General features: G+C 39.2%; 7 protein-coding genes and 1 long non-coding RNA gene across 19 annotated transcripts; 4 read left to right on the top strand and 4 right to left on the bottom strand.

Annotated features, from left to right (window-relative positions):
• Positions 1 to 93,519: 93,519 nt before the first annotated feature.
• PDS5B (PDS5 cohesin associated factor B) lies at positions 93,520 to 229,845 on the bottom strand. Of its 4 annotated transcripts, XR_009818494.1 has the most exons (36): positions 229,746 to 229,845; positions 203,969 to 204,094; positions 202,362 to 202,565; positions 194,197 to 194,283; positions 194,006 to 194,103; positions 192,922 to 193,048; positions 185,801 to 185,881; positions 183,500 to 183,640; positions 173,450 to 173,565; positions 171,743 to 171,837; positions 169,479 to 169,624; positions 168,399 to 168,550; positions 166,703 to 166,816; positions 165,139 to 165,220; positions 160,656 to 160,704; positions 159,193 to 159,332; positions 159,000 to 159,115; positions 157,334 to 157,439; positions 155,369 to 155,529; positions 154,429 to 154,552; positions 153,483 to 153,641; positions 152,669 to 152,737; positions 147,990 to 148,126; positions 141,018 to 141,141; positions 135,150 to 135,354; positions 130,111 to 130,225; positions 129,592 to 129,724; positions 128,650 to 128,769; positions 128,214 to 128,276; positions 125,460 to 125,605; positions 123,412 to 123,517; positions 119,734 to 120,179; positions 119,543 to 119,644; positions 116,497 to 116,638; positions 111,596 to 115,520; positions 93,520 to 93,552 (listed from the first exon to the last, which is right to left on the bottom strand). XR_009818494.1 is itself a non-coding variant. In XM_061993678.1 (35 exons), exons 2-35 carry the CDS (start codon positions 204,074 to 204,076, stop codon positions 115,485 to 115,487), a joined length of 4,350 nt encoding a protein of 1,449 aa, XP_061849662.1. In that variant the 5' UTR covers positions 204,077 to 204,094; positions 229,746 to 229,845; the 3' UTR covers positions 111,428 to 115,484. The 4 variants fall into 4 exon arrangements, 3 of the variants coding, with proteins under 3 accessions (XP_061849662.1, XP_061849674.1, XP_061849680.1); XM_061993678.1 differs by lacking the exon at positions 93,520 to 93,552 and having other exon boundaries at positions 111,428 to 115,520; XM_061993690.1 differs by lacking the exon at positions 93,520 to 93,552 and having other exon boundaries at positions 111,428 to 115,520; positions 123,418 to 123,517.
• A 16,429-nt stretch (positions 229,846 to 246,274) lies between these two features.
• LOC104551926 (NEDD4-binding protein 2-like 2) lies at positions 246,275 to 273,194 on the top strand. Of its 2 annotated transcripts, XM_061993557.1 has the most exons (7): positions 246,275 to 246,351; positions 247,099 to 248,513; positions 253,511 to 253,635; positions 255,865 to 255,953; positions 256,323 to 256,399; positions 260,269 to 260,412; positions 273,163 to 273,194. In XM_061993557.1, the coding sequence occupies exons 1-7, from the start codon at positions 246,349 to 246,351 to the stop codon at positions 273,164 to 273,166; spliced, it is 1,857 nt and encodes a 618-aa protein (XP_061849541.1). In that variant the 5' UTR covers positions 246,275 to 246,348; the 3' UTR covers positions 273,167 to 273,194. The 2 variants fall into 2 exon arrangements, with proteins under 2 accessions (XP_061849541.1, XP_061849533.1); XM_061993549.1 differs by lacking the exon at positions 273,163 to 273,194 and having other exon boundaries at positions 246,276 to 246,351; positions 260,269 to 263,020.
• Positions 262,396 to 287,894, top strand: LOC133625184 (uncharacterized). The gene is made up of 6 exons (XM_061993539.1): positions 262,396 to 262,418; positions 275,258 to 277,032; positions 279,408 to 279,493; positions 280,174 to 280,219; positions 281,157 to 281,348; positions 285,597 to 287,894. The coding sequence occupies exons 2-5, from the start codon at positions 275,337 to 275,339 to the stop codon at positions 281,315 to 281,317; spliced, it is 1,989 nt and encodes a 662-aa protein (XP_061849523.1). The 5' UTR covers positions 262,396 to 262,418; positions 275,258 to 275,336; the 3' UTR covers positions 281,318 to 281,348; positions 285,597 to 287,894.
• On the bottom strand, positions 284,400 to 289,373 carry LOC133625188 (uncharacterized). Its single transcript, XR_009818493.1, has 3 exons — positions 288,539 to 289,373; positions 286,483 to 286,574; positions 284,400 to 285,669 (listed from the first exon to the last, which is right to left on the bottom strand). It is a non-coding gene; the product is annotated as an uncharacterized LOC133625188 (long non-coding RNA).
• On the top strand, positions 288,935 to 310,223 carry N4BP2L1 (NEDD4 binding protein 2 like 1). Of its 3 annotated transcripts, none has more exons than XM_061993568.1 (6): positions 290,163 to 290,541; positions 300,051 to 300,175; positions 301,033 to 301,121; positions 302,356 to 302,432; positions 303,827 to 305,837; positions 306,383 to 310,223. In XM_061993568.1, the coding sequence occupies exons 1-5, from the start codon at positions 290,420 to 290,422 to the stop codon at positions 304,053 to 304,055; spliced, it is 642 nt and encodes a 213-aa protein (XP_061849552.1). In that variant the 5' UTR covers positions 290,163 to 290,419; the 3' UTR covers positions 304,056 to 305,837; positions 306,383 to 310,223. The 3 variants fall into 3 exon arrangements, with proteins under 3 accessions (XP_061849570.1, XP_061849552.1, XP_061849561.1); XM_061993577.1 differs by lacking the exons at positions 290,163 to 290,541; positions 306,383 to 310,223 and adding exons at positions 290,548 to 290,743; positions 293,112 to 293,200 and having other exon boundaries at positions 303,827 to 305,314; XM_061993586.1 differs by lacking the exons at positions 290,163 to 290,541; positions 306,383 to 310,223 and adding an exon at positions 288,935 to 289,216 and having other exon boundaries at positions 303,827 to 305,314.
• Positions 305,367 to 339,882, bottom strand: BRCA2 (BRCA2 DNA repair associated). The gene is given in 27 exon segments (XM_010198382.2): positions 305,367 to 305,480; positions 305,482 to 306,006; positions 307,389 to 307,541; positions 308,062 to 308,318; positions 309,317 to 309,452; positions 309,548 to 309,714; positions 309,949 to 310,150; positions 311,121 to 311,242; positions 314,811 to 314,955; positions 316,986 to 317,141; positions 317,800 to 318,151; positions 318,471 to 318,641; positions 319,297 to 319,484; positions 319,985 to 320,175; positions 321,151 to 321,569; positions 322,255 to 322,324; positions 323,134 to 323,226; positions 325,002 to 329,774; positions 330,111 to 331,292; positions 332,809 to 332,923; positions 333,838 to 333,893; positions 335,605 to 335,716; positions 335,810 to 335,850; positions 335,938 to 335,990; positions 336,728 to 336,833; positions 338,908 to 339,159; positions 339,781 to 339,882. Coding segments are annotated over 27 exon segments (10,230 nt in total). The 5' UTR covers positions 339,860 to 339,882.
• Positions 339,883 to 343,286: 3,404 nt separating this feature from the next.
• ZAR1L (zygote arrest 1 like) lies at positions 343,287 to 345,063 on the top strand. The gene is made up of 4 exons (XM_062020453.1): positions 343,287 to 343,868; positions 344,154 to 344,246; positions 344,373 to 344,447; positions 344,920 to 345,063. Exons 1-4 carry the CDS (start codon positions 343,287 to 343,289, stop codon positions 345,061 to 345,063), a joined length of 894 nt encoding a protein of 297 aa, XP_061876437.1.
• A 2,489-nt stretch (positions 345,064 to 347,552) lies between these two features.
• FRY (FRY microtubule binding protein) lies at positions 347,553 to 554,003 on the bottom strand. Of its 6 annotated transcripts, none has more exons than XM_061993519.1 (62): positions 553,921 to 554,003; positions 485,463 to 485,662; positions 467,423 to 467,476; positions 459,272 to 459,411; positions 457,271 to 457,361; positions 456,801 to 456,880; positions 456,604 to 456,684; positions 455,253 to 455,421; positions 452,792 to 452,884; positions 452,599 to 452,697; positions 449,736 to 449,837; positions 445,174 to 445,277; positions 444,594 to 444,702; positions 443,566 to 443,652; positions 442,407 to 442,578; positions 440,610 to 440,742; positions 436,231 to 436,338; positions 431,346 to 431,601; positions 430,065 to 430,247; positions 429,095 to 429,181; positions 428,069 to 428,328; positions 427,577 to 427,766; positions 427,076 to 427,200; positions 426,839 to 426,896; positions 423,511 to 423,602; positions 423,140 to 423,312; positions 420,020 to 420,180; positions 419,085 to 419,195; positions 417,770 to 417,924; positions 415,796 to 415,895; positions 415,287 to 415,458; positions 413,292 to 413,548; positions 411,457 to 411,603; positions 407,551 to 407,719; positions 406,751 to 406,841; positions 404,363 to 404,445; positions 401,144 to 401,294; positions 400,494 to 400,597; positions 396,945 to 397,130; positions 394,709 to 394,907; positions 393,971 to 394,095; positions 392,928 to 393,115; positions 391,907 to 392,001; positions 389,131 to 389,732; positions 387,500 to 387,597; positions 387,237 to 387,407; positions 383,240 to 383,380; positions 382,369 to 382,548; positions 381,244 to 381,405; positions 380,365 to 380,439; positions 379,076 to 379,246; positions 372,607 to 372,807; positions 371,910 to 372,071; positions 368,263 to 368,426; positions 365,806 to 365,995; positions 360,497 to 360,646; positions 359,642 to 359,740; positions 359,080 to 359,163; positions 358,280 to 358,363; positions 350,280 to 350,390; positions 349,562 to 349,755; positions 347,553 to 348,969 (listed from the first exon to the last, which is right to left on the bottom strand). In XM_061993519.1, the coding sequence occupies exons 2-62, from the start codon at positions 485,580 to 485,582 to the stop codon at positions 348,711 to 348,713; spliced, it is 8,958 nt and encodes a 2,985-aa protein (XP_061849503.1). In that variant the 5' UTR covers positions 485,583 to 485,662; positions 553,921 to 554,003; the 3' UTR covers positions 347,553 to 348,710. The 6 variants fall into 6 exon arrangements, with proteins under 6 accessions (XP_061849503.1, XP_061849471.1, XP_061849479.1 ...); XM_061993487.1 differs by lacking the exon at positions 553,921 to 554,003 and adding an exon at positions 514,336 to 515,064; XM_061993495.1 differs by lacking the exon at positions 553,921 to 554,003 and adding an exon at positions 514,336 to 515,064 and having other exon boundaries at positions 393,974 to 394,095.
• Positions 554,004 to 556,591: the final 2,588 nt, after the last annotated feature.

Below are 556,591 nucleotides of genomic sequence, written 5' to 3'. Positions count from 1 at the left end.
AGGCGGCAGCGATCCACGGGAAAGAGGACAGAGGAAATAAAAGTGGCTTTTCCTTCACCCCGTGTTTCTTTCATGCTACATCGCACTCGCGGTCTCTCCTTTAGCAGTAATTAAAGAGAAACTCGTCCACAAGGACATCACATAACCACCCCCCTCGCCTGCCCCCAGTATCTCGCAGACTGTCACCTCACAATAATAACACTTTTCTTTTCTGGACGAGGAGGTTTGTGTATTTGGCTGTTTACTGCATGCAAAACAAGTTCCAATTAGAAATGCCTCACAGATCTTTACAGGGAGGAAACAAATGGAGCCAAGTTTGATTACTGGATTTTTAAGCAACTGAGTGCGGGCGATGCTTGGACCACTCTTAGAGAGGTCTAGGGCTACTATTCTCATTGCCTTGACACAAAACAATCTGGCCAAGGCTGCAAAGTGAGAAAGAGTTCAGCACACTGAAAAAAAAAAAACGATATTCAATTGTATGGTCTCTTAACGTTAATCAGGGCGTCTCAGAGTAAAATACCCCTACTAGACAGGCTGTTAAGGACAGGGAGATGTTCCCAGGAGATAAAAGTTTAACTACAGAATGAAGGTGCTGAGATAATTTCTTTTTTTTTTTTTTAAAGAAAGGTCCTAAGAGGTAAGCACTAACAATGAGTTGATGGATTTAAATGTCAGTTGTCATCTGCTGAAATTTTCCTCCAGTGTGCAGGATGGGCTCTCACAGCTCCCAGGCTCCTGGACCTGCCTCTTGAACTTCCAGCTGCACAGATTCAGTTCGCTTTGGGCATGTGCATTGTGCTACTTTTAAAGAGAGACCACAGATGTAGTATATAGGAGAAGAGATAGTATTCTAATGGTGGCAATTAATTAATTCTTGTGTTAGAGGGATGAAGCTCTGAAGAGCTTCCATCCACACCACTTGCCTAGGGGAGGAAGCCTATGGAGTAGGGGCTGAGAGGTGGCAGGCTTGGAACCAGAACTGATCATCAGCTGCCATGAGTGAGTTTGCTATGACGTATGACAAGCTGCTGAAATTTGATTACAGTTTAAGTAAATGACAACTTGAGCTGCAGCAATCGAAAAAGGTGTTGGCATCATCTGGTATTTGCTTGCAGAGGCTATAGGTTAGTTGTTTAGTGCACAGCAGTGCTGCTGCAGGTGTCTTGCTGCGAGGAGGGAAGAGCCAGGCTCCTACTCAGATAACAACCTGATTTCAGTGGAAGTGTAGTGCCTTCACTAGAGGTCCCTGGCAAAGTATTTTGAAAATCAGGATGTAGAGAAATATCTCAGTCTAAGCACAGGTGTTAGTGATGCTAAATCTGTTGCTGACATTTAAGGGAAAAAAAACTTCTGGAGAGACAAGAGATTTTGAAATGTATCTTGATACACTTTCTTTTCATTTGTTAATTATTAACTGAAACCTAGATCAATCCTATTTATACTTAGGCAGCACCAATAAGTAGGCACTTAACTGAAGCTCCTTCATTAGGACCTCATTTCTTCCAGACATTCTCAACAGTCAAAGGATTGAAATGGCCTCACTGTGTTAGTGTTAAGTCAGACAGGCTAAGGTCTTTGTCAACTTCTGGAGGTGACTTCTTCAAAATCTTCTCCAAAAACTGTCCAGGAAGTCTACAGCGACTGTGCTCCTGAAGCAAGCAGCCCATTTTTGAGAGATGAAGTCTGTCACAAAGTTGTCACTTCATCTATATGTCTGTCAGATGAAAACTTATTTTTTCCCTGTAAATGGCAGAAAATGTGCACTGTGGCCTCCAGTTTCTTGAGGTTTTTTTCTTGCAGAGAAAGCTTATTTTCATGTTTTAGGACATTATAATCACTCACTGCTCTGACCTTTTTTTTTTCCTCCCTAACAGACAGTCTAACAAACTGTGCAATATTAACCATGCTGAAAAGTCAGCCAAACACTTGCAGACATCCAGATCTCCCACACTCTCCTTAAATTCAAAGCATGGCTCCATTGTATCTGTGTTGCTGAGCAAGCACTCTTCCATCTCTGACCCAGGTCCAGATTAGGATTTACCTTTCAACCTCTTTGTCTTGGTGATTACTGGACATTCATCTTTTGATACAATGTATAATGGATACTGTAAGTGTCAGTATAATTTTCATTCAGGCTGTGCTGAGATATTTGTTGTTAGCTACACAGTCAGTGCATGCAATTAAATTCAAGTGTTCTGATTGAGGGTGAATGGTTCTACCCTAAAAAGGATGAATCTTCTTCACCATTCCTAGAGGTATTTAAAGACCACATAGATGAGATGCTGAGGGATATGGTTTAGTTTAGTGATAGGCTTGGCAGTGTGAGGTTAGTGGTTGGACGCGATGATCCTTAAGGTCTTTTCCAACTGTAATGATTATATGATTCTATGATTCTATGGAATTCTCTTACTGCTTCAGGAATTTAACAACTTTCCCTGAGGCCACATCATGCACTGACTTCAACACAGCAAATCCCTTCCTCCTTTCAAAATCTCTGCAGAAGGGCTATCAGCCTTACCCTGGTAGCATCTGTCCTTCTCACTGTAGTAAAACAAGCGGTCTCAGTGCCTAAACCCATCATCTTCTGTTTTAATACTCCTTCTCCGTTCACAAACATGTTTCCAAACATATATAAGTATATAATCAGTTGAAAATACCCTTCTGTAATAGATTTGCACTCTCAGAATTTCATCTCAAGACACGAGAGTACTTGCCACCAGTTGGGGACAGAAGGTGATGGAGATGAGAAAAAAAAGTGAAACACCATCCTGGAATGTCATTTCATTGGAAATTACATCTTGGAAATGCTGTCTCTTACTTCACAAACACCTGCCCATTATCCAGATGATGAGACAAGAATTTGTAAATTATTTCCCTGTCTTCAAAAGTTCCTTCTGAGTTGGTGGAACAAGGGATGGGCAGAGACAGAGGGAAAATAAGTTGCTTGTCTCCTGAGAAGGGAGACAGAAAAGAGGTGGATACAGCCTCACTCTTCCTGTCCTGTGCACAAGACATAGGCTTGAGTGGCAAGAAGGGTCCAGAGATACAAGAGAAGTCAGAGCTGTTGAAGAGAGGACAGAAGACTGCTCCTTGCCAACTCCAGCCATGCAGCATGAGCCACCAGCTTCAAATCTGCAGACACCAAACCCTGGTTGCAGTGGCTGAAAGAAGTAGACTTGTCACTGCAGAGTCTGCTGAGCCTGTGAGAACAAGTGAAGGTAGGTGTCCAGGGAAGTTCTAGACCAAACAGGAAGTTGTCTACTGAGTTTTGGAACTTTTAGAGTAGAAAATCTGGAAAACAGAGGGTCTGGATCCCTCACAGGAGTGAAATAGATTTAACAGTTTAGATGAGATCTGGATAGACTGGATCTCAACCCTAAGAGGTACATACCTGTGAAGAAACAGGTTTGCGGTCCCTGATGCAGTATAAAAAGGAGCAGAAACATAATTTTACTGTTCTCATGTCTGATTTAATTTCTATTTGTGATACACTGTTATAATTTTGAAACCAATTTCATTCAGTCTCCACTGGATGGCTTGAAAGCTTGAATCTTGGGGCTTAGTCTAAAGCTGACAGCACTCTGGAGACACGCATGGTGACTTTTCATGTACAGTCATCCTATCTCTTCAGTTCAGGCACAGCTGAAGCATTTCCCTTCACTTGTCAAATTCCTACTATTTTAAAACCTCTGGCAAAATGCCACATCTTCTCTGAAAAGAAAGATCCACAGAGGCTTAAATGAAGAAGTAAAAAGCACAACGATTAAAAAATGAAAATACAATGCTGAGTTTTATGTATATGAAAGTTGAATTTTTTATGCGTTACATTCAGTCAGGGAAGAATATCCTACAAAATTACTTCTATTATCATCTTTAGATCATTTTCTGTAGGTGAATTGATAAGAATTAATCCTGCTAAAATCAGTGCCATTGGCACTATCAGCAGTTGAATGACACCTCAGTTCAGAGACTTCTTTGGTTTCAGCTCATGCCAGTATTCTTCTCCTTTACTGCAAGGCAAAGATTGGCTCACTAAGAAATAGGAAGGGCATTAAGAACTGTTGTAATGTGTTAATTCCTTTTAAGATGTTCTGCCTAAATGACTCTTCTGCAGTTAAGAGTTATATAATTTTAAACTGAACTGAGCTGAAACTTTGTAAAGTAGTCATTTAAACTCTACTGCTGCTGCATTACTAAATTCACAGGCAACACTCTCTGCAAAGGCATAAACATTTTTCAGGCTACAGGCATATGATGCCCTTTAATAAACACAACTGTTATATTATACAAAATCAATTGTGAAGGAATAGCAAAATATCTGTCTCTGTATTATGTAAAGTGTGTAGTACTGAAATGCAATTTATAGTCAACTGAGAAGTCGTTTAGTCTTTTAGTGCTGCTTTACACTCACATAAATATACTTGGGAGCTGTTCCCAGATACTCTAGTAAGGCTTTACTTCTGCATTTCCAAGATGGCTCAAAAGCATTGGTAAGTCAACACATTTATTACCAAAACAGTAAGTGTGCACAGTTTAGGATCTGCTTTTTCAAATGTGGTTGAGGAGTTGAACCAGATTAGGCCAAGATGAAGTGTCTGCAGTAGTCTAGTCTTGAAAAGCAGACTTTTCTAAGAAAAGAAGAAAACCCCTTGAGAATTATTGCAGTGAATTTCACCTCAGAAACAGGAAAACATAGGTGCACAGCCAGTAGCCAAAGCATTTGGCACTAAGTATTTCTTCATAGCTGCTATCCAGAAGAATCAGCGCACTGAAAAAAAATATCCTGAAAGTCAGATAATTTCTGTTGTAAGTTTGGGGTTTTTTTCTGGTGGTTTGTGGGGATTTTTTTCCTATACTTTTCCTGCACATTTTGGACCACTGTTTGAAGAAATAACATTTACCGATCACAGTGCAGCATGGCAGTCACCAACCTGTAGATTTTTAAAAGCAGTAGCTCACCAAGTAATCTGGCTTCATGGAGAGAATAGAGGAATTTCCGAAGGTTCTTGCTAGGTCCTGTGCATGGGCTAGGAGCAGAGAGTAAATCACTTCTGTGTAGGCTTGTGGTTATGAAATGTAAAGCTTGTAGCTGGGCAGCTAAGTAATGAGAAGTGATTGAGATTGTCTTATAGATGGTCAGATTAACATATGGGATGTCTGTAGTCAAAGAACTAAGCAGCCTGCACAGGGTATTTGTCATGTGGGGAGGATGATGTGCAGACCGGAAAACACCAAAATATGGCACATAAAGGGATCTAGCCAAAAGCAAACACATGCTGCTGGTGCTGAGTCGAGCTTGTCTGGGTGTATACCTTATAGAAAAAAATGATTAGCCAATTAGATAATGCATAACAGAAGCAGAGTAGAATATGGTAATAAAGGGATGCTTGATATAACCTGTGAAATACTCATTAAGTGTGTGTGAAGAGGACTTGGATTCTATGGATTCAGGTTGCTGAAAGCACTGCTATGTTTGCACAGCTCGGTGTTGTGCTGTGTCTACCATACACATCTACCATTTCTGAGGAAAGAAATCCCAGTGATAATTCCCACTCTCGATCTGTGGGGCTGGATAAGGCTAAGGAAGCTGGGCCGTTGAAATAAACTCTGGAGTTGGGCTGGAGGATGTCAGGAACACATTTGGGGTGCAGTACTTGGTTCCTACAGTGCTTGGAATCATTAATCCCTCAAATATCAAGAGTTATTAAAGCAAAAGGCATCCCCTTGCAAAGATTATCTGGCTTGTAGCCTTCCACAGTTAACAAAGCTGATGAACTAGGTGTGGTATTTAGCTTTGGACTAAGGCACCTGAATCTAATTGTCTGCTTACTGGTTTCTGTATGTAAGCTGAGAAACTAATTTAGAATCTTAAACATAGGCATCTCTGGCATTGTAGACACTGCAGTATATCTTGTCAGACCTCTGTCTGCCACTTCAGAAGTTACTAGTTTTGTGTCCTATCTGGCAGTTTGAATTCATGTGAATGTCTTAGGGGCCCCTGTAGATGCCTATGTTTAGGTAACTGAATTGACCCTGTGACAGTACAAGGAGGTCTAGCCAATGGAATACATGCAGCCTAGAGAGTGATTCAGCTCACCCTAAGCCAAGCACAAAGGAGAAGTTCACCTACCCAAACATGTGTCTGGTTCCATCTCCAGCAACCCATTCTATCTGGCACCTCTGCATGGGAGTTGCTAATATTGCATAGACAGCTCATTTCAGCTGTCCACATATAGCTGACACAGCTTTTGGCTAGGTACCCCACCAGTCTTCCACTTCATATTCTGAAACAACACAAGTCTACAGTAGATCCTGTGTTAGATCTAACAGCTTTGGGTAGATGACGTAACCCTATGACATGACACATTGGTGGTCAGATGTCCTGTGAGCAGCTGAATGTGGGAGACCAATGTCCTCCTGTAATGGCAGTGGAAGTCAAACATGACAGCCTCATACATTCGGAATGATACCCAATGCCATGTGTAAGGATGGAAGTCCTGACCACAGTGGTTGTTCACCTTGCCAGTTGCACAGACTGCTATGTGGGTTCTGCATCATCCATTTCTTGTTGAAGACATTTAAGTGCCCGAATCTCAAAATGAATCTCTCTACTAGTAGACAATTTTATCTTAACATCATTAAAAGCATTCTTATACATCATACATCTACTACCATAATTAATATAAAGCCTTGCTTTACCCATACCTGAAGTCACAGGTTTAATCTTTTGAGCAGTAAGATGCCCAACTCTTCGTTAGAGTTAAAGACAGGGTAGTATTTGTTAACAGTGTCAGGATTTTAATACTTCTTCCTGAGCAGAAGCCAGGCTGTTACATGTTTTAGATTGATTGCCCTCTTTGACTGATGGACTTATAACCTCTTCTTTAGACCAAAACAGCGCAGTCAAATCAGAAAACCACACCTACTACCACTGACTTTAGTTAAGTGTTTATGAGACTATTTTGAATTTTCTCAAGGTCAGTGATTAGATTTCCACCAGCTACTCTAATTCACTACTACAGTGTCATATCTGCTGCAAATCAAAGAAGGATGAGCAATATAATAAGGAAGGAGGAGCAATGCAGCAATTAGAATACAGGTGGCTCAATGTAGGAGTATCAAAAATACCACAGTGGTTAAACAACACGTGCTGGCAATGTTTTAGTTCTCTTCATCCAGCAGGTAACTTCAGAAAATATAAATATTGGTGGGAATATAAGAGAAAAGTCTTTGGCATGTCTGTTCAATGACTGTGAAATAAAAGTTCCAAATCATGGCAGAAGGAGGTGTCGATTAAGCTTTGATATATGTATATTTGAGCTATATGTAAGAAAGTTAAAGCAGACTGGTGTCTGAAATTGTCAGGCCTGGTAGGAAGGTTGTCTACTGTTTTGCACAAGCATCTAAAGTAAGCATTTTCCAAGTGTAAATCTTTGATTTACAGTGCTCTTTTTATATGTGCCCAGAACATAACCTGTGAAAAAAATTCAGCTTGAAAAAATGCTTTGGAGTCCACAGAACTATGTTCAAATGCATTAATTGCTGAAAGAATGTTGCCCCTTATCAGTGTGGTGTGTATATTCTTCATCTAAATCTTTTATTTTTTTAAACTGGAAAAAATTTGTAGCAAAAAATCTTTCATCTATACATACTGACACAGTCCCACCCACAGAGAGAAAAGCAGACCCCTGGCATTTTGAAACATGCCTCATAGGAGACAACAGTAAGTGAGCTTTAAATCTATTAGATATTTTTTAAATGTACTACACTTCAGCATCATCAAGAAGTTTCTTCTTTTGGCTGAAGCAGGGAAAGGACTCTTTGCAGAGGAAGTGGGGAGAGAAATAAGATTTAGCAGACTGAATTCTTTGTTAAGTACCACGGGGTAGCTACTGAATTAGTTACACATTTTGGGTCAAGCTGTCAGTGAAAGTGTTCATTTGGGCAACTTACAGTCACAGAGGTTAATATGGTGTTTTTCTGCCTGATTTCTGTAGCTTAGTGTCGTGGTTTAACCCCATCCAACAACTAAGCCCCACACAGTCTCTTGTTCTTCCCTCACCCTCAGTGGGATGGGGGAGAGAATCAGAAGAGTATATGTGAGAAAATTCATTGACTGAGATAAAGACAGCTTAATAGCTAATGCAAGAAAAGCAAATCAAGGGATTTATTCCCCACTTCCCATGGACAGGCAGGTGTTCAGCCATCCCCAGGACAGCAGGGCTCCATCACACCTAACAGTTACTGGGAAAAGACAAATGCTGTCACTTGAAACATCCCCCATTCCTTCTTCTTCCAACAGCCTTATCTGCTGAACATGACGTGCTATGGTCTGAGATATCCCTTGGTCATTTGGGGTCAGCTATCCCAGCTGTGTCCCCTCCCAGATCCTCCCCACAGCTTGCATGAGAGGCAGAAAAGGCCTTGACACCATGCAAGCACTACTCAGTGATAACAAAAACATCGCTGTGTTATCAACAGTTTCCAGCACAAATCCAAAACATAGCCCCATATTAGCTGTGAAGAAAATTAACTCTACCCCAGACAAAACCAGCACACTTAGTCATAGATACCAAGGAAAGTTAATTCTGTCACTTTTAAAAAAATTAACTTAACACTTGAATCCCTTTAAGCCTGACTTTTGGCCGCCAAACAGATGTTCATTGAAAGGAAGGCATCCATGTCCATTTCTCTTCATTATTTCTATTTTCAGCTCAAATTAGTTTCTAACTTTAAAAAAAGCTAAAATTTTGAGGAAGATTATCTATTAAAAACATCCACTTATTTATTATGTCTTTTTTTCATTGCCTCCTGAGATTCTCCTTTCTGTATGCAATAGCTTTTCTGAATGTTTCATGACAGTGGATGTGCTGCAAGGACAGTATTGACACCTGCAGTGTGCAAGACTTGTCTTAGCATGTTTGCTATTATTATTTCAGCAGGCCAGCAGCAGTTTCCAGAGGATGACAAATGACAGCAGAAAATAGTGATATTTCAAAGTGTGGCAGGTATCTCTGAAAAAAGGTCAGCAAAATTTTACACCACAGGGAAAGCTTTCCCAAGGCTAAGAGCATCCTCCAGACCCATCTCACAGCTGTCGGTGCAGTCAGCACTGTAAGACCTCAAGGCTGGAGGATCCAGTCTCCAGAGACTGCTACACTGTACTTGTCTCTTGAAAATGCTGTCAGGCTTGGCTTGGTGGCAAAGGCTCTGCCTGGTTTACTGTCTTCAAGCCATGCCCCTTAAACTCATGACCTACCTAGTGAGGCGTTTCATGTTTGCCTGTAACAAGGTATTGACACGACCCTCTGTAGCCTTCCTGGGGCTAACACAAAATGTTTTGATTTCTAACTCCTCTTTTACAGCAATCAAAAGAGATCAGGTATCCCATTTCACACATATCATTGCTCAGCTGCATCCTGCCTTGCTCCCCTTCCTCACTAAAGTCCTAGGCCACACCATATTTAATACAATCACTTCTACCACTCATCTCGTGAGAGGACATTACACTTCATGGTGGCATCTTTTTTCTTTACATTATTGTTTTCTTTTATGTCAAAGATTTCAATTTTTTTTGTTCTCAATTCACTACCCAGGCTCACTTTGGTCAGCATTTTATCCATAAATGTGTATGTATTTATATTACCTGTATTATAAATAATATATTACCTGTATATGAGCAATACTGAATGGTGTTGCAGAGTAGCCTCTATAAACAGCAACTGTCAGCTAAATACCTATGAGCAGGTGGTCATTCTTCAGAGAAACATATGCAACCTGGAAGGAGTGCCTTTTGTCAGCTTTGCCTATACTATGATATAATAAAACTGCGTAGAAAGAGTGAAGCCTTTTAGGATGGAATAGCAATATTGGTAAAAGTTCTACTAAGGATATAGGTATAAAAGTACGTTGAGGCTTAGCTTATGCCTCTTCCAAACTGGGGCTCCTCTTCACTAACAGTAATACTTTTTTGCTGCTTTAACTGGGGACTTGGATCCATGAGAAGGTCTCTGGATGGTAGCAAGTGCCAGCTGATCTGCAGGAACAGGCCTGTATATGGCAATTGTGAAGTTGTTACTCCTTCAATGAAACACCTTCCCTTCTCACCTACCACCTGTTTCCGGGACAGCTGCTCAGCCCTAATTGTCTCTCAGTACTGGAGCTTGTCCAAGGATCAGAGGAGCCACACAAAAGAGTCTGTGGTGCAAATTCCTAGCCTCAAACTCTGGGGCTAGTGCTGGACATGGAGAAGGCAAAGGAGAAGCTCTTCCAATGTACAATCACAGCAAAAGCTTCCCCCTTAACATCCATCTCTCCTGCTTCAGCAGCACAATCTGCTTCTTTCGATCATAAGCAATGAAAATAATGTGACTAATATCCTACCAATTATTTCCTTTTTTGTATACATCTTCTTATTCCACTAATCCCTTTCCAGATGTTGGAGGGGCAGGGGGGACCAAAAGCCAAAGAAAAACTTAGGAAGAAAAATAAGAAGTGGTGTACAAATTTGTTAAACGAGAACAAATTCTACTTTCTGAGACAAACATTTAAAAAGTACCATTTTCTGCAAAAGATTTTAGTTTCCGTTCCTGTATAGAACTAGGAAACACTTTGGTCACCCATAGGAGCACTGTTTGAGTAAAGTAATCTAGCAGCCTCATAAAGAAGGAAACAAAGATGGTCCTGCCAGAGCTACTCTGTCCTAAACTAACCTACAGGTCCGACTGTACTGATAAATAAGAGCTGTGGTGTTCTTGCACACTCATCCCCTAATCACTGCACTGTTTAATTGCTGTTCTCTGGCTCTGCTTTTGAACAACTCTTTGCAGGACAAATGTGCTGCAAAGGGGAGCAGTCATAACCTCGGTGGGCTTGAGCCAAATGGTTCTACTTTGCCCTAGGCACAGGAAACAGTCCCTTTTATTCTCTCCTTTTTTCTTCATAAGCATGAAGAAGTGCAATTAGCCCTTCTTTTTGGTACCAGGATTGGGTTTTTTTTAAATCTACGTATGAAGCAATAACCAGTAAAACATCTCCATAACTCATCAAGCCTTCTCGAATGATGTTTCATAAGCTCCACCAGCTCCTATTCAAATGATACATCTGCCTGAAGTGCTGGGTAGATTTCTGAAAATGGTTATAAACATCTGTTGCAACTTCTTCTTTCCAGATTTTAGCCTGCTGTGGTACTTCATTTTACCAGGTGAAACCCTCCACCGGAAGGGGTTTAGATTGGATATCAGAAAAAAAATATTGACCAAAAGTGTTATGAAACATTGGAACAGGCTGCCCAGGGAAATGGTTGAGTCACCATTCCTGGAAGTGTTTAGAAGATGTGTAGACATGGTGCTTAGGGACATGGTTTAGTGGTAGATGTGGTGGTGCTGGGTAAATGGTTGGACTCAATGATCTTAAGGGTCTTTTCCAACGTGAATGATTCTGTGCTTTTATGATCATGCTGCCTCCTAAAGGATAATACTACAGAGATGGGCTTACTGCTGTGAAGAAGAATGCATCAAGAAGAATGTGGGCAGCAGGTCAAGGGAGGTTCTGCTCCCCGTCTACTATGCCCTTGTGAGGTCTCATCTGGAGTAATGTGTCCAGTTCTGGGCTCCTCAGCTCAAGAGGGACAGGGAAGTGCTGGAGAGAGTCCAGTGCAGGGCCATCAAGACGATCAGGGGACTGGAACATCTTTCAAATGAGGAAAGGCTGCGGGAACTGGGGCTGTTTAGTCTAGAAAAGAGGAGACTGAGGGGGATCTTATTAATATTTACAAATATCTAAATGGTGGATATCAGGATGTTGGAATGTCCCTTTTTTCTATTGTAGTTAGCAACAGGACAAGGGGGAATGAAGTTGAAACACAAAAAGTTCCATTTAAACAGAAGAAAAAACTATTTTACTATGAGGGTGAGGGAGCCCTGGCACAGGCTGCCCAGAGGGGTTGTGGAGTCTCCTTCCTTGGCGGTCTTCAAGACCTGCCTGGACGTGTTCCTATGCAACCTGATCTAGGTGGACCTGCTTTTGCAGGGCAGTTGGACTAGATGATCTCTAAAGGTCCCTTCCAACCCTACCATTCTATGATTCTATGTCAACCCCTTTAACCTTCTCTGATCCCTTCCAAGACACTTTATGTGATGCTGACTTGTACACAGCAACTGGACTTCCCATATCCCTATTTCTCAGTATTAGAAACACCAAAGATGGGAATCTCTGGTGCTTGTTGACAGGAGGTGTAGGATTGGACCATATGAGACCCAGGAGATTCACAGTCCATAGAAATGGAAAGGAAGCAAAGTGGAAGAAACATGCTTGAAGGGCCATATGGGCATCTGCACATTGATGATGCAGTAAAAATATTTGCTAGTGGTCTAAGGAATGTAAGTAAAAGCTATGATTTACATATGTTAAGGGAAGGGGCAAAAAAACTATAGTAGCCAAAGTTTATTATATACATGATCTAAAGGAACAGTGTAGTTACTATGGCTCAGACAAGTCTACAAATACTTCTCACTTTTGAGGAAGTTACATGACCATCAGTAAGACAGGGAAGAAACTCAGTCTGTGCACACATACATGATATCTTTCTAAACAGTGATGATAAAACTAGTGCTAAGCGGTGATAACTTGAGATTGCCACTATATAGCAGAGCAGTGAGGCTTTTCCTCTGTCGTAGTTTTGCCCAGCCAACAATGAAGCACAACAACAGTCTCTTGCTCAGTGCCTCCCATCCACCTCCACCCTCGTTAGGATGGCAGAGACCCCAGCAAGATGGGAGGAGAAAGATAAGCAACGTTGTTGTGGATTAAGACAAGGGCAGGAAGGGCTCGCTGCCAATTATGGTTCTGGACAGAACAGACTCCAGTACTCGATTTAGAGAGGAAAGTTTATTCTGCTACCTACAAGAAACAGAACAGAACAAAAAGCAAAAAGGGAGCAGGATGATGAGAGAATTACAACCAACACTTTAAGATCTCCCTCCCTCATCCCTCCTTTCTCCCTGGGCCCAGCTCACTGCTCCAGATATCTCTACCTCCTCCCCCCTCAATGGCTCAGGGGGGCAGGGAGTGGGGGATGTGGTCAGTCTCTCACAGATGGGCTCTGCTGCTTCTGTCTTCTCAGAGGAGGACAACTCCTGGCATTCTTCCCCTGCTCTGATATGGGGTGCCTCCCCCAGGACACAGTCCTTAATGAACTTCTCTGGTGTGGGTCCTTACCAGCAGCTGCGGCTTCTGCTGATACAGGGTCCCTCTCTCAGGACATGGCCTCTTCTGGGCACAGTCACTGCCTCTGATGCGGGATCTTTAACAGAGTGCAAATGAATCCACAGGATGCAAGGGGGTCTCTGCTTCAGCACACCTCCTCTCTTCCCTCACTGAACTTGGGGTCCACGCGGTCACTTTTCTCTCTCTTCCAACTCCTTGTACCACCATCAGCTGGAAAAGAAAGAAAGAGAACAAGAAGGAACAGGAAGAACCCTCCTCTTCTGGCTTCTTCTTAAAAAGCGATCATGGAGGTGTCTAATTGGCTCAGCCCCAGAAGTGGGTCTGGCTCAGAAGTGGGGCGAGTTTTGAACAACTTGGAAAGCGATTAAAGGCACTACAATAATGCAAGTTTTAGTCGTTATCAGAAGCTTCCAACAGAGTTTTATCTCCAGAGCTTAATACCCTCATGATGCTACAGAAAGGATCTCATTAAAAATGCAAGTTCATAAGATTACTTCAAAACCAAGTTCAGATGGATGAGGCATGACTTTCTTTAAATGGCTACTGAATTTTTTTGTAATTAGCCTTTCTTTCTGATAAATATATATTAAACCCCGAGCTATTATTAAGTTGATTTTATCTTATCAAGTGTGTCATCCAAATGATGTTTTAAGGGACAAGTTGGGAATTTTCCAACAGAAAGTATTTTTGGTCAGAAAATGCAGCTTTATAAAAATCACAGCTTTTTTTTTATGGAAATGTACATACCAGCTTTGATACAGATGGAATTTTCATATCAAAAAATCAAAGAGCTAGGGAAGCCTAAGTCAAAACAGACTTCTGTCTTGGCTCACTTATCTGGTTGTGGGAAATGAAGGCTGAGATTTCTGGATGGGCATGACTCAGCCTGGAGACTTGAAGATCTGTTTTCTACCTACAAGGAAAGTATTCCTTTCACCCATCTGTGACGAGATGAGTTGTTTTCTATCCATAAACAAGAGAGGGAAAAGAAGGCTTACTCTGCAGCCCAATGGTTATAACTCACACATGCAATGCTGTTCATAAAGAGATGCAATGTGATGAGAGCACCAATATAGAAGAAAAGAAATCAAAGTTCGTGTCTCTGGTCAGAATACAGTGATGCAGATTAAAATGCTGATCTGCCTTGTCACATTTGGTAGCTGATTGCATCTTGTGACTGCAACTGGGCACAGGATAGATGGAAAAAACTCTTGACAGCAGATACCCTCAGAACATGTTATTCCAAAGAGATAAAGATCTACAAATGGAGAAGGAACTCAAGAAGGAAAAAGTATTTCCTTTTTCCAAGGGAATGACTGACTATGACAGCATGGCCACGTTCTAGAGAAACACCGTGTGAACTGTAAGAATATGAGGTTTTTGCCTCCACATATTTTAGCTTTTGACAACAGTGCAGCTGTTCCAGATTTTCTCCAGGTACTCAAAATTGCTACATAAGCATGTCATTGCAATAAAAGAACATGCTGTAGCAAGATAATAAATGTGACTTACTTAACAACTGTGTTATCTTCTATGACCAGGCACAAGAGCAGATAGCATAATCTAAGTATCAAAGTGTCTTATGCCAAGAGTATAACAAGGTGTAAGTCACACTCTTTGAATTATCATGTATCCATTTGCAATGTAACCACCCCCTTGAAAAATACATATAGTCATTCAGAAGTTAAACATGAAATTTGTTGCAGCGATTCTGCGATTCTGTGATACATGGTGGAGAATGCTGCAAAAACACTTGTTGTCATTGTACTGCCACAAATGAACATTTACTAAGTGTATGCTTTGTTTCCTATTACAAACGATCATGACAGATGTGATTTTTGTACCTTGTATCAAGGGAACACCTGACCTCCACATTACTCTCTTCATCCTGGTGCTAGCTGAAAGCCCTTCCCTACTGGAATGTTTAACATTCTTTTATCTGCTTGGTTCCTGTCTGTAGTAGAAGGTCCAGGGTCCATTCTGCAGAAAAGCAAGAACACCTTTCAAATATTTTCTATGCAGCTTTTATTTTCATACACATGAAAGTTGTTCGCAGACATTTGATGTTGTTTGTTCCAGATGTAGTTGTAGATAATACCGTCAATCTTTTTGTTGTTGTTTTTCTGGTCGTATTTTGTATTAAAAATCCAATTACAAATGGCTTTAAGTAGATTAAAATTATTACTTTAGAGTCAATCACTTACCATGGGGCCTGATTAGTTGCTTTGGAAACATTGCTTGCTGTCCTTCAAAATACAATATACTGATTTTTTGTAGTCATGTACCATGTTTAAAATATTCATTAATCGTTACCTAGTCTCTTCTTATAAATTTATTTTTATTCCTTACACTAAACCTCTTAGATTCAGTGTAAGGAAAAACTTTTTTTCTGTTCTTTACTATGCCCTTTTATCAACCAAAATTCAGTCTTTTGATTATGTTTTAAGCGGTGCATCTGAATTTTGAATTCTGACTGAATGAAATACACTCCTCCCCCTAGGTAAAAGACAGATTATGGATTCTTTAATTCTCACTTGAATACTAGTTAAAGGAAGGAGTTAAATAATGCACAAATCTTGTCCTGAGCCTTGGCCCAGGAATATGCTTCACCCCAGGGTCCTCATCTCTAATTACAACAAGAGAGGCAGGAGATGAAGCCAATTATTTTTTAGCTACTGGCACTGGAGCATGTGAAGCTGGTGGTGTTTTTCAAAACCACTTGTGCCTTGCCTTATCTTATGTTTGTAGAGTGCAAATAGCCTTTTAGGTGATAGCCAGTTCAAATCAGGATTTCATCTCCAGTGTCATTTGCTAGATGGGATAAACTGGAACCAAACCTTGAGCTCAGCTCACCCTCTGGTCCTGTACAGGTGGCCCACAATGTTCTGCTCAGCATAGTGGCATGGGAGCTGCTTCTTCTCCAGCCCAGAAAAGCAGTGAGGAATGGACAAATATACCAGAAGGATGTGTCCAGCAGTGTCTTCCCCTGAGACACTTCTGGTCCTCTACTGAACAATGACTGCAACAGTACTGTAAGCATATTATGAACCCTATTAATTAGTAGAATGTGGATAACGGTTTTGTACCTATCTGTGGATTAATCGCTGCTGAATAAAGGTCCCTGTTTTCAAAGGAAAGTAAGATTTCCTCTGCTTAGAAGGAATCTGAATGCTACATATGCTTCTCTGTACTTTATATTCTGAAAGAGCTCTGAAGCAATATTTTACCAAATAGGAAAAGTTTGGTTTATATATGATGCCATTGAGAATTAAATAATACATAATCTGTCTTTTACCTAGGAGGAGGGGTGTATTTCATTCAGTCAGAATTCAGAATTCAGATGCACCGCTTAAAATGTCATTAAAAGACTGATGTCTGGTTGATAAAAGGGCACAGTAAAGAATAGAAAAATGTGTTCTATTTGCATGCACAGTGTACACTGCCTTGTAAGAATATATTTAACTAGCTTCTTTCTTTTACTAATATGTTTTACTTGCATGATATTAGAAATGATGGCTAAAAAAAAAAAATGTTGTCTTTTTTGTACTGCAATCTTCAATATGGACATCCTGAGAAATATCTTCTTGAAATTTCTCTATTCATCCTTCAAAAATTGTTTGGATTTTCTTTTATGTCAGAATGTCTAGAAGAGTCATTTAACTACCACTGAATGGCACAGTTGGGGAAACTATATTCTCCAGATGCAATAAAAGTTACTGTATTTTATTTCCTATTTTCTGCAGAGGAAATGACTTTCAAAAGCCTCCTATGATTTTGCAAGAAATAAAAGAGATAGAAGATAAATTAGTTCCTGCAAATTGTGCATTTCTATGGCATTCATTTTAATGAAAATATGTTGGTTTCAAAAGAAGTGAGAGGTATTTTAACTGTAGTTTTCTCCTTTACTTAGATTTAATCAGATATTTTATAGCACACTGAATGTGTACACATGGGTGTTCAATAAAATTCCCATTACTGTCCTCTCTTTTAAAGGTACATATAAACACAGAAACACATACTGTATTTCACCAAATCTATTGTCATATTTTTAAAGTAGAGACAGATTTCAGTTCAGTTGTGACAAAGAGCTCCGTTTTGCTTCCACATAACTATGCGGGAAACTGACATAACTGTAAGAACTCTGAGAAATTCTTAAACTTTTAGCTTGGTTAACTCTACAACCTATACTATTAATAACAACAATGAACAATTCTTGTGTGCTGCAGCTAGACCTAAAGAGATAATGTAATGATTAAATAGCTACAAATGTGTTGAGAAATGTTTGTATTATTGGATTAAATATTCTGTTACTTTCTAGAAATTTGCCTTGTAATCCATGTCTATTGCTATTCCTTCAAAATCCTACTAAGATCTAGTCTAGAAGATATTTTATCTGCACCGTTTACTAGCCTCTTATCTCTGATTATTTTTACTGTATGAAAAGGAAGAGATTGTTTAGCATGGATCTATGATACCTTCTCAAAGTCTGGACTCTGTCTGTGTAGTACATATCATCTTTTGAGAATCTATAAAGCTTTTCTCTTACATTTCATGAACTGTAGAGATAAAGTCATCCTGTAATACAAAATAGGTATTATATGCCTTGAAAAGAGCTGCTTGAAAATCTTGTAAAAGAAAGCCCTTCCCCCTCCCCCCTGTGCATTCATTTATTGTACTTGTAAGGTGTGGATTTTCAAGGTATTGCTCTCCATCTGTATTTGAAAAATTAATCAATGGCTTTAGATGGATTCCATTTTCTTTGAATCATCAAGGAGAAAGTGTTTAAGGCCAGCTGTTAAATTCATCTTTCTTTCACTTAGGCTGGATAAAGAAAGCTTGTGATTTTCTTGCTGGCCTTGCACAGGAGTGAATCTGCATATGAAAACACTGAGGGTTTGGAAGAGTTAGACCGTTTTCTGCAGACTATGAAATGCAAGTGGCATTTGAAGAGCTGCTACATTTTTGCCTTGCCAATCTGCTGTTGCATGAGTTCTCCTAAATCTGTTTAATGTCAAGCCCCAGAAGAAAATGTCTCCGTATTAGCATGTGTCCATCTTTTACAGCACTCCTCAAGTAGTAAAATAGACAATCTATGTCATGCCATTTATTTTCAAGGTGATATATTATGATTTTTACTTAATTTATAAAAAAGTGGGGCCACGTGTTATGGATGTGCAATCATTTTGGTGTTCTCTACCTCTCCTTGTCACTTTCTGGCCAGTGCAGAGGTGCTGACATTGTTCCTGTTGTTCTTTCAGCAACTCAGTTCTCCGGCTATTGTTTCCCAGCTGCATATATCTCAGTTTTCAGTATCGTGTCATTCATGTGGTACCAAATCAGAAAAAGGCTGAGGTAGAGCTGGGAAGGTTCTTAAAGGCATATGTACTCCCTGAAGTCCATCCTCTTGCCAAAAGGTAGGATCATCTTTTCCACAAGCTAGATTCTCAACTTCTATTTTTTAAAACATCCAATAATAGAGGCTCCACAACCTCTCAGCCCACACTACCTACCAGTTCTCACTATCCTTAGTATTGGAACACGTGCCAAGAGCTAATACTTTGAACTCCTTTGATTCTGCTTCATTCCATTAATTTTGTGTTACCCTTTCAGTTTTATTTGCTTTATTAAAAAAAAAAAAAAATCTTGAATCTTTTTTAAAATTACAAAGTCAGGAACTGTTTTATGCCAGCAAAGTCCTCTAAAGTGCCAAGTGGAGTAGGGAACTATTATAACTGGCCTACATTTAAGACTCCTATTTATACATCTCAGTATGATGTTTGTTTTGCACAATGCTGATTCATATTCTTCTTCTTGTCCCCTGTGATTCTCAGATTGCTTTCTCCGGAGCTGCTGCTAATTCAGTCATCTCCCTTCCCACATTTGCTCCCAGTCAGATATGCCTGTCTCTGTTGAACTGTATTGGCGGAGATGGGAAAGGTCAGATGGTTTTCACACATTTGTCAGGATCACTCTGAAGCCTGAGCCAATTCACTGGTAGCTTTGCAGTCTCTTTAGGCTTGATATCATCTGCCAAATGAAAAATGTGGTCTCTGCTCAATTATTCCATTGATCAGTTGTTGGGCAGACCTTCTAGAGAACAACAGCCAATACTTCCTTCTGCCTTGGCGTGGAACAACTGATAGTGACTTTGTGAATAAATTTTTCCAAACACTTTTACACTCACTTCACAGACATTTTATCTAGACTACGTTCCCCTCTTTGCTCAAAGGAATGTAAGACTGAGTCAAATATTCATTCAGCACAAGATACCTAATAATCACTGCTTCTCCTCTAACTTATAAAGGTTGTTGCGCTACCCCCAACTGAGTTTTGATTTCTCTTTTTCTTCCAGTTTTGAACAGCCAGCAGACTGGGAAAGACTGGGAAAGGCAAATGAAGGTAGATAGGGAAAGTCTTTATTTTTGATCAGTATATGGTCCACAACATCTAATTAAAGGATTCATTCATTTAAGAATCCTGCACAAAGACTATGCTGACTATCTGCTGCCCTATTCAAAAGGAAGCAGACATTCCAGCTTGCTTACTGTAGAGAAATTTGGAGAAATACTGTGCTTGAACTGCTGGGTACCTGACACTTAACAGCAGGCTGAGCTGGTGGGGTGTACTTCACAAGAAAAAAAACCCAACCAGAGTAACTGTGCCCAGCTAACAGATGATAGCTGCTGCAGATGATAACAGATAAAACAGCATCATGAGACCTGAGAACACCTAAGGATGTAAAATGCCAGTGGGCTGAGCTCCAACACAACGTACTGAAAACTTTCCAGTAGGTGGAAGTTCTCTGCTGTGTTTGGCATTGCCACAGGTGCTTCTGGAATACCCATCTCTGGAATAGTGTACGGAGACCAAAAAGGAAGCTGACTAACTGAAAAAACTTTGAGAAAGTTAAAATGGATGAGAAGGTATGAAAATTGAGTGAAAAATACAAGTATTTCAAACTACATAGCTGAAAAAAAAAAAAGAGTGGTTATATGGTGGTTAGACAATAGTCTGCACACAGTACCTACACACACAACTGCAATGTAGCACAAGGGAATCTTCAAAAAAAAAGGGATTTTTTTCTGCTGCTGGAAGCTGAATCTAGACATGTTCACCTAATAAATAATGGAATTTTTATCCATCGAAAACTTGCTTGTACTGGGTTCTCCATCCATGGCATTTGTGAAACCTGGGCTAGTTTGTCTATCTACAAGTTAGTTGTAGTTCAGAAGTACCGTGGTTCCTGCTGCTTAGATAAAATTACCGTGACCATCTCTTTGGCCCCTTTATCTACATAGTTCATGTCCTGGCTTTAATTCTGTTCATACACAAACAGATCAAAAATCGTTCCCATGTCTCAATGTGCATGGTAATTTCTGTAGAATTTTCTCTAACATTTAAAAGAATAGGTTGAATAGGACAGCATCTTTATAGGGGCACTCTTGGCACACCTGCTGAGCCATTGGCCTTCGTGAATTCCGTCATTTCAGCGGTAGCCCAACTGATCCAGTCCCCTAATTTCTAGGGAGAAAGGAGGTATGAGACTGAACAGCCGTACACCTACCACCATGTCACAAGATCTGGAGGGTGTGCATCATGGCAGTTAGCGTCACTGGGGTCTGTGAGCCCCTTGGCAGCTCAGTGGAAGCCTTGGAAGCCTGTGGCTGGAGAACCTTCATCTGCACACTGGGCTGAGATACAGAAGGCTGACCACCCTGAGAAAGAGCCAAACCAGGGAGGAACCTCCTGCACCCGCTCAGGGAAACCTGTGTGTTTGAGTAAGCCCCTGCGCTGCCTCTACACCAATGCACGCAGCCTGGGGAATAAGCAGGAGGAAGAGAGAGACCTGGGAACTGGGGCTGTTTAGTCTGGAGATGAGGAGATCGAGGGGAGATCTTATTTACAAAAATCTAAAGGGTGGGTGTCAGGAGGCTGGGACATCCCTTTTTTCTATAGTATCTAGCAACAGGACAAGTGGTAATGGGATGAAGCTGGAACACAAAAAGTTCCACTTAAACATAAGAAAACACTATTTCACTGTGAGGATGATGGAGCCCTGGCACAAGCACCTGATCTAGGTAGATCTGCTTCTGCAGGGGGGTTGGACTAGATGATTTCTAAAGGTCCTTTCCAATCCTTACCTTTCTGTGATTCTATGAAAGTCACAGTGGAATTCCGAGGAACTGTTGCCTGGATAACAGAACACCATTCACAGGAAGCTCATCTTTGCCTGCTCCTACTGTTGTAACATTTTGAACTTCAAACTTTAACTATGCACCATCACTCAAAATGAAGTCAAAATACATAGAAAGTGTATAATTGAAAAGAGGGCCTCTGTCCAACATAAGGGGCTGTCATGGTTTAGCAAGGAGCAGCTTTCGCTTGATAACAGGGGGAGCGGGTTGCAGTGAAGACCCGGTAAAGAGTTTTTGGACTCTCCCCTGGCTCCTGGGTTCACACCCACCTCCGGCCCGGCTGGGCCAATCTGGCGCCTCTGCCATCACTATTTAGGGACGGGTAGGAAGTGTTGGTGGGAGGTGTAAGAGTGATACAAGATGGATGTGACTACACAGACCCCACAGTCAGAGAAGGAAGAAGGAACGAGGAGCACTAGATCAGAGACCCCTCTGCAAGCCGTGGCAAGAATGCAGCTGTACCCTTGCAACCCATGGAGGGCCATGGCAGGACTGAGAGCCACCAGCAGCTCCGTGTGAGTGAGCCCGGATGGGCAAGGGACTGTGTAAGGAGGCGGCCATGGCACAGGCCGTGCTGGAGAGCCTGCGCGCCGCAGAGCAGCCCCATGCGAGAGGCAGAGAGGAGCTGCAGCCTTTGGGATAAATGCACGTCGGAGCAGCCCGTGCAGGGCTGCCATGTGTGATATCCCACAGACTTTCATGGAGGACTGGTGCGGAGCCCACCTGCCCTGAGGAGAGACAAACAGCAGAAGCTATCGGGAACAGACTGATTGAAACCCCCACTCCCTGCCCCTCTGGGCCGTTCAGGGCGGGAGGAGGCAAAAACAACGGGATCAGGGCTCTGAGCCCAGGAAGAGGGAAGGGGTGAGGAGAAGGTGTTCTTAAAGGGCTGGTCGGACTCTTCATCATTGTACCACTCTGTGTTGTGTTATGTTTCTTATGTTTTGGGGTTTTATGGTTATATTTTAGTTGGTGTTGCATTAAATTATTTTCCGTTTTCTTCCCCAAACCAAATAGCCTGGTCTGTTTTGTCCTGGACCTTAAGCGGCAATTAAGCTCTCCCTGCCCTTTGGCAATCCTCAGGTCTTTGGTACTTGAGGCTAATCATAGTCTTTTGTCCCCTGATGGGCCTAAACCACAGAGGCCCATAAATAAAGCTGTTTGGATATCTTAAGAGGGCTTTATTCATAGCAACATTGGAAAGTGGTATGGTTAAAGGAAGATAAACCCAGAGGCTGGTATCTAAGAAGTAATTATTTAATCAAAAATACTGAGCAGTCTCTAAACAGTTTTTAACTGAATTTTCAGGAGAAAGAATGAGACTAACATTGAAATATCTTACTTTATTGAAACTCTTCCCCAGGTTTCCATTTGCCGAAGCAGTAACTACAACGTAGGTGCTCCATCTTCCACATACAACCTAGCAATCACCTCTCACTGTGACCCAGTAAATAAGATACATACCTAAAAGGAAGGATGTGTGAGTTCCAAATCTTGCTTTGGCAGCTGTGAGTGCCTGTTACATCCTACTAGACACTTCTTACAAGATGAGAGCAGCCTGTCTGGGATACACATTGTTTTGGAGCTGTTCTTCTCGGAGGGAAAGAGTGAGGGAGATGCTTTTAAATGCTCGAGGGCTTTGAAGGTTTTTTGGGTTTTTTCATTAGACAGCCACTGGAGCATTACAAAGGCACACATCCCCTTCACTGATATTGTGAACTGATGGCTTCGTTCCTTGGATTTTGTCACACATGACCCATTCTGTTCACATTCAGTGAGAAAAGAATAAAAGGTTGGGGGATGGGGGGTGGGGTCTGATTGATATAAACTAGTGATTCTTCTTCACCTTTTTGGCCCTGAATCAGCAAATTGATTTATGCAGTTCTGCCATTGTTCCTCACAGCTGAGAACTGCTGGAGAAGTTTATGCTGAAGCACCGCTTTTCACCCCTAGTTCCACAAAGCAGGCCCCGTATCAAGGCACTATAAGAGTCGGGACAATCTTTACATTCTTTGTATTACATGACTGGGACCCAAGTCCTCATTTGCTTCCACAGAATCGTGCAAAATGTTAATTGGATAAATAGTCTACAGAAAACTGTCTTTTACCACTTTCTCACAAGCTCACCTTTTTCCTCACTCCTGTTGTTGCTCCCTCCCCCCCCCCATTTTTGCAGCTTTATGCTGTACAACAGGATACATTTTAAACTGAGCAAGTGTGTGAATTGCACAGAGCAGAAGGCTTAGGAAGGAGTCTACTTCCCACCTTATCCCAAGAAGCAAATAGCTAACTGCTGTCCTCCAGCCCATGAAACATTCTCCCTCTGCACCTAACAAAGCCAAGTTTGTCACCCAAAAGGTGACAAACACAGCTTCCAACCCCTTCCTTCCTTACCTGTCTGTGTAAAAGGCAAGTGGTGAAAATTAAAGCTGTGTTGTGTTGGCCTGAAAAACAGAGATGTCTTTTGTTAGTGCTCACTCACTCTATGGCTGAGTTAGAAAGTCACAATGCAGGTCCTCAGCAACTTGGCAAACTGAAGCAAGGGATACAAAAGGGATCAGCCTGTGCTGCATAACCATCTCTCTGTAATATTAAAGATATCAATTTTATCTGGCAATAGTCATTACATTTTTCGTATCCTTTCAAAATATTGAGTGAATTCACAAATGACTTTTCAATAACCCATTTGTATTAATTTTCTTTTTCTAAAAGAAACTTGTCTAGGAAAAATAATGAATGCCACATTCATTACAACAGAAGCTTTGGAAGACATATGCTGCCTGATACATTTCTTTACACTCAAAGAGTATGATAAGATAAGTTCCATTTTCAAGCAGCTGAATGGTATTATAGACCCATTAATTTCAATAGGTAGGCCACAGCAAGAAGCATCTCCTGTAAACTCTTTTAGTTTTGTTTGTATGTACAATAGGGAAAGTTTCTGGAGATTAAAATGGCATCTGTGCATTTTTTAAGATTTTTGCATTATGTTTTGCAGTTTTGCTTTTTTCCCTAATGCATCAAAGCATTAAAAAACCCCCACAGCTGTGATAAATAATAGCAAAGAAGTAGCGTTTGCAGACAACTTTGCTTCCAGGCTAAGTAATGCATTTGCCAGCATTTTGGCAAACTTTTTCCACCTGATGTAGAGCTGTGGGATTCATAAATTCCCTTCCATGTGGAATAAATTTACTAAATACAGCCACTAACAGCATGAAGCAAGTTATTAAGAAGAATATTTTGAGAAACAGCAAAAAAGACAGCACTAAAAGAGTCTCACACATGCAACCTTAACTATATCCTAACCCAGAGAGAATATGGATTTTCTTCTGGTATAAAACAGGCATGAGGTGCACTACTATAAGACTGAACTAGGATCAGTGTGTAGCCCATGGTTTCCAGTGACCTTGAGAGGTATAAAATCACAATTTACATTTGTGTATCTACTGGAGGTAGGGAAACACATAAGGGAGCTCTGGAGTTTCCCATGAGTAATGGTGAATTGGTATCAGCTTCTACATTTTATGTCACAACTGTTTGACTCACTCAAGAAAAGGGCTGTTCCCAACTCTGATCCATTAGGGAGAATTACTAGAAAGACTAACAAAGTTGCAACACAGCCAATGAAAACTATAGTTGGCATGAAAAAATTGGTTTTCTATTCCTCAAAGCAATGGAGGAAAATAATGGCAAAACAGTGTTTTGCCAATCTAAACCAAAATACTTGGTTTGAGAAGTGGTGGAAGGGTTTTTATTACTTTTTTCACACACTACTCCTACTTTCTTGTTCTTCCTCAACAGTCTAGAAAAGCAGATTTCTGGCACTAACACAAAATTAGTCTGATGGTCCTAAAGATATTTAGAGTGCAATCTTCTCCATGCACTATACAGTATTTTTTGGCTACATTCAGCAGCAAATTCCTGCCAGCTACGTAAGCAGTACTACTAGTATTGGTATCTCATCTGTGGGATCCAACAGTCAGAAATCCAAGAGCATCCTTAATGATCTGATGTTTCTGTGGTCTTGCTTCCCCAACTTTGTGAAGGCAATGCATATAGAGAAGATCCTTCCAACTAGCATGAACGTACACAGAAAGCAACTTCAAGTTAGTACAGCGTGACTGGAACTGAGTTTGTGAGGAGTAGAGGAATATGGTAAGTATGACTGAGTAAATGGAAAAATGAGTTCTGATTCTTTTTTTCCTACACACCTCAAACACCTTCTTTGCAATGCAATACATTGTAAATATCTTTTCATATGCCCTTTAGATTATGAAGGAAAGCTATAATTATATATAACTTTGAGTACGGAATAGCATCATACAATATTTACATTGGAAGGGACCTCTGGACCCTCTGCTCGAGGTTTCAAAGTGAGAACAGCTTGCAAAGGACCTTGTCCAGCAGAGTTTTGAATACCTCCAGGGAGGCACATTCTACTTGCCCTCTGAGAAATCTGTTTTCCTATTCAAACAGGAAAAAAAGAAGTATATGTGAAAGGAATAAAAATTTTCTCACATGTTTGCACAGTATATAGAACAGTACACTTCTAGTGTATGGATGCCTCTCTACTACAGGTAATCAAGAAATAGTATAAAAGCTATTGTAAAAGGCATTCTGTTGTACCAATTATTTAAATGCTATTGCATTGTTTCATATTTACTATGGAGAAACTCAAGATTTCATTGGCAGCAATAGCAAATTCTGCCCTGTATGCCTAAGAACGATCTCTGTTGTGGTGTTATTACAGAATCACAGAATCTTAAGGGTTGGAAGGGACCTCAAAAGATCATCTAATCCAACCCCCCTGCCAGAGCAGGGCCACCATCTGTTCCCAGAGTCCATCCAGACAGCACTGAAAGATCTCTTCTTTGTACTGGATAATAAGTTTAACACCCTGTGAGACAGGCTATACTTTAAGACAGAAACTTTTAAGGTGAGCTCTTCTGGGAAGGTCATAAACCATTTTGCTCAACTGGCAATTGTTAAAACCCAAGGAGTGAACATGATGCCTCTGCAATCAGGATTATCTCACTATCAAAAATTGCTCGTTTCAGGAAACTCCTACAGATAGCTTGACTCATCTCCAAAAAGACTTATGTCCCAAACATATCTCTAAAGCACAAGGTCTCATTTTTGCAGCTGTTTAATGTTTCACTGAGGGATGCTGAGCACCTCGAGCTGATGGTGAGCCAATGGAGAATGAGGATACTCAGCATATGAACATTAATCTCCGAAATGGTATGTTGCTTGGAACAGTCCAAGATTCTTAGTTTCTAAAAGAAGTGTCCCTGTGTGATTGCTGCAAGCAAAATCTCTTAATGGTTTATCGCAGTCCCAATTTCCCATTTAAATTGATGGAATAGTAGCACCATTTACTTTAATGGCTCCCATAATATGCAGTATCATTTCTTGCATAGGTTGCTTCACACAGCTAATCTGCTACTACACAAAATGATACCAAAAACTATTTTAATGGTGTTGAATGAAAGATACTTGGTTGTGTTCTGTACTTGTTGGAAAATCTGCCACTCTACTATCCATCAAAGTGTCTGTCTTTGTTGATATACACCTTACATAGTAAAGAGGAGGAGGGTGGTTGTAAAGAAGCTATAGGATTTTTGCTGCCTATGTTTTGGTTTGAGTGGGTTTCTTTTTCTGTTAGTGCTCCTGCTGCCATGTGTGGTGCTCAGAAATCTGCTACTCATAAGGGAATACATTGTTCACATATCACTCATTTGTGCTAAGGAGCCAAGAATAGAGGAAATGCTGAAAATTTAGATGCCAAATAGGGCAAAAATCTCCCAACCTCAGGACGGACAGCTACAGCCACTATTCAATAGAGAGTGCTTTATTATATCAACTGGAACTTAACTGCTTCTCATCCTGAAAGATGTGGAGCAAGCTCAGTGATCTCAGGTAAAACATGAAACCACGAATAAAAAGTCATTTCTAGTTTTTTAAGTAAGGAAACACATTGCATCAGCCAACACATGGAGCTAGGAAACATTGTCAAGAACCAAATTTATTTGGCAAGTCCCACAAGACTTTGAATGTCACTTTGAAACAAATTATTGCACACTTAAATTATTGCTCTACCTGCAGGCTCCAGTCAAATGAAGGTCTATTTCTATTAGGTTTTACCATTCAAGAAATCAGTATTCTGCTTGTGAATACCATACGTAATCCAGAGCCATTTGGCTTTAGGCTGTTTGGCATGGAAGTGCTCTGTTTCATTTTAATGGTCTGCTCCCCCTTGAATTGGCGGCAGTAAACAGATGCCCAAGGACTTCATGAGAAAGCACACCAGAGCCAAGAAACATATTCAATGAGGCTTATCCAATCTCTGATTTATTGATCTGGCACATTGGAAGATGCAGGGATCCTACTGTGACCACTGCAAGTAATGTGCATTGTAACTGCACAATCTCCCTATAGACCAAGTGCATATTTACTATGCAGCTAAATTAGCTATGAACACATACTACCTTTCCTCTGAATGGTAACTTCTTAGGGTATTCTTTATTAAACTGTTGTTGTACATGTGGAAAGTGTGATGGACAACATACCCTAATGTAGCCAACTCAAAATGTAGTGTTTGCAGAGTTACAACGTGATTCAGTTGTTTCTATTTTTCTCCCACATTCAAACTTTGGTACCCAGACACTTCAGGTATAGAACATTCATTTAAAGATGAATAAATAAATACATTGTTTTAACTTTTTATCTTAGTAGAGTCAAATGAATTCTAAAACAGGTCTGAAAAAATCACAGTTTTATAAGTCATTACCTCAGAGACTTGAAAATATGCAAGTCAAGACCTTTGCTGCCTTGTGCAGCTCAGCTGCAGAAGAAGAGAGCAGGTAAGGTACTTCATTTCACAGCAGTCTGTCTTATTTGTACACTACAGATATGTTGTGGAGTTTTAAGACATACCTTTGGGGCATTCACGTGTTCTTAGCAATTAAAAAACCTGGATGCAGTACTAAATTCTCTGTTAATTTAACTCCATCCAAGTCCACAGAATCATAGAATCATAGAATGGTAGGGGTTGGAGGGGACCTTTAGAGATCACCTAGTACAACCCCCCTTCAGAAACAGGTCCACCTAGATCAGGTCGCATAGGAACATGTCCAGGCAGGTCCTGAAGACCTCCAAGGAAGGAGACTCCACACCCTCCCTGGGCAGCCTGTGCCAGGGCTCCCTCACTCTCACAATAAAATATTTTTTTCTTATGTTTAAATGGAACTTTTTTTTTGCTCTAGCTTCATCCCATTATCCCTTGTCCTGTTGCTAGATACAATAGAAAAAAGGGATGTCTCAACCTCCTGACACCCACCTTTATTTGTAATAGCAATAAGATTCCCCCCTCAGTCTTCTCCTCTCTAGACTAAACAGCCCCAGTTCCCACAGCCTTTCCTCATATGGAAGATATTAATTAAGCCAGTAGAAGTTGCTGCCTGTAGTTTTTGAGGTGAGGGGGATCCCAGTGTGCTGATCTCTTATATGACCCACACCAGAGAGTTTCTTGCCCACCTGCAGAAGAAATTTTTCTTTGTGCTACACAAGCTACGACTGTCAGCCTGAGCATCCCTGTGTATTTCAGAAGGACGTGTAGTCTTGATTACAATTCCCACGCAGTTTTGAATTTGGCATTTTCCTAAGTGAATTATTCTACTGATTAATAGGAGTGATTGTTAAAATGTTTCACTTCACTGCCAGTCTTCATTTTAACAAAGATTTAATAAATGGTGCTGGAAGGGACCTGAAGTACTGATTACGTGCTGGTCACACTGCTTAAACCCAGAGTTAAAATAACAAGCTGTTATAGTATAAGCTTACATACAAAGACTTAAGAGCTGGAGAATGTAACAACTCGTACTTACAGATGGGAAATCATAGCACTCACCAGTTCATTATATACAACTTATATGTGGACTCTGTGGAAAGTGAATTTACCTCATTTAGGAAAAAGGAAGCCATAAAAAATATGTGATGGAAAAAAGTGGCTTTGTTGCAAATGCATCATAAAATAGTGCTTGCTGTCATAAAGAGTGGTGATTACAGGTCTCGACAGACGATTATTGCTTATTACATTAAAATGATCTTATTTACCCGATAGAAAAAGTATGTGTTATTATCATAAAAGCAGGATGTTATTATATCTAACCATCAGTATTATTTCAACACTTAAAACTCAGCTTGGAAGTTTTTTTATAAAAGACATGTTTTCAATAACATTTCTGACATTTTCATATTTCTCAAATTCTTTGTAAGACGTATTCAATATCCTGGCAACAACTTGTACGATTTCCTCCTGTTTCTGTAGAAGTACCATTTTAAATGGGCCTTCTAATTAGGTCACACGTGTTAAAAAAAATGTGGAAAGGCTGAAATCCTGCCTAAATGAGGACAGCTCCTCTTTGATGTGGTAATTAAGTTTTGGTAGAACTATAGCAATACTTCAGAAGCCTGAAGAACAGAGACAGAAAATACTTAAATGGTCAAATGTTTTATTAACATACTGAGTAAAGAGGAAGAAGGAGAAAATGTAGTGGTAAAAAGAAGAAAGAGGGAAGATGAAAGGCAAAAAAGGAAGAGAAGGCAAAACACTCTGAAGGAAAAGAGAAAAAAACTGAAAAGAGAAGAAAAGACAAAGAGAAAAAACAGGTGTGAGAAAAAGAAAAAAGGTGAGATGAGGGTGAGATCTGGATGACAAACTGGAAAGGGAATCAAATGGTAGCACGTGAGTAGACAGAAAATGTGAAAAAAAAGAAGTTCAATTTTGAAAGTGTGTGTGTCATCCATGGCAGCATTTGACAGGTGAGGAAATTCAAAGCAACATTAGCTCAGGTGACTTATCTACAAGGCTCTCGGTATATTCTATAGGACAACTAATAAATTGTTCAGATAACCATCTGTGTATGTTCACAGCCTGATAGCACAAACTTTTACCATCCCTTGCAGAAGTACAGTCTTCTGCTTGAGGCAAGCATCGTTTCCTGTCATTTGTCCCCTGAGCAGCCAGTGATATGGGAACAGAGTGGATTTTCACCATTGACATAATGTCACACAATATGTTTTGCTGTTGCCAAAATCAGAAATCTGATCCAATAACTTCCAGGCTTCCAGATTACGTTCACGATTGAACAATCACTTGGAATCATTACAGGACAATAAGAAGATTGCTAGCAGGCAGTCTCATCAGTAAAACCATCTGATATACACAATGTTAAAGATTCCTTTCTATGGCACCAGCTACAGTAATTATCTAAGAATGGTGCTGTGTGAAAAATATGTAGCAAATTGGCAGTATCAAAAGCTTAAAAAGATTGCCAGGCAACCATCATTCTGCGTCATTCAGGGACTGGTTTGTGTGAAGGCACTTTATTCTGACTTGGATGATTACAGCCTTTCTCCATCACCCATGCACGTTAGGAACTGGAAGTGGGGTTACCACCTGCCTGCTCTATTAGTAGTGAGACAATTCCTACTTTTCCTTCCCTGTTTTTCATACTCTGTGCTGGTGCCCAAGAGTAGGAGAATAGAAAATCCAATAGTGAAGCCTAACTGCTGTTGCTTTATGCTTCGGGCTGGAAAAAATGTTGCACAGAAAGCAGAAAAATACTCATTATCCTGGAATGAGAATATTAGAGAGCTAAACATTTGAAACTAGGCTGTGAAACATCCTGCTTCCATCTCCTGATTAGCTATTCTGAAAGATGACTGAGATGAGAAAAATAGAGCATCTTTCTGTACCCAAAATTACAGCATTAGTTGAAATAGCTTCCTGATATCACTTTTGTTACCACTTCTGTGATGCTTTTGGGTTTCACTCAGTCTCATTGTGTCGAATGTTTTTGAAATTTGGCCTGCAAGTTCTGATAAACCTGGACTTCACACAGGTATAACCATGGCTTAGTACGGTGATATTTTTGGTTTGTCTCTCCTGAATCTTAGGACTACTGGGAAAACAACAGTGGTCAGCATGAATAAGAAGATAAACCACACCTGGGCAGTATAAAGATCTACTTTCTTGAGAGTATAAGATTCACAACCAACTCTTTCTAAAAGAGCTGGTGAGCAATCATCAAGACCAGTAAAAGAATTTCAAGCCTGTCAGGGAACTTTGACACCCAGAGCAGGTAGTGATTAAATTTAAGACTCCAGTTCTCATCTGTTTTGATGTCTGAGAAGAAATCAGGAAATTGTTTGACATGAAAGTGACTTCTAGAATGAAGTGTTGCTTCTCCAGGTAGTCCAGTGGGGCAGAATACAACCAAGAAATGTTCAGACAGGTCATTTACATGTCCTACAGATGATAAAGGTTCCAGAATGCAGTTAGGCTAATGCTAGTGTTCAGCAGTAATGAAATGTGTGATCCTCATGGGATTACAATGCAAAACCACAGAAACCTCATATATGACTGTCATGTGCTTTTTAGGCCTTCTCATGTGGACTGCAAATCTCCCGGGCAAAAGAATCATCTTTAGGGGTTTTGGAACACACAGTGAAATACTAATCTCTGTCTAGTTCTTTTAATATTCCTCCAAGATAGACTATGAACTTAAAGAAAATTTAAAAGAGAAATTGTGGGAAGTACCTGAAAATATTTCTTAGAAAAACTGGGTAAACATTAAAAATAAGAGCATAACTCTAAAAGTCCTTAAGACCATTCCACTCTATGGATGGCAACCAAATTTGATCCCACAAATATTTAAAGCCTTACCTAGTGCTTATTGAAGTCAACAAGCATTTCTCTCTTCACTCTAAAAAGATCAGGCCCAGTCAACCTCCTTGTCAATGCATTTGTTTCAGTTTCTCCTTAGAGTTAGGGGGTTTTTTTAATAAGAATACAAATTTATTCCATGCTTGCCATAAAAAAATGTTCACTCAAATTAAAGAGTAAACTCCCAAGGCTCTACATTTTTTTAATAACATCTTAATTTTGAATGTTTTCTGTTCTTCCACCCTGCCCAGCAGCAGGTGGAAACCAGACCACTGCACATCCAGCACTAACTAGACAGCTGGGAAATGTAACATTGAAAAAACCCTCCAACCTGAGGAGGCTTCTTGTTTTCTCATATAAATGCTACATAACTGAAAATAAAATGATGACATACTAAAAGAAAAAGAGGCATCCTTAATCACACTAGGGATAAGACATCATTAGGACAATCTCAAGCCTCAAAGCACAATCCATTGAGACACTTCCCCTGTGCAAGCTACTGCAAAGCTATCAGTCTCATGAATTTGCCTCTAACATTGAGCTCTGGCCTTTGTCAAGGATGAATATGAGACATCCTGAGTTGTTGAGGCTTTTTTGTTGTTGGTTTCATTTTTATAATTAAGATGTTCCATACCAAATTAGAAATCTGGCTACCTAAAGCAGACCAACTTGGGTGCCAACAGAAGTATTGCATATATATGCTCCTTCCTCTACTTGACCATGGAGCCCATTCTCACTAAAATAGACTGAGGATTACTGAGCCCTCTTGCAAAGATACAGTTAAAAGGTTTAGAAATTGTGCTTCTGCAGTACATTCACTTTGTTCTTCTGCTGTTTTGTTCCAAATACTTGTGGGTTTTATTTTTTTTCAGCACCATAGATCTTTTTTTCACTTACTGGTTTCAACTAGAACACTTTTTCAACTGTTGAATTAAAAAAGGAATACATTTCCTAACAACCAAGAACAAGAATCACCATGGTAGTAAATTCACAGGATCAAATTCAGTATAGTAAATCAATACTAATAACAGCAGAAATGAAAAAAAAATTGATTACAGTCTCATTGTATCTCCTAGTAGAACAATATTTGCTATACCAAAATTAAAAAAGCAAAGGAAAAACTTACATAACAAGTAACACACAATAATTATTAACTGCTCTATTACTGATTACAAGAAAGTTTCATGTAAAGAAGCTTGTGGATGGAGACTGAGCAATGCTGAGGAAGATACACAAGAGGGTTCATCCACATATGAGAAAGCTCCCTAGGTATTCTGGATGAACCAAGAAAAGTTGGCTGCTATACTGTTGTAATTGCTTTTTTGAGTGGCTAAACTCCATGGAGTTTAGTGGCTAAACACTGGAGTGTGAATATGCTGTGTCCTGACATCCTATGTATAGAAGTTGAAATGGGGTTTTTTTCCCATTATTATACCTTTAAGGATTTCTTTATTGTTTTATAAGATATAATATTTTTATAATGTTTCTTTATTGTTTTATAAGGCATCACAACATGAATCTATCATTTCCTTTGGAGTGTCCTTGCTGAAAAAATAACTGCATTATTTCTATACAGTTTAAGTATGGAGAGTTTTATGTTGAAATGGTTCAGAACAGGATGATGTTTTTGCACCATCACAAGCTGCCTCCTGCTTTCAAGACAATGTCTCTGGCCATATATTAGCATCTTCTTACATATGTTAGGCATTTGTCCCAGATGTTTAGGAACAGTGGTATGGGCTGTCAATCCAGCCCTAGCGAGAGCTTTCCACCTGACCCAGGAAAGAAAAGTAGGCTGGGTCTTAGATCTTGATCTTCACAGTTAGGTAATGCAAATAGCAATCAGATTTATTTGTATATTTTGTAGAAGTAAAAAAACACTCACAAAGCACCAGTTCAAAAACACATGTTCCTAAAAGTATTGTATGAGCTCATTAAGAACCCCTGCCTTATGTCTATCCAAATGAGTACAAAGCTTGCAGTGATGGCACTGGGAACAGGCTTGTCCATATGTAGCTTCGCACACTCCACAAAGCAAATGTTGCTCTCAGCCAAGGGACTTTCAAAGTGCACAGCCCCCAAAGCAAACCAGACATGATTTCAACTATCCTGAAGGACCCCACATACCTCCACACACCACCTATGAATTTGGATATTTAAGGCAGGTCCAAGAGGACACTGTAAGCATTTTAATTTTCTAATTTTTGAAGCAGCCTGAAATGTATTTACCCAAGTTAACAATTAATGGGTTGACAGTGGTTCAGAGTCTCAGTAATCACTGAAGCTAAACACACTTTGTACACACTTTATGTACAAGTCTTGGATTTGTTTTTCTCAGTCTTGTTGTGGTTCGCTGACTGCAATGCAAAAGGAATTTTGCAGATATTTAGCCTTCAAGACAATCTTTGGTAAGCTTGCTGCGTACTTTTAAAAAGATTTTACTTTGAAAAATCACAGAAAATTATAAGGTTTCTTCAAAATATTGAACTTCAGCTTATCCTCAGGAAATTAAGCTGTAACTATGGCACATTACTGCAAAGAGTCTGTAATGTACCTCTACCATTTCTATTTTGTGCTTTGTTGTTGTATTTGTTATTATACAGTATTTCCTTTTTCTTCTTAAGCACAGATGCTTTTTAAAGCTCACAGACTTTCATGACATTTTCATAATAGACAAAATCCGTGAATTTTGATAGGAGTTTTATAAAAACAGCAAAACAAAATGGTTCTAGCAAACAGCTTCAGTGTTTCCTAGTTCATCACATCTAAAATTGGGAAAATGAAGTCTCAAAACAGGCAGAAAGAGAAATATAGTTCTTTTATATTCTACCATTTAAAATGAACAGAAAATGTCAGGCATACTTCATGCACACAAATTATATCACCACATTTCTTTTGAACTAAGGGCAGCAAATATAAAACAGCAGCATGTTCCATTTTTCCTAAGGTCTTCTATAAATCTGAAATTTTTTTTCTTATTTGGTTCTAGATATTTAGGAGCTACATATTTATGAGAATTAAGGGCCTTGCATTACCCACTGCTTCTCTATGGATCATTGTGGAAAAATACAACGAAAAAACAAACACAATTACTGACCTCTGATACCTTACAATCAAAGGAGTTCAAAGAGCTGCTTAAAGCTTTGGAAATTTTATTCGCATTTCTTCAATGTGAAAATACAGTTATACAAAGGTGAAAAGTCTGGTTCACATTTAAACTGGAAGCTAAAAGCAGAACTGGAAGGACAGCCAAGAACAGTCTGAGTCCCAACCTTATGCTCTGTCCCTTAAGTATAATCCTTCTGACCTTCACTAGTCTCATTAACATCCCGTACTCCTACATAGCTAGAACTAAATTGGGATATTTCCCATAATTATGAGCTACCAGATGCTTTAGATGAGAGGTTTGACATCCGTGCTGGGAGCTGCCTTCCAACAGGATTTGTCCAGCTCACCCAAATGGAGCTTTTGGTTTCAGAGAAAACCATCCTTTCAATACAATAACGATGTTACACATTTTGCAGATGGATATTGTTTGGTATCCATTAATGATCTGAAATGGTCAATTGAGCTCCACTCATTTAAGAAAAAATAATGGAAATAATGAGTCAAAAACAACTGGGCTGAAAGATGCTGGAAACAGGAGGCAGAAAACTCATGTGGGCAGCTTGGGGTAGAGGTGTTGAGAGAGTGTGGACTCTAATGCCATGTCTAAATGAGAAAATTCATTTCTCTGCATTTCAGTTTCCATGAAAGAGAAGAGATGACAAAAAAATATTAATTTGTAAAGTGCTCCAAGGTCTGCTGATAAAAAGTGTCCTATGAGAGCTGTATAAGACAGGAAAGATTAAATTAGATTTGTCTCTGGGGCCACACAGCACTAACCCCTGGACTTAATTGAAGAGGTCTGTCATGCCTAAATCCTAGCATTTGATAGAATGTTGGCAGATATCCAATGCAAAAAAAAAATGAAAAGAGGAGAGGAGAGGAGAGGAGAGGAGAGGAGAGGAGAGGAGAGGAGAGGAGAGAAGAGAAGAGAAGAGAAGAGAAGAGAAGAGAAGAGAAGAGAAGAGAAGAGAAGAGAAGAGAAGAGAAGAGAAGAGAAGAGAAGAGAAGAGAAGAGAAGAGAAGAGAAGAGAAGAGAAGAGATCAAAATTAAGGGGTATTCTAATGTTATTGAAAGATATCACATCTGTACCGATGTAATAAATACTTTATCATAAATAAACTAGGGAATTTGTCAGTTGAGGTTGTTAAAGAGAAAAATAATTCATTAGATTTTTTAAATATAATTAGAGTTGCACTGAAGTAGTAAGAATATAGAATCGTAGAATCACAGAATCATAGAACGGTAGGGGTTGGAAGGGACCTGTAGAGATCATCCAGTCCGACCCCCCTGATCACCTAGATCAGGTCGCATAGGAAGTCTTGAAGACCTCCAAGGAAGGAGACTCCACACCATCCCTGGGCAGCCTGTGCCAGGGCTCCCTCACCCTCACAGTAAAATAGGTTGGTTTTTTTTTAACAGAAAGAGTTATCACTCTAGGGCATAAAGTACCTAAATTTACCGAGGCTCTGTAAAAAGACTCTGTAACAAGTTTAACTTACAGAATTAAAAGTTAAACTTACAGAATTTATGCCTTCCTGTATGGGGCAAATTACAAAATTAACAGCTTCCCATGAAGCTGGGCTTTGGTCACTGACAGAGTCAAAATACTGAAATAAAAATCATGTGGTCAAAGCCGTCTGGCCATTTGAAGTCAATGATTTTGCATCCAATGTGATTACTGTTTATAATAGCACCATTCCACAAGTGACAAGAATGGCCCCCATTCAAGTCTATAATCCATTACAGACAAGACTCTGTAAGTCATGTTTTAGGAGGGCATAGTAGGATATTCTGGTCACAAGTTTTAGTATCTTACTCTAGATGTTTATATCATTTTACCATATCAAATAACTGTGCTTTTTTTGGAACACCATATCCAAGAAATCTGTTCATTGGTGAAACAGACAAGTCATAAATGCATACAGCAATTTGTCTACTGGAATTACATTTCCCACCAGGCATAAATGTGTCACAGCCTCCTTTGCCAAAGAGCAGAAAAATTGCATCAAGGTGGAACAGGCAGAGACCATTTCATTTATTTCATCTTCTTCCACTGTAGGTCTTTAATTGATGTAGTTTAGCTAAGCATAAATTAGCTCCTATCAACAGAGCTGGAGTTGTTTGCAAAAATCTAGTTGTTTAAGACAACAGTAAGTAATGTTTTCATTCTCAGATATGCAGAAGTTCAGACTAAAGGGAACTGTGAGACTGTCGCCTCTGAGCTCATGTATCAGTGTTGATTCCTGTTATTAAACAAAAATGTTTTATTTATTTAATGTTTGTTGTTTTTCTTTCCTAAAACAGTCCATTTTTGAGCTGAGGATATGAAACATGGTGAATTGACTCCATCATCCTTCCTGTTAAAAATATGTTCCTTATTTCCAGTTTAGCCAGCTTCAGCTTTCAAGCAGCAGCTATTCTGAAGTCTCTACCAGACTGAGGAGCATTTTATGGTATAATTTTACCCCAGTAAACTTTAAACAATTGCAAATAGAAATCTACATCTGACATATTTCTAGACCTCCTCTGTTGTGACTGGTGACAGCAAGCTTATTGTAGATCTTGTTGTAGACACCTGAATTAGGATGCCTTAAGTTAAAATTTAATGTTACCAAATTTCATCCATGACATCAGGTATTTTCCCAGGGAAGACATGCTCACTTGACCATTAAGGCAAAAGACTTTATCTCAATGTAAAACATTTTTGCAGACCTCAAACCATAGTGTAACAGAGAGTTGTGAATGTGAAGGACCCAAAAGGTCACTCTCCCAGCTTTTGTTTGAGCTGGGGTGGCCTTCAAAGGGAGTCCCTCCTCAGGGCTGTGTCCAGGGGACGTTTGACTGTCTCCAAAGGCACCACCCCTCTAGGCAGCTTGTACTAGTGTTTGACCACCATGATTGTAAAAAATCATTCCATAGAATCACAGAATTATAGAATCATAGAATGGTAGGGTTGGAAGGGACCTTTAGAGATCATCTAGTCCAACCCCCCTGCAGAAGCAGGTTCACCTAGATCAGGTCGCATAGGAACATGTCCAAGCAGCTCTTGAAGACCTCCAAGGAAGGAGACTCCACACCCTCCCTGGGCAGCCTGTGCCAGGGCTCCCTCACCTGAACAGTGAAATAGTTTTTTCTTATGTTCTTTATGTTTCTTATATTTAAGTGGAACTTTTTGTATTCCAGCTTCATCCCATTACCCCTTGTCCTGTTGCTAGATACCATCGAAAAAAGGGATGTCCCAACCTCCTGACACCCACCATTTAGATATTTATAAATGTTAATGAGATCCCCCCTCAGTCTCCTCTTCTCCAGACTAAACAGCCCCAGTTCCCACAGCCTTTCCTCATAAGGAAGATGATCCAGTCCCCTGATCATCTTGGTGGCCCTGTGCTGGACTCTCTCCAGCACTTCCCTGTCCCTCTTGAGCTGAGGAGCCCAGAACCGGACACAGCACTCCAGATGAGGCGTCACCAGGGCAGAGTAGAGAGGGAGCAGAACCTCCTTTGACCTGCTGGCCACACTCTTCTTGATGCATCCCAGGATGCCATTGGCCTTCTTGGACTCTGCACTTGTCCTTGCTGAACCTCATGAAGTTCCTCTCTGCCCAACTCTCAAACCGGTCAGCCTTCTGGGGAATCAGCCAGTGCTCCCAGTTTGGTGTCACCAGTACAACTTGCCGAGGGTACACTCTGTCCCCTCTGACTTTCCTTAGGACTAGCTGAAATATCTCCTTATAGAAGCTGGCGAGTGGAGCCCCTTGTCATTTCCTCACACTTCTTTCTGGAACTTTCCAGTTTTGCAAATCCTCTAAGAATACTGCCCAGAGAATGGAGCTTTCCCATAACAGTCTCAATGTCATATGCAAACCAAAAATAATCTCTTGATTCTTCTATTACCTATCTTCATCAATTATTAATAGATTGAGAGTAGTCCTGAGGAGAAGGACTTAGGGATGAGAAGTTCACCACGATCCAACAACAAACATTGGCAGCCCAGAAAACCAACTGTGTCTTGGACTGCACCAAAAGAAGAGTGGCCAACAAGTTAGGGGAGGGGATTGATTCCTAAGGAATTATATTAGAAAAAATCTGCCTGTGATAACTGCTCTTTCTCATATCTTTTCACATATTACAAAAATATTTATGTAAAGCACACAAACTAGAGAGAAAAACAGCAGTAGGGCATCTAGGGCACAGCATGGTTTCAACCTTGATTACATCTGGAGGGAAAGACCTCTGTGTGAAATAAAATGTCACACCGTGAAAATATTTCCTGAACCAGATTTTATGACGGTGATAATTTCAGTTATGTCCAGTTGGGAACTAATGCTTTATGCTTGCTTGTTTCATAGAATCATAGAATCATTTCAACTGGAAGAGATCTTTAAGATTGAGTTCAGCCTTCATTCCAGCCCCATCAACCACTAGACCATTTTCCTAAGTGCAACATCCACTCGTCTCTTAAACACCTCCAGGTATGGTGACTCCACCACCTCCCTGGGTGTTAGCCTGTTCCAATGCCTAACAACCATTCCAGTAAAGAAATTCCTCCTCATACTCAGTCTGAACCTACCCTGGCACAACTTGAGGCCATTTCCTCTTGTTCTATTGCTTGTTACTAGGGTGAACAGATTGACCCCTGCCTCACTACATCTTCCTTTCAGGTAGCTGTAGAGAGCGATAAGGTCTCCCCAAGCTTTCTTTTCTCGAACCTAAACAACTCCAGATCCCTCAGCCATTCCTCATATGAGACATGCTCCAAATCCTTTACTAGCTTGCTAGCCTGCCTCTGTATCCTCTCCAGCACCTCAGTGTTCTCCTTGTAGACAGGGGCCCAAAACTGGACACAGTATTTGAGGTGCAGCCTCACCAAAGCTGAGTACAGGGGAATGATCACCTCCCTCCTCCTGCTGACAACACTGTTCCTGATCCAGGCCAGGATGCCATTGGCCTTCTTGGCCACCTGGGCACATGGCTGGCTCCTGTTCAGCTGCTGTCAACCAACACTGCCAGGTCCCTCTCTGCCTGGCAGCTTTCCAGCCACTCCTCTCCAAGCCTGTAGTGCTGCTTATTGAAACTCATGGCATTGGCATTGGCCCAGCCATCCAGTCTGTCAAGATCTCTCTGTAAAGCTTCCCTACCCTCAAGCATATGGACACTTCCATCCAGCTTGGTGTCATCTGCAAACTTACTAAGGGTACACTCTGTCCCCTCATCAAGATCATTAATAAACTTGTTAAACAGGAGTGGCCCCAGTACTGAGCCCAGGGAGACACCACTTGTGATGGGGCACCATCTGGATTTAACTCCATTGACCATGACTCTTTGGACTCAACCATCTAACCAGTTTTTCACCCAGGTAGACATGCCGAGGGAAAGCTGGTACAATTTCATAAGGTTCACTTCTTTAAAAAAATCAATCCAAGAGTGAAAAATAAACCAAAAATGGAAAAGATTATATAATGGAGACAAACTGTGAGGATTCTCTTAAAATTATCCTCATTGCTCTGCTCAAATTTGGCATCTCTTTCTCTCTCTCCACATATGTAATGCTAATAAAAAGAAGGTTCTTTAGGGCAAGAACATATCTGCTTTGGTACTTTACCAAGCTCAGTGGGGAAGGGACTCTGACAAACGTGTAATTTTTATAAAAAATTACTTGCATCATTCACTGCAGAAGATTGTATGTCCCAGTGCACTAGCCCTCGGCCATATGTATGAAAACCTTGGAGGTCTGAGCCCACAGCTGATGAACTTCAATTCTCAGAAGACAGATTTTCAATTAAAGTTTCTTATGTTAATATTTCAGATGTTTCAACAGTTTGCTAAGGCATGCAGTGTATCTCAGTTACAAAGAAAGAGAGAGAAATAATTAATGTGCCCAGTTTGATCTTCCAGTTTCAACAAACTTATTTTCTTTGTTGCTTTCAGAAAATTTAACTAGCAAGCAAATTAACAATAAGTCAGGAGATGCTCTGAAGCTTCCTTAGTTACAAGAACAATTGTATAAAGCAAAATAATTCCACTTTGCACTGTTATGCAGGCCAGTACAAACAATTCAGCCAACTGATAGCAAGCTTTTCTTTTCCAGAATAGCATTTGTCATGTTTCAGTGTGTCTCCATGAAGGAATATTAATTGTAAAAAACTGGTAAATATTTGTAGTAGAGCAATGTCTCTGCATCTCAGCTGAGACTCTAAGCCATTTATGAGAGTCCATGTACACATAAATAGCAAAGCTCTGAAAGCTTTCCATTTCAACTCGCAAAACAGACAAAAGCCAGGAGAAAAGCGGTCCTTTTTTTCTCTATTTTGGATGTGGTCTACTAAAGCCCACAAAATTTATAGAAATTAGTTACCAATGGTAAATTATATAAGCAATTAGCTGTGATATCGCTTGAAGTCCCTGTTAAAAGAGAAGAAAACTCGAAGCCACCTCATCAGAGCACACCACCGTTGCCAGGAGACCATTCTGTCTCAGCAATTTGGGAAGGTTATACAGGTTTCTCTCTCGACCTACAGAAGGCAGACCACACACTTTACCAATGGTGTAGCTTGAGATGTTTAGAGGGCTTTTCAAGAAAAACAGGAGTCTCCTAACCAACTCAACCCCACTTCAGACTGCAGAGGGGCTACTGGACTGTGCATGCTCAAACTCAAAGACTACATCTTCTCACCCATCAGAGAGAAAAATAGTTTAACTAATTGTATATATTCCCACAGTATTTCAGCTCTGGTTTTAAGCTAGGACTGAAATAAGTGATGGCAAGGATATGAATGCCAAGGGTGTATTTGGTGTATGCTGCCAAACTCAATCTGCAAGGAGAGGGGCAAGAAATCCTTCAGGGCTTATTTCACTAAAGCTTAAAGACACACTTGGGGCTAAATTCTGGGAAAGCACTTAGGTATTTGAAGTGATGTCTAACCTCAACCAAATCTTGAAGGGAAGTAATCAGTAAACAATCTGATTATGAAGGTAGGCAGAGGAAATCAGTGAATATCTACTCTACCTGCACTGTTCATAAAACCCAATGGAAAACAATGTCCCTTTCTTTAAAATAGAGGTGTGGATGCTTGCTGTGGTGGGCAAGGTTTGACTTTGCATTGCTTATAAAGCAAGAAGCATGTGTAAATCTTTGGGGTTTGCATTACTTTTTATCTGATTTTCAACAGAAAATATATAACGGCTTCTACTTGTGAAGAATTTAAAAAATAGTACATGCAGGTTTTTTCTCCTACTAAACAGCCTACACATGGCATCACCCTACACACCAACTAGCTCTGCACAACCTTAGAACAGAGTTGTTCATATGAAATTGCAGCCAAGAGAGGGAAGAACTGTGAATCCCCAATTCTTGCTTCCACAATGCAGCAATGGGAATTCACAGCTCCTGGTACAGCACAGCAAGTAATTTCTGACCATGAATGGGAGATGAAAGCTGCTGAAGAGATTTCTTTCCCCACCACCTTCCCCTCCTCTTTCTCATAATACATTTGTACCCTCTCAGAACTAAAAGAACTGAATATTCATAGAACAATGTGAAAAATGAGCATTCAAAGGTGACAGAGAACAAATCATTCCTATCAACAGAGTCACACAGCTGGGAGGTGAACCTACATTGCTCCTTGACTTTAGATCAACATTTTGTCAAACCTTTCAGTCCCAGCAGCTGAAGGCTCCTGTATCCAGTACTGGGGGAATAAATTACTGCCAGACCTTGACAGTTATCTTGAAACGTGAGTCATGTTTGCAGGGCTAAAGTGGCTTTTCTAGTTCTATGTTTGGGCTGATTCAGATTTTCCACTGCTTCATATAAGACACAAATTTAATTCCAGTCCTCATTCATTTTCCTTGGGTTAAGCAGGGAGGCACAGCAGTGGGCCATGTGCTGTACCAATACTAGCAAGCACCAGGTATGTAACAAGCAGAGTGTCCATGGACATTTGCCAGTGCTCAGGATTTTTAGCTTAGAAATCTTCTGTTACCTCAACTGTGGGTCTTTACTATGCAGTATTTGTCAGCTATTCTGTAGCACAGACAAATAGGGCCTGTGAAGAAGTTCAAGCAAGATTTAAATTCGGTCCTCCTAAGACACCTCGTTACCCCAGTAGCACTTCACCTCCACTCCCTGTTACTGATCCCTTTCAGATTTCTGCATTTTACCCTAATTCATATTTATTTCCTTTACGTATCTGTCTTCTATCAGCAGCCTATGGGACATGTCTGTGGACAATTTAAGTTTATTAGAGCTCTGAGTGCCAAGCAAGTGCAGATCAGCTTGGAAAGGCTGTCAAAATTATTGGCTCTGCTTACATGGATGTCTGAGTTTCTTCTGAAACAGATTCTCAGGATTCAAATTTATGATCTAAGACATTGAAAATCAATGATGATTTCTCTTAAAATATCAAACTGAGGAGCTCTGGACCTGAATTCTGAGCGGTCAGATATCCATGAACTGAGAGTGAATAGACACTTGGGGGCAATAAATGAACCAACCATCCCAAGCTAAGCTACCATCAATGGCTTTTTCCTGTCACTGGGATATTCTGGTTTTCAACACAATAGGTACCAGTTAACTCCACAAAGCAAGGACACAAATTAAAGAGATCATTGCTGTTTGTTACTGATGCCATTTCATTTCACTCCCACACTCACAAGACAGACAATGGAATAAGATTCAGTGGTATCTGGCTTCCTTCTCACCCCAGGGAGACACTGGCATGAGAATACAATGTCCTACATCAGGAGGTTTTCCTAACCTTGGCCTCATAATCAAGCTAAGCTGGGCAAATTAACTTGCCTTCACATACACTCCTGTTGGCAGGACTCATTTTGCCCCTCAGACCCCACAGGATTAATGGAGAGGTACAAGTACCACCGCAGCACCTACTGTGCTCGAGCCTCTCCTTTGGGGAAAGACAGTGGTGGAGGAAGAGACATTATGGGCTGTGCTGCTCCCTCCCAGACTGAAGCACTGGCTTTCCCTGTGAATAGGCTTAGGGAAGGACAAAGAGCATGTCTGTCTCACTGCTATTCCCTCCTCACATTCCTCATTAACAGCACTGGGTGGACATACAGCTTTCACAGCTTTCAAGACTTTTCCACTCTTGGCAGCTTGCTGGACACAGCCTGGCAAGTTTGAGGCTGCACTAAAAGCAGTTCTGGGTTGGACACAAATAACAAGTTCCACTAAGGATTAATTTGCATGTGGTTGTGGATAGTTGTCTACACACACACAAGAGGTGGGAAGTCATCCTTCCTGAGTGGTTATATCAAAAAGGTTTTTTACACTTGTGCATGGAGAAAAAAAATTGCCTGCTAATCCAAGAAGATCTTTCTGAATTTGTACAATTTTGTCCTGTCCTAATTGCAACTATACAAAACGTTATCAGCCACAAACAACATTCTTTCTCTAACAGACCTCTGAATTCTTGTGTGTTTAAATTAATTGCTTCTGTCTCATCCAATTAATCTCCATTAACTATTTGTTCTTCTTAGAAATTGCATGAAAATGTATTTCCTAGCAACTGAAACAGTAAGGTGACATATCTGAGAGGTAATTTAGCACTCATAAAGATTTGAGCACATGACAGAGAGCTTTGGGACTTCAGTCTGATTCTTTTGATTAGCTTGTTCCTCCAGGATGAAAAATAACCTCAAGCAAATGCTGTGACACTAAAGATGTAAACAGGTTCTGAGCTCACAAAAATAAGAACTTTACATTAAAATAGATACAGTTTCCTCAAAATCCCTGTGTCTTTCACAGTGATTCATTACACAGAAAACTTTCTGCAAATTAGCAATGGTAGAGGGAGCTGCTTTCACACCTGGGCATAGGCAGCAAGCAGCAGTTGGTGGCTGATCAACACATCTAGTTGATGAATAGGTGACACCTAAAGCAATTTAAACGCTGGAACCACTATTGTCTTATTCATCACATAGTGGTCCTTTGCTGGTCTACCTGATTTCATTCTCCTTCTTCCAGGTTTTAAATTGTCCAGACAGAAGGAAATTTTTGGGATAGGCTGAATTTGGACAGAGGCACCACCAGCCTGAAGTGCAGGGATTCAGGCCACTCTTTTTGCTGCTGAACAAAATAGCCCATCTCTTCTGCTGTTATGTCTTAAAAGTTTTTCAGTGCACTTAGGTGCAAACCTCAAGAGAAGTGATAAAATGCCACCGACTGAGTCTTTTTAATATATGCAAGAGACTTGCACTGATGGACAGAAAGCTGTTGCATGAGGAACATTTTATTAACACTTGCACGGCAGTCCAAAAAAGAAATTAAAAAGCCTTCTGTAAACCTATGCTAGAAACATTTTCTCCCATCAAGTCCAAGAAGGAGCTTGGCAGATTTCTTGTCTTTTCATGATGCCTGTTGTTTCACCAGCCCAGTCAGTTCATCAGAGCACTGCCTCCTCTTGGAAGATGGATGGTGACAGCCATTTTCAGTGGGTAAGACCCAGAAAATACAGCACAGTTTGCAACCAGTGTTAATTACACTGGTGATTACAACAAATCTGCAAATTATTGCAAGAAATCAGGTGTACTCCCAATACCAAAACTGCATCTGTTCCTGTAAATTACATGTGTGCGGGGCTTTCCTTGGCTCTGGGGCAGCCTGCACACACCCTACAACTACCTTGGCCTCCCTGATGAGATGGTGTCAGACAAGCAGTCTGTTGGAAATCATACCCAGCTCATGCTAAATAGAGACTTCTCTAAGAGCATGCAAATTGGCCCTGGCCAATAAAGTGATAAAGACTGTGCCCAGCAGGATGGGTGATTACAGAAGCTGGAGTCTATGGCCTGACAGTAATTCAACATTAGCAATATGGGATTCCACACAGAAGTTTCCTTTCACTTCTCAGACAATGTATTAGTGGGTTGTGATCTGGCAGCATCATCCATCAGTCATACATCCACTGGACTGAATTACAAGTAACATGGCTGTTTCTGCATCCTTGTTCCTTTTACAGAACAAACTGGTATTTTAAGATGGCTGTGCACTACCAATCCCATCCAATCCAATCCAATCCAATCCTTTCTGAGCTACTCTAGATACAAAAGGGCAAAGTCTGGATTCCTCACCCAGTTCCCTCAAGATGTATATTCTGAACACTGGAGGTAAATGTAGAAGTGAATCCATGACGGAACAAGTTAGAGCTTCCTGCCACATATAAAGTGCATCCGTTTCCAGAATATAAATTACATCAGTCAGTTTATGCTTCCTTGAAGACTTTCAATCAGTGGGCTAAATTGAGAATGGATAAGTATGCAATAGAGGGCTTTGGTAAATTGAACCAAACAGAGATTGTCTTAGGAGTTATTTTTTTAAAAATAGCTTTAAAATTAGTCAGTGTTGCTCTTTTCATCTTTTGCAAAGAAGAGAAGGTGGGGAAAGTGTGAAGGAGAGGTTATGAGCATTGTTGCACTAGATTTCCCCTCCAAACTGAGGGGGAAGAGGTACCTTCCAATTTGCAGCACTCTAGGTAGCGAGACTTACATACTCAATTCATTGATTTCCTAATTTTTTCAGAAAGGTATTGCACAGTGAACACAATCTTGTGAAAGACGTGAGACACAACAAGCAATTCTGTATTTACTGTTTTTTTTTTCAGGGAGGTTATGCATTAAAAGAGAGGCCTCTCTACAAGAAGTTGTTCACTTGTGTTGCACGAAGCAAGCCAAATTCTAATGACTTCTGAAACATTGTTGGGAAGGTAAGGGAGGACCAGGAGGCAGTGATTGCTCTGGGAGCCTGTGGATAGTGCTGCTATACCATTCTGTTTGATGCACTCTGTTCCTCTGCTAGGTATGACATCAACCATATTGTATTGATTAACCTTTTCAGACCAGGTCAGTGAGGCCATAGGATAGGTTTGGCACCCGTTGGGGCTGATGGGTGCTCCCTGCATAGTACCTGCTCCCCCACAACACCAGTTATGCTCAGGGTAGTTGCCACCATCCCTCATCTTCACAGCCTGCAGCAGAGACCACAGCAGAGGGAGGTGAGGGAGTTGTGAGGAAGGCACAGAAGGCTCACTTTGCCTGGATCAGCTTCATACAGTGGCTCACACCAGTATGCAAGATAACTATTATAGAGCACAGCACTGAAATCACATTGGCAGCTACTAATACATACGTACTTCCTATCACCCACGAAGACAGCACCACTTGAGGGCAATGCCAATGTTTGCACATTTGAAAGAAATGTGAAATTGCCCTGGTGTCAAGTGAGTTTTTTTTCTTCTTTTAAGACAGTTGATTCTACTTTTTAAGCAGGCAGAAGCTGCCTAATTTGTTTCTGATTTAGGCAACATTTGTACTCCAATAAAACTCAGAAAGCCTGATCAGAACCAAGACTGCACTATACTGGAACCGTGCAAGCAAAGTCTGGGAGGGTGCCAGCTGAGTTAATCATTACTCTTGCCCTTCAAAACTTTTTTTTTTCTTTTTCTTTTTCTTTTTTTTTTTTAGTGAGATACAGCAACTCTATTTTTAGCCATACCCTACTCTATGCAGAGTTCATCAGCATGCCACCCGGAGTTAATATTTACCTCATTCTTAGCCTCAGTTAAGATGAGCAAGTGTCTTCTGGCCAAGTGACCCAAGTGGACCCCAAACATAAAACAGAATCACAGAATCTTAAGGGCTGGAAGGGACCTCGAAAGATCATCCAGTCCAACCTTCCTGCCAGAGCAGAATCACCTAGAGTAGGTCACATAGGAACTTGTCCAGGTGGGTTTTGAATATCCCCAGAGAAGGAGACTCCACAACCCCTCTGGCCAGCCCGTTCCAGTGCTCCCTCACCCTCACTGTGAAGAAGTTTTTCCTTATGTTTCTTTGGAATCTCTTATGTTTCAGCTTGTACCCACTGCCCCTTGTCCTATCACTGCACATCACTGAGAAGAGCCTGGCTCCATCCTCCTGACACCTGCCCTTTACATATTTGTAAACATCAATGAGGTCACTCCTCAGTCTCCTCTTCTCCAAAGCTGAAGAGTCCCAGCTCTCTCAGCCTTTCATTATAAGGGAGATGTTCCACTCCATCATCTCTGTGGCCCTGCACTGAACTATCTCCAGCAGCTCCCTGTCCTTCTTGAATTGAGGGGCCCAGAACATTCAATTCTGTTTCTTGACTCTCCCCAAGACATAAAAGAGTTCCTGTAAAACCCACAAGCTATGAGAAGCAGGAAGGTGTCCACATGCACGTGTCTTGCCATTGCAGAGCAAAAGCATTTCTGTGGTTCTAATGCTCAGGACAGTACAGAGAATGCTAGAGGCAGTGAACTGGAAATTTCTGAGCAAGTTAGAGCTCCATTAGCTTTCCTACCAAATTGTCCATGTTACAGGATCTCAAGTCTCAAAAGATTTCAAGCCAACATATGGCTGTACATTGGAGTCACTCCTGTGAGTCACAAGATGTTTCTGCATATGGTGTGGAGGACACTTGGAAGGCTGAGTAGCATCTGAGTCCACCATTCACTCCAAAAAGTACATGGTCTGCCACTTGTAGGAAAAGAAGAATGCTCTTTTGAGAAGGGGTGGCTTGGCAGAAGGACCACATGGATTACAGGAGCAGGGTGTCTGGCAAGATACATCGTCTACTCATTGTGGTCAGTAGTTCCTTTGCAGTCTGGGTCAGATGAAAACACAGTTATTTTTACTTAATAAATCATGATCCAAGTTAAAAATATCTTTGTCATTTCATAAGAGAATCAACAGATTGAATAACTGTCACTGTTTAGCATTGGTGTGTAAGTGATGAGTGCTAGAAGTGCACAAAATCTAACAACAAAAACAACAGTATTTTTAATACCATTTAGCTGTATTTCTCACTTGGAGCAACTGAGAGTACTGCCTTCTGGGATATCTGAGATGAAGACAGTGAAAACAAACTGAAGACAGTCTAAGCAACAACCACAGAAACTGTGAAAATAAAAGCATTAAATATAATTTCACAGTTAATTACTAGTGGTTGGGGCAAAAAATACTTACACTTCTAAGAAACTAGTAAACACATGAAAAAAGATTCATAGTGTTGTCAGATCACATCTTGTTGCTTAGTGACAATGTGACGTGACCTGATGAATCACTAAGCAACATATTGCCATTCATCAAAATAAATGTCCCCTGTTGTCATGAATATATATCTTGCTCACACACAACTGTAAATGTACATGCATAAACATGACACAAACATTTTCGTATCGCAGGAAAAACAGGAGCTCTTTTTCTTTTTTTCCTGTTTTAAATGAGAAGGACAAATAATCTTGATGTCAAGGTTGGTAGCAAGGTCTACTGCGTAAAACCATGCCTGTGAATCAGTACAAAGGCATTAATGGCTACAGGGACAGCAAAAATATAGCAAGCTGACATTTAAGAGAGAACTGTCTTTGTAATTAAACTGCTGATGTGCAAACCTACAACAGAAAAAGTGATCACAGTAATCAGCCCTAAACAAAGACTGAGAATCAGAACAAACACGTCAATACCTACAGGCAGGGAGTACATTAGAAATGATTGCCACTGCCAGTAATCAGTACTTGGAAGTGCTGAAGTTGTCAAAAGGTCTCTGCTTTTGGTGACTGCACTTGCTCAACTATCTGTTCAGAGCACTCCTGTGTAACTCCTTTCCACAGTCCAGCTGTAGGCAGCAGTCCAGCGGAACAGACTTTAAAAAAGATAAATTAGTACAGATGTCAGCTAAAATAGCTGAATAACAAAGAAGGAGTCTTGACTGTGTTTATAAGAGGGTTTGAGCTCTGCCCAAAGCCTTTGTGTCTTTGGAGAGATTGGACAGAATATCCGCATTTCTGGAAAGCACCTGCTGTGCACAGCAGTCTGTGTTCAAAGGGCATGGAGTTATTTATCTTACTTGCTTGAATCATGGTATTGAGGATGAGATTAAATTCAAGGTCAAAATGCTTTGTCCCTTGCCACTGCTACTAGACTTCTGCTACTTTGCTAAAAATGTTCTTCTCTACAAGTGCAGAAGATGAGCTCTTTTAACATGACATGTCTTATGCTTTCATCAGTTTTAACTCTTACTATGTCTAAATCTCTTTATAACTTTTAACACCAGTCTTCTAAAGAGCACCTTAGGAAAACATACAAGAAAAAACATAGGCCTTAGACTCTGTTTTCAAAAGCAGAAGTATAGTTAGTACATCTCCCTCACCCATCCTGGAAATGTGAAGACATGATTTCACAGATGTGTGGGTAAAAACAGCTGTACTCATTCTGTGCAAGCCCTGCCAGAGCTGTCTCTTGGAGGAGATGTCTGCTGACCTTAGAGATTCAATGAATACCCTCAAAATCATCTTCTAAAACTCTACTCTAAGGGTCCTGACTTTCACTTTGTCAGAAGCATAAGGCAATGGGGATGGTTTGGGTTTAGAATTTTTCCTTCCCTTCCCAGACAGAATTTTGTGACTCTCCACCCCAAATAGAAGAGGAGAAAAGGACAAAAGTGAACATCCTTTTCAACCAGTTCAAACACTAAGTAATGTACGTCATGTCCTTACCAAAGGAAAGGTAAAGGAAAGTCTGCCAAAAACCCTAGAAACTAAAATGCCCAATAAATTTAACAAGTTTTTCCTTCAATTTGAGATACTTCAAGAGGACAGAAAAAATCCACGTGAGTATGGTTTCTGGTAACTTAGCATTTTCATTTAGTTCCAAGTACTTAGTCATAGTTTGGATTTTGTGACATTTTTTGTCTTGTTGCACCTGAGTGTTTAGTTCAAAAAGACAGACCTCACTTGTATCTATGGTGTGGAACAATGTGATCAGTGAGTCACAGAATCATAGAATCACAGAATCTTAAGAATTAGAAGGGACCTTGAAAGATCATCTCGTCCAACCCCCCTGCCAGAGCAGGACCACCTAGAGTAGGTCACACAGGAACTCATCAAGCTGGGTTTTGAATGGCTCCAGAGGAGACTGGAGTCAACTGGAACAGGATAGTGAGAATAAGAAAATTTTTTTAAAAAGTCTTTCAAAGCTCTCACTGTACTAATAAATGAATTGCACCACTAAGGAAAAGGGATAAAACCTTGAGCTGGTCTCAGAGGACAAAGCCACACACAGGTTTCACATTCTTTGAACATCAGAAGTAGTAGCTATTGCCCAAGGTCCACCGTGGATCCATTCCTGTCAGATTTTCACCTGCTCTATGGTTTCTTTGTGCTATCTCCTTTGTTGTTTGGCAAAGCACACCTTTAAGACAATTCGAAGGTCATTTGGAACCACATACACCAAAATCTCCAGTCCTTACCACTAAGGAGTTCTGTATAGGAAGCATCCACTTAACAGGTGCAGTGGTGCACATACGCACCATACTTTGTTCTGCATCTGTTTTGCAGTCCAAAAAACCATCGAGTCTCCTCTGAGACACCTCTTAGAGCTGAATTTGCCCTGTCATTCCTACAGGGTACAAAGAGCTTGACCAGGAAATGCCATATAGTTGACATGAAAATAAGAGCTTCAAACTGAAGTGTCCTGAAGATCAGGTTGGTGTGAATGACAGAGGAAACCTACTATTATCTTTTCTCCTGACAGTAGAAGGGTTCTAAAAATTACATGCTTCTAATCCCTCATTAGCTGATGTTCTAAATTCCCAGGCTGTGTAGTTTGTGCTCAAGGAGAAAGTGACAGGAGAGAAGAGTTATAATCCCTGTGGCAAGCGCTGTCACCGAATACCTGCTGGGTGATAAATCCACTAGGCTTTTTCATGCTTAAACTTCGGGGATGCTACTCAAAATAAGGAAAAATAAATGAAAATGGCATACAATCAAAAATGCATGGCACGTAGTATGACCTGTTTATACCAACTGATGTGTGATGTGTTCAGTCTTTGAAAGACCCTTCACATCATAGACTAGAAAAAGCACAGACTGACAGGCTATATATTTTCCTAAACTGTTTTTCTCTTTCTTTCAGAAAATGTAGCTTGTAGCACTGCAGCTTGCTTGGAAACTGATCTTCCCCTTCAATGGACATGAAGACAAAACTCTCTGTGAAGACGTCCAAGACATTAAAATGAAACTAATAGGTCAAATATCATATTTAATCATTCTCAAATTACATTAAGTTCAATATTCATCAGAACCAACCTGCACTAACAACAGCCAGGCCAATTGAAAATGATTGAATTTTACAAACAAACAAGTGCAAATAAAAAGCAAATATAACACCATCAAATACATTTTAGCTTGTTAAGCCGATAAGTGCTATGCAGGTCACAATATTGCATATTGCATTGCATTTGTGACACATTTAGTAGAAGGTGTGGTGCCATAATAACAACACATTTCCCGTCACACATTGTCATCACGCCAACACAAAGTGGAGTGTAAATGGCTACTGGAAAATTTGGTCAGGAGCTTGCATGGTTTTCAGGTAAAATCACAGCAGGGTTGACAGTGGAAGGACCTCTGGAGGTCATCCAGTCCAATCACCTTGCTCAAGCAGGGCCACCTAAAGCCAGTTTCCCAGGACCAAATGTGAACAGTGTACATGCACCAGTGGAGAACAACAATGCCTTCCCAAACATACATTTGCCTATCCGCCTCTGACCTTGCTTGTTAGCAGCCAGTCCTATGGGGAGCAGGGAAGTTTAATCATCTGTATGGGCTGATGTTCTCCCTCATTGCTTAACGGGACAACAAAGATGTTAGAAACCAGTGACTTCTTTTCCTTGATGAAGTTATCTTTTCATCAGTCTCTGAACAGGACAGGTTTTCATATAGACCATCATCCTACCCACATATCTCCCTGTCTTGTTATTGCCATCCTGCTCTGGAAACTCAAAACTCAGTTTCTCAAGGTCAAAGAGGATTTTGCAGGCATTGTGCAAGAACCAGAGAACAAATAAATTCAAGCCTTTACACTTCATACACAATAGCTTGAAATATCTTATAGTCAAGATAGATGAAGTTTTGCCAACTGATGCATCATCCCTGTAGAAATCAACGGCAATATCTTATATTTATGCAATACCTTGTGCTACAAAGTCTTTAAGCTCTCTACTGAGCAAAACATACAAACACAATAACATTAGTAGTGCTTGGGAGCAATTTCAGTCTACCCCGTGGAGAGTTTTTCTGTCTTCTCATTAGTCAGTTATCCCCTTGAAAAACCATTTCCTTTTTATATAGCTTTATGACTATTATAAGTAGATGCTTTCCCTTCTGTCGTTTCACAGGGTCTTACATCTCTCAGTAGCATGAGGACTGTAAACAATATAGACAGATCTGGAAATTTGCTGATAACTGGCTGCTGTCAATAGAGTAGGCACAACTCGCTTTGACAAAAAGGAAACCAAGTTTCAAAGCATCTCTCTTTGCAACTTCTAGACTCCCGAGGAACTGATCATGAAAGGAAAACAAGAGTCTCTGGTGAATCATGTTGAGTGGAAGGCTTACTGCTGCTATGGTCAGTGAATAATGAGTGTAGTAGCAAGAAAAAACATGTACTGTCAGAAAGGCAGTGTCTGAGTATTCCCCAGCAGGATTACTCCAACACAACAATACTACAGATGGCAAGAAAATCTGAATACAGGAGAGGCTATGAGGGAGATACATATATATACACACATACACATATGTACAGAGGATGTATTTTATCCTTATAATATTATTACATTATTAGATTATTCTATATACATTAACGTCATTCCCGAACCATTTCATTGAAATCAAAACTGTTCATGAAGTAGGGTGTTACTGACTCAGAGTCACTTCCATTCCTAAGAGCACAACACACACCAGGAAAATGCATGGAACAATAATATCAACAAAAGGAGTGAGCTACACTAATGCAACTTACCATTTAACCATCAAAGAACCAAATGTGATGGTACCCATGAAGCAATTTCCTCTCCTTGTCCAAACATGTGCCTTTCCTCTTCTGAAAAACACAGTGGCTGAGTTCCCTCTGAAGTCCACAGAAAGACTTTAGTGGTCTTTCCAGTGAACAGATCACCTCTTTTTGGACTAAAGAGAACTAATAGATGCATAGACTTCAAGTCTGTAGTCACAGACTTAGAAAGCAGCAGTGGTTTCCCCATAGCTGATAGTTTATTACACTCATTTCAGTAACACAATCAGAAACAGAGTCCTCTTCTTAGGTCAGTAGAAAATGAGGTTCTTTGTGAGACCTTTTCACTCTACTGAGTAAAATGACCAACAAAAATGTAGGCTGGGATTCATATGAGCCCCGACTATGTCTGAGACAGCCACCCCATGCTCCTTTCTAAGTCAGGTCATATAGACTGGCACTTCCAGAGTATGATTCAGCTATTCTGATTTATATGTTTGTCTTGGGATACATTTGCTGTCTCCTTCTGTCTGGAGGATACTTCTGTCTTTTGACTGTAAAGTGCTCTGGCTAAGGTCTATTGCAAGACATTTTGGATAGTAAATAGTATGATGACTAGTAATGACAGACAGCAGAGCTTGTAGTTTGTGGATAGTTACCATATGGAACACTGCAGATTCCCAAAGGATCTTAGAACTTACAAGAACAACCCCAGAGCTGGGCAGGACAGAGTCAACTTCTTCTCCTGGTGGGAAAGGGAAGCATCTCTCAAATACCTAAGGAAAGGTTAAGCAGGACACTCTCCTCTCAGTAACAGCAATGGAGGACAAAGCTCAGAGCTTTCCTGACAAATCAAAGCTACACTTAATTTTATTTTTTTTTTAGAAGAGGTTCCTTTCTAGAGGCAAATGGAAATTATTGCACCTAGGCAGGAATGCTCATTAACAAACACAAAAGGGTTACCACTAGTTAAAGGGTTAACCACTAGTTACACAGCCACTGTGCTGGGGTGATCTAAGGATTAGTGCAGAGCAAGAGCTGAACCTGAATCAACAATGCCCTCATTGTTCTGAAAAAGTCACCCCTGTGCTTGAATATAAAAATAGAACTGCAGCTTGAAGATGCAGAAGATCGTGGGCACTGTGATTCAGAAGGAGGTGAACAGGAATGATAAGAGGTCTATAAGGCACTTCTTATGAGGAAAGACTGAAAAAAGTGTGATTACTTACCCTAAAGAGAAGGCTGAGAGGAATATAATAAAGCTTTCAAGACTGTAAAAGGATGCTGCAAAGAGAAAGAGAACAATCTTTTACCCAAACCTGTGTTGGACTGGACAAAAAAAAATTGGACTTAACATGCAGAATAGAAGATCCAGAGAACAGCTGAGGAAAATCATTTAGCAGTAAGCACAGTACAAAAGTCAAATATAGGGAAGCCTCTACCACTCATGAGCATGTCAGATCCAGACATGGAGCAGGCGTACGAGAAGGCCGGGATAATCTGCCTCATGAGTCTTTTTCATGTTTCCACAGCGCTCAGAGGCTGCGATCCCTATCATAGATAATCAGAATTAAGTGACAGTCTGCTCCTGAGCAATCCTTAGAAGGCAACACAGAGACGAGTTCTCTGAGGGACAGAGATCACTGTGGGACACTTAGGGTATAATGAAAAACTTGCTATGAGGCCTCTGCATCAGCATTGCATAGTACTCCTCTTCCCCAGGCCCTCTATGGGGAATGTGCTACAGCCTGAGCTGCTCCAGCCACAGAGGTTAACCCAGGTCACTACTTATTTTGCTACTGCTGAGACTTTTTCATTGGCTTTAGACTAAAGTAGAAGGATTCAGACAAATAATCGCCACAGACGCAAAGTATGCAGCAACAAATCCCACAGTTCTGAAATAATCAGTTCAGAAATAGCTTGGATTATCAAGAAAAAAAGCCTCACAAAAAGCAACATAAACCCAAACACAGTACAAACAGAAAAACACCTCTCTACAGCATTATTTGACACTTCTCCCTTAGAACATGAAAGTGCCTTTGAAGTACAATGTTAACTGCATACGTTATCACATAGTAAAGGAATGAATAAATAAACGTTGAGTCTTTTTAAAGACATCTGTGCTGAGGATGCATTTCATGCTGAAAATGCCATTAATCAGCAACTCCAAATCCTCAGTTTCCCCACAGACGGAGCTGCAGCACAAGGCAGAGCAAGTCTTGTGAGCCATCTCCTTCACTAACCATGGCTTGAGAGATTGCCCCCACCATTGCAATCATCCCTGCAAACTGCAAGGAGTCCTCATAGGGAAAAATGTGCTGGAAAAGTAACTTCTTTGGCTGTTTTGTTAACTCATACCTGGAAACAAACCGAAACTAGTCAAGGACATTATGATGAACCATGTGTTTATGGGCCATAAACCACAATCTCTAGCCCATCCAATCACATTCATCCAAAGATGCTGGTGGCTCTCAGTCCTGTCATTGCCCTCCATGGGTTGCAGGGGCACAGCTGCGTTCTCATCATGGGCTGCAGAGAGGTCTCTGGTCCAATGCTCCTCCTCCTTCTCTGACTGTGGGGTCTGCATGGTCACCTCCATCTTATACCACTCCTCCTCTTTCAGCTGCAGATTTCCCTTCTTAAATAGTGATGGCTGAGGCATCAGATTGGCCCAGCTGGGCTGGAGGTTATTCTGGGTTGTTCAAAGTGCCATGTGAGAGAGCACAGATGCAGTCACCCCACTACAGCTGCCATGCTGGCTGGCTGGATAGGAAGGAAAGCCCCTCTCCAGTTCAGGCACCCTGCCTCCTCCCAACACAACCATCTCATAGAATCACAGAGTCATTTTGGTTGTAAAAGACCTTTAAGATCAAGTCCAACCCCTAACCTAACACTGCTAAGCCCACCACTAAGCTACGTCTCATCTAAACCATCTCAAGCCAGGCAGCAGACTTTCAGGCTCCAAATAGCAACATCAATCAGCATTTCATGATTATAAAGAATTTTCATCTTGATTTTAATTCATAATTTCTCTAAGAGAAATAGATTTTTTTTCTAGAAAGGTGTAGCAGTTAATCAAACTGCACAATTCAAAGGCTCTCATTGTAACAACTGAGGCTGTCTCAGGGAAATGGAAAGGGATAAAAGATCTGGAAGCCCCCATTATTCTATATCCCACACCTTGTCCACCCTGCAGCCTGACGATCACACTCCCTTGCTCCCCAAGCACTGGCAAGTCTCTTTTTTCTGCACATTACATTCGGTCAATCTCACTGTGCCAAAATTGTATTCTCCATGGTGTGTTGATACAGACAATGAAAGTCCTTTAACTTCCCAGACAATTAAGCTAAACTCTAAAGCAGTGATCTCCACACATGAATCAGAAAACCCCCCATCAAACCCCCAAAGGGCAGACACCGGGCTGAGTTAGGGCTTTTCTACCCATCAGCATGATGGTCATACCTCACCTGGCCCTGCAATGTGGAACTGCTCATCTCTGGTTCGCCTCGCTGCTTAATCACACAGCAGGGGATGAATTTGTACTATTTCAAAACCAGATAACCACTGACTTGTGAAACCAAGACATGAAAAAATGTAATAGCCTGCATCAGTTTTCTGGTGAATGCAAACACTTACCCCCATAGGTTAGTGGCATAGTGTGATGTCGAACAGGTGAGGTTACAACTATACCTTCCTGTTGGTCCAGGCCAAATTTCCTATGTGCTGCCTTGCACAGCTTCTATAGCTTAGACTGAGCCTAAACAGCTTTCCAGGTTCCCCCGAACTCCCCCTAGGAGCACTAAAGAGGCAAATGACTGAATCCCCATGTCTCCATGATTTCAAGTCTCATCTCATTGCCAGCTAGCTAAGTCAATATAGATGCAGCACTACTCATTGTCCAGTTCTGATATCCATAAAGTGTAGATCTCTATTGACCCACCAACAGAAAAGTTAGAATCACAGAATCATACAATGGTAGGGGTTGGAAGGGACCTTTAGAGATCATCAAGTCCAACCCACCTGCAGAAGCAGGTCAACCTAGATCAGGTCACATAGGAACATGTCCAGACATTTTTGAAAACCTCCAGAGGAGACTCCTCATCCTCCCTGGGCACTCTGTGCCAGGACTCCCTCACCCTCACAGTAAAATAGCTTTTTCTTATATTTAAGAATTTTTTGTGTTCCAGCTTCTTTCTGTTACCTCCCATCCTGTCACTGGATACAACAGAAAAAAAAAGGGTGCCCCAAATAAATATTAAATATCTAAATATTAAATATCTAAATGGTGGATGTCAGGAGGATGGGGCATCACTTTTTTCTGTTGTATCTAAGTTCACATTAATTTGTGCAGAGCTATAGGATCCCTTCTGCTTCGTGGTTTTGTAATGCGGGACCTTGGCAGATGATAACTATGGCTCATTCTTGCAAGGTGCTTGAGGTCTTAAATTCCCACAAAATTCATTTGATATCGAATGACTTCTGCTGCTAGCAGGATGCAGCCTTTAATGCGATGCTTTACAAGCACGTGTCCTAAGGCTAAGAAGAGGCTAAATGACCAGTCAAATAAGTCTTCAAGAAATACAGTCTTGTTTCAGATTCAAACTCCCCCTGGAAAAAAACATAGAAATAAAAAAGTGTTGAAAACCAGTGTTGAAATGAAGTCTGTAATACAGCCTGATAAGTGTACTGATGTCCAGTACATTCTTTCTTGATGGTATTACACTCATGATATACATAAGCATCATGACGTATGTATAAGTATGTATTATATATGTATTATATGTGGGTGTTTATGCATACAGATACATCTGAAAAGTAAAAAAAATAGGAAAAATATTGTCTGCTTCAAGGTACTATTAATCTCATAAGGATCACAGCAACGACAAACAGGTAAATATAGAATGTACCTAAAACCAGAACACAAACGTCAGTAGAACAAGTTCCAGCAATCCCAGCATCTCCATAAGAAAATAAGTGCTTTCAAAACTGAATTAAACCCATGAGAAAAATAAACTGCTTCCTCTAAACATTGTGACAGCTATCACTGACAGGATGCCTAGAGCTGTACAAGGCACAGGAGACAAAATCTAAATAAATATTCAAACCTTAATAAGAGATATTAAGAACACACATAGGCAAAAAAGACATCAAACAATATCCCAAACTAATGACAAGATGATTTGGAAGCCCTCCTCATTTCTGTGGCAAAGGGGATTTCTAATTACAGAGATGTGCAGTTTCCACCACAAGTGGAAGACATATTTCGGAGTGGAAAGTATCCCATACTTGTCATGTGCCGTTTTCTGGTGCCTTCATTTGAGGCATCTGGTACCATATCACAGCATGGCTCATCTTGGTTCCTGTCCAACCTGGCAGCTCTCGAATTCTGGCAGCTCTTTGTTCCCCTCCTAGTCCTGTGTGGCTGCTGTTTTCAGCTGTATTGTGTGGGAGGGAGTATTTCTTTCTGAAAAATTAGCCAGCTCTTCATGGTGAATTTGTTGCAATGTCTGAACCCCTTCCAGTAGGGTAAGGAAATTGTCTGAATGTAGCTAGTGATGCCACAAGATCAAGTGCTATAAAATATATTCCTACAAATATATTACTTTCAAGTGCAGAACATCCAGGCACACCTTAATCTTTCTCCCTTATGTGAAGTGCATGGTGCTGAGACTAGGATTCTTTTTTTTTCCCCAGTTGATGCTCTCTCACATGTCTTTCAAGGTCTACTGTGCTGCCAGCCACGAAAGCAGTCATTGGTAAAACTGCATAGGCTGTTTAGCTTCATTTCTTCTTGTTGCTGAGAGCAGTTTGATATGTATTTGTTCTGTTGGGTGTTTCAGGTTTGCTAGTGAAACTGGTCCAGTAGGGGTTCCCCATTTCAATTTGCTTCTTAAATTTTTACCTTTTGGTTTTTAATATCATGCTAACCTGATTTGCTGTAAAGAAATGAACACAGACACATCCGTGCTGATAAAGAACAGACATTTATCCTATGGTAACAGCTGTTTTTCAGATGTTTCCTCGTATGCATGCAATTTTACTGTGAGGGTGAGGGAGCCCTGGCACAGGTTGCCTTGGAAGGGTGTGGAGTCTCCTTCTCTGGAGGTCTTCAAAACCCTCCTGGATGTGTTCTTGTGTGACCTGATCTAGGTGGACTTGCTTCTGCAGAGGGGTTGGACTAGATGATCTCTAAAGGTCCCTTACAATCCCTACCATTCTGTGATTCTATGAAAAGCATCCCTGAGGCCCCCTCCCCAGTATATTAGTTGCATATCTAGAGGTCAGGTTGATGGAAGGTAGCTTAAAACGTGTCCTTTTTTTCTTGGCCTAAGCCACCTTTCAAATTAAGTCTCCTTATAAGGGCATCTTCTACTACACTGTGATTTCTCTAACTGTTAGGATGGATTCTTTACTCCTCACTAAACTGGAAAACTGGTAGATTAATATATATTAATAAAATTCTCCAGGATGAAGGATCATTGGAAATAACTATTCTCCAATGAACTAGGCTGAGCCTGCCTAAATATCTCAGGTAAGTGTTTTAAGTTCAGTCCTACGAAACTGAGGTTTTATCCTTCTAGATATGATGTTAAGATGTCCTGTCATCAGATCTAACTCTTCAATTCTTTTTAGCAAAGTGCCACCCACTAAAATGGTAATGCTTGTAGAGAATGGGTACAGAAATCACAATGGAAAGGATTCTGATGGGCTGAACATTGTTTAAAGTTGTGTGTAACATCAATTTTAACATATTTAGTTCAACGTATCTTCTTTTTTGAACTGGTTAATAAAAGCATTTATGCATACAAATTCAATTGCTTGATTGAAAGATCAGCCTTAAAACCAATACATAGCAAACTTCTGCAATTTATGTGCTACTGTTTACACAAGAAAATTCATTGTTCTGCTGTTACATTTGAGGTATGAAAGTCTATGGAAGTACCATCAGAACAGGCTGCCCAGAGGGGTTGTGGAGTCTCCTTCCTTGGAGGTCTTCAAGACCCACCTGGACATGTTCCTATGCGATCTGATCTAGGTGAATCTGCTTCTGCAGGAGGATTGGACTAGATGATCTCTAAAGGTCCCTTCCAACCCTTCCAACCCCTATCATTGTATGATTCTATGATCCTGCCACAATTTTGGGGAGCTTTTTTGATATTGAGATAGCTCTTCTTCAAAGATCAAACATTGCATGTTTTTCTAAGACAAGTCTCGTGATGCAGACTCATTCATTCCACTCAGCCTCAACACACCTTATTCTGCATACAAACCTCTTTCTGTGCCTGCTCTCACTTCCTAAAGAACCAACTTTTTTTGCCACTTCTCAATTTAAGGATTTATCCTAAACATGGGAATATAGTATGAAATAAATTTAAACAGTATCTAGGTACTTAATTACTTTCATCATTATCTTTGTTTACACAACTTTAAAAATGTCAACCAGGAAATCTTAGCTTAACATTCACATACTGTCTTCCACAGTGAAAATCAAACTGAGATCCTTTCAGTGATGGGGTGTAGAGACAATGTGCCTCAACATTTCTATGCGTTCATGTTAACAAAATAAAATAACTCCTGGTAGAGAAGGAAAAGCAATCAAAGAATTTTGATGCAAAGGTTTCAAGGTCAAATGACGAATTGCTCACAGGATGTTTTCATGATGGCAGACAAGCAATTGGGTAAAAGTAAATACTCATTCTCTTGCTCCAGTTTCATTGTTGTCTTAAAAATAATCATACAATGGATGATTTCCCTTTCAATTATTTAGCAAAAAGCTATGAAAAATATTTTGACATTTAATGGTTTGAGGAATCATTGACCACAAAAGGTAGTATGCATTTTTCAATGAACCCTTTAATTGCTTTCTCAGCTGAGAAATAAAAAAGTCTATCTATTTTGGTAATAACTCCACTTTCCACTGTATTATTTTACAGATGGATGAATCTTAGAAAATAGTACTATTTAATTTGCTGCCACGATCCACTGATAGTTATATGAAGACCTACAGATATTCAGAGACATCTGGTATTCTACAATGCACTTTTCTGGCCTCTTCACCAGTCATGATGTTGCATTTAACAGTAAAGAAAAAAAAACCCATGCAAAGTACTTTCAAGAGTTTCATTCTTAGAATATTTTTTTCATATATAATCTGCATTTACAAGTTGTCTTTCCTCTGATGGTCTTCCTGTCTTTATTGATTAATGAAAAATCATATTATCATTTGAATCGTAAATCGAAAAGCCTCGCTAGATGCAAGGGAGTACTTTTCCATATTAAAGGGGTGTATCCATTGAAGTCATTATCATGTTCACAATCCATGCAAGGGTGTAATTCAAAGAACTACATATATAGGAACACTATTTGGGCATAAAATTAGATTATGATCACTGTGACAGCTGTGTAACTGTGCATGTTGAGTGTGTCCCACACTTCTACTACTTCATCTTTGGTGATACACGTAACGGATCTTCTTTAGCTTACAAAAGTTAGAGTACACAGATAATAACAGCTGTAATTCTTTTGGATAGACTTCAGCTCTCCTGTACATTCACCCCAACTTATCATTTTGTGTTTCACAGATAGTAGAACATGTATCCATATACTATCAGAAAAAAATAGGATGCATTCTTTGTGCATACCTGTAAATCATGATGTTTGAGATCAGCACATACAACTTAATTTCAAACAGGATTGCTGGGCAGATGAAACAGCCTTCAGCAACATAACTCAGAACTCCCTCCAGAGGAATTACTTGCACTATTGCTCTCAATCATTCCCAATTCTTCCTCTTTTTCTGACCAGGCTCTTCAATCTTCGACTATAGACTTCCAGTAAACTCTTAGTGAATCCCTCACGTTAGGCACTTAGGAGTGTCTTCCCTTCAGGTCTCCACTGGGATTCAGTCTGGATGGTATGGTAAGGGGAAACTTCTGTCCATGTACTTCTACTGCAGAGCTCAGAGGCTTCTTTCTGATATAGCTTTAGTGCTGAAAGTGCTCCTCCTGCCAGTACTGAAGAGCTCGTAACAGTTCATTACCCTCCTTTGACAAAGTTGTTGAATTTGCATGAAAATTTCCACAGAGCACTGGTGATGGGTCTAACCTGGGAATGATCAAGGCCAGTCCAGAAAGAGTTAATGCTTTATTGGACTTAAGAAAAATTTTTTTGTGTACTCCTAAGCCATTTCACAATAAAAGACATAATGTTCACGTGTGGTAAGTATTTGTAGGCTAAAAGAAAACGCTTCCCTAAGTCTTTTTGCTCTGAGTACAATTTAATTAGTACTGTGCATAATATGTTTAATAGTCATCCCAGAATCACAAAGCTGTGTTTGTGCTTCTTCCCACTGATGTGCACTTCAATGAAGCCTAAGGACAGTTGAAGGAGGAAAAAACCTTTGAGATTTTTCTTTAGTTTTTATGATGACCCTGGGTTTCTCTACTCCGAAAACACAGCTTAATCGATATATTGTTTATCAAGGCTCTGCAAAAGTTGAGTTGAGTCACACCACATTTTACTCATGCAGCAGATGAAGTGATGACTCATAGAAAAAGGGAGAAGAAATCACCCTCAGGGACACTGCAAAAGATAAGGGACAGATTTAAACTAAGTGGTACCTAATAATCCACTAAGTCTGTTCACGTTCTAGCGATTTGTAGAGCAGTTCTTCTTTGGGGAGACTGGTCTCTCAGAGTCACAACCCCATGCCAGTGAGATGTTCTATCATGGGGTTGTCACAGAGCCAACATTAGGCTCCTGTTTCAGATAAATTTTGTCCTTGTCTACTTTGTGTTCATGGAGAACTTGTTCCAAGTTTTACTGTACCAAAGAACAGGCCTACAGCAATCAGAATAGATAGCATGGTGAAGGCAAGGTGATGTCACCAGGCTTTCTGGAAAAGGAGAGTCCTTAGGATGGTGTGCAAGGACTTTATTATTACTGTATCTACCTCTGTCGTGATATATCCACTTTCTGAACCTTTTCACAAGAGCGTACTGGACCTGTCTTGAGCTACTAAGCAGCAGAGGCTCAGTGACTTGAGTGTAGCCCCGCTCCAGCCAAATAGCTTAAAACACAGACTCACTGCTTCATTTGCTACAAAAATCTTTTCAATATATATGTTTTATGGTTTTATCTAAGCTTCTGAAAGGCAGAGCATTGCCATTAAGCTCTACAAGAGCACAGAAGTTAAGAAAACACCAATAGTAATTGCTTTTCATTGGGAATTGCAAATAGTGGTGAGCTTTCTGCATTCAAAGTGCTGTTTTCATGCTCAGATCTAAGGGAACAAACAGAGGAAATTTGAGTGCCTGCAGAAAATCCCAGCAGAGTTTGTCTCAGCCCTGCACAGCTGCTGTCTGGAGATGCCTCTGCTGCTGGCAGATGGGAGGGAGATACTGTTATGGGACCGACCCTGGGAAGGGGCACCAAAGCTGCAATAACACACAGCAGCTTTCAGGAGCTTGCAATGAGCCAAAGTCACCCCAACATTTATAAAGCCCTTCAATCCATTTGTAACCCCAGCTAAGAAAAAAAAAAAAAAAGAAAAATCTTCATTTCAGCAGAGTAGAAACATTAGTAATGTAGATGGCCTGTAAAAATCTCAGAAACATGGTAAATTGGTACTGATAATCATAATGAGCTAAGAAATGTACAAAAGCATCCAGATGTTGAGTGAACACTGTGCTCTGTCTCAATTTATTACACTTGTTTAAAAATTCAAAGCCAAAATTAAATTACATGAATCAAATAGGAAAAAGTCTCATCTTGTAAGCAGTGCACGTATCACAGTTAAAATGCTGGTTTAATTGGGGGAGGCTGGAAACTATCTGAAAAATGAAATGACATAAATTGTACCAGAATGTCCATAGAAACTACTGCACAGATTTTCTCTTATCTCACAATTGCTGAGACGAACTCAAAGAGGCAAAAATCTATCTACATTTTAGTGACCCGTTATTCTGCTTTGTGCTGTAAAACGAGGGCTGCCTTTTTCACCAGCAGAGATGTCACCAGCAGAGATTTCACAACTGATTTTTCACAAGCAAGTTGACTACACAATGCCTTGTCATGCACAAGGGCTCTTTCAGGAAAAGTGTGAGGCTACATCTACACCAACAGCCCTCTCCAATTGCAAGGATGGGTTGTTCCCAGTGGGGAACAAGCCATGCACCAGCACACTAAACTGCAAGCCAGATGCCTCAACACAACTGACACAATTAGGTGAAAGTGAGAGAGAAAAACTCTAAAGAGTTTTTAACAAAATCAGCCTGGGGGGGTTTTTTCACATGTTTAAGTGATCTTCTTAATGCACACACACACAAGCCTGCTGCTAAGAGATGTGCCCTGTGCAGAAGGAGCATGCTTCACATAGCCATAGAGCAGCTGTGGTTCTGCCAGATGCAAAGAGAGAAATGCACAACCGAGTTATTTTTACTAAAGTGCAATCCTATACATACCCGATTTTGAACAGACAGCAATCAAAATGTGGCCCTCAAGGTTTCATATGTACTGAAGCCCACACAAGGCAAAGGGGAAATAATGCTATCATTTTGATTGTTAGTTTTTACACCTCAAAACACGCCAACGTACTCTAATTAAAATCATTATTCCTGGGCCACAAAGAAAGAGCAATTTTTTCTGGCAAAACTGTAAAGATCCCAGATACAGAGGGCCTGAACTGCCCCATGTGCACTGGCAGACACTGAAAGCAGGTCCATTGGGGCCTTTTCATTGCATCATAGTATGGTAGGGGTTGGAAGGGACCTTTAGAGATCATCCAGTTCAACTCCCTGCTCAAGCAGGTTCACCTAGATCAGGTCACACAGGAACACATTCAGGCAGGTTTGAAAACCTTCAGAGAAGGAAACTCCACACCCGCCCTGGGCAGCCTGTGCCAGGGCTCCCTCATCCTCACAGTACTCTCTGTATAACTTCATGAAGTTTCTTAAACTGAGAAGAGGTCACTGTCTCCAGCAGTGGTCCTGCCCTTGGAGCACAGTGATAACATGTCTTGTCCAAAAATTGGTTTGGACACTGGAATTATCAGGTGTATTCAACTAGGACTCGATGAAGAAAGGAGTGTGACTGTCAGCGTAATATTCATAGTGTCATCACCTTGTCTCTTGCTCCAGGGGAGTCTGCCCAAGCTTTACCACTCTGTCTCAGGACACTTCTTACAGGACAAGTGTGGAGAACTGTTCAGCTACCATGGACATGCAGAACTGTTCAACTCTCAGGCAAACACAAGGACGGTAGAATTCCCTTTTAGGAGTAAATGGCCAGCACCACACAGAAGGCTTGAGGCCACGGAGCAATACCTGCTCTGCATTAAGATGGCATGTTGTCTCCTCATCAACTGCATACAGAGAGTGAGCAGGGCTCAGAGCTCACAGGCTGAGAGCTGCACAAGGGCTCACAGAGCGCTTTCAACAACCTAAACACCTTTCCTGTTTATCTACAGCTGCCTTGAAGAACCAGAAGATTTTGACATGATGCTTGAGACTACCTGGTAGGGAAGATGAGCAGGGAGGGGAGGTATGGGGCCTTCCTGGCTGTGCAGTGTGTGAATTTTGGTGAAAGAAGTGCCTGCCAATCGTCAGCCATGAGGCAGCTGTGCGTGATGGACCTGGAGAACCCCATGGCACTCACTCAGGCTATGGCTGGCTCCTTGGTCTATGCATGGCCCGTGTCATGTAAGTTAGAAGCAGCCTCTCAGCTGGCAAAACAAAACTGTCTGCAAATAGGAGTTTGATTGTATTGTCCTTTAAGCACCATCAAAGCACTTGGGACACGAGTACAAATTACCAAGTCTGAAAGATTCTGAATTGTGCAAGCAGAGCAAAGAGCAATGAAAGGCTCTGCTCGACCTGCACCTCACCTGAGGCCATGGAAGAAACCTTTTCTGTTTAAGGTGACTGGGATCTTGAGTGTTACTGTCACAGCCCAATAGCTGAGTGCAAGGAGACTGATTTTGACACGGAGACATTTCCCCTCTTGTATGGCTTTAATCCTGGTGCTGGTGATCCCTTTGGTGTTGTGATTGAATGGGGAAAGTTTGGAGGCCAAAAGCAGCTTTGGAATACATCACCCAGCAGCTCAGCTTGGCTGTCCGTCCTGTCCGTCACACATCCCTGTCCATTCATAGTATCTCCCTGTAGCAGCCAGATTCATTTTAGTCACTCCAAGATTGCACACAATTTTCTTAAGCTTTACCAAAACTAGTGGATCAGGAAGCATATTCCTTAAAGCTCTCAAGATTCAGTGTGCACCCTATTCAGTCTTGCCTCCAACCTTTGCCCTTCTCTTATCTCAGGAACTCATCTTTCTAAGCCACCCTCCCATGCTCCAAAGAGGCCTCCACAAGCTCCTTGAATGGTTCCTGTTTTCTTCTTTACACTAAAATTAGATAATCATTGGCAGTAGTTTATAAAGGTGGTGTACTTGCACAGCAGAGCAGAAGTTTCTTCGCTCAGTTTCCACAGTATCACACCTTACTAGAAATGTAACATCTCCAGAGTTTCTTCCTATTTTTATGAAACCTGGAAACTATAAGATCTTCTCCACCTTTCCTCATGTACTTTGCTATGCAGGAGTGTCTAATCTCCCTCGTTCACAGTATTATGAAGCTCACTGCATGCTGCCTGTCTTATGCAAGTCTGGAGAAGGGTGGCCAAATTGGTCAGGTGGCTGGAGCTCAGGACATACAAAGGGAGTAAGAGAGCTGGGTTTGTTCAGCCTTAAGAGGCTCAACAGAAAAAACAGAGCCTGACTTCTCAGAGGTAGACAGTGATTGGACAAGAAGCAGTAGGCCCAAGGAAAATCCCAACCATAGAATCATAGAATCACAGAATGGTAGGGGTTAGAAGGGACCTTTAGAGATCATCTAGTGTAAACCCCCTGCAGAAGCAGGGTCACCTAGATCAGGTCGCATAGGAACATGTCCAGGCGGGTCTTGAAGACCTCCAGAGAAGGAGACTCCACAACTCCTCTGGGCAGCCTGTGCCAGGGCTCCCTCACCTGAACAGTGAAATCGTTTTTTTCTTATATTTAAGTGGAGCTTTTTGTGTTCCAGCTTCATCCCATAAATCAGATATCAAGGACAAAAAAGTTCCTTCCATGGAGACATTGAAAACTTGACTGGATAAGGCCCTGGGGAACCTGATTTAGTTGGACCCACTTTGAGTGGAGGTTGAACTAGATTACTCTTTTCTGATTTAAACTATTCAGTGATTCTATTATTTCATTTACCACTTAAAAAAACTGTACATTGCCAGACTCCACTGGGAAAGTGTCTAATTAAGAGCAGCAGCAGAACAAGCAATGGGAGATGTAGATGTATTGTAATTGCATTTACACTGCTGTCAGCACTGGTGCATATTGTATAGTAAATATGACAAAACAGCAAGATAAAGTCCAATTTAAGAGGTGGTGAGGAATCATGAACTATATGAATAGATCTTACTCATCGCTGCACTTCTTGCTGTTTTACATAGTGCATGAGCCCTTACTTGAGGCCAACGAAAACTCATCCCTGTCCTGTAACAGTCGTGTCCCTGATCAGACTTTTTCTGTCTATATATTATTACGTTTTGCATTCCCTAGGGCTGTACTTAAGGTTCACTAAGCCATTACTGGTGGTTTTTAGAGTTTCAGGTTATTAAGACAGCGATGTTTTTTGTAATTCATACTTCACAATGCACTGCTTGCTTCTATTTCGGTTATTACATTTCTATGGCTCATAATAAATTTAGAAACAGCATTGATAAGTTTTTATGGTTAAAAAAGCCTTCAGGAGTTAATGCTGGTATTAAAAAGGTCTTTGTAAGATTAATATTGATATAAAAAGGCTTTCTAGGATTTGTTGATATAAAAAGCCTCTCAAAAATTTTATTGAAAAAATCCACCATGATGAGATTTTAATGAACATAACATTAAAAAGCTCTGAACACAACAAACTGGCATTGATTTTCTGCATTCATAACCTCAGTTACCTAAACACAGGATGTTCTTTTTCAAGAAAATCATGTGGGGCTCAGTGCACACGTGGAAGACATTTTTTAATCTGGCACATGGAAGACTTTGATAGGTGAGAAGCAGGTGGTGTTAGAGCAGGTGTTGTGAGCCTAAGGGGGAAGAAGGGCATGAAAAAGGCACCTGAATCATGTTGTGAAGCACAGAAGCTCCCCATGGAGGCACTCATATCTGCTTGGAGTGACATCTGACCCTGGGAACAGACAGATAACACTTGTGCATGTTTGGATGCAGTTCTTATCACTTACAACAGACATAAAAATATGCAGTCACTTTTTCCTACAGAGTGCTGCTGGCAGTAACGGGCTTGTGGAGACTGGTGCAGTCCTGGCTGCTCTGGTTCAGCTGCCTGGGCTCCAGCCCTGCCTCTGTGGGCAATGTACCACAGCTGCTGACAGACCCTTGGAAAGAGCTCGAAATCCTGATATTGTTGGTGACTCTTGCACAGCCACCTGCATCTAAGACAAAAAAAGGATGTAAGTTGGCCAGCAATGCCTGTTTAGGTCCTTCATTGCACGGGGCTGTGGTAGAAACAAAGCCAGAGATGCACCTCTTATATTTAACCCAACTGTAGGTCACCACATTTTTTTTCTGCATGGTGCCCTGCTTATATCCTTTCTGAATCACAGCCTGCCCTGGAAGCTGCTTATTTTACTGTTTGTTTTCTAAGAGAGAGAACAAATGGAAAATACCACTTGTCAGAGAACTAGAGAACTCTCTACTGGCCTTATAGAAAGAGAGGAAACTTGAGGAGACATCTTAATATTGTAGCAAACATTTTTAAAAGGGAGATAATGAACATTAGCAGCAGAAATAAATGCCACTTATTGCCTCATAATTTCATTAGGAACTGGTACTGAGGCGGGATAAATGCCTTGGGTAAATCCCGTAATGCTTCCTTTAATTTGTTTGTATTATGTGTTTTATTGCTCTGGATTTCTCATATCCAAACACACAGTGCTCAGAAAGCAGCACAACCCAAAATAATGATTTAGCAGCATACTAATTTGTATACATACAAATATAATCATTCCATCAGCTTTAAATCATCAAAAAGAGGTTAATTAAGACCTTAGTGACTTAGTTAATAGCTAATGCAACAGGAATAAGAAAAGCAGAAAAATTTCTTGCATCTGACTTCATCCCAAACATTCCATCAAACAAAGGCATTTTCTTAATGATTAAAAAGCAAAATTAATGATCCATGTTATTGAGGCAATATAAGCTTCTCAACAGAGACTATTAATAGCTTCCCTGAGTCACTCGGCCCCGGCCTTGCATGGCACTTGCCAAGCACTAACTGCCACAGGTCCCCCACTGCGAATTCATCACACACACTCGGAAAAAGAAACACTGCCGCCAAGTCTCAGTGACACACGGAGATGAGATGGAGGCTTGGGTATGCACGAAGCCTGAGGGCCTGTTTTGGGAGGCCTGAGCTGCCCTATGGAGCTGGCAGAGGCAAGCTGGGTGAGCGCAGGCCCAGGCGCCTGCAGCAGTGGCCCCAGCAGGCTGGGGGCTGCGCAGGGCATTCATCCTGCCTCCCTGCAAGCCCCGGGAAAGAAAGCACTTGCTGCCCCTGTGCCTCAGTGCAGCAAGCTCCCTCCTGCAGATCCTGGTGAGACAAGAAACAGTGCGTGGGATATTCGTGAGAGGCAGTGGGACCTGTTCTTGGCTCTGCTGTTGGGTAATTGCTTGCTTTTATCTCACCAGGCATTTATCACCCTCTGTGTGTGGTTAATTTTGTGAAACCCCTTGAGATTCCTCGATAAAAAGGGCTCTGTGAGAACTAGATACTCTGCAATTTCAGTCCCATTTAAATGAGAACAAACCAAGCCCCCTTCCAAGATTCCTCATGACATGATGTGTCTTGAATACTGATGCACAGCCTCTCATATTGATTTGCTCTACGGATTGAATAAGCAAATAGGGACAGAACAAGGAAGTGCTTTACTTGCAATAGCAAATAGGGTGACTGAGTACCATCCTCATGACAGCAGGAATGCAGTGGGCTTTAGATCTCACTGGCTTTCCCTGCGATGCTAATGCTTTCTTTTACCTGCAGGCGCTTGACACAGTGAGGAAAAGCACCACATGGGAGAAAAATACACGAAATTATATTGCATCCATTCTTCTCACTGAGTTTATGAGGCATATATACAGATTATGACCTTTTCCTAGCACTATTTGCAGACATAAAACAGATGGTGCAGAGTTTCATACAGATCCAGCAGTTTTCACCCATCTTTTGGACACGTCTGAAAAGGGAAGACTAAAGCCTGGCTCTGAATGCGCTAGAAGTTCGAGGTGTTGCCACCATCAGAAAATTTGCAGAAGGATAAATTTTGCACTTCCCTGTGAATACAATCAACAAGGGACGTTTTTTAAAGGACACTTTTTTGAAAATCCATTGTTTCCTCCTTGACACATTCCTATGCACAAGAAGGTAATTTGATTCTGATTCCTAATATAAACCAAAAAATAGAAAGTGAGAAGCAGCTGAGGAGATGAGCCTCTCATTGTATCCCACTGTACTTCTGCTGATATCCTACGGCTTCTTAGGCACTTTCACATTTATTACACATTATATTTCTGAGTTTCGTATTATACTTGGCATACCAAGATCTTTTTGTACAATACAGACAGATTAAATGGCAAAAGATTTCTAAGCAAAATAGGAAATACAGTTCAGTAATTGCTAAACAATTGCTGTAATTTCAAGCTATAAAGATGGATAAATATTCAGGGGTGTTAGGAGAGAGAGCAAAAATTTTAAGGAATGCATTTGCTTAAATTTTCAGGCATTAGCACTTCCATCCTCTCTGGAGTACACAAAAGACAGAGACAGTATTGAAGCAACAAATCACCGTTCTGCCATGCTCAAAATAAAAACATATAAAGCCATATTTGTTGCTTTGTCTAATTATTGGGATGGAAATGACTCAGTCGTGAGTCAATCCAGAGACTGGTGAAATGTCTTGCCTACAAAATGTAGTTTTGTAAAAAATACTAAGTTCTTCAGTTACAACTGCTGGGTGAACTGGCTCTATTTTGGGTGATACATAAAAACCGTCTTCTTTTCTGTTTCCCCGATTGAATAAAATGCAAGGACAGAGAAAACCAACCTCTGAAGCACACAAACCTTGAACACAAAAAAGTGGTGTCACCGCTACTTCAGAAATTAACTTCACATTTTCCAACAGAGATGTATCACTGCCTCTGTATGGAAGCATTAAATGAGAAATTCAGTTTAGAACAAGCTCCATAACTCCACTAACACTTTCAAGGCATGCTGCAAATGTAATTATCTACAATAGCAATACTATTTAAGTCATGTAACTGCATAATTAGCGTCTCTTTTGGTTCATCATTACAAGAGACTAAATAAGATTAAAACATGACTTGATGTTATCTACTTTTTCTACTTTGTCACCTGACATTTCTTGGTAACTATTAATAGGACAGATAATAAAAAGGAAGCAGTTTGTTTCCCCTCTTCAGTAATAGCCATTGCTAATTTCCATTCACAAGTGGTTTTCCTCAGGCTTTGGAAAACAAAATTGCATTGATAAGAAGTAATTTATTTCCATGAACAGTAAAACCTTGACTTTACAGCTGATAATAAACAAGTAAATATTCTCCTTTAGCAAGGAAAAAAATAAAACATATCAAAAACAACCTCAGAGTGGAACCTGGCCATTACCACTGATGGAAAGTGGAGGCTTTTCCCACAGTAGAGTAGTGGTGAAGTTTCCATACATGGGAAACATGTTGGAGTTGTTTACAAGCACTTGTGTATGCACTGAATTAATAAAAAGGCGTATTGGCATTGAATGTGAAACCAAACCCATCAAATTAAGGCAAGTATCTTGAGAACAGGTCAGCAGTGGCTAACTGACATCTGAGATCACTTTGCCATTTCAAAGGTAAGTAGGAAAAGTATATCTTCTCTTAAACCTCACTGCAATGTTAGTTTCATACAAGTACAAATATTTACATGTGCTTAACAGACACAGATGTTTAGGGCTATACTGCTCTAAAGGTCTGATAAAGTCTTAGTACAGGGAGGGATGAGGCACAGAAAGGTTAAGTAACTGGCCAAGAATCAGTTGCAACATGGGCAAAAGAGAACAGATATCCACGTTACTATGTTTACATAAGCACTCAGCCACATTGCAGCAGTTCTGCAGTTTGCTTCTCAAAGAGTAAAGTACATCAGAAGAAAGCCAAAGTAGGAAATTCATTTTTAACTGGGGAGAAGATTGTTTAAAATTCTGTTTTCAGTTTTTCATCTGGCAACTTCTGCAACTCTTCCCTGCGCATACATACTTTCCCTTAATTTTAACATCTGTAAGTGAAAGATCTCTGCCAGTGGCATCTACTACAGTAAGGTTACTTCCAAACTAAAATGTTTCTCAAATTAGGTTCACAATGCCTTTTGCCTCCAATAACAGATTGTTAACAGATTTTTGTAAAAAAAAACACAAAAACCCAAACAAGCCCAAACCAAATAATTGTCTGTTCTGACCTCTCTTGATCAGTACATCCTATGAGCTGCAGAGATACACTTTCTATTTTTGGACCCTCAGAACTGGTGATACATAATATCAACCATAACAAAGACTCCCTAAAAATTGTCCCCACATGTTTATTGCAGGTCTTGAGCCCCAGCAATGCAGGTACCTGGCAGAGAGAGCACTGGGAAACAGAAACTTAATCTATAAATCCTCCCATCTGAACAACTCTTGCTGCTATAGAAGTTGATGGGGTCACTAAATTATATTACCAAGAGTCATTTCAGGGTAGTGTATGAGGTTCAACAAGGCCAAGTGCTGCCTTCTGCACTTGGGCCACAACAACCCCAGGCAACGCTACAGGCTTGGGGCAGAGTGGCTGGAAAAGCTGCCCAGAGGAAAAGGACCTGGGGGTGTTAATTGACAGCTGACTGAATATGAGCCAGCAGTGTGCCCAGGTGGCCAAGAAGGCCAATGGCATCCTGGCCTGTATCAGAGAGAGTGTGACCAGCAGGATCAGGGAAGTGATTATCTCCCTGTACTTGGCACTGGCAAGGCCACACCTTCAATACTGTGTTCAGTTTTGGGCCCCTGATAACAAGAGGGACATTGAGGTGCGGGGAGCGTGTCCAGAGATGGGCAATGAGGCTGGTGAAGGGTCTGGAGCCTAAGTCTGATGAGGAGCAGCTGAGGGAACTGGGGCTGTTTAGTCTGGAGAAGAGAAGGCTGAGGGGAAATACGATCACTCTCTACAACTACCTGAAAGAAGGCTGTAATGAGGTGGGGATTGGTCTCTTCTCACAAGTAAGAATGACAGGACAAGAGGAAACGGGCTCAAGTTGCACCAGGGGAGGTTTAGATTGGAGATTAGGAAACACTTTTTCACTGAAAGAGTTGTTAGCACAGGCTGCCCAGGGAAGTGGTGGAGTCACCATCCCTGGAGATATTTAAAAGCTGTGTAGATGAGGTGCTGAGGGATGTGGTTTAGTGGTGGGCTTGGCAGTGTGAGGTGAGTGGACTTGATCTTAAAGGTCTTTTCCAACTGAACTTATGATTCTATGACTATTTCTTGACTTAGAGGGAATGTTAAGACAAGTAGCCTGAATTAGATTCATAACAGGTGGAAAGCAGAGCAATGTTTTTGCTGGGTAGATCCATAATCAGACAAATTTTTTTCCTCCACACATCTCAGGCACAGGCAACTCTCTCTGCCCTATGCCTCTCATCAGATGAGTACAATGACAGATACAGAGACATCCACTGTCCAACTCCCCATTCCCAGCCCTTCCTGGTCCTGCAAGCCAGAGCATAGATGGATAAACAAGCAATAGTAGGAGACAAGACGCAGCTAAAAGTGCAGGAGGGAGCAATTACATCCTACATGATTTAAAGTTAGTTTCCTTGCTCGGCTTTTATTAATGTTTGAAGGAGGAGGTGGTACTGTTCCTCATGTAACTTTGAGATGGGTATGAACTATTCTCTAGTGGGTGGTGTGTGGGAAAAACAAAGAAGGAAAGCCCAGGTGATGTGCAGCCAGCACAGGAACACTGAGCTACGATGCCACACAAGAGGATACACAATATTCAGAACAGTAATCAAGGCTGTGGATGAGCTGTGCCCAGTGCCCCTGGAGAACCATTGTCTGCTCTATACACCACAGAATGCATTATGCCAGGCAACAGAAGCAAGATAACCATCAGCTTTATTGCTAGAATTGTAATATAGAAAAATGTCATTAATAAGAGTATGAGTCTCACCTGCCCATCCCTCCCTACTGCCGTTCTGTGACTCCTATTAAAGTTCTGTGCACATATCCACATCAAGCCAATAAAGGAAAAAAAAGCTCATTTTGAACAAAGAGGAAAATAAAAATATTATATATCAGAATGTTGAAAAGCTACACATGAAAAAATGAAGATTCAGCTTAACTTTATTTTTACCAGTTTTTTCACCACTAACTCTCCTTCTCCGAGCCTATGTGCTGCCTATGTGTGATGTTCTGTAGTGATATCTGGTTTCAATAAAGGGCTTTGCACCCATAAAATTCCTGCTGGTGTTGCTAGCTCTGTTCTCAAATTACAAACTATTCTCTGCCCCATCTATCTGTTCCTTTCTTGGATATTCCCATCCTGCTGCATGGTTCAGCTGCTGCAGGATGGACAGCAAAGGTTCCTGTCCCACAGCTGCCTGGACATCAGTCCTTCCACCAAGGTTATTGGGTTGAAAGACAGAGAGTAAGAGCAAAACCTGTAAGATGTAGCCTCATGTAAAAAGCACCCATGCAAACACAGGCTACTGTGGTCAGCCCTGCTTTCAGTTTGAAAATTACAAATGGCAGTAAGTGCATAGTGGCTGTGCTTTAATGATGAGAAAAGCCCACTAAGCTATTCTGTGTCACAAAGTATATCCTCCTATACCATGAATAACTTTAACAGAACACGTACTAGATCTTCAGTGAAAACACATCAGAGCTTGGAGCTTGTGAAATACAGCTGCTAAGCAACCCTACAAAGATCCTCTGTATTCCTGCATTGTAGCTACAAATACTTCCTCCCCCATGTAACCTTTGCCTTTCTGTCACTGCTCTTCCACAGCTGTATAGTGTCATAACTATAAATGAGCCCAAATCAGAATCCCAGATCTAAAATGTGTTCTCATATTTAAGGGAACCTGGAAAGAAATCCTAACAGGTGTCTGCCCTTCCTCGCTGTGGCTGGGTGATGAGAGCCCTGAATACAAACAACCCACACTTTCAAGGCTGCGTTTTTGTTTCAGATTCTGTGGTTCAAGCCTGTCTGTGTTCATTTGCTTACTCTGATCTCTACTGACAGGCACAACTTTAAAAAACTAATCCATAAAGCAAACAACTTAACCAAAACTTTTAAAATATCATCAAAGCACTAATGGTAACTAAGCCATTTACTGCATTCATGGACTGGCTGCTGTTCCTGGAATAGATGTTGAGGTAGTGCTGCTTCATTGAAGAAGGAGATTTCATTACACAACTGAATGAGAGAAACTTAAACACAGTGCTTGAGGTAAAAGAATGAATCACTGCCCTCTTGGCACATCCTCCTGTTAACAAAAGAAACGAGCATTGCCCAACTTCACCTCATCTTCCCTGAGGCTGCCCAGAGATCTCACTCCTAAGGGTCCTGGTCCGTATAAACTCCCCAGATTAGGGACTGCATACATTTTAAAAAGTAAAATTTAATAGAAAAATTGCAGACCATGTCTCAGAAATACATAGAAAGCTGTTTATTTTGTATGGTAACTAAAATTTCAACACTGCAGTACTATGATGTAGTAAAGTCACATCCAGCATATTGCATTTCTAATCAATATGGGATTGCAATACTGAACTATGCAACAAAATATTGTTAATACAAAAAATATTCCCATTAAAATACAAAGATTGAAACAGTTAATATTGAAGGACTCAATATTTATATAAATAAGTGTCTACAATTTAATCTCCCGTGGCATTACAAGGTAGCTGAGAGATACATTTACTCGGTAGAGTTTTCTTCATAAGAACTATTATTCTAGCTTTTATAAATTACAATTTCAAGACAATGGTTTTCCCTCTTTTCTAAATATGTGGGACTCTGAAAATTATTCCAGGGAGACTGAGGGTTCCAGGACAGTGCAATTCAGCCTAGAGATAATAACTTTGCTTTTCCTCAAACACCTGCCACAGATCCATTAGAAAAGCATCAGCAAAACCCAGCAATTGTGCACAGATGGAAACCCCCTTTTTATAGACTGTAAACATCAAAGTAGGTGTACCTCATTGTCATGGTTTGACATGGAGCCATTTCTGGTGATGCAGAAGGGCCTGTAAGAAGTTGCTCAAAACTCGCCCCACTTCTGAGCCAGACCCACTTCTGGGGCTGAGCCAATTAGACACCTCCATGATCGCTTTTTAAGAAGAAGCCAGAAGAGGAGGGTTCTTCCTGTTCCTTCTTGTTCTCTTTCTTTCTTTTCCAGCTGGTGGTGGTACAAGGAGTTGGAAGAGAGAGAAAAACGACCACGTGGACCCCAAGTTCAGTGAGGGAAGAGAGGAGGTGTGCTGAAGCAGAGACCCCCTTGCATCCTGTGGATTCATTTGTGCTCTGTCAAAGACCCCACATCAGAGGCAGAAGAGGCCATGTCCTGAGAGAGGGACCCTGTATCAGGAGTAGCCGCAGCTGCTGGGAAGAACCCACACCAGAGAAGTTAAGGACTGTGTCTCAGGGGGGGACTCCATATCAGAGCAGGGAAGAATGCCAGGAGTCGTCCTCCTCTGAGAAAAGAGAAGCGGCAGAGCCCATCTGTGAGAGACTGACCACATCCCCCATTCCCTGCCCCCCTGAGCCGTTGTGGGGGGAGGAGGTAGAGATATCTGGAGCAGTGAGCTGGGCCCAGGAAGAAAGGAGGGATGGGGGAGAGAGATCTTAAAGTGTTGGTTGTAATTCTCTCATCATCCTGCTCCCTTTTTGCTTTTTGTTTTGTTCTGTTTCTTGTAGGTAGCAGAATAAACTTCCCTACTTTCCTCTCTAAGTCAAGTACTGGAGTCTGTTTTGCCCAGAACCGTAACTGGCAGTGACCCCTCCCTGCCCTTGTCTCAATCCACAACAACCTTGGTTATCTTTTTTCCTCCCATCTTGCTGGTGCCTCCACCATCATAACGAGGGTGGGGGTGAATGGGGAGCACCGAGAAAGAGACTGTCATGGTGCTTCTTTGCTCACTGGGCCAAACCGTGACGCTTGTCTAGGCAGGAAGGCAACTGCCTTTGGAAAAGGAAAACAATCTTGAGGCTGAAAAGCAGGAACTTTCTGGGAAAGAGAGAATCTGCTTTCTCACTGTGGGCAGGCCATTTAACTTCCCTGTTAACAAGTGTCTGTCCAAGGTCAGCAAGTGGCCTGACTGACAAACGCAGCAGCTAGCAATGCGGGAGGGAAGAAAAAGTGTTTTGTACTCAGGACTTCAGCAAGAAGTCCTTGTCTACATTTCTCTCTCTCTGTCCATCCTAGCAAAGTTGAAGAGCACGAAAAGCAGATTCCCATGGGCTCACACACTCAGGAAGGGAAGCACTGCACACACAAAAAGGAAATCACTGCATTTGCTCCCTCCCGACATCCACACCTGCCCACGTTCCATCAGGCAACTTGCATTCCTTATAGATCACTAGCACCAGCTAAACTAAATTTATTCAAAACTTTGAATGTTAATTTCAGGAGTTGCCTTGGTCTGTCTAAGCATTAAGAGCCAGCTGACATGCCACTGTCACTGTTTCATTTGCAAATTATACTAATCTAGGCACATTTTCTATTGTTTATTATATAGATACCAAAAGCAATAAACTCATTCTTTTTTTCCCATAAGAACCTAAGCGCTATGTAATTGCTATAACTCTGGTCTTATAGCAATTTTTTATGTTTTTTAACTCTCACAGCAAAAGGCACATAAATAATATATTTGTATTACATGTTTTATTAAAGGCTTTCAATGTGGTTTAGAAAAATCAATTCATACCCACAGTACTGCTGCAAGACAGGAAACTACCTGCTTCATCTAGTCACTGACACCCAAAATCAGTGTTAGCCAGGTGTTAACTACTCCATGCGCATCTGGGAGGGTTATGCTACTCTAATGAAACAAATGTTAATAAGAGTTTATTTAAGCCTCTGTAATTTCTCCATGTAGAAAAGGCACGTGCCTTCCTAGAGCTGACTGAAGGTATTTGGCCACTCAGTAACAAGGGAACAAAATGCATTTTCTTCCTGAATAACAGGAGCCCCAGTCCTGGGGGGAAAAATTGCAGAGAATTCCCAGAGTCATTTGCTAACTATTAAAGTTGAGGAATACAGAGGGCTTGAACTGATTGAAAACACAACTGTACATCAGACACTCCTGGGGATGCAGATGCTCCATCCTAACCACGTTCACTGGGAGCATGGCAGCTTGGGGATCTGTGGGGCCGAGTAACTCTTCTCTCATCACAAGCCGTGGGGAAGCTTCCAGACATTCCTGCTTGCCCATACATGCAATACTGAGGTCCATTTGGGCAGACTGAGAGTATTTTTCCAGCAGCATTGCTAGCTATTTTCATTGGCATCTGTGCAGTAAGGTTTTGGCAGCATTTAGCACACACAGTAAGCAGGACTGCTTTGCAATTTTGTATGGCATAAAACTTTTGTTATGACCTTCATTTTGCAGTAATCTTAGCATTCAGTAAAAAAAAATGCTAATGAAAACGTTTATGAGGGATTAACATGGCAACAAATACAAAACTGCTGTGTAGTTTAAAAAAAATACTAAATACTTTTCTCATGACTCCCCTAAATATTCTAAATTATTTATACTGACCTTCTGAGCAAATCTAGCTCTTCAATTTAAGCTGCAATACTAAATAGAATAGAAAGATTATTAACAGTGCTTGAAGTCGCATGCCTCATATAACACATTGGCAATATCCTTCATCTCTGCAGTTCTACTGCTGTGTTCATGTAGCACATGAAATTTGGGGGCTTTTGTACTAGAAGTATCAAGGGGTTTGGTTCTTTCCTCCTTCTCCAGACCTTCTGTAGGTAATTCCCTGGACAGAGAGCAGGCACAAAGATGATGTTAGGGCAAGAGTCACTGGCAGAGCAGCCCTGTCCATTTTTGTTCTAGGGACAAAGCTCATCCAGCAGATTGAGGCACTTTGTTGGGTGGTACAGAAATGTTCTGTAGCTTGATGTACCCTGGAAGGGGTAGGCTTCTAGGTACTGGTTTTGGGGTTATCATTAAATCTGAGCTCTATTACCCAACAATCCACAGCTGTGGAGAATAAAAGTTGTGAAGATTGATAGGCACGTTCCAGTTTTGTACTGTAAAGTTTATTCTTCACCCTTCACTAGCTATCATCCCATTAGCACAAAGTATCCATCTCAATCTCATTTGTACTGAGCCCTGTAAACACCTGTCTTCATGATCATCAGGCTTTGGTATGGTCCAGATTTGAACACTGAAACTGAGCATATCTAAGTGAACTCGTTCCTTCATAGCTTTACGGCAAGAGGTTAGACCATGTGGTGAGGTGGTGGGGAGAGCGACTGGAGGCACAGACACTTTCCTGTTTGAAAAGAGATTGACTAGTGTGGGATGTTTATCTTAGGAAAGGATAAACCAGACATGATAAAAAGATATGACCCAGTCAAGCATCTGCAGTGCTTCTGCAGTGAAGTTCAGCAGTCCCAGCTGGTGTGTCAGGGAGACTTTGCTAAGCCTTTTCTAGCCTTTCCGGTTGGATGGACAGAGAAATTAGTTATAACAGCACTTGTAAATACTGCTTAACTCAATGCAAGCAGAGAAGATTCCAGCCCTTTTATACCCTTCCAGTAATGCCAAACATAGAGAAGGAAATTAAAGTAGATGACAGAAAAAGTAAAGCAGCTCTTCTCAGGGCAGGCATACCTTAGAGATACATACTTAAAAACATGCTTAGCACAGTGCCAGAGAGTGAGAGGTCTAGCTGGGCCAAATAGCCTGGGGGATATTTGTTACCACTACCTATTCTGCAAGCACATTCAAAGTCAAGTCCCTTGAGACAGCAAAATTTCATCTACTCTCCTTCTAGCCCTGCACCACAGAGCAACAGATAGGTCATTAGTTCTGGCATCTCTTAATGGAAATTCAAAACACTGCAGTTTTCCTGTTTACATTACAATGTTAATCATAAAATTCATATAGCCTAAATGCTAACAGAATGGATTGCTGTGATAATTTTATATGTACCATGCATTTTAATTGAGTGATCACCTGCCTGTACATTTTCTGCTACTTCCAGTGCTTTGATTTATGTCCCTAGAAACTGTCTCCCTGCTCTAGATCACAACACTACTGAAAAACAAGGTTTTGGGGCCATTTTAAGATTGCTTGCAGTAGTTTTCCTTTCATTAGGTTTGCTAAAGTAAACAACTGAAGTAAACCAATTACTGCAAAAGGCTTTGTTGCCTGGTTGCACAGATTCTGAGAGCAGGAAAGACAAAAGATGGAAGTGATTGTTCAGAAAGCCTCAAACCAGGGAATAATGTTAAAATGCCCAAGGTTGTTCTGCTATAGAGTCTCCATCCAGTTGTGTATTGCAGCTTTGCACAGGGAGGTGCCCCTCCAGATGTCCCACTTGCTTCTAAACACCTTTCAACAGAACTGTGCCATCACTTTCATTCAGGACAGATATTCACACTCCCAGGCTATAGAATAGGTTCTGGACGTCTATTTGCGACAGCTCTTGTAGCATAACTTTGGCATTCTGTCATCAGGATAACATGCTGGCTCGGGACTTAGGATGTTCAGGAGGGCTGGTGTTAAGTCTTGCTGACAAAACCAAACCGGAGTGCAAACCTCACAGAGGAGGTGCCAGTGGAAGGCATGTGCTATCAGTGAAACTGTGCATGATACAGGACTGCATCCAAGATCACTGCTCCAAAATCCACACGCTGGTTTTATGGGCAGTAAGCTTGTGGGCAGTGTTTTGCTCTGTGGCATTCAGCAGAGATCAGTCAATAATCCAAATATACAGAAGGTTCTTCTTTCAGACCTCAGCTTGAATATGACAGTGACTGAAACTGTGTTTTACGGCTGACCTGAAATATAACATCAGACTAAACTCTGATCTGCTCTGCCAGGTATGTCAGAGTAACATATGGCTCTGCACTGTGCAGGCTCATCCAAGCGAAAACAGGAGGCAGACTGGAACACCAAAAAGCCAAGGCCCTGTAGCAAATACTCCATGAAGCCACTTACTGGGTTTGAGGCAGTGTGTAATTCTGTCCTGAAGTTAACTATTAAAAAGGCAACAGTTTTAAACGCTGCCCTGAAATACAAGATTACAGAACATAAAGCAGGTGAACTTGCCATCTGGAATGGTGAGAGCTGAATACACAGGCACCTGCTACATTTAAAATGACAGCCCAAGCCACGAGAGGAATTACCAGGAAAACAAAGCAGACAAATGCTCTTTTGATTGCTACCCTGATTTTCCCAATCACATGCAATGGCTGTTCGCCTGCCATCAGGTAAGCGCTCAGTGTGCAATGTGATGGTTAAAAGGCCAGTGCTATTTTTAGCTGTGTACACATTGCAAGGTAGCAGAAATGTAGGGCAATTCACAGAGGCAAGGCACAGGCAATCCTTGCCTGAAAGCATGCAGCTCTCTAACTGCTGCTTGGAGAGAGAGAGGACCGCTGTTCCCGTCAAGAGCTGGTTTATAGTATCTACGTGTCAAAATCTAGTTCAAATATATATGTCCTCAAATACAAGTGGCCAAGTGTATTAGATGTTTTTGTCTGGGGCTCTGTTTAATCTGCCACAGGGGTGAGACAAGGGCAGTGCATGACCCTCGCAAGCAGCCTCTCAAGCTTTCTGACCCGAAGCATTTAGTTCTGGCCAATCTGTTTTAAATCCCACGTTGGCAGTGACTCTGGGTTCATTCTCAGAGGGCACTGAACTGGGCAGATCACTGTCCACCTCAGTCTCTTCACACCAGGGTGAGGGTACAAGGACACAGGCAAGCCAAGGGCTGCTTAGCAGGGCTCCAGGCCAGCTTGGGAGCATTTTGGACAACATGCTAACAAAAGGCATTCAGTTTTTTGACGATCAGTAATGGTTTCTGCACAATTTTTTCCTTTGCAGTGCCCTTAATGGGCAGTGGTGTCATCTCCTGAGATCTGTGTTCTTCTGGCAGTTTTATCAGGTATTTAGATATGGAGGCTATTCTGAGCTGCAGTGAAGTTGCCATTCTACGTGGGGTGGCACATAGGAGAGACAGCAGCAATTTTTCTAGCTGTCTTGGCCAACAAAGCAGCTGTTGCTGCTGGGAGGAGAGAGGAAACACAGCTGTGCCTACAAGCTGGTCCTTGGAGGTGCCAGACAAGTCTGATGTCAGTGCAGAAGATGGCCTAGTTCAGAAGGAGGGTAGGCGTGACAGAACAAGGAGAGGGAGCTGAGTCCTGCAATGACAAGGTCACATCAGATAACTATCCATGTATATTTTGCACACCTTGAAAGGTGAAGCAGGAAGAAGTGTTCTTTGGGGTAGAGCTAAGAACAGTGAAATAGCTGGCAAAAGGAAAACATTTTTAGGGCTGAACGTTAGGAAACATCTGAAATGATGAGCAAGTGGCACACGATTTGAAATGAGAACATAAGAATGGCAAAAGAAAAGAAATTCTGTGCCTGACCTGCCATTTTCCCATACTACAAACACTGATTTAACTGCAGAAAAACATGTTTGAGCTAAGGTGAAGGGAGTTCCTGCAGTTATTGACAGGAAGGCTCGGGGTGAGAGAGGTGGTGGCTTAGCTACTTCTCACTAACCATCTGCAGATTATTTAATGTCTGTAATGTGCTTTAAAGATGAAAATCACTGAGTGCTTAGTAAATCAGAACAAAAAAAAAAATATCCAACAGTGTCATCTATTAAATTACAAAATAACCTCTCCGGGGAAGCCTCAGAAGTATTGTCACCAAATAAATTTAAAACTAAGCAGCTTGAAATGTATTTACTATAGGAAAGAAACCTGCATTTGCCCCAAGGAGAAGAGATGCAGTGTCCTATGGCTTCAATAGTCTTTCATCTGTGTTTATTTCATTGCTCTTTCCTGATGCAGAGGGCAGAGAGATGATTATTTAAACTATTTTTTTATCTGGAGCTGTCTAGTGAAATGTGCTGACAGGTACTATCCATCGACTGTGTATTTCAGGTAATTCACTAGGCAGGCAAGTAAAGGGGCCCACATTCCTTGACAAAAAGCACACACTTGCTGGAGGAGGATGCAGCTTCTCTTTGAGACCAAGACAAGCTGCCAGCTTTTGTCATTTTCAAGGCAAACTAGAAAAAAAAAATTACCTAGATGCATTTCCAGACTGATGCACACAGCAGGCAGCAAGCAACAGCTTGGTCTAACCCAGGCTGTCATGGGGTGCACAGAACAAAAGGAAGAGGCAAGCCTTTTCTTTTTCCTTAGGGTCCTACTGCATCTGGTCTGTGCAAAGAGTGGCTCTTTTCTCTTGCTATCACTTACAAGAGTCAGTACTGTGTTGTCTATATTGCCCATGGCAGAGGGAAAGGCAAGAGCAGGGGGAAGGTGAACAGAAGTCCAAAGAGCAAAGTCAGCTGGTAGAAGAAGCCACTCAGACTGCCAACTTTTACATAGCAACATGAAGCTCAGTTGTTATGACTCTGATTTCACATCAGAGCTACATCCCTGTTTGGGATGGCTATGTATTGCAGCCCCAACTCTGTGGGCACCTCACTGAACAGCCACATCTGTCCTAAAAATCTACAAAGCAGGCTAGAGGCTCCAGTGAGGTTTTTTATAGCCTCCAAGTAAGGACTGCTCAAATTTCCTGGGAGGCTCTGGCAAGTCTTGAGCCACAGGATAGCTGCTGGGAGAAGTTCCTGTGATTCTGTGATAATGAGGCTGGCTGCAGGCCTTTAAGAAGATTCAGCTACTGCCTCACCAACAGAACTGTTCCAAGGCTCAGCAAGAAAGAGAGAAGACAGGGCAGCAGACACTGCCACAGAGAGAGGCAGGTGTGTCCCAGCACTGAGGCTGCCATCAAGAACAGCAGGGAAGATAACAAAGTGCAAATTAACTGCTTTTTCTTAACTTGTAGGTAGATTCAATATCCTTTATTAAAACTACTTTTTATGTCATTACTTGATCATCTGTAGGGGTTTGCAGTAATTAGGAAGTACAGCAAAAAGCAGAAATAATTTGATGCTGTTACTGAGCTGAGTATACTGAAGTTGTTTTTTTTAAGAGCACACACATAGATTCTCAACATAATTGCTTTACTATGGAGTTGGCATTTCTGTGTAGCAGTAGAGGACTCATAGCTTCCTCTGCCTTCAGCAAAGTGATAGATGCAGTAAAGATATACTTCAGACATTAAGATACTTTGCAGGCCACAGAAACCTTCAGGGCTGGAGAAGGGGAGAGAGAATGGAAAACGAAAATTGGAACTTCTCAAATGATGCTTTCCTCTCCAGCTACATTCTGTGGTCCAGAACGGCAACACGTTGGAGTTGGGTAAGAGCTGAAAAACTCCATTTCCAGAGGTAATCAGACAAGTATGGCAGGTGCAGGCAGGAAGACAGGACACTAGTTCCTCTCATGCAAAATACTGTGATAGATACAACCTCCTACTACACAGTCCTTAATTAAATCTTCCTATGCAGTGCCAGCGATAAACTAATGAGGATGGCTGGCCACTGTCTCGCCCTGGGTTTTATCTTTATGGGCTCTTAAGCTAACTTGTCCAGTCCTGCAGTTTGCAAAGACATGGTATGTTGCTGGTAAATTCAAATCTCCTCCCATCACTGCTTGTCCTACTTTCTCTGGGCTACAGTCCCAGTGCTGCAGTACAAAGTGGCAAGCCAGGTACCATAATTCAGGCAAGAAATGTGAGCTACTGCTGCTCAAAACTCAAGATGCTCGCAAGAGGAATTTTGATGCGTGAAAAGGATCTCATATCACGTCTCTGCATGTGAGACATCAGAAATCAATCCAGAAATCTACTTCTCCGCGTATTCAGGGGCTCAAAATGAATATATCTCAGTGGTAGAATCTTCATGCTGCATCTTAATGGGAAATTACTTGATAACCAACAGTCAGAACCGAAGTCTCAGTTATAGAGATCTCTCTATATTGAATCAAATTTGTCATTAAAATTCATCAAATGAAAATTTCACTATCAGCAAATTTGACTGATGTACTAGAAGATTTTTCAAGAGCCATATTTAAAGTGAGCTAGAAAATGAGGACATATTCCAAAAAATGCACCAGATTGTTGTAAATAACATATAGAAATGTTTTTTAGTTAGAAGCTTGTTTTATGATAAGGTATGTTAATATTCATACTCGCTCACAGAAAATAAAGTCACAGTGCATGTGCCAAACTTCATCCTAAAGGCACCTGATTCAAATCATAGTATAAAACCTAAAAATAAATCTTGTTTTATTGCAAGTTTCCTGCAGCACATCCATGTTATGATGCAAAACAAAATACAATGCACTGTATTTTGAATACAGCCTTTTGACATATCTGAATGAAATATTTACTGTACGTAATAGATGAATCGAGAACAAATGACCTCTGAGCTTTCCTCTTAATAACCAGTGAGCCATTCACTTTCCCTTCCCCAAAAAACTTATGATGTAGAGTAAAAAATTTGTTGCAAAGCTTATGAAGTACTGATAACAAACATTCTGAGTAAAAGATATATATTTGACTGAAACAGCTAAATCAGAGGGATGGCGTTTCAGAGTTTCAGAATCACATTGGTTCACCTCCTACAGAACAAGTAAGTGATTCACTTTCTTGTAAATAAATAACTAAAGAAAACATCTAGTATTGACTTTAGGGAATTTCTAAGCTATTTCACCTCCATGGCTTCTCATTGAGTATTCTGAATGCACGATGACAATCTTTTTATGAAGACATTGGATGCACTTTGTTCACAGAGAAAATCTGGATATGGACAAAAGAAACACAACTTAAGGGCAAAGCCAAGAATGTGTTGTTACCATCACTGACTTGCAATCATTGCATTATTAATCCTAATCTAATTATTACAGGAAACAAAAAGAGAATGCTTCAAGTCCTGAGATACAGGGGAAACTGTTACACACATCTCTCAGTTTCTACCTCTTCTCCACTGTTTATACTCACCTTTCCGCTGCCCACCTGGATCCTAAGGTGGTTGGCCTCATATCATATATGAGGATTTATGTGTACTGGATACTTTCTCTTTGTTCTTTTCATTGTTCAACATTTTGTTTCTTTTCAATGTTCAACATTTTCATCAACGACCTGGATGAGAGGACAGAGTGTACCCTCAGCAAGTTGGCTGATGACACCCAACTGGGAGGACTGGCTGATTCCCCAGAAGGCTGTGCTGCCATTCAGCGGGATCTCGACCAGCTTGAATGTTGGGCAGAGAGGAACCTCATGAGGTTCAACAAGGACAAGTGCAGAGTACTGCATCTGGGAAGGAACAATCCCATGCACTAGTACAGGGTGGGGGTCAGATTGCTGGAGAGCAGCTCTGCAGAGAGAGACCTGGGAGTCCTGATTGATAATAAACTAAATATGAGCCAGCAATGTGCTCTCATGGCCAAGAAGGCCAATGGCATCCTGGGATGCATCAAGAAGAGTGTGGCCAAGGGAGGTTCTTTTCCCCCTCTACTCTGCCCTGGTGAGGCCTCATCTGGAGTCCTGTGTCCAGTTCTGGGCTCCTCAGCTCAAGAGGGACAGGGAAGTGCTGGAGAGAGTCCAGCGCAGGGCCACCAAGATGATCAAGGGAATGGAACATCTTTCATATGAGGAAAGACTGCGGGAACTGGGACTGTTTAGTCTGGAGAAGAGGAGATTGAGGGGGATCTTATTAACACTTAAAAATATCAAAAAGGTGGGTGTCAGGAGGTTGGGACATCCCTTTTTTCTATTGTAGCTAGCAACAGGACAAGGAGTAATGGGATGAAGCTGGAACACAAAAAGTTCCACTTAAATATAAATAGAAACTATTTCACTGTTCAGGTGAGGGAGCCCTGGCACAGGCTGCCCAGAGGGGTTGTGGAGTCTCCTTCCTTGGAGGTCTTCAAGACCTGCCGGGACATGTTCCTATGTGACCTGATCTAGGTGAACCTGCTTCTGCAGGGGGGTTGGACTAGATGATCTCTAAAGGTCCCTTCCAACCCTACCATTCTATGATTCTATGATTCCCCATAAAACCAGTTTTACCCAGTTGCCAGGTCTGCCTTGATTTCACTATGAGCAACTGACCACTGATGCCTCATTTATAGCTCCCGGGTGTGAAGCATTATCCCATGCCTTCTATTGCCATCTCGCATTTGTACTCCTCTGTAGTGCATCCAGTAGCTTTCCTTTTGAGGCCTCTGCTATGATACCATGTTTATAGTTCTCCATGATGCATCATTTTGCTAGAGTCCTACATTTTCATTCTACCTAAAATAGCTACTTGTTACTCTCAGCTAGATAAAAATAACAGTTATATCACAGAACTGTACAAAGCTAAGAAAAAGTCACATCAGTCACATGGTCATGAGGAAACTGTTGCAGCTAAATAAGCTAAAGCAAAGCCCCAGGCAGGATAAGACAAGCCCAGACAAGCTTTGAGTCCTGAGGTCTTACAGAGCTCCTGAAAAACTTCTGGCCTGTTACACACAGCAGCAACCTGTGTTACCTCGAATACAGTAAATACAAGGCTACAAAAAGTTTGGATGCATGTGTAGAACATGTGTAGAACTCTTGAATGTTGACCGGTTGTGAAATAAAAGCAGTGATTGTCTCAAACACCCATCCTTAAAGCACAAAGGTAGCAGACACACCCATGGACCCCCCACATCCACGGGGAGGATGAAAGGGTGATGGACTTTACAAGAAGCCAAGTGGTTTTGAGAAAACAAGCTCTGGCAGTCAGAAGAGTGGGTCAATGGCCATTGATCAACAGCTTAAATAGTGCACCTTGATAGGGACCACACGCTGAATTAGACTCTCTAGCAGCCACATTCTAGAAGAAGAATTAGAGACTGAGAATGGGACTAGTGACTTTGTCTCAAACATTGTGCTGATCTGGCAGAGGGTTGGAGGGGCCTCTCTATTCCTATTACTGACCTCTGTGTTTGGGATCCAGTTGAACTTTCTGGGTGAGTTACTACTGGCATTCTCTTATCTGGTTAAGGGGTTTACAACATAAGGTCTTTTGCTAAGATTTTCCATCTTCTCTAACTTCCAACGAAAATAGGGTGACACCCACTCCTGATGAGACAGGACAAAGAAATTACTTACATATGTAAGAGTGGCCCTTGCTCAGACACCTGGAAATTCTCACCTGAAAACTCACCACTGAGAAGCAATGTTCAAGATAACAAAGGACCAACTGGATCCTGCTGGATCCACAGGTGGTGAAACTTCTGCTTCCATCTCTCTCCTGTCTTTTCCTCTCTCTTCCTTTCTTTTCCTCTTCCCTTCAGACTATCCATTTTCATAAGCCTTAATTAAGAATAAAAAACCCCAAGCCATTCTGTGCCATCTGTGTTTGTGTCTTAATACAGCACAGGGTAAAAGGAACATGAACCCTTCCTGTGAACCGTAACACTACCTTAACCTCTTCCCGTGAATCAGGACCTTATACTAAATTGGCATCATGGACAGGATATTATCGTGCTGATTATGCCAACCTCCCTGTGAATTAGGATATTACAGTATGACAGTCTACAAGTGTAGTCCATCCTTGAAAAGCTCCTTGAAATTGCTGTAACAACAGGTTAACAGCTGTACCTATCCTGACCTGGTTGTGCTAATTGGTGACTCTACTGTTTCCTTCCCAGTCAGTCTAGTTTAAAGGGGGGGGGGACCTCAAAAAACTTACAAAGTGTTTTTGTTGGGTTTTCTTTCCTGGAAACTGTTTTTTCCATGTACTTCAACCCAGCTAAGTGCATGCAGGGAAGTGTTTCTTCAGGAGCAAGACCTTTAATAATCCACCATAAGCAGGCCCCTAGACTTAGGAGACAGTTGAGCTCGGTTCTCTTGCTGGTTCTTCAGCAGTTCCTTCTATGATCTTGAGGAAGTCACTGATAATCTATGACTTGGAGCTGATCTTCCTCCTGCCAAATCAGGGCAGTATTGTCACTTAAAACCTTACGACAAAGCAGTTCAACAGCTACAGATAAAATGTACCACTTAAATGGAAGCTACTGCTTTATTATCAAAAAAGTCACCTCCAAACCACTTTTGTAATTTCCGACTTGGACCCTTTTAACTGGCACTATAACGCCGCTTCAGCCAGACTATATCCCAGCAAACACACATCTGAAGCAAGTGCTGTGTGTATGACTGGATGAGCTGCAACAAAGAAGCTGCCCTACTGTGGCAGTTAAGCCCTGGCTGGGTGCCCCATTCTATCACTTCCCCTCCTCAACTGGACAGGAGAGAGAGAAATATAACAAACGGGTCATGAGTCGAGATAAAGACAGGGAGATCACTCGGCAATTAGCATCATGGGCTGTAAGTGGGTCTCTGCTTCCCGGTGGCCTCCATGGCTGCAGGGGCAGGGCCTCACCATGGGCTGCATCACAGGTCACAGGGGAATCTCTCTTCCAGTGCCTGGGAACCTCCTCCCCTCCTTCTCCACTGACCTTGGTGTCTGCAGAGATGTTCTCACATTCCCACTCCCTTCTGCTGCTGCTGCAGTTTAGCAACTGCACAGCAACTTCTTCCCCTCTCCAGCATGTTAATCACAGAGGTGTTACCTCCATTGCTAACCGGCTTGGCCTTGGTCAGTGGTGGGTCCATCTCAGAGCTGACTGGCACTGGCCCTGTCACGTACAGAGGAAGCTTCTGGCAGCTGTTTAAAGAATCCACCCCTGTAGCCCCCCACTACCAAAACCTGGCCACATAAACCCACTACACCTACATTCCTTACTCCCATTTTCTACTACAAAGCAATCATATTCCAGAAGTGAGCATTGGGATCCTCTGGGGGAAAAAAAAATAGGATGAAAAAGGAAGGAGGGGAAAAATCATAACTCTTAATGCCATGGTGCCTTTATTCTTCTTCCCTTAGTCGTAACCCTGCCTGCTTCAAACCAGCTCCTGCTGTGCCGCTCCCTACCACACTCTTACAGCAACTCCTCTGCCTCAGAAACACATCCTGCTTGTGTTCAGTTCACTTACACTTCTTTTTAGATCAGACTACATAGAACTTTGAAGCCAATAAAAATTCGTCTGTGTTTAACTGAAAGTTCAAGGTCACAAACATACCCAATTTAATGCACTTCCAGGGAAGATCTCCTCAAATTCTTGGTTCCCCCCTATCCTGACTGGGCCCAGCTCCTAATTATATTGTCATTTCTGTTCTGACTTGAAACAAAAATACAGAGATGTCTATATTCACAATTACTCCTCACTGCTCCCTACAGTACAAGCTTTTCTAAGCAGATGCTTCACAAAAGATGCTTAGGCTTTCTACCTAATGATGCTTTAAAAGCAACTCTATGAGGCCTCCAAGTCAAATGGAGTCTTGGAGTTTCCCATGAAAGAAAATCCTACAACGCAAAAAATCTCATGTATTTTTTTGTTTTTCAGGGTTAGATTCCCTGATTGGCTCAACACAAACTTTGTTATATGCACTGGCACACTACCCCATTCTGTTTTCTGCAACATACCCTGGCGCTTTATGCTGCTTCTGACGTATACTCTTCAGGTCTGCACGCACCGTTAGATGGTTCATGGACTTTCATAAATTGTGAAAACCACAGAAACTGCACATTAATTACTCTGTGTCTCAGATAGACACTGATCTTTGTAAACAGGCAAAATGCACTGCATTCTTTAACACTTAGGAGAAATAATGACTATAGGTGAATGCTTCTATTAGTGATTTTTCTAGAAGCAGAAATTACTGAGAAGTGTAGCTGTTCTATGAGTGGTTTGAGTTACAGCTGTAGGCTGAATCTAAGTCAGAGCTTTCTTAGGGAAATTATTACCTGAATCTTCTATATATCTGATGCTATTAATCTTCTCTCTCTCTCTTCAGAATATCTCCCAAACTTACCTTCTTTTTTTAGGGTATTTGTCATCTCCAATTGCTTAAGTTAACCAGATTAACCTATATGCTCCCAAATGGGTCTGTTATCTTGGCACAGAGGCACTGCACACCCAACAAGCCCAAACCACACTTTTCATTCATTTTGCTCAAAACCCAATGGTTCCTGAGTGCTGCTCTCAAACAGAGACATCACATGATTCAGACACTCCCACATTTTCTTTCCCACACTTGATATGGCATTTTTCTCCAGAGCACTTCCACTCCTTTGCTTATGACAACTAATGAAACCAGGCCTGCACAGAGAGAGGGTATTTAGTGTTACAGCTTAAAGGTTACTCAGCCCACGCAGGCCTGCTCAGCACTGCACATTTCTAGCACTCTCTCCAATTTATTTCTAAGTACTCCTACCCAAAGGTCTTCTATAATTAGGCCAAAGACAATAAATTCATAGAGCACCATTGTTTTCCCATGTTTCAAAGCAGTCACTCAGGACTGTTAAATGCTCTGAATTGATTGAGCATAGGGATTACTTTATCTCCAGGGGAGATGATGATCAGTATTTCCCACCCAGTTCCTGATCCGTCTTTACTAATTTATCTTAATAACATCTTTGTGTTTTGACTCAGAAGGAAAGTGATCAAAGCAGAGAACATAAGCATGCTCTCAAGACTGAAGTTGGCCAGAGGCAATCAGCAGAGCAAGTAAACAGCTCTTCAGCAGTCTGAAGAACAGTCTGGTCTAATGTGAGCATTTTTGTGTTCCTGCAAACTCTCTCCCAGCTAGCCCCACTGGCCTGGGAGGTCACATCTGCTCTTCACATTATCACTTGTTGTCATCCCATCCCTATTGCCCCTTGTCACCCTTGAACTTAGTTAACCACTAACAGGACAGCAAACCTTGTGGTTCTCTTTTTCTCCTTAGTAAGACAGCATGGAACTGTATTCCTTATGGGAACAGGAGCTGATCTTACAAGCACACCAGGCAGCTCCTGGCTTCACTTTAACCCTGGCACTGACATGTGAGGAGTACTTACCTGTCAGCATGAGTTGCAGTGCTCAATCTTCTCGGTGTAAGGTTCGGGGCTTAAAGGGTCAGTGAGTGTCAGCGTTTCAACACTATCCTGTTTCATGTGGTCAGGAATAGAGAACTGAGCACAGAGGAGCTGGAGGAGCCTACGTTTCAATACTCTGTATGTCTTACTCAGTATCTTGCCATTCCTGATGATCTCCTCTGTTCAGACCTTCTCATCTCAGAGAAATGAAATTGCTTTGCTGTAGGTTGGCTCCACATCACATCTTGAATAGAACAACCTAATCAGAAAGGAAAATGAGAGAGAGATTACACTCCTTGTCTTTCTGCATGGGAGCCTAAAACATAACTCCTGCTTATTTTCTTGGCTCTCTGTTATATTGAGAAGACAGACTCGATGCAAAGGAGCGCTTCAGAGTGTTCATTTTAGCTTCTACTGGAGCTTGGTTTTTAAAGCGGACTTTGCTCCCAGTGAGCTCAGGAGCCAGTGCAATCTAGTTTAAAAATGATTTTCTTTTTTTCTTTTAAAATCAATGAGCATTAGGCCTATCCTGTATTCTCATCTTGCTCAAGGCCAGAGGTGGACAGAAGCAGCTCAAATTTGATTGAGAATCAATGCATACAAATACAAGGTCATGTGCCTGGGAGTAAGAGCGACACACTTGCTGCGCAACAAGGAGTGGGCTCCTGCTAGGCAGCAGCTCTGGAAAGGCCACAGGAGGTGGCAGCAGGAGAGAGTCCCAGTGTCAGCAGCAGCAGCACGGTGCTGTAAGGCAGGAGAGCACACAAACACAGCCACAGTACGCCCTCCCTGTTTGGCAGTGATCAGACTGCTGCTGACACACTTGAACCCAGGCCTTGACTTTGAAGCACCGGAGATGTGGGTAAGGCACTTGCAATTTGTGAGTGCTGTTAGTTTTGCAGGTCCTCTCATCTTTCTTTCTTCCCAAAGCCTTGCGTACACTACAGATACCTTCTTTGCTAACAGTGAACTTGTGATGAAGCCCAACACCAGGCGACAGAAGACACCAGGTACCTTTTAAAAAATGACGTTGGGCAGATACAGATGTTCTTGTGCTAAATGTTTGTCTGAAAGGCACAGACCAATTCAGTCAGCCCCTTCATACCAGCTGCTAAGAAAAGAAAAAGGAGGAAAGCTAGTAGGATCCCAAAAGAGGAGCAATCCTGTCTCTACAGGCCTCCCTGGTGTACGTCGTGCTCAAGAGCACTGCTGTGACACATATCTAGGGAGAAACAAGCTAAGCTTAACCTAGGAGACTTTAAATGAGAAACTAATCTTGTTCCTGGGTCACAGCCTGACTGAAGACCACAACTTGAGAGGTTCTTCACTAAAAGCCTGTCAGTGGTGGCAGCCAGTGCCCGGAACATAGGTGATGGAGGAGTGAGTGATGCAGCCCTGATGAATGTCCAGGGCCTGGGTTCAGCTCCATTCCATCACCAGCAGCCACTAATTTTTTTCCTTTTGGAAAAAACCCTCAACATCATATTTTGGAAGTCTTGCTATTTCCACTTTCCTTGTACATAGTACTGCTTTGGAAAAACTAACTTCTGCCCCTACAAATTTTATTCCTCACTCACCAGCATCTTCCATAAATCCACTGCTGAAAACAGGCCAGAAATTTTTAAATGTTGCCTTCTAGAAACCACTTCTGAAAGCTAAGGGATAGGAAGTGACCACCATCTAGTCATTGCTTTTTGTTGTTTAATCCAGCTAAAAAGCCTGCCAGATTTATCATGATAATTCAGGGTTCTCCCATGCATGTCAAATCAAACAGCCACTGGGCTCTCTGGAGCTACCACTAAGCTCATTGGAGCCTCTACAGAACTAGATCATCAGCTCTAATTACAATTTTCCATGACAAAGTAGCTTTAATCTCCATGCAAGGCATGTGTCAGCCCTGTTTCATCAGGGAGGAAATCAGGCAGAGATGAAGTCTGGCTAACTAGCTCTTCTCTCTCTCCCCTTGATATCCCCTCCACTTGAGAGTGTTTACAGAATACAAAAAGCATCAGCAAGTTTCTCAGTCCCAGACAGTGACAGACCAGACAGGTCTGCCATGCCACCAACGGATGGCTTTGGTAGGGCTGATCTCACTCCTTTATGTGAAAACATGGACTATCTCACTTCCTACAAGGTTGTTCACATACAGGCTGGGGACTGCCAAAGGCACAGGGGTGAGCATCTTCACATAGGAGATCTGCTCTGGCCTTCTGCTGTGTCCTGGGCTCCTGCACAGACAGCAGAGCCCTTGTCTCCACCATGTCACTGTGATGCTTTGAGAATCCAGGAAGGACCATCCCAGAACAGGGACTTTAATCAGATATCTCTATTGGGAAGGGATGGACAGCCTTTTGAATCCTGTGCCGGCACTGTGGAAAACGGTGTGTCACTATGGCCAACAGCACCTCAGGGCAGGTCAGCATCAGCCTGCACTTGGGTACCCCCACACAGAACCATCACTGGTTGCTCTGGGCCCAGCACTGTGACCCACACAAACCTGCCCCTCTGCTTCCCTCTCCAGCTGCCTCACTGCAAAGAGAAACAGGACTTTAGACATGAACTCATATAAATGACTCCCAGACAGGACATTCAAAACTGGAAAAAACCCCATCCCACCTCATAATAAGGTAGCTTTTGTTTGTACGTTTCGTCAGTCCAAAAAGCTCTGTAAGTTTTGCTCTGCAAGACATGTACCATAAGGTTTCTTTCCTAAATGTCGGACCGTTTTCATGGCACTTCCTTGATATCTCAATAACTACGAACATCACTGCTGAGCAACATTGCTCCCACACAATGGGAAGGTTGCTGCCCTGCTCAAATCAAGATGCTTTATTTCAGTCTCAGCAAGTAAGACATTTTGAAGAACAAGAAGCTCTTTCCAAGATGCGGTGGGGCTGCTTGTTCTCTGAAACTCAGGTGCTCGTAACCCTTTCTTGGGAAATATTGTGCTTAATAGGTTTTCTTTCTAGTGTGAAAAGTAGTCCTCTGCAAATCATGGGAGATTTTGACTGGTTTTACCCTATGGTATTAGAGGAAATAGGAGAGAAGAACTAGAAAAGCCAGAAAACCGAAGGAAAAAGTACAAAAAAGGCTTCTACTCTGAAGAGCAACTAAAAATAATTTAGTGATACCCTTTGGGTTTTTGGGTGTTTTTTTATGGAAAGCACATGCTTGCATGTCGTCATGCCAAGCAGTGACGTGAAACGTTGGATAGCTGTACCTGATAACGTGCCTATCTTTGTAATAGCCAATAAACTAAATTACTTGTGAACTCTCCTTCATGGGTGTGTGTATACATAAATTCAGCTTATGTATTTTCACCAGTTTTCATGTTCTTGATGGCATTATTCACTTTTTCATGAAAAAAACTGCAAACAAGCATCACCTGCTTTACTCTTCCCTCCCTTAAGGAAAGCAGAACAGCTCTAGGAACCAGAGCTTTAATGCGGTAGGTGAAAGGTCTCAGGAAAAAAACAAAGCACGGTACCAAAAAAATATCCTTGTAATGCAAAAACACCCGAGTCTGAGCGCCGTGCACACCCTGCGCCCAGCCGCCTTCAGCGGGTCCGTACCGGGGAGCGCGCAGAGCCCAGCACACGCGAGGCCCAGCAGCCTCCCTCGCCACGCCGCACCGCGGCGGCTGGCAGCTTGCGGGCTGGGCCGCGTTCAGCCACACGTGTCACGGGCCCGAGGACGCGAGCAGCCGGCGGTCCGAGCCGCGGCGGGATGAGCCCTGCACCGCAGCCAGCGTCCTCCTGCTGATCCGCGAGAGGCTTTCGCTCTCAGGCCTCCATACCACACCACGAGCATACGAAGGCTCGCTGAAGTTCGGAGCGAAGTTCTGGCCGTCGAGGCGGCGCCCGAAGGGCTCCCAGCCAGGCTCGGCCAGGCCGCGGACAGCCGGGCCGTGCGGCTGCCCCGACTCCGCCGGCCCTGAGCCCACCCGGCGGCGCCCCCACCCCCAGACCCGCACTACTGCGGCCGCCGCGCCGCGGAGACGGCAGCGCCACCTGCCGGACGCCGCCCGCACCCGCAGGCCCACTGCCCCTCGCCCCTCCGCAGGGCTGCCCGTGCACAGCGGCCCGTCGGATCCCTCGCTCCGCCGCGGGGCCGCCCCGCACAGCGGCCCGTGCACAGCGGCCCGTCGGATCCCTCGCTCCGCCGCGGGGCCGCCCCGCACACCGGCCCGTGCACAGCGGCCCGTCGGGCCCCTCGCTCCGCCGCGGGGCCGCCCCGCACACCGGCCTCCTCTGGCGGCTGCCCCGGCCGCGGGCCATGCGCGGGAGCGCGGCGTGGCACAGGCGCCGGCAGTCGCGGCACAGCCCTTGCACCTTCCGCAGCCGCCGTCGCCTTCTGAGAAACAAGCTATGCTGGCAGCTAACACAACAACCAACTGTAACACTGTTAACTGCTGCAGAACAAACAAATTCACCTTCATCCCACAACTCAGTTTTACTTCAGTTGCACTTTTACCACGTTAAGTTGCTCCTCTATTCCTTCAAGTCCCAGCTCTGTTTTTTCTTTCTCCTCAAGCTCTGACAGTGGTGCCCTGTCCTTTGTCAGCTCCTCGCGATCCAATCTCTTCTCACTTTGCCAAAAACCCAAACTGGCTGTTCTCCATGAATCTTCAGTAGCACCAAACCAGCTCTCTACCAGCAATAAGATGTAGGTGGACCTGCTTGAGCAGAGGTGTTGGACTAGATCTTCTCTAGACATCCTTTTCAGCCCCTACCATTCTATGATTCTATGATTGCATTACAAGTTCAGAAACATTCACTTGGAAAGTGTGAAAGCAGCTATTTGAGAGGTCTATTAATGTTCAATTAAAATCTTTAATCTGCATTCCGATGTCAGTCCTTGAACATATAAAAGCAGACAGGCCCCAACAATCCCTTGATCATTTACACACAGGAGAATCCCTGCTCCAAGAAACATTTCCCCAAGTAGTGGTCTGTCTTTCCTCACCTCCCTTTGCTCTCCTGTTACTTTATATAGGAAACCCTTGCATCAGCATTTGTCTGTTACTGCACATTTGCTGGTGCACATTGTGGAGCACAGAAGTATAACTAATAAATCCCCAAGGAGGGTCTTGCCCAATAGAGTCATTGAGCCCAAACATCAAGTTAATTGTTCTAGAACAAAAACAGAGTAATTTTTGTCTTGTTTGATTTTTTTAATCAGGAAAGACAGCACACCCATTTGTTTGGACATCTGGCAAGTTATAACCCAGGAGACCGACAAGAAGGGTGCGATCTCTGCAGGGCTCACCTTTGTCAGACAGTTCTGGTAGTCCATACCCTTGAGGAGAGCAGGAGGGGCTTTGGCCAGACTGTGGTTTTGGATCTTTCCCTTCTCCTCCCCCATGAGTACTATGCTTAATGCTCACAGGAAAGGGCTGCCTGAAGCACCAAGATATTTATATTTGCATATATTTGTCTTCATTCCCTCTCTGGAGCAGATGAGAATTTCATTGGACACATATATGTGAGGATGACAACTGTATTTGTGAACTGGAAACATTTTTTGTCATTTGGAAATCCAGCCTAGCGTAACAGGGAATTCACCCACTAGCATATGTTTGATGTCGTCTATGCCACCTGCAATATTGGCTGCATTATTAGTTCATGGAGACAGAAAGATACACCAGAAGGTAAACCTAAAGATAGATACAGCTTGGTATTTCTTTCTCCTTCCAGCACTCCTAAACCCTATACAGACACGGAGGTCCTGCTGTCTCTGTGAACAGACAGCAACACGTCCAAACCTGCAGTGAACTGACACCTAGTTTCTTCTGCTTGCAGAGCCCAAATTCATAGATATACAAACATGGTTACACAAGTTTGTTAAAAATACACCACCCTGTTTAAAAAAGGTGCTTACAAACCACATTCCTTGATCTTCTTACTGCAAACGCCACCCTAAATATGAAAACAAAATTATCTTGTCTTCTAACTTTTCCAAATTGCTGTGGTATCAGCTATGCCCACTGCCATGGATTTTAGACAGAGATTACTTATACTTTGTATAGGTAAAGTCTGCACTAATCTTAACACCAGTTATGAGCTGTTACCCTGGTCTCATTGGAACTGACCACTCAAACTGTCTTGGCTCGGGAGGATCCAATTGCTGAGGCCTTTCCTAAAGCAGGAGAGACGCGAATATATGGTCCACCAGTTTGTCTGTTCTGCTGCTGCTAAAAGAAGCAAAGAAATTTCTGTTGTAGTAGTATTTAGTATTTCTATCGCAGTAGTATTTAATTCCACTTGTCATTAGTATCCCCAAAGACGTCAGGATATGTATTGGAAAAGAGCAAAGATTCTGATTCAGTCGAAGAAAGAAAATTAAGTGTGGTGAGAAAGAAATAAGATTTAAAAAAGTCAGATCTCTACACTAGCCTGTTTTCTTGGAGAGAACTAAAAAAAGACATGGAGAGGAAAGAAAAGGGAACTTTCAGAGTTTATGTTGCTACGCTCCTTTCTGACACTGCATTTCTATGCCAGACAAAGAACATAAAGAGCCACTAGATTAATATTCTTGGCTAGTCTTCATGTTGGTTTGAGGGACTATTTGGTTATACTAATAGTGTTTTAGAGACAACAAGTATGAAGAGAAGTTCAGAGGTATCCAGTTACAAACTAATTCTGCTCTGCCTAAATCAAATATGGAAAGGAATTAGCCAAGCACCCTGCCAGGCTGTGAAGGATGAGAATCTACCCCCGGATCTACCTCAGCACAGTGACAACAGACATGTATCACTAGAATGTCTCCAGCGATGCACGCAGCAAATTGAGGCTGAATCTGCAGCCCTGTCCCAAAAGGGGGGGAAAAAAGTAAACCAACAACCAAAAAACCTTTATTTTTTTCACTGTTTTGTCATGCACAAATAAGTTTTCTGGAGCTGCTTAGTTAATCAAGGCTTCCATGAACACATAAAAACCTCCTTAACTGCATTCACTGCTTAAGAGGCAGACTGGAGGCTATGGCAGCACCGCCTGCAACAGAGGGCTGAAACCAGCCCGTCTGAACAAACCCGAGCTGGTTCAGAAACCAGCGTCATCCTGTAACACATGGGACAAACAGTGGCACATTCGGTCCCTCAGCAGATGACCCATATGGCTATCGTTTGCAGGCTCCATCCCGTGCTTTGCCAGCATGGAAGGAGAGACTTTGAACAGTTGCAGGGATGCTAAAAGGAAATGTCTTCACTTCTGAATAGTTGCACCCTGGGAAGATCGCTTCTGTCACACTGGGAGTATCACCTCATTCATGCTGCCCCAGTTTTTCCCTGCTCTCTCTTGTAATGGAAGTCAGGATCCCTACTGTCAGGGTGACTAACAGGAAGACAGAAGGACATGGACAATGTCCATGGACAATGGACCATGAGGGATCTCTTTTAGAAGCTATTGGTAGGAGGCAGGCAGGTCATGGGTTCATTTTGGAGAGCGGAAAGAGAGGCAAAAGTTCTGGAAGGGCAGGGATCCATAGTTATTGCTCTTTACTGAAGATGAGGATTATCTCTTTGGAGAGTGAAGACAGGCATGTCCTCAAGCAGCTATCTTGTCTGGGAAATGACACAGTTCTAGACAGATCATTTTCAAGTTTATTTAACTTACAAAGAGACTGTGAAAAAACACAGAGCATCAGAACAAATTTAAACCATCTGTTTGATCATCTTGCAAACTGTAAACATTGTCTTTGAGAAAATAATCCTTCTTCAGAATAACAGCGTGCACAGATTTTACTAAAATCTGGGTTAAAAGGAACTTCCACTAAGTCAGATGGAAATTAGCCAGGGCTCAAGTCAATATTTAAATTATTTTAAGTAATTCTTCGTCTTTCATCAGTTTCTTCTGGGAGCCCCCAGGAATATATGTTCCTTAGACTCCCTTCCACACCTCCTGGGGCACTTGTCCTGCCCAGCACCATTCAAATTAATCATCACACTCTTCATCTATTTAAAGTCCTTATGCCCATGCCCTGTCTTGCCCTGTACTTCCTTTTTTCCATGTGGATTCCGGAGCATCCACATTTGTTCTTTCCTGAAAGTACCGAAGTTTTAAATGACTGCACCGTAATCAAAGTTATCATCAGAGGATTTAACATTTATGCCTTTGTCTGCATATCATGCTTTTAAACGATTTTTTATGATCCATAACATGTAGCTAAGAGAGGATGCCTGACTATAAAGCAGAGGCACCGAACTTGCTTTTAATTCTCCTAACTCAAAGCTGCTTATCAGCACTTTCATTGGTTTAAAATCATAGAACGGTAGGGGTTGGAAGGGACCTTTAAAGATCCTCCAGTCCAATCCCCCTGCAGAAGCAGGTTCACCTAGGTCAGGTAACAGAGAAGAAAGCTGTTCATGTTAAGGCCCACTCCCTACACCGGTAATTCAGCCTCATGGCTTCCTGAACAGTCTGTTTGTTGCTTACAACAATAACATTCATATCCTAGACGCAAAAAAGAGATAAAAGATTGAATACATATACAACACGGATGCTAATCTAAAGCAACTCTTCAGAAACAGCCAGATCTCATACACGGTAAGTCTTGGAGTTACAGATGCAGACGAGTCAAAACAGTGGTAGAAACTACTTCCAGAATGTGATTGGTTATATCCACACAGGTATGAGGGGGACACAGCTCCCCACGAGGCCACAAGTTGACTCTCAAGCTCTCTCTTGCCATCAGCCACGGGGTATCCCAACATGAAGATATTATTCAACCTTAGAAAAACTACTGAAATATTTTGAGCTATTATGACTCTCGATTCTTCTCTCTGTCACTGATTACAGGATAATCAGCAGACACACTGAGGCACTGTTCATAGCTGGGAGGCTGGCACCTTTTTCACTGCTGGACCTATTCAACCATCTATTAAGTCATTCACACAATTGGACCTGTTTCTGAAGAACCCTTAGAAATGGGTATTTACCTACCATCTTATTCACCTGGAACACCAACACAACATGGAACAGACACAGAGTAAATAGGCAACAGCACCACAGACTAAGTGGAACTCAAGCTAAAGAATCAGATGCTGCAGGGCTGACCATAAATTTTAAGGAAGTCAGCCAGGAGGAAACCTGCTTGTTTTTAACGGAAGTACTGGGAGCTACTGCTAGCAGAGGGGAACTACCAGTGAGGATTTCTTCTTCAGGTGTTAAAAGCCTACACTATTTTGCTCTTGATTAGAGCCCAAGCAAACTTTGACATGCAACATTTTGTAAAAATTTGCATGTAGGCAAGGTAAGAGAGCTACTGAGGAATTCTGGGACATGTTGGCTATTGGGTTCAACCCAGTTTGGAGGCTGAAGTTATTTAAGAAGAATACAGTGTGAAAGGGAAGCTGAAAAGTTTTGGATAAAGAAATTCTTTCATGGGTTTGGATAATGAAGTGGTGACTCACCTACGACTTCTGTTACACCGAGGCCAGTGCAGACACCAGTCTCAAGAGTGCTCATCATCCTAAGCAAGAGGGTTCAGCTATGCAAGGCAAAGAAGAGCAGCCAGCATGTAAAGGAAACACAGGTGCAAGGAAGTACTGTCTCTCCTCCTTGGATTTTCTGCCATTTTAAACATTCCTTGGGTAAGGCAGAGGACTGCAGTCCCTGATGGAAGAATTAAACCTCTCCCATAGCTTGGGAATTTTCTTGATACACTCTGAACTGTTACCACTCATGAGCACTACTTTGGTGTTTTGGTAGATGCTTTCATTAGAACAGCAGTTCGGTGCTCAAAGGAAAAAAAAAATCAAACAAAACAGTGGTAGGAATTATTGGAAGGAATAAAGTACCATCAGTATGTTAAAACTGGGGACAGTTCCAGTCTCCTCACACCAAAATTATATAGGAGAACTGGAAAAGTTTTATTATCCTTGCTGTCCTCTTTGAAAGACATGGTATGGTTTCTTTACAGCCTTCAAACAACGCCCCCCCCCCCCCCCCCCCCCGAAAACACAGATAACTGAAGCAATATTGTAAAGGTCTAAATGGCATGAGAAGGGTGGTCAAGGGCTGACCATTCACAGCAAGTCCTCCACCACCAGAATTAGGGATGATGAAATGAAGGTAGCAGGAACTGGATTCAGAAACACAGTTCACACTGCAGCTGCTTGCCAAGAAGCATCCCACATGTATCATTTTTGTAGGCTGAGAATGGTCTTGAGAAAAGATCCACTGCGAGTTACTGAACAGTTAAACCACAACAAGCTCAGGAAATCCTCTGGACTGAAAATAGCCAACAGCAACAGGGATGTCTGGAGGAGTTACTCTACACTCTTATCTTGTTCTTATTCTGCCCGTGGCATCCATTTCTGGCCACTACTGGAGGCAGTCCGTCTCTCTTGAACAGTACAGTTTCCCAGTACAACCACTTTTCAGCTCTTTGATCTCAGCCTCTCCCCCCAACAAATGCCAGTCCGGTCACAAAATCCTATGCATGACCTGGTTTCTGCTACTCACATCACACACACTGGCACCTCCCACATCCTAAAAGAAACCCTAAGCTATCCGTGTGGGAAGGAAAGTTAAAATCCTTGCCAATAACTATTACATACGCAACACAGGAAAAGGGGTTGTTTTGGTTTGGGTTTTTTCCTTCAGTAGATAAGACCTATGATGAAAAAGGGGCACACAGACATAGCCCCAGGGAATCCCATGTTAGTGGAAACAGTCCTGCTTGTCCTGCTTATGGTACTATGTCTGCTTAATCTAATGCCCCACTTACTCATGAACATTACTTTTATTACTTTTCCCAAGTGCTGTAGGAGAGAACCAAGTAAAAACCTGATCCTGAGTGAAAAAATACGCCTTCCTGCAATGAGGTACAAGCTTCTCCATTCACCTCTTAACTCCAGTTCTTGCCAGCGGAGCTGCTCTGCCTTCAGTCTCTTGATCTGGTCACTTTAGAGGGATGAAAAGACTGCTGGAGAGAAAGCAACATAGTGGTTCTGTCCAAGATGCAGGGGCTAAAACTTAACCTTCCTACCTGCTCTCTCTCTGCTATAAGTAGCTATGCACATTGCACTGGCCAAGATGCTACCATACCCATTACAGGAGAAAAAGAGGGCAGATAAGGCATGGCCTCATACTAATTGGTCCTCATACAATGAGATACAGCATCAAAGTGTCTTCAGCTGCAGCAAACACTTGACTCCTGGAATTCTCCAATGCTTCACTCTCATGACAAGTATTTTCATCACAGGTTTCTCAGCAGTGTACTGAATCACAGAATACTTGAGGCTTGAAGGAACCTGTCTCTCTGAAGTCCCCACAAGGACTATTATCTGCAAACATGAGGCTCCTTCCAGTTGTTTGAAGAAGGCTTCAGCTACTACTTCTTCCTGATCGGACAGTCCATAGCAGAGACCCACAATGTCACCCACGTTGGCCCATCCTCACCTATAATGTCTCAGCTGGCTCCTCATCCATCCTACAGAGCTCTGTGCACTCCTGCTCCGCTCAGATACAGGACAACTCCTCCTCCTTCCTGTTCTAATTTTCCTTAAGAGCTCGTGTCCCTCCATGGGGGCACTCCAGTCACATGAGCTGTCTCACCAGATCACTCTGATCTGAACTGGATCATAGCCTTGCAACCACACATACACCTCGAACTTCTGTTTGCTCATCGTATCATGTGTATTAGTGCACAGGCACCTTAGAGAGGCATGCAGTTGTTCCAGTTCCTCAGAAGGAGCATGAGACCTTCTCCCATAAAGCTCTGCTGGTACTTCCTTGTCTCAAAATTGGCCCCTTTCAGCCCCTTGTTTATTGATTCCCATTACTTGCCAACTTGAACCATCACTTGATGGTGGGTCTCCATTTCCCTCCCATCATTCCTAGTCTCCCCAGGCACACTGTTGATGCCTACTCAGAAAAGCAGGATTCAAGGCCCCTTGCAAGTCCTCCTAGATACCAAGTTGGGTCAGCAGATGAGTCTCCCACTATTGCTGTTTACTGCTTTCTCCCAGTGCTACCAGCTGATGTACTGAGTTGCACTGGAGGAAACTGCCAGACACCAAATCTCTTCCCTAGTAGCAGATCTGCAGGGGGAACAGGAGTCAGAAAGCACCAGCTCTCTGCCTTTGCCATAGTGAGAGTTCCACTTTCCCAGCCAGACTCTGCCTGCACCTCCTTGAGCTCAGCTTTTGGGAGTTTCAGGGTTTTGCACCTGCACGGTCCTGGAGAAGGTCTGATTGATCTTACTTGTCATCCTTGATGCTGTAACCCACTGCCTTCCCTCCTACAGCTCTGCTACTTGGCAACACAGACCCTTCCAGCCGTCCACCTCCTGTGGGCAAAAGCCCTGGCGAGAGGTCCCCAGCACACTGATACTCCTCACAAGGCTCTGGAAGCCCTCCATCAACCCCAGGAGAAACTGTCAGAACATCCAGAGAACTCTGAAGCAGAGTCTAGAAAGGGCTGCACAAACTGCTGTGCCCATTGTCTGCCTCTGACAGAAGTGGAGTTCCTCACATACGTGTCTCCAGCAACCCCTGCCTGCCTCCAGTGTTGGCAGTCACCCAGTGAGGAATCTTGCCATATCAAATAATACAAAAATTCGTTAAACAAACCTGACAATGCTGAAGTAGTTCTTCACTTATTCAGATCCGAAGTCCACCACAGTATCCTGAGATCTGAATTTAATACTTGGGGGTTTAGGAGAACCACGAGTTAAGCCCACAGCTATACAGGGTCCCAAACATACTACATGACTGGCAATATTAATACATATTGCATTAACACAGCAATGCATACATTCCTGGTGCTAATAATGAGAAACCAGCTAGAAGTAAAAAGCTGTTTTCAAGCTGCTTGTATGTGTGCAGACACGCAGATCTATACAGGCATGCACAAACACATGGTAAGCTATTTAGAACCCACATTTAAATTAATTACAAGTCAGAAAAATGAAGATTAAGCAATCTATTAGCTTTTATAGTGGGTTTATATGGCCAGGTTTTGGTAGTTGGGGGCTACAGGGGTGGCTTCTTTAAAAAAAACAGCTGCCAGAAGCTTCCCCTGTATGTGACAGGGCCAGTGCCAGTCAGCTCTGAGATGGACCCACCACTGACCAAGGCTGAGCCAATTACCAACAGAGGTAAAACCTCTGTGATTAACATGCTGGAAAAGGGGAAGAAGTTGCTGTGTAGTTGCTGAACTGCAACAGCAGCAGACAGGAATGACAATGTGAGAACAACATCTCCACAGACACCAAGGTCAGTGGAGAAGGAGGGGAAGAGCTGTCTGGGCACCGGAGCAGAGGTTCCCCTGCAGCGTGTGGTGCAGCCCATGGTGAGGCCACGGGGCAGCAGAGATGCACCTGCAGCCCGAGGAGGACCCCATGCCAGAGCGGGTGGGTGCCCAAGGGACACTGTGACCCTGTGGGAAGCCCACACTGGAGCAAGTTCCTGGCAGAACCTGGGAACCCATGGAGAGAGGAGCCCACACTGCAGCAGGTTTGCTGTCAGGACTTGGGACCCTGTGGGGACTCACACTGGAGCAGTTTGTTCCAGAAGGACTGTTTCCCCCATGGATGAGACTCACGTTGGGCAGTCTGTGGAGGACTCTCCTCCGCAGGAAAGACTCCACACTGTAGCACTGGGAAGTGTGAGAAGGTCTCCCCATAAGAAGCAGTGGCAAAGTCCATCTGTGATGAACTGGCCATAACCACCATTCCCCTTCTCCCTGCAAGAGAGGGGGTAGAAACTCATGAAGAAGGGAGGAGTTGGGAGAGGTGATTTAGCTTTTATCTCTCATTTCCCTACTCTGATTGTTTCTTAATAAATCAAAACAATTCTCACCAGGTTGAGTCTGTTTTGCCCATGATGCTAATTTCTCAGTGATCACCATGTCAAGATAACTCATGAGCCCTTTGTCACATCTCTCTCTCCTGTCCAGCTCAGGAGGAGGACTAATAGAATGATTCAGTCAAGGACACCTGGCATCCAGCCAGGGCTACACCACCACAGCTTTAAAAGTCCTCATCAGTCTTGAATTTAAATAGAGTGGCGGGTCCTAAACAGGGATGACTTCAGTAGTAAGGACTACTTTTCTTGCAGAGGAAAGGAACTGTAGTAATGATACTGTTTCCTCAGGTACAGAAGCAAAGTCACCAGTGACCTCCAGCAGGTCAGAGAAGACTCGTTTTTGTAAGCTGCTGTGCCTCTATAGGTCCTGCATAAGCTGAGAGATCTCAGGGCACATTGGCATTACAATGATATGGTTGAGGTTAAATTCAGAAGAATGTTCCCTATCTTTAGTGCTAACAAAGGAGAAGGTCCTTTCTTCTGAGAACTGGAAAGTGCCTAGGCCCACCTAGACACAAGAGGCCCTGATAAAGTAGTTATCAAGTGGGAATCAGTTGCTAATGGGACAAGTCAGTTGCTAATCAGTAGACAAATGGGACACAAAAAACTCTCTCATCAGGAAATGTGAAGAAACAAACATGGCATCAGGCACACTGCCCATACCAACTTACACAGCAGGTGAGGAAAAATGGAGTAGTTGTAGCTTCCTGGAGACTGCACAAACCTTGTCCAACCTTAAGCAATAAGTTCTTTGAGCAAATGTGCATCTACGTAGCCAGAAACAAAATGTTAGCAATTCTACGTATACTACCTGATCTAGGTGGACCTGCTTCTGCAGGGGGGTTGGACAAGATCATCTATAAAGTTCCCTTCCAATCCCTACCATTCTATGATTCTATATACACCGAATTTGAAGTTCCACTTTCATTTTGCTGCTTTATGCCAAGTATTTGTATCTCTAAACAACAGACAGGGTAAGTGTGTGTGCATGACTTTTGCAAGCTTTTTTACAACTCCACAGGCTTCAAGAGAAACAACTGGTTTACACTGAAAACAAGTATTTGAGGCTGAACAACATGCAAGATCTTTCTGCAGTGAAGGCTTTGGTATGTAGCAGGACCACACTATGCACTCTACACTATTAATACTTTCTATTTTTATTCAGTTTTCTTTTGTATTGTTTTCTGTTTATGCAAGTTGGGCTAAAAGAGCCAATTAAATTAAGATCTATGTTCCAAGCTCAACATGAAACAGCAGCATAAAAGCAAAGAAGTCGCAAGAGTCACAAGTTTTGAACAAATGAATGAATTAAGTATGGATTTAAAATGTTCTTCTGATATATCGAGTACTTTATCTAAACTAAATATGGTAGCACGAAGTGACTATGGCCATCTCTCACTTGCTTATTTTGGATAACTACAAAAAAGGGAAGCAGGCAATGGATACTGATCTGATATTCAATACCAGAGTTATTAAAAAAAAATAAATAAGAGTAGCAGAGCAACTTCAGAAGAAAACAAGATTAATTTTAAGTAACTTTTCCCATTCTTTCCATGAATACAAGAAAATGGTTTGTCAAAACTTCCTCTTCCCTTCTGTAATCATTTTCTTTCACGTTCCTACCAAAGGCTTGCTTCTTCCCTAATACAAACAGTAAGAAGGGAACTGAACTTCTGCCAGACTCCTTCAAAGTTATTCCTCCTTTTGCTTTATACTCTGTTTTGTGTTTGGGAGCATAGAGAAGCTTCTGGGGAGCCCATACTTGCTATTTCATTGGACAACAAAGGCTAAATATTGGAAGACAGGTTTTTAATGTTGGAGAAGTACTATAATGTTGGAAGGAGCTCAGTTCCCTAGATACTGGGAAACTGAGGCATCAAAATGTAGCAGCAGTATAACTACTACTTCTCTAGTTCAACCACAGAACTTGTATACGTTTTCCAGCACACACTACAGTTGAGTAGCAGTCTGATGACTGGTTCTGTCTCACTTGATGGCTGTGAAATCAGCAGCACAATGCCTGCACTAAGAATCATGGAATATCTCAGGTTGGAAGGCATCCTTAAGGATCAGAGTCCAACTCCCTGCTCCTTGCTGACTGCCTAAAACTAAACCATATAACTAAGAGCATTGTCCAGACACTCCTTGAACACTGACAGGCGGGCTGCTGCTGCGACCACTTCCCTGGGAGTCTGTTCCAGTCACCCACTGACTGAGCCAGTGCTGAAAACAAGGAAGATTTGGAAACCCATCAGGTTGAGGCCCACTGAAGGGAATGAAAAGCAGCAATAACTGGGCTTAAGACACACACTGTCCTATAGAAAAGAACATCTATATGCAAGGGAAGTGGACGACCATCCCAGGCTGCTAAGAAGGTATATTGAAATTAGTAGGAAAGACCAGCCCATCAGGGTTTCACAAAAAGCTACTAAAAAAAAAGAAGCTACGTTGAAAGACTTAATGAGAGGCACCATGGGAGATGTCATCACTGATGGTTATGTACTGCTATCTGCAGTGTGCACCTGGGAAGACTGTTACTGTTAGGCAGCTTTGAGAGCTCTTGTTTCCAGGTGGCTCACATCTTGGCATCTCTGTTGCCTCGTTTTCAATGTTACGTTTAAATGGATGCTGCCTTAACCTTATCTTCCTACCTATGGACGTTAGAATCCTCTTTTGCCTAACTATTCCACATTCCTTACTAATGACATTTGCCCTCAGCAGCACCTGTGACCCTCTTTCCATAAACACACTCTAGGCACTAGTCTCAAGTCTGTGCACGGTTTTACATGTATTTCAACACTTCAACCCCTCCTCCAAATCAAAGAAAGCAAAATACCCTCTGTTCTCCTCTCTTAAATATTAATAACGATAATACCACTAACAATTTCCCTCACCTAGGCTTTTAATCTTTAACAAAACACTCCCATCACTAATCATCCAATATCAAGTACCTGCTTTCCCATCTCACTTGTCTGTTATCCCTACCATTTACTTATTTCTCTAGCACCTTTCAAATTCACACATTTCTAGTATCTCACTTTTTACCCAATATACCTCCTTACACCTTTGTTTTTCCATCCCCTAAACCACATAGAAAAAGCAGAAGAAAAACAGAAAGGAAAACTGTCCTTTTTTTTCCCCTTTCCCTTCCTGCTCCAGCTCTTGTCTTTTGATATGTTTATGGAAGGACAACAGGGGAAAACAAAGGCGGTTTCTGCTGCCTTTCAGTATGTTGCAGGTCAAAGGCTCCAGAGAAATGTTGGTGTACATCAGGTTCATGTAATATGTTACTGCATCTAGAGTTACACCTATTAAAAAATAAACCCACTGTTCAAAATGAACACCTTATTGTTTTATTAAATATGGCTTAAAAACTCTTCTGTTCTTCAAAATACCTTTAGTTTACAAGAATTTAATTTTGCTGAATGGTAACATACTACAAGGAATACAGAAACCTGTAAAGCTTAAAATATATCTACCAAAACACCAGCTGTACCAAAGCAGACTATTTCAAAGTGACTTTAAAAGAGAGCTGTTAGACTTTATCAGCGCGTCTTCTCAACCTATTAAAGAAACAGCTTTTTAGGGCAAGAATGCTTCACTAACACATTCTTTTACATTACAATACCAACAGAAGTTACTATTACTTATACTGTCATTAAGTTCACATGTTCTCTTATACTGCATGTCATAATAGAGCAATTGTCTTCTATCTACAGAAAGTTAATAAAATGCAACAATACTGAAAGTCTTACAGAAACTAGTATCTGAAACCTTCAGCTCTCTAGACCTGTTCAGAATCATATAACAAATCTGAGAACTGAAATTTTTAATAATGATAATAATCATCATCATCATCTTACTTCCAAGTAAGCAGGCAGCTTATTCAATAATACTGCTTTGATTAGCAAAATACTGCATTCCTTGTGAGGTAGGACACAAGCATCACAAACATGGCTACCAAAATAAAACACCTCCTAAGGTGTTAACCACCCTCCAAAGAAATGAAATAGGGAAACAAATTCCACCTTATCACATGATTACTGAACTACTGATTTGCAGGGGTAGTAAACTGAACTTGAGAGACTGTCTTCCTTCTCACATGGACAGAAGCCGATGCTGTTGTCTCAAAAGAGTGTACCATATACATCTTCACTATAGGTATTAAAGTGCTGCTAAAAACCACATAATGACTGTAGTGAGGCACTGAAAAAAAATGCAAGCATGAAACGTCTTTGTTACTGCATATATGCACTGTGTGACACCGTTCATTCTACCTACACAAATGCAACAGCACAGGGTGAACTCTGTGCAGAGATCATATCTTGTGGCCAGTAGAACTTAAAGAACTTAAAAGCAAATTAGATGCGGGTTTTTTTCTGTATCTCTGGATCAGTTGCCAACATTCATCTTCTTACTTTTCCACAAGCAACAAAATACCAGCAGCTGTACTGTACGGAATGAATGTCCTAAGCATGTGGGACAAACTTACTGACACAGTAGGACGTCTGCTTACTCTGTGGAACAAAAGTCACTTCTGTCAGCATTAGGAAATCACACCCAAATTAGTAAACATCTTTTTTAAAGGCAACATCCAACAAAGATGTAAAGACTGGAATGGCAACTCTGTGAGTATAACTGGAAATGAGGATGTGTTCTGGTTCTTCTGCTCCACCTGATGGATGACTGGACAGAGTGTCTTGGTCAGGGGAATTGTAACGTTTTGGTCATCAGACCCATCAGACTAGTCGGATGGCCAGCTCCTCTTAACCACGTGTTTGTAGACAGGCTGCTGTGAGCAAACACTGTGCTATAGCTGAACACATTCCTTCAAAAAATCCTTTGTAAAACAGGTGCTGCACCTACCTTGGCGAGATGGAGATGTATCAATCTCTACAACACATACACATATTTAAACACAACCAAGTCTTAAAATTATTTCCATCCACAACCTCAGTATTTTGTATGTCTGGGGTATACAGTTTTAACATACAAGTATGCTCTTTTCATTATGTGCCCAGTGTGGACAACTGTTGGAATATTCAATATATCCATGTTCTTGTTTTGTGCTTGTATTTGCACTGGACAAATGCATTGAAGAAATAACCCCACAGAACCACAGGGACATAAACTCGGAGGATCCAAAATCTATTGTATGCACTCACAAAAGGAGATACTTTGATAATCTACCAAAACCTACACAAGGAAAAAAAGAAGAAGAAAGTGGAACACACACCTCTGTATGAAGTTTGGTGATTTGGGTTTTTTTTTAGACTAGCAGATGACAAATGCTATGCTAAAATGAAGTACTTCATCTTCAGGCCTAAGTTTTTTGCAAGTTACTCACAAATTGAGCATATTCATTTTCAGTGGAAATGTCTTTAATACGAACGCTTTTTTGTAAATTCTAATGTACCTGTTCACAGAGATCAAAATGTCAAAACAGCAAATGTCCAAATGTTTGAAAAAGGGTTCAATCTTGCTAGAAAATAAAGTAAGCTGGCAGAGTCAAGTACAGTTAATACAGGGTTATAGATTATCCTAGGTGGATACTCACGCTAGTGAGTATCTAGTGTGTACTCACACTAGAACTTTCAAGCAATTTCATGTTTCCTTCCCATCAGTGGATTAGCTAGCCCTAAATATTAATTAGCTTAGTTGGTGACAAGCAAAAAATTCCATGCTTCTGAAATCAGATTGTATTATTCTTAAACACTAGTATCAAGCTTACAATCACTGTTTGTATTTTGCATATGAACTACAGATCACTGAAAGTTTCCTGTTGCACTGCAGCAAGAAAAGGAAATGTAACACAAGCTCAATTTGCTGCAAAGTACAGCAAGATACTTCTGTAATCTCACAAAAACTCCATACTGGAACTTGTTACAGTGAGTTCAATTTGATCTTTTAATGTAATACAGTACATTTTTATAAACTTAACATTATCATTGCAGAAGAGCATGCTAACTGAATGTTAGCAATTTATCTTTTATACATAATTATACTCTACTGTAGCTACTGTACGCAGATCTCAAAATGTTAGTACATAAAATATTCATTTTCTTTATGAGATGAGAATGAACTTAGAGGAGGTTTGAATATAAGAATGAAATATTTGCTGTGCCTATTTCTCAAGAAATAATGAATTACACATTATAACCCAAGAAATCAACATTTAAATTGCAAAACTATAGTTTAAATGTACATTAAACATTATGATCAGTAATGTGCATCAATATTTGATGAAGTTTAACCTAACCATGTTTATGCACATAAAGCCTCAAGAGTCTGCAGCAGTTTCAGCATCAATTTTTCATATTTCTGTATAAAATGGAATTAAAGGTACATCTTCCATAAATGTTTTCAGTGCAATTCTGTCAAAGAGGAAAATATAAAGCTAGCTTTCAATCATTTTATACCATTAAAAAAACCCCAACAACTTGCATTTGCAGTGCTGAAGCGTAAGTAAGCCAGTTCCGTTGTGCCAACTATTTCAAAGTTAATTCAAATCAACCATAATTGCCTTTTTAGGCAGCATTTCCCTCATATGTATAGGTATAAATGTTGGAAAGCTGAATACTGGAGGGTCAGGGGAATAATCTAATTGTTTATAATACTTTTTTTGATTGGTAACAAAAAAAAGCAAAATAAGAAATTCCTAAATGCTTCATTACTAGTGATCTTGTAGTTCAGAAATCGGTGAATCTGTGACTTAGTATTATCCTTTCCTCTAATGTTTACAGGTCACCTTGCAACTTGAACTTATTTCTCGATGGATTATACCAAAATGCTCCATCATTATATAAGATAAAGTTTTCTTAACTGAGGAATTTATTTTTTCACATGTTGTCAACTGTGGGGAACCAGAGGGAGAACAGCACCTGAAAAAATGTGCTTGGCTAAGCATAGTGTAGTAACCTATACATTTTGGTTCAAAGACACAGTTTGTAAACTGTAAAACTGCATACAGGATACTGCTTTAAGTATTTTGATTCTATTTTTTTTTTTTGTAGATTATTAAAAAAAACAAAAAACAAAAAACCCAACCTCTCTATGGTAGCACAAAATAAAAACGGAGTTTCATTCAACTCTTGAATATCTTGACTGCCATAATCAACAGCTGGTTATCAAACAAAAACTTAGCTCTTCATACCAAAAAAAATTTGGCTCAAAACAAAAAGGTACAATAAACTCTCAATAAAAGGTTCTCTCATGAGGCAACCTACCATATACTACTGCTAGATACGAGTTTCCAAAAAAACATTACATCCCATTTTCAGCACATTTTTCATAAACATGCAACTTCACTATAAAATACAAAACACTTGGCTCTCAAGAACAGCTTTATAAAGACACACTGCATCAATAAAATTTTTCTTTGTGATTAACTTTACATTGTAATAAGAACTGTATTTTCACTACTGTTTATATATCAGATTTCGTATTATAATGTAGTAATAATTTGCTCTTTGTGAACATCATGTTCAGAAGGAAATATCTATACACATTAACATACTAGACTATTAAAAACTCAGTTACAGAATTTTATTGATACAGTAGATTAATAAAAACTGATGGGGAAGATGAAATGGGTAGGGTATTCAGTACATTATTTAATAGCACACTTTTAAAATTAAAATATTTTAAATCCTTTTTGAATTTTCAATGCCACTAGAAGTCCAGAAAACTCTGGCATCAATACTGAGGTGTAAACCAAGTAAAACAACTTCTTTCACAATTTCTCTTGTATTATTCTATCCAACATTGTTCAACTGCAAAAGAAAGTACTTTAGCACCTCTGATGATAGGTAGGTGCCTGAAAGTAAACACTAGGTTAGATTCGGGAAGGAAACAGACGTTTTGTTTTCTTCTTCTTCTCAACAAATAGCGGCAAAAGAAAGTAGCACTATTTGTTCAACTGAATTCCTTTTCACAGTTAAATGTCAACAAGAGTACAAATACGAACACTGACAGATATTGCTTGAGATCAATTTTCAACGAACTGTTCTTTTTTATATCAATAGATCCAATAAACAGTGGGGTACTGTCAGTTTAAAGCCGCAGATAAAAGCTATACAAGCACTTTAGAAGTCAGAAACATTAAAAAAAGACCTATTTACAGTTTTCTTCTTTAGTTCGTATGTCTACAAAGCCAGCGCACATTACACTTCACAAAAATCCACAGTTAATGATATCAACGTGTGTGTGGCTAAAGCTTGTGACTTAGGGACTGCAAATGCAGGGGCATTAACAGTAAAATAGGTTTTTGTCTGTCTTTCAGCAACCCCATTTGTGCACTAACAGCTTCATTCAGTCTCAAGCTTTATATTAAAAGCATTCTTCAAAGCTTTCACCTGGAAGGCTGATAACTACACGCTCACTCATCGCCTCTCCCTTTTGGAAGTTCTGCGACGGACCTGTTTGGAGAAAGAGCAGTGTAAGGGTCTTTTCTGTAAAAAAACCTTTTAAATAAAGAACAAATCTATTTTATAATGGAAAAAAAGCTTAGTCTCACAATGATTTTTCAGTAACTACATACAGTGTCATTCATTATTCATTCTGTCACAGCTACAAATCTCAGTCAATGACTAGGATGTAATTTGGATGTTACTGAGCCTTAATCCCTCAATCATTCAAAAATAATCCAGTTTCCTTTTTCAGGGTTTTCATATACTCAGACGCTCCAATCATCAGTTATGTCCAGGCTGCCCAGAGAGGTTGTGGAGTCTCCTTCCTTGGAGGTCTTCAAGACCTGCCTGGACATGTTCCTATGTGACCTGATCTAGGTGAACCTGCTTCTGCAGGGGGGTTAGACTAGATGATCTCTAAAGGTCCCTTCCAACCCCTACCATTCTAAGTGTGAAGGCATCCAGTTATATTTTCAGTATTGCTACTAACTTTGCTAATGGATTTGTGTGAAAAATATAAAAATAAACTTAAAGTATTTACATATGCTGGTAGGAGGAAGAAACTGGTTTAATGATTCTGTTCCAAGATTCCATATTTGTTTTCCAGTACCATTCATTTTGTGTTCCTGTTTTGTGTAAAGAAACATTACCCACTATTATCTAGCTGAGAAGAATGAGCATGAGTTACCTGAAAAATATTTCCTATGAGGGAACTACACGACTCAGGCAGACAGATAACAAAAAGCTATATAGAACAGAAAACTTAAGATGCTCGATAAAACCTGACATTTTCTAAGAAACGCAGCTTCTCTGGGAAGCTACAGTGCAGAGCCACTACACAGCAGTAGTAGCTGACAACCACCTCATTCATTTTAAAGGAGGACGGTTAATAAATTCTAAGAGGAAGAGCAGTAATTCTCTGAACATCAATACACAGAAAACAACCACAAAGACTCACAAAGAAAATTTTAGGCATTTCTCTTACATTGATTGTGGAAACTTCCTCTTCTTCTGTTACTTCTTCCTGGGGAATGTCATCACTGACAGGTGAACTACTCTGAAATACGTCCATCTCTTCACTGGACTCATTCTCTTTACTGGATGCTTGTTTGGAACGTCCTGCACGGCTACAATCAGAAGGGAAACAAAGATCAATTTGACAGTACGTGAGTCTGCACATGTGTAAAAGATGAGAGAAAACCTTCTACTTTACAAGAACAGCAGCCTTCAGATTTTATTTTATATGATAGTTCTGTCTTATGTACCCATCTAGTTCATCCACACGTGCAACAGAAGTGGAACTAGGAGGCTGCACAACAGCATTTGAAAACCAAAATCTCCCAAGACAGAGGGTTAGGAGTACAAAATGGAGTAATTTTTGCCTCTACAGACACAACAGGTTTTTCTCTTCAGTACTAGAATACAGGGCAAAGAAGGCTGATACAACAGGAAGCAGACAACAAGAAAAGCCAGACACAGAATGAATCCCTGGGGTTCTTTCTCCTTCAATTCCATTAATAGATGTCCTCGACTTCTATATAGGAGTTTATACACAACAGAATTTCAGTAACTGCATCTATGTTTTTACAGACCTAGAAGAAGACATGTTGCTAGTTACAAAATTAACACTTAAGAACCTAAATGCTCATCTTGCAAGCTAGCTTATGCTAAGATAATCAGGATAACAACACCTTAAATCAGGACAATCAAGAAAAATCAGTCAACAATATCTTAAATTGTCCATGTTAGGGAGATGAACCACAAGGAAAAGGCACCCACTCAATATGGGAACTAGTCCTCCCTACACCTTAAAAAGTCAATGAGGTATGTAACCCAAGCTACACAGCTGCACCCACCTCACCATTTTTGCTTGGCTCATTAGCACAGTTCAGTATCAAATCACTGAATTGACCTGGGTCTTGGTACACCCAAACTAGGTGGCTTTTGGGAGTAAATTAAACTGGACACTGTTTCACAAACACACACACTCTTCAGTCTTCAGTGAGTAGCATACACATCTGAAATAGCATCAAACACATCCTCTGACAGCACAAAACCATGCTGTCAGCAGGAATTTTCAGTCTCAAGAATCACACTAAAACCTGTACAAAATAAAATCTCTGAAATGCATATAGTAATTATAGCAGGGGGTTTCAGCGCCAACCAACACGACATCCTTTGATAAACAATAAAAATCGAATCTTCCAAGACTGACAGAAGCAAGAGAATTGAAAAACAGGAGAATTCCCAAGCTAGGTGCATCTTTTCATATATTACAAAAATGATCTGTATCACATGTTCTAATTGGTAACCCAATTAGCTATCAGAAATAGGTTCTACACTATCACCTTACAGGTTACATCCCGAATTCTAATGTCAAATCCATCTCCAAGGAGCCTAGAAAGCTTTAAGCATTTGGATTAAATATAGTCCGTCTTGTGGTACACAGTGCTGCTCAGTCTATCAGCTCTCTTCAGTTCCCTAAAGTCCCTGCTGGAGACATGTAGAAGAAAGGTCTGACTACAATGCACTTTGAAAACTGAAGAATTACCTTTTCTGGCAGATTTAGAAAAAAAGACTATCAGAATTTGGATAATTTGATAAAAAAAATTAAAAATACACACAACATTGGTTTTCAATTAAGTCTAGAATAGACCAAACAGCTCTGAATCCTGAAACAAATTACTTGGGCTCCTCATGTTTGGAAAAATGTACGTACCTATGAACAAGAACTATGCCTGTTATTGATCATGTGCCCTGATACAGTTTACTTTCTGTTTAAAACAGGGTACAGAAACACGTTGAGTTCACTAGTTTCACTGAGAAGTGAACAAGAAACTACTTAAGTATTTGCTGAAGGACATCTTTGACAAATACCACCATAGCACATCAACCAACAATAACTTGTTGGTGTGTCTTCCCTGCATGGCAGTAGCAGTTTCTAACTCTTCTTCCACTGCACATGTAGCAGGGACTTCTGTAGTAAACAAGACAGTGTTGGGACCTGTGTTTCTGGTTACAGTGAAGGAGCAGGAGAGATCTGACCTGAGGCAGGGAAACACAACACTGGAAAGGTTGGGGTACTCTGTGTGCAAAACGCTAGAACGTGCCATCCAGTGTGAAATTAGAATTGGAATTGAGGGTTCAAGCTTGACAGAGCAAAGCTCTCCAGTGTGGGAAATCTGCAGGGCCAGGTGGATTGGTACAGTAAACTGCAAGAGGAAGACCCACATAATGCTAACTAAGCTCAGAAGCTAGAAAAACAGAAATGGAAAATGCCAAACTGAAGATCAGCGCAAGCAGCACACTAAGGAATTTACCACAAGGTTCTGGAAGAGCATCTTTCAAGTCTGTTCTGTGGCAGACTGCCTCTCTGTACATCTATATGCAGTGTGTAAAGCAGAGGTGCACAAGTGGACAGCACCACTGGTGTCAGATATACCTGCTATTTCCTACAGCAGGCACAAGAAAAAGTAGCTATCCACAGAGTTTATTTCAGAGCTTAAAACGCCTCAGAATTTTCAAGAGCTACTATCCTTCATAGATTATAGCACATTTTAGTCTTTTAGAAATGGTTCAAGTGGATAACAGGTAGCCACAACTTAGAAAGTAAAGCAAACATCCATTTAAAGAGAATCAGAATAAACTTAATTCTCCACAATACTGTTTCACCACAGTAACAATTTGATTCTTCCTCCCCCTCCAAAACAAAGGGGACCATTTTTCACTCCTTGAAATCTTAACAAAGTCTTGTCTTCAGGGCCCTCAAGTGTGTTACTGAGTCTTGTCCTACAAGAGCAAAGCTATGGATATGCCACCTGAGCATATTAACTTTACTCATAGCTTCTTGCTCTGGTTTGAGATGCTCTAGGAGAGGCAGCTAGGGAAAACATTTTAGAAATAACAATGGCCATTTATTTTCTTAACTGTCAATTATTCTGAAATATTTTCACTTAATGATTGTTTGGGGGCACAGAGGCATATTTTTAAATTTTCACTAAGCACAAATTTAGAAAATATTCACCACTTACACTTTTTTTTGCTGTGATGGTGGTGTGTTTGATGACCTTCCTCGTCTTTTCTGTGGCGTAGACTGTGATGATTCAACTGTACTAGTTTCAGATGGTTCTGCTCTGTTTTGAGGAAGACCCAAATTGCAAAGTATCAAATTATAACTAATGTCCAAGGATAAAATATGCAGCTTTAAAGATGACACGCTTACCTCTGCTGTGTTCTTTTCGCTGTCCTATTTTGCCTGCCTTTTGGTTTTTGTTCGATATTTTCAGTTTGCCTTTCTTCTTCCTCCTCCTCCTCTTCTGCTGCAGCTGCTGGCAGTTGTTTTTTTTTGCTCCTTTTTGATGATTTGGCCACTGGTTCTTCCTTTGGTGTTCCCCCATTATTTGCTTTGGGAGGGCGTCCTCTTCTCCCTCCTTTCTTTGGTGGACTGTTCTGCTCATCTTCACTTTCTATTACATCTTCTTTTAGCCTTTTTTCCTCTTGCCATTGCGTTTCATCAGATTCTGAAACGACTGCAGGTCTCTTCCTTACCCGTTGACTACCTCGGAGTTTCTGCTCTTGACCCAGTTTATTCATGTCATCTATGCTTAGCTTCTCCTCCGAATCTGTGATAGCTGCTTTCTTCCTTCCTCTAGGCTTCTCCATCTCCGACTGAAAAGGTAAGATTACATCTTAAATTAAAGAATTAAACTGCCATACTAAGCTGTCACATATGCAAAAGCTACAGAAGCTTCCCTCTGCTACAAAGCAGTCTTCAAGTTACACAAGCTGTCTACTAAGATTGTCTACCATACCCCTTTAAAAAACTTTGCAAAATTGTAAACACATCCCTTCATATAAAATAAAAGGCAGCAGAGACAGATTATTTCAAAGGTGAGCAGTTAAAATACTGAAGTATGTATTCCACATTTGTATGCTCAGCTATGTCAAACACAATGGCTAGAATATCCATTAACTGCATTTTTATCAATAGAAAAATATAAATACAGGATGGGAACTGCCAGCTTGTGGCTTCAGTGTGCTTATGCCTGGCTCCCACGCTGGCAGTGACAAAGCTCAAATACAGAGGACAGTGGGCAACCTGAATTTGTAATGGTAAAAGGAAGCACAGGAATTATTGTTATTGCTGAAGCACTACTCTCAGAGCTGCACTAAGACTCAACATTTACCCGCCTACCATATCATGAAGACCATGACTATTTCATTTTGGACAATTTCATGCTCCGAAAGTCCAAATATTTACAGTATCTCACAGTTTCATAACAATGGTTATTTGAAGCTAAAATCACTCAACACATAAAAACACTAATTTGTTAATATTTGCCACGTAGCAATTTAATCTACATAATATCTGTTATGCCACTTAAAACCAGATTGAATGGGGCTTTCTTCCTTCACATCTCCCTTGTGACACATATTTATCCATAAATCCTGGTCAAGAAATGCAGAAAAGCTATAAAGGATATGAGGGAAAAAAGTAAAATATATTGAAGGACAAAGAATTACACTTGAAAAATTTTGGTTTTTTGGAGTTTGAACAATGACGACATCTCTTGCCAGTTCCTGACTTCAATGACAAAACTGTTAATACAGACCATTGACATTAAATCCTGTTCTATTTGCTTTTGCAGTGACTGTATCTGCCATTACCTACTTTTATCAGGTAACTAGTTGTCGCCAAGTTCCTCCCTCAGGAGAAACACTGTCCCACAACCTTAGAATTCACATGGTGATCTATGTAAACTGGACAAACATCTAAATAGTGACATCTTTAACGTATGTATTTTTGGCTCCCCAATTAAAATTCTGCTTCTGGGTTCATGCTCATAATAGTCACAATAATCTGCTCCCCAGCTCCAAAAATGAGTTCTGAATCAATGACCTTAAGCTGCTTGCTTGAAATACAAATGCCCTCAAAAGGACTCAAAATACTGAACCCTACTTGCTTTATCACTTAGCTTTGTCAGTTACATATTCAACCTAAGGCTTCTAAGCATGAATTGTATGCCCACAGTTGTATAAACTCTCAGACTTGTCAAGGTTTACAGAACCTAGGAACCATCAGAAGTGGAGCTGAGTTTTTTTGGCAAGAGATTCCTGATTTTTCTGGTTTTGTTAGAAATGGGGTTGCTTATCCCACGAGATATCACAGCATAAGATGGTTATTTACACTTCAAGAAAAGCAACACTCCAGGACATTTTTACTAGTCAGTAGCTTATGTGCTGAGCAACCTAGAAAAATGCAACAGACTGACATAACGGGGGATAGAGAACCGTCAGAGATAGCAAAAAAAGAGAATAAAACAGCAGTGACATTAGGTACAGGAAAAACTTAATGCAATCTAGAAAATCCATCTGTAACAAATCTGATCTTGTATTATTACTTTTTCACGCACATCCCAAATATTACAACATTTGCAGACTGACAACTGTTATTAGGGCACAGAGAACTGAAATATACTAGTGGTATGTAAAATCATTATTTGAAGTGCTCTTCAAATTATGGTACAATTATTTTCTTTGGTGGCTTGTTTTTCTCTATCCTGACACAGGTGTAAATACTGCTTAAGACAGTATTTAGCCTGTTTATTAACATATTAAGTCACTGCATCTGAGTCCAAATACTTTTTTGCAACTTCACTGGGAACCAGAGAAATACAGAAATCCATCAGTAAGAACTATAAAGGACAAGGCTACCACTTTCTAAGACCTTGGTTGGTGGTCACTCACTAAAAGCTCTCTCTGGATAGTGACACACGTAATTCCTCCTGAGCAATCCTGACATGCTAAAAGAGCACAACAATGACACCATTATGCTCTCCCTTGGGGTCCACTGTTCTAACATTATAGGTAATGTGCTTGTTAATCACTAAGTCTGTTTCACACCATAGATGAATTGTACTTGTCCACAAGTACCATTAGGTAGATCACTCTGCCTTACAAGTCTGTTGTTACGTGCAATCAGACATCCTCTAAATCATGTTTAAATTTCTACTTGTGATACCTGGCATTCAAAACCAAGCCCTTTCCTGCCTCCACTGCAATACGAGTTGCATGCAAGAAAACAGAATCCATATGGCTATTCAGCTAACTTCCTTGAATGTCTAAATCCAATGTCTAAATCATGACACCCTCTTGCTATTCTAGATAACCAAACAGTTGCAATTTCTAACAGCTGTTGAAAGGCAAACATCTGGCTGGAAAAGAACATGCCTCAGCACCACTGAAGGGACAGTATAAGAAAAGATGTGAATTATAATGCATCAACACGGTAATGAGGTATTATCACTTTGCTAACGACAAGCAAGAAGCCATGTACGATAGACTTTTACAACCTCAGAAATTTCAGACAGGTTAAATTGATCTCCCAAAGCTCCAGTAGAGTTGCTCATTCCTAAACTAATCCAATTAATTCTTCAAAAGCTATCAGGAACATATTTTTAATATCTCTACTGTATATTGGGAAACAAAAGTCCGAGGAAGCTATCAACTTAAACCACGTGTCAAATGTTGTGCTTCATCAACAAATCCTGAGGAATGACACAAATGATGGACCAATTCTCATCAACCTAGCTCTAGCAGAACCTACCCATGTCAATACTATCAATAATATGCAAATTGTAACAGATCTTGAAAGTTTATGGAAGAGGTCAGTGTGATGCAAAGGTAACACAATGTACACATGAAAACCAGACAAACTGAACATTTTTTTTCATTGCATTTTCAAATTCATCTCTGATGACATTTTCCAGCAGTTTAAAACATCGACTTAGTTTCACGTTTCAGCATGTTTTCTTGAATGGTATCAAGTAATAGATTAAGTTTTATTTTAAAGTCTTGGTGACTGAAAATGAAACATCTGCAATGCAACCAAACAGCTCACCCTTACAAGATCAGAGTCGTCTCTTTTGTCAGTTTTCTTCCCTGGTAAGGGTGAAGATAGTGTGAATTCCTCATTTTCGCTGTGGTCCATTTCAGTACTATCAAGTCTAGGATGAATAAACATTTATTATAATACAGTCGGCAATCATTAAAACAAAAAATTAAGAACGACAATCTCCAGAAGATATCTGTTCCTAAACTATGAACAGTGTGTCTGAAAGAACCTTTTTCTGGCTACTATAGCCACCACGTATCGCATTCTAGAATATCTAAGCCTCAAGACAAGGGTGTCAATCATCATCCAAGTTGAATTTTCTTTTTTCTCTGAGAGAGATAAGCAGCTTTTTGAAAGAGAAGAGCCTTCAAGAGACCTGAGCATTTGTGTACATTTGCATACTCTTTCAACTACCAAAAGATCCCCACAGACAGACCAGCCAAAGCTCAACTCTTTCCTATGGTGAGGAAAAAACAGCAGATTTGAATTTCAGAGGCCAGTTCATCCCTCAGCTTTCTCTTGTTATTTAGGGAGCAATTTCATTTTTATTTCAGTTTCTACATATGTAAATGTGGACAATAATATCTCCTGCATATGTAAAACACAAGACCCATGGATAAAAGGTAATATCCAACAGCCAATATACAAGTCATTCCATTTAATCTGCCCTGGGGTAGGGAGAAGCAGCGTTTTTAAATCAAAGTAATTTTTTTTTTTTTTTTAAACGAAAAGAAATATGCTATGTGCTGAAATGAATGTAGTATTCAAATACACTAACTCTTAGCTTCCTGGCCTGGCCACCATGTAGACCAAGAAAGACATTCTCACTCCTAGAAGGATAAAATGTCTAATAACTGATGTAATCAAAAATCATCTTAACAGATGCAATCTTGCCTGTACATATTCAATCAAACCAAATTGGAAATACCATCCATACTGAATCATTACCATCACTTCTACAGGAATTTTTTTCTTCTCTGATATTTCCACTCAAAACATTAATCAGTTTAACTTAGATTAACTGGAGAGATCATGAAGATGACAGAGTACGTTAAGCTGTGAGTGCAGAATTTTTCAAATGAACTGGATGTAGAACAGTATTGGTCTCGGATTCAGTTTACTGGATATAAAGAAACATCTGGTTTCTAACCTGTCTTTATCCAAGAATGTATTTTGTTGTGTGATTCAGCATAACTTGTAAGAACTAACCCTTTCTGTAGGCTTTCCATGGATTTCAGAAGTATTTCTCGCAGAACAATGCAAGATTACATTTAAAATTAATATTATATATTAAATAGTCACAAAAGTACCAAATGAGAGGTTTTATTTCCAAACATAACATTTACTCACAGGCTTGAAGCAATGTGAGAAAATACTAAGCAGGACTCATGCAATCTCTAAATATCCGTGAAAAAAAATTAGTGATAATGTGACTTCCAGTTAAAAAATGAACACGGGATGATACAGTGACTAATGAACAACCTAAAAAAGGACACAAAATAAGCTGTAGAACTAGAAGATTACTTATGCCACATTACAGTACATTCCTCTCTCCATTACAGAAATAATCCAAAATCCAAAAATGTTTCTCTGCAAAGTATAGGACAAATTTCCAGAGGAGTTAAGTCATATAAGGTTGCCACAACTGCCTACCAGTCCTCAGTGTCTATGATGTGCTGTTAACATTACAGTGGGCTAACATTACACAAGGATCCTAGGAACTGCAGATGTATACACACACTCAAATACACATACATGTAGGTGTGTGTATACACATATCTATGTGGGTGGGAGTTACATATATTAAAAAAAAAAGCTTCCTTAATACAATCATCTCTGGACGTAATTTCATTCTTACTTTTACTTTAAAAGCTAATTTATTTGTGGAGTTAGAAAGCCAAATTCATGGTTTCAGTTATACCAATGTGGTACTACAACTTCATCTCAAAATAAGATAATAGAATTCTGTTTCTCACTTAGAACATATTATAGAAATATTCCAAGTTTCCATTACAAATAAGTGAAATATCAAAGCTCCTTTGTTGTCTACCAACCTCCCTTTGATCCTTCCTGGAGAGCTTGGATTTGAACTGCTGCTGGCATTGCTTACAGTTTCCATTCGTGAAGATTTGGATTGAGACTGCTTGCCTGCTGACGAAAGAGGCTTATTAACTGCTCCAAGAACATTGGCTGCTTTGGGCTGAAACCAAAAATATATTTCCTTTATTTTAAGCTACACATTTAGATATTGTTAACATGTACTATGCTTAAAATATTCAGATTTCACTTTCTGCAATTAATATTTTTAATTTAACACAAAGCAATCAGCATTTTTATATGCAAGTTACAACAGCCACCAGAGGGAAGTTGACAAAGCTGTAATCAAGTAGTTAGCTATCACCAAAATCAGTCGTCTTCTCTCTACCCTTACGTTCTTTCCTCTTCTCATTGGTAGTACTGGGTACTCATCTGACTTTCCAGTAAGCCACTTCAGCACCTTTTGTGCAGTTTGCTTTCTGCTTTTATAGCTGCCTGAACCGGCTCACCATTTGGATCAGAGAAGCAGCTGTACTGGCAAGACAGAATTAGCAGGAGAGCCCTTTCAGCAAAGAAACCAATAAACTGGCTTAGCTGTAATGGCAAACCACACTAGTTTCAACCAGGGATTAATGAGAACCTCAAAATTAAAATACTGTGAATAAGATTTTAATACTTCATATAAAGATTTTTAAAATGTTAGTCTTTTACCAAAGTTTTCAGACAATGGTGAGCTTCAGGTTATTAAGTGGATTATCTTTCAGACATGCCAAATACCTCCAATTTCATACTAACTTTTGAGAGAGCTAGAAGAGTTCTGTTACTCCTAAAGAGAATACACCTTTATGCCAAACCTCCCATGTACAAAAATGTTGAATTAAAGCCCATTCCTTACATTTCTCATTATCCAGGATGATTCATTTTCTATTTCAATATTAGATTCTAGCTATGTCTCAAGTTAGTGACAGCTAAAAAAAAATTCAACATGCACATCATAGCAGCTTTGAGTGTTCCTTTTTCAGAGCTGTGCACCATGGGTGTGCTGGTTATACTTTTGTAGCCTGAGGGAATTTTACACTTACACCAAAAAGATTCACTCTCACTGAGTACAAGAAAAACAGCATATCCTTTCCAAAAATAAAATTTGAAGAACAAAATCCAGTTTAAGAACGCACATCTATTAGTTTACAACTTAATGTTACTTAACAAGTGAATACAGAAAAAGCTTAAAATCAGAGAGCTATTCAAATTCACATTGGACTGGACTTCCTACTATGGAGGGACTAACAGTTCCTCCCTAACCACAGAACCTACACTCAAAAGTCTCGCTGCCCCTCTGATACTGTTCCCTGCTCTATATCCACCTCACTAAGGTTCACTCAAGGTAGTCTTCCATTCCTAAAAATAAGAGTCCCATGACCAGCTTTCATGGTGGTGTCATGATGGTGATGCAAATGACAACTTTTGGTGGTCAAACACGTCTGCTGTGTGTTCTAAAACAAACAAACAAAAAATCCCAAAGAACCACAAAAAAACCCCAAAGGAGCTAGAGTGCCTGCACTAGAAATCTCAAATAATGTAAAAGCTACCTTAGGAGTTAAAAGAATTTCAGTTAGGGTGTATGACAGATATGGAGCTACTGGAGTTCATCAAAGGGCCATGAAGACGAAAATGAGTCTGATTTTTCACAAAAAAAGTCTGAGAAAGCAGAGACTTTGGACTAGATTACCTCGAGAGGTCCCTTCCAGTCACAAACATTCTGTCATTCTATGATTTTATGTGATGCATAAATTATGTTTCTTAATATTGTCATAGTACACTTAAATTTGGGACAAACTAGCAAGTCTCTTTTATGTAAAAAACTGGATAACAGAACTTAATGTTGACTACTGATCAGATACTGGAAGACACACAACTTCCTTTTAAAACATTTGTGTCTTCATGGACTAGAGTGTCACTTCTTACTGGAGTTAAAATACTCAAATGTGCAATACAGTGACAATATATTCCAATCAGTAAATGCTTTCAACTTCTAATCCAAAAGATGCTCCTACATCTGCATTTTTTACTAACTTGCATTCTTCCTCTATTAATCAAGCTACTAACTCACCGATAATGCATCATTAGCAAAGTAAAAGGGTAATGATGCTGTGGTTTTATTTGTTTTGTGGGGCAGCAAATGAGTGTACTATTGTCATCTGGAACAGGACACATTAACCCAGGTAAAAACCAAAATTTATCTTTACTAAATTTTTATATTATTCTAAAGAGATCTGGGTTTAGATTTAGGGAAGAAAGAACACTGCCATTCAATACAATGCCCATTTAGAAAGAATAAATTAATATCAACATGGAATAGCCAGTTATCTTGTAAGACACTGCAAAACGGTATTCAGATTTGCCAAAGATAACTTTATGTGACAATCCTTAATATCAGAACTTTATATGTAATACTGTAGTCTTCTGCAAAAAAAAAGTTTAATAATTTTGCAAACCTGTCAAATATTATGGAGGTTTTTTTTACTCTCTTTTTTAAAGACAACAGTCTTTGCCTGCTATCGTCACAATCCAGCAGAAACAGCAGCAGTTTTCCCTTTTACTTATCTCTTTCTATCTGTTTACTAACCTTTAGTATATAAATCTTTTAGGCAAAACCAACCTATTTTCTTAAACTTGAAGTGTTTTATTGACTACATATTAGTTTTCTTTAAAAACACAAATCCCAAAACCACAAACAGCATCAAAACCCCAAACCCCTACACTACACATACCTTTCCAGGAGTGAAAAAAGACTTCATTTCTGGAGGAAGATAGTTTTTGGTGTTACTGAAGTTCTGAAAAGAAATGAGAGGGGAGAAAAAAATTTTTTTTTTTTTAAAAAAAGTTAAAAAAAGGCAATAATAAATAAGTAATAAAACCCAGTAATAATTAATGACCAAGATAAATACATTTTGGAGGTAGCACTGGAAGATTTTCTTTACATTATTTATGCTTGTGGAATTTTAAACCTGAACAACAATATTAGGGAAGGAGGTATGAGTGTGTGTACACACATATAAATTTTTTATGAAAACACAATACAGACATTTTCAACTACATTATAATGCAAAAATGCCTCAAGTTAAAAGAAATATTGAAAAAAAAGAATTACAATGAACAAAGGTTTAAATAGACTTATGTCAAGAAAAATTAAGTGCCATGGTATACCTTGTCAGGTTGAGTAAAATATCTGGCTGGAAGGACAGGGTCTTTAGGAGATTCCAAACTGTATGTTGTACTCTTTGACATAATGATATTCATTGCTACATCACAGACTGTGTATAGTTTCTGTAAATAATAAAATAAAATTTTAAAAAGTAAATAACACTTCAGAAATTTACTGTAAATTTTGACAAAAGACAGTATCGTTTGAGCACAGAACTACAAGAACTCAGTTTAAAAGCAGTCATCTTAAACACTTCAGATGTTTAAGATTACTTAAACACTTAACACTTAAACATTAGCCTGCACCTTAAACAGTGTACTGCAGAGTACTAAAATACAGGAGCAAAAGAGAAAAGCATTGCAGGCACAGCAGTTGACGAGAACTAGCTTTCATGTTCTACAATTCAGAAGAGCATATTCCATAGTTTCAAAGACAAAACTCATCCAAACAAATCTCCTCTCTATGGGAAAAGCAGAAAAGTGACAAATCTCTACATTATGTGATGTTTTTGAACCTCAAAAACAAGATCAGAGTTCGATATATTCACTACACAATAGACACTGAAGACATCTAACACATGTAGTTTTCTTCCTACACTAAGCTTACACTTGCACTTTTAAAAATAAATATTACAAAGCACTTGAGTGAATGATCTAAACAAAAAACCTAGTTTACATACATTTAAGTTTGCATTTAATAATCTGACACAAAAAGAAAAGGAATACAAACTATTACAACTGCCTCACAAATGTAGAACACTTACTGAAGCAAAGTAACTGTCATCTAAACTACAACAAATATCACCATTACAGTACAAAAAGTGTCATCTCCCACACACAATTCTATTGAAAGACATTTTAAAGTTGGTGTGTAAACAAAACCCAAGTCAATTCCAGAAAAAGGCCAGAATTAAATGCAATTTCCAATCAAGTATCATCACTTACTTCATTCATTTTTTGATCATCTGGTCCTTGAGCATCCTTAGTCTGTTTGATATTTTCTACCATTTTTCTGATAAATGCATGACTGTTGTTCTCATTTTTTGCCATCAGTATTTCCAGTATGAACCACAGGCACCTAAAGGGGAAATGCCATACTCCTCATAAATAGAAATGCACAAGACATTCTTTGAAAAAGCACATTTGAGACAGTAGTTTACTCTGGGTTTTACTAATATTATGAACTTGAACCAGTCCAACTGAGAAACCAGTTCTTTTTCCTAAAGAAATGAAAGTCTCACTGTAAGATAACAAGATCCCTTCTCAAGGCGAAGGTCCCTCTATAAGATAACACAAAATACTAAAAAAGCACATATGCTATTTCCCACAATATTTTATAGAAATAGCTGCCACTATTATGTGCACCGGGCAGTGTATCAGGCTACCAGTATGAACTAAAATTTCACTTAGAATAAAATTACATTGCTTTAATCCTGGGAATAACACTGTTACAAGTAGTCTTACTCTTTAATGTCCTTGAGTTGTTCAATGTCTTGAACTTTGACGTAATCTGGGTCATGAGCTAGAAGATGGATAGTATAAGGGACAACATACTCTGGTAGAAGTGACAACAGTTTCTCTGAAAAGCAGAAGAAATATACATCAAAAGAAAGCATACCAAGAAATATGCTTTTCTAGTACAGAGGAAAGAGCATACATTAAAATAAAATATAGGTACCTAGGAGTCTATTATTTCTTTATGATGCTGCATCTGAGGGTTGATGGGCAGATGTTTCATGTAGGCAAAAATGAACATTTTGAGCTTCTTGCACTCAGGGCTGCATATTTTCTAGCTAGCTTGAGAACACAGATATAGGCTCCCCCTACTCTTAAATTCTTTCCTTGGTTCAAAGTCTGTATTCTTAACGAACTTAAAAAACAGAGTAAGGATAGATCACAAAATCCATGTTAGCTGCAAGATGTGAGACCTGCACAATTGCAGCGTAAGCCACTATTCTTTCTCTGGAAACTGCAACATACAGCCTTGCTCTCAAAATAACAGAAAGAAACGCCCTTTGCAGGGGCTTGGCAGTCAAACTGCTGGGGTTCTACAAACCCACAGCCCACTTATCTGCTTAAAGAAAGGACAGGAGGAAACATGGAAGCTAAAACAAAGTAGCAGAGGACTGAGTTTGAAAGGCCTGAAAGGCCCAAACCCAATTGAACAGAGCAGCACGACTGAACTACAATATTCAAAACTTCCTAAGCAAGGACTACAGAAGTCTTTCTTACATCCTGACAGTAGGGTGGCCTATTTTCCTTAGGGATTCAAAAAGTAGGGATCGTTGCCAAAGGCTATCTTGGAGTTACAATTGCAAAATACACATTCCATAAGGTAACAAAAAAAATCCTGAGCGAAACAACACTATGCAGAGTGAACTTCATCTCAAAAGTTGATGACAAAAATCAGAATGAAGTCATATCCCACAGGGCAAGGACAACAAAAACCCCCAACTTGTACATCAAAATCCAAGAAAAGGTTTTACAGAAAATATCCACACTGGTTTCTTTAGCCTAATGACTGAGAGGAACTAGAGGATGCACAGCACATCTGTTATTAAATCTGCAGCCAGTGCAGCAGGCAAGGCAGTAGGCAGGGAAGGCATGCTACTGTTGAATGTATGGCACAAGCATCTGGAGTGCTTGTGGAAAATGCCAAGTCCCAGTATTAACTTGGCTATGGATAAACACTTGAATGGACATGTGAAGGTGGGGAGGGAAACTCCTAGATTCATAGAATCATAGGGGTTGGAAGGGACCTTTAGAGATCACCTAGTCTAACCCCCTGCAGAAGCAGGTTCACCTAGATCAGGTCGCATAGGAACATGTCCAGACAGGTCTTGAAGGCCTCCAAGGAGGCTCCACACCCTTCCTGGGCAGCCTGTGCCAGGGCTCCCTCACCTGAACAGTGAAATATTTTTTTTCTTATGTTCTTTTTGTGCTCCAACATCATCCCATTACCCCTTGTCCTGTTGCTAGCTACTATAGAAAAAATGGATGCCCCAAACTCCTGACATCCACTCTTAAGATATTTATAAATGTTAATGAGATCTCCCCACAGTATCTTCTCCTCCAGACTAAACAGCCCCAGTTTCCACAGCCTTTCCTCATATGAAAGATGTTTCAGTCCCCTGATCATCTTGATGGCCCTGCTCTGGGCTCTCTCCACAAGTTCTCTGTCCCTCTTGAGCTGAGGAGTCTGGAACTGGACACAGGACTCCAGATGAGGCCTCACCAGGGCAGAGTAGAGGGGGAGCAGAACCTCCCTTGACCTGCTGGCCACACTCTTTGCTGGCTCATGGTTAGCTGATTATCAATCAGAACTCCCTCTGCTCTCTAACTCTGCTTTTGAAAAATTTGAGTTAGTCAGTAGTCAAGAAAGACATGATCAGGACTAGGCAAATGTTCTTTTGGGAAGCTGATAACTATCCCATATTAGGTCATTCATAAGAAATCCAGACATTTGTAAATCATTATATATAATAATTTTTTGAAACTATTTTAAAACAGCTTAGAATACTGACATGTTTCTCTCAAATATTCATATGACGTGATTGCTAAGCATTGCACACATCAAATAAAACACATCATTGTAGGTGTAACCAAATAATTCCCATAAGTCTTCATCTATACCATACTTAAAGGTCTGCATAACAGGGCATCATGCACAGCCTATATAAAATATCTGGATTCATTCATAATACCAAGAGAAGTGTTCCAAATTAACAGAGATCCACAGAAGACAGTGCTGTCATGTTTCAAGGATATACTTTTAGACAGCTATTGCAGTTGCAGTCAAATATCAAAAGTAATATCTCTACAACATAGACTGTAAGCCACCATAAGGTTTGAAAGAAACAATAAAACCATTCAGTTTCTACTTCAAGCTATAATCATAAAACTGATGTAACTTTACAAAGTAGTTTTTAATGTGTTTCAGTTGATACTACACTCAATTTGAAAAATACCCTTCACTTCTTCAAGCACTGTCCTGTGTTTTATCCAGTAGCTGTCTGCATAACTAAATAAAAAAATTAAGATGTGGCAAGGAAGAAACATGATTATGATTTCAGAAAATTGGTTTGTCTTAGACATATCCCTGGCAGACCAACTCACTATTATTTGTATTAATTAGCAACTTCAACAAGCTGCTCATCAAGAGCTCATGAACTCAGTGTTTCATTAAATTCCTGCCTTGTACAATTTCTAATGTAACTGTAATTCCAACTGGGTCTTGAAAACAAAGTGAAACAGACCAGATGAAACAAGAAAAGAACAAATATTGACAGATACTATATTTAACTCTGTCATGACACAAACACAAAAAATAGAATTTACACATTCTTTCCTCATCTGTACCAAGGAAAGACAACCTGAAAGGCTGAGTGGCTCTATAGACATGAACTACCAGTCCTTGAAGCTAGAGTATGGCAAAACCCCTCATGGCAAGTATTTATGAGCATTTGGGAAGAAACTTGTTAAAAAAAAATCATCTTTACTGTTGCAATTTCTTCACTTACTGACTTGCAGGTAAAAACACAGTCTTAGGAAAGAGAGATTCCTATGCAAGACACAAGTTTCTACCCAGATGCAACTAGTAACACATACACAATCAAAATAAATATCTTCCTGAGTGGCTTCCACTTTGAATAGCATATAGAGAATTTAAAAGGTCTGAGAGTAATTCCTGCCAGACTATAAAAGGTCACTGTAGAGGAAAGAGGCACTTTACTATCAGGTACTAGCCCTTCACAAGTCTTCCTTAAGCAAGGTATACAGAACTTTACCAACTTCTCTACAAATATGGAAATCTCTTGAAATACCTGAAATAGATCCTCCTCATCTGTCCCAAGTTTTCAAGGAAAAATGAGTAATAATAATAAAAAAGTCAGAACAGATTCAGAAAAATAGCTGAGTTAATCAAAGATGTAATTTTCAGCTCTATTTTTCTGTGGAAACTTTTCAAAAGAGGCACTCTCATCATTACTGAGTTACCACATGGCCAGTAGGGAGAATGACAGAGGGGAAACACATACAGATTGAAATAGTATGATCTTACCAGAACTGAGCTTCAGCTGTACTACTGCAATGATGATTTTTTGACAGGCAAACAGTTCAAGATATTTTATCTGTTGATAGCTCAGACTGGTATACACATGCCACAAAGTTAACATTGTAATCCTCAAAAAAATATCGTATAATCTATATTTAATCCAGACTCTTAGCAGATTATAGTACATATCAAATCAATGGTATCATTGAAAGTAAGTCTTTCAGAAAGGAAAGAACTAGGCACGCTTTAGGGTCCTCCTAGATAACAGGGATCACACACCTAGGCTCCTCTTCATTTCTTCCACAGGTTTTTAAGAGTAACTTGGCAGCATATATCTCAATACATAAGAATTCTTATACTTTCCTCCTATATAACTAAAATTATTTAATCTTTCAAGAGAAATAGTCTTAGGATGACATTGGCTCAGTAGATTTTTCTGTTTTTCATATTGTTGAGAAGGAAGAAAAGCACTGCTCTTTTTTAAGTCTAATTAACATTACACAAAAGGATTTCTCTGCAGACTTGTTCTCTGATCGAAGTCTAAGAGGACTAAGGCACACACAGAGACTGACATAGCCAAAGTCTGTTATTCATAAATGCAGAAGGAAATCAGTTATCTGACAGCATCTGTGAGATCAGGTTCACAAAACAGGTCTGGCCTATCTACCCTAAAATGAGATGAAAAAAAATCCCCTTCATTTCACAAAGGCCAAACCATGAGCAATCATAGAATCTTAAGTCAAAGAAATAAAACTTTCAAAAACTCTTATTCAAAATGCCCACAGCTCTTCATAAAGGTCTGCTTTTTCCTATGACCATGTACTGGTGTTGTCATACTGTACATGTGTAGCTTTGAGAAATCAAAAGGTAAAAAGGGGTGATTTTAGAGAAGAAACATAGCTAACATTCATCAGTCCACAATAACTTATAAAGCATTCCCACAGGCTGCTGGCACTGAGAAGAAAGAACTAAATAAACTCATCCTGAAGTGCCTACAAATACAGCCCTTTGCCAGCAAAACACAAGATAAGAAGCTACCCAATATAGCACAGCAAAGAGTCAATTTAGTACAGCATTTATGTCATTAAGGTTGCATGTTATTAATTAATGAAGTAAAATAAATCACTGTCACTTCACTTACAACATAATTAACCATAAAGTTCAAACAGTACACATAACTGCCTTGAAAGACTACTTGGCTTCCAGTATACTTAGGCATAAGCATTTGCACAGCTTTTAATAGAATTGAAAGACCTCAGAAATACCTGTTAAAAAAGAATAAAATCAAAATAGAACCTGGACTCCATTTTCAGTTTTCATTAGCTACTTCTAGGTGCAATTTACAGCCATTCTATGTTTAAAAACAGACAGTCATCAATATTTTCACAGTCTACTCACATTTACATTTTAACTATAGCACTTGAACCAAAAGTGACTGCTATTCTCTTACCACTAACTGCTGCATGTTGCTTCAGATATTCCCTCCTGACATTTATGTTCTTCACAAGGCACTGTCTAGCATGAGCTCTTCTTTCTTTCACAGGATCTTTTGCACACAGTGCACAAATAGCCATATATTCTAGTGGCAGCCGTAGTCTAGAAAGGCCTTTGTGAAGTTTCTGAGCAAATATTTGTCTCACCTGGTAACATTCATCCTATTAAAAAAAACAAAAGCAAAACCAAAAAAGGTAACAACAGTAAACTTGAAATGAAACATGGAAGCCTAGGTAAACATGACAAAACCAATTTTAGACCTTGCAGCCACAGAAACATGGGAATTTTAAGAATGTTTTTAATGCCAATTCAGAGCAATTAAGTATCATTGATTGGCTGAAGCTTCCTGTAAGATCAGGAGAACACCTGAGGTTCAGAAACTGTACAGGAAGACATATTCAGATCTAAGGTCTAGTTTAGTATATCGAGGCAATGAGTCTATGAAATTGCTTATAATAGGATCATTTGTGGAGACGTCACAGATCTGCACCTAAATGGTATTTAGGCACCAGTTATTACAATATTGATTTTACTACTGTGATTTCACAAATTTTCATCAAGCCATTAATATTGGAAAGTGAATAAAATTCAATCAAATTACTAGATAAAATAAGGTCAAACACTGAAGAGAGTACCAAGCATTTCTGTTACACCATGGAAACCTCTGAACTATGGCTGATCCCAGAAGTGAATAACCTGGGTCCAACAGTTGTCAAATAACACAAAGTAAAACAATACAAAAGCAGTAAATGCACTTCTACAATGTATTAAGTAACATATTTCCAGGAAAGATATGAACTTTAAATCCTCTGCATGAAAATAACCTACATACTTTATGACACCATTAAATTTACAACAAATCATTTCGTGACACAGGCCAAGAAAGGTTAGCAGACATAGGTTAGAAGCAAAACAAAAGTTAGAAGAAAATGTACAGGAAAGCATAAGGTAAACAAGGCCACCAAAACAACTTGGCATATTTAACCTGCCTAGAAAAGCTTTTGTTGTTTGTAAGTATGAAGAAAAAAAAACATTAATGGGAATAAATAGCTAGCTTAGTCAAATAAGAATTGAAGAGGGTTTCTAGCTATCAGCCAGCAAGTGCAGAGTAATGTGCCACTGGTAACACTGACTGCTAAATTTGCAAATGCAAGCAAGAGAGATGATGCATCAGAAAAAACAGGCCCCTCTCTCCCCATACGCAAAAATTAAATCCCAAAGGAATTTATCAAGCATTATTTTCCCTTCTGTACTTCATGCCATAGTCTTCCCCATGGACTGAAACCCTGAAATTCTTCCTGTAGCCAGACTTGAAGCAAACCATGAGACCTACTAAAGATTGACTCAATAGGAAATCCATCCCAAAGTAGAAAGCTAAGACAGAGCCCTCTTATCCTCACTGATAACATCACCCAAGTCTAAAGGCTTTCAAAATCTCAGAAGAGCCCCATGCCTAGTTAGCATACTGACAAGAAAGCATCTCTCCTTGACTCAGAGAAATATATATAGTTCATTATTATCCATGATGTTGTGTGGTTGGAATTACTATTATTCCTTTATCTTATGAGAATAACCTTAAATTCAGCTCAATTACACTAGTTCACTGAGAAGGGGGACTAACCTCAACCAAGTTCTACAGTTTTGTAAGGCATACATTCTCCCTGTTGTATGTATGTACTTCTCTGAAGTCCATGTCAATTCACCAGAAGTTCACCAATTATCCATATTTAAAAAACAAAAAGGAATTTCAAAGCAGCAAATAACCCCCTGACAGAACTTTGATTCTTGAAAATGAAAAAGACTTGTTTAAACAATTAAAAGACTTTCAGGGTAGAGAAAATCGAAAAAGCTTTGGGATTTTTTTTTAACAAATGAAATTTATGCAATCTAAAAGATTTATTCGAAACACAATTAAAATTGCATTTTCAACTGCAAAGCTTATTAGATCCAAAATCTGGCCTTAAAGCCTGTTAAACACTGAAGTACTGAACACTATGTTCAATTATTTTCTATTTCAATATGAAGCTCTGCTGACATCAAAATATGTTCTACAGATCAAAGACTTAACTGCTGGTGAGCTTAGAAGTTTGGCCAAACACACACAGCTTCTTTTAAAATAACAAAACCCATGTGTCCTTAAGCATCACAAAGTCTCTGTTTACCAGAGCAACCTTAATGCAGCAATTAGCAACAACACTGAATTATGTATTCTGCACCCTAATCATGCCACATTGCAAAACGTCAGTCTCGGAGAAAGAAAAATAGCCAGCACAGAACCATAGGTTCTACCTTGGCAACCCTTACAGACCTTGAAAACTTAAGCTTTTACTTTTGTTTGATCTGCTTCCTGATCTGGTCAATTAAAGAAAATTTACTGTAATCAGCCTACCCAAAGTTAAACTTAACATGACTTAGATGTTTTAATTTGTGAATAGATTTGATAGTGTTAAGAATAAACCACCTTTTAGAATTATCAGTATCTAACATCAAGAAATGGATTCTGATACTAAACATTCTAAGCATATGCACACATACAAATATCTCAAACCTAAAAATATACATCTGATTTCCATGGGATATTTATACAGTGCAAAAGTCACTGAAACCTGCATCTGAGGATCTGAAACCAGTTACCCTGCATCCGAGGATCTGAACTCAGTAGCCTGGCAGAGAGAAAGGAAAGACCACAAGAAGATCTAGAAAAGTTATGAAGTACTCAAAACTCACCAGGAGCTGCAGAGGAAAGTAAAGGCAGAAGTCCTGTCCTAACAGCACTTACAATCTAAATTCTAATAAACAAGAAAGAAAGTCACAAAAAGCAGAGAAATAACAATAAATGAGGAGGAAAAAAAGTGACAAAATGATACTACAATGCAACAGATTCTCCTGCAAGATATGTCAAGTCACATGAATATCCATGAGGCAATCATACACAGTCAACATGGCTTCACAATGAACAAATCATGTCTGACTAGTAGCTCTTTGTGATGGAGTGACTGCATAGTGGTTAAGCAAAGAGTAACTGATGTCATCTACTTGGTGTCCTGCCGGGTCTTTGACACATCACATTCTTGTCTCTAAACTGGAGTGAAATGTGCTTCGTAGATGGACTATTGATGGATAAGAAAACGTCTGGATGGCCATGTCCAAAGAATTGCAGTCAAAAACTCAACGTTCTGATGGACCCTCAAGGGTCAATTCCACAACTGGTACTGTTCAACATCTTTATTAATGATACAGATGGCAGGACTGAATACACTCCTCAGCAAGTTGGTGGGTGACACCAAGTTGAGTGGTGCAGTTGATAGACTTAAGGGAAGGGATGCCATCCACAGGGATTTTGACTGGCTTGGGGAGTGGGGCCATGTGAACTTCATGAAGTTCAACAAGTTTAAATGCACAACCCTGCATCAGGGTCAGGGCAATCCTCAGCACCAATGCAGGCTGGGGGATGAATGGACTGAGAGCAGCATGAGGGGCTTGGGGACCCTGGTGGATGAAATACTAGACACGAGCCAGCAATGTGTGCTTAAAGCCCACAGAGACAATTGTATCCTGAGCTGCATATAAAGAAGTGTACCCTGCAAGTTGAAGGAAATGATTCTCCCCTTCCACTTTGCTCTCATGAGACCCCTACCTGGAGTACTACATTCAGCTCTGGGGTTCACATCACAAGACAGACATGGTGCTGTTAGTCTGAGTCCAGAGGAGGGCCATAAGAAACAGTCAGAGGGTTGGAACACCTCTCCTATCAAGACAGGTTGAAAGAGTTAAGAGTTGTTCAGCTTGTAAAAGAGAAGGCTCCAGAAAGACCTTATTGCAGCCTTTCAATATATGAAGGGGGCTTATAAATAAAACAAAGAAAAACTTTTTACCAGGGCCTGTAGTGATGGGACAAGGGGTAATAGTTGAAACTGAAAGATGGTAAATTTAGATAAAGAGGGTAAATTTAGATAAAGAAAGAAATTTTGTACAATGAGGGTGGTAGGATATTGGCAGAGATTGACTAGAGAAATTGTGGATGTCTCATCCCTGGAAGTCTTCAAGGACAGGTTAGACAGGGCTTTGAGCAACCTAATCTTGTGGAAGGTGCCCATGCCCACAGCAGAGTGTTTGGAATGAGATGATCTCTATAGGTCCCTTCTGACCCAAACTATTATAGGATTCTACAGCAAGATGTGATACTTGGTTGTTTTTAAATGATGATGATCCTGTTAGGCTCCTGTAATTTAAAACTCATCTCTCAACATTAACTTTCCAAAATTAAGGAGAGGTAAGCATTAGACCCAAAACCAGGTGGCAACACATCTGTTACCAATATCCACAAACAGTTAAGATACAGCTGGAAGATAAGCAGCAAAAGAGAAGGTGAGACAGAGTGATGAAATAGAGGGCAAGACACATGCACCTAATTTACTGAAAAAAGATTCAAAACAATGATGGTGAATTCTCATAAAGAATTGTCAGGTTTACATTTGCAATAATTAAAAAAATGATGTTGTCCAGCTAGAGTATCCTTTCTGGCACAGAAATAGATCCTATTTGTCATTACAGTAAGTCCCCCTTTTCCTCTCATTTTTTTCTGAATTATAAAAAACTTTAAAATTCATTTTGATACAAGACTCATGTTTCTATTAGGTTTTGGAATAGGAAGAATGAAAAGTATCATTCCTCCCTTTGGATGTAAAAACCTTCATTTATTACCACTGAATTTCTGTTGCATTTTTGTTAAGAGTTGATCTGCTTAAGTAATTTTAAGTTTTGTTCTATTTCTATTGTTTTTCACATTATTTGGGAACTGAGTAAAGCCTCTTTTCCATAGGAACATAAAACCCAAATAAACACTGTTAAAACAATACACAAATCTAATATTGACTTACTCCGGTATGTGATTCATTTTTCTGGCCTAATTGTACCCAACTCCAAACAATTTAAGATATTCTATATGAAAATAAAACAATATCCATGAAGCACCTATATTTTGTATTTTCCAATATTACAGGCCAATTGCAAATCTTCTGACAATGAAAATGGGTTGCAGCTTTTAAACTTTTAGCCAGTCATAGGAATTAAGGTCTGGAAAACAATGCCATTATAAACAAACATATCTTCTGGAAAGGATTCCTTCCAGAGGATTTTCTTGACTTCTGTAAAGTCAGGAGAATACCAGCAGTTACACAAGTAACACCATCAACACAAGTCCATCCCTCCAGGATTGCCTTACTCTTTGTGTGTGAATCAATTTATGTAGAATTTGCTAGGTCTGCAAGACAGGAACACAGTGGATCTCTATATTTCTACTTACAATTTGGAAGTTATTTTCCTTTCTGTTGCTTTGGACTCACAGGCCAAAATTAAGGATGAAAATTCCAACATTTACTAAAAAACCTCTCCCTGTCTATTCTAATATTTAAAATATACCAATTATCTTTACAGACCCCTGGGTTCTAAATATATTCTACCCAACTATCAAGAAACCAAGGCCATTGTTGTCATCACAGTTCAATGTACTTTTTATCTTCTCATTTCAATTTCTAATAACATCATAACGCATGTGGGGTGTTACTTTAAATAAATATCAAATTACTTGGTCTATCAATATTCTAACGTTCTACCACTTTAAGGTAGGATTCCCCATTGGTTAGGCCAGTACTACAAATCTAATTCTCATCCAAAATAAGTTTTTATGGGAAAATAAATTCATGTCAAGGCTGAACATTTTGCACAGAATCAGATAAGCAGAAGTATACACAACATACAGAACAAACAACACACACATTCATACATTTGCTGATAACCCACAAGTCTCACCACATTTCCTTACATTTATGGCTAGTGCACACAGCTGGTACTGTTCTAAGGTGATGATTTCATGGTAACAAGGTTCTTGTGCCAACTTCACAATAGCATTCCCTGCAGCCAACCTCAGTCGAGACATATCGGGTTTACTGAAAAACAAGCACATGGATTATAAAGGTTAGTTAGTTATAAAATTATGTAAATTACTTGTCTTAATAGAATCCCAGTAAGTCTGCGTTGATGAAAAACGAGATACTTTAAAAAGAATGAAAAATTTTCATGGACTTCACCACCCTCACCCCTCCAAATCAACACAGAAGTAATTTCAAACCATGAGTAGTTCCCATGTCACCAATTTCACAGGTTATCATCACATCTATCACCTTGCCTCAACCGATCAATGAAAATTTTCCTTGGAACTTCCTGAAAGTTCCACATGGGTGTGAAACAGTTTTAGCTGTTCACTGGACCAGCACAGTCCAAATTGCCCTTTAGACACCTCACTGTAGCCTGTAAGATACTTTTGTTTAGCATGCTAGTTTTCCTTCAGCAAGGGGCTCCTGACAAAGATGTAGCCCATTTCTAGTCCCCAAAGTTGCCAAATTTTTTCCAGCAATGATAGCTCAAAATCCATGCTGCAATATAATATAAATTAAGATTAATTAGATATTATAAAAAACACTCCATTTGCTATTTTTCCCATCAAAAGATGAATAGGCTTTTCTGTAACTTAAACCCATATTTACAAGTTATCATAAGATTAATCTTCACATGAGCTTTGCAAACTGATAGGCATTTAATGTGTGTATTAATAAACCTGAGCTTTCACTGTACTTAGAAAATTTATTTCAGTATATTACTTCTGCCTTTCTCCAGATCAAACATAAAATAATTATGAAGTTTTATGCATCTCTCACTGAAAACACTAATGAATTCTACTCAGACGTCGTAAATACAGCTTTTTCCTTTGATAAGGTGTATTCTTATTCTGAAATAGTTATTAATTTAAGCAGGACAAATACTGTTTAACTTCTTAATCGTTTGCCCTTTATCTTCAGGAAGGGCAAACAATGTAGTCTTCAAGCTATTACAATGAAAACAGTATAATGCATTTAAGAATGAGATAAAAAGCCCTTATTAAAACACAGAGTGCATGATAAAAATGTCTATTAAAGAGTTTAAACTTTAAAATTTCTCTAATTGGGCTTTATACACACCTTGGTATTTTATGAAAACTACATTTCGGAAAATCTAGACAGATCACAAGCAACCAAGTGACAGAACAAAAGCTCAACTAGCTTTCAAATAAACCAATGAAGATTAACATGGCAATGTCCTGTTCTTAGATGCTAAAATCCACTTAGAGTTGCATCTTCTGTGATAAGTGAACCCAGTAAAGATTCAATTTTAGTACTTCAGTGACAACTGAGCAATGACGACTTACGAGTACAGAGTGATTGAGCCAAAGGAAAAGATAAAATTAAGAACTTTCAATCTTCCTTGGCTTTGGTAGTAATAACACTTAATTCTGAAAATTGAATAAAATCTATTTCACATAGAAGATGGCCAAATCTTTACAGGCTATATGTATCACAGAAACACCCACAAGCATGTGTGCACTCTGTGGGAAGGGAGGACAGTGTTAGTTGTGAACATCATTCTTACAGCTGAAGATGAAAGTCAGATCTGTCTTATTCGCCAAAATTATCTTAGAAGAAACTCTAAATTGAGGATCTATATTTGAACAAATTATTACAGTCAAAAGCTTTCTGACCTGCATTATCTCAAAATACAGTCATTAAGGAAGAAATAAACACGTCTCTGTGTGTGTGTGTGTATGTGTGTATATATATATATATATATATGAAAATGCAGTTTAATGCAGTGCTATTACTATTGCTGAAGACTAGATGTTTGAAATAAGAAAAAAGTGCAGCTACACGGAAAACTTATCGAGTGCAAAACACAGTATTAAAATGGTGGTCTACATGAAGATAATACAAAAAAAATGCATTGTGAAAATGTATCTGATTTAATCATCTTCTCCCAGTTTAAAAACCAGCAGTTAACATTTTTTCTTCTACTCCAGAAGATAAATGCCACTGCCCATTTTTTCTAAGCATTTTCCATGTTCTGCAGAATAAAAAGTGTCTTTTGAATACAGCCTCTGAAAATGCTGCATATCAGATGGTGTAGCAAATTATCTATAGCACAGAACCATGAAGTTTTCAACTCCAATGTTTTAAAATAATCTTTCTCTTCGTAAGGTTCAGATTCAGGAAAATGCAGGTAGTGTTTCAGAAGAATCTCAATTTGTGTTCATATATAATATCAGCAATTCCAGCAACATGTAGTGTCCATCTGATACTGAGATTAAACTTCTACTACTAAGACATACAAGATTTAACTTGGCTCAGAAAATTAGTATAATCTTGACATTTAAATTTGTAGGATTGTTTATTGCCTGTAAAATTTAAAATAAAGACCTGGAAAGATGGTTGAGATATTGTTTCTGGACAAAATTCAATATTAAATAAATCTGGCACTGGTGACTTTAACCTACATATGCTAACATCTCAAAGCAATTAGTTGTCCTAAAAGCAATTTCATTAAGTCACAAATTCTACTATTTCAAAGTGAGAAGAATGAACATAAGCAGGGATTTGTTGATGTGTTTTTCAAGTGGGACCTTGTCTTCACATGACAACTCCAGGCTGAACTATGCTTTGAACCTTACACTGACACTGAAAAGGACAGTTCTGTAGATTTAGAGGCATGGGAGACAGACTAATTTTTATGTCTGCTGATGACAATAACATCCACATAATAGCTTACATGAGGTCAAATGTCTTCTGAACCCTGCCACTTCCTTTTATTTCAATTATCTTTAGGAAATTACACATTGTTTGAAAGACAAATGCAAGCCATGCACAAAAATTGACTCTACATAGAATGACATCAGATCAACTACAGTTTAAAGGATGATGTTCCAGACTGAACAATTTTATTCCTTCCAAAGCCTACTCTAATTTAGAAGAAGCAGTGTCAGATTTGCACGGTAGGGACACAAAGCATTGCCAGAAAAAAAAAAGATATCCTCATTGTATTCTCAAAAGGTGAGGAATAAATGTCAGGAACTGCCAGTGAGATACTGGCAAGCTCCATGCAGAACTTGTGTGCCTCAAACATCATTTCTTCTGCTTCAGGTTTTGAGAGCATTTATTAGTGTAGATGGTATAGCTCACACAGGGACAATGGAGACCTGTCCTTATAGCACACAGCTTTCAAAAAATGCAATTGCTAGGAATCACAGCATAGCTACAGTTGGTAGGGAGCGGGGAGGTCATCCAACCCAACTCCTCTGCTCAAGCAGGGTCACCTAGAGCAAGCTGCCCAACACAGTGTATAGATGAATTTTTAATGTCTCCAAGGATGGAAACTCCATCACCTCCCTGGACAACCTGTGCCAGTGCTCGGTCACTCTCAGCAAAAAAGTATTGTGTTCAGAACCTCCTCTGGTGCTTTCACTGGGCAGCACTAAGAAGTGCCTTGCTCCATCTTCTTTACACTCTCCATTCAGTTATTTGTAAACATTGATGAGATCTCCACTGAGCCATTTCTTCCCTAGGCTGAACAGTCCTGCTCTCAGCCTTTCCTCACACCAATCCCTTAAGCATCTTCATGGTCCTTACAGTGAGCTCATTCCAGTAGCTCCACATCTCATCCCAGCTCTCGTGCTGGGGAGCCCAAGGATTCCATCAACTTCTTGGGGATTGATGTGAAGACGACTGGACTACAGTTAGTCCTCTGACTCATCCTTCCTGTCCTTTCTTAACATAGGTGAGAAGTTTGCTGCCTTCCTCCAGTCTTCAAGCACCTCTGCCAATCACTATGATCATCCAAAGTGGATCAAGAGTGGCCTCACAATGACATCTGCCAGCTCCCTCAACACTCATGAGTGCATCACATCAAGGATCATACTCTTATCCCTAGTCTTCCTTTTTACTTAAAGAAGTTCTTCTAGTTGCCTTTTTCATCCCTCACTAGATTCAATTCCAGCTGGGCTTTGGCTTTCCTGTGTCTCAGATGGTGTTCTCTGTATTCCTGCAAGATTACCTGACCCTACTTCCACTTTCTGTATACCTAAAAAAAGCTTAGTATGGTTTGGATTAGAAAAGAGCTTTAAAGGTCATCTAAGTCTAACTTCCCTCCAATGAGAAGAGACATGTTGAGCTAGATCATGTTGCTCAGTTCCCCATCCATCCTGACCTTGAATGTTTCCAGAGATGGACCACCTCTCTGGACAGCTTGTCCCACTGGTTCACCAGCAGCATCATAAAAAACATATTCCTTGTTTCTAGTCTGAATTTACCTTTGTTTAGTTTAAAACCATTACTCCTTGTCCTGTCGAAAGTCTGTCCTCATCTTTCTTATAAGCCCTCTAAGTACTAAAAGGCTGCAATAAGGAGTCTCCTCTTCTTCAGGCTGAACAATCCCAACTCTTTGAGCCCTTCCTCTCAGGAGATATATTCCATTCCTCCAATCATTTCTGTGGCCCTTCTCTGGACCTGCTCCAACAGCTCCATGTTATTCCTGTGCTGAGGATCCCAGAGCTGGGTACAATACTGCAGGTGGGGGTCTTACCAGAGCAAAGGGGCAGAATCACTTGCCTTGACCTGCTGGCCACAATACTTTACATGCAGCTCAGGATACTGTTGGCTTTCCGGGATGCAAGTGCACGTTATCAGGTTATGTCCAGCTTTTCATCCACCAGAACCTCACAGTCCTCTGTCTGCAGGGCTGAGACACTCAAGGTCTTCCTTCATGTTTGAGTTCTGCCAGCAGCTCCTTGCTCATCCATGCAGGTCTGATAAAATACTTGCCCGACCTGCTTTGACCACTCTTGAGCTTAGAGAAGATGATGCTTGAATACTAACTAGCTAGCTTTCTTGGACCTCTCTTCACTCCCAGGCCTTATCTAATGGGACTCTTCTAAGCAAGTCTTCAAACAGGCCCAAGTTGGTTCTCTTGAAGAACTGTCATCTTGGGTTTTGCCCTCTTGCTGCCCTCAGGATTCTGAACTCCACCATCTTATGGCCATTACAGCCAAGGCTGCCGTCAATCTTCACATATTCAACAAGTCCCTCCTTGTTGGAGAGTCTGAGGTCCAGCAGAGAACCTCTGCTGATTGCCTCTTTTATCACTTGAGTCAGGAAATTGTCATTGATGCTCCCCAGGAAGCACCTGGATTGTTATGTACTATGCATTGAACCTCCAGTAGGTATTGGAGTGGTTGAAGGTGCCCCCCATGAAGGTGCCAAGGCCTGTGAACATGAAGTTGTTTCTAGCTGTTTAAAAGTGACCTTCGTCTGCTTCCTCTTCATTGTTGGGGTCCCACAGAGGACATCCACTACAACATTACCCATACCAGTTTGCTCTTTAAGACCAATCCATAAGCTCTCAATTATCTCTCATCATCCATCCTCAGGCAGAACTCCAAGCTCTGAGGTGGAAAGTTTGCCTTTAACAGAGCAACCCCACATGTCATTGCAGCTTTCTACCTCCTCTAAAAGTATCCCCAGCCCTCCATTAGCTTCAACAATGAGGAATTACCACATCTTTATATACAGTTTCTATTATTATTTATAGTTTTGAGTATGAAGAGAGTGGGAAAATAAAATTTCTAAAATACGGAAGAGTTAAGAATCATCACTCCAAGCACAAAAATACACAGGACCTAAAGAACTGATCTGTTCACAAACTACTGGATAAGCAAACAACATGCTTTGAACAAGTATGGTGAAAAACAACACTTATTGTGTAGTGTCCAGTGATAGGACTAGGGCTAATAGACAAAAGCTGGAGCACACAAAGTTCCACTTAAGTTTAAGGAAAAACATCTTTTCTGTAAAGGTGACCTGGCACAGGCTGCCCAAGGAGGGTGTGGAGCCTCATTCTCTGGAGTTTTTAAAAACCTGCCTGGACGTATTCTTGAGTGACCTGGTCTAGGTGGACATACGTGAGCAGGGGAGTTGGACTGGATAATCTTCAGAGGTCCCTTCCAACTCCTACCATTCTGTGATTCTGTGATACTGCCACTTAACTCCCTAGTAACTGCCATCAATGGTCATATTACTGAAATTTAAAATTACAAAACAATTATTTACAAGGAACTTTAAGATAGAATACACAGTTACCACAAAGATAACATGCTAGACAACTCTTGGATATGCAATTATGCACACACATCACCAGTTTATCTGCATAATAATCACCGTGCAAAAGTAAACTCCTCTTGAAAATTAAAATCTTTTTTTTTCATACTAGTACAACCCATCCATGCCTTTAATGGCTTTTGTAGACATAAATTTACAATGTTTGGCAAGCAACAGCCACTGACAACTTGTCACTTCTACCATAGAGGATTAAGAAGATACCCAGAAAGACAAATAAACTACCTAACAATCACAAAAAAGGCAAATTATTTCTTGAGACTTAATCCTCTTCATACATTTCCCTCTTCCTTACACTTCTAGAGGCCTCAAGGGATCAAAGTCTGCCTTCAAGCAGAAGTGTTTTATGTACTAGCTATTCACACTTGGTCCACTGCAACATGCTATTATTTTTATTGGACAGTCTGCCTGTCAGCCTTTGACATACACAACAATTGGTACAACAGAAAGAGCAAGCTGCATAAAAAATTAAAACCAATTTTCAATGTGAAAGAGGAAGTTACATAGTTTATTTTTGCAATGAGTGACAGCTCTTTAGAGAACAGTAACACAGATAAAAACCATTAAAATACAACTGTGTCTACAGTGTTAAAAAACTGAGACTCAGCAAACTTATGAGGGAATCCACCAAAGCTTAACACTACTTCTCAGGAAATAAGATAAACTGTTAAGCAGTCTAATAGAGTAGTTTACCTAACTACTTTCACTACGACTCTCCCCACCACATCATCACAGACATCAAAACATTACCATCTGTTACTTACCTAATTTTCCCCTGCTCTGTTAAATCTCCATCACTGTGTAATATTGTTGTTAGCAACCTCAGAGTAGAAGTTCCTGACTTGCTGTGGTTGTTCTTCATTCCTAGTAACCATCGAACCATCATCTTGATGGCCTGAATCTGAAAAGAAATATTTGATATGCAGGTCAAATCACACCATGAGTCTCAATTTTAAAATAATCTAATTGTGCAGTATTTTCCAAAATGCTTTTTGCTGCTACAAACATAAGCCTGTCAGTGTTGCAAAACACCACTTAAATATAGAAAGCTAACTAGACGTATTCTCACTAGACAGCAAGTTTTCACTGGAAGTCTCAAGCATTTCTCACAGCAAATAAAAATATACAACACTTAAAGTTTGAACTGTTTCTTCTCCTAAGCAATCGCCTATCCCGTTCTGTGAAAAATTATCTTAATTGAGCACATATCCATTAAAACTGTGGAATAGAAAAAAATATATACTTAAAAGCATAACAGCAGAACACATTTTCATCTTCTAATATTCCTGTAATTCCCGTGCTTAAATAATCCCTATAATCCCTTCATTTATGTACACAATATTTGAATTCAGATCTAAGACATGTAAATGAAAACACACTTCATAGACATTTTGACCGTTAGAGTAGCAACCTGTTTTAAGATAACTCATCCTGGAAAATAGTATTTCTTTCATGGCTATTTACAGGAAAGACTGAAAGTCTGTTACTCAGTATAACTTGTCTTTTGCCCATGACAATATCAAGTGTTTTGAGGTAAACTTCTAAAAGTGTTCAGAACCCAGCAGCTATTATGAAGCACTGGATAATTTCACAATTCTTCAGTGAAAATAAAGTATGAATTGAAGATTGTTTTAGTATTTGAATCTGTCTATCCTTTCACTTTCCCTCTACATGAGAGCAGAAAGAAGAGTGTCCTCTTACAACAGAAATGAAAATCTGAATTGTGTAGACAACCTTGGGGAAAAAAAAAGAACAACAAAAATAAACAAACCAAAACATCAAACCCTGAGGTTCAAAACACAAACACCAAAATCTTCCTAGAGAAACTAAAGCTACTTTTTGTACAGCGTAACTTCAAATTTGCTCCTTACATGAAGTTATTACAACTGCCCCATTAAACTTTTACAGTATCACCAAATAAATCTCATCATATAGTTGATTTATTCCACATAAACCAATCCCCAATGACCCCTTCATATCCAAGATCAAGAACTGTCATCTACAAGTGAATGTATATTTTAGCACTGTAGCCCATTTACTTGATCTACAGAATTCTAATTCTGTTGGGTAACACCAGCAAGAGGTAGGAAGTTCACTCAAGAACTCAAAATGGAGTTTGCAGAAACAAATGAAATTGTCTTGCCCTTGTTCCCTAAGGGTCTTCCATTGAAATAGCTCTAAGTATCCACTGAAAGATTTTAATCAACAACAAAATCAACAATAAAATAATAACAAAAACAATAACAGAAGCAATTCTTTTGACAGCTTACCAAGTGAGTTACTTCATGTCACAATCAGTACCTGTAACCTCCCATTTGTTGGGAGGAAAAACCTCTCTCTGATCAGCTCCTGAGCAATTTCAGTTTTAACCTTTGCTTCTCTCTTCCCGCTCCACAATTTTCTTTCCCAATTTTACTGTCTAAATCTACCCTAGACTTTCTTACATATGGCAAATCCTAATCTCAACTCCTTCAGGATTCTTCTGTGACCTCACTATGCTCCCTGTTCCTTTGATCGTGTTAATGATGTTGGGATGACATTCCACCAACCTTTCACAATTTAGGATTTCCACTAAATCAGTATAGAGCATAAGAATTCCCCCAGTCACTGCTTCTGACTACCTGAAGAGTTAAAACAAACATGACAAGAGTTTGCATTGGCCTTATGTTGTAATTTTTTTTCCTTTGCAGGCAAATAGGATAACTATCAAAGGATAATTAGATTTGGAAGGAGTTTTGGGAGGTCTCCAGTCCAATCTCCTGCTCAAAGGAAGGTCAGCTATGAAGTCAGACCACATTGGTCTCAATTTTATCCACTGTGCTGTGGAAAGCCTCCAAAAAGGGTAAGTGCACTGGCTCTCTTGGCAAGCTACAACCTTGTGCAACCTGTTCCACTGTCTGATTGTTCTCAGGTTTTTTTCCTTATATCACATCTGAACCTCGTTTCAATTTGTGACCTATTAGTCTAGAATTCTCTGAGATAAAAAATTATTATATACGATGTGCAAATATAAAGCAAGTCAAAACACAACGTGGGTCACAATCACATCCAAGGTCACAAATTACTGCTTTGTACTTGAATTAGAACATGGACTATATGTATTTGAACTGCACGCAAAAGTGATAGGACACGATCATTTCTTTTCGAAACAGTGAATATAACGTGACATATCCATTTTGTCATATGAGAAAGCTACAACTAACTAGTAGCTTTACATAAACTGTCAGTAGTGAATAATTACTAAATGTTTATTTTTAATTGGGAATTTTAATCTTATCAACAGATTGTTAAAATCCTTTTCTCTGATCTAGAAGTTACTATCATGGCTCCATTGTAAAAAAATAATGGGTTTTCCATGCAGTGTGGTGATCCCAGAAACACTGTCTTCCCACCAGTACCATTATTACAACAGCTAGCTCAGGTTTCTAGTACTTGAGTTGTCAGTGCCACAAATGCTGCAGGTCTGTGCAGCATTAGAAGATCAAACAATGCTTACTGAGAGCACAGTTAGAGAAATAGGATGAGAAAATTATATTGCAGTGGACATTGAAGGAAACAAGAAATGTCACTGCTACTATGCAAGTCTAAATCCACTGCACAGTGAACAGAAGTACTCAGTACTGATCACTGCAAAGACTGATTACTGCTTTAGAGCTGACACTCAAGGGTCAATTCAAGTCTATTAAAATCTAATAGAGTAATTAATTCAATTAATATTTAACACTGTACTGAAACATTTCTCTACAGATATAACTTCATTCATGTTTAGCTTTCAAAACTAAGGCTAGTCTGTATCAGTTTATATTTGTTAGGCTGGATGATACTAAAATTCTGTCATCAGTCTTTCCCCCTTTTATACTTAAAACTTGATAGTTTTAACGTCCCCATTAAAGAGTTATTATATGTTACAAAGGGAGAAAGCGGCTTTTAAAACCAGAGTGAAGAAACATACATGTCAGCAAGAAATCATTTCTAAACTAATGGTGTGGCCTGCAGCTTTCATTAAACATAGGTTTCTCAGTGGTAATAAATGCTAATTAAATTTGCAGATCAATTTTCATAATAAGTGCCAATAAAGACTTTTTACTGTTTTCAGGCCTGGCTTCAACTTCAAATTGCCTTAAGACTTTCTATAAGTTGGTTCCCTTCCAAATAGCCAATTGTGTGATAAGTTTTATCAATATAAAACTGTTTTAGGAGAGATATTACAGTTTCACAAATAACTTTAAAAATTGAGAAAACCAATAATTACTGCTTGATGTTACATGTACAATCACTGAAGTGAAATCATGTCTACTTTGAAATAGCAGTTCATTTAATAAAAGCAAATATGCATTTTTAAAACAGTTTTTGCATGTTTTGTGAAACTATGGAATTGCACAAATAGGAAAAATATCCTTGCTGTAGTCAAATGACTAAGAAGACGACAAATCAACTCCAAACACACATTAACATTTCCAGTAATGAGTTCTATACCAAGCTGGAAGCCAAAGTACTTATTAAACCAGCAGACAGAGGTATGCTACAAGAAGTTTTAACAGCTTAAGAGAGAAGGCAAAGAACTTTTTTTAAACTACCAGAGGACTTATATTTAACAGGCACTGGAAATTAAATGACTGCTACAATGAACTTAGAATCAGCATGTTGCAAAGTACATGCCTCTATGTAATTCTAAAAGAAAATGTTAAAGCAAGCTCTATACCTGTTCTGAAGTAACAGCATATAAAAACAAGTACAGACAAGGGATGCATTTTCCACAGTCTAAGTCTATTTCTGATGGAGTGAAAAATTGAGTGAGAATATCCATTATCAAGTCCAGAAAATGTAGTAATAAACAATAAACTTATGCAAAAAAAAGCAGTGAGATGACGTTAACTAAAAAAAAAACCCAAATATCCAACATTGTTTTCAATTTCTTAAATCTAGTTTTTTCTCTAATACACATTGTAGACAATGAAAATCAATTTATTATTCACACTAAAGAAACCAACAAATCCAGAACTTTTTCTTTATTCCAAAACAGCACTGAAAGTTTCTTGATTAAGTCCTAAAAATTCAAAAGCAAGAGGGAAGACTTTGTTTAAAGTACCTATATTATTTGATTCCTACATTAAACAGGAGGGGAAAAAAGAATTTTACTTTAACTGTGATAATACTGGAATACTTTAGTGTTGCACAGCAATCTATACCTACAAAAAGCTACAGGAAGAAGTCAATCTAGTATATACGTAAATTTACTCACGTAAGTATAAAAGAGTAGATGCTCCTTAAAGGATCTATAAACATGTGCATTTTGATGAGATCTTCAATTTACTACTTCTTTACTTTTATAAAAGTGACAACAAAAAAAGCAGTTACCTGTTTCAGGAATCGAATCCAGATATTTAGCTTTCTTTATTAAACATTATACATACAACCACAGGAAAATATAAGTGCTACTTACTTTAACAAGCGTTTCAGGAGACACTTCTTCATCTGGGACCCAAAGTTTTGTTGTCTTTTTTCCTGGAAGCTAAACCAAATATTCTTTTGTTACACTACTGCTATTCTTCAGTGAAATCTGCTATTATCTCTTTCCTGTTTGCTTGTGAAAACAATATGGCAGTGCTTGCTGGTTAGCTTTATGCCTTCTGTATTTTACAGACAATGCTGTTCTTACCTTGCTATTCAAGTATCAGAATACTTAACAGCAGTAAAGGTCTTCTTTGTTGTTACCTGAAAACTAGTGCTTTAGAGTGTAATAGCCATTGCCTTGAAAGTAATTTCCAGTTTCCATATTCACTGAAGTGGAACTTCAAGCACATAGACAGTAAATCTTTCCCAAAACAATGGCTAACAATGCACAAGTTCTTTTTTTTTTTTCACTTTATAATCACTACCAATACAGAAATAATTGAAAAATTTGAATTTTAGTTTCAAATGCATTATGCTTACTAAAAAAACAAACAAAAAAAACCCCAACAAAACTTGCTTGCTCAAGACAAGAGACTGAGCGAAGTCAATACCAATTTTCCCGCTGTCATGGGTGATGAAATCCTGTGATACATAGCTTGTTGTTTTAGAAAGGACTACCAAATTAGTACCATCTCCTATCCTGTATTGTGGGTTTTCAGCTGAGTCAAAGAGTACATGTGGAAATCAAATGACAACCGTATACAAAAAGCAGAACAAGCAAGCCAACAGTTCTCACAAGTACTTGCTGAGTACTGTACTACAGGAGAAGCAGAATCTTAATACGAAGTTTTAAAATTACTTACCCTGTCATTCATGAGTAAATCTTTAACAATAAAAGTGGCAACCAAAGATTTCAAAGGGGCAGCAAACTGATCAGGTGCTAGCATGGCTATATGGCCAATAGTAACCAATGGTGTAATGAGATGCTCAAAATTGCTTGGATCCAGACTTTTATGCAGTGGCTAGAAAAAAGGCAACAAATTCAGGTATTACTGGTATAACCTGTGTCTTACAGGGGGGTGTGGTGGTGGTGGTGAGAGTTCTATACCAAGTTGTCCATGTCTAGTTCTATTTCAGAGAAACAGTTTGAAAAGAACAACTAACTAGTTAGATCTAACAATACATTCACCAACCCTACAAATCTCCTACAAATCCAGAGAAAAATCAAGATGACAGACAAAATGTTTATCACATCTGGGTAGGTCAAAAAGCATCATCTCAAGGAAGACTATTTAGGAAATAATGGATTAAAAAGTGTATCTTCTTGTGGAAGAAGTGGGCATACTACACCTCAAAATGGCAGTTTCAGTAATAGGCTATGATTCAGTCTTCAAGATAAAAGGCTGATGGGCACCAATTAAAAATTACATTTCCAGTTATGACTATAAAATCTGTTGTAATAGTCTCTACCATAATTCAGTTCTCCATAATTTCAGTAACCATTTAAATCCTCTTGGCCAGTCCAACAGCAGTGAAGAGTTCTATATGGTTTCTCTTTCCATAAAGAGCTCATGGTTCTAGCAGATAGTCCAGCACTTTATCGTATGTTAAAACACATAACCCTAAACATGATCAATCATAGGATATGAAACACTCTCCACTATCATTTTTGAGGCCAAATTATATGAGAACAAAGGGAAAGGGGAAAAACCATATTTTCTCAACTTGAAACAACTTGCCATGTAAAACTGTGACTAGATCCCTTAGTTTACATATGCAATATGAAAGACTAATAAAAATTAATTTTACCTCAAATATCTGTGCAAACTGTGTTTCTTTGCTGGAAAATATTGCGTGGATACAGTGAATAGCATACTTGGCTTGACGAGGGGGTCCCTTTTTAGCTTTATGATGCAAAACTGGAAGCAAAGCACTTAAACACAAGAGAGAGAAGTATATTTTCACATATTGAAATTCTTCCAAAATATCAAACTAGCAAAAGAGTACAGATTCACATATAAAGAACACAACATCTCTGCAAAACTGCTACTTGTTTTTGCAGCTTTTTCAAAGAAAGAAAAAAAGGGTTATTTACATGACTTAGAAATGAAAAGCTCCCGTTTCCTGATTATAAGATGCTTGCTATACCATGATATCCACACAAGTTACTAAATGCTTCTTCCTGGAAATATTTTTGTCCCCATTAAATTGCAAAGAATACTTTTACATTGCCATATATTTAAGAAAATCTAATACAAACAGTGTCAGTGACATATCAGCTGTCACTACTTTGGATATTGTGCTTTTTTAAGTAATTAAAGATTTGCTTCCTGTTTTACTTGATGTCTCTTTTTTCTACAGTAGCTAACAATAGGACAAGGGGCAATGGGATGAAACTGGAACACAAAAAGTTCCACTTAAATATAAGAAAAAACTATTTCACTGTTCAGGTGAGGGAACCCTGGCACAGGCTGCCCAGAGGGGTTGTGGAGTCTCCTTCCTTGGAAGTCTTCAAGACCCACCTGGATGTGTTCCCATGCGACCTGATCTAGGTGACCCTGCTTCTGCAGGGGAGTTGGACTAGATGATCTCTAAAGGTCCCTTCCAACCCCTACCATTCTATGATTGTATGAAAACTTTCTTCCAAAAGAATGCAGGATAATGCTATAGCATGCAAAAGAAAGAACAAGAACTTCAAAAAAGTCCCATATAGTAGAGAACACTACTCGAAGTAAGACATAAAACTTACGATCGTATATGAGGAAAGTCTTCTTCAATTTTACTTCCTGTGTTTTTAAAAATTTGTAATGCAGCTTCTGCTACTTTTTCATCATCCATTTTCAAGCAAGCCAGGAGAGATTCAAAAGTTTCAGCTGAGTGAAATGAGATAGGGTGTGTAAATGAAAGTACCTGCCAAAATAAGATCAAAGCCATGTTAATACTTTTTAAAGGTCCACTTACATACAACATTCCATCAACAGTCACTTTCCACTGTTGTAGTGGAATATTTATAATCTTCTGCCTGGTTTTGTTAAGTGATCCACCTGACTATTTTTTCAGTGCTCCCTAAACTTCTATCTTTATACACGACTTCATCAGTTTTAACTTCTTTCTCCTGTCCCAATTTCTTTTCCTATTACTGTGACCATGTACTTCTCAGTGGCTACAGTTACATTAGCAAGTACTGGGGTTACAGCAAAAGCAGGTCTTAAGAGAAACACAATTGATACTATGGAAGCAATATTCACATTTCAGCATTTCTAAGCCAACTGCAACACAAGATGTGCTTCTGAAGTCCACCTCCTCCTAATTTTGTTTCTCTAAAAAGGAATCCAACTTGTGTCCTCCCACACCTCATGCCTGTTTGCCAAGGAGAACAACTGGTTATGCTCTGAAGTTCCCATCTCTAAAACAGAAATTTAGACATACCCAATATAGTCTCTAGTCCCTTAAGCTTTCCACAGCAGCTTACCAGATTCACACACTTGGTGTTTTCAAGTATAACAGTCCTCCTATGGGGAAGGGATAGGGAATCCTCATTTGACCCTCCCCAAAAGTCTGCCATCTCTTCATTTTTAAGTGGTTGTTGACTATTATCGTCTTTCCATAGAATATTCTGACTCATGACAGCCAAAATCTAGGAACTTCTTCACATACAGTTTTCCATCTTTACAAAGTTACCTTCGTTCCCACTTCACTGTATGGCATTCCCCCTTCTGGACTCCTACATTTGTCCTTTCAGGATTCTTTTCATGACATACAGGCCACTGTCTTCAGGGCAATCTTCCTTCCCTTCCCTAAGTGTCATGCCAGTTCATATGAATATGTAAATAATGATCTGTAAAAGTCTTTCACGATACGATCCATTCTTACTCAGATTAATTTTTGTGCTACTGGCATTCTGCACTTCTCCCTAAACATGTGCATCTGGTTAAAAGGATCAGGCAACTCTACTAGGCCTTTATTTGATCTAAGATACTTGCAAAACTTCTGTATGGGAGTCTTAAATTTTGAGGCCTCTGAAGTCAACCCACAGTTAGATTACTCCCAACACTATCATATAACTGAGGTGGTACTATGGCAAAAGTACCTCTCTGGGCAAGTACAGGCAAAGCTGATTGCACAATGTCTCTCAACAACTTTAGGCTAAAAGCACTAAGTGAAAAAAAAGTCCCATGCAGTTGCATTTTAAAAGTCTCATAATTTCAGCAGTATTTGTAAACAGTGAACTTTTCCTCCCAGAAGAAAGGGACAGCAGAGTAACAAATTTTGTACCACCAGCAATGCATCTTCATGGTGTTTGCTGTGTTAGCTGAGTCTCAAACTTTGCACAGTTGAAATAATAAAAAAACCCTGCAATTCACGAGGAACTCGGGGGAACCACAGTATTGTACTGATATACAAATACAGTTTCAAAAGTAGCATAACTGTACTCACAAACCACTGAATTCTCACTGTAATAATCAAAACTCATCTGCTGATGTCACACACAAAACTACTTTTGACTTCCATAAAATCTTCCAAATTTTTTATAAAACCACCCTACTTATGTGCCACATAAGATAAGCACAGGGAAAAAAAAAACAAACCAGTATTCTTCCAGATAGCCACCACATGCTTATGACCAAAGATATTGAGTGATAAGTAAAATTTTATTTTAACAAAGTTGCTTCAGAAAGTTTCACATGGCCACTGACCACAAGAGTATACTTGCCTTAAGCAATTCAAGACCTGCTCTGATTGCCTGGTCAGTAGGTACACCCTCATCCTCATCATCAGCTGTTCCATCTATAGACTTGTTTACTTGCTTGATAAGGGCACTGAAGAGAAACATTTAAAATATAAGCTTGTTATAAAACAAACATCAACTACATACATAATCTGGTTACTCCCATCTATCTAAATTAAAGCTTATGAAGCGATAGGTTTTAAAATGTCTATCCATTATGAATTAAGAATACACAAATCACTTGGGAAAGATGACAATTTGAGTATTACAAGCAGTGAATTCAGGTAAGAATTATAGTGAGGTTACTAGCTGTTTTGGATCCTTAAGCATTGATAGAAAATAACTGCTAACAATATTCAGTCTACAACCAAAAGAAAAAAGATAACCATTAAACAGTTGTGCTAAAATTTAGAAGAGGTATCTACTGCATATTTTACCTTGACAGTAATGCTTGGAGGTTTTTTAACAGGATATCGTAAACATATGGTAATTATCCAAATGATCCTATTAGAGAGCAGTATAGGCAGCTTCCCTATCAAGAACTGAACCATACTCAAAACATTCCTTCAGTACATCCTGTAAATGATATTTATAGCCACAAATAAAACCCACAAGTGGTAGCAAACCAAGGAACAGACTAGTCAGACTTCCCAGACTTCCTTTTTTTCTGCCCCTGATTAATACATGATCGTTTTTATCCAAAAAACAAAGAACGAGAGTCTCAAAAATGGAGCAGAAGTTTAGTGAAACTTTAAAGATGACAGAAGACCAACTTTGTGGAAAAACTGAAAACATGTGCCTTTTACTACTTTTTATTTTGCTTACATATGGTATAGCAGTCAGTCAGTAAGTAGATTGTGAAATAAATATCACAACTTACTGTCACATATGAATATTACTTTCTATATACATTTTATATTGTTATTGTGAACGAGAAAAAAAAATTCAAATTTAAAGCAAAAATCCAGCTGCACGTTGTACTTAATCCAAGGTCAGAAACAGATTTTTAAGAGGAATCTCAACAGCTATTCCATTGCATATATGACAGGCAGAAACTAAAAAGCTCAAGTATTTTAAAGTCAATTACTATAGTTGGAATTAAGAGATAAGAATTTATCAGTATTTAGAACAAGCTGTCCCTAACACAGTACCATGTATCTCAAATGCAGCTGTGAAATGATAATTTCAGCAATTTCCTTTTTCCCCTCCTACAACTTTGCTGTCTTTTTTCCTTAAAGTCTGGATACCTCATTACCATAATCTTTACTTTCTCATTTACATTACTGTTTATGTCACTATGAGGTAATATTCTGTGTGGAAAGCTTTTTGAATAGCCATGGACAGAAATTTCTTTTAAAATAATCCAGGCAGTCACAAACCAAACCTCACAACCTCACCCATGAGCAACATATCCATTTTTACTGACAGGTTGTCCCAGCAGTGCTGAATGACAATTGAATTGTTTCTGCGGCTACATTCTGAATGAGGACATAAAAACCCCTAAGCAAGGGGAAACAGATGAAAATACTGCAGGTTATCATGTATTAAATTGCACCCACCCAATTGATTACTGCCTGTGCTTACAGGTGAAATAAGACACCCTAGTTTCAAACCCTGTGATCTGCAGTCAACAACATACACAGAAAAATACCTGATGGATTCAGTATCAATGTGCACAGGAGCAATTCTCTCAAGAAGAAACTTTATCATTTCCAGGAAAGGATTTGTTGGCTGTTTTGGATTGCCCAACTTCTTTGTTATTTCCCTCTGCAATATAAGTTTCAATTAAATTTATCATCAATTTGGTTTCAAAAACATTCATGTATTTTATAATGAATTCTTACCACACATCCTTCAGCCTGTTTGCAAGAACATGTTGGGCTAACAAGCATTTCTAACTGACTTCTTATTTTTTCATCATCTTCTAGAACTTGTGTGAACTTTTTCATGAAATCTTGAGCTTTCCCTGGATCAGGAAGGTTTCCTTCAAATAAGCAAAAGAAATCACTATTTATTTTAAGAAGTATCTGAGTTGTCAATTACACAAGATAGAACTGTTATACACAGAAAGTTTCTAGGTGTGTTTAAGTTAACCAAGAAGGGTGAAAGTCATATAAAAACAAACAACAAAACACCTTAACACATGTAGACAGTTCTACAAGGACATCAAATTTTAAAAATTTGTGTATTCACAGACTTCCTCCGGCCATTTGCTTTCCTCACCTTTCACACTCATTTTTCAACAAGTCTAGTTGTTTCTCTTAATAATATTAACAGATGAAACTCAGAACACAAAGCCTATATTCCACAGAAGAATATGCTCTGCTGAAATAAACTGGTACATTAAGTGTGAAAAAGATCAAGAGTTATTTCTGCTAAATTACTCCTTCATTAAATGCCAGCTTAACAGTAGCTTGCAATATTTTTTTAAAAAAGCTTTTAAAACACATTTCTTACACTACATATTTGATATTTACATTTTCTATTATAGTAAGACAATTTATTGCCAAAGTATTAACATACTAAGATGTTTCATGCATTTAAATGCAATCCAGAACTAAAAGAATAGTAAAAACTACAAGCTCACCAACTTTTATATTATAAACAAAAGGAAAAAAAGGATTTGGAACTTGGCCAAGCATGGCTTCCACACTAACAAAAATTTACATAGCCTAGGGTAGTATTTTTCTTCTGACAGAAAAATTGCCTTTTTTTTTTTTAAAGGTTGATTTAAAAACAAAATTTCAGGACTGTAAAGCCAGTTTTTTTCTTTATACTGGTTTTAACGCTATTGGCACGGTGGGCTGAGAGGAACAAGAACCATTGCTTTGGGGTTAGTGGGTTTTTTTTCTTTTTCTAATAGTTCGGGTTAGATAGAAGTTAGCTTTCCAAAGTGCCTTCTCTGCTACTGAAACCCTAATTCTTTTTTGCATTCTCCCAATGGCACTTAAAATATCTAAAAAGACAGTAAGTTAGTAGAGTGTGTAGTATGTCAGTTAATTTAATAAATATTCTCTGATAAATGTTAAAGTAGATACTAACACCCTAAATCACACAGATTTTTAATTAGTCCACAACAGATGCTGCCAAAATGAACGATAGGATTCACAAGAGACTTTTTACAGTAAGTAATTCTGCTCACAGTTGTCTTAATTCTTTAAAGCATACTGTTCCATTATGTTTATCAGGATTTGTTCTAAGTTTTGTTTGTTACAAAACTTTTTATAAGCTTATCTCAAATGACTTGAAGAAAGTAACACACATTAACTGTAATTTTTATACTGTGCAAATAGTTCAACTGACTTACTTGTTATAACCATCACTTTTGAGAATATAGCTTTACTGCTGGCATCTGTCTGCAAGTCACAAAAGAAAAATGGAGTAAGTAAAAATTTCTTACATATTGCCACTTGAATAGTGAGTGAACAAAACTCCATAATGCATTATGAATATGTCTGCACTCATTTTGCTAACACATCAGTGGATTAGAAATCAAAACCACCACTGCAAAACTGATGCTAGATAGTTACAGGAAGCAAAAGGTAGATCATGCCTACATTATGACTCTGTCTCACATACACTTATGTAAGATATTTGAACAGTAGACTGGAAAGTAGTAAAACTTATGAACAGCACAAATGGATCATCTCTGTAACTGCTTTTCATCTAATATCTCTTGATTCTTAAATAAAGAAAGAATAGCAGTATTAAATTTATCTTCTTGTTCAGATATTGACTCTATGTAGTCTCGGCAGTAGTTTCCACCTTACTGTAAAGAACAGAGCAAGTCAATAAGCCAATTGCCATCCCTGCTCAGCTGAACATGGATGGCAGACGATACTGTAATTGTTAAAGTAACAATCCGTGACCGTGACAACAACAAAAACAGCAACAACATAAATGCATTCCAGAATATCTGTGAAGCTTAGATGTCAGTGAAACTGTTGTGGATATAGTTGTCCAACTGCACCTTACAAGCAAAAGAAGTTACACAACACAGACTTTTCATCTCATTTATTTTCCTTTTGCCAGTAATTCTTCCTGTACAAGATTTCATATTCTACATGCAAGGTCCTCCTTAAGAGTTGAACAAAGTACTGATCATATAGGAAACACACTAATCCATGTCAGAAATACTCCTTTAACTTCAAGTCGCGTAACTTCACTGAATAATGACAGATTGAAGACCAATAAGCATTGCTTTCTAGAAGATCTAATGTGGCCCTTGATCTACATTACCTTGCACTCATTGGAAGCATCTGCAGTCAACAAAGCTTATACTCAAATATAGACAAATCAGCATACACCCACTTTTCTGCATGCAAACAGGCAAGTTTATGTATTTGATTTAATTGTATTCCATTGCTGTAGGAGAAAACAAGAGAAGCTGTGGTTTATGCTTTTGATATCCAAAGAAGTAACGCATCTTAAAGGCAAGTTTGATGTCCGTTCGTTCTCAAAGAAGGAGAAACTATGATCAACAGAAATAGAAAGTTTCTTAACACATTTTCAGACTCCTCAATAGTGCTTACAATGGAGAGAGTCTGAAGTAGAAAAAAGGAGAACACTGTCAGAGTTTCACTAAATGACAAAAAGGTTTTCGAAGATGAGAAAAATAGTGGACTGGAAAGTTCAAAGATTTTTAATCGCAGAATAATGTAGATTGGATGCAACAACTGTAGGTCACATGGTTGAACCACTACCCAAAGCAAGGGCCAACTTAAATCAGGTTTTGTTTCAGGCCTCATCTATTTGTATTTTAAATATTTACACGGATGAAGATTTTAAAACTTCTCTGGGCTACCTGTACCCAGATTTGATTGTCCTGCATTTCTTTTAACTTAATACCAAATCAAAGTGCCTTTGTGACACCTTCTATACACTGCATCTTGTCCTATCCCTCTTCATCTCTAAAAGGTCTCACAGTGCCTACAGTTTCCACAGGGACAACATCTACAGGAGAACAAATCAACACTTAAGCTCTAACAGTTCAGTGGAGAAAATAGATTGACGTGAAATAGCACATATGGTAATACAAAGTCGTGTTCTAAGGTCTAGAGAGGTTCCCCTCCCCCTCTATTCTGCCCTTGTGAGATCACATCTGGAACATTGTGTCCTGTTCTGGGCCCCTCAGTTCAAGGACAGGGAGCTGCTGAATAGAGTTACGTGCAGGACCACAAAGATGATGGAATGGAGCATCTCCCTTATGATGAAAGGCTGAGGGAGCTGGGGCTCTTCAGCTTGAAGGAGACTGAGGGGTGACCTCATTAATGCTTACAAATATGAAAGGGGCAGGGGTCAGGAGAATGGAGGCAAGCTCTTCTCAGTGATGTCCAATGATAGAAATAAGTGGCAATGGGTACAAGCTGCAATATAAGAGGTTCCAAAGAAACTCAGGGAAAAACTACACTGTGAGGGTGAGGAAGCACTGGAACAGGTTGCCCAGATAGGTTGTGGAGTCTCCTTCTCTGGAGACATTCAAGACCCACCTGGACTAGTTCCTGTGTGACCTACTCTAGGTGGTCCTGTTCTGGTAGGACTAGATGATCTTTCATGGTGCCCTCCAATCCTTAAGATTCTGTGATTCTATGTAAATCACTAGCTCACTTTACTTTTGTTCCCTAAAAGACAACAAAGTTTAAGCTCTGAATGGCTGATGGATATTTGTCTCTAGATTATTACTGCCTTGGACTGTAAGCCACTTCAATTTATGATTGTGAAAATATGGGGGGAAAAAACTCCAAAGAAACCATACAAGAAGCATTAAATAAATGAAAGTTTGAGTAAAAACAGCTAAGCATCTGCATTGGGCATAATGGGCAGGTTTTGGGTTTACAGAGGGCTGCTGGGGTGAACTGTGAAGGCAGAAGTTGGGAACTGCCCTGTGCCAGACAAAGCCACCTACAGTCAGCTCTGCAGTCAGCAAACCAATCCACCACCTCCTAAAACTTCAACCACAGAAGCCTAAGCAGCCCCAAAAAAACTTATTTAAGAGACACCTGAGAAAGTATGACTAAAGGGACTTCAGCCAGTAGAGGAACTCACGCTAGAAGAATAGGTAACAAATGAGGAGCAACAAAAGAAAAGGTTCATCATGCCCTGAACCCCATCTCCTGTGCTGCCATCCTCACACTGAAAGGACTACACATAGCACGTGGTGAGGGACCTGGAGACCATAAAGCAGAGAAGAGAGGTGTCCAAAGGGGAAGTGATGGCTATATCTCTGTTGAATTGTTTAGTTTTGCTTCATAATACCAAGAAAAATAATTAGAAGTTTATGTTGATTGAGAAAAAAACTAAATTAAGTAGAATACTAGTAGTCAAAACCATTTTGTTGCCTGTGACACCACCTCAGAATATCCCATGACCCTAATTTCTCCCACAGTCTTGTTAATCAAAAGAATGTTCAAGTGTAGCTAATTAGCCCTTAAAAGCTTAAGACCCCACAGACAAATGCAAACATGTCAACAGCATATATTGTTCTGAATGTCATGCTTAAGCTGGCATTTATCAAAACCTATGTGTTTCATTCCATATCATATTTGATATTTCATGACTAAGAAAGAACTTTCACTATATCTCCCTGAAAACAAATGGAAAAATTGGTACTTCATTTTCAGTTGAAATGAAGAAAATGTCAAGGAACTAACTCAGGTTTTAAATGCATAAGTGTATTTAAAGCACACCAACAAACATAAGACAGTACACGAAAAAGTATTTCACAATGAAATACTCTTGTACTAGCAATTACTGCACTTAGTATATTTAACGTGATGTAATCTTGTAATAAATTCTAAATAAAAATCACAAGTTTCATCACAATGAGGACTTGAAATAGTAAGAGATGCATTTCAATCTGATAAGTTCTTATCTGTAATACAGTAGCACTTCTAAGCAGATACATTAGATAATCCAACCACCTACTTTTCCTGGTTCAGGTAAATCCAGCAAATGGGATAATTTAGCCATAAAATGTCATTAAATCTACAGTGGTATATGAGTATGTATACATAAAGAAAAGAAAAATGACAGTCACATAGAAATGTGAGCATGGCAACACATTCTGTTTTGTCAAGAAAAAGTGCACCAGATTAAACTTTTGGCATTAAGTTTAAATCTAATCACAGTTCAAATTATATCCAGAAATTCAACATATGATTTCCAACCCACCTCCTCAAAAAACATGAGTATGAACATACCTATCACAGAAAAAAAAATAACAATTCTATTTTAATTAATAAGAATATCCTAAATACTCAATAAATGGGGTTTTTTCCTCCCTTCTGAGTGAAATTGTAAAGTTAAAATTGTAGCCTGGTATATTCAAGACAACATTTCAGAACTTTCCAAGACGTAAGAGAAACAAGTAATCTGTTGAGATGAAAATATTCCAATTTCTTGAATGTTACTAATTATATATAAGAAGTTAGGTTGTATAGGTACTTCCTAATTACTCAATTTGGCAGTCAAAAAAAAATGTGCTGGGTTTTTCTTCCTTTCAAAAGGTAGAACAACGCTGGCAAGTTGTAACCTAAACACTAGGAGCAAATATTTTAGTATCAAATGATTGGCAAAATATTTCAAATACTTCCATAACACCTTTTTGTCTTCAATTCTAGTACAAAAATGCATACACGCTTCCTACTGCAAGTGTAGTCTAATGGAGTAGTAGTTAACTTCCATAATATTTTCTATCAGTAAAAATAAGCTTGGCATTGTCAAACAAATGGAATTTTAAAACATCATATTAAGTAAAACTGCATATGCACTGAGGGATAAGTAGCACTCACTTTTGGTTGTTTTATTAGGTCAACTAAATCCTTTACTTGATGACGTAGAAGATTTTGACATTTCCACATTTCATTCAACGCTCTAAAAAGATTTAAGGAAAAAAAGTTGTCAAAATCATCTATTCAGTAAATAACACAACCGTGGCGTAAGAGTCTTTAAATTATTTTCAACTTCAGACTCAGGAAACGTGCTTATCATCTGAACTATCATTGCTGTGGGAGCAAAGGCTAAATGACTCCTATATGCACGATAAAGAAAATTTGTCACATTAGTGAGATTTTTAAACAAGTTTCACTTCAGATGCTTAACTACACTGCCTTGAAAATAAGTACTAAGTAACTGATGCCTGGTCTATAAAAAACTCATTTGTACAAGCCTGAAATCACTCTTCTAAAAACATTCCAAGAAGGCTAAATAAAACATTTAAGATGTTTATCGCTAAACAATGGGGGTTTTTTTGCACAAAGAAAGCAGCTACTAGATGAATAAATTGTGCTTAGTGGATATGATTCAACTTGTAAGAGATGCACCAGAGATTTGACAAAACTTAAAATTAGCTTACTTCCCAGGAAAAATAAGCCACATGAATTAAAATAAACCCAATCCCAGCTTAATTTAAAAAACTTGCAGAGTCCACAAGTTCCATTAACTAACTCAACATACTATGTTTTTAAAATGAGTACTGTTGCATATGAAAACTGTAGAATTCAGAAGCTACTGTTGCCTGAAATAAGTACTGAAAACAATACATTCTGCATTTTTATTTAGCCTATACTAAACATTACTTTTACTAACTTTTTGTTTTAATGTATTCTTAATTTTACGTTGTTACAGGTGTAATATCTTTCAGCAGGTAATACAAGAAATGTAGATGATTCAAACATCAGTTTCTGTAATATCTGACAGCTTCAGGGGTTTTTTTAAGCCATTCTTTCACATATGAAGCTTCTTCTAGTCTCGCTCATGAGAAAAAAAACACTAGATTTGATTTTCAAGTGACTGAGTACTATTAAATGAAAAACAAAACTAAACTCAATCAAATGGTGAACATCACAGTAGCAAAACTGTTATTTATTCAATTCATGGTCACTTACCCCTTTTAAGCTGCAGAAGGCACATAACAGAACAGTAAGTAAAACGCATATTAAAGGAAAAAACACAAACAAGTAATTCCCTCCCATTCTTAAGGCATCCTGGATGCTACAACAAGGAGTATATTCAACGAAATGTTGGCAGATCTAGGGCTAATCAATCTATGCTCTTTTCAGACGTAAAAGGACTGAAAAGCACTCAAGCTTCTTCCCAGATTTTTGACACTACTTGTTTTAGCTGTTTATCATTAAAAAGTACTATATCTTGTTAGAAAACACCCTAATAGTTTTTTCTTGGTTATTTTTTCCAAAATCCCATATGAAAAACATATACTACTGCTATGTTCCAGATTGTCACTGTTCGTAAACTACTTTCCTCCACCGGCTTAGGCTACCCATAACAACTCAAAACCAATTTATAATCGCATTTGTATTAAAAGTTACTTTGCAAGAAATGAAAGTCTGAACATACTTCACAGCATTTGAATCCAGTGTTGCGTAAAGGTAGTACAAACATTTCATCCTTTCATTTGTTTCCAAGTTGTGAGGGACCATGTACTGAGCAAAGATGCGTTCAACAAGTAATCTGAAAGACAGGATTAAGAAACTTACCAATTATAAAGGAATAAAGTGGTTCTGAAGTGTGAAAACATTCATTCAAAAATTCTCAGATCCATCTAGGGATCAGTTGTTTCCTCTAAAGGTGAGATTATTGAAAAACTCAAGGTCAAGTTATAACTCAGCATCAACTATTAAACAAAAATATATCATTACCGAAGATGTAATGTTAATGTTAGCAATAGGACCTTTAAGAGATGACAATACCAAAAATAGATGCAGTAATCTAGACAAGAAACAAAAGATTTCAGAGAAGGATCTCTTGTAATTATCAGCCCAAAGAGATAGCATCGGTGGATTTCACTACAGGTCAGTACTGGGGCAAAGTCACATTACCACAAAGCCTAGAAGGATAATTCAGATACTAGCCAGAAGTAGCTGACTTCCCTCCACCTCTCCCTGGTCTCTTTCCCAAGGGCTGAGTTTATCCCATTTATTTTGCTCCCGCAATAAAAATGTGAGTACATTGACACAGGAATTGTTTAAAGTTTCTGCTCTAACACAGAAGTTCCTTACTTGGAAACAGGAAGAGAGAGAAAAGTTTGGGTATGCCACTTACCTAGGAAACACCAAAAATAAAAAACCAAAGGAAAACTAAGCCCATGCTGTAATCTTAATACCAAGAAGATCCAAGACTTTCACAAATTGAGGTCAATGTGTTAACAGAATTAAGTAAATACATAAAAAACCCCAATCAAATACGTTAAGGTTGAAAAAGAGAAGAAAATCCTTATGCACACTGAAGCAGGTGGTCTAAACTCAAACCCAGCTAGTTCTAAAAATTCTGAAGTTTAAAAACAAATATGTGAGTGGGTAAAACTAGATCTGAAGATCCAGACATTTTTAGCCACTTCCATAGTACCATGATATAACTGCTTATTTCAAAAATTAATTTCTGAGACTGTGAGTTTTTGGAAAGACTTCTAAAGGTTTGCAATGTTATTTGTATCTGATCATGCAGCAAAGGTTCATCTCCCAAGCCACTAGTGGACTAGTTCACTAGTCAAGGTGGACTAATTCCCAAATCAATTAGTTCCCCCGGTATAACCATTTATTTTTCAATAAGAACAGTGACACAGGAGGCTATGGCTGGTATGACAGAGGCACTGCTTTTACCACAAATTCAGGACAAGGCTCTAAGTCATGGTACAGAAAAACTGACCTCTGCAGCATTAATCCATGTCACTACATGTACTAGACTTATCCTTAAAGCATACAGGAACAAAATGGAAATTTAAAGCAAGATCACCGTAAATATTAGCAAGCTACAGAAATATAAACAAATATATCCTTTACTGAAGTACAATTAAAAACTGAAATATTCCAACCTATCTGACCCTTTTAGATCACTTTTGGCCTTACAAAAAAGTAGAAAGGAGATCAAAGCAGCACAGGACAACAATTGGCTGCAGCTGTATAAGATTGCACACAGGATTATTGAGTCTTCTCCTTCTCATCAGCACTTAAGTACAAAGGAAAAACAGATCTCCACTATAACATAAGTTATAACACCTACCCACAGAAATACCTAGCTTTCACGAGAGGCTTACCGGTCATCGATACTGTTTTGATAATATATATGTAGAAGTTTATCTTTGATCCATGATATCTGTTTTGCAGCTTCTTTTCCTGCTTCTGATTGTAATGAATATTTCTTATATATCTGTGCAAGTCCCATCATTGCTTCCTTCCTCACTCTCCACTTGAGAAAAAGAAACAGTGCCCAGTTTAGCAGTTAAAAACACAAAACAGAAAAGTCTGCAGAATTTCCTATTAGGTATTTCCTCTTCTACACAAAAATGAAAGAGTTTCATTTACAAAATGTTAAACTGATTTTTAAGTGCAATATTTTCTCGTTGGGACATATATTGCATTATCTCTCTTAGGCTAAACATTCAACATCAGTAACTACTATGTAAGCATGCCTCTTGAATGTAAAACTGTTATAAATTCCAGCCAGTGTGCTTTCTCACAGTCTAAACCAAATATCTGCAATTGCATTATGGGCGCAAAAGGGGAAAGCATGTCAGTGAACAAAAAAAAAAAATCAGATAATAATGTCAATTTTGAAAGTTGACTATCAACAGTCTTGTTTACCATACTTTAACGTAAGCAGCAAATCCCATTTTACCAAATAATAAAACATAACTATTAAGGCTATTTGAATTTGACAGCTACTACACCGATTTGTAGTCTCTCAATGACCTAATTAAAAGCAGGAAAACTACTTGCCTCTGATGGTGGAACATTTTTGACCAGTAATCTACACAACACTTTGAAACCGACTTGCAAAATTTCTTATGGAAAAACATTAAGAGTGTTTTACAAGGGTCTCATTTTACTTAAAAATTCTGCTAAAACTACAACTGAAAGAAACACTGCTGTGCTTCAGTCTTTTTTTTTTTTAATCAAGCTATTAAAAATACAGCACTATGAACAATGTGGCATTCCACTTGGGAACTAAAGATGTCTCATTAAACACAACTCCAATACTTTTCAGATATAATATTGGTTTTCATTTGTCATTTTTTAAATTAGTTCAGCATCTTTAGAAGCACTGCTTCTTAAAAAGCTGAACTGCAGTCTAGAAATATAATGTACAGCAATTATTTGCACTAATTATGTCTTACCCGCTTGTCCAGTGTTCGTTCTCTGACAAAATTAAGCAGGTGATCATTGACCAGCAAAAGATCTTTCTTAGCAGCAGTAACTATGGATACTATAACATCATGCCTTATGGCCTCCTCAGGATCATGTGACCTTACTTTAAGATATTCTGTAAAAACATAAAGTATTTCATTGTAAATATATAGCTACTTTTCTTTCTCTAGATGGTACTTAACAGAGAAGCCAACAGTTTTCACCAAAATTAACTAGACTATCAGTAAAACTTTTATTTCCTTAGAATATCAAATACTTGTATTGCTAGCATTATGGAAATGAGAGTTACAGGGTAACATTTCTAATTGCTTCTTATAATAGTTAGTTTACATCTACACTAGCAACTATTGTAGCCAAACAAAACTGGATCTATAGAACAGGAGACAGTGCTGGAAACTTGTTAACTACACTACATAGATATGAAAGTCTTACTTCAGGCTGGAGGCTACTCTCTTCCTGCAGATACCATCCCTTTTGGCTGCTGGAGCACATTAGTTGCACTCCTAGTCACAACTTCTGTATTGTCAAAAAGGAATCTAGTTCACATGCTCCAGGATGAGCACCATGTAAGCATTGTAAGCAGGGATAAATCAAGACACATACTTCACAAGTACACTCTTTGACTCTAGTCTGTTCAACTTAACATTTTTTTTCTAGATTATTTTGGCCCATTGCTACTTACTTGGTGTGATCAATAATCTTACACTATTTACATTTTATGAATTCTGCTTATAATGCCCAATACATTACACACCTATGGTCATTTTAAAAAGCTGACAAATTAACTTTGTCATTTTATTTACCTTTTCAGAAGTATGTATTTTAGGTTAATTTAGAAGCACAAACAGAAAAATGCACACACAAGTTAATAAGATCACTATACACAGCATACATCACTGAAACACCAAGAACATTAAGAAACATTGAAAATTCTAAGTTTACTCCGAATAAAACAACCAGAGGTTACTGTTCAATGACCAGTGAAAATTTTCAATTCTAATTGGAAATACTGACTGTTAACATTTCTGATAATCAGCACAAGTGTCCAAAGAGCATGTCAAGAAATCAAGCTTTACACTTATAGAGGTCAAGAAATTTGAAATCCAAGTAAGACTTTCCTTAAACATTTCTGTTCCATAGAAACACATAATAAACTCAAACAAACAAAAATAATGCCATTGCACAAAACAATTCTGGTCTCAAACATCAGTGAGACAGAGAAATTTTTCAATAATTTGACTTTGATAAGCACTGTGGGGAAAAGATGAGGGGCAAGCAAAGTTACATTTCCCAGAGGATACCATTAGAGGGGGCACAAAGTCTTTCTGCAATGTTAAAAAGGAAAAAAAAGAAATCCTTGAAAATACAATTTTGATAATGAAGAGGAAAACTCTCCACCATTCCATTAACAGAAGGTGCAGAAACATTTGTTGTTTTGGTTTTTTAACTGGATTAACAACACCAGTCACCACTGGATGAGTGTGGTCTGTATTTGTGTCCAAAATCTGTCCACTGGACAAATGCTCAGCAAGCAGAAGAGCAATCTCACACACTTAACAACCCCTTAAATGCACTGCTTAGAGCAAACAGACAAAGATGTTACCTACCAAAAAAAAAAAAAAGAAGCAATAAGTAGTTTATTGATCAGGTGGAGATACAGTCTCCACATAAACAAAAACCAGATCAACCTATTCTCTTTAATAACACTTCTTTTTTTCCATTAAGACATCAGAAGTAAAAACTATTAAGTGCTTATATCTATGCCAGTTGCCGTCTTCCTACAGAGGTCTTGAATTAATGGCTGGGTTTGATCTAAAGGAGCAGCAACCAACAATGGCAGTGATAGTTACGAAGACTACTTTCATGTTTTAAACAGTGGCTGCATAAGATTTACACAATTCAGCTTTGTGGAACTGAAGTTTCTACTCTGCACTTTAACTAATGAACGCCATGACCATTAATTTAGCCTGTCTGTCTTCACCTTATCCCATGGCGCTTAATTTCAACAGATATTGGGAATGCAACTACTGTAAGACAGAGTTATCTCCTTGATTGTGTACCTTCCACTCAGCCTCAAGCGGAACACTGAAGACAGGGACCCTGTGACTTAGAACTCCAACCTCAACTACATCCTCTACAACATTTGACCATATTACTTAGGTTTACAGCTAACATTCCTTAATTTTACGGGACACTTTAATATTATACTTCAATGTTATAATAAATCTGGTACCTGTTAAGTCTTTTGCTAGGTCAGGATGGTTCATAAGGCAGTGACTTGCAAATTTCACACATTCAAGACGAATAGGTACATGGATATCATTAAACCTAATTAGAAACAAGACAACGCATTACAACAACAACAAAAATATCACTTCTACTGAAGTAAACTAGTTTATTTCTACACAATATCAAGTAGCTCTGAAAAATATTTTTATGTTTCCCATGCAGAATTCTGTAAGTAACATACTGTGAAAACAAAGGTGTTAAGCAGAATGTCTTCAGCTTACAAAAAAATTCCTGTACTCATTGACTCATGTTCTAAACATGAAGAGAAATATCCTCTCCTAGTACATGTCAAAAAAATCCCAAACAGACAAGAGCTATTTATTAGAAAGTTGCCTGACACATTTTAACTGTCTTCTCTGTTATGTTCCACATAATTGACCATGAATCATGTATCAGCAACTAAAAGGTTTAAGACGATGATATTCAACCCCTCTGAACTGTATGACAGGCAGCTAACAAATGGACATCTAGCCTAGTACAAGTTTCTTCTGAGACAGATCACTTCAACTTCTATGTTCTTTCCTTTTGGAAAATTGAATTTGGCTTGAAAATGAGAATTTTCTTATGTTTAATTTTGATAGAAATAATTTTTAATAATATAACTATTGAGGTAATGAAAAATCAAATGCATTTGCAAGCTTTCTTCAAAATGCTTGGGTTTTAAATGAAAAATCAAGTTTTAGAAAATTATTGCTGTTGAAATGCTTAACAAGTAAAGAGGTTTTGAGGAAGAACTGTTTTAGCAAAAAATGGTTTGGGGTTTTTAAAAAAAAAATAGATTTGAAGAATGGTTCCTTTAGTAACACAGCTATTATAGCTTAGTTAAAAATCTTCAAAAAAAGTAGATACATGTATGTGATGCACAGCGAGTTGAAAATAGCAATCACGAACAACAGATAGCACATATTCACATTGCTTCACATTATAACACAGCGGAGCATTTTCTTTCAGGCTCAACTAGATCTGGTATTTTTTCATAACATGCAATGTTTAAAATAGTTATATACTTCTAAGCAAAAGGCCTTCTCTCAATTAAGTTTCCTGTACTGTTAAGAGCAGTATGCAGTTGTAACAATTTAAGGAATTTATCCTCATTTATTTAAATCCAAACAATTTCAACATAGTACCTATACTTAAATTTCTCCTGACTAACAGTTCTAGCTATATTTTTACCTGAAACTGGCAGAATATTTCAAAACCAAAAGATTAAGCATGCTCCTAGTCTTTTAACTACTACATTCCTCTCTTTCATGGAACTTCTATAAAAAAACTGAAACCAGTACACAAATACTAAAACTAGTTCTAATACCACTTGATACCACAAATGTTATCTGATGCTCTTTTAGAGTTAACTTATCATTGAATAGTTTCACTTGTGAAAAAATGAGAACTATTCTTTTTTCTTGACAATGGCAATAAAAAGTCGGAAAAAGTGAACTAAAAATGGGATGATTTGTAGCTGTTCATTCTGCAGAATCATAAGATGCAGAAGATGCATGTAGAACAATCTCTTTAGCATTATGTGTCAGATTTCAGATAAAACAGCAGGAGAAAAGGAAATCACACTTATCTGGATTGCTTAAAAAAAAAAAATAATAATAATACGACTTTGACTTCATCAAATGTTGAAGGGAACTAAACCAGCACATACCTCCCCAGGTAGCACTGCCAAAGTGGTTTGTTTTGAGATGCCAACTCCGAATCCTTTGCCCCAAACATTTTTGCTAGAAGCTTTACAACCTGCAGGCGTTCCTCATTGTCATTGCTCTGGAACATTAACACATAATTTTCTCATTTAAAAGAAAATAAAAACAAATCCCAAAATCAGAGTACTGTTTTGTACAGCTTTTGTAACAATATACTCATACACTTCTAGAAATACCATCAAAAAAACACCTATTTTACATAAGAAAAGTCTATCTTGTGACAAAAAAACCTTCACTATTAAAGGGAGATGACAAAATAATAAAAGCAGTGAAAATGAAAAACAATGTAGAGATAAAAAACAATGTGAACAAAGCATGGTGAAAAATACAAAGCTATACACATGTTTTTAATGCTCATTTACAGTTTACTGATCCTCTTAGGAAACCTGACATATGCCTGTACAAGCTTACACACATTCATGCACAAAACGCAACCCACAGCATACATTCTATATTTGCCTGCACATAAAGGATTACTGTTCTCTGGAGGAGTGTTTAATTACGAACATTAAGTTAAAAAGAAGTCAGATTAAATACCATCACCTTAGATGCTGTGTTTAGGCCTATATTTAAAAATGCTCAGTTAAATACTTTTCTTTCATATTTAAAATTAGCACTAAAATAGATAAAACAAGGACTTCTCCAGTATAGTTTGCATTATATTTATTTAATACAATATACAACATCTGAAGCTTAGCATATGCTTTGGAAATGTGTGCTAACATCTGTGCAATCAGCATGTACTTGCTGTTCACTATTTTTTTTTTCTGACTGCAATAATTCTTTTAAAAGGGAGTAGATAAGATCAGTTTGTAGATGATCAGAACTATTATTCACTCCCAAGTATTTCAATCTTTTTTTCTGGTAACAAAGAGTGTTTAAAACACTGTTCTTCTCTACTTTCTTTGACATTCTTATTAGTTCAATATCATCTTTTGAATGTGAACAAGAAACAAGAGCACATTGTAGCTGCCAGAGTTCTCCAATGTGACACCATGGTCCAACTATTCTTCAATCTGAATCAATACTATAAATGGGCTGAAAAGTTTGCCAATATATCCTTTTAATTCAGCTCCCTAAAAACAGTAAAATCCTTGAAGTTGCAAAGCAAGAGAAGTTATGAAGAAATTTCTAACACTCCTATATTACTACATTACAAAAGACTGAAATTCTTCCAAACACACTTTAGTATTATTAGTAGCATTAATGGTAAATCCATTGATATGTTTGTCTGCATTTGACTAATTTTTCCAATTAAAATTCAGTTTGTCACAACTGAAAGTCATTTATAACCTTCTCCTCTTAATCTTTCTTTTTCTTCAGTGAGTTTCAGCTTGTGAGTGTCCATTATGCTACAAATTCTTCTTCTGTGCCCTCATGGTTAAGATTTTTTTTTTGTAGTCTGTATTACATCTATCTCCATTACTCACATCCTTTCCACTCCTGCTTCAAACAACAAAATGCTATAAAATATTAAGTACCTCTGAATTTCTCTAGGTAATCAACACAGATCCTGAGTAAGACACCCAAGAAGATGGAGAAGGAGGAGGATGAAGGAGTAATAAGTACACTAAACGTTCAAGTCCTTAATTATACAGCCAGAAATACAAAAGAGAAAAGAATCATTAAAAAACTAAACCAGATTGAAGATATCCGTCATGAACTAGCCGCAAAAGAAACTTTCACTGTGTTAGCTACTAATCCAGTTACAAGACAAAGGCACTCTAGTCCTGTTTGACAAACAATGAATATTAGTGATTACGAACCATAAATATTTAGTATTTTCTAAAATTTATTCTAAGATGTTGGTTGTCGGCTCAAAACAGTCTTACATGTTCCTAAGGAATCAACCTGTAACTCCTACCAAATGAACATATCACAAAATCATAAAATGACAGGAGTTAGGATCTCTAGGGATAATTTAGTCCAACCCTCTACAACAGTAGGTTCACATTGATCAGGTCATAAAGGAATGCTTTCAGGTGGGTTTTAAAAACCCCCAGAGAGGGAGACTCCACAAGCCCCCTGGGCAGCCTGTGCCAGGGCTCCATCATCCTCACAGGAAATAAATTTACCCTCATGCTCTAGTGCAACTTCCTGTGTTCCAGCTTGTGCCCATTACCCCTTGTCCTATCACTGGGTGCTACAGAAAAAAAAGACTCACTTCATCCTCTTGACATTCACTCTTTACATATTTTTAAGTGTTGATAAAGTCCTCCCTCAAGTCTTTTCTTCTCCAGGATGAATAGCTCCAAGACTCGCAGCCTTTCCTCATAAGAAAGATGTTCCACAGCCCCCCATATCATCTTGGTAGCCTTCTGGGAACTTCTGGAGAGAATCCAGTCATCTCGAACCGTGAAGTGCAAAATTGGATGCAATACTCCATATGTGGCCTCACCAGGGCAGAGTAGAGGGAGAGAAGAACCTCCCTTGACCTGCTGGCCACACTCTTCTGGATGCATCCCAGAATGCCATTGGTCTTCTTGGCCACGAGGGCAAATTGCTGGCTCGTATTTAGCTTATTATGAATCAGGAATCTTAGGTCTCTCTCTGCAGAGCTGCTCTCCAGCAGGTCGATTCCCTGCCTGTACTGGTGCATGGGGTTGTTCCTTCCCAGATGCAGGACTCTGCACTTGTCCTTGTTGAACCTCATGAGGTTCCTCTCTGCCCAACTCTCAAGCCAGTCGAGATCCTGCTGAATGGCAGCACAGCCTTCTGGGGAATCAGCCAGTGCTCCCACAGTTTGGTGTCATCAGCCAACTTGCTGAGGGTACACTCTGTCCCCTCATCCAGGTCGTTGATGAAGATGTTGAACAAGAGTGGTCCCAAAATCGATCCCCGTGGAACTCCACTGGCCACAGGCCTCCAACTTGATTCTGTGCCATTCATCACCACCCTCTGGGCTCTGTCATTCAGCCAGCTCTTGATCCACCTCAATGTCCACTCATCCAAGCCACACTGCCTGAACTTTCTTATGAAGATGTTACAGGAGATGGTATCAAAAGCCTTGCTGAAGTCAGTGTAGATGTCAGTCACCGTTCTCCCCTTCTCTAGCCAGCCAATTATATCATCACAGAAGGCTATCAGATTGGTCAAGCATGATTTCATAGCCACTGCTACAGTATCTCTCCTTTATTCTACTTTTATATCTACATGTTTTTCTGAAGGGAAATAAGTCAGTATCAACCTTAAGAAATATCTTAATCTCTTCTACAGAAGAGTCACGCTCTTCACCTCTTTTCTTTAGGTATGATCCAGCACTCTTTATGCTTAATAGTGTTCTATAATGATTTGTCAATAAAAATTGACAGTGAATACTCATATTTTCAGTTCCTCATACATGCTCCCAACACACTGCCAACTGCTCTTCTGCCTAGGTATTAGGGTCTCTCACTAACAAAGCTGGTTGGCCAGATTGTTATCACTACCAAGTCCAAAAGAGCAGGCAGCACCGAATATCTGGAGGGATTTGGGAGTAGAAGTGGATACATGACCTGTAACTTGCTAAAAATTTTTACTACCACATCTAGGAAGAAAGGCAAGTTACTGATTTTATTGTTTACATCATACTGACTCAGTAAGATAGGAAAATAAAGACCTATAAACCTGCTATAGTTATTTCCTAAATAGTCTGTATTCATGATCTTTTCATTCTTTTGACCATCAGAATTGTATATACTTCCAGTAATACACATTTCTATAATTCAAATATCAAATTTGAATGAGTAGTATGTCTCCTTTACAAGCTGATCTACACAGCAATATGTTCTTATGTCTGTTCTTCCTGTACAAATAATGCTTCTGACTAGATCTCTCAACACATCACCTTAAAATACCAAGACCAGGCACAAATGACTGACCTTCACAGAAGAGGTTAAATGTGCACTTTCCACTGCTAATCACGCAGATGCCTGTCTAAAATTTAGTAAAAAAAACCCAAAAAACACAAACAAGAAAAAAAATCAGTAAAGAAGCAATTGTGATTAGACCCAACTCTGCCAAATGTTTAACACAATAGTCTTTCTGCCACATGAGAACGCAGGAGTTTCTCCTTTACAAAACCTACAACAGTATGGTGGGTTGACTCAGGTCAAAGGCTAAACACCTACCTAGCCTCTCACTCACTCTCTTAGGGGAAAGGGAGGAAAATAAAAGGAAGGTTAAAAAGGCTCATGAAGAATTCAGTTTAACAGGTAACAGAAAAGCTGCACAGACAAGTAAAGCAAAAAGAACGACTCATTTGCTACTTTCCCTTGGCTGGCAGATGTCCTGCCAGTTCCTGGAAAGCAGGGTCTCACCATGCCTAGTGCTTGCTTAAGATGGCAAACACTATGACCACAAACATTCCCTCCTTTCTCTGAGCTTTTACTGCTGACCATGTGTCCCCTCTAAACCTCCTGTCCTGCCTCTGCCTACTCATGGTGGTAGGAGAAAGCCTTTACCAGTGCAAGAACTTTTCAGCAACAGTCAAAACAGTTTGCCACCAACACTGGTTTAGGCACAAACGTAAAGTACAGTACCATACAGGCTGCTACAAAGAAAACTAACTCCATCCCAGCCAGCCCCATAGCATAACTAGTTCGTCCACTTCTGTTTGGTACATGATGTGGCACAGCACATATCTGACTGCTCTTCAATTCTCTTCAAACATATGTAAATGATTCTTGCAACAGTTAGGACAGAAAAGCAACTGAGGGAGTAAAGCACTCAAAAGCTGCACATTTCAGGGAATGCCAGTTACTGCCAGGAACTTTTCATTCTTTATCTAAGTCAACATGTTCAACTCTCACAGCAGCTAAAATTACCTGGCATTGTGACCAAACTGTATAGTCACTGGCTGTACTAAAATGGCAAGGTGCTTGAACACTAGGTGGCCACATTGTTTAGATTCAAAATAGTAAATATGCACAACAGTGTTACTGAGGCACCTAAGATCTCTCACAAATTCCACAATAACGGTTTCTTAACCCCTAGGTAAGTCCTTGGATTTTTCACACACTCAAGATAGCCTAGAACTTTCACAAAACTCTGAAGCCATAAACATAAACCATGGGGCTGCCTGCCATGAAGAGTGCAAAAGAGGTTCAGGGAGATGGACAGCAAGAGATTTTGATCCTGTCAGGTAACAAATCACAGACATGGCAGATGTTCATTCATGTCCTCAAACTCCTATCAGCCACAGAGACGGAGAACAAGGCAGCAGTGGAAATAGCTCAGTGAAGCTCATCTGGTTGTTGGGAGAAAACTACCACCAGTTAATTTTCACTATGTGCCACAAAGATGTTTTGAAGCAAAGAAATAAGACACTACACAGAAATTCTGATTCACATACAGAATATATAACTAGTGGAAAAGTTGCTGATACCAAGAAAAATAAGTTTTAGAGAAGCAGGATTACTATCAGAGAAATACCCAGCACTCACGCTGTAAAACTCTGTACCATAAGGTTAGGACGAAACATAATCAATCCCTGAAAGCAGGAGTCAAGAACATCAAGAGCTTTGAAAATCTTCCAAGAACAACAGGAGGTCCTTAAAACTGGAACAATCAAGATCGAGTGATCTTCTTTCACTCTAACTAGAATTTATGGAAGGGAGCATTGCAATCGTGAAAAAGGGGTACAACCAATCAAGTGGGACCAAGATCCAGTTCCTGCATTATTGTGTCACCTTTAATTGCCAAGGTGTCCATCACCATAACCATATAATCCTCAAAGAGTCAAGAGCCCTCCTTATGCAAGAAAGAGTATGTCCACCAGCAATGCATTCTAAAATCATAGAATGGTAGGGGTTGGAGGGGACCTTTAGAGATCATCTAGTCCAACCCCCTGCTCAAGCAGGTTCACCTAGATCAGGTCGCATAGGAACATGTCCAGGCAGGTCTTGAAGACCTCCAAGGAAGGAGACTCTACAACCCCTCTGGGCAGCCTGTGCCACTGCTCTGTCACTCTCACGGTGAAATAGTTTTTTCTTATGTTTAAGTGGAACTTTTTGTGTTCCAGCTTCATCCCATTACCCCTTGTCCTGTTGCTAGCTATTATAGAAAAAAGGGATGTCCCAACCTCCTGACACTCACCCTTTATATATTTATAAATATTAATAAGATCACCCCTCAACAGCCCCAGGTCCCACAGCCTTTCCTCATAAGGAAGGTGCTCCAGTCCCCTGATCATCTTGGTGGCCCTGCGCTGGACTCTCTCCAGCACTTCCCTGTCCCTCTGGAGCTGAGGAGCCCAGAATTGGACAGATGAGGCCTCACCAGGGCAGAGGAGAGGGGGAGAAGAACCTCCCTTGACCTGCTACCCACACTCTTCTTGATGCATCCCAGGATGCCATTGGCCTTCTTGGCCATGAGAGCACATTGCTGGCTCATATTTAGTTTATTATCAATCAGGACTCCCAGGTCTCTCTCTGCAGAGCTGCTCTTCAGCAGTTCAACCCCCAGCCTGTACTGGTGCATGGGGTTGTTCCTTCCCAGATGCAGGACTCTGCACTTGTCCTTGTTGAACCTCATGAGGTTCCTCTCTGCCCAACTCTCAAGCCGGTCGAGATCCCGCTGAATGGCAGCACAGCCTTCTGGGGAATCAGCCGGTCCTCCCAGTTTGGTGTCATCAGCCAACTTGCTGAGGGTACACTCTGTCCCCTCATCCAGGTCGTTGATGAAGATGTTGAACAAGAGTGGCCCCAGAACCGTTCCCTGTGGAACTCCACTGGCCACAGAAATGATAATAAAATGGAATGATAATTTTTCCATTATGGCCACTGTAACACTATGTATTATATTCTATATACAAATCTCATCACTAGAAAAAAGAATTTGTTCAGCCACTTGACCTAGTGAATTACCAGATCAAGTAGTAAGTGGAACTGAAACTTGTCATTTACTCCATCCCAGAGGCACACTTTCAATATTTATGTCACGCAGAAGGTTAGCTAGAGATTGTCTGTGAACAGAAAACTTCCAGATTTCTATTGTCTCCATCCAAAGATGCTACTAGTTCATAATGCTTGGTGGTAGTAGTATCAGCCCACTATGCTCCAGAAAGGAATTATGTTAATATAACAGCAAGGTGGCTGGTGTGACATTTGTATCTCTGGCACCTACTGTCCTTGGGATAAAGTATAGTGAAAACAGTACCAGCAGTGTCAAACACAAGAAAACGGAGGAATTGTGGGAGTATTGTGTAAGGAAAATCAGGCAGGCAGCATAGAAATATTTCTCCATCAGCAGAAGTATTTTTTTATATTCATTTCAGTATTACAAGCCACTTTGGAGGACATCATGGTGGTGGTGTATATCTCAGCCTTAGCAATGTCATTATACAAATGAATTAAAGTGAACAAGTCTTTTGTTGTGGGTAGACAAAGTGTACCTGGAAAGGCTACCCTCAGTGTAAACAGACTCATTCTGTTCGCCAAACAAAATTTGTCAGTAATGACAGGGCTCCAGCACAAGAACATCTGTCTCCCTGATACAACTCAACTCATAAAGCAAAAATGATGGACAGAATGATGAAGAAAATCTAAACTTCTTTTCAAGCATCCAGTAATAGAAGATAAAATATATATACCATTAGAACATACAGATGGAGTTTCTCAAGGATGATTCTTCAAAGTCTTTAACCATATTGCCATTCTTCCAGGAATTCCTATCTTGTTTGGCTAATAATTTCCCACTTCCTTGCCAAATGACATGCCAAAAAAGTCAAGTAGCTTTTTTCATATTGTCAGTAATCAAGTTCTGTGTTCGCCTTTGGAAATCTCACGTCACATCTTGCTTTTCTTATATCAAAATCTAATTGTTATTTCCCTATTTGAAGTCCCATGCTCTTTTGAGCTGACCTTCATTGCTCTTCAGTCTCTACTAACAGGGCCAGTAAAAAAAAAAAAAGGCAAGTAAGCTCAAAAGACAAGGCTCTTAAACTATTACATGGATAAAGAACCAATACTATGTACCAAATTCAGAGAAGCCCAAATCATCTAGTTAAACTCTGAATGATACACAGAGCTCACTTAAATTTGTTATTATTTTATGACTAACTCAAGTTGACATTTAGTCAAAAAGACACCACTCCTCTCATATATTTCAACATACAAGACCAGGCATATTTTTCTCCTTTACCACCCACTTGATCAAAGACCTCATGAAGCTAACAGCAATACTGCTGTCCAGCTTCTCTTCCAAGTCACAAACTATTTGGTGCCTTCTACCATTAGCACACTCTTGAGTTTCATTGAAATCACACTGTCTTCACAACACACCAACATGCTTTTTAACTGCACCTGAATTAAAAATGTTTGGAAGAGGCCTTTACAGATCAACTGGTCCAACTTGCTTGACATGGGCAGAGACATCTTTCACTATATGAGGCTGCTTAAAGTTCCATTCAACCTGACCCTGAACATTTCCAAAGCTTCCCTGGGCAACCTGTTGTAGTGTCTCAGGATTTAAATCAGCATTATCCTATTCCAAATAGAGTGTGGGTTTTTTCCTGTAAAAGATGGGTCAAACTTCATTTGACAGCTAACAGGAAAAAACGGGCATATATTATTTGCCTTAAAACTTAAGGCATCAAAAGAACACATCCGAAGCTAAAAGATCATTCAAGCGGAAGCCACACCACAGTCTCTAAACAGTTACAAACCCTACACTACACTAAGGACCACAGAGATGAAAAGCAACTTAATATATGTTCATCATCTAAAAAGACTATACTAAACAATAAACAAAAGTATAAACATGAATAAGATGTCTTGTGAATTACTAATTACAAAGAATCTGTAGTTTTCAATGGACCCCGAGATGAAAAGGTTATGAATATGAAAAAAGGACGTGGCAGCAGTTAAGATTAAATCTCCTGAATAACAGCTTCAGCTGCAGAAATACTGTTTTTATTGGAGCAAATTATAATTGTTTACCATTTGTAAGAACAGGAATTTAAGGGCTGTCTACTTTTAAGACACAGACAGCAAGCAGCAAATTGTACCTCACTTTTCAGAAACGTGAATGGAGACAGAACCATTCTGAAGACAGAACCATTAAGAAAACCTCGTCAACAAGTGGTGTGTGCCTGCCTAGCAACATAAGAGAAAAACAACAGGCACGAATAAGCCACTACAATAATAAACATTGCAAGGTTATACAAACCTATAAGGCCAAAGGTTATACTATAATCTGTCCTCATTAATAAAAAGACATGTAAATTTAAGTGGTCCACTGCACATCAGCCCTCAAGTCTAGTAACAGATCACTTCCAAATGTACTAATACAAAACTAATAAAAATCCCTACTTCCACAGAAATCCTGTGAAATGAGAAATAGAAACCAAACATAGTGCAGAATAAAGGGAGTATCAGCTGCTAAACTGAATTCATCAGTGATGGGGACACTCTGAAATAGTAGGAAGTCAAAAAGAAAAATACCTATTAGAACAGGTAAAATAGCTAGCAACAGCTATCTTTCAGATACAAAAAATAAGCTTAAAAATAATAAAAGTCACTGCAATAACATGGAGTCCAATGTTCTGTCTCCGCCCACCATGGACTTTTTATTTGGACAGAGTTGTAAGCACATCGGTTTCCATTAGTATGGAGCTCAACATTTTCCTTGCCAAAATTCCCTATTGTCTGCATAGCAAGCAGCACAAGGTGCTTTCAATATATTAGAGACCTTCATAATAAACTTTACAGCAAACCAGAGAATAAAACAAGTCAGATTCTTAAGTCATTAAAAAAAAAAAAAATCAAGTTATTGCTTGAAAGATACAAGTAAAAAAACCTCACCAATCAAAATCCAAACAAACACACAACACACACTGTAGGTTAATACATTTGACCTTAAATTCCTTTTTGAGGGCTTTTTATGAGCTTTCCATTAAACAATTCAGGGAAGTTACGTTATAAGCATTACATTTCTATAGCAAATTATTTGATGAACTTATCAGTAAAAAAAAACACACACATTTCAAATACACAGAAAGGATAAGAAATGCTTACCTTAAGTTTGAATTCAAGCTGTGGTAGAACAGAAAGCAAAAGGTGACTATCAATATTGTATAACTCCAGAATCAAGTCAAACACATGCTCCGACAGGTCACTAATTGATGTTTTACCAAGCATGAGAACCTGATTGAAGAACTGGAAAATAAAAGAGAGTATATATCAACAACAAGAGTACATATACCCTCTTCTAAACCCTATGCTTGTCTACCACTAAACCTCATAACATTTACACCACTGTAAAAAAAACAGGGAGGGAACAATACAACAAACAGACCAGAATCCTGTACCAAAAATCTTAAAAATATCATTGTTTTCTATCCACATTAATGTGTTTTCTTTTACTTGTAGAAGTGATGTTTAGTTCACCACAGCAGGCCTATAAATAATTTAAGAAACAGCTTTAGAAGAGTTCCAGGGCATCACATCTTTTTATAATGTCAGTACATTTAGTTAGCTTACTATTGTGAAAGATAATTTTTTATGTATCCAATGAATTCAAAACAAGGCTGAAACACGTGGCCAATTACTACACTACACAGTTGACAGGTTAAAGAGTTGTAAATAATAGCATAGGAATTAATAAGTGACTGTTCCAGAATTTATTTTCACAAGCAGTGTAACACAACTGTAAAGCAATTATTCTTGGTAAATTTGACAGGTATGAGGGATAATTCATACTTCCCATTAAAGAACAAATTTTCTAATATCAAATCTTAATTCCACACTACCTTCAACTATATCCTCTAATAATAGATAAGGAAGAAACAACTGAAGAGTAACATACTATAACTCACAAGGGGGAAAACATAATGTAGAAAACTTTTCTTCTCTTTGGGTTAAAATAACACACAAGTGTGGCAAAATAAATTATACTCTTTCTACCTGCTACCAAGGCAATAGAACACATTTACCTGGCACTTCAGTTTCCTATTTCCAAACCTGGGACAGATAAACATCATAATTCTCTCTACTTGCTAAGGTTAAACAGATCAGTAAAGAAACTAAAATCATGAAAGCTACCATTTTTAAAGTTACAAAAAGAACGCCAACAAGTGAAGCAATAGTCAAGTCCACAGCTTCTAGTAATAATGACCAGAAAATAACAGGTAAGTGCATTTCCATTACAAGTTAAAGACTCCATACTGTCTTGCAGAGAAGTTTTCCTTCTCTGGATATAGTTGCCTGAAACGCACATATTCCTGGTTAGGAAACTAACTCCTACTGCATCTTTAATATATTTTAAGAACTAAATTAACCTTCAAAATATAGAAATCAGACAGCACAATACTTCCCACTTGTGGGAAACCAAGAACAAAAGACTGCAAGTATATATTTTCCCTAAGTGGAAGATTCTTATTGTACAGACTTCCTTAATGCTCACAAAATCACCACCCAGTTCGTAATCTAACCTTACAAATGAACTCTAAAAACACATTCCCATGTAGCAATACCTTCCCAAACAGCAGGTTTTACTAACATGTTTCAAGCAAGAGTTTGCACTGAGGGGTTTAAAAGTCTTGGAAGGTATCCATTTTCCCCATACCAAAAATGTTTCAAGTCTGAAAGCAACAAAAAGCATTCTACTGTTTTCAAGCTCCTGAGGTTTTGGATAGCTGCCCTAAGACCTGCTTAACCATCATCTACTTACTAAAAGAAAATTAAGAAGAGTGGGTTAATTTTTCTTTTTTTCTCATACAACTTAAGTTAGAGGAAACTCCTGTCTGACCTTTACTTCCTCTCATGCCTCTTCTCTTGCCATGTCTATTTTGTCTACACCCAACTCAGCTACAATCCTCAATCCACTCATTATTTTTCTTCCTTACTATCTATTATTAGATTCTGTTTCTTCCTTTTTTTCCTGTAACAAAGGCATTAAAATTCTGATCTCCTTCTCTTAGCTTCTAAATAGTCTCATCTCCTCAGCAGAAAAAGACTTTTGCCACAGGAACAATGTGTTTAGATGCACTGTTCTGATAAAAATATATCAGTACATTTGGTCTTCCAGTCAAATTAAGGATTGAAATGCAAGCTTCTCCAAGACAGCAGAAAGTAAACTATCCATTGCATTTCAGAAATCAAAATTTTTATGGGCTTAGTAGTTTGTATATGGTAAAGAACTGGACTTAAAGGGACAGTTTACAAAGTGCTTCATTAATAAAACAATTAAAAAATAACTGAGATTTTGTAAAAAGTCATTTTACAGTCTTATTTAACCATATGCAAGTCATTGTTCTTATAATACAGCTCAGTTTAAAAGTTTAGTGATTTCCTTACTTGTTTGCATACTTTACTTACATTAGTAATGTATGGTTCAATTGCCTGCGCTGTCCTCTTTAGTAAAGCTTTTGCCAGATCATAGGCTTGCTTGTTTAAATTCTGGGGGAAAAAAAATGCAAACACAGAAAAGTTTTAAGCACATGCATTAATCCTAAAAAATACAATAATATAAAGCTACCATGTACTGTTAAATGCATTAAAGAAATAGCTTGTTATACATATTTGGTAGTGAAGATAACATAGTAAAACCAAACCTAGTTCAAACAGAGCTTTGTAGTCTCCACTGATATTACCGAGACAATGTTTTCCTGGCAAACTGAAGGTTAATTTTCAGTTGCATATTTAAGCCTGATACTCAGTGAAGGTTCCTGCACTTAATTGCTCCTCCTTATCAGTTTCCACAAAAAAACAGGAAAGTAATATAAAGCAACATTGAGGCATTTACAGTCATCACAGAAGCAGCGCTCTGAACAGGGTTGTGGTACAAAGTATGATTCTTTCCCTGCAACAATCAGACACCTGTGAACTACCATCAGAGCCTCTCCATAGTCTCTTGCAAAGCTACTCAGCCTATCGGACAGTGATAGCAAAACAAAACAAAACAAAACAAGCATCTAGAACTTCAGTTTGCAAGGAAAAAGTGTGAATAGTACAAACTAATTAAACCCTCATAAAAAAATACACCAAAGAAAACCACACTCCCTCTATTCCTAAGCCTCCATTTGTCTAATTGTGTTACTGCTCTACCATTGTGTCCTTCCTTTCCTAGCACAAACTCTCCACCCTCTAGTTGCTACATCATTTCTGCACTTTCTATATCAGAAGTTTTTAAAGATGTTCAGAAGTATATGCAACATGCAACTCAGCCCTTATAACACCCACTGCAGACTTGATTAACACATAGAAGAATGAAGGAAAAGTCTTAAATACAAAATAGATATATGGTATTTTATTAATTGTTTCTAGACAGACAGGTCCCTGACATGATTTAGGCCTATCAAGCGACAAAAGACCACGATTAGACTCAAGTACCACAGACTAGAGTATTCCTAAAGGGCAGCAGGGAGGGCTTAATTGCCGCTTATGGTCCAGGACAAAACAAACAAGGCTACACCCATGGGGGGGACAAAAAAAAAAACCAAAACAAAACAGAAAATAATTTAATCCACCACCAGTCAAAACATAACCATAAAACCCCAAAATATAGCAAACAGAAAACACCACAGAATGGTACAATGATGAAGAGTACAACCAGCCCTTTACAACCACTTTCTCCCCACTCCTCCCCTCTTCCCAGACTCTTGAGCCCTGATCCCGGTGTCTTTCTCTCCTCCTCCACTGAATGGCTCAGGGGGGCAGGGAATGGGGGTTTCAGTCAGTTTATTCATGATAGCTTCTGCCATTTGTCTCTCTCCAGGGCAGGCAGGCTCCGCACCAGTCCTCCCTGCTCCTCCACGGGGTACCTCACACACACGGCAGCCCTGCATGGGCCACTCTGATGCACACGATCCCAAAGGCTGTAGCTCCTCTCTGCCTTTCGTGTGGGTCTGCTCTTCAGCCTGCAGGCTCTCCAGCATGGCCTGCGCCATGGCCGCCTCCTTACACAGTCCCTCGCCCGTCCAGGTGCACTCACACAGAGCTGCTGGTGGCTCTCAGTCCTGCCATTGCCTTCCATGGGTTGCAGTGGTACAGCCTGCATTCTCACCAAGGCTTGCAGAGGGGTCTCTAGTCCAGCGCTCCTCCTTCCTTCCTCCTTCTCTGACTGTGGGGTCTGTATGGTCACTGCAATCTCGTACCACTCCTCCACCTTCTCCCAAGCATTTCAAATTCCTGTCCTTAAACAGTGATGGCTGAGGCACTAGACTGGCCCAGTTGGGCCGGAGGTGGGTCTGAACCCAAGAGCCAGGGGAGAGTCAAAGAACTCTTTACTGGGTCAGCACTGCAGCCCTCTCCCCGTTACCAAGCAGAAGTAGATCCTCGCTAAACCATGACAGTCCCCCTAGTTTTGATTAGTTTTTGCAATATATATAAACCCAGAATATTCCAAGACAATAGTATAAAGAGGCAGTTTGTGGTTGTTTTTTTTAATATAGCTTATTAATAAAAGGAAGAAAACTTCCTTCCTAGGGAGAAGCAAACATCAGATGCATTGCCACACCCAGTGCATTTTTTTGCCTGCATATGCTTGGTTCTTTGTAACTATCCCAATGAAGAGATGACCTGCTAAGAGATGAAGAGCATTGTCCACAATTTCAAAAGTTGTATATAAAACTACAGACTTCTAGACAGCAGTAGGAACAGATTAACAATATTTGGTGTTATAAAACCAGAGAATTCTGACTTGTCTACTGACAGCATTAAGTTAGGTGACTGAAGTCCAAAGATTAAGAAGATCTGTGCCTGAAATATCTGTTTTACTCAGAGCCACCACAGAAGGTGAATAAAAACCCCAATTCCATAAAGATACTCAAATGCTTACAGAAGATGCTAACATCCTTGTAATTTCCTCTCCCCTTATCTAATCAAGATAGGAGAGTCAACATTGGCAATCTTTTTACAAAATTGTACAGGTGTTATAAATCCTGGAAAAGAGAAGGTTCTATGTGACAGACAGGTTAAGACAAAAAAAACTCCACTAAAAAAACCCACAATAAACCACGAAATAATGTGCCCATTTCCACCTGTATTGTTTGTTTTCTGATATTTAGCTAGAGTTAACACTCTTCGGAATATAAAAGTCACAAATAACTGCAATAAAGAAAAGCATGCTACTTGCAATTCTTGCTCTGGCCCTTCTTGATTTACACAGTTCACCTCCACCAAAATAAAGAAAACAACTTTCACCTAGGTTAAGAACGAATTCTAGATCCTAAGCAAGATCTGACTTACTAACAAAACAAGTCCAAACAGCAGACCTAGCATACCAGAGTTCCAATGGGCAGGTCTGTTTTGATTCACATTAATTACAGTTTCAGCTTGTATCTTTCACACAGCAATTCATTTTGAAGTTGTAATGTTTGCTGAAATACATGCTAGAAGTAGCTATTTGCAACTTTGAGTAACATATTCACATTACACTTTGTTCTCTCTAAAAAAGCTGCAAAGAAAAAAAATAGTCCTGATCACAACTGGCTAAGCAAAGTTAGCTATTTTTTTCATGCTGTGTGTACTTGATTTGTGTCAATAGCCAGGGCTCTCAAATGTCCAGAGGCCAAACTTTCTTAAAATAACAATGCCAAGCAAGTCTCTTCTCTCTCCCTTTTCCAGCTTCGAGACAAAAAGCAGAAACAAGATAATGCAACATAGCCTTATTTTAAATGAAAATGGGAGCAACGCAGGCCATTACCAAATAGGTCCAAACATCAAACCTCTTTCCAGCTAACTTAACAGCCACCAACACAATTTCAACTTAGCTTGAAGGAGAAATTTTATAAGGGTAAGATCTAATTTCACTAAATTTCTTTTCTGTGTTTAGATAAACTCTTCTATCATTATCCTCGTCAATCTTTCTATACGTTAGGAAAAAAAAAAGCGACAAGTATTTCAAGATCTATTAAATGATTTAAGAAAGCCCTTATGAGGGGGACACTCTTAATCAGGATGCCTCTAACAGCTTGTAAGCACCCAGTGGGGATAAGCTTTGGAGAGTCTTGAGTTCAGTAGAACTTATGCCATCAGCTAGCAACACTGTTAAATATAATCATTAATAATTACTAAATTGATGGCAAAAGCAGAAATAAGTATTGAATGGTAAGGACAAATCAAAAAAACACCCCTGAAAAGGCAGAACACAGATGTTCTGGGAGACAATCTAGAAGTTATATTTACTATTGAAAAACAGACTTACAGGATGCTGCAGACATTTCCCCCCCCCCCAAGAGAATACTATTAATCAGAGGAGGACATTATTTTTTAATGCTTAGATGGTCTCCAAGCAGTAATATTAGAAAAACAACCACCTCTGTCATCCATACATTCTCTCCTTTGTCTCGACTCCTACCATGATTCTTGTGTATATATTGCTAGCATCTCAGACTTTTTACACATCTCTGGAAAATTATTTAGAGTTTTGCCAATTTATTTTCATACCTCATCTTCTCTAGAATGTTTGACAAACCTCTACTGCAGACACCAGTGGCAACCCCTCTGACAGCATGGCACAGATTTTTGTGTATATACATACAATACTCTTGCAGAGTTTGCCACAGTGACAATATTCAGTGGCAATGATACAATAGAGTTGACTGTGATTCAAATGCATACACACTGCTTTTTTTTCCAGTTACTTTTTCCAGTTGCCCCTCAATGTCCAGTTTAACACAGCTCAAAGAAATTAAGAGTGAAATAATTTGTACTCATCCTTTAGAAGGAATAAAAAAACAAGGAGGACAATAGAAAACAAATGCATGTCCCTTATTTTTTTCTTACAAGGATGGCTATCTAGCATCAATCCAGTCGTTAATTTTGTAAATTCAGGAGTAAAATCACATGTTAAGTCTATATCTAGAGCAAATAATAGTAAAACACATACACTGTGTATTATATTCTTGGAATTTGAAAAGGGTCATGAATTTTTTTCTTATCATCAATGGCATAGCAGCAGAATTTGTATCCAAGAGGACTTGACAAAACAGTTCTAACAGATTCCCTAGTTCTGCTAAGAAGAGAAACATGTTTTTAAGGTTAGCTGACAAAGAAAAAAGCTCAGCTGAAGTGTTGCCAAGATAGATAACACTAATTATTAAGCAAGTTTCTTGTAGAGATAGTTAGGAATTTAATTGTCAATATCACTTTTTCAAAAAGATAAGCATGTAAAGCATGTGGGGTGTGAAATGTGGGATTCCCTGTAGCACTTCTGAGGCTGAGAATGGAACACTGGCAAACACTCAAGTAAACAAAGTAACATACGCATTGTAACACACTGCACAAACACAAAAGTCTTTACAGGTGCTGCCATAAAGGCTTTTTAATCTAAAAAGACAATTAAAAGGCAAAAGTAAGTTTTTCTTGCCATCTCACATTGACTATCTTATGAAGAAAGGCTGTGGGATCTGGAGCTGTTCAGAACGTTGAAGGGGAGACTGAGTGGGGACCTCATTAACAGTTACAAGTATTTCAAAGGTCGATGTCAAGAGGATGAGGAAATACCACAGAAAAAAAGTGTCCAGTGATAGGACTAGGGGTAATGCACAAAAGCTAGAACACAAAAAGTTTCACTTAAGAAAAAACTTCTTTACTGTAAGGGTGACAGCACTGGGACAAGCTGCCCAGGAAGGGTGTGAAGTCTCCTTCTCTGGAGGTTTACAAAACCCACCTGGATGCTTTCCTATGTGACCTGATCTAGGTGGACCTACTTGAGGAGGGGGGTTGGACTAGATGATCTTTAGATGTCCCTCCCAACCCCTACCACTCTATGATTCTACAGGTAAAAGTACACAGAATACCATCTAAAGTTATAAAATCATTTCTGTTAGCATGCTAGTTTCTGGCTTGCTTTCTATTCAAAGAACCAGTTTGATTAAAACAGAAGAAAATGTAAAACCCCAAATACCTTAATCTATTAAAATGTTCAATCAATAACTTAAAATCTGCTATAAACAGATTTGTTTTGATGCTATAGTCAATATAAGATGATGAAAATTCTTCAACTCAAAATCAGTTCATTAAACCAGAGTCACAAAAGCAGTACAGTCAAATCAAGTTCAACACAGGTGACACAATGAAATGACAGATGCTTAACTGCAGAAAACACAAACTGAAGTATTTTGCATAGTCTTGCTTTTGTTTCTCATTTTCCAAGTCTTTACTTTAGAAATTTGAGTTTCAGTCACATGAATGGTAGTCTGTTCCTGGCACAAACACACTCCTTGAGGGACACAGATCTAAAACAAAACCCAAACAAGCCATCCCACAACACTGATCTGTGCTAAGCATTTAGTCTTTCACTGTCAAAAGAAGAATAATTTTTGTGTGTTTTTTTACTGAAACTGATGTCTTGCAATAAGGCACACTATTTTGCTGTGTTCTTCTGAGAGCACCTTATGAAAAGTCTACTCAAGCTTCTTCAGGTACAGCACTCTAAACAAATTTTTCAAACCCCAAACACACCAAAAAAGCCCCAAAACACCAATACCCCATAAAAAAGGTCTTTCTGAAGATGTAAAAACCTCAGTTGATACCTACTTAACCTCACCGTAGTTTCTAAGAAGTACAAATAAATTAGCCCTTTCCTGAACACACTTCAAAAAAAGAAGTTTAGTAGGAAACAGCCAGAACTGCCCAAAACCCAGTTAAGTATGCATTTATACATTTGCTCAATAATTTCCCAGAATTTTTGTTTTGGTCACACTCAGCATAAGTGGTCTTCTACATTGTAGCCCAAGAGATCTCTGAATGAAGAATTTCACAGAATAGTAGGGGATGAAAGGGACTTTTAGAGATCATTCTAGACCAAACCCTGCCAGCTAAAGCAGGTTCACCTAGATCAGGGTTTGACTTCCTCACTTTTTTAACAGTTCTGTGTCACAACATATGTAAACTTTGAAGTTTTTCCTCAATTCACCCCCACAACACTATTTTTTCTTTTCGACAAAACACTTCTCTAAGTAGACAGCCATCACTTGGGCTCTTCAGGCACCATTTCTGAACATAGTTCTATGGCTGCATCAAAAACATACCAATATGCTTCCAATAACACCAATCAACATTCTGAAATACACAAAAGCCAACTACAAATCAGCAGACACCTTTCTTCTCCCACTCACGGCAGCATACTACTTGTAATTGTTGATACAGCATTATTCTAAATAAAAATGCCACAAAGGACATTTGTTATATTGAGTTCTACTGACAGTGACCACACATAACAAAACCTGTGCCTAAGTTTATATAACATTAAAGCTATTAGCTTAGCATAAAAGACTATGACAATTACTTTGGTTTACAGTAAATTAATCAAAGCAATGAAACACTTCTGAATTTTCTGGCTACTAAAAATTAATTATTTGCTAAAAAAAATAAATAATCCAAATAATAGAAACATATTTGCTACAGCTCTTTTCTCAATGAAATTTAAATATCTGAATACATACATCCAATAAATCAAAATTACAAAAAACAAGGTCACTCTGAAGTCTTACCTTATGTGCTGGCACTAGATTAACTAACACTGTATCCAAAAGTTCCTGTGACACAGTATCTCCCTCACAAATGATAGAGCTCATTAGATCAACCATGTGCATGTGTACTTTTTGGTTATGGCCATTGCTGAAATTGAAAACAAGAATTCTTAGTGTACTACCCATTTAAAGTAAAAATTTCCATTCAGAGTACTCCCTACAGTGATGCCAAGCAACAGGGTATATAATAATTACATCCCAAGTTTTCTTAGAACTGAAAATACTCGAGTTTCTCGGCTGCATTTCCACTTTCTAAAGTGTTCTTAAATCTCATGCCCTCTTCATTTACTACTGTAATAAATAAGTAAAAGGACTGTATCTATCCCTACCATGAAACTGAAAAGTGTATTTGAACACTCTTCCCCCTCTACTCAACACTGGTGGGACTTGATCTGGGTGCCGTGTCTAGTTCTGGGCTTCTCGGCATGAGAGAGACATGGAAACCCTGGAATCAGTCCAGCAAAGGGTCACAAAGATAAATAAGGGACTGGAGCAGCTCTCATACAAGGAGAGGCCAAGAGAGGCGACTTTTTTTTTTTTCAGCTTCCAGAAGAGATGGCTTAGGTAGGAAGTTATCATTAAGTGCCTGATCTTGGGAGTAAATAAGACAGAGCCAGACTCTTCCCAGTGGTGTTCAGTGACATTGCAAGAAACGATGGACACACCATGAAATCCAGGCGATACTATTTAAACATAAACTTTTTTAATCTAAACTTTCTAAATATAAAGGTGATTGAGCACCTGATGGTTGCCCAAAGAGCCCATGGAGTCTCCATCCTTGGAGATGCTCACAAGCCAACTGGCCATCTGCTTTAGCTGACCCTGGTTTGAGCAAGGGGAACAGCAAGGTACTGGACAGTACCTTCCAGTATCTATTTTCTGACTCACATTTTTACAGCAGTAATCCTCCAAATTCCTTTAAACTGAATTACAATACTAAGCTGGTTAATGCTTAAAAGAGACATGGCACACCGAACACTTCAGTTAAAAATACTTGACCTCAACCATTCAATAGTATATTACAATTAGGGGTGGCAATACTTACTTTATTACTGAAAACAGTGTTCTGTACAACTGAGTAAAAATCTCATTGCTGTCTTCTAATTCAAAACATATGTTATAAGACTTGACCCAAGCAATGTTCTGTGTTGATAAGAAAAAATAGAAATTGTTAATACAAGACTAAGTTGAAAACTTACATTTAACAGTTTTTATGAGATAACTCACAAAGCTTACCTCAAGCAAATAAAAATATCGATTAAACTGGGGGCTTTTTGTATCTTCTAAACCCTTAAGTTGCCTGGTTATGAACATAAATATATCCTGAAAAAAAGTGACAGTTATTTAATCAAATGCAATGAAACTTTCAAAAATAAAATAATCACCTTTTAAAATTACTAACATTGTTTACCACCACAAAATATGCAGCAATGACAGATACATTACTTCACTGTTCAAGAGAAGATTATCTACAAAACACTATAGAGAACGTCAATGAGTAATTTTTAAATGCTTGATGTTTCTTTAAAAGGTTGAGAAAATAACTTCTTTTTTGAAGTGGTAAATGTTTTTCTTTTGCAAAGCAAAGCACTCAACTTGACAAACAGCTACAACTGGCTGACGCACTGTAGAAGTCAAAAAGATTGTTCAGAAAGACAATAAATTTAGTATATTTACTTTATACTAGAACAGATTTTGACAGGAGAAGGAGAAAAAAACACAGTAGGCAACTGCAGCTTTGCTAAGAGTATTATATATTTACATTGTATTGTTTGTACACTTCTCAATCATCGCACTACCGACACAAATCACATCTCTTGTCCTGCTTCCTTTATCAACTTTCAACACCAGAAGACTTCCTGAGAGAAGTCTCACACAGAACAAATTCCAGCAGGTTATAAAGAACAATGAACTATAAACTGACGAGAAACACATAGGGACATGTTTCTTAAATGCTTTTTATATCCAGAACACGAACAGCTGGAAATAGCTACTATATTAAAATGGTCAGAAGCATGTAACACCAGAAATAGTGTTCACAATCTCAACTGTCTGTACATAATATTTTATCTAGCAATCTCAGTATAAATCAAATTCCAGAAGGTATAAAGTTGCCATAATAAGTACAATAAAGCCTTATAATTAATCCTGAGAAAACTAACTTTAAAATAATCTAGAATGTCTTCTATGACTTTCTAAGGATGTTTTCCCCTCAACCTCCCAAGAATAATGACATGGACAAAAGATGAGATCTAGATTACTTTTTTCCAAGGCTACAACCATAAAATCCAGCCTTAGCATCAAGTCAAGCATTTACTGTGGTTGTAGGTGAAAACAACAATTAGATTACACTTGACATCATCATTTCTTGGTAAAAAAAGCACAAGTATATTTTTCAGAGATACAGCTACATAAGATTCTGTCTTTGAAGTGTTAAGCAAGATCAGAAGAATTGACACTGATTGACACTTCAGATCAGTTATAGAACACACGAACTAGACTCTTTAGTTGAAATCAAACCAGAAGACAGTTCAAAGGACACATCTAGTTGACTCCAACCACTAAAGAGCAATCAGTCTACAAACAAAAGCCAGTCTGAAGAATCTCCCCTTAAAAACTAGTGCCTGAACCACTCACTAGCAAGCTAGGAGACATCCACCATGAATTCTGTCACATCAAAAACTTGGATACTAGAGGTGCTGTGAAGTTTAGAAGACATAAAAATTGAGTCTCAGTGAAGGATAGGATTCAATTAAAGGAGGGAGCTTTGGAGAAAATGACCAATACCAAGTATTAAAACTACACCATAGACCTCATTCCCTGTGTATAATTTTTTTCTAGTTAACTTCATTTGTGCCAATAAATCTTAACCGGTTAATTTAACAACATATCTATTTTTTTATCCTGTAGCTCAGGATGACACATTTACAGCATGTGATTCAAAGACCTGCTTGGAGGGATCTCATAGGATAGGATCCTAGATGGTAGAAGAGACCACAGGAACTTGTTGATCTTCAAGAACCACTTCCTCCAAGACCAGGATCAGTGAGTTCCCACAGTAAAAAAGGAGGAAAAGGTGGTAGGAGACTTTCATGGATAAACAAAGAGTGGCTAGGACAACTCAGTGAGAAAGCAGACATTTATGAGAGGTGAAAAAAGGGCCTGCTTTCTTGGGAAGAGTATGAGAACATTATCAAAGCATGCAGGAGTGCAACCAGGAACGCTAAAGGAAAAGAAGAAGGGGTTTTTCAGGTACATCAGTAGCAAAAGGAAAATGAGGGGGAACGTGGGCCTGCTGCTGAACATAGAGGGTGACCTGGTGACTGAGGATGCAGAGAAGGCCAAACTACTGAATGCTTTCTTTGCTTCAGTCTTTACGGCTAAGGCTGGCCCTCAGGAAGCCCAGTCCAGCAAGGATAACCGGATGGCCAGGACAGCAGAGGACTTACCCTGGGTGGAAGAGGAAGAGGTTAAAGATATGTTGGCCAAGCTTAACACTTGTAAGTCAATGGGTCCTGATGGGATGCATCCTAGAGTGCTGAGAGAACTGGCTGATGTGATTGCTAAGCCTCTCTCCATATTTCAACAATTATGGAGGACAGGTGAGGTGCCTGAGGACTGGAGAAAGGCCAATGTCAAAACAGTCTTCAAAAAGGGAAAGAGGGACGTGGGAAACTACAGGCTGGTCAGCCTGACCTTCATCCCTAGAAAGGTGATGGAACAACTCATCCTGAATGTTGCTACTAAACATATGGAAGAAAAGATAGTTATCAACAGGGATTCACTAAAGGGAAATCCTGTTTGACCAATATGATAGCCTTCTATGAGTGCATAAGGGCATAACTGGCTGGCAATGGATGTTGTCTACCTCAACTTCAGCAAGGTTTTTGACACTATCTCCTATAATATCCTCATCAGAAAGCTCAGACAGTGTGGATTAAATGAGGGAACAGTAAGGTAGATCAAGAACTGGTCAAACAACAGAGCCCAGACACTGGTGATCAAAGGCACAGAATCGAGTTGGAGGCCTGTGGCCAGTGGAGTTCCACAGGGATCGGTTCTGGGGCCATAGTTGTTCAACATCTTCATTAACAACCTGGATGAGGGGACAGAGTGTACCCTCAGCAAGTTCCCTGATAACACCAAACTGGGAGGACTGGCTGATTCCCCAGAAGGCTGTGCTGCCATTCAGCGGGATCTCGACTGGCTTGAGAGTTGGGCAGAGAGGAACCTCATGAGGTTCAACAAGGACAAGTGCAGAGTCCTACATCTGGGAAGGAACAACCCCATGCATCAGTACACGCTGGAGGTCAAACTGCTGAAGAGCAGCTCTGCAGAGAGAGACCTGGGAGTCCTGATTGATAATAAGCTAAACATGAGCCAGCAAAGTGCCCTCGTGGCCAAGAAGGCCAATGGCATTCTGGAAGGCATCAAGAAGCATGTGACCAGAAGATCAAGGGACGTTCTCCTCCCTCCCCTACTCTACCCTACCCTGGTGAGGCTTCATCTGGAGTCCTGTGTCCCATTCTGGGCTCCCCAGAGCCTCTGTCCCAGAGGGATAGAGAACTTAAGAAGAGTCCAACACAGGGCCATCGAGATGATCAGGGGACTGAAGCATCTTCCTTATGAGGAAAGGCTGAGGGAACTGGGGCTGTTTAGTCTGGATACAAGGAGACTGAGCAGGGATCTTACTATTTACAAACACCTCAATGGTGGATGTCAGGAGGATGGGGCACCCCTTTTTTCTGTTGTATCCAGTGACAGGACAAGGGGTAACAGACAGAAGCCGGAACACAAAAAGTTCCAATTAAACATAAGAAAAAACTACTTTACTGTGAGGGGGAGGTAGCCCTGGCACAGGCAGCCCAGGGAGGGTGTGGAGTCTCCTTCTCTGGAGGTCTTCAAGACCTGTCTGGACAGGTTCCTGTGCGACCTGATCTAGGTGACCCTGCTTCTGCAGGGGGGTTGGACGAGATGATCCCTAAAGGTCCCTTCCAACCCCTATCATTCTATGATTCTATGATCTCATTGAACCAAAACTAATTGTCCCTGAAATACAGAACTGCATTGTACATGAACACATACTTTAATGAATAGCACTCACGTACAACCTCTAGCATCTGAATGTTTCAAAAATAACAATGGTACCATTTGAAAAAGTATTACTAACTTGGTTTTATTTTTTCCCTATTCCTGTTTTAATCACATCAAGACACACTAAACTCAAAAATACTCACTAGTTTTTAATACCTAGTGTATTGTATTATACAATCCAAAGTTTTTTCATTTTTTGAGCATACAGAATACCATTTGAACATGCATTTAGAAGTACAAAACAGAATAAAATGAATTTTGGCTGCAGCTAGAACAAAGCAACACTTTCACAAATTGGACAACACAGTTCCACATCAGACTCTACATTAGAATTCAGACTCTGAAATTCAACTTTAACTTTAGGAAGAACACTGATGGTCTTATTATGGGATTATTTTTTCGATATCGGTTAACCACATAATGGCTTTCAAAAGCATCAGAGACATGGCTTTCACCACAGAACGTATCTGAACTACCATCTACACCCTTATACATGTCCATTTCAGCCAAGAAGACAAACAATCAATTTGTTGAAATGGTTTCACAGAATGGTTGGATTGGAAGGGGCCTTTAGAGATCATCTAGTCCAATCCTCCTGCAGAAGCAGGTTCACCCAGATCAGGTCACATAGGAACATGTCCAGGCAGGTCTTGAAGATCTCCAACGAAGGAGACTCCACAACCCCTCTGGGCAGCCTGTGCCACTGCTCCCTCACCCCTCACAGTGAAATAGATTTTTCTTATGTTTAAGTGGAACTTTGTGTTCCAGCTTCATCCCATTATCCCTTGTCCTGTTGCTAGCTACTATAGAAAAAAGGGATGTCCCAACCTCCCGACACCCATCCTTTAGATATCTGTAAATGTTAATAAGATCTCCCCTCAGCCTCCTCTTTTCTAGACAGACAGCAGAGATTAGAACATCTTTGTCTGCTGAAAATTAGATTTGGGCTTTAGGCTTTCCCAAGACTGAGGACTAAGTTGGAAGGTTCCAGATCCTAGAAGAGCAATCCTGCTCCAGCTCTGCTTTTAGTCTATTATCACTTATTTATCAGCAGTCCTGGCTGACTGGGGAGGTTCCATCTGATTGGAAGTCACACAATTTAACACCCAGATATGAAAAGAGATGGAATTATGAAATTACAGGCCTGTCAGCTGGGCTTCAGTGCCTGGGAAGCTGATGGAGCAGTTCATCCTAAGCTATATTATGCAGCATATGCAGGACATCCAGGCGATCAGGCCCAGTCAGCATGGGTTTATGAAGGGTGGGTCCTGTCCAACAAACCTCATCTACTTCTATGACAAGGTGACCCACTTGTTAGATGAAGGAAAGGTTGTGGATGTTGTTTACCTTGACTTTAGTAAGACATTTAACACTGTTTCCCACAGCATTCTCCTAGGGAAACTGGCTGTTCTTGGCTTGGGAATATTCTTTCCTGGGTGAAAAACTGGTTAGATGGTTGAATCCAAAGAGTCTTTGTCAATGGAGTTAAATCCAGTTGGCAGCTGAACACAAGTGGTGTTCCCCAGGGCTCAGTACTGGGGCCACTCCTATTTAACATCTCTATTAATGATGAGGGGACAGAGTGTACCTTTAGTAAGTTTGCAGATGACACCAAGCTGGGTGGAAGTGCCCATCTGCTTGAGGGTAGGGAAGCTTTACAGAGAGATCTTGATAAGCTGGATGGCTGGGCCAAGGTCAATGCCGTGAATTTTAATAAGGTCAAGTGCTGGGTCCTGCACTTAGGCCACAACCACCCCCAGCAGCTCTACAGGCTTGGGGAGGGAGGAGTGGCTGGAAAGCTGCCAGGCAGAGAGGGACCTGACAGTGTTGACTGACAGCAGCTGAATATGAGCCAGCCATGTGGCCAGGTGGCCAAGAAGGCCAGTGACATCTTAGCCTGGATCAGGACCAGTGTTGTCAGTTGGAGGAGGGAGGTGATCATTCCCCTGTACGCGGCTTTGGTGAGGCCGGAGATCAAATCCCATGTCCAGTTTTGGGCTCCTCTCTACAAGATGGACATTGAGGTGCTGGAGAGGATACAGAGGTGGGCTACCAAACTAATAAAGGATTTGGAGTATGTCTCCTATAAGGAACGGCTGAGGGATCTGGGGCTGTTTAGCCTGCAGAAAATAAGGCTCAGGGAACACCTTAATGCTCTTTACAAGTACCTGAAAGGAAGTTGTAACAAGGCAGGGGTCAGTCTGTTCCTCCCAGTAACAAGCAATAGAACAAGAGGAAATGGCCTCAAGTTGCACCAGGGGAGGCTCAGGCTGGATATGAAGAGGAATTTCTTTCCTGAAGGGGTTGTCAGGCACTGGAATGGCCTGCTCAGGGAGGTGGTGGAGTTACCATACCTGGAGATGTTTAAGAGACAGGTGGATGTTACATGTGGGGAAATGGTCAAGTGGTTGATAGGGCTGGGACAAAGGCTGGACATGATGATCTTAAAGGTCTCTTTTCCAGTCAAAACAATTCTGTGATTCTACTCATGACATTTTCCACTCCAAAGTTTTTTCAACACTCAGCAAGGATCATTAAGATTTTTACTGAGGATACATATAAGAGAGGGAAACCTCAAATTCCAATCCCTTCTCTTAGTATCTCACTTGAATAACACTTAAGCTAGACATCCAAAGTGTCTGAAGCAAGGAAAAAAAAAAAAAAACCAACAGTTTTTCCCTCTCAAGAAATTATCTTCTTCAGTACTTCCATTTACTGCCTTCAACTTTGGTGCTAAATAACTAAAAGAGACTCAAACCTACAGGATGGCTATGACAGGAAATACTGGGTAAAAACAGTGCCAAGATATAACCCAAGAGGAAGCATTCTTCCTCTTACCTCTTTGTCATAAACTGGATGAAACTCTTCGACGTATCTATCAGAGCTTGTCCTGCAACCACAAAAGTTTTGTTCAGCAGAAACAGGTTTGTGAAAACCTATCTCAATAGCCCTAGGAAAAGGTCTCCGTTGTTCTTTATTTCTCAAAATGTGTTTAGAAATTTGCATCAAGAAGCGAATTCTGAAATCTGTACAGACTGCAGAACCGCATGACGATAGCACAAGTTCCTAGCCTCTTTAGGAACGTACATCTTCAACATTTTCTACTATAAAATCTGCAACTTATGAAACTCCATGAAAAGGAGTACTATAATTTGTTAGCCCACTCAGAAAAAAATAAGACAGCTCTAAGCCTAATTTTGCTCAAGCAAAAATCAAGGTGCCTCAAAACTGGACAAATATAGCACAGTAGAGAAAGCTCTACTTGAAGATGTAGTATAATGATGAAGTATAATCAGTACGTAAGATTACTAGATAGTATGTAATCAAAAGTGCAACAATTCAGAGCTAAGAAAATACAACTAACAGAAATCCCTAGTTATCTCTCTTTGTCTGGAAACAAAGGATGTACCATAGCTGAAATTGTACCATTTGCTCTACTTAGCAAGTAGGAAGCACTTCTGGCACAACCACTAGATCAGAAATTGAGTCACTTCTACTGTAACAGGTGATTCTTCTACCACAACCATTTTTTAATCCTACTGTGGAAAAAACAAAACAAGCAAAAAATAAAACACAATAAAAAGGCCACATACACTCTTAAACCATGGAGACACAAAAGCACACATTTTACTGTGTTATCTTGCCTTGCAAGGTTTTCTCTAAGACTCAGTTCACTCTAGATTCAGTCTATGTAAGTGATGTTGTTTGGCAGTTGGAAAGCAGGTTTGACTACAATTTAAGACAGCACACAAAATCTATTTTTTTTTCCCTGAAACAAATCCCCACATTTCTACTGCTTTTTTCAAATCTGGCATTTCTCTATCAACCATCTCCATCTAGTGGGATCAGTGATGTTTGTAGAGTTTTCCAATTCATATCAGAAATAATTATCCTCTGTACAAAAATACTACTATGTTGTCTCAATACAGATTTTATCTACAAAACACAGTAATCATCTCGTGGTAGTTTAACTGGAAATAGCAGGGGTATTTTCCCCATCAAAGGGATTAACTATCTTCCAAAGGATTATGAAAAAAGCTATAGACATATCAATATTTCTGAAGTAACAAATCACTGTCTGCAAATCCTAATAACAGTTCAGTAAATATTAATTTTCAATATAAATCCAAAAATCTACAAGTTATTTTAAGATGTAGTATGCATCACTTTGTCTGATGAACATATGACCTGACCAACGCTCCTATCCCAGAGCCACCTAAATGTCAGGCTGAAGCAGAACGAAAAACAAGTAAAAGGCATTCTAAATCATACCACCTGGTGTGGTAAAAGAGATTAATTCAATTTACCTTTAGTTTATCTGGTGAAGTGTATGGAGCTTCTGGGGCATAAATTCTGAAAATATCAGCAAGACAACATGCTACCAACAGGCGTACATCTTTATCAGGATGTTTGAGGAAAAAATCTGAAGCAAGATGTAAAGCAAGATTTAGGTAAAGCTCCTTTTCCTCTTCAGAGTCCTGGTCCATATCCATGAAAGTTTTCACAACCATCTAAAAAGACAAACAGACAACAGTATCTAAAATTAAGTACTTGGTGTTAGAGTCCTTACTGAAAAGTTCCTCTCCTGGTTCCTGTACAACTTCTATCAGAAGCAGTATTAGCAATGCAATAGTACTTATTTGAGTAACCAGTGTCTTTTTTTTTCCTGAGGCACAGGAAGGTCCTAGTCAAGTCCTCTCTATCAGTTGTCTCAACAAATCGTCTCAGTAGAGATACTGAGCCTACCTGTAGTACTTGACATACCTATTTAAGAAACCATACAGTCATTTTGGCCACTGGAAAAAAAAAACAAAAACAAAAAACAAAAAAAAAAAAAAAAAACCAAAACAAAACAAAAAAAAACCCCAGCATTCACTCTTCTAGCCTTTCACCGAAAAACTTAAAATGCAGCAAAACTTCATTAAAAATATTTATTTCTCCCTAAGGTATTTTGGGTTATGATTTATTTTCCATTTATTCTCTTTCAGATTCAGTGTCTTCTCTGATACTGCTCTGAGGATAGGTTTATCCCCTGTGCTGCCCAGAAGGGAAGCACACACTTTCAGTGGTAGCTTATAGAGAGCTTGAATAAGCTCAGTGTAGCCCAGCAACATGCATGTTGTACAACAGGACTAAAATGCCCATTAGCATTACTAGGGTCCAGTAGACTGAAGTTTCACAAGAAAAAAGTCTAGGACAAAATATGTTTAACACCCAAAGTATCACAAAAGCAAGAAAAGGCAAAATTAGTAACTGCTAGTTGGTGAGAATCCTTGTATTTTAAAAACTGTTTGGAGAAGAAAAAAAAAAAAAACTATTGACAAAACAACATAATTATGCTGTTCTCCAATTTCTTATTTAGATCAGAGAGGAAGGGGTGAGAGTTTAAGGAGTTTAAACTCTCACTAACAAAATAGTAATAAAGACTTAATTACATAATCCTAAAAAATAAAGTAATAATCCTCATGTATTTCACAAGTGCAGAGAGTAATATTTTTCAAGAATAATAACGTCAGTGGGATTCCTCCAAAAAAACCCAAGCCCCACAACCCTAAGTCCTAAAAATTACTTTGCTACAGGCTGGGGAGTTAGTTCCCCAAAATTCACTTTTTTCATGTTTTCCACTCCTTTCTTCTCTAAAAGTACTGATTTACTGTAGAAGCTGAAATAAAATTTAGGAAGTATTTGAAATTACTATAGGTTGTTTCTACTGATGATTTTTTTATAACCTCATTTAAATGTTTTTGGCCAAGTCGTTTCAAAACAGTGGTAGACCAGAAGGCACAACAGTCAACAATTTCCTCCTCCTGAGCACACAAAAAGTAAAGCAAAGGAAAAATTATCCTTTCAGACAGAAGATACAGTAATAGTATAGCAGAAACTTCAATCTGCAAATAGTTACTTGTTTACTAACCTTTAGCCTTCTCACCATCTCTTCTTTAGATATTTTATCAGAGATTTCTTTGACTCCTGGAGGATAAGTGATTTTCCCATCATTGGCTCTCGTCTTTGAATGAGCCATGATTTCGAAAATTTAAAACTGGAAAAGAAATTAAGAAGTTAATGTTGTTAAGCTAGTTTATGTTTGCATTATCTGTCCTACAAATAAATCCAACTAGAAATATACTGACAAAATCCATACAAGGAAAAAAAAAAAAGGACAAGAGATTTTAATTATTTTCAGTAACCTATATTGTAGCAGACAGCAATGCTTTTGATATTCAGGTAAATTGCGCTATACTACATTAAAATTCTCAAGAAGTACGCAGCAGCGAAAAGCTAACACATACAGAGAATCTTAAGGGTTACTCCTCATTCCCAAATGTATTTGATCTTCACACTCCAAAATGCAATAAGGAATCATCGTACTCTATGAAACACTTTCCACCAGTTGGTAACGAGTCCTAGCCAGCTTGTATTTTCAGACTCTTAGAAAAAAAAGACATCCGAAGTAGACTTTGTGTTTTCCAAACAATTTAATAGAGCATGATTTCCCCAAAAGTCTGAACAGTAGTGCTGTTCAAGTGTTACACACCACCAACTTCAATTTGCCAATACTGCCGGACAAGCAGCAGACCAAGGACGAAGAAGGGACAGGAACAGAGCAAAATAACTGGAAGTCTCTGCTCTATGCCACAAAGCCAAGTTTTTAAGCAAAAGGCTGCAGACAAGCAATTGTATTTTCTCCCTAAATTTCAACTATGAAAACAACTGAATTACTGGGTTCCTCAGTCCTTTTAAACTGATGCAAATGCAGACTGTCACCTAATCCATCCTAAGTTATGCAAAGTTCCACTTCTGTAGAGAAGGAAGCAAACCGAAAGCTTTACTTACAAAAAGCAAGTATTAGAAAACACAATGAAAAAAAAAAAACAACTATACAGCATGTATTATGATAATTACGATTTCTGGAAAAGATGATACCACGGCAGTTACAAGTCAAGAATGCAACATAGGAAATGAATAATATCAAGGCAATGGCAAAGAAATGTATTTGAAGTTTTAAACACTTCCTAACAGCCACCACTTTCTTAAACTCTGAATTCCAAGTCAAACGTTTTCTTCCTCTACCAGAACAATCTATGTACACTTCAAACTTCCAGGACTGTACCATCAGAAGTAAAAATCAAACACAATCCACAAGAAGAGATGAGCTAGAAGCACGTTCCACAACAGGACCGTGCAACTTGCATAATTGAGACTTATTGGCCCAAGAGAAGGAGAACTAGAACATAAAATGTACTCATCCATCCACCCCTGCAAAACATCCAACAAATTCTGTATTTTTCAATCCCCATTTCATGGTAACAATCTACATTACAGTTTTTGCTTTACATTTAGTATTTATTTACTTATTTACAAAGTTTTTTTTAATTATTATTTACAATTTACAATTATTTACAAAAACTTATTTACAAAAAGCTAATGTTGACATTTAAATAGTCTTTGTAAACAATAGAAACAACACATCTTTATTTTAGGAAATTAGGAAAGTATGAGCAGAAGGAACATAATCAGGCATCATCCAACAGCCATGATATGAAATACACTACAACAGCTACACAAAAGCCCACTCTGTTCTTTCATCTTCTCTGTACCTGTATATGTATACTGTACTGTATATGGCAGTTGAACCGAGTGCTACCCAGTTGTACTAAACAGAGAGGATGAGAAAGCAGAAAGGGAACAAAACTCATTGAGGTAAGTTTCTCCAATAATCACAAGAAAACAGATGTCACCTTTTTCCCTGTTATATTTCTTAATGCATTGTCATGTAGTCTCTTTTCCCAGCTGAGCCATCCCAACTCTATCAGCTTTTCCTCATAAGAGATGTGCTCCAGTCCTCTGACCATCTTTGTGGCCCCCCTTACTTCAACATGTCCTTCTCATGTCGAGGGTCCCAGAGCTGGGTGCAGTACTGCAAGCGGAGTCTCACCAGAGCAGAAAAGATAAGAGAGAATCATCTCCCTTGACCTGCTGGTCATGCTTCTTTTGATGCAGCCCAGGATACAGTTGGGTCTTCTGGGCTGCAAGTACATATTGCTAGTTCATATTCAATTTTTCATCCACAAGTACCCCCAAGGCCATCTCCACAGAGCTCCTCTCAATTCACTCATCACCAAGTCTGTGCTTCTGCTTGCTCTGACCCAGATGCAGGACTTTATACTTGATCTTGTTGGAACTTCATGATATTTGCACAGGCCCACCTCTCAAGACTGTTAAGTCCTTCTGGATGGCATTCCTTCCCTCCAGCATGTCAACTGCTCCACACGGCTTAGTGTCACCTGCACATTTGCTGAGAGAGTGCACTCAATACCACTGTCCATGTCACCAACAAAGATGTTAAACACCACTGGTCCCAGTACCAACCACCTCTGAGGAACACCACTTGGCAGTGCTCTACACATGGAGAACAAGCTGTTAACCACAAATAGAGTGCAACCATCCAGCCAATTCCTTATCCACTGAGTGGTCTCTCCATGAAAGTCTGTTCTGGTTTAGCAAGGAGCAGCTTTTGGCTTAGTAACAGGGGGAGCGGGTTGCAGTGAAGACCCGGTAAAGAGTTTGCGGACTCTCCCCCGGCTCCTGGGTTCACACCCACCTCCGGCCCGGCTGGGCCAATCTGGCGCCTCTGCCATCACTATTTAAGGGACGGGAATTGGAATGCGAGTCAGGAGGTGGAAGAGTGATACAAGATGGAGGCGACCAAGCGGACCCTTCGGCCAGAGAAGGAGGAAGGAAGGAGAAGCAGTAGACCAGAGACCCTTCTGCAAGCCGTGGCGAGAATGCAAGCTGTGCCCCTGCAATCTATGGAGACCCCTGGCAGGACTGAGAGTTACCAGCAGCTCCATGTGAGTGAGCCCGGACGGGCGAGGGACTGTGTGGGGAGACGGCCATGGCCCAGGCCGTGTTGGAGAGCCTGCACGCCGCAGAGCAGCCCCACACGAGAGGCAGAGAGGAGCAGCAGCCTTTGGAATAAGTGCGCGTCGGAGCAGCCCGTGCAGGGCTGCCATGCGTGTGAGTTACCCCACGGACTTGCAGGGAGGACTGGTGTGGAGTTCACCCGTCCTGAGGAGGGACAGACGGCAGAAGCTAAGGGGAGCAGACTGACTGAGACCTCCACTGCCTGCCCCCCCGAACCGTTCAGGGGGGGGCAAGGTAAAAACCCCGGGATCAGGGCTCTGAGCCCGGGAAGAGGGGAGGGGTGGCAAGAAGGTGTTCTTAAAAAGGCTGGTTGGACTCTTCATTGATGTATTACTCTGTGTTGTTTCGTTTTGGTTATGTTTTGGGTTTTTTGGGGGTATGTTTTAGTTGATGTTGCATTAAATTATTTTCTGTTTTCTTCCCCAAACCGAGTAGCCTGGTCTGTTTTGTCCTGAACCTTAAGCAGCAATTAAGTCCTCCCTGCCCTTGAGCAATTCTCAGCCTCTTCGGTACTCAAGGCTAATCATGGTCTTTGTTCCCTGATGGGCCTAAACCAACACAAAGCCACATCTCTCAAATTTAGAGACAAGGACGTCATGCCCAACAGTGTCAAATGCTTTGCAAAAGCCCAGGCTGATGACATAAGTCACTGTTATCTTATCCACCAACAGCATTATCCTATCATAGAAGGCCACCAAATTTGCAAGACAGAATTTTACCTTAGTGAAGCTGTCACCAATCACCTCCTTATTTCCCATGTGCCTTAGCATAGGTATAGTCCTATTTGGACATTTTGAAACAATGCAAGGACTGGAAGGGATCTCGAAAGATCATCTAGACCAACTCCCCTGCCAGAGCAGGACCTCCTAGAGTAGGTCATACAGGAATCCAGGCAGGTTTTGAATATCCCCAGAGAAGGAGACGCAACAACCCATCTGGGCAGCCTGTTCCAATGCTCCTTCACCCTCACAGTGGAGAATTTTTTCCTTGTATTTCTTTGGAACCTCTTGTGTTCCAGCTTATACTCATTGTCCCTGTCATTGGACATCACTGAGAAGAGCCTGGCTCGATCCTCCTGACATTCACCCTTTACATATTTGTAAACATTAATGAGGTCACCCCTCAGTCCTCTCTTCTCCAAGCTGAAGAGCCCCAGCTCCCTCAGCCTTTCATCAGAAGGAAGATGCTCCACTCCCTTCATCTTTGTGGCCCTGCACTGAATTCTCTCCAGCAGCTCCCCGTCCTTCTTGAACTGAGGCGCCCAGAACTGGACATAACATTCCAGATGCGGTCTCAGGAGGGCAGAGTAGAGAAGGAGCAGAACCTCTCTTGACCTACTCACCACAGCCCTTCTAATACACCCCAGGATGCCACTGGCCTTCTTGGCCACAAGGGCACATTGCTGGCTCATGGTCATCCAGGTGTCCACCATGACCCTCAGGTCCCTTTCCCCTATACTATTCTAACAGTTCATTCCCCAGTCTGCACTGGTACATGGGGTTGGTTATTCTTCTCAGATGCAAGACTCTACACTTGCCCTTGTTGAATTTCATTAGATTTCTCCCCATTCAACACTCCATTCTCCAAGAGATAACAGTTACCCTATTTTCTATTCTGGCCCGTAGACAAAACCACAGTGGCACAGGTTATCCTCTTGCAGCCCACGGAGTATCATGTCAGAGTAGATATCCACAGTGTAGCCTATGTAGAGTAGCCCACACTGGAGCAGGCCCCTGGCAGAACTCATGACACCACAGGAAACCCATGCTGGAGCAGTCTGTTCTGGAAAGACTACTGGAGTAGTTCTTGAACTGCAGCCAGTGGGAAAGACCCTCTTTGGAGACATCTGTGAAGGATTACATCTGTTTAGTTCAGACTCATGCTGCAGCAGTGGAAAAAGCATGAGGAAGGAGTTGAAGAAGTGAAGGGTTATGAACTGCCCAAAACAACTCTTCCTTATATCCCCTGTACTGTTTGATGGGTTTGGGGGCAAGGTAAAAAAGGCAAAAAATGAAGCTGAGTATGAAAAGAAGGGAGACTGGGGAGAAGGTATCTTCAGTTTTGTCTTCGTTTCTCATCATCCTGCTCTATTTGTAATTGGCAGTAATCTTTCCTAAGGCAAGTCTTTTCTGCCTGTGATGATTACTTGTGAGTGATCTCCCTGTATTTATCTTCTCACACAAACTTTTTCACCTTATTTTACTCCACGTTTCTGTTGAGCACTGGAAGAGAGCAGTCAGGTAAATGCCTAGCAGTTAGTCAAGATTATGTAATAGGGCATATAATTCCTATTTAGTGTTTTCGGCACTTCTGAGGATGTTATTAATTTTCTATAGACTACATCCAATCTTACAGGAACAAATATTAATTTTTAAAAGGTTCAAGGAAATAGTCTATTACTTAAACTGTAACAGACAAAGAATAACGAACCTTTTAAATTTCCCATGAAATATAAACTTGCAGGTCACTTCTGAAAGTGTTTAAGGATTAATGGTAAGTCTTACTGAAAAAAAAAATTAAGAATAGTGAAAAACAAAACCTACCATTGAACAAGAGAAACATCAATGATAAACTATTCCCTTGGACAACAGTTATCATAGAATCATAGAATGGTACGGGTTGGAAGGGACCTTTAGAGATCATCTAGTCCAACCTCCCTGCAGAAGCAGGGTCACCTAGATCAGGTTGCATAGGAACATGTCCAGGCAGGTCTTGAAGACCTCCAAGGAAGGAGACTTCACAACCCCTCTGGGCAGCCTGTGCCAGGGCTCCCTCACCTGAACAGTGAAATAGTTTTTTCTTTTGTTCTTTGTTTCTTATATTTAAATGGAACTTTTTGTGTTCCAGCTTCATCCCATTACCCCTTGTCCTGTTGCTAGATACCATCGAAAAAAGGGATGTCCCAACCTCCTGACACCCACCATTTAGATATTTATAAGTGTTAATAAGATCTCCCCTCAATCTCCTCTTCTCCAGACTAAACAGTCCCAGTTCCCGCAGCCTTTCCCCGTATGAAAGATGTTCCAGTCCCCTGATCATCTTGGTGGCCCTGCTCTGGACTCTCTCCACAAATTCTCTGTCCCTCTTGAGCTGAGGAGCCCAGAACTGGACGCAGTACTCCAGATTAGGCCTCACCAGGGCAGAGCAGAGCGGGAGAAGAACCTCCCTTGACCTGCTGGTCACACTCTTCTTGATGCATCCAAGTTATCACTTCAACTACTACCTAAAACTGAACTAGTTTGTTACATCCCCCTGCTAAGTTTCTGTTCTTCTAGACTGACGGTGTAGCTAGGCATACCTAGCTCTGTCAAAATAATCTGTGTTGAACACTTAGTTGGGCCTACGATTTTGGGGGGGGAGGGCGGAGGTTTATTTTTAACTTGATTCTAGCCAGGGTTTCACACAACAATTACGCCAGCCTAACTTTTGTCAAGGAAAAGCAAGACAGTGACAGCTAAGAACAGTAGCCTGAAACTAAGAAAGATGACAAAATACATACTCTATGCATAATAACAGAAAAACTAAAGCACAGAAGAAGTATCAAAAGTAGAAGCTGCATTTATTGGACATTAAAATAGAATAGACTACAGTCATCTATCTCCTGTGACAAAAATGTTAAATTGAAGATCATATTGAATGTAAAATTAGGATTATCAGACAGCCTATAGATGGGGAACAATTCATTACTGTAAACCAAGGTAATTAGTAAAAGGTATCATTGTCAAAATTTGACAAAACTCAAATAAAATACAAACTAGTAATTCTGTACATAATTAACAGGAATCTATAGCTACTCAGTTCCACCTAAGTCTACTGGCCACGATATCAAATGCTAAAAGATTCAATATTCAGATGGCTTCTATGTAGCACACAGTACCTTATGAATAATTTGAGTACACATACTCTACGTGCTCCACAGTATAAAATACAGAATACACACACAAATGAAACATATATTGATATCTAGCATATTAAGTACCTATGCAATATATATCAATAAATATCATTACAGCATATTGTGTCTATGATCTAGAAGGAGAATTTAAATCACACTCTACTTAATTGTATTTTGTTTGGATGACAGTTCACATTGTCTATGGTGATTTAATTAACTGTGCTAATCACTAAAGAAACTATGCCTTAACATACATGACATCATGTGTCAACAGTACTTTGAGATCCATACATGAGTTAAATCTTAACCGTTCAGATATTTTTGTAGGTATCTCTTCCAAGAGATATATAAAGCTTTAGTAAATCAGTTCCTGTATTCCTTGTAAGTTTGTTCTGCCTTACTATTACTTCCTCCAAAATCCAGAAAAGGTGATTAACTTTACAGATGTCATCATTCCTATTCTTTACAACTTTCACTGATCTATACATAATTGTTCATGCAATTAATTCTTGAGCTCAATATCTTTAAATTATGTATACAAAACTCAAGAAACAAACATAAATTTGACCCCTACAAATACTTACACTTTGAAATCCATATTGGCAAGACATTTTACAATAAGTCACTGATAACACTTCACATTCAAAGTTATTAGAAGCCTAAAGTGAATTTAATAAATTGTTGTCATGGAAGAATACTGCATGTGTAGAGATTTAAATATATTCTTTTTACACAGTTCATATCACTCCAACAATAGGAAAGTGTAACCAAGAAAAAAGATTTGCAGATACTTATCAACCTGTTCTCCAAAACCCAGCAGCGGCCTCTAAATTGTCATGAGCCATTCCATCAAGAACACAAAGATAGTTTAGAATATCAGAGAACATTTGCATTGAAATGTCTCAGAAAACATTGTAAGCAAGTTAAATCTTTTTCATGTCAAATCACAACACTCCAAAGCTCTGTTATATAATCACAGAAACTTAAGGGTTGGAAGGGACCTTGAAAGATTATCTAGTCCAATCCCCTTGCCAGTGCAGGACCACCTAGAGTAGTCAACATGCTATTTGTCTTTTTTTTTTTTTTTTTTAATTTCCATGCCTTTTTTATATTTGCTCCCTCCATAGGTAACATCCTTGCATGAACAAATATAAACTCTTACAAATACTTGGAGAGCAGTAACTTTGCTTCGACAATAGAGCACATATGAAGAAATTAGTCAAGCTATAATTTCACAAAAGCTGCAACAAGGTATTCTGAAGAGATTACTCAGCAACTTACTCAAGCAGAAGATGCAGGCATACTTCTACTTCAGTAAGGTTATTAATTGAATTATTAGTATTCTATTAAGCCATTTATACAAAATTTCTACATACTGGTAAACTCCTGTTGTGTGTTACTGACTGACAACATTTGATGAAGGTGAGAAGTGACTTAGGTACTTTAAAAGGTCATTATTACAGTGCCAGTAAATTAAATCTATTTCCATAATAAATCTACTTTCATAATACATCTACTCTTAAGGAGTTAACTCAGCTATAAAAAGCCACTCCAAGTTGAAACTTGGCAGTTAATTTTCTGCTATTGAATGAAACAGAAAACTTAAGTTTGGACCAAGTGTGCTCATGTAACTCCAAGTTATTATTAATACTGATTCAGATGTAATGTCTAGACGAATACTTGTTGGTTTTTTTTTACATGTTCTATTATGTTATACTGTTAACTATCATTAAATGAGGATACCAGTATTATTGCTAATATCAAAAAATATTAGCTTCCAATTTCTGTAATGCAGCACTACTCACAATAAGGACTGATACAGGAAGAATTTACAGAAACCACTAATTAAAGGTCTTCTGGAATTAAGAACCATACTATAAGGCAAAGTTTACACTCTCAGCCTGGCAAAAAGTACAAGGTCTCACTACAGAAGTCTCATTAATATCAGTAACATCTGTTTAAATTAGGAAATGCTACTTTTCAACTATTTGAAAATATGACAAATTATAATATGTTAATAAAGAAACTTAACAAGTAAACACATTGTGGTAAATTAAAACATGTGCAGGCAGTAGCTCTGCAAGAGGAAATGTCTTCATAACATACAGTGGACTCAGGAAAAGAGCTAACACATAGGAATACAGAACAGAACATTAAGACAAGTCATATCTCCAAAGCCAGCATATGTCCACTAAAAAATGTCAAGTGACTTACACAGAATACAGTACTCTCTCTTGCAATCACTTAGGGAATGAACCTAGCCAAGTTCTCATTTCTAAAGATTTTTTTTTTCCACCACTAAATTAGAGAAAGCCTCTCAAAGATTAAGCAAGTAGGTAGTACTAAGTATCAACTCAGCACACAGCTCTCTCCAGTGGGGCTGTAAACACTTGAAGTGACCCAACTTGTAAAATTACAGTGTTTTTTTCCAGATGTGATTAGATGCAAAGATGTCAAGAATAAAAGTACCTCTTTTTTTGCCATCTGTGAAACAGCATTTACACTCAAATTAAGTTAAAAAAAAAAATAAAGGAACTACATAACAGAACTCACCACTAAACAAATCAACAGCTTAAGGAAAAACTAAATTGCCCAGTTATCATAGGGATCTCAGCTTTAATGCATCTACCCAAGACTAAGTAAAATAGACTGTAACCATTACAATTACAACGTATTTCTCTATGTCTTCAGGAAAAAAAATGACAGGAGATAAAAACTGGAAGACTATAGCAAAAGACCCTAACAGAAAGAAAAGACAAAAAAGTAACTGACCAAAGAAATACTGATGAAGACTGTGTTAAAAAAAAAGTGTTACAGAATTATTTGTTTCATAAACCAGAAAAAAGTGTAGGCTGACATAATATGATGGTAGTAAAATAGACACGTGCAATACATTTGTCAGCCAAATACTAGGGAAAACATTCTACCTCATTGCTTGTTAGGCAGTCATCTTATGAAAGCATACTATATAAAAGCTTTAAAAAGTCAAGTAGTCTACAAGTAGTCCTCCCAGTGTTTAACATGGAATGTAAAGTATGTGAAATAACAAAAATGCTAATAATGCACAAAATGTACAATAAGTCATTCTAATTGGCCTGAACTTAAATTTAATTGGACATGAACATGACAGTTTTCATATCATATCCTTACTAACCATTTCCAGTTCTGTACTGTCATTTATTTTGCTCTACAGTAATACAGTTCCTCAAAGGAGTTGCAAATCGGTAGGATGTTATTGTACTCAAAAAAAATCAGAAATTTAGTGTTGGATGTGCAGCTTGGATGAGAGGATTTTGCAAAAAGATAATACTTTTCTGGTAAGGAAGAGAAGCAGATGCACAAAACAGAGGTAGGTCTCATTAAATCTGGGAAAAAGCCATTAAGTTTTTGACAATGACCTTTCCACCTAATCTTCAAAGAATAAAACATTCTCATATAAAGGACACTATCCAGCTCCATGAAGTTTAGCTATATAAGAGAGGATGCTAATACTTCTTGTTTTCTTGACAGTCTCCATTTAACAACAACAAAAGAACACTAGTAACAAAAAAAAAAAAATTGACCTTCAAAAAATTTGAAAAGTTTATGATATATCCTAAGAAAAGGATCTGCATTTGAGTGTTCATGGCTCAATCATATCCAAGAACAAAACCAAGATAAACTAAACTCCATGTATTATAAATCTGACAAGGCTAAGATACCAGTTTCCCTGTCCTCTACAAATACAAAATTAGCCAAACAGTACTCCCTAGCATAAGACTATCATAGCATATCCTTTGTCCCAAAGAAAACTTGCCCAAAGCTATTGAAAAGCCACGATACACATGTTCTCTAAAGATTCTGGATTTTAATAATAAAGCCTACAAAAACTGTTTTTACTGATATGTCCATGCTTTCACAGCCTATACTTCAGCATTATTTAAGCACAGTTCTGGAAGGACACAGTCAAAACAACCCCTGGAGTCTCCAATAAGGGCATGGTAAGACTATAATAAAACTGCATGCATTGACCTAACTCAAGAAATCAGACTTCTGCCATCCCTTTCACTAATGTTATAACTGCAATAACACAAGTTAACTCAGTTGCACATACAGAAAATTTAAGCTCATCAATTCTGTACCAAAAAGGAAACTGTTTTGTGTGAAGGCACGGGTCTTTACAATAATACTGGTGAGAATGGATGATAAAACAGGACAATTTAATGTTTACTAACAATGCTCTGCAGAAATTACGCAAGATGGTAAAGCTCACAAAAGCCCTTGAAGTCCACTCACTGGAAAAAACTCATTTCATACTTCGTCTTGACATATTCACCTGGTTTCTTGATGTCATGCCTTTGAGATAGTCTGTCCTTCCTTCTGCTACTGGTGAGAAATCTGGAATACTGGTGCTCAAAATACATTTGTCAAGGGATACACTTGCAATCCTGTTTAATCTTCTGTAGACTGGAACTCAGTGATCTACCAGTATCAGTTGAGACCATAAGCATAAGCATTCTGGATATTTTTAAGTATTTTACAGATAGTGAACCAATAGCACATGGATCAATCACTGAGTAATTCCACTTCCATTCCAGCATATAAAACAATCCCCCACACTCAATGTTACCTTTCCAAAAACCACTTGTATGGGTAAGAAATGTCCACAATGTTCTATCTGTACAATATTGAGAAGTGGTGAAATTTGTCCCTATGAGCCTCTTCATTTATTATTACTGCATCTGCAAAATCTGGAATAAAAAAAACCCAAACAAAAAACCCCGCATTCTTCTGCCAATAAAACCCCATGCATATACTTGGATGACAAAAAACTATCCTCTACATCACACTTAGGATAATCTCAAGTTACTCTCACACCTATATACACATAACAAAACCTAAGTTTTGCAAACAGCATCCCCTAAGTATGTAATTCCACAGGATATGCCTTTGCAAATATTCAGAGATAATGAATGTTTACATTAAGGTGATACAAGCAGTGCCTAAAATCTGTTTTGAACGGCACAAATCGAAAGCAGAAGTGATTTAGAGATGTATACAATGCCAACACAACTTTGGGTAATGTCCATGTCAAAGGAACAAAACTGAGTTTTAAACTATTTGTTCCCTTGTCGGGGGACTAGGAGTGGAAAGAGAAGTCTTCATACTACTAAATGAATTTAAATAATCACTTAGCAGTAGTCAGAGCACTGGAGACAGAAGAGTTGCACCACAGAGATTTGGAATCACAAAAGTAAAGACAGAACTTGAGTCAAACAAATGGCCACTGTAAACAAATTACAGGGGGGGGAAAAAAAAGGCAGCACTAAAAGAGCTAAAACCAAGAAAAAAAAAAATATTACTCAATACTCATTTTCAAAGAAACAGCAAGTAAAACTTAACTCCGGGAGCAATTGGTAACAGGTATAATTCAATCAGAAGTTACTGATTGAATATACACTTAAGAACTTCACATTTTCAAATCAAAGCAACTATGGAGACAACATCTGAGAATTCATGAACTTGTGTACTATGCAAAACTTTTTAAAGGTATTCAAAAATAAAGATGTAATACAAGAAAATAAAAGCAGCATTGTCACTAACAATGCAGAGCATAAAAAAGGAATATTGTCACTATAGCAGCATTTGTTCAATATCAATAATATTTTAAGAGTATAGGGAAAAAACCCCCTGCAGGCTAAACATTTAAATACAGGGAAAAATGTAACTTCTAGGGTTCACATACTACCCTGGGACAATTTTTGTTTTATCACCCTGTGATAAAACTATTTGCACCCTCCTTGCACTGAAAAACTTTATGTTAAGCATTGAACTGGAAATCATGGATGAATGGATGCAGCAACGAATTAGATTAATATTTTCTTTGTGTTTTACTAAATGATAGAGGAACACAAATGGTTGTACATGTGAAGATTGCATTTGAACAATCAAACAAGAACATGTGCTACAAACTTGAAACACAATCAACTGTAACGAGAAAAATCAGAGGGCTGAAGTGGGGTCCTCTGCCTAGGTCCAGCCACAGGAAAAAAAATGCAACATTGGTTCTAGACAAAGTACTTTAAAAAACAAACGACCCAAAACCTCAACATCTAACACAGATCTCAAGGTACCAGCAAGAACTTGCTCAGAATACCCTGTACAATTACCACCACCTATCATAAAGATCATTAAAATTGGAAAATAATTGGACATAGTTTACCACATCAGGACAGTATATTTACAGAGGCAACAAGAAGAGACAGTCAGAAAAGTAGAAGAGAGGCAGAAATCAGTAAAAAAAAAAAAACCACTGCAAGATCCCACCCACAGAGAACAAACTACCATAAGGTAAAAGCTCAAAGATAAATAGTTCAGACAATAAAGAAAAAGTGATAACTAGAGGAAGAGTTCTAGTTTTTAAAATTGGAGTTTTGACAAATTTCTAGTCAATAACTGAAGCAACATATACAAATAGAATACAGCAGAACTCAATCCATATACAAAGGAGATTATTATCTTGCTGTTGCTGAAAAACCAGCCCTTTGATATAGTAAAATACTTCTTTTAATAGAATCACCAGAAACCGACAAAGTTATTAGACTGATACTCTAAAACAAGAGAACTAACAACCAGTGTATCAAAATTTCCTGTCACTAGTCTTCAGCCATAATTTTGACACAAACTCTCTTGTAGCAGAAGTTACTTTCAGTAAGGCAAGAATGATTTATTTCCTTCCTCCAATAGCTGTAAATGAACAGAGGGAAGGAGGCAGGAATTACCATTTTCTTCTGTATAAACTCTATTTTCAAAGCAGCATTAACAAATAAGTCATAAAAAAACCCAGATACCCTGCATTGTATTATTTTAGAAGGCTAACATCTGTAGTATTTATACATAAAGGGCAGAAAGAAAAGATGCAGAAGCAGTGTGCAAGCAATGAGGAAAATAAGGGGAACATCACAGAAAGCAGAAGATAGCTGCAACAAATAGACATTAGGTACAAATCAAATTTAATCCATGTATTGACTCTTGGTATTATTTTAGTACATTTATTAGGCAAAAATAATGCCTTATTCAGTCTTATCATGACTGCTTTAATTCTGGAAAAAAACCAAAAATCTCACATATACACTCAAAACCAACAACAAGCAAACTAACATGAATATTAGTATGTTACCACCAAAGCAAAACATCTCGCAAAATTTTATAGATAGACCATTGATTCAAAACTGCTTTGGTAACAAGTCAGAATCTGTCTACACAAACAAGACTCTCCTCCATTCCTAACTTTGTATATACAGTTCAAAAAATACAACATTAAACATTTTACATCCTACTGCAAATGATTCAATAGAGAATTACGAAAGATCAAACAAGAAGCGCTCATGTGACAGACATAGAATTGTAAGGCCTAAAAGAAAGTATGGGTATTGCATTTGCGAAGTCAGATGTTGTGCTAAATAACACTACATCCATTCCTAATCAATATGAATTACAATCCAATATTTACATTAGAGCTGCATACAGAAGTTTTTGTACGAAAACAAATTACATTCAGCTGGATGTTTTACAAATAGGAGTTGTCTACCCAGACCATTATAGGAGTTTGGCTTTTCTTTTTTTCCCAGCTAAACAGAACATCTTAATTCGTTTTTCACAAAATTTTATAAGTGACAGAAAATCACACAGTGGTAAAATAATTGTGTCCCTGAAGACAAAGGAAGAACCAATATTGTGATTATAAAGCACAAATTTGATGAAATTTACTACAACCAGCTGAATAAGTGCATTAGTGGTAGGGCTTTAAGACTAGAAGAAACTTCAAGTGATTGAGTCTAGCTATCTGCTATAGTACAGGAACCTTGCAATAAGATCACTGAAAAACTGAAGCTGAAGACTCTTTCGATGTTTCAACTCACAAAGTCTAACTTACCTTCAACACGTGTCTATATGCTTGATCAAGATGTAAACTGTCTTTACCAATAATTTATTCACTCTTGTAACTGCTTTCAGTGCCGTTGTTCAACCCTTACAGTTATTTAGCCCTGCCGAGTTATGTTTTCACAGAACAGCTGAAGTTGGAAATGACCTCTGGATGTTATCTGGACCAACCCACTTACTTAAGAAGAGTCACCTGAAGCTAGCTGCTGAGGACTGAATCTAGACGGCTTTTGAACATCTCCACATATTGGGCAAATCCTCCACCTCTCTCGGCAACCTGTGCCAGCGCTCACAGTGAAAATGAGTTTCCTGATGTACAGAAAGAACCTCTTATGTGTTAGTTTGTTGCCCATTGCCTCTGATCCTGTCACTGGGCACTGCTGACAATAGCTTGCTATTTTCCTTCATATCCTCCTTCCAGAAATGTGTATACATTGAGAACATTTTAATCCTGTTTAGATACAAACAAGACTGTACGTACTATTTATTACAGGTATGCCAGCCTTCCCGACAGAAAATTTTTAAACTCCATGGTTTGTTTTCTCATTTGAAATGAATGCTTAACAGTTACCTTTCAGGTGCAGCTCATCAATTCTGTTAGGACACCAGGAAATGAAACGGTGTCACGTGAGGTTCAATTCAGACATTAAGAAAAACTTCTTCATTGAGAGGGTAGTGGGTTACTGGAACAGGCTCCCCATGGAAGTAGCCACAGCATCAAGCCTATCCGAGTTCAAGAAGTATCTGAATCACCTTCTTAATCATTTGGTTTAGGTAGTCCCACAAGAAGGGATTGGAATCCAATCATCCTTAGGGGTCTCTTCCAACTTGAGATACTCCATGACTCAATGATACATTCACTGAACAATGATAGCCAAACTCTGTGGGTATTAGCGTAAAGGTTATGTTTCCACTCAGCCTCAGATCTGTGCTGATATACATACAGTAAGGCCACACACTTTCTTCTACTAGACTGGACCACTTATTTAAAATAGTTCAATACTACCTGAGCCTCCCATGAAGGACCAAGATCTACCCAAGAGAGAAATCAAACTCCACAAAACCCTACACACCCCTACTGGTCTATTTTCCATATATAGAAACAGTTAGGAATTAAAGTAACACAAGTAGAAGGTAACAGTAAAAAAACTATAGAAACTTTACTGACTGTTAGAAGGATAGGTTTTACAATTGAAAGGAGTAAGCTTTAAAGTATTCATAAATATGCGACCTGATCTAGGTGAACCTGCTTCTGCAAAGGGGTTGAACTAGATGATCTCTAAAGGTCCCTTCCAACCCCTACCATTCTATGATTCAATGACAGTTCAAAGAGTTTCCACCTATTGCTTAAGCTACAAAAATTATACACATTATTGGTTGCTGTCTTCTGAGTCCCGTGAAATTAAAAGGTTTAATATAGCCAAAGCTTAACAAACATCTATGGCAAATCCTGTTGACATTTAAAGCCATCACTAATTCACTTGTCTCCTCACAGTCAGATGTTGCTGTTCTTTGAGTAGAAAAAGTAGGAATTGTCCCCACCTCAGCCAGACTTGCAGCTCAAGAGCAGTCTGTCTTAAGTTTTTCAGACAAAAAGGTCAGGTTAGCACAGAAATAGCTTAGGGATCAAGACACTGACTTCCATCAACTCTACTACAGGGACTGACAAGGTTTATAAGGTGAAAGGAGTAGAAAATTTCTGGGTTAGAGAAAGGCATGCAACACAGAATAAAAGTTAATGGAAGGCGGGGAACAACCAAAAACCCCTACAGAAACACCATACACCACACTTTAGGAACCTCAATGCTGGAAGTCTAAGAAGTGCCAAACAAAGTAAGAGAGGACATAGGATTGACTTGGACCGGAAGCCTGAAGAGGTATGAGGAGAAACTAGACAACAGTCACCAGAGAGAGAGAGAGACCAGAGTAGACAGATCAGCTGTGGGGAAGGAGAACACCCTGCAAAACTCAGTCCTTTCTAAGGCCTGTCGTACAAAATTCATTCTTCATATGTTTTTCTGCTTTTTATACACTGCTTTTATATATACAGTTATACTGATTTTCCACCAATAGTATCTGCAAGAATCTGCTGAAATGCTCTTGTACCTCATCTCACTTAATGCTGATTAAAAGATAAAAACTTAAAAGATAATAACATTCCATTAATTTAATTAGTAGTAGCACATGTAGCTAAAAACCTAATGACTCACAGGAACATATCTACACAGTGAATTTATTTACTAAGTCTGCTTAAAAAGAAACGGCAAAAGTATGAAACTAATTGCAAAATCAGTTATTAAGAGAATTGAGATTTCCTTAAAGAGAAGACACACAAAGGATCTGATTTACTTCATCCTTCACTACCCTCTTCTACATCACAGGATTTCTCATTCAACATGAAGAAGCTACTCAACTTTTCATCATTTAACATGTGTCCCTCATTACATCCTACTTAAACCATTCTTTGAAGACACTTGATTTCCTACTGGGCTTCTGTACAGGACTCAACACGGTAATACATTAGTGCACCATAACAATTAACTTGTTTTCACAGCACCTTCACAAAATTATTCATAAAAACGTGTATTCTTCCCATTTTATAGGTATGTAACTGAAAGTTACTGATGGAAATTTATTAACTGTCCACCAGTTTCGCCTACACAGAGAAATTTAGGGCACAACTTTTAAAGCATGCTATGTTATCCAGCATTACGTCCCTGGTCCTCATGGGGGACTTCAACCACCCTGATATTTGCTGGGATAGCCACACAGCCAAGCACACGCAGTCCAGGAGGTTCCTACAGATTGCTGACAACAAATTCCTGTCGCAGATGATTAAGGAACCAACAAGGAGGGGTGTGCTGTTGGACCTGGTACTGACAAATAAGGAGGGCCTGGTTGGGGATGTGAAGGTTGGAGGCAATCTCGGCTGCAGTGACCATCAGATGGTAGAGTTCAAGATCCTGTGTGGAAGAGGCAGGACACAAAGCAGGACTGTGACCCTGGATTTCAGGCAAGCTTACTTTGGCCTCTTCAAAGATCTACTTGGACGGATCTCATGGGATATGATTCTAGAAGACAGAAGTGCCAATTAGAATTGGTCAGTCTTCAAGGATCACTTCCTCCAAACCCAGGATCAGTGTATTCTAATGTGCAAGAAAGGAGGAAAAGGAGGTAGGAGGCCTCCACGGATGAGAAAGGATCTACTGGGACAACTCAGGCAGAAAGTAGACGTCTATGTGAGGTGGAAACAGGGCCTGGCTTCTTGGGAAGAGTATAGGAACATTGCCAGGGCATGCAGGGGTACAGCTAGGAAGGCTACAGCCCTTCCAGAATTAAATTTAGCCAGGGATGTTAAGGACAGTAATAAGCCATTTTTCAAGTACATCAGCAGCAGAAGGATGGCCGGGGGAATGTGGGCCCGCTGCTAAACGCTGAGGGTGCCCTGGTGTCTGAGGATGCAGAGCAGGCCGAAGTACTGAATGCCTTCTTTGCTTCAGTCTTTATGGCTAAGGCTGACCCTCAGAAAGCCCAGCTCAGTAAGGATAACTGGAAGGCCAGGACAGCAGAGGACTTACCCTGGGTGGAAGAGGAAGAGGTTAAAGGCTTGTTGGCCAAACTTCAAGCTCATAAGTCAATGGGTCCTGATGGGATGCATCCTAGAGTGCTGAGGGAGCTGGCTGATGTGATTGCTAAGCCTCTCTCCATCATTTTTGAACAATCATGGAGGACAGGTGAGGTGCCTGAGGACTGGAGAAAGGCCAATGTCATGCCAGTCTTCAAAAAGGGCAGGAAGGATGACCCAGGAAACTACAGGCCGGTCAGCCTCACCTCCATCCCTGGAAAGGTGATGGAACAACTCATCTTGAATGTTATCACTGAACATATGAAGGATAAGATGGTTATCAGGGGGAGTCAACATGGCTTCACCAAGGGGAAATCCTGTTTGACCAACCTGATAGCCTTCTATGAGTGCATAACCGGCTGGCTAGATGAGGGGACAGCAGCGGATGTCATCTACCTTCACTTCAGCAAGGCTTTTGACACTGTCTCCCGTAACATCCTCATCAGAAAGCTCAAGCAGTGTGGCTTGGATGAGTGGACAGTGAGGTGGATCGAGAGCTGGCTGAATGACAGAGCCCAGAGGGTGGTGTCAATGGCACAGAGTCGAGTTGGAGGCCTGTGGCCAGTGGAGTTCCACAGGGAACGGTTCTGGGGCCACTCTTGTTCAACATCTTCAACAACCTGGATGAGGGGACAGAGTGTACCCTCAGCAAGTTGGCTGATGACACCAAACTGGGAGGATTGGTTGATTCCCCAGAAGGCCGTGCTGCCATTCAGCGGGATCTCGACTGGCTTGAGAGTTGGGCAGAGAGGAACCTCATAAGGTTCAACAAGGACAAGTGCAGAGTCCTGCATCTGGGAAGGAACAACCCCATGCACCAGTACAGGCAGGGAATCAACCTGCTGGAGAGCAGCTCTGCAGAGAGAGACCTGGGAATCCTGATTGATAAGCTAAATACGAGCCAGCAATGTGCTCTCATGGCCAAGAAGGCCAATGCCATCCTGGGATGCATCAAGAAGAGTGTGGCCAGCAGGTCAAGGGAGGTTCTTCTCCCCCTCTACTCTGCCCTGATGAGGCCACATATGGAGTCCTGTGTCCAGTTCTGGGCTCCTCAGCTCAAGAAGGACAGGGAAGTGCTGGAGAGAATCCAGCGCAGGGCCACCAAGATGATCAGGGGAATGGATCATCTTCCTTATGAGGAAAGGCTGCAGGAACTGGGGCTGTTTAGTCTGGAGAAAAGGAGATTGAGGGGAGATCTTTTTAACATTTATAAATATTTAAAGGATGGGTGTCAGGAGGTTGGGGCATCCCTTTTTTCTATAGTAGCTAGCAACAGGACAAGGGGTAATGGGATGAAGCTGGAACACAAAAAGTTCCACTTAAATGTAAGAAAAAACTATTTCACTGTGAGGGTGATGGAGCCCTGGCACAGGCTGCCCAGAGGGGTTGTGGAGTCTCCTTCCTTGGAGGTCTTCAAGACCCACCTGGACATGTTCCTATGCGACCTGATCTAGGTGAACCTGCTTCTGCAGGGGGGTTGGACAAGATGATCTCTAAAAGGTCCCTTCCAACCTGTACCATGCTATGATTCTGTGATTCTATGTCTGAAACAAAAGCTTCTGTTGAGCCATACAGACGCTGGGGTCTAGAGTCTTGTCTCCCAGGAAATCTGTACACTACTAATAAGCTCTTGTGGGAAGTTTGGTTTAAACAGACTTATCTAGGAAAACAAGAAACTGACAGAAAGAATTTCAGTATTCCGAATTGACAGTCAATCACTTAAATCACTAGATATGCTTTCTCTTCCCACAGTTCCTTGACAATTTCTTTCACATTTTCCAGCTTTTTCTGAAATATGTCAGCCAACTTTGACATGCAACTCTAATTCCTAAATACAGCCAGTTAAAACACATGTATATATAAATTATAATGAAAGACTACCGTAACATGTACTTAGGACAGAATTAAAATTGTTTTGAGTTTTAAAGAGGAATTGCAATTTGAATATTGTTTTAAGGTATTTTTGTCTATAATACAGAAGATTAAGGGGGCAATGATCCATTAAGAAATAAAAAGTTACTCTAAATGTGCTCATATATAACACTGATGGACAGATTACTACAGGCAATGTTTATAACTTGAAGACTTTAAAAGTGTTTTGAGTTCTCAAAGCACAGATATATCAGCCATTAAAAATGAGCAAAGAATATTTCTGTCCAAAAATTGTGCACGCATGAGAATCTCTGTTCTTAATTCCCGCAGTTACAGAAATGCTTCCAAGAATTACAGACTGTATAATCTAAGCCGGGTAAATGGAAGGGAAATGCATCTCCTCCTTGCTATCTCTCTAGAAAACTCCCTCACAAATCCTCTGTTTATCATTGGAGTTATTCATTCTTTAATTAAAAAAAAAAAAAAAAAAAAAGCAAAACAGGAAGGCAAAATGTTACAGCCTTATTCTGAGTAGTTCATATTCTCAGAGGAAGAAATCCCAATGTAAACCTAACTATACAGCAGGAATTAAGGTGTTCACAATTTGTCTGCCTTAGACCCTGGAAAAGCTCTCAGTGGCACACAGCGTGCACAGACATCATCCCACACAAAAAATTTCACAAACTACTGTTGTAAAAAGCTACAGTATCTTTCATACACTTTGTTTTCTATATATAGGTGTGAACTACACACAATGCTCTATACTGAGCTATCAAACACCAAAATAATTGCCACACTTAATGGTAAACCATTTAACACCTCTGTACCTTTTCCCAATGAAAATTTCTTCAGATTTTAACTAGGCAAACAGAAAAAAAGCCCTAAAGATAATAGTTTCCATTGAGTATCTTCTGCTCATTTTTCATAAATGACAACTCATCTGTTCTTTTTCGTAAGAACAGAAACTTAACAAATGTAGTGCCAAAGACTACCCAGAAATCTGATTGCCTTCCCTGAAAACCTATATCCAAGTATCAAAGCAGTACCAATAGAAGTTGAACAAACTCAAGGTGGCTCAAAGATTACATACAGCAAGTTGTAATGTTTTAAAGACTTCCTCAAAGCAATATGTCTGCATCTAGTATGGATAACTGGGTTGGTTTTGTTGGGATTTTTTTTGAAATGTGTTTTTTTTCTTTTCCCCTCCTTTCTAAGACTTTCAGAATCCTGACTGTTGATGTTGAATTCAGCTACAATGCACATATGCTGGGGATGTCTTAGTGAGAAGCAGAGGATGGTTTGAAAGAACTTGTAGACAACCAATTGCCGTACTTACACACAAGGTGGAAAACCTCACTCAACAGTTACTTTCTAAGTGGTTAACAATTATGCTTTAGATGAATCTCATTCTGTTTAAGAAGAGCTACAAAATGTGGCTTAGGTAAATAAATGGAAGCAATTAAGACAATAACACTCTGACTGCTAACTTCATGTCTTTTTTTTCCATTAAAAAGTCTGTAAGTGAAGCATCTCATCTGAGCAGGAGAAATATCCACCAAGCTTTCTAATTAAGCCAAAGAAAAAGTACATAGGGTTAGCATTGTCTGGCATTGATTTTTAAAGAACCGGGTCTAAATTACAAAACCCCAGATGGGGTCCTGATCCCTGGTTACAGTACTACCATATAAATGGTGACGAACACAACATAATTACTACAAACACGTCCATCTGTTACAAATGAGGTATGGCACTTTTTTTGGAAAACAAGTATTTCTTGAAGTGTATTAACACTAAAGCTGTCATGAGATGAAATAACACAGTTCAAAATCAAGCAGTATAAAACAAGCAGAATATTTTTGCAGTGCTTGGGATTTTAAGTGAAAGTGTAGTATTCCAGTGATGGGGACAGAGTAACCAAGGTCTTAATCCTTAGAAACTACATCAAGAACCTCCTCACACTTTTGAAAAGCCTGAGAAGCAGTATATGCAGAGATAGAGAGTAATAATCCTTTAAAAAAGGCAGAGGCCTTAATATTTCGCTTCTTAAAAATTAAGTTAAAATATAAGTTGTATTTCACGGAACTGCTTCAAGTTAGATGTTTTACAGTAAGTATTCAAATTAATAGCATTTTTATTGAGAAATCAAAAATGCTCCAAGAGTTTCTGAAATAAACTACTAACTTATAAAATAATGAAGTTTCTTTTCATTTGCATATTGCACCTCTGAGATATTTAACTATTGAAACTAAAAAAAAAAAAAAACAACCAAAATCAAAACAATCACACAAAAAAACCACATTTCCTATAAGACTACATCCAACTGTAGATGCCACCAAAAGAAGAGCAATACGTATATCAATTACATACATGCATAATCTTAACTTTTATATGTTTTACTTCAGAGGACAGGGAGAGATTTTTAGGGTTTTTTTTAAAAAAATACATTTTGCAATTCTTTCAAAGTCTATGTGATTCCTTCCAGAATCTGTCAATGCTGTTCAAATTGCCCAGAGGATCTGCCAATCTGGTAAATCAACAAAACTTTTCACCAAAAACCAACATACTAACATATTCTTCTCTATAAAATATCCTCAGTTTTCCCATATCAGTTATTTTCCAACCTCATTGAAAGCCTCCAATACTCTGTCTTTCCAAAGATTATTTCACACTGACATTTTGTGCTAAAAGTAAAAATGCTTTGACTTTAGAAGTTTCTAAAGTTCTACAGTTCTAAAGGAGTATGATACACTACCTCACCACTTGCCAGTACCACACACCAGAACTACTTTTTGGTTCTAATATAAAAGGAACTTGTCTACAGAGGGTCAAAGGAGATGATGTCAGGAAAGAGGAAGGTAGGTATTTAGGCTAAGTAACATTAAGGGAAAGGGCTATTAGAATGAAACTGGTAAGGAAAAATGAGTTGCAGTATCATTCTTTCCTCCATTTCCTACTTTGCATGCTTTTACTGTTCAGCTTCACATATTCTTATTCATTGCTCCCATGAAAACTCTTGTGCAACAAGTAGCCTTTATCATCTCTTCCAAAACCAAGCTTAAAGAAAAAATTCACTCAAAAAAATATTTAAATGAAAATCCCTAACTAAAAGACTCTTACCTATATCCATACAATCTCTAACTGTTCTGTATGAAGACAAACTGCAACTGCAGAGACAAAGGCAAGACAAGGGGGAAGAAAGTATAACCTGAGAGCCTAATAAAGAGCAATGTACCCCAAAACAAAATGCATCTCTTTTGATCTACAGGACGTAACAGAGCCTCCTGTTCTAGAGCCAAAAATGGATAATGCCTGAGGTCATGTCCGTATTTCATTACTATGATTTTCCAAATGCTAGTAATGACTGTTGGGTTTTATATTTTTAATTACAGCTTAATAATGACTGAGCTGACTTGCTCAATTTAAGTCCACATGTAAGCTTGCTACATACAGTCTAAACCCAATATTTATATGTCAGACAAAAACCACAGCGTACAAGTGTTATACACATTTGATTTTCCATTTTAATTTGATTTATTTAGTTGTTTCATCAAACAGTGAACTCCGGTTTGTACAGCTTGTACAGTAACTAGGAAAGGGAATGTAAGGGACACATAGGCAAATACTACCATGTAAGAATTGTATTTTAAAAAAAGGAAAAAAACACCACACAGATAATCACAAGACACACACTCCCACCTCACAGGAAAAAAGTACAACCTTGCTTCAAACACAGACACAAGATGTCATGCAAGTCCTAAAGTATTATACTACTTCCTCCAGCAGTGCATGCTTTCAAAAGCTGATGAAGAACATGATACATACACCTCAATTCAACTATCTTACCTGATTGTCTGATACTCTGTTTTCTTTTAGAGTAATCTAAGCAAAGCATACATTCAGCTGTTCAACATCATCCTGAGTTTCTACTTCATGGAAGTACATATAATATTTAAAGCACATATATATTGCATGCAAGACATACCAAGCAGAATTTCCATCAACTGAAACAGAACCATTCCACTAGTTGTGAAGGGGAAAACCTGAAGGAATGCGCGTCATCTCATCTCCTTCCCAAAATGTGACTTGATACTCATTTTCAACTATAAAGCCGCTCAAATTTTCAACGGTCCTTCTATTGCGTCCCCAGCAAAGAGAAATCACTTACAGCCAAAGCACCTACCCGGCAAGTACAAAAGAAAGACCACCACGAGAATACTTCACCAGTTGTGTTACATGGGAAAAAAGAACGCCTAAAAAAATAATCACAGCTCTCAGCAAGCAACCGCGCAGGAAGCAAGTATAAAAGTCAGAATAACGCTAGCACGACAACATCCAGCTCTGTAGGAACTGGTCTGCTGCAGTTTTATTTTCCAGGATTGTTCATCATCATTAATTGTTGATTTGTTCTGAAGAACTGATAGTGATTTATTTGCAGTGGGATGAAGTTACAGACCTAGATTCCTGACCAGAGACTCTCAATGTAAACAATGCATAACCTATAAATTAACTGTTTTCCATCTGGCAATTGGGATGTAAAATGCATAGTTTTTCATCTTCCAGTCGGCGGCAACCAGTGCCCCTTCCTTCCCGAGCGCTTTCTAACAGAGCCTGATGCGAAGTGGGAGGGAAAGAGAAGAAAAAAAAAAAAAGAAAGAAAAGAAAAGAAAAAAGAAAAAAAAAAAAAAGAAAAGAGCGAGCATAAAAGAAACGGGCTCGCATAAGTAGAGACCCACCAAACCGCGGTCCTCGGCGGCCGCCACCTCCTCCTGGCTAAGGATCACTGCTAAGTGCGGAGAGGAGAGACAGAACCGGGCGGGGAGGGGAGGGTCCCCTCACCAAGCCCGGGCAACCGCGTGCGGTGGCGGGAGCCCCGGTGCAGCCGGAGCGGTGGACTAGGCCGGCTGCAAGGGGCACGGAGGGGACACCCGAGAGAGCCGCGAGCACTCGCCACAACGGGCAAGCGGGCAAGCAGCCTCCCTGCCCCCCCCAACCCCCACGCCGCGAGGAGCCACCGGCGCTGAGCGCGCGACACCGCCCGCCGGGCCACCTGGGGGGGTGGGAAGTGGGGGCTGGGGGTGACCTCCAGGCTCCCGCGTCGGGCGAGGGGCAGCGCGCACCCCAGCCAAGGTCACCCCCTCGCGGGGCCCCGCCGCGCCCGGGGCGGGGGGGGGGGGGAAGGGGGTGGAAAGGGGGGGGCGGCAAATTTAATTTGTAACGCCGACCAAGGAAAAGGGGGGAGGGGAGCAGCCCCGCGAAGGGTCGAGGGGGATGGGAAAGGGGGGGCTCTGCCACGGGCCGAGGGAAGGTCTCACCCCCTCCCCCGCTCCCCCTTCTCGCGCGCTGGCCATGGAGCTCGGTCCGAGCGCGCGCCCCGCGCCCCCGCCACAGAAAAGGAAAAATGGAGCGGGGACGGGGTGGGGGTAACCGCGGCCGAGGTGCCGAGCTCCTTACCCCGCCGCAACCGCCTCTTCTCGCTGGTCCCAGGCGGGTCCGCTCCGCGCTGCCGCTGCTCCGAGCTCGGAGAGGAGCTGCCGCCGTAGCCGCAGCCAATCGCCTCTAACCCCCTCCCCTTCCGCAGCTCGCCCCGGTCCCCCTGTCGGCTTCAAAATGGCGCCAACTTGTCTCCGGCTGCTCCAATGGAACCGCCGAGGGAAGCGAGCGGGGCCAGAGTGGGGCAGCAGCGCCCCCTGCCGGCCCGCGCGGCAGCCGCGGACGGGCACCGGCCGGAGCCGCCAGTTACAGGGCCCGCGCTCCCCGCCACGGCAGCCCGCGTCGCCCCGGACCCCCGAGCCCTGCCCTGCGCGCGGTCGTCGGCGTGAGCCGCAGAGCACCGCTACCAGGCGATGAAGAGAGCGGGGGGACGAGGTTTGGTGGTGTTAAAAGTCACGACCCTTCCCCACGCGTAGTCGCGCCCCGGGGCCCAGTCCAGCTCTTCGTTCTCCACCCTGGGAAGGCTGCGAATGAGCGTGCCTCCCCCGGAAGGCCGTCGGTAGCCGCACAGCACCGTGCGGATCCCTGCCAAACGCGAGGAACTAGGTCTAGAAAGGCGACCGCGCGATTTCCAAGCTAGCAGAGCACACCTCACCTCAGCCGTCGCGGCCGCGTAAACTGCGGCACGTACCGAACCGTGAATGGGGGATGAAGCAAACGGCCCGGATCGAGAGAGGAGCGGGCTGCCAGATGTCAGATGAACTACGGTTAATTATCTGCTGGTGTGCGCCACGTAAATTAGCGAAAAAAGTCCTCCAAATAACACGAATTACAAAAGGATCGCTGTGAAACGATAGGAAATAAAGTTGCATAGCTGCGGAAAAAGAGCAGCAAAAGTAGCAGAAATCGCTCATCAGACCCTTTGGTTTTGCTTCAGTGAGTGCAAGAGTTTCAAGGGCGCCTGAACAGGAAAACGCAAACAGAAAAAATGATGCAATTTATTCTCACTGCTACAGATAAAATGCTACGTTTATGAATGACACATAAGAAGAAAATGGAAGCGTTTAGAGTATTATTTTTAAAACATAAGTCATACTCATTACATCGGCTGAAATTATACCAGGGCTTTGTCTAGTATGAGAAACATAAAGAATATGTCAGCCAAGACATTGCAACTAGTGTTTTGAATCTTTAAGTTCCCTCACCCTTTCTGAACTTGCTAGCACATTGTAACCAGCCTGCCATTCCAGTTTTAAACGAAGTTAAACATCCTTATCTTTTCACGAAGGCTACATCGGTCCTACCAGGATAAAGTGACGGGACTATTCCGAAAAAAACAAACCAAAAAAAAAACCAAACCTCAAAAAAAACCCACAGCAGTTTTCAGGACCCAAAACTTCACATGTTTACATATTTGGGTGAATTAGGTTTGTCCCACTCTTCCTGAAAACAAAAGTACTACTGCCCGCGCAGAAGAGATACAAATACTTGTATCTCTTATAAATTGTCTGACAATTTTATATTACTTCCTATTGGGAAGGATCCTGCACTTGCAGTCAAGGATATACTTTTTTGATGCAGGTTTAACAATTTCCCCTTAACCCCCCATTGCCATCTACCTGCACTTACCAAGATATAAAATCTTAGGTTAATGAATGCATCTTTTTCCTATGGAGCACTTGCACGTGTGTATGTGTATATACTTGCACGTGTAATCAACACAAAAAGTTAAACATTCGCATAGCTATCAAAATTGCAAAACCACGTGCATAACTGTGACAGTCACTAGTGTGCTGACATACTTCGTAGGCAAATGTTTTGCGCCGTTTTATTGATGGAGGGCACCAGTCGGGACGCCCGGGGCGCTGAACGCTTCGAGAAGCGGCACAGGGTGCTGTCCCGAGGCCTCCCATCAGTCACGTGCCCGCCCTGAGACTCTCTAAAATGTCAGAATTCGACATTTAGGAAGTAATTCTCCCCTCGTGCCTTTTCCCACCCGCGCTCGGTTACGCCACGGCCGAGACGCGGATCCCCGCAGAGCGGTGGCGGCTGCAGGCGCCGCGGTACGTGACGGGCGCTCGGCTGCCGGCGCCCCGCCGCAGTAACGCGCGCGGCCCTCAGGAGGGAGCCCGTCCGACACCGCTCCTCGCGCCGCCCGGGGCCGCTCGCAGCCGCAGCTCCTCACCGGCACAGCCGCTAGTCCGCCGCCCGTTCGCGCCGTTGGAGGTGGGAAGAGACCCGTTGCTGGCGGCCGTCGGGCGGCCGCGCCGTGATGAGGCGTCGCGAGGCCGAGGCGGAGGCAGGCTCTGCGCCGCGGGCAGCAGGAGGCAGCGTGGAGCCGCTCCTCACGCGCTCGTTCGGTGGCTTAGCCAGACGTGCCGCAATGGATTTTCTGCAAAAAAAATAACCTGGAAGGTGTTAAAGACCGATATTCTACCTACGGGAGGGAGTAACAAGTACCCAGTCCCTTTTCGAGGCAGTCCTACAAGAGAATACCTGTGCTGTACAAGCTTGTACAAGCTCTGGACATGTTCATGAGGGCAGACCTGGTCTCTTACCACCAAAAATGTCACAGAAGCATAGAATCATTGAGGTTGAAAAGGAGCTTTAAAATCATCGAGTCCCACCATTAACTGAGCACTGCCACATCCATCGCTAGATCATATCCCTAAGCACCATATCTACACATCTTTTAAATACTTCCAAGGGCAGTGACTAAGTAACTTCCCTGAGCAGCCTGTTCCAAGGCTTGAAAACCCTTTCAGTGAAGGATTTTTTTCCTTAATACCCAAACTAAACCTCCCCTGCTGCAACTTGAGGTCATTTCTTCTTGTCCATTTGTTTCTTACTTGGAAGAAGTGACCAACATTTACCTTGCCACAACCTCCTTTCAGGTAGTTGTAGAGTTATCACATCTCAGCCTCCTTTCCTCCAGGCTATACAACCCCAGTTCCATAAGTTCTTAAAACTTGTTCTCCAGACCCTTCACCAGTATCATTGCTCTTCTTTAGACACGCTCCAGCCCCAGTGAGAGGCTCAAAACTTAACACAGTACTTAAGGCTTAAATCACATCTCACCTTATGACTGTAAGCTGACTCATTTTCACTAGATTTGCCACCTTCTGAAAGTGTAGGCAAAAGTAAGGATAAGTTTAAGTTACTTAGCGAAATTATATACTTCAGAAAGATTAAAAATATTTGCACTAAATAAATATTTTTCTTAAAGTATGGCATAAAGTCGATGCTACAGAACTTGAAAGACAGAATGCATGCTGAAGATGCTGTTCACATCCCAGTGTTCAAGCAATGATGAACACACCAGTCAAAGAACATTCTACTCAGCAGTACTCTCACAGCTTTTTGTCTGTAAAAAAATTGTGTTGCAACAGCAGACTACAGTGACAAGAGCCGCTTTGTACCTTAGAAGTACACAGAATCTTCTCAACCATGAGAACGTCCTTCCGAGTCAGACCAATAGTCCATCTAGCCCTGTATTTCATAACCAAATAGTGGCACCATCAGCAGCAGCATAGTATTCCCAGAGTCAGACCCATACCGTACATTTCCAGTTTGCAAGTCCCTGCAATTTCACCAAATACAGGGAACTTACATTCAAAATTTGAGGTAGCAGTATTCTTCTGTATAAAACAAGAATAACAGCAAAGCAGATACTATTTAGGAAGTCAAGCTGACCTGCTCATAATACACTCTCAGAACCCTCAGCAGTTTTAAGAGGGATACTCCATGTCTAGTTTTTATATGTATGGCACACACTTACCTACCCCCTTCAGAATCCATTTATGGACCCATTGTCCAGTATTGAACCTGCTGACACTGTGTCTTTTGTAGTCTACTTAGGCAGCAGATTATAGAAGCCCACTACCCATTGGTCAAGAACTCTTATTTCTGCATTCACCTTCAACAGAGCCTCCTTCAGTTGTAAAATCTGACCATGTGCTGCTGAGCCTTGTCTTCTCACAACCAGAATCTAAACTCTTTTAGTCCCTACCTTGTAAGACTGCCCATCTCTCCCTTGGATTATTTTACTTATCTTCCTTGATTCCTTCTTTAAATTCGTTGTGGCCTTGCAGACCAGAACTGCACACTGTACTCAAGACAGGAGTACACTGAGATTTCCCACAGAGCAAACCACTCTCTGTATTGCTCTCAATACTCTTCCTGATGATGCCTTACATCTCCGTTGTTTAGTGGTTTGTGGTGGGTTTTTTTTGGTTGCTGCTGCAGGTTGAGCCAAAGGTTTCAGAGAGCTAACAACAGTGTCTTTAGGACATCATGAATTTAAACTTCCAGTATTGATGAGTAATTGTATGCTTTACCCTACACTGATCTACTTTGAAGCCTATCTGCCATCTTTTTACATCTTTTTACCTTTTCACTTTTGTGAGACTTTCTGGAGCTCTTTCCACCAGGACAGCATTTGACTATCCAACACAATTTAACGCCATCCAAGTATTCAGTGTGCACCTCCTTTTCTGGGTCATTGATGAAAATCAAAGACTTGTGCAAAACATCATCAGTAAACCAAATATTTCTGGAGGACAGCATTGCTGACTTTTCTCCACCTGGAAAGTAACCATTAAACTGTACTTCTGCTTCCACCCTTCAACCACATTTCCAACTCAGAACAGGACATTTCCTCTGGTTCCACAGTAACTTTGTTTAACAGCTTTTAGTAAGGAACCTGCACAAATGTCATGTGAAAATACAAATATGTTCTCTGTTTTTTCTTTGTGCACATACTTCCTGCCTCACAAACCTGCTGGAAGTTTGTGATGGTGTTAGTATCTCCCTTCACAGAAACCATACTGGTGCTTTGCCAAGATATTATGTTTATCTGTGGGTTCAGTAATCTTACTCTTTTATAGTATTGGTCTTTCCATGTGAACAGTAGTAGTAACAACTGTCAAGGTAACATTACCACTAGAAGATTCACTAAACATTTTTACTGTGCTTTCTTGCTCATTATAGTAACTCAGGCATTCATATGTATGAATCTCTCTATGTTTTGCCTTTAAGCCCCTCTGTTTTTTTCACTCACGGACTTAAACCAGAGAAGTATATGAAGACATATCAACTTTAAGGATACTTTAAAACAGAATAGACAAACATTCTAACTTTACCAGTCATATCTTTATTTAAAGAGAAGCTCTAAGATACACCTCACAGGACTGAACAGACAGGGAGCTCTCAGGAAGAGAGCTGAGAGTTGAGAAGTGACACAGACTTTCAAACCATTCTAGCAACCCACTGTGCAATGCAGAATAGTTGGAAGGAAGCTGGGTCCTAGAATGACTCAGTGCTGTAGACCTCGGAATTCCCTAATGATTCACTACAGAGAAATATTGTCTGACAAAATCCTATTGTCTGAGGCAGAATAAGGGAAGGAATAGAATGGAAGGTGTAAAATTTTTATGGTGTTTTTTTACAAGACTGTCTCCTGGCTAGCAAGGTCAGTCAGCTCAACAAGAGGGTGAACTAACACAAGGAAGAAGGAAGGGACTACACAGCAGAGAACCAAGAAGACCTGCTTTTGCTATTGGTAAATTATTAATTGTTCTATCAACTTCCCTATCTAACGATTAACATTATGTGACTGTAATAGCAACAGTTGAGCAAACCCCTCCATACAGTCATCACCTGAGTCTGATGAAGGGCCAGCAAAAATAACAAAGAATTTGACTGAAAGCCAACTGATGTTTTTATTTGAATGCAAACTAACAAAAAAGTTACATTTCTAACATCACGAGTTATCCAAGAGAAATTAAAACCACTTAACTGAATCCTAAAGTAGCTTTTGTTTCCATTTATAAAAACTTTGGGCAAAATCAAGGCAGCACAGAAAAGTAAAAATTGAAAAAATTTAAGAAATATAAGGGTACATTTTTCTTTTTTTTAACCATGTTTATTTAAATTCTCTTTCTAATGTAGTAGGTTTGTGAAAAGGATGCTTTTGTTTCCACCCTAGGTAAATTCTCTTTTCCCTTTTCATAGAATCACAGAATGGTAGGGGTTGGAAGGAACCTTTAGAGATCATCTAGTCCAACTCCCCTGCTCAAGCAGGTTCACCTAGATCAGGTCACATATGAACACACCCAGGTGGGTCTTGAAGACCTCCAAGGAAGGAGACTTCACAACCCCTCTGGGCAGCCTGTGCCAGGACTTTCTCACCCTCACAGTAAAATAGTTTTCTCTTATGTTTAAATGGAACCTGTTCTGTTCCAGCTTCATCCAATTACCTTTTGTCCTCTTGCTGGCTACTATAGAAAAAAGGGATGTCCCAACCTCCTGATACACACCATTTATATATTTGTAAATATTAATAAGATCCCTCCTCAGTCTCCTCCCGACTAAACAGCCCCAGTTCCTGCAGCCTTTCCCTGTATGAAAGGTGTTCCAGTCCCCTGATCATCTTGGTGGCCCTGCGCTGGACTCTTTCTGGAAGTTCTCTGTCCCTCTTGAGCTGAGGAGCCCAGAACTGGACACAGGACTCCAGATGAGGCCTCACTAGGGCAGAGTAGAAAGGGAGAAGAACCTCCCTTGACCTGCTGCCCACACTCCTTTGTCTGTTTCCTTTATAATTCTCCAACAATTCTATTAAAGATATTTTACTAGAGAAAAAAAATCAGGTGAAATACATATTTATACATTGATCCCTTCCCAGCTAAAATGTTTTTGCCATGTAGGAGGGAGAGTTATTGCCTGCCACTTGCAGGTGTAGTGTTTTGTGTCAGAGAAAGAAGAAAATTGTCATTTTTTAGTGTTGGCTCTTCAGCTAAATGGCTGACATTATTACAAACATGAGTTAACTTTGCAACTAATTTTAGTATCTCATATGTCTCTTAAGTAATTTGCAAGGAAGCCACATGGAAACATTGACTTAAGATGACTGGAATTTTTAGACTCTTGCTGTCTCTGCGAGTGCTGTTTCCAACACTGTCTCCATGTAAACAAAAATCAAACAGATGAATAATTGACACTCAGAAGCTACTAGCTTTCATACATGAGCAATATTAATTCTAAAGGCTAACAAGCATGGCTTTAATCTTAGTACTAACAAGTCTAACTCTACCAAAAATACCTACTTGTATCTGTCTCTTGGTTGTTTTCCAATAAAAAGACAAGAATCTTTAAGTACTCTATGATATTTCATTAAAAAAAAAATTACTAGAGATAACACTGTGTTACTTTTCAGGATGAGGACTGCAGGAAGCTTTTTACACCACTCACTCATCAGCTTTCTCCACCTAATATATAACAGCTACAGTGGAATACTAGTATGATTAAATGCCTTACTAAAGTCAGTCAGTCTATTAAAATAAAAACTACTACTCCCTTCCAAAACGTACCATCACAAGTCAGCTGCAGAAGTATCTTTCTCTCTGAACTCTCTTTCTCAGATAGGATCCTAAAGTGGTAAGCGCCTTTGGAGATGTGTGTGGGAAGAGAATAATAAAATATTATGGATGAGCAAGGACCTGCTGGGACAACTCAGGCAGAAAGCAGACATCTATGTGAGGTGGAAACAGGGCCTGGCTTCTTGGGAAGAGTATAGGAACATTGCCAGGGCATGCAGGGGTACAGCTAGGAAGGCTACAGCCCTTCTAGAATTAAATTTAGCCAGGGATGTTAAGGACAGTAATAAGGCATTTTTCAAGTACATCAGCAGCAGAAGGATGGCCGGGGGAATGTGGGCCCGCTGCTAAACACTGAGGGTGCCCTGGTGTCTGAGGATGCAGGGCAGGCCGAAGTACTGAATGCCTTCTTTGCTTCAGTCTTTATGGCCAAGGCTGACCCTTGGGAAGCCCAGTCCAGCAAGGATAACAGGATGGCCAGGACAGCAGAGGAGTTGCCCTGGGAGGAAGAGGAGAGGTTAAAGACTTGTTGGCCAAACTTAAAGCTCATAAGTCAATGGGTCCTGATGGGATGCATCCTAGAGTGCTGAGAGAGCTGGCTGATGTGATTGCTAAGCCTCTCTCCATCATTTTTGAACAATCATGGAGGACAGGTGAAGTGCCTGTGGACTGGAGAAAGGCCAATGTCACGCCACTCTTCAAAAAGGGCAAGAAGAATGACCCAGGAAACTACAGGCCAGTCAGTCTCACCTCCATCCCTGGAAAGATGATGGAACAACTCATCCTGAATGTTATCACTGAAGGATAAGATGGTTATCAGGGGGAGTCAACATGGCTTCACCAAGGGGAAATCCTGTTTGACCAACCTGATAGCTTTCTAGGAGTGCATAACCAGCTGCCTAGATGAGGGGAGAGCAGCAGATGTCATCTACCTTCAGCAAGGCTTTTGACACTGTCTCCCACAACATCGTTATCAGAAAGCTCAAGCAGTGTGGCTTGGATGAGTGGACAGTGAGGTGGATCAAGAGCTGGCTGAATGACAGAGCCCAGAGGGTGGTGATCAATGGCACAGAGTCGAGTTGGAGGCCTGTGGCCAGTGGAGTTCCACAGGGATCGGTTCTGGGGCCAGTCTTGTTCAACATCTTCATCAACAACCTGGATGAGGGGACAGAGTGTACTCTCAGCAAGTTCTCTGATGACACCAAACTGGGAGCACTGGCTGATTCCCCAGAAGGCCGTGCTGCCATTCAGTGGGATCTCGACCAGCTTGAGAGTTGGGCAGAGAGGAACCTCACGAGGTTCAACAAGGACAAGTGCAGAGTCCTGCATCTAGGAAGGCACAACCCCATGCATCAGTACAGACTGGGGGTTGGCCTGCTGGAGAGCAGCTCTGCAGAGAGAGACCTGGGAGTCCTTATGGATAATAAACTGAACATGAGCCAAGCAATGTGCCCTGTGGCCAAGAAGGCCAAAGGCATCCTGGGACCCATCAAGAAGAGTGTGGGCAGCAGGTCAAGGAAAGTTCTCCTCCCGCTCTACTCTACCCTGGTGAGGCCTCATCTGGAGTCCTGTGTCCAGTTCTGGGCTCCTCAGCTCAAGAGGGACAGAGAACTTCCAGAAAGAGTCCAGCGCAGGGCCACCAAGATGATCAGGGGACTGGAACACCTTTCATACAGGGAAAGGCTGCAGGAACTGGGGCTGTTTAGTCGGGAGGAGACTGAGGAGGGATCTTATTAATATTTACAAATATATAAATGGTGTGTATCAGGAGGTTGGGACATCCCTTTTTTCTATAGTAGCCAGCAAGAGGACAAAAGGTAATTGGATGAAGCTGGAACAGAACAGGTTCCATTTAAACATAAGAGAAAACTATTTTACTGTGAGGGTGAGAAAGTCCTGGCACAGGCTGCCCAGAGGGGTTGTGGAGTCTCCTTCCTTGGAGGTCTTCAAGACCCACCTGGACGTGTTCGTATGCGACCTGATCTAGGTGGACCTGCTTGAGCAGGGGAGTTGGACTAGATGATCTCTAAATGTCCCTTCCAATCCCTACCATTCTATGATTCTATCACTCCATGTTTCATGCTACAGAGCCACAGGGGCCAAAAACATCATTTAGACTGTTAGTGTTCTGAAACAGAATCTGCCTCTTTACTGCAGTCAGGAAGTGACAGTGCTTTATTGCACCACCAATCAGTGCATCTTTTATGCTTTAGCTAAAAAAATCTTATCATCTTGCTATCTGATAGGAATAAGTTAGAGAGTATTCACACACAAGCCATTAAGGCTTCTAATACCAGTTTATTGTTGGTCAGCTCTGTTTTTTTTTAATTCTCGTGTGGCCTAACAGCTGTGTTTTTGATAAATTTAATGGAATCTTCTTGCTAACCCCTGACTACTCCAGCTATTTGATCAGCATATGTCTAAAACTTAACACTAACATAACATATGGCAGTCAGCATTTAAAAAGCCACACTAGTCAGGAAAAAAAAAAGTTCTTCCCTTAATGCCTTGCTGACAGGTACAACAGTAAAGAATTAGTACACTGTACCAGCAGTCTTTCTTGCCCTCATGATTAGCTCAGTTCATCAGTGAATTAAATTAGTTTCTCCTCTGAGTTACCTTTAATTGATTTAAATGCTTTCCACCCTTAATTGAGATGTAGGATAGGAGGTGGGAGAGGGAAAGTGCAAAACCTAAATATTAATGCTGTTAGTATGACAAAATGGGAAAAATACTTCAGAAATGTTTACCGTAAATTGTATCTGAAAGGTGAGCATCTCAGTTGTTAAACATCAAGTATTGAAATAAAAGTAATTTCACGTACAACTACACAGCTTAAAGGAACAAGTAATCTACAAAACAGTAGGGTTGTTAACATTGCCATAACTAAGCTTCTGTAGTATCTCATCACCATCTCATTTAAACAGTCATTAATGTATTAAGCATTCAATACTTTAACATATTCTGCTGTGGAAAATGCAGGGTATTTTTCAGTTGCTCCACCCAAAGTTCTTTTTCTTCTCCTCACACTTTTTCCTTTTACTATTCCATGGCCTGCCCTCTATTTAAAGCTACTTATTTTAATGCCCCATTGAATTTAAGCCTACTGAAGGCATTATACCCAGTCTGCTTTATTTTTATGTAAATCTGAGCTGCTATTTAGATATTCTTATTCTTGCAGACTAAGCAGAGCCTGGACCTTCACCTTGAGTGTCTCTCCGCAAAAATTCCCCATGCTCTACTTTGAAACACACTGCTCAGAATCATGTTTTCCTGGTCTGTTTTCCCCTATCATTTCATAACCTATAAGCTCAGTTTTTCTGTAAGCCAGCAGTTGCTATATTTTCTAAAGCACTTTGCCTTACAACAAAGGTTAAATCTTATCATTGTTTAGTTCTGTTTTGCTATAGCGCTTGAGATCTGACTTACAGAGCAGGCACTTCACTGACCAAAAAAAAAAATCATCTACCCATCATGCAGATTTCAGCCAAAAACCACTACATCAAAGATCTCAAGAACCTTCAAAATAAACTGATAAGATGTTCCGTTTATTTTCTCCCCACCATTTTTATCTTCAAAAAGTTTTACCCTATACTGGAAGGGAATAAATTAACAATATTAAAAAAAAGTGCCACCTACTTACACCATAACCAAAAGAAATACTTGACTCTCCATGTCCTAAATATCACTACTAGAACCTGTTACTTGCATCAAAAAATATTTCTGTCTCCAATAGCCAGTAGGGATATTTTTTGTTAAAAAGATAGAACTCTATCAAAACTATCACATAGAATTCTTAATTCTTAAGCTTAACATTGAAAATTTTAAAAAAACTGTTATGAGTTTTTGTCACCGTAACATTGATCTGACATTTACATATCAGTATATCTCTTTTCCATATAAATAAACCAGTAAAGTAAACCAGTTCTGTGTATAGTCACCAGAATTTTTTCCTAAGTATAGCTTGATTTAGATTCAAAGAACCATGCAAGGGTATTCCCTCTATTTCCTAAATCATCTTGAAGCTTCACTTTCTCTAACAAGATTTAGTGAAGTACAGAGTGGCAAGACAAACTAAGACCCAAGGTGATTACCCTTTAAAAAGAGTCATGATTAAATATAAGTATGTAACTAGACCTCTTGAACTCAATGTGTGTCTTATTAAAGTGTTATTAGAAGGACAGCGTTATGAGAAGAAGAAGGAGCACTCTGCTATGTCGAGTCTGATAACAAGATCAAGGCACGAGACCAAAATGATGGAGCTATCATTCCATATTAACACATAATTGCAAAAGTCAATCTCAAGTGAACCTGCTTCTGCAGGGGGTTGGACTAGATGATCTCTAAAGGTCCCTTCCAACCCACTCTATTCTACCTCTTCTTACATCATCTAGTGCAGCCTGAGGATTCTGTTTCTCATGGCTTTGTCTCATCTTCCCATGTGGGATCTGTAGCAGCTGTAGTAATATCATCAGGGAAAGTATGTTTTTATTACCCTCAATGAAACTGAAAAAATGACATTAGGGTATTGTCTGTTGTAACATGTGGCTTATTTCATTAGATACAAGTATTGGGAGAATTCTCTAGGTTAAATATATTGAAGACAATTATTAGATACATAACAGTGAAGCACCAGAGAGCTCTGATATCGAGACACTACCTTCAAATGTCAATGTGCAGCATATTCTTATTCTCTCTAAATAGTTAACTAGGGCTTTTCATTATTTACCTTGTGTAGAGAAGCACATAATTATTATTTCAGATATAAAATACTTTTTTCCTTAGGATTAAGTAGTCAATAATATTACTATTAGAAAAGAATTCTCAAAAAAAAAAAAAAGCGAAGAATCCTGGTTGCAAAGTATTTTTAAGATTAAAATTAGGGACTAGTCTTATTATCTTTAGATAACCTCATGAAAGAAAAGGTAGATGAATAAAGCAGTGTAGCTCTTTGTATTTCGAAAAATACTTATGTTAGAACTATACCAACCTGCAATAACATTCTCCTTTGCATATCTTGCATCTCTACATTTTTCTTGGTAGCAAAAGTCAATTCTTCATGACATTTCCTGCTTTCCCTCCAAAAAAAAAAAAAAAAAAGCCTTACATCAGAAATTACCAATTCAGATATTCCTTCTGAATTTTTCTTTACTTCAAAATAGCTTTAGAATTTGTCTCTTTGACTGTGAATTCCAAAATATGGTACAAAATGCAGGCCTCAAAGCCACAGCAAGCCCTTGTCTAACAATAAGGCTGGTCCTCTCTCCTAAGAGAAGTCACACATTGTTTTTCCAGTCTAGAATGGAGTGACAAGGTTATGCCACCCTTATGCCTTCAAAGCAGTTGCACACAGATTTCCCAACCTGGTTAGCACCGTCAAGTGCAAATCAATATGGAAAAATACTTGATGCTACAACGGTGGCATTCATACAATATATATTTCAGTCATTTTTAAACTAGAAGAGCACCAATCTTAACAAAGCTTAGTAAATGGGAAGAATCAGGAAAGTCACTTGTGATCAGAAGTTCCCTTCTGATCTATATTCAAATGCTGCCAAAGACACATCCATACCTTTCAACAAAGCTATTGTATGGCACATTAAAGGAGACTGCAGGGTCACTGGAAGATACCTGACATGGATTTTAACGTTCACTGTTTCAACATTTATAACAAATTAACTGATTTCAGAGGGTACATAAGCTATAGCAACTAAAAAATATTCACAATTTATCTGAAAGCATGAATGTTGCAAGTTTTTGTATTGGGCACAGCAAGAGCTGCTGTATGCACTAATGAAAATTGGGCATAAATTACCATTGCAAGACTGTTTCTTTGGAAAATTGTGGTTTGTTCTACATAATACCACAAGATTCAGGAAAAAAATTAATAATAGCGTAGTCACATCATAGAAAAAAAGACACTCTTACATACACCGCAGGGAAAAGTTGCAAATCCATGTAAGCATAATACATGTCTAGGAAAATGGGACAGATTTTACATATAAAACAATCCTCATCAGAACTTCGTAACCGTGCAAAAATATTTCTCTTCCACCCAGAACCATGCATCAGATGTTTCAATAATGAGTTCGAGAAACTGGTTTTATTGCCGTAGAGCCAGCAGGTCCCCAAGCTGGGAAACTGCGGAGACTGCCTCTGCCCTCACAAACGCACCACCTCCCTACGGGCTGAAAATACAGGCCCCGAAAGAGTTTAAAATGACGCAAAAACCCGCTCCCACGTTGCTTTAAATCACTTCTGCGAGAACCGGGAACCTGCCCCGCCCGGGACCTATCCGTACCGCCTCCTGCCCGCGCACCGCGTTCCCGCGCTCAGAGCCCGCTTCACTCCTCCGCTCCGCCTCCCCAACGGGGGAATGCTGGGAGTTGTAGGCCACCGTCCGACCCGGCGCAACTACAAGTCCCGTAAGAGCTGTGGGTTGCGGGGGTGGGGGGGGAGGTGGCGCCATTTTGAGGGCGAGGGGGTGCCGGGGTCCCCTCCCCCGCGTGCTGGGAGTACGCTGCTCGCCGAGGCGGCAGAGGACGGGCAGGCGCGCGCCTCTGCCTTGAGGTTGGTCTCCTTGCCTGCATGTGGTTGTGGCTGGGCCGGGAACGCTCTTCTCACCGCCGCCACCGACGTCTGGCAAAGGGGAACCGTGGCCGAGTGTTCAGGCTGTGGCGGTGGGGCGGGGAAAGGGACAGAGAGGGGGTGCCGGCTGCTGAGGCTGTGGGACAGTGAGGCCTTGGGACAGTGACACCAGACTGAGAGAACTATGTGTGACGCGGAGGTTCCCTAACATTATAGGCGTAGGTGGCGGCCGGCAGCTCCCGAGAGCTGGGGCTGGCGGCCCCCGCAGCCGCACGGTCGCCTCCGGCCCCCAGGGGCGTCTCCACTAGCGCCAGCCCGCTGCGGGAGCAGCACTGGCTTCCCGCGGCCCTGAGGTGGGGCCTGGCTCCGCTTGAGGAACGCTCGCCTGCCTACTCTGTCACTTCCGTACCCAGAAAGAGGTGGTCACGCAAACAAAGCCAGTCCGTATCCTCCGTCTGTAAGTTCTGCCACATACGCCTTCTTTTTCTGTTTGGAAACTTATTGTATAGGTGAAGCCTAAGGCTTTGAGTTGGTTGAATGTTCTGAATGTTTGTCAGGTTAACTGAAATTATAATTTAGTGTTGCAAGCACGAGCTTGGTGAATCACAGATGCTAGCACAGGTTCGACACTTAAAACTAGTTCTTTACAAAACTACAACAAACCTGTACCAGTTGGCTTTGAGGACTATCAAATAGATTGCACATTCTCAGCAAATACTTGCCCCATGCTTGCTGAAAATACAGATGGAGATGTTTTCACATGTAACTTCACTGTCCCAAACATTGTCAGAAAAAGTCTACTAAGGATTAGTGGGGAAGGCTATTCCTGTGTGAGACAGTCACAGAGCAGTATCCTCCATCATTAGAGAGACTGTCATGCAGCAGATATTCACATGGTGTCTGTTTTCATTCCACATCAAAATATGGGCGCTTAAACACTATCCCAGAAGACAGATGAGGACATAGAAACTCATAAAGCGACTTGACACTTATTTTTTTTTCTCAGTCTGATTTTGAGTGGAGGTAGGGTAATATTTTTTGATAGATGGGGACAGAGCCCACAGTTCATGTAATGTCATACTTTACAAAAAGAAGGAATTGAGAAGCTGGAGGTACACACAAAATGTGTATATATGGAGAAGAGGACAGACTAGTGCTCACAGCATTGTTCCACGGATTCTAAGGAAAAGAGACAATTGTATGGCTGTCTTTATTCTCCTGACATTAGTGCTATTTCCAAGTAGTAAAAAATGCAAACAGTAAAATCTCCTTGGCTTAGACATTTTGAGACTGAGGATGGCAGGATTCTATTCCTTTGGATATTAGGTAAGTGCCCAGAGTAGGACCTCTTCTTGTCAGTTCTGCAAGTGAACATGGGATGATAAATGTTCCTTCAACTTCTCAGATAGAGGAAGAAACTTTCTTCTCCAGAATGAAGAGCATGTGACATTTTATTAACATTTACTCCTAGAAAGTTGAAACATTCACAAAAAGCAGCAGAATAAACCCTCTAGTAGGAAAAATTCTTTCATATTTGGTACTGCATTTACTTGTGGGGGGAGTTTGCTGAGTAAACTACATGGCACTTGATATGTAATAAGATGACTATTGCTTTTTATTGCATTGTATTTACACTTTAGAATATGAAGGAAAAGCCAGGTAATTCTAAATAAGATAATAGCATGGTGGTCACTGTCATACTGCTGTGTTTTTAATTGCGCTTTCAGAAGTTTATTGGCTCATTCTTAGAATGCAGTCTATTTGGGGCAGGGCTTCATTGTTTTGTGTTTTGGAAAACGTGCAAGCAAGTGGTCTTGGTCCCTAACAAAGGCCTTTAGTTATTCCAAAAAACAGATATATAATAACGGATTGCAGCTTTAATTTTAAGTCTTACTTGACTAGTACCAAATTATAAATACCGTGCAACATATGGTTGATTGATGTTAAATGAATTAGCTGAGTTCAGTTCATGTCACAGAAAGTAGTGGCACAGAATCGAGTTGGAGGCCTGTGGCCAGTGGAGTTCCGCAGGGATCAGTTCTGGGACCAGACTTGTTCAACATCTTCATCAACAACCTGGATAAGGGGACAGAGTGTACCCTTAGCAGGTTGGCTGATGACACCAAACTGGGAGGACTGGCTGATTCCCCAGAAGGCTGTGCTGCCATTCAGCGGGATCTCGACCAGCCTGAGAGTTGGGCAGAGAGGAACCTCATGAGGTTCAACAAGGGCAAGTGCAGAGTCCTGCATCTGGGAAAGAACAACCTCAGGCACCAGTACAGACTGGGGGTTGGCCTGCTGGAGAGCAGCTCTGCAGAGAGAGACCTGGGAGTCCTGGTTGACAATAAACTGAACATGAGCCAGCAATGTGCCCTCGTGGCCAAGAAGGCCAATGGCATCCTGGGAAGCATCAAGAAGAGTGTGGCCAGCAGGTCAAGGAAGGTTCTTCTCCGCCTCTCCTTTGCCCTGATGAGGTCTCATCTGGAGTCCTGTGTCCAGTTCTGGGCTCCCCAGCTCAAGAGGGACAGAGAACTTGAGGAGAGAGTCCAGCACAGGGATCAGGGGACTGGAACACCTTCCTTATGAGGAAAGGCTGCGGGAACTGTGGCTGTTTAGTCAAGAGGAGACTGAGGAGGGTCATATTAATATTTACAAATATCTGAATGGTGCGTAGCAGGAGGTTGAGGCATCCCTTTTTTTCTAAGGTATCTAGCAACAGGACAAGGGGTAATGGGATGCAACTGGAACACAAAAAGTTCCACTTAAGAAAAAACTATTTCACTGTTCAGGTGACAGAGCAGTGGAACAGGCTGCCCAGAGGGGTTGTGGGGTCTCCTTCCTTGGAGGTCTCCAAGACCCACCTGGACATGTTCCTATGCAACCTGATCTAGGTGAACTTTCTTGAGCAGGGGGAGTTGGACTAGATGATCTCTAAAGGTCCCTTCCAACCCCTACCATTCTATGAGTCTATGATAATCTTCGTGATTGAAGTTTTTGCATTTCCATTAAATGTTAGTTGTGATGTCAGACATCAGTTTGCAAATTGGAAAATGGCACGTTTTTCTTGTTAAAGAGATTATTAACACTGCTCAGATTATCGAAGATCAGTAGAAAACAGATTGTTGATGTAATTAATTTTTCAAATACTTTAAAAAAATGTAAATTATTTAAAGTTTATCATAAATTATGACTGCTAGGCTGTTACAGCACTAATGTTCTTTACTGAAGGTGTTCAATAATGTGGGAATTTTGTTTTAAGTAATACTTTAGCAGGTGATGTCTGCTTTTCTTCTGGTTGAGGGTCTGAGGATGTGTATCATAGGCCTGAATAATTTCTGCTTTTTTTACACTTTACTTGGAAAATGTGCATGCTGATAATGGTTTCTTTTGTTTTTTGGGGTTTTTTTTCTAAGATGCTTCATGCTGAAAGTAGAGAAAGACTCTGGGAGTGTCAGAATGAAATCACAATTGAACCATATTCTAAAAAAATAAAGTCAACAGAAGGGACTTACAAGAAGCTCTTTGATGAGGATAATCAACATATACAGGAGGAACTGGATACTGAGAGAAGAGCAAATTATTTGATACCAGCATATGCCTCAGATAACCAAGGGCAGCACGCAATGCAGAAGCAAGAGAAAATACTTACTGGTGTCTTGGAAAAACTGAATGAAGTGCTTCCTGAAAATAATCTTGTACTTAGTCATCCAGTTGATCCAGAAACTCTGCAGAATGTAAGTCCTCCATTTTCATCCATAAGTGACACTAATGTTGAAGAAAAGAAAGGCTCTTTTCTTACAATTAATGATAGTGAGGGTAAAAATAGCAGTATGTTGTTCTCAGTAAGTAGAAATGGATCAGATGAAGAGTTTTTTACAAGCAAAGAATTTATTGGACCGATTTACAAGCCTCCTGATAGTAACAATGACAGTTGCAATGAATGTAGAAGCAGTGAGGGAGATCCGAACGAATTGCATGACAACAGAGCTAGGAGAAAGGAAGCAAAGAAGATGCAGACTATTTCTTCTGTGGTACCAGAAATAGATTATGAACTGGACCAGTTCTATAAAGAAATTCACCAGCTGGAAAGTGAAAATTTAGATACTAATTTTCAGGAAAAAGAAACTGAAACTTCTCAGGAACAACAGTCTTCATATAACTGTAGCCAAACCTCACAAGAGGATTATCAACATGTACTGCTGGGCAGCCCACAAACATTTTATGAGAATGGACAGTGTTTCTTTGAACACAACAGTCAGAAATCAAGCAATGAGCAGCCGTTTGTTGAGGAAACAAATAGCTGGAAAACTGAAAATAACAGACAAGATTCAAAATATTGGAACCACTCAGTGCCTGAATTCCGACCTGCTTGGCAGTTAACAGAATCTTTCAGAGTGCCTCGGGTACCTCTTCCTCCTAAATTCAACCAACAGTCCCATTTTCAGATAGTTAATTCTCCACCACAAAAAACAAATGCTCTCCCTTCTCAGAATGGTGAACTTTCTTATAAAAGTTACCACAGTTACCATGGAAATGTGGATATCAACAGCCATGGTCCATTGCTTGATCAGAGTACCAGCTGTGCTGATCATACCGGTATCCAAACCACCCAGATCTTCAGAAATGGAAATAATGACCAGAATGGACTTCAAAATAATGGTTTCTGTGAAACCAGAGAAGAGCGTTGGAAAGATCTAAAAGCTGACAGTACAGAAGGATTGCACAGCTTTTCTTCCTTGCAGTTACCTGAAGAAAGACTCAGTTGTTCACAGAAATTGCTCTTCATCTTAAGAGGCCTACCTGGCTCAGGGAAATCAACACTTTCTCGGTAAGTGAAGATTTGAAGCTTGAGAAGCTTACTCAAATTGAATTTTTGAAGAGTTTGATAAAAATACTCTGTTGTGAGTTGGCAAACTTTGATATTTGTGAGGTAGGCTAGTAAAATGAAAAAGTTTTTACTTGAGGACAAATTACATTAAATATTGAAAAGATTTTTTGGGGGAGTTTTGCTCCTTTAGAATTTTCATGAACAGGAGTTGTTTTGTGTAGAAATGAACATGTTCTATATCCATTAAATTGCATCACCTTTTACTTTGAAACTTTCATATATACTAGTATGTGATGGTCTGCCTCTTTTTTAAATCTTAAATCCCTTCATTGTAAAAAAAATCAGTCAAATCTAACAGCATTATTTTTTACTAAAGCAGTACTTTTTCATGCCCCCGCAAAAGTATTCAAAGACCATCGGAAGAATTTTGCCAATTTCAAAGACCATTGGAAGAATTTCAGCATGTTGGTGAAACTGAGCATAATCTTACTCCCTTCTTTTCATACTATCATCTGTCAACTTCTCTATTTGTGAACAAAATACAAAAAAGGATTTTTTTCTGTTAGGATATACTTACTGAAGTCTGACAGGATTAAAAGCAGGTACCACCTCCAACTAGGATTTTTTTTTTTTTTTTGCCTAGTTTAAAAAGCAGATAAATTGATAAAGCGCACAGAGGCTATCACTACTAAGCAAAATTAGGTTTCTCTTGCATGCAAAAAAAAAACCACAACAAAAAAATTACTGTTTACTAATTGAGCTTACTCCAGGAATTGTACATCACAAGTGGGGTGTCTTCTCTGCTTGTCTTCTGTTGTGTGCTAATAGTTGATGAAATAGATACAGTGGTCATGTTTTTGATGTGAAGAAGTAACCTTGCTGTTTGTGGCTTTCTCCTGATATTAGGAGACTGGGATCTCCATGTCATAGAAAAATTCCTTTAATATATGAAAGCAACATAGAAAATTAAAATAACCATGTGGAAGAAATGCTGCCTCCTTCAGTGCAGGAATTAGATAACACTTACTGCTGAAGATCTCAGATATTTTGTTTTCCATGTTTGGTGTGCTAAATTGTCTCTGAATCTTTCTGCAAATAAACTACTCTTATTATTTGAAACATCCTAAATATCTTCAGGTTTTTATGAAGACATTTTAGGAAGACTGCATTTTTTTTGCCTTTTGCTAGTGAGATCAACGATTAATTTTCCTTAACAGATGGGGAAGTAGGCACCATGAAAGCAAGGTCAAGAAAAGTCACCAAATTTGGGTGCAGAATTTGAATTGTGTAGGAGTTCTTTTTCAGTGTATTCAGTTACATGCAGTTTATATGTTCCACGTTTGGTCGCAGTTGTTAATTCCCATTAAGTCACGTATCACAGTCTCAGGTGCCTGGGTGAAAAAATCCCAGAATTAGTGTCTGCCTATGGGCAAAATATATGTATTGTTATTGAAGTGTTATTCTTAATGAAGTTGAGTATGTTTTTCCTGTGTAACATCACAGAATTCTGCAGTCTAGACTAGAACAGCAAATAATCATCTCATGTCATACTAGTACTCACAAGTGTCTTTGCAGGCTTGGCGTCTTTAGCACCTGCAGTTAAACCTCTACCACTTGTGCTGGAAAAATAATTGTGAAGGAAAATCAGAAAATCTACGAAATCTGTGTGGCTCAGCACTAGATGGTAGTAGGATGCATTCTGCAAGTGTGGTTCCCAAGTAGGAAATGACAGCAGACAGAGTTGTGTGACCCAGGAATCTTGAATTCCTATCTGCATTTTGTGCAAAGTAAAAGTTTGTAATATCAGACACTCCTCCTAAACTTGGCTCATATCTATTCCGAATCTTCCGCTGAAGTCTGTGTTCTGACTGTCCATCCCAACTGCTTGGTATCATTGGCATGTTTTTTGAAAGAGGCTTGTGGAGTTTAACTAGTCCATCATTCTGCTTTGGGCAGGTCTGCCACCATCTTTGGATCAGATCAGGTGTGTCTCAGTCTAGCTTGATCTTGAAAAACCTACAAGTGCAGAGATCCCAAGATTTTCCAAACTTTTCTGGTGCACTACTACCCTCCCAGAAAGGAAGTTCTTTGTAATCCCCAAGCCATGATATGAGTGTTCTGTGATAAAACATGAGCCCTTACCTGGTATAACCTGACTCCTCATCTTCATAGTTTCAGGTCAGGTGAGGGACTACCATTATTCTCTGTAATAGGCTTATATCAGATGGCCTTTTAGTGTCTTCATTGCCAGACTACACAAGAACAGCTGCTATTAACCTCTCCTCATAGGTTGTATGCTCTAAGCTATCTTGGTGGCCATCTATTCAGCCCTCTTATGGTTTTCAGTATGTGTTTTGAACTAGGAAGCCATAAACCAGACACAGTATTTCAGATTTGACTGCACAAGAGCCATTGTTGTACTGGTCACATCTTCTCTAATAAAGCCCAGTATGTTGTTTGCTCTTCTTTTTATGAGACTACACCATTTGCTTATCTCCACTCCTCAAATCCTTTTCATCAGGATTCTTCAACCAGTTGCTTTGCCTCCTGTGCTGATGCTTAGGTTTCTTTTTTAACAGTTGCAAAAATTTGCTCTTTTCCTTGTTGAGATTCATCACGTTTTACTTGTCCTAGTTTCTCAGTGGCCTTCTGGATCAAAGTCTTATGGTTCAGTATGTCAGATTTTGCTGCTAATTTGGTGTCATCTGCAAGGTCTCTGCCTCATCTTCCAGGTTAACAATGAGTATACTGAAAAAAATGGTCACAGTATCATCTCTTGCAGTACTCTGCATGTTGCTGGCTGGGAGATGATGTTGAAAACCTTGATAATTTCAAGATATAGCTACATTCATCACTCTGTTCTCATCCCCATAGGTTTTATTAGTGCATTCTGGTTAGTAAAGAATTATTGTCTGCTGCAAAACACACATTGACTCTTGTTGAATACTTTTATTTCCTTTATGTGTTTGGAAATACAATCCACCAGGATACAATCTATTGGCTTTCCAGACCTGAGGTTGGGTGAGGTTGAGTTGCCTTTAGTTACTTTGGTCATTGACATACTTTTGTCTCAGTTTTACAGGTTTTTCCTAAACCTCAATTTCTAAGGACTTTCTGTAAGTCAAGTTTACATGAGGCAGAATGGAGTTTTCTTATTGGAATGGATTAACTGTGAGGGTGAGGGAGCAGTGGTGCAGGCTGCCTAGAGGGGTTGTGGAGTCTCCTTCCTTGGAGGTCTTCAAGACCCACCTGGACATGTTCCTATGTGACCTGATCTAAGTTGACTTGCTTCTGCAGGGGAGTTGGGCTAGATGATCTCTAAAGGTCCCTTTCAACCCCTACCATTCTATGATTTGACACAGGTTCTGATGTTACTGATCAATGGGCTGTTAATTATTCCCTGATTTTGCTAAAATCAGATTATCCCCTGATTTTGCTAAAATCAGTTTCTCTGGCTTACGGGTATTTGTTGACATACCTGGACAACATTTAGGATGAATTTTAGTTAGATCCAAAAGTCATCTCTGTGATGCTTCTAGAAGATTTGACTGTGGCATTTCTTGACAATATAAATAGAGAATTCTAGAAGAGCTTAATGGATTTTTGTTGTATTGCTACATCACCCAATATAGTAACTTCTTTAATAAACATATTATGAGTAGTAAAAATATTAAAATATAGAGTAAAAATAAACATGTTAACAGTGAATATTGCAACTATTGAGTTCTGCTTTTTATCTTCATTGGCTTCCTGAAGTGTCTTTTAGTGTTTGCTAAAGTATACTTCAATTTCTCATGTAATCTCTAATGAAACAGAATGTAATAGAACTTAGTCTGACCTACAAATGAAGGAGTCTTCTCACCAGTAAAATATGTTGCTTGTAAATGGCAGACCTAAGAGACTGCATAAATGTGAAAAAGGCATTGGAATTTTTGTCTTTCTGGTTTCTGATTTGAATCTGCATTTTATTTATTTTATTTTGCCTTGGTTTTTTGTTCGGTTTGTTTTCCCTTCATAAAAATTGATTGTATTTTTGAAACAATTTTCTGTCAGATTTTGTTGAAATTGGTCTATATGTCCAGAAGTCACCATGGAGTGGCATCACTTTAGGAAAACAAACTAAAACACTCTCATCAGGTGGTTTAAGTGACTTGAGAAGCAATTGGTTTTCTCTTGATTTGAAGGAATACATGCAGGGATAATAAAACATATGGCTTTCAGATCAACCTGTTAGCACTCAGAAATGAGTAATAGGCAAAAACAATATAACTCTCTGATAGGATTTTTTTTGTATCTCATTTTCCATCTTAAATGTCTTGTCATCTATCACACTGAGTCATCTATCAGACTGAAGCCACAGTTCTATAAGATGTGGTAAGCCACTTAGTACTGCTCAGCCAAGGGAGGTCTCCTTGATTGTTAGCCACTTTTAATGTATTGCCTTTCGGGGCCTTTTAAATAGGCTCAACTGCTAACTCAACCCAGAAAAATAATTTAAAAAAAAAAAGATTGAAGGATTACTTTCTTCTTGGTGGTGAATTCCAGTGAGTTCCACAGTTGATATAAAAACAGAGGTAAGTAAGACTGTGTTCAGTTCATTTCTCAGCTGCATACAGATATGTCATGATCAGGTGGTTTCTAGAGATAATTCTAAATGAGAATTGGCGTGAAGAATTTTAGTAAATGCATTATATTGTTATGAGGTACTTACTGCATTATAACCATAATCCTAGTACAAATGTCTCTTGGGGATGGAGAAGAAGAAACAACAAATACAGAAAAAAGAAGAGAGGAGGAAAATATGTTGCTGTAATTTAGGTTAGAATGGTTGGTAATACCTGTGAGTGTACTTCATATACCTGTTTAAAGTTTGCAAGAAGTTCAGAAGTAGGGTGCAGTTAAATTTATTTTAGCTATATTCTGTTTCCCTACATCTATTTTTTTTCTATCTGAAAAATGAAAGTTAACATTTTTTTGTGTTTTCTTTTGTTTAACAGTGTTCTGCTTGATCAACGTCATGATGGCATTGTATTGAGCACTGATGATTATTTTCGTCAACAAGATGGATATACATATAATGTTGCTCAGCTTGGCGATGCCCATGACTGGAACCAGAACAGAGGTTTGAATGCATAGGAGAAATCCTGTTAAATTAGGCTTGTTTTTAGAGAGCAGAAGTAAAACATAGTGTGTATGTGTGTTGGTAGTCTGTAGGAAAAGGAGTGTGTGTGTGTGTATATATATATATATATATATGTATATATGATAGTACAAGGTATGTAGAAGTAAACATCATAGAATCATAGAATGATAGGGGTTGAAAGACCCCTAGGTTTAGAGATCATCTAGTCCAACCCCCCTGCCCAAGCAGGTCCATCTAGATCAGGTCACACAGGAAGGTGTTCAGATTGGTCTTGAAGACCCCCAAGGAAGGAGACTCCACACCCTCCCTGGGCAGCCTGTGCCATTGCTCCGTGACCCTCACAGTAAAATAGTTTTCTCTTATGTTTAATTGGAACTTTTTATGTTCCAGCTTCATCCCATTACCCCTTGTCCAGTTGCTAGATACCTTAGAAAAAAAGGGATGCCCCAACCTTCTGACACCCACTATTTAGGTATTTGTAAGTATTAATAAGATCCCCCATCAGTCTTCTCTTCTCCAGACTAAACAGCTCCAGTCCCCTGATCATCTTGGTGGCCCTGTGCTGGACTCTCTCCACAAGTTCTCTGTCCCTCTTGAGCTGGGGAGCCCAGAACTGGACACAGGACTCCAGATGAGGCCTCACCAGGGCAAAGGAGAGGGGGAGAAGAACCTCCCTCGACTTGCTGGCCACACTCTTCTTGATGGGTCCCAGGATGCCATTGGCCTTCTTGGCCATGAGGGCAGGCACATTGCTGACTCATGTTCAGTTTATTGTCAACCAGGACTCCCAGGTCTCTCTCTGCAGAGCTGCTCTCCAGCAGGCCAACCCCCAGCCTGTACTGGTGCCTGAGGTTGTTCTTTCCCAGATGCAGGACTCTACACTTGCCCTTGTTGAACCTCATGAGGTTCCTCTGCCCAACTCTCAAGCCGGTCGAGATCCCACTGAATGGCAGCACAGCCTTCTGGGGAATCAGCCAGTCCTCCCAGTTTGGTGTCATCAGCCAACCTGCTAAGGGTACACTCTGTCCCCTCATCCAGGTTGTTGATGAAGATGTTGAACAAGAGTGGCCCCAGAACTGATCCCTGTGGAACTCCACTGGCCACAGGCCTCCAACTCAATTCTGTGCCATTGATAACCATTCTCCAGGTTCTGTCGTTCAGCCACATCTAGTTCATCTAGTTTATCATCTTAATTTTCTTGTGAGCCCTAATGGCTGAATTTGTCATTGACAATTGCTAAAAACATCTTACCATTTCATGTGCCAAACTTAGCTTTTAAGGCATTTTATTCAGGGTATGTAGTAGTATTAATCTTCATATATTCAGAATAAATTTTCACTGTCTTTATATTCAGTTGAGTTCATATTGCTTCTGTAAAGAATATCTGTAAGTTTTTTAACTGGACAGTTGATGGACCTCAAGTAACCAACAGCTTTGTGTGTCCTGCCCCCTAAAGTCCCCCAGCTATTCTCTGTTCTATGTTGTAGTCTGTACTGGCTCAGAAACATACCCTTGCTGGTCCAAAGTTAAAAGCTGTGTACCATGTACCATTCCAAACAAATTACATCATGGCTATGCTCTCTTTGTCTTTCCATCAGTAAAGATCCTAATTTGGAAGTGCCTTCTTACCAGTTGCTGTTTTGTAGAACTTGGGAGCACCTTATTTTTCTGGAAGCTTCTGCCCTCTCTTGGATTTGGTAGAAATTAGCCACAGAGTTTAAATATTATTCAGACAGGAACAGTGTGGTTGTAATTTTGTTTTAATGAATCTCAGAAATATTTCAGATATCTTATTTCTGTGAAGATCATCTATTTCTAAGCATTTTGTTGTAGAAGAGCTAACCATGTGTCTCAACACGTGCATCGTGTTATCTGCAGGGCTGTTAAGGCTGGAACTAGGATATGGTTTCATGCTGGGATCGCTATACTCAGCAGGACCCAGACTTTGAGCAGCTCTGTTGTGTTGCTTTGACTTAAACACTTCCTCCTTTGTGTCAATTCACCACCACTTATTTTTTATGCCTTTCATTTTTTCTTACCTTCTTCTACTTCTTTTCATTCCTGTCTCTACTCTTCAGTGGTTTTATTCCTTTTCTTAGACTGTTCCAGACAGACTAGATTGGTACAAAAAACATACAAATGACTTATTTACATTTGCCATTTTGAGTTACATAATTATTTATTAACTTGCACTGTTTTTCATTGCAGCAAAGCAAGCAATGGAGCAGGGAAAATCTCCAGTTATAATAGACAACACTAATACTCAAGCCTGGGAAATGAAGCCATATGTGGAAGTGGTAAGTTCTGATATGTGATTATATCACCTGTTAAAATTTTTCAGACTTACCTATACATGTGTGAAGTTGGTCTGTTTTGTTCCTTACTCAATTTTCTAAAGAGAGACTGCCTATTGATACATTCTATGATTAGTATGGCAATAGTTCAGGGCAATTTAAGGATTGACTTAATCTTGCTTAGCCTGGAATGAAAGCTAAAGGCGTGTTGGGAGTAAGTGAAATTCATCATGCTGCCACGGCAGATACCAGTGTATAAACATCTGTTTGTATAAACAGTGTATCAAACATCTGTTTGATACCAGTGTATAAACTTTGTTATATTTTATGTAATAATGATATGTGTCATGCATTTTTCTTTGCTTGCTGCAGGCTCTAGAAAAGGGATACAGAGTGGAGTTCTATGAGCCAGATACTTGGTGGAAGTTTGATCCTGAAGAATTAGAAAAGTAAGGTTTATATTACAGAAACTGCTGTACTTATATATACAGATAGATAAATATGCACACATAAATATATATAGTACATTATATTTTTTTTAATATCTTTTTAAAAAGAATTTAACTACTAATATAAAAATATTTAAGTAGGCATTTTGAGATATACCTGTAAATGGAAGTATTGTGAATAAACAAACAAACAGAGGTCCTGTCTTGTTATTCCAAGAAAAATCAATATTAAAATGTTGTTGGACAGGAGTATAAAGATGATTCTGTAAGAATCACTGCTATTATAATGAATAATTATTCTGAGAAATTTCTTGTTACGAAATGCTGATGGCAAAAAATAGATGGAAGACAAAAAGGAATATGCATTTTGCAAGGGATACATCAGTCTGAGTGGTTTGTTTTGTCTACTTTGATAGATATCTCAGTGTTGAAGAACAGTAGTCCATTACTAATCAGGTTAAAAAGAAAGCTCACATTTTAGATTATTCTGTTGCAAGGTTTTGTGAAATTATCTCCAGTTTTCAGAGAATCTGTCTTAGAGTATCATTGGACATAGGTCATTGGACTTTTGGGTTGTGAGAGTGCCCAGGAAGCTGCTTATTATCCTTGAGTAATGTCTCTTTTGTCTCAGATGTATGTGCTTTAGGAATCTATGAGGTATCAAACTAAATTAGGGATATTTCATTGTTTGAAACAACGTTTTCACGGTGGATCACAGAGAGTTCTCTCACTCATTGTCATTTTGTGTGCTTCCAGCTGACTTGGCTTATAATTTTTTCAGTTTTGTGAAGTAGCACCTATAGTACACAAAGTATGAATGTAAAATACATTACTGACTTGGACTTTGTTTTTGTAAGTCAAGTTTTCATCTTTTGTTCCTCAGCTGCCACACGCTTGTATTTAGAGATGGGATCCTCTCTAAGTAGGATGAATTCTAATAAGTTTTTCTAGTTTGAACAGCACCAGCCAAGTTAAGAAGCTGCCTTAGTAGTTCGTTCTGAGATGTTCAGTGTGAGATTTCTATTACATGAGACATACTCATTTTCCAGGAAAATTCACATTTTTGTGTGATCTTAACAAGTAATAGGGTAAAGAAACTTGAGATGTTGCTACCATTGAATTTTATTGTCCAGTAATTAATTGTAGAAGTAAAGTTTATATCCTTAAAAAAAAAAAGGGAAAACCCTTGAACTGTGAAGCGCTGCTACCAGTTCTTAGAAGCTTCCTAGAGATGTTTAGCAGCTCCAGTTGCTTGAAGTATTCTAATAGAAGCCCATTGTCAGGAGTCTTTATTTTTTGGACAGTACAGGACAGATGATGATGTGAGGTTTCATTTTGTTTTTCAATTGCCTGAGGAGAAGGCTCAATTTTTAAGTTTGTTTTGGTTTCCCCCCCCCTATATTTGTATGTTGGGAATTATATAGAAGTTGTTGTAGTTTTGGGATTCCTCTTAGGAATGTTGAGCTCAACCATTTGTGCAATATGTGGGCATATACTATGCTAATAATAAAGTTGGGTTATTTTGTTAGTTATCTGGAGCCATACATTCTGATTCACTTCTAAATAGGATTACCTAACACTTTTGGTTCTGGTAGTTGGAATAAAAAAATACACCTCCCTCTACTTTAGTTAGGAGAAGACTTTTCTTCTATTTTGGATACATGCTTCTCATTTATTTGCTCTCTAGGTTGTTAGAAACTTTTATCAAGTGATCCAATATGTCAATGTCCTAGAAGTCAGGTGCATTTCTAGAACCTGTTTTATAGGGTTGTTCCTGCCACAGCTTAGTGTGTTTGAGAAATCTGTGAAAAGGGCAAATTCGTGATACTAAGAATGTGACGTGCCCTCTGTCTTGTTTGTACGGTTTCTGAGTAGCTGGTAGATTGTGGAGAAGAGCTTCGATTCAAGCTTTTGGGGGATAACAGGTATGCTGTGTATAATCTGTCTTTTGAGATGGATATTGTTTTCATTTAAGATAGTTACCTGCTGTGTAACTTCACACCAAAGGGAAATGCAAGTGTGTTTAATACACTCTTTTTTTCCTTCAGTAAGATCCTAAACATGCAATTTGGTGTTGACGTCATTAAACTTGTGTGGATTCTTTTAAGTAGTCATGTCTAGGCAGGATTGTAGGCATGTAGCTATACTTCTAAGTAGTCATGTCTGTTACTTTACCAGCATATTGGTATGTAAGATTCTTGTAGTGTAGAAATATTTAGTAGTGGCAGAATTTTTTTTTTTCCTTTTTCTACAATAGTTTCTGTGGTTTATGTGATTTTACTGTTGGTGATTTTATTATCCCGCCCTGTTCCTTAAGGAAAGGCTTATTTATGAAGTGATTGTACACAAGTCCGTTCAACTGTGGATAAATGTGCACTTTAAGCCCAGAGCACCTGAGCTGTAATTTTGTTCTAGTAGTACTAAGATGTGGGGAATATTGAATAACTTTGTGCTTCCACCATTTGGCATAAGAGGACTTAGACTTCTTCTCAGTTTTTTTCTGTCATGAGAGTCAAGTGCTTTATAGCTTGTGATGTTGTCTCAGGGAACAGTGTTTATGAGATAAATACTCTGCTAAAGCCTCTTCTTCCCACAAAGCAAGCTGATAAAATACACCTTAAGGAGCCAACATAATTCTGAATACTGCTGAGATCATAAATTGTTCCATTCTATCTGCAGTATGCTTTGAACCCTCATCAGCTTGATGCATACTTCTTTGTTTTAATAATATGCACAAAATTCTGGCACAGGGGAAGGAAATGAGTCTTTATACTCTTTCTGCATACAGTATCCTCTTTTCAGTATAGCTTGTTTGCGCTGAGTATTGTTTCTTCCTTTATAGACCTAAGCAAGGTGGTAAGGAGGCCTGTGCCTCTTCTGTTTCTGGCACAAAGTACAAAGATGAAGGCATATATATTCCCTATCATTATGACTAGGAAATAATTCAGCTCAGATAAGGTTTCTTAGTGATAAGAATATGTTGGATTATGATCCAGTAGTTGGATTATGATCCAAAGTGCTTGTCTACACTATGTAAGTATTTTGTTTTGTATCTGTTCTTTTAGATTCAGTTCTGTAATAGTACTGGCAATTCTCTGAGTTTGTGCATGAGCCTTGTTGTTCTGCTTTTCACAGAGAGCAAAATGTTCTACTAACATGGATTTTAAGACCTTATTCCATTGATACTAAGGCAATAAATACTTTCTAAAGTAATATCTAATGTTTCAGGTTCTTAATAGTCCAAGTTCTCACTGCAGCTAGCTGTTCACGAAACACTGCAACAATAGGAAAACACTTGTCTCCACTTATGTATGTTTTGGTACATTTCTAAATTTACAGCAAGTATCAGTAAGAGCTAGTAGATAGAGGTATCATGAGCACGCTGTTCTGATTGAAACCTAAATTGTTCCTTGTTTTATCTAGAGATTTACTGATGGGAAAATATTCTGTCATTAAGTCTCAAAACGATGTAGTTTCATTTTTTATGCTAGTTTGAACATTATTTTAATAAGTAGTAGTCTATAAGATTATTCTTCTACTCATTAGCTAGTATACAATGTAAAATGTGACAAATAAACAGAAAGTAAAGTCCTGAGGTTATTTAGGTACATAGTTCTGTTGAGTAATATCACATTTCTGTGTGAAGGATGACTACATTGTTTTCTGTTATTTAACATATGCTGTAGTGAATTGTTAAAATAAACCTTAACACAAATTGAATACTGGGAGAATGAGGATGCAGTGAAATAAAAGTGAAATTTCAAATATGAAAAGCAAGAAGAAAAATTGTGAATTTAGAGGTGTTTTTCTTAGAAGACTGTAAACATATAAACATACCAGACAATTTATTTAAATTTTTATTTTTGTAGGAGGAATAAACATGGGGTCACTCGTGAGAAGATTGCCCAGATGTTGGAACGATATGAATTTCAAATATCTATACCTATTGTCATGAATTCAGTGGTACCTCCCCACAAAAACACTCAAAGGCCACCTCTGCAGCGAAGACATAGGTGGGGAGGCAATACAGACTCATGGAATTCTTTCAGTATTTCCAGTAGCTGATAACACAGTTGCAGTCAGTTAATAAAAACCTGTTGCTTGCCCTTCTAAAACACATCACCACCTCCAATAAAGTAGTGGATCTTCTGTGTTTTAAATAGACCGATTTCAAGACCATCTTCTTCTGGAGGTCGTTCCTGAACGAATTTGCATGTAAATAAAATTGTACCTAAAATGTGTTTTTTTTAAAACTATTTATTACAGTTGTAATAACTTTGATTTTAGTGAGATATTTAATATATTGTGTCATATAGCAGAGTCTTCCTTCATAAATGTAAGACAATGATGTTGTCATATGCCAAGTAACTGTTGAGCAGGGTTTTTTTTTAAAAAAAGAGGTCATAATTAGATATCTAATCTTGCAACCTGATACAGGTGAACCTGCTTCTGCAGGGGGGTTGGACTAGATGATCTTTAAAGGTCCTTTCCAACCCTACCATTCTGTGATTCTATGATTCTATGATCTTTTAAAAGGTAATTAAAGCCCCAGAAGAAGAGGTTCTTTATGTAATAACCAGTTTTAATGATTGTCATTTAGTCTTCTTATCTTTGAGGAGATTGTCCTGGATTGTCCTTTTGTTTTATTCAGCATATATTGCCAATTGACAATGTTTTGGCATGTATTTTATGGTTTCAGTTGTGTCATTTGGGTTTTTTTTTCATCCCAGAAGCTCTTCTGGCAGCTGAAGCAACACTCTGCTAGTACAGTGTTCACCAGCCTTAAGACAGTGCAACCCAAAGTCTTTTTTTTATTTGGTAGTATATAAACTATGACAGTGGCTGCACACCACCAACCTTTTTTATGCTGACTATAAAAACCTGAATTTTATCACTAAAATCAAAACATTTCATAGCTATGTCTTTTCAAGTCAATTTCTTTCATTTACTGTAAAAATGAAGCATTAAAGCGTTAGACTGTCAAGTCCCAGTCCACAGTTGGGATGTATCAATTCAATATAAGTAGCAGATACACTTCTGTAAAACCATATTGCATTCCTAATTTTGGCACAGACAATGTGAACTATTTAGCACATAAAAGAATGAGCCAGCATGGAGATTGACTAATTTACTGCCCTTTTCTCTTAAAAAAAAAATAGTGAATTTGTAGTTATCACGCTACTTGCTTTCTAAGAGCTTGCTTTGTTAATAAAATATATTTGTCTTCAGTGTTGTTTTAGTAGTTCAATGTCAGAATTGTTTACTTCTAAGCCTGTAGGATTTTAAACAAATGAGCATTGTTACTAACTTGCTAGCTGAAGTAACCTGTCTTCGTGTCTAACTCCATTTGATTTCCTTATGCAATGAGTAAGTAAATCCTGAATAAGTTGTGTCAAGAACATTAGCACACAGCTAAAAGAGTTTTCATGGTTTTCCATTACTAATTTGCTGTGATATCCATCAGAATTTTGAAAATTCCAAAGCCAGCGTATTTTTTTTTAATTTATAGACTATTTTTAAATGGGCCCTGAAAACTACTTCCTCTTTAAAGTTTGAACACCATGAAAGTTGAAAATCCAGGTGTATAATGAGGTGTCTTCCTGGAGTTTTCCACACCCATTCTGCAAATCTAAATTTGTATAATTTCCTGTATATGTGCAATAACATTTCCCTGAGAGGTCCAACTAACTATAAAAGTTGAAATCTGCAGTTTCACATTTTAATAATTATTTTAATTATTTGAAAAATAATTTTAAATGCCTCAGTAGCCCATGGATTGTTAATACATTGAATTACGTGTGTATATATATAAAAAAGCTCTCCAACCATATGAATGTCTCCGTTCGTTGTCTGTTATTCATACAAATTATTTGAATGTGTTTTAGTTTTCATGATTATCTTTTTCCATGTCTCAACAGAATCATGGAAATCATTGCAAGTGGTCAGGAATACTTCACTTCTCCTGAAGGTTTTATATTTAAAGATGGAAGCATATTTCTAATAGGAGGAAGATTAAAAGGTTTAGAAAGTGGTTTTATTTACTCTGTTACTTCAAGTCATAATAAATGTATAAAATGTATGGAGACTTTATGTAGTAGTCACACAATATGCTAAGGTGTGATAAAAAAGAGCTGCATTATAGAGAACTGATGTTATATCTTTTGGTATCTTCAGTTTTTGAAGGAAATGAATTAATATTTAATGACATTCTAACTGGAATTTGTGTTTAAACAGATGTGAATTCATACTATTTTAAGATGCTGCATCATTTTTTTGTGTTGTGTTTTTAATAAATGATTGATGGGTGGTGAGTATTTTTGGTATGCAAAGCATGTTGTTCAATTACAGGCTTGCAGTTTGCAAAAGACACATAACAAGAAGGCAGTGCTTTGCAACTTGGCATTCTATTAGACATTTCTTGTAAACTCCTTAATCTGTAAAACTGTATTCCAAGGTAAGTACAATGACATGGCAGGTGAAAGCACAATGGAATTATTGTTTGTGTAAGACAGTTTCACGGTATATTAGTATTTCATGAAGATATGACAGTCACAGTTGTACATATAGCTCAGTAGTTGCTTTTACACTGAAATACTTCAATGAAAAAAGAATAAAAATACTATGTGAAATATATTGAAGGTATTGAATTTCTCCTGCTCCCTCAAAAGCAAGGAAAGTTACTTATTTTGTCAAAAAATATGTACAAGAAATGTAAGAATTTGCTGTTTGTGTTCAGTTAGACTGGAGATGTACACAGTTTTACTGTCTGGTATATTATTCATGCAATACACCTGATGATAATCGTGTACCTAGAATGAAGGATAATAATTTCTGCTGGTTTTGCCTGGGACAGAGTTGATTTTCACTTCACAGTGGCTACTATGGAACTGTGGTTTGGATTTGTGCTGAAAACAGTGTTGATAACACAGGGATGTTTTCAATATCGCTGAGCAGTGCTTGCACAGAATCAAGGCCTTTTCTGCTTCTCACCCCACTCTACCAGGGAGGAGGCTGTGGGTGCACAAGCTGGGAGGGGACACAGCCGAGACAGCTGATCCAAGCAGACCAAAGGAATGTTCCATATCGTATGGTGTCACACTCAGCAGATAAAGCTGGGGGTACAAGAAAGAGGAGGAAGCATTCAGAGTGATGGCGTTTTCCTTCCCCAGTAACCGTTAGGTGTGATGGAGCTCTGCTGTGCTGGAGATGGCTGAAAGCCTGCCTGCCCACCCATGGGAAGTGGTGAATGAATTCCTTGGTTTGCTTTCCTTGCATGTGCAGCTTTTGCTTTACCTATTAAACTGTCTTTGTCTCAGCACATGAATTTTGTCACTTTCACCTTCCTTATTCTCTCCCACCAGGGGAGTAAACGAGTAGCTGTGTGGGGCCTGATTGCCAGCTGGGGTCAAGCTACAACAACCTACTGTAACCCTTTTTTTCTTTTAACATATAGTGTTAAATGATATCCTGTGAGGGATTCTGTCTTCTGTTCTTACAGTCCTGTCCTCTTTAGTTTGCCATGCTGCATATTTTTTTGTAAAACTTGAAGAAAGACAAGGTTTTATCTTTTGTCACCTGTTTTTTAAAACCTTCTGTGGAGATGGTAGTTTTTGTTTTTCTGCTAACAGATAACTGAAAACCAAGCTTCATCTAACTGAGATGGGACTCCTAGCATTTATATTTGATTGGTTTGTGTCTGTCTTTCCTGATGTAATTTAAGACTCTGTCAGTATTTTCTTCTTTGAGCTGACTAGTAGGATTCATTTTTAGTGAACTGGAAAAAAAAACCCTTTTTTTAATTTTCACATTCATGCGTGATACCTGCAATTTTAACTCCTATTTCCTTCTAGCAATCGAGTTTTCTAGAATAAATGTTTTTCCCTCTGGTGGTGTATGGTGGAGATGAGGTGACCAGGTATATATTGAAAATTGAAGGGTTTCCTTACAAAAGCAGAGAGACAAGTGAAGAGCAGTAAGAAGACATAGTGTTGAAATGCTGTTCATAAAACTGAAATTAAATACTCACTGTAAAACTCAAATGTTTCATGCAGGTCAGATGGAAATACTTCATTCCAGTGTTTCTGCGGTGACGCTTTCTCATTTCAGTGTTTTATGTTTTCATTCTTTTGAAATGAAAGCAAGAGCAGAGATTAAAGCTCTTTGGTAATAATTTCCTAGGTGAGAATCTACTTGTGTATCAATTTATGGAATGTTTGTAGGGTTTTTTTTACAGGGCTAATTGGCTGAAATTAGCTGTAAGCTTGTTTTGAGTTCACAGGGAAATATGTGAAAACACAGCTGGGTTTTTTTTAAGTATTTGGAAGATAAAGTAGGAAGTAACAGGGTTTGTCAAGGTCAGATCATCTCAAATTTGTCTAATTTATTTCTGTAGTAATAGAGAAGCAGAAAGTACTTTTTTTGCTTGAGATAGACTGTCAGTATCATTCTAGAGCAAGGATAATACAAGCATTGAAGTATTCTATCTGGAAAGAGTCTTTCCAGTTCCCTCTTAGCTGAGAATGCAACTTCATTTCTCGGGTAGGCAGTCAGTCCTTGGCCATTTCATGTGTACCTCACTGATACTTGGTGCTGTTGTGACAATACCACGTTGTGCCAAGTCAGAACATACCCATTAAGTAATTTTGTTTTCAGATGTAGTTATAGACTTTTTAGTGATGTTAAACATTTTTCTTTTTTGAGCTGTTAATCAAATTCAACTTCTCTTTTGTGGTCCCTCAGACTGATATCAGAGTAACTTCTTTGTAATTGTGTGGATCATCCTGCTTGTCCTTTTTAAGTATTTCCCTGATACTGACTCTGTAAGTATTCTGGGATTTCGTAAAACATAGAGAAAAATACTTTATGAGCAAAAAAGCTTGGAATATGTGCTTGCAGGTTGTCTAACTACTGATTTTTAAAAGGATGAAATGGTTAGTGGATGTTGTTTAACCTCTTAAATTGATAGCAGACTAAGAAGTGCTGTCTTTGTCTCAACAGATTTAGAAGTGCCTATTTTTAAGGACTTTACTGTGTCGTATACAAATCAGTCCTGGTCATGATCTATATGCTCTTTGACTGTTATTTTGTTTGTGATACTTCTAATAATATCTTCTTTTTTTTACTCATCCTAGGTTTTGGATAACCTATACTATAGATTATAACAGTTTATAAGAATTTCATGAATAGTGTATCCCACGTCTTGCTCTTAACAATGAAGAGTTTCTGGAGGCTCATGACCCTGTGTTAGGAGTGGATTGACTGCCATTTAGCATTTTTCCTGTATTGCTTGTAAGATGAGTACACTGCTTTATAGGCATCTTGACCACTAAAGTATAGACATTGGATCTTTTACCTGAAGCAAGATAGGTATACATATTTGAGTTTCATTTGCAGCTCTTTGCAGCTATTTGGTAGTTGCACTCAATATTCATTAAAGTATACCTGATAACATTTTAAAAACATTTTCACTTTATGAAAGCTGCAGTTACAAATCTCTGCTTGTGGCTATGCAGCAGAATTGCATTATATAGGAGTGTTCCGTGTATGTGTATGTAGAAGGCACAGATCATTGTGTTCATTCAGTTTGGTTTGTTCCAGCAGTCTAGACTGACTTCTTGTTTCTGATTATGAATACCTGTTCATAATGCTGCCCTTTTTGGTCCTAGGTCTTGAGGAATGGTTTTATTTTGAGTAAAGATAGCTAACTGTGATGGTAACTTTTTACTGCTCTGTACAGAGTTGAGCTGTAAAGAGAGTAAGTTAGTTTGTCTTTCACCTGGTTTACTTGTGGTGCCTTTCTTGAGAATGTCAAGCTTTGAGCTCACTGGTACAAGGAAGATGTGATATATTTGAGTGAGTTGAGCAGAGGGTGGTCAGGGCCTGGAACACGATACACAAGTTGAAGCTGGGAGAAATGGATTGTTCAGCTTTCAGAAGGCTTAAAGCTCTCTTCACCTACCTCATGGGAGAGTATGAAGGTGGAGCCAGACTTGTCTTAGATGACAAGCAGTGAATAGAGATTGCAACATGGGAAATTTCAATTAGATATTTAGGTTGTTATCCTGGTTTTGTGTGGGATAGAGTTAGTTTCCTTCCTCGTAGCTGTTACAGGACTGTTTTGGATTTAGTGTGAGAGTAATGTTGATAACACAGCAATGTTTTGATTGTTACTAATTAAGCACTTTTCTTGGTTTAAGGATTTTTCCATTTCCCAACAGGGTGGTGCACAAGAAACTGGGAGGGAACATGGCTAGTACAGCAGACTCTGACTGAACAAAGGCCTATTCCATACCATAGGACATCACACCCAGTATATAAACTGGGGAGAGTTGGTGGGGAGGAGTGAATTGATCTTGAGCATTGGTCAGCAGGTGGTGAGCAATTATGTTAGACATGATTTGTATTCCCTTGAGCTTTGGGGTTTTTTTAGGGTTTATTTATGCTTATAGTTCTTCTCATTACAATCATCATTATGATAGATAACTGTTATTATTGTTATTTTTTATTTCAGTTTAGTTATTACACTATTCTTATCTCAACCCAGGAGTTCTGGTGTTTTTTTCCCTGATTTCTTCTCCTCCTCCCACTGGTAGAGGAAGGAGTGAGTAACTGAGTGCATGATGCTCAGTTGCTGGCTGGTGTTAAACCACGACAGTGCCATTATCTCCATCCTTGGAGTATTCAGAACTTATCTGGGAAAGGCACTGAGCAAAAAGATCTCTGTTGATACTGCTTTGAGCAGAGGTTGATATCCAGAAGCCCTTTCTGACATAATTTATTCTACTCTACTACTGCATATAATGAGAGTAATATCCAGAATATCAGAAGAGTTAGCTCTTACCCATCAGAGAAAACTTTTTAATCATTAGCAGAATTGCTGCCTATTTTCAAGGTGTTAGATGCAGGTTTGCATTCATAGCATGGTTTGGGTTGGAAGGGACCTTAAAGATCACCTAGTTTCAACCTGCTTGCCATGGGCAGGGACACCTTCCACTAGACCAGTTTGCCCAAAGCCCCATCCAACCTGGCCTTGAACATTTCCAGGGATGGGGCCTCTCTGGGCATCCGGTTCCAGTGCCTTTCCACCCTCACAGTGTAGAACGTCTTCCTGATATCTAATCTAAATCTCTCCCGTTTCAGTTTAAAGCCATTACTCCTGGTTCTATCACTCCTTGCCCATGTAAAAGGCTTTCTTCCAGGCCCCTTTAGGTTACAGCAATCCATGATTCTCCTCTTTTTCTCAGATGCACACCGAGTCTCTGGCTTTGGCTGTAGCTGCAAAAGAGGCTGTACCATTTATTCTGGTTATTTTCTTTCATATCTATATTAGCAAAGTAACTAATAAGATCCTGACTACATCTCTAGGTGATCCCATTTTTTCTCCCTCAGGTGGGGTCCGTGGCCTCCTGTCTCTTATTAGCTGTTAGGTCTTTCCAAACTTGGAAAATAGTGGCATATATTAGTGCTTATCTAAAGTAATTTTTAATTCTCTATCCAAAGGCAGACTTCTGTTGACACTTACTATGTTGCAGAATGGAAAGACAGTTTTCTGCATTTGATCATCCCCAACACTATAGGAATTGTATACGGCTGCTTTGTAAAAAGTAATCATCTTTAAGGGGTAATTCTTTGTGTTTTGTTTCTCTCTACTCCTTTTGGTGAAAGATGTTTAAAAAAGGAATGAGTTAATAACAAAGAGTAGTATGCAAAAGTAGTATGTCAAAGCTGGATGCCAGATAGACAAACTACTGAGATGTGTTGGAAAAGGTGTAATACCTTCCAGGGAATGTATATTATAATTGAATGCTGTGTAGCTTTCTATGTTTCATACAGCATTTGAGATGCACGAATGAGACCACAAATGTTCTGTATAACAATATTGACTGCAGTTAAAAGTATTTGATTTTTAATGTTGATATTAACTATGTTAGTGGCCGGTTACTTAATGTTTACTGATACCGATTTCTGTACTGGTTTCCTCTTGCAATTTTTTTCCCCTTTTTCTTTTGCTCTTGAAGTGCATCTTTCACATCTGTCTGATCTGCCCAAGTTGCTACAGTCATCTTCATGGCTGGATCGATCTCTCCCTTTTCTTCCCTGAACTATAAACCTGTGTAGAAAGCTACATCTCATTCTCTATTTTCTTAATGTCTCAGTTCAAACTGGTGCTAATGTGAAAACTGAATATATATATTCCACCTCCTCTCAGGCTCTTCTTTTGAAATTTTTTCTCATTGTGCAGAAAATGCTATTTTATGTTATAAAACATGTTTTTCTTCATTTCTTTTCTTTTTCTTGACCTCATTAAGTTTGTAGCATCTTCTTGTGTTTTCAAAACTCATGCTTTTGTTCCCAGAGTTATGTTCTGTGCTTTCATGGATATTTAGTTACAGGTCTTTGTTACAATTTTGTTTATTGAAGCTACTTTAAATACAGCTAAAATCCGTCACCCTTCATTCAAAGTTGCTAACAGAAGTAGCTTATTACATACCTCTGTATACTCCATTCAGCTCTCATTGTACCTTTTGTTTCCTTAGGCTCTCATTCATATTTTTTCTCAACTTGATTTTGCTTGTCATATCTCAGACTTCATTTTACATTTGTTCTGTGTGTGAATGTGCCAACACTTCATTCTGTAAATCTAATTTTTACTTCTAAAATCTTTTGATTGTCTTTGTTTATAATCTGTTTTGATGACTGTCATCTGGTGTTCAAGTACTAGGATGATATATTACTATATGTAGTTCCCTTTATTTTCTGGTTAAAATAGTGATTATTTAAAGAATAGAGTCTACAGTGAGTGAAATACACAATGAGAATGGGTTTTAGAAATTGGGATCTGGAAAATCTGTCTTATTTAATGACCACATTTTAGGACATGATTTATTTTACAGTCTCATGAGAGCCTCAGTAAATCAGCCTTTTTCCTGGGTAGAGCTTCTCGAGAAGAATTGTATAAGCTCGTGCCTGGAAAACAGTAGATTATAAGGGTGAGGAACTAAAAAAAAGATTGTCAGTTGGCTCCCAGAATTTAGTTTTGAGTGAACTCACATTTTATAACTCCTAACATCAAGAATCCACTAAAATTCAATAATGTTTTGTATTTGAACTAGTGAGATGTATGTATACATTAGGAAATATTCCTGTAGCAGCTCTGTTTTTCCTTTAGAGAGAAAAAGGCTGAGGTTTTTTTTAAGTAAATCCTACAATTTTAATATTTTTTTCAGTAGCTGTGAATTATCCATTAGGCAAATGGGCTTTGCATTTTCACTGGATGATGTTTGTTTGGTCAGTTGCAGCCTTCACCAGTGTGCCTCATGGTTTTCAGCCTGGACCACCACCATTGAAAGATGTGGTGGGTATAGTGTGTTCCAGTGTTGTTGCGAGGGGAGTGCTTAGGATTTAGAGAGAACTGATTGCTTTGTATTCACATATGCAGTAGTCCTATAGTTTGTCCAGAAGTTAATGTAAAATTGAGACTCATCATTGTCTGGAAAGCTGGGATTTTTCCTATCCTGTTACAGGTTTTTGAAAGTGTTCCTTCAAGTCTCATACAGAAATGTCTTACCAATAGAAAACTAAGGAGAACTGCTGCACAACACGTTGCTCCAAACTTCATTAACTAGTACAAATCTGACTGCAGTTCCCGTTTCTCCTCCTCAAAGCAATGTATTTCTTATCTAGCCTGGATTAATTTCAATCAGGTTGTCTTCATGCTTGAGCTGGTATCATCCAAGTAATAGAAACGATGTCATCAAAGATGACAAGAGGATTCGAGCTGTACTTCAGTGTGTAACATTGGCATCTGTGTCCATCATTCTCATCAAAAGACTAAACAAAGAGAGAACTTAAATAGACTTTTTTTTGAGCTTTCGTGGGCTAGAAGGGTGATGATAAAGCTGCAGTTTCTTCTCTAAGTACATCTTCTTAAGATGGATTCAGAACACTTGTAGCATTTCACTTTTTTCTTTTTTCCTCCTTAACCTGCCTTTTATCGTTGTGCCATACTTAATGGTGCCGAGAAATCCAGTCAAACAAAAAGCAGTGCCTCTTCTATCTGTTACAATCCATCAATATGTCTGTTGCTGATTTTAGGAGTGGACTGTGATTTTAAACTGAATTGCTGTTACCAGCACCTCAGGAACTTGGGGGTTTTGGTGGGTTTTATGGTAGATTGGATTTTTTATTTGGTTGGTTGGTTTTTTACTTTGAAAAGCAGTGGCTGCACTTTGCCATGTATTTGATTAAATTAACAGCTTCTAGAGGCATGCCACGATCAAACCAGTTGTATGCCATTCTCTGTGTACTCTCAAGACCAATGTCTCTTGTGTCTGGACTATAATAGGGCAGCAGTCCGATGACTGATTATACATTTCACAGAACTGTATATATGTCAGTCCTGTAGAAATTATCCCAAAATTACAGTAGCTCTTTGAGTATTGTGATAGAATAGTGTAATTCATGAAGGTATTGAAATCTCACTACCACTGGCAATGCTATCGAGAGACAAAAGAATGATAAATACTGAGTTACTTCAGATCAAATCCAATTAGGATTTGGGGCAGGAAGCATTAATTTGCAACACTGTGTTGTGTAAGCATTTGTGAATCATTTTTGATGAATTTCCTTAAAGTGAGCTAGGATGCAATCTAGCATGTTGCTGCTGAAAGTAGTCACCTTACTCCCAAGAACCACTTCCTTTGTCTTAGCTAGACACTGATTCTTACCTTGATAAGTTAAATCAGATCAACAATGAAGCAAGTACTTGGTTTCTTTTGATGCTAGCTCAGGGAGTGGTAGAGCTAGCAAGAGACAAGTAGTGGAAGTGCAAGGTCAACTTCTTGAGCAAAGCAGGAAAGGGTGACTAAGACTGTTTCTTCAGCAGCAATGAAGTGCAAAGTTGGATGCTCAACTGTCTGTTGGAATTGCATCTTTTAGTAAGCCCGATAATGTTGACAAGTTATTTTGCATGTGATTTTTTTTTTCCAGCTACTTTATCACCCAACACCAAGATTCCATTTTGTTTTGAGGAACCAGGTCTTTATCATTCATTTCAGTATTAAAGGCAAGATATGTAACAAAAAGGCTGGTACTGTGAATTTTTTGTTATTCCAAAATTATAACTTCAGTTTCTGTTTGGTGCCGAAGTGAAGTTGGGTCTCAAGGAATTCAGCAATGTACTTGGATTTTACCAGGTGGAGAGGTGAAGTGAATCCCAATAAATACCTTTTTATGTAAGCAGCTGTATTATAATTTTGATGTTGAAAGCTCACTCCAGAGATTTTAGTGGTTAACTAACATTAACATACATTTCTGAGAGCATGTACCTCATTGCTAAATGTCATACAGAATCACTCTTTTTTTAATGGAATTGGTTGGTTCCTCTGTGTTTCGTTGTGACTGCAGGTGTTTTTTTACATCAAGGAGACATCAGCTTAAATGTATGCTAGGGTTGAAGTTTGTACAACTGCAACTGACTCATTTTGTTCTGGATTTTTCTGCAAAATAACTTCTTTAGATCATTTACTTTGCATATTCTGACTTGGCAATCATGAAAGTGCATTTGTTTGTCTAGCAAAGAGTATCACCTGAACACGCACTTTCAATCAAGCTGGACAGCACTATTTTGAGCAGTAGGTTCTAACCTTGAAGTCACATGTAATAGAGTTCTGGCAAAAAACTTTTAATATTGTTTAAATGGAAGGCTGAGAAATTTCAAGTTGTTACTTGGGGAATTCCTATCTCAGCAAAATCACATTTTTTCAGGTTTGTTTATTACTAAGCCTTTTTTTTTTTAAATGCATAATGTACAGCAAAATTTAAATGTTAACTGAAATGACACCTTGTTTCTTTCCCCTTTTGCATATGTTGTGTGTGTTTAAAAACAGCTCACTAGCACGTGCCCCTGTAAAGAAGTTTATCTCCATGCTGGTTCTTGAATTTTCTATGTTGTGTGCCATATGGTTTTAGGATGAGGAAAACTTAAAAGACATGTAGGTGGACTAAAAGATGAGGAATTAAGATAAAACTAAAGGAAACTAGGAGACAATCCACTTCATTAAATGCAAAAAACCTAAACATGATACTGGGTATACTCCAAGCAGGAAGTTTTAGCTATGCTATTGTGATGAATTGGAATGGTTGTTTGGGCTAGTATTTGCTTAGGATCAGTTGGAAAACAGAAGTTGCCTGGAGAAGTGAAATGTTATTTTTCTGCAGTTAGTAGTTCCTCACTTCCCTTTTTGGTTTAGTCCTTTCTTTGGGAAATCCAGCCCTTTAGAAACCTAATTTTCCTGGACTGTTATAAAACCTCTGTGTTTCCAAAGCATAGAAATGACATTGTTGTTGTATTTATTATGAATTGTTGAATCTCACTATTGAAGGTCATACCCAGATATGACAAATCATCAACCTGGACTAACGTGTGCATTTGTTACTGTTTTTACATGCAACAATTTCAATGCAATAATAACTGCTAGTTTTTCTGGATCATCAGGGTTCTATTCCTATTATTTCATGGATCTATTTCTGCTGGTTTTTAATTCTAAAGTGAACCCTGTCCAGTGTGATTTTTCCTTCTCAAAGAAAGGAAATAAATGTACTGACCTCTGAGACTTTCTTTTTCTTTCTGCAATGTTCTACAACATCTTTGATGTGACATCCTAACATAAGAAAATTTCTGTCAACGTTATCCTGAAAATGTTGTCAGATGTATCAGGTGTTAGGCCTGAATCAGTATTAAAGAAGTTCCCTTCCATCAGCAGCTGAACAAATTCACATCTGGGAGAAGTGAGTGGTAAACTTCAAGAGTTATAGCTACAGTAACACCAAGACTGGAGACATCTATTCCTTTCCTGTGCCAGTGCTGACATGGGCAATTTGGTTGTCATTTCTGCAGAGTTCTTATGGCAGTGCAAGAGTCTTTAGGTACAATACTAAATTCTTCTTGGATTTAGTGCGCAGGTCTGATGTTTTATTTCCCCCTCTCCATTGAAGACAACTAAAAATGTTACTTTATTTCACTGGTAAGGAGTTTTGTGCTTCTGAAATGTTTGGAGAATTTTCTCTTCTAAAACCACTTTCAAGTAATTTACTTTCATTAAGGAAGAAGAAAGCTCATGTCAAGATTTAAGACATAATCTGTGATTAGTATGAGATTTCTGCAAATCTGGGTGGTATGGATGACAGCAATCTCTCAAACTACTGTTGCAGATGCCTCATTTTTGTATCATTTCATTTGAGAGAGAAATAAGATCTATTCAATCCTCAAACTTTCCCTGTCATCCCATGTCTCTCTTTTGGGAGAGAAAAGAGGTATGTTTCTGAGTAAGGAACATATTGTGAGCAGAATTTGAGGTGGAATTTGTCTTGACTAGCTTCAAACATCCACAGTATAGACATCTGCACTTAAACCGTAGGCACTGTATTGAAAATACACTGATTTGGATAAGGGCAAGTCACTTTTCATTACTAAGGGGAAAGTACCATGTGGACTTAAACGCCAACATTTGTAGGAAATCCCATTTCACAGTAGGATGTCTCATGTGGATGCCATTATAGGGCAATAGAAGATCTTCTCAGATCCGTAGTGCTTGTTGCAGCAATATTGAGGCACCAAGACCTTTTGAATCCTCTTCCAGTCTTGGTGTGGATATACTGAGGCCAAGAAGGCTGCTGATGTGCTTCACACTGAGAGAATTAGGACAGTTTGCTTTGTAGAGTTCACATTAGAAAGAATTCATATAGATTTCCACAGGGGACCTTTAAGTTCCTGGCTGCCTACTATTGGCTCAGGCTTTGTCCCTACATGCACAATCACTGCCCCTTTTAAAAATTTGTCTCATAAGAATTTCAGAATACAGCATTTAAAACAGCTTATGATAAATATGAATGCCCAGAAAATAACTAGTTCTACCCTGCCATTCTTCTAGCTACTGCTTTGCTTTAGTGTCTTGCGTGTAGTACTGTTGTGAACAGTTACAGAAAAGCAAAGAATTGCAGGAAAGGAGTAAATCTTTGATATGAAGATTTATCGGATAACTTTGAGAATCTGATCTCTCTGAAGAGTTGCATAGGGAGAAGTTAGATTTCTGGATTAGATTTTTCTTTTATGTGGTCATTTCAGGGTTAGGTGGCTGATGGGCTAACATCAAGATTTCAGAGAAACTGCTGTTAAAGCTTCTGCCTGTAAACTTTGAAGAGAAATGCAGATCTGAAAAGAGCTAGAAGTTGTAAATAACTGCCTAAACTATGTTGGCATGTTTTTTTCTGTAGTACATTATTTTTTTGCTATTAAAATGCAAAATACTGTTTTCAAATACATATGCGTCCACACATAATATACTGAGCAGTAAATATCAGGGTTACTATAGTCACTGTACCTTTCCATTATTCAGATTTTAAGTTAGTATGTTTTGAATTTGAGTCTAGCTTAACTAAGTATAGTCCATTTAATCGTAAGGAATGAAATATTCTGACTGTGTCCTCCACTTAGTACCTTTCTGCTCAGCATGACATTGAATGACATTTCAGAATAGCAGTAGCTCTTTAGTACCTGTTATTCAAACGTCATTTAGAAAGACATCCAGAAACATGTTTGATCTTGCAGTGATTTGTGATGCTTCTTATAAAGTTAATGAGATGACAGTTTTGTTTATTTAAATTGATTTTAAATGTTCAAAATTGTTCAGAATTGTGTTTATTTCTTTAATCGGTAGGTTTTATTTGAGATTTTACCTGGTTTAAAAAGGAGATGGTCTGTGTTTGATCATCGTATTCACATAAAGTGCACCAATTCTTTTCTTTCCACACTGTGAATACCTAATTACTGAATTTTTTCACCTTTTTCTTTTCACACAGGGAAACAATTTTTAGGAATAATCCTGGGCTGCTGTTGACAAAAGCAAAGCAGAAGAAAAGGCGAAAAAGAAACAAAAAAATGAAAAGCAATCCTAGAGAAATTACAAAGAAAATGTTAGACGCAGCAGCTCAGCATCCGATTCCAGATGACCAAGACACTTCAGAAAGTGAAGAGGAGTTAGGAGAAGAAACCAATAAATCATTGTGTATATTCAGCAAAGGTCCAGAGGATCCAGTAGCAGTTTGTGAAGAGCAGCGTAGTGGTGGTGATGAAAGCCTAAAAGAAGTTGCAGTGGTTTCAATAGAAAGGTTTCCTGTTGCTGTGTCTGAGGTCTCAACAATGTCGAACAATGCATTGAAAAATGAATTGCCTGTAGAAAGTGACAGATCACTTTTAATACATGTAAAACCTTTTACTATTGAAAGCCTAACCAAAAATGATGATGGGGAAACAAACCAAAGGCATGAACAAAATGTTTGCAAAATCAGTTTCCTAAAAATAAGCAACGATGAAAATTCCATCCGTGAAGCAGAAGGCATCTCTGAAGATGATAACATGCCACTGTTAAGCACAGAGAACAAACCCAGATCAAATCAAATTACGTGTCAACCTGATGTGGAAGCTAAGCTGTTGAATTTAAATGATGAAGAAAAAGAAATCTCTCTGTGTTACAATTCAAAGGTATGTGATACCATGCCTGATGATAACACAGAGGACAAAGGTGCTTTAGAAGATGAAGAGACTAGTTCTGATGCCTGTGCCTTTTTTTCAATTAATTTACCTACTGAGGAATTGCAGTTGGGCTTTGATACCCAAGTCTCTGTCTCCTCTTGCTCTAAGGATAAATTTGTAGATGAAGAAAGACCCCTCAAAATGAGGAAACCTAAACAGACTCATACAAACAGTTCAACCCAGCTAAACTGCTTTTGGTCAAAGGAAGGATTGGTGAAGGAAAACCATCAGGTAACAGTAACTGAGGAGGCTGATGATGTAATAAACAGTAGTCTGTTGGCATGCACAGCAGGTGAAGTGCACTTTGATTCCCATCTGGAAGCCAGGGCTACCTTCATGCAGTGTTTGAGTGAAGTAAATGTTCCAAGCAATGATGCCTCACCAATTACATTGAAGACGAAAAGATGCAGAAAAATTGTTAACTTGGCACCAAAGTTTAATCTACCAAGGCAGATTGCTGATAGTACAGAGGAAGCGAAGAAAGTTCCAATAAAAGATGATGTTACCAAAAAAAGTGATTTGGAATTAGGGCAAAAGAGCTTTCTGAGCAAGAGCTGTGGAGAGGAATGTGAACAGGGCTATGCACTGCAGGGCGCCGAGGCAACGTGTTCCTTACCCACGCTGGATACAAATGCTCTGTTACATGATATTTCTTACATTCATTTGGGACAATCTTCTACACCAAAGTATTCCTGTGCGGTTTGTGACGTTCCCGAGGTAAAGGAGGAGCGAGATAGAACTCTTAAGCAACAACAGGTAGTTGATAAAAAAGAGAGTGAGAGTGAACAAGTTTCTTCGGAAGTTACAAATAGCCAACCAGATATTTTGTCTTATGTTGTTTCTGAGAAACCAGAAAATTCTAGTATATTGGCAAGCTGCCTTGAAAATGTGCCCAAAGCAGATGACCTTGAGCCAGCAGAGGCCTCACAACTTGAAGATAATCAAGATGTTAATCTGAAATGTAGTTTTCTGGGACTTCCCTTATCATTAGGATTTGCTTTTCAACTTGTGCAGCTCTTTGGTTCTCCAGGTCTTCCACTGGGTAATGCTGTTCTTACTACTCCTATGTAAAATATACTAAAAAAACCACACCCAAATAACCCAAACCCCACCCTCCCCCCAAACCACAGACAGATAAACAAAACCCCAAACATTCTCCTAAAACAAACAAAAACCAAGCAACAAAAATAAATCTATTGTTAAATATTTATATTGTGAGTACCAATTAATCAAATTCTAATCCTATTGAAAGGAATTGCTGCTGCTTTGGTGATTGTTTTGGTTTCTTTTATTTTTTTCACCTAATATCTTCTTATAGTCTCTGTCAAAGATGCCACTTCATTTGGCCTCATAATTGCAGACTTTTTAGTAACAAAAAAGTTACTAACTTTAAATGAAAAGCATGAAGCTATTGTGGACGTTCTAATACATCCTACTGAGTAAAACTTTGCTCTGTTGCTTGCAAAACTGAATGAGAAACAGGGTACAAAATGTGTGCTCTTACACAGATGTTGCAAGTTGGGTTTTGTGTTCCACCTGAATAATATTAGTAGCATTCCTTTTGCTTTGGTAAAGACTTCATATGCTCTCATGTGGCTTAGATAGCATTGAAAACCTTTCCCAAAATCTAATTTCATTTGAAATTTCATCTCAGACTTACAAGATGCCTTTTCTGATAGCAAAAACATTCTCTTTAGTCATGCATCATTAAGAAGTGTATCACCTGCCTTCCCAAGGTCCAGTTGTCATGTTTTTGTACTTTCGGTTTAATCATTTTAAGTTAGAAGATAGAAAGATGATGGTCAGTCCTCAAAGGAGTTTTGTGTGGTAACCATGATTTTCAAATTTACTGCAGAGCTGTAGCCAGCAACAACAAAAGTTTATTTGGAAATCTCCCTAGGACATAGCGCTGTGTACACACTTGCTGAAAGAGCCAGGTTCCCTGTGCATAAAGTTCTGCAACTTCTTTGATCCAAACTTAGCAGAGAAACAGTAACTTTGATTTGGCCAACAGCATTAAAAAGCACGGACTGTTTTTCAGCACATAAACCTTTACACATGTTTGTTTCAGTGTAATTTAAAGTTAAGCACGTATTTTCATATGAAAACTTTAAGATGACAACTGAGGAGCAGCTTATATCTTTTTATCTTCACAAACTGACCTCAGGATTATTTGTTTTTATTGTAAAAGTAGATGGCAGTGCTACCCGTCAGAACAGTGATGCCCATCACTGGCAGCATTGTGTCCTCTGGCTTTGCCCCCAGTGGACCTGCAGTGCTGCTTTATCTAAATCTGGCACCACACAATAAAGACCTTGCCATATAGAGCTGAAACAGAGCACAGAAGTCCTGCTTATGCCCTCAACTGTTACATAATAAAACATTTTTCTCCTCCAATCTTGTTGAGTCTTCATATCTGTGATCTTAAATTTCATGATCTCAGAGGGAGCTGCCCATGACAGCAGGGAGGTCTTCCAGGTAAAAAAGAAAAAAACCAGACATTCAGAAACACTCAGTTAGCAAAACAAATGTCATTCTTATCCCAGTCAGTAACAGGTGACGTTCCCTGGTGCTCAGATCAATTTCCTTTCAAAACAACCTCTTAGAAATACAAACCCATCCCGATATCTCTCTAGAGCCCTTGACAGCTTGTAATTGTTGTTTGTTGGGGTTTTTTTTTCCATCAAAATGGCACTTGCTGTCTGCAGAAGACTGTCCATGTTCTCATGTCTACAATTTTCCTACAATTTAAAAAAAAATCCTTGAGCTTTTGTTCTGGCCTGTTATTATATTGATGGACTACCATTTATCTACACATTTGAGCTGTAGTGTTTTACATGACTGGCAGTTGCAGACAATTTTTATTGAAACTGTTTTGGGGGAAAATTGTAAATATCCTTGTTTATTTCTAAACAAAAGATTTAGTTGACTGACTTGCTTGTATGATTCTCATGTAAGTGGAGGATATATTTTAGACTGTTTTCCTACAGAGTTAAAACATTTTAGAAAGTAATTTCTTTAGTGATATTGCACAAATTCCCATAATTAAGCCTTTTTCAATTTAAAGGTTGTTACTTAAGTCACATTTTGTTTCATTTGTGGACTGAAAACTTTCTGGGTTTGCTTGTTTGCACCTCGTTTTGGGGGAGTATGCAGGGGAAATGAAAGTATGGTAGGAAAGCCTTTGCCTACAAAAAGAAACCAAAACCAAATCTCCTTCCCTGTCCTCCCCTTCTCGTGCACTGTCCTTTGATTCTAAAAGACCTAAATTCAGACCTTCCTCCTGGCTCACCTAAATATCTTCTGGGTTTTTTTAAATTATATATATATAATGTGTGCAAAAATTGTAATTCAGTGATATATTTTGGCTATAGCGGGATCCAAACACTTAACTGCAAAAACTATTTTCTTCCACAGAATCCTTGTTGCCAGATGATTATATAGTTCCTCTTGACCGGAAAGTTTCAAAGATGATCTATTTACTGTGGAAGACCTCTGTGGAGGTATGATTTTAGGGTATTTCAGAAGGCTTCCCAATGTTCCAAGTGTAAAGAGGAATTCAGTTCATAAGCAAGAGGATGTTCTTTGCTAGTAAATTGCCTTTGTTTTGTAATAATTGCGATGAAGAGACAGGTGATTTATGTACTCTTCTGGATGTTTCCAGAACCAGCTTGAGGCTATGGTGGGATTCAAGTTTTGAAAAATCAGCTTCAGAAATGTACACAAAGTAGTTGGAGGAAAAAATAACCAAACCAACAACTTTTCCTTGATACTTGTGTCCTGACCTGGCCCGTGTTCATTAAGTACCACCTATCATCATCCAGTTGTTTTCCTTCTTATGATTTTCTCCCATCATCTGAGCAAATTTCATCCTCCACTATTTGTAGCTTCTTCACAGACACTTTGTAAGAGAGTTACGGCAGAGAAGTAATTCTGAGTGTCTGATGGCAAATTAATTCTCCTTGTCTAGTTAGAAAGTATTAATTTTCAAATTACTTTTCTCTCTGCTGTGGCTGTTGCTTTGTGAAGGTTCAGTTTTATTTAAGAAGCTCTGTAGTGTCTGGTAGTGGAAATGAAAACACAATGCAATAGTAGCTGTAATGGACCATGTTCTTTCCCAAAATAACAAAATCTCTTGTCACATACTTTATTCTTTTCTCTGGACTATTATTATCTATTTTAGGAAAAACAGAAACCAAATGGATCACAGAATGGAAATGCCTTGGCTGGTAAGTGGATCCTGTGATACAAGAAACAGATAACATACTTCTTGTTCAGAAGATACAATAGTTAATGCTGAAGTACATTGAAAGTTTTCTGCACAAAGAGTGAGAACACTCCTCTGTGTGTGAAAGCAGGAGGATGTGATAAATGAATTTGTGCCTCTGTTGATTGTGCCCATAATGTATGGCAGAGCTACAGTTGCTGTGAGTCATCACTTTACGTTCCCTGATATAAGTGATAGAATGCCTTGCCTTTTAAACTTTCCCATATGGAATTAATCTGATACTTAGCTCAAGTTTGCCCATTCCAGATCAGAAGGACATTTAGCATGAAGAAGTCTTTCTTTTGACTATTTCTCTGAAAGGTCGAGCACCTTCAACTTAATTAAACAATGACTACTAAAACTTGCCAGCAGCATTTAATAAAAAGTCAGGCTTTTGAACAGCAAGAGATATCAGGGTCCTTGGGAAGCTCTGGAGTTCTGCAGGCATTAATTCCTGCAGTGTGGAAGTTATGGGATAAGGCTGCTAGTTGTCTTTCTACGTTATTTCTGTAGTATAATTTCACAAGTTCCACAAGTTTTAAAATCTCGTATCAGCTCCCTTTAAGGTGATAGGATTTGATATCTTAAATAAGAGAGGACTTTCTTGATTTTAAAAGAGAAAATGATGCTCCTGGCAAGCTGAAAGGATGCATAAGAGTAGGAATACACACAGAAGCTTCCCATCTCAGCACCCACTCCCTACCTCAGCTCTTTTCCTTGTAAAAGACAAACCTGAAGGATTTCATTTAGTTTGTAGGCCATTTAGGAGGCAAAATCAGAAGTATTCTGATGAAATAGAAGCTTGTTCTAGAAATACTCTATCCTGACATAATGTAAATGACAGACCACGTAAGCTCATTTCACGTGTCTTTTGCTGCAGTTTGTAATTTGCTTTTTAGGTGATATTGTTAGACTTGAAGACCTGAATAAAAATCACCAAGAGAATCAAGACTCTTCTGAATCACTACCAGAAAGGAAGCTGTTGCAGGGAGGGACAGAGGAGAACATTGTGACCTACAGTGACGCTGCCTGTGTGGATGCTGTGTTTCAGCAGTCATGAATGACCATCTTAAATTCTCCATGAAGGAAAGGTAATCACTCACACTTGTGAATGTTTTTCGTTGCAGTAACTAAGAATTTTTAGGGTACATTTAGTATCACCCAACTTGCCATCATGTTCATGCATGTCTTGTGAAATTTTTAACCCTTTGGTAGCTTGGTAAAGTTTCTCCAGTTTGTTTATGAGAAATATTCTAGGCAGATTGTGATAAGAAGGAAAGACTGTTTAGAACCAGTTGGAAAATGCTAGCTTAGCTTCACTATTGTTTCCCACCAATTGTTCTTCCCAAAGTGGGAAATGACTTAATCTGTAGTTTTAAAACAAGTAAACTGAGGAATATGGAAACAGAATAACTTGCACCATGGGCAAATTAAGACAGGAAAATAATCATGCAGATCTGAAGTATAAATTATTCCCATCCAGATGTCACAGGACCACTGGAATACCACCCACATGGGATCTGCCATGGAGTCTGTGTCATTTGGTGTCCTGTGCTGGACCTGAGCATGAGTCAGTGGCTGGAGGATGAGTCAAAAAGGCAGATGTGCACAGTGTTGGGATGGTTACAAAAACAGAAGTAGAAATTTAAGAAAGTTTCTTAATTTACACAAGGGAGGTTCATGACAGAAGTAAAACAGTTATATAGTTTAAGTTGAAATTGAAACTCGTGCAAGGGGGGTTGATGTGATTTTATGTATTGTTATATCATTGATGATAAAAATGACATTGCAGGTCATTTGCTGATTAGCCTGTATCAACTACCAGTGTAGGAAGATGAAGGAAATCACTCTGAACCATGTGGTACAGACAGCACTGATCTCACAAGGTGCTGTCAGCATGGATTATTAATAAAATCAAGAACATCTGGTAGTGGTGTTGTCCTCTTACATAATCAAAATAGTAACATATTTGGTAAGCAACTAAAAAATATTGTCACCCAATGCTTAGCCTTTTATCAGCCGCAATTTTTTATACTTATGTATAATACTGCAACTTGAACACACCACAGGTGAGATTTTTGCTTACAGTGCCGACTGTGTCTCTCCATCTGGATTTGTAACCTAAGTTACTACCCAGAAATGCCCAGGTTTATTGACTAAAATGTTTTTTATGCTAAAGAAACAAACCTGAAGAGCTCCACTATCTTGCCCAAAGAAAACCGTGACTAACCTGGAACTTGACTATTTATTTTTCCTTTGTGTGCTTCCAGAAAGAGAAGACATATGCTAGCAGAGTATCCTGTCTTGTCCATCCCTTTACCTGATTGCTGAATCCAACCATTTTTCCATTAGACTGACCCTTTTTGTCTTCCTGTCATGCTGCTCCCAAAATTGTTTCAGCCTTGCTCTCCTGCTTGTCGTGGGCGCAGCAGGAGTGACCAGCAACCTTGTGTGTGGGTGAGCCAGCCACTGACTGAAACAAAACGACATTAAGCCCCAGTCTACTACGTGATCTTGCAGTCCAACACTCTACTGCGTTCTAGTGAATACAGACTGAAAGCAATGCACAATTTACTGTGGAAGAAGACTCTCAGTTAGTGTTTGGTTTAAAAAAGAAGGTGCTGCACAGAAGGCTCTGTGCAAGACTTGCTCATTAGGATCTGTGCCAAGGTGGTGTGGTGAAACTGGAGGTCCCTGCTGGCAGATGAAACCTGTGTTGGTTGCCCTGGGACCTGGCTGCATGATCTCATCCTCCTTGCAGCAGCAAGGCAAAGCCCTTGGCTTGGAAATGCTAAGCTGGTTAGGGTTTTGTGTTGGGAGGAGGAGGGAAGTTAGTCACTGGGGTTTGTGGGGGTTTTTGGTTTAGTTTTTTTAGTCCAACATCTGAAATGAGTCAGGGAAAGTTCCGACTGCTGGAGGGAGAGGAACAGACACCAGAGGTTGTATGGGTTTAGGCTGCTCTGGAGCTGCGGTATGCTGCCTCAGGCCAAGCTGGTGTGATGGCCCACTGCTGTGGAAAGCAGGAAGTACCCTTCCTACCAGCCCACCCCGGTTATAAGCTCTGGCACTGACAGTACCAACTACCTGGCTGACATGAAGGCTGTTAATTTAACTCACTGACCCCACAGGAAAAAAAGGGATAGTTTTCTGCTGAGCTGGTGAGTTTAGATAAGCTTGTGTAAGAGCTGGTGAGTTTAGATAAGCTTGTGTAAGATCCAGATGAGTGCCAAAGCTGGAGCGAGGGAGCAGAGGCAGCCATGCTGCTGCAGCCACGGGGCAGGGCATGTGCAGGACTTCCTCCTTGTGTAGCAGTCAGCTCTGATACCAGAGACCACGTACCATGCAACCAAACCTTCAGGTGAAAGACTGCTTTTAAGCTTATACAAATGTTAGTATGGTTTCCAACTGACTCATGCTCACTGGCAGGCACAGGATACTGGTCAATGCAGACCCTTGGCCAGACCCCATTTGAGTATTCTAGCAGTCCTCTGGAGTCTGCATGTGTCGGAGCTGTAAAAGGCAAGTGAGCTTTTCTGATGCTCCTGGTTTTGAGGGTTAAAGTTGTCTTACCACCAGATCATTCTCTTCTAGTTGCTGATTAAAACAGACTTGCCAAGGATTACGCCCCAGAGTGGCTGTAAAAATGCTCAAATGAACAACTGTAAATACTGAAACGGATTTGATTTCATCAAATGTCAGGGGGAAAAAAGTAAGAAAACTGAGGCATTCCTACTGAAAGCTTTTGAAATCATAGAAAATAAATAGAGAGCTAATACGATAATTTCAGTCCCTTTAGATTGGAAAGTAAATGAAGCATTACTGGCCAAGTGCAATGTAATCTGTCAGCCAGATGATCAGGCTTCTCTATTCATGTTGTGTAAGGTTGCTTTTATTCCAATGGGAACTCTCCCATTGGAACAGTGGTGTGAGAACACAGGGTTAATCTCAAGGCCTTGTGAGAGCTCCTTATTGTGGCATTGGCAGTACATCAGTATTTGTTCTGTTGATTAAGCAAGAGATCCCAGTTTAAAGAAGTGCTGAGGTCAGTGAAAACAGCATTCCTTTGGTGCCTCGAAGTTCTCCTTAGACCAGAACTCAAAAGCAGCAGATGCTAAACAAATGTACAACAAGACAAGCCCAACATCAGTTTAAGCATTTATCTGTGGGACTACTGCGACATAAAAGCTGGCATGTTTCTTTTGGAAGCGTGGCAGTCAGAAACTCCCTGCAGGAAGGCTTCCTCCATGACAGCCTGGTAGGGTCTGTGGTTTTAATGAGACAAATCTCTTGATGGTGTGTGTTATTGCCCGTCCTTTCCCTGGCCATGCTATTCCCATCACTTCCCTCTGCTGGACACAGTGCTTCTGCAGCCAGAGTGAGGCAGTTCAGCTCTATCATGCAATGCATGGAAACATCCAAAGAGTTTTCAATCTGGACCACTGAGCTGAAACAAATGTCCTAAAACGACACTACCAGCAAGATACGGGCAAAGGAGCAGGAACAGACAGCTGGGACAAGCAGGACTCTTTAGGCTGACATGAAAAAAGTAACCTAAAAGACACAAAGCAGACTAAAGCAGGCTTCCAGTATTGCCACACAAAATACCATCCTATGGCCAAACCTCTTCCAGTTCCTACTTTGATAATTATAATAATTCTAAAAAATTCTCTATCCTTTGACATTTAACAACACATTTTAAACAAGAAATGTTGGAATTAGGACCAGGAAACTTCACCTGCCTTTTTACAGTGCTTACCCAGAAAAACTGGCCCAAAATTTAAGTAAGCAGAGAGTATGATTGCCAGGGAGAATAAGAGCTACCCACAACAGTGTTTCTGGAGCTCTCAGGAAAAAAGTAACTGTCAGGTTGTGCTGGTGCTTGACATGAGTTCCAGAACTTGGAGGCCTGTCAGCTCCTGAGTAAATGTCATGGGAAAATGTTGCAATGTACTATAAGAGTTGTGAGATGTAGCTGTACTATGGTAGTATTGGCTGAATGGCTGCTTGCTATATTGTGTTTGTGATATGTGGAGAAAAAAATTCCCACTGTGTTACCCTTCTTATTATTTTTCAGCCTTGAGATTGTTAGGTCCTTACTGTCTCTAGTTTTGACATCCAAGTTTTCTCCTCTTCCTTTTCCATCCTCCTTGCATTTATTTTTACTTTGTCTTCCATCATCTGCTGGTTCTCCATAAGTGACAGTTGAGTATGAAAAAGAGATGTTTAAAAATGTCAGACCAGGTGCACTCTTCTCAGTCTGAGGGTTGAATTTTAAAGTCTTTCCATGGTCTGTGCTGTGGCTCTATTTCAGCAGAATTTCTTCTTGTTTTTTATTTCAGAAACTTTTCATGTTGATTCCACCATGGAAGGACTTCAGTTGGCCACCAAGGATATCAAATGTTGAGGAATAACCTGGAAGAAAGTAACCACTGTAGATTTTTGGTGTGAATCTCTGTCCACCTTTCCCCTGCCCCCCACAGTCCCCCAATATCAATCTCTCCATCCAAGTAATAAAAATCAAAACTAAGGTAACTTTGTTGCGTGTGGCAAAAGGTTGGTTTTTCAAGCTATTTGTGATTTAGACCTTCTCAGTACATTGATGGTGGCACAAAGACATTGAGAGCAGAGACCAGTAAGCAGAAAGGAGGTGTCTGTCACATAAGTTATAAGCTTCAGGCTCTGGTATTTAAGTCATTTGTATCAGGGTCTGAGATGCTGTCACATGAACCAGTACATGAACTGGTAGTGATGCCTTCCTGCAGGGAAAGGTGACTGCAGTGTCTTACCCTACTTGTGCCTTTCATCCTCTCAGTCCCAGACTCTTTATGACCTCTGGTGAAATAAATTATCAGTCACTCCTGTTCTGTCGTCCACAACTTACCCTTTCTTTTGCTGAACCCAGGCTTAATGCTCCCATTCCACTCGACTCATTTGAAACTACAGAAATAAGGAGAAAATTTCTCTACAGATAGAGTTAGAACACACTGGAGGAAGGATGGATATGGCTTGTGGCAGACTGCTAAGGCCTATAACTAGCATGGCTAACAAGTGATTTGATGTTTCTGTTAGTGGTATTCCTTTTGCCAACTTTTACTTAAAATCTTATGATGTGAGGAGAAATTTAACCTACAAGTTGTTGTTTCCTTTTTTAAAATCTTTGAATATTGAGGGTTTCCTTCAGAATTAAGAGTGACATTTTTCCCTCAACTCAAACAGTAACCTTACCAGTAACACTTCTGTTAGTGAGGAAGTGATCCCAGCAGCACAGGTGGAGTGTTGATTTCTCAGTGAAGACGAGCATCAGAAATTAATAAAACCTTAACAGTAAAAAAATTCTCATATAAGTGTCTATGTAAAGCCTGCATGAGCATCAACAAAGTGAGAAATATTTATATCACTCTACAGTGAGATAAATTACACAGGTGATGAATTTCATCCCGTATTTTTAAAACACAGTTTCATGGTTTGGGAGTTTGTTTTCAAGGTGCAATTGGATTAGTTTATGTTCTCTTTCCTTTGGAAGCTGTAAACAGGGCACAGCAGTTCTTTGTTGCTTTTGTGGAGAAGCACAAATTTGCTCTGATGTATTGCTGTGGCCCATAAAATGTTGCAACACACTCTGTGCATCTATCTTTCAAGTGGTGCTTGTGATGCCTGGGAATGGAGTGCTAAGAGTACAGTCAGCTGATGATGCCAAAGTGGCTGGCACTTGCACCTGAGGAAGGACATGAGTGTAACCACAAACAAGAGGAGGAAAGCAGAAAGCCAAGAGGTGGGGTGAGGTGGACCAGAAAGAGAAGGGACTTATCAGGGCAGGGGAGGATCATGAAAGATAGCTATTTATGAGAAAAATCACAGAGACAGGTAGCAAATAATAAAAGTGAGACAGGCAACAGAGAATGGAGGGAGGTAAAAGGACAAATTAAGTGAGACCTTAATCATCAGAAAATTAATCAGGAAGAGCAACTTTGCCAATTAAGAGACATACGTAAGGCTGGAAATTTATGGTTAAAAGGGTGACAAAAGGTCAGTAAGGCGAAGCAAGGAAGCTTAGGTTATGTGGACTTGTCAGAAAATAGTGTTTTCCACTTCCACACTTTCCAGATCCACAATATTTATCTATTTATTCATTCATCTCTTCCTCATCTTTCCCTGCACCCTCTTCATTGGGCATCAGCCGAAGTGCCAGTACCTGACTGCAGTCACACTCTGCTCCACTGTGGTCTAAATTGCCAATGTGCCTCCACTTTTCACTTAAATAAGCACTGTGTATATGTGTAAGCAGTTAAAGATGTATGTATTCCCAAATTAATGTTGTGCCAAGGGCAAGATTTCCTGGCTGCACCTTTCCGTGTATTTCTGATGTACGTGTTTGATTATTTTTCCTTTCTTTGTTTGGAAGTGTGCTGCTCCTCAGCCAGCAGAATGTTATGCAAAATGTACTGGGGAGGAGGAAGGTAATTAGTGCTGGCCAAAACCAAACCTTTGCAACTTACCTGAGGTACCAGTGACAAAAGAAAAGTTAGTTTGATTTCACGAAAATGCTACTCGGTCATTACTGTTTGCTTTCTGCCTTTATTTATTGAGAGAAATCTGAATGTCCATCTTTTTTCTGTTACTGAAGTCCGACCTTCCATAATGCTTAAAATAAAAACAGTTTTCAAAATCTCACAGTATTCTTGTATGGACAAAAGGTGTTTCATCTTTTAGTAGGGTGTTGCCAGTTTGTTTTCTTTAAAAAAAAGCCTAGTATCTTTGAATTTCAATCGTATTCCATGACACTTTTTTCCCCACTTGCTTTAGCTAGTGCTAGTGTGCCACATCCCAGGGAGCTGATATTTCTCCTGGTACTCTCTTAAACTACTTTAACACTTAGAATTGTGCAGTGGTTTGGGTTGGAAGGGACCTTAAAGATCATCTGTTTCCAATGCCCCCTGCCATGGGCATAGACACCTTCCACTAGACCAAATTGCTCAAAGCCCCATCCAGCCTGGCCTTGAACACTTCCAGGGATGGGGCACTCACAGCCTCTCTGGGCAACCTGTGCCAGTGCCTCACCACCCTCACAGTGAAGAACTTCTTCCTTACATGTACTCTAAATCTCCTCTCTTTCAGTTTAAAGCCATTAATTGTTGTCCTACATGCCCTTGTAAAAAGTCCCTCTCTGCCTTTCTTGTAGGTCCGTTTAGGAAATGGATGGGTGTTACAAAAGGTCTCTCTCTTTGTACCTAAAGCTTCAGTGTTGTATTTGTTTCAGTGGCAGTGTGTCCCTGTGGCATACCTGAGATACCAGGGCTGATCCTGTGTATGCTTTGGAGAGGGAGACGGTGGTACCACACTAGCTATGTTTGGTTTAATAGGAACCCATCCCTCCTTTCTTTGGCTCATGGGGTGATCAGCTCAAAGTAGCTCAGCTTTTCTACAGAGGAAAGAAATCTTGTTACACTTCCTATAGTTTCTCATGTGATATGTTTGAAAAAATTGAAAGAGAGAAAAAAGGCAGGCAAGGCGGTTATTTAGCTACAGCTGCTTCGAAGCCTTGCCTGCCGCCTTCTCTTTTTCCCCTTTCCCTCCCACTTTTCTTTTTCTTTTTTTCCCTTTTTTTTGGGGGGGGGGGGGGAGCGGGGTGATAGGAGGGATTCAAATTGCTCCACTGTTGTCAAAAAAGAAAACATGGCTGCGTCCGTGTGTGGGCCCTGCAGATAGCTCCACTCCTCTGAAGTGCTGCGGTGACTCCCTTTCTTGGGTACCCTGTAGCTCACAGTACGTACGGGCAGCACAGGTGGCTGCACGTCTTCAGCGCTGCCGTCTGTTCTCAGAGCTTGTGGAACTGAGAGAGCTTTGTTAACAAAACTACCGATGATACTTCGGGCTAATGTCGCGGGTAGAAAGCTCCTGCCCTAACGGAGCGCTTTGGCTGCATGAGCCGCAACTGGCCGACCTTCCGTGTCTATTCTCCGTAAGTCAGCTTTCATTGTCAGGGGGAAACGTGGGACCCTCTCCAGCCTGCCCACCCCTGTGCACGGCAGGCTGCGGCCGGGCCGCCGGAGCTCCCTCCTCCCTGCCCGCGCCCCCTCCTCCCTGCCCGAGCCCCCTCCTCCCTGCCCGCGCTCCCTCCTCCCTGCCCGCGCCCCCTCCTCCCTGCCCGAGCCCCCTCCTCCCTGCCCGCGCCCCCTCCTCCCTGCCCGAGCCCCCTCCTCCCTGCCCGCGCCCCCTCCTCCCTGCCCGAGCCCCCTCCTCCCTGCCCGCGCCCCCTCCTCCCTGCCCGCGCTCCCTCCTCCCTGCCCGCGCCCCCTCCTCCCTGCCCGAGCCCCCTCCTCCCTGCCCGCGCTCCCTCCTCCCTGCCCGCGCCCCCTCCTCCCTGCCCGCGCCCCCTCCTCCCTGCCCGAGCCCCCTCCTCCCTGCCCGCGCCCCCTCCTCCCTGCCCGAGCCCCCTCCTCCCTGCCCGCGCCCCCTCCTCCCTGCCCGAGCCCCCTCCTCCCTGCCCGCGCTCCCTCCTCCCTGCCCGCGCCCCCTCCTCCCTGCCCGCGCCCCCTCCTCCCTGCCCGAGCTCCCTCCTCCCTGCCCGCGCCCCCTCCTCCCTGCCCGCGCCCCCTCCTCCCTGCCCGAGCCCCCTCCTCCCTGCCCGCGCTCCCTCCTCCCTGCCCGAGCCCCCTCCTCCCTGCCCGCGCCCCCTCCTCCCTGCCCGCGCCCCCTCCTCCCTGCCCGAGCCCCCTCCTCCCTGCCCGCGCTCCCTCCTCCCTGCCCGAGCCCCCTCCTCCCTGCCCGAGCCCCCTCCTCCCTGCCCGCGCCCCCTCCTCCCTGCCCGCGCCCCCTCCTCCCTGCCCGCGCCCCCTCCTCCCTGCCCGCGCTCCCTCCTCCCTGCCCGCGCCCCCTCCTCCCTGCCCGCGCCCCCTCCTCCCTGCCCGAGCTCCCTCCTCCCTGCCCGCGCCCCCTCCTCCCTGCCCGAGCTCCCTCCTCCCTGCCCGAGCTCCCTCCTCCCGGCCCGCCCCCTCGCTCCGCCCCAGGCCCGCGGCTTCCCCCTTGCCGCTGCCGGCCGGGCCGGGCCGTGCCGGGCGTCCCCCGCCCCGCGGCCGCCCCTGACCCCGCCCCCGCCCCTGTCCTCGTCCCCGTCCCCTTCCCCTTCCTCGCCCCCATCCTGGCCGGGCACAGCGGTGGGGGGATGGAGGAGCAGCTGCTGCTGGCGCTGGGGGCGTTGAGCCTGCAGCCGCCGCGGGGCCGCTCCGGGCGGAGGCTAGTGCTGCTGCGGGGTCTGCCGGGCTCCGGGAAGAGCACCCTGGCCAGGTAAGGCGACGGCTCCGTAGCCCGGCGCCGTCCGGAGCGGAGAACGGGGAGCGGCACCCGCGCAAAGGCGGAGGCACCGGGTCAGAGCTGCTTTCCCAGCTCGGGCGGGAGGCGGGAGCCTCGCTTCAATAAGCACAGCCGTTTGGAAGCCTCCTCTGCCTCATGTTGTTCTCAGTGAGCAGCACCAAAAGGGATGCATCTGGTAAGACGGACTGGTCACCCAAGCCGAGGTAGTTGTTTCTTCTCTGCAAAGTGCCAGGCTGGTGGGGGTTTTGTGGCTGATGACGAACACGGTAAAGCACTTCCTCTTTCAGTCTGAAGACTGACACCAACTCTGTTTTCTTGGTGGTCAGAGCTATAGAGGTGTACAAAACAAGCAGGGGGAACTGGTCCCCCCTGACAGCTCCAAGACTGTTGAAAAATAGGTGGAAAAGCCCAGAGGGGAGTGCTGGGAGATGACGCTGCTTTTGGCGTGATGCAGTGTAGCCTTGATCGGGTATTAGAAAATCAAACAGTCTGGTACCTCACAGCTCCCAGTGCCACCCACTCCCCATCAAAAAAGGAACATCTGCTGCTTTCTCAGTTGAGTTCCTGTGCTGGAGCCGGTGCTGAGGTCACCGGCTGCCACGGGAAGGGCTCTGCTGTGAAGGGTGGCAGCATGAAGCCCTGACATACACTGGGTTCACCTACAATTTACTTGTTTTGTTATGCTCCATCCTGTCACATGCTGCCTTCTGCCTCACAGGGCTGCTCTGCTGCAAGACCAAGTTGTTTAATGAACAGACACTGTATTTTTTAGCGACTCCGCAACTACGTGTCTCTCCTTAGAGAGGTCTTGTAAGTGCAGCCCCTTCTCCTTCAGAGGGATTTGAGTTGTCTCATAGTACAGTAAGAACATCATGATCTCCTGGGTGCAGTGTCCAGGCATTTAAAGGACAAGAAGGTCATTTGGAGCAGTCAACATGGCTTTACCAGGGGGAAGTCATGTTTGGCCAACCTGATAGCCTTTTATGAAGGTGTAACCAGGTGGTAGTGCAGTGAAGGTGGTTTATCTGGATTTCAGTAAAGCATTTGGCACTGTCTTCCACAGCATCCTCACAGCAAAACTGAGACAGTGTGGGCTGGATGATCAGGTAGTGAGGTGGATTGTGAACTGGTTGAAGGGAAGAAGGCAGAGAGTGGTGATCAGTGGGGCAGGGTCTGTATCTAGTGGAGTCCCTCAGGGGTCGGAGCTGGGACCAGTACTGTTCAATATATTCATTAATGACCTTGATGAGGGAACAGAGGGCACTGTCAGCAAGTTTGGTGATGATACTAAACTGGGGGGAGTGGCTGACACACCAGAAGGCTGTGGTGCCATTCAACGAGACCTGGACAGGCTGGAGGTTTGGAAGGGGAGAAATCTAATGAAATTCAATAAGGACTGATGTAGGGTCTTGCGTCTGGGAAAGACTCACCCCATGTACCAGTACAGGTTGAGGAATGAACTGTTAGAGAGTAGTGTAGGGGAAAGGGATGTGTGGTCTTGACCTGAGGGACCTAGGACAGCAGAATGAGTATGAGCTAGGAATGTGCCCTCCTGGCCAAGAAGGCCAATGGCATCCTGAGGTGTGTTAGAAGGGCTGTGGGCAGTAGGTTGAGAGACGTTCTCCTCCCCCTCTACTCTGCCCTTGTGAGACCATATCTGGAACATTGTGTCCAGTTCTGGACCTCTCAGTTCAAGAAGGACAGGGAGCTGCTGGAGAGAGTTCAGCGCAGGGCCACAAAGACAATTAGGGGAGTGGAGCATCTCCCTTACAATGAAAGGCTGAGGAAGCTGGGGCTCTTCAGCTTGGAGGAGACTGAGGGGTGACCTCATTCATGGTTACAAATATGTAAAGGGCAGGTGCCAGGAGGATGGAGCCAGACTGTTCTCAGTGATGGCCAATGATAGGACAAGGGGCAGTGAGTACAAGCTGAAACACAAGAGGTTCCAAAGAAATACAAGGAAGAATTTCTTCAGTGTGAGGGTGAGGGAGCACTGGAACAGGCTGCCCAGATGGGTTGTGGAGTCTCCTTCTCTGGGGACATTCCAAATCCACCTGGACAAGTTCCTGTGTGACCTACTGTAGGTGGCCCTGCTCTTGCAGGGGAGTTGGACTAGGTGATCTTTCGAGGTCTCTTCCAGCCCTTAAGATCCTGTGATTCTATGATCTGGGCCCACATTCTCAGGTAATGCAAGTAACTGACTCACCTGGTGTTTTTTAAGTCCAGGCACCAGATTAATTATTAATGACAGATTTAGAAAACCAGTGTAAGGATTGTTTCAGTTTCCAGTGGGGTGAACCTTTGAGAAACTTACTCTGTTTCCAGCCCCTGTTAATTGTACTGTTGCATTTAGCTATTCAGCAGTGCACAGATCAAAGGGCAGCTGTAAAAGTGGTGGTTAGTACCTCACCATTAGTTCTGTCCAGATATGACAAGGATTATACCAAGAAGGTTCTGAAGCTTGCTGTTCCCACACTGTGTGCCTTTTGGTGTTGGTAAATGCACTGTGCTGAGCAAAATGATGTTTGTATGTGTGCTTGCAGGTGGTCTGCCCAGAATCAGAGAGGACAGGGGTCACAGGCTGCCCCAGTCTCACTTTCTCTTCAGGGTTCCCCTGGTTGGTGGTAACAGGGTGGGTTTTGGCTAGGTCTGCTATGCCGTCTCTCAGCCAGCTGTTTCTGTGCTCCTGTCTTTTTGCCTCTGAATTTTGCTCATTTGGTGCTCCATGAATCTTAGGCAGAGGGTTTTGCCCATTATTTCCTTTTTCCCGTTTTATATGTCTTTTCAGCTGCAGCCTCACTTTCCCCTGTTGGAAGGAGGGGAAGGAGGAAGCTGTGTGTGGGCTGGTGGGACCCACTGGCCACGCTCTTGCTCTCAGAGCACAGGTCTTCTAGCAGCAAGTCATCCATGCTGGGCCTTGGCTGTGTGATGGCCTTCGGAGGGGCGTTGCAGACAGCACCTTCCCCAGTTTTACTGCTGTTAACAATGCTCTTGCTTGTCAGCATGTGCAATTGTTATAGCCTTTGCTCTGTTGTTTCTTTTGATGCTTTCACACACATCTCCATTCATTCATCCATTGTACCAGCCAGTATTTGTGCTACAACTTGTACATCTCTACAGTGCTCACAAGTGTCACAAACCATGAATATTATCACTGCTGATATCACAACCCAGTGATAACTCCAGCCACAGGCCACTTTTGACTTCGTGACACAATCCTAGGAACAACCTTGGATCTATGACTCTTGACCTTTCAGTGCCATCCAGAATAGTTTGGACCACCTTTGTAAGATGTAGTTATGGCATTTTTGTTTAATTGATTTCCCCATCCCGATTGCTTCCCCAGCTCAGAGCAGTGCAAAACTGGTATGGAACAGTTTAGGTCTGGTTTTTGGTTTCTTTTGGTAAAGACAGCAAAGGACCCACCTGTGATATATTGAAGAGTCAAGGCAGAAGGGGTTGGTCTGCTCACCGCTGGGCCGCAAACTTTTCCAATTCCTTCACTGTTGAGAATATTCTTCCCTGAACCACATAATTTTAGGTGTCCCTAACCATCTCCCCGTAGCCATTCTCTGCATGTTACCACAGCAGAAGTGTGCAGGAGAAGAGAGGCAGCTGTGAGGCGTGTCTCCAGCAGCCTCCCTCAGGCACGTGTCACTGCCTCCTCCTGAAAGCATTCCCCACAACTTCACAGTGCAGATTTTGTGATCAGTGTTATCTGAGGTGCAGTAGCAGGTATAGGTTCAAAAAATTACTCCAGAAAATCACGTTAGCCACATACAAACTAATAGCTGCTTTACTAACAAGGCTAGTGCACAGTAGCTGTATTTCCAGCTCTTCTACACTATATTGCTGTGATGCACAGCTCAAGTAACACATAACCTCCCTCTCTAGTAGTTTTGTTCAAGCACTAGGCTGGGGATGGTCAAACATGCAGTTTTTAAGCCACTGCTGTTGATTTATTTAACAACCTCAAAATGAGGTTGTTCTTGTGCTCCCTATGGAGCACAGAGGAAACAATCTTCCAGAACAGAAGGGAAAAAAATGCCTTGGCACTGAAACATCACTGCTTGGCATAATCCACGTCTGCTCCAGTTCTCTCTACTGCTTTTGCCCAGTTTATCCTGGCACCTCCAGCCCTCAGCCAGCCCTGGACCTTGACCCTGCTGGGGAATGGCAGCTCTCACAGGGTTTACGTGCTTCAGCTCTGCAGCCCCTGCTTCCTGTAAACATTCACCTGTGTATATGAGTACTTCAGGTGTTTCTCCTGCACGTGTTTGTCAAACATGGCACACAGGCTTTACAAAATGCCCCAGCCCCGTAGGTGAGACACAAGGGCACAAACGTGCTCTGCCATCAGCGCATCCAGCGCTAGGGCAAAGTGCTCAGGGCACCAGGAGTGCTTAAAACACAGCAGGCAGCTGATATTGCTGGGCACCTGCTCCCCATCTTGCAGTTCTGATCTTTCTGCTGAAACTCGAGGTTTTTAAGTACCACAGGAGTGCTTTGTGTTAGGGAGAGTGACTGGAGTGAGTGTCTGTATGTGATGTCAGTACATACCTGGTCTTGATCTCCATTACCTTGGGAAGTAGCTTGGGAGTTCACTGCTTCTCAGATCTGCCTGCTATACCATTCTGTTGCCTTCTGAGCACAGAAGATGTTCCTTCCAGTTTGCTTACCAGGCTCAGATCAGAAATCAATTTATTTTCAAATTTGCTAAAGGAAAGACATGACAGCCTATGGAACACAGGTCTGGATTTCTTTTATCTCCAAGGAGGTATTACGAGTGATTGTGGAGACTTCTCCTGAGTATACTAATGCATCCAGCTAGCTGACACCCTCAATAATTAGTTTGTTGTGTATACATACAGTTAAAATCTGAAATGATTATTTGAAAGCAGTCTTTAGGAAAAAAAGGGGACATAAAAGATGTTATAAGTCATGGGAACAGATCTTCAGATGGATAGCACAGGAGTCACGTCTGCTCACCGAGGCAGTTACAGTGCTGCTGTGGACAAATTGAAATACAGTTGTATTTTCAACAGCAAGGTTCTCCTTTTTCAGTCACAGCAGCTATTGTAAATCTGACCAGGGTGAGACAGCAAATCAGTGTACACCAAGACAAGCCAAGTCGCCACATTGTTCAGGAGCATCTTTGCTCTGCTGGTGGGCTTGGCACAGGCAGACAATGAGGCCTGTGCCTTTGCACAGCATCATGTTTCCAGGGGCTTTGTCAGTCCCTGGGCCCTGCTGGTACAGACATGAAGTTTGCTGCTGCTGCGTCAGAGCTGAAAGCATCTGAAAGCTTGGGAGTTTTCTCAACTGTATCAGCCAATCTAATGAGATTCAGTACCTAACGTGGAAATCTACCTTGCCTTGCAGAATGGGGGAAAAGGGTTTGGGGAGATTTATTGCAAGCAACCAGGCTAGGGGTTGACCTGCTGAAGAGCAGCTCTGCAGAGAGAGACCTAGGAGTCCTGGTTGACAATAAGCTAACCATGAGCCAGCAATGTGCCCTCGTGGCCAAGAAGGCCAATGGCATCCTGGGATGCATCAAGAAGAGTGTGGGCAGCAGGTCAAGGGAGGTTCTTCTCCCCCTCTACTCTGCCCTGGTGAGGCCTCATCTGGAGTACTGTGTCCAGTTCTGGGCTCCTCAGCTCAAGAGGGACGGAGAACTTGTGGAGAGAGTCCAGCACAGGGTCACCAAGATGATCAGGGGACTGGAGCATCTTTCTTAGGAAGAAAGGCTGCAGGAACTGGGGCTGTTTAGTCTGGAGAAGAGGAGACTAAGAGGGGATCTTATTAATATTTACAAATATCTAAATGGTGGATGTCAGGAGGTTGGGGCATCTCTTTTTGCTGTTTTATCCACGTGACAGGACAAGGGGTAACAGACAAAAGCTGGAACACAAAAAGTTCTATCTAAACATAAGGAAAAACTGTTTCACTGTGAGGCTGCCCAGGAGGGTGTGGAGGCTCCTTCTCTGGAGGTTTTCAAAGCTGCCTGGACACATTCCTGAATGACCTGATCTAGGTGAACCTGCTTCTGCAGGGCGGTTGGACTAGATGATCTCTAAAGGTGCCTTCCAACCCCTACCATTCTATGATTCTGTGAAACATCCTTCTTTCTCTTCTTATTTTCTATCCCTTGTATTTTCTGAAACAGCAGCAAACTTTTCTTTATTAAGATCCAGAGCATACTGTATTTAGTATCTGCTGCAAGACAGAGCTACAACACTGTGCATTGAAGTGTCCCATGCAGGCAGGTAAATACTAAACCCTTGACAGATACTGCTCCTCACAATCCAGGGCTTCAAGTTCAGTGGCAGTTTTAAAAATTGCAGACAGGGCCCATATGTACCCTTTGGTCTTGCAAAGAGATTTTGTTTTTCTTTCTCTCTCTGGGATGCTTTATATTCCCTGATCTAATGGCAAAGGGTAATTTTCTTTCTATGATGCTGCTCAAAATTAGTTAATTGATGACACGGGTCACAGATCTTCCCATTTTGCATAGCTGGTGTATATTTTGGCAAAATATGGGCATTTTTATTGCATTCTGTGATTATGTAAAACCTTTCTTTCCCCATAAACCATGTGGTCTTGTGTGGATCACAGAAGGCTTGTTTCTCAAGGAACATACTTAAAGAGGTTTTCATACCCTTTAAAATTATAAGGGACAGAAGATACAGGTTTTTTTGCCTGCTTCATGGGCAGCAGGGGATCACAGAAAATGGTCATAAATTTCAGTGCTGGTTTGGTTGTTCAAGAAAGCTAAAAGCAAAAGAAGCAGAAAGTAAAACATCTTTTTCCCACTTAGTTTTCACATGTTGCTCTTGGTGGGAGTTTGTTCGGTATGGATATCGCAAATGCGAGGGTAATTCGTAGTTCTGTACGCATTTTGTGCCATATTTTTCCTCCTTTGAAGCACAAGTTTTATCTAATTGACAGTGATATGAGGATAGTAGACTGAGTTTGTAGATAATCACACCGTTTAGATTGTTTAGGGGTTAATGTCAAAGCTGTGGTGCGAGGGTGCAGGTCTGTGTTAAATATTTAGTAAGGGATGTGCTAAAAAAGAATTGAAATTCACACTGGCTGAGAACCTTAAAAGAAACACTGAGCAAGAAAACCAAATCTTGAGACCTTTTGTTAATGTGGTACAATTTTATATGCCTGCTAAGAGAGACAGAGAGACAACACTTACTTTGGCACGGTCACTTTTCTAGAGAAGAGATTGTGATGCAGAAGGGTGAAGCTGTGGGAAGGGTGAGGCAGTGAATAGATCTGTTTATCAGCACAAGAGTAACCAGAGAAACATTAGGTCCTCCCATGGTAGGAATTCTTTGCCCGACTGTTTAGGCCCATCAAGGGACAAAAGACGACGATTAGACTTAAGTACCATGACTTCAGAATTGCCAAAGGGCAGGGAGGGCTTAGTTGCCGTTTAAGGTCCAGGACAAAACAGACCAGGCTACTCGGCTTGGGGAAGAAAACAGAAAATAATGTAATCCACCACCAACTAAAACATAACCATAAACCCTCAAAATGTAACCAACACAAAACAACACAATGATGAAGAGTACAACCAGCCCTTTAAGAATACCTTCTCCCTACCCCTCCCCTGTTCCCGGGCTCAGAGCCCTGCTCCTGGTGTCTTTATCACCTCCCGCCCTGAACGGCCCAGGAGGGCAGGGAGTGAGGGTTTCAGTCAGTCTATTCTCCATGGCTCCTGTTAGTCTCTGCTCAGGGCAGGCAGGCTCCTCCCCATGGGCCTAAACCACCACACTGATATCAAAATTAAAGCAAAAAAAAAAGTCACTGTTTGGAACATGATTTCTGCTAGATGTTTCCCCAGCAGTAATTATGTGACTAAAACACCTGTTTGGAGCTACAAGATAACAACATGTAGATGCTAAATGATACCTAACAGTGGCATCAGCAGCCAGCCTCTGCCCTCTGGGGTGGTTGCTACCACAAAATGATGATAATTAGTCAGCAGATGATAGAAGTAACAGTGGAGGTGGAACAAAGTCAGAGGCTGATGGTGATGGAGCCCAATGAATGGGCAATCCTGGTGCAGAATCGCTGCTAGCAGGCAGATTAGGATAAGGTCGGCAAGTTGGTGGTTAGGGCAGGGCCAGGGGTGGCAATATTAAGCCTTTTCTGTCTGTGTGTCTGGGTTTTTTTTGCCGATGACCTAGAGGCACCTTTTCCCTTGCTGTTGCTCAATTAGATAAGACATTGAGCAATAGTTGTTTTGCAGCTTATGGGGATGGAAGAGAAACGTTTTATCAGGGAAGCTGAAATGAGTCCCAGGGACTGGAGACCAGGTGTGTGTGAGATAGCAGGGCAGCAGCTTTCGTGTCTGAGAGCCACAAAGGTTTCTCAGTTGGCTTTACTTTCTTTTCCAGAGACATTTTGAGCATTAGGGAGACAGAGTAGTGAGGTGGTGCCATGGGCTCTCCCAGACTTCTTGAAAGGACTCCCTCCATCCCCCAACACTCCCTTGGTTGTCTATGGACACAAATAAATCTGGACTGAGCATAATTTTGCATTGAGAATAATTTTGTGTTGTGTGTGTGCTGTGAGGGCTGGCTGAGGAATGCTTCATATTTAAACCACCCCATAAGCCAGCACTTTCTCCTCCTAGAGCCAGTCAGTGTCAGCTGACAGCAGGACACCCTCCAGCCTCCGTGGGCATTGCAGGTCACACATCAGGGGGAAAAGAAAGGGGAACTGTGCTGTGCCACTGGCCACAGGGGCCGGGTTTTATGGATCTGGTGCATTTGGGGCTGCCAGTGTAGGCAACTCGGATTTGTTTCTAAAACATGTTAAAAGGCTGAAAATAAATAAAAACGACTCATCTCTACAAGAGGAGGATTAAGTAAAACAGGGACAATGAAAAGCAGAAAGAACCATACAGTTGCAAGAAATAATAATCACTCAAATACTTGTTTGTAAGTTCTTTTAAAAGTGCTATATGTTTTGTAGCAAAAAAACCCCAACAGCACAAACTGATGGTAAGATAGGCCATCCCTACTAAATGACAAATTGTTCCTCCTGCTACAAGGATTTCTCCTTGGCAAAACTCCTGTGGTCAGATGGTCTTTGGAGAGCAGCTCCTCTGGGATCAGTGGGTTTGGGGTTGGGTTTTTTTGTTGTTTTATTTATGATCCTACCTTCTCAGATAAATCAGAAGGAAAATGGAATATATTGATGTGATTACAGACTCGTATGTTGGCAGCCCAGTGTAGATTTCTCTGCTGATTAAAGAAATCAAGGCCATTCTTTTCCCCCATGTGTCCATCTATCTCCTCCTCACATTACTTTCCCATCCTTTAAACTGGGGTTTTTTGATAGAAGTCCTGTGCGTGTTTGCAAAGCATCCCTGTGGCTCCTGATTGATGTCTTTACATGTCTCTACAAAGACATGTGTTAGCATGCACTAACCCTTCTTTCATCATTTTGTTTTTGTTTTTCAGGCAGCTGAAGCGTGACTACCCCAGTGCTGTAGTTCTTAGCACTGATGACTTCTTCGTTGAAGACGGCGTATACGTGTTTGAGCCTGACCTCCTGGAGGATGCCCACAAATGGAACCAAAAGAGAGGTGGCTGAACTTGAACCAGGGGTTTTGCAGAATAGTTTTGCTTTTCAGTCTGTCTTTAAACTCAGCTCCCTAAAATAAAAGGTCTCAAACTGCTGTCATGCACTGCAGTTCCTGGGGTACATTTACCACTTCTGGGTTTATTTCTTTTGACTTGCAAGAGGGAAATTTATAAATGAAAAGATGTTGGTGATTGATAGATGTTATGTTAGGAAGTAAACTGGTGCCTGTCAGGTAGCAGTGCTGAAGCTGTGTGAGAGCAGGTGGTGTGCAAATCCCAGCCCAGCAGCTGCTTACTACAGCTGTGGGCACCGCATCCTGCACTGTGTCCTTCAGGCTGCCACTGCTGGGGTGTCTGTCCTGACTTGGAAAGGGGCGTTACAGCTGGGAATTAGTGACAGCCAGGAGGAAAACTTGCAAACATCATCATTTAAGTTTGAGAATGAAACAACTCAGGTCTCTACTTCAGAGAGAAAAATGCAGCGTGCTTTTCCATCTGTGTTCTGAACACATTTCTAGCAATGAGAAGCGTGTTGAGATCACACAACAGGGATTTTTTTGCATATAATGGTCATTTTTAGCTGCTGTAAATACCCGGTGCTGTGACCCCACTAAGTGTGCTCTATGAGAGCTTCAGATCTTAGTGCTGAACACAGACCTCTCACACAGACCTCTCCAGGAGGGCACCCGCTGGGCATTCCCCTCGGCTTGCCTTTGAGTGGCGGCTACAACTAACCCAAGTCTGGTGGGCAGCCATGTGTGCTAGCAGTGGGCAAAGAGAGGACACTTTGGGACTACTAAGACCTGGCTCGGTGTGTTACTTTAAATGTTTTAGCTTTACTTGATGTGTTTCATTGCAGCATGCAGAGCAATGAGGAGTGGGAAAAGCCCAGTTATTATTGATAACACCAACATCCACGCCTGGGAAATGAAGCCCTACGTGATGATGGTAGGGAAGGCTCTGATTTATTGCTTTTGTGTGCTCAGCTGTGGCATTTACAAGGTGATCTGACTGAAATGTGGCTAAAAATACCTACCTCCACTTGCCTTTAGTTTGTGAATTACAGTTATGGATTGATACTGTAGCTAAGTAGGGGAAGCAGTGCCACTCACTGTAGCTGTTTTATTTAATCAGTTGTGTAACTCAGTGAAGGCAAAAAACATTTAACAGTCTTTGAACATGCCTTGTTACTTCTTGTAAATCAGAATGTCATCCCCTTCCCAACAGTGACATGAATTGAACAGTTCCCAAACTATTTGTTGATAAATACGTCAAAATATGATGTATCATTTTAGTTTACGACTTCTGAAACATAGACCATAAAGAGCCTTTGAAGATGCACTGATGTTGTCCCATGGTAGCATGACAATCTCTTGTCAGGAATGCTCAGAGATGGCACCATCTTTAGAACAGTTTCATAATGTGGCCTGTCTGCTGACATTTTATTCACACTTCTGTTCTTGGGTCACTGTCTTGTCAGTTAAGAAATTTGGGTCTAAGTACTGCTTGTAGGGTAGCACAAAAGAGATAAGAATCAATGGTGGTGCTGGCAAGCCTGGACATGGCCCCCCAGGAGCAGCTGGGAATGTTTGTGGGTGACTGGGAGGCAAGTGAGAGTGCAGCCAGAGGTGGACATGATGGAAAAAGGTCAACAGATTTCCCTTCCTCCTTTCCCCCAAATCAAACCCCCCAAAACAGTAATTGTATTAAATATATATATATACGTGCACACACACATGTGTGTATATGTATGTGGTATACACAGATATACTGCTTTACCTTAAAAAGCTGTGAGGCCTGCAGGCTGAGTGGCTGTAAATAGCCTGGCTGCCAGACGCTGACCTCACGCTCCCAGAAGCTCCAGGCTGGCACAGCCAACCTGTGGCTCTTGAACCGTCTGTGGCTTCCAGCGAGTTCAAGTGCCAGGATGCCACTGCCACTGGGGAAGGGGATGGGGGGCAATGCTGAGGCAAGCTCTGCTGGGAGACCCAGATCCTTGGAGGTAGAAAGAAATGAGCTGGCTGGGAACAGCACCTTAATGGGAGTCACGGTTACCTTCTTCTTTCTGGCTCCTGGTACATGTGATACATTTGTTAGCCAGATAAAATCTCAGGCCACCTGGCAGATTGTCTGATCCTGAGCTCAGCAGCCATACGTCTAAAACTTCTATGTCCTTCTTCAGGCACGTGAAAATAGATATGAAGTTGTATTCCGAGAGCCAGATACACCCTGGAAGTTCAACGTTCGGGAACTGACAAGGTACGTCTTTTACTCTTTTAAACCAGCAGACAGCTTCTCATTTGATTGATGTGCTCTGAGGAAGGTCAGCCCTCTTCCTCTGTGTGCACCCTAAAAAGTAACCTAGTAAATGGCAACAAAAGGATTGTCGTGGAAAAATTCCATTACTCAGTACCTGGTCTGCAGTGATTTCAACCCTGGAAGAGCCTGACAGTGGCAAAGTGAGCCAGGCAGCAGAAGAAGCAACCTCCTGAAACCTGTGTTTATACTGGAAGCTTCTGGGGGCAAGAACCCCGATTTTCACTCTGTACTTTGAGCAACACTCTCGGTGTTTGGCCACAAAACCACGTCTAAGCACTACAGGCAATATTCAGACTTTGGTTCCTAAAAAGATCTGCTCACAACAAAGATTGTCTCGCTGTAGCAGGGTGGGTTACTGCATGACATGTGGCCAGGAACCAGCCTTCTAGAGGATCTTTCTAAAGATCTTAAGACACACCCACACGAAAGGGGTACAATGAATGTATCAACTCTGCATAATGTTGTAGGATACGGAGTCACCCCAGTGTGGCTCTGTTAGTTTGGCAGGTGGCTGCTGGGTTAATGGTTACATCACAAACAGCTCCCTGCAGGCTAACTTTCTAGCCTTCAACCAACCCTCTGTCAACTATGTTATAGTGGCGAGTGCACTCCCACCTACTAGATCCAGAAGCCAACCAGTGCCAGCTTACCATCAAAGGAAAACAGGGCATGGGTGCTTCATTCTGTTTATTTTGGACCAGCCCAGAACTGTAGTCAGGAATCAGCAGTGCTGCTTCTTGTGCCTGATGGAGACAAATGGCAGAAGCATCTTTGGTTAAACCAATTCCCACTCACATGCCAAGAGGCTGTGGCAGTTTCTGGTGGATCCAGAGAGCCGGGTGTGCTGGAGCATCCTGTTCCACTCCCTCTCAAACGTGGCATTTACAAATCTGCCCTGGGGCCTGAGCCACACCAGGTATGATCTTTCCTCCCAGTTGCACTGGGCCAAACAGGTTTTTGACCTCTGTACTTGTTGACTAGGAGTCAGTGTCTCCCAGGGCTTGTCTGCTGACAAGCCCTTAGCACTAAAACCCATAGCGAATAATACACTGGTCTTTGACACAGCTTTTTCTCAGCTGGCCCACATTGCAAAGTACCTGTCGAACTTCTTATGCCCACAAAAATACCTGCATTACATTTTTCAGCAGTCCTAATAATACTTTTTTAAGAAGAAGATGTAAGTGAATGACAATTTGGCAAAAAAGGGCTAGAATTAGATCAATAGGGACATGAACCCTTACCCTAGACATACCAGAAACGTTTGCAAGCTTAAGGTAACCTCTGACTTATGGGTAGCTAAACACTTGTATTCTCTCTTAATGTTGACTCTACAGAAGAAATACTCATCACGTCCCTCAACAAAAGATACGACAGATGAAAGAACAATACGAGCACAACGTCACCTTCCACAGTGTTCTTCAGTCTCAGAAACCAAGCAGGGATGAGAGAAGCTCCAGGGGCCCAAATGCAGCTTGTGGCATGGGTGCCTGTTCCAGCCTCCCTCCAGCCTTCTCAAACAGAAGACCTCACGTGGCACGTACAAGCACCAGGCCATTCCATTGAAGAGGTGCATTCCTCGCTGTGTTTTAATTATCAGGGTACAAAAGTCTCTAGTTTTACATGTTTTTCTAAACTTTTTTATTCTTATATTTTTCTACTACATTTTAAAACTCCTTGTACTTGTTACAAATCTCTTGAGTGTCGCTGGATTCCGATCTCGCAGCTCTCCATGAGCACTCTTGGGAGCACTATCCGCAGTACAAACTGCACTCATCTGTCTTCCTCCACAGAAGTTCCTTCAGGCTGTGATTATGGGGAAGTTTAGTGCCTGTGCCACATGCTTTTTGTTTGTGGGGTTTTTTTCTGCATCACACTCTGTCACTAAGATAGCAATAAGTATTTGCTAACTTCTTTCCTAAAGGATTTGTGGCAAATTCCTTCTCCATGCAGTTGTCATTCCTTGTCATTTTAATACTTTCTATCTGGCTGTATAACCTTTTGGATCTTCCCACTCCACTTTGCCTAGAGCACGGCTGCTCCCTTTGAAAGGGGCAGGGAATGGCAGAGGAGGCAGCTCTGAAAGAGTGTAGCAAGACTGGATGCTGTTCCCTGTCTACATCTCTGCTCTCTGCATTCATGCACCTCAGCCCTATCACAAACAGCTTCTGCAGCCTGTAGGCAAAACACTTTCACTGACCAAATTGAGCCCTTTATCCTGCCAAGACATAGGAGTTCAACTGAGCCTGAGATGAGTCCAGGGGTGGAGGCTCCTACAAGGAAACATGCATGTTAGGCCAGTGCTTGTTAAAGTAGGAACAGGGCCACAGGAACAGCCCTGAATTAAGCACAAGGCCACCAAATATACCTAAAAGGCAGAAGTACAAAATAACGACTTACAGAAGAAAAATGCTGTTGTAATAGGAATCATCTCCTTCCCCCACTAAGTGCTGAGAAGCCACTGATGGATGGATGAGTGATAAGATCAGCTGTTTGGTAACAACAAATGTACAGATTCATTTATTGGTGCCCTGTGCCACCTCTGACAGCCAAACAACTGTTCCAATACTGCAGAGGGTAACAAAAGTGATTGCTTGAGACTGAAGCAAGGATCCTGTTGTAATTTAGAAAGACACCAGGATCAAAGTAGCAGCTTTTAAAGTGGCATCAGGCCCTGGCCCCGTGCTGACGCTATTGTACAATCCATGTTTGTGTGAGAAATGTATAATTACTGACAATTGTTTTGCAGATGAAGTGTCGTTGCTCGAGTCTTGAGTTTTTGTAATACAGCTTTTATTAAATACAATCAGGATTTAATGTACAAAGTGTAAAAATAATTTCAATTTGAAATATATACACAATAATGTACATGTGCAGTCAGTAGCAGTCAGGAGGGTTTTGTCTTCCACGTGTCCTGTGGGCTGGTAACGAGTTCTCCACTTCCTTTGTGTTCTTTCCAAGGGCCTCAGCTACTTCAGAAGTGCTTTTTTGATGACTTCTTTGCTTCTCCCGTAGCCCTGGAACTATTTTTGGGTGAAAGATTGTCAGATAAATTAGTATCTATTGTACTGCTGTTTTCATTTACATACTCTATCTTCTTTTCTTCTGGTAAATTATTCACGAGTGCCTGTGTATTAATCATTGCAAGTTCTTCATCAGCAACCAGGTCGTTCTCAGGGAGATGGACAGTTTCTCTCAGGTTTCTGCAGGGGGTGACACGACCACCATCCTGATTTGTTTCCTTGGCTGACTTGCTGCGCTGCAAACCCAAAATTCGTGGAGGCTGAAATGCTTTCTTTAAAGATGGAGAAATGATTGAACACATTGGTGTGAGTGGTGGAGGGGCAGGTATGCAACTGAGGAAATCCATAGCTTTTCTCTTTTTGCTGTTTCTGGGATGATCTTCACTCACTGTAGCAGATGAAGGTGTTTTTGCTGCCCCAGGTGTGACAAATTTTGTATTAGGTGTGCTAGCTGACAAAGGGCTTGGGTGTTTTATTTCCATTTTAGAAGAGATCTAGTTAAAAAGAGATAAGTTTTACATTGAATACAATCTCTTAATGTCCCATTTCATTTGCTTCCTCAATTACTTCCACAAAATGGGGGGGGGGGGGGGGGGGGAAACCTGACTGATGCTATGTCATCATTCGTAGAATCATAGAATGGTAGGGTTGGAAGGGACCTTTAGAGATCATCTAGTCCAACTCCCCTGCAGAAGCAGGTTCACCTAGATGCTCAACTTCACTTTAGTTTGCTACCTTCTGATGATGACTAATGCTATTCTTTCAAGTCCTGATGCTTGATAACTCATTGTCTACGTGTACATGAAGACAGCACATTTACATTCTGTTTCTGAGATGAAAATGGAATGTATGGGAATTTTTCTGTGACAGATGGTAAGAGATCATGAGAAGGAGTGACTCATGAAAAGGAGTGAAGCCTTCTACTGCATTGGATATATCCTTGACAGGTTGTTAAAGAGGGAAAAACAAGGGGAAAAAATGGAAGAAAAAAGGGATGGAATACAGACCAAAAAGCTTGAAGATGACTGTACACAAAAGATAGATGCTGCAGGGCAAATAATTCAAACACATGCTTAAACTTGAGAATACCATCAATGTCTCATTTAACTTGGTTAATGCATTTAATAAACTGAACCTTCAGAACTACATATCAGCACTCTCTCTGAAATGGAAAAGGCTGCCTTATAAGCTTAAATTTAGTCCCTGGGAACTGATATCACATCAGGGTGTTTCTACCTCCCCCACAACTAGCAGCAGGAAAAATGTTGTGCCTGCACTCAGCATTCCACGTCAGGAACAACTTGCCACCAGCAGCCTTCATGGGAAACCCGAGTACGATCGAACTCAATTTTTGTCAAAACCTCTATAAAATGCAAACATTTACTTGGTGATACCTCTTCCCTTTTAAATCCTGTAAGTAGTGAGCAACATTTAGGAAAAGAAGACCAAGAGGTAAATTCTCTAAACAAAGGTAGAACTGCAGAATGCTGCGAATGAAAAATTAACAGATCAAGATTTTTCTTTCCAGTGATACCCATGTCAGATGATCTTCAGTGGGAGCGAGGCAGCAGTAGGGAAACGGTGATTCGTTTTACTCCCGTGAAACTCAGAATATTTAAAGTATGCTGTGAAAACACAGGCCAAAAGGGGAGGTTTTCATATACTGCTTGGAGGAAGAACCAGCCCACAGTTCCTCCTGGGGAGTAACCCTGAACCCACACGCAGAGAAAGCTTCTCATCAGCTTGTGTTGCTCTGAAGAGAATGTATGGAGTGGACTGAGAAGTGAGACTGTTCACCACAGATATCAGTGTAAAACCTGCTTATCTTCTTACTGCACAATCAGTACAAACCCACTATTGATTACCATCAGCTTACCAAACTTTTATCCTCTGCATAAAGGCCTGAGCTGCAGGAGGGAGAGGGGCTTTCCAGACCACGTCTTTGAGTTAAAGTGGGCGTAAGCGAGAGATTTCTTCGTAGCAAACTCATCAATTTACTTTCTGCACTGGAGCAAAAGGAGGCCACGTTCTATAAAGGAGAACAGTTTACAATGCAGAATAGCTGTGTAATAAGTGTGTAAATGCAGAGTAACAGTGTGCAGTAGCAAATTGCTAAGTACTACATCCTCACCAAGAAAAGCATGTTGATACTTAGCATGGGAATAAAATTTAAATAATAAATCAACAATCCACTACTTAATATATTCAAGACAGTAGATTTCAACTTTTAGAAAGCTAGAGCCAAATGGTCCATGACAGATTCCCTACTGACAGACATCATATTTTTTGCTGGCCAGAGAAGACTGTGGCACATCCTAAAGTTGCTCGAGCTGAATTAGAGATAAATCAAAAGGCATTCAATAGGCAATATGTACAGCCCTCCAGGAAAAGTGCATTAACATCTTACTCCATCTCTCAGAAAATCCCCTCAAATTCAACATTATGTGCATTTGTGCTTGAAAGATTTATTAACACTAACGGGCTTTTTGGTGAAGAATGTAACAGCACTAACTAAAATTAATTGTTGAACTAAGAATCTACAGATTTACCTCTATCGTACTTCTCAGCTCATTAACCTTCTCTTGAAGACAGCTTTCCTTGGGGCTGGCTGAGAATACAGAAAGATCTCCAGCCAACAGCACAGGAATGCCTGATCTGAATTCAGACTGCCACTGAAGGTTGCTTGCAGCAATGAATGAAGAGCGGACAACTATGTCCTCGATAGCCAGGTGTCTGAGATCTGTCCAGATCTTTACAGCCACTAAATTATGGCTCTCATCAGATAAGTATGCCATAGTAACAAAACCTAAAAGCAAGAAAAGAGTCTGAATTAAACCTTAAATCTTTAAGTAAATATAGATACAAGTTGATTTCTGCAACAAGTCACACATCTGGAAACAGAACTAACTGTAACGCGGCAGCCTATCTGCATGTGTCAGGCTTCATTCAGATTCTCTGCTGTTTTGCTACTGATCACAGAGAACAACTCAAAGTCTGTGTTTCTGTGCTTAAAAAAAAGAAATACTCCTATGGTAGTTTTCCTTTTTATTCAGAATATTATCTCCCCGTCCTTGCCCATGAGCTCCAGTGCCTGTGCTGCAGGCATTCCAGGATGCTGTACACGAGAGAGGGAGCTCATGTACATGCAAAGTGGTGCTTCTGCAGGTGCTGAAACAGATGTGAGAACTTACATTCACCATTCTGGGAAACAAAAAAAAAGCTCTCCTTGAGCTTAGATTGGCCCTTACTAAATTCTTCCTAAGCTAATAAGCGATGATAGTTTTTCTTCAGGAAACCAGAATTCTCTGCCAGCACGTCACAGTGATGGGTGATCACAGAATCATAGAATGGTAGGGGTTGGAAGGGACCTTTAGAGATCATCTAGTCCAACTCCCCTGCAGAAGCAGGTCAACCTATATCAGGTCGCATAGGAACATATCCAGGCAAGTCTTGGAGACCTCCAAGGAAGGAGACTCCACACCCTCCCTGGGCAGCCTGTGCCAGGGCTCCCTCACCCTCACAGTGAAATAGTTTTTTCCTATATTTAGGTGGAACTTTTTGTGTTCCAGCTTCATCCCATTACCCCTTGTCCTGTTGCTGGCTACTATAGAAAAAAGAGATGTCCCAACCTCCTGACATCAATAATTTAGATATTTGTGATATTAACAATATCCCCCCTCAGTTATGTTTGCAGGGTTTCAGAGGCTTGAGACACAGGTACAAAACCAAGATCATTTTTGAATTGTGAAATAAAAAATGTAGTGCTTATTCAGTGGGAGGACATGAATGTGGTCCACAACATACCTGTTCTGCTAACAGAAACTACAACTCCGACTAAATCAACTTCAGCACATGGTGGCTGAAAAGATGGATCCGACAAACTGGTGAATTTTAGAACCTTTCTTGGAAAGAAAATCTGTGCCAGCCTCTCCTGTGATACCTGAAGGAACACAATGTTTTTTCAGTATTTACAACACACTTGGATGGACTGTGATACATCTCCATAATTCATCTTTCTGCACTTAAAGCACTTACTGGTAGTTGTAGATAGCGAGTTTTCTTTGTTGCTGTTAACTGTATGTTAGCCGAGTCTGATCTTCCTTTGGACTGTGATGTTGACAGCTGGTAGATTCTGTACCGACCACCTTCCCTTAGCAACGAACAAACCTCTAGCAGAGGACGCCAGATACTTAAGATCACTCCTAGCAATATCAGATGAAGTTACATTAGCTGTGCAATACTAATTTGAATGCTTTTAAACAAAACAAATCCACAACACTCTCTCCCATCCAGAAGCCCTGAACTAAAAAACAAACAGAACTGCAAATATGAACATGCAAGCTGGAACACTCTCAGGAAACTCTTCATATCTACTTGCCATGCTGGCCAGCTACCATGTTCAGATAAAAGTTATTTATAACTTTCTAAATACTAGCCTTTAGGTTTTTCTTGCTTTCTGTAGTCTACCACACGTAATTTCCATACAGTAGACACATCCCTTTTGGAAAAACCATTTCCTTCCTGTTCTGAGGACTCTACAGCCTTCTTGAATTCTTCCTGAATCTGAGTTTGCTTTTTATCGTTCAGCAACTGCCTGTGAGCATTCAAAGCTTTTAGCTGGTCTTCACTGAGATATCCCTGTAAGCAAGAGAAAATGTTTTCAGTATCTTTTTTTAATGAATTAAAACAATCCTGTCAAGATTTTTAGACAGCCTCTCTCTTAAGTGTTCATTTGTTACAAGCAATTTGTTGTTGAACTGATACACTACTAGGACTTGAAACGAGGTACGTTAACACAAGAGGAGCCACCAGTCTTGGTGCTCCGTTATCCTAAGTGTTACATTACACACTGTTCTTATATGACAATTAGTGAGGAGCTTGCTTATGAGTGGGTAACCGAGGCCAGTATTTAATACAGATATGCTTGCCTATTTCATAAGAAGAAATATCAGAAAAAAATTCTGTAAGTAGAAGAGAGATGCACCTCTGAGCTGATACAGCGACTTCCAGTACAGTGCTTCAGGAGCATTACCTTTCTCAGCAAGCCTTCAAGTTCCAGAGGCCTTTACATGCAGCACCAAAGATACAGTAACATTTGACTGGGTAAAGCCACAGATTCTATGGCTTTACAACAAACACCCTGACTTGCAAAAGGCAAGGCACATATCTACTTTTTAACAACTGGGAGGCACTAAAGGCATAAATGCTTTCAAGTTCTGATTGAACTGGAACAGGGAGAGAGGAAAACAACAACACTTCAGCGGGTGAGAATATGTCTGTGAAACTCAAGACTTAGGGGATGCAGTTAGTTTTCATAAAAGCAAGACATGACAAAGTAATAAAATTCCAAGTAACAGTAGCTTTTAATTGTGCTAGATTCTGGATTGTTATATCAAGAGACAACAGCATTCTGTTATTTGTCTATTTCTACAAGCCTTTGCCTTAATATTTTCAAAACGTTTCATTTTATTCAGCTATAAGCATGCTGTAGACACCTGAAAAGGCACCAAAATTAAGTAGTAATTTAATGGCTGATTTTAGCAGGAGGCAGCAAACTATAAGTTGTTCCACCAGCATTTCAGAATTAGCCCAGCAGGATCTCTGTTACCTCCATATAGCCAGGATCAGTCGTGCTCTGAATTGCTTCGTAAAGTTCTGCACCGTCTTGCAAGTTATGGATTTGCTGTCTTGTGACTATGCGTGATCTTGGTGTCCTTCTGGGAGTTCTTTCTGCTGAAAAGAAACCATGATGTTGAGCACAACCAATACACTTTAAAGGTGAAACAAGAAATGATTATATAAGAAACACTGTAGTACTTGGGCCTTGCCAGAATAAAAATACAAACCACTTCTAAATAGGAACAGATATATGTGTATATGTGTGTGTGTGTATACTAGGAAAACACAAGCAGAAAAAAAGTCTAATTCATTTAAATTAAACATAGATTAGATTATTATATGAACTTTGGGGAAGTCAGTATCAGTTTCTGCACTTAGGAGAAGGTGGGAGACTTGACACACTGCCACAAAACTTCATGGGTACTTGACCATATTTTCTACACATCTGTCACTTCCTCTCATACAGCAGAAGGGCATCAGAGATCCCAAGATCTGGGACAACAGGTGATCTGCATATGAAGTTGTCTTTCAGCTGGTGTCCTAAGGCAAGTGCCATGTTAACTTCATTTCATGATGTTAGTTGTGTTAGGTAAGTCCTGTTGCTGCTGGCATTCTGATGAACTCCCTTCAGCGCCACAGACTCCAGCACAGACAAGTTTACCAACCAAACTTGGGACACCAGAGTGAGGTGGTGATATGCGTGGGTTCGTGTCACTGAAAGTAAGCATTGTAAAGTAAACTCTGTTTTCAACTGAGGATTCAATGGTGAGGTTTGGGGGTCTTATTTTAGGGTATGACTTTCTTCTCCTTGTTATTCCTGAGAGTCTGAGTTCTGAAAAAGCAGATAGAGAACACCTCAGTGTTGCAGATCACCACGAGAAAGACTTATGGAAAGGGAGAGGCTATTTGTGTTATAGATACGACCCTGTGACATATGAACTGCACAAGCTACCATTAGTGATGGAATCCTACCTGTTCTTAAAAAAAATCCCCACAAAATATCAAATCAAAACCAACAAAACCTCCTGCCAAAAACCAGACCAAAGTATCAAAGCAGCTGGAATCTATAATCAGTGTGGCAAGAATCCCAATACCCTTCTCATTCCAGTTTAACTGAGTCAAACCTAAGTGGAATGAACCACTTTTCTGGTGCAACAGCGAGCTTCACGAAGCTGTAGCAATCAGACCTGAAAATTGCTGCTAGAAATCACTGGCAGATGTGTGCAGTGTCATCCCATTACTGAATCAGAACATGGCTCAAGTCAGAGGGGATCTCTGGAGGTCATCTTGGCCAACTCTCCTGCTCAAGTAGGGTCAACTGCAGTAGGCTGCCCAAGATCATGTCCAGTGAGCTGTTTGAATATCTCCAAGGATGGAGATTTCATAGCCTCTGGAGGTAACACTGTTGGTCATCCTCACAGCAAAATAAAGGTTTTCTGATGTCCAGAGTAAACCTCCTGTGTTTCAGTTTGTACCCATTGCTTCTAGTCCTGTCACTGGGCACCACTGAGAAAAGTCTGGCTTCTCTCTTGTTTGCATCCTCCCTTCAGGTAGTTATGTACACTGATCAGATTCCCCTGAGCCTTCTCTTCTCCAGGCTGAACAGTTCTCTCAGCTTTTCCTTCTATGTCAGATGCTCCAACCCATTAAGCATCTTCATGGCTCTTTGTTCGAGTCTCTCCTGCATGTCCCCGTTTCTCATCCTGGGGGGCTGTGTCCAGACCTGGACACAGCACTCCATGTGTGGCCTTACCAATGCTAAACAGAGGGACAAGATCACCTTCTTGACCTTGCTGGCAAACACTCCAACTGGTCCACCAGGACCCCCAGAGCCTTTTCTGCAAAGCTGCTTTCCAGTTGGGCAGCCCAAAGCATGTAGTGGTGCATGGAACTGTTCCTCCCCATGTGCAAGATTTGCATTTCCTTTTGTTGAACTTCAGGAGGTCCTTGTCAGCCCATTTCTCCAGCCTGTTGAGGTCCCCCTGGATGGCAGCACAGTGCTCTTAGTGTATCAGTCACTTAGAATCATAGAATGGTAGGGGTTGGAAGGGACCTTTAGAGATCATCTAGTCCAACCCCCCTGCAGAAGCAGGGTCACCTAGATCAGGTTGCATAGGAACATGTCCAGCTGGGTCTTGAAGACCTCCAAGGAAGGAGCCTCCACAACCCCTCTGGGCAGCCTGTGCCAGGGCTCCCTCACCCTCATAGTGAAATAGTTTTTTCTTATGTTTAAGTGGAACTTCTTGTGTTCCAGCTTCATCCCATTAGCCCTTGTCCTGTTGCTAGATACTATAGAAAAAAAGGGATGTTCCAACCTCCTAACACCACCAATTAGATATTTATAAATGTTAATAAGATCTCCCCTCTTGGTCTAATTTGGAATCATCAGCCAATCTGCTGAGACTACAATCTGCCCATCATGCAGATCATTAATGAAGATATCAAAACAGGACTGGTGCTGGTCCCTGCAATACACCACTAGCTACTGGCCTCTCAAAATACTTGGTGCCACTGATCACCACCCTCTGCGCCCAATAGTTCAGGTGGTCTTCACTCCATCAGACTGCTCATTTAGCCCATGCTTTGTCAGCTCCTCTATGAGGGCCTTGAAGGTGTCAGTGTCAAATGTCTTACTGAAATGTAGACAACGTGCACTGCTCTTGTATCATTTACCCAAACCAGTAATTTCATCACAGAAGGCTGTTGGGTTAACCAAACATGACTTCCCCTGGTCAATCCCTGTTGACTACACTCTCAATCACCTTTTCCTTCATGTGTCTGGAAATGGTTTCCAGGATTAGTTGTTCCATCATCTTCTACAGGATCAAGGTAAAGCTGTCTGGCCTGCAGCTAGTTTTCAGGTCCTCCTTCCTGACCTTTTTGAAGAGACATTTGCTTTCCTCCAGCCTTGAGGTACCTCTACCAATCACTATGACCATTCAAAGGGGATCATGAGCAGCCTTACAAAGACATCAGCCAGCTCTTTCAGTACTTGCGAGTTCTTTCTGTCCCTGACCATGGACTTAGAAAGGTCCAGTTTGTGTAAGTTTTCTCTAACTCGATCCTCTTCCACCTGGATTTATATCTTTCTTGCTCCAGACTTTCCCTCGGTCTCTATGGCCTGGGATTGCTTATTAAAGCTGAGGTGAAAAAGGCTTTCAGTAACTCAGCCTTCTCCACATGCTGTGTCACTGGGTTCTTTGTCCCATTTAGTGGCTCCACTGACCTCAGCACCTCCACAGTCCCACAGTGTTTGTGAGGAAAGATGCTCAGAACTCAGTCTTGGTGTTCAGGTCTACTGAGATACACCCTAAGCACTGCCCACCTCTGGGCAAAACATTGGTGCTGGGTCTTTGAATAAAATGGGATCAACAGTTTTACCATTTCATAGCACTTCACCATCAGCTCAGTAGTCTGAACACTCTCAGAGTTTCCTAAACAGCTGCAAAGCCAAAGAGACAAGTATATAACTGTAGTAGATACGTAGGAAGATTTACATAGGAAGTAAACAACAAAACAATACAATACAAAACCACCACCAGCAAAGAAAACTGCCCAACACATTATCTCTGCTTCTCCATCACCAGAGAAGTTTTGGCCACTTTCTTTAAACTCTTTTGTAAACACCTGAAAAGTTTTTGTGTTCTTATTACATGTTCTGAAACAATGAAAGCTTTACCTTCATGCTTTTCATATTCTGCTTGGATTTTTGCAAACAGAGCCTCCAGTTTCTTTTGTTGATCCTCTGCATGCTTGGCAGCTTCCCTTTCTTCAGCTCGACTGTTACGAAACACGTATGAACCAGCTGATGTCTTTTCCATCCACTAAAACAAAAAGATTCAAACAAAATCCGGACTTCAAAATAATTTTAACCTCATCTAGTTTCCTTCTAATACTCACTGTTAAGCAAAAATGCTTTTTATAAATGAACAAGCAGTAAACCTTAAAGTTCTTTCAGTATAATAGATAGAAGGCAAAATCCCCCACACTGGTTGGTAAATGTTCACGTTAAAGATACAGTGAAAGAGTTGGAGCAGTAGTCAAAACTACACGATTTAAGAGCTGAAGAAATCATAGCTTATAGGTGTCAGTGATGTAATTTAGAAGACAGCTGGATGCCATCAATAGATATATTAAGATATGAACCACCAAACTCAATGCTTAAAAATGTCCCAGAACTGCATTCTGCCCAATCTGCCTTTCCACATCAACTGCACTGTTTCCCCATGCTAGACTAGATACTGTAAAAGAACTATGATGTCATTCTGCAGATGCTTTTAAGCAACTTCTGCCTGAAATGGTTCTGTAGGACTACAGCCTTGTCCACAACCCTGCCAGCACTGGCGTGTCTGATTGGATGAGACAGGTGAGCCGAAAAGATCACTGCTGCTGAAAAGTGGTCCCTTCCCTTCCTTTTTGCTGCACAGTCCCATCTTTGCCCTTCCACTGCCTGTAGCATCTACTTGAGCTCACCAGACCACACCAGTTTGCTCATTCAACAGTAGTTTGTTGTGTATTTACTATTAATTCATTAAACCAGGAGTAATTAAAGAAATTAGCTAAGCAATAGGATGAGCTGAGCTCCGGGTTTAGCACAGAGAAGCAGCAAAAGAGTATAGTTAGAGCAGGATGAGGAAGGGTTGAACTCTATGAGGCAGTGAATTGTTGAAATAGGCTCTGCCTGCCTCATTAGCTACACGCCATGTATTTCCTGCATTATTCAGTTTGACGCCTTTCTCGAGGGTTGCTGTGATTCCCATGCTCCTTGACTCCTGAGGTAAAAGGACACAGGTAGCACTTCCTATCACTTTGGTGTGTTTGTGCAAGAGTATCAGTGTTTTAAAAAAAAAAAGTCTATATCAGCACATCAATCTCTTGACAAAGTGAGAACCAAAGCACTGCTTTCCTCCCCAGCCTGGAGGCCATTTACTGTGATGTGGTTACAGATTGCAGCCCCCTTTCTGGGACCTAAATAAACGTCAGTTCTATCAGGCAGTTCACATAGTAAGTGCTGTGATTTCCTCCGTTAAGGTAATGATCTAAATATCAAAGTAATGATCCAAACCAAATATTGTTACTTCTTTTGCAGAATTCATTCTGCACTGACCAACAGTTATACAACACTTTAAAAAGAAAGCAATGGAAAAAAAACCCTGAACCCATAGGACCATGCAAAGCATAACATACTCTGAGAAAAGTTAACAAAATCTGGCCTGGTTAAACTGTTCACATTAAGAGGATTGATTACTAACATCAATCTTATTTCTTTTTGTAGTTGTTATTATTATAAAAGCAAGTAGTTACAGTGCAATCTGACCATATTTAAAATGTCTTGATATTGAGTGGTGTTATAAAGATCTTCATTCTAATTGACACCCTAATCATATTTTCAGCAGTACTTTTAAGTAACAGTTCTGACACAATATAGGCAAGCAGTGAGGAAAAGTGATCTTACTAATGGTTATAAATGTCAGTTCTTTGAAGGGATATGGATGTGGATAACAGAAAAAACTTCTACTTGGGAGTTGGAACTGTCGTATTTTTTTTTCCCTCCATTAAAACGAGTGCTGTGCTTTTTGCATTACAGACCTGAAGTGTCAATGATTTCTGGCTTTCTGAAGCTGAGAGCAAAGCCAGCCAGAAGACACTGAGTGCCAACTCGACATTCTTAAAGCAAGGTACTCTGCTCCTGAAATATTCCTTATGTGCACCCTGCAAGAACCACTCACACATAGCAGTACCTTAAGTTTTTTACCTCTTTGTTATGTCAGATCTGAGGAATGATACAGCAATTAACTAACGTCATTTAGGTCTCACAGAACTTGTTAAGGCTCATAAGACACTGATACGGTACCTGAAGAGGGTAAGTTCTCTGAACGAGGACATCGACGCAGCCCACGGCTCCCCCCTCGCGGTGGAGCGAGGCCAGAGGCAGAGGGAAGGGGCGCGGGTCGCGGTGGAATCCCAGCCTGGTGTGCCACCGCGCGCGCCGCGTGCTGTTCGCCGACACCTGCGTGAGCCACACAGTCAATCACCAACTGACACAGACACGTCACACACACAGCCAGCCTCATGCACCTGGAGACTGCTTTGCCGCTGACCTCCCTAAAGGTACCTCACTCTGGCACCTGAACGTGTTGCATTTTAACCTCAAGGTTTCCTTTCATGTTGAAGACTTTAAACAGGAACTAAGAATTTGATGGAATTCTCTAGGAAATGAACAGCTCCGAGAGAAGCCATTGCTTCATGCCAGAGGAGCAGTATTTTTAAGCTGAAGCTTCACCCTGCACTTGAATCACACTCAAGCCAAACCCTTCCCTGTCAAGCCCCTTCTCATGACCTGGGTTTCTTTTTCTCCCTCCTTCTTCCTCTATGATAGATAAATGCTTTTTGTAACTTGGTGCTTAATCAAACTGAGGAGACTGAATTGTCAAAACAAGCAGCAAAACTTGGCAGAATGTTCTTCCAGCTTCTCTTAGAACCCTACTGAACAGTGTCAGCGACCATGTACCATGTCTTACAAACCCGGTTATTAAACTATGACAAAACTGTGTCAGTTTATAAAGCCCTGACAGAACTTTTTCTGTTTACTAACGTGGCTCAACTCAACAGCAGCTCTCACATCTCTTGCTCGTATCCAATCAAGCTGAACTAATACTTTCTTTTACCTTTAACATAAGAGAATCTGGGGCTTCCAGTGGCGTACATCCGTTCTGAGAGCCAACAAGTTCTGCTCCGTGCACTATGATCTTCTGACCAACAGTCAGCCTTCTTCTATGCAAGAAAGCTTTGAGAGGTGGATCCAGAAGAGCTCTAATCCCATACCAGCCATCAGTAACTTCAATTATCGCTGCTGCTTTTTTACTTTCCACATTCTTATTGCTACTGCTAGGAGATACAACGGTGTTTAGCGATATGATTTTAGAAACACACAGTACAAGTGTTTTACCTGCTGCATCGTCTCTTTCTGTTATTTTTTTGATTGCTGACCGTTTACTTTTATCAACTTCCAAATCATACCTACAAAAAGAATTCATGATGCTTTGTTAAAGCAAACAAAATCCATCACCTTGTTCTTTTCCTTTAAAACAACTGTAGCAAGATACTGCTTTATCAATCTACAGGATTAAGTACTGCTGTTGCAAAACAAACATTATCTACATTTGTACAGGTAACATGCACTACATTTCTAATACTGATATTAATACTGATTTCTAATACTGATCAAGTTTAACAAGTATCCCAACAAAGAGTAAATGCGAGGTAGAGGTGCTTATTTTGAACTAGAAATCACACAGTACCACAAACTGCAACTCCACATACACTGCTGTACACGTACCTATATTTCAACTGTAATAGCACTGTTTCTGGTGTCAAACATCTGTTAGCAAATTCACGTGGAAAAGACACTTCCATGGCTGCCAATTTCCATACAATCCACCTATAGTGATTGTAAACCCAGGCTTCTGATATTAGCTTGGGATCCACACCAGGAGTGTCACAGAGGGCTCTGCAGAGAAATAGTTAAGAAATTAACCTGAAATCCACTGTAAGGATTTGATAATCTCAAAGGTCTTTTCCAATCATAAGGATTCTGTGATTCTGTAAGGTCTCACTTGCCTAATTTTCCCTAGCACTGTATTCAGCATATGTACACAGGCAACATTAACAAAGGAATACTTATTCCAGTGAAGACAGGAAGGTCACGCTCCATAACCTGCTCTGGTGGTTGTCTGGATACCAAAGTCTCCTCCACTTTGGCTGCATGCACGTGCACGGGTGCATGGCATGCATCCTTGAAATGGGGACTGTGGCTGCAGGGACATGCAGTTACACAGTAGAGAGGGACTGAGGTGTACTCTATCCCCTTTCAGGCCTACAATTTCTCCTGCTTGCTTGAGCTCATTACAATCCATCCCCTCATACCTCATAGTTTATAGAGTTGTGCATTGAGTGTTTTGGTTTTATTTCCTTTTTTTCTAAGCATGCCTATGGACAACACATTTCAAGAGCTTTCAGTTGCTACTGAAGAACTTTTCTTCATTGAGAGACTGCTCAAATGGACTTTCAGTCTGTGCTGAGTCTGTGCTGTACCACTGAGATCTGCATAAATCGGGTTGGAAAACTAAACAAGATACTTGTCTCAAGTCTGTATGTAACAGTACCTGTAGAACTCCTTTTTTCCAGCTTTTCCCTCATCTGTAGGTATTAGCCATCCTCCATCAGCAATTTGCATCCCATTTCCTGCTAATAAATATTCCTTACTGAAAAAGTCTTTCACGAGAAACTGGAAAGATTCTGCATTTGTGCTGTTAACTTGTATGCAATGTTTTGACACACCATATGTGTAAAGCTGCAAAAAAAACCAACAGACGAAAGTCAAAATAATGTCAATATAGTAAGAATTCAGCTAGGAGCTTTTATATCTAACGTTAAAAATTCAGATAAAACACTTCCTTGAAGTTGAGACAGCTTTTCTCTGACCTTGTCATTTCATATGTAAACCAAGAATGGAGGAATTCCCAGTAATTATTTTAGCAGAACAGCATCACAGGGTGCTTTAAGAGAGTTTAAAAAATTCAGTGTTTTGTACCTTCACCGTACCAAAAGCTTGTTATCTTTAAACATCTCTTCATATGGGTTAAAAGTCAGTTTTGTCTGATTATAACACAGAGACATTTAGGACTCTTATTATTTAGAGTAGTCTTGGAAACTGTGGATATGCAAAGCTACTTAAACACTGTAGCAACTGGTATAACAGATACTGTACATACTTATCGCAAAACCAAAGAATGTATCTGTTCAAAAGCTACTGAGTTGGGAAAGACACACAGTAAAAAGACACCAATGTACCTCTTCGGTAGAATAAAATTTAGGAGACGTCTCTTCCACTGCAGTTTTCAGAGAGATTCTATTTCTTGCAGATGTTTTAATGACATAAAGACTGCCTGGCTGGGAGCCAATATTTTGCCTGTATTTCTTTCTAATTCTCATTTCCTGCAGATCTCTGGCACAGCGGAGATTTGTCACCATCTTGACTGTAGCTGCAAAGAAATAAAACCCCAAATCATAAACGCTTGTTTACAGTATTTATAGATTTCAGATACACAGACAAACTATAAAGCAGATTCAGAGAAGCACATTCTCTAAACCACTCTGCAGATTTTTAGAAACTGCAACAGTCTAAATATTAAAAGTTTAATGCATTTAAAAAGCAGCATTTACTGAAGGAATTGGAGTAGTATTTATATGAAATGAACTATAAATTAATATTAATATCTGAGTCCCTGACCTAAATTTAAATCCTCAGACTAAATTCTGTCTTCATAGAAAATTCCAAATGAACAGAAATTAGTTGATGATGACTACAAAGCCTGGAATCCTGAGAATTTGACCTGCAAATATAGGACCTAATTCTGCAAATGTTCATGCACCTGTTCAAATACACAGGAGTCCTTCTGAAAAAATCCAGATTATGTGATTGTAATGGTTACAAAAATGATAAACACTGGAACATAAGAGAGCTTAGAAGGCATAAGCCCACATGACAAATAAAGTCAATAGTTGGAGCATTTAAACTCTGCCTCTTTGAAAACAACATGTTTAGGAGACACATTTAGAGCCATTTATATGGTTAAGCTTAGATTTTAATCAGAAAACAGAATGAAATCAAGCTTCTGTAAAAGTGAACGAACTATAGCAAGTCTAATCTTTCAGGCTCCTAGAATATTTTGGGAGGTACATAAAACCAAATATCAAATGAAACATTGGCCATCTGGTTTGTGGAGCACTGCGTGAAAACAATTTTTTGGTGTTCTTAATTACCTTTGGAATTGCATATGTTTTATTAGGAGTGCAATATAAAATAGTAGAAAAGTAATTATTTCCCGACTTTCCTGTAAAAAAAAAAAAGTCTTAAAAATAAGCTTCTTTGTATTTAAAAAAGGACTGGCAGAATTCTTTACAGATTCAATTCTGACAGTATTCACAATAGTTAAGTGATTAAAATATGAAAATACCCGAACTGTTGTTTTCTAGGTCAGTGTCTGCTGCGTGCTGGATGCAAGACTGGTGATCCTGTGGTTCAGCAGAATTTTGTTCAGTTGTGATTCGATTTACTTCCATCTCTTCAGTCATATTTTTGCTGATCAGCGAGTCACATCTTTTGCTGCTGCCTTGTTCACCTGTAGAAAGTGTCAGCGTGGTTTTGAAGGGTGGAATAAAAGTTTTAGCAGTTGTGCCAGATCTGTACAAACTTCTTGCTTCTTCACTCTCATTTGCTGAGGCCTTACAGGGAGTAGAAACCCCTGCAGTACCATTTGAAGCCTGCCGTAGTGCACAGTGCTGAAAAATAGCAGGTTTAGATTTGAATCCTTTGAAGTCTTGATCTGGTAGAGTAAGGGTGGGATTCTTGACTTCCTGGCGTTCTTTAGTAGCCCTACAGAGATGAAAACATTGAAATATACAAGTTTTAGCTTCTCAGCAAAAATCTTCCTCAGGATTTTTATATTCTTCATTTAGTACTGCAACAGTCAACATCACATCAATAAAGAGACAAAACATCAGTGTGGCATTTTAAAATTGAATACTTCATTTATATACATAAAGAAAAGAGAAACACAACTGTACAATTTGTACAAACACAAAGGGTACAAATGTACATTTTCTCACTGGTTTGCTGCAGTGATGTGTGTTGTGTGGCAATTTAATGTTTATTTTGAAGTAGCAATTAATGATCATATATTTTTTAAAAGTTACAAGGGCTTGGGGGGTTTTTAAAAATTGCCTTAGGAGACTGTAAAATCCTAGAATGGTACGGGTTGGAAGGGACCTTTAGAAATCATCTAGTCCAACACCCCTGCAGAAGCAGGTTCACCTAGATCAGGTCACACAGGAACCTGTCCAGACAGGTCTTGAAGACCTCCAAGGAAGGAGCCTCCACAACCCCTCTGGGCAGCCTGTGCCAGGGCTCCCTCACCCTCACAGTGAAATAGTTTTTTTCTTATGTTTAAATGGAACTTTTTGTGTTCCAGCTTCATCCCATTAGCCCTTGACCTGTTGCTAGTTACAACAGAAAAAAGGGATGCCCCAACCTCCTGTAAAATGTATTACAAATTTCTCACCCAAAAGGTTGACAAGTTATGGGTTTTAAAGGAACATGGTACATGAATTTTCTTCTGTCCTTGAAAATGCCTGTAAGATAATTAGAAAAAAAAAGTTTTTTCTATTTCTAAATTATACATTGCATGGATATTTACAGCATGTTTGGGTTTTTTCCCATATTAATGTTATAAACATACAGAAAAATTTCCAGGGTGAATTGAAATAGCTTTGTTCTCCACCCCCTGCTGAAGAAAATCTTTGTATAAAACATCTTCACACTAGTTGCAGACAGATTTAAAGGATAAGTGACCATGATGCTGCACTCTCAAAAGTTCCTATTTATCATCCTGCAAGATGTGTTTATCCTAATCAATAACTAGCTTCACATAAAGCATTAACTCAAACTTTAAAATCTTCATTTCACTTTCATAAGTCTCCATATTACTGACTCAAATTATTAAGAGCATCTGTAAAGTAGACACATGTCAGTAAATATATTCTTCACAAATTGCTGTATGATGAAATTACCAGTGCCTTCTCATTCCTGTAAATAGAGTTTTAAATGGAGAGATTACAGATCAAGTAAATAAATTCTTCCTACTTAGACAAGAATTTGTGAAATTTAGGAGTGTGAGAAACTGGATAAATTCCTACCAAGCTGGAAACTGAATCTGACTTTTCATAGAAGTAGTTTATGACAATATATTTAGATTCTACACAATTAGGCATACCATTAATGATGTGATCACCATAGCAGCATCCCTGAAGTTCCATGATGGTATCGATAAAAGAGGCAGTTAAGCAATATTATTATGTGCTAGTTTACTGGAAATTGAAGAATTCTAAATCTAACAACTGACTTCAGATCACTGCTTAGAACATGAGAAGAGTAAAATTACCATCAGGGGTGCTTTTCGAAGCTTTCAAAGATCTGGAAGGATTATTTGTTCTGTTAAATTCAAGCAGCAGACGTCTTTTAATCGGAGGTTCTCCTAGGATAAAGACACAGATCTTTAAAAGTCATGTTCCTTTAAATTTCAGTTTCTTACCAATACTATATAACTCGATTATAATTTCTAAATAAAGCATTCAAAAAGTCAGAGCAAGCAGAAGCAGCAAGTTTTCGGATCGCACGTGAGTACGAAACAGCCTTTTCGAACAAAGAGCTATTTCACTCTGATTTGCAAAAGGTCCTTCTCTATAGGAGGACTGTATATTGGCTTATCAAGAATGATTTCAACACTTTGTATATTGAAGTTTGCTGCAGCATCTTTTGTGGTCATTAAGTCTGTTCTGTTCAAATCCAGTTTTGTGAGTCTTAAGTTACCAAACCTACTCAGCACAGTCTGCTTCAGGAAGCGCGCCACAGCACACCTCAGCAGCCCAGCTCACCTGCTGCTTTTTGTACTTTCAGTAATCAAAGTGACCCTACAGGATTCTAAGGAAGTGTGCAACAGACCTTTTACAGAAGCTGTAACTAAGGATATGGTTCACAGAATCACAGAATCTTAAGGGTTGGAAGGGACCTTGAAAGATCATCCAGTCCAACCGCCCTGCCAGAGGAGGGCCACCTAGAATAGGTCACATAGGAACTTGTCCAGGTGGGTTTTGAATGTCTCCAGAGAAGGAGACTCCACAACCCATCTGGGCAGCCTGTTCCAGTGCTCCCTCACCCTCACACTGAAGAAAGTCTTCCTTATATTTCTTTGGAACCTCTTGTGTTCCAGTTTTGTACCCATTGACCCTTGTCCTATCGTTGGACATCATTGAGAACAGCCTGGTTCCATCCTCCTGACATTTGCCCTTTACATATTTGTAAACATAACGAGGTCACCCCTCAGTCTCCTCCAAGCTGAAGAGCCCCAGCTCCCTCAGCCTCTAACCACAAGGGAAACACTCTACTCCATCATCTTTGTGGCCCTGCACTGAACTCTCTCCAGCAGCTCCCTGTCCTTGAACTGAGTGGCCCAGAACTGGACACAATATTCCAGATGTAGTCTCACAAGGCAGAGGGGGAGGAGGATCTCTCTTGACCTGCTAACCACAGTCCTTCTAATACACCTCACTGTGGCACAGCTGTTTCAAGCTGGACTGGAAGAGCCCTATCTACCTTTTCATGCCTACCTAAACTCTCCTGCTCTAGCCTGCCCAACCTTTGAACTGCAACTTGTGCAGACACTCTGTTGCAATCTACCCTTCCAGAACTAGTTTTCAGGTAGTCCAGGGCCCTGAGCAAGTCTGACTGACTATGGGAGCATTAAGTACCAACAGTCCAGCCCCGAGAGAGATCAGTTTTAGATGGTAAGGAACAGTGTTTTTAGACCAAAAGCTATTACTCATATCAGATTAGCAATTTCAATACAAATGAAACTTTGCCCTCACCTACAAGGCACAAAAAGGGAAATATTTCTATTCAGTTTCCAATGAATTTTTCAATAGATTTGTGTGGAGGGGGGAAAAAAAGCCTCCATAGAGAGAGGAAAGGAGCAGCAGCTTTCTGCTGTAACCTAATGATAAAACAGAAAAACCTACACACCTTCAAAACCAGGTATCACAAGTTTAGCTTGTACCATGCATTTGAGGCTGGAAAGAACCGATGAACTATTGCCCACAGCATAAAAAAATTTTTGGCATTCACACTTACAGAAAGAACAACTTCTCTATGACCTAAAAGTTAATGTGACATGCAAAAAAAAACCCCTAAAAAGAACACCTAACAACCCACTACAGAAATACAGAGCTGAACATATATAAGACAAAGACCTACCGAGTGACTTTTCCTCTTCAGACTGCCTCTTCCCCAAGGTCTTATTTTGGAAGTTTCTTCCCAGTCTGTCACTGAAGGACTGTGCAGTGTTAATTTGTGCTCCAGATTCTGAAAGATCATCTTCCATAAAAGCTCTCGCACTTTCTATAGCCTCCACTTCCAAGTAATTTTTTGGAGTTTGCAGAAGATCAATATTAATTTCTGTTCTAGCAGTAGCACTGCATGAAATTGCTTCAGATGCTGTTTTCATCCCCAGAGTCAGCTGCCCTTTCCCTAAAGATCCAGTCTCCTCTTGCTGAAAGCTATTTTTAAATAACTGCTCATTTTCCTTACTATGTGGCAAATACTCAGACATTTTGACACGGTGAGCGCTTGGAAAAAGCTTCATTTCCTCTGAACAGATGCTTAAGTCAAAGTCCTCACTGTAACTTTTCTCAATTTGGGATTCTGAGATCACTTTATCAGTTGAAGATTTTACATGTTGACCACTCTCTTCAAACGAACTAAGCTGATCTGTGATGCAAAGCCCACTGCTCAAGAAGTCATCAGATTCTTTTAAAAGTGCTTTTGCTTTTTGATAGGCATTTTTAGAGACTGTTACCTGCTTTCCACTTGCAGTGCTGAAGCCAAAAGCAGGATGTAAAATCAATTCACTGCTGGCACTTTTTTCCTCTTTTGGTAATGCTATCTGCATTTTCCTAGGAATCACTTCATTGTGCATTTCAGGCTTTTCCATATCTTTCTCAACAAAGAGTGCATCTTGTACCTGTGATGAATTATTACCTTCCACTTCAGAAAAGAGCTGTCTTGCTTTCCTGAGTGACTCCTCTGACAGTTGCACAGGCTTACCACTTGCTGTACTAAAAAATCCAAGATTGCTTATAGAAGAATCTGACTGTTTTATCTGCTTATCCAGAACAGGCAAGTGCACTAAAGGCTTAATATTCTGTTCAAAGCATCGCCCTGGAGGATTTGGAACAGACTTTGCATTTGCAAATGTATCTTGGTGACCATTTTCACCAGCACCGGCGTTAACTTTAATAAAATGGGATGTGGCTGAATTAATCTCTTCACTTCTTATAGCACTTGAAAACTTGGTGGAATTAGGACATTCAGCATGAATGATGGAAGATGAATTTCCAGCAGTTTCTGTTTGATTAATTCTTGAGTATGTCTCAATTTCATAGTCTACAGATTCTCTGCAGTCTTCTTGAAACTTTTGTCTGACCTTTTCTAACGCACTTTCTGAAACAGAAACTGCTTTACCTTTTGCTGTACTAAACACATTTTTCTTTATATCATCCTTTCCAATTTGAACATTAAGCGGTGCTGCTTTTGAGCTGGTTAAATGAGTTTCATCTTCGGGAAGACTGAGCACTGACTGGTTTTGGCAAGCATTAACTATGGAGTCTGTGAAGCAGTTCTCATTAGCCCAAGCTTCATTTAAACGTTCTAAGTCAAATTCCTTACTGTCACAGTTCAAATGAGAAGAGCTACTTTTTGAATTTAAGAGGAGAGATTGATCAGATTTATTGTTACTATCATCAACAAATAAAGTATTCTCTGTATCTCCAGGCACAGAATTCTCTTCAAGGATATTCGATACTTTCATTAAATGGAGAGATGTAGCAGAGGGCATGGGAAAATCACGCACGTTTTCTAAATCATCTCTCTTTTCTTCCCAGTATTCTGTCTCTCTCCCTGCAAACAGCTTTCCATCTTTTGACAAAGAGCTTTTACTTAAAGGATCATTTGCCTGCCCAGGAAGGGATTCCAATTCCGACTTTCCAGGTCTGACACCAGCTTTTTTACGTGCATATGAAGTTACTGAACTACTTTCACAATCCTCTCCTAGATTAACAAGTTTATCTACCTTAACGGTATCAAGAACCACAGTGTGTTTCATGGGATCACTCTCTACTGCCCGCTGAAATTGATCTCCAGGTTCTTTGAGGACAAGATTTTTGTTCAGTTTTTCTGGATCAAATTGAGCAATGCTTTCAATACATAAATCACAGTCTTTGACACAGTTTCTACCATGTTTCCTATTCTTTAAGGGGATCTCAAAATCGTCATTATGTTTCTTTCCTATATCATCATTTTCTGCAAAAAATTGCTCAGCTTTAGCCAAAAATCCCTCAGCAATTGTTATTTTCTTGCCACTAGCAGTTTGAAAACCAGTCAGATAATTTGCCTTAATTTCATTTTTTTCAACATCTACCTCTTCCTCTAAAGGCATTTCACAATAAGAACCAATTTTCATTCTGTTTTCGTTCACCAACAGGATCTTCTCATGGGTGGTGTCTTCTCCTTCCATATTCTTAGTACTTGTCTTTTGTTTATCAGTGTTCTCCAAAGCATTTGTATCTCTTTCTCCACACTGTGCATTAAGCAGGTGTAGAGAAGCACCCAAAGTTGCATCAGAAATGGCTATCTCACCACCAGCTGGAGTTGGAAATATTTGTGACAAGCATTCATTTTCCTTTCCATCTTCTCTCAGATCATAAGACAGGTTTTCCATTACATCTGACATGCTTAAACCACGTTGTTCTTCTGCAGTTATAGTAGCATCTCCTAGACACGTTACATCTAATGAGTCTTCTTGCAAACTGTCTTCAACGTGGCAATCTCCTTGATTGAGAAGCTGTGGGGAAGTGTTAGGGTTTTGGTTTTTACTGGATGACAGACTGTTGATAGTAGTTTTAGTACTAGTGGAATTAACATTTTCACTGTCATTCATTGATCTTTTCTTCTGATTTTCCTTATTTTCCTTACACGGTATGCTAATATTTTCCTCATTTTTCTCCTGTGCATGGTGAGAAATGGCACTGGTGTTGGAAATGGCATCTACCCTTTTGAAATCTGAAACATAAACCTTTTTTCCTTTGTTTTCTTTTGTCAGGCATCTGAGGAAATTACAGTTAGATGGCATGTGTCGATTTGAATTGCAATACCTGGTATTAGTTTCAGAAGATTCAAACAAACAGTTATCATCATCTAAATCCCTGAAGAGCTCTGCAGACCTCCTCAAAGCCTCCTTAGAAATAGTTATTTTTTTACCTCCAGCTGAAGTAAAGCCTACAAAACTGGAAACGCTGTCATGTTCAGCTACTGGCAAGCTCCCATCAGATACTCTACTTTCATTTTGGTCTAAGTTAGTAAAAGTCACCTTTCTGTCACTTTTATGGAAAACCACTGTGCTTTCTTTTTCAGATTCCACCACTTTAGAGTCTTCATTTCTGCCTTCTTGCTTAGTACAATACTCGTCCTCTTTTACTTGCTTTTCAGATTTAAAAATGCTACAAAAATCAGCACCTTCCCTTGCTTCAGGAATACTTCCCACATTTGGTCTTCCGTGTGTTTCTACAGCTGCAACCTGCTGAAAACTATGACTTTGTATCCCATTACTTTGCTTTCTAAACTGTGTAAATTCAAACTGACTACCTGTTTCTTCCAGGATACTAGAAAGTTCAGCAACTTCAGCTTCTTGGCTTGCTGTCAAGGTTTGACTTATTTCTTGCAAAGCTTGTTGACTCCTAGGAAAGCTTTTACACAAGCCAACTGTACGTGGAATAAACTGTGTATGCCCAGGATCAAGAAAACTTGCCTGTGAATCTGAAGAATCAGATAAATTACGGCCCAACTTGCTTTCTGACTCTGAGAAAAGCATGTTCTCCCTTTTAACTTGATTTGAAAAGTTTCTGATTCTTTCCATGGAAGACGCTTCAAAGCATTCATTTTCAATATCTTTGAACAGCATCCTGCCTTTTGCTAAACTGACTTCAGATAATTTAATCTGCTTATTGGAAGCAGTCTGGAAGCCTCCAAAGCCCAGATTCAAACTATGAGTGTTAATATTTCCCGATGATTTCTCTTTACACTTTAAATTCTCCTTTGACTTTGTGCTGGAATGTGTAGGTGCTACTTGTTTTTCTTCCTCAGAAATTACTTCATTTAAACTGTCATCTCCACAGTCTAACAATTCTGTAGCAATCTCTACTGCTACATCATTGCAAGCAGCTGTTTGAGTGCTTGCTTTGTTTTCAGCTGACTTTGGCTTTTGACTGTCGGCTACAGCTTCTGAAAAGGCAGCAGCATCTGTTTGCTCCCCTTGTTTTAACCCAGTTCTAGCATTTTCCAAGCAGTTTATTCCCAAAGATTCAAGTACTTCTCTACAATCAACTGACCACTGATCTGCAGCATGCCTTTCATCAGCTAGTATTTTATTGCAGCAATCATTCCTGACTCCATCTATACCAAAGTTCATCTGAGTCACAGCACTATTGAAACGGCTGTTGGTCACAGGCATAGAGTCACGGCGTGTCTTGACCAAGCGTTCGTTATGCCCAGGAGAATGCCATGCAAGTTGCTCTTTAAGGCTCAGAGGTACAGTAACTCCAGCATTCACATGAGCACTTGAAGACTTGTCTTCCTCACCTTTCTCTAAGCAATTGCCTTTAGGGAGGAACCTGGAATGCTTTCTTGACATTAGGTAGGCTGAAGCTAGAACTTTACGTTTTATAGTCGAAATTTTTTCACTAATTAAGGCATCTCTTGTATCTTCTTTCTGTGTATTAAATACTTCTAAGCATGGTAATGATGTAGCAGGTTGGTCCTCTCTTGCATTTTTCCCCAAGTCTCCCAAGTCTTGTTGCTTGAGCCTGTCAATTGTTGATGATGAATTATCCATGATATCAATTTCTAAAGTACAAGAGCTGAAATTGTTTTCCTTGACATTTGATTGCAAATGCTCTCTCTCAAACAGTAAGCAGTCTACAAAAGAACACATTGCAGGGAAAAAGTGTTAATGAATTAGTTCTCATTTATGCAAACAAATGCAGATTTGGATTTGAATAAAATTTTGGCCCATAAGATCACCTCTACATGAGGTTCAAGGTGGAAGTTTCTATCCCAGAAAATAATGCTATTCTCTCACTATTATTATAACAGACCAATTAGGTACCTCGATCCCAGACTATGCAGTTGCAGAGCCACTTTATCACAAACGCAGGATTTTACACAATTTCATCTGAAACACTTACAGAAAGAGTTCTTAATAGATAAGTACTGAATATTTCAGAAAGTATTAAAAGCTTAGTTATACACTACCTTGTTCACCAACACTGGCCACGTGACAACCTTTAAATCCACACGAATTGGATGCCGAATGCGGTAATCCAGGAAAAACAGGCAATTCAGAGGTTACTTCTTCCTGTATTTTTTCTTCTTGGTACAGTAAAGTATTATTTATTGTATAAACAAATCTCTTGGATCTCTTTCTCAAGCTGGATAACATATTCAGGCTTTTAAAGTCAGACTTTGCAAGAGTATTTTCACTACTTGTTAAATGTAGGTCATTGCAATTGTCTGGAGATGTAGCACTACCTACAAGTGGGTGAGACAGAACATCAGTTACAACAGATTTAGAAGCTGCTTTCAAATGCTTGGAAAAGCTGCCATTGTAGACTAGAGAATACTTTGTGACGTTGGTACTTTCAATTAAAACAGAATTACAGTTTAAGAAGCTCATTTTGGAAACCTTCTCAGCTGTACATCCTTTTAGTAACTTTGGATCTTGAACACTCAGAGACACAGATTTTACTGGAGCTATTCCCAACGTTGGGTTGTTTTCAGGTTTTTTCACTTCATAGCACTTCTCTGACAAATTGACATGTAACAGTTTTTGTGCTTTTATCACACATGAAGTGTTCAGTACAGATGTTTCCACAGCATCATCCTTGGTTCTTATTACTGACTTCTCTTCAAAATTTTTCTCTCTATGTAAGTCAGAGGGTGGAGAGCTACATATAGGCATTTCCAAGTGAGTTACATCAAGATCAGACAAGTTCAGTTGAGACCACTGGCTTGATGGAGATGGCACGTCTTCTTTCACAGGCTCAGATGACTTGTGTGTTCTACAATCTTGCACATCTTCTGCGATCTTAAGTGACTCCAATTCCTTTTCATGTTCCATTAGACAGTCATCTTTATCATCCCACATGTATTCATCTGTGTTTTGAAGCAAAGAATCTTTCATTTCAATAGAGTGGCTCTTTTCAGTCTTTTCAGTCCAGCTAGTTGTTTTCCCTTCCTGTGAAATGCCAATCTTTCTCCTAACAGGCTGCTCAGAAGGAGCTTCTCCTTTTCCTTGTGCTTTATCTGTGCTTATTTCACATTCCTCTACTGCATCCAGAGCACGTGGCATCAGCAGAAGAGTTCCATCAGCAGGTATGTCGAATGTATCCTCAAAGCTATTCATCTCAGCAAATAAGCCATCTAACATCTCCGACTCTAAACAGTTAAAAGAAGATGGGGAGAGGAAAAGAAGTAAACAAGGAAGTTTCAGGAAATAAGTTAGGAATAGCACTGTGTTTTTACAAGTAAATAGGGCTCTCAATTTTATGGCAATTACCTTTACTCAGGACTGAGTTTGGAAAGATAAATCTATGTGTCTTTAAAGAAGGCTACTCTCCAACAGCGGAAACAGGAGGTAAAAGACACACATGCGGATGTCCTGGCCTCCCGAGGACTTTAGTGGTTATGTAGATTTCCAAGATGAAACCTGTCTAAAAGATTATTTTTCCTCTATGGACAGTAGAATATGAGTAGTAAATTTTACAAGATAAATGTCTATATTTTTTCCTCCAAAATTTATACCAGATGGTAGGCACCAAACATTTTAAGAAGATGCCTATTTTTTGTCTGTATCTGGCAGCTAAGGAAACTGTTATTTAAGTATTCATTTACTAAACTATCTTTTGCTTTGATATGGATCAGTATAGTAACTAGAAAGATTTAGAAAAGATTCATTTTTTTTTTGCCAATTGATTAGGGACCTTTTAAGAAGTTCCTCGTGATTGTTACAAATATCAGAAAAATAATGAGATTTTTATTGTGTCCAGAAATAACCTGCAGTGACGGAAAAAATAAGCTAAACTTTTTTTAGGCAACCTTAATGGTTTGCACATATCTTCTGAAACGTATGAAACCAGACCCACCTGTCAAAATATTTCACACCCAAAAATATAGCTAGGTTTTATTTTATATTTCACAATTCTTGGATGTACCACCAAAGGCTATTTTTGAGGCAGAGGAATTTAGGTAAGGAGTAGACACACAATCCTACAGATACATGGCTTTGTGTCAATCCTACAGCACCCTCTATAGCCATGCACACAGAACATATTTCTGGTAATATTCTTCCCTTCTGCTATCATTTCAACAAAAATCCAAAAGCTCACACTAAAGTGTACATTTTCATCTGTTCACTAATATTATCTAACAACAGAGAATGAAAACACGTATTCCCCCTCAGTCAAGTATTTTCTGCATTTATTTTAAAACATTTATTTTTCCTAAAGAATTTTTCAAGTTTTGAACTACTAATAGGTGAAGTAAAAGAAGAAAGGATACAGCAAGCTTTAAAAAAAGATAAAAAGCCCACTACAGAAAAATGAGTACTGGGGAGAAACTTCACAAAAAAAGCCTAATCCTTGCAATAGCTAGAAGTAGTAGTCTTGCTCCCCCTTGAGCCTGCAGCATTTGTTTCTCAGCTTTCCCATAGTCTCATGCCTTCACTTACGCCAGTACTCATATGGGTGCCATCCAGCGGCATGGTAACCTGATGTAATTCCTTGACTCGACAGAAACCAATTCCTTTTTTAAGGCTAGATTAGTTTTACAAAGTTGAATCAAATCAGGAAGTAGGAGTACACAGCTGGCAGAGGAAAGAGACAAATCAGCTTAGGGTAGCTTTACCCTCAGTCTTGATTCACAGTATATTTGGTAGTAAAGCATCAACACATACCAAAATCTTTGATGTCATCTTCAGCATTTAGCTTTACTGTCTCTGGTACGGACAGCATACTCGTGTCACTTGACCCAGGACATTTATTGTGGTTGGAAAAAAGGGTGTGCAAACTCTGTAAGCCAAAGACATAGCTGTGATATTACATACCAGCAAGTGTCACTTCAACAGTAAAGCACACAACTCTAAACATTTACTGCAGTATCTGAATAATTCTGCACCTCAAAGTGGGAGGTAACATTTTCACAGGTACACTTGAAAAGAAATAAACAGATCATTCTCATTTTCAATGCAAAACAGGTTCCATTCTACAATCAATTTAAGGGCAGCAAATGGGCTCAGCAGTTGCAAACCTCTCAAACACAGGCGACAGGAGGAAGAAGAAAGATGCTTTGCTTATTTTCACTTGTAGCGGTTTGTTAACTGTGAAGTTTCAGGTAGTTATTAATCAAATGCAAATATGTAACTGAATCATACTGGCACCATCCCCAGTTTTCAGTCTGAATCATCATTCAGCTTTCATATGTGCAGAGTAAAACTACAACTTTGTAGGAACTCTCCCTATAGTAACAATATCAAAAGACTGAAATTAATACTCAATTTCAACTCTTGGTATAGTGTTTGAGCACAAGAAGTTGCTGGATAATATAAGGCAAACAGTAACTCCCCAAACTCCTACAGAAGAGGAAGAAAAACAAACCGACCAACCCTCAGATAAATAGCATGTTGCAGTTCCTAGGTTTGATTTCCCTATGAATGACTCCCACTGCTGCTGAATCCAAGCGGTTTTGCCTTTTTCAAAAAAGCAACATAGCAAAAACATTCCTGAAAGGGGGTTGTTTGTAAAACCACAGTCTACAGCCAGGTTTGGCAAATTTAGTTTTGTGAGCAGTATCTTTTAAAAATATCCAGATAGGAGGGCAAGAATGAAAATGACAGTGTTTTTTATTCTTGGCTCAAGGATTGTAGACAGGTAACTAAGTTGCTTAACTGCAATTAAAGAACAGCATAGCTCTTAAAACTACTTACTCTCTCAGCCCTTTCATCCTGCTGCTTTGCTCCAGAAATAGAATCATTCTCTCTAGCTTTAGAAGAAAGAAGACAAGTCAATTCATTTGCTCCTAAGCACCTCGCTGAGTGTGTTGTGTTTTCAAATGGTTTCTTTTGGACTATTTTAAATGCAACAGAAATCTATAAACAAAAAAACCTACTAAAAAAACTAACCAAAAGTTCTAACTAAAAAGTCCTACAGGTGGGGCTAAGGGACAGTGCGCAAAAGCAGTTTCACAAGCACACAAGAACATCCCAAATCACAGGTTGCAGTTGCTTTTATCTAGGTAGACAGGTTACCACTCCAAAACTACCATCACTGTCAGTTCCCTTTCCAGAAGTTATTCATTGCATTATTCTAATTTTTTTCTGTCACGGGATCTAGATGAGATCCTTGGGTCTGTCAGGGCTTTTTGTTTTCCATTTCCTCCCACAGAGCAGCAATATCTTTTCACTTGCACTACAAAAGGAGAAAGTGAGGCCTAAAGAGCAATATATTCAAATAACAAGTTTCACAGACGTGGCATCTAGGTTCCACATGGCAGACAAATGACCCAGTATTTTCTTCTACAGGTGCCAGATGGCAAAGAGCGGGCGTAACTCCTACAAAATACTAGGCTCATCCAGGAAGTGGGAGAATGAGGAGAGCTCAAACCACAACTCATCTCCCAGAAGAAAGTCATTAGGCCCTGCTTTTCAAGTGACATCATTCCGAGCCCGTGAACATCCAGACTGGCACAACTCAGTAGCCTTGTGAATAGTACCACCCTCTCCCTGCCAAAAGAGGAATCATGGAGCATCTCAAGTTGGAAAAGATCCCTGAGGATCATCAAGTCCCACACGTTGCTTCTTGCAGAACTACCTAAAACTAAACCATATGACTGAAAATCATCATCCTTGAACTCTTGACAGGCTTGGTGCTGTGACCAGTTCTTGCACAAGGAGATTCCCAGTTCTTCTATGCATTCTTCATATGCTTTCTATGCTTGCATGTTCCATATGCTTTATATAGTGATAGTTTAACAACATTAAAAAGAGCGACATCAGGAGGCAAGCTGACATCCAGGTCTTCCCATTTTCTCAAGAGTTTTCTTCAACAAATCGTGAAGTCAGATTTCATTTTGCTTATCATATGCTAATGAAGTCCCACTTGGAGCAACACCATGGGTCAGGGCCTGATGTTTAAAACAGTTCTCACCCACTCAGTCTCATCCTCAGTAATGCTGGCTCAGCTGTCTCTGCAACTGTGCAGTAAATAAGGTCCACAAATTGCTCTGTCCAAACAACCCAGGAAATATAGTCTTCAGTTGGATCTGTACCTCTGTCTGTCTCACTGTACCAGTATGGTGGTAAGCACAGTGAGGGGTCTTAAAAACTACTGAAGCCAGCAATGCTGCTGGATTTATTCTGCAGGCTACCTACTTAGGTTTCATAAATATACTCACATGATTTAACCTTGTAGTATCTAGCTTTTGTGATAGTGCAAGTCATTATCTTCCTACGCATTGCTATGTTATTTCCAAATTTATATTCCCTATTCCATTATAGAAAGAAAGAAAACTTTTTAAAGCAATGCCACATTTAATTTCATCTCTTCCTTTTATGGCTGCATTATTTAAAGTGACCCACTAAGCATCACCATAAGAGTTTTCCCCTTAGAATAATAAAACACATCACACTAAGTGAACTCTCAGTGTCAAACTCAGAAGCTTGTAACCCTTAGTTACTGTTCATTTATAGAGATACCTATTATCACTGTTGCACCAAGTGTAGGAGGTGTGGCTAAAGAACTTGACCAGGACATATCTGGATCCAGTTCCGCTCCCAGACTTTCAGAAATACGTTTTGGAGTTCTGATCTGAAAACATATTTAACAATTATTATTTCTGTGCAGAATTCTAAATGTATTACTCAAAAAAAATAAACTAAAATTCAGGAGTACAATATTTACCTCCAAAAGTTTTGGTGTGCAAAACAAGCTTCCATATGGTCCTAAAAGACATGACGTAATAAGTAATACCTGGAACATAGGATTTACATCTACAGATATGTTTCAAACCAAAAAGCTAAAATACAAACCAGGAACATTGCTTCTCTGAGGTGTTCTGTAAATATTCCTTAAAACAGTTGGACTGCAAAACAAAAGGAAATTGAAAAATATTAATTTCATCTCTCAATATCTGAAAGTGTTTCAGACACTACATAAATGACTAACTCCATTATTTTCTTTCAGTGCAACCTCAGTGATTTCCCTGACTAAATAAAATGTAGATTTCTCCTGACCATCAGTCAGTATTTTAAACCTTACTGTAAGTTTATTACGAACTGTAAAGTGCCTCTTCTGTGAAACATGTTAATTTCCAGCGATCATTTGTCTGACAAGTAGCATAACAGAATGTATGAAACTATGGAAACTGGCTTAACTTAATTAAATAATCAGTTTAACTGTTCTTATAATCAACAGGAGTACTTTGAGCAGATTTATCTGAAATGTATACATGTCAATGTAAAAAGCAAGACTATTACTAAGAAATTAGCTTTACAAATTACTACTTGAGAAGCACATGATACATCACTACTACTCTTTCTTGCACTGGATGCTGAGAATTTGGGAAGATGAAATAATGTCAACAAATGCCACATGACAGCTTGAAGGAGTACAAAAATAAAAAGGAAGAACAACTGTAAGCAACAAAATGTTCAAAATTAGCTACTGTTCTACTTTCAATTTGATTCGCAATCTACAAGTCTCATAAACACACCAGAAAATTCACTGCTCTGAAAAAAAAAGTCAAATATGGTGATTTTAATGTTGCTTGTTGAGTAAAATCAAGTTTATCTTATATTTATGTTGACATATTTAACATACCTAGCAGCAAGACAGTTGCGGCAGGTACCAGGAGGAGAAGCAAATATTTCGTTTCCTTGATCTATTTTTCTTCTTGTGATACTTGGGCTTATCAAATTGTCTCTGTCTGTAACATTGAATATAATAATCAACACAACTCTGGAAAACTACCAGTAATGGTTTCAATTTTGAAATGTAAAGACAAGCTTTAAAAAGTCTTACTCAACATCTGATTTTAAGTTAAAAATAAACCCAAAAAACCCAGCGCTACTTTCTCTTCTGCTGTTTTGAACATGTTCACATTCTGTATTCAAAGAATGCTAAGCACATTTCAAATGCACAGTCAAAAACCTACTCATTAGGCTACCTTATTCACTTGATACATATGTGTTTCGGGGTGTATCCTTGATACTAACTCAAGTCCTATATTCCATTTCAGTTTTAAAATACCCTACTGCGCCTTTCTTGTCATTGCAGAAGTTATCCTTAGAGGAAACTCCATACATGCCAACATGCAATTGTACCAGCTTTCCCTCAGATTTATTTAAGACATATCCTTCATTATTTGAATAAGCAGTAAAAAGCAGAAAATTGTCACTGGTAGCAGGAGTAATTTATATGCTACGCATCTCCAGGTAAAAAAGTGTGCCCACGAAAGCAGCAGAATCCTCTGAGCAGTGAGCCCCTCACATGAATGAGCAACTCCTCAAAAGAATCCCTACTCAGAAATTTCCAAACAGATTCCATATCAGAAGTTACACATAGATATCTGCATTTCTCTCTGCTTCCGAGTCCATGCAGAATCACAGAATCACTTAGGCTGGAAAAGACCAACCGATTTTTAAGTCTAGCCATTAACCTAGCACTTCCACGTCCAACACTAAACCATGTCCCTAAGCACCACATCTACATGTCTTGTGAATAGCCTCCAGGGATAATGACTCTACCACATCCCCGGGCAGCCTGTTCCAAGGCTTGACAAACATTTTGGTAAAGAATTTTTTCCTAATATCCAATCTAAAACTCTCCTGGCACAACTTGAGGCCATTTCTTATCCTAACACTTGTTACCAGGGAGAAGAGACCAACATCCACCTAGCTACAGCCTCCTTTTAGGTAGTTACAGAGAGCAACAAGGTCTGAGTTTTCTCTTCTACAGACTAAACAACCCCAGTTCCCTCAGCTGCCTCTCGTCAGACTTGTGCTCCAGACCCTTCAAGAGCTTTGTTGCCCTTCTCTGGATACCTTGATGTCCCCATATGCATAGCATGGTTGCATCTCAGTACCATATCAAGGTGAAATCCATCCACGTGTGTGTTTTAGCAGGAATGAAACCTAAGTACATCGACCAGATGGCTCTAACAACAACAAAAAAAACCAAACTAGGAGAAGATCTCAGGCTAGCCACACAAACTTTGGTAACAGTCGTCTTGCCTTCCTTAGGGAGTGTATACACACATCTGCATGCACACAGAGCAAAAGTAATCATTTTGAAACAGAATTCATAAGGTTCCTTTGTTTGCAATTCATTTAATGCTGTCAAGAGTTCACTAAGGACTTAACATTGTAAAAGTTCAAATGGTTAAATTTAGAAGAAACGTGTTCTCAGCTGAGAATAAGTCGAGAAGTTCGGCAGTAAACGTCCTTGTTTCCAAATTGAAATGTGTTACTTCTTTCCATGACTTACAGTTTTAGTAACTCAAAGAGCTTAGTGCTTCTAAATCTTTCTATGAAAGTGCCCCAGAGATTGCTTCATACTTCAGCATGATAAGCACCCTTCATTCTCTTGAAAAGAATTTCAGAGACTTTATATAAATCAAAAATCAGACTACCAAAGAAAATTCACCCTGGTTCTCAGTCAACAGGTTACACTGATAAGCTCATATCTCATTAACAGCATTTAGAGTATTTGGACCACTGCAACATCTTTTCTCCAGAGAACTCTGCATATATGTATACATCAGATAATTGAAAGGTTGAATTTATTAGTAAGATCAGTCCTGCATTTTTATAGATGGTCTTCAGAAGCCTACCAAGACAAGGTTTTTTAGTCGTAACGTTTCTGCAGTAGCATTATCTATTACACTAATAATCATTAGCTACAACAACATAACCTAAGAAAAAGAAGAAATCTCTTGCTTCTGGAGGGCACAGGCAGCCTTTAAGTACCACTTCAAAAAGAAACAAATAAAAATTACTCACTTGCTCCTATTTTTTTCTGTTCCAGTTCTTTTCCAGGAGAAGAATAAAGTGGCAATGTTACATTTTGTTCTTTAAAAATCAGCGGAGTTGATGCCAGCTGACTGTATGTAGGAGCTTTTGACCTTGGAGTTTTAAAAGTTGTTTGATCAAGCCAGCCACAGGGACCACCATGTTCTCCTAACCACTTAGGCTCATATGGGGGTGCTTCTGCACTGAGTTCTTCAAACCAGTTGAGACTGATAGGCCCTAAGTCTATGAAGAAAAACATAAGTAAAACCACAGGAAAAAAACAGGATTGTCCACGCAGGATGAGAAAGTACATTAGTCATTTAAACACTAGCAGAAAAACACATTGTTCCTTCCCTTGTCATACTAATGTTCCTTTTGCTTCTTGACACCTTTGAACGCTGGTACACACAAAATACAGAAGAATGCCTGCCCAAGTTGTCAGACCAGTTTGAGAATATCCAGTTTCTTTAAAAATAAAATCATAGTTCTGGCTTTTAGTTTATCTCTTATTTTACTCTGTAAATGAGTGGCAAGTTAAATGGGTTCCTTTTAACATTACGTCATACTGCTACAGGTGCGCTCAGCAAAAGACTAAACCTGGCCTGCATGTGGGTGCATAAGGAGGCCACAACTGAAAAAACAAGTACAAAAAAAGGAACTGCACACATATAATGAAAAAAGCTACAGATACAAACTTAAAGAAACAGTAAAAACAGAAGAAATTAGGAAATACAGATTTGAGGCAAGAAGAATAGCAAACAAGTTGCATAATGCTCTTCTACGGAACACACAGCAGATATATATAAAATATTGATGTCCAGAAAGCAACTCTAATCAAAATTATTTACGGCAGAGAAGCTGTACCTGATTCACTGCAATGTGCCTTAAATAGTTCAAAGAAAGTTGGTCTTTCCACAGGTTTGCAGGCCATTTTCTTACCCATAACATTACTGGAACACTTGTTGAAAAACCTGAGAAGAAATAAGAATGCATTTTCATACAGTGCTACTCTAATGCCGGGGGCTGTAAGTCTTAAGCCTGCTTTCATGCATTTCTTGGTAGGGCTGTCACTGCCCAGCCTGTTTAACTTTATGCTTGTGATGCATGTGCTCAAACACTGAAACAATGAACGTGGTATGAAAACAACAGCCAAGAGCAGCATAGAGAATTACATCTGAGCCAATAAAAACACGCAGGAGAAAAATCAAGATGGAATAGGCAGAACATTTTTGAGGTATTTTTAATAAAAACCTACACTCATTACTAGATGTTAAGATAGAAGATATACTATTAAATATGAACTCTTAGAGTCATTACAACTTTTCGTGCCAATAACTTCATTTTAAGTTTCTTTCAAGCGGAGCAGACATTGTCAATTCCATAACTCCATTAAGAAGCAGGTGTAAGCAAAATGGCCACAGAAACTTTCCTGTTTAACACTTTACCACATGATGGTCACTTCATACACGCTGCCGTACCGAAACGTGGGGAAAGACAGACATTTAACAAAAGGGTAAAGGTTTCCCTAACAGAGTCAAGAAAGTTTAAGTCGCCTCATAAGTACACTACAAAACGCGATGCGACTAACCCACACTGCTTCCCGCTGGGGAAAGCTCCTGCCGGACAACCACCCACGTACCGGCCTGAGGAGCCGCTACCGCGTCACCCCACAGGGCCGAGGGGCCTCAGAAGACGAGCCCAAACCACTGCCCCCACCCCCAGCAGGCCGGTAACCGCAAAGTCCCGCGCAGGCTGCGCGGACGGGGCCTCCCCGGAGGATTTATTAACCCCTGAGGGCAGCAAAGCAGGGACGTTCCCCGGGGCAGGGCCGCAGGCCGGGCGTTTACCTCCCGCCGGCCCCTGGGGCGCTGCGGCGGCCGCAGCATCGCCTCACGCGTGAGGCGGGCGGGCCTCCCCCGCACAGACGGCAGCGCGCGAGCGGAGCGGGGCGGGGCGGGGCGGGGGAAGGAGAGCGGCCCCGTGCCCAGGGCCACCGCCGCCAGGCTCAAAGCTTCGCGCCAACGCGCCCGGCGCCTGCGCACCGCCAGCACCGCCCCCGGCAGCCGCCGCCGCGCGGCCCCGCGCTCCGCCCTCCCTCCCGTCCTTCCGCTGGGCGGGGACACGGGAGGCAGGGCGAGGGGGACGGAGAGATGAGGGGCGGGACGGCCGCCAGCGGAGCAAGGACCGTGGCTTCTGTAAAATCTCTCCCTGCCCGGCTGATTTCTCACAATGCAAAGAGGGAGCGTCCTGGGCCAAATGACAGCCAGTTGCCTGTATCCACACGTCCCCATATACATGACAAAGTATCTCACCCAAAGCTGACATATTCCACCTTGCTGTTCACAATAGCAGCTAACGCCTATGTCTCAGAAAAAGGCTCCAGAAGTCTTACAGTGAGCAGCAGTAGTGTGACGGAGAGTCACCGCCTGTGGAGGTCTCAGCCTCAGCTTTTAGTTAGGTTAGGTCTTGGCACGTGAAGTTTTACAGTTGTTATAATAAAGAGAATTATTCTTACCTTCCACGTACATGTCTCTTCACTTTTTTGATAAATCTCTAGCCTCAGCATTAAGTCCATAAAATAACTTCGAGTTGCATGGAAAATTCTAATGATGACCAATTTTGAGTTAGCCATCTCTCATCTGCTCTTGTGTTACAATGGAGTCTTTTTTTCCTACCTTTCCATACCAGTCATTTTACACAGTTTTATCATACCACCTACATATTCATCTGTCACCTCCTTCAGTGTCTCTTCATACAATTGTATTTCTATGTACTGCCTCCTTCCAACAAGCTTCTTTCACTTCTAATCCTGCAGTGCTCTGGAAAGCTGCAGTAACTGGTTCTTCCCAAAGCATTTTAGAGGAAACCATACCATTGTTTTGAGTTTCCCATTCAATGTCCACCCTCCTCCCAACATACTGTAACAACTTACTCTTTTTGCAGCCACGCTGCAGTTGTGTCATCTCAATACCTTGTCTGCTTTAGGCTGATACAGATGGTGCTTTGAAAACCCAAGCATGATATAGAGGCTTGAGACATCTTGCTTTTAACTATGATGTATGTGTGTTTCCTGAATCTTAACCTCTTTTTGTTACATTAAAATGTTGTTTTTTACTGACTTATTTCAGGCACTTGAACGGATCTTTCTCAAATATGCTGTGAAAGTTTAAAGACATTCCTACCAGCTCTTCTCTAGTATCTATTTTGTTGGCTCACTTAATTTTATAATGCAACACTTTTATAAAGGTGGTGAAAAGTCATGCAAAGATATTATTTCTCACCACAGCAGGTCCAGGGATTTGGAGATTCCACAGTCTCTAAAGATTCACATGCACACTTTGGATGATTTAATTATATGTTTTTAACTATATTACCTTAGAATTAAACCAAAGTGATGCAATTATAGAAGAAGAACCATTAGTCTAATATGTGCTTGTATTGCTAAACTTTATTTCACTATACAGGTATTAAGCCACTTTTTCGGCTTTGTACAAACTGAAGTATATTCCATCTTTTCCTAAACCAAACTAGTTGATAGAAAAGCTGTGTGTAGACAATCCCCAAGTAACCGTGCAATGAAGGTGCTCAGACCACAGAATCACAGAATGATTTCATTGGAAAGGACCTTGTTATCCTCGAGTTCCAACTCCCCTGCAGAGGGCAGGGTTAAAGACGTCTTTTCAGAGATGTAATTGCCTGCATTCTTCACTCTGTAGTGTGTGAGGTACCCAGTTTATCTGGGCTTTGTTAGTTTCCCAACCCCCCTTTTCCTTCTTTTAAAACCATAAACAGGAGTTGTGAGCAGGTAGCCTTCCTTTCCCTCACTATGAAAACCATGGTTGTCCCAGCTATGGCTGAATTATATCTATGGAGCCTTGCTCACATAGCTCTGTCAAAATCTTTATCTCGGGGGTTTTAACCCCCGAGATTTTACTGAGCCCTGGATTTGCTACTGCAGATTCTAACCCTGTGGCTGCATCTCCTAGCTGAAGCTGCAAGAGGAAGGCCTCTGTGTGCAGAGTGAGTCTGCATGCATGCAGCTGCAAGTTGGCTGGCTCTGCGCTGGCCACAGAGACCCCGGTGAAATGAGGAAGGGAAAAGCTCTACCTGATGGCTGGAACAAGAGCCTCATTGCTGCCGTGTCCGGACTCCCCACACCGCGTGCTTGCACACATACCCATCCTTGTTTTGTCTGTGCCACCAGGAAAATGCTCTGTCAGCAGTCAATCAGCTGCACCCCTCTCCCCCCCACCCACTCCCGCGGGCTGAGGGCCAATTTCCCCATCAATTAGCATCAATTAGCAGCAGCTCTCCAGACAGGATAAAAGCTGGGCAAGGAAGTGAGAGCTGAAGTTTGGGTAGCCATGATCATGGAGGGTTTTGTCTATCACCCCTTCAGCACGTACCAGAGCTTCAGAGGCAACCTCACGCCCAGCCGCAGCGCGGATTCCGCGGTAAAGCAGCCCAGCTGGAAGCAGGGCAAGAGCAGTGGCATCAGCCCCCTCCTCGGGGGGCCGTTCAGCCCCATGCCCTCCGACTACCTGGACCGGTACCGCCGGGCGCAGCTGCAGGCGCTGCTGTCCCAGGTGAGCCCGGCGCTGGCCCCGCGGCTGCGCTGGGCCAGCACCAGGGACGTGGGCGTGCAGGTGAGCCTGCGGGCAGAGGCGGCCGTGCAGTGCTCGCTGGGGCCGCGTACGCTGCCCGTCGGACACCCTCTCAGCCCTGCCGCCTTCCGCGGCCCCGGGCACCTGGCTCTCTACTCGCCCGTGCCCGACCGGCGCCTCTTCACGCTGCCCGAGGCCACTGGACCCCAGGAGAAAGAGAAAGTGTCCCAAACGACGCCCGAGGAACAGCAGGCGGAGGATGGTGGCAGCGAGCTGCTGGAGGGCCAGACTTGGGCCGCCCCAGAGAGTGAGGAGGCCGGGGACCCCAGACGTCGAAACGCCTTCCAGGTGTGCAGGCTGGGGCGCCGGGCTGGGCAGAGGCCGGCTCCCGGTGCGGCCGCTCCGGGCAAGACGGGTGCGGGCTGAACCACGAAGGAGGCTGGTGAGAGAGCTGCTCTTGAGCCGCAAAAGGCACAGTGGTCCCTGCTCTGGCTCCTCTCTCACAGCCCCTGGCCCCGGGCTGGTGGTCTTCCTCGCGGCAGTGGAGCCTCCTGCCTGTGAAAAGAGGCGGTGCAGTGAGGGAGCTGGGCTGAGTGTACTTGTGCTGCTGCTCAGTGAACTTTCTCCCTGCAGTTTTTGGAGCAGAAGTATGGCTATTTCCACTGTAAGGACTGCAAGACCAGATGGGAGAGTGCTTATGTGTGGTGTATTTCTGGAACTAACAAGGTAGTTGAGTAACTTCTTGCTCCCAAGACTTTTAAGTACCAAATATCTGACAAAGAGGATGTACCTGTACTGAACACTAAGTCTCTATAATAACTAAGAACTTGTTTGTTGGGTTTTTTTTTTCAGGTATACTTCAAGCAGCTGTGTCGGAAATGCCAGAAGGGCTTCAATCCCTATCGAGTGGAAGCAATCCAGTGCCAGGTAAGTTATGGATATCTGCATCCTGGTGAGACTGCTAGAATTTGTCATACTCTAATAGTTTACAGTTGCTGAAATTTTATACTGACTTTATCTGGAAGAGACCTTGCTTTCATCGAAGTACAAGGGAAAGTTACTTGAGAAGAGTGTTATGGGAGAAGACTCCTACTGCAGATGGCTTACATGAACTGTTTACTGTTCATACAGTGTTATGCTTAGCTACATGTATGGTAGAGGTTTGTGTTTCTAGGTGAGAAGGCTTTTATAGCTTACCTCCACAGGGTGTTTTACTACTACAAAGGTTGGACTTGATCTTTCAGGTCTCTTCCAGCTGAAGTGATTCTATGATTCTACAGGAATTCTTTTCAGTGCATCAGCCCAAATGTGTTTCTGTGATTAAGGAGAACTAAATGTTAATCTGGTAACACAAAGTGAGCATCTTTGATTTACTACTAACGAAATGTCCCTTTTAAAGATCTGTTCAAAGACTCGTTGTTCCTGCCCTCAGAAGAAACGACACATTGATCTCAAACGACCTCATCGTCAAGAACTCTGTGGCCGCTGCAAAGGAAAGAGGCTGTCCTGCGATAACACTTACAGCTTCAAATACATTGTCTGATCCATGTGCCCTCTTCTGCTTTGTTTTGCACTTTATCAGTCTCTTTCAGTGTTTTGACTTTAGGCTTTTGACCTGGCATTGGATAATGGACAAAGACTTTTGTATTATTTATAAAATAACTTTATCGTACATATGCCATGAATAAAGTTCAATAAAAGTTTATGCTAGTTTGTTACCCCTTAGTTTCATCTTGCAGAGGTGAAAGAAGAGTATCTGGAAAGAGAGGGAACCTGTTTGTGTTCCTAAAGAAAACAGGTTCTTGTTTCTAGTCTGCCTTTAGGGAATAGTAAAAGGGGGATAGCAAGTTTTTCCTCCATTAACCCAAAGTGAACAAGTATGGAAATGTTCTGGAGAGTAAAGTCTGGGGTAAATGCATCTCCAACTGTTTCTTCCCCTTACCTGTCAAATACATTAAAAGCATAGTAGTTGGATAATCAAAGACTATAAGGCAGAAGCCTGTGTCATGTAAGATATGAAGGAAAGAAGTGTGCTTCATGCCTTCTAAGTGAGGAGAGGAAAAGAGCATTTTCAGCTGGGGAGTGTAACAAATTCTCTAGACTTCAGGTGTCTTAGAGACACAGCAAGTTCTATCTCTGTGTCTGATTCTAGTACATGCTGGTGCTTCAGAAGCTTTCCAGCTATGAAAAGGGTAGGTGGCTTAAATATAATTCAAGGGAGGAACTGAATGTGCTTTTATGGAGACAAAATGCAGTCAGGGGTCCCTGAATTACAGTACCAGTGTTGTAGAAGCACAGGGGGATGTTACTCCATGCTGTTCTAGGAGTTCAGTGAGGCTTTTTTTGGAATAAATTGATTTCTGCTCAGGCTGAAGTTTAGAAATTATATGAAGAAAGCTAAATGGTTACATCACGGGTTTTGTAGTATTAGTAAATAATTACAGAATACTTTAGAGTGGAAGGAACTTTGAGGTCTTCATAGTTGATTGAAAATCAATTTAATAGAACTGCTCAAGGTACTGATTAATAGATTGTACTTCACCTGCAGCACAGGGGCAAGTGGTGTACAGCAGGTGGTCTGTCCTGGGACCTGGCCTCAACACCTTTACCAGAGACCTGGAAGAGGCAGCAGAGCATACTTGTCAAATTCCTATATGACACCAAACTGAGAGAAACAATCAGTACAGCTGAGGGCCCTACTGCCATTTGGAGAGATCTCACTTGACTGTGAGGATGAGCTAATAAGAGGCTTACGATACTCAGCTGGGATAAGCGGAAATTCTGACCCCTGGTTGGGGAAAACCCTTCACAGTGACACAGACAAGGGACTCTATATGAAAAAAAGGTTGATCAACTGTAAATTCTGTGGAGGCCACCAAGCTAGCCACAGGGCTGGAGCACTTGCTCTGTGAGGAGACATTGAAAGAACTGGACTTAGTCTGACAATAACCTGTTGTGCTATGGGTGTTGAATAAAAATGGAGGTGGGCCCTTCAGTGTGGCACATGTAGTAAGCTGAGACAACACATATAAAATAAAACAAGATAAGATTCAGACTGAGTAAAAGGAAAAGCTTTTCCACTATGAGAACAGTCAAGTACAATAGTCCAGAGAGGCTGTGTACTCTCCACCCTTGAACATTTTCAAGACCCAGCTGGATAAAGGCCTGAATAACCTGATCTGATCTCATGGCTGATACTGCTTCGAAGTGGAGACTGGACTAGATTACCTCCTCAGGTCCACTCTAACATCAATTCTCCTCCGACCTGTAAAATATCCATGATTTTGCGAAGTGACAGAGCAGATCTCAGCTTTCACCAGCCCCTAAACATTTTTACAGACCATCTCAACCACAACTCTGTAGTTCAAAAGTGAAACACACCACTGAAATGTGAAGACTTCTCTAAGCATCGTGCATTATTTTACTTTGAAAACCAGCCGTGTGATTTGCCTTGTGTCTATTTTGTCCTGCACCTGCAACTGTGCTGCAGAGCTCTGCGGATTGCAAAATCAGAAAACCTGTAAAAGAAGTTGATTCCATCCCATTTATGCATCGATGCAAATACTTTTCAAGATCCACATAAAATTGTGCAAGCATTTTAAAAACGAAAAATGAGTGAAGAGGGCTTTACTTTTTTTCTTGAGTCGAGGCTGATATGGCAGGCTGGACAGCTTTTATTTTGCCTTTAGCGTGAGGAAAAAAACCTCACCAAAACCCAATGCAGGGACAAATAGGGCCGTTCTTGATGTTTTAACAAAAACAAACTTTCACCTTAGTTTTTGATTTTTTTTTTCAGTTACAGAACTGCTTTAGTCAACATGCTCTTCCTAGTTGAGTTGTAACTACAGACTGACAAAAAAGTCCTTACATTTCTCACCAGTTTCTTTCAGTGTTTCACCATAAAAGATGAAAAAAGGTGTCTTTTGAGGGCTGCTGATCATGGATACCATCCACAACAACATAGATTCAGACAAGAACACAATCTGTTGTGATTATATATGACTTTTATATTTAGTTAAATGGATGTACTGATCCAAGTATCAACCAAAGTTACTTCACAAAAACAGTAAGTGTATTTACAGAGTGAATAAGTTATATAGTTGTCAGAATAAAAGTGTCTCAGATGTGCAACAGATTTACATGCATACATTTAACACTGGACAGCAGTTAAATGTAAGAAAAAAACCCATACAGGTATGACTTTTAGATATATACATTACAAATAAAATAAGACATCTCTTTAAAGAAACTTAATATGAGAACTTGCATCTCACGTTAATATTTTTACTTTTTATACTCAAAATTTGTATTAAATAAAAATATGCATGCATAACAGTTCAAAAGATTTGACTCTGTGATGGGACTTTCTCCTACAAAATGGCAAGTTAAATTAGATCAACCATCCTTTAATAGTATAAATATATTCATAAAAGCAACCCTCTAGTAAAAAGCAGCCAAGGTCCTTTAAAAAAAAGAAAAAAGAAAGTCTACCAAGACCATTTACGATGCTTGGGGGGCCTAAGAACAGACCTCTGCAATATGATCCAGTACCTTCGGAGACAGTAGCCTAGTAACATTAGGAAATGTACTTCATAGCAGCTCGTTGTTTTGAGATACAGTAATCATATTCAAATTACAGTGTACATTAAACCGTAGTCCATTTACAATTTGTTTCATATACACAGGCTCTCAGCTTTTGACCAACAAGTTTGCGAGAATCTGTGGCCAGCTTCATTCTGCCCATCTTTCACTCAACCAAGTAAGAGAAAAAAGGAAATAAATGTACAAGTTGTTTTTTTTTAACAAAAAAAATATTATTTTGTGAAGGAAACATTGCACTTTTGCCAACCTAAAATTAATTTGCTATAAAGGAAGTATTGTTCAGTGTAGTAGGCTTTGGTATGCAATGGAAGTCACTTCTTCAGTAGTGAGTTGCAGTTGCTCAGTGAAATGCTAACTGATTTTTGTGCAACAGAGAACAAAGGATGTTGTCCCAGATGCTCTACGCTACCTTTGTCCTTACAGTATTGCTACACATTTGAAGTTCAGCCCATATCTTTTTAGAAGAAATCCTAAATGTAACAAGAGCGAGTACAGTTTGACCAAACCTTTGTAAGGCTGAGAAGACATTGAGCCACCTCACTCCAACAGGGCAGCACTCCCAGCTTGAACGAGGACACAAGAGTCCTGTCAGAGACTTGTGCCGGAAATGCTGGAGTCTGGAAGAAAAGTATTGATGACCCGGTAGCTCTGAGCTCTGCGAATCATGTCGCGGATCTCTATGTTCAGTTCCATTAATTTGGTACAGATTTCAGTCAGGCTCTGGTTGGAGCCCACCAGTGCATAGGTGCCCGTCTGACCCAAGGTTTGGTGCCGGAAGTAAATGTTCAGTAGTGTCTGGACTTCATCGTCAGAGCTACTTCCAAAGATATCATTGGGCCACAAAATCCTGCAATCGAACAGGAAAAGAATGTGCATATCATTAAGGGTTTATTAGCACAGATGGAAACTAGGGGATAGAGATCTCTAAAGGAAGAACTGACTCGCACACGCCTATAAGCCAGAAGCAACTCGTTGGTTTATGCTACTCGTTACTCAGACTCTGGTATCAGGCACTGAAATCACAGAAAAGCACAATTCTTACTGTCTGAAAAAAAAACCTTACAAAAACCCATTCAAATAAGTGAAAGTGAAACTGGGCTGAATGTTAGCTGATGCCATTAACATACACCTGTAAGGAATTTGCTCTATGTAAAGATTCCTAAGAGCCTCACAGAAGTACTTTCAATCTATGCAATGCAACTAAACATCTTAATTGTGGCAAGCACATATGTTTGTAGAACTGATTTGGTATCGTTACTTGTGGCATACCCTTGCAAAAGTCAATAACATCAGTGCCCCCATGCACCTTGTTGAAACTCATCAAACTAATTACACTGACTTGGCACATTACATTTCGTATCAAATTAGGAAGCTAATAAATAAATGCGTACTTTTCTAATAACATGAAAGCCTAATATGAGCCATGTGGCAAAACTTGCCTGCATTCTCTTATTTGTCGGACGGCTTTAACAAGTTCATTGTTTTTCAAACACTCCAGCATGGACTGAATAGCTGCTTCTGTGGAATTGAATGTGGGCTCAGATTCCGTTGTCAGAGGCTCAGCTGCAATGGCAGCAGTAGCATCCTTAAGATTTTTCTTCAGCTCACTCAGTTCTCTCGACATATTTAACAGCTGTTCCAAGGAGAAAGATGAGATGGGTATTTTCATTTTCCGTAGGCATGAAAGTGAGTAGGTATTTCAAGTCTGTTCTTACTATACACTGGATGTACACATTATGGAAAAGACCCATTTTAACACGTGATCTCTGCACTCTGTACCATATAGGGAAAACACAAACTACAGATTTTTAAGCTTTGTTCTTCCTTTAACCCTATGCTGTATTTTTGGCTTGCTAAAATGCAAGAGCACACCTAAACAATCTCATATTTCACTAGATACGAATTCTAGCTTGTTACCACTAACTGAAATGACTTTTGAAGATTGAATGTATAAAAGATCCCAGTGTCTGAAACTGCACTTATTTACAACAAATACAGCACCTCGACTGTATTTTAGTGTGGATGCTGGAGTATTGATGAGTTTTGTCTGCAGACTTACATTCAGGGTGAGGTAACATAAGGTTTGGTGTAAATCCATAGAAAGAAAAATAAGAAAATGAAAGTGTTCTTTTCAGTATAATACTTTGTAGTACATACCTCTGGCATGGAACTAACTTCATGCACTTGTCCGATAAGTTTGCAGTAGGACTGAAAAAGCAAGAGCAGCTGGAAGTGCAGTTTATATAATCTCTGACACAGTTCCAATTGCTAAGGGAAGATTTGTAGAAGAAGAAATAATTAATAAACATTATTTTAAATAAATAATAAAACACATTAAGGTAGTTCTGTTCTCAAAAACCATTACTTTACTGAAGTATAATAATGTATTATTTCAGAAAGCAAGTAACGTTCTTTCTTCTTCAGGTAAGTCACATATGAAAATCAAAACTATGGTGGCCAGCTCTCAGGTAGTACATGTCAGCATCAATCTCAAAGCAGTTTATATAGGTTAGCTTTACTGTCTACAGTTTGCAGCTGGAAAGCAGAGGCAGAACATGGGGGAAATGACTTTGCAGCACAGAAAGCAAAACTCTTTAAAACTTCAGAAATGGTCAAAGATCTCTTTTGAGAGGATCCAAGAGAGAAGCAATCAAACAGCTATCCAAGAGGGTCAAAGCTCCTCACTGCTTCTTTGAGGGGAGAAGAAGAAAGGTAATAAGTCCAGCCAGGAATGAGAAGGAAGAAATGCCAGCTCTGCATCTTAAATCTCTGCTCATGGATTTTTCACCATCTTAAAGAAACCATGAAACAGATGGATGGAGTTTAATGTGTAAGAGGACATCTGGCTTCATCAATTTGTTCTCTAAGACTAAGTAAATACTGTTCTATGAATATTAACTTTTTTCTTCCAGTGTAATGTGCAGCACCACACAAAGGGTGTCTGACACACTGAAGTAATATGTGATGCACATGTCTGCCAGAGAAGTCAAGCTAATGTGCTTATTGTCCTGGTATCCAGGTGTCTGTCAGGAGGGGGAATCTCGTAATTCCACAGCTGGATCATGGTGGGGAAGGGAGGAATCTTTGGGAAATTACAGAAGAAATGAAAATTCTGCAAGTACAAGTCAGGAGGCCTCCTGATCCTTTGGCAGGAAAGCCTTACAGACTTTGAACCACATTTCATTTATCATCTCTTGCAGACACAGTGAGAGAGGGTAGGCTCCATGATCCGTGTGCCTCCGTGTAGGCACAGTGAGAGAGGGTAGGCTTGGAGGAAGCAGAGTTTCATGCCAAACATGGCAGAAAAGAAGAAGCTATCAGCTATTAATGTCTTTGCTTCCTTCAAGTACTTGATACATGCTTAGCTACCAGCACATACTTAGCTATTTGCTGAATTGGGGTCTGTGCAAATGCAAGCACAAATACTAATAAAAAATATTTTAAAGCATTATAAACATTAATTTGACTGAAGTGTTTATTTACATATGGTTCAATATCTGCCAGGGTTTTTATTAATAAGCAAAAGTTAGAACTATATTCTTAGTGTTTCAGTTCCCAAAATTTCTGTAACAGCCAGATAAGGTTGAGGGGCTGAGGTCGAAAGAGAGGCTCTTTGGCAAATTTCAGCTTTGTTCATCAGGGAGGACGCCAACTACCCATCCATGAACAGTCAGCCAAGGGCACTGCCAAAACCAGGTAGAGCTTGTCTCCTTCCAAAGAGGTTTAGAAAGGCGAGTGGGTGCAGGAGGAGAGCCCCAAGCCCGCGGGTATCGACCTGGCAGGGTTTGTCCTGCTGAAGGCCAGGCAGACAGGGCCTTGGCACAGGCCTGCACAGCAGCATTTGACTGTGAATTTGCCTGGTCTGAGTTTTCTGCTCTTGTGGATGAGCTGCTTCTTTTATCAGAGTCACTATGTTTAATGTTTCTTACTAGTGAGCAGGGTCAGAGTGTTCCTGCCTCAAATGGAAGGGAGGAATCCCACAAGGCCTGATAGGACAGCAAAGACCCACAGGAGCTGAGGGAAGGCTCAGCAGACCTAGGGTGGGGAGAAAAGGGAAGGAATAGATGTGTGACCTGCTGGGACAGAACTGACTTGTGGGCAGGGACAACACTGATTGGTGGTCAGGTGAAGGAAGAGGTAGGGCATGAGGGATGCTGCCTGTTAAATAAACCTGCCCATAGGCCATCCTCTGTAACTGAGGCCATAGAGCATGGCCAAGCTTGCACCTGTGTGACTAACTCTGCTCTCCTCCCAAAATAAAGAGTGACTGGAATCGGCACTGGCTTCTGGCTTCTCTGGAACCATGCTCGGGCTGGCATCGCAGCCAGGGAAGGTGATAACCATTCACCCCTGATGACAGCCCAGGGACACAGGCTTACTCCCTGGTTCTATTTAGTTCACCAGTAGGGACACAGCCCAAGGCTCTTTAGTAGGGATAAAATTCACTCTACTAAAGTTTTTAAGAACTAAAAACACTACCTAGCAGTTAAACATATTTATACTAGAATTTGCCAAGGAGTTAAAAATTAATTGAAAATCAGGACACAGCATAACGTAATTAAAAAAAAAAGCCCCTCATGATAGCTTGGCCTGTAACACATGAGTTAGTCCTTGGAAAATAAGAATTCAGTTTCACCCTTCTGGCTGCTAACATGAATGAAGACAAACTAAGGTCAAATTGAAGACTCAAGTTTGACTCACTCAGTATTTAGCTACTACATCAAGCAACTCAATCTTTCTTCTTCCTAAGTATTAGAAACCAATAGTGGTGAAACTATTTATCAGCATGTAAACAGAACCAATTTAAAACATAACTGTCAACTAAAAATTGTATTTTTTCATTAAGACAAATAGAAAATGATGAATTTTATACATAACAAAAAAATCTTCCGCTGCAGCATACTATATCCATTCAAAGGCTTGACTTCTAAACATTTATGCAAATGAACTGTTAAAACATCATATAAACATGTCAGAATTTTGGCACAAGGTTTTTAGATTTCACAAAACACACTTTAGTAAATTGTTTTAGTGACTGAGTATTTGACAGGAAAATTACAACAAAAAAGGAAAACATGCTTAGAAGGAAAACAGTAAAATTAGGGTGTATTAGTCCATCTAGAGATGGACAAAGAATATGAAAGAACTTCAACTTACTGCAAGAGATTCCATTTGCTACACAGCAAGCATGGCACAGGAGAAAAGGAAAGGAAAGAAAGTATAGTGTCAGTGTAATGCATGCAATAGGAAGCACAGCCCATCTTTAATAGCATAACTTGTCAGCAGTATTAGCAATGCTTGCCTCAACCTGATAACTGGTTGGAAATATTATACACAACATGCACAGCATTCTTAATAAAATCAAGCTTTAATTCTAATGGTAAATTCCAGTCTAAATATCCTCAATTAGATCTTCAGATTTTTTTAGCTTTGATTTATCCCACTCAGTAGCTCAGGAACTTTCAGTGAAATTGTATTAGAAAACTCTTGAGAAAATATTTTTATTTAAATTTGCTTTCTATTGTTATTAAAATGAGCTCATACCGCAAAGTGCTCAAAGCATAAGGCAAAGTTTCTAAGTGATGAACAGAACTGAACTTTGTAATTTATAAATACTTCATTATTTATAAATCTACTTCTGGATGTAAATTTTCAGGATAAGCTTTGTGACTACTGAGTTTATACTGGTATATTACAATGGGAATAAAAGTTTAAGATAATGACTAACCTAAGGAAAAACAAATCCATGGAAAATGCCAGTTTGGTTTCACTATATGACAATGCCACAAGTTGAGACAGCTTTGTATTCTTTCCTTTCACCAGTAATGATTCATTGATTCGTAATTCTGCAGCTATTAAAATGTCAGTAAGTCCTGTTGCAATAGCAATAAAAATTCTAATTGTCCTACATTAGCACTTCAAAGATCAGACAACTAGCTCCTCAAAGAAAAAAAGAGTTCCTCTTTGCCAAGAAGTATCATTTCCACTCTGTGTACATTAAATGTAAATTCCCTTATTTTACATATGTTACATTCTCATGACATTTTACATGAACATAATCATCATGTAAATGTTGTCACTAACAAACACTATGACATCAGCCCAGTTACAGCCTGATGTCAGTGTGTGTGCACAGTGTTAATAAATATTTGCAGTTCAGTCTGGATTATTTCCATGGGCCTTACTTTTAAAAACTGTGTGAAAGATATTGTCCCAAATCCTGTACTACTCTTCTATAAAACCATGACAAGCTAAGCTTTAAGGTGTTGTGATGTTTAATTTCATGCCTTAACATTGCTTTTTTTTCTGTTTAGTGCTGTTGAAAAAAATCCTTTATATCTTGGCTTCCACACAGTTCAAGTAAATTAAGCTTTGTAAAGCTAAATTCAAGATAAGAAGAGGACAAGAGCAGACAGATCACTGTGCTCTAGTAAATTCACAGGTGTGCTGGCTTGTGTTTTTCAGGTCTTGTTTACCTCTGTCCTAAGCTCTTCTGAAGTTTAGCACGCCACCAGGTTTCATTTGGACTTTCAAAAATATTGGAATCCACATATAGTTTCTAATTTGCAAGGGTCTGGGGTGGGGGGGTTGGGGTGCAGCAAATAAGTGAATTCCATGTTGGGTTTTTTTTTTCAGTGAAAAAAGGTCTTCGCTGTACAGCTTCCAAAACAAGAGCAAGCCAAAAAATGGGTAGGGAAAGGGTTTAACATTACATAAAATCTCCTTCTTCACAGAAAGTACATATACTGGATAGAAAATGTCCCTAAATCCCTGATGCTCAACTCCATATTGCTCTACAATTTAATGATTGTAACTAATCCTGCTGTCTCAGCATAAAATGAAATATTCCTTGGAAGTTGAAAAGACGCCAGTTACTGGACTAAGTGACACTTCTTTTAGTCCCCAGCAGCAAGGGCTCAGGTGGAACGATCCTAGCCTTCACTCTCAATTTCTAGTTTCATTCCTATAGCAAGGGAAGTGTTGTTTTAGATTAGTTGACAGACGCTACACAGTTAGTGGTTTGGCAACTGAAAATAGCAAATGTTTGGAGTATTTGCATCACTTGCACAGTCCTTTATGCAGCTAATGCTGCACCTAAGGACACACTCCCTATCAGCAACACTTTGATTTGTTTTTTTATTTAGACAAATAATTATTGTTCTGTACTATTAGCAAACTAGGATGACAGAAAAGCACTAAGTTTTAGATCATGGGCCTTCTTGCTTTTTTCAAGGAATTATTTTTACATGCTGAAAAGAGATGAGATTTCTTAAGAGTTTAACACTTCTGTGGTAACAAAGTCTTCCGTCATTTATTGGCACAGGAGAATTCCATTGTAACAAAATAACTGCTGTATGCAAGGAGTTATTAATTGCAAGTGCATTTCATTAAGGTATTCTATTTGAATTGATATGCCTGCAGACAAAAGCTTTTCCCACAAGCTGAGAAAGTGGATATATATAAATATTTATATGCATTTAAATATAAGAAAAAACTATTTCACTGTTCAGGTGAGGGAGCCCTGGCACAGGCTGCCCAGGGAGGCTGTGGAGTCTCCTTCCTTGGAGGTCTTCAAGACCCGCCTGGACATGTTCCTATGCGACCTGATCTAGGTGACCCTGCTTCTGCAGGGGGGTTGGACTAGATGATCTCTAAAGGTCTCTTCCAACCCCTACCATTCTGTGATTCTATGATATCAGAGAGAAAAAAAGATATACAGCATATGCTGTACATTCTAAATATCTAATGAACTAGAAGGAAACTATGTAAACTATGTAAAACCAGCTGTGTTCCTTCTTTGGAAAAGTTGCCTACCCAGGCCAGTCTTATCTCATTGTCATCCATGGATCTGTCAAATAGCAGTCAGAGAACTGATTATTGAGAATTTCTAAATTAATGCGACTCACTGTGCTTTGAGCTTTACTGTAATCCAACTTAACTCCAGCTGACTATGGTCTCAAGAGGTACAACTCCAGTCTTATCGGTGGCCTGGAGTACTTGAACCTCTAGCCACACTGAAACTCATAGCAAGTACATTCTGATTTTTTTGGCAAATTTTTATGGTGTACAGCACATTTTAAATATCCATTAACAGTTGAAGTTTGCAAAGCCCACATCCACTAGCTTGTGGTGTGCCTTGGTATAAGTAAGGTTTGAGAAAGGTGTATACTGACTTTGGACCTACAGATAATATGAATGTCTCTTTAGGAGATAAATACTTGAATTAGCAGTGCTCATTAACAAGAACAATAGGAACTTCATGTATCCCTTTTCCAGAAAAAAAAATCTGAGCAAAGCCAGTCTTTGACTATATTAAGAAACTGCTTGATTTAGACCCCAGCTCCTAGTAAAGTTGAAGAACGTACTGACAACTGTACACCTGGACAGACAGCACAATAGTGTGTACAGTTATTTTTTGTCTATAAATTGACTCCTATGTCCTTGAGACTGTTGCTCAATGTAGTATCAGAGCTTACCAATCACAGACAGATCCAAATCATGTAATAAGCAGGGGAAAGACATTCTGGGACACGAAGCTTTTAGCCCATTTCAGAAAAGTTGCTAGCTCTAGCAGCTGACCTAAACAACTTCTATTTCAAGCCTCTTTAATGTCAGAATAAGCAATTTTTGTCTTTGCCCATTTTCAGTAACAGTTACAATGGTCAACAAATCATGTGCAATTATTTTGAAATAAGATCTGATTAGAGAAAGTTATGCCAAGTCAGTTACCAACATCAGCAGGCATTTGTGATGCAACCACTTGTGCTAACGCTGAGACTGGTCTTATGTCTGTCTTGTCTGTAGAGAGGATTCTTTTCACTTGAAGCTTTTTACCTGGTGGGGAGTTTTGAGAAGCTAAGATTTCTGACTTCTGTAGAGTAAGATGTTGCTTTTTCTTCCTTATAATTATTTCTGAATCTTTTCCAGAAGCAGCCTGTTTTTGTGCTCAGCTAAGCATTTTTTTTTAGGTCAGAAGTTTTCAGCGGGATTTCAGGCCCTTGGTGAGTTTAAGAGTTTATTCAACTTTTGTTCAATAAACAGATTGTTCCTTTGGGAAGAGCTGCTTCAACTGACTGGTGAATGAGGAGGGGAAGAAAAGAACTATGCCTGTTGATCAAACACCTACCATACTGTCAGCTTCCAAGGTATAATGCATTTTGGGCTGAGGAGAAACCAGGGATTCATGAAGGAGTGAGAAACCCTTCTTTTCAATCTGTTTGATAAGCAGTGAAAGTACTAGCTCTGGCTTCACAAAACACACATTTAATTCTGAAACAGACAACACCTAGTTAAATAACCCACACAAGTGGAATGTGGCATTTATTAAATTTTAGATGCATTTAGGCCAGCTATATGAGCTCAGATCACAGTTTATTCCTCCATAGCATTTTCACTTCTACTTTTCCCTAAAAAAATAATGTAGATTATTAACAAGATTGTGACCCTCCATCTCATACTGTGTGGGTTTGCAAAAGAGGAATGAAGAGGATTAGTTAAGCTATATAGAGAAAGGTATGTAACACTACATTCTGAAGTCAGTCTTCAGGGTGTTGTGCACCAGTGGAAAGAGAAAGCCCATGCACATTCCAATAATTATACCTCCTTACATATATTTTATCTCCCTCTCTTGATGTACTTGCAGGAAAAGTAGTAGCATGTGTTTCAGGTCTTTTTTAGATTTGAGAATAGCTCACCTGCAACTTCCCTGGACAATTACTGAGGAGACAGTATCTTATTTAAATGCACTGGAAGGTGCCTGTAACTTTTGCTGGTGCCAGTGCCAGGTGGGGGAAGATCACACAGTTTTCCCACTGCCTGTAATTGCAGCCAGAGGATTTATTAGCAAATTACATTTGCTAATAAGGTTAAGGAAGCCAAAATCCAGCAGTGGCAAGGATTTGGGATTCTTGGAAAATGGCATAAAAAAAAAATCAAGGGAGTTCAAAGACAGGAAGATGAATACATGGAGGTTTGAAAGAAAGGTTAAGATAAACCTGAATAAAATCAACTAGGGGAGAAGGCAGACAAACTGAAACCAACATAAGAATAAAGCAAGGTAATTGAAAAAAAAATGGTTACAACAGACAACTGTGTGTGTTCTGAAAATGTCATAGTTATCTTTTATAAGTTAAAATACATGGAAAGAGGAGATGTACCTTTTTTCTACATACTGTTGCTGGTTCCCAATTTTGTCTCTTTCTCTCCTTCTCCCTCTTTTTCCCATCCCTCCATTCTTTTTCCTCCAAAAGGGAAAAAAACCCACAAAATAACATTTCTCAACTCATTCTACACCACTAAGATACCAGTTGTTTCCTATACTTGCTATATCAAATAACAGGAAAGTCTGCTGATTTCTTAAGTGGAATCAATACACTAAATCTATATATATTTATGTATCTATACATGCACATGTGCTTGTAAAACTTTTGTTCAGAAGTGATAAAGAGATGTTTTGATTTAGCTATAAGTACTTATTTATAACATAAATTACTTCACTGGCTATTTTACAGTCATCATGTCATAAGTATGAATCTAAGTGTATTTCAACCAAGTGATCCTTGGTGTTGGACAGACCAAGACTGGAACAGCTGCAGATAAGATGGGTGTAATGTGGAAGCACAGTACACCAGGAGTGATTTTCAGAGACCCTGCATTGTGGGAAACTGTTGCTGCAACATCTTTCTAACAGGGTGAGCACACACAGCTCAGGCAGCATTAGCTCTGCTTCCTCATCTAGACCCAGAAAGCAGAGTATTGCCTCTGAATACTTCCCATTTCCTGTGGCCAGGACTGAGGCAACAACACAATGCCTTCGAGTCGTAAGGTTGGACACTAGAATATGGCCAAACCCAGAAGCAAGACAAGGAGGAAATATAGCAGGCTCTTGTGGGTCTGAGAACAAGATACACCACACATGTCACTTTACAAGAGAGAAATAACCCTGTTCATTCATTACCTTCTCTTCTGAGTCCCCTGGCTGGCAGGTGATAACTCCATCTCGCGAGCCCCCAGCAAATGTTGCTTTGCAGTTTGCAAGCCACTGTTTTCAGAGACAAATTAAAAGAAGATATAAATAAGATCTCTAGTTTGATTTGAAGAAGGTAAGCAGTATTTTAGATTCATAGCACAGCATGCAAGCGAATAAATGTTTGCAATCTCAATTTTCATGTACACAGACTGTGACAATTAGCTTCGATTGTAATTTAAAAAGCGTAGTCTTGATTTCTACTAGTACTTCGATTGCATAAACCAAGAAAAGGTATTAATTACTGAATAGGAAAAAGGAGAGACCAGGAATAGTAAAGTTGTCAATGTTTCTAAATTAAAGGATCTAAGAGCTACTTTTTAGTTCTGCTTCACACGCTCAGAAAGAAACGTTTAATGGATCCACTATCTGAAACATGCTTTTCTACTAAATATTAGCTTCAACAGACCTAAAGGTATCCATAGTCTCCTGACATAGTGTAGTGTAAGTATGCACATGTACAAACCCAGGAAGATATTGTAATCCAGCATACCGAAAGAGTTGCTTCTTTCCTGTTGTTGTATGTGTCCAGGTACTCCTGCAGTTCTAGAACACTGAACTTCAGCTTTTCAAGAAGACCACAAGAGAGCAGCTGCAGAAATGAAATCAAAAGGTCTAGTAAATGTCACTATGAAAGAATAAAAATATTAGCAGAGGATCAAGTATAGTCAAGATTTTGTAAAAAAAATACTTAGATTTACAGATACTAATACCGAAAAATATTTATGCAGAACTATACACAAATAGAATACTATACTGGAAACTCAATAGCTAAAGTTGCACCTGTGATAATGTGGAATCAAAATTGTGTTCTGTGTTTAACAGATTTGCAGAAGACTTCACTAAAATAAATACTACACAAAGTTTAACTAGTTAATCTTGACAGCTCTCTGATGACATAAGGCTCTTTCATGGTCATGGCAGTGGGCCCAAGATTACATTTTGCAAGTTCCTACCTCTGTACTTCTGCATAAGTTCACACTGTCCTGATGCTGTTGGATAAATATGGGCTACCTCCTTCATTCCTTAACATATCTTTTGTCATCCAGCTCACATCACAGTGGACTCAAATGAAACAGGCACCTGTTATATATTGGGTTTTGGCACACAGTTTCATCACACTATGACTGTTCTATGGTTCTATACTCCCCATCTGCCAGTACCTTATACATCTTGACTAAGAAAAGAATATGAAAAATGAAGTGTGCTTAAGAATAAGAAATTAAAGTTAGAGGGACAAAGTGAGTATGTTTTTGACATATCTGTTCTGGAGTTGATAAAAAGTGAAACAGACAGTAAAATAACACACTTCAATGTAGCAAGTGCCTTTTGAAAGGAATATACTCACTGTTTCTGCATCTACAAAAAGGGTGGGACATTCTGAACATGATGTTAACATCTGAGAAGACCTCACAAACTTGGAGCCTATTCCTCGCAGGTTGTCTCCCAAGTAACTGGCTGCATCACAGGTTAGGAAGCAGAATCTTTTCTGAATATTCTGAAAAGCAAATAAACTGTATGTTTATTACACTCTTTACTCAAGTATGAGCTTCTTTCCTTTGTAAAATAAACAACATGGGTTTTTTCTTTGCACAATAACATGTGCAAAAGAGACCATTTCCCTATGGAGAACTGAACATCTGCTCAACGACATTGAGTAATAATTATTATGCTGCAGACAGTGTAGAGCTGGGCAGCTGTGAAACTAATTACAGAATTCATAATAATCTACTACTGAAATATATCCTTTTTTATAAAGATGATTCAATTTTTATAAAGCCTTTTACCCACAGGTAGCTTTTTTTCTTGCCTGTGCAGAGTTTACAGAGTTGATAAGCACATTACTTTTTCTGCCCATTCCGGCCATTGTTTTGTTAGTATTCCATGTCAAGTGGCTAATCAGGTAATATAACAGACATCCTAATGCCAAATAGCAGCATGGAAAAACCAGAAAAAAACTTTTGTGTTCTGTTGTGGGAAAAATCTTCTTCCTAAAACTTTCCTGCTGCTTGGGAGGAGTCCAGAAGTACTGCATTGCATCCGGGAATTATTCTTCTCAGAGGATTTTTTTTTTAATGTTTTGAGTCCTAAACCAGTCATGTCTTCCAGAAACATTCTAGTTCTGATACCTTCTTTTCAGTGACTAATATATAAAGTGAATAATGAATTAAAAAAATAAATATTAGACTTGCAGGAACTGAAATAATTGTATTGATAAATACACAGCAGGTTTCACTGCCAAAATATATGTCACTAAGGTCAGTGGGCAGCAGGTGCGAGTAACATGAAAATATTTTTTAAAATAAAAACATGCAACATTTTTTTATGATTCATTCCACTTTACCACAGGGCATTTCTCTAAGGAATGTAGGTTAGGAATTGTATTACCGTTAGCATGCCTCACTGGAGAGAAGTGCCTCCGAAATACCAGTCTGGATGACAGACATATAACTAGCCTGTTACTGTTCCTGCACTGGAGCAAGGAAATTAAGTACCTAAAATCAGACTTTATTGATAATGGAAGCTGTTGGATTTAATGATTGTTTTGTTTTGTTTTGTTTTTTTTTTTAAAGTTCCATAAGCTCTCAATTTGTAGGTAGGAGACAGATTAAAGAAATCATGCAACTGACTTCAATGCATTCAGAATTTGCAAGAAGGAGCAAATGGGAGGAGCCCATTCTATGTCACTGAAAGACAGAAAATAAACTAAGATATATATCTGTCTAAATCACAAATATTTCACTCAGGCAAATGCTCATGCAAAAAAAAAATAGAAAGGGAAACTGTGTTATTAACTTGGACACCAACAATAGCATGGTAATGTAGGCACAATAATCAGAGAGATGCCGAATAAAATAGTAAGAGAAAAAGAGAATGTCAAGAAATAAATTAGAATTAGTTAACAGGAAGGCCAAGAAATCACAATGGCGAGAAATAGCAGATGCTTACAAGAAGCCTGATGTATTTAATGTCTTCTTTTGCCTTAGTGGTCCCAGAAAAGGCATCTGTATATAGGTAACAATGAAACATCTGTGAAAACCCAAGTAAGAACAGATATTGCTAGTAAGGGCTTGGATAATTTTACATCTTGGCAGATTAGGGAAATTCATGCTGTGACAGTTTTAATACTGGCTAAAGAGGTCTAGGAGTCATAAAATATCCTTGAGAACTCATAGAACACAGGGTTTTGTAAAAAACTTGATGAAAGTGCTTATCTTATAAAAAACAATAGTAAAAGAATTAATCACAAAGGTCAGGAAATTAGGGGAACATATAAGAGATGAATAATAGGCAGTAAAGATTCTGGAAGAACAAATGATATCAAACTATTTAATTTTCATCAAAGGGTAACTAGGTGTGCAAAATCATATTCAGAAGTTAATTATCAGCAGCTCCCTGTCCAATTGGAAAGATAAATTGAGTAGGATTCCACTAGGGACTGTCTCAGGCACTAAGCAAGTCATTAATGAAAATACTGAATAATGGAATATGCAACTTGCTTATTAAATGGATGATTGAGCTGCAGGGGCTGCCAGCTCCTTGGAAACCCAGATCAGAATTCAGACTGATCTTGACATATTGAAGAAGTGGTGCAGGGAAAAGAAGGAAGGACAAGGTCGGACACCAAGGATGAAACAATCCACAGGATGGAGAAAAACCAGGATGATAAAATCTTGTAGAACATGATCTGCATACTAGATCGAGTTACAAGTGGAAAATAATGAACTGTATTCTACTGTACAGCAGTTAGAAGAGAAGTTTTTAAACAAACATGAATGCCTTCTATAAAACAGGTAATTCTTTTACAGTCAGTGCTGGTAAGAAATTAAGATGAAATACAGAACCTACTCTAGCTTTTCAAGTAATATACAGACTAACTGAAGAATGTTGAAAGAACTGAGGTTAAATAAGGGATGTCTAAGGTAGGTGAAGTCATGGCAATGGTCTTCAAATATAAATGGCAACTGCAAAGTAGCAAAGTACCACTGTGTATACAGCAAGAACCCATGGGCATAGAACACACAAAGAGAGGTTTTCAAGCGATAAGGAGCGTTAAGAATTGGACTACAATACCTAGGAAGTAACTATGAACTTCCACAGCCTAAAGGTTAAGACTAGAGAAAAAAGCTTCTATTTGACCAGAATGAAAGTTACAGTTGACTCTGTCCTGGGCAAGATAGGGAGCATAAACTCTTCAGGTCCCTTCCAGGACACAGCTTCTCATGTATGTTAACAGTTCTAGTTTATTTTATGAAAATAACTTCCACAAAGCATTTCAGTTATGCCTTCATCAAAAGCTGACCAGTCTACTGTTTAGATTCAAGGAAATATTCTTCCTTTATAGCTTTCCTTTTCAGATATTCACGCAAGCTACAATCAATCTACAGCTAGGAAGATAACAGTCTTAAATAGTGTTTTAAAATACTAAAAAGTGAAATAGTGAAAGATTGTACTTTAGTATCTATGGATAGTAGTTCACTAAATATATTTATTTTGCAATTACATGGACTATTAGTTCTATAACAACTTATCATCTCAGCTATGTCCTTCTCAGTGCAGATTACGGTAGCTGAAATTTTTCAAGCAAGGTCTGCACACAATATATATTTTATGAAACGGGACTGCTGTGAATAATAATGCCAACCACCAGCATATTATGAAAATGTTTGTGTCTGAATATAGTTGCTGTGCTTTGTGTCAATGTAAACAATAACAAAGTATTATCAGAGCTTTTTCTTCTTAACCTCAAATTTCTTCTTCTGAAAACTACCTGCCAGCTCTCAAATCTGTCTTGGATCTGACTGATCTGCTGGAAGACATTTCATTTGACAGAATACACAGAGGCAGATGTAAAGATAATCCAGAGATCTCTGAGCTATGACTCGTTTACAGAAAAAGTATTCCAATAATTTCAGGAATTTTAAATAACTTTAGTGTGTTGTGGGCAAACATCCAAGATACCATTAACTTGATGCATACTGAAATGTAGGTGCCCTGGAAAATGCTCTTCTTTCACTTCACTAAGTATTTACTTGACAAGCTCTTCCAAACAAGGATTTTATTTCACTTATATTTTGGCAGTAATTGGAATTGCAAGCCTAGCACATAGTGGACTTGTTTCTGAAACTTCCTGTTGATGAGGGTCAAAAGTCTTAACTATGGATGAGCAGCAAAGTTTGATGGTGTAAACACAATACACCTTCAGACAAGCCAAGATTGGGAAAACAATACTACTATATTTTAACCCTGAAGAAGAGAAGAAAGCTCTTTTTATAAACTAAAAATACATATGTGACTGCAGCTAGAAAAAAAAAAATCTGTTTCACTGACACTATTAATGCCTGTTATTTATTTTTTTTTTTGTTATTGTTATTCAGGTTTTGTTATTTCTGATTTTTTTTTTGAGAGCAGTATTGTAGCTTTCTCCTCCAGCAGCAACTGAAGAAAATGAATGATTGCTTGCCTTGAATTAGGGCAAGCACAACAGCAAATGTATTGTGGGCATGCCAGGATTTGGAGCTAAACAGGCACTTTACAGGTAATGCTTCAGTTTTGTATTACACAGTATTAATGATTTAGTTTTCAGAAGTGTAACACCAGTTCCTTTTCACTTCTTCAAAGAGAAGAAAAAGAACAAATAACTCTCAGAACACTTGAACAGGACGGTTAACCTGTAGGACTGACAGAAGGGCAGAAAAGTTGAAATACATATCAAGAAGAAACACAGGACTAATTTTCGAACTTGAACTGTCATGCACTCAAGTAAGCACTGTTTTTTTTCTTAGAAATGGTTATTTATCAGCTTTAAAAGAATGCCTATAAGGCACCCATATTTACAGTAGAGCCATGTTTAAAAGAGGACACTGTGCAGTTAGAGAGGACATGCTATTAACTCTGGCAGAGACTGTGTATTTATTAGCAGGGTACCCATTGCTAATAAAAGATTGTTACTCTGAGGTCACAGGTACTTAAAACTCTGCACCTGGCTACTGTGTACACTGCTGCAGCGTGATAAACATCTTGTAGCGCCCCATATAATGAAGGAGAAATCATTTAAAAAGTCTTTAAAACTAATCACAGGTACAAACAGTCATTCCTTAGAACAACTTGTACATTTGACTACTTTTTTTTTTAATCTTTTTTCAAGATTCTTATCTTTGTGGGCATACAGTTTTAGAAAAGAGAAATGTATTTCTAGCCTTCAGACCCAATCTCTGTTAATTTATGTTATGACGGTAGCTGGATGTTTCTCATGATTAGGTACAGAATATTTAATGATGTTGATGTTTACATGGGCATAGTTAGATTTCAACAGTTTGAGATGAAACAATAGTTTCAGATGAAAAAGGTATTTCCTTCCTCTTGCAGTTATTGTTTCAGGCTGTTTGTTAAGTATTGAAGAAAATATTCTTTGAAGTAGATCTATATTTTATAACATCTCCAAAGCAGAAAGTATGATATACATGCTATTATTATGACAACACTGATCCTAGAAGACAGTTCTGCATGAAAATCTAGAATGGCAATTCTGTTGCATACAAAATAAAATGGTTCTATACCTAGCAGTTCACTACTGTTATTATTGTAAAGAGCTGCCCTAACAGTCACACGCAATATAAACATGTTGATTTTGTGTCTTAAACGTTATTTTCTCACCTTAAACAAGGAAGAGAACACATGAAATGTATAAACTGCACAGGAACCATCAGAGTCACACATGAGCTGGTTGATATGACTACGCCAGGCTTCTTCTGCATCATCACATGCTGCTGGCTGAAATGCAGCAAGGATGGCAGAAAAGAATGGTGAGGGAGGAGGGGAGGCATTTCGATCGACATCTCCAAAACTGAAGGAGGAAAAAAAACCAAACTGTGATGAAAGGAGAATACCAAAAAGGCTGCAGATAAAATACACTATAACAGACAGATACAATCATAAGACCAATTACAGCACCATTCTAAAAACATTAATGAACTTTCAAATTACTTTTGAAGGTTGTCAAGATATTGGCTGCAATGAGAAAAACCTCCAAATCAAAATCCTTGTCTTCAGGCCATTATTATCTATTTTCCTTCATCTGAGAATACTTGAATTGTTTTATCATGCCAGCATTTGGGGGAAGAAGGCTAAAACTTCACAGGAGGATAAACGTGTTTTTAATACTGTTTAGCAGCAGTACTGAAAAGAATCTCAGCATGTACTGAGATTATTATATATACTGATCTGTTCGGTTTCCCCTCAATGTAATAGATTGGAGAGATCTCTCCTTTCTCTACACTGTTCTTAAGACAGAGCATCTTTTTGGCACTCCATGGTCAGGGAAATGTAGTCTGACTAGCATTTTAAAGTGTGCTAAGCTACTTCATCTTGTGTATTATCCTTTGGGATGGAAAATACTTCCTATGGCTCCCAAGAATAGGAACTGTGATTCTCAAAACATGTCACACAGAGAGTGAGCTTATTGATATACCCTAATTTCTTTCCTTTTCTCTTCATCAATAAGGGCTAATTGAAATCTAACAGCATCCAAAATCTGCAAGCGCTCCATAAAGCATGGAAAAACCTTGATGCCTCGTTTCAACATATCCCAGAGTCCAGCTATGCTCACCAGCAGCCACAGGAGTATGCAGGTGGGATTTTTGATTGTGACTTCCACAGGAAATAGGAAGTATGAATATGTGGCTGATCTGTTGAATAGCTAACTAAGCTGTATTTCAATTACTGCACATCTTTAAACAAACCCTTCTTTATCCTTTTTATTACATATATTGCACATATAATAGAATCATAGAATGTAAGGGGTTGGAAGGGACTTTCAGAGATCATCTAGTCCAACCCCTCTGCTTGAGCAGGTTCACCTAGATCAGGTTGCATGGGAACATGTCCAGCCAGGTCTTGAAGACCTCCAGAGAAGGAGACTCCACAACCCCTCTGGGCAGCCTGTGCCAGGGCTCTCTCACCTGAACAGTGAAATATTTATTTCTTATGTTTAAGTGGAACTTTTTGTGTTCCAGCTTCATTCCATTAGCCCTTGTCCTGTTGCTAGCTACTATAGAAAAAAGGGATGTTCCAACCTCCTGACACCCACCCTTCAGATATTTATAAATGTTAATAAGATCTCCCCTCAATCTCCTCTTCTCCAGACTAAACAGCCCCAGGTCCCTCAGCCTTTCCTCATATGAAAGATGCTCCAGTCCCCTGATCATCTTGGTGGCCCTGCACTGGACTCTCTCCAGCACTTCCCTGTCTCTCTTGAGCTGAGGAGCCCAGAACTGGACACAGGACTCCAGATGAGGCCTCACCAGGGCAGAGTAGAGAGGGAAAAGAACCTCCCTTGGCCACACTCTTCTTGATGCATCCCAGCATGCCATTGGCCTTCTTGGCCACGAGGGCACATTGCTGGCTCATGTTCAGTTTATTGTCAACCAGGACTCCCACGTCTCTCTCTGCAGAGCTGCTCTTCATCAGTTCGACCCCCAGCCTGTACTGGTGCGTGGGATTGTCCCGTCCCAGCTGCACGACTCTGCACTTGTCCTTGTTGAACCTCATGAGGTTCCTCTCTGCCCAACTCTCAAGCCGGTCGAGATCCCGCCGAATGGCAGCACAGCCTTCTGGGAAATCAACCAGTCCTCCCAGTTTGGTGTCATCAGGGAACTTGCTGAGGGTACACTCTGTCCCCTCATCCAGGTTGTTAATGATATTGAACAAGACTGGCCCCAGAACTGATCCCTGTGGAACTCTACTGGCCACAGGCCTCCAACTCGATTCTGTGCCATTGATCACCACCTTCTGGGCTCTGTCATTCAGCCAGCTCTCGATCCACCTCACTGTCCACTCATCCAAGCCACACTGCTTGAGCTTATCATGAATATCATGAATAATTGCACAAATCTATGTTAAAATCATGATTTTTTCCTCATAAAAGGAAAATCTCAGGGTTTTTTTTTTGAGTTGTGTGATAATTATGCAGGTAATTAGGGGACTGTCATCTCACTGCTCTAAAGTCATGAAAATTTTATACTTTATGTGACCAAAACAGTTCTACTAGCACCTTTTTACCTCTTTATTGTGCAGTGTAAAATATTTTTTACAAAAAATAGCATATACAGGTACCTAGCAAGAGCAAATTGTTCCAGTCTGTCAACTTTTTCTTCAGTCTCTGTCATATCCAGACTAAGGCTATCACTGCATTCAAATGCTCCAGGCAGTTCATTTGTAGACCCTGAAATTTCATCCTCATGGACTGCTGTATCGTGTTCTTCATGAGCAGCTTCAACCTGGGGAAGTGAAGATGATGTGAAGATTCTAAGATGATACCTTAGAAAACCACAAATTAATAAATTAATTCTAGTAATAAATAGAAAGCATGAAATGAAAAAGGCCACCCACAACCATGTTAAATTGCACAGATACAAACCCACAGATTACAAATGACATTCTAAAGGCATTTCTTCAAGTTAGTTTGTCTAGCAAAGCATTTCAAACTTCAGTGCACTTGGCAACATAGCAGGGAAGCATTTTTTCAGGAAAAATGATCGGGTTATTGTTGCTGTCAAGCTGTCCTTGTCACTTACCACTTTATAATAGTGCCCAAGAATGTATGAAAGCCTCTCAGAAAATGTTGAAAATAATCACTGTCTGGAAGACTATATGCATGTTTAGAATTGAGAATTATTTTTAGCATTTCATTTACATAATAGCTTCCATTCGAGAGGAGTCCAAAGTATTCTGCAGGCCATAAAAAAGACCATCCTTCTATCATTTCCTTCTTTTCCCATCCATTAGCACCTAAAGCTCTTGATTCCTGTTTGAGATTTCTCTTGCATCTTTAGTCTCAACAGATTTTGTTTCAGTTTTAATCTTTTGGCTTTTGTCTGCCTCATCCATAGGATTCTAAAAAGCAGTTCCTGCACAGATGACTGCAGTGGGTAGCTCAAAATCTTTATCTTCTCTGTTTGAGGTATCTCCTAAGGTGTGTGCTTGTGCATATATGCATGTACATACATGTGCTGGAAGCGGGAAGGGAAGGAAATCCATGGCAAGTACAATTAAAAGAGAAAGGTTACCAGACCTGCTTGGATCCTACAGATAAATTCTGGGAACTTTAACTTCTAAAAATTAAACAAGACTTGTACCAGAAAGAATAAGATCAGAAATTAAGTAGGAGAATGATTTTTTGTCTGTTTTGTTTTCTAAACAAAGTGATAGGAATATCAGGGTAGATGAAATGAGCCAGAGTACAAGTCTTCTTGAGAAGAGAGATGAAAGCTGTATGGCTGGATTGCCAGAATAGGAACCAGAGCAGTTGGCAAGAAGTGTGTGTGTGTTTCATGCGTGTTCAAGAAGTAGGTAGTATTAATCACTTTGAAATATGAAATATTAGCTTGAAAGAACCATTGCTTTGTTCACTGTAATGACTGTTTATATGAGGAAACCACATTTTGACAGGACAGACTAAGGAAGGAAGCAAAAGAAAGCAAACACTTCCCACCCACTGGAGTCCAATATGATGGCCTAGAAGTAAAATATAAAAGAGGGCTCCACATATTCATGCAGGATTGGAGCACAATTTCAGAAATCAGTGAGGTTAGATATTTTGAAAAATATATAAAATAGTATCGTCTGAATCTTTGTACCCCTCATAGCACTATCCATCACTGCCTTCTAATCCCTCATAAATGCTATCTTGATCTGTGATCACTACCTTTAACAGAAAATAAGTTTCACTAATTTCACGCAATTAACAATAATATCTGGATTTTGGCACTAAAAGATTTGAGAAGAGGCCTACTGAAATCAGTTTGTTGCTCTTATTCACTACATCTGTTTAAAAGTTGAAGTGATTTTTTTTGTAAACATTTTCACAGCACTGAACATTTTTATACAGCACTAAAAAAGTCAGAAAAGTCACAAGAATTTTCCACTGCATTGCTGAAATACCATGAATTCTCTGAAAATAAAAGCTCAGAGGACAAGAGAAACAGGAAAGAGCTCAGATTTTGTGTTATCAAATCACATAAAAATTCTTTAGGTGCAAGTTTCAAGCTTTCTGACTACAAATTGGATGACTTCTTCCTTAAAATAAATATAAACCTAAGCATTTTAACTTTGTTGGTATATACTGACTCCAGTTTGTTTTGAATAAAAATACGGAAGTATGCAGAAGAAAACATGTTTGAGGAAAAAAAACCACTAAGAAAGCATTCTGAGTAAAGCTTATCAATTCAGACATCTTTGTAATAATGGCAAACCTCTGTCAAGTTAGGTTACATATTTCACCAACATTGCCTATCCCACAAGAAACTGCTGCAATTTTACATTCTTCACTTACTTAGTTTTTCCAAATCTTTTCATTTCACTGATGAACACTAGTGCATGGGTATTTGGACATTAAAGAAATTTTCACAGTAAATATTCTTAAACTCCAGGTATATAAGAAACTCAGACTGTGATTTCCAACTCTTAATGTACATACAAATAGCTACAGCAGCCGGAAGCACAAGATTAGCTGCAGTCACCACCTGCAAATGCGTCTGTTCTGACTGCAGCTTCCTAAACTGAAATTCTGCCAACTTCTACTGCTTACAGTTGGTATATGGTAACTTGTCTACCAACAGTTGTTTTGGCATATGATGGGTTCACGTTTCTACAATCCTCATTTTGAGAGCTTCTCCTTTCCTATCCTTACACACATTTCTCTCTTCCCATCCTTCCTCCTGGAGAGATTTCTGATGCAAACAATTTGTTCAATATTCAGCACAATTCCACTCCCATTCTTATGACCTCTTCACTAGAAGTTTCTATTACTTCTGCTAAATGCAGTCCTATTGATCAGTACTGTATCATATTTTTGTTATTGTTGTGTGGTTGCATTTGGAGGGGAACAAGGGCAAGAACTAGAATAAAAGCTGATGATAACACTATTCTCTTACACTGCTCTTTCTACACAAGTCACCCAATTTAGACATCGCCAATAAAGATTTACTGGTAAGGAAATAGCATTACAAAGCCACTAACGCTGTCCCCGCCCCAGCCCGTGCCTCAGATTATATTTCTGGAGAGACATTGAGAGGAGGAGGTTCACCTGATCACCCACAAGCAAGTATTATCAAACAGAAATAAAAGAAACCATCCCCACGCTGATAATCATTTACCAACCTTGCTCTATGTTCATCTTCTGATACAATTGTCTGAAATAAACTGTGCTGAACATGGCGGTTGTATCCTTGCAAATCCTGCCCCTCCCCAACCCACCCAAGATGGCTTAATATTGTGGTCATGTATTTAAAATCTCTGTGTGTCTGCCAAAGGCAAGAGCTGAATCCAGTGCACATAACTGCACAATAAGTTCCCACATACAAAAAAATCTCAGAGAATATGTGCATACACCCACCACATGAGCTGGCATATTGCTCTTTTAAATTAGCATGAAGAACAAAACAATATTCTCCTAGGGTTGTAACTTGTAGCTAGCTCATGAATTAGTCCTTCAATGAACTTTGAGTATCTTGGTGCATATGTAGTGCAATATACTTAAGAAACAATAAATAAAGTCCATTAATGAGTAAAGCATAAGTAGAAAGGAGAAGGTAAGAATGTGCAGAGTATATGAATGTATTGTACTATGCCATTGCCTACAGGAAGTCAAATGTACTTGCTTTTACTGTTTAAACCTTCCATGAAAGTGTAAGATAAAATTGTAAAAGTGTTATGTAAAATACAGTAAGTCCAACTGGAAAAGAAAGTAAAAATGTATTCACCTTGCATCCTTCAGACACTTGGAGATTGTTTATATCAGGCAAAGACACATCAAAGGTGGACGTTCCCATATTAAAATGATGAGGGTCTGCTGAAGTTGTGTCACATGATGTGGAAAGTGAGTCAATATGATTTGTATCCTCTGATGGTGAAAGAGTTATAATCTGTTTAAAAGACAACAAAAACACAGAAGAACTGAGTGCACAGCTACCCTAAAACACGGTGCTTTTATGAACATGCAAAGTAAACACTGTCTTAAAGGGCAGTGACTCTCTTAGTTTGTACATGCAGACATAATATAACACTCTCCATGTTTCTGTTATAAAAACTGTATGCAAAGATCCCAGAAGGGATCAAGGAAAACCTGAAACAGTTTACCGAACTGGAGTCTTGTTGCATTTAAGTATTAGATACATCAGAAAGATTTAATACTGGCCAGTTGTGCTAAACTGTCACATTGTAATTTGTGGGAAAAAGGGCAAATAACCAGATCTCAGATTTCCTGTGTTTCAAACCCTGCATTAACATTCCTGTTTACATTTGCAAATAAAGGAAAATCAAGCAGTGACAAAACACCACATTGAGTGTCACACCCCAATTTCAGTTGCTTAGACTGCACCTAGGCAAGAGGAAACTAAAAGCCCTGCTTATTTAAAACCACAACCCTGTCTTTTCTTAAACTGCAAGTTTGCAACTTACTAGGTCTGAGTTCTCCAAGATTTGGCTGGTGGTCAGGTCCTCCTCCTCTGATGACTCATCAGAGTCCTCATGGTTCATTTTGTTCAGGCTGGGCGTGCTCCCTGAGAGCTGGCTTTCTTCCAGCAGCTGCATGTCACATTTGTCCAGGCTATCCAGGGACCGTCTGCGTACTCCCCAGTTGAAGTTGTCCATGCTCTCGCCCTGAAACCAGGTATAGGGTCAGCTTCCTTGACTTGAAACTCACCATATACAACCACTAATCATTAGCTCAAAGTTAGCTCAAGGAATATTTTTTATGTAAAAATATAATACAAACTTGATATAAGCATTATTTGTTCACCTGGAGATAAGAGCAGAAGCATGGAAATGACAGTTAAATGAAGATTCAGTCTTTTCAGTATTAGATGTTTTCATGCATATTTGCCGATTTAAGAATTCATTTTTGTAAGTCCACATATACACACATCTTAATACCAGTAGAGGAATGACAGGCAAAACAAAAGTTTGGAAGCAATTTTAAATGATTTTTTCCATGATTTTTAAAAGCATTAGGAGCACAGTTCATAACAATGGTTCCATTCAGAAACGGGTGTTAAATATTTTAGATTCTTTGCATTATATATGTAACCATGATGAGTAGATTTGAATGAAACCCTCATTTACGCTCAAAATGTACTACCTAAAGAAGTACACCTTTTGTAAACTGTTATTCTAGACTCATATTGCTTATTTTCATGACTTGAGCTTATTTGAATTATCTGAAACTATACTTTGAGAATGACCTGATTAGCATTGCCTGAGATTTCACATTTTGCAAAGGACACAGTCAAATGGACCAAACATTTTGTATTGACTTTCAGTTCCGATCCCACATGCAGTTACATGAAGCTGAGTGTATTAAGCAAAATGTCTAACTATTTGTTAGGCTGGTGGACTGGTACAAAGATCATTTGATTTCTTTCATGTGTAAAAATGACACCTTTACACCATTTTTCCATTTGTTTACTTTATGTATGTTCCAGTGGACTGTATCTCTTTTCACTAATTGTGCCAATTCTCTTACTCCCTTCTTCAAATCTAGCCACGTTCCTCTCCAGCAAATGCAGGAGTATGTCGACAACTGCTCATCATGGACACCCAGAGGAGAAATGTTCCTTACACAGAATGAACGGTCTACACAGAAGTAACCACTTGCAGTTTTGGCTACTTTAAAATGAAAGCCCTCAACCTGACCTCGACATGTGAAGAAAATTTATACAGAAAAATGTTTCTTTCTGAGATTCAAGGTCAACTCTTTAAAACAAGACTGTATAGAATGCAACACTCTTAAACAAGCAAACCAACTGCTGGAAATTCAAGTTGACAGACATGTTTTAAATATGAATTTGACAAAAGTATTGTTCTGCCCAAAAAAGGTATAAATATTATCAAATCGCTGATTATGAGTATCTCCTGGGCTTTTGCAGATGAAAATTATGTGCAGCCATAGACAAAGAAGTCTCAGTTTGGTAATGCTCCTTAAGCAGATTTGTAACTTTAGATATGTGAGTCAATCCCCATTCAGGACTATTCATACCTTTACTGAATGAGTACCAAACTGCATAAAGTACAATTAATTCCATTTCAAATTTACCTCCTAAACAATCAACAAACTTGCATTAATAGATCTTATTTTCCTTCATTCCCCTTTAATGCAACAGACTATGGAATACAATTAGAAAGAGGGAAAATTCAGTTTCATGACACTAAGCTTACCATTGAAGAAAAACATATGAGGAAGAAAGAAAGAAATACTTTTTAAGAAAAAGACAATTGAGAAATGCAAGAACTGTAACCCACAAGAACATTTAGAACTAAGGAATGCCCTATATTTAAGAGCAAATGAACACAAAGTTGTTGCGAAGCCTGCCACAGTATTGGAAGAACCCTGTGTTTTCATCCTGGGACTGGGATCTTATGGCAGTTTTGTGTAGGAAAAGAACTGAACACATCTCAGATTTAAGAAATTATGTCTCTTTAAATCATAGAAATAACTGTTCAGTTACCAGCTATTTATTTTAAGAAATTCTTTCATTGTCCATCCTCCCCTGCAAAGGTTGGAGGACACGTGCAGCAGTAAGACATCCTCCACAAGCACATCAGTTACTAAACTAATAAATGACAAAATGGCATCAATAAGCAAGCAAGCAAAGATGACTGTCATCAAACCCTGATCCCCACAATGCTTAATACAGCTACCAGTAAACTTTGCAGCCCATGTCTATGGGAATATTTCTTGTTGCAGTTTTTATTCTGCGCGAATTCTTAAAGCAGGAAGCCATCAAAAAGAAAAATGACCAAGGATACTTCCAGAGCATGCAGTTAGAAGGGGAAGTGAATTAAAAGTGAGGGAAAAGGGGAAGAGGGACGAAGCATAGTATGATCAAAATACCCATAGTATTTGGGTTAATGTAAGCTTCCTAGAGGGGTACTCAGAATTATACCGAATTTAAACAAGAGGTCAACATGTCTGTGGAGTTGCTGTTAGTCTTTTAAGCAATCTTTCTGTCACAGTTAACAAGAGGAAGGGAAGATGTATTTGAGAGGCTCTTCACTTTTATCTAGTGCAGGAGCAAAGCTATCTGCTATCTGAAAAGCCACCAGTAACAAACATGAAATCAAAAGAAAGCCGTCACATGCTATAAATGTGTCTGTCCAGCAGTGAGCAGGTACTACATAGGACTTCCCACAATCACCACCCTCTAGTAAAGGGGCAGATGTGCCCTTGTAGCCACTTTAAACATTATGACAATCCAGGGGAAAATAAAGAGACACAGAAAGGGCAGTAAAAAGGGAAGGAACCCTATGTGGGGGAGAGCAGTATAGCTCCTTCATAGTGCTAGTAAGAATCATAGAACAGAATCCTAGAATCATAGAATGGTAGGAGGGAAGGGACCTTTAGAGATCGTCTAGTCCAACCTCCCTGGAGAAGCAGGTCCACCTAGATCAGGTTGCATGGGAATGTGTCCAGGCAGGTCTTGAAGATCTCCAAGGAAGGAGACTCTACAACCTCCTTGGGAGACTCTACAACCTCCCTGGGGAAGAATCACGTAAAACTTCTTTCAAAAAAGTTTTTATCCTTACTGTATTGACAAAGTATGCACAGTTAATGGAACAGTACAAATACTGTAGGTTATCGGCAAAAGTATTGTGGAACTGCACAATAAGGCACTATTTCCATATGGTTTTATCTGTTGGAGCACAGGCATTTTGAGACAAAGATGTTTTTGGGGTTTTGTTTTCATAATAGCTGATGTACAAACTATCAGAAACAAATATGTAAAATAAAGTTGTTGCTGATTTTTGCGTCATTTGTACAACTCATTACAATTCTCTGTCATTTCAGTTCTCTCTACATTGACAAAACTGCAAGCTGAGGTCCCAAACTGGCAACCACTGATGTGTTATTTCAGTTTTCTTCAAGGATAAGTGTGTCCAACAAGGTTGTTAGCAGTATAGATCTGAATTAAATTAAGCTGTATGAATGAGTTAATGTGTTCAATTAAATTCAGGTTGGTAGACAACGATGTAAACCTTCTGAAGAGGTCTCAGGTATCTGCTAACAGGAGCCAATATATACCGTAGCTGAAAAGCTAGAAATTATACAGCATTTGCCCATTTTCTTTCTATGTATTATTAATGCACAAAGATACTACAAGGAGAAATAGCTCAATTTGAAAAATGGTGATACTAGAATTGAGATATTTAAAATGTGTGAAGACTGTTGAACATGTCAGAACCAAACTTAAAATGAAGCAGAATTTTTGAAAAAGACCCTAAAATATTTCTAACACAAGATAAAAAATGAAGGACCTGTCAGAAGTGCAAGCACACACATCCCCACCCGCCTATGCACACACTGAAGAAGGGGAGGGCAACAAAGAAACTATGATGTTATTCTATAATACAAATTTGCAAGAAGGCATAACATATGCTGGCACATCTGAGTTCAAGTAGCATTCTTACCTGAAGTTCCTGGGTAGCAGATATAACAGACAGAAAAACAAATAGAAAGAGTCTATGTAAAATTACTGTATTAAATACATCATAGTCAAACATTTGCCTACAATAGTAATTGATATCATCACAGAAACTTCAACTCTTTGGTCTATCTTTTAGATGTGAAAGTAACCATTACTTGCTTTCTTATCTGTAAGAAATTTCAAACAAGTACATCATGTGTACTGGGGATGATATAAGCATCACTGGCCTGTTTAAATCATAAGGTTTCTTTGAAAGATTGTGCTCTTAAGTTTTCTAACATTGTTTTATTCTTGTTTATGAATATATCAAATTCCGACCTGATGTAAATGATACTGATTTAACTCAGTCACTACAGAAGTAGACTCTTATGCCAGATTTGAATTTGGCTAAAGTATCTATTTATTTAAACCAACAGTAAATCCGTCTGGACTACACCTTGGAATGCAAGGTCTCAGATCTGTGGCAATTTAAAGACAAATAAAGGACTATATTTTTCATTTTACTTTACATAAAACCAGAGAAGCTTATTATCTGTTCCACGGCCAACTTAAGACAATTAGTATATTCATTAATTTAGGCCTCAGTCTTGAAGCTATCAGGACACATTTAAGACACATTTTTTGCAGTGTCACAATCCATGTGGCTGAACTCCTTTTGACAGGAATTGTTCTGCACAGTTATATATAACCTGTACATGGTTTTAACTGTTGAAGAGAATGAAGAAATTCCTGAATTTTATTGGGCAAAAAATTATCATATAATATTTAGCCAAAATTGCAGTCCAAAGTCCTTGTAATATTTTGAATCATAGAATCACAGAATGGTAGGGTTGGAAGGGACCTTTAGAGATCATCTAGTCCAACCCCCCTGCAGAAGCAGGTTCACCTAGATCAGGTTGCATAGGAACATGTCCAGGCGGGTCTTGAAGACCTCCAAGGAAGGAGACTCCACAACCCCTCTGGGCAGCCTGTGCCAGGGCTCCCTCACCTTCACAGTGAAATAGTTTTTCCTTATGTTTAAGTGGAACTTCTTGTGTTCCAGCTTCATCCCATTAGCCCTTGTCCTGTTGCTAGCTACTATAGAAAAAACGGATGTTCCAACCTCCTGACACCCACCCTTTAGATATTTATAAATGTTAATAAGATCCCTCCCCTAATCTCCTCTTCTCCAGACTAAACAGCATTGAAAGCATTTAAGACACAGAAATTATTGCAGACAGTAGACTTTTTGATAAATGACCTGGCATTAATGTTTTATCATTTATTGTTATTTGGAACATTAAAACTCTTCACAATATTTGGTAATGTATTTTCAACCATTGATGCCAACTCCTTTTTTGGTTTGTTTTTTGGCTGTGAGCCAAAGTCACTGTATGTTGATACAGAGACTTGTGACTTGGATAACAAGGACTCTGCAACACCACTTTCCACTCCTTCATTTCCATTAAAATTTAGATATATATGAGTTCCCATCTGAGGTGTCTGTTTACCTTAAAATTATTTTACTACTGTAATTCAACTAGGGAGCAAACTGATTATCTCTTCTTGTACACATGTTTTTCTCAGTGCTAAGAGTAATGCCTAAGAGGATTCATGTTAAAATTGAGTCCAGATTATGAGAAGATAATTTATTAAACTGTTAGGTTTGCTGAATATCTGCACCTTAAATACTTCAAAAGAACTAACAATTTCTGAACTTTTAAATAGCAACAAAATTGTTGTACTTCTTTGGCAATGGATGTTAATTTTTGGCCTTTCCCAACCAAACAAATAAATACTCCAGGTTTGATATAGGCAAGATTAAAGGGTGTAGCCCCCCTAAAATTCAGCAGTTCTTCAATATCCCTTTAGCAGTTTCAGCTCAAGGTGAGCTGACAGGCTTCCCCTGTCAAGACTTGACCTGGGCCCTCAGGGTTCTGGTTAGCTCCTGCATGAAATGATGAAAACATGGACACCTAAGCAGAGTGGAAGATACATCTCTCTCTTAGTGATTTCATCAGCAGTTGCAGGAGTAACAACAGCCTGAAGGCCTAGATTCATGTTTTGGAGAGTTACTCATGAACCAACAGATTTGGAACAATCTCACTTTATGTTTGTTTAATCAGCAAATATACTTTTGTTAACAATTTAGACCTTTAAAACTTGCATTTAAAATGAATTCAGTTAAAAGTAAATTCATTGAAAAGGCAGGAGAACAGACACTTTATCTTTCAGTAACAGTTTTGCAGTGTTTCCTAAAGCAGATTCAGAAAGGAAGGGTGTGGTAGCCTCTTACTATTATGCTACTGAAACAAATACTAAGTGAACATAGTGAATGAACTGAACTCAGAACTAAGTTTATAGTTACACAGTTAAGTTTTATGCTACAAGAAGAATACAGTGTTTAGTAGAAAGAATATAAAACTGTTTTAATAAAAAAAAACTGTTTCAGAGAAAATATACTGTACCTCCCCATCTTCCAGTTCAACATCTAGGAAATCAAAGTCCCTAAAGACTCTGAATTGTTGTTCACTGTTTGAATCATCCATATTCTCCTGCTCCCTTGCTCCGTCTTCTGAAGACACCAAGCTTGTCTGGTGTTCAATCAGATCCAAATCACCACACGAAGAAAAAATGACCTACAATTCAAAAGATTTCTCTTGTAACAAACTGTTCCCTCTGGTTGTTTCTTCCTAAAAGCTGTAATTGGTTATTCAGAAGACCGTATTTCCAGTACACACCTAATTCCTTCACTGGGTATTTTTAGAACACTCTTTATTATTTATGTTGGACAGGTGCCTTCAGATTAAACTTGTACAAAGAAACAACTTCATACTGCAGGAACACGTCCAAGAATATTACAGCTACCTCCTAATGGCTGCAGATTGATGTTGCCTGGAAGTTTGTAATACATTTATAGGAAAAAAATCTGAGAACTCAGCACACAAAACACTGTCAAGGGGATGAGATAGTACATTCATAAAAAAACCCACCTTTAGTTAAAAATGATGTTCAAAATATGTCAAGATCAGGAAACAAAACAAGCTATAATATTTCCTTTCCTACTAAAGATATTTGCATCTGCAATTTAGTTGCAAAAATGAAATGGTCCCTTCCTTGCGGAAATGAAGGATGTGTTTGCTTACCATGACAGAAGTGATATATAACTTATTGAAAAACATTCAGATAATTTCCCTTCTCTATAGAAAATGCTTAATAACTATTATAAGAGCTTTCTGTCTTGGGTGACCTATTGGCTATTTCTTGGCATTCGATAGTATTAATTTTTAAAGAGTAACACAGAATCATAGAATGGTAGGGGTTGGAAGGGACCCCCTGAAGGATGTTATCTGAAGGAAAAATCAGATGTTCCCCTCTCAGTTTCATTTCTGTAATTTAACTTTTTACTTTATAAAGGCTCTCAGTTACTAACGTCAGAGGTCATTACTCTCCACTCACTGCAATGACGCAAGTAAAACCTTCACATGCAATTTCACAGATCTGTCAGGCCATCACAGGTCCCTCACAGCAAAACCATTGTGCGGCTCTGTAAGCAAATTTTTTAAGCAAAAGGGTCATTCACACACTGGTTTGTATGCTGAGAAATGCAGGGGGGGCCAGTGCAAATGACAAGTTATAGTAATGTGACTATGTGGAACTATGCAAATCAGATCAGGAACTCTGGGTAACAAACTTCTTCACTTTTAAAGTTTAGGAAACAATGAAACAAAGAAATGGTCAATACAAAGCTACTTACTGAAGGATTTTTACTCAGCCCAACTTCCTGACCACACAGAGAAAGGACATGCACCAGCTTTTCCTTTGTCCTTTTCTAGAAAACAAGATGTTTCTCAAGTGAGCATTTTTTTAACCACCAATTCTCCTGATGGCTAGAAACATCCATTAACAATTTTTTAATTAGGAGAAACCAATCAAAGAATTAGTAATTAAGTGCTCAAAAGGTTGTTTTCAGAGCAACTGTGCAAACAAGGAAATGTAAAAAGAGCTGTGAAGTAGTTTTTGCATTCATTAATTTTAAATTAGCCTGTAAACGTGCATCAATTCAAAAGGACTGTTCAGAAGTTTAAAATTAAGCCCATGCATGACAATTTTTTTTCAGAGTTGTGCCTGAGTCGCTGCTATATAATGTGGTACATTAAAAAAAAGAGCAATGGATACATTTATTCTGCATGGTTTTATTTTAACTGGCAGATAACCAAAATCAATAAGGTAATCAAACATCACTTTTAGGAAAATTGTCCCAAGGATTTTTTTTACCTTATTTCCCAAGAAAAAAACACTGAGAAAGTTGCACATGCTGTCTATGTGCTCTCCTTGCTAATATCTGAACTCACCCGGCATTCTTATCTAAAACTGCCCTACACTTAGAGGTCTTAAAAGGATGCATTTCCTACAGGTTGAAAGAAAACCACTGGCAGGATAGAAGACACACATAACTCCATCCATTTCTAAATGCAAGACAGTCATTCAGCCGACACAGTCAGATGCTGTGCTGCCACTGTCCCAGCCCGCCAGGAGCAACACAAAGGGCACATGCATTTAAGAACCTAAGTATGTGTTAAATCAACTTCTCCAGTCGCAGCTTGTTAATTAAGTGGGCTACTCGAAAGTTTACCTGAGAGTATTGGGGTCTCTTCCAGCTCACAGGAACAAGGACATTGGAATTAGATCCTGATGAGGTTGAAGAAGTGCTTCGAGTGACAGCCATTGCCCTGGGTTTACCATCTCGTCCAGAAGAACTCTGCAGCTCATCATACCGTCTCCCAATAATAGGAGTCTTAAATAGAGAGCAATTATTCACTAGTACTATGCTCCAGGATGCCCTTATAATGTGCCATACTGTATCAGTTGCAGGAAAAGATTAATCTGAAGATCATATACAGGGGTAAAACAAGGAGTGCACCAAATTTCATGTCACTTGATATGTATGTTATTTTCCACTGCAAACATATGAGTAACAATTGCCATGCTTAGTAGCTAGTGCTTATGGTCATGAATAGCTAATACTCAAAGCAACTGTCAAACTCGTTTCTAGCACAAGAATCAACAAAAAAAGCCAGAAAGATTATGAGATTTATTTTAATTACACATTTCTTGCATGTGTTTTTTAATGGTTTTTTCCTATGAGTGCTGAACACTCTGACCCTGTTTCAACAAACATTAAAATGCTTTATTGGACTGACAACAGGATGCTCAGCATTTTCTAGAACTATACCTACATGAAATAGCAAGAAGAAACCCTTTATGCAAGATGCTTTTCCATGTTCATATTTCCTTCTAAACTCAAAGTCTCGCTATTAAGTACATGAAATAGTCTATAACACTGCACACAGTCCTGCAGGTTCATAAATATAGAGAGAGTTGCCCACTAAAGTCAATAGGACCATTCAGTTCTATGAAGTTAAAAGGTATACGGTGTTTGCAGGATAAAGACATTGGCAACCAAGTATAAAGTGCTTGGAGAGGGATTTTATATCATACTTATATATTACAGCTGGAATAACTGCCACACAGCTTTCCCACCAGATAATGTTAAAAACAACTAATAATTCCTAAAAAAAAATCTAGTAAAAATCCAGAAAAAGCCCTCCAGAATGGGTCATTAAATGTGGCACTGTGAATTGAAAAGAATTTAAGAGACTTTCAGTTTGACAGTTTTCTTTTCTTGCCTAGTTTTTCTGCTTTCTTAACAATCAACACGTGCTTCAGGATTATCAAACAACAAAATTACAAATAGTACCTCTGAAATATCAAAATGAAACTCTAAAGTCTTCCCTGGTAGCTCCTTGGAGGCACTATTCCACACTCGATGTATTTCCATTTTTGAAAGATCGCTGTGTTGATAGGATGGTAAAACTAAACTGGCAGAACGAGAAACTACCAGCTTCAGGATATTCAAGGCTTCTCTCCAGTGAATGCTCTAGAAATAGGTGTATTTAATCAGTAAACTGAGAGAAAGATTCATGGGCATTAAGAATTATTTACATTTTACAGTCATTTCTTTTGCCACATAATAAAAACGATGTATTCAAACATTACTATTCTTTCTCTTTCTTGGTCAGTGACTTGCAGAACAATTTCAACAGCAGAGACCAAGTCTTGCCTAAGGTGTCATTGTTAGGAAACTAGCCTGCAACCTGGGAGATCTGAGTGCAAGGCCAGCTTGGCAAGGGCTTTGAAATCTCCTACCTGAATGCCTTAATCACTACGAATAAATGTAAAGGCCACTGTAGAACAGAAAAGCTGACTTCACACAGGCTCTTTACAGCTGTAAATTTCTAGTAGAAATGTGTGTTTTCCACTTGTGGATCAAGTACAGAATTCTCTGAAGGGAAGTGCTTATGCTATGTTTCCGTCATGCTAATAATAAAAAAGAGTGTCTGGTATTAACCTTATATTGTAGCGTAGCTGCAGCTTAACCCTTCCCAAACACTGAATGCACAACTGGGCATCTTATTGGGGGATACACAGTCTATGAAGCATCAGGATGTTGACAGCACACTGGACAGTTGCAGTCCTCCCTGCTAATGTAGTCTTAAAATTCTTACAAAGAAAATAAACTTCTGATATTAAATACTGCTAAGTTCCTATAAAGCAGACACGGTATTTACCTGTACATATTTTTCAATGGTTTTTAGCACTTCCATGTTAAACTGTTTCACAGGAATTGCTGACAGGTCCATATAACTAAGAAGACTGTAGATCATCTGTAAGAGGGACTGTTGCATACTAGGAAGGCCTTTTTCTAGTAGCTGTTAAAAAAGAAAAAGTGAAATTTTGAGACATTTCTTCTTATGGAAAAAGTTACTAGTTTCATGAATATCGTTTGCACAGTTCATCTCTCTTCACTCATTGATTTTGCAATGTTATTGTACAACCATTTTAAAATTGATGATGATACAAGTGTGAAATTAAAAAGAGCTTTAAGTTGGGAGCCAAATGCCAGCCTGTTTTGATAATGAAATACACATTTTATATATGCCTGCCCTAACTTATCCAGAAAACACAGTCAGCAGTTGAATAAACTGGTAGGTAAAATTTACCCTGTAACTGGGGAAGCACATCCAATAAAAACATGGGAGTATCTTTTTATGTCTACCTTTTCTGCAAGTCAGTGAGAAAAAAGAAAACACGCTGAAGAAACAAAACTACTATTATTCAGACATCAATATCTATTTATCCAAATATACCTCGCTGCCAGTGCTCACTGGCTGTTAACTGCCAAGGAAACATTTTCTGTTAAGGAGAAGTTGGAGTCCCCAGGCTCTCTTACTGTAGAGGCTAATACAAAGAAGGGCTTGATGTAAATCCCGGAATTTTGTAACACCTGAGTGTAAATCCCAGAATACCATAATGAACCTTGGAAAGGCGACTGTGCCCATATAATATATACATAAGCCAGGAGGTGTACAGACAGCCATGCTATGTTTGCACATGTGTGTGAAATATCTCAGCCGAAAACTTCCTGGAACGTAGCACGTTCCTTCATTGGTGACAGGTACTGTCTCACCCCACAAATTTCAGAGGTGACCAAATGTTATTGCTGGAGGTTATTACAGGCTCAGGACTAGACCTTATCCCTCTACTCAGGCCAACAAAAAAGTTCTTGTAATATTGGTTACTAGAGATATTAGAATCTAGAAAACAATTACTTATAACAACTCTATGCTGCCTCATGTCTGCCTTCAGAGAAAAATTTCAACTGTTATCGAAGCAGAGTTCAGTAATTTATTAGATGCCTACACTGACCTCTTTCTATTGAATGAGAAATGTTTCATGACAGCCAAAATGGAGTGATCAGGTGGGACACACACCTCATCCCACTAAATATCTTCTTATTTCCTCTTCAGTAAAAGATTCAAGAAACAATGTAGGCAAACTCCATAAACAGCACAAGAAATGGAACGCACTATGCTTTATTTATTCCTCTACAAAAAGACAGCAGTACATGGTAACCTGCTTCAGCTCATGGATACCTTTACTGAGAAATAAAACATGCTTAGCAATTCTTCTTCAAAACAGGATTACAGAATTTTTCTTGGCTTCCATTAGGATCTTGCAATGGAAGGTTTCATTCCTTCCTTGTAAATAGTTTACGTGATTCAGCATATCAGCTGGTATAAGAGGAATAAAGGACTAGAAGAAACTATCTAGATGAGAAAAAGAGGTTTTTTTCTTGTCAAAGGCTACTAGACTAGATAATCACCTTCATGATAGGAATAGGGATTCTTGTGAAATAATATTAATTTTTTCTCTATTGGTGGTTAAAAAGCTATTCTAGGAACTTTATCTCTGAAAGCTTCAAATTTCCACTCCAGTTCCTATAAAGTTTTTCTCAACAGAATCTTTTAACAGATCTTGCTCTTTAAATTCTAAACATGTGTGGACTGTGACAGCTTCCACTTGTTCAGATGAGTATTTATGATGGTTGATACACCAAGTATGTGCTTAAATACATCATAAATTTCTAACAAGAAAGAGTGCTTCAGTTTAAAAGAAAGAACAGTAACTATAAATGCATTTAGTCAGTACAGTAAGAATTCTTTTGCTGGCAGAAGTAACAAAAATAGTAGCGAGATGGAGTTGTGGTAACACATCATTTGAATCAGTATGTTCATATGAACTGTTTTGAAGAATTGTGGATTCCTCACTAATAAGTGTGTGATAACCATCAGGGTGTGGAGAGCGGAGCCTGATCCCTCAGCTTGGTTGCTGCTGGTTGATGTGGCTGTTGGGTTGCTACTGCAGAAGACAGTTCCCTTTGACCTTCCGAATTTGGCAGCAAGTGAGAAGGGATAGTTCTTGGGCTATATTGGTCAGTCAAACAAAGTTTGAAGAAGGCATTTCACACAACAAGCCATGTCTGACAGGCAAGCCATTAGTGAGACAATGTCTGATCTAGGACATGCTCCTTGCAACACAGATGTTGGCTTTACCTATCGATAGCATGTCCCACTGTTTATAGGAGACAGGAGCACATTGCTTGTCCTGGTCCAGGGATTAAATAAAGTAAAGGGGAAACATATTCTGAGTGCTGGAAAAATCTTTTCTGTGGCCACAACAGGCTCAATAAAATGGTTTCTTGTCTCTTGCTCCTCCTCCAGACCGGCAGCTACTCTATCTATGCCCGTACAAATATTCCCTAGACATGACTCAACAGAGCAGCAGTCAATGTAAAAACAGAGAAAGGAAGTTGTGCTTACTATTCTGTCATTCTTCAATGATGGTAATGTGAGAAATGTGCCTTAATTATGGTCAAAAACCTGCCTGACTTGCTGTTAAAACAGTAGCGTGGTGCTGATCTACAGCAAGGAGGAAGTGCAAAGACTGTCCAGATACATGTCTAAACCCATTTGAGTGGGGCAAGATCACACGCCATGGCCTTTGTGGAGGTGCCGCAGCACTAGTAAATGTACCTAGAGTACTGAAGGAAAAAGAGAGGGCAAATCTTTCCTGTAGCTGGGAAAGCAAAGGAGAAAGAGTTTAAACCTCAATTTGTACAGCATTTGTTTAGTAGGAATACAGCTTTCTGCTGTGAAGGAGACACTTGGTTCTGGCGGATTCAGAGTTGTGTTTAAAGAGCTAATAGCTCTTCAGAGTCTTTGAGTTTGAAGGCAGACTGAAAGACCTCAAGGTCCTGTTTTAGTCTGCACAAAAGAGTCCTAGCTTTCACTATCAGTTAAGATCTGGTAAGACTGTTTACTTAGAGCCTCCATGTGTGAACAAGGTGAGGAATTGCAGCTTGAGGTAGCAGGGACAAGTTTGCTCTGAAGTCTTGAGTGAATGTGGGGGAGCACAGCTTGGCTTCTCAGGCTCTTGAAAATCTATGGATAACCAATATCAGAGATGCTTGCTGAGTTTTTGTGACCCTTTCACAGAGAGAAGAATGAATCTGCTAAAAAAAACTCCAAAGCTGCTCTAAAGAATACAGAACTGTCTTCATCTCCCTGGATGAGAGGAAAAGGTGAATGCATCTCACTACAGCAGAGAAGTAAAGGGATAAATCTGAGAACTCTACAAGTAAATGGTGTCTGGATGCTAACGTGACACAGGGGGCAGAAGATCAAGTGGCCTTAAGCTAAAGAGCACAACTGAGCTTTAGATTCCCAGTAACAATTCTGCATCATCTTTATACTCCACGCATGAGAAATGTTAGGAGTAAGCAAAGAGCATAGGGGAAAACCTGGGAAGCAAGATGATCCCACTCAGTGTTAGAGGAATGCATACAAATTTATATAAAAAACCAGATCCTTATAGAATGGATGATGTTTATGCTGCTAAATCCCTTCTGTAATTAATTATTTTATTTTCCTCAGTGGGATGTAATAAAAGTTGTGCAGTTTCTTTCATTTTCACAGTGGAAAATCTGACTGGCTGGTGATTGAAGCTGCTTTAAGATGTATCAGCCTTTCAGACCTTTTCTGGGTTTGTTTTTTTTTTTAGTGTTTAATATTGATTTCTTACAGTAATTCCCTTTCTGCTAATTTCTGCTTTTTATTCTTAATCTTAAACAACAGCTACAGAGAACCCCCTGCAGGCAGATTTCACCTCTTTGGCTTGTCAGGCAGCACAAGACTTAAAACAGTAAAAAAATGTTTGAAAACTTACCTCAGCCAAATATGTAACCATACTCAAAGTAATATCAGCAAACGCTTCATGAAGGTAACGGCAAACCACGTTTACCCAGGTAGCACAGTCCCTCGTATAGCTGTGTGTTTTATAAAGGGTCATGACATGTGCAAGATTTGATAGCTTGGGGTTCTTCTCCTCCAAACAAACCTAATCAAATGTAAATGTCAAGACATATTACGAACAAGGCAACTGCATTTATGGGATTTGAGGATGAAAAAACCAGTAAATAACTTTGATACCTGAGCAATCCTTTCAGCTATATCTTTGCAAAACTGGTTTGGGCTGTCAAAATGTTGAATTAAATGGGGCAGGAGACATAAAACGTTCAGAGGAAATCCTAGAATAGGAAAACACAGAACAACAACAAAAAAGAGTATATTTTGGACAGCAAGAGCCACAGTGATTTTTAAGTTGGTGTTTCATGGGAGGTCACGGTTTCAATATTACATTAGCCATAAACTCACATGGATTTTGCCAGGCTGTTCACACCATTGACCATGCTATATTTATATTAAAGGAGTCTTAACTTGAAAATGGAGAATATAATTTAGGCAACAGTACTGTTATAAAGTATGAACCTATGTCTGCAAACGCAGGTGTTTACATGATAAAAAAATCACAAAAAAGCGTATCTCTTATTCCTACTAGAGACTATATTTCTTTTTTCCACTTATCTGGGTTACTGACAGTCTTATGTGGTGGCATTTTTATTACTGCTGCTAGAACATAACAAGTAATTCAGTGAGCATTGATAAATGAACAATTGGTTTGGTCAAGCTACCAGGTGCAGCTTCCATTGGTTTATATTGTTCAAGTCAATAATAATAATTAAGCAAAATTCTGATACAACTGATCAGATGAGACTACTCAAATGGGTGTTTCTGAAGCTAGAAGATGGCCCCTGCACCAAGTGCCAGCCGCTGTCAAGGGCTCTGCCTGCAGCTGAGATTCAGCTCTTCCGCAGCCACTCTTAGCTCAAGGTAGCTTATGAACTACGGGCAGTGGCTTAACAGGGACCTATTGCAAAAGCTACTCCAGTTCAGAGTCAAGAGCTCAGAAGTCAAGAAATTGCATCCAAACATAACCTGCTTTTTCAAAAGAAAGAATCTGATCTATGAAAATAACTTTCTAATCACTCATTCCCTCTCGTTCTACACAATTTAACAAGTTACCTAAGTTAGGAACATAATTTCCCTAGGCTTTCTCTATACTCCAGGAGCAGAAAAGATACCTCCAGATGGTATGTCACAGCCCATGTGTGAATTGCTCAAACCAAGCCTGGAACACAGGAACCACATAGGTACTTAGGGATGGGCAGGCTGTTTGTGGCATTCATCCCCTTACTCTATGTCTAAGCTTGTTATAACTTAGTTATTCCCTATAACTTAGTTATTCACTAATGTGCTACTGTAGTTTACCTAAAAAGTGTACAAGGCTTTTCAATATTTACATTTCTACGAAAAATTCATGAAACACTAATTTCATATCAAGTAATCAGAAATATTCTGAAAATAATTCAGTGGAGAAGCTGCCCAAAATAGGTTCTAGAAAATTCGACAGTATCTGCTAACATATCTCTAACATATATCCTAACATAACTCATAAACCTTGATATGCTGCTAAGCCCTGGAAATGAAATGTTAAACAATGCATGACCCCTCTCCTCCATCGTGCAGTATATTATCTTTTCAGAAATGTGTTATATTGCTATGAAATTTCCAAAAAGCCCACTCAGTTCAAAGCAAAAGCACATTATGTTGCAAGAGAAGGGAAGGTGACATTTTTTGTTTTACTCAGATAGCCTAATGGGATCTGTCACCAAATGTCAAAACAATGGAAGCTGAAAGAGAGGAAGGCACACTGTTTTTACCGATAGCTTGAGAGGAATCCACCATGGATATTCGAGACACTGGTGTCAGCAAACTGAAGAGCTGTAGGGTGAGATCAGTGGTAGTAAGGGAGGTGAATCCTTTCAGGAGTAGCTGCTGAAGCCCTGAGAAGTCTGTCCACTTCAGCTGCCCTTGCAACTTCTCTAACTTCTCCCGGTTTTCAGCTTTATCTAGTGGCAAATGAGCCAGAAGTTTATTCAGTAACCGCAATGCCATTAGATACTCAAACTCAAAATCTGATTCCATCAAAGCTACAGCAACCCAGAAGATGGTTGCCAGTAAGTTGGTTGGATTGTTAATATGGGATGGATCAGTCAGACTGTCCTTTAGAGAAGATGAACTTCTTGTTTTAGAGGACAGGCCTTGCTGGGTGCATGCCTGAATTCTATCTAGTGTGGCACTACGTGGTGGGTCTGAAGACTTGTCCACGTCTCCAAACTTCTTGGGTACAGAGAAGCTCCTCTGGTGCCTGCTTCGTTCAGCAGTGGCTGTGTTACCACTTGCAGGATTCACATTCAGCTGCCCTGTGCTCTTCCGGTTTGCAGTCAGCTTGGTGCTTGATGTTAAATCTGGTGAAGATGAACTGAAACCAAAACACATCACATACACGCCAACGTGTGAATGCACAGCTTGAAACTTGTATATACTGGATGCAAGTTAAGTATTTATCAAACTGTAAATAAATAGTTACATAGGAAGAGTAAAACACAACCCTGTCTACTGCTCATTATCTGTTTTTTTTTCCAGAATTGCCCACAGACATGACTTAAGTGAGGTTCACGTGACACTGTACCAAACCAGAGCAGGATAGCCTACAGTTTAGATAGGTAAGAATGACATGGGGATAAGAGATAAAGAGCTATGAAGTGACTTGTAGAAATGCCCATATATACTGTGGCAGTGGTAGAACAGAAAACAATTTGAAATTAAAAATGTCCTCATCAGTAGAGCAAATCCCAAACTTGGCACAGCTGGCAAGCAAAATGCACAATGGCTTACTGGCTAATGCTGAGGCCTGTGGGCAGAAAAAAACATGTGCAGGAGCACAAATATACCACATTATCCTCAAGAAACCTGTCATGTGGCTGCTTAAATTCTTGCCAGTACAGGTCCTTCAGGAATCTTGCTATCATTGCATTCTCCCCTCTCTGTATCTTAAGTTCAACATGGATTGCAGAAAGATGTGTTTCAGCTTCAGTGACTGATGCCTCCTCATGGACTATTGAGTGATGATGCAGACAATCCCTATCAATTACCTGTACAGATGCACACGCTGTGTTGGTACATGTAAGAGAAGTTTGTCCTGGAGAAGATCTAATTCCTGACTGATCTCGTTCCCACCTCACTATAAGTTCCTATAGTCTATAATATTTGAAGATGATTTCATGGAACCAACAGTGTCAGGGTAATGAATATTGCATCCCACTGCTTTCTGGAGTGTTTCTTATTTTCTGCTCCACCTTGCTCTTTCCTGAAATGTGGACTAATGAAAGGTAAATAGCTCTTTAGAAAGCAGAAGCTGTATTTCCCCACCTCTACTCTATCAACAAAGCAATTCTTGTGTTCTGGCATTGCAGCATAATACACAGCAGCCTGCCTACTAGCTTCAGAAATAATAGCCCTTGTACTTTTGTTCTGCATGTAAATCTTGGTAACTTTCTGACATTTTTCAAAAATGTTTCCTATTTTGTTGCTGTTATTAGAAGTCAGATAGACATTCATCTCCATCGGTGTTCAGTACAGCTGTGTTACGGAAGGAGCCTGCAATTTTCCTCCATGTACAAAGGTCCACTTTAAGGTCAAAGGTTTCACAAGGATAGTCTACATGTCTGCCAAAATTCATGGGTTATGTAGACATGGGAAAAAAAACTCCCTAGTTTGACTAAGGAGAACAAATAATTTACTTTATGGGGAATAATTAATCTCAGAATTACAGGTTGTAAGAAACATATATTAGAAAAAACTTGTTTGTTTCCAGATATGTTTTCATTTATATGGTAGTAAGGTGTAAAAACTTACAATATTTTTAATGGAAGTTAAAGTAAGTTATAGTCAAGTAGCAGCAGGTAGAATTTACAAAGCATTGTAAAGTTCCATTAGTTATATCAACAGTATTTCAACTACTGCACAATTTAGCTGAGACCTGTTCTTAGTTAAGTTTTCTGAAGGTTACAAATCATCTATCTTATGAAACTTATTTTATGCTGAGTGCACACTTAATATCATGAGACACTGTAAAAAAAAGATACAGTTACGAGAACTGTGTCCAGTTTTGAACTCTCAAGAGAGATAGAGAACTTCTGGAGAGAGTCCAGTGGAGGGCTACAAAGATGATGAGAGGACTGGAGCACACCTTTTATGAAATTGGGCTGTGAGGCCTGGAGCTGTTTAGCTTGGAGAAGACTGCGGGGGGTATCTTATCAACACTTATAAATATCTAAAGGATAGATGTCCTTTTGGTGGGGCCAGTCTTTTTTGTGTGGTGTGCAGTGATAGGACAAGGGATAACGGGCACAAGCTGGAACACAAGAAGTTCCACTTGAATATGAGGAGAATCTTTGCTGTGAGGGTGAGGCACAGCACAGGCTGCCCAGGGAGAGTGTGGAGTCTCCTTCTCTGGAGGTTTCCAAACCTGCCTGGACATGTTCCTGTGTGATTGGATTGTGGTGTACCTGCTTTAGCAGGGGGTTGAACTGGATGGTCCCTAGAGGTCTCTTCCAATCCTGGCCACTCTGTGATTCTGTAATCGGTTCTTACCGTGATAACACCGTCAAAAGATCACTGTTCTTCAAACAGTCAGACAGATTATCCACGGCAGCTTCCAAAGTCAGTAGTGCCTCCATTACATACCCCTATCAATGCACAAGGTTTATAATTTCAACAAAGACATTAAAAATAGTTGACATTTAAAAATCTTCAGTTCATAAAAGGAACAGGCACTTACTGAAAGCCTATAATTTCTCCTGAAAAAAGAACATTTACATCAATGCCACTGCCCTAAACATTAAATTGTCACTAAAAATAGGGTTTATTTTGTGCTTCTGAATGATCTATGAAGGCATGCAAGAAGGGCACATATCTCATCAGGGGATTGGTAATGGCATACAGAACCTCTGACTTGCAGGTCACTGTTATAAATTCTGCACAAGCAGTTGTGACAGAGTATTACTGTCATCCTGTGGCAGTTTCATTACCTAAGTAAAATACGGAGGTGATGTCAGTCTATTTCTTATTAAGTGCTAGCAGTTATCTTTGTGAAGTCTTGAATGTCGCAATAAATAGTCTCTGATTGTAGAATTTCAGTGTGTTTAGCTAAACCAAGTGAACATCGTAGCTCACTAAGACAGGTCTGAATCAAATTAGGTCAGGGCAAGTTTTGTATTGTTATGCATGTTGTGGATTTTATAATTCCAAAATATGTCAATGCTTGAGAAATGAGGCAGTGTCTACTTCACGTCAGATTACATCAGCAGACAGGATAATGGGTTCCTTCAGCACAAATTAATGATGTAAAAAGGGAGAAAAAGGTCATGATGAAGATTTTATTTCAAATGACATCTACCAGATGTTTCCTAGTTGCTCTCTTCAGAGCTATATAAGATTGTAACAGCCTGACAAAGGCTTTCCTATGGATTTCAGTAAACTCAAATGTAGCCTTTTCTAAGGCCACATTCTACTTGACATCACTTGACTCCAGAACATCTTGGTAAAATGGTGATTTTAAATTAAGTATACAGTAAATCAACAGTACCAAGAAGTATTAGGTACACATACATACCTGAATCTCATCTCCATGCTCTCCAATAACTTCAACTAATCTTGACAGGAGGTCAGACAATGCATGTGCAGAAAGGGGCTGCTTTAGGGCCCTGAATATCTGGAAAGAGCGACCTGCATAATGTCTTGAAGAGCTTGAAAGAGCTGTTTGCAAAGCAACTTCACTCAGATGCTGCTCCAAATGAAAACCTAAGTGAAAGAATACTATGTCAATGTATTTCTTTCAATGACGGACTTTACTGTGAGTCATAAACAGGCTGAACCAACTCTGTGGGGAGGATATGCACTGTAGTGTGTCTTGAAAATCCTGTGAGAAATGGAGACAGAAATGTCTGTGTTTGGGAAAACTTCCCACTGTTTACATTTATTTCACACAGAATGTAAGGGAATAAACTGCAAAAGCAAAATTCTACATCTGCACAAGTTTGTCAGCAAAAACCTGAGATTGCTCATCTGCATTTGTTCACCTGGACAAACTTTCAAGCCATTCACTACTCTTGCTGCAGCAACACAGTGACTTCTGAACACTCCTAAACCTAAACCCAAGCTGAATTGGAAGAATTAGCTGAATTAGTTTAAGAAGGCTTTGGATAAGATCTTAAATATAAATATTTATGCTGCATTCTGCTTTTATCTTGAAAGATGTTTAATTAGTGACTCTGTTGGTTTTCAAAATACAATCAGTAAATCTCTCAAGTTCCAAAAACATAATGAATTAAAACTAAACTTTTATTGCCAGAAGAAATTAAACAAAGTACACTTACTTAGTAACTGTGATGTATTTTACCAACAGGCCACAGAGGAGCTTTAATATGGTAGAATCAATCAAAAAGCTTTCTACCAACGTTTTTGATGAAATGTTTGATTTCACATTCAGCCACAGTCCAATCTAAAATGTTTTTTTAACCCATTCTTTCATGTCATACACCCTTAAGACATACAATTTGTCGTGCTTCTGTATAAGCAGATCTACTAAGCCACAGGATAACCGTTCAGTATGACCTCGAGGAAATACTCTTAGTTATGAAAGGAAAAATAACTTACTACCTGACTTGGAATCTTTAAATACAGATACAACATGACGCAGAAAATTGGTAAGCTGTTCAGCACTCTTGGTGTTCTGATTTTTGGGTGTGATATCTTCATGGCACCAAAGTGGACCAAATGCCCTTAAAGAAACATGTAACAGTGCAAAATCTGAGTTATCTTACACAAATGTAATCAGCTAAATATATAAACAGTAAAGACAAATAGATATTTCCAGGGTCACAGCCTGGAAAAGATGTAAATGAACAGAATTTTATGAGCAAAATACAAGTAAATAAATATTTCTGTTTTAAAATACAAGTGAAACAATTTAGAGACCAGCATAAGCAAATCCCTGTTTTAAAATTTAACATTGACTCTAGGATCTGCTGGCTGTAGACAGGAGCTAATATTAGTTACACATTGGCCTTTTACTATGCCTACATCCTATCTAGTTTTATGAAAATAAAACTGTCTTCTTCCATTATTTCATAGTTGAACACATTACTGTCCATAGTACCCAACTGAACATGTTATTCCTGTCAGGCAACATTTTTTTCCTGTTGTTCCTGACACTGTAGTGCTTTTAAGTACCTGTCTACTTCCAGAAGTACCCATAAAATAGGACTGGGAGTCTGTAATTTCCATAAAAGCTTGGTCATTTTCCTTTGAGCCTTTAAGTTGCTACAGATAATCATAGAGAAGGTATGAAAGTATGTTTCAAGTGCAAACATATCCTCTGCTCATCTCCATTACCTGGTTGTCAAAAATTCAATTAATTTGTTTGCCTTCTCATCTGTTTCAGCAGCAGTGTCCATGTCCTCAACCTCTTGTGTAATCTGTGGGAGATTTCCACTGCTGCCTCCCAGACTGATACTGGAGGAGGTGGAGCTGGAGCTCAATCCGGAGTCTGGCACTGGTGACGACTGGTATTCTCGCAGAAAGTCAAAGCCACCTGCCAGCCAAAAGGGAAGAGATAAAGATGGAATGTACTGCTGTGCCAGTGTTATAGATGAAAGTCTTCTCCAAGCAGCTCTTTTCAGAGTCAGCAGCAGAGACCTTCTACTGGGAAACATAGGGAAAACCCACAGAACACAACAGTCTGCGAACGCCAAGGGGCGTGAAAATGGCACTGTGTTTAGAAACACGCAGAATCCAACAGAAAATGAAAAATATCAGTGCCCAGTTTGGGGTTTTTTTACTGCACGAGAGCTACAGTGCTTGAAAAACAATCATTTCAGGGCATTTTACATTCAGACGTATGACTTTCCGTTAAGTGAATTTTGAAGTTGGCTAAGGGCATGTAAAGTTAAGCTCATTTCTCTGTACTAGTCTGATGAGGAAAAAATCTCTGCAGGGTGGAACTTTTAAGACAGTGATGTTGTTCTAATTTTAAAAATGTAATGGAAAGCAAGACACAAATGTTTTAAGGCTTCTGTTCAACAGAAGCCTTTAGTAACTGTAAACACTGGACTACATATACTAAATATTTTCAGCATTAAGATTAAACATCTGAGTAAGAGTTCTGCTACATCAAAAGCTTGCCACACAACTTCAGAGATGAAATTAGAAACTAAGACCTGTTTTTAGACTGCGAGTCATCTGTATCTAGAACAGGAAAACTGGCCTTGTAGAGAGCCTCTCTGCTGACAAGATCCATTGTAGGTCAGGAGACTCTTAATTTAGTTGACTGACATTAGGTGTAATGAACTTGAGCCAAAGCATTTTCAATTAGGATTCTTTGCTATAGCTACTCACTCACACTCTCACTCTTCTTTTGTATTACCTGCTCAAAAAATGGTCCAAATACAAAGTTTTGGTAACTTCTTGGACTTAGGAGGCCCAGACAAAGGGCACCAATTATGTTACTCAGACACAGGAATGAAGACACTTTTTCATTTTGGCAGAAAAGCAGTAATAGAATTTTAATGTAATAATTTTATTCTGTATTTAATAATTCATGGACACACATTAGAAAAAGAGATCTACATATCCAAGATGGAAATTCATCTGTGAGGTAATTTTGCACAGACAGTTTTCAGAATGAAACTTCAATGGCCAAAGTAATTCACTAACTGGAAATACCTATCCCTTCTTCTCATTACTTTAATTTTTTTGTATCTCATAAAATAATGCAGTCAGTTATCAATTAATATTCATTATAAAGCCATACTATTAATTTAGTTTTGGTTATCTTCCTAAAAAGCCATGGGAATGCCACTCATTTGATAATATTTCCTTTTAATTTTTCACTTTATGGTGAAATTCCTCACCCTCTCCAAGACAACTAATACTACCCACAACTGGTACAGAGATTCCCTTAAATCTCAACAATATGCTTGCTTTTAGTAATATATTTATTAATTTTACTAATATTACATGACAAGAGTAAATCTAGCTAGAAACTTTCTACAAACCGTTCCCAATCAACCCCTTAAACACAGGTAAATTGTTAAAAGTTAACAGAACATCTCTTTCAGTAGAGGTCTCAAGCAGACTTCCTAATGCAGAAACAGATTTCAGGACAGAAATTAATTCTGTTATCTGTGATATAAAGGAGAGTGCATATCATATGAAATTTAACCTAATAATGGAAAATCTGAGCTGCACATTCTCACTGCTCTTCCTGTGTTGGAATTATTTATTCATTTCTTTTGAAGGCTTAAGAGTGATTACACTCATTTAAAGTAGTCCTGACTCCTTGAGGGGGAAGTTAGGAAGTTATTAGCCATATTAATTTTTACAATTCTACAGTATATATTTTGCCTTCCATCGGGTATCATTCTCACTATCAAAAAAGCTATCTAATCATAATTTGGGTGCATCTCTAGGGTAGCACACATGGAATGAATACGAAAGGGAACTGTTCACATTTGCCACTTCACCACTTTAATTTACCAAAATTGTTGTAGTTTAGAAAGTAACCTTGACCCCCTACTTTCAAAAACCTCACAGTATCATGCAATGTTCTTTTCTTCTTTTGCTTTATTACCTGTATAGAGATATTCAGGTAAGTATGCTGGTTGTACTGTCAGAGTCTTGATCTCATTCATCTCTCTGGTCTGAAGAAGCACTGATGCAATGGCTTGATAGTTGCTATTGCAAGATAATGCAATCAAAAGATGAAGAAGTAACTTTTTACTGTGTTCAAAGACCTCAGGGCGGTAATGGTCAAGACCTATAAGAAAAGGTTACAGCAATCACTGATTATGAAGTAATAATAAAAAACAAGTTCACATTCCAGAAATAGCAAAAATTCCAAGGCAGATCATGGCAACAGTGCAAACAAACAAAAGACGTGGTATTTCCAGACACAGTAGCTTTTTCACTTACATGTAAGTGTATATTTAGTTTCCAGACTGAAGTCTCATGCAGGAGGTACAAAACAATATGTACCGCCACAAGTTTATGCGTACTGTTTCACTGCAATGTTAATTTGACTGGGCTGGAAGACTTCCAAAGATGAGAAATTCTTGGTAGTTGTTGTAATTACATTGCATACCAAATTATCTGGCTTTTTTGCACAGATATCAGTTTTACAAAAAGTGCAAACTGTAAGAGTTAGTTACTAATTTATTAAGAGAGGAACTGATGGACAAAATCCCTTGAAAAAAACCCTTCAGCTACCAGTGAGTAGCATGAGAAACTATCCACCACCTCAGGGTATCAAACTGAAACTGCAGGTCTAGTATGGAAAGACTCTGATGTGGTTAGTACTACTGATGTTTGTAAGATTTTAAGACAATCTGAATAATCCTCAGATTACAGATATAAAGAGAACGGATGGTTGTTAAATAAACTGCACTCTGTATTAGTAAACTCTTTCTTATTCTCTTTCAGTATATTCCAGCATATTTAAAAGCATTTTCTTCTGTTCAGTGCTGAAAAATTGTTTTCATTTCCCCTTTCTCAGGCTACACTCCTCTTTAAAAAGCAGCTCCTTCATTACTTTAAGTTGCAGTGGCCAACAATTCTTTCAAGTCAGGTGTTTTCTAATATATCTAGTTGTGCTGATTCTTGTCTGGCCTGCAAAAATGAAACTGCCCACACTGCCATAGTATAAACAATTTGTCTTTGGCTGATATGGGCAGGTCATTGGAGTTCCTGTGGCCCTTGGTCTTACTGATCTGCTCATAGCCTCCTCCGAAAAAGCCAACCTGCCAACCTCTTTTTCAGCTTCTTCAACTTTTCTGCTCTTACTCTCCCTTTTTCACTTCCTTCCACTTGCCAAGAAATAATGGGCACATCTGTCCTGTCCTAATATACATGGAAAAGGACACAGAAAGTTCTTTCAGTTAAAAGTAAATTCTATATTGGCAGCACTTCTGACAAATCCTGTTAAACCTTAGGGTTGTATGAAAGTATTGGCATAGATAATGCTTCATACTATGAAGCAAGAAAGATAGTTCAGTCTTGGTGCTTGTTCAGTGCTGGGCCTCTCTTTAATTTGGACCTGAGTTCCTGAGAGGGTAAACTTCTGTAACATGGACTCCATGGGAAAAGAATCGAGCTGCTCAATTTATTTCACATTGGTTGCAAAAGAGTTTTTAAACAGCAGCGATTTTCATGCTCTACTGACATAGGCAGGTTCACAGCAGTAGTCACAGAATCATAGAATCACAGAATGGTAGGGTTGGACAGAATCATAGAATGCAAGGGGTTGGAAGGGACCTTTAGAAGTCATCTAGTCCAAACCACCTGCTGCAGCAGGTCCACCTAGATCAGGTTGTATAGGAATGCATCCAGGTGGGTCTTGAAGATCTCCAAGGAAGGAGACTCCACACTCTCCCTGGGCAGCCTGTGCCAGGGCTCTGTTGCCCACACAGTAAGATAGTTTTTTCTTATCTTTAAATGGAACTTTTGTGTTCCAGCTTCATCCCATTACCCCTTGTCCTGTTGCTAGACACCATCGAAAAAAAGGATGTCCCAACCTCCTGACACCCATCATTTAGATATTTGTAAATATTAATAAGATCCTCCCTCAGTCTTCTCTTTTCAGTCTGCTCTACTTCACTATCAGTACTAGAAACCATCCAATAGACTATTAAACATACACTGCAAAATCCTTTCATTGTAGTATTTTCTCACTCCTTCCAATAAATGGAAGGATATAGACTCTCTCTTATGGAAAACTGCAATACTGAAACATTGTTTATTTGTGTGGCTCTCTGATGGTTCTTTAAATATTTCTTAATTGACATGGACACTGCTGAACACTCTTCCTGTGTTGTTACACATTTATTCTTGTGAGAATTTCTAACTATAAACACCAGTTTTCTCACACTTGTTACAAATCACACTAAAGGCATTTTTTGATCTGTTGTTGGTTACTGATTTAATTAATACACTCATTCAGTTCTGTTTCAGCTCTCTCTCACACTTAGAATGTTCACATAAAAAAGAAGAAAAAAAATTGTTATAGGCAGCCTACAAATAGATCTACAAAATCAAAATAGATTTAACTTTTGAGTGAAGAATATATGTGAAATGTTGTATTGAAAATGACTCATGAAGTCACTTCAGATATGATCCAGGCTATTATTCTTGTGTTTCATTAGAAGTTAGCTGAAATCAATGTGCTAATATATAAAACTTGACTATCTGATAAATGTGCATTTTCCAAAAAACCCTACTTCATAAAAAAATTCAGACAGAGCACTTGGTAACAAAGCAGCAGAAAAAGAGAATGAAGTAACTTCAACTGTATACTGAAGTATATCACACTACTGTGCTGTAACCTCTTAATCCAATCTTTCTTGCCTGCTGAACAACAGATCCTTCCCAGACTGACAGTGAATAGACTTAGTGGTAGCTATGGTGACTGAATGAAAAATGGTCTGCAATTTCCAGTTCCAATAAATTTATTTCACAAGTGTCTGGCGGTGTTTATTTGTGAAAACTATTATTTATCAACCATGGAAGCCAGGGAAAGGCTTTCAATGCTATATGCTCTTGTGTGATGAAAAATTAGGCCACTCATCTTTCAAAATGTGAAGTGGCAGTATAAGGAAGGTTGAAATGTGTTGCAGTCAAAAACAGACACAGCAGTGGGGAATATGCAGTGCCTCTATGCTCAGGTATGTAAGGGGAAGACACTGATGACAGAGCATTCCATTAGAGCTGAAATTAATGAAGCTTGGTTTCCAGCGGTCTGTGTCCTACCTTCACCATCTCTGCATTACAGTAATCTTGGCTGTCTTATATATCATTTTTGCAAAGGCGAGAGAAAACACTGGTGTGTGCACAGCCCGGGTCTAAGGCATGTGCTACCAGTCCAGCTTTCCACTATAAACCAGGCTGTGCTATGGGTTTTTTAGAGATATTTTAGGATTTTCAAGTTTCTAGTCACCTCTCAAATTTGAGTGAAATTGGCCAAAATAGTCAAAAGCTTCAAAGTTTTGAGACTAATTCACAGACTGTAATTGGGATTTTTTTTAGGAAATCCTTACTAAAAACATATAAGAAATACAAATCTAGAGCAAAACTTAACTAAATGGACAGGAGTACACTTATGCTTTATTTCTTGTCCTGTTACTCTTACCTAAAAAGAGAGCATGTAGCAATAACGGGAGGTGAAGAGCCCAATCTTCTCTCACACTGTGATCCACAACCATCTCAGTCATGAAGATGACAGCAATATTGCACCTGGAAATTAAATCATAGTATCACCGGGTAAACATATTGGAGATGGGAAAACAGTAATGTGATGGCTGTATCTGAAGATATAAACAATCTCTACATTTTGTAGCATTTCTTCTCAATATGATTAATGCTGAAGCACCTTAGTTATGCATTAAGCAGGTAAGTACCCATTGCTGAAAGAACACTTTTGCTGTCAATACATATTAAGAAAAAGAGGAATCTCAGAGTATGCTTAGACTAAATAGAATGAATAGAATTCATAGAATAAAAGATCAGTGGGGAAAAGTACTATGAATACCAGCCACAGAGGCTTGGGAAAGATACATTTTCTGTTTCAGTTGCTTCTTCAGTCTCCTTCTTATCAAAGTGACCTCCTACATTGTAAATAGGCTTTCTATTAAAAATCTGTTAGAATTGCAAGCCTTCATTGCACACCAAATTTAGCTCTGGAATTGAAGCAGCAATTGAAGACATAATTTTCACATGTTCTGAGTGGTGCAACAGTTGGATTGGTGTTGGTTCTGTTTGAAATGTCAGAATACTGCTCACCTATGAAGAGGTCCCCGGGGTGTGATGGTTTCTGGGAGGTAGTCCACAAGTGGTGCCCAGCATCCTCCGTTGTAAGGCATGGGCAGGGGATGTGGTTGTTTAGTTTCAACAATATTCAATAACCAGCTTGTATATGGAGAAACAGGATCATCTGCATGGAAAAGTATTAAAATGGGGTGCATAAAAACCAAGTATGATTACTCATTTTTGTGAAATGATTAAATAAAGCTTATGCTAAAGTATCATCTAAGCTGTCTGGAATAATGTGGCAAGATGACATGAGGGTTGCAAATTCCTGTGTTCAATAACAAGTGATACATTTTTAATCCCTTTTTCACGCTACTGGAAATTAAAGAAATTCTAGGCAGACAGCACTGAATGGTAGGAGCTGAAGTTGAATCCCTGCTGTCACTTAGTAGCTTTAGATCCACATCACAAAGCATCAAGCAACAGACTTTCTCTTCAAAAATGAGAGACAAGTTCAGCCAATGAAGCTGCTGTCAGAAGCCATCTGCTAAAAGCAACCAAGCACCAGTGACACATTCTTTCAATTCCTCACCGATGCCCTGTCGAGGCAGAAGTTAAATGTCCTGAATTAGGAGAGAGGCATAAGGAATGTAAAAAACCAATCTTCAGGGTAATTTCCTTTCAATGATGATGAATGATGTATTGAATTTCTCAAAGATGTATTTAATGTTCCTCCAGTATGATAGCTGCTGCATGTTAATAAGCAATAGGTTTTTATTTCTTCCACCTGTTAATCTGCAGTGATGTGAGTCAATTAAGTTATTTCCACTGCCTTCTGTCTTCTCTCAGCTGAACAGCTTTTTTCATTGCTCCTCTATTCTGCTCCATCTCATTCTTCTCCATTTTTTTCATTGGTCAGTTTTTATTTCCCAGGACTTGCAGTCTGTCATAGAAAGTATCTTTTCCAGGCCTGTTCTTGACATATATCTAATCATTGATCATTGTGAATTTGTAGTGAGAGCATTATTTTCTGCTCTGTTTTTTGTTACAGTTTTGCATTTTAGGTAGGTTTGAAACTTTCAGCACTTTCCTTTTTTTAACAGCTTGTATCTCGTGTCTGTTGGGTTCGTCATAGGAAACAAAACTGTTTCGATGTCTACAAAAGTATAAGAGCCAACATCTAACACACTTCACTTGATATTGACAAAACACCTTCAGGTTTCCAGATCTCCAGGAGCCTTTCAGTTGCTCCTCCAAATGTTACTTAAATGCCAACTTCCCATTCTTCAGTGCTAGTTTTCCAAGGAGCACTTTAGATCTTTATGATTTAGACCTATAGTTATTTCTCTCATCCTCTGCAGTATGACTTACCAGTTACAGACAAAGAAGAATAAACCGATTTAATAATGTAGCAAAGTGTAGCATTTTCACATAGTTATCTTCTAAGGATTAACCAGATAACATTTGCCAGGTGCTTTTCACATAAAAAGCACGGCATAGTCACTAATTATTACTACCTATTTAAGTATTTCACATAGAACTGCTTTGTGAAGTGCACACTATGACACAGCTCCTCACTTGTATTTTCACAGGTTTATGTGCAGACTGAAAAAAAAGAGAAGCATTTTGCACCTTAACACAGTCTTTGCCTGAACAGAGGGGTTTCTGTGCTGCAGAGTTGTGCTCCCTATTTATATCCTCAGCAACACACGTATGCTCAGGTAGACTGGAGAAAAGAGAGAACCCATACCACCAACTCCTTTGCAGCCTTGGCTGCCTGTTTGAGGGAATAAGTTGCACTTAATGGAGGTTGCATCAAATGGTATGAGTTCTTTTTTATTTTTAGAGTTCTACACAAATTTCAGTAGCCAAGTACAATGTATTTTATTTTAAATCTAGGAGCTCATATATTTGCATAACGAATCTCTGAGAGAAGCAAATCTTGCATAAATACTCACAGTACTATAAAGCTTGCAGGTACAGGCAGGAAAAAACATTTGGGCACCAGCTTGAGGAAACACTCCAAAAGAGCAAAGAAAATTTCTACATTTTTTTAACCTTTTATTACTCTAAGCTCTTGTCAAAACTAGATGCTTGTGAAGAATGTTCTGGTAATATAAGCATTGTTCTGTTTTGAAAGATAGTTCATGCATATCAGATTAGTGCTGGTGCTCCAATTAATGTCTGCTAAAGAATTTTTAGTAGCTACAGCACTAGAAAACCATTAGAAATACAAGACAAGTGTATTGAAATCCATTTGGTCTAATATGTTGCATACTTTTTTGTGTATTTAAATACTGCAGTTATGTACATACACAATATTTTATAAATATTGAAATTTATAATTATGAAAAATGGTTGTTAATATACATTAATTTATCCTATCATATTGTATTTGTCAGTGTTTCTGTGTTTTGTAGAAGAATATTGCCAAAAAATTACTTGGATTAAAGAATATATTAAATCTTTTTTTTTTTTTAATGTCAAAATACAGTCCCAAAATGGTGTCTGCAGCATCAAGACAAGGAATTATGGACTCTATATCATTTGACTTGGTTTATTAAGCCAGAGATGAAAGTCAATAAAAACATCTTGCCTTTTTTTACATTTGATTAGGGCTTAACCAAAATCTGTAGATTGGCTTCCCTAAAATTCACTCCAAAAATGAAGTCAAAACATCCACCTGCTAAAATGTCAATCAATAGTTGACAGAAATACCATGGTTTTCTTTGAAGTCTGCTGAGCATCAAGTGTCTATTTACAGTCTGTAAAGTAGAAATACATAAAGGGTGCTCAGGATCCCTATTTCACTTCCTCTCTAACACAGGTTTGCACAGTACACCTGGAAGCTGGTTGCAGAAAGCAATGAAAAGGTAAGACCTCATTTTCGGGAACTCCTGAATGTCTTCTTTGTGCTCATAAAACAGCACTTGAGTTGGAGGGAAATAGTGGCTAAAGGGCAGAATTCAAAGCACTCACTGTAATGCTCTTGGAAGTTTTTCACCTTGTAATGTTTGAAACGTTCAGAGTGTTATTGTCTGGAAGATTCTCTGCTGCTGATTTCTGTAAAGTTCTCTGGCATTTAAATAAGTTTGACTGAGCCCAGGTTAAACAAAGGAAATTAATTAAATGAGGTATGAAAGTAGAATAAAGATGCTCTCCGTATTGCGATGCTACATTACTGTTTATACAGAACTTAAAGAGTTCCACCAAAACACCCAAAATGTCACCAAATTGAATAATAGAACTTACTTTTGTCATCATCATAAGATCCTCCGGAGCTATTACTGTACCTTGATTCTAGTCTTGTATGTGCTCTGATTACATTACTGAACCTTCAAATACAAGAAAAATCTTTGTTAAAAAATACAAACTGATATTAAACATCTGGACCATATGCTTATGCTGCAAAAAAAGAGAAATCCTACAGAAACATTACTCTGCAAAAAAAGAGCATGCACTTTTATATGGGAGTAGACAACCATGTGAAAGTAATGCTGTTTCTTTCTACAAAAGAAGATTTTTGCAGCCAGTTCCTGAGTTCTAACAGTGTGCTCCTTTGTCACAAGCTTTTAAAATTTACGAGAGGGAAAATTCTTATCCTGTAAATGTGTGACTTTCTTGTAGCAAGAAACTGTGCTAAGACTGAACTGAGATGTAAACTGTTCACAGCTCGAATTTAGTCACAGCATGTTCATGGGTAAAATTCTAGCAACCTGCTAAAGCAGTAGTAACTGAAGAGTCCATTAATTACAAATAGGACATTTATTACAAATAAACACGTTAAAACAACTGTACCAAACAAAACAAGACTGAAGGTTCCCTGTGCAACATTCAATTCAATTTCTTACTAATGTGCATACATACTATTGCAGGGTACTCAGTTATACAGTTTCTAAAGCACATCTGTCACAAGGGCACAATAAACTCATTGTGGAGGTGATAAAAAAGCATCACCTTAATTCTGTCATTTTCTGTCTTTCCAGTATCTAATTCTCCAATATTTTAATAAAATCCCTTAATAAATGTGGACAAACTGGCATAAAAAAAGATAAAGGGAGAATAAAGTTAAGGAAAAAATATGAATATGCTGAGATTAATTCTATTCTATAGGACATAGATACTATGGGTCACAGACATTAGTGGAGAGTAGGGCATTTTGCATTATATTGTATCAACATAAAAAGATATTAAAAAATACCAATAGCTTGGTTACAACCTATTATCTTCTTACCACATTATTTAATATGTTTTGACACATGAAGGAAATATGAATGGACATTCTAAGATTGTCAGGGGCTTTGAGGTGCAGATACAGCTACAGTTTCTGGTGCCTTTAAGAATATAAATGCCAGCAATGAATTCAAGCAAATTATTTTACTTTTTTAGTGAGGATTCTACCAGCAGGAATCAGAAAACCAGTAACAGAAATTTGTAGACTTTCTTCCATTTTTATTATACAAATTTGGCAGAATTGAATGCCAAAACTAATTTTTGAGTCATATTTAGCACTAAAATATGACAAGAAACCCTGAAAATACAGCTTGGCTTAATGTATAGCAGGAGATTAAGTTTGCTGAACTTATCTGCAAATCAGCTAAACAAAAATCTAACTTAAAAATCATTTGGCTATAAACATTTATGTAAAGTATAACAAAAAAATACTCCAGAGGAAAAATTAGTTTATCTTCCTTTTAAGTATATTTCTACTGCATAATGTGAAAACCATGTTTTTGAGTAAAAACCTCTTTACTATCACTTTGAAACTTTAATAAGTTTAAAGTCAGTGCCATTTTTTACTTACATTTAAGCTACAGTTAGACATAATTTATCTGACAAAATGCTACTCGTGTATAATGTATAGAAGGCAAGCAATTCAAAAAGTTCCAAAATACAGAAATGTTTGCTCATGTAATTGTCTCTCTATGTTTAAGCCCTGAACCTGAGGAAGGTGGGTTGAACTGTTGAAGTGATACTAGTGACTATCAGGAACAACAGAGGAATGTAATACTAATACACTTTGTAACTAATGCTATTAAAAGTCAGTCAAAGTTCTCTTGCAAATAACAAGAGGGTTTCATTGAGGAAAGAAATATGGCCCTTAAGCTTTGCATTTATGCCTTCAATGCTTGTCAATGTGTACTAGATGTTGCAAAAGACAGAAATATTTTACATCGCTTTTCCTTTGTAGGGCATTTTTTCCAGACAAAGGAGGTGTCCTTGGATTCACGGATATATATCTGCACACTAAATTTTAGTCACTGTCCATGAAATCAAAAAGGGTGATAAAACCTGATTTTTCACAACTTACATTTTAGTGATACACACTCTTGATGTTCTTTCTCCATTGTGGATAATTCCTACAAAACCATGACCTCTGTAGCACAACTTATTCACTGTGGGTTTAATAAATGTTCCTCTGTAATGTGCTCTTAAACAATACTCAGGAACCAGGATCATGTGAATAGCCTTTTTTTGAAACATTTACATACTCTCATTTTAAAAAGGTCTTACTGGGATAACATCACTTAGGATCAATCTGAACATCAGAGTTGCTCACAAAACAATGTAGAACTTTGCCCAATGTCTCACCCTTAGCCTAGGAAACACACATTTTGGAGGAAAAAAAACCCAACAAACCTTTCATCATTCTCTTTCACCATTCTGTTCTCCTCTACATCAGGAAAACTATCTTGGCCAGCTACAACAGTGTTACTGCTGGAGGTGGTTCCTGTATATGAGATGTCAATAAGAACATCTATTAGATGCAGCAGACAATATTTGCAAAACAATAAAAGCTCATAACTTACATTTTTTAAGCAGCCACAGTCAAAGTGATCATCCTGCAAGTACTTGGGCATGGTGAACACTATTACCTCTACAAATCAGGACCTACTGGCATGACTGAATGGTGTAAAGTTTACATGCTTAGAGGAGTTGATCAACATAATGATGCTCTTCCACTTCTTAAATTAAGCTCATTCTCAGGTGATGTAACCAATTGTATTTCAAGAATTTGACAAAACATTGACAAGGTTAAATATGGGGTTAGTGTCTCTTAAGTATCTTTGACTATTACAGTTCGGGAGTAGCATTAGGCCTTTGACAACGGAACTGACACACTGTTGAGGCTCTCATTTTTCAGGAAATTTTATTGATGTTGACTTCTTATTCTGAAACTAGTACTAGAAGAATCACCTTATATTAATTCTGACATTAGTAAAATCCTATTAAAATAGTTGAGAGAATTAAACATATGTTTACGAAGCATATAGAACACTAGGAATCAAAAAGAACTGTAATTTGCATATGCAATGAGGCCTTGAAATTTATATAGACACAGATCTGAATGGGTGCCAATGCTAAAAGACCGCTTTTTCAAAGAGATAAAGACTGAAGAGAGCAGGAAAGTATAAATGGGAAGTATATTTAGGTCATACCAGAAGGTGCAGCTGAAGCTTTGTTACTGGCAGCGAAACGGTAGAACGGCGGATTATCGCAATGCTGAACTATCGGGTTCACTGGGTCTGTCTGCTGCAGCTCAAAGAGAAGCTCCTCCATTGTCTGAATAGTGTTATTGCGACACAGATATATTGCAACCTTTTTTATCTAGAGAAGAAGATAAGTTATTACACTCTGTCCAAAGTGAATTCCCAAAGGTATCAATACACGTTATACTGCAGAACTGAAAAGATCCAGAATACAACCACGCAACTGCATTAATCTTGTTTATACAGAAACAAAACTGCTCACCTTGTCATCAAGACCATTTTCCCAGCTGAATGAATCTGTGATCTAATTATCCCCAAGGTTTTGCTTATTATCCACTAGTAAGCTGTTTAGGTATATAACTATAGAACACGCACATACAAACACCACCTGATTTTGTACCTGTCATTTAAACATATCAGCATTAACTTTGAATCAAACTCAGGGATTTAGTTTGAGTATGCGATTTCCATTGAAGATGAATCTTACTTTCTTGAATGGAGCAAATTTGCCATCTAGAGAGCTAGATCCCCCCAAAACTTCGTGCCTATATTTCCAGATATGGTTGATGTGAAAAGTAGTAGTAGTAGCCACAAAGAACAAGTCAGGCTATGAGTCGCTGGTTACATATTTAATCAAAGTAACAGAACATGGATGAAAGATGGATTGAAAAATTTGAGAGTATAATTTACAGAAATTCTGTGAATTTCCATAAATCTTTTAATCAGACCTGAAACCTTATTGTTTGCACTATTTCAATGAGGACTGTCGAGATCCTGAGACAAAATCTGACTGAATTCTTGAGGAAAAAACCTGATGGCTAGTGAAAGCAGAGACTCTCTCTGGCTCTAAAATATTTCATAAATAAAGTGCCAGAGGTGGTAGAACATATGGGGAAGCATCCCTCTGTGCTTGCCTTCTTGTCTTTAAAGATAACCGTAACCAGACACTTACAATGGAGCTAATACACTTGACTGAACTGCCTGGTGGTCTCACTAAGTATTGCTGTTCTTATGTTCTTAAGCACTTCCATTAAAATAACTGCCTGACAGCTTCTCCTTTTTTTTTTCCCTCTCTCATTTTCTTTGCTTAAAGTACAGAAAATGCACAAAGTCTTTTTTAGTCTACTGTGCTAAAAATTTCCCGGGGACTTTCCATATAGGAAGTCACCTACTTTCTGAGGCTCATTTCTACCTGGGCTCATGGTGACCCTCACAGATTCTTTCACCCCAGACAAGGTCATGTTCATACTAAGTCTTTGCTGAAGAGAGGTAAATATTCTATGAAACCTTTCAGTACACATGTGAAAGGACAGCTCAGCAATTTGCTCTGGGGCATTGGGAAAAATGCTTAAAGGAAACATAAGAGATAAAACAATGAATGTAGCTGACCAAAAAATAATTGAAAAAAAAATGTAAGTCATGCATACTTTTGGCTTTGACCCACACAGGCAGAACAGGCTGAAGGCATGAAGCAGCTGGTGACTGCCTTGGGGCACAGAGGTTCTCCAAAAGGAGAGGGGTAAACTGGCAACCTTGCAGTGTGATTATCTTTATTTGCTAAATGTGTATGTGTTATCTGCATTATAATGGAAGATACATGTTATCAGCATTCATGTGTATTTAACAGAGTTAGGTATGATTTCTTATCTGTAAACTCCAAGGCATTATCAAAACATTGAGCAGATGCATGTGATAAGCCCAGTGTAATTTTCCTACTCTAGACAAAGCTATCAGTTAAGGCGTGACTCATAAGCACAACCAGGCTTCCTACAGAAGTAGAGAACTTTTTCAGGTTTTGCAAAATCTGAGAATTGAACTTCTAACTCAACATTACAAAACACAGACTAACAGGGTGACAGGAACTTTGTCAGCTGAAGACGTGATTGTCTACTCAACAGTCCCTGCAAGCCTGGGAGGGAGAGTAGAAAAGTCCCACAGGTAAAACAGGAGATACTGAGCAGATGAAGCTGGAGTTGTCAAAACAGACTGCTGTCTTTGTGGAGTATGAGGACTGTATTGTCCTGGAGGAGCACAAGCCTCTGAGAGTCAAGGTTTTGAGGCAAAGGGGTTCAGAAAGAATTTGGAAAAAGGAGAAGTGCTAAAAGTAGGAACATGGTTTGAGGCAGAGCTGTGGGATGGCAACAGTTTTGGAAAAAAGATGTGATGAAAGCTCTGGGTTGGTAAGTATCTGGATTGGTGGATGAGATATGTGAGGAGCTCCTGGGCAAGAGGTTTATCAGACATTTCCAATAAAGCTACACATTTAGGAGTGAGGTATATATTCAGCACAGGACAATATCTTTCTCTTAGAAAACTGCCCCTATTCCTTCTGTAAGCTGTCAGAAATACAACAGTCCTCATTTTGTTTCTTTTCTTTTGTGATTTTTACTAGTTCTTTGCCAAAATAGCTCCTCCTGATGGAAACCAACTTTGAGCCTGATCCCAAGTCTGCACAGAACGTAGGATCAGTCAGGTTGGGAAGAACCTGGGAGGTCTCTCATCTAACCTCTTGTCAAAGCACAGTTACACTGAACGGAGAGCTTCTATCACTGCCATAATTGATGGAAAGATTATTGTTCCATTCAAGATGTTTGAGATCAATTTGAGACCTCATATAAACTTGGAGCTTGTTCTTACAGCAACTCCACTTTCAAATCTTTCCTCTTTTGATTAGCCAGGCAACACTGACTTGGCATACATGTGCATTGATTTATATATTTGAATATAGAACATTAAAAAAAATTACAGTCTTCTATATTTCCTTTATTCTATTATGCATAGCAGTCATCATAAACATTTTAAGCAAAGTAGTATTTCTGCAACTGTTGATGCAACAAACATGTTAATCAACTATGTCTATAAGGCTTTTTAGATAACTAGAATCACAGTAACTGTAATTTCAAATTTATTTCAGGGAAATCAATAGAAAGAGAGTAACTAATAAAACAGCATATTATAATTGTGCTGGAAAATTTGCTAAATTTAGATTCTGTTTCACTCAGCAACTGAGCAATAAGGAACATGGGAATGGGACTATCTTGCTTTTCTCAGACAGCCCTGATTTTATTTTAACTTGAACAATAACAATACCCTGCGCAGTCTGATTTGCACATTGCAGGAACAGTTATATAATTTGTGACAGCCATGCAAAGGCAGAAGTTGATATGGTAAGGAGCTTAGAAAAGTTAGCTCCCTTATGTCTCTCGAGATGTCTCACAGAAAGCTTGCTAAAGGAGAAGAGAATGTAGCACTTTCTAAAAGCTATATGCTTTTCTGGAGGAACACCTAAATCTTTACAAGTAGCAAGCTGATAACATCATGGCATGTTATGTCTCATTCAAGATACAACATCCATCATTTAAAGGGCTTTTGAAATTCAACTAATAGCTTTGTAAACTAATTGATTGCTGAGAAAAATAATAGGCATTTAGCATTTGTACTTCTCTTCATTTTTCATACAAGTTATTTAACCTCTGAACAGCCATTCTGTCTTTTTAATGAAATTAAAAAAAAAAAATTACCTATTTTTCACTCATACTGGCATTTTATAGTCAGTTCCTCTTACTGGTCCCTTAAACAGATGTGCAAAGTTGCTCTTCACTTGAGAAGAGCCTACCTCTTGTTTGAAATGAGGTATGCTCTACTGGTGGAGACAGAGACTCCCATCACTCAGTTCCTGTCTTGAGTTTCAGTTTTTTGGCTCATTTATTCCAGTGATTTAACTTTCTACAGTGGACTAGAGAACATGTTGTTACTTCTTCATTTTGAAAGAGAAATTAATTTTCTGTAGGTGATGGCTTCATTAAAACCTCTGCGATTTACCAACAGTAAATAGAATAGAGTGCAAACACTTACATAAGGTAAAAGGATGGTATCACTGCTAACACCACACAAACTAATGAGAAACTGCAGTGTTATCCTAAGGTTGTTACTCCATTTTTCATTGTTGGCCAAAGCATTCCAGACATTTTCCATCTCTGGTCCAGGAATTTCATCTCCATACTGCAAAGGATCACAGGCACACATTTCTTAAAATATGCAGACCTCCAAACTAAGGCTCACGAAAAAACAAATTGACAAAGAGGTATTTTTAAAAGCTACCTGACAGACTTCAGAGCATAAATTCTACTTCAAAATATTTAAGTTTAGATACACAGAAGGACTTTAATCACACACAAAAAAATCCATCTTTCAGGAATGTAGATTCAAAAAGGTGATCCTAAAATCAAGCTGTTTATTGGGTTTCATCATTCCAGTTGTTCAAGCAACTGAAGTTCAGTTTCTACATGTCTGTACCAAAGTCCTTCAGCCTTCACAGCAGCTAACAACTTAGTATCTTTCTCCTGAGCAAATCCTATCATAATTAGGCATTAGACAGCTCTTTGCTTTCACGTTGGAAATGAGCAACTTTTGCTCTCCTTTGCAGATAGATTTAAAAGGATGATTCCATTTTGCCCAGTCATTTAAATGTTTAGTGCATGCATCCACAACATGGGAGTCTAGAATTGAAGCTGTTCCGCTTCCTATGTAAAATATTTGGCTCCCACTTTGAAAAGACTGTTTTAAGCACTGCACAGATTGACATTATGCTAGGAGCAACTTGCTCCAAGGACTGCTGCTGATAGGTCATAAAGGTGAGACTGCATCACATCTGTTTTCAACCTATAAACAATACCTTCCAACATTATCTTAAAGACAACATAGCATCAGATAATTCACAAGGCAATTTCATGTCCTGGACATGATATTTTGGTGGGCTGAAACATAGCCCTCACTTTACTTCAGACAAGTCCCCAAATTCACTCAAAATAATAATGTTATTTTACTCACAGGACCTCAACATGAGACAAGACCCATAATCAACTGCTATGTAGCATGGATACAGACACTCAGCTTGAGAGAGGATTAACCTTGAGGAGGACAGGAAATGTGAACCACTCTGTCCCACATGACATAGGTACCAGGCAACTTCATGGAGTTTATGCATTTAGCAATTTAGACACATGTATTGAATCTGTCAAGAGCAGTGCCAGAGTAGGCACAGCACACTAGTACACCATCCTGTAGCTCTGAAAAGAGAAGATGTATTCCCAGTACCTTCTCCACCAGCAGCTTAGGCATTTTACAAGAAAAAGTGATTGAAAAAAAGGAATCCCTGATCCTTTGCCAGGACCTGGGATGTAGAATACCTTCTCTTCTACAAAAGAATGCTTAGAAAGTTATACTGATTCTTTTTTCCTTTTCTGTCTCTCATAGAATATGTAAGTTTTTCTTAGAAAGTACGAGAGCTTCAGCAGGACAAATTTCAGGTGTTCATTCTCATTCCCAAATAAACTTTCATCTTCTGCCTTTGACATTAACTCAGAAGGCAATACAGGAAGAAACTGAACTTAGTTCCTGTGTAACTAATTCTTAATGCCTTCACTATTAAGCTGGTTTTTCTTTTACAAAAAAGACTAAAACACTTTTCTTTGCTCATGTTTTGAAAGAGAACAGTTTTAGTATCATCCCTAAAAGAAAACGTGAGGAAACTTCTTCAAAAAGAAGGTTGTGTTTGCTTAGCACAGACTGCTCCAGTGCAAAATTTCTGGCATTAGAGGGAACAAATCTAAGTACTTTTTGCTTAAGAAACATAAGTTTGTATATTTCAGACATTTTTTTACAGATGTTTGTTTGTTTTGCTCTTTTACCTTGGCTGTCATATACATGAGATTATTAAGAACCAGTGAGGTGGCCTCGGGAGAGCCCCAGCCATTGCCTTTTAGTCCACTTGTGACTGTTATTTCCCCATCCTTGTCCTTCAGCTCGTCTTCTGGAGTGGTAGGACTTGAACCAGGGAGAAGCAGTCTGTTGTCTACGAGTTCAATATTATGAAGCCACGGTAACAGATAGGTAAGCATGATCTGTCTTCCATTTGGGTGTGTTGTTGGGAATCTCTGGCTTACCTCTAAAATAGTAAAAGTTGAAGAAGACAACATGTTAGTTTATGAAGTAAATCTTGAATACATGGTTTAAACTGGATTTCTGCTTTGGATCATCTGATTATTTTCACCTTGCAAACCACAAACACACAAAAGCATGTACTCAAGCTCCCTGAAGAGAAACAGCAATTTAATGGTCAATAAACAGCAAGCAATTGATCAGGTCTTCTGTCTAAAGTAACTAACATAGTCTAGGTTCAGAAACAGAAAGTCATTCCTTGTCACTGTGCCGTATTATGCATTGAGATAGATGTCAATAAAGGGGGAAAACAGTCAGTTACTGGCTGTTAGAATTTCAAGAGCTTTTGGAGAATTACAGTAAACATGCAAAAATGTTTACAAGTGCTCCATCATCCTCCACATTTCTAAGATACTATTTAAATCTTAAGACACTATAATGAATTTACCAAAACATTTTGCATATATCAGAAGTCTTGTTTCCTGTGGGGAGGCCTATAAAATTCATAGTCGGCTGACAATCCAGGAGTGCTGTATACAGAATTTTATATAGTTTACAAAAAAAGAAAAGTCACTGTAAGGGAAAGGGCTTTGGCAAATCTGGGATAAGAAATAAAGTGACAGGCTTCCTGCCAAGGTGAACCACATTAGCTCTCTTTGCCAGAACTCTTTTGTAAAATCAGTACAGTTAACATCTTTTTTTCCTCACTGCCTGTTCTTAAGAAATCTTCAAGACACGCACTGTTCTCTCTCCTTATGATTCTAGATGTATAGAAAGAGCTCCGATTCGGACTGTGCACCTTAGTTCACGGCTACTAAAGCAACATGAATAGATGGCAGTAGTAATAATGAACAACATTTGCTGTTTTAAAGACAAAGGAGTCACCAGTATTTCCCTACACCACTTCTTCATAACTCATGGTATCTTGAGCACTAAGAAATGAACGATGTATTGTTCCCTTATCCTTTCTCCTGCCCCTACAGACTGATTAAAAACAACAGAAAGGGTTTCTAAGAGACAGGAAGACTTCCCATGATAACAGATATTGCATTCTGTTATTCAAAAACTAGAGCAACACATTAGATAAATTAAACAAGACAGATGGGTCTCCAAATATAATTGTTCCCAGCAATGGTCTCAGAGTGGAGATATTCTGAATAGTGCTCCTACAGGTCTGATTCTTTAACACTTTTCTCAGTAATCATGACAAAATGTATTTTTGACAAGATTAAAACAATACTAATGGCTTTGCAGATGTGACAAATAACAGAAGGCAGCAGAGATCACTCATTCAGAGTGATTCAAATAATTGGTAAAACTGGACACACAAAATCAATCTTCCCAAAGTTAAAGTCTTGTTTATACAAAATGAAGAATTCTGTCCTCACACCTATCATCTCTGTAAGTGTATGTATAAGAAGAATCACTACGCTTCACATGAGAATCTATTAGAGTTTGCCAATGTCACTTTAACTTTTCCAGGGTCCTTGTAATTTCAAAGTTACCCTGACACAAGCAGCACAGAATCCACAACCAAGGTTTTTAAATAGCTATTCTGTATTTTGATTAAGTGCCTCTAGAAAATACACATTGCATTCCTAAACCTGATTTAATCTGAACTAGAATATAACCAGGTCAAGCTAAATTTATAAGCAGAATTGCTGTTCACAGGTGGAAACGTCTCAGCACTCTACAATTTGTACAAAAAAAGTAAAGTAGATAATAAATCAAATAGATAAAGGTACCTGAAAAAAGTGGAAGGGTAAGTTCAGGATACATCCTTGCAAGTTCATATGACAGAAGAGTAAGTGAAACACTGTAAAGAGGTGGCAATGGACCATGTGTACCGTACAAGATACTGCCTGGTCTCTGCTCAGCCACCTTTTTTGAATAAACAAAAAGCTTTGATTCAAGGATCTATAACAGAGAAAATATAATGCAATGAGATAATAAAAAGTCATTAATTCAGGAAATATCAGCATTTCAAGATTAGATATCAAAGAATGATCCATATCCTTTGGATCTTTCAAAACTTTCCAAATTTTAAATGCACCATACCTAATATTTTTCCATTAGTTTTTATATAAAGAGTCCCCGTAAGTATTTATAGCCAAGAGAAAATTGATTGTTTATTTTCAAAACAAAACTGAAAAGGAAATAAACTGTACTTAATAAGTTCACAAAAAAAACCCCCAAAGATAGAAGGACACATGCATTTGGTTGGTTTTTTTTTTAAAAAGTAGCTGATACGTGCCTGCATAAGTTGCATGGAAATTTCATAAATCTCTCTGTTGGTGTCAGACGCCTTGAACAGCACCAAGTTTAGAAGCGTCACTATATCAAAAGGGTAGTTCCTAGAAGAATAAACAGTTCATTTTTGTGAATGTTGGTGAGGAACGCAGATCATATTCACTATGATTTATGGTCTAAAGAGGATATCATCTTTCTTTTCTTTGTTCTATCACTAGATTATGGGAAAGGGAGCTTTTATGAATACACACTGCCTGATCAAAGGACCATCTGGTGAACAGGAAGAAAGAAAGGATTATTTATAATTACCTTAGGAATGCACTGAGTTACCCACAGCGAGAAATGCAATACCTGGGTCTATAACTGTCAGTTCATTTTAATTCATAACATAAACTATTTATAGGACAGGCCAACAGTAATGAGAGGAGATGAGTAGCACAAAAATTTCCGGGGGTAAAGTATTCCAGGGCTAAAGTACTCCTTCTTAAGCCAAGCCTTAAACCAAGTCCCTTTGGAGAAAAGGTGCCCTCTCTGAGATGAACATTCTCAGATGTCAGACAGTTCTATCAAAACTGTTTTCAAAGAGTAAACACAAAGAACATCACAAAAACTCCACTATTTATAATGTCAACTCATATCACAATATTTGGATTTTCATGAAACTTCCACTTTTTCATAATGATTTGTAAATGCTGCAGAATGTCTATTTGGATATTTAAATGTTTACAAAAATATGGCAAATGCATGCGTGGCATGAGACAATCTTGACAATTCCAAATACTAGACGCCATGCACCCTCTACACCTATCTCTTTGCCTTTCCATTAAGTTTAAAAAACAATAATAAAAAAGAAGTTAAGGGTTGTAGCCTCTTTGCAGGAGCAGCTCATTTTACAAGTAGGTTAATCGGTGGCCTCTCTACACATATGGATAGATGATAAAGGAAATACTGTTAACTGCTTTCAAATATTAATAAAATCCCTAACTTGAAAGAAATCAGACTTTCCCTTCAAAGTAAATAATTAAGATAATACTCTTAATTTTTACTGTAAGCATGTGAAAGACTACTTTTTAGGATGCAGTGGCATAGGTAACACAATCTAAGGAAATACATTGGCTGAAAATCTGATGTGTTTATATGTTCACTAAACAAAAAACCTCTTAAAATAACTCAACTTGCAAACACAAAATTGCATTTCTATTTTTAAAATCTCAGTGTAATACAGTCTAAAGTCTAGTTCTTCCTGTAAGAACAAAAAGGTTTTACAGATAAATTCTGAATTACTTGGCTTGTTTCAATTTGCTCCATCTCAAGTATTTCCCTCTTGAAGTACGCTCACCACGCACCTAGTCAAGACTAAAATGTTTAGATTTTAATTAGGTGCAAATTACCTATTTTTTAGACTACCATAACATTCCTATAACTTTTGTCTTGAAAAGATTAAAAAATAATGGGTTTTTTTTTCCTGAGGGCCTGACACAAAACCAGTATTTGTATTTGTGTCTTCATGTAGCTTGTGCTTACTTAACATTAGTAGCAGCGATGGTATCAGTCACCAAAAAAGGGACAGATAACCAAATCCAATGAAAGCCAGACAGAAAATTAACAAAATAATAACTTTTGAGCTAACAAATAATTTGAAACATTCTAACTTTTATATATTAAATGAAAAATCATGCCGAATCTTCTGAAATGAGATTTATGACTTATGTTCAGAGTAAAGCATTGTGTTTATTTTGTGTCTTCCTGAGCAAAACAACATCAAAATGCCAGATTTCAAATATATATATATATAGTAAGAGGATCTTCCACAAAGTATATCACTTTCTTTTTAGAATCATGGAACTAAAGTCACACAGTCCCCAAGAGCTTTTTGAGAGGATATGACATAACAGTGTGACTTGTGTTCTTTGGAACACAAGCTGAACCTACATTTTTCTTTACATTTGAAAATGTGGATTAATAGATTAATTAATACCTGCTTCCACACACAGTTGCAATGGCTTTGAAACATCCAGAGGCGAGCTGGTACGATCCAGTATAACATCGATCTATAGCCCAGTTGAAGAGATTGATTTGATCAGGATTCAGTTCTAGCAACAGGACTACAACTTCGCAGCCAAGCTGATGAACCTGAGCAAGCAAATACATGTCAGAACAGGATGATTGGTGAGATCAAATATATTACCCTCCACAATTCCTAAGAGTGACACAGGCAAAACAAGAGGAAAATACAGTATTGAAAAAGTAAAAAGAAATCAGAACATTGATAAGAAATTTGTTTTAGAGATAGCAGAGTTGAAATGTGTCTCAGTTTTCAAAACCCCTCATTTGAAAGAATATTGTCTGTACAAAGACTGCGTAAGTGAAGTAAATGTTCAAAGGAGGTTTCCAAAGTTAAGCATGGAACAAATCAGAGCTTTGGAAAATCTAAGACAGTTGATAGGTGTTCTTGGGCAACTTATATTTGTACTGGTTAAATGATTTGTTATGTGTTTGTTTCCTACTTCATGTGAGTTTCATGAAGGGACATATTTTCATAATTATCCTTCTTCTGACTAACACAGAAGTAATGTAGACAAAGAAAAATACCTTTTGCTAGCCAGGAGGTCTGAAAACTTGTGTGTTTAATCCAACTACATCAAGCAATCTAACAACTGTCCCCACAGACCTTGTATAATTTAATCCTTGTCCCATCACTACTACATCACAACTAAAGCTTAGACTGTGTCTTTGTGTGTTCCTTCAGTAGAGAATAGTACTGGAACACAAAATACTAAAGTCTATTAATTTTCTGTCACCAAGTGTAGGTACTTGTAAAGACTGCAAATGATATTTAATGTTAATGGACCTAAATCTAAACTAGTTTTATAGGCAATGCAGTTTAGCTACAGTCCACTGTTACAAGGACTAATCATGGATTATAGTGATTAGCTTTTGGCGAAACAAATTTCATCTATCCAAATAGAAGGACAAATATTTTTGAGCCCATGCATTTTTAACCCTTATCAGCAGATGAAAAGCCTAAATTTCTGATGCACAGAACACTGAGCCATAAAGCATTTTTTTTAGCTTCTTATTTCCCTACATGATATTTTCAGGAATAATAGATCTTTAACTGTTTAACTGCTTTTAAATGAATTACACTTTTATATTAGAACCCTGCATAAAGCTATTGTTTCCTGCTCAAAACAGATTGTGCAGAGTCACAGTTCTTACAGTTGCAAACTCTTTATGCACCCAGTAGAGAGACTGAAATTATTAATCAGTGTTGCATTTTAGTGAGTACTTACACGTAAATCTTGACAAGCTAGAATGTTATCAAGCCATTTGTAAAGATATCCGTCAGGGGAAAGACCAACATTATCAAACACAGGTCCACAGCAGAGCACAGCCGACATGGCCTAAAAGCATAAGAAACTTTAGTTAAATGAGAAAGTAGCATGAATGAACCTTTCAGAATGATTTAAGTTCAGATCTAAGTTAACAGGACTGCTACTCGTTTTTCCTTTTGAAATAACTATGTTGAAAATGGTAACAGTTGATTATGCTAGATTTCATTCATTACCTTGGTATAGATATTACTGGATTCAAGATAATGCTCAGTTTGAGAATTTTGGAAGGAATACTACAGCCCAGATCCCTCATTCCTCAAAATATATTTTGTCCTTTTTCCCAGTCTTCACAAATGAAGCTACAAATCCAATTAAAATCCACAGATGTTTCAAGTGATGCAGTTGATATATATACATAAGTTATTATTTTCCCAGCTTATGTATGTGGAGGAGTTGCAACTGGTTTTGATAGAAAAGTATTTTATTATTATTGAGCATGTCTTCAGGGAAGCATGGGAGACAGTCCTGAGATATGCATCTGATACTGAATTGGTGCTATATTTAATTTCAGAGCCTAAGATCCCCTTACTGAATCTGATAACCTGTTAATGAACAACTAAGTATAATTTTTAAATGCATTTCAAACATAATTCTATTTTTTTTTTTGAGGATAATTAGCCTTGAAAAGTGGCTATAAAGAAAAAATTGCATAACTTCAGTGGTTTATACAGTTATATTTCAGGATACCACTGTACACATACATATGAGTGCACAAGTTTGTACCACATATGTCAATTTAAATTTCTACAAAATAAAAGGAAACAAACCCCACAGCTGCTTGTATTTTGAATGGAGAAATGCTAGTTAGGATTACAACAGTGAAACTTTAATACCTTTAATGCACAATATTGGTATCTTGTAATCTGATGATTTCTGTCACTGTAACGGTCCAGCGGTGTGAACATAATACTGAAAGGTCCTGCCCATTGGCTGAATAAGATGAACAGGTGATGCCTCAAGCTCTGCTGAGGGAAGAGAAATCTCCTGTGGTGAACTAAATGAACAGAAATACAAGTAGTTGTGATTTGTTAATGTAAAATACAAGTTCATGTGGCAGAACTGACAAGATGAATTTAAAATTTCTACAAAAAGGGAGTTTTTCTTAAATGTTCAACATACACTTATTCCCAAGTATCTAAGCTCCTTTTGAAAATCTAATGGAGTGAGTAAGATCCATCATATTTCTAAGAACCTTCAGCTGTGAATTAACGTGTAGTTATACCAGCAGGTATATCTGACTTCAGAAACAGCATGAAAAAAACTAATTATAGAATCCAGCTTTTCACTGCCTCTTGAATTCCTTTAGTGGCAAATATTTACTTGGGTTTTTTTCCAATTCTTTAAATGTAAGCCCAAATAACACATATGTCTTATTCTAATACGATAATAGGTAGGGAAGAGAAACAAAAGAAACTTAGTGCCTGTTTCTTTATGACAAAAATGTAGTATATTTTCTGAGCAAATGAAAAGTATCTATGAATTCCTAAACACATGCAGAAAAAGAACAAAAGAAGTATTTTAAACAAAAGTTTTAACTCCCCTAAGCAAAACATGATGCCAGAGGTGGTACTATATTTATTAAAGAAACTGGCAAACTGCTAGTGGTCAATTATTTTTCACCTAGAAACTGTGCTGAAGCCAACAAAATCTAACTAGACAATACTAACACAAATCAAAATGAACAGTGGCTGAAGATGATAGGTGTTGACACAACAAACATTTCTTTGCCAGAACTTAAATGTTATGGCTTTGCTAGTTATTGATATATTTTAAAGTTGTGTTGTTTGAAGAAAATACATCTCTGAACTATCAAAATGTTATTATTTTATTTATACAAGTCATTATTGTATTCTCTCAAAATGTGGCTGTTTCACTGAGGAAAAGTCATACAACATGAAGTCACTGTTCACTTGCTTTGTAGAACATGAGAATGAATGCGAAGAGGAAGGCCCTTGCAAATACTCATGGCAAAGTAAGTACTTGAGAAATTCTATATTGTTAATGAGCCTCATTTAGAAGAGGAATAAAGGACAGAAATTCTCTATTTTGTTATCAGCAGCTAAGAAGTTGACACTACTCAGTTCAAAGGGATTTTTTTACTGTCTTAAATGAAAACGATAGGGAAGCCATTTTTTCTGTATTTTGTTCAACTATTTTATAATTTTTATATATTTTCTACCTGACTTTGATAAACTTTGAATAAAATTTGACTTTGATAACTTTGATATAACTTTGACAAAATTTGAATACTGGAAACTTAAACAAGAGCATTTGTACATTATTTATTCCCTTACTTCACTCTTTTGAACTCCTTGGTATTTGTTGCTACCAGTGCTTCTGTATCCTGTCACAGATGATCTGGAGATAGCAGATTTATGTAGACTGAGTAAGATCCAGACCTCATCTCCCAGTAAACACGTGAAGGCTTTTAAAGTACACTTTAAAAAACTTTTTTTTGTTAATGGAATTACATTGGATTTCTGAAGTGATCTTGCAATACACAAAAAGCACAACATCAGATGGAAAAATCTTTTCTATCGTCCTGGTTTTGGCTAGGATAGAATTGTTTTTCTTCCTATTAGCTGCTACAGGGCTAAATTTTGGGTACGTGCTGAGAATAGTGTTAAAAGCACAAGGATGTTTTCACTAACAATAAGCAATGCTTACGTAGCATCAAGGTCTTTTCTGCTTCTCACCCTACTCCACCAGCTAGTATGCTGGGAGTGACGCAAGAGGTTGGAAGAGAGCATGGCCAGAACAGCTGATCAGAGCTATTCCATAACACAGGATGTCATGCCTAGTATACAAACTGGGTGAGTAGGGGTGTGGTGAGGGGGAAGGATGGCTGCTCAGGCACTGGTCAGCAGGTGGTGAGCAAATGCATTGGTTTTGTGGGTTTTATTGTTTTGTTTTCGTTGGGTTTTAATTCTCTCTGTTACATTCCTTTTCCTTACAAGTGTTATTATATGTTACTATTGTTATTATTATATTCTATTTCATTTTACTTACTAAACTAAGTAAACTGTTATTACCCCAACTGATGAGTTTGAACTTTTTTCCTCTGATTTTCTTGCCCATTCCACTGAGGGTGTGAGGGAGGCAGTGAGCAAGAGGTTACATGGTGCTCAGTTGCTGGCTGGAGTTAAACCATGACACCTATACAACTGGAATCTGGTAACATGGGATAGAGTCTCAGCATCTCGGCACTCCACTTAATACTGTACATTTTATGTACCTACCTACCTATATTCTTCAAAACCTATCTGAGATTATGAAGACTCTGACAATAATGTCAAAGGCAAGAAAATAATGCCCTATGTCAAAGAAATCTGTGGCCCCTAGAGGCTACAGACAATCACTTCGCTGGGCTTTCAGCATATAGAAGAATTATTACAGTTGGAAAAGACCTTTAAGATCATCAAGCCCAACCACTAACCTCACATTGCCAAGACCATCACTAAACTAAATCATGTCCCTCAGCACCTCATCTTTGCATCTTTCAAATGTCTCCAGGGTCTTCACCATCTCCCTGGGCAGCCTGTTCCAACGCTTAATAATCCTCTCAGTGAAAAAGTTCTTCCTGATGTCCAATCCAAACCTTCCCCGGTGCACCTTAAACCCATTTCCTCATGTTCTATCATTTGTTATTGGAGGGAAGAAATCAACTCCCACCTCACTACAACTCATCTTCAGATAGATGTAAAGAGTGATTGTATCTCCTCTCAGCCTCCTCTAGGCTAAACATCCCCAGCTCCTGAAAGAGGTGATTCTCGTCTATGAATATTACAAGCTTCATCAAGCTTTCTGGGCTTTTATTTGACTCTTAATAGAGTTTTGAATGCATTTGTGTGCCTTTTACATTTATTATATGACAATTACAAGCAGTGAAAAACACCACAGAAGGAAAGAGAAATAAAACCTACTTTTCCAATACATACAATTTAGCACCATACCTGGAACACACTGAATCAAGTTGGCAATCATTGCACTGAAATGTGCTCTCATATCCTTAAGGATTTCGACTTCTTTATCATTTTCAGCCTCCAGAAGCATGCGAGTCAGATCAACATACTCCAAGAACAAGGCTCCAAGGGCTAACGTATCCCTTTCTAAGGCTCCATTTGTACTAGCACAAAGGAAAACTGTACATTAGTATGGAATAATAGTGTAGTTATACTACAGCTTTCTAAAGAAATACATATAAATCTCTCTATATCTGACACATTATACAATTCTTCAAAGACCATACCGGCATAAAGTCAGTGAAAAACAACGAAAATTATTTCACTTAAAGATCAATATTTGTGATGAATGATAGTCCTACCTGTCACTTATAACACCAGCATCAGCAAGTAGCTCAAAAATCCGCAGTAATTGCAGTCTCAGTAGATCTCGTCGTTCTCGACGCTTCTTGTTCTTGGAATTTAAAAACACAATGATTTTTTTATACGCATAGCTGCATATACATTAAAAACTAGTAACTTCAGAAATGTTAGTACAGTAGTGAGATAGAAGAATTCCAGTTTGAGCATTTTCTTAATGAAGGAAGTTGATTGCTTTTGGACATTTCATTGTAACAGTGTGCTTCTCAATTAACACAGAACTAAATATGATCTTTTTTGTCTTTTTAGCTGTTTTTGAACAAACTGTTAACAGCTGCTTCAGTCTTCATCAAAAAAGTGGAAACAAAACAATGAAACACTGGATAAAAAATTAATTAATAGTCAAGATTTCTGTGCCAATAAACATGTTGTCTTCAGGTAGCAAGGATATTCCTGTTAGCTTAACACGATTTATTTTGGGTGCTGGAAGCTTTGCAAAGTGCAGAACAGATATCTAGACCTCAGGAAAATACTTGAACTTGGAAATGCTGCAGCTACATGATTACTGGTATTCAAGTTAGCTCCGAGCAGATACTGGTCTAGTACACTCTTGGATGTGTTGATCGCATTGGCTGTACAGACTGTTAATATACTCCTCCACAGAACAGGACTGCACTGTTGTTAACGGGTCCATTGTATCTCATTATCTTCTAGAAAGCTATCCTTTCTGTCTTCTATCTTGCCTTGAAAGATTTGAAAGCAATGAGGTCTCCTCTTTGATAAAGGGCTAAATTGACTTTTTTCTTTGTATCCTTCATCTCCACTAAGCCAAAAAAAATGTGAGGTCAAAAAGCTACTATTGCACTCAGAGAAATCTGCTGCCAGGAAAAGCAAAGCTCAAAGAAAGCTCAAATTTTCCTCTTCAGAGCGTAAGACTGGAAATACTGGGACAGATCAAAGGCTTATGTCACCTAGTACTCTGGCTCTGCCAATGGCCAGTAGCAGATGCTTGGGAAAAGGAACTGATGCTTTCCCTGGTATTCTGACCAGGACTGGCAGACTGAAACATACCAGCCAAGGTTTTTACTCAAATCAGTATGCCAATGTATTTATCCTATTGAGAGCTCTGTTCTTCCTTTACACCTTAAAGCTTCTAGGAAACACACGTAGAGAAAAAAGGAGTTTTGTTGTAACTCACAATTTAAAAGGCACAGCTGCAAACAGTGTCAGAGGTGACCTAGTATGCTCTGTGCCAGGGTTGAAACGGTTCAGTTTGATTTAACCCTGCATTTCTTGGTGGCGCTGGTAACTCTCTTTCTAGCATATGTTGGTTCAAGGACATTATTTCTCATGTGTTGGATATCAGCCTGCTGACAGGGTGGCCTGCCATGCTCTCTACAGATACACGACCCATACAGTCACTCCTGCGTTTACCAGTGTTGCTGCTTGCAAGAAGGTGGCTTTGCTCTTCGTATCAAGAGCAATGCAGGAATTAATATTGCAGTCTCTTGTTTTCACATTCCTCTACTGACATTTCCAAGTGTTACATTTACTCTTACAGCACACTCTAAACCTCTGTATTCTTGTGATTCCCGTCCTGAGCGTAGACTGGATATGTATATCTCCAGAAAACGCTTTTCAAGTCTAAGTTGTTTTCAATAGTGCATAGGCAGAAATGCAGAGGCAAGTAATGTGTATTAATCCACTTCTGCTCAGTATCAAAACAAGTGACCTTCAAATCAATGAATTCATAGGGATGGAAGGCACACAAGTGAATTAAGGTGTTAAGCAACACAGAGTGGAAATGTTAGTGGAAGTTTGCCAGAGAGAGAATTATTAAGAATAGTCCACATAAAATGTAACATGAATGAAGCACCTGATAAGAGAATTAATTATTGTTTATTTCCATATTAGACATAGCTGAGAGTCTCTAACTCCTTTCTGACCGCCATTCTCTGCATGGCTTCCGCACCAAAGTCTGGGGCTTGGCAGATGGCAACAGCACATCAGGTCACGGTCATGACACCTTATTGAAACTGCTGTGGAGGCCACAGCAGTGAACATAGTTTGACATTGCTTGAGAATCATATAAACAAGCCTGAGTAGAGGACAGTATTAATGCAAGAACTTTACTTTCTGTACACAGAAGTGCACAGAAGTGTATTCACACTGCACACAGAAGTGTACACACACTGGTTGGTGTAACGTAGACTTGTCAGCAGAACTGCATGGTCACAATGGCTGTGTCTACACTGGTAAACACAGACACAGACTGTGGCTCTGATTCAAGTAGCATAGGCTGCCTCATAGTCACACTGCTCCAGAAGACCTCAAGAAGGCTGCCTATGTCCCTGTTGCTTAGCAGGACTCATGCAATGCTTCTCTCGCCCAAGAGAAGCACCACTGTGGTTACAAACTCTCTGCTCTAACCTGAGGGCTGTGCCGCTGCCAGAGTCACGACTTTGCAACTTGACCTGTAAGCTGCTGCACAGAGTGAGGGAGGGGATATGGGGAAGCACAGCAGCGCAAACACAGGTGGGGTAGTTTGAAACACTGTGTCTGGTGGCTTGGTGCCTTCTGTGTCTTGTCCCTAGGAGTGAGCTCCCTCCACAGCCATCTCAGATTTCTGTCTTGGAGACAGCTGGAATGGTCCAAAAGCCAGTGAGGGAAATTTAAGCTGAACAGCAACTTGGGTATAGTACTGAAGTTTCTTCCACGGTTTTCCTGTTTAGCTGCATAGACACATCCCCTAAGTTTCTTACTGATGCTGCAGAGTCTATTACCAGAAGTTTTTAAGAACAGTTTAGACAACATCTATCAGATAACCTGTTGAGATTACTTCTAGCACTACTAACAAAAGAGAGTACTACAATGAAGACCAAAACACTAGTGAATTTGTCAATTAACCTGTTGTATTTAGAATGAAAAAAGGTAGTCAACTGAAGTTGAAATAGGTGCCCCTGTCTGGCCTGCAAATAAAAAGCATACCTGGAGACTGCTGTGAAACATGCTTCTAGTTCAGCTGTGTTAAAAGGTACTTTTTCCAGATATTTAAAGTGGATTTCCAATATATTTGAGTTCCATACAATAAAGTTCTACATTTGACTGGAAATTTTCCCTCAGAGTAGACTTCTATATCGTATATTTTGTTATCATTGATAGAAGTTACATTAAACTAATTCTTACACACAATTAATAACATTCTTGTTGAATACAGAGCTTTACTTGTTAGTTAATACAAAGTTATATCTTCATAATTTAAAGAGACAGAATGTAAACTTTTAATTTTGCAGTTTAAAAAAAATAGCATATTTTGTTTCTGCAACTAACCTCTGGTCTTCTTTCCAGGGCTTCTTTCATTAGTGGGTGAAGTTCTTCTACTAATTCCCTAAATTAAAAACAAAAAACCTTTGTAAACAGAACCTAGTCTCCCATGGAAAGCAATATATAAAAAGATATGTAAAGTGCAAATCACACAACACTTAACACTGTACATTTAAATTACAACAAAAATACTGCATTTGGATTAAAGGTAAATAATTGAGAATATGGTAAGTGGGAAAGTACCTGAAAACAAGGGAATTTGTTCTTCCAAATCCTAATACAAGCGATTCTGTTATTTCTATGCTTTCAAGTCTCATCAAAGGCACTAGTTGCTTTAGTAAGACTCCAACAGATGGAGTTCCAATAGCCTAAAATGTATTTCAGAAATTATTGACATATGTCAGGATTATCAACATTAAGTAAATACATTTTTTTTACCAAAAAAACCCCATTGTTCAAGAATCAATATATAATTTTAATTGTGCTGAAATTGTTTCACTCTTAGGGATATCAATACACTAGTTGTATGTCTGCTACATCACAACCGTATCAGTGAGGCCTAATAAATAAATACACCAGGAAATAAATAACTAACTACATCAGGAAATCTCTTTGCTTTCATTCAGATTATTGTATTTTATTTAACTTGTTGTTTAATACAATATTCCAGTAATTGCATTTTGCATGCAGATGCAGTTTAAAACTCTCCTAGATGAATAATTTGTTTGAAAGAGGATGCATCACCTTGTTATCATAGTTTGCAGTTCCATCAGGAGTAGTAGCCATGATCTCTGGTGTTGAAGCACGCAAGTGTCCTGGGCTCATAATACTGGGCTTTGCTACTCCAAAACAGAGAATAAGATAGTTTCTCCACAAAGTAACATAGTTGTCTCCACTGCTTGCTGTACTTGTTTTCTTTGCATTAACAGGAATACTAGAATTTAAAAATAAGTTAAAATAAATAATTTTCCAGTCTTACCTATGCAGCATCTCAAAATACTTCAAAAGGGAATAAAACGTGTCACCTATCCACTAGCCGCAATTCAACATGACATGACACAGGAAAAACCAATGAAGGCAGAAAACCACAGTTTTCCACCTTACAATTTGCAATTATGAAACTCAATACTGAATAGCACCTTGTAGGATTTACAGACTGAAACTGAGACTAAAAAATGCTTGTATTAAAATCACACAATCCATAAAAATGGAAGTTAGATACAGACTGCAGCTTACTTTGGATCCACAAGAGGCATTATCAGCTGTAGCCTTGTGAAAGCGTACGGCCAAGCATAGCTGAGAGCTGTAGGACAATGTTTTGGCAAATTCTCCTGCCTAAGAAAGCTGAAGAGGCAGAGAACCCATGGGTCTTTAACGGACTGTGCAAATATCCAGACATGAGAAGGACTTTTCACATCATAATGGCTATTTACTAGGACGGCATTCCACTCCACCAGCCACTGCAAATCCACACTGTGTGTCAATGGGATTGTTGTCTATGGATAGAAAAGATAAAAGTCACAGTGACAATCATTTACTCCCTGACATGACTCCTCTCAGTACTTGTATTTATTTTCAAGCTCCGTGGCCAACTTCTATTGGATTTTTTAGACCAACACCTTAACACTCCCCATGACATTGCCCTTTCGCTCAGGAGGAGCTGATAAAAGTTACCTCATTATTTCCCCTCTAGTTCTTCTTTAAAGCTCCAATTACTATAATATGCACAATAACTTGCTCTTAAACTCCACGATAGGCAATGATCATGCTGATCAATATAATCTCATTTTTACTTTCAATTCTTCTTGCTGCCTGAACCCATACATTGTCCCCTGTGTGATGCTGCAGTCTGTAATAGGTATAGACTGCTCTTATGTTCACTGTCTGAACAGCTGGTCAGAGCCTTAGCCCATGATTAAGATGACTACATTCTATGACAATGTGATAAATATCAATACTATTAATAATTATTCTTCAGAATTCATCGGGGCATTTGAATATGTGTGTAGGGAATTAAGAGGCTGAACCAGATGCTTATGCAGTTTTAATCCACTTTAAATCCTGCTACCTTCAACGGCAAGTAGGGTTCTCATGTCAATAAACCATTTCTGTGATTCTCTAAGCTGTAGCCATAAAACTATATGAATTCTTTTATTTCCAGTAGCTTTCTATTTCTTTAATTTCTACTTTTTGTATTTCACGTCTGATAATTATGTCTGTGCTCTATATAAATACTAGCAGTAACAGTAAAGTATTACTTACTGAATCCGAGACAGCCACATGAATAAAACTCTCAAGAATAGAAGAACTCAATTGATCCATGACATCAATCATAGGCCTGTCATCATCCTTCATAACACAGAGAACACAAGTTAACTGCTCTGCTGACCAAATTATTTCCCATCTTATTTTTCTGGTACATGAAACAGAATAACTTAAAAATTATTATATAAATCTAAAATGGCTAAAAAATTCACTGGTAATGATGGGTACATTTCTTCTTTCATATTAATCTCAGAACCAAGTCCAGGCTGTGGTTTGAAATGAAATTAATTTGTAGGTATAGCTCACTGTTTGCTGAACAAAAGCACATATCGGAAAATCCCAAATCCTTTTGGATAGCTGGTATTAAAAGGCTGAAAAATTAGCTTACTGTTTATTAAAGCATTCCTTTGCCATGAACACACATATTTGTGTTCTTAAGGCATTTAGACGGCTCACTGAGCTGTGACTGCCAACATACAACATGACTCTCAGTATTTCTACATCCATAAAAAAGATTTAGAGTTCTTTACTATACAAGGAAAATGTATGTGAATAATCTTAAATGTGTTGTAGGAAGTGGGTTTTTTTACAAAATGGTATGCTAGAGGAATGGATTTTTTTTCCAATAGAAATTTATAAACCTGATAAGACAAAATGATCCATTCAGTGAAAAAGGGTTTTACATTATCTCTTACGTTCACAACATGCCAAGAGAAAATCTTACGTTTCTGTACATGTTTCCCTTCAAATTCTTGTACAGAGCACATGCCATTAATGTTACATTGTTGAGTACACAGAAAGGTTTGCAGTGTTAACTCAAGCAGAAATGGTAAGCTCAGAGCAAATGCTTTTTTATACACTAAGTGCATACCTGCTACACCACTGCAATTACGTTAAAAGCAACTGTAACAGTAGTTCTGAGCTCTGGAAAATTTTAATTCAAAGTTCCAGAAAAGGAAAATCATACCTCCGCCTGGCCAAGGGCTAGGAATAAAGCACGGATCTCTCTGAGGATTAGAACAGCTAGTTTACGTGTTGCAACCTGGAAACTACAGAGCAGAACTAGTGCAAATCCTTCGACTGCATGTAGTACATTAGAGTACGGGCTTCTTTCAGACTGTATCCTGTGGCTGGATCCATTTGGTATCAACTGTAGAACAGTGCAAGGGGGATAAAATGGAGTGATGGCGTTTGAAAACCAGGTCTCCAGGAAATATTCTATTTAACTAGGACATATAAAGAAATAAAACCGAGGCCACATAAATGCCGAAGTAAGAGACTGATAGCATTCCCTCAAACAACCAAGTTTTCTTGCTTTAAGCTATCTTGTTCCACAAGCCCAATATGCGAACCGAGTCCTTTAGCCACACCCCTCCCTCTAATTTGTAATTTAACTACATGCTTTGTTTTATCCTACACTAAAAAAAAAAAATGAATGGGTAAGTCAGACTGCAAAGACTTCACACTTTCTACTCCAGGCAGCAGGTCCTTAGACCCCTCTTTGATCCAGTAGCAGGCAACACATTGGGTAGGTGGCCACTAGAACCTGACACGGCAGTTACACCAGTAAAGTGTAACAGTATTTACTGAAAAGTATGTGAGGATTTCTCTTTTCTACATACTATTATTACCTATTAATTAATGGTCCTCTATGATATAAAGCAGACATTATGCTTGCCAAATGAAAACATTTCCAATGTGATTGGGTTAGGAGATAAGAAGCCTGAAAATCATCTCTGATAATGAAAATATCTGTGGGATAATGTAGATGGGAGGAGTAGGAGCAAAGCTCTTCAGTGCCCAGGAATGTTTGTAACACATGGAGACAGCGGGCTGTAGAAACAATCAGGTTCTTTGATGTTTTCAAATCAGCAAAACAAAATGGCTATGGAAGGGAAGAATCACTTTACTCTTCTCAGTGTTCCCACTAGCATTATCAATCAGTTTCAGTCCTGGGAAAATATCCTAATGCCACATTTACATACACATATTTCACTTTATGTGCTTTTGTTGATGTGCATATTTCAGTTGGACACGCATTCTTTTATGTTGCTCAACAATAACATCTGCTGTATTACACAAGGACAGGGCTGTCCTGAAAAGACTTTAATTACCTTAAAAAATCTTATGCAGTGAATTCTTCTTAGGTGAGTAAATACAAAATACATAAACCATAGTATTACCAAGGAAAATCATTTCTGCCTTCAATTCGTACAAATGTTAGGACAGAGATCTCTTGATTTCATACCTCTGCAGATCTGCTTTTTGCCTGTTCAGAAGCTTTTCCTGGAGTGTGTATTACAAGCTTCCATTGTGTAAGCAACTGTAGCAGCAACTTCAGTGAAGTGTCAAGAAGGGTATGATGCATATCATTCACTTCACGTAGCAGAAAATTAGTAAAACCAAAGAGTACATCCTCCCGCCAGTCAACAAAGTCAACAAGTAGACCCTGAAGAGAATTCTGTGCAATATGTCGAAGTTCATCATCCATGTGGATAGACAGCCTGTAAGTCAGTAAGTGTCAGGTAATAAAAATCTAAGGAGTGTTTATTTTGGTAAAGTGCATACTTTTCTTGGTAACTTAACACTCATGGAAAATTTCCAATGACCATGTAAACTTCAACTATGATAATCTCATTTCATTACTACTGACCACAATTAACATCCTTAAACTGGTTTGGCCCTGTAATTTTTGACACAGCAGTGCCTGAACATATTCATGGATCGAAAAGAAGTGTTTGCACCTCTTCTAAAAGATAGTATCTTTAAAGTACATAATTTGGCAACTTTGCTGTCTTCACGAACCAAGTATACTTTTGAACCATTCACTTATAAAAAAAACCTTGTACTTGGTTCTGATAATAAAAGGCTCACAGTAAGGTTAATAGATAATTTCATAATTTATGTATTTATTTCTTTACTTCTGATACAAAAATAAGAGAGTGACAACACCTCAGCTGCCTAGCAGTTAAAACAATTCTTTAGCCAAGAAGCAAATCACAATTATTGAAAGCAAATCTTCAAAAGAAATAAAAAGAAGCATTTGCATTTAAAAAACTGCTTTAGGTTTTAAACAACTTAGCATAGGGAAATGGGAAAAACAGCCTCAGGGCTTTCTGTACTTTTCAAAACACGTCAGACAGCCCGAAAGACCTTCTCAAAGAGGGTGCAATTTTAGATCTTGTTTTCAAATTTTATTTCCTTCTGTATTTGCATCATGTTGAAGTTCTTTTCAACATAAAAATTCTTATCTTTCTTTTGAAACAAAAATTATCAAACAACTTCTGTGTTGGTAGGTTGGCAGAATACCCTCAATTCAGATCAGCACACTTTGCAATTTTGGGTTCATTGTCTTTATAATGCATTTTGTTTTAATTAATCATGAGACTGTAATTTTCTGTAGTGTGTTAGAACTCACTTTCAAAGTATTTTATCTACATCTAATCTACATAGTTGAAAACAAGAATAGATTATAAAGAAATGGATAGAAATTTAGGAGCAAAAAAAGAAAACAGCCAAATGGAGTGGAACCAAATTCCATGCAGTTGGAAGTGTATGATGAGATGTGGCTCATCACAAATTCAGTTTATTATAGTTGCCTAATTGGGAGGCAGGGGATATTTCATTCAAGTCAAAGGAAAGTGACTGCCATGAAACTTCACCCCTGGTGAAGATGACTCCAAAAATAACTGTTATGCTTTAATAACCATGTGACTTTCTATATAAATTTGGAAACACAGTAATTTGTTGTGCTAAGTAAGGACCACTTTTGTTTCCTCTTTGGAACACCAGAACCAGAAAAACAAGCAAAATCTCTGGGAATATGAATGTCATCCATGAAATGACTTCCACAATGATGCAAAGTAATAATGGGAAAGAAGATACAAAAGACATACGTCTCTAAGCCCAAGTTACTGCCTAATGACATTATCATGAGATGAAATTAAAACTGAGCATAAGAATGCAACTATGTGTTAACACTATATAGCAGTCAGCTTGAGGAAACAAGTAAATGTTCGTTTGATTGCCTGCACTGGAGTAATTTAAATTTAAGACCTACTTTGGGATTTGTACTGAAGGGTTTCAGTGGGCAGTGAAAGGGCAAAAGTTACAGTATATACCGGACATCTGTTTTACGACTTGTAATTTGAATACAGCTGTCCTGGCAGAAAGTCTAGCTGCTGAGTTACAGACTCCTTCTGGAAGCTGCCAAAAGGCACATCTGTCGTGAGGATTCAACCCAAACAGTGAATAAAAGAACCCATTAACCCAAAGATGTTATTTTATCTGTAGTCAAAAGAAAATATCTTACACCTTTGCATCCCAACAACACAGCCTCACACAAATCCTTGGCAGAAGAGCTTCTTAGGTTCTTTTCAAAAATAAGGAGGAACTGAAATCTCATCTCATCTCTTCAGAGTTTTTTATCCTTGTATTGACTTTAGCCTCCAGAGACTACTTTATTGATTTATCTCCAGAGACTACTTTTTCATAATGGAGAGAAGTAGTCAATCTGGACTCAAGTAAACATGGGATAACATAGAGAACATAGAAGCAGCTCTGGTGCTGGGGTAGTATGGAGACTTATATTAAGATTAGGCTAGGTCCTAATTCCTTAAACAGTTTATTACATTCTCTTCTGAAGCTGTATTTTTCTAGACCATTTTCAGTCCACAATGTCCCACATTAAATAGACCTAATTCTTTCAACCCACTGATCTTTCTCTCATTCCCTGGTCGATCTATTCTCCAACAGCAATACCCCATCTTGAAAAATGTTCTACAAATCAAGCATTCCTGATATTGATTGGAGAAAAAGAACTTTTTCAAAAACCTTTTAGACTTACTCCTACTTATACAGGTGAACAAAGTTTGCCTTTTCACACGAATATCACTGTGTGTGTTCAGTTTGTGATCCTGCTCTGCAATACTGAGACTCTATTCAGCTATTTCAACATGCTTATATGCCTCCTGAATCTTAAATTGTCTGCTAACTGCCTTCCAACCTATTATGTACCCACTTACTTTTACCTAAACTGTGTTTCCCCTGCTTATACTTGAGAATTTGATTTAAAACAGCATCACTGTAAAGATGCTGTAGCCTGAGGACATGTAGATGATCATAGAATCATAGAATAGTAGGGTTGGAAGGGAACTTTAGAGAACATCTAGTCCAACTCCTCTGCTCAAGCAGGTCAGCCTAGAGCAGGTTGCATAGGAACATGTCCAGGCAGGTCTTGAAGACCTCCAAGGAAGGAGACTCCACAACTCCTCTGGGCAGCCTGTGCCACTGCTCCATCACTCTCACAGTGAAATAGTTTTTTCTAGTGAAACTTCTTGTGTTCCAGCTTCATCCCATTACCCCTTGTCCTGTTGCTAGCTACTATAGAAAAAAGGGATGTTCCAACCTCCTGACACCCATCCTTTAGGTATTTGTAAATGATTTCCCCTCAGTCTCCTCTTCTCTAGACTAAACAGTCCCAGTTCCAGCTATGATAATGGCTTCCTAAATGTCCCCTTGCTGGGGAAAGGTGGAGCATCTAATTGCTTTTAAAATTGTGCTAGAAATGCTGTCCTCACTTCTTTTCAGTCAGTCAGATAACTGAGCTTGCTCAGGCAGACCTGCTGCTTCCAAACTGATTGTGGCTAAAGAATAAAGACTGACTTTTTCTGTGTGAAGTTTGATGATGAAGACAGGGCAGTGGTTTCATTGACAGTTGTGAGACTTGAGGAGGGAAGCACTAATTAATAAAGAAATCTGCATTGGATTTCAAACCTTAAGATGCATATGACCTAGACAATCCTCTGCCACTGAAGAGCTGCGACCAGAACGGATATGTGCTTGCTACCAGCTCAGTTAAGGCCACTACTAAAGATAGGAAGCTAATTAAAACATTGGATTAAAGGAAAACATATCCTTTTTCATTTTCCCTAGGCAGAACTGATGTAATTATTTAGTACGGTATCATAGAATCATAGAATCATAGAATGGTAGAGGTTGGAAGGGAGCTTTAGAGATCATCTAGTCCAACCCCCCTGCAGAATCTCTATAATTTGACAATTCAGTGATTTAAAACAATTCACAAGTGATTTTTAGCAGAGGATGTAAACATAAGGTAGTCAAGCCGGCCATGCATCACAGCACATCTACCATTGGCTGCAGTTTTAGCTTGTTTGGCTGTTTGCAGTTTTCACTACTAGCAGAATCAATCAATTAATTAATTAATTAATTGTTTCACCTTTTTAAGTATATCACTGGGAGCTTCATTTTCATAGAGCAGAAAAAAACTGCTTTTGCATGTAACTCTCTGGCTCCCACATCTGCCATCCCTCATGTATGTTTTAGAAGCAAGAACGGAGTGGCAAAAATTGCTTTGTTGCAGTTACCTGAGAGCAATATGTTACAAGGGCTTCATGGCTTGATTTACTACCACAATCCACTTATCTAAGTAATGCATGCTGGAGTCTTTGATTTGGATGCTAGAACTGAAATGTAACAGACTTTTCTGTACTGACCAGTATCTATTAACTACTTGCAGTAAGACACTGATTTGACAGCCTGAAATCTAACTGCTTTAGCAGTTGTGTGTGGTAGAAGTTCAGTGAAGTGAAGTCTATCTAGATAAATTCGATGGACCCCACATCAGGGAATATGATATTTAAACTCATGGCTTATAATAATAACAATTAAAAATATTATGAATTATTTTTGAAAGATATCACAGATAGTACATTCTGTTTTACCAGAGAGACACGTGAAAATCACAAAAAAAACTAAATAGATATCTCCATGTTTTTCCACTCCATAGAATAGATGTTATCTCCTGTTAATCAGAAAGCTGTGATGATTAAACTAGGTAATAAATGGGGAATATCATGAGGAATAGTGAGTGTCACTACATACCAACAGAAAAGAGGTACAGATGACATATCTACTCTCTTATAAAATTAGAAGCCTAAAATATAAATACAATGACTGTAAAAAGATGCTAGATTTCTACGTCTTACCCATTAATATCAGGTTACTTTTTATAAGCGTATGGTTTTGTCTAAAAAAAAAGTTGTTACATGCTCTGTGTCTCGGTTTTTCTTTCTGTTCTCCCTCTGCAGTCCCCTATTGCTTGAACAGCTTACCTTGCCAGCAAATCGATCAACTCAAGTTTTGACATTCCATCAGGAAGCAACCGAGGAATAGCAGCAACGCATGTTCTGAACAGATCGATTTTTGGTTTTCTTTCACCACTGAAAAATGAAAACAGAATTTTGACTAGGCTTAACAAATAACTGTGTTAAATGAGACACTTACAGTTTTTCAGAAAAGCACTGGACATAGTCGAGTAACGGAGGACTACTAAGAATATCAAGACAGAAAGTCAGACACTATAAATGAAATAAGGACACATGACTAAATGTTTCCATTGAATGGATAGGTTTGATTTTGACATTTTTCATGCATCATATCTACAGAGTATTTGAAAAATCAATTATTACTGATTCACTTGTTTCTTTCTGAGAGGAACTGGTGGATATGTCAAGATGGAGTGATAACACATGAGGATTCCTCCATCAAGATCAGCATCTGAGTGATGCAAGCTTTGCATGAGGCAATGATGAAAAAGTTGATGTGCTCCCCACCACAGCTATAGTGCAGCTATATTACACTAGTTGTATAAATCAAATAGCAGATATATAAGAAGCATAAGATCCAGACAGTTGTTCTCAACAGGGCACAGGTCTCACACACCACACATGATTACACTAAAAAAGTAGCATAATTTAAAGGTGAGCATGGATATGGAGTTTCTGTTGATCCCTGCCTGAGATAGCAACGCTTCAGCAACCATTACCAGCTAAAACATGTTTTGGTAGCCCTAAGGCTGCTCTAATCTGTGGAATGGCCCAAATGCTCCTTAAAAGAAAGAGAAAGTGGTTGAATCTAAAGTTCAGCATGAACTAGAAGCTAGGTTGGGAGTCACTAAGTCTTCTAAAAGTAGCTCAAGTTTCAGCTGCTGACTATTTTCACAAGAGATACAGTTGCTTTCTGACCTGTTTCTAATATGTTTTGTAAGAATGCAGGTTAAAGAAATCTTTCAGACATATCCCAAGGTTTTTGTTTTTTTTAATTTACTAATTTTTGACTCAATGATCTATTATTTTATGATTGAGTACAGAGAAAATAACCCAAGAATAACAGTGTTGCAAGCTGTACAGTCTTTCCCACAGTATTATTAATTACTAGCCTGTAATATGCTTTGGAGGAATCAAAAGAGCAAAGTCCTATTTAAGGACTCTACTATAAACAATCAGAGAAAGATTGTTTCTGCTTTAATATACTTATGATTGAACTAGAAAAGAATGGGGGGAAAAGAGAGACACTGGGAAGTGCTGTAAGCAACTTAACAGCATACTGAAATTCAGTGACAGAATGGAAAATGAACCTAGTTTTCACGCACCCCAGTCCAATACCTTGCTTACTGTATTACTCTGTGTCTCCACCCAACACGGGACACTGCACTTGGATACTTTACTTCTGTGTTCAGTCACACGGAAAGTCTGAATGCAATACCATCTCACAAGTCTCAAATAAGATCTATAAAGTACCACTGAGCATTCACTGAAATAATGGGTATGGAAAAGGCATAAACTGACACTAGGCTTACTTAATTCAAAGAGTAAAGATATTCTTGTAGTGAAACCCATTCTTCTCTTAACACCCTCTATACTTAACAGCTTGGATACACATTAATAAATTAATAGACATTAACAAAATGATGATATGATTTTAATCTACTGACTTAAAATGTACCATGAGGAGAAATTATTTTCATAATGAACTATCTCTGCCTCACTGTATCTTTACACGTAGAACTTGAAAGAAGGTGTTAGGAACTGACTTGAAAAAGAGTAGACTATAACATCCCATCTGAGAATTTGGTTACAAACAAATCCCTCTGAACTATTATTGCTAATACAAATACTAGTTGGATTAATAACTAGTGGAAAATACTGTGTTTTTTTAAGTTGGAAACAGTGAAGTGCCATTGGTAATCTGTAGGCATATCAAGTCTTCCTTGACGATTAAACGGAAAGCTTTGCAATGTTTGCTTATTATTAGTCCTTAGTGAGGGTAAAAAGTTTGTTCATTTAAAATGGAGATATGTAAAATAATAGTCTGAGAGGAAACTCTTTTGAAGGCAAATGAGTAACTATTTATTAATATAAAATCTGTGGGTGTCCTATGGCTTATCATCTGCTCATAAAACTAGCAGTAGAAGACCCAAATCTGAGGCTCAAGTTCTCAACTTATCTAAGCTACCAGGCACAGCATGAAATGTGTCCTGCAAGCAGGGCCTCACAGGGCTCTGCAGTCATCTCTGGCTGACACAGGATCCAATGGGATGAGCTCTGGATGAACATACTGACAGCTGTCCTCACCTGGAGGCTGACGTTCCCACACCAGCAGTATCAGATTTAGTTAGGTATTGTCAGCAAAAATCTTTGAAGCACTTGCAAGAGGAGGTCTGCATGTCAGAAAAATGACTGCCTTATTCTGACTAGATGTTGGAAAGTAATTATAACTACTATTGAAATTCACATCTCAGTGGATGATGCAAAAGACCATCCTTAGCCAAGATTTCAGTAAGACTCTTCAGAGTGGCATTTATCTTCAACAATAAATGCTTAACGGATCAGGCATTAAATACAAAAGCGTATCTAACACTGTCAAAGAAAGTTCCCGAATCTGTATACTTTAAAATGTTGTGATTATTCATTGCCTAGCCACTTCCCTATGATTCCTGTTATTTAAAATATAATTGTTATATTGATTTTAGACAATTACATTAACTATATACAAATATGACAAACCCCATAAAACACAGACAAATGTATTAAATGTATTAAAGCCCATATGATCTCAAAATAAATGCGTAGCTCTAGAGAAGCATGAACTTCTGTGACTAAAACTAGAAGCAATTACACAAAACCAATATATTGGCTTTTCCGATTTTCATGTACTATGCAGACTCTAAAAGGGCCATTTGAAATGCTGGTAGTAACAGCTAATGATGTTTTTCATGAGTTCACATGATTTCAGATCGACTGATATTTAAGCATCCCAGATATTTTTTCCCCTTAGATGAACAAGTAAAAATGTATTCTAGTGTGATTTTTCTTTCAAGTGTATATATAAAGTCACAGTTCATCTGGATATTAAGTACAATACAAAAATACAGTAAGTTAACATATATCTAGATCTGCCAACATTAAAATCTTTATATCTTCGACAAAAGTTACAAGATTTCCTGAAATTTAAAACTCTTTCAAGTCTACTTGTTCACTGATTCTAAAAATAAACAACACTTTAGTGATGCTGAGAAACCATAGAATGGACATTTATAACTAAGGTTAAGTACACTTCTTAGGTAAGTGCTCAAGGTTTTACTATGCAATTATCTTTTGGGAATAAAATGCAAGTTTCAGAACTCTCCCTCTTGCAAAAGGCTATTTACACAAACTGGTTATGAAATCTGGCTGTGACTACTGAGAAGTACACTGGGTAGTGACAATGCCACAGACATAAAGAGCTTACAAACTCATCTACACAATCACAACAACAAACAAGGGTAGAGGAATGACATTAAAACATAAAGATTAAATCTACTGTAAAACATAGTTAAATTTGGTCAATCGTTGCAGTCTATTTACTACTCACGAGACTTTTAGCAAGTTGTCTTTTTTTATAGTATATGAAAAAAACCCACAATCTCAAAGATACCAACGTCCTTTTCATTACACTTCAAACTTTTTTCCAGGGGTTATTTCTCTTCTAGCATAACTACCATGTCCACAGCTCTAACAGGAAAGATATACTAGGTCTCCCAACAGTTGGGATCTACAATCTGCTCTGTGTGTCTCAAATGGTCTGTGTCTTTTAAGTATACTAGATGTCCACTTACCTAGAACTCTCTCCAGGAAACTTCCCTCATTAATAATTTTGGATGAGTGTAAAATGTTGCTGTTCAACACTGCTTGAGATGCACAGGTTTGATTTTGTTCCCATGGGGTATTGCTTAAATCCAAGACTTTTACAACAAAATGACCTGAACTTTTAATTAAGATTTGATTTTGATTATAGGCATGAATAGTAATGGGAAATTTGAAAGAATATTGTTAATTGGGATTTACAGAATGTGTCACATTCATTTTGAAATTGAGTGATCAAATATACTCTGATCTGAGTGTAGGTTGACAGATGTTCCACTTTGGGCTTGCAATTTCTACCGTCTAAACATTTATAGGATTCACATGGCATTCCGGCTACCTAGAGAGCATCAGTTCAATTCCAAACACTCCAAAACACAAAGTTGTAAAATCAACATGCAAAAAAGCAGTAAGCTAAATGTTCCTGTTTCTTGCTGTTTCTCTAATACTTAATGATAGACTGAAGTAGAGAAGAAGCTTTGAAGGTATGTCTTGATATTTTATGGGATTTACTGTTCTTTAGGACTCACGTAATCATGTCCTCAGGCTCTTTGTTAAGCATCTGTATGTTGGTTAGCATCATGCACCGACCCACTTCCTTGTCAAGGTGTCTCAGTATGTTGTCCACCGCTTTTCTTACTTGAGAATAATATAACGACATACCTGTAATAATAGACATCTTTGTATAATTTGGGATATTCACAGATACATATCTTTTGAAAAAGAAAGCTGCTTACTCCTGCTGTCCTAAATGAATTAAGGAAACATTTTCCTCAGGAAACCCACTAGTAATGATACCCAGATTCAGAGACGGTGTTTGTTGCTCTTTCCAAAAATAATGCTATTGTATGTAAAAATAAGTGATGAATAGACATACATATTTGGAAAAAATTCCAAACAACTTGTTAAAATATGTCCCTACATAAGTCAAATGAAGTCCAGTTTGCCAAGCTATACAAAATATTTTGTTACTTTTCAGGACAGAAGTAAAAGTTCTGATTCAGTAGCAAGGTTTAAAAAACACAGGCAAAGAATCACAGAATCATAAAATGGTAGGGCTGGAAGGAACCTTTAGAGACCATCTGAATGAGCTCTCCTGAAACTTACTAGGTATGGAAATTATTGGCATTGCATTTTATATGAAAAACAATATTAGACATACAGCTTTACAGAAGCTGATGGACAGAAAATACTTTAAAAATAAAACTTGAATCAACTCTTTCCAAATTCATTAAATGCTAAAATGTAAATTTTCTTCATATAATTTTATATTTTAACAATATACTTTAATCATCTATTCTCTAGTCAGTTCCTTTCCTAACTGGTAAAGATACTAGAAATTTTAAAAAAATACATCAAATTTGTGATCTGATATCATAAAAAAATTAATGGCAGAGTAGAAGGCAAAACAAAATGTAGGAATTACTTTGCTTAATCTTATATATTATACATGGAAACTAGAAATTTTAATAAAATTGCTAATAAAATATAGCATCCAATAGTGCAAACATTCACCATTCACTAGCATGAGTAATTAAAATGAACTAAATGAATGTCAGCACTAAATGCTATGTCTGTTGTACATTTCAACAGCAGTGGGTCTCTGCTTATTTTCTTGATATTACTATAATGACCTAGCAACAGCATACTGGTGTAGAAATATGTAGAATTTGTTTCAATCATGTAAATTTGGGGAATTAATAACATGCTCAGGTGAGCAGTCTTTCTTTTTTTCTTTTTTTTAACAGGTAAAACAAGCACTTTCAGGGCATGCTACAGAAGCTCCTCTCCCACAGCACACAATCCTATCTCCACACTGACTGTAAAGGAAGCCCAAGGTAATGTTGCTTTTGACACTTCAGTGCAGCTTTATTTTACATTTAAAAGTTTCTGCCAGTCAGAAAGTTTCACTTGGTGCGAGATAAGGCAATTAAAATGAGGACAACAAAGGAATTTTTGCTGGTTTTCAAAGCTGGTACATTTTCTGAGCACAGGCACTGTTTCTAATACCATGAACATCCATTAATAAAAACAGCTATTCAGCACTGAAAGGAGCTAATTCTTAACCATCTTGTGTACTTAATGCCCCTGAACACAGGGTTGCTACCACTGGTGGAGCACGACTGAAGACTTTTCCCAAAATAATTCTTGAAAAGCAGTATTTGTCAAACTAAACCATACATTTCATTAGAATGTAGAACAAAGCACACATACAATAAAGAGATCAACTGAATACCTAACAATAGCAAATTATTCTTCTCAGGTACAGAAGACATTTTCACATTCATTCTCATCCAAGTTTCCAGATTGTCCATTCTCTTACTGACCTATCATTTTAGCTTCCTCCTCTGTAAGAGTTTTGCTCAAATATGTTTTCTTCACTCTGAGAGTGTTTCCAGAGGGAAGGACAGCTCCTGTCACCGGCATTGGAGGTTCACCATCTTTTTGCTGCAAGCTATCAGCAATTACCAAGAAAGCTCTCAGACCAATATTCATTCTCTGTAAAGTTGAGAAGATTCATGAGTATCATAATCAAATAATCATGTTCTACTCACATTCTTTAATTACTTTGAAATGTTGAGTATGCACTTGCAAACATTTTTTCCTCTGTCTTTGCCACGTTAACTAATCTGAGATATTTTACAAAAAATGCCCATGAAATAAACAATGAATTCATATCTGCACTATGAGCAGTGCTTTCCCCTCTCAAAACTCGATTTCTAAGTATTTTCATTAGTCCATTAGCTTCTTATCTTCAGGATAAAACGCACAGATATGACCTGGAGTTTAGTGACACATCTTAACTGGATCTTCAGCTAAACACAAATGTCCTATATGGTCCATTATGAAAAGAGATTAGTAACTGCCTGAACAGTGCCTCACCTGAACAGTGAAATAGTTTTTTCTTATATTTAAATGGAACTTTTTGTGTTCCAGCTTCATCCCATTACCCCTTGTCCTGTTACTATCTACTATAGAAAAAAAAGGATGTCCCAACCTCCTGAGACCCACCCTTTAGATATTTATAAACGTTAATAAGATCTCCCCTCAGTCTCCTCTTCTCCAGACTAAACAGCCCCAGTTCCCGCAGCCTTTCCTCATATGAAAGATGTTCCAGTCCCCTGATCATCTTGGTGGCCCTGTGCTGGACTCTCTCCAGCACTTCCCTGAGTTGTTACAGAAAAATTATTTTTTATATTAAAATAGTTTAAGGCATTCCATATAACAACAGCAGAGTGACAGGGAGATAGTGATATATAGTTTCATTTATCTTTTTGTTTTATACATTTGCACTACTTCGCATTTCATGAATAAACAATGTGACATATTATAGATCAAAGTACACAGATGTATTTTACCAATAAATCAAGTTACAGATTTGTCTTGAAAACTGGACAAAGGTGAAAGCATGCTTACAGTGTAACCAGAAAGTAAATGTGGCACAAGATAATACATACTAAGTAAAAAAAAAAACGCAAATCATACCTCAGGGTTGAGACTGAAAGCTTTTGCTGGTTTTCCGACACAAAGGAAGTCAAAGATAATTTCTTTCATTGCAAAATCTAAACGTTCCTAAAATAGCAAAAATATTGCAAATCATGGAGCTGCTCACTTCTGCTATGTATTTTCTTTAAGGCAACAGCATGTTGAAAACCAGTTTAATCAGGATTTATTTAAATGCACAGAAAAACAGATTTTCAGAAGTATGCAGAACATATTATCTATCAGATCTAAGCTTTCAACACTGCCTTATGTTTACACATTCAAAAATTTATAGCTTTTAAATAGAAAATGATCCATTTTGGAAAGAAAGCTTTTAATTATTTCATTTAAACTGCAGTAATTATGGCACTAACATAGTATTTTACATAAAAGGAGCTTGTTCACAGATGGCATAGTTCAGGGAAGGTTTTAAACATCTGTTTAATTCATTCCTATTCAGAGACTTTAAGTATGTGCTTAAGTGCTTTGCTCATTGGGAATGTTTTCTGAATTTAAATAATAAAAGACATGAAACTTCCAGCACTGAAGGTTAGTTTACTTTAGCAATTCCCATTTGAAATGCAGAAAACTAAATGTGCCAACTACAGGCCGAACTTGTTTTTTTATCTGGCTTACTGTTTAAATCAGTGCAACTCATTGTCCTATACAGTAGGAATGACTCAGTATCAGGACAAAATATTACTTATTGTTTTAAACTTCATTGGCAGTCAGAGCCTACGAACAAAGGTATTTTCTGACTTGCTGGCAAGTTCAAAACTTAATAAAAAATATGCTCAAGTTGAAGGGAAAACATTTTTATCTATTTTCATGTAAATAAGGTTAATCAAAATCTGTTATTCAAAAGAAGTATGCCCCAGCCCAATCTATAATTTTGTCATTGTCTAGATGAAATATACTGACAATGTAGCTGCAAAAAGTTCAGACAACAGAAGTTTACTTATTTGTTAAATCGTTATTGGGAAAACAAGTTGTTTATTATTTGTAAAGATATATGCATGGTTCTCCCATACCTGTGCAATAAACTGAATTATCTTCACAAAAATGTTTAGAGGCATATCTCTTGGCACAACACCACGGGACCCTTTTGGGAAAAGTGTTGTGACAATAGTAATAAGTCGACTGTAAAAGAAAGGGAAAAAAGTATTAGTCGTTTCTGACCTTGCAAGCCTTCACTTACCATGAAATTTAAATTGGAAATCCTATGCCATTTAGAAATACTAGAATTTATTTCCTTTGAAATTACAATGTAATGGAGTATCTTGTTTTGATCCTTTGCTATCTCATTACTACATTACAAGTAACAATAAACCAGTCAATGACATACCTCTGCGAAAATATTTCTAACTTTAACCAGGTTGAGAGTGATTTTTAGTTCTTCCAAAAGTGGTATCATTTTATACAGTAATTTTAATAGGTGGGAGAATAACTGATGATGCCACAAAAAGGTTTCCTTTATTGTGTACAGTTGGGTTTTTTATTACACAACAGAAATAGGTTCAATTCAAAGGAATTCTGGAGAACTATAAAACCTCTTCACTGGCAACATCCACTCTACAAGGCCTGATTACCATTACAAATACAGCATCTTACCTTTGGGTAGCTGTGTTGCTTTCACATTTAATTCTGATCATGTAAACCCACAGTAGTCTGTATAGAGATTCCAGTGCAACTCGAGCCATTTTTGGGTCCTTATTCTAGACAAATAGATAATGTATGAAGAATCATCATGAACAAATTAGAAAGGAAGTTCTACACTTCATGGACATTGTGGTTCAGTTTTCATAACAACCCCACAAAAGGATACAGCCTCACTAATGCCCATCACCACATTCCTGCAGAATGATTGTGCATCTGACCTACCTCTCCTGTTACTACTTAATTTGTGGAAAAAAAACAACTATAAAATTAAATTAGAGACATGTAACAATTCAAAATCTCTATTTGAAAACCACCTCAATTTGACTCTGGAAACAAAACCTCATCTTCAGTTGATTCTGCCAATTCAAAAGTTGTTGCCCTATGGTAGAGAACTGGTAGGAAGAACATAACAAATAAATGTACTGCATATATTCAAAAGAGAAAGGACAAAAACCTGTGGATATTCAGGCTGGCCTTATTAGCATAGCATCAGGCATCAGCTGGACTGAATTGGATTATCTGTCTGGATGGCTATTTATTTTGGAAATTTTTGAATTAATGCAGGACTGTCATTTAGTCTCTGTTCATGTGCAGTTTTCTGCTTCTGTGGCAGGGTAGGGTGCAAGTATATACAGTCCAATCAGATGGTCTCGTGCATGTTGGGCCAACCACTGGGCTAAACTTTGAAAGAGTCTGGTACACTTTGATCTGAGATAAGATCTGCCTCGCCCACAGTGAAAATCTCCATGGCAAAGAGCTCACTTTTTGTCTGCAGACAAATGTCAAGTCACAGATCAAAGACCATACTTGATCAAAGAAACTGCAACCAATTCTTTAGTGTGGATTGGTCTAGGTCTTGCAAAATGGAAGGAAGACAACCGGCTGATGATATAGGATATGGCTCCAACTTCCAAGATGGCATCTGTAACAAGCTTGGATCAGAAAATTGAAAATCCTTTTTGGTTATCATTGCAGAATATTATGGTTGTAGCACATGATTAGAATAAGTAGTAAAAGGAACATCAAAGTTTCTGTGGTCTATTAATTTTTCAGGATTTAAAAACTGTAATGTTGTTTATAATCAATTTGTTTAATAATCTCTGCTGTCAATTAATTTTTCATCAGGTATCATCATGTCAGTCCTTGTAAATTTCAATCTTAGGAATGTGATTTCTTCAACAGATGATGAAGTATGTTTACCAAATTAATTCTTACCCTACAGCTTTCAAGAAAACAGCAGACAGTGACTAAGATAACAAGAGCTTGTGTGGCAGATGAAATCATCCCTATAAGCAAAAATCTAATTACTTCAGTGACAAGACAGTTCAGCTCTAAGGGCAGCTGAGAAGAGATGGCTGAGACTGATATCAGTGGAGATTTCTGAAAATAGTAGACCAGTTTTCTGTCAGAAACAGCATGCTGCATAGCAGAAGCAAGACTGAGAATACAATGATAAAAAGTCTGAGGAACATGCAGAGAATCATGGGCATGTCTATGGGCAAGATCTGTGCAAGTGCATGGCAGTTGGGTGCCCAGTACTTTGGAAAGTACATAACATGTCTTCCTTTGGAAAACTGAAAGAAGTCCACCACCAACTGAGTCTCTTCTGTATTTTGAGGATTTTTGTCAACAAGCAAAACCCAGCTGGTAATCTTATTTGGACAAGCAGTGTTTGGTCTGATATACATTACATCTTCTTCACTTTCCTAACAGGACGTATTGACACTGGATGTGGCTCCTTTATCACTGCTGGAAGTGCCTAACTCACTGTTGGTGCCAAAGGATTTGTCAAAGTCAGTCTGGGCTTTTTTGAACACGGGAGTAGTCATTAATAGAGTCTTGCCAAGATCAGCTCTGTTTCTTGATTGATGAGTGCCACTGGCTTTTATTCATTGTTGTTGCTCTTCTAGAAGCTTCTTCAATGTCTACATTTCTTTCCTGTGATTGGTGGAGGAGCAACTAGACTCTCAGGAGCAAGGCTCATTTTTTTTAATGTCTTCATCTCTTTTTTCCTACAATAGGGCGTTAGGTCAGGCCACAGGGATGTCGTGTTGGCACCGATGGATTCATTCCAGCAACAGCCACTGTTTGACCCATTCTTTGTAAAGAATGTTCTTTGTAAAGTATGTACCCTCAGCTCAAATTGTACTGGAGCTTTCTCCTTGTCCCATGTGACTTGAGGTCAAGGAACTGTTGCTCCTACTGAAAAAAAAAGCCTCTAAATGAAACACAGTGCTTTGACTCTCTCCCATATAGAATTCCTGCCCTGGATATTTTTTTAAAAAATAAAGTTAATGATAAATGTTCTATTTCAAAATCAGGATACTTATTTACTTTTACATCACTTTCAACGGGATAGTATGAAATGCCCTTAGACAGTATTTGGGTGGGATCAAATATTTCTATGTCCTGGCAGGAGTCTACATTAATTTAAAAGATTGTTTCCATAAGATCAGGAATTTGCCAGTGTTTTAGCTTTCCCACTGTATGCTTGACCTTAATGGTTTTGGGAAGGAGATTATGAAGTGTGGAGGCTCTTGTGAATCCAATCCATTATGTGGTTCATGGGAGCCCACACAGGATCATGGAATCTCATATGCTGTACTGTTGTACAGAACTCTTCTAGTGGAAGGATTTCTCCATCCTGTTGATCTAGCTCTTCCTCCAGCGGTGTGAGTTTGGTTTGGGCTTTGAGGTGCTATGCTGACTGGTGAAGTGATTGCTTTAATAGTTGGAGTATCTCTTTCTCTGTATTGAGAAGGAGTGGCCCACCATGTCCTTAATTTAGACACATATTCAGATACCTGACTTTCTTCCCAAACTGAAGACTGAATGTGCCATCAAATTATAAGCCCTATGAACTGAAGTATATGTTAATGAATTACAGGTGGCAAGGTGAATTCCAATTTGATTTTCAATTACTAAGGTAGGAGCAACTTTGGTTTCAAATAATTTATCAGCATCTCCCTAATTTTCAGAAAAAAATATATTCCTGTCTGGCTTCTCAGAGACTTTACAACCACAGTCACCATTTCTAAAGCTCGTATAACCTTGTAAAACACCATAAAATTAGTTGCAGTAACAACATGTTTGTTTTCTGAATCTCTTTGTAAATAAGGTTCTAATATATCTTCAGCAAAAGTAAGTAATTCAGGTACAGGTGGAAAGAAGTCTTCAGACTATGAATATTTTGAAGAGTTATTCTAACAGTAGGATCCATATGAAGAGAGTCAATACAAATTGTTTCATTAAGACATAGTATAGCAAGAAAGCAACAGCAATAAAGGATGCAATATATACCTTGCTGACAAGCTTCAGAATTCAACTTTTGGAGAACGGAGAATCCCTATACAGTTTGCTTCTGAGCTGAGATAGCAATTGCATGTTCTACCTGTGCCATTTGCAGAAGCCTCCTAACCACTGGTTCATTAAGCAGCAGTTTGTAGGCCTTTCACTTCATAGAATCATAGAATGGTAGGGTTGGAAGGAATCTTTAGAGATCATCTAATCCAACTCCCCTGCAGAAGCAGGGTCACCTAGATCAGGTCACATAAGAACATGTCCAGGCAGGTCTTGAAGACCTCCAAGGAAGGAGTCTCCACAACCCCCCTGGGCAGCCTGTGCCAGGGCTCCCTCACCTGAACAGTGAAATAGTTTTTTCTTATATTTCAGTGGAACTTTTTGTGTTCCAGCTTCATCCCATTACCCCTCTTCCTGTTGCTAGCTACAATAGAAATAAGGGATATCCCAACCTCCTGAAACCCACTCTTTAGATATTTGTAAATGTTAATAAGATCTCCCCTCAGTCTCCGCTTTACTAGACTAACGAGCCCCCATTTGAGCTAATCACTCTGCTTCTTACATTGGTCTTCTCAGGTAAGCACAAGACCATCCTTTCATATGGACCCACTTTAAGTGCTGAATGGGCCACGAGTTACCATGCAAGTAAAAGAAACATGGAGAAGCAGTGATGGTATCTAGTATACATGTATTGAACACTAAGCACTGCCCAGGAACCACAGCAGACTACAGTGGACAGTCAGTCTTAAACTTCAAAGACCTAACAAATGAATAAGAATGGATATGTGAAGGAAACAACTTAAAATAGGTTTATTTAAGTTTTTTTAAAATGGAACTTAATAGAGTGAAACAGGCAATGCAAATGGTGCCCTGCAACTACTTCCATTCTGATGGACAACAAGTGCTTAACTTGAGGAGGCCTTTGTGAAAAAAAAGTAAGTTAATATTGAGTCACTTTTAATGTGTAAGTTAGTACTTTTTTCTTAACAATCTTACCTGTTTCACAGCTCAGGCTCAGCTGAAATTCATACTAGAAATTAATTTTTGTTATTGAAAAAATCTGTTCAGCTAAAGAATTTGTACTGTTGGGAATAAAATTATGTATGGAACCAGTCAATAGCAATAATCCAACTCATTTACCTGAAACAGATTTGCAACAGATCATCAGTGCATACTGAAGTTTTAATTTAATATTAAACCCAGAAGATACTAACCTTGAGATTGGATAGGCAGTTGTTGAGGAAAATATGCCATCTGTTTAAAAAGAACTGCTTCTGACTGACACATAGCAGGCATGTCACCAAAGGGTACAAAGCCTAAACAGGAAATGGATATTGACACCGTATTATTTGCATGTCTACACAGCATAAAAGTAACTTGACAGAACTACTGTAAACTTAAAGCTTTAAGTCCTCCTTTTTGTGCAGTATATGTTAGCCAATATAAAGACGTTGTTATGTAGTACAATTTAAAAGGAACCTTTCCCTAAATCTGTCACAGATACATTTTATGGATAAACTAAACCAACCAAATGCCTACTTAAAGCGGTATCAAAATTCCAACAATGGGCCACAAATTTGCAGACACGGGGTTAGGTTCTCTCAGTTGCAGACCCAAGGCTAAGTTAAATGAGAAATCACAGCACGGAAGTAATAAAACTTCATTATAATCACAAGGCCCACAGAGGCTGTTGAGACTTGTGAATGCTTAGATGTCTATATGCTCCTCGAAATCTGCAGTCACAGTGTTTACTGAGAGACATGTCAAACACCCTAAAGAATTGTGTTAAAATACAGGCAATGCCTGGATCTGCTGATAGTTACATTTTGTGAAGTGAAAAATAAAAAGAAGCAAGGTAGAACATAGAAGCTCAAATACTGGAACCTGATCTTTTTGTCAATACTTAATTTGACACTCATAAATGTTATTCTGAAAAAAAAAGTAAACCAAAATGCACCTCACAGAATTACAGAATCACAGAATCTTAAGGGTTGGATAGAACCTTAAAAGATCATCCAGACCAACGCCCCTGCCAGAGCAGCGACACCTAGAGTAGGACACACAAGAACTCGTTCAGGTGGGTTTTAAATGTCTCAACATTCAAAGGAGACTCAACAATCCACCTGGGCAGCCTGTTCCAGTTCTCTGGCACCCTCACAGTGAAGAAATTCTTCCTTGTATTTCTTTGGAATCTCTTGTGTTCCTTGTAATTTTGAAATTGACTTTGATATTTCAGCAAGACTTTTCTGTTTTAGTTGTCAATATACCAAAGACTTGCAAGTTATTTGTAAAAAATATGGTAACTTTATCTTAAAGACCAATGATTCTCAAAATCAACCTTGAAATGATAACTTCAGCCACAGCTAAAAGTATAAATACACCATAAACCCCAATTTCTGTTCCTGTAATATACAACATAAATTGTCCATAGCTAGGTTTAGACATAATTTCTTGATCAAACGGCAAAAGTATGTTCAGTTTTATTTTTATAATCTTCATGTCCAAAATACATATGGGAGAGGATAACTGAAGCCTTCTTGTGGAAGACATTCTTACTATATTAACATAGTGACTATAAGAGTTGCGTATTTGACAGGATCACAGAGATTAGTAACATCCCAAGAGTGTTACTATCCATCCTAAGGAAGAACCCTAGAAGGGAAGATACAAACCATGTCCTGGAGTTTCCTAAGTCTCTCTGTTCCCTCATAAGAGAATCTCAAGAGACTAGCTCATGTGAGATGCCTTTAAACAGAGAACATGACAAGATAAATGTCTCCATCCTGCCCATGCAGGGAGTGCACCGATTCATAAAACACTGATCTTGGAAAGTAAAGTGTGCTTTACTCCTGGAAGTCTGGAAATATGCACTGCAGCTATTTCTGCTAACTGTTTGCCTTTCCCCTCCTCCACCTTCTCACAGTGTTTGTATTTCTAATCACACTCTCACAAGAATCTATTCTATTTTGTCACTTTTAACTATGTAGCCTCCAGTGTGGTATGTGTAGACAAGCAATCAAATGCAAAGCCCCAGCTGTGCAATCCTTTCCCAAGCACAGAGTATTGACTTTGGCAAATACAGTCACCAGTTTGGGGAAGTTCTATTTAGTGTAAAAACTGTCCAGCAAAGCCCTTACCCTGCTGCAGTTTCAATAATGTTTTATTAATTTGGCAGAGCGGAATAGAGCCACACAAACACAAGCATAGTGAAATGAGAAATTTATCCCAAGACTCTGACTAATTCAAACTGGATCAGGACTGCACCCCAGGCGATGTTCTGGGACTGGTGTGACGGCAGCAGGGAGCTCAGGCACACTCCTGCAGTCTGCCCGTCAGATTCATGGCACTAGTGACCAGCATTTGCCGAGAGCGCTGGGAACAGGGAAGTCTTTTTGACTTTCACATAGAATGAGAGACGACAAATGACAACTTTCTTTACTTATAAGGTCCAAGACTTCAAAATGGATTAGCTAAAGCCACGCTGCTGACGTGCGCTGACCCAGTTGGAGAGAGACTGCTTAAGGCGGCCAGCATCAAACTGACTCAGATCCTCATTTAATTCAGATCAACCCATGCTTCCAAAAATACACTGCAGTGCCACTGTTCATCTCACAAGAAAAAATGAAATAGGGAGCTGCACAGTAGCCAAGTTACAGATTTAAATGGGCATGTGTTATAAATTTTTTTGTTCCCGCAATGTATTATCTAAGCCCTGTGAAAGAGTCATTCCCACATGCCTCATTTGTTCTCGCTTGACAAGAAGTGAACTCTACTCTTTCTCCTCTCCTCCCAGTGTTTACACATAACAAGTATGAGAAAACCTAACTATTTAATAATAACAGAACCAGAAGCTGAAAACGTCTGTTTGATTCACATTGATTTAGATAATATTCTGAATAAAATAAGTATGGTTACTTTCTGCAAATGCAATAACCTTCCCTGCAAAAATAAATGTGTTGGTTATAAAGCATATAAATGTGTTGGTTATAAAGAGAAAAGTTTTGCAATTTCCCAAGAGTCTTGCTCACAGTTATTTCTGACAAAGAATTTTAGCCTCTGCTTCTTAAGGTTACCAACCAATGAGTGCTTCTTTCGTGAAGAAAGTTCAAGTGTTGTATCATACAGGCTTTCAACAAAGTTCCTCAGACAGGGGACATTCACTTCATTTTTAACAGCCTGAAAGAAAATGCCATGTTAGTAAAACACTGTTTCACAAGCTGTTTTATCTATTTTTAAGAAATTATTTATTTAACCTGAAAAACAAACTCACAGCAGCTACAGGGACAAGAATTTCAACAAACAATCCTGCCAGTGCATGCTTGATATCTTTGTCTTTAACTTCAAGGAAATAATGTGCACATTCCTAAAAGAAAACAAAACAAAAAATGTAAATTGTGTATCAGTTGGAACAAAGGCCTCTAGATGTTTGCTGAATGCACATGAAGTGTCAGTGGCTATTTCTATCTTGCAAATCCCACAGAAAACATTTATCTGTTAACACCTAAATCGGCATTTTGCAGCAAGCAGAAAGCAGGACTTAAGATCAAACATCTGTTCCTCTAACCATGATAATCCAGACTCTCCATTGATTCCAGCAGTGCCCAGTGGTATTTTGGGGATAGAAAGGGAGTTGGACTCAAGAGCTGATCCTGTGTATGCCTTCAGGAGGCAGAGTAATAGACATGGACAGCTTTACACAATGAGAAGCCAGAAAATGAATGTACTTCTCTAGCAAGATATTCAAGAAAAGAAACAATCTTACTGTAGCTATTTTGGGTTAAATTTCACTGCTAGGATCCATTGCTGATTTTGGGTGAAAACAGAACTGTGCTATGTGAGGGAAGAGACCTGTGGTGCAAACCACTACAATTTCCAGCCTGCAACTGGGGAATGAGAGAAAAAGTTAAAATGTGCTTTTCTGCTAAACATGCAGTGAATTACTACCAGCACAGCTGTGCTGCCAGGAAGTGAGGGAGAGGAGATAAGCATCCACCCACTCATGTGTTTTTGTACAACTTCTCTGAGGACCACAAATTATGATGCTTTAGTTACTTCTTCCTCCCTGGGTCCAAGGCCCAAACAGCCACTGACTCTACAAGGAAGGTTTACACTTTAGACCACATGTAATTTTTTCCTGTCTGCAATCAGGATTCTACATCATACAGCTTCAGTCACCCCAGTCCTTTCTGCTACACAGCTGAGGCCCCTATGCAAAGATAGTAGCCTTCCTGAGCTGCTCCTGCTCTCCATGGTGGAAGACAGGATATTCTGGAGCTAGCTTCTGAGACAAGCTTACCCTTTGATAGTGTCTCTTTTTACAAGTGCAGCACTGGTGTGCCAAAGCTTGCAGCTGAAGCACTGCATGTAGATACTCAAATTAATAGAAGAATCACTCAAAAGATTGAACCATATTTCACCAAACTGAGCAAAACTGGTCTTCCTACATACACAGTGCATCCTATGATGTGTTGTAGCATAGTTAAGAATTAATTTCATGCTGAGGCACTGTAGTCAGGGAAGGTAAAGATCATTTGCACTCAAATTTTGATTTCTACTATATGGGAGCTTTATCACTGATTTCAATGGCAGTAAATATTGGATCTCAGAAGTGCTGTGCCATAAGCCTGTGCCATAAAGTCATTCACTCATATTAGTCATGTGCACTGAATACACGTTACTTTGATATCTTGACAGCTCTGGATAACTCACATTAAGGTGACACATACTATGATGTGTTCATATAATGAAGCATAAGGTAGAAAGAAAAATCAGTTATTTCTGTGTTGTTAATTATGTTTTAAAAATGGTTTGAAACACATTAGGAAACTGAAATAGAATGTGCTCCTTATTCAGGACTTAGAGAAATGGCTCTGTGTGTCTGTACACCTGTGTGTGTTTGTATTCCAATGCCAAATTCTTACTTGTAGGGATCTAACATTGATCTTACTCAACCGATACCATCAATAAAATGCCCTTACATGTAGGTTTGCACAAAACCTGTATTTTACTGGATGAGTGGCCACAAACCATGTAGCCATGATGGTGATTCCAAGAAAAAACAGGAATAAAAAGGTTCAGTCAAACAAAGCTGCTGATGGGAACATTATCAGCAAGAATGTGGACTTTAAAATTTTTAAATATAAAATATTTCCTTTCCTTTCATAAAATTATGTAATCTCTCAATTTAAAGCATTCATGATAGTAAAAAATATGCTTTGTACTAGTGCCTCTCTAACTGGGTGGGTACAAAACATACCCTACAGGAGGGCATTGACAAGTGGACAACACTTCCAAGACAAATTCCACCCAATTTTTGCCTCAATTCTTTGACTCTTCCCCTAAGTTTTTCTCTATCAGAAGTTCTTCACATGGTGGAACACTAACTTTGGAGGCAGTGAGCAGCTAGGGAGACATAGCTAGGCAGGGACACAGGGCAATGAACACCTGTGGCATGGTAGAGTAAAATATCTGGAGCCTACAGAATAAAACTTCTTTTTGTTGGAGGGTGAGATGTAGGGACTAAGGGTATACAGCTGACGAAAAACTGGTATGGAACAATACACTCCAGAGATTGGAGACTGGACTGCTGAGGTTCAGAGCAAGTAGAAAACAATTGTACATACACTTATGTGGGAATGACACAGGAAATCTCCTGAGGTTTTATAGAAAAGATGAAGAAGAGCCCATTCCAAAAAGTCTCCGAACCACAGTTAAACACTTACGAATTTTACCTGCATAAACTGAAGAGAAGCTTCAAAGTCCTCCACAGGATACATCTTAATGCGAAAGAATTTCATTCCCATTATAAGACTGATAATGCTTTGAACTACATAGGGGCTTTGTTCTTTATGCCGTAACTCTTTTAACTCTGCCATAAATTTCTTCTTTACAGCAGGAAATCTATGAATTCATATTCGTTAGTTACAAAAAATAGTACACATTAACATTTTAAATGTATTGCAAGGTATATAAATTGGGGAAAAAACCTAAAGAAGATTCAACTTTGGTTCTAAAATACCATTTTGGTCAGAATATGAATGTATTTTGTTTTATTTAGTTCTCTTTCACTTCTGATAAACTCAGAAAACAAAGCCTACAGCCTGATCTTCGTCCCTTTATACATCTCTCAAATTATTTTCCTAACATGCCCCTCTTTTACAGAAGAGCTAACAATATCATTAGACTAACCCCCTTGTGTTTTTCAAAAATCCGAGATGAAAGATAGTTTTCTTGCAAGTGCATGCAGTGTTTTCAAAAGACAACAAGGAAGTTTGAGAAAGTTATGTGATTTCCAGTAACCCAAACTATTTTGGCTACATTAAGCTACATTGACTGGTTTAGCAGAACAGACTCAGTCTCAGCAATGTCAAGAAGTCAGGAGAGAGATCACTGTGTTGGGGTTGTAAATTTCACCCTCTGCCTAATTTTTCATGTAAGGGTATGATGAAATGTTATATTTGGTACATGAATTTCTGAATCTGTCTGCTTCCAGATTAATAATCTAAGACCTTGTCCACAAAGTGTTTTATATCATCTGCTCAACGAAATGCAGGATGAAGAATGCAGATGCAGCTGCTTCAAGTTCTGAACTGAAATAACTGCAGAGATATTTTAAAATGTTCCTGTGCTGGAGTGTAGCCATTTTTAGGTTTGCCCAGCTAGAAAAAAACATACAGAAAAAGAAAAAAACATAGCTCTCTTCAGCTCTTTGAGCTTTCCACAGACATCATTGCTGAGAGAAGAAAAACAGTGTTGTTGTAGTTGAGTTGAATTTATTCAGTATCACTGACTAGATGCAGAAAGCCTATGATTCCCTGGAGTTCTATGCTCTAGAACACCTGGATGAATAGAGGGTTAATAAGCTGAAATGACTAATTCTTACACTACTTTTGAAGAAAGAGAGAAAATCAGAATAGTCACATAATTTATTCATCAATAAATTCCATAATTTATTAGTTAATGGATAATTTAAGAACTCTATACCTGTTTCAACACTTCTATTAATACTAAAGAAAAAAAATCAGAATATTCACATGATAAACAAGTAAAACTTCTCAGATTTGTGATGGAAATTATGCTTACTTTGCTTGAGCTAGAACACCGATTACTTCTGCATACAAATCCGCAACAATGTGCATATTTCCAGTGTTAGGACCAAGGTACCTAGCAAGAGACAAGAAAGAATTTGTGGGTGAGAAAGCATACTACTTAACTACTACTATTAAAAAATTAAGAAAGTAATTTGTTAAATAGTTTATTTGTATGATCAAGAGCCTTACCCTTCTTTGTATTTAAAGTGCTTGAAAGCCAAGTTAATAACATCATGTACCAAACTGTCTATTACAGGATGAAGTGGAATCTGAAAACACAAAATAAAGCATAATGAATACACATATATTTCACTTCAAGCTTCATACCTTAGCAATAGTTTTACTCACGGGTATCTGCCATATAGAAATATGGTATCAGCTGAAAAGGCATCTAGCTAACATAACAGCTGGAATTAGCCAGTCATTTAAACTTCATTTAGTATCGAAGAGAAATAGCTCCAAAGACTTGGCAAAATGAAGTCTGTACAGAATACTATGTATCCTACAGGTGCAAGCAACACAGCAATGAACAACCATGCAGGATGTATCTCATTCTTATTAGACTGTTAAATATGGAAATAGAAAGCAGAATCATAAATTCGGTTGTACTGGTAATTTCCATAGTTTATTAGTTAATGGATAATTTAAGAACTCCATACCTGTTTCAAAACTTCTATTAATACTAAAGAAAAAATAAAATCAATAGCCAGATCTCTTCTCTCCATTAAATAGTCCCTCTGCTGTTCATCACTGCAAAATCAAACCAGGAAACATAAGATTTAGAAGATGTGTTGTAATTCATATTATATGCCTTCTTCAATTAAAGAAATACAGGTAACAGCAGATTATGTTCTATTTTTAAACTGCATTTAAGAAAGTAATGCACTGACATGCTCTTAGAGACCAATTCAATTTCTTTCTTTCACCTTCTTTCAAATGTTTAAATGTGATTCTGCATTTCCTCCCTGTTTTTTTATGGTTTAAAGTCAACACAAAACTTTTTCCAAAAAACCCCTCAAAACAAAGACAAGGAAACTTTTGGATTCTATATTCTAATAAATCAATTTCATTTAGAATTCCTTGCTGGCAGCACCATTTAGACAATTCCCATAAACACTTTGGAGGCAAATGTAGTAAATTATTTTGTGCTATCGAATCCATATTTAGACTGGTGATAGGTTTTGAGAAACACCTTAAAAGTACTGATGGAGAATTCATACCCAACCTGCGCTCTCTTTTTAAAACTGTTCCGGGGTTATTTTTTCCACTTTGGCATCATTCATCAAACATTCAGTTGCACTCCTTGTGCAGATAACACTGAGGAATAAATGTCTGAATTCAAAAGCCATCCATCTGAAATATCTGATCACAGTTTCAAAGCGTACTGAAGGATAATAGGAAATGTTGTATTACACTACTTTTTGTAAAATTAAACACTAAAGGGACAGTTCTGCAGTCCATTTGAAGCAGTTACCACTTATTTCAGTGAGATTCCTGTTTGCGCAAATTCAGCACAATTCTTATAAACATTAAGAACTTTAGTGATTTCAATCATACTTATGTGATTATAATACATGCATTTGAGAGTTTTGCTTGATCAGTGATGAAATAAATTATTTGCATTTTGGCTTTGTTGGTTTCACAGAAGTTGGAGAAAGGATATTCTTTATGTAACATTATCACTTGTGTCAAGTGGTCTTGGTTCACTGCTAAAGCTGACTTGCAACTGCGTGTAAAGATTAATTATGAGAACATGTTGCTGTAACAAGCCAAGAGAAAGAGGCACTTCAGGGAAAGGATTCATCTCCTCCAACAGCAGACATCTAATTGACGAGTCATATCTTCATATTACCTACTTTTACAGATATAAAGTCTGGAAGATTCTGATTGAGGTTCATGTCTACCTTGATGTCTAAAACTAGCTGCTACCCCTTCATTCCAGCAGCTATTGCTTTCAGTAGTTACTGGATTATAATATAATCCTAAAGTGAAGAAGTGTCTATGCATTTTCAAACACCAGGTCTGCCATTGTTGATTGTTCTGCTGCTTCATTGAAGTTTCTAAATGTAGTAACAAAGTATTTGGAAAAAACCTCTGAGTTTGAAGAATACATCTGTGAAAAAATGTCAGACCTGAATATAAACCAAGAGCAATCCATTGCCTTATCACTGAGTAACTGCTGATATCCTAAGAGATCATTACATTTGTTTGGGGTTCTCTATTTTTATTTACTTATTTGTTTTATGAGCTAAATCAATGTTGCTAATGCTCTTTGATTCACATTTTTTTTTTAATTAGGGACAGATATATGTGAAATTTCCATGACTAAGCAGAATGCTGTGTAAAAAAAATATCCTTCCAAGGGTCACAGCGTTATTGCCTGCTCACATAAGTAAAGAAGACAGATATAGTTTATACAAACCACTATTTAAATGACATTACAGTATCCAAGACAGCAGTAAAAAACAGTGAACTATCAGGAACATAAATTCAAAGTAACAATTATTCCATCCATCTAGAAGCTGAGAAGAGACCCAGAAACAAGCAGAAAAAGATGACAATTTTCGAGCAAATATTACCTCACAAAAGCTGATGGGCAAAACATAATACATTACCTTAGAATCTGTCAACAACGTATGTATGCATATTCAAACCCATACCTTTTAGATTTAGTGCTTGTTCTTGGTCTGTACTCATGAGATTCATCTTCTATGCCATTCTGTCTTTTATACCAATCAAACAAAGTACGCAGGATAGAGGGTAGACAATATTCTGAAAGCGAGCTCATTGAGCTTATTATCTATGGGTAAAGCACAACAATCAATACATCAACTCATGTTCAAGATTCCCCAGCTCCTTTAAATAAAGAAAACCAATTAAATGGCTAGGCATGTTCTTTCACGTTTTTATCTGATTTTTGAGATCCAAGGTACAAGCAGTGACTTAATATTCTGCATTTTCTGTATAAATATAAGTAGAGATACAAAAATGGGCTGTATGTCTATAGTGTCATTCCAGACACTAAAATACTAAATTCCAGATACTAAAATGCATTAAAATTATGTATCACATCTTACAACACACCAGAAAACTATCTAGTTCTTCAAGTTTTTACTTTTATTTGTTAGACAATGTTGATTGAGTTTGTGCACGTTATAAAGAAAGGAAAATTGATGAATCAGAGGTACTGTCTTTATGGGTTGTATCTGATTGCTGGATGCCCCTCCTCAGAATATATTATGAAACTCCACAAGCTCTGAAACAATCTTAATCAATTGAACGTGAAGATGCATCCATCTTACTATTAGGCTCACACATCTGGTAACTCATGTTTCTCTTTTATATATAGGAAAACATGTACATTTTCCTGTGTGTTTGCACAAATAAGTTAAACAGAGTTTAAAACCATTCCTCAAAAGTTCTTGATTAAACATCTGTAGCAGCATACTGGAAAGGAAGATTACTGCTCCCTCAGTAGAAACTGTGTCATCAATTACAGAAATGTTACCAACCATGTTGCTACTGAACTACAACTTAAAACTATAAGGCTGCAAAACATGAAGAGATAAAATGCTAGGATAAAAAAACCCTCAAACCATTATTATACAAGAGGATTATACATGTATTGCAATTGAATGTTCACAGCTACAGCATTTCTGTACATTTTCAGAAAACAGAAATCAGCTATTTAATATAGGAATAAGTTACTGATCTGGAGATTTCTGTCCACCTCATAATCATGCAGGTCTTGATCCTACAAAGTCCTGAGGAAAAGGAGTGATGTACTGATGTAATTCATGTCAAGTATATTGATTATGTCATTAAGTCTTGTCAAGTCTATCCACTAGCTTAAACTTAAACCAGTCAACAGCTTAATGTTTCATATAAGATCAATCTTGTGTGAACTCTGTGACTAAGACTCCGTGACTAAGACAACAGCAAAACTGGGAGATCAAGCACCTTACATACAATTCTCAAATATTACTAAAGCCTTAAATGAGAATTTTTGTGGATGATAGTTCAGATCAATAACTTTGCTCTCTTGTGAAGTTTTTTAGCATCAGAATTTAATTCACAGTGATGTTGTGGTTTAAAGTTCATGAGACACTTCAAGGATAAAATATTATTGTTCAGGTATTATAGCCGAAAATTAAACATGTAGCATGAGAAAGCTGTAGTAACTGCCACTTAAAAAGAAAAACTTCTATAAAAGTAGTGCTTTCTACCCAGTGCTTCCAATATATTTTATTACATGAAATATGAACCAAGCTGCTGTGGAAGACGGCATGAAGACACTGCTTGCGGCAGTGACAGGAGGCCTTTCATGAAGAATTACTACAGCAGCTCAGGCTCAATTATACCAAAGCCTTCAGGCATAAGACTCCAAATAAATACTTACAAGACATGACTCACATAGTGTCAGTGCAAACTACCCACTACTCACTCAGGATGCTTAGACATTTCAATTGCTTCTCTATTGTTTTCCAAAAGTTTTTCTGAAGCTGCTGTAACACTGGTTGTTAATTGTGAGATGGAGTGAAAAAGGGATTACTGGGGAAGACTAGAATAGAATCAGAGTGGTTTGGTTTGGAAGGGACTATTCAAGGTCACCTTGTCCAACCCCTCTGCAATGAGCAGGAAAATCTCCAGCTAGATCAGGTTGCCGTGAGCCCCATCCAACCTGCCCTTGAATGTTTCCAGGGATGGAACATCTACCACCTCTCTGGGCAGCCTGTGCCAATGTCTCACCACTCTCATTATAAAAAAATTTCTTCTAATTTAAATCTAGTCTGAATCTACCACCTTTTAGTTTAAAACTATTAACCCGTGTCCTATCACAACAGGCCTAAAGTAGATCTAAATATCCTTAAGATATTACAATATTTAACTGGAAGTGAAAAGTTGTTTCAATCAGGTCTTCCCGATTGAAGAATATGTTCACCAATGTATTTTTCAGTGCTGTTCTCCACAGCTACACAATTTCACTCAACACAAAAAGTCAAAGTGATTCCTGTTAAATCTCAAGCCATACTTTCTCTGCTGAATTTACAGTGTGTGTCTTTAGTGGGGATAAAAGGTCAATATAGCTTTTTAAAAAATCTTTCTGTCATTGCACTTCTAAGACAGGAAGGAAGGGTGGACTGGGCAAAGACCTGGCTCTCAGGCAACAGGAAGGGAGGGAAGTCTAGCCAGTACATCGGTTACTCAACCCTTTCATTTACTGGAAGTAAATCCAGGAGTGAGATGAATTCTAGCTCTGTGCTGCTCCTGAAAGGGAGTGCACAGATGTACAAATATGTCCTTGTTGGACAAATGATCATGTTCTTCCATCATAAATGAACTACCTACAGTATAGCTTAAGGATAAGAAAGCTGCACAAGGAGAGAGCTGTTAAAAATCTGTCTTCTCAGAGCATTAAATGTACTTTATGTAAAGCTGAATATTTACTTTGGACTAATATGTAAGAGTAAATTTAATGAAACTCTGAGCAAATAAAACTCTTAAAAGTCTTGCTATATTGTCAAATACAAATGTAAGAAATGTTTCCACTAACAGTAGATAGATGCTGTTAGTTTTTTATTTCACATAGGAATTTCTATATGCTTTAACAGCAAATATACTCAAAACTGCATTCAGTTTCCAGCAATATCATTAATTTCTTGTCTCTGCTTTTTTTCATATACCATATATGTCAGTATGTATGCTAAATGTGTGCTTTATTGCCATTTTACTTCTGCAGGTTTTCGGTACTTCACTTTTGCATAGCGTTGGTTCATTTTTTTCAACTCCATTACTTGCAAAGTGTTTGTATATTCTCTCTTCAAATTGTTGCATAGATTCCAAACAATGAGCATTGCAAGTCAGATTTTTACAGTTTCTATTAATGTTGCTGAAAGCAGAATTTGAAAAACATTGTCTTAGCTATATTTAGGATATCCATAGCCGTATGTCTTCTTTTCATTCAACATTTTTCCACTCCATGCATGTCTATAACAAAGCTTCATAACTACCAGCAATAGAGGTTCAAGGAAAATAACAGCTACAATGAAATCCCTGCTTCTTGAAACCAACAGCAAACTCTCATGGACCATAGTAAGACTTGAATTTCATTTGCAATATATAAAATCAAACAGATCAAGTTAACAATTCCTATTACAAATACTCTAGACTGTGGCAGGGGAAATGTGGAGAGATTAATTGCCCTAAGCTGTAGTCAAAGCACCTACACGCTGTAATTCTGTTGGACCCTTTTTTTCTGCTAATACATTTCTAAACAAGTCATCTCTAACTGAAATACCTGTAAAAAATAAAATATTAGGAGCAGTTGTTTTTGTGTAGATTTCCCTTCATTCACATCTTTGTCCTAAGAAATTTTTTTGGATGGTGCTAAGAAGTTAAATCTCCCTAGGAACAGTTGAAACTGGTTACTATTAAGTTGGACTCACAGTTTTCATTTATGGCCTTGGTTACATGAGTAAAAAAAAACCAAGATTTTTTTGTACCATAATTTTGTAGATGGGTTATTTCACCTAGCTTGCTCATACACTAGCAATGTTCATAGATATTTTACTGCCAGGATAACAGTTTACATGAAACACTATTTATAGTGTGCAGTAAGTTCAGTTCTGAACGTGTTACCTTTAATTTTGCCTTCAGATTTACTTTTTTACATGTTGCTTGAATCTAAACTTCTGATCAGGAACCAAGGGTTGTTCCATGACTCCATCACCAATAATTCTTACACTTTCTCTAACATGTGCCCTTTTGCAAGTGAAAGGCAATGTGTAAAAGACAGGGAAACTGAAAACACAAAAGGGGCTAACTACAGTGCTACTTCAATGACAATGATATCAGTATTAATTTATTACATCTAATAATTAATATATTGGATGGGAATAATTATCAGCATGTCATTAACCATATTTAGGCTGTTATGAAAAGGGAACACTTAATCATCTTTTATTATTATTTTGATTTTTCTTTTTTTTTTTAGCTTGAACTAGTTTTTGTTCTCATCTCCTTAAAGTATATAAAACGTTAAATGTTTTTGCTTTCCAATCTGTACTCTCCAATCTAGTACTCTTCTAAGAAGAGAGTGGTACAATTAAAATGAGTGCAAATATTTGTGCAGTTTATGCTGAAACTCCTGCAATAGGCACCTCATACAAACAGACAACTTCATTCGAAAACTAAGCCTTGTTGTTAAGCTTTCACTTACACAGTCAAAACATTATACTCATTTTGTACTTTTGGAAAAATGTCTCCAGATTGGTCCAAGATTATAGAGTGCCCTTTTTCTGCCTCCAGTGTTGTCAGTGGTGGTAAGAAAAGAAGATACTTTACTAGGGACTGAGAAAAGACTAATAAAAATATTTCCTTGTGTGAGGATAAGCCTCTTGGATAATTATGGGGATTTTCACCCTAGCTTTTGATCTTTTCATGTCTGCAACTTTATGGTTTCCTGTAATAGGAAGTTTAAGTCATAGTTCAGTAGTACAATGATTAACAACATCTCTGTAGTTGGGGACACAGAGCATGCTAATGCTGAAGCAGTATGACTAATCAAGGATTTTTAAAATATGATTTAAAATATCCTATAAAGATATTTAAAACCATATGAAAAAACTACTACTGGTGCTTGAGAATGAGCAGGAGAAAATGCTAGTTCTCAGAGAGTCAGAGATGAAGCTTTTTAGAGAAATAAGCAATGCTTTTGTGATCACTTTAAATGGTCTGGGATCTTAATGTTAAACTTGATTCTGATTACTATGTGTACCTAAAGTTCCATTCTGCTCATTGTAAATTACAGCAAAGTGAGTTTTTGGCTGTTTTTTTCATCTCTGAAGCTGACCTGCAAAAAGTAAATTTTAAATCAGATCATGCCTTCCTTTTGCTGCTTTTTAATTTATAGTTAGTAGACATAGCTCTGATATTTTAAAGTGACTAATGACCCGTTCAATTCAGAGTCACAGATCAATTTCATTCGAATTGAACAGAGATCATTTTAATAAACCCAAAAAAAGGAGAAAGGATTAGGTTCCCTTGACAGTGTGTCACTTCTGAGGCCTTAAAATTGAAAGTCAGCATTATTAGACCCTTGAAAATGCTTGTTCAAGGGGGTTGTCTCTCTTCTCCTCCTTCATTTCTGCAGTAAAACTGTCAGGAATGTCATGCGTGGCCTTTCCTGGTTTTGCTAGATGACTTTAAGTGTTCCAAGAATAAATACTGAGGCTTTCCGTGCCTGGAAGGCAGAAGGAGGGGATTGTCAACCTGGTCTTCCTTCATCCCATAGACTTTCTAAATATTTGAGTTAACTTACAAAAACCAAACTTAACGGTTTGACTTAAAAGCACATGCTGTCTTGCTTGCATTTTAGTATCATGTGGAATCATGACCTTCAGAGTTTTCCAGGTAGACTATACCATCATTTTTAATATCAGCAAAACTATCCAAACTTTTGTGACAATTTTAAAATACTGATATGTTTTCATTTGCAAAATAGGTTTATAATACTGAGATGTACTAACCGCATCCACTGAGTGAAATATACTAAGTAAAGAAAGACATTTTGCTCTGTCTTGCTGTTTCCACTCTAGCTGAATTCTATCAAATCTCTCTGTGTATTACAAAATTTTGAATGAAAATCTAACTATGATTTAGCCAAACTAAAATGAATTTGTTACGTATGAACCATGTTCCTGAAAACAGGCTCATCTGCCTTCTCCCAATCACCAGTGCACATCAATCCCAGGAGCACTAGAAAATCTCAAAATTATTATGCTGTTCAAGCACAAAACAATGTGAAGCCTGAAAAGAACATTCTCAGTAACTGAGGCTAATGCAGATAGATAATCTGAAAATTTCAATGTGAATCATTTGTTCAGAAAATTTCAAGAAACCAAACTCAAAGTTTTCTGACAAGATGTCTAGGGCAATCTCAGCTCTACACTTTTCTATCAACTCTACATACAGGTAGGATTTCAGATACATAGTTACAAATATACACAAATGTTGTACATAACAAAACTTGCCTTTGTTAAGGCAAGTTGTCTGTATTTTTGCCCCCACCATTCAGAGTAAATTGCTAGAGCAGTAAATACACATTTTTTTCACTCTAGGAAGCATTTTCCATTCTCATTAACTGATCTTGACTTAATTATCCAATTTTCTGTCTATGTACAATAACAAAGAGAAGCATAAGTCTTCTCTCTCTGCCTTGTAAAGGACCACAATTTGCTTAGCCGTGAATATTTAATCAAATCGTGGCCACCCATTATGTGTTTGTTTAATACACTGCAGGAACAGTATCACAAGGTTTGCATATGGGTGGATTAATTTGTTTTTCTTTCTCATTTGTGTGTTACACTCTTCCCACAGGAAGGAAAAAAAATACCAAAATTAAGGTCAGAATACCACAAAAAAATTTCATTAGGCAAGTACGGAATACTCACAAAGCAACCTTCTTTAGCCCACAGTGACTGGCTTCCCTGCAGGGTCTCTCTGTGGCCAGCAAGGCAGACAGGGAGCTCCACAGAGCAATGCAGAAGTCATACCCACTGCCTCCTGCTCTGAGGAGCTCTCTGAACAGGCTCTGAATCTCTCCCCAAAAAGCAGCTAAAAAACACATAGACACCATCACTTTGTCAAGCTAAAATTATGAAGTGAGCCTCTGTGAACACCAGTGGGGTCTCAGAAGGCACCTTTGCTTCTGGCACAATGTATGGGAAAACACAATAAATGTCTTCAATGCCTTTGAGGTTCTCAAGTCCTACTGTTGTCCTATTTCCTCTCCTCAAGTTAAATTAATCAATATGGTACCTGAAACTCATGGCATTAGCCACAGTTGCTTTCAGATCTGTTGCTGTTGCTTCTGCTAGATCTTTCTGTCATGTATTTCTGGCACCAGCAATGGTGACACCAATGGCAGCTGAGGCAGAAGTGCTGCTTGTTGACTTTATCTTCCTCTTTGTTGGGAGTGAGTTTTGGTATCCTTTTTGTAACTTAAAGTCTTTAGCACCTATCTTTCTTTATTTCAAAATAGGAAATGTGGGAATTTTTTCTAGATTTTTTTTTGTTATGAAAGACTGCTCACAAAAGTTAATTGGCTTATACCATCACTAAAAAGGGTGTATATTGCTGTTGGTTTGGGTTTTTATATGTGTCTAATTTACCTTACTTAATAAACTTACTAATCTAATTACAGATATCAGATTCATTTTATTAATTACAATTTCATTGTTTTATTAAATGAAATCTAATTCTTATACAAATTCTATTTTAGTTTTTAATTCTTCTTCCCTGCCAATGATTTTTCCCTAATTACTATTTACCTTGACATATATAGGCATTTATCCTGACAACTGATTTTACGCTTAATTTTAAATACAACAGATTGTCTTGGTCACAGCTACAGAGACAAAACTGACTGATGAGACAAAGACAAGTACTCTAAAGGCACTCACAGTAACCATAAGAGAAATTCCACAAAAGAAAAAATATGCCTGTTTCAAAAGTCAGATATTCTGGAAAGGTACAAGGTTTGTTTTGAAACTTCCATCAGCAGAAACAGGAAAAAATACATGTACCTAGAATGCTATAAAAAGCAAGAAGTTATATGGTAAAAAAATATTGAGCTTGACAACTGTTCAAAAATCCTCATAATTTAAAACCATGAATGGTTAGACAAAGCAGTCATCATTCTACTAAAGTGCACTGAGAAATACTGCTTTTGCAGAATGCAGCGATAGTATAAGGACACTAGACCGCTTTCCACGCATTTGTCTCATATAATATCATGTCAAGTGTCTTACTTGATCAAACTGAGGGTCTTCTCCTCGTTGCAGAGATTTGGTCAGTGGCTTCTCCTAAAAGAAAAGATATTAAATATATATTACTTAAGATCAACACTATGATACATTCTACTAACTCTACTATTATTTTTCTATTCAATTTTTACTTGCATAGTTTATCTCCTGAGCAGTTTCATGCTGGAGATAGTGTATGTTTCATAGGCAAAGGAGACTTCTGCATACAACTGACCTCATACTGACAGAGTGTCTTCAGTGTCTTTCCAAGAAGGAAAGGATTAACCATTTATTACACTTGAATTACTAGGTGCTCACACTGACAATAAATTCTTTCAAAATCCTAAAAAGCATCTGGTGTTTCCTCTAATACACAACCAAGAAGCTCTATTTAGCTACATGAAGTGCCTACTTGTTATAATACAACCATGCAGTACAAACATGTACACAAATCACAGATGTAATGCATCATGCAGCACATACTAAAAACAAAAGTGATTTTAGAAGAATCAGAATTCAATTTTAAGGAAAATTATTGTGGGGAAAGTGTCTGTATTATTAAAAAACAAAAACAAAAAAATACGGTCATTTAGTTTTGGAACAGAAAACAATTTTCAGAACACGTTCTCAAGGGTACCTAGAAAGGCCAAGGAGAACTGCCCAAGACAGAAAACTTGAGTCCCCACATGTGAACATCCATTCACCTTTATGGCTTTTTTCCACACAGGCTCAGCTACTGAGGCATGTAACATGCAACAGTATATACAGCGTAAATATCCTAAACCACAATGAAAATAAACAATATATGAAGGCGGATGACAGTCTGAGAAACATGTCACCATCACCATCACAACTCTGCACTGAATTGTACTACTGTTGCTTCTGTTTGAAACATGCCAGTGCTTCATTCTTCTGTAAATCATGCATCTTTCTTCTACAGCTGCAAGGTTGTGACTCTCCCACCAGCTCAGTGTGAGATTTTCTGTTCAGCTTTCAGTAAACTATTATACTCATCAGCATCTGTTAGTGTATTAGGCAAAATACCATCACTGCCAGGGCATGTGAAAGGCAAAATAAAAACATTTGTAAAGCTGCTGTGATAATGGAATGGAGAGACTTGAGGTGGTTCAAAGATTTCTATTATTCAATGTTTCACCCTGGAGAAAACGTTGCCCAGAATAATCTGCTGACTGATTTTGAAATTAATTATACTGATCCACTTGTAATGCCAGCTGGCAAGGAGGCTGGCTGCAGGGTGACCACAGTATCCCCTGACTACCTACTAAATAGAAAAATCAACAAAATGTTTTCTACTGAGTCACTGATTTATCCAGGACAGTCATCAATATTTTTTGTTGTTATCTCTAACATCTACAGTGACTAGGTTATATTAAGGGCACAACAACTCTTAATTAAAACTTTATGACAGATTACTGGTAATGAACAGACACAATAAAACCAGAAACAGATGACACTACCCCACTAGCAGTCTTCCTTCTCAATCAGTAACTCAGTGCTACTCTATCTAGTTGTGTCTCATGGGAGAACAATACTCCTTTTGTCTGTTTCCACACACTGAGAAAGACAGCAGATAATCTTTCAAAAGTGTGTTCAAATTATCTAAAAGGAGGAAGATTCTAAAATTTTCCTGGGTCCTGGACAAATCAATGTACTGAGAATCAGTGCAGTTTAGAAAAAAAAAATGACAACATACAACCTTTTTCTTAATTAAATTTCTGATTTTGTTACAGAACACTTGTGTTACCACAGAGACGTTTCTTAATGTCTGTTTCAATAAAAAAGGCTTTGGCATGCAGAAGCTTTGTGTCCCCATGCCTGATACTGCAATGCTTGGCTTTAAGAGTAGTATCTAAAATCCTGCAGAAATGCATTCAGTGTTTCAGGCGGAAATTAGATGTGGGATTCCTTGTCAAAGGCTTATCTGTAAGGTGGACACAACTAAATGACACAAAATGTGCACTGGGAATCCAGGTCTGGAAGTGTAATATCTATGTCCTAATCACCTGTTACCTATATGTGGAAGCACACACACCTCACAAATACTTCAGTTCCTCATGATGATTTTCCCCAGGGGCAGAGATTCTGTATTAGTGAAGATGCCTCAGTTTTTTTCAAGGCAATACAACTCATCTCTTGTCTTCTTACAGGTGACTGGATCATCAGGGCTTCCCAAACTGTGGTACATTCACCTAAAGAAACTGTTCAGAGGCCATGCAACGGACTTGGTCACACTAGAAAGCAGCCCCCAGGATGGAGATGAGCCAAGGACATCTACCAAAGAAGAGGAAGGCCAGTTCTGCTGTCATAACTTTTCAATTTCTCTAGTCCATGGCTTTAACTGAGACCTTTTTCTTCCCTTCATCCCATCCTGCACCTACTGCTGATCCTGCCATTTCCTCTCTCCTCACACTCTCTCCAGGCCAGCAGCTGCTTCTGCAGCTGTCTCTGCCTCTTCTTCATTCCTCTGTTTGTGTTGCTGCTGCTGCATTTTCCTTGACTCTTTCCAAGTCTGGTGCTGACACTGACTTTGCTTGCAGTGACTGCAGAAATGGCTCAGCCCAGCAGGACCCAAGCTGACCCTGTGAAGCCAAGTGTCTCTGCCTGTACCCTCTGTTCTGGGAGCTGGGTGCCCACATCAGAGCAACTTGTTGAACCCTTCAGTGAATGGCAGTAACTACTGAAAATGGTGACTAGGGGTTGGAAATCTGAGAAAACTCGAAGAAGAAGTTACTACTGTTCACTTTTTTACTAATGATGAATACTGAATAGATAATGAACTGATAAAGACATAGGGACAGATGAAAATACGCAGTTTGGTGTCTAACACCTCCTAAAATATAGATGTATGATTGCTTGCATGATGAGGGTAAATAGTTACCATGTCAGGAAGACACTGCTGAGTAAGTTCAACGACAGTCCAATGCCATGCAGTAGCTTCAAGTATCCTTTGGAAACACTTTTTTTTCTTTATGCAATAAAGATTCCTCCTAATTTATTGTAAAGAACTTGCCTACTCTATGTCATATAGTTCCAACATCCTTACAAATCTTACTTTTTCATTTTATGCAGTATTTTCAACATCATTGCTATGTCAGCTACTATATAAAATGTATTTATACTCATGGTAGATATCTTCATTACATGTCAAAGGTTCCAGACTGGCAAAGGCAAGGTTAAAATGTGTAATAAAATGAAATTGCCTCTGAGTAATAGATTCTACAGCAGTCTATTTACTCTGGTGACACACTTATTTAAAAGCTTTTTAAAAAATATTTAAAATGTTTTCCATCCTGAAGGCACCACTTTTTAAAACTTTATTTTCTTGCCCACACAATTCAGAAATGGCAAAGAGGCCCTTTTATATTATGAGTTGACTCTGAGTCTCTGTAGCTATAATACATTCTACAGAAATGTCTTCCAAATCTTGGATGAATAGGTAGGCTGAATTTGGAGCCAAAGCCACAAAATCTGAATAAAGTACTGATTAATCTGAAAGACTATAGCTTTCTGGGGTACAAAAAACATCAGAAAATTTCAGAAGAATAGACTCTCAATAATAACATTTCCATTTTTAATCACTAAGTTAAACATCCTTATTTCTTGTTTGAAGTGTTGCCTTCAATTGTACCCTCTATATCTGCTCATACTGCCATGAAATGAATACACATTAGAGAAAAGCAGTAAAGGTCAGCAAAGACAATTCTGCATTTAATATTTGCAACTGTCATTTTGCAATACATCTATGTAGATCTTTTACACCGCCAATACTTATAAAACAAAGTCTCACCTAAAAATTAATTTACTTCCTCTGCCTTGTTGCTGTTGTGAAAACACTAGTACAGTATCATAAAAGAAGATATGTTGAATATGTAATAATGAATGGATATTTTATCATATTTGCATGTATGAATTACAGAATCACAGAATGGCAGGGATTGGAAGGGATCCTTAAAGATCCAATCCCCCTGCTAAAGTAGGTCCAACTAGATCAGGTTGCACAGGAACGTGTCCAGGCAGGTTTTGAAAACCTCCAGAGAAGGAGACTCCACATCCTCCCTGGGCAGCCTGTGCCAGGGCTCCCTCACCCGAATAGTAAAAAAAAAAAAAAAAAAAAAAAAAGTTGTTTATCTAAAATTCAACAAATCAGTCAAACCCTCTATTCATATAGGCACACTATAGTCCAAATACTGTTAGCTAATTTTAATGGTTGATATATTAACACTTTTTCAGGGCTGCTACACAAATACAATTGGGTAAATTTACACAGGAATAGCTTTTCTTGACCACCTGTCAGAGAACTGAGTGGTCAGGGAAATATGAAAACAAAAGAATGTTGTAGTGCCTATTAAGCTTCACCATGTCACCATGTTATAATGACATATAATATCCATAAAGATATTTCTAACCTCAGCAACCATTAAGCATGTTATTCTTACCGAACTACCATGGGCTACTGTACTACTGATTGAGATAAACCTCATCTTTTTAGAAAAGCATGTAGGATGAAAGTATATTTTAATACAAAATGTATATTTTGCAGTGCATACTAAAAAACAGCCATACTGAGTAATCTGATGGGATGGAAGAGTTAACAAATATCAACAGGAGAATGGACCTCTTCATGTAAAATGGAATAGACATAGACTACATTCAACTGCTACAGCCACAATATATATAAAATGCATGTAAGCATTTTGGTAAGAACTAAAAAATCCACTGTAGTAATTCTTTCCTTCTTATCATGAGTATTTAGGTAACCCCCATCCCAAATTGAACATCCTTGTCTTATATTCTTTTCAGCAGGAAAGTGGTGTTTTGTAGGTAAAGATCAGCTCTAAAAGCTTGGGCAAGCTTAACAGTCATAAGTCAATGGGACCCAATGGGATGCATCCAAGGGTGCTGAGACGGCTGGTTGATGTGGTTGCTAAGCCGCTCAGGTGAGGTGTCTGAGGACTGGAGAAAGGCCACTGTCACTCCAGTCTTCAAAAAGGGCAGGAAGGACAACCCAGGAAACTACAGGCCGATAAGCCTCACCTCCATCCCTGGAAAGGTGATGAAACAACTCATCCTGAATGTTATCACTGAACATATGAAGAAAAAGGTGGTTATCAGAGGGAGTCAACATGGCTTCACCAAGAGGAAATCCTGTTTGACCAACCTGATATCCTTCTAGGAGTGCATAACTGGCTGGCTAGATGAGGGGAGAGCAGCGGATGTCATCTACCTTGACTTCAGCAAGGCTTTTGACACTGTCTCCCATAACATCCTCATCAGAAAGCTCAAGCAGTGTGGCTTGGATGAGTGGACAGTGAGGTGCATCGAGAGCTGGCTGAATGACAGAGCCCAGAGGGTGGTGATCAATGGCACAGAGTTGAGTTGGAGGCCTGTGGCCAGTGGAGTTCCACAGGGAACGGTTCTGGGGCCAGTCTTGTTCAACGTTTTCATCAATGACCTGGATGAGGGGACAGACTGTACCCTCAGCAAGTTGGCTGATAACACCAAACTGGGAGCACTGGCTGATTCCCCAGAAGGCCGTGCTGCCATTCAGCGGGATCTCGACCGGCTTGAGAGTTGGGCAGAGAGGAACCTCATGAGGTTCAACAAGGACAAGTGCAGAATCCAGAATCCTGAACCTGGAGAAGAACAATCCCATGCACCAGGACAGGCTGGGGATTGACCTGCTGGAGAGCAGCTCTGCAGAGAGATACCTGGGAGTGCTGGTTGATAATAAACTAACCATGAGCCATCAACGTGCCCTCGTGGCCAAGAAGGCCAATGGCATCCTGCGATGCATCAAGAAGAGTGTGGCCAGCTGGTTGAGGGAAGTTCTGTTCCCCCTCTACTCTGTCCTGGTGAGGCCTCATCTGGAATACTGTGTCTGGTTCTGGGCCCCCCGAGGTCAAGAGGGACAGAGAACTTCTGGAGAGAGTCCAGTGCAGGGCCACCAAGACGATCAGGGGACTGAAGCATCTTCCTTATGAGAAAGGCTGTGGGACCTGAGGCTGTTTAGTCTGGAGAAGAGGAGACTGAGGGGGGTTCTCATTAATATTTACAAATATATAAATGGTGGGTGTCAGAAGGTTGGGGCATCCCTTTTTGCTATTGCATCTAGCAACAGGAAAAGGGGTAATGGGATGAAGCTGGAACATAAAAAGGTCTATTTAAACATAAGAAAAAACATCATTACTCTGAGGGTGTTTGAGCCCTGGTATATGCTGCCCAGGGAAGGTGTGGGGTCTCCTTCTCTGGAGGTCTTCAAAACCTGCCTGGATGCATTCCTGTGCAACCTGATCTAGGTGAACCTGCTTTGGCAGTTGGGTTGGACTAGATGATCTCTAAAGATCCCTTCCAACCCTATCATTCTATGTTTCTATGAAAAACAGCTGATTGAACATGCTAGTTATTTTTTTCCTATTTGTTAATTTCTACAGACAAAGATCAGAAAATACATTGCTGAAAATCTTGTGCTCTTGTGCTGTGTAAACCATTTTCTGTTTCATCTAGAAGAAAATGCCATGATGTCAATTTGTTTCTAAAGGCTGGGCAAGTGAAACTTTATTCCACAGAGAAGCACCTACCTGCCAGTTACCTCTGAAAGGGATAGTTTGACTGGTCCCTGCCTCCACTTTACCTGTGCGCTTATGCATCCTCCCTCCCAGAATGGATCTATGCTCATCCTGCACTGAGTAGCTTCATGTAGTTGAACTTGCACGTATTTATCTCCTTCTGGTTTGTGTTTTCAAAAATGGATAGGACAGTCTATGGTCCCTTAAAAAAACAGCTGTTGTACTGAAAACAGTTCTGAACTTCTTGGGAAACAATTTTCATCTTTTATTTACCTTTTTACTATTTGGGAATTCCCTCCATCACCAGCCCCACCTAGTTAACTTATATCTAAGCAATTTAGAGATGTAAGCTTTTCGACTCAAAAGCACAATCTGTTCACTCTGATAGTTTACCAAATGTCTCCCACCTGGAACTTCTATCAAATAGGCAATTAACAGCCTGCTTTCACAACTGTTCTTTACAAGTCAGTAGGTCCTAATGCATAAAAATATAAATTGCCAGTTCAGTGGGTGACAACCAAATATTTGATTTCCCTTGTTGCTCTGCTCAGCATCAATTAGCTTCTGGATTACTCTTGTAAGAGACTGTCAGTACACAAACAGTAAAATAAACAGAAAAGGGCATACACTAAAAGGAAATTCTGAGGGCAAACAATAAAAAAGACATGATAATCTAGCTTCACAACCCTACATAAAACAAAATTCTTGAGCCCAAAAATGTTAAAGAAAACTGACAAATTTCATGTAACTTTTGAAAATTAAGTGAAAAAAACCAATGCTAATTGCACCTGGTATTTCATATGGAGAAAAAACAACACCCATATCTCAAGTGGCTATGAAATACATGTAAAAAAATTCTGCATCTCCCACAAATTTTTATTTTAGCAAACTCAGGTCAAAACCCTACTTGTCATTACAATTATTGCATAAAAATAATGAAAGGTGCATGTTTAGAACACAGGCCCAGTATTACTCTGTTTCATTTACATAGAAATGGATGTGGCCAGTACTGCCGTACTGCTGAATACAAAACAATGCAAGAAAACATCAGATCAGCCTCAAATACAGGTTTTCACTGACTGGCTCTGACTCTTGTGTCTGGCATCCTTGTCACATACTGTTCTGACTCAGTGATAGCTTATGTCATCACATCAGGTATTAAAGGCTAATTCTCTACAAAAGGCATATTTTATGTATGCTGTCTACCAGCAAAATTAAAATGTGGACACTGAGAAATTTTGCTCATGACAGTGCAGTAACTGATATATCTGAAAAAATGGACAAATAATCCCAAGAAACAGCAACTTGAGTTTCAGCAGTAGTACTCCACAGAAGTGGAGTAAATTCCAAGTAGCCTGATGAGAGAAGCAAATCCACTAAATTAGAGATTGCTTTCCAAGCTATTAGATGCACAGGTCAAAAATTAGCGCTTAAACTTTCTCCAAATAACTGAGAACTTAAAACTCACAAAACTCAAACATGAATCTTTTATTTCTTTCACTTATCTTGAGTAAACAACTTTAGAAGTCTGACATTCTTCCCTGTCCAGTAAAAAACTTCCCAGACATGCCCTCAACTCAGTGTTGATAATAAATGGTCACAAACTTTAAACAAAGGTTAAGTGCTATTATAGATATATGAGTAACTGCAAAAAAACCCAAACAAATAAACCTACTGCTCTCAGCATTTGCATCTTCTCTAATATTTTCCATTGTCAAGAAAGCTGCTTTTGTGCAGGCAGGAAGCAAAAAAAAACCCCTTTCACTAGGATATTTTAAGCCTAAGTAAGCTGATGGCTACCAATGGACCAGTTCCAAAAGAAATATTCTAAATACATGTTTCTGTAAAATCTGGAGAGTTGAAAAGAGTACTAAGGATGACTTAAGTGAAACTTGAGGTAGATACTAGCACAAATGAGAAGGGGAATTTTACTGTCTACTTATTTCCAGAATTTTGTTTTAGCAGGAATGCCTTTTTAAAATTGTAACTTCATGAACACATCGGCATCCTCTGTCGTAACACAGGCAAGTTGTGAGGTGGGTATTATGATAATATTTTCTCTTGGTTTCCCCTGATTTTAATTACTCTAGTACTATAGTGTACAGGAAAAGAAGTGAATTTTACAGCCTATAAGTTTTATACATTTTAAAAGAGCATCTAGAAAGGAAGTGTGGACACATAATGTTGACATCATAATTCCACCATAGACCTGCATTAGCAGATTGACTGATTACAACTTAAAAACTTCCAATGTAAGGAGATAAAATTTTCTTAATTACCTAATTTGCTGGAGCAGTAAATACATTAAGTTTTAGTGGCCTCCATACTTACGATGAAAATTCATGAAGAACCATGACATACATCTTGGAGAAGGGCTATAAATGGATTAACTAAGAGACTGCTAAATTAATTTTAAGTGTAGGATTCAGTTCATTAGTGATCCCAAGTCCAATCACTGATTTACATGGATTAAGTTCAACTCTACCAATATTCCTAATTTCTATACTGATAATCAATCACAGATTCAGTGATTTACACTCCTAAAAGAGTTATTGACTAAACTGGTATTACACTGTATATTTCAATATTCAGAAAAACCCTAAACCTTTTTAAGTTAGTCATTGCGAAACTTGCTAAACCAGTATTAATGAAATGAGATAGGCCTGATATAAGAAGCAGCAGTAATAAACTCGTGGAGCTGTAAAACAACATGGTTATGACATTGCAAAGCCTGACTGCAGCAAGACACACACAAAAAAGACAGTATTTTTTTCGCTTATATGATGTGTTTCCTTCAAGGTGACCAAGATATATAGGATTTACTTGTAAAAAACTATCCAAGTACAATCAAATTTACTCTTCTGTTGTTTGTGCTGAGATCAATTACAATGCATTCTCATGAAAATGTTTCTCTATAAGAGGAACAACAATATTCTCAAAACACAGACACCTAGAACAAGCTATACGTCATGAAAACATTGTTTCCATCTTGTTCTCAACATAAAGCCAGGAAAAGGGCTTTCTGGAGTCATACTCTAATAATTAAGGATACTTTGTATAAAGCTTCAATCAAGAGTGGTGTCATGAGATACAGTATGAGAGTCCAAGATCTTTTACTTATGAGCCTATGGGACTGGAATAAACATGATGCTCTGAAAAAGCATTTGATATAGCGATTTTTATGTAACTTATTTTTAGCACTCTAAGAACAATAGGCTATGGAGATCTGGACTTCCCATTAAGAACTGCTATTCAACGCCCTGTTTCAGCTGTTTACCATGGTGGTTCAGCACTCTTCATCAGCCAATATATGTATTTAAAAAGAAATAATTCAAGGGCATGCATATAATAATCACTTCTATGAAGAGAAGGCTTTTGTGACGGCAGAGTTCTGTGAAACAGAAACACTGAAAGATCCAGTGGTGAATTACATAGATTTAGGAGATAAAGTCACTACAGTCAGAAGTGTGTAACTTTAACAGCACTGTTTCCTCTTTTCTGTCTCTGACATTACTTCTGAGAGCTGGCAAAGCGGGTGACAGGATGCTCTTCCCTGACCCTGAAGTACCCATGCCATTTGGTTACATCTTTGTTTCCTAAAAAGAGAAGTTAACTGACACTTCAGTTATATACACAAAGAGTTTTATAAACAAAAGATTTATCATGATGAAAGTTATTTCTTTTGTGCAAGACGGACATGGTAGAGAAATGCGGGATGCTTTTTTTCCTGCAGAGGAAAATGGGGGATGCATGGCTTCTCTCTTAAGCTCACTGTTCTATGTCTGATAATGAGAGCACAGTCTTCACCTTCCTATGATATCGTATTCACTCTTGCCCATGCTGAGAGCAATGCTACAGGAATTTAGGGGACTCCCATGTTACAAATAGTGGATGAAGTTCCTTCTTCTAGTGTATTTACACGGAACTGCTAAAATGCTATAAAAAACAGGGAGATCAGGAAGGGTGGGCATGTTTCCCACATTTGCATGCCTTGGGAATTAAAATACAGGATTGACACCAGACTTCTGATGGAGAACAAAATGCAGAAAGCCTGTCTGGATGCAGACATCCAGAATACCCTACAATCAGGCAGAAAAAGATATCCTACCAGCTACCCAGTACTGAGGCATGGCTGCATGAGAGAAACACTGGCAGTTGTTTCTGATACAGAACTGCTTGTGATCTCACATTTTTCTCAGTATCTTAATCTCTATGGGAAGCACTAAGCAGGACTTGCTTCAGTTACAACAAGGGGACCTGCTGAAGTGCTTAGATGGCTTTCCTGGTGTCAGGGCATAGATGCAGCAGCTGGGGATATGAGGACAGCAGGACAGGGCCTGGCAGCCAGGGTCTGTCTCACTGCTCCTGTCAGGAGCAGGGCAAGCAGTGGGGCAGTCCCATCCATCAGACACCTCTCTGGGATGGTCCAAAGCTGGGAAGGGCTGTGGGGAGCTGGAGATTGGCACTGCTGTTGCCATGGCAGGGACGACCACCCTTGGGGCTGTAATGGGGCCCTGGACTGTAGGCAGGGGTGAGTGAGGCCCAGATGACAGCAATTGAGGCTCGTTAGTGCCCTCAGGGCCCTGGTGATAATGGGACCTAATTTAATCAAAGTTTTAGGAAGCCCTTATCAGTTGATTTGAATAAATCTAGAGTTGTAATTGCTGCTCCAGGCACAGTTAAGAGCTCTGTAAACAGGAACCAGATTTCTCTTAAGTCTTGGAGAGCCTGGGGGTAACAAACCACAGCTACTGACCCTGGCAATGATCTGCTGTCTGGAAGCCACTGCTGCTTTAAAGTCAGGTAGACATTTACTGTCACCAGCTCTGCATCTGTTTACATAGGAACAGATCAATAAGTGAGGAAAGGTATACTTTTAAAGAGAACTCAAGAAATTCTGATGATGGGAGTTTCCTCCAAACTTCCTTTATTTTGTTTTTTCTTGGTTATGTGTTTATCTCTAAGGCTGTAACTTCACTACAGCAGATTTGTCTCCAGGTGACATGATCTGAAGCCTTTTCCTCTTGGTTACTGGTACCAATCTGATGGACTTCGAAGGAGTATGTCAGGGTGCCCTTGCAGAGCTAATGTCAGCCTTCACTGTTCTTTTGCCACAATAGCTATAGCTTCCACATGTACTACATTCCCAGTTAAGGAAACAAGACCTTATTGTGTGGATTTCCAAATTGGGAAGGTAGCTACATAAAGTATTTAAGTTTTTTGCATATTTGTCATGTCACCAGATATGCAGGATCAAATACAGCATAATTCAAACTGGCTGTTGTGTAAATTGTACCATGCCAGACTTGGGCTCAGAAAAGAGCACATAAATTTAAATTGAAAAATATACATCAATCCTGATGAAGCAGTACCTTGTTGACTTAAAATATGACTTTGAAAACATGTGAAGGATGATACTGTTGCAAAAATATAGAATTATATCCTTTTAATTAATTGTTACTTATCCAGCAAGAATGCTACCAGAGTATATAATTTATTTTCTTTCTGTCTTTCATGTTGACAGACCACTGATAAGACTGGTCTGAGACAACTGTAACATGACTAATTTTCTGGATAGGGGTAATAACCAATATCCTTAAATGACATAAAAATGGGATTAAGGGCATATGGTAAGTTCTCTGCTATATTTGCAAGCATTGACCAACATATGACATAGCATGACAGACTCAGTGACCTTGAATTTAATTTCTCTTCCAATGCTAAATCCTCTTAGTGATTTGAACCATCATATGGTTTCTTTACTGAAAGGGTTGTCAGGCATTGGAATGGGCTGCCCAGGGAGGTGGTGGAGTTATCGTCCCTGGAGGTATTTAAGAGAATGGTGGATGTTACACTTAGGGAAATAGTCTAGTGGTTGATAGGGCTGGGACAAAGGCTGGACTCTATGACCTTAAAGGTCTCTTCCAGCTGAAATGATGCTATGTGCCATTAACTATCTTCCAGCTATATCCATGTAGCAGTGAGGCCCATGGACAGTGAACCTTCTGGAGAGTTTTGCCATCAGAACGCGATCTCAAGCCTCAAACAGCATTCTGCCCACACACCCAGCTATGGAAACCCTGAGATCACTGAGAAAGCTGCTGTTGATATTGCTTGGCTCTAAGATGCATGGCTGTTTGTTTATAGACATGTATCTACCTGCAAATGCCTATGCCAATAGCTATGCAAAAATGCGTCCTCTTCCTTCCTGTTTGCTAAAATGGCATGAACCTTTTTGCTCAGTCTTGTATAGATGCTAGAATCCGACCCACACTGCATCCTGTCTCATCCCCCCGCACACCGCATGATTACTTCTGGAACTCTTTAGTTGCTTCTTCCTCTAAGTTTCCAACATTTTCTTTCATACTCTTTCCCTCAGGTCCTGTGTTTCAGCTCTACAATATGTCCCTCAACTACAGAGAAGATATCTGATCCGTGGCCACTGCTTCATTCACCCAACTCTTTCTAGGTCTCAGGAAGATAATAGTCCTGTGGTTCAAGATTAGCTACCCTAGGAGGACTACTGCTCTATACTATTCAGTGCTTAGCTTCTGCCACAGATCTCAGCCTGAGATAGATACTGAGATAAGCGGGATATTATTTCTGAGGTGATGAGTAGAAGGGGAAGTGAAGGCTCTTGCAATTGGAGTTGTCTTTGCTATATTTGATACTTTCAATCTTCAGTATAGAAGCATAATTCTTCCTATGTTTTTCTGCCTTCACATCTTTTGAGTACATGAGTAGAGCTTGCTTATTTCATAGATGATATCTCTCAGGCTTAGCTGCCTCTGTCTCCTCTGGGGGAAAGAACAAGCTTAACTGGCCCAGCTTGGGCTTTATTATCACTGGCAGAGCCAGGTTTTGCAGACTCGACTACACCCAGACAGTGAAATTCCAACAAAAGTTGATTAGTGAAGGAGGGCAGTGTGATGACATTGTCCTTAAAATTTTCCAGAAACAGGAAAGTGCTGACCTGACACTTGCTGTGAGAACTAGGACATGAGCCTTCTGAGGAGAATGATTGTCCTATGACTGACAGACATAGATCTGCTCATTCAACAAACCACTTAATGCATCCACTGTAATAGATCAGTAGGGCTCCACGCAATAGTATATAGGATAGTATATTCAAGTTACATATTAAGTAGTTAAAGTAAGATGGTGTATAGATGCTTTCACAGGAGGGAGGACAGTTCTAAGCACAGTATAATAAAGTGAAGTAGGATTTCATAAAGGAGTATCTTAAAGAAGTATCTTCAGACACAAACATTGAAAGAATAGATAATTATTCTTAATGTACTACACATTATTTGTCACAACTGGATCTAGAAAAACCCTACTAATATATACTTATATCATTTAAATACTAAATAAAGAATACAAAAGAAAGAAAGAGCTTGAATACATTAGATACAGAGTTATGATACTATGAACTACAAGCTCCGAAAGGTTTGGACAGACTGCCCACATGCTTTATAGAATTTTGACTACCAGAAACACCAGTGGAATAGAAGAATTACACTAATGATGAGTGACATTATCCTTGAGTGACACAGAGGTGCATAAGGACAGATGGTAATGTGATTCTGGGATGTTTCTAGCATTTACAGAGGAAGGTCCTAGGGAGGATACTTTTTGCAGGCGAAAAAGGAACAGCATTTTCAATATATACTTGCACAAAGTTATTCAAATAAAGTTGTTTTCTCTTCGGTTTATCTGGGCACACACATACTGAGTGGACAGTTAGAATAGAGAGAAGCAGTTTGCCTTTCCTCTTTTACATAAAATTACTTGCTCCTTATAGTAAATCCTGTCCGTGCACTGTGAATAAACAAGAGTCCAAAGTCCCCGTATAGGTCAAACTATTCATGAGGACTTCAAATGTAAAAATTGTGTAATGCTAATGTGTCTCATTATAGACATCAACAAAGGAGCCGTTCCCTGCTTGGTATTACTATAGGCCACATAAATCTTACTTGTTATCACAGGTCAGTCCTCAGAAACCAAAAAACACCTACCTCCCTTTTCTTCCAAGTCTGTCCTTAACATATTTAGTCTCTCAGTGAAGCCTAGATTAAAGCTTCAGACAGCGGTGCCACTGTATATGTTGGCTGGTCAGTCTTTGCAAAACCAAATTTTCATCATTTTTGGCCTTTTAGAGTCTTCCTAACCAACTTGCTTGGCTGTTATCACTATCCCTGTTTTGAGTTGATATTTTAATATCTTTGAACTTCTAATGAAATGGAAGTAATAAATACACTGGTATCAACCACACCCCCATTTTCAGCATTTTTTTCTCCAGTGCTGAAATAAAATCTACCTGCTAAAATGAGGCAGAATACATGAATATGCTTAAAGTCCTAATCTTATAATGAGTAAATTCTGCTCTTGAGCTCCTTATTCAGAGAGGTTCTGAATTTAGAAAAGCTCAGTAAAAGAAGATGCTTTCAGGAGAAAGGCATAATGAAAGTTTACCAACAGCTAAATCAACCATTAACCACTGTCAATGCCTGTAGCTCACTATGTTTTATCAATGTCTACAGCTGTGTGTAAGTACTGCTGAAAGCTGTATTTATATACTAGCCTGATCAGTATGCATGGGATGGATTATTACCCTAAGTGATAATAAACAGCCCTAAAAAGGAAACTATTTTCTGTTTTTTTTCTTCACAGTGTTAAGATATATTAACATTTTTATCATTTGAATAGGCAAAAATATTTCCCTGGCTTCCTTGTCCTAGCTTCATTTTAAGGTCACCACTTCTTGAAAAAAAATCAGGAGTAAGAAAATATCAAATTGTATTTGTAAGTGAAGCAATGCAGAGAAGATTTACAATAGAAATTGATAAAAATTCAATGTGAGTGCACTCAGCGGTGAAAAAAGTTCTGCGGGAAAAATACTTAATATTCATGATAAAGGGGAATAATTCTTTACAGAAAATAAGCAGGAAGTTATTAAAGTTTTTCAAGAAGAAATTATTTAAATTTAATTTATAGGATTTTTATTTTAGAAACTGGAAAAATTGCTTTAATGAATTGTGCTGTCAAATACCTCCAGTTTGGATTAATATAATTTGACAATGTGCATATAGTATTTTAATCATTAAAAATCAGCCACCTCATTATGAGCTTAATGTAACGATTCAAATGCATGTTATATTTCAGATATAATTTTCAGATATATTTCAGGTGAAAAGTTAACCTGAAATTCTAAGTGAAATATTCTCCAAAGTTCAGAAAAATCACATCTGGAAACAAAGAGTTTCCATTCTAACTTGTTAAAGATTTAGAAGTGGGTAGTTGACATTAGATTCATGCCTAGAAAACATATGAACTGGAGACTGCATTTTTTTATGATGATAGCTGCCAGATCCAGTAATCAAAATGTCAAATCATACTCAATTAAAAGCCAAGGCAGCAGGAGGAGTAGGTGACATTGCTCTCTGCTCTCTCTGCCTCTGGAATCTTGTCATCCTAGCCAAGATTCCATAGGCCTGCAGGAGGGGGTGGGTGCTGTGCCCTTCACTGCTGCCCTAGAAAACAGCAAAACTTATTGTTATCTTGTTGCATCTGCAACTCATGTTGGGACTTAAACTGAGTTTTCCACCACAGTTGTCAGAAAACTGTAATTTACAGTTGGACTTTGTAAATATTGCAAAAGAAAGAAATGGATATATCTAAAATACACATGGAAACCAAAGAAAATGAGAAAAAATAATGAAACAATAGTAACGATAATCAGAAAGGATAAACAGGCAAAATGTGTGTATGAAAAGAAATATCTAGGTAAAAAATATATCAGTAAATCTTTAATCCCATAATTATTTCAGAGTTTGAACGTAAGCTGATAAAACAGAGGAAAATGGAATTATAAGCAGATAATTTTAGCTTCTCTAGAAGATAAGTATTCATCATTCATTACAAAAGTGAACTGCCATATCTTGTAATGACTTAGAGAATTCAAACTAGAAACATCTCAGTGTTAGAACACTTTGCAAGTTTGATTTTCTTTGAAGTATACTTGAGTTTAATTAGAACAGAATCTTCAAAGAGCTCACCATTTGACTACCTATTGTGAAAAAAGGCCAAAGGGGAACTCTGCACCATTGATTTACAATCTTTGTCTCACAAATCCCTGAGATTTCTGGGTCACAGTTCTAGTTAGTGGAGTAGAAATCTGGGAACAAAGCTGATAAATATCCAACAGCTACTGCACAAAAGAGTGGACTTAAATTCTTAGCCACTATTCCAGAATAATTTTTGCCATTTTTCCCTTGTCACTTTTTCCATTACAACCTAATTATTTCAAGATCATTTTGACTGTATGTCTACAAAATCCTTCTAACACATTTGTCACAGTCATCCTCAAATAGCAGCATGCCATAACTTGTAAGTCCTATTAGTATTAATAAGATGTGAGTATGTCATTGAATTATTGTTAGTGTCTCACGGTTAGACTCCTGTAAGAAATACATTCTGATATGCTGACAAGAAGAAGGTGACATTCCAGTCTCTTTTATATTCTATGTTGAATTTACCAAGTAAAATTTCACTAAACAACCTCTGGAGTAAGATCAACATTCAGATATTCACAGCTTCACAAAGCAACAAAGATAATATATCAACACAGCGCAATTCAAAATCATCCTAACACAAACTGAAATGGGAATAAATCAGGGCCACTGGTTCACATCTATATCTGAAATATTACATGAGGTACAGGTTCCTGGTTATTTTAAATTCTTTTAATTTTACCTTGTCAGACCTAAAATATAGGTTACAGAACTATTTTTGTTGAAAACAACTAGGATGTACATAAAATGTAGTCTCAAGTTAAAATAGCAGACTCCCAAAAGTTCAGTTACATAAGACAATTTGCAGTGGGCATACTTGTATGCTAAATTTTCCTAAAATATAAATGATGGTTCTCTCACTGACACTGCAAGACCTTGTAATGTAGCTCCTTTTTCAAATGCTGTGTAGTTTTTCTTACGTGGAAAACAGGCACTACAGCACTTTGTTAGATTATGAAATCTAGTACTGTCAGAACTAAACTAATAGCCAGCAGTACTATTCACTGTTTTTAGCTGAAAACTAGAAATCTTCAGAAATACTGTTTTTCTAATATATTTTGATTCAAGTGATCATTCTCCCAACAGTGAAATCTATGCTGACTGGCATCCCTTCTGCCTCTCAATCACATTAACACGTGCCTATACTGCAAACAGAAATAAAATATAAATTCCTTTTCACGTCACTCCTTTGACTTATCTTGCATAACTCTGTCCTCTCCCACAACCTTCTAACTGGCATAATAGCTTATCTTACAGTTTGGGTAACACTATCAAGTTCCAACATAGATTACACACAAAATATTCCTCATTGCATGGCAAGCAAGCCTGACTCAAAAATAAATTCAAATCAAAGCACATATATACTTAGAGTTTCTTTTTACTCACAAGAGGTTCTGCCATGATGATGCGAATCTTGCGTTCAGCCTGAGTAGTAAAGTTAACAAACAAGCTCTTCAGGACATATTCGCCTGGTTTACTGTCTGGGTCCACGTTGATAGGCAACATGGCTGGAGGTCCTTTTTCTCTCTGTGTACCAGAAACGGGTGGGACGGGTGGCTTGATATATCCGTTACCAACTGGAGAAGCTGAAATGTAGAAAAGACACCTTTACTTTTGGGTAATTCAACATGTCTTAGCTTTCCCAGAGGATCCCAATGGCCTACTACACTATATGTCAAAGCAAAACTGGAGACTCAAAGAAATGCACAACACACAAATATGATTACCATGGTATAGTTATAGGTAAAATGTACATAACATAGAAAGGAAGAAATCAAAGTTGAAATCTTACATATTAAAACTAAGTAGTGTTTAATATGCAGTGCACACTCAATCTTCTTTTTTTTACATGGTAAGACTTGGTGATACCTAACTGTTTGAAAACCATCCTATTTCTTATCATTTGACTTGGAGGCCAGCTCTGTAACTCAGTTGTCAAGTAGCAAATTTATTCTTCATTGCTATTCAACAGACTTATCCCTGCAAAAGTCAAGAGTCTGGTCTTTTGACTGAAGTGAGTTGTAAAAGGCCTGATTTTCCCCTTATTCACAGTGGCATCAATCAAGAATGACTCCTTTTGCAACAACAATGATGTTTCACTAGTATAAATCTTCTATGAAGAGTCAAACACAAAATGTTTTTCATGGCCAAAAAATGTTGATTATGTATTAGTTTTCCTAAAAGTACCAAGCTCTACAGTCCCATTTGGTACTTGTGAGATCACATCTGGAGTACTGTGTCCAGTTTCGGGCTCCCTCATACAAGAATGACATTGCTATCCTGGAGTACGGCCAAGTGAAGATCACAAAGATGGTCAGAGGCTTAGGTGCTTGCTAAATGAGTAAAAGCTGAGAGTGCTGGACTGATTCAACCTTGAGAAGGCTAAGGACAGATCTTATTGCAGTCTTCAGCTAGATAATGATGTATACTAGGGATGAAGCCAGATTCTCTTTTGAGCACAGTGACAGGAAGAAAGGCAACAAATGCTAGTTGGAATGTGGGAAATTCCAAATGGATATAAGAAAAAAAAAATCCACTGTGAGAGGGTGATCAAACACTTGGTACAACTTGTACACAGATACGGTAGAAATTCCACACTTGGAGACACTTGAAACTTGACTGGACAAACCCCTGAGAAACTTTCTCAGGTTAGTAAGCAGAGGCTGGACTAACCATCCTCCTGAGATCCCAGGTTGGACTAATCATCCTTCTGAGATCCCTTCCAATATAAACTATCTAGTAACTCTGTGAATTCACCATAACCAGTATCAAGATATTATGTACTAGGATTAACTCTGTTTTTCTGCAAAACTGAAGGAAAAATAAATTGTGGTACTATGAAACAGAACCTCATTAATTCAAATACTACTATTCCATGTGTATAAGTTCCAAACCAAAATCCTCAGGCTTAGCTCTTACTGTCAATAAAAGTCGTGTCTGGTCCTCAGGCAGGTACTGGTAGCACCCTTTGTCAGCTTTGCCAGAGACTTTAAAAGTAGCAAACTAAGTAAAACTAGGAAGACCAGCCATTAGCCATTCTGAACGCAACATATGTGTTGTAAGCACCCGTGAGCATGGCTGGTGATTGGAACAGAGGTGCTTCAATGCAATACAAACTGTGGAAAATACTGTGTAGTAATACCATTAAAACATTTCCCCATCGCATTGCATTCCACAGTGTTACATTGTATATTGCATCCAAGTTAGAAAGCATGCAAGAAAGCAAGCAAGCAAGAAAGCTATAAAGGAGTACAATGATGGATGCTGCACATTTAATGCCTTCAGCCTTTCCTTTTGAGGAATGGAATTGCTACTACTGAAAGCAATTGCCAATTATTAATTGCATGAGATTGTTTTAAGAATCAATGAGATTTTAGATCTCCCCTAAATGCTTTAACATAATGTTGCTGCGCAAAAAAGAAAAGAAAAAAAAGATAGAAAAAACCCAAATCCCAACTACATTGTTATTTGAGAGTATTCAAGATGGGGCAGAATCAGACCCTAAATTAATACACTGGAAAATGAAAACCATGCACTGGAGAAAAGAGAATGTGTTTTCCTTTAGAAAATCAGTTTATAAGTCTACTATGTGACTATAATGCAAGATAAAAATGCTTTTCTTCATGTAGCTATTATTTTGCAAGTGTAACACATCCATACTTTACTCTGCAAACAACTTTTCTGATTGACAAAGTATGCCATCACTCTTCAGCACAGCAGCACCACTTCTCTACCCCAATAAATGTTTCCTGCCAGATTTATTTCCTGCAAAGTTTCACTTGATTTTTGTGAACAAAAGTGTAATTATGGGGTCTGGCTGGCATTATGGCTCTTTGAATAAAACAATGTGTATAGAACAGTTCTATGTTTATATTGAACAAAACTGTTTCTAAAAATACAGTGTAATTCCAAATAATAATCTGCTTCAAAGCAACAAAAAAAAAAGCCACCAAAGAGCGTAAGTGCTACTGCTCTTCTGTCATCAGCTTGGCTCTCCTAAAGTTTAAGCATGAAGACGGTGGGATGCAGAGGATCAGATGCAAATTTATATGGACTATCAAATATACTAGGTAATGGAAATTTGTCCACAAATAGCTTTAGGGAGTTAGACAATATTTTTAAAATCACTAGTGTGTGGTTTTGACTGTCTCACATCTGTTCACAAAATCTGCTTGATAGCCAAGTGCTCAGTTAGGAAAAATGGGGTTTTGTGAGTAGTGAGACCAATTTACCTAAAGATTTATGCTCTGTGTGCTGTAAAAGCCCTCTCTTCCCCCCATCACCATCCCAGACTCTCCTCAGCCACTGGTTCCCAAGGTCCCTCCTGAGCTGTGTGCCTGGGGCTGGGTAGGCAGGCTGCCCACCAACCAGCCTCTGCCAAGCCAACCACACCCAGGCTGCACCACCCACCTCTCTCTGGCTACCACAATCATCCTAGGCTCCCTCTTCAAGGAATCTGTAGGAGTCTAATGAAATGCAAGCTTGCCTTCTGTTCCTTGGGAAATTTTGTTCTAAATTGTCTACTAAGATCAAAATTTACTACAAAAGGTCATGCAGGAAGGATGGAAGAAAAGAAGGCAGTGTGGGAGCTCATGCATGCCTCACGTCTTTATGAAATCAAGTTTAAGAAACTGTAGTCACACAGCCTGGGAGTTGTCACCCTTATCTTCAGTCACTGTGGCATTCAGCCAGGATTTTGAGACTGGAATTTAAATCCACACAGTCATTCTTACTAGGAAGCGTTTTAACAGCGATGCTGTTTGGTTTGTGACACAGGCTGAGCTACTTTTTTTTTTTCCAGATATCAAAATGAGAAATCAATCATTTGCACACTGTGATAGAGAAATGCAATTATTTGAGAGATTTGTCATTGCACACAAAACTTCTACCTCTCTCTGAAGTATAGGACTTTATAGCCTCTCGCCCAAGAGAAAGTAAAAGGATATCCTGGGGGTCAACATTTATCATTGCTACAGCAATTTCAGCACTACTGAAATGACTGACATATGACCCTGATTGAGTTCAAATTTTTAAAGGATCATTTTGTAGCTGCTAACTTTATATAAGCATCTTAAGTGTGCAAGTTAACATTGCCAACAGTGTGAGGGCTCTTAGTTGATTGTGAGTTGATCATGGGCAATTGCATACGTTTGGCTTTCTCGTGTCTTTTCAGTTCCATTATCTCAAGCATGTGCATATGCCTGATATTTGCATTGCAAAAACCTGGTTCTAGACTATCACTGACTTCTATACTCATGACATACAAGCTTTAACAGAATCATAGAATCATTATGGTTGGAAAAGGCTTTCAAGATCATTGAGTCCAATCACTAACGTCACACTGCCAAGCCCATCACTAAATGACGTCACTAGACTTAGCACCCTACAAAGCTCATTACAAAAAAGTTGCCTCTGATACATAAAACTGGAAATCAAGGATTCAGAATTTAAAAAATAGCTGCATTAAAGTCATCCATGATTAGTCCCTTTATGTTGATACATTATAATGTGAGCCTTGAAACAGAAATTAAACGGATGTGTAAATTTTTGCCATCTATGCCAATGAAACACTGCCCTATTAAATAAAAGGCATATTTTTTACTTGAGAAATAATTTATATGGGTTTATGCAGAAGAAGATATCGGGGTGGGGGGGTATACTCAATTCCAAATAGTTCATTGACAAATTAAGTTTCTACTGTCTGGCTTCAAAATAATAATGTTCTGCAAAGAGAAGTACCAGAATGGACCTTTGAAACATTTAGTTTGAACTCCTGACACAGTCACCACACAAGTATTGCACTAAACTAAACCGTTCACCTAGAGCAAAACAGTGCATTCCCAAGGAGAATGAATGGGGGTATACATGCAGGAAACCATGATAACCCTGATGCCCAAGGTCTCTGCAATAGCGAGAAATCTGTAGGTTAAGAAAGCCGCATACATATTTGAAGCTCCTCTCTTAGTAAAAACCTGTAAAAAATATTAACTATGCTTGACCAACTATAAAACTCCTGTACCATTTTGGGTTGAAATTCTGTCTGAGAGCAGTTTGTTCCCTCTACTAATATTCTTGTTTCCAAGACATGTTCGCACTTTCTCTACTCTAGCTCTAACAAGGATGTATTTTTCAAAGGATGCTTTTTTACTACTATTTTCATTTAGTTCAACCATAAGATTTTCTCAGTGTTATCTATTATTTAAAAATTAAAAACAAGGAGTAAATATGGAGGTAGCAATGTAATATCACATATGGTTGTCACCAATGTGATACATTTTTTTCATGTATTGATCATTTCCCTGATCAGAGAAATACTTGTAAAAAAGTACACCCACAGAGACACTAAGCTAACAACAGGGATGAGTACAAAATTCAGTTATCGTAGGAGAGAGTCTCTGCTATGATTTATGCTACAGGTCTTTTTCTTAAAGGTCTAAGACAAAGCAAAACAACAGAACAATTGTAACGCACAAGCCAAGAGTCTCTGCTACACTGGACAGAACTTCAACTTCACACAGTTACTGAATTTTTAGTATCTTTAAGCAGAAGAAACAGAGATTGCGTTTTGGATTTTTTTTTTTTTTTAATTAACTCAGCCAAATTTACACTTTAGGAACAACGAACAAACTAGTAGCACAAACCAAAACATGTATTTGCAGTATTTTCATACCTACCGAGCCCCTTTATAAAGCCGATCACACTGGATTTTCTCCAACATGCTACTGTAATATCCATGAGACTGGGAATACCTGAAATGTTCCACTCCTTCAGTTAGAAAAGTTAGAATTCTTTTCTAACTAAGATTGAAAAGGAAAGGAGTTGTTTCATAATCTTGTTTCATACTTCACTAAAAATTTTTCAGCCTCGAGGCAGACATTTCTTTTAGTTTTTTAGTTTTATTTTTTAACAGACAAGTGCTAAAGACCTACAACGTGTGAGCTCAAGCAGGCCTCCGGTAATTTTTAGCTTCAGCATATGATGATGACCACTCACAGTGGCTGCAAGTCTATATTTATCCACAAGTACATACTATGCTGACAGATTAGTGAAACTACTTCAGGCACTCCAAGAACATGAGACAGGATAATAGAGTTCGACATAAACAAACCATGCATATCAAACACATGTATTATCATACAATCCAAGCTGAAAGCAATTAGTACAGGAATGTAAAGTGTAGAGACAACACAGGATAGGTTTTGTTTTCTAACTAAGGTCTTTTGGCCAATAGTTTAAATTTCTTGCCATAAAACCAACAGTCTCTTCTCTTTGCAAGCTGAGTCAGTGAGAAGCTACATATCCTTAAGGATAATTATACATCTGCTGAAATAACTCTTCAGAAAATTTTCTTTGTTTGAAAACTGCAATTATAACATTAAAAAGAAAACACATGATTAAATAAAGTGTGAAGAATTTAATTTACAAGGATATGGTACTTGTGCCAATGTTACCAAAAACTGGCTTTTTCTCCCTTCAAAAATGTTCCCAGTTAGTTTGAGCTTGATAGACAAAGAGAATGAAATTCAATGCAAACTTTCGCTGAAGGAAACAAAATAAAAATCTTCCAGATCCACTTTTATCTTAATCTTAATCCAGTATATTAATAAGGTGAGGTAGTAGGACTATTTTAATGTAAGCATTATTTTCATAATTCATTTGCACGTTTCACAAAAAAATATCTGTAAGGGCATACAGTTAACCAACAAAAACAATAATATTAATGACGTGTGATACATATGATAGGAAATAGATTTATTTAAAGTACTGGACTTTAAGACAAGTGATTGATGCTACTTATGTCTGACGTTTTTATGTTTCTGATCCTCTCTTAGGAAGATTTACAGTGAAAAATGAAGAGGAAGAATTCAGCATACATCCAGAGTATATGGAAAGTGAAAGTCTAAGATATGGTGGTGAGTTATTCTGCCCTTCCCTGCATCCTGGGTGGACAACGATGTGCAGAGTGGAGACTCAGAACAAGTTCCAGATGTGATCATTTCTTAGCAATCTGATTCAGTCCTTTGCAGGATAGAAACAAAATGCAGCATCCATTAAAATCAGTATATGGCCAATCAGTAGGCCTGACAGATGCTAAAATACTGCTTGTGGGGAATGCTCTTCTCTGTACATCTACAAAGACCTCAAATGCTAATTCCACTCAGAGAAGAACCCCGTGAAGAAATAACCAGTTTAATACAGATACCTCTGCCCAGGCTCTGGAAAACATTAGAAGAGTCCCAACAGACACTGGCAGGTCTTATTTGATATGGATGTGGTGAAGTGCCTGGTAGCTTTGAAGCTAAGGATCTTGTTCAGCCTCATACCTTGGAAAGGTTAAAACTGGTCATTTGGCTATATTAGCCACTAGCAACCTTCCAGCCCTCACATTTCAGCTGCTGTCAGGTTAGGGTTAAGCTTGGTAGTCGTCAGATGTGTGCTGCAATTGTGTGCAAGAGACGGGTAATTCATTTCAGACTCTGTAGAGGAAAACAGCGGGTGGAACACATTTTCTGCTCTTGCAAGAGGCCACGTCTCCATATGTAGGGAATTCAAGAATGATGACTGACAAAAACAAACAAATAAATAGGAAATTCTGTCATAGACATCCACCCATTTTATGAAGTCCTTTTCACTGACTTTGCAATGCTCCCAACAACTATGACTTTACCTCTCTCTTTTGCCTAAGTTGCAGGCCAGTGGTTGAGCACTTTCACAACATTCCCTAGGATCTTATCTCAGATCCTTGCAAGACATCTGAATGAGGCAGGACAGCAATTCTGCCCATTCTCTTTGCTCACAAATTCTTATTCTGCTCTCTTCCCTGTACATCATTATTTTCTTGTTTACCTGTATCATTGTGCTGAAGATATGTGGGAATCTAGGCATATAAGACTTTTAGCGGAGCCACTTTTAGATTTTGCTTGGTTTATCATAAGATTTAAGACTGAAAAAGCCAAATGACACAGGAAATCTCATGGACAATCTCAAAACAATTTTCACTTACCACTTGAGTGCTCCATTTGGGGATGACTTCTCACTAAAGGAAATATTTATGTTCCTTCTGATGGGATCCAAATGAAACATAAATATTTCTCAGTTTCTGTGTTTTATATGGTAATGACATGCTGCCTCTTTAAAGGCTTGAGATTAACATTACTTTCAAAATCTTAGTATCTTTTCTAGATAGTTCTTTTCTAGTTTTGCTATCTTTTCCAGTTACTCCAAAAGTAAAATCTTCAAATAAAGTAGAAAGGCATGTTCAAATTTTTGTTTTCAAATGAGTAGACTAACATTTCAAAAATTAAAACAAAGAAAATGTTTCTTTCTGAAATGATGCCAGAAATATTTTTGGCTCAAATAAAGCTTAAAAAGCATTTTCTTTTAAATAAAGGTGTCCATACTTTTTTTTTTTTTTTACACATTTTTATGTACTAGGGGAAAGAGCTATCCTCCACTTTGGTTTAGTCAGATCAGAAAATAGCTTACTATAAGACAGATGTTTTGTTGGATTTACTTTGCTTTTCAGAGACAGAGAGATGAAGATATTCCCATCATTTTGTGGTTGATGGGTGTTAGCTGAAGAATTATTTTTAGGGAAGTTGGAAAAGTGCCGAGGAAGCACAAGGCTAAAAGAGTCCAAATGAGAACAGATACTTCCAAAAGAGACACCAGTAAACAGGGAGGATGTGACCTGCATCTTCCTTCCCTATGTATTTTCTCTTGGAGAGAGTGTGTTTTTCCTTTTCTCCTTTACAATAAAACTGTCAGAATCCAGATAAGATGGAATTTTAAAAAGATAATGAAACTGTTTATTTTTTTACTATAGAAAGACATCAAATGCTTGCATCTGAGTCCTACTCCAATTTCAGTAGGAATCTCAGACGTTAGAACTAGAATCGCCCCTCAGGTTTTTGTTGTCTGTTTGTCCACAATTTGTTTGTCTGACAATTGTTGGTTCATGCTATTAAAAACTCATGTGTTTCACAGGAATGAAAACAGCATATCACTTATGGATGGTGTGGCTTCTGTGCAATGTAGACCTGTTGAATGAAAACCTGGCTGTGTTGTAATGCACTTGTGTAAACATAAGCAGTATTTTGTTACTGATGCACAAAAAGAAACAGATTGTGGCTCATCTCCCTCTGAAATTGCATCGTGTGAATTGACTTAACACTGTTCAATATCTTCAGAGCTGATTCCCCAAAGAGTTTTCCTTATTTCATGACATAACAAATATGATGTCAGGTTTGATTATGTTACAAAGAAGAAAACTGAAGAAGAATATTTAAAACAGCAGTTGCTTCCTTGACCTTCTGATGCACCTGATCTATTATATGGCTGTGTTTTAGGAAAGGTTCAAATTTAGCCACTTACAGGCTAAATATTGAATTTAATCTAGCCATCTAGGCTCCAAGTAAAGTAAATGAAGAGACTCACATTTCTAGGTAATTCATCATATCTTTCTTAGATTCTTAGCTTAAATAAATCAGTTTCTAGAGGTGCTTATCATTTGTCAGTGTTTACTGAAGGAGAATTGTCAACAATGATATGCATCCAAGGTTATAAGAGATGACTCTCACTCTTTATGACAGCAGACTCTTTGAGAGCATCTTGTACAGACTGAACTGCATTGTGGTGCATTTAAGCTGCTGCTGGCTAGGATTCATACCCTTCCTTGTGCGGGTGGATAATACCAAGAGTAAACCAAGCCACAACCGGCACTAAACTGGCAAGCTAAACCTCCACAGACCAAGAAAACTGTTACAAAATGTTGTGAAGCTTTCTGTGAAGAAACCATAGGATAGATTTCTGTGAAGTCAGATATCATTCTTGTTTCCCTCTAAAGCGGAGCATACAAAGTAACATCTATGAAAAAAAAACAGAAAAGCAGAGAAAACATTTTTCGTCCAAAATCTGATTTAATAATTATAATTATCATTCCCCTACTCTATGTGTGATTCAAATCTTATTGCCATTACCTAATAATGGCTGCAGCAGCACACTCACAACATTGTCTATCTTCTATATTAAATTAAACATTGTTTGGCCTCTTTCTTACAGACAACACAAAAATGTCTCATCTTTTATTAGCCACAGAGCATTATGACGCTGAGGTATCTTATAACCCTTTATTAACATTACATTAATAACCTTTTCTTTGAAAGTAGAGTTCATTTGTTTCTTAACCACAAGCCTAAATGCAAATGTAAATGTTTGCTGCTTTGCTAGACTTAGACTCCAGGACATAAATATTTTTCATGGTGACTCTGAAATATAAAACCAGCAGCAATAAAACAACGACTTTTACCATCCATATGAACTCAGTGAAGGTTTTTGAAAGTTTGGCTTGAATACAGCTGTCTACTGAAAAACTTTCACTTAAACAGATGAGTGAAGCACATGAAATTCAGCTGCTGTCCGAGGGACCTTCTGAATGACCAGACAGTTGCAAATACCAAACAAAACATTGACAGGACATTGCTCTCATGCTGGTCATCGGGCTGTTACAGAAAACTCCATCTACCTATTGAAATGTCTAAATGTTTTGGAGTAAATGACTGTAAGAAATATATTATTAAATTTGGAGAGGAACAGGCACCTACAGAGATTAAATCTGCATCAGTTAGTTATGAAAATAAAGAATCCTAAGGTTAGCATTGGATTTTCCCAACAAACAGCTTAGATAATGAGAAAACAGAATAATTCCTTAATAAAAAATGAAGAGTCTAATTACATCTGAAAATAATGAAAAGATTACTTTTGTGAGATATTCAAAGGAAATTCAGTATTCTTGAGGGCTTTGGAAAAATGAATGATGATATCAGGTTTCTCAGAGTGTCAGCAAGGACAATCCAGGCAACCACAACACAGCTGGCCTGATATTCAGGAAGGAAAGGCTGCATTTGATTAATAAAGAACCAAAATGTAATAATATAATAATATATAATAATGAATAATTAATAATAATAATAATAATAATAATAATAATAATAAATGCCATAAGCACAGGTTTACAGATAGATTTTATTAATCTAACTGTATCTTTTAATGACATTATAAATTTGGTTAATGAGGTTAAAAGTGTAGTCTTATATTTGTGTTTGGCAAATGGACTCATATCTTACCAAACTGTAAAATAAGAACAAAAAAAATCAACATTCATAACTAAAATAGACTAAAAGTTAAGTAACAGATACTTCTCAACATGAGTTAGGAGAATTACACTCTAATGAATGTACTTCTTGTGGAGGTACAGAGACCAGTTCATGGTCTTGTACTATTTATCCTTACTTTTAATGACATAAAAGAGAAAACTTTTCTATAAAGTATAGAGGCAAAACACAAATTAAGAGTGACAGACCGAAAAAGCAGTAAAAGGATCCTCCTACTTTGAATAATATTTTGAAAACTAAATGCAAGCAAAGAATATATGAGATATTAATTCTAAAGTATGGAGCATTGCATAGCCAGAGACAAAGAATGCATGCCACATGGACAGAATAAGGCTTTCTATTCCTGGGGAGCACTGATTATGAAAAGAAGGCCTGAGACCAGGATGACTAATGTGTCGAAAACAGGCTGCTATTCTTGTGACCTGAAGAGCTATGGAGAGCCTTTTCAAGCAGGATAAACAAAAGCAAAAGCAGGAAAGCTCTACTGCTTCACTACCACTTTCTCTGCTACCACTACTGGATGCTCAGTTCTGTTTAGGTATCTGCAACCTGACATTCAGGAAAGGCAACTATAACTAATGACTGGAAAACCAGCCTTAAAGCTTAGTTGAGTTTGATCACAGGAAAGTTACAGTCTTCTAATCATATCATCATATTGCACCTATAACGGCACTTATTTGCAAAACATATTTACATGGAGCCACTCCATCCAAAAGGCCTTTTTAGACAAGACAATCATTCAGGTACATCCAAGGTGTGACACATTACCTCCTAATCAACATATCTAAAGCAGCTTATCTGAACTGTATCCTAAAAGTGCACATTTCTCTCCACTGGCTCTCATAGAATCACAGAATCTTAAGGGTTGAAAGGCTGGCTTGACTACGACAGATGTAATATAAACACCAACAATGCCTGAAACTTAGATGAAATTATTTCCATGCCTGCTAAGCATGAATATCAGAAACAGAAATTTGCTAACAGACAGCTTTTCACTCAGTAACATCCAACGTCTGGAATTTTGAACCAGACAAATGCATTAAAGAAGTTAAACACAAAGGGAAGGAAATTAACCACCAGAATGCTATTAAGGCTGGTGCTGATTCTTCCATTAGTGGAAATTTTAAATTAAGACTTTTTTTTTAAATTAAGATGTGCTTTAGCTCAAACAGAAATTAATTCAGAGAAGCCATAAAGCCTGCTCTATGAAGAGAACAGACTGGATGACACAATGTTTTTTCTGGTTGTATAATTTATGACTCGTTGAATACATTAGTAGAAAGCATATTGCTGAGAACAATCAGCATTGGTGAAGGTATGATACAGATGTCCTAAGAAGGATTCTTCTATCTCTAATCTTGATAATGTAAAAAAGGAGAAGTCTGAATGTCTATCAGTACTTAATTTCTCTTTGTATATCCAGGTACAAATATACCCTGTGTGGTCAGAGTATCTTTGTGATATATGTAATAATTTTCTGATATTATGGTTTTCTTGTCAAACACATTTTGTCAAAACATAAAGTGATTTTAATATTTGTTTTGTAAAATGCACCCTAGAACATGAAAGTGGAGACAGTTTATTGGGATGATTAAATTTTCGGGGAATATTTTAAAGAAAAAGTACATTGCCAGAATAATTTTAAAATATGCTTTATAAGTAAAAGTAGTAACCATGGCAAACTGTAGTTTGCCTTAACAGACTGCTTCTATAGAAATGTGAAATTTTCTGAAAGCGCAGTGACGTACTCCAGGGAAGTCATATTCCACTGAGTGAAGGTCTGAGGAGCACAGAACAATGAATGAAATGCTGTTACTGAAAGTATGTTTGTATGCACCTGAAGGTGGACTGTCCTGAGAATCTGGAAAAGGCTAAAACCACACTTTAGTGCATGTTACAGATCACCAACAAACGCCTGATCATCTGCTACTGAATAAAGTTGAACCAATTCAAAGATTCAAAACCTATTCCTTCTATAGCAGTCACAGTACAAAATTCAGTAAGAAAGGTTGTGGTAATGCTGTATGCATTATAGAATAATGTATTTCAACTGTTGACCTCATTCTTCTCTTATAGTACCTAAGAAGTTCAGAAAATTCAGTAAATTGTCCTGCTTCTGTCCCAAAGAGAATTTTATAACACAAAGTTGAGGCTCCAAGGGAGCAGCTCAAGGAGAGCTCTGAAGAAAGACATATTTGTAGCATTAAGCAGATAGGCCAGAAGTTTTCTTTGAAAAAAACTCTGATTCTCCTTGTAGGAAGAAATTAAAACCAGAAAAATACTGACCTAAAAAAATGCATAAAAGGTTTTGTAAATAGGTATGGAATCAAAAAGATAATTCATAGAAAAGAAGGTGGCAAAAAGAGGGTACACTGTTCCATAAACTGTGATTGTACCATAAATTGTATTAGATACAGCCATCAGCTGTTGTTATGGGACATCACATCACATCAAACACAATGACAAGCTATATTAGCATAATGGGTTATTATTCCCAGATCCGTGTGATCAGTACTCCATGGCAACCCAACAATAATGAACAGCTTTGTCAGTAAGAAACCATGTACAAAACTACAAGAAGCACAAAACTCAAGTACCTGAAATGTTACACACGGCTATTAATAAATAAGAATTTAAACATCAGCACTGACTTTTCTTTACACATGTAATGGAAAGAGGCATGGAAATTTTCAGCACGTTCTCAACTGATTATCACCAATGTGGGAACTTGAGACACTTTCACTTAGGGCTTAAGTCAGTTGAGAAGCTGGGGGCTTAAACCCATTCTGTGGAATAGAAAACGGGAAACTGACCCATATGACCGACTGATTCGGGTAGTGGCTCAGAATGGGATCCACAACAGCCCACCTGGGCCCAACACTGTCTTAGATACATCCTCACATGGACTTCACATTGTTGGGCCACTTCAGAAATGCAAAGCAGAACAGAGAAGCAGCTTCTCTCCCTTTCAATGTGGCCATAACTGCTTTTTAAGTAGCAGCTTAATGAACTAAAGAACTAATAACTCAACCAGAATGTGGCAGCTTTGGGTTCAATGTTTCAGTAAACCTCAGGGGTTTGCACTCTCATCTCCAAGTAACATTAAATAAAGGTATCTGGGCAAAGGAATGCCTACATTGAAATTACTTCTAGTTCTTGTCATTGTATGTTATCACAAATGCCTCCAAATCAGATTCTTCAGATATTTCTACCTGTTTTCTGCCTGAGTCTAAGCCATACTAACTAATTTCTGTCATATTCATCTTCATAATCATAGAACGGGCTGCTTTTTTGAATGCCAGTTTATTGTGTCACAAAGCAGAGCTATGGGTTGGGCAAGAATCAGCCTCCACAGCAAGAATAGTTCCAGATTCTCCTCCTTTCCTAGTATAGACATCACTGGTTTAGCACAGTGTACTCTTTTGACATTAAATGACAGTAAGTAATAGCTGCACAAAAAGTATATAGGAGTTTGTAAATGATATAAAATGGACATTATGCTTTTTATGTACTCAGTCCAGGCCAACTGAGACCAAGTTACTAATCCAAAATAAATCAGGCTTTCACATGACATAAAAGGGTGCTGGGATAATGATCAATAAAATGAGTGTTTACTTACAGCCATTTATTTTCTTCTACTTCATCCTAATCAACAGTAAATGCTGCAGTTGTAACTAATATTTGTTGCATATTATTTTCTTAACATCTTTAAATAAGAGAAATGAAAATGTGAAAGGATTACAGTTAATCAGATTATTTTAAAGACCCTGAGATCATTAAATATGACCCTCACATATACTAGGCACTTCACCAAAACCACAGATGGACACTGTCTCTCGCAGCTAGACCCAGGCTAAGTGGCCCCTACTTCATCTTTAGGTGGAAGCACAGTGAAAACCCAGGACTCTCCACTTTGTGCTTGGGCTCACTTCACTAGATATTTTACCTCCTGATGAGCACTTGAGCATCAGATTTGACACATGACAGAGAATGAGACACTCCTGCGGAAATGGAAGGATAGATGAGAAAAATAATTGTTTAAAGAAACATAAGTACTTGGTTGTTGTGTTTAAGCAAATCTCAGGCATGTCTTTGAGGTACATACACTGGCTCACAATGTCTGATTTATATACTAAAATCTATATGTCCTTGGCCACCTTAGTGACTCCATAGACAGAAGCTATTCTGAGTTGGTTTGCCTTGTCCAGCGTAAGAACACAGATAGAACCAATCAAATGAGCTATTCTGTGGCAGCTGTCTAATTCTACCATATATGCAACAGAATTCATTATTCCATTTAAAACTTATTCCTAAAGATAAAGCTGAACAAGCATCCTGAAATGCTGAAATCTATAGGGTAATCTTTTATTCAGCATTTCAGAATGGATCATGTCACAGAAGTCAGTTACAACAAAACTGTACAATGATGATATTGCAAAAATCAGGCATAAGGACTGTAAAAATTTGCATATGTTATTTTTAAGAACTTCACGCTGCATTTTTATTTTATGATTCTGTAAAAATAACAAAAATACAGCCTTCTTTTCCTGAAAAAGTATAGCCTAAAACCTTACCTGGAATATCTTAATACAAAAACTTTGAAACATGGTTTATATTTTTCTAAAGAACACACATGAAATCAGTCTAACTCCAATTTCACTAATATAAACAGTTAAATACTCCCTTGTCTTCAGTAAAAAGCCTTAGGACTTTTCTCAGCTTTCTGAAAATACTGCCTACTATATCTTACTTAAATTATCAACACAGATATCTATCGGAATGTCATAACACTGTGCCAGTTCTTGAACAGTTTATGGAAAACCATAGCTACAATTTGAATCCAGACAGAAAAATATAGTAATTGATCACACTGATCATTTCTGTCATAAGAAGTTTAATGACTGAGGATCATTTTCTGTAAGAATTTGCAAGTTATATTTGTTCTATAAATTTAGGGTATAGATTCAAACCTTTCATCCAAATGTTTCAAACTCTACTTTTACAAAGCAGATAAACACATCCAACATAATAAATGTAAACTACATCAACTTGAAATGTCATTTCTTGATTTAATATGATAAACATGAAAACTTTATTTAAAAAGTCATGGCCTGAGGATATCGTCATAATATATACGTAACCTTTACAATGCACGACATCTCAGGCAGACAGGCTTTAGGAGAACTTAGCAGAGGTTGAAATTTGCTATGAAAATGTTAAAGATATGTGCTAGCTGTGCAAGAGGATCTGACTAGTATTATATACTCCTTTGCACTTGAGAAAAAGCTTGAGTAAAGTCAGTGGCAGCAACTTTGTAGAAACTACCTCATTGCTTTGCAGTAATAGATTCCTTTTTGTAAGAAAAAGATGACTGCATAAAGTAATAATAGCCTTTAAGGTGATCTATAAGGAATGGTACTAATATCAGGCAGAAGGCTATTGTAAGTATCTATTAATATCAAAAGCATATAATAAAAATTAAATCTCTAACTTGCCAGTAGTGTGATGCTTCTGTTTTACCACTTGAAGCACTACTGTTTGTCTTCAAAGAAATTAAACCCCCTTTTTTTATAATGGTCATTCTCAGGAGCTCTGCTCTAATGGACAGACCTCTGGGTTTCCCACTTTGGCCAAAATAGAGCTGGGAATCAGCCCAGGTGCAGCCAATTGAAATTGCAGAAATTGCCCTACACCTCTCCTTCCAGTGAAGAGCTGGTCCATACCCTACAGTTTAAAAGTGTAGCCAGTCTTGTTTTTAATGTTTCAAAAAGAAATTCTATCTCAAAAGACATTTACAGAATCACACGGTAAGTACATTTTCAGATTTTTACTCTAAATAACCCCTCATTTAATTTTATTTTTCTCTTTTTTCCTCTGATTTCTTTGCTGATACTTATAGAGTCTAATGTAAGGATTATCACAATGTCATTAGCATGCTATTTAACTTCTTCCAAATCCCTAGTGAGGATACAAAATAAAGTCTAGAGTCGATCCCTGCAGTACTCAGCTGTATAGCTCAATCTAATGTGACAACAAACCATCAGCAAAGATACGTTATGTACAGTGCCTTGTGACAGCTTTTAACATATTGCTCGCAAAACTGCAAGCCTGAAAGTACAGAGTGACATTCAAATATCCACTAATACCCCAAAACATGCTCTGTTTTACCATTCACCTGAGAAGCCCTGAGATCTGTCTGACATCCTCCCTTAGGAGATCCTAGGCAGACTAGTTTTTATCATTAGCTTATACACTCCCTGTTGTATTGAAGAAGGAATGTGTTAGGAAGTTTTGTCACTGCATTACAGTGCAGCCTGCTAAGAGTATTTCTTTGTACACCTATATGCTTTCTACTGTGTTGCTGCATTACTGCATTGTACTCAGGCTATCAGAAATGAAAATGATACGCAAGGTAAGATAGTGGACTTATGATTAATCTGATGTTAAATGAACCAATTTGTTGATGCAGGTACCTTAACAGCACATACAAGTAACTTGCTGCTTTCCTCATCAGATAAAATTTAACACTTTCTGTCATCTAATACACGCACTAAGGAAAGCAAAGCATACCCTTTGCTAGAGGGATATGCTATAAAGTAAGGATGCAGGATGGAAATCAGGACTCATGCATTGCATTCTGTGCTTGGGAAGGGATTTCTCTGTCTCTCACCTCCTCCATCTTCCCAGCTGCTCTCTTCTTACTCCAGCTCTGCAATCTGCTATCTCACAACTGTGTCTTCTCCACTTCAGGCTCTCTACACCAGTGCCAGACTCCCATGCACTATTCCTCTTGCCTAGTGAATAATTTCTCATCTCATCTTTCCAGTCCTTTCACCCCGATCCCATGCCTTTTCCTGTCCCTATGCTTTCACCCACTCCTTTACTATTTCCCCCTTGGCCACATCTCCTACCAGTCACTTCATTTCCTCTCTCACTCTCTTATTTCTAATTCCTCCTGCCCAAGGACTTCCCTGCCTCTTCTCCCTTCATCCCCAAGGGCTCTTTGCCAGGCTTTCTCCTTCACTCTCATTTTCTCTCTGCAGGTTCCGTATGGAGGTATTTGGCTGTAAGGTGTCTGTCCCCCACTCATCCCCAAAATTCTCTTCAAGAGAATTTTTAACAGGAACAAACTACAGTGGTTTTTATCTTTTCTCATTCATACAGAGGGCAGAACCATTTCTGCTAAAATTCCAAAAGTTACTTTCAGGGACATTAGGTTTAATAGTGCTTTAGTCCAAACTGCAGCACTCAGGAAAAAATAATTGGCAACAGAAAAAAAGAGTAAGACATAAAAAAGTAGGCACAGAAATATACATACACAATCATTAACATATATTCTTTTAATTATTTTTTCATAAAATTCCAACCTATCTATATTAACAATTTACTTTTAAGACTTCCTCAAAATAATAATTCCAATTATTCCAGTAATTTCACTGGCCACGGAAGTCTGCAGCTCCCTGTAACATTCACTCACTTCTACCTGGCCTGTCCCCTTAATTCTTTATCACACGACAGACAAATGAGTAAGAACAAACAAAAATTATAAATTTAACTTTCCCTTTGAAAATATTTCCATCTTCTATTTCATGACATACATGTTAAAGGTTCCCCATTGTCAAGATAAGACTTTGCTCAATTTACTACCAATCTCAGTGACTTCTGTATTTCAAAAGCAATGCTTTCCAGATTCTAATTCCTGGACAGCTACTGCTCTTGATCAAGCACTAATCCCAGTAAAGAATATGAAGAATGTGAAGGAAGAAAGGCTCTTCCAGAAAAGGAATATAAGATAGGGTTTCATTTCCAGCTGTAACACAGGTTTAATGTGCAATCTTGTGTTCTCAGTCAACTTCTCTGTTTCATTTTGCCCAGTAATAGCAATAAGGAAATAATACTTCCATCTTTCATATTCATGTAACAATGGTGAAAGAATTTAAGTCTGTACAGCTTTCAGATGGGAAGCATTGTATGAATATTATTATAATTTAGAGCATTGCAAGCAAGGTATTTGCAGCAGTTTCCCTGCATCTGAACTAATGAACAACAATTTGCATCTTCTGAATGTATTTTAAGATAAGCAACACTACAAATTCTGTGTACAATCTTCTGAAAGGTGTGACTGAAGCTTATCTCACAGTTGGGTATTTACAAAGGCTGTCACAGCAAGGATTTTTTCATGTCTAAGAAGACAGAAAGCTTATACTGCCATTTTTCATCAGGTTGACTTCCCACTTCACTACTTAAATAGCCTCATTTTACACATTCTGTAGAAACTTTGGTATCTTTAAGAACTCTGCCCTTCTGTGAATTTGGTCAACATGTTAAAAAAATGGCAGCCAGACTGAATAAGCTTTGGTTCCACTGGAAAGCAGACTAAAAAATAATTACAAGGGAACAAACTGCAAAACCTGATGTCAGATAGTTTAGACTGCTTGCAACATGTGCTATCTCTGTAACTCACACAGAATAAACCTGATTTTGAAAATAAACACCAATATACTACTGTGAGGATATGCAGAAACCTACTCTACAAACTTCTCAGGAAGAACTATGGCTAAAACTCTACACAGGTATCTTTTAGCCTAAAAGGCAAATTGATCCAAATATTTAAAGACATTAACAAATAACAATCAGAAATGCAGAAAGACAATTGAGTATATTCTGTCCAATGAAATTTGTTCAAAGGAATCAGGATCAAAACAAACAAATTGATAAACGGACAACCTTTGAAGTTTAATTAACTTCATATGCAAGTTGAGACTCATCAAAGTTACAAAGACAGAGGAGAGCTAAAGAGCAACCAATTAGGAAAAAATGTGGTATAATGACCACCTAATTATAGGAGAATTCCTGCAAAACACCACCTCTGGCAGACTTCTGTGCTGAGCCAGGTACAGCTGGTTACTTCAGAATTCAAAAGGATGTAAATGAGTCCTTCAAAGTAAAAACAAAACTACACCCATCTGCAACTTCATAAGTATAAATAAAATCAAGAATAATAATCTAAATCTGTTACATTTCTTTGAGGGGTCCTTGTCTAATGCCAATCCATCTAACATCTTTGGATTTTGGCCATACACAAATCATGATTTCTGACCCTTCACTGACTAGTGAAAACCAGAAGTATCTCTACTTATATGCATTAATTCTAGATGTGATGACAGGACACTTCTGAAAGCACAAAAAGTATTCAGGATATTCTATAGCATATCTCTCAGAAAGGGTCTTAAGTTTTGTGTGTGTGTGAAACTCCTCTGCTAAAGCTTCAACTGCCTAATTAAGCTCTTTATCAGCAACACATTCCTCTGGAGACACGTGACACACGTCACTACAGTGATCCCACAGTATTTACAAAACAACACTCAGATTTCTCTTCAAACCAGTGGCCAGAAAAGCACTCCCAAATCTCCATTCTTGGACATGACAGAGATGAATCTCTCAGGCAGCTCTGTAATACCAGTTGCATCAGTGACCTTGATATTATGCATATACATGAATATTGTTGGTAGTCTCTCTATATTGGTGATATCTATAGTTCATACAGAGGGAGAAGCAAGCAGCATTTGACAGCTCAGTGAAACCACTGCTATTTGGCCAGGAGCAAACTAGGAAGCCAGTGATTCTCTGATGTGTTTCACTCAGCCACTTGTTATAGCAAGCTCTGCTGTGAATAGAAAAGCTTTGTCCTCCCTCAGTTTTGAATGTGACTATAATTTGTAATGTATGAAAGATCATAAATATGTATGGAATTGCTACACTTCTCAGAAGTGCTCTTGAACTTCGAACTTGCAAAAGTTCTACCTTTCCCCCTTACCAGAAGTGCCACATCAAGGGTCTCACAAACAGCTGGGAGGCAGAGGCTGGACAGACCTTGCTGGTGAAGACTGAGGCAACGGCATCACTCAGAACCTCAGTCCACATTCACTAAATCTCCTGTCCCATTTAGCAATGGGTCTGCATTTTCCTTGTTCAGCCTTTTACCACTAATGAAGTAAGAGAAACTCTTTGTGTTGCCTTTGATATTACTTGCAATGCTCACCAACAGTTGAGCTTTAGATTTCCAGGAACCACTCCTGTACACTAAAGCAGTGCTTATAAATTGTTCCCTTGTAGCCAACTCCTGCTTCTGTCTCCAATATACTGCCTTTTTTGTAATGGAGGTCAGTCATGAGGTCCCTGATAAGTTAAGCCACTCTCCTCATATGTTTGCTTGCTTCCCTGAGTATTGGGATGTCCCATTCTCACACCTGGAAGATGTTGACCTCAAAGCCCTGCCAGCTTTCCTGAGTTTCTGTGCCTTTCAGAGATGCCTGCTATGAGATCCCACCAAAGAGTTTCTGAAATCTGGAAAATTGCAAATCTGCTCTCCTGAATTCTAGGGTCTATACTCTAACCCTCTTTCCTCACCCATTTCAGAATTTTGAGCTCCAAACAGTTTTGCCTTGTTAATGGGCAGCAGACTCAGCTGTACTTCACCCCTGGTTGGTCCATTGTGTATTAAGAAGGTACTTCCCACGCCTTCAAGAAATCTTGACTGCTGATGTACTGCTATGTTGCATTTCCAGCAGACAACAGGCAGTTCAAGTCCTCCATATGAACCAACACAAAAACTTCCAATTCAGTTTCCTCAAGTTATTTAAAGAAGGCTTTGTCCATTTCCTTAACCTGATCGGGTGGCCTGTAACAGATTCTCTCTTCTGATCCTGAACCACAGACTCTCAAGCACATAGTCACTCATCCATCCCATAAAACAGCTCCACACACGTGAGGAGCTCCTTCATAAAGACAGCAACCTCCATTCCTCAAGCTTCCCTGCAGATCCCTCGTGAAGAGTTTGTATCATTCATTCTCACTATGTGATCTGTTAACATGAAGGCTGCTACTGCTGTGATGTTGTAGTCTTGTGACTACATGCAGCATTCTACCTCCTCCTGCATATTTTCCAGAGTGCATGTGTTTGTACACATATTTTGCTTTCCACCTCTGTTTGCTGCTACCTAACTGAACTATAGGTCATAATGTCCCCTCACTATCATTCCTAGTTTCAGGCTCTCAGCAGGTTGATGAGCTTGTGGGCAGATACTATCGAACATTTTTTCATTTACATTCTTAGAAAATATAACCACTACAAGAACTTAACAATATCTGTCTGAAAGAGCTGCTGTGAAATGTGAACACTATGTTTAGTATTCCTTTCAGCTGATGTAACAGACAAAGAATTGGATGATTCAGAAGAAGGTATATTAGAGCAGAAGGGATTTTCTTTCTATGGTCAAATGATTCAAATCTTGTTTAGGTAACTGCAGGGAATGAAAAATTACCAACTCACAAACAATTTAGCTACTTACCTCTGTGAAATTAGTCTGTAGTCCAAATTTATCATGGAAACAACAGCCACAACTTCACTAGTGATGCTTTGAAGCAGAGAAGAGGGGGATGTAGAATAGAAGGAACTAGCTCTGATATTTAGAAGCAGGCATATGTACAGAAAGTAAGTATGATTCACCTAATAGCAGGAATCAGCCAGAACTGTCTCCTGCTCCTATTTGTATATCCTTGTCCCCTTCCTTATCCTGATGCCAACGTGTACACCATTTTAGAAAAAGTTTATCTGGCAGGATCTTAACTCACTGGGTAACTAGGGTAGGAAAGAAGGGGTAGGAGCATGGGGACAGGCCAAAAGGCCAAGGCTGTGGAAATAGACAGCTTTCTGCAGGTGTATTAGGGTGAATCCTCAGTAGGAAGCAAGAGAAGCAGGTCCAAGCATGGCCCCAGCCCAGGCTGCAGTTTTCCTGCCAGTGCTGGCCTGCTCTCCTGATCTCCCCACTTCGGCTACCAAATGCCCATTCCCTTACCAAGCTTCAGGTCACCTACTTGCTTCAGGTAAGAACTGATCCTTTCCCTGCAGGGTAAGTTTGCAGCACATCAGCTTCTTGAATCAGCTCACTTTAGGTCTGCAAGAGCAGGAATGCCAGAGCAAGAGAGATGGCAGGAAAGGATAAATTCTCCTTGTTCAGTGAATGCATTTAAGTGGATACTGAGAAACAGCAAGGAGCCTCTTTCCTTCACTGGTATCTTGCTACAGTCACTGCATGCTTAGCATATTCAGCTTTAAACAGGTTTATGTATGCCTAAAGATAAGTGACTGTCTGCAAAACAGCTGTTATCATCTTCTTGCACAATAAAAAAATTACTAGAATATCAAACTACTGCACCACAGGACTTGGACGTAATGTGACATAATGCACACTTTTATCTAAGAAACTGCTCACAGCTTTCACTTTCTCTTGCATGTGGACCCAGGACTTCATGAACATTCTCTGTAAAAAGGTTGAATTACTGCTAAATGTATAATTTAATGAAGGACTAAATGTCTTTCATTAATTTCTGATCCTGACACAGCAGAAATGTATCCTCCAGAGAGAACAGAATATGGCTGATGACTTAGCAGCCAACAACCTCTCAGGCTTCAGATTCTCCACTGAGAAGTTTCTCTCATCATAGAATGGTAGGGGTTGGAAGGGATCTTTAGAGATCATCTAGTCCAACCCAACTGCAGAAGCAGGTCCACCTAAATCAGGTCACACAGGAATGCATCCAGATGGGTTTTGAAGACCTCCAGAGAAGGAGACTCCACAACCTCCCTGGGCAGCCTGTGCCAGCGCTCCCTCACCCTCACAGTAAAACAGGGTTTTTTAATGTTTAAATGGATTTTTTTGTGTTCCAGCTTCATCCCATTATTCCTTGTCCTGTCACTATATACAACAGAAAAAAGGGATGCACCCACCTCCTGACATTCACTGTTTGAATATTTGTAAATATTAATAAGATCCCCCCTCAATCTCGTCCTCTCCAGACTAAACAGGCCCAGTTCCCACAGCCTTTCCTCATAAAGAAGATTCTCCAATCCCCTGATCATCTTGGTGGCCCTGTGCTGGAAGTTCCCTGTCCCTCTTGAGCTGGGGAGCCCAGAACTGGACACAGGACTCCAGATGAGGCCTCACCAGGGCAGAGTAGAGGGGGAGAAGAATCTCCCTTGACCTGCTGGCCACACTATTCTTGATGCGTCCCAGGATGCCATTGGCCTTCTTGGCCACGAAGGCACATTGCTGGCTCATGTTTAGCTTATTATCAATCAGGACTCCCAGGTCTCTCTCTGCAGAGCTGCTCTCCAGCAGGTCAATTCCCAGTCTGTCCTGGTGCATGAGGTTGTTCCTCCCCAGCTGCAAGACTCTGCACTTGTCCTTGTTGAACCTCATGAGGTTCCTCTCTGCCCAACTCTCAAGCCGGTCGAGATTCCTCTGAATGGCAGTACAGCCTTCTGGGGAATCAGCCAGTCCTCCCAGTTTGGTGTCATCAGAGAACTTGCTCTCTGTCCCCTCATCCAGGTTGTTGATGAAGACGTTGAACAAGACTGGCCCCAAAATCGATCCCTGTGGAACTCCACTGGCCACAGGCCTCCAACTCGACTCTGTGCCATTGATCACCACCCTCTGGGCTCTGTCATTCAGCCAGCTCTCGATCCACCTCACTGTCCACTCATCCAAGCCACACTGCTTGAGCTTTCTGTTATGGGAGATAGTGTCAAAAACTTTGCTGAAGTCAAGGTAGATGACATCCGCTGCTCTCCCCTCATCTAGTCAGCTGGTTATGCACTCCTAGAAGGCTATTAGGTTAGTTTAACAGGATTTCCCCTTGGTGAAGCTGTGTTGACTCCCCCTGATAACCACCTTTTCCTTCATATGTTTAGTGACAATATTCTGTGTGAGTTTTCCATCACTTTTCCAGGGATGGAGGTGAGGCTTATTGGCCTGTAGTTTCCTGGGTTGTTCTTCCTGCCCTTTTTGAAAACTGGCGTGACATTGGCCTTTTTCCAGTCCTTAGGTACCGCACCTGTCCTCTATGATTGTTCAGAAATGATGGGGAGTGGTTTAGCAACCACAACAGTCAGCTCCCTCAGCACTCCTGGATGCATCCCATCAGGTCTGATACTCTTCTGACAGCATAACGTTTTGATGTTAGCACTGCATTCTGCTTGGTATGTGATCAGCAAATCACAGAAACGGAGGTCCTCCTAGGACTTTTGTGGAATGCTGCAGTTTTTGAGCAACATGAGCAATAGCTGATGTGGTGCCCGTGTGCCTGAGGATTAAGCTCTCTCTGATGTTACCACCAATAGTAAACATCAAGTGGCTTTTTCCAGCCACTGCTATAGGGACTGGGCAGTCAGGGGCACAAAGAAACCCCCATGTATTAGAAGAATTGAGCAATGGGCTTTCTAGAACACAAAGGTTAAGTTGATTATGCTATGAGGATTTTGATGTGGATGGTGGCTACTGTAGAAGAAGACAGGGAAGTATGGACTATGGGAAAAAGACCTGAAGTCCTACAACTGAAAAAGTCCTTATTCTGAGTCCAAACTAAATGCAAGCCCACAGGAAAAAAAAATAATCTTGCCATTCAAAGGCAGATAAGCAATTACTGTAATACTTAAAATTACTTAAAATTGTAATACTTAAAGCCCTTCAGACATCTCAGTTCTATGATAAGTGGCAAATATAATGTTCACTGTGCAATACATGCTCTCTCATTTCATGACACAAAGAGACACCTCCAAATCTATCTCTAGTGACTGGGAGACAATGAAATGCAGTTCCTACTAGCTGATATAAAAACTGATATGCGAGAGCCCAGGTAAGCCATCTACCTGTGCTGTTTGGATGCTTCTAAGGAATCCTTTCTTCCAATAAACTTAATTGCTGATCTGATCTAAGAACTGAAAAGCCCAGAATTTGTTATAGCATTTCCTTCAGCTTATAATGATGGTACTCCAGCTTTTTCTAGCTTGATCTTTAAACACGTTTCCTCTGTGTTTTTTTAAAATTAAAATCTCTGAGTTTGAAAAATGCATTTAGAAATTAGATTAATAATACATCTAATTTTATGATTCATTCAAAATGTAAAACCAGTCGAAGTAAAAAGCAGTTTCAAATTCTTCAAATTTGGATTCATGGTGTTTGAATAAATTACAAATATTTATTTACACAATGTATTTTGCAATATTTCCATTACGAATCTGAGGAAAAGACTCGGAAAATTGTTCTACTTTTGGTGAGCCCTATTTTAATCTCATCATCTTATTCACCTCAGTGGGCCACATAAGCACTACTCACTTTGAGTAAGCATGGCCATTTTATCAGTAATTTAAAAAAGAAGTAATACAAATGATTAATGTCTTTGTTGATTAATGCAACATTGATAAAAAATGCTTGAATGTTTAAGGAAACATCAGAACACAAAAGACACCAGTTAAAAAAAGAGAAATATTCTTCTAGTTCATCCAGAGAATTCCAATTCTGCTTCCAGCCCATTACAGGACTGTGCAGAGCAAAAGTCTGTTTTGAGAGCTGCACATAGGAGTATTTTGAGGTCTCTCCGTTTGGTGAGATGATTCCAAGGCCAGGCTGTGACTTGGCTTTTTTTGTCCTCTAGGAACAAGAGTGCATGCTCACTGAGAATACACTACTGACTGCATCATTCTGACTACAATAGTTAACAGGTATCTAAAATGAACCAACTCCAGTGCCCACAAATTACCTGCCTCCTTAGCTGGATGATGAACATGAAAATCCAAGCAGCATGCTCGGTGAACACCTCTGCAAGTGCTGTGTGGCACTGAATTGAAATCCTGCCAGGCATGTCAAGAATGCTACTTTGTTAAACAACTTAGATAGCAAAATCAGAAAATTGTCATCCCAGGCAGAATAACGGTTTATTTCATGGTATCCTAGGGGCAATGGGTGCAGTTGGCAATCTAATAGGAAATGTTAAGCCAAAACACAAATCAATAGAAAAGACTGATTTTGTTGACTGTAAAGGCCAGGAAGGATAAATGCTATTTACATCTATTGTTTGAAAGTGCCAATTTACAGATATGACCATGGACATCACCTCTACACTATTATCATTCCAGTAAAATAGACTCAAAGTTATTTTTCTTTTAAAACATTACATTAGACCTCTTTCTACTGCTGTAATTTATAGCTTACTTCTGCTCTTGGGTATGCAGATACAGCACCTATTTTCTGAAAAACATGTTCCTGTGCAAGCATGTGCAGGCTTCCCAGCAGTTTCTCAAGCAAGGGAAGTGTTTTCCTCTGCTCCACCCATCACTTAGCAGAGCTGAAGAAAGCCATAGGTCTTTTGAACTCCCTACTGTTTTCTTATCAACTTGTTTGTTTTTCAGCTAGAAAAGACATGTACAGATTTATGAACATAACCTTTCAGACTGAAAGCAAAGAAAAAAAAACTGGCAACAAGTTTAAGTCAACCTGGATTAATTTATTGTATTTCCTTTCACTGCTTATTTAAGTACAGCAGAAAGTGTGCTTACCAGCTAAATAAATGTCAGAAATACCAGCAATCCATATACTATTTTCAATTCCCTAAAATAGAATTTCATGTAAGGACCTCTAATTTCAGACTAGAAACATCTCTGCTGTTTTGAAATACCTTTAACATACTTTGATGTGGAGGAAAAAGAAAAAAAAGATGAAAATTTTATATTAAATTCCATAAAGTAGTCATTTTTATATTCTTAAGTGCTAGTTTCACTTAAAGTTATAGTCATCTATCATAGAAACAATGCCAGTACTGATTCTATTTCTGCACCATAAAGTATTTTGTTTTTCTTCTGTCATAAATTGTGACTAGATTGCTATAAAATATATGCTGTCACAATACACACTTGTGTTCTCAATATTTGATTACCATTAGTCCAAAAAGGTAACTAAGTCATAAAATTATCTTCCAGTCCTTGTGGGATCACTGATTTGAATGAATATGCAATAAATATTTTGGAAGGGGGGCAGATAAGCAATGCTGTTTAAGTACTAGTATTATTCCCTGGTGGCTTCACACTTGTGGCAGAAAAACAAATTCAAACAAGCACTACAGTGTTACTGAGGTCACAAATGACCTGGAAAAATAGTTTCTATGGATATCATTTAATGAAGACAAGTCCTGCATGTCACACATTTAATATAGCATTATTTTTATTTCTTTGCAGGTATTCAGATATGCCATGGATTCAGCAGATGTTGTGATTTTTTCATACCACAGAATTAAAAAATGCTAGTATTTTATGCAGAAGTTATTAAATTATAGACAGTGGGATGATCAGAACCTTAATGCATATGTAGACAAGTTGGATTTTTCCACAGACATTGTGTTCTACCTTTTAAAAACAACTATGGAGATTTAGACCTGTTAATACAAGCTTCTATAGAAAAAGTAACACACTGTTCATGTATTTTAAACTGAAAAGCACATTTCTGTCACAGAAATGGCCTTACTTAATCTGAATGTATCTGCAAGCATTACATTTTATTCAGAATCTTTGTTACATAATACTGCCAAAAAACTGAAGAGTTACTGATTTAAACCAGGAATAGCAATACTGAAAGACCAAGGAAGACTAAAATTCTATTTGTTTACATTCTGCAAAACCCAGCCTGAATTAGATAAACAGATGGATTCTTTCTGGACGGAAATATTGCATAAGATTCTAATATCAAGCATAGAGGGTGGGAAGTGCAGCTACAAGCAACTGATGTTTTGCTTTTCATCACATTACAATAAAGACTTTCAGACCTGAAGTACAATCATTAATTTTTTCTCCTTGGTGCACAATTAATAAAAACCAACTTCTGAGCAATGCCACACCCTTGTGATTAAGCAGCATTCAAAAAATATTTAGATAAAGCCTGAACAAATCAAATAAACATATAGAAAGAAAACACTGTTTAGAATGCACTCCCTGCAATGTACTATTGAGAGAGCCAGAAAGCAGCCTAACTTGAGAATTCAATCAAGCAAAATCAAGTATCATCTCATTACAGCCTTTGCAGTTAATGAAACCTATTAAAATCTCTGACCTTCTGATTTTTAGAGCTGACAAAAGCAAGAATTACTTGGTTTATAGCACACAAACACATAGAAATCACAAGATTTTATCCTTTAGGTTATCCTAGCTATTCACCAAGCAATGCGCAATATGAAAAGATTACTCTTCTGCTACTCACTATTGCTCCAGGATTTCAGTAAATATTTGATACTGATTTCAAAGAAGCCTGAATCCTGCTGGCTAGCCATGTCTGCTGCATACAAAGAGGCTTCTATAATTCTGAGCAGCTGAAGTGGCAGGTACTATGTATGTAGATGTGACTGTCACCAGTTAGTGATGTAAACGAAGGGTCAGAGGAGGAAATGAAGTCTCCGCAGATCCTCTTCTTCCGTTCATGGTAGGTAAGCTCATTAAAAAAAAAAAAAGCTCAACAACAACAACAAAAACACACCATGAGATTTGTGTCCTTCGCTCTTCCTCCAGGGCTCATACTTAATTCTATTTGCAGAGTATTTTATTCCCTCACACCCTCAGTATGTGTTTTCATTTATTCCGTTTCACAACTGGGCAAATTTCTTCCGGTCAGTTAAGGCATATACAGTACCACAGCACTTGTTCCATAAGCACAGAGTATCTTCCCGAAGGGTGTCTGAGCTGTGTTTTTAATAACATGCAGTCTGCCTGCCTGAAGCCTTTCTTTCCATCAGACGCTGACAGCCTGAGCGTATGCACCTCCTCTTGCGAACCGAGTATCAACTCAAAGCCCCACTGAAACCGTCTCTGCTGCAGCCGGAGGAATTTCACACGTACTGTTTAGCTTTAGGAGAAAAAAAACCACCCTCTAACGAGTATCCTCTACATGCTCTGGTCAGCTGCTCTCCTTCCGCATGTTTCCAAGAAGAGCACACTGAACTATACACAACTGCATCATGCTGCAGTAAAGCAGAGCTGCACCCATATATCTGATTGCAGTGACGTTGGGGGGAAAAAAAAAGAAAAGGCTCTCCCTCAGCCCAGTTGCACAACAGAAGCACTTCCAGAGCACTAAAAACATTGCATTCAGACTGCCTGCTTCTGCTTTTCTTTCACTGCTATAGAAAAACGTCTGTCTCTTTTTTTTGTCGACTTTTTTTTTCCTCCCTCTTAAAAGATGTGAGACAGCAAGCTGAATCCACAATGGCAAAAGAAGCAGAGAGCTCACTGCTTGGTATTCACCTCCCGAACAAACAGAAAAAATTCTCAGTTTGATGTCATTTTTATCTTGAATAATGTTGTTTTTTTTAAGGAGAACTGAATTCACATAAGAAAATGAAGTGGAGTCAATTCCCTGCTTGCTAATCTCTCTGTATTTTCTACAAAATACCTAATTGCTAGCTACAGTTTCCATGTTGTCAAGGTTTTATTTCAGTACATCACTATGCATATTCTAATGGTAATGAAAAAAAATAATAAGAATCAGTTTCTGAAACACTTTTTGTTTCAGAAATGCTCTTGGAATCATGCTTCCAAGGACCATGCTTCCAGACAATATTTCCTGGGAACAACAGTACTTCTTTTCTCACTCAATGGAATAGTTTTTCCCACAAGATCTCAGTATAGGAGCCAAAATAGAGCTTCTCTGTTGCTGACTCCTCTAAAAACTTTGTCAGCAATTATGTTTCACATTATTTTTAGTTTCAGTATGCAAAGTATTTGATGTTTGGATTGGAAACTGAGGAACGTAGGGTCATTGAGACCAAACTCCCATGGTTCTCACTGAAAATATGCTAAATGTCTTCTGTAAACATACCTCATCTAGAGATAAGGTCTTGGGTCCTCACTAATGAAAGGCTGTTATAGAAACTCACATTATAAACCTTTCAATTCCTAAATTACGTTTACTCAGAACCAGTTTACACCCTTTCATGAACAGGGACTGTCAGAAATGTTCAAAGTATCTCTGGTTTGATCTCATCAGCTGTCAAAGAGATCTGATCAGCTCCTCCTGCCTATAATGTTAAATATCATCCAGTTGCTGCCACTCTGGGCTTCCCATTTCTTTCCTGAGATCTCTCATCACTATCCCCCTGCCATCCCAACAATGCCTCCTCATCCTACCGTCCTGTTGTAACCAGCACACTCCAACTTTCTACAATTAAAGTCCTACAATTAAATTTAATACCAAAAATGGCAAGTCCCAAGACCTAGGACTGATGACTTCCTACCATCCCGCCAACTGATTTTTCCTCAGAGACAATGCCAGGTAGGTTTGAAAGTCCTTATACTCATTCTCACAAATGCTGCATTAATTCCTATGTTCAACGACTGAAGTAATAACTTCCTCTATGGTGCAACACCAAATGTTTTTCTCAATATGACTGATATATTAATTTTATCACATTTTTTTGTGCTGAAAATAAAAGTATAAAGTTAATCTGCAAATACTTGTCTTTCCTAAATCTAAATTACCAAATTTTAAATTAAATCCATACCCTTAAGTATTATCTCCTACTAAATTTTCTTTCAAAGCCTTGAGTGTGGCTGAGGTCAAGCAGCCTCTCTGTTGATATAGACCGTTTCCCCTCCATAAATTCTATAGTTTATATTTACAAGGCAGAATCTCTCTTTTGATAGACTGAACAAAAATTTTATTATCCAAGCTGTGATATCATCTGCCCACTCTGTTATTATGAATGAGAATTTGGCTTTTGTAACATGAATTTGGAGATCTTTGAGGGTTTTTTCCCTTCTAATAATTTTGAGGTGAGTTTTTGTTTTGTTTGTATTATTCTTCCTATCTCTATTCCTCTACAAGGCTCCATCCTTACAGGAAATAAAGGCAAGGCCTTCACTTACTGGTCATATAGAATCATAGAATGGTAGGGGTTGGAAGGGACCTTCAGAGATCATCTAGTACAAAACCCCTGCAGAACCAGGTTCCCCTAGATCAGGTCGCACAGGAACATGTCCAGACAGGTCTTGAAGACCTCCAAGGAAGGAGACTCCACAACCCCTCTGGGCAGCCTGTGCCAGGGCTCCCTCACCTGAACAGTGAAATAGTTTTTTCTTATATTTAAGTGGAAATGGGCTCTTGTGTCCAAGATTATACAGACTTGACAACTCTAAGTAGAATTTGCATCTGGGATGTTAAAGTATCGCCCAGTGCCTGCTTTCACCTCCCTGTGGACTAACATTAAAAAGGCTATAGCTACCTTCAGCTTTCTGTCTCAGTTGCAGATCCCTTTGCATCTTCTTAACTGATTGTTTTCTGAAGTGATTTGGAACCAAAGTAATTCCATTTCATGTATAGTAGTCTTTTTTAAACATTGCATCACAACATTAATACACAGTACAGAATCTGACTGCTTTCACATTTTAGTGTTCTTTCTGAAGAACACATTTACCTATGGTGCAATTCCTCTGACAAGATGCCGCTGTATTAAAATACTGAACAACTTAATGGATGTCTTAAGATAAAGCCTGTGAAAGAAACAATGCCACCGTTCTTAGACCTGTATATTTTTGGCATTGTACAAAACAGTTCAAACAGAACACAACTTTTAAATTATGCCTCCTAGTCTCACAATTGTACTAGGAAAGGTACAGACAAAGGAGCTGCTTTCAGTCCACAGAGCAGCCTAATGAGCTGTCCCATTACTTTAATACAGGCATTCATAGCAATTCAGTGCTAACATTAAAATTTACCTCAAGGTTAATATGCCTCCATTACCAGTTAGAAAGTATCAACTAGAACATATATGCCTCTGATTCTAACAGCTTCCTTAATACTAAAAGTGTAACTAATTCCAATCTTACTAATTTCTATCATTAAATAATCACAAAACATTCTAGAAAACTCCTATATGCTAAACTTCATTTAAGTATTTGCTCATCTTCCAGACAATACCAAGGTTTTGCTCACATTTTGGAAATACTCCTAAAACACATATAACACACTCAAATGGCAGAAACGACAATATTCTAACCTAGTGCTCTGAACTTATTTTAGCGAGGCCAAGACTAAGAAATTTTGAAGTTACACAGCTTCTACTTTAATTCTAAATACTTTATGGTATTTAGAATTTAATTCTGTATTCTAGGTGTGAAAGATAGACAGGCATAAGCATACAACATCTGTCACTGTAAGCAAGCTCCCTGATGACGGATATTACAGTTGTATGTCTTTACAAATGCAGTGGGCTTCTTTTTATGCTATTACTACATGGGAGCTTATGATAAATTAACAACAATGTTTTTTAACTATAAGAAATCATATATAAATATATCCATAACATAAAGCTTTTTGTAGGTCTACCACAACACCACACCTGCTGATTACCATGATAATAGAAGCACTGTTTTAATCATAAACATTTGTATGTGACTCAAAATCCACAATGGTAACGTGTAGTGCACCTTCTGTTCTCTCATCTGCTTTCTGAGATCAGAGATAGCACATATCCAGGAACCCTGGGTACCTGGCTTATACCCTTCTTTGCCTGAACAAAGTCAGTGGAATTTCCACACCTCAACATTGGAAAAAAAATTGTTGGGAGAAGTTGTTTGTAGCATGGTCAGAAGTGTATTTGTGAGATGAATACTGCATGAACAGTTATTTTCATTGCAAAACATCTGAAAAACAAGACTTCCAAAAATTTCACTCAGTAGCAGAAAAACAAAAATATATATCATTGGAGGTATTCACAATATCTATCTTGAGGCATCCAGCTTAGATGCCTACGCTGGGAGGTGAAGGCCTTCAGCATGACTCAAGAGTTCACAAGAGTTCCCATGCAGGGCAAAATTATTTTCTGAAGCAACCTATTTCTCTTCACTGTCTACACACGATACTTTTGTAAATTGTAGATGCTTTAGTAGCATAGGTACTGATTTTGTTTACATTTTTAGTGAGTACTATTTATAGCAGTTATACAGGCAGTTTAGCCCTCTAAAGTTCCGAGCAATGCTTGCAGGAAGCCTTAAAAACGTACTTGGAGATATGAATACAGCACAGTCCTTGCAGAATCTTTCAGGGCTCATTTCAGCTTGATATGAAAGGACCTATTTGGATTTTGCTATCTCAACTCTTTAGAAGCTGAGGTTAAATGTAAAGAGTAGCTAAAGGCCTCCAAGTGATTATAACAGTAACAAAGCAAGTATAAACTATAGATTCAAATTTAGTACATCTCAAGTTTTTTCCTAGTGCACACACACTGATTGACCTCCAGTTGCAGAAACCAGTAAGCAGAATAGTGTGTTCCATATTTGTTGCCAATAGAATGAGACTTCTAACTTTTGTACAGGTAATTATATTTTTGATCTCTAAGGACTTTTATTCAGACTCCATCAATAAATCACTGTGATTGTATTTATGAGTGAGCAATTATCTGTTAATAGTACAAAGCCTCCTCTTGGTCTGCAGTGATATATAACCCAGCCTCTCCTACAGTAAGGGCTGCTTATTAGGGTCTTTGTGGTTTTTAATCCTTTCAGGCAAAATAAAGCAACCTTACAAAGGATGAGTCCCAGACTGATTTGATTCCAATGCATAACACACATAACATCTGAAACCAAAAAACAACTCTTGTATTATCACATCTTGAGATATATTGCATATGGTTTCATGTTCCTTCAATAAAACTAGTTGTTACCTTTCTATGATCTACTCTTGAAAGACTGCACTAGCTTTCAGATGGATACTGGTCATAGTTAAATGACATTCAGGTGCCTAAATATAGGTAGCGTGATTATAGATACCCTTAGGTATGTGAGCTATTCGTGGACCTGGCAGATATGACATAGGACCTACATTAGATCCATAGCCTTCTGAAGCAGTTGGAGGCTTCCTCCTAGACACCTAGTTTGAGTATCTGATTTGCTCTCTTTGGTTTCAGGAAGGAAAAAAAGAAACAATGAAAAATCTGATCTGTCTTTTGTTATTTGTGACAATTCCATGTATAAGCCAGCAACAAAAAAGGAATAATATTTTTTACATTTAAGCAGACAAATACCAGAGTATTCATATATAGTGAGTTTATTTTCTTCAACTCGGCATTTGTTGAGTTTGTGCACCTCTTTCCTTACATTAAAATATTTTCTTTTTTTTTTCTTTTCTTATCACAGCTTACATACCACAAAACAAGTCAGGCCAAACATTAACAAACAGCATGCACACATGCCTTACTAATGTCCTCTGTTAAAACGAATATCAAAATTGTTATCTAAAACAACTGAACTCTATGTGCCTTTAACGTCCCATGATTCAACAAGGTAAACCAAACATCTTCTTAGGGTCCAGATTATAAGTACAGAGTGACAGAAAGCACTGCACAAAAGAAGATATCATTAAGCAAACCTAATTTAACGTACTAAGCTCTAAATAAAGCAATAGAAAACCTTAGCTCATGTCTCTACTTTTGCTGCACCATTTTGTTTTGCGCTGTGTTTGTAACTGACTGTTAAGATATTGCCACCTAGTGATGAAAAGCACAACAAGCAGAAGCAGTCGAACGGTAAATAATGCATAGAGAATGCACGCTTACATTGTAAACGGTGTCAGATGGAAGATAGAGGCATAGAAATGAAGCACATGTCTCTAATTTTGGAGGAAAGGTATGAGGCATTTTTGATACAAAATACAAAATATTTTAATAGAGGCCTCATTGGGATTCTTCATGTATCACTCATCTCCTTTCCTCGGCTGTTCAGTGAATTCCCAAGAGTAACTAAATAGGTCATCAGGGGTTCGCCTGTGAGTTTCTCCCTAGCTGAACAGCCTCTGGAAGCATCGGTGAGCCAGGAACAAACTTTGTTTTCCCTGATCTACCCTACAGGTGCTAAAAACATAGCATCCCATAAGTCAATGTGAAGTCTGCACCACTGTCACAGAGGAATGGGCTCAGAACACACTGACACAAGAAATACTGCTGTGCAAGTCAAAATGCAGCCTGTGTCCTGCAAGCACAGCCTACAGACATCAACAGGCATGAAGAATAACTGGAGTAGCATTTTCTTCCTGCTATTCACCTTGGTTGCCAGGCATCAACCCTAAACAAGCTCTTTTCTGTTATTAGAATCCTAAAAATATATTTCCCTTGCAATTTTGTTACAAACCTTTGTGTATATTTTAGATAAAATGATGTAACATACTCTCCAAACATCCCGGCGTGACCTAATGCGTCAGAACTTCCTTATGGCAGGAAATTTCCAAACAGTTTGTTTCAAGGCAAGATTAGTAACTGAACCCCACCTACCCATTCAAAGTATAATTTGCATTAGGTAACTTATGCCTAAGAGATTGTTAACCAGCTTGTGGCTGTCCCTCTTTTCCTCAGGTTATGAAATTGCAAAATGCTCAGACCAGAGCTTCAAATACTCAAAAATTTAGGGTCAAGATCAGGGCCTCTTCCAATATTTATCAGTGATATAGCTATATCTTCAACCCTTCCCTCTGCAAATTCTGTAGGACAGCAGAGAAGTGGAAGCCAGGACAGGGAAGGGTTGAAGCATGCCCATCACTAGATATTAATAGAATCACAGCATGGTTTGAATGGAAGGGAGCACTGAAGATCATGTACTCTAACTCTCTGCCATGGAGTCCAGTAGATCAGGTTGCTTGAAGCAACCTGCTTGTTTCTACAGGGTCTCTAGGGATGGCCAACAATTACTGCATAAGACTTCTCAGCTTCTCTTCTTGTTCTCATACTTGTCACTAGCAGGCATATCCTGTGGTTCAAGCACGTATTTCCCCCTCTTCTCCCAGGGCCTTGGACCTGGGGCAAACCCCCTTCACCTCTCCCTCCCCAGAAGGCAGAGAACCTGCCTTGCAAAAGGAGAAGCTCCTGACTCTTCAGAGAGGGGCCTGAGATGTGATAGGAAGCAGAGGGAGGCAGACAAGGAGGGGGGTGTACACACTTGAGTGGTGAGCTAATGCCAAAACCCTGGCACAAACTACGTAACACGCTTTAGTTTTCCTGATTTTGTTTCCTTCATAGCATGATGTGTTCAAAATACTCACTTTCCACACGGTACTTCCCTTTAACATGCTGCACATATATGATGTTTTAATTGATTATCTAATTAAGAGAAGGAATTTTCAGTGCAGTAGCTCCAATTTGCTCTCAAATACTAATCCAGCCCTCAGATAGTTTTTATGTCAATGTATGAACTTCTTGCAGTGTGATTTTTAACAGAAATGTTTTCCTGAATCTTAAATACATTTACAGATATATTTTCTTTAATTCTGCCCCAGTAGTTCTTAAAGCTTCCCCTGACTTTAATAAGATGCTCTTGTGATCTTCAAGTAGGTAAACTGCTTGCTTACTTGCTCTTTTTTCAAACTTTCCTTTCCATTCTCTAGTTTTGTCTTTAATTATTAACACTTCTTCCTTTCTGGCTGACCTATTTGGATACTCACACCTCAACGTTTTCATTACTCTGTAGAAAGGTATCCTTCTGCTCGTGTCCCTCTGCTCCACAAGCAATGTCAACCTTAGAAGAGAAGTTCATTTTTCACTTCTCTCATAAAATGAGAATAAACATGTTGGAAGGGTATCAACCAACTTCTGTCTACTTCAGATCAAGATGAGATGGACATGGGATCAGACTGTGCTATGTTTGCTTCCTTTTACACCTTCCTATCGGGTATCGTGCTCTGCCTGCTCTCAGACAGAGGCCATCAGACCAGCCAGTCAGAGTCAGAGCTGGCACACACATACCTGTGTAACATAAACACCTCCATGGTTCCCTTAGATGTGCCTTATGCATTCAGCATTCACTCTGAATTATTCCCAAAATTGTTACCTCTACGGATTGTTACCTCTATGCTACCTAATTCTTATGTGCATAAGAATTACCTGGCTGGCACAGGGCATCTGAGCTGTGTTGGGATTAGCTGAGCTTACATAACTAACAACAGTTTTTACCATTCTTTCAAAAGATGAAGAAGTATCAAATTGCATTTATCACTGTATCATCTTTCCCCATTTCCCTGACACGTATTGCTACATCCCATCTCAAACAGGACTGTACATTTTTCAGAGGATGCCCTTGCTGTGTGCTTGGCACACTAGAGCCCACATTCATTCCGGGAAAAGGTGCTTTTTTTTCTCAATGTACTCAGAAGGGCCAACAGAAAGATCCAAAGTTCAGGTACAGGTAGCTCAGACTAGCACTATCTCTACAACTTTCAAAACTTCTTTGTTGTTTCAAGGTGAGAAGGAGTAATGCTTCAAAAATCAGAAGTCATGCCAGATGGTAGACCAAAAATAAATATTTTTCTTCTCCTGACTGCTTTTTATAAACAAGGCATGCACATGAATACACCCTTTGTAGCTCACTTGATACCTTTAATAGCTAGGCTGTCAATCACCATGCCCTTCATCCTTTGGAAAATGCTTCTGTATATCCAAAATAAACATAAATAGCTATCAGCAAAAATCTTCACAACTTGAATCGCTGGTTGTTTCAGCAACTTTATATAAATGGCTGCAGTGAGCTGGTGTCAGGAAAAATCAGGCCATATGCTTTTACAGGGAAAATTCTGTTTCTCATGGTTGTTTTTCTTTCCTGTTACAGGCCATTATGTGCAGACAACCCATTGGTTACAGCTTCTGCCTCAGTGCAATCCTGTTCAAAATGATTTTCTTCATTCTTTGAAGAACGGATGGCAGTAAACTATCTTAATACTAATCAGTTGTTAAAGGGAAAGTATCTTGTTTTACGTAGTTTTGAAATCTCTTTCCGTATAACTCTCTGAGACAAGCACTGGTGAGATACAGCATACAGGGTTTACTGTGTAATACCATTACTTGCACAACAACTTGCTTAGACGGTGGCTAGATAGGAAGTAACACTTTGTTTTAAAAAAAAAAATCTCACTGGTCTTGCATAAGAACACTTGTTCTGTCTTGCAAATACTTTCTGTATTTTTTTAAAGTATAGGGAAGTAAAACTTTTATTTTTCATTTAATTAAAACATTTTCCATACTGATGGACTGAATGAAGTAACCTGTGGCAGAGGAGATCTCTATTTCAGAAAGAGAGATTTTCTTTGCTGCTTCCCCCTAGCTACCCCCTAGCTATAGATGAGCATTTGTCCAAGAGCCCTCCCTGCTCTGGTGAAGGTTTTGCAACAGCAGCTCTGCCATCCAAGCACAAGCAATAGGTTAACAGAGCTCCTGCATCCTCTGACTTGCTGCTTCTTAATAGAAGCACTGGTGTCCTCACAGAAGCCAGGTGAAGAATTTGGGTAGTCTTTGTAATGGGGTCTCTTACATCCTTCAGAGTCTATCCCTTCCTGCCAACCTAAAAAACATCTTGGTTTTCTGAGAGCTATGAGGTCTAACACAGCTCCCCGCTTATGTTGGAAAAAGGCAAATTACCATCTTGCTGTTAAAGAGGGTAATATTACTCAAGGTTTCTCTCATGCTACATTTGAATGGAATTTGCACTTCAATGAAAAAAGGTACAAACCAAATGCTTTCTATTAACTAAAAGACCCAAACTCACCAGTATTTTGTGTTTAGTACCCAAGGAAGAAAGTACAAAAAGATGTCACATTTAAAATGTAATTATTTCCTAGTAAAGACAGCAGTAATTATAGTTACTTTAACTACACTTAGAGTGATTAATGGTTTTGAGTCACCAAGGCTAGATTTTCAAAGGTATTTAGCTCCTGAAATACCTAACAGTTGCTTTGCAGATTATTAAGTGCCTAATCTGGTTAAGTATCAACCTCACCCTCAGTTGGGTACTGGTGCTCAGTGATACTTTATCCTCCCGACTCACACAGGGCACTAACGCAGGAACCTTGCCTGAACTCTTCCACTGATCAAGGGAGGGCATCATTACCTACTGATTAATTCAGTGAGCTAAAAAAACCAGCATCAGCATAGACACAATCCTTTATAAAATGGAAACCTCTCCAAGAATATAAGGATACCGCTTCCCCTTCTGATCATACAACAGATTCAACCTAGGGTTCAACCCCATGATTTCATGTTTGATTTAAGCTAATCTAAGATTGTGATACTGCTGGAAAAGCTGTGAAATTCTTCCATCCTTTCCCCCATAATTTCCATCAAGTCTCCTTATGTTGCCGTTCATTAGGAGCAGAAATTTGATTTAGGTGGTTTGTGTGTGTTTTGGGGAATATGGTTGGGACTACAGTGTCACCTTCAGCTGTATGAATGAGGCTATGAGTCTCTCCACAAAGGTACATGATCACTATGGTCAACACAAGGAAGGCTGTGGGGGTGTTCCAGTGGGGAAAGAAGCCAAGGGAAAAAAAAGTTTCCAATTTGAAAAAGAAAAGTTTCAAAAATAAAAAAGTACTTTTCATAGGTGTTACATGGTTAAGGAGTTTTCTCAACTGCTCATATGCATTTTAGAATCACCTAAAATGGGCACTATGTTTTATAGCAATATAAAACATATGAGACATTCATAAAATTGTAGAAACAGGTACATTCTAGGTCTAATTGCATGAAGCATAGAGAGACAATGAGCCTGAAGATTTTAAAAGCCAGAATGGACACTGATAATCAGTCTGATCTTCTGCACAGATCAGGCAGAGAATGTCTTTATGTTCTTGCACAGTAATTCAGAGCAGTCAGAACAAACCAAAAAAATCTTCTGGCAGAGCTATCACAGGTAACACTAGATCTGGGTTTAACTATATGCAAATACTAAAACAGGTACTTACGGAGTCAGCCTTAGTCTATGAGACACAAACATGACATTCCACATATACTTACATAAACAACACTATTAATTCTCAGTAATACACAATCAGATCAAAATAATTAATCTAAGATATTAATCTCTGTGGACAACAGGCTGTACACTATTATTAAAAATCAACTGCTTTAACTCATAATTGTTTCCATGACATTTCATCTGCAGATTACAATATTAAGCTGATACAGAACCCTACGTTGCCTAGTCCGTGTATAACACAAAAAAAAGAATCCATACTGAAAAGAGGCATAAAAATAATGAAATGTTATCCTTAATGTAAATCTTAAACCAGAATCCACTCATTACAGTTCTGGGGTATGAGAATATAACTGCCAATTTACAGAGGTTTGGTGCAGCTTTCTTCCCTGGGATAAACACTGCTGCCAGAACTGCCCACAGAGACTTGATCTGTCAGCCAGCAATCACTGAAGTGTAGAAGACAGGAAGATCAGCACTACAGCAAAAAGGAGGATACCCAGTGAAAGATCATCTGTAATCAGTTCTTTAGTGTAGTTGTGCCCCTGAACATACAGCTGGCAGCTGGTACATACACCTAAAGTGAATTTGGACTGCTGAACAGAAAGTATAGTGATGAAAAAAAAAAAAAGGAACCATGAATGAAATAGCTCTGTTTCACTCATCAGTATATTTTCACATTCATATAATTCTTTTTCAATGTGCTTCTCTGGGGATACGGAAAGGGGCTTCAACATAGCAACCTTCTCCTTTGAAATTCATCTTAAAACAATCCAAAACAATGCGCATTCAGCACCTGACCAATGCACAGAAATTGTCTTCAGCATGCTAAAGAATATTAATTTGAACTAAAAATAGTTAAATGAACACATCATTCGTGTTGTCAATATACACACTAATTCTATTATCTTTTCACAACAGTTTGTTTGGATCAAGACCATCCACAAAAATTCAGAAATAAATCATATTGTGATCTTGAAAAAACAATAAAGCCTTCAAACAGATAAAAGAAAGGCCATTCTAGACCACGATGTCTTGATATCTCCTGAAACTCAGAGGGTATCTTCACAACAGGGACATACTGTGCTGTTATATATATTGTGTATGTGTTACACCGATACACTGTAGTCAAATGCAGAACACCTGAAATATTGCCAATAAAAAGATCATTCAGGAAATGCCTGAATAATTACAATGATCTTCAGAAGTGGAGTAAGAGAACTGGTATGATCTTCAGGAACACAGAGTGAATTATGAACCAAAGTAGTTGTGGAAGTAGTAGGGAAAGTATTGAACAGACCTATGGTAAAATCATTTCTTTTTGCTGAGCTTCATGAGACTCCTCTTAAACAGTACTTGCCCCCAGTATTAACCCCTAGGCTACACTGTTAGTGACTGACCTCCAGCTAGCTTTCATGCTGCTAATCAAAACCTGCTCAGCCTGGCAGCTCGGTATTCAATCCACCATTCACCTAGTTTGTATATTAGCATTTGCCTATTGAGGATGTTGCAGGAGATACAGTCAAAAGCCTATGTGTTCTTATCATTCACCAAGCCAGATATACTGTCTAGAAGGCTATTCAGATTGTAAATCATGATTTCCCTTCATACCAACATGCTTACTGCTCCCAGTCATTTAATTCTCTTGTGTGTGGAAATGGGTTACAGGAGTTATTTGCTCCGTCACTTTCCCAGTGATTAGGGTGAGGGTGATTGGCCAGTAGCTCTCTGGATCCTCTTTTTTGCCCTTCTTGAAGAAAGGACTCAAATTTGCTCTCTTCTTGTCCTCAGGAACCTCCTTCAGTTGCCATGAGCAACCTATTGGGACTGGTTTGACAGTGACATCAGCCAGCTTCCTCAGTGCTTGTGGTTCCGTCCCATCAGGTCCCATGGGCTCACATATGTCCAGTTTGTTTAAAATGTTCCCTAACCTAATGTTACTCCTGTACCAGGCGTAAGGCTGTCTTAGTTCAGGCCTTCCTACTGGTCTCTGGACTTGGGAATTCCCAAGATAAAGACTGAAGCAAAGAACACATTGACTACCTCAGCCTTTTCCCTCACTATTATTCTTCTTGCTGCTGAATGAAGTTTACACAGATGCTGAGACCTCTTTCTGGACGGGCTTTCAAGTTGGAAGAATCAAAATATAACAACAGATTCTGCAGAAGTGTTCTTAACCCTGAAATTAGATAAAGGGCAAACTAACACTAACTTTTAAGAGTCTCATAACATTTAGTATGAGAAATCTAAACTTGAATTACCATATTACTAGCTTCTAAATGGAGAACTGATGATTTTCTAGTATCAGAATGGACTTAGAATTGCACTTGTACACATATGCTTCATTTATCCTCAATCTGCTCAGCAGAAAATGAAATACATTTCAGACCCTGAAATTCCAGGCTGTGAGCTTAATTTAGTTTCTGGTATTCTGCTTTTCTTGTCATCTTTCTTTTGCCCTAGTATCTTTGTGTGATAGCAAAACCTCTGCTGCAGATTTGACTTTCCAGAGTAAAGCCCCAGCATCTAGTGGAAATCTGATGCTTGACAGATTCTCCACACAGAAGTCAATGACTGTCCATGATAAATCTTCCTCTCAGAAGTGCTTTAAAGTGACTCATTGAACAAACCAGTACTGAGTTTCAATTAAAGTTATGTCTTGCTGGACAGACTGGCAATTCAACTACATTAGACTACAAATGCCATGCCTATATGGGGCTGTTCTCTGACCATGAAGTCAGACAGCACAAAACAGCCTAAAACAATGCAGTAAAACATTAGCTAAATGCTGACAGCCACAACCAACTCTCTCTATTTGTCAGCTCTTGCCAACTTCTGAACTATGCCTGAAAATTGTTAGGGGAGGCTGCAGGTTGGTCCAAGCAAAATGGAAGGAGTGGTGCAGCTTTGCTAGAGAGGGATTTCTCTGACTTGCATACACAGAACAGGAGAGAACAGACAGGCTGGCAAGAAACTGACTAGTTTAAAGATTCTAAAAAAGAGCAGGAAATATAGCACAAGCCTGGTTACAATAAGAAAGATGACACTTGTTGACTGCCCCTCTTCTTACCAATATGCGGACTAAGCATTGTGATTAGAAATTATTCTGCCAACTCTTTATTGTTTGCATCCCAAATTACACTTGAAAAGGTTTATTAGGAAGAGCAGATAAATCAGAAGGAAGTGAGCATGGGGATGCACAGTGATGTGTTCTGCAATGAAAACAGATTGCCATTACAGCCACTGTGAAACTGCAGAAACAGTAACTCCAAATACACAATGCAAAACCCCACAAAAAGTCACAGCAATACCCTCATGCAGTCCTAAATGAAATAAATAAACAAAAACCCCATGACACAGCCAAGTCCTTGGAAGAGGAGGCATTAGATTGTATCACACACAATATACATTGCTTAGCTACAGAAAATTTTCCATGGAAGCAGTAATATCTTCCAGTAATGGATGGGAAAGATTTCTTAAGATATTTTGAATTTAAGAGCAACTCCAGTATACAATTTAAAAGCATTAACAGACATTTGTTGGCTCTTCAGAATTGCATCTGATTATAAAACTGCATTCCAACTTTGAGTAGCAACTAGGCATTAGTATAACCTGTGCAAGAATCTTTTAAATTTATCTCATCCTGTGAAGCACTGTGAAATTTCAACTTCCAAGAAACCCTAAATATAATTATGTCCTGAGCACAAGTCAAGTTCCTAATTTAAGATCCAATCCTCAAAACTAATAAAAATCACCTTCCAAATTAATTATTCTTAGTAGCACTAAAGAAAATATGAGAGATACTGCTGATGAAATTTGATCTTTATGAAATCTCAAATATATGAATTTAGTATTTATCTGCTTACAGCTGGTTTACCATAAGGATAAGGACTTAATTTCACTATGAGGGCATTCTTCCTCATGAGAAGTAGTACAAAACACTTGTCCAATAACTCTAGTTGTGTTCAAAGAATTTTCATTAGGTATTCTTTTGTAATTAAGGTTGATTTTACTATCTACATCCATCTTCAGGTAAAACAGCCTCTAAAGCCTAATGAGATTAACAAACTACTTAGTTTTTAAGTTCTTATTGAAACTGAGAATTTTCAGAAATTCTTGAATATTTTTGTTGTTTAAATTCAGGTACAATAAGGCAGCAAAGAAATGAAAACGAAGAAAACATTGAGATTCCAAGATTATCAAGTGCTTTAACTTGGACATACAGTGCTCCTACTAAATGTGTAAGGCTAGGCAAAGTATAAACAGATTAAAGGAAAATACCTACCGAATGCACCCCAACGAGTCTACAAAAGTGTATAAAAGTAAACAAGGACTATAGAAGAAAAATATTTTGAGTGACTTATATGCAGTCCACAGACCCATCTGACTGTCAAGAGAAGATACTACAAAGACATTAACTGCACAACCTTATATGAAAATTGCACTTCAGAAGAGGCATAAAGTGCATATCAGGAAGAAAGTTAAATTGAAGCCATTAAGATAACCTTTAAGTCTAATTATTTTAAAACATTCTATTTGACTGATAAGCTTTTGATTACAGCAGATTCCCTACTGTAAGACTATAAAGTAATGTCTGTCTTTCATGTAAAGAAATTATATGTTTTTCTCAGCTCTATGCAAAAAGTATTGCAGACAATCTTTTCAATCCATTAACACAAAAATAGTTCTTTATGGGCCAAAGATGAGCATATTTTTATGGTGAGTCTGCCCTTTAAGGTGAATCTTAGATAAAGAGAATAAAAAACTCTCATCTCATGATGGCCAAAGAAAGACTTACTTAAAAATAATATTAACAAACCCTCATGGATTCACCGCACATTAAATGTAGTTGAGGCAACTACCATTTGATGTAAAGAGTGATTGGCTTGTTCTTAAGGCTTTTAAAATGTTTTTATTCATGTCTCCTATTTTGCTAACATTTCTTAGGACTCTGATTTTCTATTTTAAAATAATTCAAGAGATTTGATAACATACTTTTTTTTAGATAAAACCAGTGTTGAATATTAAATCAGTGCTGCTTCGTGAAAATGATAGAAATGTACAAAAGAAAGAGCCTGTTAAGGTTCCCATGAGGTGAGTATCCAGCACAAATTTTAAGATTTCATTCTAAACTTTAATCATTATCATCTAGATCACATAGCAGAGAGCCAAATGGTCAAACTGGCAAATCACGTTACCAAACCAGATTCTTTTTCACATAATCATTTCTACGGCATCACATAATGAAACTTGTGCTAGAAATTAGGATGCAAGTGCTGTAATTTCTTCACAAGGTCTTTCAGCATAGTGAAGCCTACAAACCCTTAGCTATGAGGTATGTTACTATGTGTACAGTGAGTTTCATTCACTTGAACACTGGAATCTTGGCTTTAAAGGTGAGTCTTCAAATCTGTAACAACTGATGGTGGCAATCTAAGTCTAGCAGAAAATGAAACTTTTATTTTTAAAACAGACAAGAAATCAGAAAACAAAAATCCAAGTCACAACAGCAGAAGCAGCATTCCCTCTCTCAACCTCACCTTTCTCCCTATCTTCACCCTCATCTTCATGTTTGAGTCACTCTCCAGTGGACACAGAACTTCCTTTATGCCCCAAATACAACCTAAAGATGAGGCAGCATCTTTGTCATTTTGGCTTTTTGGTAGCAGGGGAGGGGCTGCAGTGGTGGCTGCTAGAACCTTCCCTGGCTCTAAATTGGGCCAAGGCCGGGCCAATCAGGCACTGACTATTTAAAAAGGGAAAATTTGCAGGGCAAAAAGGAAGTAGTGCAGGAGGTGGGATGAGAGAGAAGCAACCATGTGGACACCAAGGTCAGTGAGGAAGGAGGATAGGATGTATGCCGGAGCAGAGACTCCTCTGCATCCTGTGGTGAGATGGCAGCTGTGCCCCTGCAACCCATGGAGGGGTATGGTGGAGCTGAGATCCACCTGCAGCCCCTCAAGGACCCCACACCAGAGCAGGTGGCTGTGCCTCGTGAACGCTGTGACTCTGTGAGAAGCCCATGCTGGAGCAGTCAGTTTCTGAAGGACTGGAGCCCTTGGAATGGACCCATGCTGGAGCAGTACATGAGGAGCTGCAGCGCATGGAAGGACTCACATCAGAGAGGTTTGTGGAGGACCATCTCCTATGGGAGGGACCCAGTGTTGGAACGGGGAGTGAGAGGAGGCCTCCTTCCATAAGGAGGAAGCAGTGCCAGAGATTGTCTGTGATGAACTGACCAGTGAATATCCCCATTCACTGTCATCCTGAGCTGCTGAGGCGTGGAGGAAGCCGGGAAATCAGGAGCAAAGCTGAGCTTGGGAAGAGGGGATGGGTGAGAGAAAGTTGTTTTAAGATCTAGTTGTATTTCTCATCATCCTATTCTATTTTTGTTGGCAGTGGATTAAATTGATTTTGTTTTCTTCCCCAGGTCAAGTCTGTCTTGCCCATGGCCATAGTTGGTGAGTGAATCCTCCATGTCCTTTTCTCAAATCACAAGGCCCTTGGTTAGCTTTTCTCTCTCCATCCCGCTGCTGGTCAGAGGGAGTGAGTGAGTAGCTGTGTGGTGCCTTATTTGTGGCTGAGCATGAACCATGACATTTACCTATAAGAGCATTAGGAAATCAGTCTCCACTGTCCATAAAAATGCCAGTGAACCCAAGAAGAAAACAAGTTTGACAACAGGAATATATTACATCAGACGTCAAAATGCAGAATCCGGAGTTTTCTTCTGAATCATCAACCCATCCTTTCGTAAGAAGATGACACTTAAAAAAACTCCAGCCAAGAATTAAAATGCTGAAGAGTATCTTAAGGACCATAGGGAGAAATATGTGAGCATAAAAATACAGAAGGTTAAAAGAAAAGCACAACATTATCAATTTGATAATTTCTACTAAGAAAGCAGTGGTCACTCACCCAGATAAATGGGTAGACCCACACTCCATCAGCCATGTACCAATTTTATAGCATAGTGGCGTATCTTAAGACTCAATAAAACACAGGAATATACAGAGCTAATGCCAGTTTACAATATGAACAGCAAATGAAAAAATGCATCACCTCCCTCCTGTCGTTTTCAGTCAGCAGAAGGTCTTGTTAACAGTATTAAGGCGAAACCAAACCAATTTTTCAAGTCATGAAGGGAAGAGAAGAGCTTTGAGACAAGTGAGTCTTGCCTTCCCTTCTCCTGTCAGTGGATTATACTTGTAGAATGTATCACCAACAGAAGCCATTCTACCAAACTTTAACGTGCAGGTTGGCACTCAGGGCACCATAAGTGAAAAGCAATTATCCTATTTAAGTTGCAAGCATTCATTATTATCATGCAGCACAATTTATTCAGAGAGAAGGTAGGATATTCAAATCTTCACTAAATTAAAATACTGAACACAGATCATTATAACTCATACGAATCAAGTCACATACTGTAGTCATCATTTTAAGCATCCTTATTAAAAGTGATTAGATTTTTGGCAAATCTTTCCCAATTAACATAGCTAGTCAAAAGAAAAAAAAATCGTATACACTGTCTGTTTTATCCCTTCATCTCATAAAGGATTAAATAATTTATTCATGTCATTGCTGAATAACTCAAATATTGCTTATATGTAGAAACCTTTTTGCTGTTATTATTTTCAGTATTTTAATTTGCATTCAAACATGTTGTCGATTCAACTTACTTATTTTAGAAATTGACTTTGCTAGACTGTATGCTGGTCTGAACTCCAGAAATGCTTTGACAGAGTACCTGAAGACTTCTAACTGTGACAATATTTTCACTGAAAGAAAAAACAGTTGATTTGTTACAGAATATTAGCTATTCTTTTATAAAATCACAGACCAGCAACCTACATGCTTACTTGGAGTAGCTATATAAAGTACAGTGAACCACTGACCTTCAGTACATTAAGTCAACAGCAATATCACAATGCTTTTACAAAAGCAGAGATAACATGCTGTCCCACAGAATACACAGAGCTTATTTTGGCTGTGCAGGCAACGCCTGAGTCACAGGCACAGGGCCATGAAAGGGAGGTGTGCCTGGTCTTGGGAGGGGCAGAAAATCCAAAGTCTTCTTCTCACCTTCTGTCCTTCAAAATTGACATATTCATCAGCAAGCATTATTCAACAATACAGGCTACCTGCATATTAAAATGAAGAAGAAGAAAAAAGCCTACAAGATACAAATTACAGCACTAGAAGTGGATTTTCAATGGTACTTAAATATCCCCAGCTCACAATACGAATGGTTTCCAAGTAGAATTTAAACATTTTTTTAGGATTTTGACCTTTGTAATTTCTGTATTGTTTATTCTGCTTGCTTCAGAAGATTAACAACCACAGCCAAAATCACAAGTCTTTGCCATGTATAAACTCAAACAACATCAGTAGCTTTCTTCCAAAAAAAAAAAACCACCCCAGAACCCTACACCCACTCCAGAGTAAAAGCCCACCCTATACTTCACAAGATTAAAATTAATAAATACAGACTAATTTTCTTAAGGCTTTTGAGCTTCAGAGTATGAGTCATCATAGGTGTTTAATGATGTTTAGCTAATCCATTTTAATTTTATGCTCCTTCAGTTACTTCACTTTACCTTTCCTAGGTACCTCTGTAAAGACATGACCTCCTAAGGCCCCTTCACTGCACACTCTGTTTTTTGACAATTCTTCCTTTTCTCATTATTAAGTCACAGGTTTATCTTCAGGTTAAAACAAGACACTGTTCAGTTTTGTATGGTCCTGCCAGGCTAAGGTTCAATCACAGCTATGATAGTATGCTAAGCTGAGGGCATGTCTGCAGATGAGTACAAGCCTGACTAATTAAGGTGATGAACCTCTGTACTGAAAAAACATATTTATATTAATAGATGACTACACTGAATCAAGAAAGTATGAATTACCACATTCTTCAGAGGTCTTCAGCAGTGATACAAGACTGCAGAGCAAGTATATCAATAAATTTATTTTATTTTATTTTAAGAAAATCTCTCTCAAGTGTTCAGGGTCAGGTTGCACAAGGCTTTGAAGCAACTTGGTCTAGTGGAAGGTGTCCCTGCCCATAGCAGGGGAGTGTGATATATAAGGACCTTATATATACGATCTTCAGAGGTCCCTTCCAACTCAAACCATGCATGATTCTATGATACAGATCTGTTTACATTCTAACCTACATTTACAGCATGGAAGACAATGGTCTAGAGGCCGTCAGGCTCACTTTGTCAACCTGTTTTCAAAAGCAAATCAAGTAAAGCTTCTCCCATGTATACTGCTGAAATACCAAACGAAAGACTACACCCATCTTTCCATCATGCTCCATCAATTGCTTATAGCAAGCAATTTGCATTACCTTTGAGTTAAGTGCCCTTGAGTGTACAGTAACACAGCTGCAGTGGATTTCATAAGTGTATTGGCAGCATTCCAGACACACAAACTGCAGTACAGTGCTCATACCTGACGCAGCACAAACGATGGAGTACTACTGCTAGTGTGGTAATTTGGGAAGGTGGAATGAGAAGAAAGAAAGAAGAACTGTATTTTTTTTTTTTAAAAAAAAAAAAAAGAGATCACAGAACAAAGGAGAAATCTGTGTGGGAACAACACAGTATAGGTTTTGGAGGCCAAACACAAAGCTATTTAACATGGGTTTTTTCTAACAAAAACGTTGATGTACCAGGAAAAGAAAAAAGTGAAAAGTTAGAGAAAAAAACCCAAATACAGAAGTAATTAAGGAGTAGAAAAGGTAGTTAGAAGATAAAAAGCAGCAACTGAGAAAGAGTAAGACACAGAGGGTCTATCCTACCCACAATAATGTGCTTTAACAGTCACCAGTAGACCACATCACCTCATGAAGAGCCTGTTCAGGCACTGGGAAGCACAGGAAACTTGGGCATGTCTGAGCCACCTGACTTAAAATCCAGTAGGGCTTTTTGCTTTGTTTTAAGCTGGGGAAGCAGAATAGAAGGAGGAAAAAAGCTTTATTTCCTAATGAAATATTTTAAATACCTTAACAAAGGTACAATGGAGGCTCTAAATCCCACACAAATGGTGCTGCCTTGTGTAACTGTATTCCCATTCCTTCAGCAGTGTTTCAGCTCATGAGAAAGTATCTGTGCAAGTTTAGCTGTCATTAAAGAATATAATATTAATACTTGAATAATTAATAACAGTTTTATACACTGCATAGCTCTTCAAATATTTGTATGATTGTACTACTTCTCCCTAGAAATTTTTAAATCCTTATTTTCATCTGGAATTGGAGCTGTCTAAATTTGAGAAACACAATATTTTTGTTTCTACAAAGTATTTCATTTCCTCTGATCACCTCACAGAAATACATCTTTAGTTTCAGTAGGGATAAGCTGGTATTGACTTTTAGTCCCCTAAAACCTTTTAAGACCTCCTAGGAAAGATGACCTGATTGTTTTGCAACAAATCCTTTGTCCTTATGCTAATCTGTTGCCTGGCTTTAGGCATATTTCAAGTAATTAAAAAAAAAACAAGGTACCCAAAATGATCCAGACTTGCCATTAGTTTGACTGAAATCTACTCTTACACTGTGTCCCTACTTCTTAACAACTAGGGAGTTAAACTGAACTATTAACTACAGACATTACAGGCTCCAGTGCAAGCCAGGAATTCAAAGCATGCATTTGACTATTTAGTGATGTTAATTTCTGGCTACACAAAAAAAAAAATCAGCTAGACTGAAGATGTCTGCTTATCCCCAAACCACTTTCCTCCAGAAAAACAGTGAGATACAGTATTAGAGCAGCAAGAGAGATACTTATACTGCAGCTATTGACTGCACTGTTTGTAAGTGGGGTTAAGCAAAATGCAGTTTAAAGCTCTACAGAAACAACTGTTTTCCTTTAAATGCTAAGTATATTTTTAAAATCCATACAAGCATGCAACATGAAATGAAAAATATGAAGAGAATTTCTCTTTTTGGTTCCATCAGTTTAACTTTAATGGCTGTCATAATTTAACACAAATAGTATTTGACAACAACTATCTGTGAAGACTGCCTTTGGTTTTAAAATAGAACAAATTCTGATTGGAATCAGCTACTGAATCCTTCAAATATTACCAAAAAGGTTTAAAATATTGACCAATACACTATTAACATCACAGTTCCTACCTGAAAATATAGAAGGTCTTTTCTTAGGGCGCCTTGGATGTATAGGTTCTATATTCCTTATATTTCTTTGAAACTTTCCTTGAAAATCATTTTCTAGCACGATGTCTGGTGGTAGGCTTCTCCGTCTTGTTGACTTACGAGTCTGATAGGAGTTCAGTTTACTCTTAGTCCTAGAGTACACGCTGCTGTCATCAACTGCCATTATAGAGCACTAACTTTTAAAGCCTCCCCAGTACAAAGCCAATCCAAGGATTCAGAAGTATTTGGGCTAGTTGTTATAGACCCAAGCAATCTCAGATGTTCTCATGCTTAACTCGCGCACTCGTTGGGGAAGTTGAGCCAGTTGATAGGCGTGTGCTGGAACAGGTGTAGAGTTACTGCATCGCCCCTCCTTGCATCAGTGAAATGGTGCAGGGAGGGGACATGCTGAAATCACTCATTTGAAAGTTCTGAGGTAATTAGGAAGTTCAACAAACCTGAGCTCAGCAGCACAATCTGTGCAAAGGGGAAAATACAAGTTAATATGAGGCACTGTCTAGGGCTAGGATGGCTCATATTATACCAACAGCATTTCTCCGAACAGTTCATTAATAGTTCATTAACTTGGCAAGCTAAACAAGTGTTGCTAAACCTTATGAAAAAAAGTACTTGGAATGAGAGGTAAAAAAATTCACAAAGCAACAGAAAACCCCAACTCAGTTCCCAGTCTAGGGACCTGTTTGGAGAAAGGTACAACCTGAAGGATATGTCCCAGCTTTCAGTCCTGTCTTTTGACAACATTTAAAGACTCATAAACAGTACAAAGCAGAAAGGTTTTTATGGCCACAACTAACAGTTTGGGATTTCCCCACTCCAGAAGCAACAATGTTATTTTTCTACTGGATCCTGCAAGTGTGATAGCTTTTGCTATCTGAATTTAAATGTGGCCTGAGAACACGTACTGCCAGTGTGATTTTCTCTCTATGTAACTGCTAACTAATAAATACTCATAGGCTAAAGTCAGTCTGAAAATTCTCTATTTAAGCAAAAGCTAGGGTACTTTTCTTGTTTTGTTCCAGTTATCCCAATGAAATCTTTTGAGCCTCCCAAGGATATGAAAGGAAAAATCCCAACATTTTCTACGAACTTGCTGTTTTTCTTACTTGCATTCTATCATGAATGAGACAAAATAAATTCGTAAATTAAACCCAACAAATCTCTAACTACATAAGTTTTGGTGTTAAATAACAGTAACTTTTAATATGGCATGGTGAATAAGCAGAGTGGTAATTCAATGTGACAGTAACTAGTGTTTCAATCATGTATACATAGGGCAAACTCTTTTTAACAACTGAAGATAAAACTTGATTTCTCTGAATCATTTAGAACACTTAAACCATGAACACTTTAATTATTTTCCTAAAGACAGGGTATATTGTATGACTGGTGTAATCATCAAGAGGTTGGCTGCTTCAAATATAATTTTTTATGAAATTCAGTACAACCTTTATTATTGTTGACAAGAAATAAACTGTTCATCCACATGCTTTTGAAAGAGACAAGGTGAAATTATGTATCTTAATATACATCTACGTAGCTTTTAAAAATATCTGTGTTAGAAATGCAGGAAGATCCAAATAGACTGCTAGATTGGTGTTCTTCCTCTGAAGTTAAACCGCATTTGCCTGCAAACTGAAATTGTTAATGTCAGAATCCAATCTGAAATACATTGGACTCAGACATTCAGTGACTACTTCCTTCACATCCTTAAAATTTCTAGAACCCGTGGATGTTATCCTTCTCTTTTCCCACTGAAGAAAAAAACCCAGATCAGATAAGCTTTCCTTGCTTCCCTTTCTCTTAACTCCACTTCCTTCTTCAGCTTTGAATGAATCAACATAAAAATATTCAGTCTTTTCCTGATAATTCAACTAAATCCAATATGTGAACCAAAAGCTTTTCAGAACAACAGAAAATGCTTACATCTGAGCAAATACAAACATATTTGAACAACACGTGAAGACCAAGAAATACCAAATACCAAATGCAGAAACTGACATTTAAAGAGCTTTAAACTAAAATTTGACAAAAGGCTTAAATAAAACTTCAACATCTTCAGTAAGTGACCTAACCAACAGGCTACAGGATATTCTGGAAACAGCTCTTAACTTTTCCCGCTGAAACTACTCTGACATGTATAGATAATTAAATATTGATTAGAAGAGTGACTTGAAAGCGACTGTCCCATATTCTAGCTGGGTGATACAATTGCTGCACTATACAATCTTACCTTCTCCAGCCCAATGAATATTCATGCCAAATAGAACATTTCCAACAGGAGAAATTACGCTGGGATGTTCAAAGGAGTGGTAGTGATCACACTTTTTCAGATGAAGGGGAGACATGTCAAGGGCAATTCAGCACAGGAATCTAAGAACAGTTTACGGTCAAATGTGACCATCAGGTGGAAATCCAGAAGAGGATGGATAAAAATCCCAAACACCTCATGACTAAATTGCCTTTTGTAGGATCCACTCTAGAACATGTATTTTGAAAATTCACTCAGACCTAAAAATCAAGACAGGCAAAAACTTATTCTGAAAACTGAAAATCCTAAGTAGGTAAAGGACTACGTAGCAATAGAACAGAAGCTGAAGATCCCTAGTGGTATCTGAAAGTTGTGGGCGTGAAGTGCCTAAGTGTCGCAGAAAATATGGCAGCAAATGTTGTTGTATTTCATACAACACATTTGCAACTTTATCTAGGTGAACCTGCTTCTGCAGGGGGGTTGGACTAGATGATCTCTAAAGGTCCCTTCCAACTCCTACCATTCTATGATTCTATGATTCATGTGCAGTAGTCCACATGTTATTATGACTGCATTAGAGCTGTCATTCTCACTTTCATCTGAGGAAATGTTTGTGCTTATCAACAACAGAAATAAGAAAGGGTTTCCTAAAAAATGCTCTCCATGTGTCAGTCAGTGCAGATTGGCTCAGAAAACCTGTAGTGTAGAAGTAGAAGAAAAAAAACACCACCACAATGAGTTCTTCTGTGGTATATATTGGTTCACGGACCTTTCCATCATACTACACACACCAGAGTAGAATGGTATGTAAATACTTCCAAGGGAGGATGAGGCCTCTTAATCATGCAATTTGAGGGAACAGCAATGACAGGAAAGTTTGAGCTTTACTATCATTTTAAACCAGCACACTCAATCAATACTTAAATAAAGCCTCTTCCTTCTTGCCTGTGGCCCACAGACTCTCCCTCATTGTTGCATTAGTACCCATTTTAGAAGGCTGCTAGGCTAACCACGGCACACACCTAGGTTACCTTTTGATTATTTATTGTTATCCATGCTGCCACAAGGGACAAAAAGACAGAAGCAAGCACATTGGACAGGGATATATGAAGTGTTTCTTTTAATAAGTAGGCCAGATTACTTATGGTTAAAATACCAGTAAAATTAAGCTTACAAAGGCAATGTTCAGGCTCTTCACTGCATTATGGATGTGTTTTACAGGTGGCAGAACTGTTTAAAGAAGTCAAATTTGTAACAACCAAGTTGAATCTTCTTGAGTACCTGCTTGCTCAGACACTATTCAACAAACAGAAACTATCCATTTAGAAAACTTTCTTTTTTTTTCCTCTAAGCAATTATTACCTAGGTCACATTTCCTAAATATAGCAGAATAGTTAGAGATCTACAACCGGTATCTGTGCTATAAAGTCGTTAACCTCTTTTGTTTTGCATTTCAAACAGAAAAGTTAAGCAATGCAAGAGAAAACAAGGGATCAGAAAGTGAGGAAAATATACAGCTGTTCAAACCCTCCAGCTGTTACTCAAAAATTATTTGTTTAATTTTCTGGAATAACCTGGTTGTCTTAATCCATAGGATGTGAACATCTGACATAGTCTCTGCTTGAATTACCAATGTCTTCCAGTCTAATGCTGTTACAATAAAAAGCCTGGATTTGATACAGCTTTAGCATCCAAAAAACTTCTCTTTAGTCAAGCATCATTTTACAGAAGCGAGTATAGGAGGAAAAGGTCAACAAATAACCATTCATGGTCATATTCTCAAAGACAGCAAAGAAATCATTTTTGGCTCACATTAATTTCTACCCATGTAGCAAACACTTGACTCATAGAATAGTGCAATTAGAACTTAGTTGCCAGGCTACACCTGACCTTAGAGCAAGCTAAATCAGAGTATTAGATGCTAGTCATATCATGCACTACATTTACAGTTTTAATTTGCAATAGATAATATTGCATTACAGTCACAGAAAAGAGAAATAAGCTTTCAGTCTTTGCCTCCCTCAAACACACAGACACAATATGAAGAACAGCATACAGCTTTTCCAGACCTGCGTTCTATGTTGGTATGCTGCTTTTATTAGATGAGTTATGACAAGAGATTTGGACACGTCTTTCAGCTGCACTGTCTTTCAGCTAAATGAAGATAAGCACCTTTAATTTGTAGACACATTCTCGTTTGCTAACAACAAATAAAATGTATGGTTAAAGCTGTGATCTGGTTCTAAGATAATATTACTCCCTTACTGTTTGTTCCATAATGTGCACTTGCCCCATTAGGAGGGGAAGCTGACTTATGTCACAGCATTTCATAAGCAGAACAATTCATCTGCTAATGTACATTTGTAACAATTTTACTTCACGCTGATGTTCCCATTACATGATAGCTGCAGCAACCGTGTCTTAATGAGGACTTTAAAGCCAATTCCTTTCCAACAGAAAAGCTGCCCAGACCCTGGAAATAGCCATTTTCTGGCCAGGTAGTGGAGAGATAGAGTACAAAAACCCAGCAAGCCAACGGAACTCCTTACAGATGGGCTCAGAGCCCTCAGGAGAGAGGACATTGCCTAAAGGACAGCCCAGAAGCTGGGCATCTTCCAAAGACCAAAGGCTGAGGGTGAACTTGCCAGAATCCACATGAAGGTAACATTTAGAATTACAAAATCTTGCTTGCCATTATTCCACTGACATCTGTGACATTAGGCCTATGGTCCAAGTGTAGTACTAGTTCTAAATAAAGCATGCTAAGTGTCCCTGCTTTTCCTATTGTATTCTGTGTATACTGGGAGCAAGCTATGAATATGAAGGTCAGACCTCAGAGACAATTTTAAATTTAAAAACACTTCTGAGTGTTCAGTATTTTACATGAATTAAATGTTGTTAGCACATATCTGCGTTTCAGCTCCTGTAAAAAAAAAGTGTTGTAGAGGAAAAAAAATCCAAAGCGTTTGGAACTTGAAAGTACTTTTTACAGAGGATTGTTTTAACAAAAGTTTCCATCAGTTGCAAAGAGTATATTCTACACTTGCTGTTAAGTGTGTACACTGTCCAAAGTGATCACAGAGATTTAGGAAATACAATCTTCCTCCTTCCCTTGTCATCAAAGCTAAAGAATAATGAAAATTCTGCTTTTTGTGGACAGGCAAATATATATGTGGCCTATTAATAACACACAGACTTTTAAAAATTCCAACATACTAAAGTTGCATTAATTCAGTGCTGAGTGAGATGCAATATAGAAGACTGGTCTGCCTTGTGGCAGACATAATTCCTTGCCCAAGACTCTGGATTGCTTGCGTTACATTAAATTCTGTTAGTGAAGAAGAAAGTAAAAAGGCAGCCAAAACTTATCTCATCCTTCAGTAAACCTGTCCTACGAAATGCAATGGGACAGACCCAAATTAGGTTTTACATACGTTTCTTATATTGCAAAAATAAAAATAATAAATGAGAACAATGTATGAGAAAATACTTCAAAGTACCAGACTGAAAAGAAAGGAGGAGACAATGTGAAGATTTCACTTCTCATCTTTTCCCACCTTACATATTTTCCTATAATGTCAGACTCTACAGTCTGCCATGCACAGTCACTTGACTTTCAGCACATCTCCTGGAATATCTGTGCCTTAGGTCTTAACAAGCCACGTGTTACAACCTGATGCAAGGATGTGATCTTAAACTCCCAGGCTAGTACTCAGTGAGTGTTATGTCATTGCCCAAACAAACAAAAAGAAGGTTAACAACTATCACCAGACTTTGATTCCAGTAAAAATATTTAACTCTTTAACAGCTGTTTCCACATCCACATCCACATAATGAAACACATTTTGTATCATCTGTTGCTAATTAAAGGTGAGATCCAGATAATTTGACATCCACTTCAGTTTGGGTCCAAGTAAAATCTATGTCCTCAAGTGAAATCTTGGGGATTAAGACTGCCTTTTCTTCAGCACCATTTAACTTCTGGATCAAAGCTGTCATGATCCCCCATGTCATCCAGCTCAGGAGCTCTAACTTGCTTGTGGATTGAGGATTTAAAAAAATAACTTTTTGAGTGTCTCAAAAATATCATCTTCCTTTCACAAATGGGGGACAACCATGCTGCCTCTAGGGGGCTAGATTCCAGGACAGCAGAAAGCACTTCTGCCCAGGTTCCTATTGGTCTAAGCTTCACCTGTACCCTCATGTTGGGGCAAACTGTTCCCCAGATCCTCAACACTGACACCTGCTTATTTTCAGAAGTGTTGCAGTCCTAACAGCCAGGTAGAGCTTATCACACACAATCACATAGACAAATATAATTTAAGATAAATACATAAATTTAAGACAAATATATAAAGCACCCATAGTTTGCCTGAGTCCTCAAACAGATGGCTCTCATACGTGTTCTCAGGCCACATTTAAATTCAGATGCAAAAATGATAGTGTTTTCAGAAATAAGTGTACCCATAACTACCATTTAAGGAATTGGAGCATAGAAATTTTTATTGTTCAGTGTCAGCTCAGAGCATGCTTGATTCTATGCCTGTAGCTTTCCATCTTCTCCTCAAAAGCCCACTGCATTTTCGTGCATGGCATGTAGCACTGAATAGGAAGGCCACATTTAACTATGATAATTCTGAAGTTTTAGTAACAACACAATAAATGTAGATGGATCCCTAACAGTGACAGAAAAGTCAAAGACAACAAATGCATTCTGTTTCCATCAGTCAGAAACCATCCTCCTTCTTAGCTATCACACCTGCAGAAGAGTCAAAACCACATGCATATTCTTGATGTTTGGCACACAGAAATAGGTTTAAAGTTATTTGTCTGGCATGCTTTCTGCATATCACTTTTCATGGGAAGTATAACACACGTTCATATACACTTTGACTTAATTTTATTCTCTCATATTAGAAAAATACTCAATTTTTATACTCTCTATATCTTTGTCTAGGTTTCATCTTCCTCAGAACTACATATAAAACTGTTTCAAGTGCAAGATCAATGAATAGGAAAATCAAGGGGTTTAACCTCAGGCCAGAACTCTAGAAACATGAGAACCCATTCTTACCAGCTACTTTGAATGCCTGATTGAGGCACAGCCCTGGGGACAGGAGTTTCAGTTTCTGCTATAGACATCAGTGGTATAGAAAAGCCAATGTGACATTGCTACAGCATGGTGAAGTATGGATGTGTAAGTTATCTTTAAAACCTCAAGATACAGACACAAGTACCCCACACCTGATTTGTACATATTTAATTGTACAATATTAAACCACTGTAGTCTTATTATAAATACTTATTTACATTTGAACAGCATTAATAAAACACACTTATTGCACGTAACATTGCGATACAGGAGGATACCTCTTTCATAAAATAATAATTTTTCTGTGTAAAGACTTAAAATCAGCTTCTGTCACCTCTTTTACCAACTGCACCTGAATGAGACATATTGGTTACTCATCCTTTGCCACTGCTCCCAAATTCCAACTCCAAATTGCAAACAGAACTTCTCTTTCTCTGTGTCCCTCTTTCCCATGTAAGCAAAGCATTGCCTGCATTAAAATGAGAGCAGATGATGAAAGCTTCTCTACACAGGTTTGTAAATGTGAATTTAGAAGCAGTCTGGAGCTCCTCTTACATTGTCATGGAAAGAAAGACAGAAAGCAAGGAAAGGAACAGCTACATGAATATTAAACATAAATTTGCTTCCCTCGCCCCACCCCTCCCCAACTCAGAGAGAAAAGATGACAGCCAGTAAAAAACAGTAAGGAAAAGGAAAGGATGTGAAGAAACTCAGGGTCTCCAAACCACAGGAAGCTGTGACCAACCGCAAGTAACTGACACATACTACTGCCTCCAGCGACAGAAAGCACTGCTTGGTAAGTACAAGCAGGGTCTGACTCCTAAAGCAAACTTTAAGGTAAGTGAAAAATTCAAACTGCTTGAAGACTGAAAAAGGGGAAAATCACACCAAACATGAAAGGACTGTGCAGACTTACTTGAACTCAGAGATATTTTGGAGTTTTCTTTCTTCCACTTTTTTTTCCTGAAGATGTATGACAATGTAACTAGTAAAAGAGCACCATCTTCTTAAACAATGACATGAAATGCCCTCAATTTTACTGATTCTTTTTCTCTGACTTTTTAAAGTGTGACAAGATGGCATCCAAATCATGCCTGAAACATTGTTCCTGGACAGGACTGGAAAAATATCATGTTGTATTACTCTGCACCAGACCTGACATGATTTATATAGCCTGCATACCAATGTTATAGTTAGCAGAATGTGCCTGTGCATTTTTTATGCAATTTTTTTAATGTGTCTAATAAAACTATACACAAGTATACTGATTATTCAATTTATCCATGATTATTCAGATTAGGACCCTCAGTGATCAAAGATATTATTAATATAAGCACAACAAGAATGAATTAGAAAAACATTTAAAAATTTGGATGAGATTCTTTGTGACTATGTACTGGCTTGAGTTAACTACAATTTAGACTAATTTGACAATAATTTGCAAGAATGACAGTAGATGCATTCAAAACAGTATTAGGAAAAGGGACTGGTTGAATTCTCTTTGCAAGTGCTGTAATACAGGCAAGATGACAATAGAGATCATGTCTTTAACAGATGCTCCCCTTAGGGATTGTGTTACTGAAAGTGTGTCCTTCCACAGAGTTGCAGTGGCCCAAGGCTCACCAGATAAACACCAAATATAATATGTATACACATACACTATTGTACACAATGAAAATGAGTAATAAAGATCACTCTTGCAGCAACAGAAAAGAAAATGAGTTACTTTTCTGTCAGCAGTGCAACTAGTAAATTTTAAAAGAAGGCAACACAACCTTATTCTGACTAGCTATATGTATGAAAACAATCAAGAAGAAGAATGTTAGTGTTAAATTAAACTGTGCAAAAATCTAGTTTAAGTCAGACACTCTATCAAGTACATATTTTAAGACACCTGTTTGTCCACTGACTGTGCACATCAATTGACACATCAAGAAAAGGAAACACTCTCCCATTCCTTACAGTCTTTGACGGTTATCTCTATACAGGGCTTCAGAACTGAGGAATTTATTTCACACAAAGTCAATTAAGAGCTTAGTTAGAGAGAAAAAAGCTTGCCAAGGGAGATAAATCCTCTAACACTCCCAAAATGCAGCAAGACTCCCACTCAGCTCTTGCAGTAATTCATTCCACAGTCCAGGGAGGTGCATGAAAACCACCATCCTCCTGCTGCTTGCAAATTCAGCTCCAGGTTTTATAATTAAGAAGAGTGACAGGAGAAGAAAGTTTTTCAGCTGGACTGTAGGTAATGTAGCACTTTTAATACTCAGAATGATAATCCTGAAATTGATCTAGAGCCAAAGATACTCAGACAAAGACTGTGTATCCTCAATGTACTGTGTACATTGCAGTATCCTCACATAGTTCAAACAAAACATAGTTTTCATAGAATCATAGAATGGTTTTGGTTGGAAAAGCCTTTTAAGATCATTGAGTTCAACCACTAACCTCACACTCCAAGCCCACCACTAAACCACATCCTTAAGCACCTCATCTACACATCTTTTAAATATCTTGAGGAATGAGGACTCCACCACCTCCATGGACAGCCTGTGCCAGTGTCTAACAGCCCTCTCAGAGAAAAAGTTCTTCCTAATATTCAATCTAAACCTTCCCTGGTGCAACATTTTCAGACATTTAAGATCGGTTTCAGCAGGAATTTGAAGAACTAAGGCCTGTGATAGCATAGAATATCATGTTCTGGCTTATCTCTGGAAAGTCAAGCTGTTATCTGTCTCTAGGATGAGCAAAGATGAAAAATACATTCCTGAACACTTCTGTAATTATGTAAGCATCCAAGAAAAAGGGGTAACACTATAGAAGCTAAATATTTTCAGGAAGACATAAATCAGTATGATAAGTCACAGAATCACAGAATCTTAAGGGTTGGAAGGGACTTCGAAAGATCATCTAGTCCAACTCCCCTGCCAGAGCAGGACCACCTACAATTGGTCACACAGGAACTCGTCCAGGTGGGTTTTTAATATCTTCAGAGAAGGAGACCCTACAACTCACCTGGGCAGCCCCTTCCAGTGCTCTGTCACAGTGAAGAACTTCTCCCTTATGTTTCTTTGGAATCTCTCATGTTCTAGCTTGTACTCATTGCCCCTTGTCCTATCCTTCAATCAGTTTGCATTAGGAATGCATTTTTTGTAGCTAAGCACTACTGCAATATTAGCACTGTAAAATAAGCTATAAATTTAGCTGATAAAGCAACTCTGCACCTAAGAAGAACTGCCACCTATGGAAAAGCACAGACCTACTCATGGTACTTTACACCACTGGTCATATTATTTCTATTTTTCTTAGGTGGACAAAATTATTTGGGGCTATCATTCCAAGTTTTGACACAAACAGGAGAGTACCAGGGAAACTTTTTCAGCATATTGTGAAATTGTAATAAATATTTTTGTGAGGATGGAAACTAATAGGGGGTCCTAAGAGGACCTAAATAACCTGAGATCCTCTTAATTCTTCCACAGACTGAAAGCACACATAGAAATGAGATTCCCAGATACGTTTCTCAAGTACAACAAGCACGACACATCTGCTTGCATGGGAAAGAACAAAGCACAGGAACCTGAAATATAAGTGAGGGTCATCTGGATCAACTGTATACAGAAGGCCACAGAGAAGGCTGCTCACTAAAGATAGGCTTTTGAAAAGTATTGCACACTTGTAGGAATTAAATCACAAAGTCTAATTTCAGCCTGGGAGTCCAGTCTCCTGTACTTCTTTTACATTCAATGGACACGGCCATTGATTAAGGGCTGGGAATAACCTCTGTGCCTCTACTAAGTATGCTAAATAGTGACAATGTTAATGTTGGCTTTTGGGGATTATAGGAATATTCCTCCTTCCTTAGTAGGAGATGCTAGAGCTCATCTATTCCAATGTTAATAATTCCTTCTTGTGAGAAAATCTGGATTTGGATGGAGCTTCAACTTCCAAAGGTCTTTATTTCTAAAGCTCATAAATTCCTTCCTTAGAGATGGTTTTTTAAGAGACAAGAATTCATCTGATGATCAACTAATTCTGTCAATTTCCCTTCTATAAATTTATATGATTGAACTCTTGAGGCTTCACAATCTAAAATCTCTTCCAGATCCCCCAAAATTCCACAGGCCTCCTTTTTTAACTCTCTCTTTTATTTATACCTCATTGTTAAACAAGAATATCAAGGCACTGGATACTTAAATGGATACAATACTTTAGTATCACAATATTTTATAACATCACAGTGACAGCCAAGCTGAACAAGCTTCTTAAATTGCCACTTGGCTTTCCTTCAAGTTACTACCCTGATGAGTTTTGTGTTTGTAACCATACGATCTCTGATTTTATTGCCTTCCACATAGTAGCACTAGAAACATGCTGTTGTAGCATGAGCACTTAACTAGCCAATTCTCATATGACTATCATGCTGTAATACTGATTCAACTTCATTATTTACTAATATCCCACCAATTCTGGACATCCTGGAAAGCAGTAAGACTGCAGAGGACACTTGGGTGTAAACTAAGGTTGAACTTAGGTTCAGCCTTTCCTAGTAAACCTAAAGCACTACTGAAAAATCCACAAAACTTTCTACTCTAGCTGTGGTATACACAAAGAAAAGGGACTGGATTTCTCTCAGCTAGCTGCAGATATTCAAAGACAAGTTGCCAAAGTCTGAACTCCATCTACAGAGAGAGCCGTACCTTTACAAACCAGAATTCATCTTCCCGAACTGAGGATGAGGGAAATTCTGTTTTCCACTTCACTGCAGACTTCTACCAAAACTTACAGATGCTTAACCTTTGTATGCTCATACAAGTTAGATGAGTGCCATACCAAGACCTTCTGCACTACTGTCATCATGAGTGAAGCTCATAAGCTAAAAAGCATTTTCTTCCACCAGCAGAGCTGCTCTGCTGTGAAGAGTCCACAGATGAGTGCAGTGTTGCCAAGGTTGATGAATTTTTTCTGCCCTAAGCAGAGGACAGGAGCAAGTCTTCATCTCTAATTATTTGTTCTCTCATAATTTGTTCATACAATTCTCAAGCTCTAGGCATCATTACTTTAATTGGGAATGGCAAACTACTGGGCTGAATATTCTCTGATGGTCGGAGTGATGAATAAAGAGATGCACAAAGTCAATGATTCAAAGGGGTTTTATTTTCCAGTCTCTAAAACAATGCTGAAGAAACTGGAAAAACAAATGTAACAAGATTCTTACAGCAATATTGGATGTTCATACTTCGATATCAAATTAATTAAAAATTTAGAATGGAAAGCATTCTCTTTTATCATGTAACTCTGAATAACAGCACCACTAGATTGAAAACATCTTCCTGTCAAATTCTATAAAGGCATGTGTCTCACAACAGAGATCTGCTATTATTATTGTTGAAATTTTACCAAAATTGGCAATCTAGCTTTGCTACTGTACATCAATCCCCACATCAGCCAATGTGTCTGTGTGTGTGTATGTATGTGTATTTGTGTGCCTATCTATGTGAAAGGATGTGCAAAAATCCACTGAAAAATAAATCCAAATCTTTCTGCAACCTGAGCTAAAATTTTTCAGCTTGCTTTCTGGAAACATAGAAAGTAGGTCAGCATATATCCCAAAATAGCACACCAGTGCTGAGGAAAAAAGTGTAATATATCTGTATCTTTGGGCTTTTTAGCTCATTTCTCTATAGGAGGGAATGGAGAATGAGTCTTTCCTCTATTCTACTAGATGGAGAAACACGTACATGAAAAGTTTGCTTATACTTAGAAAAGCCTCCAAATCAGTCACCTGTAAAGGGGAAAATGCTATCTGTTTTAATCAAAACAAAAAAGCATTGAGTGAAAATATTTAAGCTTTATCTAAATATAAGCAAGTGAAAAGCCAGGAAGTTTAAAATCTGTTTAAAACATTGCACTGGATACACATCATACCATGTTCCTTATACCACTTGGTCCTTGAGTCAAAAACCTATTTGGTAAAATATTTACTTTGGAAATAATGGCATGCTTTCTTTGATTTGGTTGTCCATCTCATGATTTTTTTAAGTGTTTGCTGTTTCAATAAGAATTGCTGTCTATTTGGTGATATCTAGCATGCTATGCTATGCACACTCCTAAAAATATTATTTTTTAATATCAGATGCAGGTCTCCCACTTTGTTTTTAATTTTCTTTCACTTGCTTTTTTAAGCAAGTAGAAAAGTACAAGCAAAATCAAATTGTTTAAACACTCACCCTATAGCTATAAAGATTCTGAAGAACTCTTCTGAGATTAATTTTGACAAACTCCTTTCATGAGCTATTACAGTACCTTAACAGGAAAAGAAAAACAAAAGCCACTCTTAGGCAATATTAAATGATGCTTATCAGCCCTAAAATGTTATTACCTTATCCAAGTCAATATCAATACTGTTGGCTACAACATGATGAATGATGCTGATCTGTTTCCTGGAACAGATTTCAAGCTAGTATGCTGATATTTTTAATTAGGGGAAAAAAACTGCCTCCCCCAAATTCCAAGAATCAGTCTTCATTTGGATCTCTGCACTAGATTAAAATGAATGTTTGAAAGGTACTGAGTGTTGGTATGAACTAAAAAGGTATGACCTTTTTAGTTCAGTGATTTTTTTATGCAACCAGCAAGAATCCCTAAAAATAACAAAACAAATCTATTTTTAGTTCTTCCTTTTCTGTTTTGGTTTGCAGGTTTTTTTGCCTTGTTTTACATTACTGTTCTATTCATATTCCATTTGAATTCTTGGACACATAGTTCTCATTTATTCCCCTGTAACAGTCCAATCTGCTCAAATGTCTCATCCACCACCTTGTGAAGTACTATAATTCAGGTACATATGTACATCCTTTAGGTATTTATAAAATTTGTTTTTTCCACACAGCCAGGCTTCAGTCTCTCCAAAACCGGAGCTCCAAATGGAGATAGCTGCTGGGATCTGCACTTTGACACTCAGTAAACCAATCCTAGCTATCAGAATTTGAGTAAAAATTAGAACCTTCACATATAACACTGGCTGCACAATTAAATGAGTGAAGAAATGACAGAGTCTCTCAAACTTTAAAAAATGAAGTCAAAGCACTAAAATAAAATGGTTGAGTTTTTATGTCCTGTGAGGCCTATACTTTACAAAATTTTGAAACTGTAACCTAGCAAACAAAATGCATAAGTAAACACGTTTAATTGCATTCCTAGATTACTGCCAGATAGCTTGTCACATGCCTTGGTGAGACTAAATGAACACTTTCTATTTATTACTTCCAAAAGCCAAAGGCATAGAACTGATGGAGAAATAGAAATATATTATTAAAACAATCAAACTAATCAAAGAGCAAAAATTTATACTGCAACATTAAAACAAAGAGGAAATAAGCCAGTTACATTCATGAGTAGCAACGGATATGGTCTCCCCTAGCATTCTACTGCTGATTCCAGCAACATCATCCTCCAAAACCTGAGAGAACTGATGGAAAGTTAATAGGTCCTACAATCATCAGACTTACCACTGCTAATTTTGCTGATATGCCACCAGCATAATTAAAAAACAACACTATTTCAGTTAAATGGAACTAAATCATTCCCTCTATGCTCTGTGATTTTTTTCTAAGCTGTAAAAGATAGGAGATTTTAGAAGAGCACATCAACCCAGTTAGCTTCATCTCCCTTTTAGAAAATAAAAGCCCATTACATGCATATTCACGTAATACCAACTCTGAGTTCAAGGACATTTACAAGACACCTGCTAACATGCCAAATTTGTATTCATTGGAGTGGGAAGCCTGCTGCCATGAGATACTGTTTTCACTCAGAAGCCATTAGCTTAACTGCTGAGAGGTTCTATCTTCTTAAACTGATTTGTGAAAGAGCAGCATTAATATAATCAGTTGTTTCAAGGCACAGTAAAAGAGGTAAACTAGTCCAAAAGTGCTCAAGTGTAGTATTTCCTGAGTTTGCTTAACCAGAACAGAGGAGGTCTTAGAATTACATTCACAAAGTAGTCTAGGAAACGGCTCTCATTTCCCAGCTTGGAGCTTGAAATTATGTGTAGTTGTACTTTTCCATACCAGTCATCACACGTTCCCTCCTGGCTCACATGGTGCAACGATACGTGCTCAATCTTGTGTCTAGAGTACTAGTGACCGTGCTCTAGACCCCTATGACTGCAGTGACTGACACAGGAATTTCAGCATGTTCCAGTGGTACACCAGGTTGAAATTGAACGTGCTGCTGCGGAGACGTGTCCTAGAGCCCTATCACAAGTCAAACTGAACTGACAGACTCAGCCATCTGGAGCCCTGTCCATGCCAGCATGCATGTAGTCAGCCCAGAACAGCGTATCTCTAGGCAATGAAAATCACCATCTTCATAATGGTCATATAAAGTGCATAATATATATCTCACATTTACAGATCGCTGTGCTCTACAGCAAAACAACCACCTGCTTCTCGTTTTGATTCGTATTATCTTGGATAAAAAAAGACTACATCAAAATAAAACAGGCAATGAACAACAAATGGTATTACAACAACTTTCTCAATGTACTGAAAATTGTCATCCAAAAATCAAGAAAGCTGAAACAGAAAATTCTGTGCTTAAGCAATTGACAAAAATGTCTGGGGCCTTGTCAAGAGCCTTTATAGTACTGCTTTTTAAAAGCAAAACCAAATACTTCAGGCTTCAGTGGAGTAGAACTAGGAGCACTATGGCAGCCAGTACTCTAGGAAAATACTGGAGTAACACACTGTTGTGACTTACAGCCAATTACAGGGAAAACTAATTGACTCCAAGAAATCTTCTTTTTATATGACAGCAGTACTAAATACAACTTATTAAAACAGGTTGAAACCCACTCGCCCTTTTTAGAAGGAAAAAAAAATGTTTTGTTTTATTCAAGAGAAATGCACTGATAAATTTCTTCTCGTGCTACTCTCTCTTTTTCCCCTGGTTCTTTTGAGATATAAATGCATGATAGCAATTGAAGCTATTTCAGATACTTACTCAGTACTCATGCAAAATGCTTATTATTTGCTTTCAAACATGTATCAGCATTTACAAATCCAAATATAGCCAACCATTTTCTGTAAGTAATTTAAGTTTCAGGAAGGCTTTAAGTAATACTTATACTGTATCAGATTAGTTAAAACTCACAAGTATTTTCAGCTCCTGGAAATGGTTTGCCAGCTTTCACTAACATTAAGACAGAGTCCATAAATATTTGTTGTGAAGTATCTGTGCAATCTCATGTCACATAATTCATATTTAAAGTGAGGCCATAAGAAATTAAAACCTATATTTGCCAATATTTAAATTCATGCACAAAATCCTTTTCAGTAAGAACCACATACACATGATCTCCCAAATCCCAATATGCATGTTTCAATTCATATTTTTCACCTATGCAAAAGACTTAACTATTTACGAAAAAAGGACAATAGTTGCTAAATGTATTGAATAAATGCATTCATACATACAATTCTCTATCACTCTAATAGAAAAATCTCATGTAAATCTGTAATAACTAGATAATACAGAATCTTACCTTTCCCTGAAGCAACAGTTTCGTGTAGTGATGTCTCTTAATGCTTTAATTTTGCAATGTAATTTTCATAAGTAGTTTTCTAGTTCAGGCAGAGGTGGGTTAACAGCAAGAAGTCTGGATGCTATCTCCTTGCTTCCCGGAGATCACTGTTTTGCATTGTGAGCCATCACAATTACCTAGGGAAAAGTAACAGTTGTGTTAACCTTCAGTCACCTGGACAACATGATATACTACTGCTCCTAGATTAAACAAAAGATTAAACAAAATCCAAGTCTTAAAACATGACCTTAAAAATTGTATTCATCTACCAAATATTTCATAGTAGATGCTGTTAAAATAACAACTGCATACTTTCTTACTAGGAATTCATGCTTATGGATAAAGACATAAAACAACTGGGAAAATTCTATACACAGATGTTAAAAATTTTTTTATATGACAATTTGTCTTTACACCAGTAATATAAGCTAGACTTTTTTTTTTTAATAAATATCCAGTCAGAAACTATAAGCAACAGCAGAAGCTGAGTTACATTGTAATTCTTTAAACAGAAGTAAAAAGAGCAGTGCCTCTGGAAAATAAAAAGTACAGAGAGTAAATCTACTTTTGCTATTTGGGTATAACTGCAAGGTCCCTTTTAGAACAGGAGAAATATTTCTATTTGGTGCAATTACAAACATCTGGCAGTCAATTTTTTAATTCAGACTAATAGCAGCTGCAGGCTCAGAAACAAGAGTTACTCATGCATAACCATTCCTTGAGACAAGCTATGCACATTTGCTCTTCTGCTATATAGAAGCAGTACAAAGCTAGCATTGCAACATTTCCTCACCTAGACTGTCGAAATCTTCTCAGCCCCCAAAAATATGGACATAGAGATGGCTTTTGGACTGCAGGACTGTTCTTATTGTACATCAGGGTTCGTGGCCTGGATTCTCTGGTTATGGTACCAAAGGAGCATGAAGCTGTCTCTGGTGCTCCTCCTGTGAGCAACATGCTTATCATATGATGCCATGTTACTGCCAGCATGTCCTAGGTTTTAATGCTGTTTCAAAAGGTAGGGATGGCAAATAAGCTGAGAGTTTTGAGCAGATCCAAACATGCACAGAGGCTCTGAAGCCATTAGTGCCACCTGCATCATGTCTGCATTCAAAACCACTGGCAGCAGACTTGGGTACTGCACTCCAGAGGGAGAGTACTGTCCTGTGATGGATAATGCCCAGTGGCCCATAATGCTGGCTTATCAAATCCAATTTGAATTTTGTTACTATGAGAACAGTTTGAATGTTCACTGTGAGCTTGGGGTGTGAAGATGCTACATAGATATGTGACATGAGTAAGAGGTCTTATTTGCTAACCAGAATATAAGATACGGTTGCTCAGGGACTTGTCCAACCAAAGAGTATATATCCAAGGACAGTGTCACAACCCATCTGGACAACCACAGTGCTGTCAGACAGCCTCTTGATTATCATATCTCAGTCTGGATACTCCAGACCCACAGTAGCAAACATGACAGTCCAATTCCAACATTACTTGACTTGTTCAGCCCCATGCATTGTTTGAATGGACACTTAATTAAAAGATCTACTGAGCTGATATTAGCAGATATCAGTTATCTCAGTTTCTGTTATCTCATAAGGTGACGTTTTACAACTCTGTCTTCCCTCTCCACCCTTCCCTTAACAACAGGAACCACCCTCACCCTTTCACCATGTATTATTAAAGGACCTCTTTTCCACAGTCTTCAGTGCATTTTCATTCTGGGTAGCCCTTTGCAGCTTTTTTTCCATGAAAACACACTTTAGGAAGTAGAACTGTAACTCTGGATTATTCTCTTCTTGCATGTTTCTGCAAGAGTTCAGGTTTCCTGAACATAAAGAGAACTGTCAAACCTGTGGCATCTGAGTAAAAAAAATCACTCAGAGAAACAGGGCAATCATGGTTCCGATCTGCTGCTGCAAACTTTCTGCAAATTTGGGAATGCTTTTGTTATGTTATACTCCAGATGCATTTTAAAGATAAGGTTCCATTGTTCAGATGCATTTTGGTCTTGGAAAATGAGAAGTGACAAACACTACATTTGACAAATTCCTGAAACTATTCTAATCCTCATGTCCCTGCTGATAAGTCCATTCATGTCTGTGAGATGCTGTCAGGGGCAGACAAGATTTTTGGTCAAAAATAGGTTATCAAATTTTAAACTCATAAAAGAAAATATAATAACATGGAATATTTCAGGTTATTGCCATCAATACAACAGAGGGGATTTAGTCTCTCATACATCACATCTGCACAATAACAACAGCCTACATCTTAAAAGCAATCACCTGGTTTTGCATATTCATATGATATATTGCACTTTCCAATATCTGGTAGCCTGAAGCCATTATCCTTTGCTTTGAGAGAAGGGAGACGATCAGAAGGAGAGGAAGGGAGCACTTTACATAACAGACTCTCAGGCAAGACTGTAAATACTGACTTTCATGGACATACTTTACTTGAAAGACCAGTGTCAAGCTGAATCAAGTAGTCTCCAGCCAAAAGTTACAACCATGTGCAGATACCCCACCTTTTCAGTCCAGTATAGAAAGGACAGTCTCCTTTACAACCAGAGCAGAAACCAGACCCTGACCAAGCATAAAAACAAGGAACTTGAAATAGAGTATGG

Source organism: Colius striatus, chromosome 1 (genome assembly GCF_028858725.1).
Source record: "Colius striatus isolate bColStr4 chromosome 1, bColStr4.1.hap1, whole genome shotgun sequence".
Taxonomy (NCBI): Eukaryota; Metazoa; Chordata; class Aves; order Coliiformes; family Coliidae; genus Colius; species Colius striatus.
Note: the sequence above shows the minus strand (reverse complement) of the source record. Positions and strands in the feature narration are given on the sequence as shown.

Coding starts and splice junctions, on each gene's coding strand:
- FRY (XM_061993487.1), bottom strand. CDS start 514,405: ATGGCTAGCCAGCAGGATTCAGGCTTCTTTGAAATCAGTATCAAATAT. Junction 436,339..440,609: donor GAGCCTGAGGACATGATTAC/GTGAGTCCTAAA, acceptor TTCATTTTTCAG/TGGTGAAAGAAAACCAAAAA. Junction 428,329..429,094: donor ATGTGGCTGTCTCGGATTCA/GTAAGTAATACT, acceptor TTCTATCCATAG/ACAACAATCCCATTGACACA.
- LOC104551926 (XM_061993549.1), top strand. Junction 248,514..253,510: donor GGGAAATCAACACTTTCTCG/GTAAGTGAAGAT, acceptor TTTGTTTAACAG/TGTTCTGCTTGATCAACGTC. Junction 255,954..256,322: donor TGAAGCCATATGTGGAAGTG/GTAAGTTCTGAT, acceptor TGCTTGCTGCAG/GCTCTAGAAAAGGGATACAG.
- LOC133625184 (XM_061993539.1), top strand. CDS start 275,337: ATGAAAAGCAATCCTAGAGAAATTACAAAGAAAATGTTAGACGCAGCA. Junction 277,033..279,407: donor TTCTCCAGGTCTTCCACTGG/GTAATGCTGTTC, acceptor TTTCTTCCACAG/AATCCTTGTTGCCAGATGAT. Junction 279,494..280,173: donor TGTGGAAGACCTCTGTGGAG/GTATGATTTTAG, acceptor TATCTATTTTAG/GAAAAACAGAAACCAAATGG.
- N4BP2L1 (XM_061993568.1), top strand. CDS start 290,420: ATGGAGGAGCAGCTGCTGCTGGCGCTGGGGGCGTTGAGCCTGCAGCCG. Junction 300,176..301,032: donor CAAATGGAACCAAAAGAGAG/GTGGCTGAACTT, acceptor GTTTCATTGCAG/CATGCAGAGCAATGAGGAGT. Junction 302,433..303,826: donor AACGTTCGGGAACTGACAAG/GTACGTCTTTTA, acceptor TTGACTCTACAG/AAGAAATACTCATCACGTCC.
- ZAR1L (XM_062020453.1), top strand. CDS start 343,287: ATGGAGGGTTTTGTCTATCACCCCTTCAGCACGTACCAGAGCTTCAGA. Junction 343,869..344,153: donor GACGTCGAAACGCCTTCCAG/GTGTGCAGGCTG, acceptor TTCTCCCTGCAG/TTTTTGGAGCAGAAGTATGG. Junction 344,448..344,919: donor TGGAAGCAATCCAGTGCCAG/GTAAGTTATGGA, acceptor TCCCTTTTAAAG/ATCTGTTCAAAGACTCGTTG.
- PDS5B (XM_061993678.1), bottom strand. CDS start 204,076: ATGGCTCATTCAAAGACGAGAGCCAATGATGGGAAAATCACTTATCCT. Junction 168,551..169,478: donor AACGAACACTGGACAAGCGG/GTAAGACATAAT, acceptor CTTTTTCTCAAG/TGGAGAGTGAGGAAGGAAGC. Junction 157,440..158,999: donor ATTGATACTGAATCCATCAG/GTATTTTTCTGT, acceptor GTTTCTCTTCAG/TGCCCTTATCAAGCAAGTAA.